Source organism: Halichoerus grypus, chromosome 1 (assembly GCF_964656455.1).
Source record: "Halichoerus grypus chromosome 1, mHalGry1.hap1.1, whole genome shotgun sequence".
Taxonomy (NCBI): Eukaryota; Metazoa; Chordata; class Mammalia; order Carnivora; family Phocidae; genus Halichoerus; species Halichoerus grypus.
Window position 1 is genome coordinate 113,790,300 of NC_135712.1, and position 576,716 is coordinate 114,367,015.

Below are 576,716 nucleotides of genomic sequence, written 5' to 3' on the forward strand. Positions count from 1 at the left end.
TATCCTCAATCTACAACAAGTATCTCTCTTGAGCTTTTAGTTTTGTATCAAACACTGTGATATCCCCTGGGGTTTCAATAGGCAGAACAATATGCCCTCATAGAGTATACAATCTAGTAGTAGAAAGAATTCATTTTTCAAACAGGGAATGTAAGTTACAACTTTGTTTCAACTTATAGGAGATACACAAGTTTACACAGTTCTGTCACTTTCTGACTGTCGAGCAAGTTACTCAACCTCTGTGCTTGCTTCTTCTTTACTGAAAAGGGACTATTAATTGTACACACATAGGATTGTCATGAAGATGAGATGAATTAATATTCATAGAGTGCTTAAAACAAGGCTTGGAACATTAGCATACGTAGCACATTTCTTCAATGTAAATTATGTAGTTTAACATTTTGGAAACCGGGCTATCCTTATCATCAATGATATCATATTCACTAACTGAGGGTGTGACAGTTGTCATTATCTACACGTGCTTGGATGTCTTTATTTTTGGTTGCTTGATTAGACAGTTTTTCAGGTCCATTAGAAGAAGGAATGAGTCCTGATAATATCAGGAAAAGCTTAATTTGAAACCTTTTGGTAAAAATCAATAAATTACCTATGCAAGTCTTCCAGTGAAGTAAAACTTGGAGAAAACTTTTAAAAGCCAGTGACTTAAAGCTTAGAGCAAACTTTTAGGAAGCAATGCACCAACAATGCTTCTGATGGCTTAAAAGACAACAGCATATGGAAACACATGGGTATTGATCTTTCTGACTTGAAAAGGAACTGAAAGTTGAATTCTGAAGGTGAACGTTTTAGGAGTATCTTTATTTATTTCATTTTAAAGTTCTTTTTTATGTATCCGCAAGAGGGATATATGGTAAAAGTAGGTCTAACTATTTCTGAAAGAGCTCTTTCAATAAGGGTAAAATAAAAATTCTGACTCCTATGAAACACTGTGTCATAGTTTAATTGGTCTCACATTGTCTTTCCAAGAGATAACACAGAAACTAAGGTATATCTTACCATCACCAGTGTCTTAGTTTCAATGAAATATGGTAAGTATTCATTAAATAAATGAAATAATGTGATGAAAGCATAAAAGGGGAAAAAGACCTTCTAAGAAGCTCAAAGAAAACCTCTGAGGAATTAATTTTCGAGGTGAGATCTGAAGAAAGGGCAGGAGTTAAAGAGGTGGGGGAGAAGAGTGTCCTAGGCAGAGGGAACAGCATGTGCAAAGATCCTACAGCAAGAGGGAACATGGCACTCAAAAAAGTATAATTAAGAAAATAGCGGTCATATAACAACCTTATTTCAACTGATCTCCAAGATTTAGCTTCCTATAAATTGAAAACAAACTCTTCCCTTACACATACTGATAGTATATTCATTTTCCAGAACTCTCATCCTAGTTTGGAAGTTGATGTCTTTCCTTTGTATCACATCTCATTTTTATTTTTAGCTGAAAAGGGAAATCTGCACTCATTGACAAAAAAAGGTATTTTGTATTAGCTGTTTAAATGTCTACACTTGGGCATTTATTCAATATGTTTTTATAATGACAGCTTTTAAAAAATTAAATATCATTTGATTATGACAAATAATTAATGAATCCAACTACAAAATACAAAAACTGATTGAATGAAATAATTTGAGTTCAATTTGAATGTAATAACCCATTACATCTTCACATTTTTTCTTTATTTTTAATATAGTGAGCTAATTACCTCCTTAAAACCTCTATATAATAGCATTTATAAGGGCCAGAAAAGTATCCTGCTCTATGAACTCCAAAAACACTTACAATAAAAATATATATTTAGGATAAATTTGGTACATTGTGGTTGAGAAATGATTTTTATGTGTTTCACTGTCATGTTAAAGAGTGTAGTATTCATTCTTTTTGTTTTCAGATTTTCCACTTTTATTTTGTTAATATTTTTTTACCTTATATTCTTCCCTTTTCATGTTTATTTTTAATTCTTCTTCATGTGATTTGAAGAGTAAATAGCCTGCTTTAATTCTCCTGGAGTTTTCATTTACAATTTTAAAAACACAGATCATTCTCTAATTATATTATCACAAGTCACAGTAGTGGTTGAGTTCCCTTTTCTATAACATGAGGAATTTTATTTATTTTTTTAATCTTTTTATTTTTTAAGTAGGTTCCATGCCCAGCATGGAGCCCAACATAGGGCTTGAACTCACAACCCTGAGATCAAGACCTGAGCCAAGATCAAGAGTCAGATGCTTAACTGACTGAGCCACCCAGGCGTCCCTTGAAATTTTATTATTTTTTAACTGCTGCCTTTCCAACTTCTGAATTTTAGTTCATATTAACCGATATTTTGACCCAGAGTATATTTTCTACTGATGAGCCTATTTTCCCCGAACCATGTTATCATACAGTTCTATTAGAATTTTCTTATAAACGTGACTTTTTTCAGTCTTTCAACTTTTCTGATAAACAAAACATAAAGATAATAGATAATGCGTACATGCACTGGCAAGTGTTTTCTAATCTTTCCCAGTGTTATATGGTGAAAAAAACTGACCACTTATTTTGAATCATTTGTCTCTATCTTTTAGATCATTCATGCTTTCCATTATCTTATTCCAGATTTGATGAACCTGTTGGTACTTCTTGTAAAGGTCTTTGGTACTTTTTAGTAAAGCACACAGAAAAGATAGGAAAACGAATGAATGATCATTGATGGTTTTGATGTGAACAAGAATTTATATCACAGACTACCTTTTAAAAAAATAATATACATTTTACCATGAAAGAGATCAATTTCAGGGAAGTTGTCAGGCAGTTTTTGTCCTATACAACTTCAGTAATTAAATTAAATCTGCAATTTGTAGATGCAGTATCTTCATTTGCAAATTGGCAAGGCTCACTAAAAAAATGTGAACTTAAGACTATTCAATGCAGTTCTGGTTCCATGACCCTTGTCACTAATCTGCCACAATATTTCTTATGCTCTTTTAAGTTTGTGGGTTTTTTGTTTTGTTTTGTTTTGTTTTTATTTGAGAGAGAGAGTGGGTGCACACAGAGGGAGAAGGAGAAGCAAACTCCTTGCTGAGTGGAGCCCAGTGTGGGACTGGATCCCAGGACCCTGAGATCATGACCTGAGCTGAACGCAGATGCTTAACCAACTGAGCCACCCAGGTGCCCCAAAGTTACATCCTTTTATAACCCAAACTTCCTTTTCCTTATTGAGGTTTATTGAGGTTTATCTCTGGTTTAACTGCCATGTGCTTTGCATCAACTGTTTTTATTGGGTAAATTAGCAGCATAGTTTCTGAGCTCCTATAAATGTATGGTTGTCTTTCAATTAATTTCTCATGTGATCAAAAACTTAGATGTTTGGAATTTTGGGTAAAGTCATTTTCTTCACCAAGAATTCTGTAGACATCACCAAATCTTTTAGGGTTTTTGCTATAGAGTAGACATTTGAGGCAAATCTGATTTGCAATTTCTTTTTTTTTTATGTTTTATCATTAGTTTTTGATGTAGGGTTCCATGATTCATTGTTTGCGTATAACACCCGGTGCTCCATTCAGTACGTGCCCTCTTTAATACCCATCACCAGGCTAACCTATCCCCTCACCCCCCTCCCCTATAACTTCCTGCTTTCTAGTCTCTCTGTCAACTAGACATTGTCTTCTTAGCCACATTGACTTGGTACAACATAGCTCTCAGTAAATTTTTGTTGAGGAAATGAGTAAGCAAGCAAATAAAATCTCCCTTCAAATTCCAGAATTCAACAAAATTTTTTCAACTGAAATGCAGAGCAAGCCAACAGATAGATATAAGTAGGAATGAGAATTGGAAGTCTTTATATTTTTAGAGATATTTTGAGAGAAAAATTAAAATGTTGTAACAAATATGAAGACATTATTCCTAATAACACATTGGCTATCAACTATTAAGATTGAATTCCAGCTGCTTTATCTTTGTTCCACCTATTGACTGTTCTATAGATGTTTATTTTATGATGTGGTTGGCAATTTTTGGTGGCTTGATTATTTCCAGTAGGCATTGTCTTTCCTGGGAAAAACCTGTTTTACAGATGTAAGCATACACATGATTTTTAAGTTGGCCCCTGAGAGGGGCAAAAATTCACTTGCAAAACACTGAGAAAAATTCGAATCTCCTACCTGCCTGTGGGTAGGCTTCGGTTTCCATTTCTCCCAGGTGGCTTTCTTCCACCAGGGCTGTGAATAGATGGAAAGTTTCCCTGCCATATTCCAGGATACACAGCAGAGCATGCCTTTTGGTTCCTAAGTGTATTTGGAGGCTTCCTACCTTTCAAGGCATGAGGGCCTCATCTTGCATCCTTATTTGGGCATCAAAACCCATGATCCAACCTCATCAAGTTTAAATCTACATTGGAAAACCCTAGGCCCCCCTTGACTTCAGTTCTGCATTGATTGTGTTCTTGCCTCATTTATAGCAACTGACAACTTTCTTATCATCTTTGTTATTTGAGCTCAAGCATATGATATTTAATAGTTTTTATCTCCACAGCTTTTTTATATATTTGATGCAGAAGTTCATCCTGCCATACTGACTTGACATGCATTCGCCTGTGTTTTTCCAGTGCCTTCTGAAATGTGGACCACAGTTGCTCAAATGTTTGTTGCATTAATTATTTATAAGTGAATAAAGCAGATGTGGACACCTGAAGTACTGATGTTTGTTAGAAGGGTGGAGAATAAGCACCCAAAATGGCCTACCTTATATGATTAGGAAAAAGAAAATAATTAGAAGGAATAATGGGAAATATGACAGTATAAAAAAGCAGACAACAAAGCACTAAGGAATAACTTCTGTGATTTGCAAAATTTGGCCTGAGACCCGACTTCTATATGGAAATAAAACAGAAGTCATCATTTTGACCCTAGGACCCTAATTTTGCCATGTTGATACTTAGCTTATTTTATTAAGCTTCCTTCTGTAGCTCTTCCCAAAATAAACACTAGAAAAATTCTGCCAAAAACGAAGGAAGATGTCATTGAAAATAAATAGTGAAAATGCCACCTAATGCAAATTTCTGGTAGCAAATTCCTCTCCATGACACCCCCAGCTTGACAAATTTGGATCATACTGTGGATGTATAATTTTTTTTGGCAATAATGCCAGTTTTCTCCCAAACAGAAACTATGTGTTCACCGCTTTCCAGATGTACAACTCCCTCTGGTTAATTCTTACAAAAATGGCTTTCATTGTTCAAAAAAAAGAAAAAAAAAACAATTTGAACAAGTTTCTTTGTGTCTTTATTGTTTCATTTGATAAAAGCCAGTTTATCTACTCAGCACATACATTGCTTTCTCACAGTACCTTGTGGCAGCCTAGCCTTTTTTTTTTTTTTAATCTGCATTTGCTAAATTTAGTATGAACTGTAGGATAATCCTTGCTAGGAAAGTGGATTATAAAGATAAAAGAAAGAAGCATTAAGTTCTTTCCCCAACCAGTTCCAAATGTGCCTTTATGCCTGTAATATCCCATAAACACCAGGGCAATTGCACCAGCTGCTCTTGACTCTCGGAGGGCGTGATATTTCCTCTCATTCTGGCACCAGCCACCACCCCAAAGGAAAGAAATCCACACAAGCCAGAAGTAGACAGGCGGAGCTTACACCAGGATGATAGATAAACACTAGGACTTGATAGCTCTCTGCTGACAGTGAATTCCTATAAAAATAAAAAAGTAAAATATAAAAAGACACTAAATCCAGACATAAAAAAAGGCTTCTGGATATTTTTTCATGATATTCTTCTGATATTTTATAAGTGTGATATCCAGAACTCTTGGCAATGATGCATTAACTGGGAGTGAGGTGAAAAAAAAATAAAAAAGGGGGATTTAATTCCCTGGTTAATACATGGTCGGCTCACTTCTATTAGCACGTGCACTTTCTTTTGTGTTATTGCATTTTCATACAGCTGAAAACAATCTATTGGCTTATGTGAAAGCAAAAAACACCATTCAAATACCATAGAATATGAGGTGTACATCATGCTTTATAATCTGGTTTTATTTCATTCTATCAAATGGTGAGATTAAACATTTTCTTACTCTTAAACACAACACAAAACTGCACTCCCAAGAAAGACTGAGAAGTGCTATCCTAAGGAGCATCATCATCCCAACATTCTTGAACACTGGCCACAAATTACTATGTTACCGTTTGATGTTGAAGAAAACAAAAATAACAAGAAGAGCAAAACAAATGAGAAAAAAACAAAAAGGAGTATGTCCTCATCCCAAACTTGAGCTACTAGATAATTATTGTCCAAAGAGGTGTCCATATATTGTGGCGAGACTTTTACATATATTCACCTCAACTCACCCCCCACCTTGTTCTGCAGTGAAAGCCTGAGGCTGGCTATGTGCTGAGGAAAGGCGGGAAAATCACAACCCATTGAATCCTCATCCAATATGAGGAGATCATATGTTGGCACCTATTCACCTCTCTAGAACAGGCAGACGAAGCTTCAGAAAAATTTTCACGAGAAAAACCTAGATTTTAATCTTACCCCTGGCACTTACAAGATTTGATGCTGGTTATTTAGTTTTTTTAAACCTTTGCTTTTTCATGTGTAAAATGAAAATACTATAAAATACCCTCTGCCATTTCTTCCTCAATGCTTTTTGCCACAGTAGGGTGAAATACTGTGTGTGAGAACCTCTCTAAGATTGTTTACAAAAATGAGATTTTCCTATTTCTGGAAGGTTTGTATTTGGTATATACAGCTGCCATCAGAACTTCTTACGTGCCAGATGCTGTTAGTGACTTAAGTATTTAACACACTTAATCCTCACAAGGACCATGAAGTAGAGATGATTATTGTCCCTATTTGACAGATCAGTAAACTGAGACACTAAGAGACTAAGTAACTCATCCGTGTTGTTAATCCTTACATTAGACTGAAGTTTTATGGATGCCACTGACTTAACTGGTAGTTAAGTCTGGAGTGGTTTAGCTATACCATTGTGAGATATATGTCCTCAAGTTACAATACCAGCCAATCTCAGGGTTAGAACAGAGACGCCAAATGTCTGAATTGTCTGTATGGAAACATTGGAGTCCAGCCATAGAAGGAGAAAGATTAATGATAGTGACCTGCTCTTGAATGGCCCATGACTGCATAAGATTGGACTTTTATGTCATAATCACTTTGTTAGTGTTATTTTCATAGTCCATGGAAACAGCAGGAAAAAAGGGTGGAATTTGGGATATCCTATCCCACCACATTCTATTAGTAGGAGTAGGATGATAAGATGGAAATGTTACCAAATAAAATTGTCTGAGCAGGGGAAGGCTGGGAACAGGAAGAAATACGTATTATTAAATTGTTCACATAATCTGGAAGGAGGACTCAAAGAATGCATTAGAATCATTCCATCCACTTTGTACTGTTTGACTAGAACAGCAAGTCCTTTGGAGCTGATCATAAGTAGCAATGGCAACAATAGCACTTTTATGGGAAAGGCAGGAATTTGGAGGCATTTATGGGGTGTATCATGGGGTGTATGTTCCTCCTTTCAGCTATTTCCTCTCTTTTTCTTAGACACTCTATTGTTACTTCCCACTTAACAATTACCTATTTGCAAAACATTAGTGCCCAGCATTAATGTCAGTTTCCAGAAAAACAGATGACTTTCTTTTTTAGCCATAGATAATGGAATTTTTTTATCCATTCCTGAATAACAAATTGTACCAAAGCTTAATGGCTTACAAAACAACTTTTACTATCTCACAGTTTATGTAGGTCAGGAATCTGGGCACACTTAGCTGGATACCTCTGGCTCAGGGCTTCTTACAAGATTACAATCAAGGTGTTATCCAGGGCCTTAGTCATTTCAAGGTTCAACCAAGGAAGGATCTGCTTCCAAGCTCACTCCCATGGTTGTGGGCAGGATTTATTTCTTGGCAGGCTGTTAGACTGAGAGCCTCAGTTCCTTGTTGGCTATTGGCTAGAGGCTGCCCTCAATTCATTGCCACATCACCTCTTTATATCACAGCTCAAATACGACAGCTTTCTGGGAAACAGCTTAAACATGAGTGTCTTCTAGATTTGGGCCTTCACTTGTGAGACTTGAGAGGCCAGGTAATTTCAAGTATTGGTAAAATAAAAGGTTAAGATAAAAACAGTGGAAAGTGATAGCTAACCTCAAGTGTCCAAGGTCTTTGGAAACTAGAAAGTCCAGGAACTGAGAGTCCATATATCTGGTGCATCTTTCATGTGAATGTTGAAGTCATTACAATTGTTGACAGGATTGGAGTGCACAGAAAATCATGAGAATCAAAGGATAGGGTTCACAAATTTCAGATAGGGTAACAACATGACACGGGAAGCCAGGAAAATCCCTGATCTCACTGGGGACATAGATTATGTGGAGTGTGAGAGATTAAGCTCTCTGCTTGGGTACACTTTGAGAGAAGTGGTGACCTCTAGGGAGGCCCAGGTTATTCCAGTCAAGGAGGTGGAAGGCTATATTCATTGCAGCTGTTGTGGAGAGAGAGGTGTGTCTTTATCATAAAGTATGAACTCCAGAATTGCCTAAACAAGTGTTCAACTTGATTAAAAAAAAAAAAAAAAGAAAGCTATAGTAAATGTTCCTCCTTCCATGCTTTTCCCTATATCTCGTATCCTTCCATCCCCAGGAAAGTCTCACACAGACTCTTTTACCTCAGGCATTGTTTTCTGGGGAACCCAAGCCAAGACAAAGGGAAAGGGAAATTTACAACTTTTTATCTAAAAGACAAATATATATACATTATACTACATAGCAGTATGTGTTAACAAATTCTTATCAAACTAAAAAAATTTAAGATACGAATTATCCTGTGTCTAATAATTATCCCCACCACCACCATCATCATCAGTCTCTCCCCCTGAGACTCACAGAATGGCAACAGACCATATGATTTAATTGTGGGATGCCTGCAAAAGGAGGCCAAGGCCAGCCTACAGGTGGGAGTGAAGATGTTTATTTTCACACAATTGACATTGATTCATTAAAGTTATGAACGTCTGTTTCCCTTTAAATTTGCATATTCTGTTCAGAAGTCCCCAAGGTTACTAGAAGTCTTTTAAGATATCAGTATTCTCTATATAAAAATTGGGAGCTGAATTTTTTTTTTTAACAACGAGAAACTTAAAAAATTATAACAATGAGTAGATAATTTATAATCAGGGAAAAATTATAGTTCGGAACGTTAGTTTCCTAGAGCCGCTGTAAAAATTTTCTACAAACTAGATGGCTTAAAACAAACTGAATGTATCCTCTCACTGTTCTGGAAGCTAGAAGTCTAAAACCAAGGTGTTGCCAGGCCCATGCTCTCTCTGAAAGTTCTAGAGAAGAATTCTTCCTTGCCTCTCCCCAGCACCTGGGGCTTCCTGGCACTCACTGGCATTCCTTGGTTTGTCGCGGCATCACTCCGATATCTACCTCTGCCTTCACATGTTCTCTTTCCTTTGTGTGTCTTTCTGTCTCCAAATCTTCCTTCCCTTATAAAGTTCCCAGCCATATGACTTAGGGCCCAGTCTGACCTTATTTTAACTTGGTTATATCTTCAAGACCCTATTTCCAAATAAGGTCACATTTACAGGGACCAGGGGTTAAGACCTTAACATAGCCTGTTGAGGGCACATAATTCAACCCACTACAGATAATTATCAACTAATTATTGGACTTTCAACTCTAATTTCCATAAGCCAAATTATCTACCAAAAGAAGGGGTGAAGTAATGAACCTTGGATCTTTCTTATTCAGTTAAACCACCAAATCTCATGACCTTGGAAAATCAACTGAAAAGAAGTTATTTCCTCAGCCCCAGTTAAGTTAGTTCTTTTTTTTTTTTTTTTTTAAAGATTTTATTTATTTATTTGAGAGAGAGAGAGAATGAGAGACAGAGAGCATGAGAGGGGGGAGGATCAGAGGGAGAAGCAGACTCCCTGCCAAGCAGGGAGCCCGATGCGGGACTCGATCCCGGGACTCCAGGATCATGACCTGAGCTGAAAGCAGTCGCTTAACCAACTGAGCCACCCAGGCGCCCAAGTTAGTTCTTTTTCATGAAGTTGCTCAGCCTCTAATTGCGATATACTCCCTCTTTAGAAAGTGCTATACAATTAATGACCAAACGCATATGAACGAATTTAGATTAGACATATCCTTAGCCTTGGTGATATTTTTGCAGTGCTTTGCTCTTCACACTTCTGGGGTTGAAAACACTGTAGGGGGCTGAGCAATTGAGGAAAACAGAGAGAAGAGGGGCAATACATCAGAGTTGTTTTCCCACTTCAAGTGACTTGACTCGAAGCTTTCCCACCAGCTCAGGGTTGTCTGGGGTGGAATGCTTAGCATCCAAACAACGTGCAAATGCATACTGTGAAACAATGTGCAGCCTCCTTCCCGTAAACACCACTGGGAAGAAAGAAAAGGGTGTTTTTTCCATGTTGTCAAATGACTTCGGTCACAAAGGATGTGTGAAAGCAGAGGGTTTTTTTTTTTTTTTTCCCTGGCCTTATCACTGCAAATATGTGCTGCCATGTAGACCGGCTCTCAGGTCTATAAAATATAAGACCTCTGAATAGAGCTGCTATACACAGAAAGTACAAAGGGTGAGGTGCATTTAAAGTCTTTTCACATAGCCAACTGAAATACATATTAGGTTGTTTTTTTTTTTAAAGAAGCTACCATCTTTCATTATTTTTAAGCTAGTGGGAACAATAATTCCTGGGGAAATATGAATGTGGAGTTAGTTCATCTATTCTACAAAAAATAATTAAGAACCAATCTTAGATGTTTTCATCTTTAACTGTCTTTGTTCTCTTTGATGACAACTTTTTCCTACTTTTTTTTATTATTGACTTATTTTTCTTTTTGAAATTTTGACATGACTGATTTCAATGTCGTAAGGCTATCTTTAGAACTCAATATGTGAATACCTGATATGATTCCTATTGTTTTTCTTCACCACATTTTCATCACTGTAGTCTCTCCCCAGATCCCATTTAATTCACGGATGCATCCAGTGTAGTTATGTTCTCACAGGTGGCCTGGCCAGACTTCTCCCATCATTAGTCCACTTTGCGAGCCAGCATTATCACAAACTATGCAAATAAGTCATATTGAACTTTCACCATGCCATTTCTCAACTGACTCTCTTCTTCCAATATGCTAAACTCAATTTCCCATTGGCTTTCAAATCTACCACTAGTAACTCAACACTCCCACTCGTGAGTTATTTTTGGAGCATGCATGTTTACCTGCAAGCAGAGTTACTTGTTCCTCAAAGGTCTAGTCTGGAACACTTTTCTCAAACAATTTCTGAACTTAAAAATCAAAGCCCTTTCAGATCATTCTTCTGTATACAACTTGCTTACACTATCTCTGCTTCAGTTTATCTATAAAATGAATGGTTGGAATAATTATTATAATCCATGAATTTATGTCTTTTGTGGTCTTTTAAACTCGGCACAAGCTCTATTTGCTAAGTGCTATTTTAATCTTATGAAAACTCAGGAAAAAATTCTATTTGATATAAGAATATACTACTTCATCTCCTAATTTATAATCTGCCCCAAGTTTCACAAGTAAAAAAGAATATGAAAATAAATTTAATAAGTAAAAATATGACTTCACCAAAAACAGATGTTTTGAGAGCTTTTGCTTACACTCTGAGCTCAGCTGAGGCTGGCATATTGCTGAGAGTGAACTATTCAATTTAAATTTCAAGTTAAAACAAGTCAGTGATTTTTGCTAGTAATAATTGATGAGTGATGAGCTATTTTATTTTTAAAGAGTCAAGTGGAAATTAATCATCTGATTAGACAGAATCTTGACAAGAATGTTGGTGGTACACTGTAATGTGTAAAATAAGAAAATCTACACAATTATTTTTTCTTTTCCTTTTTTGCTATGTAAAAAAGACAAATCAAGATCTTAGAGCGGAAGTGATAAGAGGAAAGGTGCTGATCTTTTGACTGAAGACATGTATAATGTGAAAAATACAACAAATAAATAAAAATACAATGAAAACTATCATTATTAGCACAATGGCTTAAATAAATATTTAAAGTATGTATGCATGATGTAAAGACCTTTTTGGCCACTAAACTAAATGTGATATTTTTACTTCAAGATAATCTGAAACTAGAAAGCCAGTCCCAAGATGATTTGGTGTTAATATAGGATTAAGGGTAATAAATACCCAGTTTATATCTGGGTATATGAACTAGGTCAGATTAAAGGTAATAATAAAGACATGAGAAAAATATTCAATTATATATATTTACTAAAAAAGAAACAGACATTTCTATATAGAATTGTTTCCTTAATTGCAGCATTGCTTAAGTTCAATTGTTTAAAATATTAACTTTTAAGTAATAAAGAATGGGTAATTTATCAATTTGCATCTCAGCAACATCTCTAACTCTTAAATTTTGCTATTTAGATAGTGTGATGGTGACCACCCAAGATATTAAACTTAAATTCATTTATTCTATCAATTATATTGATTCATGAAAAGTTTATTGTTTGCCTAGATGTCAGAATTGAATTTTGAAGGATGAAGAAATAAATGTTTATTTTCTATTAATATACATGGCATTTTGTACATAATGTACATGACATTATGGACTATTTGTGAGAGCTTACAATTCTCTAGATCCATGGTGTTATGGGCTGAGTTGTGTCCTCCACAAATTCATATGTTGAAACCCTAACCCCTAGTACCTCACAATATAACTGTATTTGTAGATAAAACCATTAAAGAAATGATTAAGTTAAAATGAGGCTCCTGGGTGGGTCCTAATCCAATCTGACTGGTGTCCTTACAAAAAGAGGAAATTTGGCCATGCAATGGGACACCTGAGGTGCATGTGCACAGAGAAAAGACTAAGTGAGGACACAGCAAGAAGGCGGCCATTTACAAGCAAGGAGAGAGGTCTCACAAGAAACCAAACCTGCTGACACCTTGACCTTGGACTTCCTGGCTCCAGGACTGTGAGAAAATCAATTTCTGTTGTTTCAGCCCCGAAGTCTGTGGTGTTTTTGCTATGACAGCCCTAGAAGACTAATACATACGGGTAAAAGCCTGAAGGAACTCACAAGAGTTGCTTCAGAAACTGGTCCATTTATAACACAGCATTGTCAAGGTCTAGATGGAAGGAACGATTGCACCAAAAGATATCTGCTCAGTTACTCCTGTTTCAGCTCTCCTGGTGACCCACTGTTCTATTATAAGGATATGTCCCCAGGGAAGGTCTGCCTATACCCTGGCTTACCTCTGCTCTGTCTTTCTAGAAACCAGTTCTCTTTCCAGCAGTTTGATTCTCCAGGCACTACATAGGGTCTCCCTGGGTAGCCAAACTTCAGTAGGTGTCACTACCGAGAACTAATCTTGCTAAACTTCAAATGGTCCCAATGAGCCACCTGTCTACCAACCGCTCTGTGCTTCCCAGTGCCAAGACTGGGGCGAGGTGACCCTACACTGGCATGACCCCGGGCGTGGGTGCCTCCTGGGCTTTTTGCATCTTTGGCATTTCACTCTCCTCAGCTGAATTCCAGCCCTGCTGGTACCACACATGTCCTTAGAATTGCTTAGTCCAGGTCCTCGATATTCCCTCAGAACATATATAGTTTGATTGTGGGTACACAGGAGATAGTCATAGGAGATTAAAAGCATATAGATATATATACCTTGAAAATAAGGGCTAAATGAATAAGTGAGTTCTTCAGTTGAGGGGATATTTTGCTCTGCCTTCATACGATAAAAAGAGCTTTATAACATGAGGACCTGGAAGAATAGAATTTTAACAATGCCTAAAATGTGGAATCTTTAAAACCAACCATATGAGGAGATGGATTATAAGTCCCACAGTATCTAATTCAAAAAATTTCAGAGAAAACACGGGTTAGGAGCCTGGCTCTGCCACTTACCAGCTCTATGTAGCATGGAGCAAATTACAGCCTCTCTGAACCTCTATTTCCTCATGGGTTTATTTAGATGATTAGAAATAACCCATGTAAAATGACTTACTTTGTGCCAGGCAAATGGCCTGGACTCATTAAATGGTTCTACACTTATTATCATTGTTTCTTGATTAATGCAAATCTAACCACCATCATCTCAGCAGGCCTCATTTTAGCACTCACATGACGGACATCAGAAATCAAAATTGACCTTAGCAATGATTTAGTCCAGTCTCCTCATTTTTCAGAGAAAATTAATGCCCAGAGAAATTAAATGACTAGCCCCAGGTTATAGAGCCTGTCCGTGGCAGGGACAGCGTCAGCCACCGAACATACGATTTCTTACTCAGGTTCAGAATAGTTTTCATTTTAGGGAATTTCTTATAACAGCAGTACACCTATCTTAATAAACACGTGTTTTGATATGTGTACTAATTATATATTGTCAGTGAACTGAAATAAATGGCATAATTATTGAATCGGAGTACCGAGGTAGTGCTGTGCATTTACACTGGGGACATGCCAACATAGAAAGTAATTGAGGGTTCTTGACTGTCTAACAAATCTAATCTTTATCACAAGCCCTGACCCTGCCAAAGAGGGACAGAGTTCATGGTGGAAATTTTAACTGGCTAATTAATAGTATCTCAGACTCTGGGTTAAATGTGTTTTCAGGAAAGTGCTTCGTGCTCCGACTGCCACACAAGTCTCAAAATGGCAAACGGGAACGTGGAGAGAGGACACAAGGGGGCCCCTGCCTTTACAGAAGTGGAGGAGAGACCTGGGACTCCTGGGCTGACCTCTGGACTCTCTAGATCCTCCCAGGTGTCCGCTGTGGATGGCTGGTCCGTCCCCAGGATTCTTGCACTATGTTCGGAGGTACAGCATAAACTTGTGACTTGTTCTCTTAGACTGTTCAGGTCCTGATAGGCCTCTCCTCTTATTTTCAAAAACATCTCCCTCCCTCCCCCCCGCCCCGGGGCCCCCATGTGGTGCCCGATTAGGTTATTTGTGCTGTGGCTTCTGCACCAAGCTCACCTGTCTCTTGTAAGCGAAGCCCTAGCTCGGCCTCCAGACTCTGGGCTCAGCTACCTTCCACCTCCTCCATGGCGCATGCGGACACTTCTGAGTCCTATCCATGCCCCACAAAACAAGGGCAGCTCTGAGCATTTTTTTCAGATACTCTCTCTGCTTAATTCTGCCATTTTCTCAGATACTCTGTCTGCTTAATGCTGCCATGTCTTCATTTTTTTCTGTGCCATGTCTGACCCATGTTACTATAAATACCACAGTGTGGAGGTTGTCTTTTCAGAGTTCAAAATAGAAGTGGGCAAAACCCCTTCTGATTTGTCTTTCCCCTCAATTAACTCCACACCTCTGACTGGGATTTCACAATAGCTGGTGAAAGCTATGACCCTTTTGTCACACTCTGCTTTTTTCTCCACCTTGGTGTCTGTCTTTCTTCCCAGACTTCATTGGATCATAAGGAACTCTCATGACCCTTTCCCTTCAGTCTACTTCAAACTCTTCTTCTGACATAATTTCCTGTGCCTTCTCTGCACTTTGGATATTAAATACCTATGATCTGAATCAGATAGGCTAGGATCTCGATACTGGAGTGTCAGGAATCTAGGAACTAGTGTTTAATTAGGACAGATAATATTAGTATTTGTGTCAAAAATTGCTTAAAACTCCTCAGAGATTTTTCTTTTCACTTGGAATAAAATACAAACTTTCTACTATAACTTTTAGGGCCTAGTAACCCCCTCCCCTTCACCTTCCAATCTCATTTCAATCCTCTCCTTCTTGGTCACTCACCCCAAACACATATGTCATATCAAGGAAGTCAATGCCCCATTCAAAGCTTTTTTTCTCATTCTCTTTTCTGGATCTTTGCAGACCCAGCTTCTTATCTTTTAGGTCTCAGCTTAAAAATCACCTCTCCAAAGGGAATTCTCTGAGCTTCTTATAGAAAACTTTGGAAATAAATACTCATTGCCTCCAGACATTTGTTTCTAGCACAGCACCTTGGTTACATCCCTCATAGTACTTAACGACAATTTCAAACTATTTTGCTTACTAATATGTTTGTTTTATCACTTATCAATAGAATAGAAAATGCATGGTACCAGAGAGTGTGCACTTTCCTTGTTCTCCATTTTACCCCTAGAATGAAATAGTGTCTGGAGCTTAATAGATGCTCAATAAGGAAGGAATTAATGAATTAATGTATATACGTTAATGTGCTAGGAGTCATCATAAAGCTGACATTTCCTTATGTACCTAGATTATTTATACTTTTGAGAATATTATAAAGTCCATAATACAAAATTATGGCACAAAACCCTCAAAATCCTGTGATATTTTTACCCAAAGATATAGTTTTCAAAAAAAGACTATAAATGACATGTGTTAAAAAAAGAAAAACCTTAGAATTTGACTATATTTCAAACTAACATCTTATGATCTAATTACTTAATCCATTTTATTACTACTTATCTTGCAATATTTCCGTTCTCCATTGTGCTTTCTTTTATACGAAACATCTGTTATCTCTGTTGCACAAACTTGAACATCCTCTTAATAAATGACAGTTACAGCTGACCCTTGAACAACAGGGGTATGAATTGTGCAGGTCCACTTAAATGCAGATCTTTTTCGATGAATATAGCACAGCATTATAAATGTATTTTCTCTTCCTTAGAATTTTCTTACTAACATGTTCTTTTCTCTAGTTTACTTGATTTTTAGAATATAGTCTATAATACATATACCATACAAAGTATGTGTTAATCAACTGTTTATGTTATTGGTAAGGCTTCTCCTCAACAGTAGGCTATTTGTAGTTAAGTTTTGGGGGGAGTCAACAGTTATGTAAGGACTTCTCACTATGTGGGGGTTGGCACCCTTAACCGCTACATTGTTCAAGGGTCAACTACAATCAAATGTCTGTTTCTCATCTATTATAAACACATGCGGATGCACATTTATGGAATTTTTACTAAGAACTAAATTTACACCAAAATGGTATAAGGATGGATTACTCTATCTAGGGAGATTGAGGCTATAATAAAGGGTAATTGTCACCTGATGTTGTTGGTACCTTGTAATGAATTCCATCAAAGTGGTTGTTTTCAGTTAAAGCTGGTAGAAAAATGACTGAGCAATGGCCATTTCTTCATTATTTCCTTTTTCCTCTTTTCTTCTAGGACAAAATGGAAAACATGTTATTAAAATACCAATTACATTACTCAACTGGAATATACATAAACTCACAAAGAACAAGATTTAATAGAATTTTGTAACTAGGCTTGCATTGTAATTTTCATTTAATTGTCCGTTATTCAGAATTAAACCTCTGTTTTTCTGCTATAGCTCAATTACCTACTTAGAAAGTCATTTTGTTGTATGGCAGAAACTATTCATTTCCATATATTTTTTTTCTTTTAATTAACCATTGCTTCATGTGGGTTCTAGATTTATAGTTTGAATCTTGAAACAATAGATTTACATGTTTGGGTTGGATTGGAGGTTAATGATTTTAATTGCTCAGTTATAATTTGGCTTCTTCAGTGCAAGTTTCTATGGTGTTTTATACCAGTGTTTTTCTGCTTCTGTATCCTCTCCCCACTCTTAAAAAATAAAAATCAAATCCTAATTTTATCTTTGTTCCCTGCATGATTCAACAGAACTGAAATTTAAACAAGGAAAAAACCATACTGAGACAGAGGCTCTCCCTATTCTGTAACAACATTTATTCATTAAGAAAATGCATCACACGTCTGCCTTTTATTTCTAAGTGTTCATTCATTTGCCATATTCATTTGCCACAATCTTATTTGAAAAGCAGAATATGCAGGGATTATTTTTTTGATTATAAACATAACTGGTAATTTAAATTTTATTTTCTTTCCATATTGATTAAAAACTTTGCTTTTTTTCTTTCAAAATGTATAAACATATTTATTTTATGAATAATACATGGATTGTTAATTTCTTCACAGCCTCCCAAGGCCAATTTAACTGGAAGATAAGTCATATTACCTGCCTTCAATGAATGTACAAACTATGGTATTTATAGGTTAATTTTCTAGGTTTTTGTTTCATCCATGTCTTTGTACAGTACATTGTAAATTTTGTACATTGTAAAAAATTAGTTTTTAATAGTTTCTGCTTCATGATTTCTTTAATTCTCACAAAATATTGACAGATAACTGGAGAGTACTCAAAACTTCTAATAGATTATTTTGTACTTGGAAGATTTTCTTTAAAGGAAATTAAAATTCCTGAATATATTCTAGCTCTAATGCTACAATGCTATTATGTTAGTAATGTTCCATACTTTATAAAAGTTTTCATATGATTAATTAACTCTTTAATTATAGCACATGTAGTCATTTTGTTCTCTGGCTAGATAATTAAGACGTTGGCTAGTGAGATTATATTTATCTTTTTGCTCTCAATCTCTATATGCAATTAGTAAAAATCTGATTATATTTTATTCTTTGTCACTCATTTTTTGCCTTCTCCTCCCCTTTCCTTCTTCCTCCTCCTTCTTTTTTTCATTCTCCTCATCCTCCTTTCCCTTTACCCCCTCTCCCAATTTTTTCTTTGTACCATTTACAGTGAAGAAGACAACACCTCTGTACTCTTTTAATGTTTGTCAGTACACCTTGACAAACACCTGTACTATCCTTACTCTTGGTCTCTTGAGTATGGAGTAATCCCTACTGGGTTATCATTATTGCTTTAGTGCTCTGTATTAGGAGTTTGTTTGTTTGTTTGTTCATACAGTTGTATGTTAACTAGATTACAGTTAATAACAGATTTTAATAATTAAAATGTGTTTAATTGTATTTGTGTCCCCAAATTTTGGAGATTTATTGTTATTTTTGATGGAGTCATATAAAATTGTTAAGGCAAGTTTTATAAAGATAGATTATAAAAGTTTCAAATTTCCATTGAAAAATTTAATTAATACAGAAGTATATAAAGAAAAAAGCCAAAGTTCTTCCCTTATAAGCTTTAGTCATTCACACGGAAGGAAAGTGTATACTTCCATAATAATTTTTAAAATATATATAGGCACATCCATACAAATATAAACACATAAATATCTATATATACACATATATAGATATGCATATATATATTTTTTATTTTAGCAATTTCTTTTTTTTAAGCTCCACGCTGGGTGTGGAGCCCAACACAGGGCTCAAACTCACGACCCTGAGATTAAGACCTGAGCTGAGACCAAGAGTCAGACGCTTAACTGACTGAGCCACCCAGGTGCCCCAACATATAAATATATTTTTAAGCAAAAACTGGATCATAAAATACACACTGTTTTAAAACCAGATTTTTTAATGAATAATTTTTCATGGATATCTGTATTTTTTAATTATGTTAAAATTAAGTCCTTAGACAAGTACTATAGGTATAATAAGTGATATAGATATGACATTCATATTATTGACATTATATGCTTTTTACCTTTACAAAATGGAGGAGCAAAGTAAAAACAAAAACCTAAGCATGGTTCAGGTGAAATCACATTAAATTACAATAGGAGATTTATTTGAAATCCCAGAATTTGCTACTTTTGGGGCTTAGTTTCTTCATTTGGTAAATATGGGATGCGGTGAGAAGACATGGGTCTGGTTGATGTCTGATAATCTGTAATGATAGCACTTTATAATTCGGTAATAAAGGTTACACACACAATAATAGTAATAGTGGAATAAGTAAATTGTACTGTGTTTATTAAAATATCATTTTAACTAATGTTACCCAAATTAGCTGTGTTCTGAATAAGATAGAACTCTATTTTTCTTTCATATACAGATCTAAGCTGTGGGGTAGCTTAATCCTCAAAGTTGTCAGAGTTCTAGGCTCCTTCTATTTCAGTGTTCTGCCAACCTGAACAGTAGCTTTCATCTCATGGTCCAAAAAGGCTGTTCCATCTCCTGCTGTCACGGCCACCTTCTAGCCAGCCAGATGAGTAAGATGGGAAGTGGGATGCTGCCTCGCACCCTTGAAAAGCATTGTCCAGAAGCGGCACACACTTCTAATCTATTCCATTAGCCAGAACTTTATCACCTGGCTATACCTAACTTCAGGCAAAAACGGGATACAAAGCATTTCTGTGTGTTTAGCAAAAAATTGTATTGCATAAAAAAATGATATGAGGGGATATGAGGGACAACTAATATTTCTTTCACATATTGACATTGACATGAACAGTTTAAAAAGATTTGGGACTGCTTTGTCTTATTTGATAAGGGAGACCATGGGTAGCTGGAGATGGATACTTTAATATTCATGAAATCTATGATTTTATAAAGAAAAATGATATGCCTAAGAGATTCTTGGATTAAAAATTAGCTTATCCTCTTTCACCCTGGCAATTTATCTCTTATGTCAATTATAATTTGACTGTTTTCATCCTTTGTGTACGCCACCATGCCCCCACTAGCATTAGTAGAAAGAGCGTAACAGTAGAATTGTCATGCCTTTGCTACTCCTCTTGGTTAAATCACTTAATTTCATTTTGTCTGAGTTTTTCCACCTGTTAAATGCTGAGCACAATGTGTGCTATTTCTGGAGAAGGGCAGAGAAAACCACTTCATAAAAAAATAAAGACAATTACAAATATTAAGTAATTTGATGGATGTTATGCTTAAATTAGATAATTATAGCCCCCAATTATTTATTGCCTACTATGGACTCTCTTAGATCCTTCATTTATTTATTTATTTATTTATTTATTTATTTATTTATTTATTTTTTATATGAAGGATATTTTCTTTTTTTAATTTTTTATTGTTATGTTAATCACCATACATTACATAATTAGTTTTTTGATGTAGTGTTCCATGATTCATTGTTTGTGGCTCTTAGATCCTTTAAATATATCTTATTTAATTTAGTCTCCACAACAACCAACCATATGGTTCCTTTCATAGTTTCTCTATTTCAGATTTGAGGAAACCAAGGCTCAGGAGAGGTCAGATGATTTACCCATAATGTCACTTTCTTTTTTTTTTTTTTTTAAGATTGTATTTACTTATTTGAGAGGGGGATAGAGAGAGAGAGAGCGCAAGAGCGCAAGAGCAGGGGGAGAGAGAAGCAGGGAGCCCAACCTAAGGCTCAATCCCTGGGATGCCTTGATCATGACCTGAACTGAAGGCAGACACCTGGCCGACTGAGTCACCCAGGCACCTCCACAATGTCACTTTCACCATGCTCAGGCTTTGCTATTTCAAGCTTTTGGCATTTTTGTTCTTTTACACTTTTGAATAAAAGACTAGAATATCCATCTGAATTGGTATACTGTAGTGAGTTACATAGTATGTAATATAATAACAACATAGTATGTCATAACTAAATAGTTCTAAGACTGATGATATTAAAATCAAACACTTTGGTTCCTTCTCCTGAAGGTCATCCTTGTCACACTATTTCTGTCCTCATTTAATGACTGACAAGTGATATTGCTTGAAGTCCACTGCACTCATCTTTAACTTGAATTGTCATCCATCTTAGTCCACCCCTTCGCAAAATCATCACTGAAACCCAAGGTATTTCGGCATGTTGTCGGTCTGGTTGAGTGAATGTTGGGGCCTATAAAGAAATGGAGGTTGAATTCTCATTTCTGTAGAGTATTGCCTTGTAAGGTGGACAATGTGCGCTGACATGGAAACCCAGAGATGGTTTCATCATGGCTAATGACAGTGTACCTAGCTGGTAGGTAATTGTAGGCCTTCAACCTCCAGTACTCCACTCTTCATGAGATTAATGTTTATTCGGAACAATAAATATAAGGTCTATGACACCTTTAAAGTTATGCTTGAGTGTGTTCTGACCACTGATGAATGACGGTAGCGTTTCATGCCTTGCTAAACATACTTGGTTTTTCACAAGAAATAGGTTCTGAAAGGAGGAATATTCACAGTGGGTGCTAGAAAAGTACACATATTAATTTTGTAAACTGTAGCTCAGACTTGAGTCCACTTTTTCAGGGGATGATATTATAGTTTTGCAATCCAGTCTTGACTCTCATAAGAGCTGAGCAGCTGGGGGCAGGGGTGTTTTCTCCACATCCAATTCTGCACTATGCTTGAGCTTTGTTTCTGACAAGAAAGCTAAAATGTGGCTCATGGGCCCTTTTGAAGACCCTGTGAGATAATGTACTTTTTTTTAAAAGGTTTTATTTATTTATTTATTTATTCATTCATTCATTCATTCATTTATTTATGGGGTGGGGGCAGAGGGAGAGAGAGAGAGAATCTCAAGCCGACTCCACACTAAGTACAGAGCCTGACAGGGGCTTGATCCCATGATCCATGAGATCATAACCTGAGTCAAAACCAAGAGTCGGACGCTTAACCGACTGAGCCACCCAGGTGCCCCAAGGTAATGTACTTTAAAAAGTCCTTTTCTGTCTAAATTAATCACAGTGGACTTCATTATTTGCAAGAACCTTGAAGATACAGCCGTGAAACCTGATTTAAAAGTTTAGAAAGTGAAATTCATTCATTCATTGGGTCAGATGTTTACTATTCCATTTATTAATCCTCTTTGCCCTTCTTGAGTAAATAATTGCCTCATTTAAGATACTTATTGAGCACCAACTTCATGCATGCCATTGTGGGAGAGGTTAAAAATAAATACATTAGACAGGGACCCTGCTCACCAGGTTGATTCAACCATGCTAGGAAACAGAAAGTGGCCAGTATTCTGGAACAGGTACAGAGGTACTTTGTTATGAAGCTTCAGAGGAGAGAGAGTGATTTGGTATGGCAAAAGAGAGTCACCTTTTTCAGAGACGAGATGGCATAGGAGATGGAACTGAACGTTTGGAAAAATTTGGACAGGAAGATGAAGAGATAGGTATCTCTTGGATAGAGAAGGCATGAAGGGGAGAAAATATGTGGCATATATGAGTAACAGGCATCCTTAGTTTTAATGCACCATGAATGGACCCAAAAAGGAACAAAACGGGAAAGGCCAGATCACAGAGCATTCGGTTTAGGCACTGGTGTTTTGACTTTAATTTGTAGACCAGACAGAACTCTTGGAGGATTTTGACAAGGGAGTATTTTGAGAAGGTATTCTTTTATATATTTATTGGCTTAACTGAGATGTAATTTATCGATAAAATGAGAAATTTATCGATAAAATGAGAAATTTAATTTTTTTGTAACCACAATGATTTGTGGTTTTCACATTATAGGTTTTGCAACTTTGTTAAATTTTTCCTAAGTATTTTATTTTTTGGTGGTATTATTAATGAAATTGTTTCTCAATTTCATTTTTGGATTGTTTATTATAAGTGTATAGAAATGCAATGGCTGGGGCGCCTGGGTGGCTCAGTTGTTAAGCGTCTGCTTTCGGCTCAGGTCATGATCCCAGGGTCCTGGGATCGAGCCCCACATCGGGCTCCCTGCTCGGCAGGAAGCCTGCTTCTCCCTCTCCCACTCCCCCTGCTTGTGTTCCCTCTCTCGCTGTGTCTCTCTTTGTCAAATAAATAAAATATTAAAAAAAAAAAAAAGAAATGCAATGGCCTCAGCGTGCCTGGGTGGCACAGCCGGTTAAGCATCCGACTCTTGGTTTCAGCTCAGGTCCTGATCTCAGGGTTTTGAGATCAAGCCCTGCATTGAGACCCGCTTTGGGCTCCAGGATCAGTGTGGACTCTGCTTCAGATTCTCTCTCCCGCTCCCTCTCCCTTCCACTTATGTGCTCTCTCTCTCTCTAAAATAAATAAGTAAATCTACAAAAAAAAACTTTAAAAGAGAAATGCAATGGCCTCAAAATGAATTAAAGAACTGAGTGTAAGACCTGAAACCATAAAACTCCTAGAAGAAAACTGGCAATAATCTCCTTGACATCCGTTTTGGCAATGATTTTTTGGATTTAACACCAAAAACAAAGGCGACAAAACCAAAATAAGCAAGTGGGACTACATCAAACTAGAAAGCTTCTGCACAGCAAAGGGAACCATCAACAAAATGAAAAGACAAACTACTGAATGGGAGAAAATATTTGCAAATCATATATCTGATTAGGGGTTAATACCCCCAAAATATAAGGAACTCATACAACTTAAGAGTAAAAAAAAATCCAATTAAAAATGAGCAGAAGATCTGAACATTTTTCTGAAGACAAACAAATGGCCAATAGGTACATGAAAGGATGCTCAACATCACAAATCATCAGGGAAATGTAAATCTAAACCACAATGACATATCACCTCACATCTGTTAAAATGACTATTATCAAAAAGAAAAACAGGTATTGGCAAGGATGTGGAGAAAAGGAAAGCCTTGTGCACTGTTTGTAGGAATGTGAATTGGTGCAGCCATGTGACCAGCATGCAGGTCCCTCAAAAAACTAAAAGAAAAAGTACCATATGATTCTGCAATTCCACTTCTGAGTATTTACCCAAAGAAAATGAAAACACCAACCAAAAAAGATATATGCACCCCCATGTTTATTTCAGCCCTATTTACAATAGCCAAGATAATGGAAGCAACCTAAATGTCCATCAGTGGATACATGCATAAAGAAACGGAATATTATTCAACCATAAAAAAGAAGGAAATCCCAGAGAATAAATTTTAAAAGTACTCATCACAAGAAAAAAATTTTTTTCTAACTATGTATGGTGAAGGATGTTAACTAGATTTGTTGTGGTGATTGTTTCACAGTATGTACAAATAATACATCATTACACTGTACACCTGAAACTAATATAATGTTACATGTGAATTATACCTAAAAAAAAGAAAAGGAAGGAAGGAAGGAAGGGAGAGATGGAGGGAGAAAGAAGGAAATTTTGTCATTTAAGACAACATGGATGGACCTTGAGAGCATTAAGCTAAGTGAAATAAGTAAAACAGAGAAAGACAAATTCTGTATGATCTTGCTTATATGTGGTCTAAAAAAACCCAAACAACAACAACAAAAAAATTGAGCTCATAGATACAGAGAAGAGACTGGTGGCTGCTGAAGATTTGGGGGGGTAGGGGTTAGGGGGGCAAAGTAGGTGAAGGAAGTTAAACTTCCAGCTAGGAAATAAACAAGTAATGGGGATATACGTACAGCATAGTGCTAGAGTTAATACTGTATGACGTATTTGAAAATTGCTAAGGGAATAGATCTTAAAAGATTTTATCACAAGGGAAAAAATGCAATGGATTTTTGTGCATTCATCTTGGATCTTGAAACCCTGCTGAACTCATTTGTTAGTGAATAGTTTTTTTAGTGCTTTCCTTAGCATTTTCTACAGACAAGATCATGTCATCTGCAAATAGAGATATTTTTATTTTTTCCTTTCCAGTATGGATTTCCTTTCTTTCTTTTTCTTGCCAATTTCTCCAGCTAAACTTTCAGTAAAAGGTTGAATAGAAGTAGCAAGAATAAACTTGTAAACTTGCTTGCTGGTCCTTTTTTTTCACCATTAAGCTTGTTGTTAGTTGTTTGTTTTTCCATAGATGCTATGTATTAGGTTGAGGAAGTTCTCTTCTTAGTTTTTTTTGAGTATTTTTATTATGAAGGCTCTTCTGATATCTGTATATGCAAGGGATTGGAAATTGAAGATACTGAAGATATTATGTAAAAATCAAGGCAAAAGGTGATGATGGCCTAAATTAGAGCACAAAATATAGCACAGCTATTTAGGAGAGGGTTATTGAAGAGATACAAATGCTAAGTACTGGTGACTGAGTTGACAGAGTGGAATGCCTCCCTCAGGACCTGAGGGTGGTAAACATAGTAGAACATGGTTACGAAGAGTCTGGGTTAAAATCTCCAACTTGACACTCATAGTTATGGGACCTTAACCAAGCAACTCAGCCCCTTTTGTGACCTCATTTCCTTAGCTATGGAATCTAGATAATAAGAACAGCCTCACAGATTTTCTGTGAATATCAAATGCATCATCAGTAGTCTTTTAAACAATGGGTGGCCCTGAGTGTTAACTGCAATTATCATTATTTCAGAAGAACCTATTTTTCCCCTTAGTTTATGAACAAATACAAATATATAGTCATCAAATTGGTATTTTCCAGCCAAAAAGTAGACACACAAATCATTTTCTACTCACAATGAAATGGAAAATGAATTGACTTCATTGGTGTGAAACATAATTTATCATAGGTGAGGTAGGGAACACATCTTTTGAAATGATATATTCACATTTTCAGGGAAACAGCCTGTTTCCCTATTCAAAACAATGACTATTAATGAGCAGATGGCACAAAATGAAAAAAGACTCAGAAGTGTTTAGAAGTAGGTATCCAGTTAATATATATAAAATGTGTCTTTATAGAGTAGAAATGCATATTAAATAAATCTAGTCAGATACAACCATAGCTAAATTACCTCACACTTGCCTAAGACTGCACACACCTGCTAAACAAAAGGAATAAAATGTCTCATTTCTAGGAAACTACTGCAGTTAATGAGCTTCAAAATATTTTATATTTGAACTTTTCTTTTATCATTCCAGAGTAGCACTTAATTAGAACTTAGAAAATGGTGATACCATGGATTATTTTATTTAAAATGGCTACATTTAATCCTTATCTCAACCTCTGTGTTCATATAGCTGTTTAATAATGTAGAGTAATTCTTTAATAAATATATTTAAATATCATTGTTAAATCATAGTTTATGAAGTGGACTAAATAAAGCCTATAATGTCCAGAAGAAATATGGCACCATGTAAAATAAGATTCAGTTCACTTATTTATACTTTGCATTGATAAGAGTGTAACCTGTTTTCATCTCAAACTAACAGGGATTAAAACCTTAGCAAATGTTTTCATTGATAGGTCAAACTTTTCCCTTTCTAGTTTAAGACTCTCTTAAACATCACCAGTTTTATTCTAGTTTGGAAAATTTAAATAAATAAAATAGCATATTAAATGAATTTGTTTATGCAATGTACTTTTTATCTAATGATATTGCATCTGAAAAGAATACATGATACCATATGATACAATTGTAGTGTTTCAAGTTCCAAATTATACTTAATAAATTTTACACAGGAATACTGAGAAGAAAGAATAAGAGGACACTACTATTAGAAATAAATGGGAATGCAAGCTGGTGCAGCCACTCTGGAAAACAGTATGGAGGTTCCTCAAAAAGTTGAAAATAGAGCTATCATATGACCCAGCAACTGCACTACTGGGTATTTACCCCAAAGATACAAATGTAGGGATCCAAAGGGGTATGTGCACCCCGATGTTTATAGCAGCAATGTCCACAATAGCCAAACTATGGAAAGAGCCGAGATGTCCATCGACAGATGAACGGATAAAGAAGATGTGGTACATATATACAATGGAATATTATGCAGCCATCAAAAGGAATGAAATCTTGCCATTTGCAACGACATGGATGGAACTGGAGGGTATTATGCTGAGCGAAATAAGTCGATCAGAGAAAGACATATATCATATGACCTCACTGATATGAGGAATTCTTAATTTCAGGAAACAAACTGAGGGTTGCTGGAGTGGTAGGGGGTGGGAGGGATGGGGTGGCTGGGTGATGGACATTGGGGAGGGTATGTGCTATGATGAGTGCTGTGAATTGTCTAAGACTGTTGAATCACAGACCTGTACCTCTGAAACAAATAATGTATTGTATGTTGAAAAAAAAAAAAAAAGAAGACGATAGCAGGAAGGGAAAAATGAGGGGGGTGGAAATCGGAGGGGGAGACGCACCATGAGAGACTATGGACTCTGAGAAAAAACTGAGGGTTCTAGAGGGGAGGGGTTGGGGGGATGGGTTAGCCTGGTGATGGGTATTAAAGAGGGCACATTCTGCATGGAGCACTGGGTGTTATACGCAAACAATGAATCATGGAACACTACATCAAAAACTAATGATGTAATGTATGGTGATTAACATAACATAATAAAATAAAAAAAAAGAAATAAAGGGGATAAAAGTAATTCAACTTTCTACAAATAGTTTAGATTTAGGTTTTAAGAACTTAAAAAAGGCTCATTAAAAAACAAGACCTCAGGGTGCTTGGGTGGTTCAGTCGGTTAAGCTTCTGCCTTTGGCCTAGATCATGATCCCAAGGTCCTGGGATCGAGCCCCCCATATAGGGCTCCCTGCTCAGTGTGGAGCCTGCTTCTCTCTCTCCCGCTGCCCCTCCCCATGCTCATGCTCTCTCTCTCTCTCTGTCAAATAAACAAATAAAATCTTTAAAGAAAAAAAATGACCTCTATGTTTGGGAGTCTGTATTATAAAAATAGAGACAATGACAATGATATATGTTCAAAACTGCCTAGAAATTCTAATATGAAAAAGAATATTTTATGTATTTATAATAAATATGCTTTAAATATACTCATATATAAATATTTATAACATATAAAAGTTGAAATTAGCCTATGCAGTTGACTCGAACAATGTGAGGGTTGGAGTGCCAACCCCCTGCACAGTCAAAGATCCACATATAACTTTGATTCCCCCAAAACTTAACTACTAATGGCGTACTGTTGACCGGACACTATATTGATAACATAAACAGTCGATTAACACATATTTTATGTTACATATATTATACACTGTATTCTGACAATAAAACTAGAGAAAAGAACATGTTATTAAGGAATCATAAGGAAGAGAAAATACATTATAGTACTGTACTATATTTATTGAAAAAAATCCACAAATAAGTGAACCCATATAGTTCAAACCTTTGTTGTTCAAGGGCCAACTGTATAACCCAAAATAGGGAATTTATAGGACAACAGGAAGATGAAATATTTAGCAACCACTCAATAATAGTTTATTTGAAGAAATTTCACCGGCTTATGAAATGACTCACAGTATAAAGTAAAAAGGAAACACAAAACTCTGTTTCCTATTTTAATTTATAACATTCATATATTTTTATCTGCATGTTTTCTCAGTCATGGTTAGCTATAACAAATCTTTTTCTCTGGGGCCCAGGACTCCTCAAACAAATGTAATGTTATAATACAAAGTTTTTAGTCACTAGACAGTCAACTAAAGAATTTCAAGCCCAGGAGACTTCAATATTAAATTGATTTAGAAATTTGGTTACTATATAACCAGTTAAATTTGAAGACTAGCGCAAATTCTGAAATGTAAAAATGCTGATTGTCTTTTAGCTTTGTTTTAGGATGCCCAAGGGATTGCTGTTGTTCTGGAATCCACAGCTCCTGGGCCAGCTTGGATGTGAGGGTTGCTGGAGTGGTGGGAGGTGGGAGGGGTGGGGTGGCTGGGTGATGGACACTGGGGAGGGTGTGATCAAGGAGTCCATTTCATGTTGCCTTGCCACTCTTGACCAGTGTAAGAAATAAATCCAACTGTCCCCATTAGTAAAATGGCCAGGAATAGTCAGTCCAAACTATTATAACAAATACCACAGATTGGGGGGCAAAGACATGTCTTAAATTTTAATCTTAAACAATAAAAAATTTCTTAGAGTTCCCTAGGCTGGAAAGACCAAGATCAAATTGCCAGCTTGGTCAAGTTCTTAGCAAAGGCTCTCTTCTTGACTTGCAGACAGCCACCTTCTCACTGTGTCCTCGCTTGGTGGTGAGGCGGACAAAGCTCAAGTCTCTTCCTCTTCTTATAAGGACACTAATCCCATCATGGGGACCCACCCTCATAACGTCATCTAAACTTAATTACCTCCTCAAAACCCCCCTCCTCATATTATCCCATTAGGAGTTAGGGCTTCAATATATAAATTTCGAGGGGACACAAACATTCAGTCCGTAACACTAGGGATCTTTTTTTTCTCCCGTAATATGTGTCAGAAAAATGAGAGCTGTCAATAAAGCTTGTATGTTTCAATGATATTCTGTGAGTTCATTGTAAAACCTCAGGAATTTTGAGAAGACTCTCCTTCCGATTGCAATTCTGGACCTAGAAATCATGCACTCAATCAGATAGTACATACATACATATAGATGGATGTGGAAACAATGGAAAGAAGTCACCAACATGTCTCTTGGAAGTGAAATTAAGAGCAAAAATGTTCTCTTACACTTTTAAATGCTATTCTAATTAAAAAATTAATTTACATAAACTTAATCATAAAATATATATAATTCCAATGATGTAGTATCTGGTTATAGCCATTACGGGCTGGAGATTAGACCTGGGTCCATGGTAAAATCCACCATGTTAAAGAAGGGATCCATGGAATAGATTATAACCTTATTATTTCTTTGTATCTTCAGTTCTGAAAACTTCACATAAAAGTCATACTAAATGGGACACCAGTTTATATCAAACTAATGCTAAATCAACTCAGAATTCTGTCTCTGACAGTGGCAATGAGGGTTACCTCATACATCATATTGTACCTCTAGCTTTACTCTTGGAGACTGAGTCCAATTGAAGCGAGACACATTAAAAGATGTGAGATGTGTCCATGGCATTTACCTGTCATCATCTTTAATTCAATATTATTCCATATTTAAATACAAAGGCTTAAATGTACTTGCACTACGCTTAGATGAATAAAATAAGAAGCTCCTTTATTATGTCTCTAAGTTACTTGACCTTTCTCTTGAGCCTCCTGAACCTCAGTAAATCAAGTAGTCAGTTCAATGCAATAATGGAAATAGTCACCTTAAGCAAAATGGTCAATTTTCTCATTTTAATTCTCTTTTCCTTTTCCTATCCAGGATGGCAGCTGATATATGAGAGAGACTTTGTACTAGCGGAGAAAAATTTCAGCTGTTGGTGTTAATCATTGTGGCATTTTCTGACTACTTTAGCCACCTCTCTCCTCACACGGATTCAGCCTTGCCTAGTGAGTGTTCACCTTGTTGCTATTTTTGGCTCCAGTGTAATGTCTGTTTCACTGTGCCCATCTGGCCTTTGTCAGAGCCTGGTCTTTATCCCCAGGTAACCCAGTCTTCTCCACATTCATAGGTGACAGAAATCTCTCTAATGCTCCCCCACACCTTCTGTCTAGACCATGGCCAACATGTCCTCTCTTCAGCCTCCACAGGGCCCTTGGTAGGCTCTGACTGCTCACTGTACACTGTGTCTCCCATGAGAGACTGGCGTCCCTCCACAAGACAGGGACTAGGTGCACTGTAAGACAATTAAACATTAATCCTTCCTTTTCTTAACAACACTGAGATTCCGAGCTTGCTTGCCATGGAGCTATTCTCCAAGGTCCTGGAGGGGTAGGATTTGGGGGTAAGAATTGGGGGAAAGGAAAAACTAACATTAAAGGAAGTGTTCCCAAATTCTAAATCTTACATGGAGCAAAGTATCCTTCGCTTTTCCTTTCATTTTCTTTCTTTTTTTTTTTTTTTTAATTTATTTATTTGAGAGAGAGAGAGAGCGAGACTGGGGTGGGGGACAAAGAGAAACAGAAACCCAAGCAAATTCTGTGCTGAGCATGGAGCCGGACTCGGGCTTGATCTCACAACTCTGAGATCAGACCTGAGCCAAAACCAAGAGCTGAATGCTTAACAGACTGGGTCACTCAAGCATCCCCACCCCCTCATTTTCTTTTTAATGTACTTCCCTTCTCTAGACTAAAACTCCAAAAGAAAGGAAAATCAGGTTCTACTTGCCTCATCCTCTCCCGCTCTTGTGTCTCTTACTCTTCCTATTCCAACGACCATTTTTTATTACTAAAAGGAGAAAGAATCTCTTTTTATAAGTTTTGTGCCATATTCTCATACCATTTTCCTCCCAATATCAATGCATTGCAGGAGTATCAATCAACTAGGCATGCTAGAAATCTAGGAATCCTTTCTTTTTTCTTCTTTCCCTGTATCTAATTCTAACAAGTAATTTTGACCGATCCTTGTAAGACTCTCAGTTTTATTCACACCTTCATTTTTACTGCCCTCAGTATCTTACTTCAAGTAATAATCTTCTGCCTGTACTATTGCAGTAGTCTCCTACTTGTTCTTCCTGCAACTACTTTTGTTTTGAAAGTATAGCTGACACACAATGCTATATTAATTTCAGGTGGACAACATAGTTATTTGACAACTCTATACTTATGCTATGCTCACCACAAGTGTAACCATAATCTGTTACCATATGCTTTACAATACCATTGACTCTATTCCTTATAGTGTACCTTTTATCTCCATGACATTCATTCTATAACTAGAAGTCTACACCTCCCACTCCCCTCACCCATTTTGCTCATCCTCCCCTCTACTTCCCTCTGACAACCATCAGTCTATTCTCCATATTTATAGGTCTGTTTCTGTTTTTTGTTTATGCATTTGTTTGGTTTTTTAGATTCCACATATAAGTGAAGTCATGTGGTATTTGTCTTTCTCTGTCTGACTTCTATCACTTTGCATAATACATTCTAGGTCCACCTGTGTTGTCACAAATATACAATGGAATATTACTCAGCCATAAGAAAGAATGAAATCTTGCCATTTCCTGCAACTACTTTTGCCTGTCACTAGTCATATTTTGCAGCTAGAGTGCTATTTGAAAACCTCCTGCTCTATGAGGCTCTCCCTGCCTAATATCTGTCTCACCTCATACTATTTTCTCTCCTCACTCTCTGTGCTGACCCATAATGACTTTTGACCCATATTGAATGATTTCCTTCATTGTTCCTGATTAAATCTAATTCATTCTTCAGATTTGAGCTGAAATATAATTTCTTCAAGGAAGCCTTTCTTAAATTTGTTGGACTAGATGAGGTCTCTTTATTTTTTACATTTATTTTTATTATTTAACATTTTTTCACAGCACATTAGGTAATTTATTTCTTTGACAGCTGATATACTGTAAGTTCTATAATGGTAAGGATCATACCTATTTGGATTTTTGTTATTATATTTATTACTACATTTTTATTAGTCTTAGCATTTTAGAGTAACAAATATAATGGGTGTTTAACAACTATTTGTTAAATAAATTAAGTGGTATTGACATGATTTTGAATTTTATTGGATGTGGAATATAAACAATATGAAGCAGTCAAAGATGGTTGCAAGTAATAGAAGGCTTGTATGTATGATGTTCCTATGTCAAATATTAAATTAAATATTTTGCTTTCCCAGTCATAAGTATTGGAGAAAATATCTTTATGCTGATCTTTACTGAGTTATAATTGATGTTATATAAGATATTTTGAGGTTTATCATGAACTTTAAGTAATTAAAACTGAAATTAAGCACTTTCATGAGTTATGTGCGTATGTACACACATATATAGTAGCTGGGTTGTGAATATTTAAATATCTAAAGGTACTTCAAATGTTATGACATAAATAAACATATGATCAATCCCAGATTCCATATAATACTAAAACAAATAATCTAAAATTTTCTGCATTTGCTTATTTTTATATTATCAAAAATAAAGAAAAATGATTATATGCAGTAATAGAATTGATTATTACTAATTAATTCAGAGATAATTTCAAAGTACTTGAAAAGATATTCAAATTATTATATGAAATCCCAATTAAGATAGATTTGACAGCTGATAAAAACCCTTCTTTGATTATCTTCCCCAAATTTTATGATAAATTGACACTTTTTAAATAATGATACTAGAAAGAGACTGAGTGGTAAAAATAATTTTTGTAAATGACTCTAAGATTTTATTACTGTCCCATTTTCAATTCCATAAGAATGTGTTAGTTTTAATTTGGTCTGAGACTAAAATACAATAAGTGACTTTTTGAAGACTTTTCCCAGTAACTGTAAGTGAGAAGTTTCACATTTCATAAGGATATTAAAATGTCGATCTACTAATTAAAAAAAAATCTGAATGGGTATATTTACTAAACTGCAGGAAGGCAAAGATCATGTCACACAGCGTAAATTTCAATCTTATCACTACTTAAAACATATAATTTGAAAACTTCCCAAATTATTGTTAAAATTTATATTTAGAATATTAAAATCAGCCTGAACGAAACTGATAGTATTTCTTTTACACTAACACACACACTCACACACACACACACACACACACGAGCGCATACACACACCAAAATAAACAGACTGTATATTAAAATTGACCTGGGTATATTTTCTAGTTTCCACATTAGATTCAGATGAACTATTTTTTTTCAGGGGTGCTCCCATTTATATATTTTAAAAGGTTACACATAACTCTTACATAAGTAAGGATATGAAGTTTGCGTTCTTAGAAAGTGTTTTTCCCATTAAAAAACAAACCAAAAAACAGATGCACCATTGCCTGTTTCACAGCCAGAGCCAATCTGAAATGGCTGATGCTAGCTCGGGGAAGTCATAAAGAGATCAAATGACTTCTGGGCCAATGGAAAGCCCTACTGTCTAAGTGCTTTTCAGGCCAATTTGAAGAAGTAATTAGACTTCCTGGAAGCTTGTGTGAATAATGCTGCAAGTACAATTATGAACGCCCAGACATACTGCTTCCAGTATAGAACACCCTGACTACTGATTCTGATGGGATATGTGTAAATGTCCAGATCTTGATATTAGAATGAGCAAAATGATGGTGATGTGATGATATATTAAAAATCGTGACTCATTTCTGGAATTAGTTCTCATTAGGTAAAAAGCCAGCTATTCGTCAACTGAAATATAATCATGCCGTCCTCCTATTTGTCTTTAGCACTCAGCTTTTCTTGTTCTAGATGTAGACAAATGATTGTAAAGCTAAGGAGTTTACAGAGAACAATAGAAAAGGCTTCTAAGAACTAAAAATCAATAAACACATGGCAATGGCAGGCCGTTGTAATGCAATTAGGGGATGTTGTGTGCGTGCCTCTGAAGTGCCTATAAATGAATGCGACTTCAGTACCGCTGCCAAATGAGTCCAATGTCCCACAAATGAACTGAAAACAAAGTGCCTGGAATATTGTATCTGCAGTGTCACTTGAAGATGACTGCTGTGCTGTCTTACTGCAGTTATTTGCTGGAAATAGCATGGCACCTACATCTACCGAGATACTATATTTAAGCCTCATCTTATTCTAATGAAAAACATGTTCACCATTCATGAGGGTTTGTATGGCACCAGACTTAGGATTCAGCATGACCGAAAAAGATGGAAAGGATGTTTTATTCAGTGTCTGACTACTGGCTGATTCTGACAATATTAAAAATATTCATTACAGAGTGTAATGATAAAGAAAGTGAAAAGGATATAGAGTGCAACTTTGGTTTCTATTAATTTCAAACATGGAATAATAGTGCAATATTCCATACTTGGACACTTTCAAGGGAGTTTTGTTTTTCTTTTTCTAACAGAAAACTTGTGTGTTAACTATGACCCGGCAGCTCCAATAAACGTGCACTATTTTCATTATCCTTTTACAAACTCCTATTTTGTTAGTACTTATTATGTGCAAGCAATAATTACTTTACAAATATTAACTCATTTAATCCTCATAATAATCCTGTGACATAGGTCCTTTAGCCCCATTGGCAGTTAAGGAAGCTAACACACAGAGAAAGTAAGTAATGAACCCAGGGTCACAGAACTAAGTGAGTGCAGGAGCCTGGGTTGAACCCAGAGAGTCCGCTTTAGAGAACGGATTTGAGGGTTGACCTGTAACACATACAGTCGTATGTATGCAATGAGAATCAGCACAGCGTTTGTAAAAAATGTTTTGATATCCAGATCCACCTGTGCCCACGTCCCCACCCCAGATTTTGATTTGGTGAGTCTGGGGTTCACTAGAATCAAAGTGATTCTAGATGCCCAGGCATCTCCAATTTCAATAAGATTTTATAGTGATTTTGGTGCTGCTATTTTGTTGGCCACCCTTTGAGACATACTGATTTGGAAATGCCAGGTTATAGCCATAATACTGGATTCTTTATTCTTGTTCCATTTTATGTTCATCCACAGTAATTTTTGTAACCAACTGATTAAAGCTACACCAGCACTCATTCTGCTCTTAAATAGAGCAAGTTCAGAGACAAAAAGCCCATATGGCTCATGCTGCCATTTTCAATTATCACTGAGGTCTGACCCTTCACAGATCAAACACTTTTAGGGATATTATTTATTAATCCACAGTAATTAGTGAGCCAAGAACTATATAAATTTTTGTTAACAGAAACAGTCATGAGAATCTTTACTTAATATGACTAAGATGCATGTCTTCCAGAGTCTTTGTATTCTCTTATATTAAACTTTTTTTTTTTTTACTTCATCCACAATGATCTAGGATGAAAATTTCTTTTTGTTTTTCAAATGAATACTCCCTACTAGCACTACAATAGTTAATTGAGTATTTCCATTTTATAAAATATCTTTGAGTGTAATGACTGCAAGTACTTTGTTGAATATTCATTAACCATCCTTTTCTCACAGGGCATATAAATCCTCTGAAATGCAATACATATACACTTTAAACTTTGACATAAAATACTCATATTTCTAAGATGAAGGAGTTTTTCTTCTTTAAGCACTCTCTCAAATCATATATAATCAGGAACATTGGCAACATTGCTGCTATGAGAAGGACAGAGAGAACATCAAGAAATCCAAATGAATTCAAACCCATTAAATGTAATGGTGTGGTAAATCTCAGCGTACCATCTGCTGTAGAACACTGATACACTATTGGAATTCCACATCTTATTTACATAACAGATAAGAATGTGCTAGTAGATTTATATGGTGAATAAATACCCGGAGACAAAACTAAGTTTTTCCTATATTCACATCTGGGGATAGCCACATCTGTATAAAATTTAACCTATTTCTGGTTAGCTATTCTAGTAAAATTTAAAATGTCACCTTATCCAAATGTTATCAGTAATGCTGTCAGTAAAAACTAAATAATCAATAAAAGAAACAAAGAGTTCTTATACAATATCATGTAAAATGTGAAATTTACCCAAAGAATTCTATCCCCTCAATACTGATATGCATATTTAAAGAATAGAACTGTGAGACTATAGTAGATGCTTAATATATCTGTGCTTACATTTAACAAATAACTTGGTAGTAATTCTTTCTGAGGGATGTTGGACTCGTATTTACTCATAAACACTTTAGAAATTAGGGTAGTAATTAAAATCACATTAAATTTATACAACTAATTAAGTTCAAATGCTTTGAAATCTATAATATTTAAGTGAGATCCTAAAAACTAAAACAAGTTTGAAGGAAACATAAAATCAAATTTTAAAGTGAAGTAGTCTCTTGCCCTGGAATTCAAATTAGTCTCCCCTTTCTTCTTTTGCTTTTACTTAACGATTTACCTTAAGTATGCATGAATCACAAAGCCTATAGATGTTTTCATGAAGCATATCCTACATGAGATCACATTATCTATCTCTACATGTATCTTTTTCAGCAGCTGGATTTAACAAGGTATTTTAAGAGTTATGCATACTTTCATCTGCATTATTTTTAAAGTATTTTTATAATTGAAAGGGGATATAGAGGAAATTGATATTTTTTCAGGATTATATCTCAAAGCTCATGAGATACCAAATTTCTGTTGGAAACTCTTGTGTGACTTTCCTCACTAGCAATGTTGAGTAATTAAGCACTATTGCATTTACATTCGGCAACCAGGATTTAATTAAATACCATTCTCATCTCTTCAACTGCTCTTACCAAACCTCCAGAAGTTGAAGAGTGTTGCTGTTGACAATGGCAGTCCACCAAGTGGAAAATTATGCAAAGAAAATTGGGAAAGTAGGAAAAATGCCAGGCCTGGTGCCTTAGGGAAGGTGGAGAATATGAAAGTAAATACAGTACAGAGTATTTGGTTATTGTTGTTGGCACTCTTCTTGATTATGTAATTGACTTTGCAAATTGATATATTACATGTTTATTACTTATTATCAAATCACAGGAATAGGAAACAATTTTGTTCTTGAAAGAATGATGGCCCATTAGACAAGTCCCATCAAGAATGTATTTGGCTATGTAATTGACCATGGTGGTAAATTGAGCTAATTTTAAAATGGGCTTTGTAAAGCAATATTTATATGTGATTCTCAATAGAGACAATTTCTTTACTATATTCACATATTTCACATCTTACAGAGGCCCATTTCTTTTTCATACAATTAGAATTTTGCTAACAGGGACAATTAATTATTATGTAAATAGGCTCCAGATTCACATTTTAAATACTGTGAAACCATGGTGTTCTACTGATTTGTTAACTTTAAAAAAAAATTAGTTTAACTTCATTATTTAATAAAATTTTACAAAAACTTTAATTATTGGTTACAAATGCTATTCTAATTCTTGCAATAATTATTAAGTACCTACTGTGTGCAGACATGCTACAAAATACACAATGCCACAAAGACAGAGAGGAGTCTTTGCTCTCAATATGACCTCAATTCATTTTTAAATTTTATTGAAGTATAATTAACATACAGTGTTATATTAGATTCAAGTGTACAACATAATGATTCAACAGTCCTGTACATTACTCAGTGCTCATCATGTACTACGTCTTCTTTGTCCATTTGTCTATGGATGGACACTTGGGTTGCTTCCATATCTTGGCTATTGTTAATAATGCTGCAATAAACATAGGGGTGCATATATCTTTTCAAATTAGTGTTTTCATTTTCTTTGGGTAAATACCCAGTTGGAATTACTGGATCATATGGTAATTCTATTTTTAATTTTTTTGAGAAACCTCCATACTGTATTCCACAATGCCTGCACCAATTTGCATTCCCACCAACAGTGCACACAGATTCCTTTTTCTACCCCTCCTCTCCAACATTGTTATTTCTTGTGTTTTTGGTTCTAGCCATTCTGACAGGTGTAAGGTGATATCTCATTATTGTTTTGAGTTTTATTTCCCTGATAATTAGTGATGTTGAACATCTTTTCATATACGATGACCTCAATTTAAACGGGCTTAATTCATAAACATATGTGTAATGGGTTGAGTGGTGATGCTCTCCCCCCAAAAATATATGTCCATGACTTGAAACCTGTGAATGTGACTTTATTCAGAAAAAAAGAGTCTTTGAAGATGAAAGATTTTAATATGAGATTGTCCTAGATTACGGTGGGTCCTAAATCCAATGACACCTTCTTATAAGAGAAGACATGGAGTCTTATAAAAAGATACTGAGCCCTTATAAGAAAATACATAAATATTATGCTAGGTACAGAAAGACAAATACTATACAATTTCACTTACATGTGGAATCCAAAATCATTGAACTCATAGAAATAGAGAGTAGAAGGGTTATTGATAGGGGTTGGTAGGCAGGGAAATGGAGAGGTGATGGTCAAAAGATTCAGTTTCAGTTATGAAAGATAAAGAAGTTCTAGAGATCTACTATACTATGGTATTGTGCCTATAGCTAACAATACTGTATTGTATACTTAAAATTTTCTAAGAGAGTAGACCTTACGTTAAATGTTTTTACTACACAATCATCATCATCATCGTCATCATCAGGAAGGCAAGAGGGAAGTAATGGTTATGTCTATGGCCTTGATGTTGATGGTGGTTTTATGGGTGAATACTTATCCCCAAACTGAGTTATATACATTAAATATGTACAGTTCTTTACATGTCAATCATATCTCAATGGCGTGGTTTAAAACAGAGAGAGAGAGAGAACAGAGACACAGAGGAGAAGGCCATGTGAAGATGGATACAAAGACTGGAATTATGTAATCCTAAACTAAGTAACTTCAGGAGCTACAAGGAGCAGGAAGAGATAAGGAAGAATTCTATCCTAGAGTGTGTCCAGAAGAAGCATGGCACCGCCAACACCCTAATCTTCAGACTTTTGGCCTTCAGAACTGTGAGAAAATATATTTCTATTGTTCTAAGCCACAGAGTTTGTAGTAATGTATTATGGGCTCCCCAGGAAACTAATACAACATGTTTAACACAAAGCATGTACTGCCGTGGCAAAGAAAGATAATGGGCTTTGGAGTTAGAAAGATTGAGCTTTTAACCCAACTATTTATTATTTATGATTGTAGGCAGGTTATATGACTTCCCCAAGCCTGTTTCCTAAACTGTAAAATGGAAAAGGCAGTGCTCGGTTACTGTGAGAATTAAATGAAATTAGGCTGTGGCTGTGGTATGCCTGGAACAATAGTGTCAGTAAGTTCTCAGTACGTTCTTGCTCCTCCATTCTCCTCTCTCTTCCTTTTTGTTTTTCTTCTTTGCTCCTGTTCAACTAATTAGCTAAAATATTAATTTGTTAGCATTTCATTTGTTATTAACTTGCAGGAAAATGGCAATAAGAAAGAAAAGATAACATTAAAAGAAAATAAGACATTTTAAAATCTTGTATTCTTTGCATAATCATAGTGCTATTTATGAGTAGGTGGAACAGATAGGTAAGAACATTGTCTCTACTCTCCTAAGTGAATAACATATTCTCTCAAAATAATTTTTATACTATTTTAACTCATAAATAAAGAATGCAATATAAAACTTACTTCCCCTCATTTAATGGATAAATGAACTGAGTCTGAAAGAGGTGAAAATAAAAATCAATAGAAAAGAGAGTTTGAGAATCTATGATTGGTAGAATAGTGGACCCCAAGATGTCTACATTTTAATCCTTGAAATTTGTAAATATGTTACCTTACATAGTAGAAGGAACATTAAGATATGACTAAATTAAAGATCTTAAGAAGATTTTCTGGGCATATCGGCGGAGGCAGGGGCAATATAAGCACAAGGGGCCTTATGAAAGGAAGGTGGGGAAGTCAGAATTAGTAAAGGCGATATAACAGTGGAAGCAGAGATGAGAGAGATGAAGAGAGAGAAAGGGAGAGACAAAAGGAGGGCGGGAGAGAGGAAAAGAAAAGGTAAGAAAATGGATCTTCCCTAGATCTTCCAGAAGGAGTGCAGCTCAAGGTGCAACACCTTGATTTCAGGACTTCTGATGTCTAGGACTATAAGATAATAAATTTGTATTATTTAATATATTAATTTTGTGGTACCTTGTTAAAGCAGCAGTAGGAAATTAACACAGAATCCATGAATCTTTGTAACTATTATTTATTCCCCTCTCAAAAACTTCCCCAAAATGTGCTTGAAGTCATACATTTCATCAAGCAGTGAAATGCTATTTTTTCTTTCAAATTTTTTTCTGTCCTGGATCTCAGTTTATGAAAACAAATCAGAGGATTAAATATATGTAGGTTTAAGTAGTAATTTCTGTAATGAAATTTGGGAAAGGTCATATTTATCTGGCGCATCATGTCTGAAATTGAATTCAATCAATTTCACATTTTCCAAAATACAGGTTTTTTGGAACATTAGCCCTGGGGTAAGGAGTCTGGGGTCATATATATTTGAGACATTCTTTATATCACCTGTGAGCCTCCCAGGGAATTTCCCTACAACTTTATATACATATAAAAGATTCTGCATATGTTACCACTTTTTCACTTCCTGTTTACCCTTGATGACCATCTACTCTGACTTACGCCCCTACTTCTCTACTGAAATTATTCTTGTTGAGGTCACTAAAGAAGTCCATGATGTCAAATCCCAGACACATTTTCCCCCCTCTGATGTTTCTCAAGTTTTCAGGAGCAGTGGACTTAACTGATGATTCCCTCAAACTATTCAATAATTTATGCTATATTTACATATATTTATCTAAAGGACAGAGTTGACTTAGATACCCTTACATTCATGGTACATGATTACCATCAATTGATGTAAAACTCTTTTGTTGTTTTACTTTTATTTATTTTTATCTTCTTTTCTGAGTCTGTCCCTATTCTTATTGCCAAAATAGGCATCTACTCTAATATATCTGGTATACGCTTTTGAGAAATACATACTACTTTGTGTAGGTTCTTTAAATGTATGTAAATTGTATTTTGCTATAGATTCATTCAATAGAATTCATTCTGTTTCTTAATTTTTCTCCTAGCATTTGGTTTTAACATCTATCCATGTTGTTGAGTATATTTGTAATTCACTATTTCCAAATGAAGCAAATTATTTTTCTAAAGAATTCATCTATTTTATTATTTGTATTTTTATGATTTTATTTATTTATTTATTTTTTATTGAACCGGTTTCACTTTTTTTTAGCAAATACATTTTTTATTTTATTGTTATGTTAATCACCATACATCACACCATAAGTTTTTGATGTAGTGTTCCATAATTCATTGTTTGCATATAACACCCAGTGCTCCATTCAGTATGTGCCCTCTTTAATACCCATCACCAGGCTAACCCATCCCTGCACCCCCCTCCCCTCTAGAACCCTCAGTTTGTTTTTCAGAGTCCATAGTTTCTCATGGTTCGTCTCCCCCTCCGATTTACCCCCCTTCATTTTTCCCTTCCTGCTATCTTTTTCTTTTTTTTTTTTTTTTTTAACATATAATGTATTATTTGTTTCAGAGGTACAGGTCTGTGATTCAATAGTCTTACACAATTCACAGCGCTCACCATAGCACACACCCTCCCCAGTGTCTATCACCCAGTCACCCCATCCCTCCCACCCCCCCAAGAATTCATCTATTTTTACTTATTTATTCCCTTTGTAATGGGCACCTAGGTTACCTCCAGATCCTCACTATCACAAATACTGCTCTGATAATTATCTTCACACTTCTTCCCCTAAAACCTGTATACAGGTCTCTAGACTAGATATCAAAGAGTGGAATAACTGGAAATGAGAATAAATGCAGAGGTTTTGACTGAGAGTATGATAAATCTGTAAATAAATTTGTGAAAAATTTGTCTTAAAAATATTGATTTTTCCAATCCAAGAATATGTTATATCTCTCTTATTATTTAAATTTTCTTAATTTATCTCAGTAACAACTTGTACTTTTTCTGTAAGAAGTTTTATTAATTTGTATTAGATTTATACCTAGGTATTGGATAATTTGTACACTAGTGTAAATGCTATATTTTTAAATTTCAGTTTTGATTTTTTTTTTCTGTTATAAAGAAATGAAACCAGAGGTGGTCTCCACTGTTTCCCCTTTACTGTAAGTCTCTTGGGAGAAAACTGGCTTCTAATTCTCTACTGTATACACAGGGAAGAACACAATGTATAGCCTAAAAAAAAAGATGTTGAATAAATAAGTGAAAATTTTGCAGGAGCACAGATACTGATATAGTCGGGGTGTTCTCTCCTGGGCTTTGTTGGTGCCCCTTCTTCTGGTTTTAATCAATAAGTACTTAGCAACTGTTTCCTGTCATCCTAAAATTGATATGATTTGGGCCAAATGCATAGTGTTAAGTTATTTCACCATAAATCATAAGTCTGCTATGTCTAATACTAAACACACAAAAGAGTGTAATGAACAGGAGCTGCATAAAAATTTCAGCCTTGTCTACTGTCAAACTCTTTCAAATTGACATCTCTGAAAATTTTTAGAGATTGTCCAAAAGCTTAACCCACAAACAGGGCAACAATTCTCAAAGTTTAATTCTCTCCAATGGGAACTTTTCTTTTAACTAAAAAAAGCTGTTATAATCTACATCTCTGAGAAAGTCCCAAAAAGGAATTCCTGATTTCCTTCATTCAGAACCTAATAACTCATCCAAAGTTCTGATTGTTTTTAATAAATATTTTCACATAATCCAACACACAATCCAAGAAATAGAAAATGCAAACAAATTGGTCATGGCCATTAAAGTGAGACAGTTTCTATGTGACTATTCAAATCAAATATTTGGCTCTGCTTCTTTGGGTGAGGTATCTGCCAACCCTCAAATGTCAGGCGAGATGAGGTTGGAGGAGAGGAGAGGAAGAGCAGACTGGAAAGAGGTATTCCTTCTGTTTACATCGTTACATTTCAGTACCATCCAGGCAATGCTGTCATGAAGAATCAGTATCTTTTGTGTAATATTTAGTCCAGTCCTACCATCTGGACATCTCAGCCCACTTCTGCAGATGAAAAACACAATGTAGTCAGGGTTTTGGGTTTTGATGTTTGCTTGGGGTTTTGTTTGTTTTTTAATAAAAAGGTGAATCATTTTTATTCTTAGTTCTACTATTCTTGCTTTCTACATCAACATAGAAGGCAATAATCACTTGCTTTCCTCTCAGAGATCATGCAGAAAAGACCTCTTTTGGCATTTAATTAGATGAGATGGCTTTCTAATGAGAGAGATGTTTACCTGTTCCTTATTAGTGCAATCTCTCATTTGACTTAAAACTTAGGAGCATGTTACCATTTACTGTTTTATATATTGTGCTTTTTCTGAAAATTCCTAACTCCCACAAGTTTTAATCTGTCAAGACTTCATTTCAAATAACAACTGTACTGGATATACAGCAAACATTTCTGATATCAAGCATATTATTAATTTTTATAAAATAAAACTGAAAACAAATAGATGAACTGAGATATAAGCCTTATGTACATATCTGACAAAATTGATACTCATTATCAAAATTGTGATCTAAAAATAACAAAGGGGATCTTCTCATTACATTCGGTAATATGACATTGTGCAAGGAAAAGGATTATTTCTATTTTAATAGAAGCTTCATCAGTGGAGGAAAATAGTTAAAACCTCCTCAAAAGTTCAGGATCAAATTTCACCTTTACAATACACATAGAAAAGATTTGAAATCAATTAGTTTGGTAGAAAAATTTTTAGAAAGGAAAATGAATTTGCCATTTGGGATAGTTCAGAACTTTTCAAATGTATGAAAATATATTGAGACCCAAGATAGTATGCCACTAATTTATTACAAATCCAGTGAAAACTTCTTAAGATCCATTATTGGCATGTAATCCTACAAAAACACTCTTAAAAACATTTTGTTGTTATGACATAGACAAGTGTACAGATTGCTTGTAATAAAATTATATTAATTAATGACTTCCTAAACATAATCTGAAGACAATGTAGAAAAGCTTGAATAACAAAATTATATAATACGTATAATAATGTATATTAGGAACATATTTATATTAAATATAATATTTTAAATATTCAATATTTATTGAAGGTGAAAGCTAACTTATGAAAACTTTTTGGTATTATCATGAAATAGCACTCACTTTGCTATCTGTTATGTATTATTATATAGACATTCAAAAGTTATTTTTATTTTACATTATAAAAGCCCCATCAAATTTTCCTCATTTTGAATGTAAAAATTAATCTTTAAAGAAGATGTTATTGACACCACTCTCAAATGCATTTGTGAATCCCCTGGTAGAAGTGAGGTAGAGCAGGAAGGGAATATAAATTCAAGGTCCTCGGGAGAGTGCCCAGAGCAGGTAGTGCTAACGAGAGAGTCCAGAGAATAAGGGAGAGGAACCTTCAAGACACATAAACACTATTCCGGATTTGGAACAGTAAGACAAGAATCTAAACTTTATGCAGGTTGCCAGTGGTTGGTTGAACATAAGCATGGGACAAATTCCAAAAACAAGAAATATGGAGTCAAGAAGGAAATCAAGAAACTGAGAATTACAGATCAGTAAACAAAATGGTGGATATGGGGCAAATTAGCTCAGATAGGATTCCTATTACTCCTAGGCCTTATAGACACTGAACATAATTTCTGATGGGTATTCCTGATTATTACAAAACCCATACTTGTGCTTTTTCATTTTTAAAATGACATGCTACTTAAGTAATTAGATATTTTGAAGAGTCTCATTTTTTTCATAAACATATCTTCTAGAGATCCACAAAGGAAGCTAGAATGAGGATCATGTCCAGCCATAGATGTTCAATGTCCCATAGATAGATAGTGATATATGACAGATAATTCACCTAAATTTTTAAAAATAAAACCTTAGATTTCATCCTGTTATTTTCTCATCCATGTTTCTCCAAATTTTTCTCAGTAGTACACATTATGGGGATATGCTTCGATTAAAATCTATATACTTTATATGAGGTAGATATCGTAAACGATCAAATGTCTTGAATACCATTCATTTAATTTTACTCTGGGCTCAGATGCAACAAAGTTCAAAGACAAGTGCTTACATTTTTGACATTAAGATAGCTGCATAAATACTGTGTCTCACATGGTTGTTTTTTTCTTTTTCCGTTTGCAAACAAGTGCTGATAATCAAACAAAATCTCAATACTGCTGAATTTTACATAAATCATTTACACTTTAAGAGTCTCAAAATCAGTACTAGACCAGACATTTCACAGTTAGAAATATTGGCAGGAGCAGTTTAGAAGAAGCAGCATCCAAAGTTTAGGAATTATACAATATACTGGGTCATGAGTAAGAGCCATACAAGGAAAAAAAAAAAAATATCAGATCAAAAAGTTTTGTTGTGGTGATGTTTGAAATTTTTCTATTTATTTTTTCCTTCATGCCTTCAAGCAAGATACCTGTGTTCTAACCTAGCTTTCTATCTGAAAAGTATCTCAGAGCATTTCTTGCAAATCTATTCAGTATTTTTCAAGTCTTCCCACCTAAATATTTTTTTTTTTTTTTTTGAGAATTGGACTTTTTTTCTGCAACTTAGTCTGATGTTCTTATGTTTGGCTTCCAATGGATAAGTAAAATTTCCAGGGATTCCCCCATAGGCAAGTCTTCACATTTGCTGCTGGTCAATTGCCAGAGAAATGGAATAGATCAAAAGTGTGATTCTTCTCTAAGTGCCCTGACGTAGTTCTTCTACCACCACTCACAGAACAAGGTCTTTCCATGAAAAATGAAAACTTGAGCGTTGCTGAAATGAGCTACCCCACACAGTTCTACTCAGCCTTTCTACGGTATGCACATTACTGTTCAAGGCATCTTGTCATACAAGCAACTTCTGAAAAAGTCTACTTTCCTCAGTAGTACCTGGAACTCGGTTCCAGCATCCATGCTCTCTAGACAACTAGATGATATTTCTTCCAGATACCCAAATATTTTTCTGGATGAATTTTATCACAGCTCGGCCTCTTAGTTCAAGTCAGAACCAATCTCATTTCTCCAAACACACGCAACTCAACTTTCCTTGACCACAAATATACCTGACCAATCTCCCTTATTAATAGGTACTCTGCAGTGTCCTTACAAGAATTTAGGCAATAATGCACGTTGCACAGCACAGGATTTACAGGTGAACGTTTAATAAAACGTAGCTGTTACTACTTTTAGTCTGGCTAGTGTCTTCTTCAAGACAATTCTACCTTCCCTTTCAAAAGTTTATATTTAAAAAAAAAAAGTTTCTTGGTTTATACTAATTTCCTGGAACAACCTCAGGCACAAAATGCCTTTACTTCTGCTGTTCTGTTTGGTTTTGGTTTGGTTCAATCAAATAACTTAAGTGTCCATATTTTCAGTCTTTAAGTACCAATATTTCCAGTAAAAATGTTACAGTTCGTTATGGAGGGAGATGAGATATATCTTTGTATACCAAATTTAAATTGAAATAAAAGTATTATTAAATCAATAAAATTATCATAAAGTTTATAGAACAATAAAAATGTGAGAATCTATTTAGGGGCAACTGGATGGCTCAGTCGGTTAAGCGTCTGCCTTCAGCTCAGGTCATAATCCCAGGGTCCTGGGATCGAGCCCCTCATCGCGCTCCCTGCCCAGCGGGGAGTCTGCTTCTCCCTCTCCTCCCCGCTTGTGCTCTCTCTCGCTCTCACTGTTGCTATCTCTCAAATAAATAAATAAAATCTTAAAAAATAAATAAATAAATACATCTATTTATTTTTGAATGTTACGGTGATTGGTTTGTAACTTAGACTCCTGAGGAAAAAGGTAATTAAACATTTCCACTTTTTGATTTTGTAGTCAAAATAACATGGTTATCATATTTACAACAATGATATGGGTATTAACATTTACATTTTACCTATGAAAAATCTGAGTTTCAGAAAAGTTCAATGACTTATCCAATGACATACTAGAAAATAAAAGTGCCAAGACTCAAAAACAAGTATTTGTGTCTCCAAATCCAGGTACTTTCTAATTCATCCCATTGTCTCTTGATTCTATGTGTGCTGAATTTTTCACAATTGGGTAATTTAAATTGGCTATATAAGTGATCTACTTCATGTTTCTTAGATGTATAGACCCCAAAATAGGGTGAAAGTCTTAGGTATCTCAGAGAATCAAAAAGCTAAGCAGAATCTTAGTGGTTTAACGTCTTTCCTTTCAGTCAAGAAAACCTGGGACACATGGGGGACAATTTTTCAGCATGGTGCAGTGGTTAAGATGAAGTACTTTGAAGTCAAGAAGATCTAACATCAATTCCCAACTAAGTCATCTATTAACAAAGTGATGTTCACTACTGAACATGTCCAAACCTCCCACCATTCTCAACCGTTAAGGACAAAAACTCTTAAGATTTATCCTCAATTTCTACTTCACTAACACTTCACATCAAATCCATCAAGTCCTGCTAATCTGACTTCCAGAGTATCTCTAATCAGTGTATGCCCTTCATCTCCACTGTAAATCAAGTCACCATTATGTTCTCATTGATCCACTGACATAACTCCCGCCCGAAGTTTAATCTCTTTTCCCTCTTCCCCTTTTCAATTTATTCTTTGTAATACTCTCTACTTTTAAAATGTACATCACATAAAGTCAATCCTCCATTTTAAAGACCTTCATGGAACATATATCTCAGAAGAAATTATGTGCATTACCATGATTTTCAAGCCTTTCTCGATCTGGTTCCTGCCTCATGCTGGTCTCACCTCTCAAACCCACTCACTAGTCTGAGGTTATATGGTTTTACTTAAGTTCCTCAGGTTCTTTACTTAAGTTCCATTTCTTTCTTGGTTCAAGGCCTTTCCCCTCACCTTTTCCCATACCTGGAAGTCTTTTCCTTCACTGTTCACACTGGCAAGTTGTTACTCTTCAGGTCTTAGTTTAAATTTCACTTCTTCACAGTTCTAGAGGCCAGAAGTCTGAAAAGTGACATTCACTGCCATGTTAGTTTATATATTCCTGACATTTAGTGAGATAAGCAGGTTTTTTTTATATTTTATTATCCATGTGTATTTCTTCTTCTGTGATTTAGTCATACTTGAATTTTGACTAATATTTAAAATGTAGTTGTAATTTTTCTATTAATTTTTAAAAGCTTTTAGACAAATTATATACAGCAAATATTTGTTTCATATATGTTTCAAGTATTTTTTCCAAATCTGTTGTTTTTTGTTGATGATGTCTTTTATCCTATAGCATTTTAAAAGTTTTATATGATCAATGTTACTGTCATCTCTGCTTCATTGTATCATGACAGTTGAAATGTACTTTCCAGGTTCAAGATCATGGGGAATAGACTCCACTTCTCGATGGGGAATGTTGAGGTCCTGCAACAAAATACTGGACCAGAAATATTGCTCTGGACTTTTTTTTAAAATACAATTTGCCACAGGATACATTTAAAAAACTGCTTCTCATGTATAGGTAGGTGGGTAGATAGACAGCAGACAGAGATAAATAGATGGATGTAAAAAATACTGGAAGAGAACGTAAGTTTAAAATAATTTTCCCTCAGAACATTGATGATATTGCTTCATTGCTTTCTCAACCCAGTTTTGCTGAGGGAAAAACGGATGTTACTTTGATTCCTTCTCCTTTGTAGAGAATCTGCATTGTGTATGTGTGTGCACACACACTGGCGTGCACATGTGCAAATGCACATGTTTATTTACTTGCTTTCTTGTTTTCTTCTGCCAAATTATTTTTTATACTTTTACCATTATTTTCTTTTTTCTGAAAATTCACCACATTGAATCTACTTGTCTGGTTTTTGTTTTATTTTGCTTTGTTTTTTATTTAAATTCAATTAGCCAACATACAGTAAATCATTAGTTTCAGATGTAGAGTTCAGTAATTGATCAGTTGCATTTAAGACCCGGCACTCATCACATCACCTGCCGTCCTTAATGCCCATCACCCAGTTACCCCAACCCCCCACCCACCTCCCTCCAGCGACCTTCAGTTTGTTTCCTAGAGTTAAAATCTGCTTTTTTAAATTGTATCTTGGTGCGGCTTTCAATGTGAAAACATGTCTTCCTTCAACTCTACAGCATTTTTCTTCTCTTATTTACTATTCCTGCCTTTTGGAATGCAATTCAGTCAATACTGGACTTCTAAATCTGCCAACATGTCTTCATTCATCTCTTCATGATTTTTTTGCAGGTTGGGGTATATTTTCCATCTTAATATCCAGACTCTATTCCTTTAAAAATTGTTCTGCATAAAAATGCAAACCCAGAGGCTAAAATTAATTTTTAGTAACCTCTTTAAGCACTCATCCCCTTTCTGACATTATATATGCTTTAAAATGTCTACACATGATTCTGAAAAGCTGCCAAATAATAACTCAAAATCTTCCCCACATTGCTTTGTTGAAATGTTGTATTTAGTTTGGGGTAAGTAAATACACAATTTTACTATATAAACACCAGATGAAATGGTAAGTTCTATGAAGTTTGGATATCAGGGAGACATTCTGTCCTGTATGGTTCTAATTTCTTAGCACAATCTTTCTGCTCAGTAGTTTAATCTTCTGGTTTGACAATTTCATTACTTTTTTCCATAATTAAAATTTTACGTTTTGATGATCAGTTTCTTCCTTCATTTTATAGCTTATTCTTATTGTTAAATGAATGTTTTATTTTACTGCCTTCCTTCCTCCCTCAAGGGTTATTGCTTATACTTATTTTAAAGTTTTCTATTTTTCCTAAAAACTCTGTTCATTGGGAGCTATTTCCTATTTTACTCATTTGGTCCCTTTCACAGTATTTTTTTTCTCAAAAGGTAGGTGTTTTTGATGATCTGTTCTTATTTCTATTGACTTTCTAATATAAATAGTGCATTTCTTCAACCAAAATAGGAATTTTATTTTGCCTTTTTAGAAAGTTTTCTTGCATATATTCTTTGCTGTGGTTTATTCAAGTCTGATTTTTCTATTAATTCAATTTTACCTATTTGCTATCTTATAGGAATTTCTCCTTATTTCTGGTTTACCTAAGATATATATATTTGATAGAGAGAAACTAAGTATGTATTTGCTTTAGCTTTATAATTCTTTAAAACATTTTCTATTAAGTACATGATATTTTTAATTGTAATATTTTTAATTGTACATGAATTTGTATGCAATCTGCCATTTTTGCCCAATTTCCACCTACTTTGCAACCTGTTAGTAAAATTGCTAATATAAATTTTACTTCTTTTCATTACACTAATATAGAGCTCTGATCCCTAATCCAGCTAGGTGTCCTTACAATTCAACTCCATTCTGATACTACCTTGAGAAACAGCAGATCCCACAGGTTAAGGGCTCAGTCCTATAAGACTGCCCTGCCTCTTCCACTTCAGAGGCCAACCACAAGTTCCAGTTGTCACCTGAGCTTTTTTATTTTTTAAGATTTTATTTACTTACTTATTTATTTATTTATTTATTTATTTGACAGAGATTGAGAGAGAGAGACAGCACAAGCAGGGGGAGCAGGCAGAGGGAGAGGGAGAAGCAGGCTCCCGCTGAGCAAGGAGCCCGATGTGGGACTCAATCCCAGGACCCTGAGAACATGACCTGAGCCGAAGGCAGATGCTTAACTGACTGAGCCACTCAGGTGCCCCAAGTCACCTGAGCTTTTGATCAACCAGCTACTGGAAGTTCTAACAACCCCTCCTTGGGTTTGATTAACTTGTTAAAGTGGCTCACAGAACACCAAAACATTTTATTTACTTGATCATTGGTTTATTATAAAAGGATATATCTCAGAACAACCAGATGGAAGAGATGCATAGGGCAAGGTATGGGGGAAGGGTGTAGAGCTTCCACACTCTTCCCAATCACACCATTCTCCCCAAACCTCCACGTATTTACAAACCCAGATGTTCGCCAAACCTGTCCTTTGGGTTTTTTACAGAGGATTTTTCACTTAGATATGACTGATTAAATCACTGACCCTTGCTGAACTCAATCTTCAATCCTTCCCTGCTCCCTGGAGCTGGGGGCGAGGGGTGGTGGGACTCAAAGGTCCAACCTTCAAACCTCAGGCTTGGTTCTCTAGGCAACCAATCCTCAAGTGCTTTCCCAAGCTTACCTCATGGACATAAAAAAAAAGCCACCTTTACTGCTCTCACTGCTTAGGAAATTCCAAGGATTTTAGGAGCTCTGTGCCGGGAATGGGGATAAAAACTAAATCAATATTTCTTATTATATATCATGATATCACAATTAATAATGATTTTTTTTTAAAAAAATACACATCTATATTGGTAATTTGGTGATCTAAGGGGAGAATTGTTGAAGCATTATTTTCATTAGAAGGTAATTTTTAATCCAGATGCATTTTTTTTAGCTGAAAGAATTGGACATCATTTAACATTTTGTTGTTTGTATTTCCAGATTTAAAATATAGATGTAATCTATGATAGAAGCCCAGCCCTAAGTTCCTCATTGGATAATCTGCATGTCAAATTAAATGACAGGAGTGAAATCCTGCTCTGGTGTAAGATCATATATATGAAAGGTGTTACTTCATTCTTTCTTGTTAAATCTGTTGAGGGAAAATGATCTTTAATTTTTCAAATGTATCTACTGTCTATATCATGGTTGAATTATTTAGAGTATATTAAACAGTTGACATTTTCCTCTGTTTGATGCCTTTACCTAAGATGAGCCTCTGCTTAGAGTTCGCAAAATCCTCCCTTCTTGACCGACTCTTCAAGACCCAGTTAAATGCCTGGCTTCTTATGGAACTGGTCCTCTATAGCCCAACCTTCATCACCTGTGCAACCTGTAGGCTAGATTGGTGTCCCATTGTGTGTGCAGAATGTCAGCCAGAGCATAGCTCTATCACTTCATTTATTGCATTGTACGGTAAGTCTCCCACCTGTGCCTGCGGGCACCTTAAATTGCACATCTTTGTATCTCTAGTGCCTAGTATGTGCTAAATCTCAAAAACATTCATTTATCTCCTAAGCTAGTTTATGAGCTTCTTGAGAACAGAGACTCTGGGTCTTTTCTCTTTTTTTCATGGCACATGATAGTAATAGTTGCAATATTTATACCATATCATCACTCTTCTAAGAAATAACTGGATCCATTTTTTCTTCATCTACTCATTACAACAAACCTGAGCAATAGGTAATATTACCCCAAGAGAAAGAAAAATGAAGGCACAGAGAGATCAAGTAAACTCCCCAAGGTCACACAGCTAGTCAGTGTCAGAACCAATAATGAAACCCAAGGAGTTCATCTCCAGAGTGTAATATTATGCTTCAGCACAGACTTGATAACACTGACTCAATGCATATGCATCAGAAGAGTAAAAAGCACACTGTGAATTCTCCAGTAGACATCATGGATTCTAAGCTACTTCTTTTTGTATATCCATTCCAACATTTAATATAAAAAGCTGTATTTTTAAAAGTGAACAAGATAAAGTCACGTAATTTCTTCAAAGATTTGCAGCAATTTTCCTTTAATAGCTATGGACTATTAACAGATGTTTTCAATAATTTAACCATAAATTTTAAGAAAATGTTTGCAACATGCCCTGGTTATTGAGAATACATTTGACCATATCACTATCTTTCTAAATTAATGTAAATAATCAAACAGATTTGGAGACATAGTACTTCAAGACAAAGAAATTCAGTTCATGTACTTGCAAATGCTTTCTTAAATTTTAGAGTAAAATCAGCTTATTCTTTAAATGAATAGCCATACATAACCAAATAGAGATTAAGATTCAAGCATCAATCAATCAATCTTGTACACACTTGGAAAAAAATGCTTTTGTTTTAACACTGTACATAAATGCAAAATATCTAATTCTTAAAAATTGATCTTTCTAAAAACTCTCTATGTATATTCGTGATTCATTTGTACGTATTTTGTCAACGTCTTTTTGAGAAATGTAGAATATGCAGAATGTAGCATATGTAGAAAAATATGTAAATGCCTTCTCTAGTCTGACACAAATGCTGTCGGATAAAGTTTTAAAATATTGCCAAATATCAATTTAAATACATGTTAAATGAGGGTTTTTTTTTTGGCATCAGAAATAAACTCATTAACTCAATAAACCAAGACCTGCAAAAATCACGCCCTACAACACACACACACAAAGTTAAATATACCCTTCTCGACATGCTAAGGTATTTCATTCCAGCCTTCCTAACTCCCTGTGCATGGAAGTAATAATACTACATATCCCTAGTTTTATTTCACTTCCTTTTTTTCTCTTCTCAAGCACTGTCGTAAAAATAAATGAATATTGTTCCACTGTGCATGCTTTTTACACTCCTCATGATGAGAATGGATTCGTGATAACCCATTTATTTTCTTTTCTTCTAACAATCTTTGCAGCAAGAATGAGATGCCTGAATTTTAATACCTAATATGATCTTTGGAAGACTATAAACTTCTAATAGACTTTAAACATAAAGTGAGGGAAAGGATAAATCGCAAGGAAGTCTGTGGTTTGTCCCAGGAAATCCTGATTAATAGCCTTCTGATTGTGTCAGACCACCCTGAATATTTTCTGAAAACAATTGGTTCATTTTATTGTCAAATAAATTGTAATTGAACTTACCAACTTCTAACCAAATAAAAATTTAAATGAAGAGAAAGGACAGAAGAACACATATTTCTTTATGTGATATAGCATCTAGGATAGGTCTTAATTTACTCTGCCATATTCATTCCTGTTAATTTCATGTGATAAACACAACAGGTTTAAGATGACAAAGTTTTTCTTTTTAGATTTGTCCTCTCTGCCAATCTTTCTTAGATAAGCATACATTAATATGAAGTCAGAAATATTCAACACTGTTTTTAAAATCTCAAGGGGAAAATATTGACTAATTTCAGTGGTATGTAGTACAGCATTTAAAGCCCCCTTGGGAGAAAAAAATCTCTTCTGTAATACCAGCTTTAGCAATGTTTATTATATGATTTGAAATTTTGTCCTCTGTTTAAAATGATTAAAAGTAAATTGTAAGCATTATGATGTTTACAGCTCTGTAAATAAGTTAGCCTTTCAAGGCCTGAATGAAGCAAAAATGCAAGTGTGTTTTATAATCAGAGAAAAAGTGGACTTAGGCATTGAGAATGTACAAAAGTTTCAAATCATATAAATTTGTTAATTTTCTTTATCGGCTTCTTTTTAAAACATAACTTGAATTTTTTTATCACATAAAAGACAAGGAAGAACATGATCTCTCGGAGTGATAAAATACTATAAATGATTCTCCGAGAATTGCATCTCCCTTTAAATGGAGAGGAGAAGAAAACAGTTTAAAAAAATTAGTTGGTATTGCTACAATATACACAACCCCCTGAGCTTTGCCTTTTAAATCAGCATTCTGTTGTTAAATAATAAAAGAAAAGTCCCATTATTTTCCCAGCTTCACTTTGCTTAAAGTGATTGATGTAGAATTTTACTGCCATCCAATGGCAGCTGCCTAATATAGCTCAAGTAAATGTCTAAAGCTTTTTGATCAAATTGCAGTCTAGGGAATTTAACTTATGTAGTACACTCAGAACTTACATCAATACATCTCTGTTTGTTACACAGTGAGAAAGAAATATGACTACAGTTTCAATTTATTGTGCGTTCTTCAAATTCAATTTAACAGTGAATTACTAATATTGCTGAACATAATTACCTAAATGAATAAATCAACCTAGGCTACTCACTAGAGAGAACATTAGAACATAATATTAATTTTTACATGCACCTCATCATATTAGTTTAAAAGGTTTCTTTTTACACCTAACAATCTTTTCCTACCAGGCAAAATGGCCTTTATTAAAAGACTGTTCTCAGCTTTACTTCTGTTATTTGGAAGTCATTTGAATCTTTTTAGCTGCTACTGTATATCATATAATTTCTGATTAACATCAAATCGCATACTGTTTTAATTATAATCTTCATTCCTAAATGATTGAGTATTTAGATCATTTCTCAAAAAAGCAAAATAAAAATTATGTCTGATTGATATGAATGAGTTTGTGCTTTAAATATTCAAGCTTAGTTATTTAAAATTCCCAATTTGGGGTAGAAGAGTTGATGGATAATAAACCAATTTCCTTTTTCATTAACATTAACTAAAATATAATATGTTTAATATTACAGGTAAATTGCTGCTACCTGTGATATTATTAGAATAAAACTTCACAAAAACATATTGTATGGTTTATTTACATATGAATGACACTTTGCTAAAATACAAAAAGTTTAGTTCAGTAATTATTTTAAATAAAAGGCAAATTCAGATAAATATCTGGCTTATAATTTAAAAAGTATTGCCAATGTTATTTTATTCAACTGAATGTTTTAGAAGTGCGTGCGTGTGTGTGTGTGTGTGTGTGTGTGTGTGTGCGTGTGTATAAAAACAGCCTCAGGCTTTAAATATGTTTTGGTACTCTTGAACATCTGAGACCAATAATTCAATGGAATTGAAACACAATAACATATTTATTTTAACTGATTTTGCATTAGAATATTTAATTCCAACATTTCTTTCAGATAAAATCCAAATTAAGTCTAAAAAATTTTTTAGAAAAATTCAGGCTGACAGCACTGAGACAAATTTTCTAAGGCACTTAAAACAATTCTAGAAATTTTGAATGGGAATAGATAAACTGACGGGCATTTTCTGATATTAGATGAAATTCAAAGACTTGATCCTTACAGAATAAAGGCAAGTTGCCTGTGTGTGTGTGCTGGGAACCATAGCATTACAATATCTCGTTTAGGTAGAGGTGCTACGAAATCAAAAACCTGAAGAAAACATCATGACCTTGACATATCCCAACAATGAAATTATACATTTAATCCTGGAAATATCAAGCTAGTAAATACTGAAAAAAAATATTCTTTTTGTCTGATGGCTTTTTCTAATTTTTCATTTCTCTACACTGGATTTTATTCTTGTTTTACACATTTAATAATTATAACACCATTTAAATCCTTCTTTCTAGCCTAATGTTTTTGGTGTGACCACTGAAAATCTCAGTTTTAATAATATCTGTAAAGAAAATCTAAAGTTCACTCCGGCTCAGCTATGTTATTTACAAGATTAAAAACAAAACCTCAAAGATAATATTGCCAATAGAAAACTCAGTTGCTTAGTGTATTTTAAGACTTTTGAAAAAAATTTAAACTAATTCTCATCAAAAGTACCATTCGATCTAAACTATATTTTATATACTATATATTTCTATAGCAAAATTTATATAATATATACATAAATACATTTCTACACTATAAAATATCACTTCTAGAAAGTTTTATATTTGACCCCCTATTATTAAAATTTAGAAATCAATTTCTGTTTGTGAATGATGTTTTAACGGTACCAACTATATTTTCTTCACTTAATTGATATTACTCTACAAATTCTCTTTACAAGGGAAGGGCATTTTGATTCACCACCAAACAATCACCCTGTCTAATATGTACAAGTTAGCATTTTCTCCACCTGCATGTGTTTTCAAGCAATTAAACTAAAGTATAAACAGCATCTGCAGTTTTACTACTTAAAACTCATTTGTGAATAAGAACATTTCCACTGATACGATTTCTAAATCTACCCCTATCATTTTCTCAGCCAATGCAACAAACAAGTGAGACAAGTTAATTTCTTTATTCTATGTAAAATACAGAGTTTTCAAAGTTTCAATTACTTAAAACACTTCATTTTATAATAATTTTAATCTCTTTTTCATTAACAAGAATGCAAAGGACTATTCTATTATTTACCAAAAATAAATAAATAAATATTATTTACAATGTGTTCATTCACTACAACTGAAGATATTTCTGCTTTGTTTTTAATCTAAGATATTAAGAGATAGAATAATCAACTCACATCTCTGTCTTTTGTTTAATGTGATAAAAGGACTGATGTGAGAATTGGTATGGAAAAATATTTAATGAGCTTGTGATCTTTTTAACTATCAATGGTACACACTACTGTATTTCATATTAGGTCTTAAATATTATTTTATGGAGACATATTTTAACGTGAAATTAATAGATGTCAATGTATAAACTTTCTTGTATATGAATTTTTATGCCCACAGTTATCAAGTATACTTATGGTGCCTTTTTCAGATGCAGAGAGTGAAATAGAAAAAAAAAATAATAATGTTACACACCGAGAGACAGGAGTGGGTAAATTTCTAAGCTGTATATCTTTGAGGATATAAATGTTCTAAGACATACTTAGATATTTACTTTTTTATACAATAAGCATCTTGCCGCCAAACCCAATGCTCTTATATTTGCATAACATTTTTAAAAAATTATTTGGAATAAAACCTATTTACATTAAAGCTATGATTAGTTCCAACATTCTGTTCGCTTCCTTCCCTGAAAATAAAAATCTTACACTGTGGGTAACACAATTCCTATGCCATGACACAGAAGTTCCCACAGCTTTCCAATTTCATCAGAAATGGAAAAGCCCATTATGTTTCTGCAAGACAGCATTGCTGATGGCTGCCAGCCATCTAATAAAATGATAGCTATTTTGAGGTAAGCATGCTAATATCAGATCCGATCAAACCAAAGAATTTCAGAAGCACAGAGCTTGGTCTTTCTCCCTCCAAAGACAGCATCAAAATCTGATCAAGATAAAAGCAAAAAACTTCTGATGAATATACACTACATGATTAAAACCCTAAGTCCCTATGGTTTAAACCTTGAAGACATTTTAATTATCTATTTAACATCTTGCTATTTCTGGAATTCTGACTAAGAACGTTTCTGACATAGTATTTCATGGAATGTCCTTTTCTCATACTGAGCTGCTTTTATACTCCAGATGTAAACACAAAAGCTTGCCTTTCATCTTTTTAAACTCTATCACATAAAAGGAAAGGTAAAAATCCTAAAGACCACTTTTTCACTGAGTTTCCAATATATAATATAGACTATAAAACTAGTAACTTTCTCTTCATATAGAATCCTAGTTATTTTCCCCACATTTTATACACTTCTCAAGAGTACATTTTAAAATTCTTTGATTGTCATGATCTCATTTTATTTCTTTGAGAAGGAAGAGAAAGATATTTTAGACATGATATGTGCTGAGATGTTTGCTTTTTTCACAGGAATTAAGTCATTACTCAAAATTTTCACTAATTTTTTAATCTGAATAAACAGATTATAATTTTAAAAAATCTTTCCCTAAAATCCCAAAGTAGTATTTGCTAAATAAATTTTCACCTAAAACAAAGTTTGCCTCAGCTAAGTTTAATTCTAGCTAAACTAAGTTTCTATGAAAACCTGAGGAGAAAATTTAAAATATCATGTATTGAGGGAATTAGTATCACAGTTTCAGATACTCGTTAGTAACTAGCTGATTTTTTTTTACAAGGATAAAAGAACGTGAACCTTATTATACTGCTACAGTCTGTGATTTTTCTTCACATTTTTTGCCATTTGTGTATTTGCGTATATCCTTGCCAGGTTTAGTTGTATGTCTCTGTGTATCTGCATACCTCTGAAGATTTAATGGTATGGTTTTGTAACTGCATATTCATTTTCTCTTTGAAAAAATGAATAGCATATGATACATTTTATATTGGTACATACATCCCAGAATGCATATGGTCATGAACCTATAACTTTTTGTATTTGGTCAAAAAATAAGTCAAATTAAACAATATTCATTTCTAAAATGTGCCTAATTTATAACAGGATTTGGGCAAGAAAATACACTTTCGTTCCGGTTTATCGACCTTATGGCCCTGATGGCTACTCATAGGAGACAGATTTCATCTTAGAAGGGGGTATTTGCTAACTAGAATTGAAAGCATCATGGTGGTGGCATGCTCCCAGATTACCACTTGAGATCTATTGCTGGCTGATCAACAGACCAGCTTTGATTGCAATTTTACAAAGCCAGGTTCCTGCTGTCCTGGCTACAAAGTTTGTTTTCTTTTGTTTGTAGCAAGAGGAGAAGTGATGCTTGGTTTTTCCTGCTTACCTCTAAACCTTAAAGCTTAATTTTGGCCTAAGGAAAGAAGAGAATTTCTTAAATGAAAGTGTTAGTTTCATGGAAGTGGACAATAAGAAACAGCTCTTGTTGTTTTCTTATTCATATTCCTTCTACTAACTGCTGGACTAAGCCTCTTTTTCAATTTCAGGATGGTCTCTGAACCAAAGTAACAAGATAACCAAGGTCCTGAGCCCTGAAAACAGAGAAAGAGCTCTCACAGGAAAAAAAAAAAAAAAAAAAAAAGATTGAAAGAGAAAATACAGAGGCTCGGAGGTGTCCATCAAATCAATTTTAAGCTCCTTTGTCCAACAGTCAAGACCCTTCTGCAATTGGTGAGAGTTCTAGTCTCCTTTCAGGATGCAGTTCATGTCCCGTTTCCTCTGTGATCTTCTCCATCTTTTCCTTATATAACTTTACTTCATCAGCCATGAATAAAATCACGTGGAGGAGTATAAAATATTGAGTAGGTTGTGAAATAAAACACTTTGTTGTAAAGTAATGTGGAAAATAATAGAACATAGGATAAAAAATTATGTGAGTGCTCAATTACTAAGAGAATTGAATTACAGTTTAGGGTGAGTTTAGACTTTAAAGAACCATTAAAAGTACACTTTGATATAGTACATATCATTGTAATACAGTATTGTTGTAATGTATATCACCTATTTCACACTTCGGTGTGGCTTAGTTTTCAAAATGGATTATATATTCCATGTCAGAGATGACAATTTACATGTATTTTGCATTGACAGATTGATCTTCACATTCCAAATGTGCAGTACATGTTCAACAAACTATTCTTCAACAGAATAATAAATGAATAAGACTAACTGTAATATTTAGTAAATTAGCAGTATTCAGTGTAACATACATCATTCTCACAAATCTTAATTGTTAATGTTAAAAGAGTAATGAATTTTATTTATTCAAATTCATTGCGAACACAATTTCATTCATCTCAGACAACAATAATTAGTTCACTAATAAAATTATTAACAGGGTAGCATATATTCTTTGTTACTAAATACAAGTTATAAAAAGTATAAATAGATGCCATCCGAGCTTGTCTCTGTGAGACACTTAGAAACAAATGCACTTCTTACACACAGTTTGCTCTATATGAAGTTCTGAAGAGGAGACACCTTAATATTAGACATTATAAAAATTTGCTGATTGAATTTTTAAAAGATTAAGATCACTAATGGGGTGTGGCTAAGTTGGTTAACTGTCTGACTCTTGATTTCAGCTCAGGTCATAGTCTGAGGGTCATGAGATTGAGCCTGCCTCAGGCTCCACACTCAGAGGGGAGTCTGCTGGAGAGTCTCTCTCTCCTTCTTCTTCTCCCTCTGCCCCTCCCCCTGCTCATGCTGGCTTTTGCTCTCTCTCTCAAATAAATAAAAATCTTTTAAAAAAAAAGATTGAGTTCTATGAAATACATTACAATTTTAAAAACAAGTATTACCTATCCTTCCTTAGCCAGAGACACTGATAAATTGGAAGAGTTTTCACCAGATCACAAGATGTTTGAGTGTTCATTGGGACTGATGATGTGACACCGTGGCCAGTTGAACTTTGAGAAAACATACATAAGCATTTTATGTACATAGAAGATGGAAGATGGCCCTAGAGATTTTCTGATATCTCAACTTGGTCACATTTACCCTGCAAGGGTGTGGGGCAAGCCAGGCTCCCCTGGGTTGTTAGGGACATAGTCTTCATGTCCAGATCAGTTCATTTTTTAGAACTGTCAGTTTCTAGGGTCACTTATATGTGTCAGTCATTGTGTTTTATTTGGAAAAGTCAGTATGGGTCATCTGACCAAATCTGTCTAGAATCTTCAAAACGTTTAAAGTGGTCACTGTACAGGAACAATGTGCCCAGGCCAGACGGTCTTTCTATTGGGAGTGGTCTACACAGTCCCCTATAGGGGCAATCCCTTAAGACCGGTAGACATAAACTGTACATTTTATTTATATATAGTACTTGGTGGAGTAAAAATGTATTAAATGATAGCCGGATATACAGAACTCTCAGGAATATTTCCCCAAATTGTCAGCTGGGTATGGTTTTATATGATCACAGTATCCCCATTAGAATACCATGTTCAGTGAAATGTTAGGGAAACATACATTGCTGCTTCACATAACAAGGGTAATTGAATGTCTCCTAGTTTTGCCAAGGCCACCAGCACACTTGCAGTGTAAAAGTTTGTCATAGAGGGTGCATATGTGGATCTATTTATGTCTATGAAAAGGTCAACCATAATAGTAACAACATAATAACAACAACGATTTACTAAGCCCTTACTGGAAAACAGATGTCAAAGACAGGCTTAGAGACCAAAGTATTTAGAAAAGAAAATAAGTTCACTCACAGAAAAGTTTTATTGGAGTACAGGTTTTAGCAAAACTAGTTAAAATGTTTAAAAAATAGACTAGGCATTTATCAAATTTGTAGTGAGTGTTCACAGTAGAAAATTAGTAATTTTTTTTTTGAGTGAAGTCAGTAACTTTCTGACAAGATTATCATATGAGTAAAGATGAAGATTTGCAGCATCACTTTGCAAAGGTCAGGAAAAAATTATTTTTGTTAGGGTGTCAGTATCTTACAAGAAAGCTCAAGATTTGGTTTAATTTGAGGACTAGAGCTAGAAAGAATGATTCTTTTTGTTGTTGTTGTCATTGTTTACTTGCTTTGTTTTTATTTACCTAAGGGTGAAAAGTAGTTTTTTTTTTTTCTCTTTCCCTGATATAGAATAAGACATGAACCCTTATTCTTTAAATGAAACAGGGCAAAGTATCAGCTTATTTCTTCACACACATTATGCTGGGCACCTTATTTCACTTCCTTCTTATAAAAGCCTATGATGTTCGTAGGGTACTATTTGCTCATCAAATTTAAAATTACACTGGAGGTGAAATTTAATTTCAATCAGTAATACATTAGGCTTAGTAAATAATTTAGTGAGCCTCCTTGAGAATGATCTAAAATGCCAGCACCCACTTGTACCATATGTATGGTCAATATTATTTTCTGTTAGAGACTCATGATGAGATTACAGAGACATTAGAAATTAATTAAGCATATAGAACCAAACTTTTCACTCCCTAGTCCATTATATGCAGCCTATTACTCCTCCAGGAGCTTCTTAAACTTCACTTTAACAAGCTGAAAAGACATTATGAAGATGAATGTATCAACACTTCTAATACATATTTGCATATGATTAACAATGCAAAAAATAAAACACTCTCAGAACTCTACTTGGTGGGATGTAGCCTTTTCCTTCTTCTGAGATATATCTTCCACACCTATTTATTGGCGAATGATAATAACTTTGTACATTAAATTAGCTTCAATATTGAAAAATTAGTTTAAAAAGCAGTCTGGATGAAAATAGAAAATGGTGTGCATTAAGTCAATTTTACATTTTTTAAAGAGGCAATTTGGTTTTCTCTCAAATATATTCATAGTGAATTAACTAATAGCATTTTCAAGTAAGACATCTTTCTGAACTTAACCAATATATAGATACAATTCATAGGTAACTGCCATTTATTTGTTCATCAATAATTAAAGTGCTAACAGTCTTAAAAATAGTTTGTAAGTTTAAAAAGGTCTAGTGGAATCAGGACTACATTTGATTGTAAAATAAAAAATTAACTCTAGTTTTGCTCAGGTTTGATGACCACATTTTTCCTTTCCATTCCATGAAGTAACGGATCACAAAGACAGGGCAGGAATCTGATCCTGGATATCAGTACTGGAGTGAAGAGCACAGAAAGGGAGCTGGACAATCAGGTGACATTTGCGTTGCTTTCTGGGGTGTCTCAAATTCATCCCTCTCCCCCATCCTCAAAACCTCTACTAGGGTTCAAAAGTGCCGTGTGTCACCTGAAATAGTATAATAATCTCTTCTCTCCCTAACTGGCCTGCCTGTAGTTTCTCTCCACTGCTCTTTTCCACATTAATGTCAGTTTGTTTCTAAAAAGAGATAAAATCAAATTTCACTTCCCTCTCTAAAAACTGCACATGGCTCGAATAAGTGCCTAATTTCAAATGCCTCATCTGTGTTTCTACATTAAAATTCCACCACCAGTATCTCCCTCCACTCCTTGCCTCCACAGCCCTCCACCCCTGGCTTAGTCCACACATGCTCTGGTATATTTCCTATTCTTACCACCTTGTCCTCTATTCTCCAGTGGGCGCCAGGATTCCATAGCTCTCAGCATTCTCTTTCCTTTGCTTAGGATGTGACTAAACTTGTCTCTCCTCCACATCATTACATTTTAATGGCTTTAAGATGCAGAAACAATCCCTTGTTTTTGAAGATTCCTTAACTCTAATCATTTATTTTCCTGGGTCTGTTTCTTCTCTTTGTATCTCCCTCTAACCCTCTTTCCCTGTCTCTCCTTTCCTCTCAGTAGTGAATAGATGAAACTTCTATCTTCCTATAATACTTAAGCAAATCACATTATATGCTAGTGAAAGGATGAAGCAATATATTCCCCAAGGTCCTTTGCCTGTTCGAGAGTTAAGGACTACCCAACCAAAGTAATAAACATTGATAAGAAAGTCACAAAGGCAGAGTGATAAAGCATCGATGACAAGATCTGTCTGTTGTCACTTCTATTTCATCCAGGAAACCAATCTTTTCATACAAAGACAGGATTTACTCCCATGTCTACAGTGGGAGCAGTTCAACCATAATAAAGAGTTGGCTAAACTGCTCTGAGTGGGAAATGTAAGGCCCAAATTATACGCAAATATGCATTATGTATTTCCTGCTCTTGCATCTGTAGATCAGCTATGGTTTGGCTCCTCTAAACTGGACTTGGTTTTCTCTCAGTCTGCTCCATTGTATCATCTTTAAGCCAACAGCTAACCAAGTTTTTTTCTCCTGAAGGAAGACAAGAAGGCAAGAGGGCACGTCTAATTGCCAAGTCTATTTCTAGTCCCTGTCTGTGCCCGATGTGCTAATATCCCATTCGATCCTGACCAGAGTCAAGGAGCTGGGAAACATAGTTCTGCCATGGAAATGGTGAGTATTTGCTAAACAATAGAAATATCACTAATTTCATGTTCCTATAGTCAAGCAGCCTTTATTTGGGGAACACTCAGATTGTAAGTGACTTGCACACATTTCATTTCCACCAGGAATCCACACCCTGAGAGCTTCTCCTTGGTTCTGACTTTAGAGGTATTCAATTGCCAGGTCTCATTCCAATGACTGCTCTCCTGCACTCTCTCCTTACTTATTTTAGGGTCAAAGTGAATCATACTTTGGCTGTAAAGGTTTATTAGTCTTGTGTTTTGCAAGTATGTAATTATAAAGACTGCTATGTATATTAGTACTACTTGTGACATTATTTTTATGGGAAAATGTAGTATTGTTTCCAAACAACTAATTTGCAAATAATTTTGTAACACAACCTCTTTCACATGTGAGAATATACATTAGATATGATATATAATTTATTTAAATAAATATTATCTAGGGCTAATTTGTTATCTAGTATTATAATTCAAATAAACTGTAAAATACTGGAGAAGTAGATCAGCATAAGTAGCAAGGTTTTTTGGTTAAAGGCAAGGTAATTTGATCTGTTAACTTAAGATTTTCTTCTTATTGTAAAATTAATTTATTATCTACTTATGGAGAATTTTATCTTTTAATGACCAAAAACAGTTGTCAAAAGAATCAATCTATAATATCATACTAATACCATATGACAAACTTTGACATTAATTTGTCTTCTGATTCTAAAATTCTTCCCCTTTTAATAAGATACACATGGCAATCTAATCTATCTAGTGCCTTTTTAGAACTCCTTTTAATAATGGCCCAGAAAATTAAATAAAATTTATATATTTAATGGTGTTATTATTATAGTCTCATTTTTATAAGTAGGCTTAGTGTCCTTTAAATAATGATACATGATATGCAGGCAAGAGAACCTTCTTGAGCCTTTACTAATTTTGTTTAGATGTTATATATATCTCATTGTAGCTAAAGAGCCAGGAATTAATCAACACATCATAGAGTTAAAGAATTAAATATCCCAAATGAGAGGAATATATTTCCCAGATCCGAGATCAAGTAAGTTACCATGGAAAATTATTAACAAAGGCCTCATTCAAGAGGATTTCAGACACTAAACTATGCTTAGCAGGATTAGTAGCATAATGTGGTACAAGGACACTGAATAAAATTTTGTGATTAATGTTTTCTTGTGGCTGCAGGTAGGCTCTTGTTTCTTGTAGTGAGAAATGTGCCCCATTCAAATGTGAATTTCAGTGAGGCACTGAGGTTTTGAAGGAAAACCTGACAAGTAGAATTAGAACACAAGGGAAGAATGAATCCTGAATTTGCCTGTAATGTTTATGATCTTTCAGATGGTTAACTATAAAATGATGAGGCCAGACAGCATAGCTTCTGCTTTAAATCTGATTTTTCAACTAAAATATAGTACCTTAAATTTAGTTGTTCTTACTCTAAATGGTTAAACTTACTGTTATTCAAGATTTAAAATTTAACCGAAAGATTCTTTAACCTTACAAAGAAATATAAAGTTATCCTAAGTTAAAATTGATTAATGGGCATAGAAATAATGACAAACATTTCCAAAATTCTTTTTAATGTTGACATGAATAAAATTATTTTAGGATTTCATTTTGATCTGTGCCTCAATAATGATTTCCCCATTAAGAGACCCTAGGAATAAATGCATTAATAAATTTCAACCACACTGAAATGATTCAGGAGACAGATTTACTTTTGCTTAAAAAAGTGTACTCTTTGACATTTTTCATTGGAGGTAATGAATTTCTGAAAGGAAAGAACATTTTTTTAATTCCTAAATACCTGACTAGTATTATTATTTTTTATATAAGCCATTTTCATTCATCATGAATTATTCATGCTCCTATCTTAATTTTAATTACCAACCCAACAAAGTTAAAAATCACACTGTACCTAAAAATATAAACACTATCACACTGAAGTTGAGAATGCATTATTCTTTATACATAATTGCTATCATGCTGAGGTTGGGTTGCCACCTTTTCCTGTGAAACCACAAAGAGGTTCTGTATGTATGCCTTCAACATATGCACATGTTAGTTTCTCTTACCCTTGTTAAAAATGGACCCTTTTGCCAATCTTCTTTTTCCTAATACTTTTTATCCTAGAAGGTTTATTAGTTTTACTTTATAGAACCATTCAGCACATATTGCCACTAAATAGAGGCCTTCTCACCAGATAATTGACTCAGTAATTCATAGGAAAGACAAAAACCAGGGCTCCAAGAATCCTAAATTAGAGGTCCTTCCAAGAGTCATAATAGTTCTAAAGGTCTGGCATAGTTTGTTAGGAACAAAGTAAATCTGTAAGATTGTGGGGGAAAGGGGTACTACTCCCTTGGCATTACCCTGAGTAAGGGTAAAGCCTATTCGAGATGGATACCAGTTTTACTTATTCCATTTATATACCCATTGGACAAATGGCGTAGATTAAATGGTATAGATCATCTTTCCACGAAACAGGGAAAACCTGACAACATACTGCATTCCAAACATTGTGTATCTAACTCTCCCAAACACAACCAAATAAATACTGTTGAAATAGTAGTTATCCACTTCTTGGTAATAAAAAATATATTTTAAACCTTATGTTTCTAATTAAAATGCACTTATACTATTAACAATTAAGTAAATGCCCTCTTTTTTGATAGTTTCAAAAAGTGTATAAATTGACTGTTAGTTTTAGCTGTATAAGTAATTATCAGAACTTGAAGTACAAAATATTTAAACTAAGTTAGAGTAATCATTTCAGCATTGTTTTAACAGACAGTGTTTGAAAAAAAAATTATGTCAAGGACATATTATTGAGAAGTTTTTACAAAGATTCAGGCTGACAGGTAAAATGAATGAACTATATTACTAAGTCAGAAGAGCAAATTTTAGAAGAGGATTTTTAGCATGATATTATTTTTATTAAAATATGTACATCAGGGTGCCTGGGTGGCTCAGTTGGTTAAGCGACTGCCTTCGGCTCAGGTCATGATCCTGGAGTCCCTGGATCGAGTCCCGCATCGGGCTCCCTGCTCGGCAGGGAGTCTGCTTCTCCCTCTGACCCTCCCCCCTCTCATGTACTCGCTCTCTCTCATTCTCTCTCTCTCAAATAAATAAATAAAATCTTAAAAAAATATATATATATGTACATCAACTCATTTAATCTTCATAACAACCATATGGAGTAGGTGCTATTATTCTAATAGTATTTATCTTGTGTTTGCAGATGTGGTAAATGAAATACAAATAAGTTAAAAAATAAAACAAAACAAAACTGTCTGAGGAACTGGGATTTCAACCGAGGCAATCTGGTACCAGAGTATAATATTCCTAATCAAACCACTCACTATTTTAGAAGAAGAGTAATTTCACCGAGTTAATGAAAAGAAAAAAATAATATATATACATATATACACGTTTATCAAAATGCAAAATATTTCAATATTCAATTTATAAAAACTCACTTCAAAAATTTCTCAATCTGATTTATGCCAAAATGTAGTTCTGTGGCTTTACACTGACTTCAAATCAAAATCCTCAAACTACTCCAGTTATATTTTTCTGGAATGTTTCTGATTAAATGCTATCCCTTCAAATAATAAACTCTTCTTCTTAAAACACAAAAAGATGACAAATGACAATTCAAATCTACCTACTAATTATGAAAACAACAAACATCTTTTTTAGTCATTTTTAATATAAAGCTTACATTCTTGGACAACAGGTACTGGGTTGGTCAAGACAACAGGACAGTAATATTAAAAATACTGTTTTTTTTTTTTAATTTACCAATTTAATTTACCAGTAACCTCTGTAATCAGACCCCTGCTTCATTCTAAAGAATCTGAAATCTTTCACATACTTTATAAATTGCTTCTTTTGTCAATTCTTACATTCTTTTTGGCATTCAGATGTCAACCACCCAAATGTGCATAGGTATCTACTCATTATTCTTAAATTTCATTCCAAGTAGAAACATTGCCAGTAAGATCATCAGCTGAATTAAGAGAAACATAGAACTATTTAAATGGTGAGTTTACCTAAGTTTCCTAGTATAATCGTTATCACTACATATTAGGAATACTCAGTGCATTTTTACCTTATGTTGTTGACTGAAACTGACCACCACCCCCATGCTCCAATTTTACCACAAGTCTTTTAAACTCTCCTAAATACTGAAATTGTAAAGGAAAATTCCTACGCAACATAATCCAACAATGTTCTTACTAGTTTGTAAAAAGCAATAAAAAGCCTTTGAACCAAACTCCTTTGTGTGTGTGTGTGTGCGCGCGCACAAGACCATTCCAAGGAATGCCATACTTCTTGTTTGTATTAGGGTTCCTTGGCATCATGACTTTGCAAGAAACTCATTCCATCTCAAAATACACCTGCTATAAACCATGACTTTGCTGGTTAGTTGCAACATGTCCAGAGGTGAGCTGGAGCTTGCTAAATTGAGGCTTGGAGAGCTGAATTTTAAATACTCAAGAATTTTACAAGCCGATTTTTAAATCATTGGTAGTTTACACAGGCTACAGGTCACATCATGAAACTCTACAGAGCCCACAAATCAGGGTTTTTCCCCACTGTAGAAAGCTGGTTTACTAAAGTGCCACTGGGTTTACCAGATGTGATCCCTTCTGAGTAGTGCTATTTATTTCAATAATTCCTTATCAAAACTAAGTAATTTGTGGATCATATACAGATTGTCACCCTCATGCAAAAGGTTGAGTAAAATTATGAAGGATGACTTCCTGCAGATTACCAGGGAAGAAAATGAATTTTCACAGCTTTTCTAGGTTTCCCAATTGCCACCAGGTCACTTCTTGCAAAGAAATTGGAGAAAGTTCTGCTGATTTAAAAATGATATATCGGGCACCTGGGTGGCTCAGATGGTTAAGCATCTGCCTTCGGCTCAGGTCATGATCTCAGGGTCCTGGGATCGAGTCCCGCATCGGGTTCCCTGCTCAGTGCAGACCTGCTTCTCCCTCTCCCTCTGCCACTCCCTCTGCTTGTGCTCTTCTGTCTATCTCTCTGTCAAATAAATAAATAAAATCTTTAAAAAAAATAAAAATAAAAATGATGTATCAATTTGTCTTAAATGTTTCCCTTCTGTTTTAGCTAAGGTCTTTTTAGTCTATGAGCATATTCAACATATTGCCTTGTCTGTTCTTCCCTCATTTATGTCCCAACGGTTACTTTTTTATTAGGCACTGTGGAGTCAGAACAAGGTACTTTGCTACTCAGTTAAACTTAACTGAGGGCACAAGGGCTCTTACACAAGATCTAGGGAACAGATGGGCCAGTAAAGCAGGACCATGGTGACCAGCCATAAAAGAGCTCCTCCCAGGGTGTCTTAACAACAGCCGAAGCATTAGAGGCATTTCCTCCAGAGCCATCTGGCTTTGATTTTTTTTAGCTATTTTTTCTGTCGACAGACAGAGCCACAAAGTTAAGGAAGCAATAATTCTTCTCTAGTTACTGTAACTGCTGATGTAAAACCACCAATCTTTCTAAAGCCACTCACAGAGTACAGGGACCCATCTCACAGAGGAGTGTTCTGTGGGTTAAAAGACTAAGTTATCTAAGTGAAGAGTGGTATAATAGACACAGTGGTTTAAAGTCAGTGTACATGGTCTTCAACACTTCTTATAACTATAGGTTGAAATGGCATTCATTTGTTTTATTCCAACTGTAACCGAAGACCTAGGTATTTCCTTCCACTATACCCCACCCCTAAAAAAAAACTAAACTAAACAAAACTTTTCTAAAAATGAAGCAAGGTAATGGTGCCTTTAGAACAGCACTCCTCTTCTTACATCTTCCTAGGATTTATTCTGGCAACAACTGAAGTTGTTTTAGAGGTACCTAAGTACTGCATTGATTTGTATTTACTAAAGCTTTAGGAAGTTCTGATTAGATCTATCACTGCAGTTAAATAAAAAGTCTCACATACATTGTTGAAGGAGAAGCTTCCCATCAGGAGTGGGGAGATGGCTGGCAAGGTCCAATTAGAAAAACAGAGGATGAGGATGTCAACTAATAGAGTGGGAAGAAGAGGTGAATGAAAATATATGGGATTGTTTGCAAGTTTTTCATGAATAACTGGGTTCAAATCATAGGTTACGTCTGATTATAAAGACAGAAGATTGATGGTCCAACATCAACCCTGGTGCCAGACAAAAACAAACAGAGATGCCAGCCACAGTGGTCTCTCCTAACACAGAGTTTCAGAAAAAAGAATGGATTCTAAAAATAGTAAATTAAAAGGCTGAGAGTGAATTATAAGACTCTCTACAAGGCACTGAAGAAATAAAGCCATAAACAGAAAAGTGAACCATATTTCAGAAGCTTCAGGAACATGGTCAATTATTCCAGACTGTCTGGAATGGGTCCACTGGGTCTAGGTGTGTCCACTGAAGTCAGAAACTGGACAGTGCTTGGATAACAGAGGTCCACCTCTATTTTATGCTTCCTTCCTGGCACAAGGGTTAGCTTTCCAGTTTAATGGAGTAATAGAGGAACAGAGTTCATGCTTATGGCAAGCTTTCAGTTATCTTAGATTTTTGTAGGCCCTTGGCTCTTCTTTTTGGTTTAAAATAGCAGCCCAATTGTACTATGCCTTGTGCTTATTCTGACACAAAGTAAGGGCTTTAAATGTTCCTGATTGGGCCATGTGTCAAGTGGTCAATAGGAAGCATTTATGGATTCAGTATAGTTTAAATTTCTCCTTGATTTGAAACTTAAAGCATTGAAATGAGATCATCTACAGCACCCCGAGTGGGAGTAGTTCTGCTGAAGACCCAAATGATAATTAGCATGTTAAATCACTTTGGTCTTTTATTAATAGACTTTGTTTTTTAGAGAAGTTTTAGGTTCACAGCAAAAGTGAGAAGAAAGTATAGAGAGCTTCCATATACCCCCTGTCCCCATACCGACACAACCTCCTCCATTATCAACATCCGTTACCACAGTGGTACACTTGTTACAATTTATGAACCTACAATGACACATCATTATCACCCCAAGTCCATAGTTTCCATTATGGTTCACTCTTGGTGTTGTACTCTATGGGTATTAAGAAATGTATGACACAAATCTATAGTATCATGCAGAATAGTTTCACTGCCCTTAAAATCCTCTGTGCTCCAACAAGAGAGTCAACAAAACCAAAAGACAACCAACAGAATGGGAGAAGATATTTACAAATGACATATCAGATAAAGAGCTAGTATCCAAAATCTATAAAGAACTTCTTAAATTCAACACCCAAAGAACAAATGATCCAATCAAGAAATGGGCAGAAGATATGAACAGACATTTTTCCAAAGAAGACATCCAAATGGCCAACAGACACATGAAAGAGTGCTCAACATCACTCGGCATCAGGGAAATCCAAATCAAAACCTCAATGAGATACCACCTCACGCCAGTCAGAATGGCTAAAATTAACAAGTCAGGAAACGACAGATGTTGGCGGGGATGCGGAGAAAGGGGAGCCCTCCTACACTGTTGGTGGGAATGCAAGCTGGTGCAGCCACTCTGGAAAACAGTATGGAGGTTCCTCAAAAAGTTGAAAATTGAGCTACCCTATGACCCAGCAATTGCACTACTGGGTATTTACCCCAAAGATACAAATGTAGTGATCCGAAGGGGTACATGCACCCCAATGTTTATAGCAGCAATGTCCACAATAGCCAAACTGTGGAAAGAGCCAAGATGTCCATTGACAGATGAATGGATAAAGAAGATGTGGTACATATATACAATGGAATATTATGCAGCCATCAAAAGGAATGAAATCTTGCCATTTGCAATGACGTGGATGGAACTGGAGGGTATTATGCTGAGCAAAATAAGTCAATCAGAGAAAGACGTATATCATATGACCTCACTGATATGAGGAATTCTTAATCTCAGGAAACAAGCTGAGTGTTGCTGGAGTGGTGGGGTGGGGTGGGAGGGATGGGGTGGCTGGGTGATAGACACTGGGGAGAGTATGTGCTATGGTAAGCGCTGTGAATTTTGTAAGACTGTTGAGTCACAGACCTGTACCTCTGAAACAAATAATACATTGTATGTTTAAAAAAAAAAAAAAAAGAAGGAGAGGAAGAAGATAGCAGGAAGGGAAAAATGAAGGGGGGGAAATCGGAGGGGGAGACGAACCATGAGATACTATGGACTCTGAGAAACAAACTGAGGGTTCTAGAGGGGAGGGGGTGGGGGATGGGTTAGCCTGGTGATGGGTATTGAGGAGGGCACGTTCTGCATGGAGCACTGGGTGTTATGCACAAACAATGAATCATGGAACACTACATCAAAAACTAATGATGTACTGTATGGTGATTAACATAATAAAAAAAAACAAAAACAAAAGCAAAAACAAACTAAAAAAAAATCCTCTGTGCTCTACCTATTCATCCCTCTCTTGTCCTAATTCCTGGAAATCACAGATCCTTTTACTGTCTCCATAAATTTTGACTTTACAGGAATGTCATATAGTTGAAATTATATAGTATATAACCCTTGCAGATTGGCTTCTTTTACTTAGTAATATGCATTTAAGTTTCCTTCATGTCTTTTCATGGCTTGATAGCTCATTTCTCTTTACTGCTGAGTAATAGTCCATCATCTGGATGTATCATAGTTTATGCATTCCCTTGCAGGGATATCTTGGTTGCTTCCAAGTTCTAGCAATTATGAATAGAGCTGCTATTTTTGTGTGGACATAAGTTCTAAATTCATTTGGGTAAATATCAAAGAAGCCATTCTTTCTATTACTGCTGTCATTCATTTCATTTATACATTTGTGTGTGGGGGGGTGTGTACACATACACAAATGTTTTTGGTTATAAATAATATATATGTAACATATATATTATACATATAATTAAATACATCATTGCCATTATTATTTCCAACAAAGGATTATTTACTAAGTCAATTAAGAGCAAGAAAAATAAAAATTTTCATTTCTTCTTCACTTGTTCCTTCTCTAATGGCCTTCCTTTCTTTATGTAGATCCCAGTTTCCAACTTACATTATTTTTATTCCTTCTAAAGAACTTCTTTTAACACTTCTTACAAGGCACTGTCTATGGGCAACAAATTCCCTCAGCTTTTGTTTGAGAAAGTATTTTTCTTTCACTTGAAGGATAATTCTGCAGCATACAAGATTCTCAACACTTTAAACATTTCACTCCATATTCTTTTTGTTTTCAAGGCTGCTGAGGAGAATTGAGATGTAATTCTTATCTTTGCTCCTCTATAGATAAGGTGCTTTATTCCTCCTGGATTTTTCAGTTTTCTGATATTTTGTTTGTTTGTTTTTAAGATCCATTTATTTATTTGAGAGAGAGAGCACATGAACAGGGGGAGGGGCGAAGAGAGAGGGAGAGAGAGAGATTCTTAAGCAGACTCCGTGCTGAGCACAAGCCAGACTTGAGACCAGATCTCATGACCCTGAGATCATGACCTGAGTCAAAACCAAGAGTCGGATGCTTAACCAACTGAGCCGCCCAGGTACTCCATTTTATTTTATTTTTTTATCTTTGATTTTCTAAAGTTTGAATATGATTTTCCTAGTGTGGTTTTTTGTTTGGTTGGTTGGGTTTTTGTTTGTTTGTTTTTGCATTTATCCTGCTTGGTGTTTTCTGAGCTTCCTGGACCTGTGGGCTGCTGTCTGACATTAATTTGGGGGAAAGTCTCCATCATTATTGCTTCAAATATTGTTTCTGTGTCTTTCACTTTTTCCTTTCTTTCTGATATTCCCCTTATATGTATGTTACACCTTTTGCAATTGCCCCCCAGTTCTTGGATATTCTGGCTTTTTTTTTTTTTACTTTGCTTTCCAGTTTTGTAAGTTTCTATTGTCATATCATCAAGCTCAGTGATTGTGCCCTCAGCTAAGCTCAATCTACTGCTGAGCCCATCAAAAGCATTCTTTATTTCTGTAACACTGCTGATCTTCTAGCATTCCTTTTTAATTCTTTTTTAGAATTTCCATCTCTCTGCTTATATTATCTATCTGTTCTTGCATGTTGTCCACTCTTTCCATTAAGGCCCTTAGCATAGTAATGATAGTTCCGTTTTGTTTGTTTTATTTAATTCCTGGTCTGATTGTTCCAACATTCCTGCCATATCTGATTCCAGTCCTCCTTGTTTAGTCCCATCAAACTGTTTTTGCTTTTGTTTTTTGTCTTCTCAGTCTACACTATAATTTTTTGTTGGAAGGTAGACATGTTGTACAGGGTAAAAGTAACTGCAGTAAATAGACTTTTAGTAATGCAGTGGTAAGGTGTCAGGGAGGGAAAGCATTCTGTAATCCTAGTTCGGTCTCAGTTTTTTGGTGAGCCTATACTCCTGGACCAAAAGTTCACCAGTACTTCTCAGGCCCCCCCAACCCCAAGGTGGGACAGGAAGGGGAGAGACAGCTGGAATTAGGTGTTTCCCTTCCCCTAGGCAGATTAGGTGGTGATAAAACCCCAGCAACAGGTTAGGTCTAGTAAAATGGTTTCCCCTTTTGGGCAGGCCTTCTTAAAAAGAACAGGATGCTCTAGTGTATTTTAAAATGTTTCCTTTTTCCCTCTCTCTGCTGGAAGCATGAGGGGATTTTTCTCTGATCTTCGCTCTGAGGACCTGGCCAATCCCTGAGAGTTAAAACTCACAAAAGCATGAGGATTCCCCCTTGACTGCATCCTACTGGAGTTTTTACCTCTCAGACTTGTTCACACTGAGCATTCAGCAATTTGGCAATTACCACGTCAGCTTTTCCTGTCCAGGCACCAGTTGCTACTGAAGTTTCGGCTCATGGGTTGCTGCTCTGGTAAATTGTGCTTCTCTGTCTGTACCCATCTGCCGCTCCAATGTTTAGGACTAGGACTGTGGCTTACCCTGTGACCTCATTTCGCTGATGGGTCTAAGAAGAGTTGTTGATTTTTCAGTTTGTACAGCTTTTTACTTATTGTTAGATTGGGGTAGCAACTTCTAGGCTCCTTACGTGCTGGACTGGAAACCAGAAGCTAACCACTCTGTTTTGAAATGTTGAAGATTTTAGCTGAAACAAAGACAGTAAAATCTACCAATAAAATGAGCTAAGACTATGAGATCAAGCAGAGGTAGCACATTAAAAATTCTGAGTTGCTAAAGCTGATATTCTATTACTAATTTTCTCTGAGAAAATGACAGAGTGCAGGATTAAAGAACATCAAACAAGGAACCACTGCTTAACTGAATTAAAAAGGAGGTAACGTTGGTTTAAAGGTATTCTGAAACTATCTTTAGTTTCACACACACACAAAAATAAAACTACTTGTCAATACATGCATAGTTTTCTAAAGAAACTAATTTGTTTTAATTTTTAGCATCACTCTCCATGGCTGCACATGAAATGTGAAAGAACACAGGTGCTATCTATTAATTTAATAGCAAAATACAGGCAAGACATACCTCAAAGGTACGGTAGGTTTGGTTCCAGACCACTGCAGTAAAGCAAATATCACAATAAAGTGAATCAAATGAATTTTTTGGTTTCCAAGTGCATATAAATGTTATGTTTACACTAAACTGTAATCTATTAAATACACAATAGCATCATGTATAAAAATAATGTACATGCCTTAATTTAAAAATACTTTATTGACAAAAAATGCTAATCATCATCTGAGTTTTCAAAGAGTTGTAATATTTTTGCTTGTTGAGGGTCTCGTTGGGTTGGCTGATCATTGTGCTGGCTGTTGAGGGCTGGGGTGGCTATGGCACTTTCTTAAAATAAGACAACAGCGAAGCTTACCACATCAATTGACTCTTCCTCTCGTGAATGACTTCTCTATAGAATGCGATGCTCTTTGATAGCATTTTACCTACAGTAGCATTTCTTTCAAAATTGGAGACAATCTTCTCAAACCTTGCCACTGCTTTATCAACTAAATTTATATAAAATTTTAAATCCTTTGTTGTCATTTTAACAATTTTCACAGCATCTTCACCAGGAGTAGATCCCATCTCAAGAAATAATTTTCTTTGCTCATTCATAAGAAGGAACTTCTCCCCGCTTAATGTTTTATCGTAAGATGGCAACAACTCTGTCCCATCTTCAGGCTCCACTTCTAATTGTAGTTCTCTTGCTATTTCCAGTGAAGCCTTGAACCCCTCAAAGTCCTCCATGAGGGTTGAAACCAACCTTTTCCAAACTCCTGCTCATGTTACTATTTTTACCTCTTCCCATGAGTCACAAATGTCCTTAATGGAATCTAGAATGGTGAATCCTTTCCAGACAGTTTTCAATTTCCTTTGTCCAGATCCCCAAGTGGAATCACTATCTATGACAACTATGAAACGTATTTCTTAAATAATAAGACTTAAACTGAAGATTACTCCTTGACACAAGGGCTGAAGAATGGATGTTGTGTTAGCAGGTATAAAAACACCATTAATCTCATTGTACATCTTCAGCAGAGTTCTTGGGTGACTAGGTGCATTGTCCATGACCAGTAACACTTTGAAATGAATCTTTTTTTCTGAGCAGTAAATCTCAGTAGTGGCTTAAAATATTGAGTAAACCATTATGTAAACAAATATGCTGTCATCCAGGCTTTGTTGTTCCATTCTAGAGCACAGGCAAGAGTAGATTTGGCATAATTCTTAAGGGCCCTAGAATTTTCTGAATGGTCAATGACCACTGGCTTCAACTTAAAGTCACCAACTTCCTTAGCCCCTAACAAGAGAGTCAGTCCTCTGACTGCTGTCCTTTGCCAGCCAGGCAATGACTTCTCCTCTCTAGCTATGAAAGTCCTAGATAGCCGCATCTTCCACGAGAAGGCTGTTTCTTGTACATTGAAAATATATTGCTTAGTGTAGCTACCTTTATTAATCGCCTTAGCTAGATCTTCTGGATAACTTGCTGCATCTTCTAAATCAGCGCTTACGGCTTCACATTGCACTTTTTATTATGGGGATGGCTGCTTTCCTTAACCTCATGAACTAACATCTGCTAGCTTCATACTTTTCTTCTGCTGCTTCCTCACCTCTCTCAGCCTTCACAGAATTGAAGAGAGTTAGGACCGTTTTCTGGAGTAGGCTTTGGTGTAAGGGATTGTTGTGCCTGGTTTGTACATCTGTCCAGGTCACAAAAACTTTCTCCATTTCAGCAATAAGGCTGTTTTGTTTTGTTTTTTTGTTTTGTTTTTATCCTTCGTGTGTTCACTGGAATAGCACTTTTAATTTCTTTCAAGAATTTTTCCTTTGTATTCACAACTTAGCTGTTTGGCATAAAAGGCCTAGCTTTCAGCCTATCTCAGCTTTAAACATGCCTTCCTCACTAAGATTAATCATTTCTAGCTTCTGATTTAAAATGAGAAATGTGCAACTCTTCCTTTCACATGAACATTTAGAGGCCATTGTAGGATTATTAATTAATTGGCCTAAATGGAATATTGTTGTGTCTCAGGGAATAGGGAGGCCCAAGGAGAGGGTGAGAGGTGGGGGGAAGGCCAGTTGGTGGAGCAGTCAGAACACACACAACATTTATGGATTAAGTCCACCATCTTACATGGGCACAGTTAGTGATACCCCCAAACAGTTACAATAGTAACATCAAAGATCACTGATCACAGATCATCATAACAAATATAATAGTAATGAAAAAAACTGAAATACTGTGAGAATTACCAAAATGTACACAAAGTGAGCAAATGTCATTGGAAAAATGCGTCAATAGACTTTTTTGATGCGGGATACCACAAGTTGTTTTTCAATTTATAAAAATGCAATATCTGCAAAGTATAAAAAACCAAAATGCAATAAAACAAGTTGTGCTTATAATAAAAAGGAACCAACATATGACCTTACATAGATATTTTTAAGTGATTTAGAGACTTACTTCCCTGTAAGGATTTGTAAAAATATTTCAATCTTGTTCTTTTATCTAGAAAAAATAAACATATACAGAATAAGAACCACCAAAAGAAAGTAAAATCATTTTTCAACAGAAGTAAAAAACGTCTTAACAGTGCCACTAAGAAATCTGAAGGACTAAATTTGAATGGACATACATAAGATGCTAAGGAGCATGTCATACAGCTGCATTTGCATAGTCAGCCCCTATTACTTAGCTTGTATGTGTTATTAGGTGAGGAGTACTAGGTAAGCCACTGTTTGCCCCTGCACTGATCCTGTACCATAGGCTATGAGGTAAGGCTACTAGGGGTGGCGAAAAAAGACACATTCAGAGCAGTGCTCAGTTATACACTAGCAGACATCAAATGGAGTGCAAATTACTTCTCAAGAACGCAGCATTCTTTTAGTTATATAGAGAACATCTCCTTCCCCAGAACATCCAGGTGTTGGTATGCCAGGTGGAATGCATGACATTTTTAAGTCTTGTGGGATTTAGCAGAGTAGCACAGGATGTGGGACTGCATGAGGAATAGTGCAGTGCTACCATGTTTGCAGGAACCAGTTGTCATTTTTTAGGAAAATTAAGAAATACTGGGGAGAAGTAAGCCATACAATTACTGATGTAAAACACCTGGAGAGAACCTAGTCTACAGCAAGACTTAATACCTGGGACTTCACTGATAGTCCCTACAGACATTCTTACAACCTAAGGAAGAAACAAACTCCAAGTTTTGAGTATAGAAGGGGAAGTGTTCTCTCCCAGCTCATTCTCCAGGACACTTCCCTACACCATTTACCATAGCATAGATCACACTGGAAGAATGAACCCATGCAAGATTAGTACTTAACAGAGAGTAACCAACAAAGGAGCTCTGTAAGGATATGAGAAGGGAAAAGGGAAGAATATCAATAATATAAACAAACAACAAGAAAAATGCACAAAAGAAGAATTATATCATGAAGCAGATAAAAAAGAGCAAATATTTCACATTAAAATCCAAAACAAAAGAAAGTATGACCTCTCTGAAACAAAAGTGAAAGATGAGTAGCAACGGCTCAAAGGAAAGAAGATGGGAAACAAAAACTAAAAACAAAATTCAGAAAAGAAATGGAAATGGAAACAGATGAAAATGGATCCAAATGGAAAAAGAAAATCATTGTGAATTTTTGAATAATATTAAAGGCATTAAAATACACCAATAGCTGTTGAGAAAATTTAGGGGTGCCTGTGTAGCTCAGTTGGTTGAGCATCGGATTCTTGGTTTGGGCTCAGGTCATGATCTTAGGGTTGTGAGTTCAAACCCTGTGTTGGGCTCTGTGGTGGGTGTACAGCCTACTTTAAAATACATATATACATAGCAGTTGGATATGTACATATATATGTGTGTGTGTGTGTGTCCTGGTTGGTATCCATTATAAAATAAATATAAAATAAACAAGCCACTTAGCTGGCATTGCATACTAGGCAATCTACAAATTTATATTGCAATCAATTACAAATGATAGGTTAAAGGACAATATTTAAAAGAGTAATGAACTCACTGATACTAAAAGAAAGTCTTCAGAACCTGGACTTAAAGAGGAACCTATGAGTAGAGCTAAGAATGAAGAACTGAGCTGAGGTCTGCTCTGCGCACTGGGGAAGTTTGTTGTCTTGGAGAATTAACGGGCATGAATTTCAAGGTCCACATGAGACAGGAGAGAAGACCTTGGGATCCTCAGGAAGTGAGATTGCATGTGGTTTTGTTTATCTCTGCATTTGGTTCTCAGGAGAAAAAGAAAATATAGTACCTGAGAATTACAAGTAGTAGGTCTTGGCCGTGATTTTAGGATCAAATTTATATCACCTACGTGATCCAGGAAATTTCAAGTATAGAAATTCATGTAAAAATTAGTCTCTAGTCAGCACTGTTCCAAGAGATTTTTGGTATAAGAACATGAAAACCACTCTGGAAAGATGCTGTCACTAAGTAGTCACAAATGACTGTCATGCACACACGCACACACGCACACAAGTTCTCGCGAATTCACTCTTTAGGATGTACAAAACACAAAGGACGTGTCTATGTCACATTTGCTCATATTTAGAGGCATTTTTCACATTTTTGGATATCTGGAAACAATGGGGTATTAAAATTATATAAAATTATAATCAGTAGCTGGTTTTATTTTTCTTAAGAATATAAAGAGAAAGATTGCATCTTATGATTGATGATAGTTTAGGTTTCATGATACACGCAAATCCATAATGAGGAAAGTCAAACAAATGGTGGACTGCCTACTACAATAGCAAGTATTTGGATGATAGGATGATAAACTGAAAGACAATAAGAAATTAGGATTAAAATGATTTTTTAACTAATTGGTAGAGTAGGAAAAGAATAAGACATTAAACAAAGAACAGACAGATTTAAAAATCACCTAAATAACATCAAAAACAATTGGATGAACACCAGGTTAAAGATAAAATTAGACAAAGATGAAAACAGCAGTAAAAAACTAGACAATAAGCCAGGGAAAATTCTTAAAATGCCACAGAGTGTGCAGAGACAGAAAACAAAAACAGGAAACTAGGGGGCCATGTAGGAGAGAACGACAAGTCTAACATCAGTTAAATGGGAATTCCAGGAGAGGTAAATAGAGAAAAGAGGTGAGAGGCGATGCTCAAGGAAGCAATCACTGAGAAATGAGAATAGATAAAAGATATTAATACTCAGTTTCAAAAGCACAATAAGGGATAAGCAGATTAAGTTAACACCAAACTAAAACCAAACTGTGCCTAAACAGAATGACAAACTAAACGTAGAACTAACAAGAACACTGGAAAATATTTAGAGACAAAGGACAAAAAAACACTCTTTAGCTCAGCTTACACAATATGGATGAGCCAGAATAGAGTCCATTTTGAGGCTTTAAGGGAATATATTAGAAGGAAAAACATGGACTGAAAATTCATGAACTATCTATCTCCCCATTCAAAAATGTATAAAAATAATAACAGAGTAATCCCAAAGAAAGCAGAAGGAAGGAAATAACACATAGAGGAATTAAAATTACAAAAATGGAAAACAGAGAATAGAAAGAATCAAGAGAATCAGAGCTGCTTCTTTGAAAAGGCTAATAAAAGAGATGCTTCTCAAGCAAATGTATAGAAGAAAAATAAAAATAAAAGACAAAAGCAAATTTAGGAATGAATTACAAGAGAGATAATCATGAAACATTTTTTATATATCTTAAAAAATATGCTATGAACAATCAAGACTGATAAATTGTAAACGTTTAAATGAACAATTAAAAATATTACTTGTCAAAAGTAACTCCATAAGAAATGGGAAAATCAAACTTAGAACCATTAAAGAATTGGAATCGGTATCTAAAACATATCAGTGCCAAACTAAATGCAGCAATAAACAAAATATGCATAGTTCTTCTTTAAGGTGCCTCTCTCCACAGCCAATGGAGGAATAGTTTTAAGATAAGCAAACTTTACAAAATTTAATCATGTACTTTTACTACATTAAATAGAAAAAAAGTTATGTTGCCATTTCAGTTGATGCAGGAAAAAAGCCTTTGATAAAATTCAACACCACTTTGTGTTAAAATCAAATCAAATAAATAAACTTAACAAGTTAGAACTACATGAGAATTTCCTTACCATATGATATTCCTACTACGATCTCACATAAAACACCACACCTTAATGATGAAGCTTTAAGAACTTTTTATTTTAAAAAGCAAAACAAAACAAAGATTCCTAGTATCAGCATTTCTATTCAACACTGCTTTGGAATTCCTAATAAATATAACATAAAAAAACATAAAAAAAGATTTTGTAAAAAGTTATATGAAAGGAAAGGAAGAAACAAATTATTTGCAGAAGATATGATTATTTACACAGAAAAAACAAAAGGAAGTGAAGTTACTAGCATGAATAAGAGTTCAGTAAAGTTGAACAAGACTAATAGATAAATACGAATTGTAATTGTTTACACCAAGAAATAGAGAGTGTAAATTTTAATTGATACTATTAACAAGAACAAAATTATCAGATACATTGGAATAAACCGAGGAAAAATTATACATGTCTTTCAAGGAAAATCATGAGACTTTATTAAAAGAAATAAAAGACAGCCTAAATAAATATGGAGAGAAATACCATGTAATGACTAAGAAATCTTTATATACTAGAAACAACATCTCTCCCTATGTTAATCTATACATTGATGGTGGACCACACTCAGGCACTAGGTGCCCAGGGAAAGGAATAGGTACACGAGGAGAGGGGGCAAGGGCACTCAGGTTAAATTTATTCACTTCACATTTTTGTTCTGACAAAATTCCATGTAGAGAACTCACAGAATGATTTGAATTTTTAAAAGTTTTTCTGCAGTCTTTAATTTTATAGATAAGAATCTCTCTCTTTTTTTTAAAGATTATTTATTTATTTGACAGAGAGAGAGAGAGTTAGCGAGAGCAGGAACACAAGCAGGGTAGTGGGAGAGGGAGAAGCAGGCTTCCCGCGGAGCAGGGAGCCTGATGCAGGGCTTGATCCCAGAAGCCTGGGATCATGACCTGAGCAGAAGGCAGATGCTTAACGACTGAGCCACCCAGGCGCCCCTAGATAAGAATCTCAAGCTTAACAATGTTCTTAGTTGTATTATCTGGTCTGAGGGTGAGAAAAAGATTGAAATTCTGGAGAAAGTGAGTGGAGAATTCACTTAGATGAAAGCAATGCTATTAAGGACTCAAATTTAAAAGCTTGGAATTCTCTTACACATAATTTTCTTAAAAGCCTGCATAATTTTAATTTTATTGTAGTCATCACCTTCAGACACTGATTATTTTGGAGAAGCAATCACAGAAACCTGAAAAATCAAGGTCTGATGAGAATCCCTAAATAAACCACATTTCAGAAATCCAACCCTAAAAAGCAAAGGTGTTTCAAATTTAACATCTCAAATTCTGCATTTCTTCTCTGCTGAGGAATGTGATGTTGCAGATATTAAAAGCAGAAAGGGAGTATTAAATAAAACTTTAATTGGGTTAAGAGAAGTCCCTGTGTGGTGAGTTTATAGGACATACAAATAAAGAAGTAAAGGAAGGGAATAATAGAATTTATGATAATTATTTAATTTTGGCTTATAAAATATTGACATTAAAAATAATGTCATTTTATATATTTACTTCTAGCATGTAAGGGGTTTTGTTGTCTTACATTTGGATACCTGATCAAAGACAATCTATATTGCCCTCAATTTGCTAGCTAATAGCTAGCTGTCTCAATACCTCTTATTAAGTAATATCTTTTCTCATTAATTTTAACATGAACTTTATTTGTATTTTCTCGGCTCCTCTATCAAATCTCTAGATGTTGGAATTGCTACGTCTTAATGATGGATCATCTTTGCTTTCCTTCCTAGGTGTATGCATTCTTGGGGCTTTAAATACTGTCTCTATGCTGACCACTAACAAAGTTACATTCCAGGCCGGATCTTTGTTCTGATTGTCAGATGGGACATGTACAACTTTCTACTTTGCATGTCTACATATCAAAACAAGTCTTTTTACCTTGTCCAAAAGCATGGGTCCTCCTATGGTACTCCTCTAGCTCAGAAGTTAAGATACCCAGTACTTCAAACTAGAAATTTAGAGGATTCATCCTCGAGGCAAGGGTTTCCCAACGACTCTTTCTCCTTCTCATCTCACTCTTCAACGCAAGCTGTATGTCCTCTCTGAGAATTGTATAGGCATAGTAAATAATGACCGTCTCCTAAATAACCCACAATTATCCACTTTTTTTTCAAGTCATGTCAATTTTCTTACAGAACAGCTGGAGCCCTGAAAAGTCAATATTGGACTAAGTACCCTATTTTGCCAGAATAACTATTTTTTTCTTCATCACCAGGAAGGTGTTTCTTAAAGATACCCACACGAAGCTATACAGAGTAACTAAGTTAAATGGGGTCTTCATTTTAAGGACAAGTCCAGGGCAAATATAATCAATTGCCATTATTTTATTATATAATTTTTATAACCACCCTCTCTGGTAGTAGATATTTTTAACCCATTTCCCAAACCTGAAATTTGAGACTTAAAACAGTTAGCTAACTTCTCAAAGTCTGTTATCTGACTACAGAATTGGCCTTTTTCCACAATATTGTGCTATCTCCCCTTAAGAGCCTACTCGAGAATCAATGAAGAATCAGAAATATCTTTGTCTTCAAAATCTCCCAGCTGAACCAAGGTCTAAATTTCCTGTGGAGATCTTACCATATGCAATCTCCCCAGAGCTTTCACAACTCTAACTACAGTTATCCTTCGGTGACCTACCTGTTCATCCAATACCTGCACATCTACTTCAACACAAAACAATTTAGAAGTTAATAAGAATAAGAACCCTTCTCATTATAGCTTCTGTTATATCAAGCTGCTTTTTTACAGCCCATGAATATCTGGAATTCAAAACGTCATTCTCTAAATTTTCAATATAACCTTAGTTGCAGTGGAATATTTACAGAGGTTATTTGGCCACAGTGGCAAAACATTTTTGTTAAATACTGCTATTTTATAGCAAGAAATAAGCATTAACTGACACATGAGTGTGTAGCCAGAAATTTTATTTCTCAAGGAAAATGCTCAGAAATAGGTTTCTTTGCTAAATTGCAAACCAACAGATTTCTGACTCTTGTGAAATGCTGGATGCCTGGAGCATTATTTACCGAGATTGAGAAAGAAAATGAAGGCAGATGATTAGGGAAGGAGCAGGGTGGCAAGAGGATAAGGCATTTCTTTCTAACTCTAACTTGCTTTCCATTGTTTTTGCTATTTCTGTCAGAGTAGAGTCTCCCAAACTTTCCCAAAGATAAAAATGACTTGAGTCTTTTCAAAAATCCAGAGTTTGAGGAATTTTCTTTGGAAATTCTGACTCAGTGATGTGAAATAGGACTCGGAGAACCTGCATTTTTAACAAATACACTAAATGGTTATTTATTACCAAAAGACAATTGTAAAATATTTAGTAGATCATCCAGGAGCTAGATAATCAACATTTAATAAGTAGGTTCTTTCTATAAAGGCAAGGAATTTAGTTGAAACAGCTATTTAAATGCAGCATTTTTTATGATAGCATTAAGTGCTTTATAGCTTTTTAATGAATATCTTTAAATACATTTTGCTGAAATGGCAAAATACTTTAATTCATTTGAAGTTACCATTATAGCCCCAGAATAACTTCTGAGTTGGCTTTTTGGAAGCCTTCAGATCATGTATTCCAAAATTTACCTTGGGTGCCCCTGAAACTCCAGATAAGCATTATTAAAAATAGATATGGAAAAAATAATAGTATCTCCCAAATATCAAAATAACTCTTAAAAATCAACAGGAAAATAAGACAATTTAACCTAATAGAAAAAAGGAGATAGACAAATAGAGAAAATTCTAATGACCAATAAAAAATGACAAGATGTTCAAGCTCATTAAGAATTAGGAAGATACAACTCAAAACCACACTAAGTTCTACATTTCTTTCATTATTCTGGCAACTTTTAGAGTAATACCAACTGTTAATAAGGAATAAATTTGTTGCATCAATCCAGAGTAATTCAATGATGTCCAGTGAAGCTAGGGTGACTATAAAAATGTATTGTCGAACTGAGATTTTAGGATAAAACAGTATATTAAGATATATAAAATTATGTGATATTTAATATTTGTTTTTATATTTATTGACAAATTGTTTTTATTACATTATTGGACTTATAAGTAACTCTTCAAAATTGTTTTTGAAAATAAAATTTTTCAAAAATTTGAAACCATAATCATATATCTTGAGCAAAACAAAAATAACTTCTTTATTTAAACATTAAAAATAGCAAGTAGAATAATTGTTCTGGAACATATTTGTACGCTTAAAGTGGTTTGTTAGCTATAATTATCCTTGGTTCTTTTCTGGAAAATTGTATTCCTTTTAATGCAGTTTATTATTGATTTTTTATAAAATTATCCACAATCTTCTCCAAAGATGAGTCATGTTCTCACCAACAAGACTTATCACCCATGTTTACTTTTTTTGGAACCAATTTTAAAAAGCATTCAGAATACTGTCAAATGTTTCATTTCTAGCAGAATAAACTTCTAAAGCTTTATTTTGGTTCTACAAATTGGATGTTCAATTGAAGCAATTTCATATCTGATTTTCTGTGTGAAATACCGAAATGGCAATATTCAACTGTTTGTAAATCTCCTCTACTGCTAATGGAGATAACATATTAACAGCCATTGCTGCATATTTCATAAGTGAAGAAAAGATTTGGAATAAAAAATGAACACGATTTGTTTCAGAAAACAGCAATTTGATCTAAATGAAAAGCCATGCTTCTCATAGGGAGAGATACTTTCTCCGGGTTCACATATTAAGCCTGTGAAAACAGCATCTTCAGGCAGTTTTCTTAATGTAACTATTAACTTTGAAATAACAAGTTATTTTTTTCCTTAGATATTTATCTTCTGAATTTCATGAGACCACTCAACTTTACAGCCCCAGGCCCCAAGAATGGCTAGAAAAGACCAATAGATACATTGTACAGGGTTTATGGTTGCCATACACTTTCTTTTTTTTTTTTTTTTTTTTTGCCATACACTTTCTTGAAAGGGAAATTCAGTACTCAATTTTCAACGAATCATGCACTTTCATTGTTTTAACTCACTAGTGAAACATTATTTCAAAATAAGTAATCATTACCAAGAAACCCAATAAACAAATAGTTGTAGGTGTTTGAAGGATGACAAAACCACGGCAGTAAGATCAATTAACCACTCTCTGTGTGTTCGGCTTCCATTCCTCGTACCTTATTCACATATACCCAACCCTCAAATTCCTTTATTTTCTCTAACCCCCACCATATGGATGCCTGCTAATTTCAGTTAAGTAAATGCATGAAAAACTCTGTCCAATATTTCCACCACCATCATGCAAGATTGGAAGGAGTTAGTTGTCCCTAGTGACCACTGACCCAGTATACATTGTTTTATCACCCAGCATTCTGCATGTTGTCCTTGAAAATGAGGCATTAGCCATGTTTTAGTTGAAATAGTTCAGAAAAATAGAGCCAATTTTCACATTTAACCCCCAGTTAAGCTTAGAACTCTGTTAACACGTTCTTTGACTAGTATTCTAATAGAGCCGTGACAAAAGCTGCAAGAATTACACAACATGGACATTTAACAAACCCACACTAGTTTTTATCAATGTAATTTGTGAAAATACTTCATTTGAAAAAGAAAAATTCAGGACAGATGCTAAGCCAATCAGGATGTGTGGACAAGAGTAGTTAAATAGCACTCCTCGGAGCAAATGAGGATGTTTGATCTCCCCCAAATTGAAATTGTGTACACCCTGCAATCTAGCTATTCCTTTTCTACATATTCATCAGAAATTCTTATACATGTATACCTGGAAGCATGAAGAAGCTTTTTTATTGCAACATTTGGATAAACACATTATGGAACAACACAAAATATAGCAGACTGTGATCTATGGTATCAATATGCATAGTTCTCAACAAGAATATTACGTGGAAAAAAATAATGCAATGATACATGCCTTAAAATAATTTTTTCACATAAACATTAAAAACTCATAAAACACTAATAAGTATTATTCATAAACCTATATATTCCAATGAAACTATGAAAGCATGAAGGTAAAGTTAAACCTCAGGTTCATAATAATGGCACCACTGGACAGGCGAAAAGGTAACAGATCTAAGAAGATAATACTAGCACGATAACTAAATGTAATACAAAAGGAACAAGGTATGAATTAACAGCTATTTTTAGGTAGAGTTATTTATTATACTATTTGTATTTTATGTTTTAAAATTTCACTCAAAAAACAAAATAATGTCATAAAGAGCAATGTCCAGTTTAACTAGGAATCAGCTTGTTATATATCTACTTTACTTAAAAAAAAATCCCATACACTCACTGCCATTTCCAAGGGGTTCAAAAAAGGAAAATTGGAAAATGTGGTACTTTATCAAAGAAAAACTTTTTATAAATATGAAATATGAAATAAAATGTATAATCAGCATATCACTGTTCTTGACACATTACCATATACAATCACATAGAAGGAGAGAGAAAGATGTATGCAGAATTTGACTTATGAATAAAGGAAATAATTACTGTGTTTAACTAAAGCGTCTTCTTAAGAAACATAAATAACACTTCAGAATTGGCATTATCACAGTGAGAAATGATTGAAATATGCCAATAAAATCTATATAAGCATTTTGGAAACAGTGAATAGTTGCCTGACTCTTTGAAGTCTTTCCCATAATAGATGGGAATAGCTACCTTCATGCAAATGAACTAGACTTTGGTTGCACTAATTAAGAGAACTACAGCTTAGGGCGCCTGGGTGGCTCAGTTGGTTAAGCGACTGCCTTCAGCTCAGGTCATGATCCTGGAGTCCCGGGATCGAGTCCCACGTCGGGCTCCCTGCTCAGCAGGGAGTCTGCTTCTCCCTCTGACCCTCCTCCCTCTCATGCTCTCTGTCTCTCATTCTCTCCCTCGCAAATAAATAAAATCTTAAAAAAAAAAAAAAATTAAAAAAAAAAAAAGAGAACTACAGCTTAGTCAATCTAATAATACATGAGTTGTAATGGATGTCAAAATCATGCTTTATAAAACTATCTTCAGAATCATCTCAAGTTTCCTTTTGAGAAACATAACTTTACTAAATACACAGAAAAAAAGATTGTGCAGATTAGTATAATTTCAATAGAACATGTTTCATCTTCAAAATCTGATAAGAACTTTCCAATCCATAAAACACTGTAAGAGAAAACTGTGAATCAGGCTTGACACGCATCTCAAAGAGCTGATGAGGTTGCAAATCACTGTGCCTCAATCTCGAGTTACCACAATAATGCTTAGCACTTGCATAGTGTTTTCTAGCTTCAAAGAGCCTTCAAACTTTAACTAATTAATCCTTACACTATCCAGTGAGAGAGTGATAAGAAATCCCTTGAAGAGAGCATCTAACTACATAATTCGCATTTGCTTATACAGAATTCAGCATATATACCATGTTGTGTTTTCCTATCTTTCTATTTCAATAAATCTTGAGAGAGATGATATCCATATGTGAATAGATGATACATAGCCATCTATTGTGAAGAAAATGATGTACATTGCACTCAATCTGCAACTAAAAGCTAAAAAGAAAGATATATGTACAGCCAACACATGAAAAACATCTGGTACACTCTGCTCTATTTTCTTTTCTCATTCATTTTATGTCTTGTTCTCAGCCATTCCGTAGTGGACTTGTTAGATTTGAATAGGTTAAAACTTTTTCACGAAGGATATACAATTCTCTTGTTGATTTCAAAATTACTTTTATTTATTGTGAAATAAAGTGTTTTAAAATTAAAAGTCTATAAGTTATGCTGAAAATAAAAGAATACCATTTGGGAAAGCTTCACCCAAATGAAAGAATATTTAACTACTGTATTAAGAATTCTCTCTACTAGGCTTCCCTTCTCTCTGCAGGTAGCTGGCTACAGCAGTCTACCAAAACAAATCTATTCCTGCAGTAAAGGCCAACACTGGGTCATTCAGGAGAGAGCACTTTCTGCCTGAAAAGTGTTCTACATCTTTTCGCTGAAATAGGGGAAATCTTTAGTTTTCCTGTTTAACTGAAAATTCATTTAAAAAATCTTTTGTTTTTCATTTCAAAGAAATTCTGCTTACCTTCAATTGCTTGGCCCTTACCTAATCTCTATAAATATCTAAAAATCACATGCACATACACACGCGCAAAAGAAACAGTATAATGGGAAGACCATTCAATGTGTACGTGTACTCTGTTCTAAAAATTCTCCAGTGTACTATTTGCATTAAGGTTGTAGCTATCATTCAATGGATGATCTATTTTTACTAACATCCCTAGAATATCACTGGAGTTTGGATGTACAATGTGAGCAACATGATTTTTATATGCATATACTTTCTTTGTAATTAAATTTATGTAGTTAAAATGGTCAGCTTTGTTGTCAAAGACAGATACTGGCTAAACTTTAACTTTTTAAAAGTATTCTTTTTATTTTCAAGTTCTAAATATTTGTCCATTTAAGTTGAACTAAAATAGACTGTTAAGCATTAAAATAGAATGAAAAAAGGTAAGCTGAAAATATTGATTTCTTAGTACAAATAATACATAGAATCATTTCATTTTTTCTTTAAAAAATTACATGAGACAAGTTAAAGAGCCAATTATGCCATACTGATACATTTTTTGACACTTTAGAGAAAATAAGACTTAATTCATTAGAAAGAGGAAATAAGGGTTTTTGCATGGATCTACCTTAAAACAACTGAGAATTTTACAAACACTAAGCTTAGGTTCTTGTCAATTACAACTAAATTTATCCTTCCTTTCTCCTCTTTTTCTCTCCTCTATCTTAATATAGATGTAAAAAGGTAGGATTGGAACATGGAACAGAGTTTGCTTATTGGAAGAGTTACAAAGATTTTCCACAGGAGACTAAGATCTCTGATGAAGAGTAGAAATGATATGGGAATGTAAATTGTGCAGCCACAATGGAAAAAGAGTATGGATGTTCCTCAAAAAATTAAAACTATTATGATCCAGAATTCTATTTCTGGTATATATCTAAAGGAAATGAAATCACTATCTCAAAGAGATATTTGCATCCCAATGTTCATTGCAGCATCCTTTACAATAGCCGAGAGATGGAAACAATGTAAGTGTCCAATGACAGCAAGTAGAGAACCCAAATGTCTATCAAAGGTAATTTCCTGATAAAGAAAATGTGGTGGGTACACCCACGCATACTCAGGCAACACACGTGCACGCACATGGATACACACACACACTGGAATACTATTCAGCCATAAAAATAAGGAAATCCTGACATTTGTGACAATACGGATGGATCATAAGAATACTTTGCTAAGTGAAATAAGTCAGACAGAGAAAGACAAATGCTATTTTTTCTCACTTACATGTGGAATCTAAAAAAAAAAAAAAAAAGTTGAACTCATAGAAACAGAGTAGAATGGGGATTTTCGGAGGCTGGGGTGGGGGAAAATAGGGAAATTGGAACAAAGGCTATAAACTTCCAGTTTTAAGATGAATAATTTCTGAGGATCTAATGTACAGGATAGTGACTATAGTTAACAATATTGTATTACTTACTTGAAAGTTGCTGAGATAGTAGATCTTAAATGTTCTCACTCCACCCCCCCTAAAATAGACAGTAGTTATGAGGTGATTGATATGTTAACTAACCTTATTTTGGTAATCATTTTACAATATATGCATGTATCAAATCATCATATTGTACACTTTAAACTTACACAATATTTTATGTCAATTATATCTCAATAAAGCTGGGGTGAGGGAGAATATCAAGGGATCTTTAAGAAAAATAATAAATAATAATAAAAGCTTTGGCAGTTGTATTAATTAGGGTTCCCTAGAGAATCAGAACCAATAGAATGTGTGTATATATGTATACATATATTTATATACTTATGTATCTGTGTATATATACATAGAAAGAGAGTTTTAAGAAACTGGCTCACACAGTTGTGGAGGTTTGCCAAGTCCAAAATCTGCAGGCTAGGCCAGTAGGCTGGAAACCCAGGGACATGCTGCAGTTTGAGTCCAAAAGTAGTCTGCTGGCAGAATTCCCTCTTCTCCTGAGGAGATCAGCCTTTTCTGTTAAGACCTTCAACTGATTGGATAAGGCCCACTCAACATAATGGAAGGTAGTCTGCTTAACTCAAAATTTCATAATTTAAATGTTAACCTTATTTAAAATGTGCTTTCACAGAAACATCTAGAATAATGTTCAACCAAATATCTGAACACTGTGACTTAGCCAAGTTGACATATAAAATTAACTATTACAGCAGAGAAGGAAATTTTGTAAAATCTAGTGTGTATTAAAATATCCTTTATATATTTAGTCTTATTTCATCTGGATATATATATATACATATATATATAATATATATGTAAAGAGGAAGAAGCATTTATTCTCACAGTAAAGACAAGGTCAGGACCCCCTAACTCAGTACTATGATTGTCATAGAAAGGAGAAACACATCTACTGCTCATACTTTAGGACCAATTTCTTTTTCTTTTTTTTTTTTTTTTAAAGATTTTATTTATTTATTTGACAGAGAGAGAGAGAGCGAGAGAGGGAACACAAGCAGGGGGAGTGGGAGAGGGAGAAGCAGGCTTCCCGCGGAGCAGAGAGCCCGATGTGGGGCTCGATCCCAGGACCCCGGGATCATGACCCGAGCCGAAGGCAGACGCTTAACGACTGAGCCACCCAGGCGCCCCTAGGACCAATTTCTATACCAATAGATCACAAACTTGAAAAAGTCTGCCTAAATAGAGCCACTGTTCTGGAGAAGATAGTACCAGAATTTGAACTTGAACCCTAATGATTGGCCTTGGGATATTTAACCTTAGTCAAACTAATTTCAAAGGCTAAGGAGGGGTTCTCTTTTACAAGAATTGTTGTCTCTTTGGTAAAACATTATATCCTGGAAAATCTAGCCTAGTGGTATATTTGGTTATAAGATGGTTAAAAAAAAAACCTAGACTGCAGATATCTAGGACAATGGACCTCAGGGAAAAGTACTTGGCATAATAACACCAAATTTTGTCTGAATTAAGACTATGCAGCATTTTGATAAATTGTTTCCTGTTTTGAATTGTTTCATTTTTTAAAAAGATTTATTTACTTATTTTAGAGAGAGAGAGCATTAGGGGGGCAGTGGCAGAAGGAGAGGGAGAGAGAGAATCTCAAGCAGACTTCCCGCTGAGCACAGAGCTTGACACCGGGTTCAATCTCACAACCCTGAGATCATGACCTGAGCCAAAATCAAGAGTCAAACGCTTAACCAACTGAGCCACCCAGTTGCCCCTGAAATGTTTCACTTTTGAGTGTGGATTTATCTCTAAAAATTATTATTGATTTTTGTGACTGTAAGCATGCATGAGTTCTGCAACATTTGTTTATGGAAGGTCAAACATGGAGAACTCATACAAGGTCAGTAATGAGATAGGAACTTGGGTCTTGTAAGATGGTTTCGTCTAGAATCAAAGGGACACTTTCTTCTCCCTGGGTCTCTCAGTTATGATAAGGCAAACTACAAAATAGTTACAAGGAAGACCTAAACAAAGAAGGACTCATTCTCCAATGCCTGATCAGTTGTTATACATCCTGTCAACCCTTTATGCTATCTCAAAGATCTCATTTAATTGTCTTAAATGTTAGATCCTGGTCTTGTGTACTTAGGTGGGGAGGATCCATGTAGTAGCTACCTGGGCGGAGCTGGTCTAGCATAGAAATAAATGCGGACAGGGGCGCCTGGGTGGCTCAGTCGTTAAGCGTCTGCCTTCCGCTCAGGTCATGATCCCAGGGTTCTGGGATCAAGCCCCGCATCCGGCTCCCTGCTCAGCGGGAAGTCTGCTTCTCCCTCTCCCACTCCCCCTGCTTGTGTTCCCGCTCTCGCTGTGTCTCTCTCTGTCAAATAAATAAATAAAATCTTAAAAAAAAAAAAAAGAAAGAAAGAAATGCGGACAAGTGGGCAGTGGTCCAGCACCAGATTCCCCAGTGAAGGCACAGATAAGTCTATCAGAGATCCCTAAAAGTATATGGGGAAATGGAACTGGTTAATTCATAAAATTAAGCAAAAGGATGTCACAGACTACAGTACACTGAGCAGGAAAGTGAGTCTGCAAACAGCAATTCAATCTGGGCTTTTGGGTAAATCCCCCGATATCCCAAATCAATGTTACACCATAAAACATGTTTGAAATAAGATAAATAAAAACTATTCAATTTCTAATTGTTTTCTATCATTAATGGAAATGAAAACTATGAAATCTAACCTGAAATTGTATATTTCAATTTCAATAAAGCTTACTTAACTTGGGATAAATGTGAGGTTTTTTTTGTTTTGTTTTGTTTTTTAAGGTTAAAATAATATGATTGAATGAGAATCTGCTTGGAATTTTTACTCTGCCTGGTGTCATGGCCACCATGTTAAACGAAAAACACTCTGCAAAACTAACAAAATAATATATGCATCAAGATTTCTCCTCTTCAGGGCGCCTGGGTGGCTCAGTTGGTTAAGCGACTGCCTTCGGCTCAGGTCATGATCCTGGAGTCCCTGGATCGAGTCCCGCATCGGGCTCCCTGCTCGGCAGGGAGTCTGCTTCTCCCTCTGACCCTCCCCCCTCTCATGTACTCGCTCTCTCTCATTCTCTCTCTCTCAAATAAATAAATAAAATCTTTAAAAAAAAAAAAAAAAAAAAAAAAAAAAGATTTCTCCTCTTCAGAACAAGAGTTGTTTTAAACTATTACCATAATAGTATCTTCAAACATCAAGAGCCAAGCAATACCATTAAAAAATAACAGCAACAAAACTGGCAGGAATAACATTACTTAAATATATTACCACATTTTTACTAGAATGTGAAAAGGAAGTAGAAACTTCTCACTTCATTAACGTTCTGGGAATCTTCATTATATTTTCCATATTTGTCAAGATGTGTCCTCGCCCCTAATTTCAGCCTTTAAAATCTTTTTTTTTTAATCTTATTTTTTTTTCTTTACTTACAAGTTGGGTCACACAAAGCCCCAGATAACTTCAATCATTTTCCTGACATTGTGCCTGTTTCTGAGCCTTGGGCAGAAATATAAAAACTAAATGGCATTATAGGTTGACAAAAGAAATCATAAAATACATGGACAAACGTATAATATATTTTGATTCTCCATTCCTACAATCTTCTTCATCAGTATTTGTTTAATACCTTGAACACTGACATTAAGCTTTTTAAGTTACATTTTCTTGAAGCAGGGATCCCATATTTATTAGTAATAAATTTTGAAGTCTTTTCTGTTTTTTAAAATTTCAAGTATTGTGGTGCCCGCTGGCTCAGTCGAAGATCTCAGGGCCATGAATTTGAGTCCTACATTGGGTGTAGAGATTACTTAAGTAAATAAACTTTAAACATTTTTTTACAATAAAAATAAAAATTCAAGTATATAATTATTCTAGTAAATAGAATTTATACTCATTCATGCATATATTTGCTATTCATTTTATCTTATTCTCTGTGCTGGCAGCACATTCCCTTAAAGGACAGGTGTGCTTCCTCAGTTTATTCTCTGAAGATCGAAGAAAAAGGATTTTAGTGATTTCATAACTTTTGGAAAGAGATCTCAAAACTAATTTCTTTCATTCTATTTTTCCACAAGTCATGAACAACTCATTGTATGACCAAAAGTGATCCAAAAGTAACTGGAATTTTTCATAATTCATGTTCTCCTGGAGCTAAGAGTCTTTAAAAATATTAGCCAGAAACTTCTCTGGATTACAATAATGTTAATGGGCATTGCAAAGTTTTCTGAGTTGAGTAGGGTTTCTAATTACATACAAATAATGAAAATATAAAGGTTGAAAAATATGATAATGAAAGAAACCTTAACTATTAGAATTAGTGAAATGTATACAGTGCCTTTTTCATCCAAATTACATATATCTTTTAAAAAGGAACAACTCCTAATGCACTTTTTTGGTTCTTTCTCTGCAATTATGCTAACAAGTATCATGCTGAGAAAGGATTAGTCCTGATGGACAATCAAAGACAATGCTTCCTTCCTGGTAAAAAGGTGAGAAAAGATGTAGGCATCTGAGCTGCAGTTATTAGGCTTAGCAGCAGGAGGCCCATATGACCAGTTAGTGAGCGAGATCAGAGTTTGCTAAGTAGAGAAACTGCCTAGTCATTATTGCAGGCTCTTCGGTACCATCATATATGTACCATCTCTGACTTGGTGGGTGGAAACCACGCTGCACACATCTCCCTGACTGTTCAACTTAGTGTTCTTCTCTCAGCTTGGTAGCCATGACACCTGGCCAGGTAAAAACTCCCACTGGGATAAGGCATTTGGCATAGCAGCAGGACATGTGCACCTGCAAAATCTGAAAGAACAGAAATCATCCCTAAAAGGAAGAACCAGGAAGGACCTACTACTCATTTAATGTCTAATTAACAACAAAAACAACAAATCAGAAAGCAAGATTTAAAAAACAAGATTAAAGTATGTTTCATTGCATCCTTATAATGTCCCTTACGGTAGCTAATACAGCAAAATGTTGAAAAAGGTAGAACAAAATCTCTTGCTAATTTTAATAATATTGCTGAGCTATGATATGTTTTCATATATTTTTATATTTCAGTTAGTGTTTTGTTCAACATGACCTTCTGAAAATATTTTCAATATCAAAGTTTGAAAACTAAAAATCAGTTAAGATTTATTATCTCTTTAGTGTTAACTACTGACATTTTATGTCAAAATTCAATTCCAACATTTTTGAGATATTCGTTTAAGTAGCATAAGAGATATGTGTTAGCTTGCCCCATATATATTGTATGGACTACTCATATTAGCATGAGAAAACCATAGGTCTCCAAATGAACTAATCATATAATACTAAGTAAACATGCCTCGTCTAAAGAATATGGGTTAGATTACATTCCAAAAGGACAACGTGGAATAAAAACATGGTATCTTAGAAATGGGTGTCTAATACAATCATTTTTAATGTACCTCCCAGAGATTGCTTTAAGGCAAAGGTGACCACAAGGCCAGTGGTAGATGGTTACAAGCCGTCTTCCCCAACATCTGTGTAAATAGATTCAAAGAACTAAAGGCTGCAGTTTCAAAAATTAAACTACAAAAGGCCATATCTATAACTGTACACAAAATTGCCTTGTCTACCCCTTCTTCTTACCCCCTACTACTTCTGGTGCTATTAAAGAGAAAGAATGTCTGAGGACCACCAAGGAGAAAAAGGGCAGAAAGAGGACATGGGAATAATTATCTTAAGGGTGCCTTGAAACAGTCGTTAGTCCTTTCTGTATTCTGTAGAAGCAATACCTGCGCATATAAATCAAGCCTATGTGTTCAGATCACCTGTACTCATAAAAGTGAGCGGTTTCTACTGACATTTGTTTTTCTTCCTATTTTCCAATTGTTTTAATTTGTAACAAGATTGTTAAATATGACAAATAGAAATGGTATGCTGCATCGCTAATATTTGTGAACACAAAAATCAGGGCTACCTAACTTCTCAGCAAGAAGACTCAAAGAATCCTTCCATGTATCTTTAACCCACCAATCTAAATAATGGTCTTCTATAATCAAACTTAAGGAAAAAGAATACATATTTTGATCAAAACAGAAAAACTACGTGTTTGTGTGTGTGTGTGTGTGTGTGTGTGTGTGTGTGGTTGTGGAGGTTGGTAGGGAAGTGATGGTGGTGGTGTATTTCAGTTTTTGAAAACTTAGCCCCGCTTTGCTGAATTCTGTGCCTCAGATGCACAACATACAATTAAATAACCCCTTCAAGGTAAAGATGAAAAATTAGGATTTTGAGAGTTTCCTTACGACAGTAGAGTTAACGTGGGACAGTGCCAAGACCAAGTTTATCTCATTCCCAAATCTGTTTTCTTTCCCCAAACCCTACTGTATTTCATTCAGAATTATTGATTTACAGATGTGAAATTTGCTAACATCAGAGAAATTTAAAATTAAGGTTCAGAAAAAATGAAAACTATAGATTCCTTAAGTAGCTAGCATTCTGTTAGTCCTGGTATAACAAACTCCTTTCTTGCCCACTGCAAAGGCTACAAAAGACCGTGCCTTCTTTTGTTTACCAACTGCTCAGAGCTCCACTGACTCTCTACTCAAAAATGACCACAGTTAATTGCATATTTCTTTGCTCCATTCCATGGCCTTTGCTTTCTCTCTCTGTAGCGTTATTATGTATCACCTTTTTTTTTTTTTTGAAGCAGCTCAAGTCCTTTTTCTTTTTCAATCAGCCAGGAAATGAAAAGAAATACATTGTATAATCTATTACATCTCTGTCATCGGACACCTCATTTTAACATACCCATTTTATTTTTCATTGTTTTTTTGTTTTGGTTTGTCCATGTAGTAGAATGGTAAAATGGGACTGTGCTCAAATGGTCAGCTCTATGTTCAAATCTTCAGTGATGCCCAGAGGCCGACACATAAAGCATCAGATCCTTGAGCTGGACATAATCCTTCATGATTCTGCTCCTTTCCAGCTTCTCTGCCTTGCACTTTAAGCCCTAGCAAACACAACTGCTAATTGTTGACAACACTTTATTTTACACTGTTTGAGATAGTACCGTTAATTCCCCTCCTTGCTGATTAGGGATTGAAGTAACCTAAACTGATGGTTCTGAGAGTATGGTCTCTTAAAATGGCAGCTCTCAGAGATGTAAAAACTGGAACACTGATCCACACTAGAAAATTTTCATGAAAACTACATGTGAAAATGGCAGACCCACCCCATGTTTTTCTTTCCACTTTCTTTTCTGAGACCTACATTAATACCATAAAGGATAGTTGACAGTGCTAAGAAGACACATACACTCCTAACGACAAACAACTAGGTGTCATAAAACAAATGATGAAAGCCACTGACAGGACAGCCTAAACCACGGCCTAGAAAACGTCTGAAGGGAATCCAGCCAAGGAGGAAGCTAAAACCTGCAGAATCCCCAAAAGCCTCCAGACTGGGAAATAGATTTGCCTGAGAACAGGAATGAGGAGTAAGGCTACAGGACATGATTGAGCCATCCACCTTTTCCTGTACTCTAAGAGAACATCTGCAGTCAAGCATGTATCTTTCTTACCTTCCACCAAAGCAAATGATAGAATGGTTCTATTCTCTTCAATTAAATGCCTTGCACATGTATGCACCTCCACCCCCTTCTGAAAGATAAATCCTATACCTCTTTCATTTAGGAGAATTTCAGCTTACAAGTTGATTTGATCTATGATAGTTCCATTCTTAAGTTTTTGAGGAACCTCCACACTGTTTTCCATAGTGGCTGCACCAATTTACATTCTCAGCAATCCCACTTCTGGATATATATCTAAAGGAAATGAAATCACTATCTAAAAGAGACATCTGCACCCACATGTTCATTACAGTATTATTTACAAAAGCTAGGATATGGTTTATACATATATATAAAATTGAATATTATTCAGCCACAAAAAAAAAGAATAAAATCTTGCAATTTGTGACAACATGGATGGACCCTGAGGCCATTATGTGAAATAAGTCAGACAGAGAAAGATAAATACCATATGATCTTTTTTAAAAATTTATTTATTTATTAGAGAGAGAGAGCATGAGCGGGAGGGGCCCAGGGAAAGAGAATCTCAAGCAGACTCTGCACTGAGTGCAGAGCCTGACACAGGGCTCAATCTCACAGCCCTGAGATCACAACCTGAGCTGAAACCAGGAGTCAGATGCTTAACCAACTGTGCCCCCTAGGCACCCCAATACCATATGATCTTACCTATATGTGGAATCTTTAAAAAAACAAAACAACTCCTAGAAACACAAAACAGATTGGTGGTTGCCAGAAGTGGGGGGTAGGAGTTGAGAGAAATAAGTGAAGGTGGTCAAAAGGTACACACTTATAAGTTCTGATGCTACAACGTTCAGCATGGTGACTATAGTTAACAATACTATAGTGCATATTTGAAAGTTATTAAGTGAATAAATCTTAAAAGTTATCATGAGGAAAAAAATTATAATTATGTGAGGTGGTAGATGTTAACTATGACAATCATTTCGCTAAATATACATATATAAAATTATATTGTACACCTTAAACTAATACATTATATGTCAATTGTATCTCAATAAAACTGGAAAAAATTAAAACACGTGATTTGACTCTCAAACACTGGGGGTTAAAATTCTAGTCTTTTTTTTTTTTTTTTTTTTTTGAGAGGTAGAGAGAGAGAGCAAGCAAGCAAGAGCACAAGAGCAGGGAGAGGGAGAAGCAGACTCCCTGCTGAGCAGGGAGCCTGTTGTGGGGCTAGATGCCGGGCTCGATGCGGGGCTCGATTCCAGGATGCTAGGATCATGGCCTGAGCCTAAGACAGCCGCTTAACTGACTGAGCCAGCCAGGTGCCCCCAAAATTCTAGTCTTTATTAAGCCCTGTCCCATGCAAGATTTCAGTGTTTTATTACATCATTCTTACATATGAAAAACAAACAAGATAGCCAGACATTTGAAGAAAACTTCCAACCTGCTAGATCAAGACTCAGAGAAGCTCTGCCCTCGTGGAACCTATATTTTAGAAGAATCAAAAGTAACTGCTGAATATTTATAGGTCATTTCTATAGGAAGAGAACAGGGAGAAAGGAAAAGCCATGTAGGAAACAGCTGCATTAAACTTTAGTCCTCCTATAGAATTTTCTTTTTAAATTACGTGTGTCTATTACTTGGAAAAATTATATGTAAGTTAGTTCATGTTTATATCACACAGGACAACCTATGGAGTTGCCTGTTTGGTGCTTGACCCTGTCTTACTGTCACTTTACCTGTTCCCTGGGAAGAAACATCGCTCTGGTTTACTTAGTGGCTGTACCACATGGTCAAAAAACAAGGGTTTAAATCAAATGAACAAACAAGGACACAAAATTTCATTTTCTGTTTTGCTGATTACAATAGACTTCCTCCAGCTTTAGTGGCAAATATTTTGCTGTTTCTTTGGTTTGTGCAAACTCAAAGCAATAGAAATCAATCTGCACTGGGTGAATGGTGAAAATAATCTTGTTTATATTACTATTATCATCCCTTAATGCCTGAAGATATAAGGCTTAATTGAAATCCTTGTCCAATCTGTTCCAATAATTCTGTGGCAGGTAACATAAATTTTTCAGTTTGATATCTTTCTTTTGAAGAGGTTTTCTCCATAAGGGTTTAGTTATTTTCAAGTATGTGTTCATTTTCTCTTGGGCTCCGCTACTCTCTCTGCAGTATGGGGGAAGGGTCCAGAACAGAACTCAATGTTGATTTCCCCTTTGAAACTACTCCACCAGCTAATATCAGGGTTGTACCTTTTAACTCTTTATGGTGAAACAACATGGGTGGTGAGACTTGTGCCTAGTTAAAATCTATCTGCCTAGAGGATTTGGAGGGGTGAATGTAGAATTTTATCAGTCCACACTTCTTTGTATACATTATTTACCTATTCAGGACCTTATTATTAACCGAAGGACATCAGCATCTGGTGTGTGTGGGGGACAGAGTTCAAAAGGATTTTCCCAGCAATTCTGTTCCTCTGGTTATAACCACATGTCCAGATAAAGGCACCCTTTATTCTTTCTAGGGGTTTTCCCAAGGGCCTATTTTGTGGTGGTGGTTGTTAATTCCTGGAATCCTTATCCGCCTTTCAAATCTATAATTATTGCAGGTTGATTTTGGAGGCAGAAAGCCACCAGCCCTGGCTAGTTCACCATCTTGGCATTGACAAGATATCACAGGTAAAATAATTTTTAAAAGATATATCTCAAAAATTTATTTTTGTATAAATATACACAGTTCCATAATTTGTCCTGGTTGTTTATTGTTAAATTGTAGCTATGAAGAACATAAAGATTAGGCAGAGTGGATGGTGGATTTTAGAAATTTAACACTGACTAATGACTGATTCATAAGAGGGAATATGAGATGCTTTGTGGGAAGGCTACTCAAATGGAAAATGGGGAATTGGTCACAATATTGGAAATCTAGGCGAACACGTGACTGTTCTGAAAGATGACAGGAGTCAAATATATCACTTATTTTGTTTCTGATAGGAATATTTTCTCTCTTAATAATATTAATACTTCAGAAAAATTAGTGTTAATGTGAGTGACTCTGGAATACCCCCTTCCCTGTGTCACTATGAGTTCAGAATTTTGAAATACTGATTATAAGGCTGCCTGAAAAGTAACTTAATTTTAAACCAAGAGCAAATAACCTAAAGTTAACTTAAAAAGTGACATTATAATTCTAACAAAATTGCCAATTCAATCTCAGCCATCTACCTTTGGGAGAAATCTCATGTGTTTTATCATCTTGCTTACTCTAAAACTAGATCAGGTGATTTATGCAATATGCGTAACTTTTCAAATAAATCAACTGTGCAAAAACGTGTCTCTTGCTTTCTCATCTAAGTACTGTAACAAATGTTTTGAGCACTGGAAGTGGACTGCATAAACATTTCCTTTCACAGATACAGGAATGTTTATTTGCTTCATTTAATCCTGGGAATATGAGAAAAATATGAGAATATTGAATTATTGGATAGACATTGAAAATCCAATATTAAATCCTATAAAGATGCTCAATGTTTAGGAAAAAGTGTGCTAATATAGCCCTATTATATTATTATGGTCTATTAACATATAGATTGTTATCTGTAAAAAAAATCTCTCTTAAGGTTATTAGATGGTACTATTACATATATTTTATTTTCAGAAATTAGATTATGAGTCAGTAAAATGATAAAATTTCATTGAAATAATGTTAACAGGTAAGTTTTTAAAATGCAATGTTTTAAAAATGTGAAGTTTTAAAATGCAAAGTTTTAAAATCTTGTTTAAATGTTTAGTCATTACAGAAGAATGAAGCCATTAACACAGAGGGAGTAAGTTTGTGTTAAAAACTTTTTAAATAAAACTATATAGGAAAGATAATAAAAGTCAACCCATATAGAAGAGGATCCATTGATCCTTTGCTTTGGGCAGCTTATGGTAACTTCAAGATCTCCAAGAGTCAGTTTCTCATCATAAAATGAGGACAATAAGAATAGTTACTCCAAAAAGTCATTGTAAAGATAAACAAAAGGATGCATACAAAACTCTGGCACGTGAGACATTAGTAAATATTAGCTATTATTATTTGCATGGTTTATTATCATTGTAGCTCTTCATTTGGAGTACCCTACTTTAAGACACTTCTCTAAACTGAAGTAGGCTTTGTTGAAGGATGACCAAAAGAAAGAATCTGGAAACTAATCATATAGGAAATAGTTAAAAGAGATAGCTAATGATCAACAAAAAAATCATGTAAATACTAAATACTAAAATTGCATTAGCCTCAGAGAACATATAGCCCAATGTCTTCATTTAATATTAAACATATGAATAAAGAGACTCACTTGTCTTTAAGCCACAGTGTCTTATAGAAGAAAGTCTAGCCAAGTACAGAACCAACTCCAACAGAAGGAAGTTGAGTGAGGAGGTTTCCATATGGAAGTGTCCAAAACTAAAAACCTACAGAGAAGCCAATGCAGTCTCACTTCAGGCATTTAAGCAAGAATGGGAAAGTCAACTTTCCATAATAATGTAGTGAACAGGCAAAATATCAATAAAGAATTAATAAAGAATTAATTAATAAAGAATCCATTAAAGAATGGTAAGTGAGCCTCTCTTCCATGTTAGATACCGGACTGAATGCTGTAGGGAACATAAAGTTGAATAAAAAGGGGATATTTATGTAACATGCAACTAGGCAGAATGAGTAAAATATTAGTTACATCTACTGTGATGTTTCATTGCAGATCTTATTAGGAATCAACAGAATTAATTATATATAGTACACTTAGAAGACATAAACTATACCAATTTCATCCAAAAATATCTCTTGAGGGCAAAAATGAATCAAAGTGTGAACACAGACTCTGTTACTATTAAATTATCTTGAGATTTGTCCTATTATTAAAATCCATTTTCTGTGTTGTGCACAACTCAATATTGTTCCTAAAAGATCTGGGTCTTAGGGAAATCTAAACTATTATTATTTTGTTTTCTATAAACATTTCATAGAAAAGAAATCTTTATTTATTTTTTAAGGTAGAAAGCAGCTTCAAAGTATAGAAGTCATTGTGAGCCTGTGGGGGTGGGGTGAATAATAAAAAGTGTATGAATTGGTTGTATACACAATAAACTTATAGAATTCTTTGGTAGCAGCTAACAAAACACATCATGACTACGAGGATAGTAGAAAGTTTGAAGGCACTGGAGTTAAAACAAAATTAGTCTTGAAAATTGGCATTATCAGGTACCAGGTGTATTAACTTGGGACAATTCATGACCTTCTCTGAACCTCAGTTTCCACAAATGAAAATATCTCTGCTAATCTGTGTTTTATCCAACATTTTCAACTTCATTTGTTCCAAACCAGGACATTAGTGAAGTTATTTCTTAATATAAAGTTTTTCCAACTACAATTTACTTCTCTCAAATTTATCTGTGGTTAAAACAGCTCCCTTTTTCTTTCCTCTGTTGCCTGGCCAACTCATAACTCACTCTCAGCTTTCTTTTCAGTTGCAACCTCTATTAAGAAGACTAAAAAATCTAAATATTTACTTCCTTCCACTCTAACTGTGGTCCTGTGTCACATGTCTGGCTAATAAGATCTAAATGAAGCCCCCTCAGAACACTAGGAAAACTTGCTTTCATAAAAAGGGATATACGTGGCTTGGCAAGCCCTTATTCTTTCTTCATTAAGCATTATGGACATAATACCTTGAATTGCATGGAGAAAACAGCAAGAAGCACTGAGATGTTACCACCATATAGTGGACCAACTGAGCCAAAGGCAGTAACTGCCTACCTCTGATTGGTTCATATTTAAGAAAAAAGAAATCCTCAGGTTGCCTGAGTGGCTCAGTCATTAAGCGTCTGCCTTTGGCTCAGGTCATGGTCCCAGGGTCCTGGGATCAAACCCCACATTGGGCTCCCTGCTCAGCGGGAAGCCTGCTTCTCCCTCTCTGCCCCCCCACCTGCTTGTGTTCCCTCTCTTGCTGTGTCTCTCTCTGTCAAATAAATAAATAATCTTTAAATTAAAAAAAAAGAAAAGAAATCCCTGTTTGTTTAATCTATGGTTAGTTTTCTGTTATGTGAAGTCAAAAGTATTTCTTTCTGACACAATGTTTCTTTTATTCCTTCTTCCCCGGCTTTGTTTTTTAATCTGCTCACATTAGTTGTAATGTGTAATTTCTTTGTCAAATATATTCAATGAAGTGACACTGTAGTATTGTGGAAAGAATACCGCATGAGAAATCAAAGAGTTCTTTTTACTCTGTTTTAATATCTATTAATATATAATACTTTGGGGAAGTAATTTAATATTTCTTATCTTCAGTTTCATCTTATACAGAGTAATTGAATGCAATAAAAAGTATTTTATATTTAAATCTCTAAAAATAATCTCGAATCCTTCAAAGGAGACAACTGGAGGAAATGGTATTATTGGAGCCTGGGTTAGGGTCAACACATGGAAGATAGAAGCATGGTGAACTTATCTGGCAGGATATGGACCCACATGGAGGCATAACCCCTGCAAAAAACAGAGTGGAGGCACACTCTGGCTTTTCTCATCTTCTTGCCCTCTAATCTGCCCCAGTGTCACCCCTTGGCTGAACTCTACCAGGAAGCAATTTATATGGGAGCCTAGGAACCACATCTCACAGCTCTGAAATACAGAGCATGGCCAGGGAGAGTTGAAGGCTACATCTGGGCACATAGGTCCAGGACCACACACAAAGAAATATCAAAAATGAATTTAACATCAGGGGATTAAACGAAGAATGAACTCAGGAAGCACTTAAGCAGAACATTTGTGAAAGAATCAAAAGAGTAAAACAGGGCTTGAGAAATGGGGGGGGGGAGGAGCACAAAAATGTAGAGAAAGACAGGCAAAATCATAAAGACAAAGATCTTTACCTTCTCTTTTTAGAATACTTTAAAAAAAATCTCTTCCAGGACCTTTCTACCACTTTCTTTCATTCTTTGATATGTTCATTCACTGATGCATTCAACAAATTCTTATCAAACACCTAGAATCTTCCAAGGACTAGTCACATGGGATCATATGTACTCCTAGTACTCTACTCATTTATACACCATGTTTCTTTTTCCTGGAACGCTTTTCTCCCAAACACTGTTCTAGCAAATTCTTAACCTTCAAGACGCAGTCAACTATCCCTACTTTAAGAAGGTTTCTAAAACCCCTCTAAATCCAGTTAAGAATTTACTTCCTATCCACTTAAGATATGAACTTTGGATATATTTTAACATTGTCATTGTACATTGTAATTACTAGTCTAAATTGTATTCTCCAACTGAACTATGAATATTTTGAGATGAAAAACTATGAAAACAACTTCTTGACCTTTGTCAGAGTTTATGTTACAGAAGTGTTTTGAATAATCATATATAAATATTTGTATATAAAATTTTATTTTTTAAGTAATTTATCCTGATTTTTGGAAAATAAAATGTGGTAAAAATTGTGTTCCCTGCCAATTCCCCCTAAACTGTTCAACTGTTCAATTACCTCAAAGTGTAAATTTTAGATTTTGTAATATTGCAATATATTAGACTTAATTTTTCCTTCAGGTTTCCTGTAGTTCCAATGAGACTTGGGTGTAATCACTTACTAATTGTGAGAACATGGGGTTTCTTCTATCTACTCGTCTACTTTTCTATCTTTATTCTTTATTTATTGTATCTAAATATAAGAATTGGCAGGCAACTCAGCTGAAATCCAAGAACATGGGTGTTTTTGTCTTTGTTTTTAATTTATGAAGGCTAACATAGAGAGAGGTTAAGGATCAAAAAGATGTTTATTTTTGTATATAGAAACATTTATCTTTGTATACTGGCCATATATTTGAAGGATTACACTATGAAATATTATGAGAATCATTACTTATTGCTTAATATATCCCATATACTATCAAGGCACACTACATTCCCTGAGTCATGTTACCCATAGCACAGCTTTACAAGCTAAGTACAGTTACTTTCCCAATTTACAGCTAAAGAAGCTAGAAGTTATCTAAGAATTTATAGTTAATACTAAGATTCAAACAAGTCAGTAAAAAACAAAATGCACAACTAAGACTGAGGACTCATTCTTCACTTATAAGTACTGAAACTTTTTGTTTGTTTTAAATAAAAGAGGTACTGGGGTGACTAAAAATTGTAATGTTAAAGACCATTTAAATTGTCTGCCTAGAGGCATAAATATGTATTTGAGCACACGGCTGGGATGCCATATTGCCAGTGTAATTCAAATTTCCTTGCTTTAAAACATTTATGCTAGAGCTTTATCATTACAGCTGAGGCATGCTACATGGCATGAATATTTTTATAAAACACCCTGAAATACATATCTTAGTGATCAATTCAGCACTTGCAATTTCCCAAACTTTATTTTAATCAGGAGTTAATGATGTATGGCACTTGTAGTAAGTAAATGAATGTTTGAATTGCTGTAAGTTATTTTAATAATTGCTCAGCTAACCATTTAAATTATCAAAGATCTTTACTTGTGCAATGTCATATAAATGATGGAAATTAAAAATTAATCAACACGATTTACGTAACTAAAAGCTGCCATCTAATGGGATATTTTTCAATAAGACGACAGCAGTAATTATGCTGAAAAATATTCATTCCTGTAGTTTGAACGATTATAGCAATTTCCACCAGGGGATTTCGCAGTCAGATTCTAGTTCTGGGCAACAGTGATTAATATAATGGTTATTAATGAGAAGTAATTTTGATACTTCTTGCAGTGTTTAGGTGTTAATGCCTTGAAAGCAATATGTTTAGCATATTAATAATAAAGATTGCACTGGACTGGCTACTAAATAACATAATTTTTTTTTCTTATCTTCTATAATGTGAAAGGTCAATTAGATGTATAGAAACAATAGAATTTTTCACAGGACCCAACATTTCTCTGTGCTAACATCTTTTTAACTGTGTACCAAGTTCATTAAATGTGCAAAGGTAGTACTGTTAAACAGGAAGAAAGTGGTGGGGTCAGAGGTCACAATCCACAGCAAGGTGACAGTCTCTTATGGATGGCACCCCGGGAGCTGAGTTAGAGTGAGAATTGCCTTTCAGGTTGCCAACGGAGATGGAGAGAATAAAGCCATCAGCAGTTAATATTATTGGAGTAATTAAAAGGAAAATTGACAGAGATTTTGTTTGGTTTATATCAAGTTGAGCACAGATAAGACAGCCCCTCATCAGATTCCATAAATGTAAAATTGTGAATAAAAAGATAATATATATAATTTGGGTAACACTATATAAAGACATATACACAATTGCAAATTTATGGTCTGCAACAATGTATATATATTTAAATGCATCCAAATCTATATGCCTAACATTAGAAAAGTAAGAAATCATTCTTCTAATGTACCATTCCTTTCCCAAGAATTTTGTCAAACATCCTCTTCCCCCATCTATTTGAACTTTGCTGTTTGGAGACACATAGTATATGTATGTAGCAAATTACATCATAATGTTTATGGTAAGGAAAAGGATAACACTTGCGGTGTAGCGGTTCTATATTGTGAGGAGAATGCTAAACTAGGTATCATTATGGATACTGAAGTATCCATAGCACAAATTCATTCATGAAATATATTTCTAAAGTTTTATTGAAAATAAGTAGTCTAAAAAAATGTAATCTAAAGAGATTTCAAGTGAATGACACTATTGGCAAAATCAATGTTTAAGGATGACCTTCAGTTTGTGAATCATGACAAATGTAAAATATTAAAAATTACCGCATAATAGAGTTACATAAAGAATTATTTATGGTTTTCATAAAATTAATAATCTCAATGGTAGTATTTCTTGAGACTGAAAAATTCTTGTATTTCATTTTATGGTACTTTTTGTTTCTTTGTTTTTAGATGTTGTTATTAATATAAACACAAATATTTTTATTTGTATATATGAAACGTGAATTTTGTTTATATTTCTTAGTAGTCAAAGTCATTGCAAATGTTAATTATATTGAAACATTTTTATTTGCTTGAAGTGGTTATCTTAACTTTCTTTTCTTAAAGTCTCGTATTGCAGTAGGGTCTGACATGGAATTGAGTGTGATCGCTCTTTGATTTCACATGAGTAATGAGTTCTTAATGTGGTGTCAGGGAATAGATAGACTTTAAAGCTTACTTTCTTCTTCCTATTCTCCAACTCTCTTTGGATTTATATGTCTGACTTCTAAAACAGTAATATCTGCATCATTATATGAGATAAGGTTGGTGAAAAGTACGAGTCTAAACATCACTATTTTCTGATTTTTTTTTTGGAACAGACAAAATAAAACTAAAAGATAACTGTGCTATGAATGTAAGTCAGTGATTTATCATAGAGGAGCAAAAGGAACATGAGAATAACTAACTAAGTAGATAAGTAAATTCCTCATCCCTAACATGAGATGATAAAAAATGATTTCACATAAAAAATTTAAAAATTTATGATTCTTTCTCATAAGAATAAATGGCACTAAAACTCCTATTTTTACTATTTTATCGTATGGAAACATCACTGTATCTTCAGACTTTACAACAAAAGTTAATTGTAACTTAAGCAGTTGTACAGCCATTTCAAATAGAAGTGTAGCATTTTAAAAGTTCTAAGAATATCTTTTGGGATTAATATAATTTAGCCTTCTTAATAATTAAATTACTTCAAGGAAATTATTGGAACTGTAGTCTCATAATTTAATTGTCTACTTTTTAGTCTTTTTTATTGTGTAAATGCCACTCAAAAATCATATTATAAATAATAATGACTAAAACCAGTTGTGAAATAAAAATTGAGATGAGTGGATATTTTTTCGGTTTCTATTGTGAGAATTCACATTAACCATGGGATATGCACATGCTAGAGATAATTGTAAGAGTAATGACTAACATTTGGGTAGCACTTGACAGTATACACAGAGATATCAAATATTCTCATTTGGTCTTCAGAAAGATTTTAAACTCTGTTTCATAAATGAGGACACTGAGAGTCAGTAATACAAATCAGAGCTGATACATCTCCTTATGATCATGTCAGTCAATAGAGCAGGATATTTGTTCTTTTCTGGAGGAGGGAAGAAAGAAAAATCCATTAAAGTCATGGATCCTTTTTTTCCCCATTTCAGTTGTTTATTAATGCTAAATTTATGAACTTGTTGCCCTTGCCTTCAGTTATATGTTGCCTATATTGGCCTATGAGACCAGTTATCACACAATTATTTCTCATTTCTCTTCTTGCATGTTAGAACTGCATATGCTCAGTAAGGACAAGGGCTATGCTTTTCTGAGTACCTCATAGTGTCAGGCCCATCTTGACATTTAGACTACCTGTTGAATGTTTGCAATGTTTCCATGTGAGTGTATATGCTAGATCACTTTATAATAATTTTATTTAGTATTTGGGCTTGGAGAGCTCTTTTTCTTACTAATATCTTTTTCAAAGGATATTTTAAGAATATATTTATCCTCAGTGAAAAAGAGAACCACTAAGATATTTTTCAATGTTATATCATTTTAGTTGTGATTGCTTCTTTTTTACATGTTAGCAGCACTTTCCTTGTTATTTTATTTCTTCTTTCTGGTGATAAATATCTATTCTAATGTAGGCAATAAAGTTTTGTTTTTAGAAATATTAAGTAATGTAGTCTCGCTGGTAAAACTCTCATAATAAATTATTTGTAATTTTGATAATCTCCCAAATCACTTTAATATGTAAATATTTTTAAATAAATATGCATTTTAATTTAAATATTTTTAAATATACATTTCACTTTTCTTTGTTCCTCTTTTTTCCCCTTTTTCTTTTTTCCTTTTTTTTTTTTCCAATAAACAATTACTGAGCCTCTACAATGTACTCATTCTTCCAGGAATCTCAGATGTAGTGGAGAATAAGCCTTATCCTCTTGGAGATTTTATCCTAGTGCTAATAACAAGTATGAAGCCACTTTTATGAGTGTTACAAATACACAAATCTAAAGACCAAGAAAGAGTCAGGAATTTCAAACAGCTAGTTTGATGAAATCATAAAATTAATAATAAGTATAATTTTAAATGAAAGCATCTATGACAGAATATTCATGAATTCATTCATTATAATAGACCAGCCGTTCAAGCAAAATAAGTGAAAAACTCTTACATTTTTTTCTCAATTGACAATATCTGTATATATACTAGAATAATTTTTTCAGTTTAAATACACCCAACACCTTAACACTTGCAAATTTCATAAGAAAACCCCATCTGTAAAATACTGGTATTGGAATAATGTTCAACAAAATACTGTCAGTATCAAAGTTGAGAATGTATTCTAAGAATAAGTGGATGATAAATCAGAAAGATTCTGAGTTTCAAAACATTCTACTAGCAACACAGACATCACATAGAGATTCATTAATCAGCATTTTCTTTATTAAATCCATATTTCAACTAATAGTTCCAACATCCTCAGAGAAAGGAAAGTTATGTACAAATGATCCCAGTCTGAGAAAGGCTGTGATCTGAATGATAGTGAAAAGTGCACAAGATTCCATTGGAATGAACACAGCAGTGGTTCCTCCTTTGTATGTTATTATAAAGAGAACTGGGGGTCAAATTGCATGAATGATAAATGGAAGGTACTTGAATTGGGTTGGCTCTTTTATGAACATTATACATTGACCTTGGCAGTTTTGACAATTACATCCATCATTTCTAAGAATCCATTCCAACACCCCAGCCTGTTCTCTAATGTGACCAAATAAACAGGGTTTGTGAATATAAGAATCAAAGATTGATCTTCTGTGCCACTGCACTGATTAACAGTTTGTTACTTACTGTAGCTTTTTCATTCTCTGGATTATGCAAGGATCATAACTCACTATGGCACACCTGTAGACAGCATGTTAGAGTGCTTTAACCTTCACTTACAGGCTTCAAAAGGATCCGTATTAGACTCCTAAGCTTGAAAAATCAAAATGAAGTAAAACCTTTATGAAGCTCATTGCATACTTTTAAGGTACATTTTAATTATTGCCGTGTTCCTTCTATAGAAACAGTTGGTTGAAGATGGAAATAGACCAACCATTTCAATTTTTATACTATTTTAACCTGTGGGTTACCTACTTTAAGGTTAAAGAATTTTTCTGTCCCAAATATTTTTTGGTATGAGTAGAATTATATGTAGGTTAAGAAACAATCCCCCACTCCATCACCAAAAACATTAAATGCAACATTATTTGAAGCCACAAAAATTTTCCCAAAAAGTATATTATCAACTATATGGCTGTACCTTAAAAAGCTGAAGTAATTTATGTGTTTATGAGCACTGACAAATTCTAAGTTATCAGCTGTTTACAAATCCAAGGACTTGAAAATCAAGTTCTTTACTAATGACTTGTTTTGTTTGTTTGTTTGTTTTGTTTTTGTTTTAATGATGTGGTGATTATGGTTCCATGTCAGAACTAGCTGGGTTGTCTCATTGACAAAAGCTTCATATTATAATTGACAAGTAAATTTCCAAGAGTCAGGGATGCAGTGTGTATTCACAGGCCTTCATTTCACCTTGATTTCAAACATGTAATCTGGTGTATAACAAGCACTCAGTCCAATTCAGTTGTTTCTGGATTCAAGGTAAAGTTCATTCATTAGTCACTCTCTTCTAAGATTCAAACTTCTTTCACTTGTAGGTGTTTTCTTTACCTCTTCCCTGCCCAGCTTCTAATCTGTAGGTGGAACAGGCCCAAAGCCAGCTGATACAGGAATTCCATACAAATGATTGTCCTTAGCATCTGTCTGTTGCATGCTTCCTTGCCCTGCTGAGTAGCTCTTATCTCCAAGACACCTCTATCTGCCCTGGATTTGAGGGGACATTAACACTTCTTCCAAATTCATAGAAAACACAGAAATACAACTGAACTGCTTCTGGTGCCCTGACACTTCCTCTAGGATGCAACCTGAGGAAACCTGTACAAGGAAAACAGAGGACATGATTTTTAGACTCCACAGCCCCTATTTCTTATCCCACTTTTCCTGGCTTAGAGAGGGCAACAGAGAAATTGCCTAAATGTTACATTTCCTCTAAGTAGTTTGTGTTTCCTCCAAGTTCCACTATTTCCTAGCACTGTTTCCTGTCTAATTTGGGCCAGGAAGAAATCTCATTTATGTGCAAGATCTTATATCAGTAACAGTAGACTTTTTGGTTATTTAGAGTCAGTCACTGCCTTTGCTTTCAGTGGTCATCAGAGCTGGTCTATTTCCACATAATTTAACACACCTTCACGTAAGCTGAAATAGTGATGGTTACAGAGGTCTTGTGGGCATGTGGAAATTCACTAGAACAGTCTCATATTGCCTCCTGTTTTCCCCATTCCATATGAATTTATTGAAGGTACAGTATATACAGACACTATACTATATCCCACAAATGGCATAATGAAAAAGATATACAATTCCAAAGAACTGGGAGTATAGCTAAAAAAAAAAAAAAAAAAAAAAAAAAAAAAAAGTGGATGACCTCTACATAGTTCTGTACTTTTTATACAATGTGAAAAGTAACCAGGCCCAGAGATTACAGAAGTTGCACTCAATCTCAACTAGGGGGTATGTTTTCGTAAGGGTGTTAGACAGACACAAGTTTAAGGATGCATTGATAAAGTGACACTTTATTGCGGGTTGCAATAAAGTGACACTTTATTGTGGTTTGCAATACAAAAAAAGTGACATTGAAGTTGAGTCCTGAACAATGCATAAGGAATTGTCCAGAATACAAAGGGATGGAAGATGAGGTACGACAAGAGCTTCAGGCACAAATAATGGCATGTTTAAGTCCAGAAGTGAAAACGTGCCACTCTGAAGTTCTATGAGGCTGGACAACTGAATACAATTTCTGGCCTCACAAGAAAGGCTGGAGAGGCTAGCAAGAGCATATGCATGGTCCTGAAAGCGACCTAAGAATTTGGACTTTAGATGATGCTGCTGTTAAAGGACTAATGGTCTAGCCTCAGAATTCAGAGACCTGAATTTGAACTCTGGCTTTGCTATTTATCTCGGCATTGTTACATATTTTCTCCACCATTTTAGTTCCTTCTACTAATAGACCCATAAATTATGATATTTATCTTTTAATAAAAGACTCCAGGCAAGAGATAGGAAGATGGTGGTAGAGTAGGAGGATCCTAGGCTCACCTCATCCCACAAATACAACTAGATAACTATTACTCATTCTAAATACCCCAGAAATTGACCTGAAGACGGACAGAACTTTACGACTAAAGGGAGAGAAGAAGCAGTCTCAAATAAAGCAGGCAGTACAGAACCTGGTTTGAGGGAGAACCGGATCCTGGCTGCTGCAGAGGGGAGGGAGCCATTGTCCTGGAGAAGGGTGAGAGAGAGGTACACACAAGGGAATGCACAAAGAAAATGTTTCCCCATAGCCATTGGCTTGAAAAATGAGAGGGACTGAATTTCGTGAGTTCTTGTAACCAGTGGGGCTTAAAACCTGGAGTTTTAAAAGTCAGCAGCCTTGGCTGGGATAGAGCCTAGAATAGATAGATCTAGAAGATCTGCTAATCTTGGAGAGAAGGCAGGCCAAAAACTTGAGGGCATACAGTGTGGAAATAGTGACCTGAAAAGATCCTGGTGCACACAGTGAGAAGATTATTTGCTCTTCTCAGAGCACATCCCTGAGAGGCAGCCTTCAGGGAGACACCTCTCCAGGAACAAAGGAACTGGCTGGCACCATTTCCCTCAACCATCCCTCAAGCATAAACACAGTCAGCTGCGGGAAGCCACACAACATGGACACTGGCTGCCTAACTTGCTTACACTAAGCTCCACCCCATTGTGCTCTAGTGGACCTGACCACAGTCATGCTTGGATCAGTGGCATTGTGGCAGACCCCTCCCCCAGAAGACCAGCACAAACCCCTCCCCATACTATGTCTCCTGAATAGAAAGTTTTGCAGGGCCTCAGTTCCAGTGGAGGTGGTGACAGGTCTCATTTCACAACCAGGCCAGAACACACCTAGTTAAAACTCACATTCAGGCCAGGGACCAAACACTGTCCACAGCAGGCAAGGAGAGCCTCTGCAGATGACTGGGTTGAAGGGTGGGTGCAGCCAGGATACAGCAGCAGAGTAATTGTAGCACATACTGGAGACACTCCCTGAAGTTTCAGGCCCTGGGCACTACATGACCTCTTCTTCAGAAGGCCATTACTTTCAGGAACAAAAGACATAACTGGCTTTTCTAACACAGAGTAGCAGCCAGAGACTTAGACAAAATGAGAGAACAGAGGAATATATCCCAAATGAAAGAACAAGATAAGGTCACAATCAGAGATCAAAGCGAAACAGATATAAGTAACATGCCTGATGGAGAATTTAAAGCAACACTCATAAGGATACTCACTGGACTTGAGAACAAAATGGAAGACATCAGTGAGACCCTTTACCACAGAGATAAAAGAATTGAAAAAGAATCAATCAGAGATGAATAGTGCAATAAACGAGATTAGAAACATGCTTGATGCAATGAGTAGCAGGCTGGAAGAAGCAGAGGAATGAATTAATGATCTAGAAGACAGAGTAATGGAAAGAATGAAGCTGAACAAAAGAAAGAAAGAAGAATTATTCAACATGAGAATAGACTTAAGAAACTCAGTGATTCCACCAAATGTAATCGCATTCATATTGTATCAGTCCTGGAAGAAAAACAGAGAGAAAAGGGGGCAGAAAATTTATCTGAGGAAATTACAGCTGAAAACTTTCCTAATCTGGGGAAGGAAACAGATATCTAGATCCAGGAGGCACAGAGAACTCCCAACAAATTCAACAAAAGCAGGCCCACACCAAGACATACTGTAGTTAAATTTGCAAAATATACTGACAAAGAAAAAAATCCTAAAAGCATCAAGACAAAAGAAGTCCCTAACTTACAAGGGAAGACTCATAAGGCTAGCTGCAGTTCTTTCCACAGAAACTGGGCAAGCTGGAAGGGAGTGGAATGATATATTCAATGTGCTGAATGGGAAAAATCTGCAGCCAAGAATACTTTATCCTGCAAGCCTATCATTCAGAATAGAAGGAAAGATAGTTTCCTGGACAAACAAAAACTAGAGGAGTTCATGAACACAAACCAGTCCTGCATGAAATATTAAAGGGGACTCTGAGTGGAAAGGAGAGACCAGAAGTGATGGTATAAATGCAGGAAACACAAAGGCAGTAAAAATGAATATTTCGGTAAAACATTAGTCAAGGTACTCACAAAAAAGGATATAAAATATAATAATATATACCTAAAACATGGGGAGGAGAGGAGTAAAGAATGGGTTCAAATTTAAACAACCATCAAATGTAATATAGACTGCTATATGCAGAAGAGGTTTATATAAACCTAATGGTAACCATATATACAAAACCACTAATAAACATGCAAAGAATAAAGAGAAAGAAAGCCAAATTTATCACTAAAGAAAATCAGCAAAACACGAAAGAGAAAATATCCAGAAACAACAATGAAACAAGTAATGAAATGGCAATCAATACATATATATCAATAATTACTTTGAATGTAAATGGATTAACCACTCCAATCAAAAGACATAGGGTATCAGAATAGATTAAAAAAACAAGACCCATCTATATGCTGCCTGCAAGAGACTCATTTCAGACCTAGACACATGCAGATTGAAAGTGAAGGGATGGAGAACTATTTATCATGCAAATGGCTGTCAAAAGAAAACCAGAGTAGCAATACTTATATTGGACAAAACTATACTTTAAAACAAAGACTGTAACAAGAGACAAAGAAGGGCACTATATAATAATAAAAGGGACAATCCAACAAGAAGATATAACAATTGTAAATATTTATGTATCCAACGTGGGAGCACCCAAATACATAAAACAATTAATAACAAACTTAAAGGATCTAATCAATAATAATACAATAACAATAGGGGACATTAACACCCCACTTACATCAATGGACAGATCATCTAAACAGAAAAGCAACAAGGAAACAGTGGCTTTGAATGGCACACTGGACCAGATGGATTTAACAGACATATTCAGAGCATTGCATCCTAAAACAGAATACATATTCTTTTCAAGTGCACATGGAACATTCTTCAGAAGAGATCACATATTAGGCCACAAAACAGTTCTCAAGATATATAAGAAGACTGAAGTCAGGGCGCCTGGGTGGCTCAGTCGTTAAGCATCTGCCTTTGGCTCAGGTCATGATCCCAGGGTCCTGGGATCGAGTCCCACATCGGGCTCCCTGCTCAGCAGGAAGCCTGCTTCTCCCTCTCCCACTCCCCCTGCTGGTGTTCTGCTCTCGCTCTCTCTCTGTCAAATAAATAAAGAAAGTCTTTAAAAAAAAAAGAAGAAGACTGAAGTCATACCATGCACCTTTTCTGACCACAACACTATGAAACTAGAGGTCAACCACAGAAAAAATCTGGAAAGAACACAAATACATGAAGGTTAAATGCCATGTTATAAACATTAATGATCCAACCAGGAAATCAAAGAAGAAATAAAAAAAAAATACAGGGAAACAAATGAAAATGAAAACACAATGGTCCAAAACCTTTGGGATGCAGCAAAAGCAGTCCTAAGAGGGAAATATATAGCAATACAGGCCTACCTCAAGAAGCAAGAAAAATCTCAAATAAACAACCTAACCTTATACCTAAAGGAGCTAAAGAAAAACAAAACAAAACAACAAATGAAACCTAAAGCCAGCAAAGGGAAGGAAATAATAAAGATTGCAGCAGAAAGAAATGATATAGAATTAAAAAAAAAAAAACTACAATAGAACAAATCAATGAAACCAGGAGCTGGTTCTTTGAAAAAAATTAATAAAATTGATAAACCTCTGGCCAGACTTACCAAAAAGTAAAGAGAAAGGATCCAAATAAATAAAATCACATATGAGAAAGGAGAAATAAAAAACACCAAAGAAATACAAACAATTATAAAAGAATATTATGAAAAACTATATACCAACAAATTGGACAACCTCGAAGAAATAAATAAATTCCTAGAAGCATATAAATTACTAAAACTGAAACAGGATAAAACAGAAAACTTGAACAGACTGTTAACCAGCAAAGAAATTAATAATTTAAAAACTCCCAACAAACAGAAGTTCAAGATCAAATTGCTTCACAAACTCTACCAAACATTTAAAGAGTTAATACCTATTCTCAAAATATTCAATAAAATGGACAAGGAAGGGAAACTTCTAAATTTGTTCTATAAGGCCAGCATTACCCTCATACCAAATCCAGATAGACACCACAATAAAAAAGAACTGTAGACCAATATATCTCATGATCCTAGATGCAAAAAATTCTCAACAAAATATTAGCAAACCAAATTCAACAATACATTTAAAAAAATCATTCACCATGATCAAATGGGATTTATTCCTGGGTTGCAAGGGTGGTTCAATATTCACAAATCAATCAATGTGATACAACACATTAATAGAAGGATAAGAACCTATGATCATTTTAATAGATGCAGAGAAAGCATTAACAAAGTACAACAATCATTCATGATAAAAACCCTCAACAAAGCAGGTTTAGAGGGAACATACCTCAATATAACAAAGGCCATGTATAAAAAACCCACAGCTAGTATCACCCTAAATGGGGAAAAATAGAAAGTGTTTCCTCTATAGTCAGGAACAAAACAGGGATGTCCACTGTCACCACTTTTATTCAACATAGTACTAGAAGTCCTAGTCACAGCAATCAGATAACAAAAAAGAATAAAAGGCATCCAAATTGGCAAGGAAGAAGTAAAACCTTCACTATTTGCAGATGACATGATCCTATAAATAGAAAACCCAAAAGACACCATTTTTAAAAACTACTAGAACTGGAAAATGAATTCAATAATGTCCAGGATACGAATTCAATGTACAGAAATATGTTGCATTCTATACATCAAGAATGAAACAGCAGAAAGAGAAATTAAGGAATCAGCCCCATATATAATTGCACCAAAAGCCATAAGATACCTAGGAATAAATCTACCCAAAGTGGTGAAAGACCTGTACTCTAAAAATTTTAAAACACTCATGAAAGAAATTAAAGACAACAGAAAGCAATGGAAAGATATTCCATCCTCATGGATTGGAAGAATATTGTTAAAATGTCAATATTACCCAAAACAATCTACACATTTAATGCAATCCCTATCAAAATACCACCAACATTTTTTGCAGAGCTAGAACAAACAATCCTAAAATTTGTATGGAACCACAAAAGACCCCAAAGTCAAAGCGATCTTGAAAAAGAAAAGCAAAGCTGGAGGCATCACAATTCCAGACTTCAAGTTATACTACAAAGCTATAGTAATCAAAACACTATGACACTGGCACAAAAATAGACCCATAGATCAGTAGAACAGAATAGAAAACCCAGAAATAAACCCAACTCAATTGATTTTTGACAAAGTAGGAAACAATATCCAAAGGGCGAGACTATCTCTTCAACAAATGGAATTGGGAAAACTGGACAGCAATAGGCAAAAGAATGAAACCAGACCACTTTCTTACACCATACATAAAAATAAATTCAAAATGGATTAAAGACGTAAATGTGAGACTTGAAACCATAAAAATCTGAGAAGAGAACACAGGCAGTAATTTCTTTGACATAGGCTATAGCAATTTCTATCTAGATAGGTCTCCTGAGGCAAGGGGAAAAAAAGCAAAAATAAACTATTGGACTACATCAAAATAAAAGGCTTCTGCATAGTGAAGGAGACAATCAACAAAACTAAAAAAGAACCTATGGAATGGGAAAGATATTGCAAATGGACATCTGATAAAAGGGTTAGTATCAAAAACATAAAAAGAATTTATAAAACTCAACACCAAAAGAATGACAAATACAATTAAAAAATGGGCAGAAGATATGAAAAGACATTTTTCTAAAGAAGACATCCAGATGGCCAACAGACCCATGAAAAGATGCTCAACATCACTTATTATCAGGGAAATGTAAATCAAAATTACAATGAGATATCCCCACACACATGTCCAAATGGCTAAAATCAACAACACAAGAAAGAGCAAGTGTTGGTGAGCATGTGGAGAAAGAGGAATCATCTTGCACTGTTGGTGGGAATACAAACTGGCACAGCCACTGTGGAATACAGTATGGAGGTTCCTCAAAAAGTTAAAAATAGAACTACCCTATGATCCAACAATTGGACTACTAGGTATTTACCTAAAGGATACAAAAACACAAATTCAAAGGGATACATGTGTACAGCAGTATTATCTACAATAGCCAAATTATGGAAACAGCCCAAGTGTCCATCAACTGATGAATGGATATAGTTGTGGTATATATATATATATAAACCAAATGAGCAAAGGGAAAAGAGAGAGAGAGGCAAACCAAGAAACACTCTTAACTAAAGAGAACAAACTGATGGTTACCAGAAGGGAGGTGGGTGGGGGTATGAGTTAAATAGGTGATGGGGATTAAGGACTGCCCTTGTGCTGACTACCAGAGAATGTATGGAAGTGTTGAATCACTGTATTGTACACCTGAAACCAATATTACATTGTACTTTAACTATCTGGAATTTAAATAAAAACTAAAAAAAGAATTCCAAATATATTTGAATCCTTAGCAATAAAAGACTTTGAACACCAGGCCAATATACATAATTTATTATTTTATTCATTAATTACATATTACTGCATGAAAATGTTACATATATTACAAAAACACAAAAATGTAAGGTAACCTGACAATGAAATATTTCTTAATATGTTGTCATTAACATATATATTAGTATATATATCTTTATGAAGTATAATTAATATACAGTGTTGTACAAATTACAGATGTACAATATAAATGATTCAACAATTCTATACATTTCTCAGTACTCATCACAATAAATGTACATTTAATCTTCTTCACCTATTTCACCCATCCTTCCAACCACATTCCCTCTGGCAACCACCAGTTTGTTCTCTGTATTTGAGTCTGTTTTTCTGTTGGTCTTTTGTTTTGTTTTGTTTTGTTTCTTAAATTCCACATATAAGTGAAATCATATGGTATTTGTCTTTCTCTGACTTATTTTGCTTAGCATTATACTCTTTAGCTCCATCCATGTTCTTGCAAGTGGCAAGATTTCATTCTTTCTTTATAGCTGAGAGTCCACTGTATATATATATATATACACCACATCTTCTTCTTCCATTCATCTATAGATGGACACTTGGGCTGCTTCCATATCTTGGCTATTGTAAATAATGCTGCAGTAAACATAGTGGTAAATACATCTTTTCGAATTAGTGTTTTTGTTATTTTTTGGGTAAATACCAATAGCACAATTACTGGATCATATGGTAATTCTTTATTAAATTATCTGAAGAACATTCACACTGTTTTCCACAGTAGCTGCACCAATTTGCATTCCCACCAACAATGCACAAGGGTTTTTTTTTTTTTTTAATTTCCAATGACATGTTTTATTAATTACATTCCGTGACCAGAATCAATGGGAAATGGAACAGTCTTCTTTACCTCAGAATACCTTACATACCCATGGTCAGTTTTATAATTTATACCCAACCTAAGCCCCTTCTTTCTTGTCCTCTTTTGATATCAACAGGTTTCTTCACCCAGCCTGGGCCTCTGGCTCTGTCTTCTGCGTGCAACTCAGGGGTGCACTTCTGGGTCCTTCTCCTCCCTATCATTTTGACATGGGCGGGTTGAACATCTCAGGCTACCTTATCAGGATCTACTCAGTCCTTCCTTGTGGATAATTCTTTTTTTCATTGTTAATGTTAATCACCATATATTACATCATTAGTTTTTGATGGTGTGTTCCATGATTCATTGTTTGTGCATAACACCCAGTGCTCCATGCAGAACATGCCCTCTTTAATACCCATCACCTGGCTAACCCATCCTCCCACCCCCCTCCCCTCTAGAACCCTCAGTTTGTTTTTCAGGGTCCATCATCTCTCATGGTTCGTCTCCCCCTCCGATTTCTCTCCCTTCATCCTTCCCCTCCTGCTATCTTTTTTTTTTCTTAACATACATTGCATTATTTGTTTCAAAGGTACAGATCTGTGATTCAACAGTCTTGCACAATTCACAGCGCTCACCATAGCACATACCCTCCCCAATGTCTATCACCCAGCCACCCCATCCCTCCCACCCCACCCCCCACTCCAGCAACCCTCAGTTTGTTTCCTGAAATTAAGAATTCCTCATATCAGCGAGGTCATATGATACATGTCTTTCTCTGATTGACTTATTTCACTCAGCATAACACCCTCCAGTTCCTTCCACATCATTGCAAATGGCAAGATCTCATTCCTTTTGATGGCTGCATAATATTCCATTGTATATGTATACCACATCTTCTTTATCCATTCATCTGTCGATGGACATCTTGGCTCTTTCCACAGTTTGGCTATTGTGGAAAACAGTATGGAGGTTCCTCAAAAAGTTGAAAATAGAGCTACCATACGATCCAGCAATTGCACAAGGGTTTCTTTTTATCCACATCTTCGTCAACACTTGTTGCTTTTTGTGTTTTTGATTTTAGCCACTCTGATAGGCATAATGTGATACCTTGTGGTGGTTTTAATTTACATTCCCCTGGTGATGAGTGATGTTGAGCATCTTTTCATGTGTCTTTTGGCCATCTGTATATTTTCTTTGGAAAAATGTCTATTCATGCCCTATACCTATTTTTTAATTTAATTATTTTTGTTTTTTTGGTGTTGAGTTGTATAAATTCTTTGAATAGTAACCCCTTGTCAGATTCATCATTTGCAACTATCTTCTCCCATTCATTTGGTTGTCTTTTTATGTTGTTCACAGTCTCCTTCACTGTGCTAAAGCTTATTTTTTTATATATTTTATTTATTTTTTAAGATTTTGTTTATTTATTTGACAGAGAGACACACAGCGAGAGAGGGAACACAAGCAGGGGGAGTGGGAGACAGAGAAGCAGGCTTCCCACTGAGCAGGGAGCCCGATGCGGGACCCGATCCCAGGACCCTGGGATCATGACCTGAGCCAAAGGCAGACACTTAACGACTGAGCCACCCAGGCACCCCCTAAAGCTTTTTATTTTGATGTAGTTTGTTTTTGCTTTTGTTCCCCTTGCCTAAGGGGACATATCCAGAAAAATGTCTATGGCCGATGTCAAAGAAATTACTGCCTGTTTTCTTTTAGGAATTTTATGGTTCAGGTTTCACACTGGGTATTTAATCCATTTTCAGTATTTTTGTGTATGGTAAAAGAAAGTTTCACTTTTTTGCATGTAGCTGTCCAGTTTTTCCAAAACCATTTGTTGAAGAGACTGTTTTCTCCCCATTGTATATTCTTGCCTCCTTTGCTGTAGATTAATTGATCATATAAGTTTGGATTTATTTCTGGACTTTCTTTTTTGTTCTATTGATCTATGTGTCTACTTTGGTGCAAATACCATACTGTTTTGTTTACTACAGCTTTGTAGTATATCTTGAAATCTGGAATTGTAATACATCTGCTTTGTTCTTTCTCAAGATTGTTTTAGCTATATGGGGTCTTTTGCAGTTCTATACAAATTTTAGTATTATTTGTTGAAGTTCTATGAAAAATGTTGTTGGTTTAATGAGGATTGTATTAAATTTGTAGATTGCTTTGGGTAGTTTGGACACTTTAATAATATTGGGTCTTCCAACCCATGAGCATGGGATATCTTTCCATTTGTTTGTGTCATCTTGAATTTCTTTCAGATGTTTTATATTTCTTGAAGTAAAGTTCCTTCACCTCCTTGGTTAGTTTGTTCTTAGGTATTTTATTAATTTTGGTGCAATTGTACATGGGTTTATTTTCTTAATTTCTCTGTTACTTCATTATTAGTGTATGAAAATGCAACAGATTTCTGTATATTAATTTTATATCCTGTCAGTTTACTGGATTCATTTATAATAGTATATATTAATATGATATATTATATATTCATTTAATTATAAGTTAATATTATATAACATATTAATATAATAATTACAATATATTAATATATTATCTATTGTTAATATATTATCTTATTTTTATTTGCTAATTAACAGCATAAAATCTTTTTTTAAATAAATATTGCATGAGTTCTAATTGTATAGTTTCTTATAAGCTGTTTAATTATATATGCTCCAAGTTTTTCTAAAACATTGTTTAATATTTGTGGATAAATAACTTTCAATGTCAGGTTATAAATTTAGTTTATTTCTATGTTTGGTGGTTAGTGGTGGTAATAGATGAAAATGATATATGTATCATTGCACATTATGTACAACATAATATATATGCAGAAGATGAGATTCAGTGTTTATAATAGTGGGTATAAATCCATATTTCAAAAAGTCTTGATAAAATATCAGCTTGTGTTTGCTCACTTTCCATCACCATTATTGTTTCAGCATACATTATAGCTGAAAGAACTTGTACAGGAAATGAAAGCACTGTCCTTCCACCATTTTCTTGGTTGTTTGTATTTGTATTATTTGTGTTCTCTTCTTTACAAGAGTTATTTTAAGCCATTTATGAATTCTATGGGGGCTAGGTTAGTGCCAACTATGTAAAATTATTTGGTTAGACACATTGGACATCATATTGAAATCACATGGGGGCAAACAAGTGCACTGTGAATCTTCCCCTCTTCTCCTTCCCTCTCATCTGTCCCCACCCATCCCCTTGCCCTTCTTTACCTGACGTAGACCTTGCTGGGATAGGTAACAATGAACAGAAGAATCCAAAACGAAATCTCTAAAGTCTACTTAAGATTTAGGACATCAAGGAGCAAATATATGCAATTACACTTTCATTAAGTAGTTACTGCCTCATATCTGCATTAGACAATACATCTAAAACAAGTTCCAGGGATGCCTGGGTGGCTCAGTTAGTTCAGTGCCTGCCTTCAGCTCAGGTCCTAGGATCAAGCCCTGCATCAGGCTCCTTGCTCAGTGGGGAGCCTGCTTCCCCCTCTGCCTGCATCTCCCCCTGCTTGTGCACTTTCTCACACTATCTCTCTGACAAATAAACAAAATCTTAAAACAAATAAATAAAACAAGTTCCATTTTCTTAGAAATTTCTCCTAAATTTCTTCAGAATGTGTTGATTTCACAAAGCTGCTAACATCATTTTCTCAAAATTTTCTGAGAGAGCCCTGTCAACAATTGTCCAGGATAAATCATGGTCATTTCCTTCTGTCTCATTGTAATTTAAATGACCTCATACTATTTCAGGAGTGGAAATAAGCTTAGACTTTAGCTCTTTGAAATAACCATTAGGATTGGGCTAGAATAATCACCTACCTTCTGATGATTTCACATGTGCCATCAATTTTCGAGGATTGATTTGTTTATATGAATTTTTTGTAAATGCATCAGTCATTATCAGCATATTGTCAACAAAAGAAACCCCACTAAATTCAAAACTTTAATACTTTAAATAAAAGTTAGATTAATATTGGGGCATCTGGGTGGCTCGGTCAGTTAAGCATCCAACTCTTGATTTGGGCTCAGGTCATGATTTCAGGGTTGTGAGTTCGAACTCCACATTGGGCTCTGCACTCAGCAGGGAGTCTGCTTGAGATTCTCTCACTCCCTCTCCCTCTGCCCCTCCCCCCTCTCTCCCCCTCTTAAAAAAAAAGTTTGATTAATATCAATCATATTATCAAGGTTATTACCTAGCTTTTCATATTTAATTCCATAAATTAGGAATATCTTCATGCTTTAAAATTATGAAGTATTAAAACAATAAGGACTCTCCATTTTTCTTCCACTTCTCTTTTAATGAGTGTATTATTAAAAGAACAAAAATAATTGCCTAGTGTTGATAAGAAGAATTAAATAATTTACTAAAGGTGGCATTAAGTAAAAATCCCCTGAATGTGAAGTAAAATTAAATTGGAGAAAAGTGGGTAATAAAATGGCCTCAAGCATGGATCATATTACACATAAGATTATTATCAAATGTCAGCTGTGCTTTTCTTTGAAGTAGCAAGTTTATCTCTTTTTAAAAATTGAATGCCATTGGTTAATTTGATATAAAAAAAATTGTGATTTCCAGATAGCAAAACAGTACTCATTAAAAATGTTTAAATAATTAAAGTATCCTTTTTCTATTCCAACATGATGTTTTTGAACTAGTGTTCTCAGATCAGCTCTTGGCTTGAATTAGAGGACATGTCTCCTGCCCTGCTTCCTCATGATCAAAAATTTTTGAAACAACAAATTCTTATTAAGGGGCAGAATGCATTTTACAAGGGTTTGACATCAGGACCTTTGCCAAATCAGCAAAGAAATTACAGTATGGACAGAATAATAAAGTCACTGAATTTTATACATAGTGGATGTCATAAGATGTATATTTTGCTGAAAGAAAAACAATTAAATGTGAAGGAAATTCAGCCCACAATTTTACTCAGTAAGTATTTATGCCATTATGAATGTAAAATTGAAGGCATAACTCAGCTCTTCTCTTGTTCTATGTTAATTCTAATGTTGTTCTCATGATTTAGTGTACATATTTTCATACAAAATGATCCTTAGTGAAGATCAAATTCTTTATTGAGTGTTCACATAAAGAAACAGCAATATATCCTAAGGTTGGAAATACTGAGAAATTTTATGTTGAGCCCCAAGGTAGCATCTTTATAAGGAATTTTCAAGGGCAGTTTTGATTATAGTGATCCTCAATTACCCTGAAGATCTAATACCCAAATCCTCCACAGCTGAACTACCACTATAGTTGACATAATTCAAATATGAATTTCATTGTCCCCTCCACATCAGTCTTATTGCAGTGAACTTTAGCACTGTCACATGTTTCTGGAGCTTTCACTATTTTATGCCCCATTTTAGATTAGTTCACATGGGAAATCATGGCTGTTTGGTGGCCCTAGTATTTCTTAGTCAGAATTTTTCCATTCCATCTATACCCTTTTGATTGTTGTTGGAAATTTTATGGCTTCAGGATTTCCTGTACTTGCTCAAGAAGCTAATATCAAGAAGCTCATTTTTGCAGTGCTCAATGTATCTCTGCATAAAATATATGAGCTAAGTCCCAAATTCCACATGACTTTTGTATCACTGGAAATTATTTGAACTTACATCCAACCAATAACTATTACATCCTTAAATCCCAACAGATATTTCAAAATCCTTCTTACCACAATTTCTAGTCAAAATCACATGAAAGTACCTATTCCCAAAAGTAAATCTCTCCTCCCTCAACTGAGATTCCTAGTTGTCATCTCCTGCTGCAGCAACTAGCAACAACTGTTTATTAAAAATGTGTATAACAGAATACATTTTACTTTGTTTCTTTTTAGAAGACTTCTTATTGATTGGTCCAAAGGGTGCAAGGATGAATGATACTTATAACCTCCTCTTCAGAAGTTACAATAAAAAAGAGCAAAGTAGATTATAAAAGTTAATTTAAAAAATTTAAGTGCTATTATGTAGTATGGGAAACATACCCTGGGAGTTTAGAAAAGAAAGGAACCTACAGTGTCAAAAGTAACTTGTTGTAACATAGCAGAGTTATAGTGAGCAGGAATCTTGAAGTAAGGGGATAAATTTTGCCAAACAGAGGAGTGAATAGTATCTATGCAGAGGAGATGGGCAAAGCATAGAGATGTGAACAAGCATGCATTATCAGGAGATGAGCACAAAGCCAAAGCGGGGTGGGACTGACACCTGAGTATGAGAAGAAAGAATGGCAGGAATCAAGGCTAACTACATAGATCATAAGACATTGATCATTCTAAGACTATAGAGTCCTTACCCAAAAGGCAATACCTGGGAGGGTTTTAAGCAGAGAAAAAAATGTGATGATGTGAATATTCTGCGCAGAATGGATCCAGTAGGAGAAACAAAATGACCTGTTTCTACAATCCAAGTAAGAAATATTAACAGCTTTAACTCAAGTAATTAGTCAAGAGATTATGGAGTAGGATCAACAGAACTTTGGGACCAATTTTATTTATGGAACAAGGGAAAGAAATGAATTTAGGAAGACTCAAAGGTTTCTAGTGAGGTAGATTCTACTGTAAGGAATACTTTTACTACCTGATAAAGGAAGACAAGTTTGGACACGGAGGAAATGAAAGAGGTAAGATGAAGGGGTAGATTTCAAAAAACTTCAACTTTAAGATAGCCACGTGAAGATGCATCAAGTACACAGTTGGCATGATCTCATAGGGCTATTTTTAATATTATACAATATTATATTAGAAAATATTGAGCTGGAATTTAAATACTTATGCTTTCTATTGAAAATACTCTCAATAAATCAACATGTCTAAGTTACTCATAACAAACTGTTGCTATACTATTTCAACCAGAAAAATATCTGAAAAGTTTATACTGAAATACAGTTGCTCTTTTTTTAAAATGACATTATATTTTCCAACGTCCTATTCCATAGATCAGTGGTAACTTTCTGAGTGCTCAGGGCAGTTAGTAAGCAATCAGGAGACTAGCTGTTTTGAGTCAAGTAAAAGTCCCAGAAACTTCTTTCAGTTTTCCCTAAATGTACGATTAATAGAGTAACACTAAGCAACTATACAAAATCACTAACATTTTCAATATGGGTCTAGCTATATACATTGTATGTCCTTGATAAGTTTATGTCAATTTTCTAAAGATTGATATGACAGGAAAGCCATAATATAAAGGATATATGAGTCAAGATGAGCTAAATTACACTGTGGTAAAAAAATATTATTAAATCTCAGCTGTTTATCACAGCTAGTTTTTTGTCATTCTACCAAAGTTCATTGTGGTAAATAGGGATTGTTCTCCCTCTGAGGACACAGAGATCCAGGCCAACTCCCATGGTAATCTGAAATTTGCCATCCTAACATGTGGCCTCCTATGTTTCCTCGGCAGGGAAAAGAAAGATCAAGGAGAAACATAGTCTCTAACAGATACAGAAGTAACTCATCACTTTCACTTATCTTCCTTTTTGCCAGAACACAATCACATGGTCACATCCAACTGCAACAGATGCTGGAAAATATAGAACAGCACATGGTATTTAATGAGAGTTATTTGTCTCTGTCAACAGAGACAATTATAGAGAGGTGAATCCAGTGTAGAGTATTTCAATAATCTCTTAATTGCCTCTTATGGAAGCTAGATGATACTAGAAATCTAGGCTCTTTAGTTACCAGAGATTCAGTTTCTTCCTGTAGAGACACTTTTTGAAGAGTATCAGGTGATAAGGTTCTTAAAGAGAAAGAGTAGAGAATCCAACTTGTTCACATGTTATCACTTCTAATGATAGATAATTTTTTAATGGTAGATCTGTGGGATTTTTAGAAGTGGAAGGATTTTTTTTATAATCTTATTTAAGTACTGAGAAAATTTAAATCCAGAAAAAGAGTGAAGAACTAATCCTGTGTCACAAAGTAATTTAGTGGTAAAGATTTCTAATCCAGTGATCTTTTTCACCACACAGTATCCCTTTAGAAGAGTCATTCATTCTCTAACTATAAATACATAAGATTCTAGCACTAGTTGGAATTATTTCCAAGACTATCTGTAATCACCATACATAAAAATTTGCCTTTTTCTATCATTATTGCTATAGTTGATATTCATGGTCATTTTCTAAAACAGCTATCAAGAAGAGTCAAAGAATGACCCAATTACTCTTACATGCAGGTGATCAAATTTGACAGCTCAGTAAATATCATTCATGTATTAGATGTGCACATCTGGTCTCTAAATGCTTCCTCTTACATAATATATTTACCAATTTATTTATGCATTTACTTATTTATGCAGTAATTATCTGTGTGTATATGTGTGTGTCTTCAATGTCTTAATTGAAGACCAGTCAGCAGCTGGTCACCAAGAATTTTGCCTTATGATGATGAGTCAAAGAGCCAATAGTAACTCTGCTTCTGTAATTGATCTTTTATCAAATTCCCCGATCTGTCTTGAGTTGGATTCCTCCACAGAAGGAAAGATGAGTGGACCTGGAGTCCATGAGCCTGACCCAATGGCCTCAGCTCTGAAATCTCCAGCTCCCATTTTCAATTCTTAGTCTTGATATTCTTCCACACATTTAAACACCACTTCCTTTTTACTTGAGTTAACTAGAATAAATGTACATACATTACAAATCAGAGATTATTGACACAAATAGAAATAAAAACAGAACACTTTGGCTTCTATTGATCTCCTAAAAAGAAAAAATAAACATTGAATATCATGAGAGCCCTGTCTCTCAATCTCTCTGTCTCATCCCCCCTTTCTTTCTCTCTCTTTCCTTCCCTCTTACCCTCCTTTTGTCTCTGTCCCCTCTCTTTGTCTTTCTGTCATTTGTTCATCATTTTGCTTTGGTCATAGTTTATTACTGACATCAAGTGTGCTAATGAAAGTATCTGGAACTGAATTAGTATAAGTCCAGGACAAAGCAAAACAATTCACGATTGCCATTAACTCATTGTGAAATATCACTTGGCTTAGAAAATTTTACTTCTAGAATTTATCCTCAGAATGTAACATGGGGCAAGCTCAATGACTTAGATACAATGACGTACTTCTCAACATTATTTATAACATGAAAAAAATGTCTATTGATGTAATAGAATGCTATGCAGCCATCTAAAATAATTTCATTAAAACTATCTTGTGGCTTAGAAAAATGTTCCTGATTTACTTTATAGTTAGCAAAAACATATTATAAGCAATATATGCAATTTGGCATTTTTCAATATGTATAATCACAGACATAGAAGACTGAAAAGAGAAATATCAAAATGTCAATAGTGTGGGGGCTCCTGGGTGGCTCAGTTGGTTAAGCAATTGACTCTTGGTTTTAGCTCAGGTCGTGATCTCATAGGTCTTGGGACCGAGCCCCGTGTTAGGCTCCTCGCCCAGCAGGGAGACTGCTTGAAAGATTCTCTCCCTCTGCCCCTCCACTTGCTCATGCTGTCTCTCTCTCTCTAAAAATAAAACAAGTAAATCTTTTTAAAAATGTTAATAGTGCGAGTCTGTGGAGGAAAAATTACCTTTGCTTTTAATTTTGTTCTTTATACACTTCTATTATGAATCTGCAGCGTGTTTGCAATTGGGAAAAAACCTAACTCATAAGCATAAAAATGGACCTTTACAAAAAATATACTATAGATTTAGTGTTGAGACAATGTTTATAGAACTATGACATAAAATATGCATTATAATGTAAAAAATATAGCAACTAAGATAAAAATTATTAAACTCTTCTAGAAAACTGAGACTTTTTAAAAAAGATTTCTTAGGAGAAATGCTATTGGCATTTGGGGGTGGGATGATTCTTCAAGGGGCTGGACTATCCTAGGAATTTCAGGACAGGCAGCAATTCTGCCTTCCATTCACAAAATGCCAGCAGCCTATTCCAGTAACTAAGATAGATAAAATGCCCTCATTATCTCTAAATGTTCAAGAGTTGAGAACCATGGCTAGAAGATAACTGTAGCAATGAAGGAAAATCAACTGGCCATATTTTTGAATGGGTTTGCCTGTGAGCTGCCTACATAACATGATAGAAGGTGCCAAAGATCAAAAATAACTCCCAACTGATCTTTCTTATGTTCAGTGTCCTTGGGTTAAAGCACCATTCCAAGAAAATTTCTGCATGCCTACTACCCTAAATCTCAGTTAGTTCTGGGCCTTAAGTTTTAGGTGAATCACTTCCCAAAACTCCTACTGTGACCTTGGATGTCACTTTGCTTCATTCTCCTGGCATCACTTCACTTTTCTGAATCTTTTTGAAATTAGGCTAATAAAAATTCCAGCTCTAAAATTCCAATATTTATTGATTTATAGGCTCATTCACGAATATATTCATAATTTTTTACTAGGAGCTACACATACAGAGACAAAATAAGCAACAACCTGTGCCCTCATCAAGGTCACATCCAGTAAAATGTTATGCATTTGGTTATCTGAGAGGGTTAATAAAGCAAGTTCTTAACCGCCTTTTGGTGTTTAATATCAGAATGACCGCTTAAAGAAAGATCTATGAGCAGAGATCATAATTTTAAGAAAACAAGACTCAGAGATAGGGGAGGAAAACAAAGATCTAGGAGATAGGTAAACCCACAATACATTCAAATCAATTGGTTTAGCATAAACTGAACTTAAAAAACCAGAGTCTCAAACAACAATCCATTTTCTATAGTTATGTTGCTCCAGATGTCTTTCGATCAGTGCCCTTACCATAGGCATCCTTAGTATTTCTACTATTACTCTTATCAACGCTATTATTTTTTAAATATATGTTGCTTCCTCACTAAACTGTGAGTGCTATGAGGGAAGGCACAGGTCTGTACTGAAGATGATTATATATTCAGTATCCCAACAGCTCTTAGCTGCACTGTTTTATTGTGGCCACTTTTTATGTATAATCTGTTTGTGACTTCCTCTTATGCCTTGCTTTCCACTTCATTTTAGTATTCTCTGTACAGGCACTGATACTGAAGAATTACTCAGACAGGAAAGCAAGTTTTACATGTAAAAGCAGCAGCAGTGTATGGGTCAAATATCCTCTTTCATGTTGGTTCTGCTCATGTCACAGTCTTGTTCTGTGCCGTTCCATGCTTAGGACTATTGCTGCTTCTACCCTGCCTTCTGGATGAGTGGGGATGTGACTGGAAACTTGAGAGTAGTACAGTCTTGCTGAATCCTTTTTACCCTCCCCTCCCCAAAAGCAGCTCACTGTTTCGTGCTAATACATTTGTTTTTATCTGTCTTAATTATTCTTGAAATGTGATCATGGAAAACCTGTTTTTTAACTTCAGACAGACTACTTTGTCATATCAAAATAATTTTTTTCATTATAAGATCAGAAGTACATTTTTTTTTTTACTTACTAAGGATTTTTGTTATTTATTTAACTTTACTAAGTAAAATAAATTTCACTTACTAAATAAGTAAATTTTATTTATTAAGGGTTTTTATTTATGAAGCGTTTTTAAAAATAAGAAAATCTTGATATAATGACGTATAAGTTCTATTACCTCCATCACTAAATCTCATTTTTCTCACATTAAAATGTGTTTTTTTATCGGCCCTTTAAAAATTTTGGTTCTTATAAGCATGTTTTTTGTTATATCAATCAGTGATTTTTACGAAAGGTATATATTTTTCAGATAATATATTCTCAAATAAAACTACCCATATAGCCACTGGAATTTAGAGTAAATGGAAAAATAACTTGATATTATTTGAATTATCAATTATCTAAAATTTGAATCTAGAATATAATTCTGGATAACTTTAAGACATCAGAATAACTCAGAAAGTCAAAAAAATTAAAAAGCACATCTGAGTGAACTGCTCACATTTTCTTGACTTTTCCGTCTTCATGAGAATGATAGAAATGTATCACAAAGAGATATCGAATAGCAAATATCTGTATTTCCATTATTGTCCCGTTAATTGTGTATTTATGTAATTTGTTAGTCTTTTATAAAGACACTATGTCAAAAAGTGTGCCACATAATTAATACATGAGATATTAAACAAAAGCGGGAAAAAAATTCCATTGAAATCTTACACTCATTCGTAGCAAACCAAAGACAAGGACTTTCAACCATCTCTTTCCCAATAATCTGCAGCCTTGGTTTTAGAAATGCAGCTGAATGAAATGGAGTTTTGATGTTCATGCTGCATTCCTCAGTGTAATGTGGGCAGAGAGCACCCTCTACTTTCTTCTGATTAAATAGCATTCCTAGTCTGGAAGAAAGGAGATGCTGGTTCTATACGGATATTTTGCTCAGAAAATCAGAAGGGATTTGTCTATAAGGTTCATTAACTCTTGGCCTCTATTGGCAATAACCCATATTCAGGAGGCCACCATTGTGACACCCTCAAAGGAATTCCCTGAAGGAGGCAAAGTCTAGAAGGAGAATACCTGCTCTGAAGTTTCCCACCTTCCCTGAACTGAATCTGCACAGCCACCCCAGGAGGGAAGAATGCAGCTTTGAAAAATAACACCTTTGTTATTCCAAGTGTTAGAGATGAAGCTGAGTTTTCAGATGGCCTCAAGGTTTGTGCACCCTTCACCAAACACAGATGGAAACTAGACTCTTTGAACTGCTTTGAAAATCTGTTACTAAGTATTGCTGTGGGTCTGTGAAGCAGCCATTGCTAACTTCTGACTGCCTGCAATCTTTATGGCTATGTGATGACAAGGAATAAAATAGCTTCATCTTAGAAGTATATGGCTAATGTGCCAAGGAGGGAAAACCCATCATCTAAGCAAAATTTAATCTTAACGATGGTCATTCTAAATGGTGGTCTTTTTAAAAGACTGACCTAAATATCAGCATTATAAACAAGTCATAGAACCTGGAGATAATATTAATTCATTCACATTATGCTACTGATAATTTTGACTTTTTATGGTCTCAATACTTTTCTCTGAAGACACTAAAATTTAGGTATGAATTTATGGGTGAATATCACCTCTTTATATACCAATGATTGGCATTACAGTTCCTTACAGCTTTGCAGTTACATTAGAATATATTGACTCTTGAATCTAGAATCAGAAATATTTGCTATAGTAAGTCAGTGTCACACTCTGTGTTACATAGTAATTTCATTAAAAATCTTAGATTTTAAAAAAAAATTATTTTATTTTATTATGTTATGTTAGTCCCCATACAGTACATCATTCGTTTTGATGTGGTGCTCCATGATTTAACACTACCGCTTTCACTTACCTATATTAGGAACAACCATTCAACGAAAACCACTATAAATAGATAATCTTACTTAAGTTAGATTTGAGTCAACAGAGTTCACAATGTACATTCTGAGCTTGTTACATATGCAGCATATAACCAGTTAGGTTGTTCTTATTGTTTCTCCTTCCAAGAAAATTGAATAGTTGTACAGGCATAAAGATCATTCCTACAAATTGGCAGAAAGCTGTGAGAATTTTGGTTATACTGATCTTAATAGGGAAATCAAGGTTTGGCCAATGCAACTGACAACATAAAACTCTATGTTCTCAATGTAGTTTATCATGATTTTACAAATACTTAAAATTGCACATGTGTATACACTGTGTACTTGTGTCTGGGGAAAAAAACACAAAAACCTACCTCTTAGGTTAATATTATATTAAGCAAGTTTTAATGCTAAGGTTCCTATGGAAACATTAATTTAGCTGTGTTGTTTATATGCAACTTTTTTATGGTAGAAGTTTAGCAATATCAACAGAGGTACATTATGATATATATTTAATAAGAACATATACTTTAGCCACAGCAGGCCTCCTCCTTGGAGCATGGCAAGGATAGCTGTGTGACCCTCTACCCCATCTCAGCAGGTATACACCAGCAGGACTAAGCAGACTCAGTAATCTCTTCCCTGGACCTATTGAACTTTTTTTTTTTTTCCAAAAAAAATTGATGTATACATAAAGAGAACAGGAATCTGAGCTTCCTTGCAACTTCCACCCCCCAGGGTACATGGAGTGACTGTAAAATTCCTGCATGCACAATATTCTTTATTCCATCCTTCCTGCCACAAGTATTAATCATAGTAAAAGGAAGAACCTCACATCATGGGAATTTACAATCTCTACATCTTCCTTGAGTTTAAAATACTTGTATAATTCAAAAGTGGCACTAAAATTTAAATGATGTTTCAAGAAGGGGCTAAACTATTACCAGTGTCTGATAATAACTACCTGATGTAAGAAAAAGAAAGAGATCCTGGAACTAAAGAGAAGAAACAGGAGAAAGAAAGAATGCTTTGTCACCTGGTTTCCCCCTTTTATTATTTCACTGACAAAGAAGTCAGGAAGATGTGTAAAACCTCATTCACATTCTTGAGGAAAAAGAAAACTACTTGAATGGAAAAAAATTATATGACTGTTCTGCTGATGTTCACATATCATTCTTAAAAATACTCTCAGGAAAAGTAAGAGCAAGAATGAGGACACATAGTTGATGGGTCTTCAAATAAGTAGATTCACACAATACCTTGAGACATCTATAAACTCAGTCTATGTCCATTATTTTAGAACTGCAAATTATAGTAGGGATGAGAAATAAAATGATTAAGGCAGAGTTCTTGCCAAAGCCACCATGTGTAATCATGCCAATTGTGAATCTCAAGGACAAAAGTGGGGCTGTAATATGGCCATGCTATGCTCACCAAGTCATGAGCTCACAATGCAGTACCTGCTCAGAGGAGATGGGACAGAGAATACATTTCTTTTAAACTCACAGAAATAAAGGAGACACTTTTTTAAAACTTATACACTGTCACACTGCAAATGCTGACCTACATGTAGCTCAAAGAATATTGGTATGTCAGACATAAAAACCTTTATTGAACACTTACTTTTCCCTGTAAAAGGCAAGCTATCTGCCATGCACTTTATATATTATAGGCCACATTATATACATATATAGACTTATATATTTGTATTTATATTTAAATATACATATTTAGGCTTCAAAATAATGAAAAGTCTTTAACAGGGCCAACATGGTGTGGTCTCCAAGCTTGTTCTCTCCCCTCATCTGCTCCCATTCTCTTGTATGCCTCTTTTGCTTCTCACTGTTCGTACAGATCTTTGCACTTGGTAAACCCTCTGCCTGGAACACTTCTTCCACACAGCTGTCCTGTCGTTTATTTCCTCACTTCATGCAGATGTTCTCCTCACTTCATGCAGATGTTCAACCATCCTCTTACCAGGAAAGCCTTACTGACAAGTCTCCCTAAGAGGGAGCTACCTCTCTGATAACCCCCAAACACTCTGGACTCACAGTCCCCTTATTCTGCCTAATTTTTCTTCATTTAATTTACCATTCTCTATTTGACATATTTATCAGAGGTCTATTTATAGTCTATCTCCCAAAACTGCAACCTAAGTTTCAAGAAAGCAGGAATTTTACCTGTTTTCTTTTCTGCAACATCCCCAGCTCTGACAACTCTGGGTTGTCACTTGTGATCTAATCTACCATTGGCTCCCTATGTAGACTTGTCCTTGAGTTTACCCCTCCCATCAAATATACCAAATATCCCTCCCCCAACAAAAAATGGGCAACCTTTACTGAAAAGAACACAGTCCCACATTGCATAGATATTAGGATATTTTAGGGGGTGCCTGGCTGGCTCAGTCATTGGGCATCTGCCTTCGGCTCAGGTCATGATCCTGGAGTCCTGGGATCAAGTCCGTCAGGCTCCCTGCTCAGCGGGAAGCCTGTTTCTCCCTCTCCCACTCCCCTTGCTTGTGTTCCCTCTCTCGCTGTCTCTGTCAAATAAATAAATAAAATCTTTAAAAAAAAAGATATTTTATTGTAACGTATTCTCTTCTGAAGAAATCTGATTTGAATATATGATGGAAAATGTTAAAAATTTTCTTAGGAAGCAATTTATGGTGATATAGGAATTTATTGTTGCCCCAAACAAAATCAAAGTTCTTATAGCCCCTTTATCAGTTAGGGATTATGTTAGGCTACATGTAACAGCCACATTATGGAATAGGTTTTTAATCCATTAGAAAATGTTAAAAAAAAAAAAACTTATAGTAGTATTTGACTTAAACACTCCATCCAAATATCACTTTGATAAAAATAAAATATATTACAGTAATTCATTTTAAAAAAAGAAAATTTTTCTGCAGCAAGAATTGTTAAAGTTGACAGTCTAGAAAAAATACAGCCCCTCCACAAAACCTTTATTACTTTATTTTCTTTACTATTGATCTCCTCACTCTTCAGGGTAGGTCTTTCACCCTCAGGGTCATAGTAGTGCCTTCTCTACCATCCCCTATCATTGAGGCCATGTTGCAGGCAGGATGGGTAAGTAGGATAAAGGTCAAACATATATTCCAGTTAAGTCTAACCCCTCTAAAGGAGCTTTTCCAGAATTTTACACAGCAACTCCTATCCCATTGGGGAGCATTGTGTCTCATCATTTTCCATACTACAAAGAGACAAGGAAGCAGCTTTTCAGAGGAATTCATTTACACCTCTATTTAAATCAGGTTTGCCAGTAAGAAAGAAAGATAGAATGAATAATGAGAAGACAACTAGTAGATAATATATCACTGTCTATACAAGGAGGTAGTAGATATCAGGTTATCAACCAACAGTGTCTGTTATGGTGAAAAAGGAGAATGTTTTCTCCATAGATGCTCCAAATCTTCATATGGTCTTATAATACAGTTGATGTAATTTTTTGCAGAAATTTAATTCATAAAGAATTATACTAAATCAATAATAAAAAGACAAACATCCTAATAGAAAAATGACCAAGAGAGAGACTCTTGGAAGATGGCAGAGTAGGAGGATCCTGAGCTCTTCTTATCCCACAGACACATCAGCGTAACAGATACATCTATGTGACTAAATCTGAAAATGACCTGAAGACCAGCAGAATAGATCTTCCAGAGCTAGTGCTAGTGAGAGGATCACATTGAGAAAGGTAGGAGGGGTAGAGATGTGTGTTGGGAACCAAACCTCTGGAGTGACTAACCACAAATAGGGGGGCCCCATAAAAATGGAAAAGCAAGAAGATCACACCCCCCACTCTGGTCATCCCCAGCCCTGGGCACCCATACTGGGAAGACCAGTCCCCAAAATGTCTGGCTTTGAAAACCAGTGGGGCTTAACTCCAGGCTTAATTAGCAGGCTTAATTCCAGAAGAGCCTGAGAGCAATAGGAAACCAAGATTCTGCCCTTAAAGAGCCACCATATTAAATAACTTGGCAGGAGACACAGCACAGAAGCAGCAATTTGAAAAGTGCCTTGGGTATACATGAAGATTTACTAACTCTTCTTAGAACATGCTCTGGAGGGGCAGGGATCTGCAGGAGATTTGTCTGGGAACAAAAGTACTGGAAGGCACCGTTTCTCTTCCCCTCTCCCCATCCCAGATAGACAGGAGCCAGGGCTAACTCTCTCCATCTACCTTGCTAGCACTGTGTGCCCCACTCCAACATTCCCTTGTGGACCCACCTCAGCAGGCATCCCTACAAGGCAGCTCCTACCCTGCCACACCCAGCACACAGCCAGGACCTATGCCACTCCAAAGTGACACCTGCCCTGCGGAGGGGGTAGATATTACCAAACACCAGTGTGCTAACAATTCTTGCAGCCAGATGTCTTAGATAATTTGTCAATGATCAAGCCCTGCCCTTTGGTGTGCCTGCAGTTTTTTGGCAGCCCATCTGCAGAGAGCTAGATTGAGTACTGGTCCTGACCACCAATGAGTCCATGATGTACACAACTGGGCCTTTCAATAGTGTGGGTAGCAAACCTTGCCAGTGTACCTACAGCAGGCAAAGTAGGTCATTGCAACTACCTGGGTTAAAGGCAATCTTGGTTCAGCTATAATAGAAGGGTGCATGCAGAACCCCACATGGTTCTGGGGGATTGTGCTACAGTGAACCACAGGACCTCTTCCTACACAAGGCCACTACTCTAAAGACCAGAAGATATAGCTAGCCTACCTGATACATAGAAACAAACACAGAGAGTTAGAGAAAATGAGGAGACAAAGGAATTGTCAGAAATGAAAGAACAAGACAAAATCACAGTAAAAGAGCTGAATGAAATGGACATAAGCAATATGCCTGACAAAGAGTTCAAAGTAATAGTAAAAAAATACTCACTGGACTTGAGGAGAAAAATGGATGAATTCAGTGAAAATGTCAACAAAAAATAGAAAATATAAAGAAGGACCTGTCAAAGCTGAAGGATTTAATAACTAAAATAAAGAATGTACTAGAAGGAAACAACAACAGATTACAGGATGCAGAAGAATGGATTAGCAGTCTGGAAGACAGGATTATGGGAAGCAATCAAACTGAACAACAAAAAGAAAAAAGAATAACAAAAAGTGAGAATAGGTTAAAGGAATTCTGTGACATCAATTGTAATAACATTCACATTATACAGATGCCAGAAGGGGAAGAGAAAAAGAGGCAGAAGATTTATTTGAAGGAATAATAGCTGACAACTTCCCTAATCTGAAAAAGGAAACAAGCATCCAGGTCCAGGAAGCACAGAAAGCTAATAAGATGAACCCAAAGAGGTCCACATCTGCACACAAAATAATTAAAATAGCAGAAAGTAATGATTAAGAATTTAAAAGCAGCAAGAGAAAACAGTTATACAAGGGAAGCCTCAGAAGGCTATCAGCTGACTTTTCAACAGAAATTTTGCAGGCCAGAAGAGAGTGACATGACATAGACAAAGTGCTGAAAGGAAAAAACCTAAACCAAGTACACTCTACCTGGCAAGATTATCATTCTAGAATTGAAGGAGAGATAAAGTGTTCCCCAGACAAACAAAAATTAAAGTAATTCATCACCACTAAACCATCCTTACAAAAAAATGTTAAAGGGAATTATTTAAGTGGAAGGAAAGGCCATCAGCAGAGAAAAATTACAAAAGGAAAATTTCACAAGTAAAAACTAACACACAGTAGAAGTAATAGATTAATCATTTGCAAAGCCAATATGAAGGTTAAAACACAAAAATAGTAAAATCAATTATATCTACAAAAATTAGACAAGAGAGACACAAAATAAAAAGATGTAAAATATGACATCATAAACATAAAATGTGGAGAGGGGAACAAAAATCAAGTGCTTTTAAAATGTGTAAAACTTAAGTGACCATCTACTTAATATAGCCTGCTATCCACATAGGATGTTATATATGAATGCAATGATAACTGCAAATGAAAAACCTATAATAGATACACAAAAATAAAGAGAAAAAATCCAAACATAATGGTAAAAAAATCCATCAAGCCATAGGGAAGACAGCAAAGGAAGAAAAAAGAAAGAAAAACTACAAAAACAACTAGAAAACAATTACCAAATAGCAGTAAGTACATACCTATCAATAATTACTTTAAATAAAAATGGACTAAATGTTCCAATCAAAAGGGTAACCAGATATAAAATTAAATCCATCTATATGCTGCCTATGTAAAGACACACACACAGACTGAAAGTGAAGTAACTGAAAAAGTCCACATAAATAAAAGCTAGGAAAAAAAAGTAGCAATATTTATATCAGACAAAGTGACATTAAAACAAAGACTGTATCAAGAGACCAAGAAGGGTATTATATAATGATAAAGGGATCAATCCAATAAAAGTATATAGCATTGTAAATATCTGTGTGCCAAACATAGGAACACCTAAACACATAAAGCAAATACTAATAGACATAAAGGCAAAAAGTGACAGTAAATACAATAACAGTAGGAGATTTTAACACACCCCATTTATATCAAAGGACAGATTATCCAGGCAGAAAATCAAAAAAGGAACATTGACTTTAAGCAACAAATAAGACCAGATGGATCTAATAGATCTATATAAAACTTTCCATCCAAAAACAGAAGTATTCATTGTTTTCAAGTGCACATAGAACATTCTCCAGGAGAGATCACATTTTAAGTCACAAGACAGGTGTCAATAAATTGAAGAAGACTGAAATCACATCAAACATCTTTTCTGATCATAATTGTATCAAACAGGAAATCAATTACAAGAAAAAAAAACTGGAAAAGTATAAACACATGGAGGCCAAACAACATGCTATAAATCAATCCATGGGTGAATAAAGAAATCAAAGAGGAAATAAAAGATACATGGAAACAATGAAAATAAAAATACAATGGTCCAAAATCTATAGGTACAGTAAAAGCAGTCTTAAAAAGGAAGTTTATAGTCATACAAGCCTATCTCGAGGAATAAGAAAAATCTAGAACAAGCAAAGCTCAAGTCTAGTAGGAGAAAGAAAAAGAGATTAGGATGGAAATAACTGAAATGGAGACTAATTAAAAAAAAAAACAATCAATGAAATCAAGAGCTGGTTCTTTGAAAAGAAAAGCAAAATTTTTAAACCTTTAACCAGACTTATAAAAAAGAGACTCAAATAAAATCAAAAATGAAGGAGAAATAACCATCTACACCACAGAAATGCAAAGGATTATGAGACTACTACAAAAAATTATATGCCAACAAATTGGCAAACTTAGAAGAAATGGACAAATTCCTAGAAACAATCTTCTAAAACTGATCAGGAAAATATAAAAAATTTGAATATACCAATTACTAGTAGTGAAATTGAATTAATAATCAAAAATTTCCCAACAAACAAAAGTCTAGGATCAGATGGATCACAGGTGAATTCCACCAAATATTCAAGAACGGTTAAAGAGCATTTGGGTGGCACAGTCAGTTAGGTGTCCACCTCTTGGTTTCAGCTCAGGTCCTGCTCTCAGGGTGGTGGGATCAAGTCCCATGTCAGGCTGCATGCGCAGCTCAGAGTCTCCCTAAGATTCTCTGTCCTTCTCCATCTGCCCCTCCACCCTACATACTCTCTCTCTCTAGTAAATAAATAAATCTTTAAAAAAAATAAAGAAGAGTTAATACCTATTTTTCTCAAACTATTCCAAAAAATAGAAGAGGGGAAAACTTCCAACTTCATTCTAGGAAGTCAAGCATTACCCTGATACCAAAACAAGACAAAGACAAAGACAGACAGACAGACACACAGACAGACAGAAAGAAAAAGAAAAGAAAGAAAGAAAAGAAAAAGAAAGAAAGAAAGAAGAGAGAGAAAGAAAGAAAGAAAGAAAGAAAGAAAGAAAGAAAGAAAGAAAAGAAAAGAAAAGAAAAGAAAAGAAAAGAAAAGAAAAGAAAAGAAAAGAAAAGAAAAGAAAAGAAAAGAAAAGAAAAGAAAACTACAGGTCAATATCTCTGATGAACATAAACACAAAAATTCTCAACAAAATAGTAGCTAACCCAATTCAACAATACATTAAAAGTTTCACTCACCATAATCAAGGGTGATTTATTCCAGGGATGTAAAGGTAGGTCAATATCTACAAATCAATTAATGTGGTACATCACATTAACAAGAGAAAGGATAAAAACTATATGAGCATCTCAATAGATGCAGAAAAAACATTGACAAAATACAACACCCATTCATGATAAACATTCTCAACAAAGTGGGTTTAGAGGAAGCATCTCAACTTACAAAAGGCCACATGTGAAAAATTTACAGCTAACATCATACTCAGTGGTGAAAAACTGAAAGTTTTTTCTCTAAGTCAGGAATAAGACACGGATGTCCACCACTTTTATTCAACATAGAACTGGAAGTCCTAGCCACAGCAATCAAACAAGAAAATGAAAAAATAAATAAATAAAAGGCAGCCAAATTGGCAAGGAAGAAGTAAAACTGTCACTATCTATAGATGACACACTATATATATAAAAAAAAACCAAAACCCCACTAAAAAACAATTAGAATAAATGAATTCACTAAGGTTGAAGGATACAAAATTAATATACAGAAATCTGTTGTGTTTCTATACACTAATAATGAACTTTCAGAAAGTGAAATTAAGAAAATAATCCCATTTACAGTTGCATAAAAAGAACAAAATACCTAGGAATAAATTTAACCAAGGGGGTGAAAACATTATATAATAAAATAAAATTTAAAAAAAACTATAAGACATTGATGAAAGAAATTGAAGACAACATAAACAAATCGAAAACATTCCATGTTCAAGTATTGGAATAATTGGTATTGTTAAATGTCCATACTACCTAAAGCAATCTATATATTCAATGCAATCCCTATCAAAATACCAATAGCATCTATCACAGAACTAGAACAAATAATACTAAAGGTTTTATGGAACCACAAAAGACCTCAAATAGCCAAAACCATCTTGAGAAAGAAAAGCAAAGCCAGAGGTATCACAATCCCAGATTTCAAGATGTACTAGAAAGCTGTAGTAATCAAAACAGTATGGTACTGGCACATAAACAGACATGTAGATCAATGGAACATGACAGAGAGCCCAGAAATAAACTCACATCTATATGGTCAATTAATCCATGAAAAAGGAGGCAAGTATATACAATGTAGTCTTTTCAATAAATGGTATTGGGAAAACTGGACAGCTACATCCAAAAGAATGAAACTGGATCACTTTCTTACAACATACTCAAAAATAAACTCAAAATGTATTAAAAATCTAAATATGAGATTTGAGAACATAAAACTCCTAAAAGAAAACAAAGGCAGTAATCATTTGGATAAGGGCCTTAGCAACATATTTATGGATATGTCTTCTCAGGCAAGGAAAACAAAAGCAAAAATAAACTATTGGGACTACCCCCAGATAAAAAGCTTTTGCACAGCAAAAGAAATCATCAAGAACATAAAAAGGCTACCTACTGAATGGCAGAAGATATTTGCAAATGATACATATGATTAGGAGTTAACATCCAAAATATATAAAGAACTTATACAACTCAACATCAAAAAATAAAAAAAAATAAAAAATAAAAAATGGACATAGGACCTGAATAGATATTTTTCCAAAGAAGATACATAAATGCCAAGAGATACATGAAAAGATGCTCACCATCATTAATCATCAAGGAAATGAAAATCAAAACCACAACTAGACATCATTTCATACCAGTCAGAATGGCTAGTATAAAAAAAAAAAAGAAAGAAATAACAAGTGTTGGTGAAGATGTGAGGAAAAGGAAATCCTTGTGCTCTGTTGGTGGGAATGTAAATTAGTGCAATCACTGTGGAAAACAGTATGGAGTTTCCTCAAAAAATTAAAAGTAGAAACATCATGTGATCCAGTAATGCCACTACTGGGTATTTATCCCCCCAAAATGAAAACACTAATTCAAAAAGATATATCCACTCCTATCGTCATGGCCACTTTATTTACAATAGCCAAGATACGGAAGCAACCCAAGTGTCAAATTGTTAGTGAATGGATAAAGAAGATGTGGTATATGTATACAGTGGAATATTTCTCCCCATAAAAAAATGAAATCTTGCCATTTGTGAAAACATGGATGGACCTAGAGGGTATTTGGTTAAGTGAAATAAGTCAGAGTAAAACAAATATTATATGATTTCACTTATATGGGGAGTCTAAAAACAAAACACACAAACAAACCAAAAAACAGCCTCTTAGATACAGAGAACAAACTGGTGGTTGCCACAGGGTGGGTGGTGGTGGGGGGATGGGCAAAATAGATGAAGGAGAGTAAGAGATATAGATTTCTGGTTATAAAATAAGTCACAGGGAAAAAAGTACAGCATAGAGAATATAGTAAAAAATATTGTAAAACGTTGTATGGTAACTACACTTATTTTTTTTTTAATTTATTTGACATAGAGAGAGGGAACACAAGGAGGGGGAGTAGGAGAGGGAGAAGCAGGCTTCCAGCTGAGCAGGGAGCCCGATGCGGGGCTCGATCCCAGGATGCTGGGATCATGACCTGAGCTGAAGGCAGAAGCTCAACCGTCTGAGCCACCCAGGCGCCCCGGTAACTACACTTACTGTAGTGAGCATGAGTAATGTATGAAATTGTCAAATCAATATGTTGTACTCCTGAAACTAATACAACACGGTATGTCAATTACACCTCAGTAATAACTTTTAAAGAAAATTGATCAGGAGATATGAGACATGCCCAAACCTGCCAATAGAAAACAAAAGAAAACAAAACTTCATTTGTATCCAATAAATACATATTGTAACAGTGAGATACCATTTCACATTTTTCAGATTCTGATATTCAGATGTGAATATCAGAAAATTCAGATACTATCCTTCAGAGACAGGATAATATCAAACATTTACAAAGATGTTAAGAAAAGGACAACTCTTATATTTTATTTATGGTGAGAGTGTAAAATTGGTACAACTTTTGAGAGCAATTTGGCAATACCCAGTAAGCTGAAGATCCTCATATCCTTCACTCTAGTATTGTCATATACACTAGAAATAACCTTGCATAGTAAACCCGAGAAGATGTGCATACATGTATAGATTTTATCATTGTGATACCAATTGGCTGGTATGGATGGGTATGGTTTTATTATATCAAGAATTAACTTTTAAAAGCCTTCTTATTAATTGTCTATATCGCCAATTTTACTGTAAAATTTACTCCTTCCTGTAATGAGCATAAAGAGAAAGGATCCTGAGATAATATACCTTTTTACTTGGAGTGATCCAAATATTTTAATACATATGTAACCAATTCTGTACATATAAAAAAAAAGTGCTGGCAAAGAATTCCTCGGTGGCTCAGTGGGTTAAGTGTCTGCCTTCAGTTCAGGTCATGATTCCAGGGTCCTGGGACAGAGTCCCGCATTGGGCTCCTTGCTTAGCAGGGAGCCTACTTCTCCCTCTGCCCACCGCTCCCCCTTCTTGTGCTCTCTCTCTCTCTCTCAGACAAATAAATGAATAAAATCTTTTTTAAAAAATGCTGCCATTGCAGGCATTTACAAATACCAATTTTGAGGTCCACATTTCTATCATGTACTGAAATTAAGAATAAATGCTCCCTAATTCTGTTATGACTTTGCACACTGCAGCCTGTGTAACACTTAAGCTTATTTAATCTCTACCCCATCACAGAATGTCAACCTGGTGGAGATAAAGTAAATATTCAGCAAATATTCAGCTAACTGAAACTGGCTTTAGGAGTGAGGTCAGCAAAATGGCTAAATAAGATGTCCCTTGTTCATATCCTCCTTCAACAATAATTTGGCATCTATCCACAGACATAAGTGCCTTGTGAGATCCAACGCTATATGCCAAAGTACCCAGGAGGAGTCTTGCCTACCCCTACATTGAGTAATAGGTATATGAACCTCAGTCCTGGCTCCAGCCCCTCTTGGCTATATTCTGGGAGCATCTGGGGAACACTGTCTTAGACAACCACCCACAAATGAGAGAGCCCTTGTGAAATTCCAGGTTTCTAGCAGAGAAGTTCTAGCATACCACTGAAGCAAAAATTTAGTTTGGATACACTGGGGAAGAGAAACAGTTCAACTTTACATCACCCCTCTCCCAAGACAGCACAGTTTAGTGCCAAGAGAGACCTTCTTGGCCAATGATTTCTCCTGAAAGGGGAGAGTAAGAGCATATGAGTGAGTGCCCAGCTCCTCAGCTGTGTAGGAAACTGTCCAAGCAGCCCATTTCTCTCTTGTCCCATCCAAAGTACTGAGTTATGAGCTGCATAATTTGGGGTAGGAAGAAGCTGAAAGCAGCAGATAAGACTCTCACAGGGCATTAAAGGGACATGGATCCTACATGGTGTCACAGACTCTATCAAAAAGCCTACCCCACAATCACTAGGGACACTTCATTAGCAAATTTTCCCAGTTGGCCCATAGGCACCACCAGCACTCTGCCCAACTCAAATACCCCAACCCTGTGGCTGAGACCTTCAATGTATTCCCAATGACAGTAACAATGAGCTTTGGAAGATGGCTAGTGGGCACATGCAAAAAGATGGTCCCTAATCTCCAGGAGAGGAAGACACCACACACTTGAGCTTTAGCTCTACCCTTAGGAAAATGAGAGAGAGACTGTCAGCACCAGCTGGGTGCATTGCAGAATTGATTTTTTTTTTAATGCAAGTTTTAAAATTCTACCACAAGAGGGTGCAAGAAACATGGATCAGGTGTATCCAGGGAAGGTCAGAGAATACTAGAGAATAACTATGAGGGCTGACAGAAGACATTTCTCTCCAGTCAGTAAAGACAGGAGGAAGTGACTGCTACTTTAAATGCAGAAGTAGCAACACGGACTTCAAGGAACATGAAAAATTAAAGAAACATGACACCACCAAGGATCACAGCATTCTTTCAGTAAGCAACTGCAAAAACATGAATATCTGTAATTTATCCCATAAAGATTCAAAATAACTGTTTTAGGGAAGTTCCATGAGCTACAAAAAAATACAGGAAGACTATTCAACAAAATCAGGAAAACAATACATGAACAGAATGAGAAGTTTAATCAAGAATTAGAAATAATAGATAAATAAGAACCAAACAAGAATTCTGAAGCTGAAGAATACAGTGAATGAAATGAAAAATACAATACGGAGATCAACAGAAGAATGGATCAAGTAGAAGAAAGAGTCTATGAATTAGAAGACAAGATCTTTGAAATTATTCAAAGGAGAACAAAGAAATAATGAAAAGAATGAAGAAAGGCTACATGATCTATAGCAAGAGCAACAATCTGCCGATTATTTGGGTCCCAGAAGCAGAAGAGAGGGGAAAGGGGGCAGAAAGCTTATTTAAAGGAATAATGACAGAGAACATCCCAAATATGGGGAGAGATTTGGACATTCAAGTTCATGAAATTTATAGATCACCAAATAAATTCAACTTAAAGAACTCTTCCTAAGACACATCATATTAAAACTGTAAAAAATCAAAGAAAAAACCTTAAAAGCAGCAACGGAAAAGAAGTTTGTAACTTACAATGGAACTCCCATTAGACTATTAGATTTCTCAGGAAATCTTATAGGCAGGACAGAGTTAATATGATACATTCAGAGTACTGAAAGGAAAAAAAAAAAAACTGTCAACCAATAATACTCTATCTGGAAAACTTGTCTTTCAGAAATGGAAGAGAGAAAGAGAGGATACAATACAAACAACACTGACAGAGTTCATTACCACTAGACCTACCTTGTAAGAACTTCTGAAAGGAGTTCTTTGAGCTGAAAGGACAGTAATTATTAACATGAAAACATGAAAATAGGGGCACCTGGGTGGCTCAGTTGTTAAGCATCTGCATTCGGCTCAGGTCATGATCTCAGGGTCCTGGGATCAAGCCCCACATTGGGCTCCTTGCTCCGCAGGAAGCCTGCTTCTCCCTCTCCCACTCCCCCTGCTTTTGTTCCCTCTCTCACTGTCTCTGTCAAATAAATAAAATCTTTAAAAAAAACCCATGAAAATATACAACACATTGATAGAGGTAAGTACATAGTCAAATTCAGAATATTCTAATACCATAATATGGTAGTGTATTAGCCACTTAACTGTAGTATAAAGGTTAAAGGACAAAAGATTTAAAAATAACTGTGGCTAATTTGCTAATGAATGTACAACATGAAAGAGATAAACATGACATCAAAAACATAAAAGGGGGACTAAAAGGTGAGTTTTTGTATGTGATCGAAGTTATCAGCTTAAAATAGACCATTTTTTATACATAATGCTTTATGTAATTTCACAGCAACCACACAGCAAAAACCTACACTAAATACACAAAAGATAAAGAGAAGAAAATTAAAGACACCATTATGAAAAATCATTAATTATCAAAGGAGCACAGCTAGAGAGAAAGAATGGAACAAGGAACTACAAAACAGCCAGAATAATTAATAAAATGGCATTAGTAAGTCCTTATCAATAAGCAATTACTTTAAATGTAAATAAATTAAATTATCCAATCAAATGTCATTGAATGGCTGGATGAACAAAAAAATAAAAATGAGACCCAAATAAATGCTGCCTATAAGAGACTCACTTCAGATTTAAGAACACACATAGTCTCAAAATGAAGTGATGGAAAAAGATGTTCCAGCAAATGAAAACCAAGAGAGAGCAGGGTTAGCTATACTTATGTCAGAAAAAAAATAGGCTTTAAGCCAGAAATGGTAAAGAAAGAAGGTTGTTGCATAACAATAAAAGTGTCAATTCATCAAGATGATACAATAATCATAAATATAGATGTACCCAACATTCGGGTACCCAAGTATATTAAGCAAATACTAACAGATCTGAAGGGAGAAACTGACAACAATAATAGTAGGAGCCTATAATACCCTACTTCTAACAACGGATCATCCAGACAGTAAATAAGAAAACACTGGACTTGAACTATACTTTAGGCCAAATGGTTCTAACAGATATGTACAGAACATTGTATCCAAGAGCAGCAACATACACATTCTTCTCAAGTGTACAAGAAACATTCTCAGAGATAGATCATATAATGGGTTACAAAATAAGTCTTTATAAGCTTAATAAGACTGAAATCATACCAAGTATCTTTTCTTAACACAGTGGTGTGAGACTAGAAAGCAGTAACAAGAAGAAAACTGAAAAATTAACAAATATGTGGAAATTAAACAAAACAGCCCTGAACAACCAATGGGTCAAGAAGAGATCAAAGGGGAAGTCTCGAAAAATAGATTGAAACAAATGAAAATGGAAACACAATACCAAAACTTATATAATTCAACAAAAGCGATTCTAACAGAGAAACTTATAGCAATAAATGTCTACATTAAGGAAAAAGAAAGATCTCAAATAAGCAATCTCACTTTACACCTCAAGGAAGTAGAAAAAGAAGATCAAACTAAGCCCAAATTTAGTAGAAGGAAGGAAATGACAACGATCACAGCAGAAATAAATGGAGACCATAAAACAATAGAAAAATCAAGGAAATTAAGAGCTAGCTCTTTGAAAAGATAAACAAAATTAACAAACACAAACTTTTTGTTGATTGACTAAGAAAAAAAAGACTGAAATAAAATCAGAAATGAAAGAGGAGACACTACAACTGACACTACAGCTGAAAAAAAGGATTATAAGAGACTACTCTGAACAACTGTATGCCAACAAATTGGATAACCTAGAAGAAATGCACAAATATCTAGAAACATAGAACCTACCAAGACTGAATCATGAAGAACTAGAACAAACCAATATTGATATTGAATCAATAAACAATAATGTCCCCAAAGAAAAAAGCCCTGGACCAGGTGGCTTCCCTGGTAAAGTCTATCAAACATTTAAAGAATTAACACTAGTTCCTCAAACTCTTCCAAAAAATTGAAGAGAAGGGAACACTTCCAAACTTATTTTACAAAAGGTCAGCATTACCCTGATAAGAAAGTTAGATAAAGACACTAAAAAACAAACAAATACAAGCCAATATCCCTGGTTAATATACACGCAAAAAGTTTTATAAAAATATTAGCAAACTAAATTCAACAGTATTTTTAAAGGATCACACACCATGATCAAGTGGATTCATCCCTGGGATGCAAAGATGGTTCATTATATACAAATCAATACAAGTAATAGAATCACATTAATAGAATAAAAGATAAAAAATCATGGTCATTTCAGTAGATGCAGAAAAAGCATTTGACAAAAATCCAACATCCTTTCATGGTAAAAATTCTCAACAAATTGGATACAGAAGAAACATACTTCAACATAATAAAGGCCATATATATTAAGCCCACAACCAACATCTTGCTCAATGGTAAAAAGTTGAAAGCTTTTTCTCCAAGATCAAGACAAAAACAAGGGTGACCACTCCTACTACTATTCAACATGGTAATGAAAATCATAATCACACTAATTAGACAAGAAAAGGAAATAAAAGTCATCTAAACTGAAAAGAAGTAAAGTTGTCTCTAATGCAGATGGTACTATGTTATATATAAAAAAATCCTAAACTTTCCACCAAAAAACTGTTAGAACTAATTAACAAATTCAGTAGAATTGCAGGATACAAAATCAACATGCACAAATCAGTTGCATTTCTATACACTAACAACAAAATATTTGAAAAAGAAATAAGTTGATCCCATTCACAATAGCATCTAAAACAATAAAATAGTTAAAAATTTAACCAAGGAGGGGAAAAAGACCTGTACACTAAAAACTAGAAGACTTTGGGGGGCGGAGCAAGATGGCGGAGGAGTAGGAGACCTGGATTTCGTCTCCTCTCAGGAATTCAGCTGGATAGGGATCAAACTATTCTGAACACCTACAAACTCAACAGGAGATCGAAGAAAAGAATAGCAACAACTCTCTGAACAGAAAAGCGACCACTTTCTGGAAGGTAGGACATGCGGAGAAGTGAATCCGAGGCAATATTCGGGAGGATAGAGGGCGGGGGAGGGGCCTCCGTTGGGCGCTTCTGGCAAGTGATAGAGCCACGGAGCACAAAATCGGAACTTTTAGAAGTCAGCTCCGCTGAGGGACGTCACTCAGGTGGCTAAGTGGGGGGTGGAACCCTTGTGGGACAGTGTGGTCTCAGGACCCTCGGGGTCACAGAAAGACCGGGGGTGCCTGAGTGTGGCAGAGCTCCCAGGTATCAGAGCTGGGAAGCCGGCTGCAGAGATGGAGCCGAGGCGCAGGCTCTCAGCTCAGGGTTGCCATAAACCGTGATCCGCAGCACAGTCAGGCCACTGCTCCTCCAGCAGGGACCCAACAAGTGGCAGATCCAGGGAGACTCCCCTTCCTCCCCCGGGAGGAGCAGCACGGGAGTGCACCGCAGGGATCTGCTGGGTTTGGAGACTCCACCCGGGGTCGGGTGCCAGAGATAGAAATATGCAGTCACAGGCCGGGTGAGCGCGGAGTGCGGCCGGAGACAGGGGAGACAGGAGTGACTGACGGCTTTTCTCTGGGGGCTCACTGAGGAGCGGGGCCCCGAGTTCTCGGCTCCTCTGGGGCGGAGATTGGGAGGCTGCCATTTTCACTCTCTGCCTCCAAAGCTGTACGGAAAGCTTACAGGGAACAAAAGCTCCGGAGAGCAAACCCGAGCAGATTACTTAGCCCGGACCGGCAAGGGCAGGGCAATTCCGCCTCCAGCAAAGACATTTGGGAACGAGGGCAACAGGCCCCTCCCCCAGAAGATCAGCGAGAACAGCCAGCCAAGACCAAGTTTACCGATCAATGCGAACAGCAGAACTCCAGCGCTAGGGGAATACTGCACATAGAATTCATGGCTTTTTTTACCATGATTCTTTAGTCTTTCAAAGTTAATTTTTTTTTTTTAACTGTCTTTTTTTTCTTTTTTTTTTTTGAATTTTTCTTTTTCCCTTTTTCAAAATCTTATCAATCCCTTTTTTAAAAAACATTTTTATTTTTCATTTTTAGAGTCATATTCTATCCCTTCATAGTAGTTACCCATATTTTTGTCATATATATATATATATATATATATATATATATAAGTTGTTCTCTCTTTAAAATTTTGAGATAGTTTCTTCTAACAGATCAAAATATACCCTAAATCTCTAGTGTATAGTTTTTTTCTACTCCCCTGCCTGATCACATTCTCTCCCTTTTTTTTCCTTTTTTTTTAAATCCTCTTCTTTCTTTTTTCAAACAACTTCTTATCAATTCCTTTTATAAAATTTTTTATAATTTCCATCTTTACAATCATATTCCATCCCTTCATCATATCAACCCTTTTTTTTGTACATATATAAGTTTTTCTTTCTTTAAAATTTTGGGAGGCACTTTCTTCTAACAGACCAAATTACACCCAAAATCTAGTGGGTGGCACTGATCTATATAGCAGCCTGATCAGATTTGATCACATTCCGTTTTTTGTTGTTGTTGTTGTTGTTCTGTTTTTGTTTTTATCTTTATCTTTTTCTTTTTCTTTTTTTTTCTTTTTTCTCTCTTTCCTTTTCTTTTCCCACTGCTTCAGGTCTTTTCTGATTTGTTTAGAGTATATTTTCTGGGGACATTGTTACCCTGCTAGTATTTTGTTCTCTCATTAATCTATTCTCCTCTGCACAAAATGACAAGACAGAAAAAATCACCTCAACAAAAAGAACAAGAGGTAGTACCGACTGCCAGGGACCTACTCAATATGGACATTAGTACGATGTCAGATCTAGAGTTCAGAATCATCACTTTAAAGATACTAGCTGGGCTTGAAAAAAGCATGGAAGTTATTAGAGAAACCCTTTCTGGAGAAGTAAAAGAACCAAAATCTAACCAAGTCGAAATCAAAAAGGCTATTAATGAGGTGCAATCAAATATGGCGGCACTAACTGTTAGGATAAATGAGGCAGAAGAGAGAATCAGTGATATAGAAGACCAAATGATGGAAAAAAAAGAAGCTGAGAAAAAGAGAGATAAACAACTACTGGATCACGAGGGCAGAATTCGAGAGATAAGCGATACCATAAGACGAAACAACATTAGAATAATTGGGATCCCAGAAGAAGAAGAAAGAGAGAGAGGGGCAGAAGGTATAATGGAGCAAATTATAGCAGAGAACCTCCCTAATTTGGAGAAGGAAACAGGCATCAAAATCCAGGAAGCACAGAGAACCCCTCTCAAAATCAATAAAAATAGGTCAACCCCCCGACATCTAATAGTAAAACTTACGAGTCTCAGAGACAAAGAGAAAATGCTGAAAGCAGCTCGGGAGAAGAGATATGTAACCTACAATGGTAGAAACATTAGAGTGGCAATAGACCTATCCACAGAGACCTGGCAGGCCAGAAAGGACTGGCATGATATATTCAGAGCACTAAATGAGAAAAATATGCAGCCAAGAATACTATATCCAGCTAGGCTGTCATTGAAAATTGAAGGAGAGATAAAAAGCTTCCAGGACAAACAAAAACTAAAGGAATTTGCAAACACGAAACCAGCCCTACAAGAAATATTGAAAGGGGTCCTCTAAGCAAAGAGAGAGCCTAAAAGCAACATAGACCAGAAAGGAACACAGACAATATACAGTAACAGTCACCTTACAGGCAATACAATGGCACTAAATTCCTATCTTTCAATAGTTACTCTGAATGTAAATGGGCTAAATGCCCCAATCAAAAGACACAGGCTATCAGATTGGATTAAAAAACAAGACCCATCGATATGCTGTCTGCAAGAGACTCATTTTAGACCCAAAGACACCCCCAGATTGAAAGTGAGGGGGTGGAAAACCATTTACCATGCTAATGGACACCAAAAGAAAGCTGGGGTGGCAATCCTTATATCAGACAAGTTAGATTTTAAACCAAAGACTGTAATAAGAGATGAGGAAGGACACTATATCCTACTTAAAGGGTCTATCCAACAAGAAGATCTAACAATTGTAAATATCTATGCCCCTAACATGGGAGCAGCCAATTATATAAGGCAATTAATAACAAAAGCAAAGAAACACATCGACAACAATACAATAATAGTGGGGGACTTTAACACCCCCCTCACTGAAATGGACAGATCGTCTAAGCAAAAGATCAACAAGGAAATAAAGACTTTAAATGACACACTGGACCAAATGGACTTCACAGACATATTCAGAACATTCTATCCCAAAGCAACGGAATACATATTCTTCTCTAGTGCCCATGGAACATTCTCCAGAATAGATCACATCCTAGGTCATAAATCAGGTCTCAACCAGTACCAAAAGATTGGGATCATTCCCTGCCTATTTTCAGACCACAATGCTTTGAAACTAGAACTCAATGACAAGAGGAAAGTCGGAAAGAACTCAAATACATGGAGGCTAAAGAGCATCCTACTGAAGAATGAATGGGTCAACCAGGAAATTAAAGAAGAATTTAAAAAATTCATGGAAATCCAATGAAAATGAAAACACAACTATTCAAAATCTTTGGGATGCAGCAAAGGCAGTCCTAAGAGGAATGTATATAGCAATACAAGCCTTTCTCAAGAAACAAGAAAGGTCTCAAGTACACAACCTAACCCTACACCTAAAGGAGCTGGAGAAAGAACAGCAAATAAAGCCTAAACCCAGCAGAGAAGAGAAATAATAAAGATCAGAGCAGAAATCAATGAAATAGAAACTAAAAGAAGAGTAGAACAGATCAACGAAACTAGGAGCTGGTTCTTTGAAAGAATTAACAAGATTGATAAACCCCTGGCCAGACTTATCAAAAAGAAAAGAGAAATGAACCAAATCAACAAAATCATGAATGAAAGAGGATAGATCACAACCAACACCAAAGAAATACAAACAATTATAAGAACATATTATGAGCAACTCTATGCCAGCAAATTAGATAACCTGGAAGAAACGGATGCATTCCTAGAGATGTATCAACTACCAAAACTGAACCAGGAAGAAATAGAAAACCTGAACAGACTTATAACCACTAAGGAAACTGAAGCAGTCATCAAAAATCTCCCAAAAAACAAAAGCCCAGGGCCAGATGGCTTCCCAGGGGAATTCTGCAAAACATTTAAAGAAGAATTAATACCTATTCTTCTGAAACTCTTCCAAAAAATAGAAATGGAAGGAAAACTTCCAAACTCATTTTATGAGGCCAGCATTACCTTGATCCCAAAACCAGACAAAGACCCTGTCAAAAAAGAGAATTACAGACCAATATCCTTGATGAACATGGATGCAAAAATTCTCACCAAAATACTAGCCAATAGGATCCAACAGTACATTGAAAGGATTATTCACCATGACCAAGTGGGATTTATCCCTGGGCTGCAAGGTTGGTTCAACATCCGCAAATCAATCAACGTGATACAATACATTAACAAAAGAAAGAACAAGAATCATAGGATCCTCTCAATAGATGCAGAAAAAGCATTTGACAAAGTACAGCATCCTTTCTTGATCAAAACTCTTCAGAGTATAGGCACAGAGGGTACATACCTCAATATCATAAAAGCCATCTATGAAAAACCTACAGCGAATATCATTCTCAATGGGGAAAAACTGAGAGCTTTCTCCCTAAGGTCAGGAATGCGGCAGGGATGTCCACTATCACCACTGCTATTCAACATAGTATTGGAAGTCCTAGCCACAGCAATCAGACAACAAAAAGAAATCAAAGGCATCCAAATTGGCAAAGAAGAAGTCAAACTCTCACTCTTTGCAGATGATATGATACTTTATGTGGAAAATCCCAAAGACTCCACCCCAAAACTGCTAGAACTCATCCAGGAATTCAGTAAAGTGGCAGGATATAAAATCAATGCACAGAAGTCAGTGGCATTCCTATACACCAACAACAAGACAGAAGAAAGGGAAATTAAGGAGTTGATCCCATTTACAATTGCACCCAAAACCATAAGATACCTAGGAATAAATCTAACCAAAGAGGCAAAGGATCTGTACTCAGAAAACTATAGAATACTCATGAAAGAAATTGAGGAAGACACAAAGAAATGGAAAAACGTTCCATGCTCATGGATTGGAAGAACAAATATTGTGAAGATGTCAATGCTACCTAGAGCAATCTACACATTCAGTGCAATCCCCATCAAAATACCATCCACTTTTTTCAAAGAAATGGAACAAATAATCCTAAAATTTGTATGGAACCAGAAGAGACCCCGAATAGCCAGAGGAATGTTGAAAAAGAAAAGCAAAGCTGGCGGCATCACAATTCCGGACTTCCAGCTCTATTACAAAGCTGTCATCATCAAGACAGTATGGTACTGGCACAAAAACAGGCACATAGATCAATGGAACAGAATAGAGAGCCCAGAAATGGACCCTCAACTCTATGGTCAACTAATCTTTGACAAAGCAGGAAAGAATGTCCAATGGAAAAAAGACAGTCTCTTCAACAAATGGTGTTGGGAAAATTGGACAGCCACATGCAGAAGAATGAAACTGGACCATTTCCTTACACCACACACAAAAATAGACTCCAAGTGGTTGAAAGACCTAAATGTGAGACAGGAGTCCATCAAAATCCTAAAGGAGAACACAGGCAGCAAGCTCTTCGACCTCAGCTGCAGCAATTTCTTCCTAGAAACATCGCCAAAGGCAAGGGAAGCAAGGGCAAAAATGAAGTATTGGGACTTCATCAAGATAAAAAGCTTTTGCAAAGCAAAGGAAACAGTCAACAAAACCAAAAGACAACCGACAGAATGGGAGAAGATATTTGCAAATGACATATCAGATAAAGGGCTAGTATCCAAAATCTATAAAGAACTCATCAAACTCAACACCCAAAGAACAAATGATCCAATCAAGAAATGGGCAGAAGACATGAACAGTTTTCCAAAGAAGACATCCAAATGGCCAACAGACACATGAAAAAGTGCTCAATATCGCTCGGCATCAGGGAAATCCAAATCAAAACCTCAATGAGATACCACCTCACACCAGTCAGAATGGCTAAAATTAACAAGTCAGGAAATGACAGATGTTGGCGGGGATGCAGGGAGAAAGGGGAACCCTCCTACACTGTTGGTGGGAATGCAAGCTGATGCAGCCACTCTGAAAAACAGTATGGAAGTTCCTCAAAAAGTTGAAAATAGAGCTACCATATGATCCAGCAATTGCACTACTGGGTATTTACCCTAAAGATACAAAGGTAGGGATCTGAAAGGGTACATGCACCCCTATGTTTATAGCAGCAATGTCCACAATAGCCAAACTGTGGAAAGAGCCAAGATGTCCATCGACAGATGAATGGATAAAGAAGATGTGGTACATATATACAATGGAATATTATGCAGCCATCAAAAGGAATGAGATCTTGCCATTTGCAACGACGTGGATGGAACTGGAGGGTATTATGCTGAGCGAAGTAAGTCAAACAGAGAAAAGACATGTATCATATGACCTCACTGATATGAGGAATTCTTAATCTCAGGAAACAAACTGAGGGTTGCTGGAGTGGGGGGTGGGGTGGGAGGGATGGGGTGACTGGGTGATAGACACTGGGGAGGGTGTGTGTTCTGGTAAGTGCTGTGAATTGTGCAAGACTGTTGAATCTCAGATCTGTACCTCTGAAACAAATAATGCAATATATGTTAAGAAAAAAAAAAAAGAAGAAGATAGCAGGAGGGGAAGAATGAAGGGGGGGAAATCGGAGGGGTAGACGAACCATGAGAGACGATGGACTCTGAAAAACAAACTGAGGGTTCTAGAGGGGAGGGGGGTGGGAGGATGGGTTAGCCTGTTGATGGGTATTGAGGAGGGCACGTTCTGCATGGAGCACTGGGTGTTATGCACAAAGAATGAATCATGGAACACTACATCTAAAACTAATGATGTAATGTATGGGGATTAACATAACAATAAAAAAATTTAAAAAAAAACTAGAAGACTTTGATGAAAGAAAATGAAGACAAATGAATAGAAAGATATCCCATGTTATGGATTAGAAGAAAAATTATTGTTAACATGTCCATACTACTCAAAGCCATCTATAAGTTCAATGCAATTCCTATCACAATTCCAGCAGCATTTTTCACCGAAATAGAAAAAAAAAAAATCCTGAAATTTTTATGGAACCCCTGAGGGCTCCAGATAACCAAAGCAATCCTAGGAATGATTAATGAAGCTGGGAGCATCACATTTTCTGATTTCAAATTGTATTACAAAGCTATAGCAATCGGGTCGCCTGGGTGGCTCAGTCGTTAAGGCTCTGCCATGGGCTCAGGTTGTGACCCCAGGATCCTGGGATCGAGCCCTGCATCGGGCTCCCTGCTCAGCGGGAAGCCTGCTTCTCCATCTCCCACTCCCCCTGCTTGTGTTCCCTCTCTCACTGTGTCTCTCTCTGTCAAATAAATGAATAAAATCTTAAAAAAAAAACCATACACTAAGCTATAGCAATCAAAACAGTATGATACTGGCATAAAAATAGATACATAGATCAATGGAATAGGCTCAAGAGCCCAGAAATAGACCCTCACATGTACAAACAACTAACATTTGACAAAAGGAGCCAAGAATACTCAATGGAGAAAAGAGTGTTTCTTCAATAAACAGTATTGAGAAAATTAGGTAATCACATACAGAAGTATGAAACTGGCTCCCTATAACATTCACAAAAATAATTCAAAATGGATTAAAGAATTAAACATAAGACCTGAAGCTCCTAGATGAAAATATAAGGAAATCTCTTTGACATTGTCCTGGCAATAATTTTGTTGGATATGACAGTAAAAGCACAGGTAACAAAAGCAAAAAATAAATAAATGGACTACATCAAACTAAAAACCTTCTGCATAACAAAAGAATCAATTAACAAAATGAAAAGGCAACCTAATGAACTGAATAAAATATGTGCAAATTATATATTTGATAAAGGGCTATATTCAAAATATATAAAGAATTCATATAATATTTACTGAATAGTTAAAAAAGCAAAAATATGATTAAAAATGGGCAAACTAAAGAAATTTTCCAAAGAAGACAGACAAATGGCCAACAAGTACATGAAAAGATATTCAACGTCACTAATCACCAGGGAAATGAATATCAAAACCACAATAATGTATAATCTCACACCTATTAAAATGGTCTTTATAAAAAAAAAAGAGAGATAACAAAGTAAATAGATGAAGAAAAGAAAATCTCGTGCACTGTTTGTAGGAATATAAATTGATACAGCCAGCATAAAATAGTGTGGAGATTTCTTTGAAAAATTAAAATAGAATTGCTGTATGATCTACTAATTTCACTTCTAGGTATGTATCCAAAGGAAATGAAATCAGGATAACAAAGAGATCTCTGCACTCCTGCATTCTTGTAGCATTATTTGTAATAGCCAATATGGAAACAACCTAAGTGCCTAACTACAGTTGAGTGGATAAAGAAGATGTGGTGTGTGTCTGTGTATATATATATATATATATGGTATATACATACATCCACACAATGGAATATTATTCAGCCATGAGACAGAAAGAAATTCTGCCATTTTACAACATGGATAGACCTTGAGGGCATTATGCTACGTGACAGAAGTCACACAAAGAAAGACAAATACTGTATGATATCTTTTATAAGTGGAATCTTAAAGAGATGAACTAATGAAAACAAAGAGTAGAATGGTGGTTGCCAGGGGAAATGGGGAAACATCCATCAAAGGGTCCAAACTTCCAGTTATATGATAAGTTCTGGGGATCTAATGTACAACAGATGTACTATAGTTGACAGTACTGAATTATATACTTGAAAGATGCTAAAAGAATAGGTCTTAAATGTTCTTACCACAAAAAAGAAATGGTAATTATGTAAGGTATTAACTAACACTACTGTGGCACTCATTTTGCAGCGTATAAGTGTATCAGATCATCACAATATACACTTTAAACTTACATAATGTTTTATGTCAATTATATCTCAATAGACCTGGAATTAAAAGAAAACTGGCTTGTAATCAAGGAGGCGAACACTGCTCTAAATATCCTGCTTCTAAAAAATAAAATTATCAATAAGCAAATATGCAAAGAGTATATCATTATGCAATAAACATTTACTCTGTGTATTTATGTTTTTGTCAATAAGTCATATTATTTTGAACATTATAAAGATCTTTTCTCTAAAAGTGTTTGTATATATTTTGATGCAGCAATCATTGTGTTCATTGAAGTCACTTTAAGAACAGTAATTTCATTCTTTCAGAAAATTAAAACTAAATATAGGAGGATTATGTGGCAAACTCATGATGTAACTAGAGAAGATTCAGTCATTTATTTGCTCCACTTCTAGGAGTCTCTCTTGGTGATTCTATCATTCTCAAGAGATGGTGTTAAAAAGCTTGATATTTTGGGGCATCTGAGTGGCTCAGTTGGTTAAGTATCCGACTCTGGATTTCTGCTCAAGGTCGTGAGATAGAGCCCCAAGTGGGGCTCCAGACTCAGGGCAGAGTTGGCTTGGGATTCTCTCTCTCCTCTCCCTCACCCCTGTGTGAGCATGCACTCTCTCTCTCAAATAAATAAATAAATCCTAAAAAAAAAAAAATCTTGACATTTCTTAATAAACTTGTCACCATGCAAATTGTTACTTAAGTTTTCCTCAAGCTTAAGGGCTATTTTTCTTCTATCTCTTTATTTTGGCTTCTCTTTACTATCTCATGATTTTAGAAATTGCATATACTTCCACCATACTATGAGCAGCGGTCATTTATATATATAATCAAGACAGAGAATTCTGCTGAGGAACTGAATTATTAAATACCATAAAATGTTCACATATAATTTCTTCTAATATATTCAATACAGTCAGAAATATAAAATTATTTATAGAAAATAGAAAAATATTTTATCATATCGTGGCTACGTGAATAATATATGATATTGTAATTGAGAAGTTACATTTCTTTTTTTTTTTTTTTTTTAAAGATTTTATTTATTTATTTGACAGAGAGAGAGAGAATGAGCACAAGCAGGGGGAGTGGCAGGCAGAGGCAGAGAGAGAAGCAGGCTCCCCACAGAGAAGGGGGAGCCCGATGCGGGGCTCGATCCCAGGACTCTGGGATCATGACCTGAGCCGAAGGCAGTCGCTTAACCAACTGAGCCACCCAGGCACCCAGAAGTTACATTTCTTAAATCAATTTGTTGGGTTGTTCTTTTTTTTTTTTTTTTTTTTTTTTTTTTTAGTTCATGTCAATATTTAGTGCATTTACTTTCTCAGGGGATGTTTTGTTTTCTCTTTCATGCTCCACAGGCCTCCATTAAAACCAAAGTTTACCAACAGATCATCAGAGTTGTTTATCAAGGCATCCCTTTGCTATTAGTATTTGTGAGTAGTGCCCTTTAATGTAAAGTGAACAGAATATATATTAACCAAGCTATAGATTTCCATTCAGTGACTACATATATTTGTATATATGTATATATTTCCACATAAAATATATGAAATCTAAACATGTGATTTTTTATTCCATTATATAACTTTCATCCTAATGTCAATTTGAAATCATATATTTTAATAATTACATAAAGATTCAGAGGTTAGTTTAAAATTACTTTTTTTCCCCCTATTTTGTTCTTCTCTCCCCAAAAAAGCAATGGGGAAAAAAGGAGGATTAGCATTTATCACTAATGTTAAGTAGGCACAACAAGATAAATGAATAAAACCAAGTGTGAAGAAAATAGCCAAACTAAAATGTGACATATTGATTAGAATCTCTTAAGATTTAGTCATTAAGGCACATGTATGGCTACATTTTCATAATTAGCTAACAAAAAATGTTGGTCCCCCAAGAACTTGGAAAGAAGTAAGATTTTCATCAAGAAGTAAACTTCAAGATTAACACACAATAAATCTTCTCAAAGGGATAGGATGATTCTCAAGCAAGGTATACATGACTTTATAATAATCTAATGGATAGTTTTAGTATAGCATAAGGAAGAATGTGTGAACACCAGGTTGGTTAATCTAGAAGCAAAGAGAAAAACAGAAGCTGTACCCATCTGTGGTGGGTATTCTCCAAAATAGTCCCCAATAACTCCTGCATCCTGATACTCAAATCCTTATATGGTCCCTCCCATATTGTAGCAGCAGTGGTCAGAATGACTGAGAAAATGGCAGAAAGGATAATATGTCATCTCCAAGATTAATCCATAAAAGACTGAGGCTTTTGTCTTGGTTTCTACCTCTCTCTCTATTCCCTGGGTCTGGGGAATTCATGTCATAAGCAGCTCTTCGGGGAGGACCAGGTGGTGAGGAACTGCAGCCTCCTTCAGCCATTTAAGTGAACTTAGAAATAGATCCTCTAGCTCCATTCATGTCCTCACAGAATGCAGCCCTGGCTGTAGCTTGACTCCTGAGACTCTAAGTAAGGACCACTTAGCAAAACTAATCCCATACTTCTTGATCCTCAGAAAGTGTACAAGATAATAAATGTTCATCGTTTTAAGCTGCCATGTTTTGGGGGTAATTTTGTGCAGCTACGATAACTAATACAACATCTAAGCACAGCAGGAGAGAGAGAGAGAGAGATTGGGCACTAAATATGATTTCCAAAATCACTAATAAGTTTTTCCCTTAAATGAATATGAAAGCAAAGACTTTCACCAGTAACCTCCAAGAGATATCTGAGATGAATAACTTCATGTGACCTACATGTATCCTGTAACTTAGCTTGTCATTAAGCAATCCATCCATATAATTTCTCTTTTCCTGGTTTCATATTCAGTAAGCAACCCTCTGACTGACTTGATTTTCCAAGAAGTTCTGACTACAAAGAGAAACTGCAAAGATTATGCTGGCATGAGTATTCAAATCACTAGGAAAGCTACTCTCCCTTCTAAATTAAATTAGCAATCTGATTTTTTTTTTAAGATTTTATTTATTTATTTGAGAGAGAGAGAGAGCACGAGAGGGAAAGAGAGGGAGCAGGCTCCCTACAAGCAGGGAGCCCGATGAGGGGTTCAATCCTAGGACCCTGGGATCATGACCTGAGCCAAAGGCAGACAGTTAACAGACTGAGCCTCCCAGGCACCCCAGCAGTCTGATTTTAAACATTTGTATTGATAGACTAGTCAATATGAATCTGCCATTGACAGAGTGCTGTGAAACTTGGGATTCTGAGCCTAAAACAACTGAGAGCCAAACTATCAATGCACAAAAGTTGGTGTATTCACAAATGTGGTATCTTCTTGGGGGTGATAGACTATCATCCTTCTGCAGATTATACTCTCTTGAAACCAACATTTCTTTGTGACAATACCTCATGTCTTAATAGCAACATGACAAAAGAAATTCCCTGTCTCTGAAATCAAGTGAGTGTACACATCATTTCATACCATGGAAGTTCCATGAGGAAAGGGATTTTGTCTTGTTCACCCACTGGTATAGCCTGTGCCTGGCACAGCAGGTCATCAATAAATATTTGTTGAATGAACATAAACTTAAATACTATTTATTCTTCTGTGTTTCCCTACTCAGCTTCCTCTCTTATCCTCGCAGAAGCCATTGTATATCTTCCTCATATGTCTAATAGTGCAACATATCCTATTAGCAAATGACTTGTCTCCTAGTTCACCATTAAAACATGAATTTTCAAAGAGATTTCTTAACTTCCTGCCACAAAATCTATATCAACTCGTATCAACACTAAGACATACTAACATGCCCTAGACCATTCCATGTTCACACATACACATGTACCTAATTTGGTTAAATTGGTAGATTTTGACTTGTTCCTAATTTTAGTGGGAAATCTTCCACTATGTCACCATTTAGCACAATACTGACTTGGCTTTGTAGATGTAATTGTAAAGGAATTGTATCTCCAGCGTCTTGTACTGAAAATTATTATCAAAAATAGACACTTCACAAATTATTTAACATTGTTTCTAGGTGTTAGTAACATTCTGGCTAATAAATTTATATATCAAAGGATATTTATCTTTTAAGTTATGAAAGATACTGTCCTATTACTCTCAAGAAAGTTCCACCACCTTACAAGATTACCACTGTTTTATGGGAGTATCTAGACACAACTCTAGATCTAAAATTTTGGCCAATCTGTTAAGGGAAAATTGGTTTTTGCATGAACTTTTTATTTTGTATGCTTTTCAATTAAATGTCAGTTTGACAACTTTTTTTGTATGTGTATAATCCATTTGTATATTTTTCCAGTAAGACACCTGTTTCTTTTAAGGTTTTAAGACATATTGTTCTGCTCATCACTTATTTTTTGATTTGTGCAAATTTAATTTATAAAATTAAATTTTTTAATATTAAGATTCTTTGTCATTGCTATGGGACACATGTATATTATATCCTTCATCTTTTACTAGTTATATTAAATATTTGATATATAAACTTATGTAACATAAATTTATGAAAGTATGAAATTATAAAGTACATGAATAAAATGGACACCCCAACTTCATAATTACTTTGCATCTGCCTGTGAGGTCTGCAAAACAATTTGGGAAAAAATGACTACTGAGATTTCCAATTCACTCAGGCTACATAGCCCTTCACTTCTTTATTATCTTAGATTTATTCTCATGCTTGTTTGGATGGATGCTATTGTCAATGTATCATTTTTTAAAAATTCTATACCCCAGTTTGGTTTTTATTTTTTTTATGATTGCAAATACTTATTCATGTTTTTTAAATTTTATTATGTTATATCACCATACATTACATCATTAGTTTTTGATGTAGTGATCCATGATTCATTGTTTGCGTATAACACCCAATGCTCCATTCAGTACATGCCCTCTTTAATACCCATCACCAGGCTAACCCATCCCCCCACCCCCTCCCTTCTAGAACCTTCAGTTTGTTTCTCAGAGTCCATAGTCTCTCATGGTTTGTCTCCCCCTCTGATTTCCCCCATGGTATCATGCAAGATTCCCCAGTTTGGTTTTTAATTGATTTTATTTCTTGGCTAAATTCACTGCCTAACTCTAGTGGTTTACGTTTATATATTTTTTAGAATTTTTCTATTCTTCCCATCATGCTGTATGTGAATAATAGCATTATTTCTTCTATTCTAAGCTTTACATCTTTCTTCTGGCTTCATTGTAATGGCTATGATATAACACCTAGGACAATAATGAATAAACATAGTAAGTATGGTTGTCCTTGCCTTAGTGCTAATCTCTGAGGGAATTTTTTTTTAATTTAAATTCAATTTAATTAACATAGTATATTATTAGTTTCAGAGGAAGAATTTAGTGATTCGTCAGTTGTATATAACACCTAGTGCTCATTACATCATGTGCCCTCCTAATGCCCATCACCCAATTACCCCATCCCATGACCCTGCTTCCCCTCCAGCAACCCTGTTTGTTTACTATATTTAAGAGTCTGTTATGATTTGTCTCTTTCTGTTTTCATCTTATGTTATTTTTCCTTCCCTTCCCCTATGTTCATCTGTTTTGTTTCTTAAATTCCACATATGAGTGAGATCATATGATATTTGTCTTTCTCTGACTGACTTATTTCGCTTAGCATAATACCCTCTAGTTCCATCCACGTCATTGCAAGTGGCAAGATTTCATTCTTTTTGATGGTTGAGTAATATTCCACCATATATATATTTATACACACACACACCACATCTTCTTTATCCATTCATCTGTCGATAGACATCTGGGTTCTTTCCATAGTTTGGCTATTGTGGACATTGCTGCTAAGAACATTGGGGTGCATGTGCCCCTTCAGATCACTATGTTTATATCCTTTGGATAAATATCTAGTAGTGCAGTTGCTGGGTCATAAGGTAGTTCTATTTTTAAATTTTGAGGAAACTCCATGATGCTTTCCAGAGTGGCTGACCAGTTTGCATTCCCAAAAACAGTGTAAGAGGGTTCCCCTCTTCTGAGGGAAAATTTTTAATATTTATAACCAATTAGTATGCTATATACTATACTTTTTGTAGATATCTTTAAAGTAATTTGAAGCTTACTCTTAGCTTACAAATAACTTATTTTTTTATCATAAAGTGGTGTTATATTTTACCAAATGCTATTCCTGCATCTATTGAAAAACTTACAAGGTTTTCTCCCTTGTTACTGTGGGAAATTATACTGGCTGATTTTAAAATGTTAAACCAACCTCAGATTTCCTGGATAACCCCAACTTATTCCTGAAGTCTCATATTTTCATACACTCTTTGATGAATTTGGTAACGTTTTGCTTTGAATCATCACATCCTTGTTCATGAGAGTCATTGGCTTATAGATTTTTTAAAATTTCTGCCCGTTTTGTTATTATAACTATGCACAAACCAAGGTAGGAAAATTTCTTTTTTATTCACCATTCTCTTTAACATTATCTGTTTTACAAAAGTTTCATAAGTTCGACAGTAAATCATTTAGACCTATTTTTTTTATGCAAGGGAAGGTATATATATATATACATATATATATATGAAGATTTTAATTATGGATCCAATATATTTGGTAGATATAAGACTATTCAGATTTTCTATTTCTTCTTATATTGGTTTTGGTGATGTTTGCTTTTAAAGGAAATTGCCCATTTAATTTATATTGTGAAATTCAGTAACAAGTATCTGTTCATAATATCAGTTTTATTATATTTTTAAATTCCTGAAGAAACTGTACTGTTTCCTTTTTCAGTTCTGATATTGGTATCTTTTATTTTTTCCTTCTCTGAACAGAGGTTTGATATTTTTTTTAGTGATTTCAACAATGCCACTTTTGACTTGGTTAATTATCTCAATTGTACGTTTATTTTCTATTTTGTTATTTTTTATTGTTTTATTATTTTGTCTATTTAGATTACATTTGTTTTTCTTCTAATTTCTTGAGATATGTATTAGAGATTGATTTTCAGCCTTTATTTTTTTCTCTTAATAGATGCACCAAATACATCAACTCTTTCTGCTTAAGATGCAGAAAACCTCAAGAGAACATTATGCCACACAAACAGAAAAATCCAAAATATCCCCCAAATCATAACTTTTTTAAGCCAGTCGGAGAACTGAAGTCGAAAGGCAACCAGATGAACTGAATTTCAAAAGGTCTGTATTCCTGAGGAGGTACAGATGCAAACTGCTTTACCTTTTGCAAAGCACTGGAGGAAGAAGCGGCCACCATAAAGGAGTAAAAAGAAAAGTAACAATTTCACAAATCCGTAATAGCTGGAAGAGTGTGACACTTTAGAATTCATGGGAGACACAGACAAAAACGGAGCCCTGCATTTAGTCAAATCACTTCTCCCTGGCTGGAAGCCTTGTGCTCTTGGTGCAGCGCAGGAGACCTCACGATCTGTCTCACCTGGCCAAGACAAAACACCGCCCACTTCTTGCAACCTGCTCTCTTAGGAAGCAAAAGCCTTCAGCTGTACAGGGAAACGCAGGAAACACTCTCAGCACTAAGGTTCAAGAAAAGATCTACTGAAATCTGATGGAGGGGTAGAGGCAAAAAGCTGTCTGCCCCCTTGGGATGGAAAGGCAAGATTCTCGCCCTTGTGTTGGGTAGAGGGAAATCACCACTGAAAGGAACCCGAGAAGTAAAAGCTGCCTGCACTTAAGTGGGGAACAAGAATGCCCATCTACCCACACCCTGAACAGAGAAACAAAGAGCAATCCCTCTCACCGCCATTCCCGGGCAAAGGTCTCTGGGGCTGAGTGAGCAGTAAAGCAGAACCACCTGCCCCCGGAGGTAGGGCAGGAAACCTGATTGAGCACGGAATGGGTGGGAATCGCGCACTGCACTGATATAAAGCACATGTGTGCTATCACCGAGGGAGGTCAGGGAGCTCTCTCAAGCAGGCTCAGAGGGACATTTAGAGAATAGTGTTTATATTGGAAAATAAGAAAGGTCGTAAGTCAATGAATTCAGCTTCCTCCTAAAACATACACACGCACTAGAGAAAGAAGGGCAAATTAAGCCCAAAGCAAGAGGAAAAGAGGAAATATTAAAGATACAAGCAGAAATCGATGAAATAGTAAACAAGTGAAAAACAGAGAAAACTCAATGAAATTCAAAGTTGGCTCTTTGAAGAGATCAATAAAATTGATAAATCTCTAGCCACCCTAACCAAGAAAAAAGGAGAGGACAAAATTACTATTTGCAGGAGTAAAATCAGGGGAGGACTGCTGAAAATCCTACAGACATTGAAGGATAATATGAGAATATTACACACAGCTGTATGCAAATAGATTCTCTGAAAGAATGTGGCAAAGCTCACTCAAGAAATAGATAAATTGAATAACCCTATGTCAGTTCATGAAACTGAGTGTGGAGTGAAAAATCTTCCCACAGACAAAAGTCTATGCCCTCATGTCTTCTTTGTCAATTTATGGAAGGAATACTAATTCTACACAAAATCTTCCAGAAAATAGAAAAGGAGGGCACACTTCCCAACTCATTTTAAGATGCTCGCATTACCCTGATGCCAAACTGAAAGATATTGTAAGAAAATAATAGATCAATATCCCTTATGAACATAGATGCAAAAATCCTTAATAAAACACTAACAAAACAAATTCAGCAATTATAAAAAGGATTACACATTATGACCAAGTAGGGTTTATTCCAGGAACACAACAGTATTTAAATGAAAATGTATAGGATAAAATATCTTCACTACAAAAGAAAAAATCTCAAATCAATGAACTCATAATCTACCTTTAAAAACTAGGAGGAAAAAAATGAGGAAATGAAACTCAAGTAGATAGAAAGGATTAATTAACATAAGGCCACAAAACAAGGAAAGAAAAAAATCAATACAGAAAATTCAGTAAAATTTTTTTTTTTTAAAGATTTTATTTATTTGACAGAGAGAGACACAGCGAGAGAGGGAACACAAGCAGGCGGAGTGGGAGAGGGAGAAGCAGGCTTCCCGCTGAGCAGGGAGCCCGATGCGGGGCTCGATCCCAGGACCCTGGGATCATGACCTGAGCCGAAGGCAGATGCTCAACGACTGAGCCACCCAGGCACCCCTTGGGGCACCTGGCTGGCTCAGTCGATAGAGCATGCCATTCTTTCTTTTTTAAAGATATTATTTATTTATTTGACAGAGAGAGACACAGCGAGAGAGGGAACACAAGCAGGCGGAGTGGGAGAGGGAGAAGCAGGCTTCCCGCTGAGCAGGGAGCCCGATGCGGGGCTCGATCCCAGGACCCTGAGATCATGACCTGAGCCGAAGGCAGACGCTCAACGACTGAGCCACCCAGGCACCCCAGTAAAATTAAAAGCTGATTGTTTGAGAATATCAATAAAACTGATAAACTTCTAGTCAGACTAACTGGAAGAAAGGGGAGAGAACACAAATTACCAATATCATAGATGAAAGAACATCACTGCAGATTCTACAGATACTGAAAATATAATGTGGAAATTATTTTAAAAGGTATGCCAAATTTGACAGCTGACATGAAATGGTTAAATTCCTTGAAAAACACAGAGTACTAGTGCTCACTAAAGAAATAGATAACATGAATTAAACTGTATCCAGTAATTAATTTGAATTTATAGTTTAAAAAACATTCTTGCAAAGGAAACTATAGGCCCACACGGTTTCACTGGTAAATTCTACCAAGTATTTAAGGAAGAAATACCAAAATTATACGTACTGTCCTAGAAAATTAAGGAAGATGTAATACTTTCCAATTTGTTATATGAAGTCAGCATTAATGATAATCAAAATCAGAAAATCAATCTAATTTTAAAAAGGGCAAAAGACATGAATAGACACTTCACCAAAGATAATATGTTGAAGGGAAAAAAATAAGCATATGAGAAGGTATTTGGCATTATCAATCATTAGGGAAATGTAAATTAAAACCACAATTAGATACTATTCCACAATCACTAGAATGGGTAGAATTAAAATCACTGACCAGGGAGGCTGGGTGGCTCTGTCAGTTAAGCATTGGACTCTTGATTTCAGTTCAGGTCATGATCTCAAGGTCATGAGATGGAGCCCCACAGCAGCTTCGTGCTGGGTGTGTAGCGTGCTTAAGATTCTCTCTCTTCTGGCACCTATGTGGATGAATCAGTTAAGCAGCAGCCTTCAGCTCAGGTCATGATCCCAGGGTCCTGAGATCGAGCCCCGCACGGGGCTCCCTGCTCGGTGGGGAGCCTGCTTCTCCCTCCCTCTCTGCCCCACACCCTGCTTGTGCTCGCATGCTCTCTCTCTCAAATAAATAAATAAAATCTTAAAAAAAAAAAGGATTCTCTCTCTCTCTCCCTCTACCTCTCTTCCCCACTTCTCTCCCTGCTCTAGAGCATGTGAGTGTACTCGCGTGCTCTCTCTCAAAAAAAAAAAAAAAACAATCACTCATCATACCCAATTCTGGTGTGGGTATTCAACACCTGGAACTCACATATACTGCTAGTTGGAATGTGATACAATCACTTCGCTAATCAGTTTGGCAGTTTCTTAAAAAGTTAAACACGCATCAACCATGTGACACAGCTATTCTACTTCTAGTTATTTCAGCAGAAATGAAAGCTTGTGCCCATTCAAAAATTTGCACATAAAAGTTCATAGCAGTCTTATTTGTAATAGCTAAAAAGTGGAAACAATCCAAATGTCCATCAACAATGAATAGATAAAAAACTGTTGGTATATCAATACATGGAATATGTTCAACAACAAAAAGAAATTGACTAATAATATAATAACATGGAAGAATCTTAAAATAATTACACTAAGTGAAAGAAGACAAAAAAGAGTATGTACTGTATGTTTCCATTCATATAACATTCTAGAAAATGAAAAGGAATTTTTAATAACAGGAAACAGATTATTTAGTGGTTTAGATTGTTTATTTAGCAATGGGGGGTCAAGAAAGAGTGAGGAGGAAGGACAGGGTTAGGGCATAATGAAACTTTAAGGGGATGTTGCTGAATATGTTCATTATCTTTGTGCTGATGGTTTCACGAATGTATCCATATGTCAAAATTTATCAAATTGTACAATTTAAATATGTGTATTTTATTATTTTAATTATATTTTGATAAAACTATAAAAATTGGGGTTGAGCCCTGTGTTAGGCTCCCTGCTCCAAGGAGAGTCTGCTTCTCCCTCTCTCTCTCTGCCCCTCCCCCCCCGGCTCATGCATTCTCTCTCTCAAATGAATAAATAAAATCCAAAAAAAAAAAAAAAGAAAGTAACTGAATACTGATCTTCTACATTTAGAACCCAAACACAATCTTTTCACTACTTCATTTTCCTATAATAAGACATTTTAAGAAATGACTAGAGGGCAGACTTTTATTAGTTATAAGCAAATAAAGTGATATCTTACAAAGAAAATACCAAAAAGCAGAAGTTCTAGTACATCGCTTCTCGGACTTTTGGGTAAGATCAAGTGCAGAAGTTCTAGTACATATTTTGCTAAAGTAAATCATAGTAGAGAAGGCACAGAAAGATAATGTTATCAGTTACAAGAAAATGAAATTGTACTTATGAAAAACATATTAAAAAGCAGAAGTCTTTTTATATAATTTCCATAGCTAACTGATAATCAACCATGCCATCGATGACATAGAAAGGTTTCTGAAGCTCACATCTCTTAGATATGAAATAGATAAAAATAATCTATTTTTCAGGGTACTTGGACCCATAATCCTATCTAGGTCTACTTCTAAATTATAAATCCTTTCAAAGATATATATTTTAAATAACAGAAAGAGAGATCACTTCTTGGCTTTTTGGCTAAGATCAAGTGTAAACAATAGAAATAGACATAATGCAACATGTTTCTTAAATGTAAACCTCTAATCAAAGGACAGTTGGTTTTATTAAATAAATACACAATGTCAAAGATGAGTATTAAATCCAAGACATATGGTGCTGCTATATAGAAGGTCTTAAAGTAACTATAAAATAGCACATTCATATTAGAATAGAGTTACTGATTGTAGTCTTGGGAAAAACAGGAAAAAATCATATCAGGAATGTAAACATTTTCTTCGAGAAGGACACAATTTACCCAATAGATCACCCAGAAAGTAAAGTTGTCCTAAGATAGCTTCATTAATGCCCATTTATCCAAGCAATTAAGATAAATTTTTAAAGTATAAATTATTAATAAAATATTTTTATTTTTCATTTTTTTTAAAGATTTTATTTATTTATTTGACAGAGAGAGACACAGCAGGAGAGGGAACACAGGCAGGGGGAGTGGGAGAGGGAGAAGCAGGCCTCCCGCCGAGCAGGGAGCCCGATGCGGGGCTCGATCCCAGGACGCTGGGATCCTGACCTGAGCCGAAGGCAGACGCTTAACGACTGAGCCACCCAGGCGCCCCAATAAAATATTTTTAAACAAAAATTCATTAAGCATATTAGTTTCATATTGCTACCATAACAAATTACCACAAATTTAATGGCTTAATACATTTTTTTTTTTTTCTGTTACAGTTTTGGACGCCAGAAGTCTGAAACCAGTTTCACTGGACAAAAGTCAAGGTGTTGACAAAGCTGCATTTCCTTCCAGAGGCTCTAGGGAGTCAGTCTGTTTCTTCACCTTTTCTAGCTTCTGGACACCATCAGGATTCCTTGGTTGGTGACTTCCTCCTCACATCATCGCATCACCCACTTCCTACTTCTGACCTTACCTCTGTCTTCTAAGGACCCTTATGATGATATTTACAGCCTGTTAGGATTGTGCAGGATGGTTGTGGATTGAATTATGCCCCCTCCCCAAATTCAAATATTGGTTCAGTCCTAACCACCAGGACCGCAGAATGTGACTTTATTGGGAAATCAATTCCATATGTAATTAATAAAGATGAGATCATTAGGGTGAGCCCTAATTTGATATGACTGATGTCCTTACAGAAAGGAGAAATGTGGATGTAGAGAAAGACACCAGGCACACAGGGAGAACACAGGTGAAGATGAATGCAGCGATCAGGGTGATGTTTCCATTGGTCAAGGAAGACGTAAGACTGCCAGCAAATAAGCTAGAGGATAGGCATGGAACAAATTCTCCCTCACAGCCCTCGTAGGAGAACAAGAGTACCTCGATCTTGGACTTCCAGCCCCCAGAACTGTGAGACAATAAATTTCTGTTGTTTAAACCACCCAGTTTGTGTTACTTTGTTACAGCAGCCTTAGCAAACTAATACAAGGATAATTTCCTATTTCAAGATCCTTAACTAAATCACATCTGAAAATCTCTTTTGTATATAAGGTAACATTCATAAATTCCAGGAATTAAGGACTTGATATCCATGGAGGATTATTATTCAGCCTACCACAGCATGCTTATTGTCAAACCAATTTATACACTGGCAGATATAAGTTAAATAAAACATACTCCCTTCCCTCAACATTCAGTGTTATTCAAAGTACAAAGATCCAAGTATCATGAGGATTATTTGCAGGAGATTCTATGGATTCTAGCAATCTGTTGTGATATTTTACAGAGAAAATTAAAGAAAATGCAGCCTGAGGGAGGCAAGTTTTCCATATCACAAAGCTGTTCCTTGCCAAAAACATTGGTACTTTCAACTTGCTCCATTTTCCAGGTTAAAAGATTCCATGAATAAATGAATTTAAGAATAATAGGATAATTTATTTGATTGAATTCCAGTAATAATACTCACTTATAATTAAGACTATCTCAGTAAGCAATTCAGAATTTTGCTTAGAAAATAAAATCATTGTTTGTTGTTTTATAATATTGCATGATTACACCATCCCCAGATAGATATAATCTGTGTACATTTTTGTGTTATATACTTAGAAAGCTTGCATATGTTTACAGAAATACTGGGGAAGGTCAATTGAGGACATACAAACCTGTCAGTAACTCCACAGTATGGCAGTTTATTTTTTCAGATTATATTTATCCTACAATGTATTCTTTTCTTATCTCCCAAAGTCTCTTCTGAAAGGCCAGAATCTATACTCCCATATATTATTCACATAAGAAGGCAGAAAATAAAAACCACGGTAGGTATTTCCAGCCAAAACGTGTTCAGTACAGAGAACTGGGTGCTTATCAATTTGTTGGAGGGACTGGAGGATCAGAAAGCAGGGTGAGTTATAGCATTTTGGCCACCAAACAGCTGCTGTTCTCACTACTGAAGGCCCTGCTGAACTTCTGCGTATCACACTGAACCGTAGATGCAGAATACAGTCGGGCCACTGCCTTCCTTTCTAAATACTCGTATCTGCGCTATGTTGCTAGCCAATTGCCACGGCTGTAAACGTGTGGCCTCCACTTTCTTTCCATCTTCCATCTCTCATCTAAGGTTAGATAATGAACAGAGTTTAATTTACATCTAGACCTCTAATTTCAAGGAGGGGAGTTTTTTACTTCATTCTACCTAGAATGAAGTTGAGATAGTAACCTACGAAAGTCAACAGATTTCTCCTGCCATGGAGGCACAGAGATCGAAAATGTCTAAAAACTAAAAAGAGAAAGAACAGAGACGGAGGCTCTAATGAGAAGAGACAGTCATTTCCAGATGAACAGGGAATGGACATTTGATAGAGCAATAATTAATACAGCATTCACACAAAATTATAAATATGTTCATCCAGTCTAGAAATGCCTTAAATAGCCATAGTTGCACCCTCAAAATTCCATAAAGTTAACATAAATGATCCAGTCCCAAGACACACTGAATTCATCATAAACGAGCATGAGATGAGAAATAGCTAAAGTATCCCTGATCTGTGAAAATACTAGATTAACAAAAAGAAAGAAAATGCACCTTCTAGTCATGTTGAAATGGCAATATATTTGGCAATAATCTTGTACCTCCTATATTAGTTAGGAGTCTTTAGAGGTACATGAATTCCCAAACTGGGGCTTTAAAAAGAAACATTTATTCATTAGAAAATTTAACTCTAGGATGTTTTATGTATGGGTTGATTCCTGAATTCAATTAAACTACTAGGACCTGGTTTGTCTTGATTTCTTGGATTATTCCTCTGACTTCATATCTATGCTCCATGAGATGGTTTTAGGTAATTCTGAACTCATGCTTCCCCCACATTCTGTACATTCATGTCCACCAAAATAGTAGGCAGATTCTTTTTTCCAAGCAGTGCAGATGAAGTGCAGTTCACCCAAAGCACAAAAGTTGATCTTGGGAAGGGACAGTGCCCCAGGAAAACAAACAAACAAACAAACAAACAAACAAACAAACAAACAAACACTGGATACCACTATCAAAGAAGGGGCAATGTATTAGATACACAGTTGAGTTTACTACATCTCCAAGCCCTCAAGTTGGCCCTTGCTGCCTTCCGCTGGTTCTGGAGGGAGATAGACAAACGGATATACCAGATAAATTCTACATTTCACTACACATGGACTTTAGCCTCACATCCCTGTGTGGAGCTCTGGAGAATTAGGCACTAGGTGTGCGGCAAGGGCTCCTTTCATTTGGGTTCACTCTAGATCTTGGGCCTAATGCAAGCTGCTGGACCCTTGGCTCTTTTCCCGGAGGCTCACACAATAATATTATCACACAGTTGACTATAAAAGGCAAAGACAGACAAACCCATGGTAGAGCACATCACAAGGAGAAATAAGAGATATTTGCCTAGAGATAGGTTACTTCTACTCTTACTAAAGCTGCATCTTTAGAAATGCAGTTTAATTTTTTCCTGTCCTGTTTGAAAATACAGTGCTTCTTTGAAGGTAGAGTACAAAATGGACTCAGAGAATTCAGAGAACTGACAAAAGGCCCATCAGCAGATGGAATAGAGGACAGATTTTTTTCTTTTAAGCTTTTAGCTAAGAAGTTGTTCTGCTCCTTGGTGAGGAAGAAATATTATTTTAAATCAGAAATTCTCAAATTTTTAAATTCAAGTCTTCTTTGTATAAAAATAAAAATCTCATACCCTCAATCTGGACTTTTCACAAATCAGTACCAAAATCAATGCAAAGATAATTTTCAAAAGTAAAAGGCACATTGTTATTTTTAATTTGAATGTGGACAGTTCATATGGTTTGCTTGACAGAAGCATATCAGTTCTATAAACCCTGAATAATGGAGCACAGTCTTACCTTCATTGACTCCTATTATGCTGCCAATTTGTAAATGATCTTGATGTAAAGAAACATCTCCTGTAATTTGAATATAGTTTTTAAAACTAAGCATGCACTCAAGGTTGCCTTAGAGCTCCTTCCTGGGGGGAGGGGGAACAGGGATGGACATGGGGGCAAGAATGCATAGGGCATGAGAAGGAGGAGCTTCTTTCCAATCCTCACTGAGACCCACAACTAACAACTATCATTTGTTAGTGCAATACACATATCATTATATTTAAATTATATTTTTAACAGATGATATAAGTTTATTTTACATTGTGTTAAGGCAAATTATCCTCAAACATAGTGTTTTATTAATAAGCAAATGATTCAAGAAGGATACATCCATATATCTCTAGCAGTTGGAGATGGCTAGTATTTTTTTTATCAGATTGGATTTCTTCCAAATTTTTATTTAAATTTTACTTAGTTAACATATAATGTAATATTGGTTTCAGGAGGAGAATTGTGATTCATCATTTACATATAACACCCAGTGCTCATCATAACAAGTGCCCTCCTTAATACCCATCACCCATTTAGCCCATCCCTGACCCATCTTCCTCCATCAATAACCCTCAGTTTGTTCTCTATCATTAAGAGTCTCTTGTGGTTAGTCTCCCTCTCTCTTTCTCTCTTTTTTTCCCCTTCCAACATGTTCTTCTGTTTTGTATCCTAAATTCCACATATGAGTAAGATCATATGGTATTTGTCTTATTTCACTTAGTATAATACACTGACTTATTTCACTTAGTATAATACCCTCTAGCTTCATATGCATCATTGCAAATAGGAAGCTTTCATTCTTTTTGATGGCTGAGTGAAATTCCTGTGTGTGTGTGTGTGTGTATAGATAGATAGATACATAGATACGTAGATACATAGATAGATAAATGGATAGATAGATAGATGTAATATATATCTTCTTTATCCATTCATCAGTTGGTGGACACTTGGGCTCTTTCCATAGTTTGGCTATTGTTGATAATCCTATTATAAACATCAGGGTGCACATACTTTTGTATCCTTTGTGTAAATATCTAATAGTGCAATTGCTAGATTGTAGGGTAGTGTCAGGATGGTTAAAATTAACAACACGGGAAAATAATAGTTGTTGGCAGGGGTATGGAGAAAGGGGAACCCTCCTACACGGTTGGTGGGAATGCAGGCTGGTATTTTTCTAATTATTCATGCCCAGCCCAGAATACTCAGTACCCATATCAAATTGCTTAATTATGTAACTATTTTTAAAGTTGTCTTTGCATAGAGATATTTAGGCAGATCAATGAAGCTTAAAATAAAGAATAGAATGATTGCCAGAGGCAGGGGCTGGAGGATGAGCAAAATAGGTGAAGGGGGTCAAAAAGTACAAACTTCCAGTTGTAAAATAAGTAAGCCAAAATATGTAATGTACAGCATGATGACTATAGTTAGTGATATTCTTTTGCATATTTGCAAGTTGCTAATAAGGCAAATCTTAAAAGTTCTCATCATGAGAGAAAAGTTGTAACTCTGGTGATGGATATTAACTAGTCATTGTGGTGATCATTTTATAACATAAAGAAATATTGAATCATTATGCTGTACCCCTGAAACTAATATAATGTTATATGTCAATTATATCTCAATAAAAAATAAAAATAATTCAAAATTCATACAGGGATTTTGAAAATGGTGAAAGTGACATTTTAAGTCAGTATGACTAGATGAACTATCAAATCTACAGAGATGGGGCAACTGACTAGCCTTTTTTTTTTTTTTAAATAAAACTGAGGAACAACTTCATTGCTTACAGCTTGCTAAAATCCAGACGAATAATGTTTATAATGTAAAAAAATGAAACCATAAAAGTATCAGAGGAAAAGAGGGATAAATCTTACTTATAATCTTAGACTAGATAAGGCCTTTCTAAGTTTTATCACAGACTACAGAAGCTATAACAGAAAATATAAACAGGTTTGACTACCCAAAATTTCTACATAGAGAAAAAAAATACTACCTACGAAGGAAGAAGAAAATTTGTTGCATGTTTGCAATGCACATGAAAAGCAAAGGACTAATATCCAAACAGAAATAACATTTGCAAACCAAAAGCAATTAAAATTACAAATACAAATAACCTAGCTTAAACAATACAGAAAGGAAATACAGAAACTAAAATAAACAATAACTACACTAGGAAATTATTAGTAATCTACAATACCAGATTTCAAACAATTATTCTTCACTTTTGGCAAGATTAAAGAGAGACAATATTAGAAAGCATGCACAAGACTAGAAATTTTTTAAAACTTCTGGAGAACATATTAATTTAATCATTTTGGAGGGCAAGTTCGAAGTGTTTATCAAGATTTTAAATGTATATATAACTCTTTGATCCAGCTTTACTGCCAATAAAAATTTATGGCAGATATACTCAAATAGGCATACACACACACACCCACACACACACAATTATTCTTTGTAGAAGGGAAAACATGAAAGGAACCTAAGTGTCAATGAACTAGGTATAAGTTAAATCATGATCCATCTGTGCAATACTTTATTAGGTTGCCAAGAGAAAGAACAATGTAATTTAAAAGTACTTTCAATAAAAGGTAATCAAAATAATTCTTAAGTAGAAATAAGACAAAAGCAAAACTGTCACATGATCCATTTTAGCAAAAATATGTTTATATGTATTCATATGTGTAAAGAAAAGCACTAAATTTTTAACAGTGGTTACCTTTATTCAGGCCCATATTTTCTGACTTTTATGTTTATTCATAAAATTTGAATGTAACTTCAACTTTAAAATTTTTTAAATTATTTTTATAAAGAATATAAGCTTTGGCAACACAATAGCCTTTATTGAAATCCCACTTCCCACACAGATTAACTATGAAATCTTGGACAAGTTAGTTAGCTTGAAGCTTCAGATTTGTCATCTGTCAACTGGGGATAATGACTGCTTTTTTGGATTTTGGAGGAGGGTAAAATGTGATAATGTACTTCAGTGTTTATCCTAGTGCCTGAAACATAAAAATATTCAGTAAATGGTAGCTGTTATATCACATTATTACCAATGCCATAATATTGCTATAAAATGTAAAGTTAGCAACATCCTATTATTTTATTGTTACAAATAAATACATGAGCATGGGGACCCAAATTATAACTGCAATTACTATTTAGACAAAATAAACAGCATCTTTTACTGAATAGCTTCTTAGATAAGTTTATTTATTTCTAGTGGATTTTCTCCATGTATTCTTAATAGATTTAAGGCAGAGTTTATAAAATCATAAACAATGTTTAAAATTGAGTGTTACCTGGGGAATTGAAATGATACAGGCAGTTAAATCGAATAATTCTGACTGGAAATGTTTTCATTCTCCATTCACACTGAAATTGCCTAAATTTGCTATGTAGAAATACAAATCACTAGCTAATGCCAACTCTGTTTTACTCTTGGATAAATTTGATATAGCTAAAAATTTCCACTAGCATATTGACACACAAAGTGACAAATCAAGATTCCTTCTGAACACCCTTATCTAAAATACCACTCCATGCTATAATCATTTAAACAATTTCTATGACAAGAAAATTTTATGTGCATTTGGATTTATCTGTGTACCTTGTTCAGAAAATTGGTCAATCTCCAAATACAAATAGACCCTAACCAGGGTTTTTGAGAAATAAAAATCCTCAAAACTTTCTAATTTCTTCAAAATTTAAGATGAGAAAATTTTGGCAAAATAAACATTGCCTCTCTATTAAAAAAAAAAAAGCAGGCTTTTTATTCTGTTCATGTATAGTTATGCTTTTAAAAAAATACATGTGCAATTTATTTGACATTATAATAAATTATATGGCAAAGTGTTGGTGGAGAGTAAAGTACACAGAAATATTATTTCCCATTGTTACTATGAATAAAACCACCCAGATACCAATTAACATCTCATCACTATGATTATATTTTATTGTTCTTGTTCTACTAATCAAACTCACACCTTTTTAGTTTATTTTGATTTCAAAAAGTTATGCTAAGATTAAATTTATTTCAAATGCAAATAAATGTGAAGCATATAAAGCTAATTAGGTTTATAACCACTGAGATTAATATGAAAAAGAAAATTAAATTGTTTTGCTTCAAGGAAAATCTTTTAGGAAATTTGTTGAATAAATATGAAAAAAAATTTTAATGTTTTCTTTCATAGTTAATATTTGGCTTATATTTTACATATTAAAATCATATACATTTTGTTTAATTCTTAATATACACTAATTACTGTCTTTATAATGTATTAGTATTGTGTGTTGGTGGTGGGAGAGAGGAGAGAAATATATTTACCAAACATTTAAATAGAGCTCTCACAATTTTTAAAGGTTATAGAGGAAGAACACCAGTAAACAGTGACAGATTTCAAAAATAAGTGAAGTGAGAATTTATGGGAAACACAAGATACACTGAAAGTTTTCATGATAAAATAACATTAATTAAATAATATTCTGACATTTGTAACACTAGAACAATTTAATCTAAGGAGTATGTGTTTTAAAAATATTTTCTTTAATTATATCTCAGCTATTCCCTAAATTCTCAGACATTTGATAGGCAATATTTCCTATGCAAGTATTTGTTTATTATGGAAATGGGATTTCAATTTTGACATGCATCCATGATGGTTTATTGACTAGTTTTAAGTCCTGTATAAGGAAGGAGAGTGTTGAGTGGAAGTTTGGCACCAGCAATAATTTTTTTTGTTCCCCAGCTGACAGGTTTACAGGATTAAGCTTTAGAGTGTTTGCTAGCGTCCCCAGGATGCCTTTCCATAGTGGAGCAGAGTTTAGATCGACTCTGGGGTATTAACACATGATGAAGGTAATCTGTTTCCTTAGCTGAAGCTCACAAACAAAGCAGTTAAATCCCCATCACAAATGGCCATACTGGGACTCATTACACTTTTCATAGGCCTGGATCTTTTTGTTTCTAAGTCCCTAAAACATTTATATGGGCAATGAAATTTTCACAGAACCTGAGCCAATTCCTTTAACGAAGAATGAGATACATTGCTTTGAAAGGTACAGTGTTATTCCAAAAGTAGGAATGTAATTTAAGGAGCAAAGAAAGACCAGAAGGATGAAGAATAAACACTACTTCCACAGTTCCTGGTTGAAAATGGAGTAGGGACTTTTGTCTCGAAATGCTGCTTATTTTGCCAAAGTTTTCATTTATGTGTTACTGTAACAAACCTTGGTTGAGTTTCTACCATGTGCCAGGCTTGATGTGAGGAGCTGAGATAAGAAAGTGGATATGTCATGATATCAATCTCCAAGAAGTTTAGTCCAGCAGAGGAGAAAAGTCTGTAGAACTTGTTATAAAACAATGTGATAGGGTCTATTAAAAGATAAGTAAAAGGTGCCTAACATTGTGGGACCAGGTAGAAATGGGCTATTCAGAGAGTATTGGGGCTAGGATGAATGCGGAAGGCTGGAACAGAGGGAGAAAGCCTTACAGATATATGAATGTATATACTCAGAAGTGAGAATTTCCAGGTATAAAGTAAGAAGAGCTTTTTGGAAAATGCCTTTTAAAGTTTCAGAATATTGACTTTTTTATATATATTTTAATAACCTTTATTTTTATTGCCTTCATTCTAGTAGAATCAGTTATGTTTATGTAATCAATATTTTCACCTAATTGGTATACTATTGATAGATAGGATTTAAAGTCTTAAATAGAAATGTAGTGAAAATATTTAAAATTATGCTTTTAATTATTCAGCAATAGTTTTAGCTGATAACCTTATATTAATGAAATCAAAATATATTTTAAATAAAATTAATTTCTAACACACTGTCATAAATTATTTTTCTTAGATATTCAAAAGATAATTTTAAGTAGTAAATATCACAACTTAAATCAGAATTCCTTAAGCGGAGATGAAATTGAAATTTGTGTTTTGAAAATTTAAATTAATTTAAGTTTATAAAATAAAACTTGGGATTTAGGGGCTCCTGGGTCACTCAGTTGGTTAAGCGCCTGCCTTTGGCTCAGGTCATGATCTCAGGGTCCTGGGATCCAGCCACGCATCCACATCAGGCTTCCTGCTGATGTGGGAAGTCTGCTTGTCCCTCTTCCTCTCCCCTCCCTCCGTTTAAGCTCTCTCTCTCCCTCAAATAAATAAATAAAATCTTAAAAAAAATAAAATAAAACTAAGGATTTAACATTTGATGTCTATTTGATAATAGAGTTTTCAAGTTTCACAATTATGTCTAAGATGTAGATATTTGGAAGTTTAAAAGTAATAACTTTAAGATTTATGCAAGTGTGATGATTATCTCCAGGATCATGAATTAAAACATGAGAAGCCAGAAAATAGTATCTTAGCATTACTGAGAAAAAAACAAAAAAGATACTTTAACCAATAATTTATTGCTCTCATGGTATCGCAAAAGGGAAATTTGATGAGGTAATTAATTTGTCTCTTTTTGTGTGAAGCATTTCCACCATTCAAGCCCTCTCCCTACTCTGAAACAGCAACTCTCTCCTACGTTGGCCATGGCCCAAACCAAAAGATCAATATATTTGGTCTCGGTGGACTTTTGATACAAGAACAGAGTATAAGAGATGTAAAGATGTGTTTTGCTGAAGCTGAAAGGGGTTAGTCATGAGCACAAGGTGTTCAGAGGCAGAATATTGACTTAATGAGTGCAGCAAACAAGACTTTCTAAGTGAAGTTTAATGTTACAATCTTTCTAATTTCCTATTTATTGGGCCATACATCTACCTTGAAAATGGAAAGAGAAATGCCTACAGAAAATCAAAGCAATATGGATACTAGACTTTAATAATAAAGTTGTAGATATGTAGTTATTATATGTCAGCTTTATAGAGAGATAGATGGAGATAGAAATAGATAGATGAGAGAGATGAAGATTCAAGAAAACCTACTGGGCACTGGGGTGTGAGAGCTGAAAATGTGTCCTGTCAGTCAGCAATCACTTTCTGTAGTAGAGTGTGTATATTATGCTAACCATGCTCTAAGATCAGAGGCAGTACTGACTTTGGTAAACTTAAGTCAGATGTTTACAATATAGCTAAAAACTCATTTATCGAGCACTTCTGGATAAGTTCTCTTCTAAAAATGTTCTACATATATTATCTTTCAATACTCAAAAATCTTTATAAAGGAAGTTGTTTTGTTTTATAAATAAACACATGGAGAGATTCAGTAACCTGCCAGGAGTCAAAATGATGGACCTGGGTAGATGTGGGTTTCAGGCCCAGGTAGTCTAACTCTAGGGCTCCTACAATTAAACCTAGTCTATTTATTTCTAAATAATATATTTAGATAATATTTAGATAATATTTGATTTGATTTTTTCTCTTGAAAAATTGGGTTAATCCGCTACTTATTTTCTGAAAAATTTTTTGTCCACAGCAATGAATATTTCCTACCACTTGCCTATGATGTTACTTTACAGAGTACTTTCCACTTGTCTGGAATTACAGATTATAGATTCTGTAGATAGATAATGTAATAACCTTATCTTTGGGTAATTTGAATTTCCTCACTTTGGTGTCATCTTTGTAGAACATCTGTTCCTTCTAACACACACAATGTATGAATTTCCTGTGAAGCCAAAGTTTAACATATCTCTATAATTAAAGGTTAAGTAATTATTAGAAGATACTAATTGACTGCCCAAAATATTTGAATAGAATGAGTGAACTCTATAATAAAGCCATTCTTTTCCTTGATAAATTGAGTAAATGGGGTTCCATTACCAAGAGGAATGGTTACTTGTTATTGTGAAAATTTATCAAGAAATGCCATTATCGTTACCATTATCACCACAGTTGTTTATGCCTGGCCAACATCCATATCCCTTGGTGTGATGAGGTGCTGTTATTTACCTCAATATTTACTCTGAGGAATTACTGGCATCTTATTTCAAGGAGGGCTGTTGAGATTATCAATTGAAGAGCTTTGTCCTCCTTTGGGCATGTGGCCCAAACTAAGCCAAAATGATGCTTTCTTCCAGGAATAGGAATTCCTATATCTTCCAGGAATAGGAATAATGAGCAAAGTCATTCCAGGATAGAGAATGGCTGGACATGATTTATTCTGGTGGCAATTGACTCACGAGCCACCACCCTACCTCCCTACCCCCGGAGTCATCATGGTTGCTAACCTTTCAGAGACATTCTTCTTTGACTTATCTTTTTTTCTATGAAAAACAACAAACCTTACAATGACATTATTTTTTTTCTTAAGTGACTAGAGTTGGATTCTGTTGATTTAAACCAAAGAACACTGACTGATTCAATAATAAATTTTTGTTTAAAATCTATGTTGATGGATACTGGATATCATTTATCAGCCTGTGTCAATAGCCAGTCCTTTGTTTGCCTATGTCTAGATTAATTTCATTGTGTGACCAAAATGAAATAGGTGAAATTAATATTTCCAAAATAGTGGGATTGATCCTAACATGAGGTTTGTTCTATTATAAAAATAAAATAGCTGCAACAAAATAAACTTCTAACTGCTTTTCATGGGTAGCCTATTGGAGAATACATGAATGAAATCTTTTTAAAGGGGTAATTCTAGTGCTTAGCACATAGCAAAAGCTCAATAAAGAATAGTAATATCATGAATTGGATTGTGTTTTCTGGGAACTTGGGATATAAGTATAAACTCAGCTACATCCAAGAAAATTATTTTATGCCTATCAATACGGCAAAAGTTTCTTGCTGAACTTGAACTGGGCTCAGAGATCCAAAGCATCCTCAGAGATATACTATTCTTCTGGGAATATCCGAGAGCCTGATAGTATAAGAGAAGATATTTCAATTGGTTGTCAACTACAGTGAGGGAGGGCACATAAAGAGTAGTATGATATCCTAGTTTGAGAACAAACCTAGAAAGCAGGAGACCTGAGTTTGTTTTCTTGCTTTACCACAAATTTACTGTATGACTTGAAGAATGTATTTCATCTACTTTGGCTTACATTTTTCACTTGTCTATTGAGGAGTTTGACTTAGACAAGATTAAGGACTTTGCTTTTCTTTAAATGGTATGAAATTGTGCTTTTTACAGTATCTATGGATCCAGACTTTATCTATTTATTTACTTGCTTAAGAAACAATTTTACTGAGTGGCTACTTTTTGTTAGGTACTGGGGATAGGTGCCCAAATTAAATAAACTAGGAGAGCATATCTACAAGCAGGAATGGAAGAAAAAAGAAATTATAAATACATCTTTTAAGAAATTATAACAATTAAAAAATAAGGTACTAGAGGTGATTGGCTACTAGAAAGTGAGAGCTCTTAACTTTGGTTGGATAAGGGTGAGGAATCATAGGTAATTTAAAAGAAGACAATAAACCATGGTAAATCATGGTGTATTCAAGGGATAGCAAAAGCATCTATACAACTAACTGGAGCATAGAACCTAGGCATAAAGGAGGATAAGAGGGAAAGTGAGAGGGAGCATTTTACAAATGACTTTGCATTCCATACCACTGAATTTAAACATTAGCATCTGTTTGAAGATATAAGGTCTTCCAGGCCAGAATATAGTGTTCACCAAAACAAACTCTTCCTGATTATTTAATATTTCTGACACTCATTTACTTGATCATCAAATTCTACCTCTTACCGTCTCAGTAGTCTATTCCCTCTTCTATGCCCCCAGACTAATGTTTTAGTTTAGGACTTGTTCATTTTATACCTGGATTTTATGATTATTTGGGAGGGAAAACATTGCAGGAAAACTTGAGAACTACTGTTCTGTATGGATCTAAATTTTCTTCTCTAGTTACTAAAAAACAAAGGTTTCTTGTCCTAAAGGCAATTCCTCTATTTTTTCTTTATTCCATCATCTTTTGCTTTTTAAAGGAAACATACACTTCTGACAACCTGTCTCTTGAGTGTACTAAAAATTCTTCCTCTCATATGGAAACTACTCATCTGCATTTACTGCTTGAGATCCCAAGTTCAAAAATTACTCATTAAACTCCTCATACTATTCCAGGCCCAACTAAAAACATCCCTAGCAAAAAAACTTTAAGAGTTTCCCTATATTTATTGCTTCAGTGTCCTCAGCATTGACTTCTCAATGCCCTCAAGTTCTGCTTCTACTCCTACAATTCTACTGAAACAATCATAGCTAAGACTGTCATTTTATATCCAAGGACATAGTTCATTATTTATCTTGTTTGAACTCTCCGCATCATTATTCACAAATAACTTATCTTTCTGCTTGAAACACTCTCTGTTCTTACTTTTTGTGTCTCTATATACTCCTAGTTTTCTCTACACCTCTATGGTGGCTTTTTCTGTCTCCTTACATCCTCTTTCTCTACCATGTCTTTAATGATTCTTTAAATGATGGAATTCTTCAATTCTCTCTGCTCTTTCTCTTTATCGTCATTCTCTGAACAATTTTAACCATGTCCATGACTTCAAATATGATCTATACTGTAGCCAAAGTGTTATCTTCAATATACATCTCACCCCTGTTTTTCAGACACATGTATTCACTTCCCTCCTTGACATCTCATGAAAGTCTCAAATGCACTACAAACACTACATGTCCAAAAATGTACTCACGATATTATTCTTCAAATCTTGTCATCTTATATTCTTACTTCCAGTAACCAGCATAACCGGCACCATCATTCATCCAGTTATTTAAGCCAGCAACCTAATTCCAAGCAAGGGATTCATTTGTTTGTCAATTTCTTATGTGCAAACCACTTTTAGAGAACTCTAAACACTGCCTGAACTCTGGAAAGATTCCACTCACAATTATATGTACTAAAGTTAGTGTTTGCTCATGCATATTGTATCCTCATGCATAAGAGTGGCACGTTATTACACTCTATGCCCAAAAAGTACCTTGCCTAAAAAAAAGACATCAGATTCATAGTCAACAAAAATTATCAAGTGGCTAGTTAATGTAAATATTAGTGTGGAAATCCCTGTGAATGGTCAGAATGGTCCATGCAATACCCCAATGGCATCAACTGCACCTAAACCCCTGGCTTTAGCTATTCTTTGCACAAAGAAGCAGGATTCTGTTAGTTGGACTGTCATCATAGGTATTATGAATTTCCACAGGGATGAAAATGAGTGGATACTCTTTATATTCCAAACTGTATCATAGTAAATGATATATAGAGAGAGAATAAAAAATATTAATAAAATAAAATATTAATAGAATAAAAAATATTCTATATATTCTATAAAAACTATTTCCTGAATAGTTATTTGATAGAGCCAATCTTCCCCAAAATTTCATACCTCCACATTTAATTAATGATTTTCATTCTATAAATTCAAAATTTTGTGATGAAGCATGAGCCAAAGAGAAAAAGAAGGAGATATTTTGTGACCAACATAGGCCAGATAAAGATTTTTGTAAGGATAAAGATATTCTGGTCTCTTATTAAGAAAAAAAATATGAAGGTTGCATAAAGGTTAGACTATCATTCATGTGGAATCTGTTATTATAAATGTTGATTGTGAGGACATTAATTTAAAACCTGAGAGGGCGCCTGGGTGGCTCAGTCGGTTAAGCGACTGCCTTCGGCTCAGGTCATGTTCCTGGAGTCCCAGGATCGAATCCCGCATCGGGCTCCCTGCTCGGCAGGGAGTCTGCTTCTCCCTCTGACCCTCCTCCCTCTCATGCTCTCTGTCTCTCATTCTCTCTCTCTCAAATAAATAAATAAAATCTTTAAAAAAATAAAATAAAAAAAAATAAAACCTGAGAATGTTATCATGAATATATCCACCTGAATTTTCTTAATTAAACAAAAATTATGCAAAACAGGAAATGTGAGATATATTTGATTCTGGTCTCATATGTATATTTTCCTGGTTAATAGCTACAAATACATAGGAAAAAATGAGTTGGCTATTAATATTTTTCACATAGTTCTATAAACCTAGACTTACGTTAATAGATCATCCTCTGCATGAAGTCTAAATCTCTTAGCTGCATAAGATTGGGGGATGCATTGCTGAGTTTAAGTAAATTGTTAATGTGAATTTATATTGTTTCAGAACTATTTTTTTCATAACACATTAAAAAAAAACAAAACAAAACAGAAGACATACCAGCCTATTTCGATGACTTTGTATTCTAATTCTCATCAGCATTAAATTAGTAGTATGGGTATAATCTCTACTCAGCCCAACCTAGATGGTGTGGGTTTCTTTTGTTCTCTTCACTGAAGCTGTGTTTACATTTTTGATTGTTGTGTATATCCATTGTGGAATACTAGAAATCTTTCAGATCTGACATTTGTGCTCTACCCCAGTACAGAGTGGTTTCAACTCTTTAACTGCAAGCATTTATGTTTAAAAAGTTACCAACTAATAGTAGATTTTCTTTCCTGAACTAGTTATATTCAAGTGATTCTATCAATCTACTCTATTATATAGATGCATAAATATGGATTTTACTAATTTTGTGTTAGAACAGCCAATATATTCTGGGTGCTATATATTTCCTTATTATAACATATATTATAATAATTATAATAATTATAAAAGCAAACTCTTATAGGTATTTGTTATATTCAAAATTTGTGCATTTGACTTCATGAATTATTCTGTTTGGAGAAAAAGGGTAAGTTTTGGCCCTTGAGTAACCAAAGGCTCATGGTGGAGTGGGGAAGTGGTGGTTAGTTTTTACCAACAAAATGTAACTTATTCACATTAGCATATCTTATATGTCAGGAACTATAATAGTCAGTCATTAGTAATGTGCTTGTTATTAAAAATTGCTTATAATTAAATATTATTATATGTAAATTGTCTTTATTTTTTTCTAAGATTTTATTTTTAAGTAATCTCTCCCCTCAATGTGGGGCTCAATCTAACAATCCCGAGATCAAGAGTCACATGCTCTACTGACTGAGCCAGTTAGGAGTCCCTGTAAATTGTCTTTAAATCAATTTTTTTAAGTTAAATCCTGAAGATACAGTAGGGAAAAGAGATATTCATATGAGTGTTGAAAAGTTTAGATTTGAAAATCTTTAAAAAACTGAAATTTCCTGGCTGTAGCTCATAAAATACATGTTTTTAATAAATGGAAAAGCAATTACAAAATACCAAGTCAGTTCTCTGATTGTTCACATCAGAGAAATTTAAGTGAGTTTTCTGAGATTATATTGCTTGCTAATTCATATCTGCATTCATTTATTTGACAAATATTTACTGAGCATGTATCATGTATTAGGAATTAGAACAGTCAGCAAGACAGTCTTGTTTCCTGTTCTCTCAGTTTATATTCTATAAAGAAAGGCTAAAATTAAATAAATTTCAAGGAGTATTTTCAAGACATTAGCTAGAACATGACCAATATTTATTTACTCATATCTGAAGATTAATCATATAAAGATTATCTCTCCAAACAAAAAAACAGTGTTTATAATAGCTAAATCTACAGATACTCTATAAAACTATATTCCATAGTCTTTTCCACTCTTGGATATGCTGATTGACTGAAAGCTATTGGGAAGAACACTTTGCCTTTAAAGAAGCTAAATTATCAGAAAAGGCACTTATAGTTATTGATGAATTTCCCAATAAACCTTGCAGTTTTGCCTCTGAGATGGAAGAAATGTCCTCTTCTCAGTGTGATGGTTGCTATTGCTTTCCCTACATGCTTCTGCTTTATTCAGCCCAGATTTGTACCATTTCCCACAATAAGACTATTTTATAACTATTTCCTTCAGCCTCAACTCCAAGAAGAACTGTGATATGAGACTGTTTTCATTTTGAAGTTGTATCAGCTGGATGTTTGTCAGAGATAATGGCTGTGTAATAACATCAAAGCATCTAGATATTAAACGGTAGAAAAAGGCAAGAATTGTGAGGATAATTACACACATCTTGAGAAACATTAGACTATTTCATATTCACCCAAATGTAGGCCAAAAGGGACCAGGTTAGTCATTTAAACTGTTTATGACAAAAGAAAGATTATATCAAGAGGTGGGAGAAAAATATATGAACAAGAAAAGCTACAGTATTCTGAACAGGGATCTTGATCTGAAGGTCTTGGGAAAAAGCTAAGTAGCTGTTTGGCACTGACGTCATCTTGTTTATCAATGGGTTCTTGGGTAGCTGTCTACACCCAGAGGTTGTCTGGTTCTGTAGGCCTTTTAATGAATCACAGAATTAAATTTCTAGTGGGAATGTATTGTGATGTAGTAAAATAATCTAAAGGGAAAAATAGCAAAGTTCTTATAATTTCAAGGCACTGGTGTGATAAATTGGAAATGTGGCACAAGACAGATTTTCTCTGAGTCATTTACTGACTTCTGGCCATGGGCAAGAGCCTGGGAAGTCACAACAAAAGCGTACAACCTTGTGCGCTAAAAAATAAAGACATTTTGGGGTGCCTGAATGGTTCAGTCAGTTGGGTGGCTGACTCTTGATTTTGGCTCAGGTCATGATCTCAGGGTTGTGAGATCGAGCCCCACATTGAGCTCCACATCTGGCTCCACACTCAGAGGGAGTCTGATTGAGATTCTTTCCCTCTGGTCTACCCCCACTAGCTCTCTCTCAAATAAATAGATAAATCTTTAAAAAATGAAGAAAATAAAGACATTTCAGGGAAGGAATTGTAGGGATCAGTCTCCATTTAAATATATTTCCCAAATTCTGACACTATGTAGCACTAGAAGATAGAGACCTGGTCTGTAAAACTATATAATAAACATGTACAACACAATGACACAAACGATAGGAAGAGGAGAAAATGTGTTAAAATGTTGTTAAGCTCTAGCAATATCAGGAAATAGTAAAAATACTAATTTGTTTTTTTCTGTTTTTTTTTAAGATTTTATTTCTTTATTTGACAGAAAGAGACACAGCGAGAGAGGGAACACAAGCAGGGGGAGTGGGAGAGGGAGAAGCAGGCTTCCCACTGAGCAGGGAGCCCGATGTGGGGCTCGATCCCAGGACCCTGGGATCATGACCTGAGCCGAAGGCAGACGCTTAACGACTAAGCCACCCAGGCGCCCCAATACTAATTTGTTTTATATGCTCATGAAAGAAGGACACATGCTGTAACTTAGGATAGATAACTACAAAGAAAGAAGAAAGATGATATGTAACTGATAATTTAATGGAGGGTAAAAAATGAAATGTTAATATACGTATATTTCATTAACTCCAAAGAAGGCAAGCAAAAAAAGAAATTGAACATATAGGCCAAACAAAAAATAATCAGACAGTAGATATAATTAAGCCCAACTATTTAACTAATTACATTAAATGTAAACACTCCAAGTAAAAAACTAAGGTTGTCAGATTGAGCTTTAAAAAAAAACCTACATGCTATTACAAGAGACACACTAAATATAATGAAACAAAAAAATTTAAAATTAAAGGGATGCCCCCCAAAACACAACAGACCCAAAGATGTAGCTGTTGTAACACATGCATACCTACAAATGTAGTTATTATAATAACAAAGTAAATTTTAAAGTCAGATATTGACCTTGTTTATTAGAGATAAAGAGGGACACTTCTTAATAATAACCTAACAAGTCAAAGGAACAAGAATATATGAATATACAAAATCCTTTTGCACTCAAAAGTTGAACAATAGAATTATGTTAGGAAGCAATAATAAAAGTAAAAATAGAGGGAATATCCCTAACTCATTTGATGAGGCCATCATTATTACCCTAATAACAAAACCAGACAAAGACATTACAAGAAAAGAAAACCATAGACCAATCTCTTGTGAACACAGATGCTAAAATCCTCAACAAAATGTTAGCAAATTGAATCCAACGATGTATAAAAGAATTGTACACCATAACCAAGTGGAATTTATCCCAAGTATTCAAAGTTGTTTCAACATTTAAAAATCAATTATTATAATCCATTACATCAACAAGCTAAAAAAACCCCACATGATCATATCAATAGATGCAGGAAAAGCATTTGACAAAATCCCAATACTCATTAATAAAAAAAGATTCTCAGTATACTAGGAATAGAGGGGAACTTGCCCAGTTTGACAAAGAATATCTACAAAATCCTTTAGCTAATATCCAAACATTCTTAATGATGAGAAACTCAAGGCTTTTCTACTAAGATTAGGTACAAGACAAGGGTGTCCCCTTTTACCACTTCTTTTCAACATCATACTGGAAGTTCTAACTAATGCAATAAGACAACAATAGGAAGTAAAACTGTACAGATTGAGAAGCAAGAAATAAAACTGTTTTGTTTTGTTTTTACAGATGACATCATCATCTATGTAGAAAATCTGAAAGAATGGACCAAAAAAACTCCTCAAACTAATCAGTGATTATACCAAGGTTACAGAATACAAGGTTAACATACAAAAGCAAAACACCTTCCTACATACCGGCAATGAATAAGTAGAATTTGAAATTTAAAACAATACCATTTACATTAGCACCCCTAGAAAGGAAATAGATATGAACCTTAAAAAATATGTACATCTATATGAGGAAAACTACAAAAATGTGATGAACAAAATCTAATAGGATCTAAATAAATGGAGATATTCTCCATGTTTATGGATAGGAAGACTCAATGTCATCAAGATGTCAGTTCTTCCTAACTTGTCTATACATTCAGTGCAATCCTGATCAAAATCCGGCACATCATTTTGTGGATATAGACAAAAAGTTTATATGTACAAGCAAAGACCCAGAATAGCTAACACAATATTAGAGAAGAAGAACAAAGTTGGAGGACTGATGCTGCTCAACTTCAAGACTTAACAAGAAAGCTACAGTAATCAAGATAGCGTGGTATTGGCAAAAAATACACAAATAGATGAATTAATCAAAATCAAGAGCCCAGAAATTGACCCACATTAATAGTCAGCTGTTCTCTTACAAAGGACAAAGGAGAAAAAACATTACAATTGAGCAGGAATACTCTTTCAACAAATGGTGCTGGAACAACTAGATACAAGGAAAAAAATGAATCTAGACACAGACCTGACACCCTTCAAAAAATTAACTCAAATTGGATCATAGACCTAATGTAAAACACAAAACTATAGAATTCCTAGAAAATAACACAGGAGAAAACTTAGATGACCTTGGGGATGGTGATGGCTTTTAAGCTATAACACCAAAAACAAAATGCATGAAAGAAATACTTGATAAATTGGACTTCATTAAAACCTAAAACTTCTAGGGGTGCCTGGGTGTGGCAGTCAGTTAAGCATCCAATTGTTTGTTTTGGCTCAGGTTGTGATCTCAGGGTCATGAGATTGAGCCCTGAGTCAGGCTCCATGCTCGGCGTGGAGTCTGCTTCAGATTCTCCCTCCCTCTCCCACTGGTGCTCTCTCTCTCTCTCTCTCGCTCTCTCAAAGAAATCAATAAATCTTTAAAAAACAATACAAAACCAAAAAAAAACTAAAAACTTCTATTCTGTGAAAGATAAGGTGAAGAGAATAAGACAAGCCACAGACTGGGAGAAAATATTTGCCAAAAACACATCCAATAAAGCACTGTTATCCAAAATACAAAAAGAATTCTTAAAACCCAACAAAAGAAAATAAACAATCCAATTTTTAAAATCTCACCAAAGAAGATATACAGATAACAAAAAAGTATATGAAAAGATGCTCCATATCATATGTCATTATGCATATGCAAATTAAATCAATGAGATACACTATATACCCATTAGAATGGCCAAAATCCAGAACACCAAATGACTGTAAGGTTAGGGGACAACAAGAACTCTTATTCATTGCTGGTAGGAATGCAAAATAGTACAGCCACTTTGGAAGATGGTGTGGCAGTTTTCTTATAAAATTAAATATACTCTTAGCATACAATCCAGCAATCATACTAATTGATATTTACCCAAAGGAGTCGAAAATTTAGGTCTTTACAAAAATCCGTACGTGGATGTTTATAGCAGCTTTACTCATAATTGCCAAAACTTGGAAGGAACCAAGATGTCCTTCAGTAGGCAATGGATAAATGAAGTGTGGTATCCAGACAATGGAATATTATTAAGGGTTAAAAAGAAATGAACAATCAATTCATGATAAGACATGAAGGAACCCGAAATGCATATTGCTAAATGAAAGGAAACAATCTGAAAAGGTTACATAGTGTATGATTTCAACTATATGACATTCTGGAAAAGGCAAAACTATGAAAACAGTAAAAAGATCAGTGGTTGCCAAGAATTGGGGGAGGGAAGGATAAATAGGTGGTGCACAGAGGATCTTTTTAGAGCAGTGAAAATACTCTGCATGATACTTTAGTGATGGGAACATGTCATTATACATTTGTTCAGACCCATAGAATTTATAGCAGGAAGAAAAAACAGTAATGTAAACTATGAACTTTGGGTAATTACAATGTGTCAATGTAGGTACATCAATTGTAACAAATGTTCCATTCTGGTGGGGAACACTCATAATGGGAGAGGCTGTGCATGTGTGGGAATAGGGGGTATATAGGAGCTCTTTGTACCTTCCCCTCAATTTTACTGTGAATCTAAAACTTCTCTAAAAAAAAGTCTTTATTTTAAAAAAGGAATGAAGAATATTCTCAAAACATATATACAACAAAGAAGTCATATCTGGAATATATATAGAGAACTCATACAAATCAATAAGAAAGACAATTGAGGGCGCCTGGGTGGCTCAGTTGGTTAAGTGACTGCCTTCAGCTCAGGTCATGATCCCGGAGTCCCGGGATCGAGTCCCACATTGGGCTCCCTGCTCGGCAGGGAGTCTGCTTCTCCCTCTAACCCTACCCCCTCTTGCGCTCTCTCTCTCACTCTCTCTCTCTCTCAAATAAATAAATAAAAATCTTTAAAAAAAAAAAAAAAGAAAGACAATTGAATTAAAAATTCCCAAAAGAGTAGGGAAATGGACAATTGTTAAAAGGCCAATTAAATATCTTTACATATCTTCTAGAATACCTTATATTTCAAAGACAGAATGCACCAAGTGTTGTTAAAGATGTAGGTTAAAATGGAAATTTCATACATTGCTGATGAGGGTGGAAATTGGTTAAACTACTTAAGAAAACTATTTAACATTATCTTTGAGAGCTAAACATATACCTTTTACGACCCAGCAAGTCTACAAAAAATACCGTATCAGGGGTGTCCAGGGAAATATCAGCCAGGTCAGGATGGGAAATACTTGAATTTTGAACAGCTGTTAAGTGGTCAAAAAATTAACTTTAGGAAAAGAAAGTAATGTAGCTCTTAATTTTTATTATTTATATAGGAAGCAGACAATAAAAGAATTCCATAGGTAGAAGCCCAGATGACTGAGAATTTTTCACTACCATCTAGGTGCTCCTTTGAATCTACTGCAGCATTTATAGAGGTCACGCTTCCCACAGGCTGCTTCCAGCTTGTCTGAGCACAGCAGGGTTATTGGTGCTGGTCCATTACTACTGGATATATGACTCTTCTAATTGATGACTCTGGCCTCCAGCATGATAAAGCTTTCTTAGAATTGAACTGCTGTCTGAGAATCTTCCAACCAAACCTCATTTCTTTCCTTCTATCTTCACAGGTGTCAGCAAATACAGACAACAGAAAGTTGTCTCAGACAAGACCAGATTCCCTTAATAACAGTAACCTGATGGTCAGAGGACACACATTAAGATTCCCAAGGTTACTGCTTCTAACAGAAGTATAAAATGGCTGTGTCAAAAAAATTAATCAGACTTGCTCAAGACCCATATTCCGTGTATAAGGTCCAAAGAGTTTGATCACTGTATATGAGATTCATTAGAGGACCACCAAACTGTGTGGTTTGGTCAGCCCTAGAGAACAGACTTAGGGATGCAAATTTTGGTAGGACCTCCCCAATTAGGTGTCAAAGAATAACTCAGAAACATTTAGTTAGAGTTGATACTTGTATCTGAGGAAGATCAATCCTGTTATAGATCTTCTCTCTTAACAAATGAAAAGACAGTATTTATGAAAGAAAACCACAGACATGTATAGAATAGTCTTGTTTAGTTTTGTTTGCTTTTCACCCCCTTGGACAAGATGATTGACTGAAATGTCAGGATGTCTGTGTGTCCTTAAACTGGCTAAAAGAATCATCAGGGAAGGCCATTTTGGTTCTTCATGGGTTTTAGGGGCTACCTAAATTCTGTGATTTATGAAATAGCGAGTGGTGCCTTTTGTTGAGGCCCACACCTTCCATAGGCCATGTCTTCCACCATATCCCTCAGTGTATCTCTCACAAATAAATTAACAAATTAATTTCAGCTGTTACTAAATTCCACTCAAAAAAATAAACAAGGATTATGTGATAGATAGTGATGTTTATATGTAGGGGGAGTGTATTTTAAGTCGATATTGATAGACATCCTTTCTATGGAAAGGAGGTGACCTTTGAGTTGAATCTTCAGTGATGAGATGAATCAGTCATGCAAAGATTAGAAAGAGACTCACCAGGCCAAGTGATCTGATATTAGAATTCATTTGCCTTTTTCTAGAAACAACAACAACAAAAAAAGATGCTTGGCCTATCTATAAGACAGGAAAGGATAAATGAGCTTAGAAAAGTAGGACACAGTAAAAGGTTTTCATTTTTTAAGTGCAATTGGAAGCCACTGGAAGGCATTACGTAGTACAGTTACATGATTTGCTTCATGTTTTAAAAAGTTTACTCTGATTGCTATGTAAATAATGAATTGGAGGTGGAAAAGGGCGGAAGCCAGAAACACAGGGGATAGTAATTGATTATATAATTGGAAATATAAAGTAGAGGTGAAGATCATGAAATATTTGGAGACAGCAGTACCAGGCGTCCTGTTAGACTGTTGTATGTACAGGGAAAGAAAGAGAGAAATGAACATTGAACTGGGATTTTGCATGAACACCATGGTGGATGTGCTTCCATCAACAGCTATCAGGAAGGAAGATTAGGTGCAAAATCTGAATCTAAAATTCTTCTGTGGACCTGCTAGGTTTAGGCTGCCCATCTGACATCACAGTGAAGATGTCAAATGGACTGTTGTATATATAAGTCTGGAGGTCAAGAGTTATATCGATGCTGGGGATACATATTTGGAATGATCAGTGTATGGATAATTCTTCAAAGTCACAGAACTATATGAGCTTTCCTTAAGAAAATGGATATATTTTTTTTAAAAAGAGGACTGCCCAGGATGGAACATTAGGGTACTTCAATATTTATTTAGAGACTGAATAAAGGAGGACAACTAAAAAAAGAAAGACATCAAAGGAAGAAAGTATGTCAAAGATTATGAAAGTTCAAATAACATGAGGACAGAAGGAAATAACCATTGGATTTAGCAATATGGTAGTTATTGGTTGCCTTAACAAAAGCAGGTTCAATGAAGAGGTGGGGATGGAAGTGTATATGTTCCATTATAATATGAGAGAACACTGAGAATGTTGGTTACATGCAGGTTGTTGGAAAAATATTTTGATGGAAGTGGTTTCATCACTTTCATCATTTGGTGGAAATTGTTCCTATAAGATTGCCTAAATCCTATAAGGTTTTCTAAATGAAATGTGACATAAAGCACTGGGGAGAAGTAGAGGATGCATGTTCTGTACTAACGAAGAAAGAGGAAAAGTTTACTTGGTTATCAAATTCCACATATTCCAAGACTGGGCTATAAGTCCATGAAACTCTAATAAAAACAAAAATATTAATCTTTCCTGGGAGTAATTCACATGCATGGGAATAGAATTGGCTGACATTTGTTACTCATTTTTCCTTCAGAAATAATATTTCAAGGTAATTTTAGGGGAGGAAGAATAGTATGTTGGGTCCAAACAAGAAAATATTTGAGAATAATTGATTTAATAGATGTATTTGAAATGATATAAAAATGTATTTGAATTTGCAAATATTCTCAAAGTTTAAATATTGAGATCTATGATAGGCTGCATAACTGTTACATCAATATATGATCAGGTGTCTTATACTATTTAAAGAAGCAGTATCTTTTTTTCTCTAGTTAAGTAAAAAATAAAAGATTGATGGTTATTAAACACAAATACATACTCATACTCATATAGATAGAGATAATAAATGAAATCCAAAGTGGTAGTTGGGCACGAATCAGAAAAGATTTCCTAATATCCCAGGAGGAGGAGGTTATATGTAGGAATATTCCTGTGACCAGTGTGACAACCATTCAAGATCCACACAAAAAACTGGCCTTTCTTTTCCAGGTAATAAATATAACGGAGAAATAATTGATTCTTCACTATATGCTTGGTTCTTGTATGTATTATCACTAAATCTTATTATAAGATTGAAGAAAACTAAAAAATCTATCTCCATGTTATAGAGGAGGCAACTTCAATTCAAGGAGACAAATGACAAATCTAAATTCACACAAGTATTAAATGATAGAGCTTGGATCCAAATTCAGGTCTTCTTAGTCCGGCGTTGTGCTTTTTCCACTATGCTACATTATCTCCAAAAAAATATATGAAGTAATTTGAGTGTTCCAGGGGTGACTCTGTGTACAAAAATGTTTTTACGAGAGGGTACCTATGCATGTTTCTGACTAAGACCAGAGAAAAACATGTCCTAGAATATTCTGATAACTGCCAGGAACAAGCCAACATGAATAACAAGTTAGGTAATATCTGAATTCTGATTTTTTTCCTCCTGTATGAAATTTCCACTGAGCAAGATAATATGACTTATTACATAGAAATCATAAAGTGTATATTCCCAAACTTTTAAAACTACTCCCTACACACACACACACACACACACACACACACACACACACACATGCACTCCTTGGCACCTAGCAAGGTTTGGGCATCGCCAATGTCATGGCAATCTAGGGCATCTATCAAAGCCACAAGAAAAGGCATGGTTGACCATTGACAACCCACACATCCACTGATTTGAACATTTTCCACTGAGTCTCATTCTTTGTCTTTAAAGTCTGACAGTGTTTAATCGCATGCTAAAAGGAAGAGTCATTTCTAAACAATGATTTCAAGAAAAGATAGTCTTACCAGGCTGAATGTTTTAAACACTGAGAGGGTTTGTCATTATATTTCATTCCATATGCATTTCATTTCCAAACTTTGTACACCAATTCACTTCACCGTGTTGATGGTTTCACCTAAATAGTGAATAACAAAAAATAATAATTAGATTCTCTCTGGAATCACAAAATCTTGGATGAGAATGGGTATGCTTGAAAACACTAATGACTAAAAATTTTATTATTTTGAACTACAGTTGCATTTAACAGTCCCAAATGACATAGCCTGATTGACCAGATTTTTATGAAATCTGTTACTGTTTTTAAAATTATATTGTCTACAGATTGATTGTTGCTTGAAATGCATTGACTCAGGTGTTGTAGATGACAATATGTCTATATTTAATAGGTGGTAATTTTTAATTACTTTAGATAGAGGCAATGCCTAATCAGAGACAGAAAGAGAAATTGAGTTAAAAGGAGACAATGTCAATTAACGTCAAACTGCTTTTTATGAAAGTAGGAAATTCATTCCAGACTTAGCATTTCACAGCATAAACCATAGCTACCTATAAAGGAAGTGAGAGCTGAAAGAGCTAGGGCTAACAATCTGAGTGTTGTGATTGAATCCTATTAATCTACCTGTGCTTTCCAGTTATTAGGACAGACAGGAGAGCCTTTGTAACTTTATTACCTGTGTCTCTTTATTTTTAAACATAAATAAAATTTCCATCTGCATGCTACTTTAATTACTTGCAATCTTAGAGTTGCTTTAATATGTATCGAGATACTCCTTGAAAATATACCAATAAGCGTAATTTCCTCTGCATTCATTACATATGTCACAAAATCCAGGCAACTAAAGAAAACCTGACTGTGTGTTCTTACGTGAGAAATGATTTTATATACATATTTGTAGCTTCACTGTAAGGAATACCATTCAGTAGCAATCCACCCAATCAAGACACAGCTGGTGAATCAAGAATGGTAATAGAGTAACTCAGTGATAGTCTGAGATTTTTGTATAGTTGAAGCTAAAGAGGACTCATGCTTGGTAGTTACAACTTTATTAAAATTTTAGATTATAAATACATGGTGAGTCTGCAAAAAAAAAAAGAACTATTTAAAACTAGTTGCTTATTCTAATCTCTAGTGTCAATTTACATAATAAATAAGCACATATTTGACACGCTGCTAAATATTACTCTTGGAATCTATTAGGAAGAAATACAGATTTCTGAAATTTAATTCCCTAGGCTTAATGAACCTAGTAAATTTGATCTGATGTCTTCCCAAGTTAATATGTTAAGTCTAAATTGACTTATTTTTTATAGGAACAAATTTTTTCACATTTAAATTAATCTTGAAGAAAATATTGCTATAGAAATGTGTTATTTATAGTCCTCATATATGAGGGTCCTTATCTGATTTCATTCCTTTGCTGATTTAAAAAGATACAGAAGTAGTTAGGTCAGCATGTAATGCTTGTATAGCAAATGCTAATTTTTTGCAAAGGTTTCCTAAGGTCACACATTCAATTTATTATGTATGACTGAGTGCCCACTACATGCAAGCCCCCACCCTAGGTTTTGCAAAATATGTATCCATAGTTAATATATAAAACTTCCCCCAGAAACTTCAAGCCAGTGAAGATGGCTTCTATTCATTTGCACATACTTCTTCAATATCATTTCCTATTATTTCATGGTTCCTATATATGATATCACATATCATATATCATTGCTTAACTTTCATATCTATTTCAGGATAGAGACTGTATACAAACCACATTAATAGAAAACCTAAATATAACCCATGTTTATTTAAAAGAAAGAGCCTTATATTTAGAATCTTAAAATGTAGTAGAACAAAATCATAAAACCACAAAGCAGAAAATGTATAATCAAAGATCATAGTATAAATACTGGTGGTTGGGAGTGGGGAGACAACAAAATTATCAAGATGAATGGGACGAGGATTAAGTACCCAAGATGGTAAATATGCTGTGCTGGAAGGGCAGATGGGGTAGAAATAGATTAATTTGAGAGATGTTTTAAGTGAAGAAATCAAAAGAACTGTTGATGAATTGAATGTGTGGGAGGGTGACAAAAATTGTGTCAAGGATAATTCCTAGCTTTCCAGCTTGTTCAACTGGTGATACTACTTACTGAAAGTGGGAATCCTAGAAAAAAACCAAGAATTGGGAGAGGATCATGGGCTGGGAGGTCATTGTTTGGGTTTTTGGTGCATTGGAGTTTGAAGCATCCAAGAATAGATATCATGTAAAGTTTTGGGTAAGGACTTATGGAGTTCAAAGGAGAAATCGGAACTAGAGATGTAATTAAAGACATTGATTAGCCTTCTCCAAAGTTTAGTGGAAGAATGAACAAAGACAAGAAGGAAGGAATGGGTATATTGTAGTGTGGAAGATGAATTCAGGGGTAAAAATATTACTGGAGACTGCACAGCTAGCAGCCTCGAGTATATTATTTATCTTCATGATTTCAACATCACATCAGGATTTGAACTTCCTCTTTATGAAACAGATTTTTTTCAATTTCACTTTCGTCTAGACCACAAGACAGTTAACTACTACTAAAATGCCTGAAAGAGATACAAGGAGAAAGACAACTCCCATTGAGGATAGGTATATGTGAACATAAGCAGCATATTTTTTCAAAGATATATTTATTTGAGAGAGAGAGTGCGCATGTGAGTGGGGGGAGGGGCAGAGAGAGAATCTTCAAGCAGACTCCCTGCTGAGCCTGACAGGGAGCTCCATCTCACAACCCTGAGATCATGACCTGAGCTGAAACCAGGAGTTGGAGGTTTAACCGACTGAGCCACCCAGGTGCCCCGCAGCATATTTTTTCACTGCAGAATGATGTACACGGGAAGTTTAGCATGCTTAATGATAATGAGATCTTAGTTATGTAAAGTATAATGGCATCGAGATCTGATAATCTTATGCCTTTCTCCTGGAAATACCTAGCTACCTGTCCCATGAGTCTGGACCTTAGCCCTTTTCTTCCAGTCATTGTTTAGAGAGGGTTACCCACCCCTGGTTCTTTGGGCTTTCAGTCTCAGTGCTCCATCCTAGAATAAAGTTTTTGTTCATAAACATTTCTCAAACAGGATTTTTTGCTAAGTCTTGTTGTGTTTCCCTTTCCCCATAAATAAAATCACTGAATTCCCCTGATTATGAAAAAAAATCCACATTATAAAAAATCTGAAGCTAAAGATTTAAAGAAGTAAAAATCATTTGAACACCCACTACATCAAGATAATCATTATTAACATTGTAATACATTGTTTGATGTATCTTTTTAAGCACCATATATATCAGGTCTCCTCCTCCCTTTCCCCCTCCTTCTTATTCTCATTCTTATTCTGTTCCTTTACCCTCTCCTCTACCCTTCATTTTCCAAGACTATTAGAGTCTAGGCAACCAGTTTTAAAAGCCTACTGTGTACCTTTTCATACTTTATGTGGTGTTCATATAATGAAATAAAGTTACATAGGTACATAATAGAGATAGATAGATGATAGATAGGCAATAGGTAGGTAGATGCATATATATACTTATACATTTTTGTCATTTATGTTCTAATAATAGGATCACATTTTTTCCACTGCTCAATTTCATATTTTTCTCATTTAATATGGAAATTACCTCCTTCTTTTAATTGCTCTATAATACAGATGGTAGATACACCATGGTATGAATATCATGCCATTATTATAGTAACTTTTATTCAGTCATTCTCCACTGTCTTCATGAATAGTCACTTGTTTCTACTTTTTACCAGAAAAATGTTACAATAAACAGGCTTGTAAAAAAATACTTTTATGGTGTACTTCAATTTGGTATATAGTCCCCAGAGTCATAGTGCTTAGTACAAAGATCTGTTTATTTTTCAAGAGGGCTGCAACAATTCACATTTCCATCAGCAAGGTGTGAGAATACTACCTCCCTGTGAGCAGCAGGTGTTATTTTGATTTAATTTTCCCAATATGAAGTGCATAAAGTGATATGACTTTATTACTATAATTTAGATTTTTTTTTTTTTGCTACCCAGAGAGGTAGAGAATCATTTCATGTTCCCATTTGATGTCTTTTAAATTTTTTCTAAAATTCTTACTTTATTTATGTATTTACATTTGAGTCTGTCTAGATTTGTGTCTCATCACAGATGGAATGTCAGTTGTATGATTGCAATTTAGTGAATAAATCATCTGTATCACACCAAACTGAAATATCTGTTTTATCATATATAAAGGATCCATGTACACTGGTATTTATTTCTAGATCCAATATTTAGAATGGTTATGTTATTTTCCAATTTCATTGTATTTACTAAAACCTCTAAACAATATAGATTAATAAGGAAGAAAGCAGCCATTTGTGTGTTGTTCCTGGTTTTAGTAGAAATAGGTTTAATGTTCTACTATTTACAATGATGCTTGTTGGTGACTTTAGAGGTCTCTATGATATTTCGGTAGTTGGCCTCTTTTGCCTCTTTTATGAGCAATTTGAATTTGGAATGGCCTCTGAGCTTATCAAATGATTTTTTAGCACATATCAATAATGATCATATGGTTTTTCTTCATTGATTAAATGATATTACAGATTAGGTTGTAAGATTCCTTGATATTTAAGGATTTTTTTGATACTTCTACACATATGTTTTTTTTCAAGTTTTTATTTAAATTCCAGTTAGTTAACATACAGTGTAATATTTGTTTCAGGTGTAGAATTCAGTGATTCATCACTTCCATACAACACCTGGTGCTCATCACAACAAATACCCTCCTTAATACCCATCACCTATTTAACCCATTCCCCCACCCCTCCCACCTCCCTACAGTAACCATCACTTTGTTCTCTGTAGTTAAGAGTCTATTTCTTCATTTGCCTCTCTTCCCACCCCCCTTATTCATTGTTTTTTTTCTTAAATTCCATGTATGAGTGAAATCATATGGTATTTTTCTCTCTGACATTTCGCTGAGCATAATACTCTCTAGTTACATGCATGTCATTGCAAATGGCAAGATTTCATTCTTTTTTATAGCTGACTAATATTTAAAGAATTTTGCATTCCCTGATATACATACTAATGTGTGCAATGTATATTTGTTTTATCATACTTAGTCTTGATTTCCCAGAAGTTTATTTAGAATTTTTGAGATTGGTCTATATTTTTTGTGTTGTTTTGTTTTGTTTTGTTTTGTTTTGACTACATACCCAAGCAACAATATAAAGGTAATAATGGTTTTATTAAATGAGTTGGGGAGATTCCCATCATATCTGATACCATATGGTCTTGGTAATTTTAATTTTTTTTAATTGAGAAACTTTAATTGCTTTTCTAAAGTTTTCATAGGTAATTTCTCTAACCAAGTTTTATTTTCTCCCTAGGTAAGTTTTGATAATTTATGATTTTCTTTCTTAACAACATATTTCTTAATATTGAAATACCTTGCATTCCTGAAACAAATATACGTTTATATTACATATACTGTACGTGTGTGTAGGTTTTTTTAGATGTATTTATATACAAGGGGCAAAGTAATCTCATGGGTTTTTCTTCAGTTTCCTGTTTTCATGGCTATTAGCCTTCTCTTCTAATTTTATTTAATTGTGCTTTTCCACTTGTTTGTATCTTTATTTGGGTTAACAAGTAGTTTATTTATCTTTTCAGTTACTTCAAATAACTAGTTTGAATTTATTTGTTCTACATTTTACCTTTTTTCTAATTTTAAAACTTTTGCTTTTACCTTTATTAATTCCTTCCTTCTGCTTAATTTTGTGTTTGTTTTTCTTTCTCTACATTTTTCATTTGTGTTCAATGCATTTACTTTAATTTTTAAAATTTTTTATTAATGTAGTCTTTCTGATTTAACTTAAATTCTTATTTGTCATGGTTTCCTAAATTTCATTTTAAGAAATTCTTCAGTTTCACTTTTTATATACCTTTAGAAAGAAAATTTGTTTAATACAGTACTTTATGTTCAGTTGGATGAACTCTTGTTTTGTATTTATTTATAGTTTATAGAAAAATTAGCTCACTGAAAGAAGCTGTTTTTTCCATCCATGAATACTTCAATATTAATTGCTAAGCATAAGGACTATTTTTTTTAAAAGATTTGATAGAGAGGGAGAGAGCACGAGAGAGGGTCGGAGCAGAGGGAGAGGGAGAAACACACTCTCCGCTGAGCAGGGAGCCCTACCACACGGGGCTCGATCCCAAGACCCAGGGATCATGACCCGAACCGAAGGCAGATGCTTAACCAACTGAACCACCCAGGCGACCTGCATTAGGACCATTTTAAAATATATTACAATATCTCTAAAAAATTAACTATAATTCATTAATATAATTAAATTTTCTAAATCTATCATTAGTAAATTGCATCTAAAAAGAGGAATTTTTCTTCATTAACTACTTAGTTACCCTAAGGTACACTTGGTACCTGAAAAGAATGTATATGTGTTGCCCTTTCTCTTTACTTACCAGTTGACAGAATAATGAATTTTTCTCTTAAGTATTCAGCAAAGGAGACCAATGAGATTTTTTTTAAATCAGATATTTAAAATCAGAGAAGGTTAACTTCTATAACAAACAATTCGAAGATTTTAGCAGCTTGTCACTTACTGCTTGATCATATCGCAGTCCAATATGGTTGTCAGAAGGGGTGTGGTTCCCTTCACGGGGTCAGTCAGGACAGATTCCTTTCATATTAAGATGCTTCCATCTTCAACAAAGTTTCCAGAGTCTGCAGGAAGGAAAAGAGAAAGTGCATAGATAAGACTTGTCTGTTCTTAACTTTCTTAGCCCTGAAATGGTATAGCATTTCTGCTATACCTTCTACTGGTAATACTTCATTACAAGGCTACATCTATAAGCAAAGGGATAGAAAACACAGATTAGCTGAGTTCTGGGGAGGGAGGGAGACGGATTGAGACAATATGTGACATAGTCTCTGTCACAAGAACCGTTAGGGTCAGAAACTGTAAAGAGTCTGAAAATGTACCCTACTTATAAGCTAACAGGTCATTTTCATACATATATGTATATCTCTGTGTATGTGTGTGTACATATTATAAATGTATGGCAAGCTAACATATCTTATATACAGAAAACATAAAATCTATGGGTCAGATACAAAAACAGTTTATTACTGAAAGCAAAAGCAGCAGCCTGAGCAACATTTTTGTCTGTTTCCCAAGCCGCAATCCCCAAAGGACAATGTATTAGGAGCCAGAGGGTACTTGCATAGGCAAGAGGGAGCATTATAGAAGAAGAACCCTAAAAATAAGAAACTGATCATATATAGGGCTGCTAATGATTTTCCCAACTCCCTTCCCCTCCCGCCTCACCCTCCCCCCAGAAAAAGAAGAATGTTATCTTCACTCTGTAATATTAACAAATATTTTCTGGAGATGAGGAGGAGATATCTCTACCTTCACTACCCTGGACCATGTCTGGAGGACAGATGTCCCTAACCTTTACCTTCCTGGAATATCTCCTTGTTCAACTCTTCTTAAAGTAGCCATAAATGCCTTTGCTCAGAGGACTCAAACAAGGCAGAAATGTAAATATTCATGGATAATTGTCTGCCAACAAGAACCAAACAAAAGCTTTTTTAATAATCAAACTTCTATAAAAATGATAAAGTTATTAACTGCCTTCCCAACACCTAGTTTGGCAGAAAATATTTAAAATCAAACACATTATATTAAAAATATCTGTATTATTATATTTCGAGTATTTGCTGTACATTTTCTACAATGCTAATCTAATTTACACTGCTGGTACATTGGAATGTCTCCTTTACATTATTCTATAAGCCCTGGGTGACCGCACAGCAGCAATTCCTTTCCCTTGCAAATTCTGTTCTCACCAAACAGAGCTGTTTGCTCTTTTCCCTGTACCCGCCTATGTGTTACAGTGTATCCACCCTTCTCCAAATGAAATGATTTTCTCCTTTCTCTTTAAACTCAAATCCAACCAGTTCTTTTTGATTCATTAATCATCATTTACTGCACAAAATCCTTTCATCCCATTTAGGATCTGGATTAATGAGGTAATGTATGTAGAGTGCCTAGCATAGAGCTTAACGTTATGACATAATAAATTGTAGTTTCTTTTTCTTCCTCTACACACTCACAATATTGTCTAAGTACCCACCACTTTTAATCACGTGTTACAGATTGGCATCTGTATTAACTCTCCTACCAGACAATTGATTCTTCAGTGACATAAGCCATCCTGTACATACATTGAAGAATCCTCCGCAATGCTTAGCTTAGTGCCAGAATGAATTAATAATACAGTAGAAAGCTGGAGAGATTCAGTGACTAAATGAGTGACTGAATAAATGGATTTTAGTACTAGTAATAGCAAATGCTTATATAGCACATAAGATGTAAAAGATACTGTTTAAAATTTTAGATATGCATTGCTATTTTAATCTTCAAAATAACCCTGTAATGTAGATTCAACTATTTTACTGAATCGCAAATGAAGATACTGATGCCTAGAGAGGTTAAGTAACTTGCCTTAGTTACTCAGCTCATTAATGGCTGAACACTCTTCAAATCCAAGCAGAGTCAATGCCCTTAATATTACATTATCCTGAATAAATGATTACGGTGAGCAAAGGACATATTAACTGACTGGTAGCTCTTCTTCTATGATAGTGTATAAGGGCATCCTCTTAGTAAATACAGAAACAAAGAGCATAATCTTCTGTTACTTAAAAAGAAATGGAAAGGTATTTAACATGAAACCTTTTGCAAATATCTGCTGCTGCTGGCATTCCTGCATAGTAACTCAAAAGAAGATTTATGCAAAACAGCTGAATCCATGGGGAAGTAAAATTTATTACTGCCATACTGAATTGTACGTGTGCAAGTTGCTATGAGGGTAAAGATTTCATGTTCTCACCATAACAACGACAATAACAAAATGGTAATTACGTGATGTTGAGGATGTGTTAACTAACCTTAGAGTGCTAAACATTTCTATATATGTACATCAAGCCATTACATCATACACCTTAAAATTATACTATGTCATATGTTAATAATATCTCAATAAAACTGGAAAAAATTATTACTAATTATGGCTATGGTGTCCAAACCCAGCATTCACACCTGTTGTAAGATGAATCATGGTGAGCCACAGAAGTCTTTCTGCGTAGACCATCTTCTGGCTTGTTTCTTGCCCATGCTTCCTTTCCTCAGGCTTCCCGTTTGGTTTCTGGGTTGGATCACAAACCAAAGACGGAAGGCATTTTTAGGTCTGCCTTATTATGGCAAGTGTATGAAATTCAAAAGAGTGTAACCCAAAGGAAAATTCACAAGTTGCTGTTGGGTTTAACCATGGTCCAGAATAATGTCTCTTTTTCAAGATAAATTAAAGGGAGAAAAAAATCTTTGAAACACTTCATAGGCCTAAATGGTAAAATTGAACTTTAGCAAATATTTGGATAAATATGACATTTCTTTTTCTGTCACCTAACACATGAATAGTTCAAATTTCATCTTTGTCCATTCTCTTGTAAGTCCAACCTAGACTGGATGCTTGGGCAGAGGCCCAACTCTGTTTGCAGGCTAAATCTCCTCAGCAGTCTATTCTAACTGTAGCCCTTCAGTAAAGCATTCTAATTTTAAAGGATTTTAGAACAAGACTTCATTTTTACATTTTCATGAGTTGACTTTTACCACAGTAAGCCAATGGGCTTTTTAAATCTTAAAGAAAAAAGCTATAGTATAGTTTGAAATTATAATAAATTATTATCAAAGTTTATTTAAATTTTAGATTTTTGGAAGATAACAACAACATGAAAAATAGTCAATAAACTATAATACCAAGGTCAACAATTTTTAGTATTAAAATCAATTTACAGTATGTTTGCTTGAGGTGCACATAAATTTGAAGAGGCAGTAAGTGTAAACAGAATAGCTGATTTCTTGGATGCACTCCAATATAATTATAGCTATTCACCCTTGTGACTATATGTGTGTGCAGCTTAAAGCTATTTCCCTGCCCCAAGCCACACTATTTTTTTTAGATAGGTTTGCAATTGATTGAAATGCAAAATCTCTGTGAACTAAGAAAAATACTATCTAAAATAAATATACAAGTAAATTTAAATAGTAGATTAAACATGTATTTTGGCATCCATGTCAATTCATAGCCTGTAATCTCATGACTTGGAATTGAGTTATCTCTAAGTATTTAATCACGAAATAGTGTATTTCTAATAGGCAATTGTGAAAAAAAATCATCAATCACGTTTATTACAAACATCTCATAAAACAGCAAAACATTTATGGGATTGTAGAAGGCAGCTAGGTTGTTCTGTAATGTATAAAGATTTGCATATATAAAAAAACAGCAGGCAGCAAACAAGGTTTCTCTGTTTTCCAAAAAGTATTGCATTTGATATAATATCTACTTAATTTTTATTAAAATATATTAAATATATTTTTCTGTCAATAGCATTGATCATCACTACAGTCTAATAAGTTTGTATTTTGAAATAACTAAGCTCGGAACTTAATATGTAGAAAAGAACTCTTTCTCCAGCCCCAGGGGTAAATCAGAGCTTCTCAAACATATTTGTGATGTTAAATGATATTACCTTGTATTTCATGCAGATATATGCATATGCGAAATTGTTACTGTTTTTTATTATTGTTTTGTTTGCTATGATGAACATATTTAAGTGAAAATAGTGTTTTCAAAATAATCCTGTTTATTAGTTTACATAGCTGGCATTGTTTGTATGTGGGTAAGAATAAAATGTGATTTCATGGAGAGAAAGTGGAGCTCTTTTTATCTGTAGCCTTAAGGCCACCAACTGTCTATACCTTAATCCACTAATCCCCTCATGTGTTCACGTGCTGTGTCAACACTCAGAAAGCATTCTAAGAAACTCTTTTTTTTCCTAGTCAGAGTACATTCACTATAAGTTGTATGCTACAAAATGGCTACTAAAATATTTGAATATTTATATGTTATCATTGAAAGCAATCATCTTTAGGCATGTCTTTTCCTTTAAAAAAACAAATGTCATTAAAATTGAAGAAACAAATAGAAGAATAAAAAGAAAAATGAATGACATCACACTGTATAAATCTGCAGGATTTTTTACACTTTGTTTCAACTAATTTTTTTAAAGATTCTCCCTTCTATTTACTTGTCAGAGACTAGATTTAATTTTCGTATGCTGCATAGAATTCTCCATGTTAAGATATTGATATAACAAATTGCTGAATGTTTTAGTGATTGATTCTTGCTGACCAAAATGGGCTTTCACATTAGAAGTCTTTCTTTTTTTCCTAGAAGGCACCTGCTGAGACAGAAGTCTGACTGCCACACAAAAGAAATATATGGTTTCTTCAACTGGCTCCATGTAGCAATTTGCAATGCTATCAAAAATTGCATTTTTTAATGAAAACTACCTAAGGATTTGCCAAAAAAGCCCTTGGTTAAAAGGGACTAACTACCCATTCTCAGGCAGTATTAGCATACTGATTGGCCGTTACTTCTGTCACTCTTCTGCCTACAAAATTATGACAGGCCCCACAGCAGGAAGCAAATGATCATTAATACCCTGTCCTCTGGGACACAATAAACTGCCATTCACTTGCATACAAATAAAATACACAAGGCTTGTCAGCAAGGGACAAAAAGGGAAAGATGCTTTTGCAAAATGGTGTAATAACTACTGTGGGATGGGACCACTCAAAGGGTTTTGTTTTTCAGTATATCTCATCATGTTAGAAAAATTCTTATATATAGATTTCCTTTTAAAATATCCTATCATTCTCTACTTGAGCTCTTTGAGTTCTTCACTTAAATGATAAGATCTTGCTTCTGAGGAGAAAAAAGAAAACAACTTTATAATCCCATAATTAATTCCACAACACAGAAAGCATAAAAAAAATTCTGAAATTCCATTAAACCATAAGACAATGAATCTTTTCAGTTCAAATACAATGTGCAGAAACAGTCTGGTTAATGCATTTGAATAGCCCCGTTACAATTAGTAGAGATGAAATATACCTCAATATCATATACTTGATGTGATGGGATCAATAAAAATAAAACACAACTGGAAAAAAGATACATGCATGGTATTAAGTTGAAACTCTACTCTCTATTTGTTACACTAAAAGGTAAGGTCAAATTTAAGTTTAATAAAATATTATCATATGACTGAGATTGTATATTCTTATAACCAGACAACATGAGATTGAGAAATAAAATGATGACAATACTTTGTAAACAATAGTGAATGATTAATTCCTTTGATATTTATTAGAGCAACAATTACTCAGATAAATGTTTAATTTTCAATCATCTAACCTAAACTTTTCCTGAAAGCATTCAGAGAATACAAACATTCCTGGCAGTTCAGATTCTTTTTATAGATTGTATACTCACCAGTCTAAAATTATAAAGGCATTATTTTTAACTTGAAAAGGTATAGAATGAACATATTGAGATTCTTCAAATTTGGATTGCTTAATTAGTTTATTTATTGCTTTTCCTAAATTTTTATTCTCCTTGTGAATTTCCAATGAAACAGACAGATGTTATGCTCAGGATTTGAAAGTAGGTATTTATATACGCCCAACTTATAAATCAGCTTTAAAAGAGTTTGAATAAGAGACAGTTGCTGATTATATCATTCAAACTCTAGGCTAAAAGAGCAAACTACTAATACCCCAGCAACATAGATGAATATCAAATGCATTATGCTAAATGAAAGAAGCAGATTCAAAAGGCTATATAATGTATGATTCCATTTTTATGACAGTATCTTAAAGATAAAACTATAGGGACAAAAAAATATGTCAATGTTTTCCAGGAGCTGGAGGTGGGAGAAAAAGTTGACTACAAATAAGCACAAGGAATTTTTCTATGTGGTGGAGCTATTCTATATCTTGATTTTAGTGACAGTTACACAGTGATGTACATTTGTCAAAACTCATAGAACTGTACACTAAAATGAATGAATTACACTGTGTGTAAATTATACCTCAATAAATCTTACTCTAAAAGAAGAGTCTTAGGACTTGTCTTAGGAATGTCAGGAGAACACCAGAATATTCTGAATTGAGGTCATTTAGTCTGGGCAAAATAGCAGAAATGATAGTCATATCTTTAGAATTGGGCAGTTAGAAGCAGTTTTTGTAATTGCCCGTAGTGATACAGCTCCCAGTGTTGAATGTTAGAAGACTGAGAGTAGATTAAAAATACTCATTGCTATTTTAATGTCTCCCTCCTGTAGCATGAAGCAACACTTCAATATATTAGTTAACACGTTTCACCAGGCATAGAGATTATCATCTTCAATGGGAAAAGAAAAAGTGGCAGAGAATGCAGTTCTGTTAGACACACTAACTCCTTCCCCTTGTCTTGACTTGCAGAAGCAAGGTAGGAACACCTTTAGGCCTTAAGCCCAATTTTATCACAACACAGACTACTGTTAAAAATATTAAATTGAGGGCACCTGGGTGGCTCAGATGGTTAAGCATCTGCCTTCGGCTCAGGTCATGATCCCAGAGTCCTAGGATCGAGTCCCGCAGCGGGCTCCCTGCTCCTTGGGAGCCTGCTTCTCCCTCTGCCTCTCTCTCTCTCTCTGTCTCTCATGAATAAATAAATAAAATCTTTAAAAAAAATAAAAAATAAAAATAAAAATATTAAATTGAAATTATAAAACTGAAAGAAAAAGATCAATAGTAAAATTTCCATGAATGGACTTAATAATGGATTAGTCATGTTAGAGATATATCAGTAGAAAATATGTAGAATGAGGCATGGAAAGAAAAGAGGATAGAAATTTAGAAAGAGAAAGAGAAGAAAGCATATATGGAAATGAGAAATAGAATTACATTTAATTGAAGTCACAAAAGAAGAGGAAAGAGAGAATGGGGCAAAGTTATATTTGAAAAAAATATGGCTGAGAATTTCCCAATTGTGAAAATAGACATCATGCCTGAGATTCAAGATATCTGCAAACACCAAGATAAATATCTACCAAAAAATGCCACCAATGGGTATTACAGTAAAAGTGCTGAAAATTAAAGAGGAGGGAGGAAAAAAGCTATAAAAACAGATTTTTAAAAAGCAAAATAGTGACAACCAATTTTTCAATAGAAAAAAATGGAAACCAGAAGACAATATAGCAATATTTCTAGGTGCTATAAGAAAATAATTGACAAATTAGAAGTTATACTTCATCAACACTCAGAAAAAAACAACATAAAAATATTTTCAGTCAAAAATATACTGAAAATGGTAATTACCAGGAGTTCTGAAATAAAAGAAATACTAATGGTAATTCTTCAGGTAGAAAAGATATTATCCCAGAAAAAAAGCACAGTCATATTAAGAAGGAATAAAGAACACCAGAAAAGATATTTGAGAAACTCTAAATAAACATTGACTGTTTAAAATTATATTAACAATGCTACATGGGGATAAAATATTGAAATAATTCAATTTTATGGAATAACATCTCAAAAGCAGGAAGGGGTTAAATAGAGTTAAACTTCTGTAGTGTTCTTGCATTATCCAGGAAATGGAAATAGTACTAATTTAAGGTAAACTGTAATGAGTCTAGAATGCATGCTGAAATCCCTAGTGCAGCACTACTGAATAGAACTTCTGCAATAATAGACGTGTTTCATAATCTGTGCTGTCCTATTTTACAGTCAGTAGCCACATGTGACTTATTGAGCACAGGAATTGTGGCAAGTGTGATGGAGGAACTAAAATTTTTAACATTATTTAAATTGCCACATTTGGGTAGCACTTACTGTATTAAACAGTGCAGCTCTAGAAAAATCACAAAAAAAATAAAATATTATATGATTAACAAGCTCATGGAGGGGGGAATGACATAATTTTTTAAAAACATGCTTTATTTAAAATGAGACAGGAAGGAGAAAAAAACAATAAAACAAATAGTAAGTAGTAGATTTAAACCCAATTAGAAAAGAAATTACATAAAATGCGAATGGAGGAGATACCCACAAGAAAAGTCTATAAAAATACATATTTTCTTATAAGAGATACTCTTTAAAAATAAAATCACAGAAATGGTAAGTGTAATGGATTTGAAAATATATACCATGTATACACTGACCCCCTCCCAAAAAAAGCCTATAAAATATCAGAAAAAGACTTTGAGGCAAAGAGTATTATTGGAGATTAAAAGGGACATTTTATAATCTTAAGAGTCAATTCAATAGAAAGATATAAAACCCACGTTTGTAAACACCTAACAGCATGCTACTAAACAATGAAGGGGTCAACCAAGAAATCAAAAAGGAAATAAAAAGAAATACCTGGAGACAAATGAAAATGAAAACACGATGGTTCAAAATCTTTGGGATGTAGCAAAAGCAGTTCAAAGAGGGAAGTTTATAACAAAATAAGCCTACCCCAAGAAGCAAGAAAAATCTCATATAAACAACATAATGGAGCTAGAAAAAGAAAAACAGACTAAAAGCTCAAAACTAGTAGAACAAAGGAAATAATTAAGATTAGAGCAAAAAATAACAAAATAGAAATTTAAAAAATCAATAGAACAGATTAATAAAACCAGGATCTGGTTCTTTAAAAAGATAACAAAATTGATAAGCCTTTAGCCAGACTGATAAAGAAAGAGAGAGGACTCACACAAAATCAGAAATGAAGGAGGAGAACCAACACCACAGAAATAGAAAAGATTATAAGAGAAAATTATGAAAAATTATATGTCAACAAATTGGACTACCCAAAAGAAATGGATAAATTCCTAAAAACATATAATCTCCTAAAACTGAATCAAGAAGGCACAGAAAATCTGAACACACTAATTACCAGCAACAAAATTGAATCAGTAATCAAAAAAGGTTGCAGGGTACAAAGTTAATACACAGAAATCCCTTGCATTTCTGAAGCAGCCAGCAGAAAGAGAAATTAAGAAAACAATCCCATTAACAATTGTACCAAAAATAATAAAATATCTATGAATAAACTTAACCAAAGATGTGAAAGACCTGTACTCTGAAATCTACAAATCACTGATGAAGGAAATTGAAGACAACACAAACAAATGGAAAGATATTCCATGCTCATGGATTGGGAGAACAAATATTGTTAAAATGTCCATACTACCCAAAGCATTCCATAGATTTAATGCAATATCTATCAAAAAACTAATAGCACTTTTCACAGAACTAGAACAAATAATCCTAAAATTACATGAAATCACAAATATCCCAAATAGCCAAGCAATCTTTAAAAAGAAGAACAAAACTGGAGGCATCACAATCCCAGATTTCAAGATCTACTACAAAGTTGTAGAAATCAAAACAGTATGGTACTAGCACAAAAATAGACACCTAGATCAATGAGCAGAATAGAGAGCCCAGAAATAAACCAAAGCTTATATGGTCAATTAACCTTTTAACAAAGGAGGCAATAATATGCAATGGGGAAAAGACAGTCTCTTCAACAAATGGTGTTGGGAAAACTGGACAAGTACATGCAAAAAAGTTAAACTGGACCGGTTTCTCACACCACACACAAAAATAAACCCCAAATCATTTAAAGACCTAAAAATGAGACCTGAATCCATGAAAATCCTAGAAGAAAGAACAGGCAGTAATTTCTCTGACACTGGCTATAGCAATATTTTTCTAAATAGGCCTCCTGAGGCAAGGAAAACAAAAACAAAAATATTGAGACTACATCAAAATAAAAACTTCTGCACAGCAAAGGAAACAATCAACAAAACTAAAAGACAACCTACTGAATGGGAGAAGATACTGGCAAATGACATATCTGATAAAGAGTTAATACCCAAAATATATAAAGAACTTCTACAACTCAATACCAAATAAACAAATAACCCAGTTAAAAAAAAAATGGGCAGAAGACATGAACAGACATTTCTCCAAAAAAGACATGCAGATAACCCACAGACACATGAAAGGATGTTCAACATCACTGATCATCAGGGAAATACAAATCAAAACTACAGTGAAATATTACCTTGCACTTGTCAGAAAGGCTAAAATCTAAAACACAAGAAGCAACAAGTGTTGGGGAAGAAGTGGAGAAAGAGGAACCCTTGTTCACTATTGGTGGGAATGTAAACTGGTGCAGCCACTTGGAGAGCAAGTGGAGGTTCCTCAAAAAATTGAAAATAGAATTACTTATGATCCAGTAGTTATGCTACTGAGTATTTACCCAAAGAATACAAAAACACTAATTTGAAAGAATAAATCCACATCTATGTTTATAGCAACATTATTTACAGTAGCCAGATTATGGAAGCAGCCTAAGAGCCCATGGACAGATGAATGTGTTCCTCCATATGTTTTTTAAAAAGTGAACAAATCTGCTGATAGATGGATGTATTGTGAGGAAAACTAAAGATTCAAGGATAATTTCAAGTATTTGACTTAAAGCACCTGGAAGAATGAAGGTGCTAACAAATGAGATGGAAAAGGTTTTAGGTGGATCAGGTTGTGAGGAATGAAATTCGAACTCAATTTTGCAGCTACTGGGTTTAGCAAATCTGTTGGGCATCCAAGTAGAGCTGTAGAGTACATCATTGCATATACAAATCTGTATTTCAGGGAAAAAATCTGGGCCTGATATATAAATTTGGGAGTCAATATCACTCTGATGTTTTTTAGAACCATGAAATCAACAAGAAAATGAGTGATGTTAGAGGAAAACGAAGAAGACCAAGAAATGAACTCTGGGACACATCAACACTGAGGGAAAATTGAGAAGAAAAGGAACCAGCAAAAAAGATAGAGAGAAGCAGAAGGAAGGAGGAAAACTGCAAGACAGAACTATTCTGGCAGGAAAACGAAGAAGAACATATACGACAAAAAAGATCAGTGGGTCAGGTAGGGTGATATTTGACTAGTGAATTGAGCAATGTGGGGTTATGTATGACTTGACAAGGACACTGTTGGTGGAATACTAGCAACAAGGGCCGCATTGCATCTTATTTAAATGAGACTTGGTGGATTTTAAAATGTGTATATCTCACAAACATAATTTAAGCAAGCAAAAGCAAATACAAAAAAATAACTCCATTTATAAAAACAAAAGTAGGAGATACCAAGGAAAGTGTGTGCATTTTTGTTAACTGTACTTCTGGTGACTGTACAGTTGGAAATTCTATTTTTTACCAAGTTTAATAAAAATGCAGAATTTGGGGGGGTGGCTGAGTGGCTCAGTCAGGTAAGCACCAGACTCTTGGTTTTGGCTCAGGTCATGATCTCAGGGTCCTGAGATGAGCCCCACCTCGGGCTCCATGCTCAGCACAGAGTCTGCTTGTCCCTCTGCCTCTGCTCCTCCCTCTGCTTTCTTTCTTTCATAAATAAATAAAATATTTATTTTAAAATGCAGAATTTTGTTTTACTTTTTTTTAAAGCTATGACATTAGCGCACAGAATACCTCATTGTTGTTTGGGGAGAAGGGCATATGTCACTAATAGAGTATCTCTAAAGCTAGATTGATACAGGGGTGAAAAACACTTTTCTCTTCCAGTTTTGGGAAGCTTCCTCTTGGTTCCCAGGAGGAGGGATTCCTTGATGTTGAAACACATCAGCCACCTTGGCCCAGATGCCTTATGGTGTGGATAAACTGAAATTCACTTTTATATCCTCTTCTCCCTCTCTGCCTTCAACCCAGACTTGACTCCCTTAAACCCAGAGACCTATTGGAACTTGACCCCCCAAAATGGTTCCCAGTATGTCAGGCAATCTGGACTTTGCAGTGTCACCATGGAGATGGTGTCCCTCAAAAGACCTCCTTTTGTAGCTTGTGGAATCTTCAGATTGATAATTCTGTCATTTTCATTTCATTTCCTGAAAGTCAGGGTCGGCTTGTGAAAAGTTGTTAAACAATATGCCAAATGTTAAGTGTCAAATTTCACTCTAAAGTTTCCCCATTCAGAGCATCAGCTGAAGACTTCATTGGGTTGTATAGTGGCTTTCTGATTTTGATAGCCCATTGAACAAGAGAGTTTGAAATTTGCTGTATACTGCTAACAACTGTCTGCTCATGTCCTGCCTGAAATACCATGATTGTTTATGAAAAGTATCTTTAATAAAGCTGGATACAGTTTGGTTTGGAAAAAAACTAAAAAATAAAAATAAAAATGAAAGTAAATGCAGTAACTCTATGGGGTTCGAAGTCAGGAAAATTGACAATTTAGGGCAATTGTTTCTCAAAGGGAGCATAAAGAAGGCCTCTGGGTTGCTGGTATTATTATGTTCTGGGTGCTATTTTCATGAGTGTGTTCAATTGGTGAAAAATAATCAAGCTATACACATATAATAAGAGCATTTTTCTGTTTTAAATACAAAAAAACCAAGGTGTGCACAAGAACTGGAGATTGAAGTATAGAAAGCTCTTTAGAAAAACTGGCTGTGAATGGAAGCAAAGAAATGAGGTGGTTGTTGGTAGAGGAAACAAAGTCCAGATTTGTTTTTTTGTTGTTTCCTTTTCCTTTCTGTTTGTGAGAGAGAAAGAGTATGTTTGTATGCAACCAGGACAATACAGTTAAGAAAAGAGAAACTGATCATGTAGGAGAGACAGAAAAGAATTGGTTGGAGTGATGTCCCTGTGTAGGTTAAGAGCCAATGAGACCTAACACACAAGATGAGAGGATGTTTCAGATAGGAGTATAGAGAGTCCATTGATGGGACTAAGTGAGAAGCAGTTTGTGGATGAAACATATGTGTACAGATTTTTCTTTAAAATACTTTGATTTTGGGGGTTCCTGTGTGGCACAGTCAGTTAAGCACCCGACTCTTGGTTCCAGCTCAGGTCATGATCTCAGGGTCGTGAGATCAAGCCCTGCATCAGGCTCTGCACTCAGTGCGGAGTCTGCTTAAGATTCTCTCCCTCTGACCCTCTCCCCCCAACTCAGTCCCTCTCTCCCTCTCTCTCTTTTTCTCTCTCAAATAAATAAACCTTTAAAATAATTAATAAATTGTAAAAAATAAAACACTTTGATTTTCCCAGTGAAACTGGAAGCAATGTCAACAACAGGGAATGAGACTAGTTAGGAGGTGATGAAGACGTGAGGAGATAGAGAAAAATAACAGCTAAAACAGTGGTAGAGGAATATAGAAATAAAGTATGATTGCCAGGCAATATTTAAGTCTCACTTAAGTCTTCTGTCATTAATTTAAAGCAAATTTAATCACCATGGTAAAGCTTGTCTTTCTCCTACAATTCAGCTGCAGAGATCCAGGTATTGAGTTGGCGGTAAGTTAGATTGAAATCACGTACTGACTTTGCCATGACAGTGCAAAGAAATAAGTGAAGTCAAAAGACAGGGGTACGTGCATAGTAGCATTTGTAATGTTTAAGCTGTGGAGGTAAGAAGAGGGCAGTGAAAAAATATCAGGATCAATAGATTGGAGGTCCTAATAGACTGAAAAACTTTTTGGAATCAGGGCATTAATTTATATTATAATTATATACTATATGTAGAAATCATTATTGTTTGGTCAGCCAATCTTAGTTACCTCACTCGCTATTTCTTTTTGCATGTAAACTCAATCTCTTCTTCCTAAAAATATCTCTTAGATTTTTTTTTTTTAATGACAGTCTTTTGGTAGTGAATGGTTTGTTTTTTTCTGAAAATATCTTGATATTTTTTGAAAAATCTTGATTTTCTGAAAATATCTTTGATTTTTCTGAAAATACCTTGAAAGATGTTTTTGCTGGAAATCCAGGTTGATAGTTATTTTCTCTCAGCTCTTTGAAGATATATTCTTCTGTATTCTAGCTTCTAATATTGCTGTTGATAAATCATCCTTCATTCTAACTGCTATTCTTTTGTAGGTGAGTTCTCTTTTCTCTCTGGGATTTTTTATAATCTTCCCATTTTCTTTGGTGTTCTTTAAATTTACTAGCATGTATGTAAGTGTGGATTCATCTTTATTTATTCTGGATTAGATTTTCTGGTCATCCTGAATATGAGGGTGGTTGTTTTTCAAATATATCATCTGAGGATAAGTTTCGTCTAAGTATGATGGACTGCTTTAAAAGGGGGGGGGGTGCCCGGGTGGTTTGGTCAACTAAGACTCTTGGTTTCCACTCAGGTGGAAAGCCTGCATCGGGCTTTGTGCTCAGCACAGAGTCTGCTTCAGATTCTTTCTCCCTCTCCCTCCCAATCACTCTCTCTCTCTCTCAAATAAATAAATAAAATCTTAAAAAAAAAAGAAAATTAAAAATAAGAGGGGGGAGAGGGAAGACTCCATAAAGAACCTGTAGCAGCCTACCTATATTCGTGAGACTCAAAAGATTTTCAACTTAACAACTCACATCTATTGTCATGTTTGACAAAAATATCTACACATAACATGTTTGTGTACACAAGTGTGTAAACTAACATGAAAAACTCCAGGTATGATTATGAATCATAGAATGTGAGATTTCACTGTATCACGTTCATCTTTCTGAGTCCCTGTCCTGCTTCAAGCTTCAGGGTCAGCCAAGTTTGGTCCTTTTCCTTGAAACAGTCTTCTAGATTGATTCAATCCGGGAAGAATCAACTATCTCTGATTAAGGTAAATGAGCTCTAGTTAAAATACTTTATGAATTAGCATTCTAGCATTGGCATTTTGAGCCTCTCTTTCAATTAGCGAATTGGAAAATTTTGCCACCAGTTGAAAGAAGTTCAGTTACAAGCAAACAGGTAAAGAGAATTGGAGACTGGATGGAAGAAGTAAAAAGTACATTGTACCATTGTTTGAAAGAATTTCTTGAAATACTCTTGTATAAATTGGGTATATCATTAACCATACACACATTCCTATTTAGTCTTTTTAAGGTAGACTGAAGGTGAGGAAGTGTATTTACACATTGTTCATGAGCTGTCTTATTTTTGATCATCACTAGCTTCCCAAAGAAAGAGGTGTAGGATAATTTTCTAGCTATTCTTTCTGGATCCACATTACCAAAGAGTTGTTCAGGATGAAAGAAGGTGTTTCTTTGTTTCTGTGAATTCAAGGAAACTACATATGTTCTTCTGGCAAGATTCCTCTCTCAAAGCCTGCTCCAACCCCCACGCCTTCCCCAGTGCATCCCTCACCCTGAGCCTTTATTACCACTTCTCACTCTTAGGTAAAATCTGTTATATTTAAGGACACAAACATCTTAAAACTTACTGAGTTTAACATACATATTTTGCTCCATTTGTTTCAGCTATGCTGAACACAGAAATGAATAAATTATGTCCACTTCCATGCCTAAGCTGCTCATATAATTTCTGGTTTTGCTAATGAAGTGTCTGACAAAGTATAATAGAGTTGTCAGAAACAATGGTTTTGGAATCAGAAAGACCTATATTGGAATACCGATTTAATCACTTTTACTGCCTTATGTTTCCTCATCTATAAAATGGGGCAGTCACCTAAGGTAAAGTTACCATAAGATAATGAAGGTTAAGCCTCAGCATCCCTCACCAATGGACTCCTTTTGAGGCCCTGGGGAGGGTCTTCACAATGTGGTCATAAAGTCTTTTATTTCTGTAAAACTTTATAAAAGTAAGATCTTCTTGTCTTTTTCTTAAGAAGCTCCTTCCTCCAAATTTTATGAGCTTCCTGTCTCTCCCACAAAACTTGGTCCTTCCATGATGTTAATAATACAGGTATACATTTATGAAGAGAATTAAGTAGGATAACATTTTTTCTGCTCTTTTTTATTCTTCTTCCTTTACCAACTAAATCCTCCTTATCATCCATATTTTAGCTGACTTCCATTCCCTCAGAAGTTTTCCAGACCCCTCTTTCACCCCAGGTCAGGTATGGGGTTCAATGCTTTCTAAGCTTTCTGCACTTGTACTTGTTAACATCAAATTATAAGTAAACAATTATTTCTCTAGTTGGTTGCTTTCATATATAAGTCCTCTGCTAGAATATAAACTCTATGGAAGAGAGGTCTGCATCTATCATGTTTATCACCATGTTTCCTATGCCTATAAGTGAATTAATAAATCAGTTAATTCATTCATTAATGGATTAATAATCAATGAATTAATCTGCACCCAGTAAATGCAAATAATATTTGCTTTAATATACAACCACTTCACTAATATACAAGTAAAACTATAATAAGTATTATTAAGATAATAACTAAAATGTATTTTAAATGAGATATTTTATATCTGACAAAATCTTAGCAGCCTCATATATAAGGGCAGTTATGGGGATTAAAATGCTTAAATGTATGCAATTACTGCTGTATTTTATTTTAATTAATGGCTGGATTTCCTTTAAATTTTATTTTTAGTTGATTTTATTTTAATTAATGGCTGTGGATTTTTTAAATTACTACAAATAGACAATTACCACACAATTTGCCTTAAGCAAAAAAAAGGCCAAAATTCAATAAACAGGCCATCAACTCACCTGTTAATGTGTAGCTATTGAAATTAGCAGTGAGTGTAAAAAAATCCTATTCAAATTTGTGGTATAGTGCAGTGAAAATTGGGTTCAAGTTCTAGCTCAGACACCTACTGGTTGTAGGATTTGAGGAAAGTCACTTAATTTTTCTAACTTTCCTCATAAAATCATGACAATACTTACTTTGCTCTGTTAGTCATTAAATAAGTCAATGAATAAAATCTTGTCACAATATTTGGCAAAGAGAAAGTGTTTATTAATTGTTAGCTATTTTTATTTTTAAAGCTATAAATAAATTTTAACTAAAAGTTCCAATCCCACTAAGCTATTTGGCAATAACAAGTACATAATGCTTTCAATTTGTTCAAAGAAAATACTCTAGAAGTTTGGACTAATTATTTTAAGCACATTTTGGTTTGAGTTTATGTAATACCTATTTTTCATGCCTCTGGTAGTACACAAGAAGATAAACTTTATAGCAAAATACAACTTTGTTAGTTGCTATCCTAATGTGGAAAAAAATTAAAGAAATAATGATACTGATTAGGAACACATGCAATAGTAATCATCAGGAGCAGATGCAATTCCTTACATGTTCTTTGGAAACAGTACAGCCTTATATCTGAACTTTATATGTTCAGTATCAAAGCTGAAGGTATTTTCCAGCTACGATTTTAAAATACTGTACTGGACATACTAGAATAAGAAAATGCTACTGAACATATTTCAATAACCTTATGGGCAATGTGGAATGTCGTATCCTGAGAAAGTAGAAAACTTCTCATGAGAATGTTTGAAATGTCACTCCGGTTCAGTTTAGATCAGAGTGCAGGTGGCTCTACAAAGCCTTTGCTGGAGGCTTTGTGTTTATACAGTTGTTGCTTCCAGGATGGTATTGATTGGTTAGGCAACTAATAAAACAAGCAGCCCTGCTTTCATCTATGTGCATTTGGGGGATTCTGAAAGATAGAAAAGTGGTTTTAATTAGGGCATGGTCCTTTCACTTATTTTACTTTTTAATTCTTTTTTTCTTTCCATTCCAACCCACATCCTTCTCCTATTTCAGAATTTCTCTCCCTGTGCATGATTCCGAAGCCACAGATGCTTTGGAAGGCAAACAATCCTAAGGAAGACATTCTTCTTGGATCCTTAAGACAGAAACTCTTAACATTAGAAAAGTCAACAAGCTTTTAATGTCCCTATTTCATCAATTCCTATTCAGAGTTACTCATTTGTAACCTAAGGCAATATGGATCAAAATTTCTCAGTTGAAAATAAACTAAAATTTATAATGGAATTGATGAGAAATACCCAATATAAAATGTTTTACAATTTATATGACAGCTTCAATACATGAAAGCACATTGTGCGCTAAATCATTATATATGTGTGTATATATGCATAGATAGATATATACAACATGTATATATGACCAATTTTTAAATTTATGATACATTTGTATTTTTAAAGTATGTTCCTCTATACTCTATAGAGTCTCTTAATCTATTTTTCATGTTTTTTTCTCACACTTTTGTGATATTGCCTTCTATCTCTACTTTCTATATCTCCTTTTAAACTATTCAAAAATTCATCTTTGATTTTATAATGAACATCCAAGGAAAGCTAAAGACAATATTCAAAATGTAATTCAGAGACTGTAAATAGAATTTCTTGTCAGATAGCTGTACAATATAAGCTGTGGGGGGACAAAGTGATTTTTTTCCCCAAGAAAACTAAAAAAATACAAAAAAGTAGCAAGTATTAAAAACTGACCACATAAATTAGCATATAAACTGGAGTTAAAGTGTTTCCAAAGATGAACATAAAATATAAAAGTACTAGTGTGATTCAAATGGTAATCAGACAACTAAGAAAATGAATGAGCACATAATTACTGTACCGTTTGGCTCACATAAGACAATTTTTCATTTATAGTTCATTTAAAGTATTTCAAGACTCTAAAGAAAAAGACAAAAAATTATTTTGGTAGACCTTCAACTATGTTTGTTTTTTTTTTTTCAGAGAAGGGGCTGCCACAGAGGGAGAGGGAGAGAGAGAATCTTAAGCAGGCTCCACGCCCAGCACAGAGTCTGATGCAGATCTTGATCCCACGACCCTGAGATCATGACCTGAGCCGAAATCAAGAGGCGGCCGCTTAACCGAGTCACCCAGGAATCCCAACCTTTGATTATGTTTTGAAATACAAAATTCTGACAGTGCCTCTTACCCTGTGGCACCTGGGTCCACAGCGGCAGCATCACTTCGGAGCCGGTCAGAAGTGCAAATTCTCAGGCACGACCCTAGACCTACTACACCAGAAACTCTGAGGGTGAGACCCAGAAATTTGTGTTTTATAACAGCTTTCTAGATGATTCTGATGCACTCCAGCTTGGAAGCACTAGTAAACTGATTAATAGTATTTATTCGGGAGACAGGCTGACAGTTCAAATCTCAAATTTGCTACCAATTAGCTGAGTGATTATTGTCAGATAAGTCTACCATATTGTTCTTTCTGTTTCCCTCTTGTAAAATAATGCCAAAGTAGTATTATCTCATAATGTTGTAGTAAAGAGATTAATACATGGAGAGCACCAAGGCCATTTTTAGATACAGAGTTAACACTCAATAAGTGTTATCAATTGTTTCTATATTTTTGAAGCTAAGTTCTACTGAAAGTAAGTGACTTGGTCAAAGTCATCCAGCTAGTGTCACTTAAGGAATAAAATCCCAGTTTTCTCTACTCATACGTAGTGTTTATTTCATAGCTTGGAATTGGTGAAAATCACCACATTTTCTCTAAATGACCAAGTAGTAAACTAAGCATTTACATATACAGGATCTTCACAAAATATGTGTCTCAGTCTGGATTTTCATTTTGCATTCTTAATGATATGTACTGAAAAAGTTATCAGCAACCTTTCAACAAAATGGTTAAGACATAGTAAGCTTTTCATCTTTTTTCAAGAGACTGATAACCATAAATTAGCATTATTTCATAAGCAGTATAATTAGCACGTGTCAAAACTTATGGCAAGTTTTGTGGAAGGAAGATATGAAGAGCAGCATCTGCTCTAATAACAAATAGAAGCCTGTGTCTTCCATGTCACATCAACAGGAAGAGAGTTAAGTGGCCCTAACAGAATATGTTATAAAGTTTGGGGAAAGGAAGCTAGGAAACAATGAAAATAAGCATGAATTACTATAATACTACTGCTTTAACAAATAAACTCAAACAGTACCAGAGTCACACACGAGAGGAAGCATCGCAGGAGCTCCGTGGTCTGTGGGTGATTTTCTCCTTCGCAACAAAGGCTTCCTCTACCTTGTGGTTTCAGTATCTTGAAAGGCTTTGTCGTAATCTTCACCCTGTTGGAAAAAGTAGAAAAGAACATGGAGTGTACATTACCCACTTCTAAAAGCCTTGGCCTAAAAATGGCACACCATCCGTCCTCTCATACGTCCTCTTGCAGAACTCAGTCATCTGGTCACACCTGACTGCAGGAAGATGGGGGTGTTCAGCTTAGCTGTGCACTCACTACAACCAGCCACGCGACGTTCACTTCCCTGATGCCAGACGCACTATCACATAGGTGATACATAAATGATAAACTTGGACATGACAATTTGAATTTTTTGTTCCTCATTTGTGGAGGTGAATCAGAATAGCTGCTTAAAATTCTCCCTCCAATAAAATAAGGAGCAAAGCCCTCTAGTACATTACAGAAATGCCGTAAAGATTAAATGAGAATGCATGTTATTTCATTTTAGCCTACTATCTGATTAATAAGAGGTCAACACACTTCATACATGAATATATCTGGAAAAACAGGCCTGGAGGTTGGGTAAGGAAATGGAAGGAAAGCAAATAGTGTCTGAGTTCAAGAACTGAAAGCAAAAAACAAGGTTGGAGATTTTCATATTTATCAGAATTTTTAGATAATTGTTTTAATTGTGAGCTCTCTTAAGCTTTTCTTTCTTAAGTTATTCTATGGTTAAAGCTTATTAGTCTTTTAATTAGAGAAAATTCCATTTCAACTTAGTGCAGTTTTAATTTCTCTAGTTTAGAAGTGATATATGGCTTTAGAGCCCATGAGTTCATGACCGAAAGGCCTATACCTCAAAGAGTGCTTGTTTCTTTATTTCCAAATGGGAATGAACTTAGGATGCGCTATCCCAAATATCAGTACTGGTCCAACTTACTTTCATAAGAAAGCTGTTTTAAAAAGCTGTTGTGCTTTATGTAATCCAGTGACTGACTCTCCTTAATAAATATATTTATTCCAGAGCGGAATCTTCCATTAAAGGACACTTTTCTGAATAGATTTGTGGAGTTGAATTTTAACTTTTCATGGATTAGAAGAAAATAAACAGAATATTCAGTCATTGTACTGAGAATATGCCACTCAGCCCGTGCCAGTCACTGAACATCTCAATAACAGAGGATACATGAAACCCCCTCCTGCGGTCAATGTAAGCACTTATGACCAGGTTACCTTCATTCTGATTCTAGGTCAGATGCCTTGACCTTTGTACCAGAAATTCTATTAAGATTCAGTATTAAATTATTGAAATAGTCCCACCAAGCCAACATAATAGTGAATACTGTAATCACAAATTAATGGAAAAGAAAATTTAAGAGAATGTTCTGACCTGGCTAGAATGTCTAAATTCATAAAATAGATGAGAAGAAATTTGAAAACATTTTAAAACCCTAGTAGGAGAAACCCTTGTTTAGAGAATCTTGAGGGTTTGTTTTCTCTATTCATCTTGAAATTCTGCCAGAAAGTCAAGAAAACATTCTCAAGAGAAAATAGGAAATGTGTAATATTTGAACTAAAATAGCTAGTTCAGAATACATGACTTCCTTTTAGTCTGATATCTCAGGATGTTTCCACACAGACCTCCCTCCCTAAAACATGCAGGAAGTGAGATCACAGAGTAAGCCATGATGTGAAGCTTTACCAAATGAAGACCGGTGAAGGTCTGTGGAGGGGGAGGCAAAGTGCACAAGCCTTAGATTAAATACGCAGCCTCCCCTCAATTCTCAGCTTCTCCACTGGGCTGGCAGACGTGTCTGTGTCAGCAAGATTATGTCCAAAGTTATGGTACCCATGTGACCTCAAAGTGGTCAAACAAACAGAACCTCTAAGGAGCGACATACAGGGCAAAACAAGGAAGCCTCTCTAGGTTTGATTCTGAATTCTCTAAGGGCCCCCTCCCACACACACACACACACACACACACAGGACATTACTATCCTCTGCTGATATTTGCTCACCATGACACTAAGTGCCCTTCATGGTAACTAAACTCTTTTAGGGCATTGGGACAGTGTTTTGAAGAATCACAATAATGAATTTAAAAATAACTCAGATAGTTGTTGTTTAATAAATGTGAGTTCCTATCTCTTCTCAGAAATATTTGTACTATTAAGAAGAATCTTAAACTCTGATCTTTAAATCTGATGATCCTAAGAGATAAAATTCTCATTATAAAATCAGATTTCATGACAGGTGCTTGGAGACAGATTTGGGGGCAGGCTCCACAAGTCAGACCATGTAACCTGTTACATGGTTATGCACAAAGATTTCATCTTAAATCAGTGCTTTGCGAATTATTGTAAGGAAGGACTGGGGGTTCCCCCCTCCCCATCCCCACCAGAAGAATACCTTTGTCAAATCCTAAATCATGTACTTGCTTGTCCTGGCACCCTCAATTTCTGTCCTTACCTCCTCATGAAAGACAAACAGTTCAAGGACGGGGCATTGTCACCACACCGTGTGGGATTAGCGTCATTTTAAATCCTCATAGTTGTATCAGCTTCGAGGACGCTTTATGAGGGGATTAGTAGTGCCTGAACTTTTAATTATTCTTAATTGTATTAATTGTCAGCAGAACGTAAATGTAGTGTCTGTCCTATTTTAAGTAACAGGGCTTCCAATTCTATAAACAATAAAGAAGAGTACATGAGCAGGCTGGGAAGGAACTCATTTTTAAAAGTCTTAGATGTCAGTTCTAATCAGAAGTGACCCTCTCATGGCTGTTCCCAGGCAGCTACTCAATAGCCTGCCAATCCAGGAGATTTTCTTGACCAGATACAGCTGTACCTTCCAGAGTTCAAAAATCAATAACCATTTTCTAAAGGGCAAGTAGGTTGGGGATGGGAGGTATGTATACATTTTGATTCAAATAGCCTTAAAATATAAAGGTTCTTAACTAATAATAAGAACTAACATACTTTGAGTACTACATATTATGCACCAGGATTCTCCTATGCATGTCCTCTCAGCCTGAACACAACTTTGTAACTATTACTGTTATTTTACTGATATAGAAACATAAAACCACCAGCAACAGAATTCTATTTCTATTCTAATTATATTTCTTCAGAAACACACACACACACACACAGACCCACACAAATCTTTATTCCTCACTCCCATGCCTAGGACAGAAATAGGCTGCTCAGCCCTTTGTCTCTTCACTAGAAAGCATGCAGTGACCATAATATCACCATAAAGTACTTGTTTTTCACCTTCTGGCCAAAATCAGAGTAAGGAGAAGAAGAGAGAAAAAAAAAAGTTAAGAAATAGACTAGTTCATACCACCTAATGGGAATTCCTTAACATCCAATAACAACAAATTTCAGACCCAGATTTCAGAGGGTAAATACTTACTTTAGCTTTTCTATCCATTATGCACTGATCCACAAATACATGTTTTCATGTAAGGGTGGGAATTTTGGTTTACTTAATGACTTATTTACCTTGGGAAAATACAAGGTGCCAGAATCTGTTTTTGAGTAGTTACTTAAAAACAGTCAATATAGAACATTAGTTTTCCATAGTTGTAGAATGGCTACTATCAACATGAAAGGAGTATATTTATTTTACTTTGTTTTATTTAATTCCTAACAGGACACCACAACTGTTAAAATACTGTTGTTGCTGTTTTTTACTTTAATCAGCACATTTCCATCTCTTTGGCATCTCTGTTTATATGCAAGAGCAAGTGCCTGGTAAGTGGAACTGGTAATCCAAAGTCTGCTTGGCCATGCCAAGTCCTCTGGCTATAATGTTCTCTTCTCTCCACTCTTTGGATGTTGGTGACATTCATTGTGTCCTACTTTAGGGGAATTACAGAGGCAGAACTTTAGTAAAATACACACCGATACGAATCTAAATTGTTGTTAAATTTTCTGAAAAAATGTTTTAAAACACATCAAATCCAAAGGTTACTTATTTGAGTTACTAACATCTTGTGCATTCTCTGCCAGCTGGGATTGTTAAAATGCATCGGAAATAGGCTCTGCACCCATTCATCCTTTGGTTTTTGAAGTTAGGACCACTGCCATTGTTCCTGAGTGCTTCCCAGTCACCTCAGCAGTCAGGGCTCTGGGACACCTTGGAATTCTACAGGATCCAATAGCTAAAAGATGGCCAGCATAGATAAGCTCCAGACTTCAGTACTTGGCCAGCATGTTTGTTTGATTTGAAAGATTTATTTATTTTAGAGAGCGTGAGCGGGGGTGGGGCAAAGGGAGAGGCGCCCTGCATCTGCACCAGTCGTTAAATATTTTTACTATCAACCCTGATCATGATGTCAATTTATTTTTAAAAGTGTTCTGGGAGCAGGCTGCCTGGGTGGCTCAGTCGGTTAAGTGGCTGACTCTTGATTTCTGCTCAGGTCATGATCTCAGGTCCTGGGATAGAGACCCGGGTCAGACTCCATGCTTGAGATTCTCGCTCTCCCTCTTCCTCTGCTCCTCCCCACCGCCACACATGTGCACACAGGTGCTCTCTCTCTCTAATAAAAAAAAAGTGTTTTAGGAGCTGAGAGAATGAGGTGATAAACTCCAAACCTGGCGATTTAAGGAAAAGAAACAGTTGAAATGTGATTTGAATCTGTAAGTGACCAAAATAAACCTTTCTTCTCCTATCTGGTATTTTCTTTAATTGCCTCTGTATTAGGATATAAAGCTGTTCATTTGTTTCCTTATGTTTGTTTGTAAGAATGGTGTGCTCAGTAAAAAGAAAGAACTTCTGATCAAAAGTGAAGGACCTGGGGGCACCTGCGTGGCTTGGTTGGTTGAGCGCCAGCCTCTGGGTTTCAGCTCAGATCATAGTCTTGGGGTCCTGGGATGGAGCCCCAGTCAGACTCCGGGCTCAGTGGGGAGTCTGCTTGTCCTTCTCCCTCCCCTTCTGCTCCTCGTCCCACCCCCACCACCTCACATGCACAAGCATGCATCCCTCTCTCTCAAATAAATAAATAAAATCTTAAAAAAAAAAAAAAAAAGCGAAAGATCTCTCCTGAAGACCATGTGTGAGTTTGACCTTGAATTCTTAAGCCAGCAACTATAGTTGTACAGGAAATGTTTTATTTCCTGGTCCTGGTCTCTTCTAGCTGGTTGAGATTAAAGCCAGGAACTTCCATATACATGGATATTATTAAATGGCTTTTGAAAAAATTTTCAAATAAAATGATTATTAAAGGCAATTTTATAAAATCAAACCCTCTGAACTCAGAGTATATTTGATATGTAGTTTTTTATGCTACCGTACTTACTACATTTAGGAATGTTAATAAAAAGACAAGATTTTATCCAACATTTTCATTAGATCCATATCTTAACGAAGACTTTGTTCCCATTGTTGTTACCTTTCACTTATGCCTTGGAATATGAAAATAATAAAGTAATAATTTCAGAGAAAAAGTAAGGAGACAAAAATTGTAGGCATAGTATTTAAAAGATTCTGTCGAATAGGAAAATCTAGTTAAAAAATAATAAGTCATATTTTTACACAATATTAAAATGAAAAAAACTTCAATGATAGTTGCTTAAAATGTCTACAATTATATGGGATTCATAAGGGCCACCTCCTACTGTTTTCCATTCAAATGAATGGAAAGCACATGGGTAAATTACCACCTGCAGTGCATGAGAATGGACATGATAAGCAGCTGTCAGCGCAGCCTTGTAATTATGCAAGTATCTTTCCACTATTATACACTTAGAAAGACCTATCTCTCTTCCACAAGGTAATGTTTTTGTTGGTGTCAAGAGCACTGAACTATCTCTACTTGTTCAATCACCTACATCTGAATTGAATATAACCAATAGATCCCTGGGAACTTATTTTTTTTTAATTATTATTTTGGGGGCCCTCTGAGAAATTTTTATCATAATAAGAAAGCTTATTTTATTCTAGTTAACTTTCATTAAATAAAAATTTTGTCAACTTTTTCTACCTTTTTTTCCAGTTATCATCTCTGTTGGAACCTATCAAGGTGGCAGGTAGGGAAGCAAACCTTTTGGAAAAGTCTTTCAGTATCATAAGTAAATCAGAGGACAGAAGTAAAAACTAAAGCATAGTTATTCAATATTTTTTTATGTCACCCTTATGATCTAAAAAATTAGATTTTAAAAATCTAGAGTTTAATAAACCTTTAAGATCTGAAATATTTCAAGATTACTGAGGGATGGAGATTTAATTGAAATTTACAATATCAAACAAAATTATGATTTACCATAAATAAAAGTACAACACTTTCTAAAAGTTTATGAATATCAGAAGGCACTTGACTAAAAAGAGAAATGTTTTCACTTGACTCAGAGCTAATCAGTAATAGTTGCACACAGTGACTGAGCCATGAATATATGAGTCTCTTGTGCAAGAGAAACAGAATTGGGCTGTTGGTTGATGATATAAAGCTGTAACACTTGCATGTATATTAATTGCTATCCATCTATTACTAGTTTGGAGGCTAAAAATCTATATTTCAGAATTCCCAATCTCACTAATTGTACACTAGCATTTTAAATAAAGACCAAATAGAAGCTCACATAGTAAACTGAGTCACTTCTAAATGCTGCCAACCAGGTTATTGAGGATTTGAATTTAGTATATCATTAGAAAAGATTAAATTTCAAAGTAAATTCATTATCACATGCTAATAAAACTTGTATTTACCACTTGATACAATAGTTGATGAGGCTGATGTTCTTAACTTTTCCCCATCTCTACTCCCTGAATTCTTTAAGTCAAATGAGGGCCACATTCACTGCAACGTGTCATAGATTTGATGTTCTCCATTCCCGCTGCCACTGCCTAAGCGCTCCTCTTACCCATAAGGAATTTTTGTTTTTAAAGTAGCAGAAAACCTGGAGCACCTGGGTGGTTCAGTCGGTTAAGCGCCTGACTCTTGGTTTCGGTTCAGGTCACGATCTCAGGATCATGAGATTGAGCCCTGTGTTGGGCTCACGCTCAGAATAGAATCTGCTTGAGGTTCTCTCTCTCTCCCTCTCCTTCTGCCCCCCCCCACCCCTGCTCACATGCTCTCGCTCTCTCTCAAATAAATAATTTTTTTTTTTTAAAGCAGAAAATCCAAACAGGCTTGAGCCCAGAAGTTCTCTACTGCCCAAAGTAACTAAAAAGTCCTGAAGTAGATCTGGTTTTAGGAGTCCGTCTCTCTCTACTTCTTGTCTCTGCACTCCAGTGTTGGCTTCATGTCCAACCTGGCAGTTTTTTCAAGGTGGTAACATGGCCTCTACCAGTTCTAGACTTTGAAGCAACAGTTCCAAGTTCATAAAAAGAGAACTATTCTTTCCCAGAAGTTTGAGCTAAAATCCTGTAAAATCACTCTCTTTGGTTGAAATTAGGTCATGTAACCATCCCCAAAGACATAAGACACAGTGTCTTCTCATTGGCCAGGGGTAAATCATTTGCCTAGCTCCAAAGCTGCAAAGGAATCAAAAATGTCAGAACTATGGTGCTTGGCTGGCTCAGTTGGAAGAGCATGCAAATCTTGATTTCTGGGGTGGAGTTTGAGCCCCACTTGGGTGTAGAGATTACTAAAAATAAATAAACTTTAAAAAAAATGTCCAGTGCATGGGCCCACAATGAAAAATAGATGATTCTTTCTGGAGCAGCACTGTCTAATAGGAATATAATGTAAACTACATATATAATTGTAAATCTTCTAGTAGGCACATTTAAAAAAGTAAAAAGAAATAGATGAAGTTAATATATTAATTATAAGATATAAAATACTTTAATCCAATATATCCAAAACATTATTTCACCATCTTATCAAAATCTAAAACTTATTAAAATATTTTCCATTATTTTTTTAAATTTAGAGTACATTTTCAAAATTCAGTACATATTTTATACTTCCAACATAATTCAATTATAAATTCATTTCCTCCTTTGCACTAACCTCAGTTTGAGTGTTCAATGCCGTATGTGGCTAATGACCATCATATTGTGCACCACACCTCTGAAGTCTGGAGGGCACTTGAAGATCTGTTATCAAAAGAAAAATAAATGCTATTTGTTGGCAAACAACAGATATATACTATAGCTTCCTTATTGGCTTTCTTGTTTTTGGTCTCTCCACATTCTGGTATTACCAATAAGCAGACCAACAAGATGACAGAAAAGTGAAACAATGTAAACTATAATTTAAATCTGTTTATAGGTCAGTCCCAATTTATTTTTTTTAACCTAACTTGTCACATTGTTTCTGTGTCTAAGTTTCCCCGCCTGCGAGTTTTCATTACCTACTGCCACATATTGCTTAGTCATCCCTGCAGGGGTGGGTGTCATTTGCAAGGGGTTAAATGTTCTAGGGAACATTTGGAAATATGTGGGGGCATTTTTAGTGGTTTCTGTGACTAAGGTTTTCTACATGGTGTTTAATAGGCAGGGGCCAAGGATGCTAAACATTCTGCAATGGGTTGAAAAACCCTGCAGAAGAATACTATTCTAATCAATAGTTAACTGGTAAGTAAGAAACACTCATTGGTGTACTGGTGACAGGTTCTTTGCAGGGCAGAAATTTGTTGAATTCGCTGATTTCCATGGTGTAAATACTCCCACAATGGCTAAATTCAAGCTATGAGCATGTAATTAAAAAAAAAAAGTTATAAAGATTTTGTTGAATATGAGTTCTAATGCCAAGAAATATGCAAAAATGAATGTATCATAGTGACATTTACCAGAATAATTAAAAATTCAGTATATACAACAAATTCATAATGATGATTACGTTTATCTGATGTAGCAGACTCAGATTGGGAAAACAAATTAAAAGTTGACATTAGACTATTATTTAATGTTTTAAGTTTTTATAAAAAGATAAAGAGAATGTAGTAATGCAATACTTGTATGTGTAGATATATATACATATATACACATATATATGCATATATATAATTTCAATAAAACTTTAAAAAAGCATTGACAACTGTTACACAATTTTGGATGGAGACAGAAATGATCTTTGAAGTTGTCTTATCTTCAGTTTCCTTCTCTCTGCTTCATGAAACATGAAAGAGATGCTTCCCATTGAGAAATATGTTTTCTTCCATCTAAAACTTTCAGTTTTAAGCTTAAATATTTAATCTACTAAATCCTGGTTTACTCTATATCCTACTTGAAAATTAAATCCATGTAAAGCTTGAAAAGATAAAAATACCCAAATGCTATACAGTTAAAGAACTCCTTAATTAACTTCATAAAATTAATAATTTTGAAAATATTTGTGTTTTAATAATTTTCACCATAGTTGTCTAAAGATTCCAAACTTCTGTAATGCTAAGAACATAGTTTCATGAATTTTTTAAAAAATATTTTATTTATTTATTTGAGAAAGAGAGAGAGCATAAGCAGAAGAGAAGGGCAGAGGGAGAGGGAGAAGCAGACTCCTTGCTGAGCAGAGAGCAGACTCGGGGCTCAATCCCAGGGTCCTAGGATCATGACCTGAGCCGAAGGCAGACGCTTAACTGACTGAACTGCCCAGACACCCCCATAGTTTCATGATTTTTAAACTTAAATCTTAACTAAAGAAACGTTTGCATTTATGATAATACGTAATGAAACAGATTGATTTAGGAACACTTGAAAATGCCAACATTTCTTAATTTAATAAGGAAGCAAGCAAACTTTGTTTTAAAACTATTATATCTGGATTAAATATAAGTTGGTTTGGATTTTTATATCAATTTAGAAATGTATGCATTTACTGAAATAGTGATAAATTGGTATAGTTGTTTCTCTTAAATTAGGTCCCCCAAGGATATATAATGAGGCTCATATTCATTGCCAGTACTGTCCAAATAAAACAAATATGCTTTTGGATTTAGAGAAGTATTCTTATCAAGAAGAAAATCCAGGATTTTTACTATGAAATAAAATACTTGCCATCATAGAGAAAACCAAAACCATGACATCATAATGCCCCCTATTGTTTAAAATGGGATATGCATTAGAAATAGTTGCCAAATTATATACAAATAAATGGACATTTTGGTAACTTGTGGTGACATTCAGAGCAACTACAAACATGGGGAAATGGACTCTTAGGAGAGCACTTCCAAACAGTTTAAGATTCATAACTTGAATAATCTGCCCACAAAAAGAGGACTTCTAAGAGCTTCAGAAGATACATATTAAAATCCCATCGCGTGAGAATAACAGTAAACTTATTATAATGTCTGTTTTAAATTAATATGCTTAAATATTTGTCATTTCATTGTAATAATGAACCTAACAGACACCATACCTACCTCCAAATATTCAAGCGTCATATAAAAATAGCCCCAAATTCAGGCTAACCCAGAGGAAAGAGAAAGATGTGATAGATGGACTGGCCACATGATGGCAACATTTCACCACATAAATGCAAATAAGCCAGAATTTGACAGTGGCAATCCCCCTTTATTTAAAGAAAGTGCTTAAAATAGGGAGTAAATAAAGGCCCACTTCCTCTATAGCACTTTATTACTTTCATAGTACTACTTTACTGTCTCTATAGTAAAGGAAATATTATCTAAAATCCTACCCACTATCTCCATTTCAGTATGGAGATACTAATTTTATTTTGTGGTTGAGTGTGTCAATTCCCACATATAATCTGGTTTACATGCAATGCTTACTTCATTTCACTTGTAAAATATTCTATTAAACTTAAATTTCAACGTGTGAAGGATTTGTTGATTTTTTTCCCCTTGAAACAGTTATGTATTATAGAAGACTATTTTAGAGCAGCCCTATCTCCCTAATCTATTCCAAATCTATACCCCAACTCAACTATTCCCCGAAACCCCTCCCTGGTGGGAGAATCCTACAAAAGCCTTCTGGACTCCGCAGCTGTTCCTGGCATCCAAACTGCAAATAGCCCTAGGGTTGGAGGGAATCTGATTATGCTTTAGTGGAAACACCTAGAGTGGGGAAATAAGACATTCCAGTTCTCCTGACAGCTGGGCCCAAAGTGGTTTCTAAGAGAATCTTCAATTGTCTATGATATTACTAACAATTAAACAATTAGGTCCACAACATTTAAAAGAACCAAGAGGTAATATTTGATTAAATACAGTGATAAAGATAAAAGCAAGTGATATAATTTTCTACCAAGGAGATACCTTCAAGTCCCATACTTAACTTTTATATGCAATGGAAGTTAAACAACCCATATTCTGAAGTATCCAAATATATGTACTAGTTGTTCATACACTGATCTATGAGATGATAATGGGTGGTAACTTCCCTATTTATTAACACATAAGCCAAATCAAAGATACAATACTCTTAGAAATTAACTAACATTCTTGTATTCTGTGCTCAGAGAGTAGAGACCCTATCCTCCCACAGATGGGTACCCTGAGTCATTAGAAAGAGGCAAAAAAAAATAGCAATGTCTTTTTACAAAATTAACATTTCTGTGAGAAGAACAATCCAACCACCACATTCCCAAAACTGACCAATAGTGACATTTTGACCTTAAAAACATATATGCTTTATCACTCAAACATGAAGTGGAAACAATGACTATAAAAAATAAGTATAATTAAGACTAAATAACAATTTGTATAATAAGTTAATAATGGTTAAAGAGGGTAGTAATGCATTTCAAGGAAATCATTAGACATAAAATAGTTATGATTTGCCACATATCAAGTAATTTAGGCTATTGTGAACATCACAGTGAAATACACATATATAAATATATATTTGTAATATATATACATACACACACATGTAGTTGAAATTATAGAGCAAAAGTAAAAGAAGACATGCTGAATTATTTATAAAAATTTTTGAGCCTGGTGATGGGTATTAAAGAGGGCACGTACTGAATGGAGCACTGGGTGTTATACGCAAACAATGAATCATGGAACACTACATCAAAAACAAATGATGTAATGTCTGGTGATTAACATAACATCATAAAAAAAATAAATTAAAAAAAAATTTTTGTGCTCTGAGCCTACTTATGATCATGATCCCAAAATCTGTACTCCCCAAAAAACTGATGGAACAAATATGGTACAGTGATTCAAACATAATAGGGGACCAATATTTATATTTGTGAAATAATAGTATATTTTCTAGCTACCACAGATGTTGCAAACTATTCCTAAAAACAAACTTAGTTCATGAAGAAAATTTGTGTTATTAGTAATTTTCTTTTAATTCACAGGCACACCAAGAATTTTAGGATGCCTGGCCAGCATTGTTCCATAAATCAGTGATCTGTGGAAATATCAATAACCCTAATCTACATACAGGATAAATAAGATGTAAAGAAGCTAAGGTTATGTTTTTGTATGGTGATCTGTTGTAGGGAGAAGGTGGGGAAAGGATCAAAAAAAATTTGTAGAGGGAATTTTGTTCATTTGAGAGTGAGAAGCACACACATATAAACATTGGTACTTATTGGTCATTATTTACTAGTATTACATATGTACTTCAAAATAATTTTAATTATACAAATTATAATTTGTATTTTATATTACTTATATCTTCTAAAAATAAAATTTTCTATTAAATGTTATTTCAAATCTCAAAATCTGTAATAATTTTTGTCTCCATAACACATGCTTCTAACCACTAGGTGGCTCTATTATGAAAGTTCCCCCTTAATTTTTAAATTATGAATATATTTATATTATATTCTTTTCAATGTATTATATGAAAATGATGAAAAGCAGAAAGGAAGAAGCAAGCAAACAATATTAGCTACGTTTTCTGTGTCAGCTATTTCTTATCAGAGAACCAAACTTTGGCCCTAATAAGAGACCCCAAAAGTCAATTTATAATGGCCCAAACAAAAAGGATATCTATTGGTCTACATGGCAAGCAGCCCAGGGCTGAATAATCTGTCTGTTCTGTCATTAAGGATCAACTGCTTTGGTCTCTACATTCTGCCATCAACAGCTGCAACCTAAGGCATCTTCTAACCTTGTGGTTTTAAGATGGTTACCATTACCCATCAAAACCAAAGGTTTCCTTGTCCATGACCAGCTCAAGAGGAAGAAAAACACCTCTGCCCTAACAGCACAACAAAATTCCATCGTATTGGATTCATTGGGCCACTTAGGTTACATGTCTGTTCCTAAACCAATCACTGTCACCAAAGGAATGCAATGCACTGGCTGGCTTATGCCCAAGTTCTTGAACACTGACAAGAGAAGCTGGATTTTCATAATTGCCTTGGACGTCTTGAATTTAGACAATTGGATAAACTGCATAGCAGCTACACTGAGTGTGAGGGATGCACAGATGTTGGGAGGTTGACTGAAATTTCAACTCCCCCATTAAATAAATATGCCATCTAGCCTAAATTACCCAATATCTACCATCTCATCAATTCTGAGTCAATACCTTTTAATATGTTTTTGTTTAGAAAAGGATTCCCCTTTGAAGCATTTTCTTCTCAATAAAAAGTTGCCTTCAAATCCTGAGCATATGCTTTTATAATGTAGAAAGAGAAAAACATGAACCCAATTTGATGAGTAGACATGAAGGAAATATTCAACTTTCAAAGTAGCAAATATATTTAATTCTACTCTACATACACATATGTATGTATTTATTGTATACAAGTGTTTTTTCCAATAATTTAGATGTTAATTATCCTTTCTAGTTAAACTTAATTGTGCATCCCTCTAAATTATATCAAACAAAGTTAGTCATTAAGAGGATATATGAAGATAATAGAGTCTACTTGGGGGTTGCCTGGGTGGCTCAGTCGAATAAGCATCAGATTCTTGATTTTGGCTCAGGTTATGATCTCGGGGTCGTGAGATCAAGCCCTGTGTTGGGCTTTGCACTGGGTGTGGAGTCTGCTTACGGTTCTCTCTATCCCTCTCCTTCTGTTCCTCCCCATTCCTACACCCTGCTTGCACTCACTTGCTCGCTCTCTCGGTCTCTCTCTCTAAAAAAAAAGAGTCTACTTGTGGTAAACATGAGTTTTGTAGGGCACCATAAAGTATTTGGGGTCCAGCTAGTTCAGGCATTTGCATGTAATGAGCACTGGCCATATTTTTTTAGCTCCTTTTTATTCCTCCGTTGCATCTACTATTTCTTCATATAATATTTGCTCATAAATAGTTAACTAGAATTTCTAATCCAAATATTTGCCTCTTACACAATCATGATTATACTTAGAGCAAATTCATAGACTAATTTATTTTTCCCAATTGTTTTAAGTTTATTTCATTATGTAAATTTAAGGGTAAGATGATGTTAATGTTTAGCATTTCACAATAGGAAAAAAAAACTATACAGATTATTAGAAAGAGAGGAGGAAACCTATACTACCAGTTAAATTACTTTCTTCTCTGTATTATCAAAGAACTCTTCTAGTACCATTTCTTAATCCCCAGGGAGAATCAATTCCAATTTTTTACCTCCATTTTTTCTTTTTGGTAATTTACTTGTATCTTTAATTTGCATGTTTTTACATCTCTTTCTTGACTTTTTGTTAACATTATAGAAATTATCTATTTATTTCCCATAACAGTTTAATTCAAGATCAGGCATTTTCCATCTCTTCCTATTTTCTTGACTCTAGGGTGTGTGGGAACTTCACAAGCAAGGAGTAAATTCTTCATGCCATTCTGATAAAATTTATATTTATCTTTCACTGATACTCTGCAAAAAGAACATATGTCTTTATCACCAAGCAGCATTAAGTACTCTATTAGGTATTTATTCTTTTTTTTCTTTTTTTTTAAATTTTATCTTATTATGTTATGTTAATCACCATACATTACATCATTAGTTTTTGATGTAGTGTTCCATGATTCATTGTTTGCGTATAACACCCAGTGCTCCATTCAGTACGTGCCCTCTTTAATACCCATCACCAAGCTAAGCCACCCCCCCAACCCCCCTCCCCTCTAGAACCCCCAGTTTGTTTCTCAGAGTCCATAGTGTCTCATGGTTCGTCTCCCCCTCCGATTTCCCCCCCTCCATTTTTCCCTTCCTACTATCTTCTTCTTTTTTTTTTGACATATAATGTATTATTTGTTTCAGAGGTACAGGTCTGTGATTCATCAGTCTTACTATTAGGTATTTATTCTTAAAGGTAGCTGAGTAGCCCAAAGCTGGTAGTCCAGTTGTTTGTCAAAGTTCTGTGGTCTAGTCTCAGTGACTGTTACAGAAATTTGTCCAGAGCCATTCAAGTATTATGCCTATATTACCGAAACTTTTACTTTCAGTTGAAGCTCCAAAGCTGCCAAAAAAAGAAGATAATTCTGCCTGTGTTTAAGATAGGGATCAGAGAAACTATGCTGAACTTGCTAAGTGACATCCCCAAAATAGTCGGGCACCTTAGCCCAACACCCATACGGTATATAAGAGGCGGTGAGAACATTCAAGAATGACTGGGAAAGAATAGATTTTTGGAGAGAATGGTCAAAAGACCATGCAATCTCCCAGCCCTGTGAGGAGGGGAAAAATATGTTTCTTACCCACAAAACAAGTGGGAGGGATTCACCCCAACCACCTGGAGAACTTGCTTTGGAGTTCACCCAGCCCTGGAGCCAGTACTTAGCTCTCAACTGGAGATCAGTGAAAGTAAGAAAACAAGCAGGAGTCATCTGAGCATATGAACTTTGAGTGTGAGCAAGCGCATGTGTGTTCCTATAGGCCACACTGACCCAAGGAGATCCCCAGGTGGTGGGACATGAATTGATTTCGAAAGGATCCAGTAGAAAACTTTGAACTATTCTAGGCTATAGAAGCTGAAGGAGAGTCTAAATCATCAGGAAAGAATGACCTTTATATTCTGTGGTTACGCCACCAAAAAATACACAGATTCATTTATTGCATTTTGAATTTGACTTTTTAGGGATTGAATTTTTCAATTTATGTTAGCTTTATAGTTATTGAAATAATATAAGTAGTAGAAAAGTCAGATCTATAGAACAAAGTATATTCAGTGAAGTCTAGTCGCCATCCTATCCCTTCTGCCCTGCTACATCCTAAATAGATAGATGAATATACCTATAGATGTACACATACATTTATATATCACATTATGTGATATACATGATATATGCATAGATATTACACACATGTACACATGCAGAGAGAGAGAGAGAGGGACAGAGATTCTACAGCTCCATAGTATTCCATTATGTGAATATACCAATTTCTGATTGATAGATATTTGGTTATTTCCAGCCATTATTTTTTCCATCACAAATAGTAGCTGGGTTTTAGAGGATACTCTGGCAAGAAACAGAACTTTGCAGGCCTTTGTAATAATTTTGGAGTTTTTTTTTTTAAGGGTGTCCATAAGCCAATGAAAAGTTTCAAACAGAGGACTGATGTGAAATGGGTTTTGTTTTACCTAGGACTGCGTGAATTGAAGAAGAGGGGCCCAGGAAGATGACTATTGCATGAATTGCAAAAGCAGTGCTCTGTTAGGAAAATCATTTCTATTTATGAAGTATGGCCTTTGCTTACCCTGAAGCCTACAATTTGAGATGATTTCCTAGGGGAGCAGATTGATACAGCAAACTAAATTTTGCAAGATACTTCAAAATAGGTTTCCAAGAATAAAATGTTGATATTATATTGCCTGGTTCCAGTGCTTATATTTACTTACCATATTTAGAGTATATTTAAAAATCCCATACAGATTATAAGTTATTTAAGAAAAATGCAGATAAGTTCTATACATAAACAAAGGCTGAAATCTGAAACAGTTTTATGGTCAATGAGAATCGTGAAGGTTGTTTAACTTTTTCAGAATCTGTAAAGCTTTTTTGAAACCATGTCATTTGCTCTTCTATGGTACCACACATTAGAACTAATAATGCAATTATAACTTACATAATTAAATAGTGATACTGCTTTTTACCTCAGAAGTTCTTTTTAGACTTACATAGTCATCTTCATTGTGCAGTTGTATGGATTTACATTGTAACATCTGAGGTAAAATTATCAATAAATATAGATTCTCTGTCATAGTAAATGCCAGATTTACCATCAGTTACCAAATACTAAACTTCATAAAAGCTCTAACATATTTTAAAAGAAAATATGTACTGTTTCCAGGCAAAAACTCAGGTTCTTTTCTTTCTTTTTTTTTTTTTTTTATTCAAGTGGCTTAATCTTGAATAATCTAGAATAATAAAGAATAATCTATAGAGGATGTTTTGTTTCCTTTTTGGTTTGTTTTTTGTGTTTGCCTTCTTTTATCTTGTGATAATGTGCAAATTCACTTTCTGCAAAAAAATGTAACAACTACATTTTAATATTCTAGGAACAAATAATAAATCTTACTGGGATCCCTGGTATATGAAATAAACCTTTATACTACTACTACTAATAGTCTCTATTTTGAGTCCTGACCATATGCTAGGTGCCAATGAATCACTCTAAAACCTATCCTCTAAAACGCAGATCCCTAAGTTTGGGGTTTCTGTCCTGTAGTTCAACTCACTGCCTGTGTATTCTTCTTCTTTCAAACCCCTTTTGGAATTAGGACTGGGGAAGCCAACACAAAAATGATGATACTCTGACTACTGCCACTGCTGTACATATTAAACTGTCCATTGTCCCTAATCTAAGAGTCTCATGTCTTCTGCCAAAATCTATGAAACTATGGGGCGCCTGGGTGGCTCAGTTGGTTAAGCATCTACCTTCGGCTCAGGTCATGATCCAAGAGTCCTGGGATGGAGCCCCGCATCGGGCTCCTTGTTCAGTGGGGAGCCTGTTTCTCACTTTCCCTCTGCCTGCTGCTCCCCCCTGCTTGTGCTCTCTCTTCCAAACAAATAAAATCTTTAAAAAAAAAATCTTAAAAAAAAAAATCTATGAAACTATGGGAGGCTAATTTAACTTTCAAATAGATTCTTCACAGTTCTTGACAACAATACAACTCTCCTACGTGAAGAGACCAATGGACCACTTGGAGGCATATTGACTAAATTGGTCCTTCCATGCTGGGAAGGCCAGCAGTCCACCCCTCTTAGAGAGATAGATGCCTGTTCTGGGTATGAGTTTGCCATTCTTACCTGCATGGTTTCAGTAAGCACCAATATTGTGGATTTATGGATTTCATATGGCATGACATCAGACCAGGGGACCTACTTTGCAGTGAAAGAGATATGGGATGAGCCAAGTACCATGGAATCCAATAATCATATCATGTACCAAACCATCTAGAAGCAGCCAACCTCACAGAATGCTGGAACAGTTTTAAAAGTTTAACTTCAGTACCAGTTCAGAGGCAATTCTCTGAAAGGATGGAATACCATCCTTTTATATGCATTAAATCAGAGGTCTCAACATGGCATTGTGTTTCCAATAATAAATATAGACTCAAGAACCAAAAGGCAAAACAAGAGTCACCCTATGTATTCTTACTTCCAGTGATCCAATGGGAATTTTGTGCTTTCCATCCCTACAATTGGTCTGTGCAGGAGTGGAGGTCCTGAAACCCAAAAACTAATATATTCTTACCAATGGACATGGCAAGAATACCATTATATCATAAGTTACAGCTGCCACCAAGACACCTTGTTCACCAGAACCCCTTATGTCTGGGGACCAGCAGACAAGAACGGGAGCTACTGTACTAACAGGGTAAGTGACTCTGAGTGGCAAGAGAAGGTAGGGCTGCTTTTACACAGTGGGGAAGAGAAGAACACATGTGAAACCCAAGTTTTCCAGTTGGGCACTTCCTGGTACTCCCTTACCCCATTGACCAGATATATGCAGCAACTCAGGCCTGAGGAAGGTATGATCATTCAGCATTTAAACTCTCAGGAATGAAGGTTTGGATCACACCACCACATAAGTAATCAAAATATGCTAAGGTGATAGGGGAGGGCAGGGAGATTTAGAATGGATTGTGTAGGAGGAAAGGGGTGAGTAAGTACCAGTTGCAGCCTAAGATCAACTGCAGTGTCTGGGGCTATAGTTTATCAAATTTCACTCTTTCAAGTTTCCCCTCAGGAAGACAGACCCAGGGGAACCATGGAGGAGATTCTCCCCAAATAAGTATGAAGAAGTAAATCTGTGTGGAACCAGTGGTGGACGGTGGCAGGATGCTTCCAGCCAAAGACGGAACACAGAAGGGACTCCTCTGATGGGTGAGATTGGCTCAAATAGTCCTGACTGGTTAACTGAAACTTTCTTCAAACTGCAGTGTAAAACTTCCCTTCATTCCTTTCCTCCCTGACAGGAGTCAGAACTGCATTAGAGTCTGAAGGCTCTCCCCACCTTCTCTAGCCCCTTCTTATTTGTGCCTCTCAGGTTTTCTCCAGGACATTTTTGCACATCTAATCCCACGCTGGTGTATACCCAAACCAACACATTGACACTGTGAATAAGTACATAAAGAATAAATAACTTTATATTAGGTAAGCCACTAAGAGCAGTGTCAACACTGATCTTCACTGGCTTTCATGAATGTGATCATCATCAATTCTGTGAATGTGTGCCAAAAATAGAAACTGACTACCCTGACTTGCTCTACCACAAGGCAATTATATAGCTTGGCAGTGACATTTTCTTATGATTTTCTTGAGCTTAGAGCCAAGATTAAAACTTTTATGATCAAGAAGAACCACCCTCAGGGTGCCTGGATAGCTCAGTGGGTTAAGCATCCGACTATTGATTCTAGCTCAGGTCATGATCTCAGGGTCCAGAAATTGAACCCCCTGACCAATCTGTGCTCAATGTGGAGTCTACTTGTCCCTCTCCCTCCCCTTCTGCCCTCCCTCTGCTTGTGTGAGCTTGCATGCTCTCTCCCTCTCTAAATTAAAGAAGTAAATAAAATCTTTAAGAAAAAGAAGAACCACCCTCAACCACTATGTTTGAATGCTGAATGGAGCTGGAAATAACTTTTTGCTATAGACTTGATAATATTTCATTAATGTGACCTAAAATTACAAGGCAAAATTATAAGTACTAATAACAGTACTTACATGCAGAACTTACACTGCAGGAAAGTCATTTTGATGACAACTAATATTGTTTGAATCACAAGTAATGCCAAGCTGCTTTATATACTTCATAGATTGCCAGAAGTTAAGATAAAAATAAATACCTTCATTACCACAGTTTTGCAGAAGATATACATTTCAAGCTCAAATGAAGTTCCAATAGTCCAAGTTCAAAGGAAATTTCCATATCTCAAAGTTCATTTAGCTGCGTAAGTGAGGAGCTTCCCCCCAACCTTCAACTGGAAATGAATAATCAAATGCAATGACATGCTAAGAGGCAAATATCTAGAGAAGAATCTAACAGGATTCTGTAAGTGTCCTCCATATGTTCATGGGTTAATATCAATACTTGGCAGACCTATCTCTGTGAAAAGACATTTTCAAAGATGAAATACATAATATCTCATTACGGATCAGCATTGACATATAAACACTTGCAATTAATTTTGATGATAGGAAACACTAATTTGAATCCCAATTAAGCAAAGTATTATTTCTAAAGAAGAATTCCATTCTCATTAGTAGACTTTTATTGTCAAAAATTGTCTTCAATTATTATGTTTTGAATGTCATCAATAAACTTTGTGTAATTCTGTTTCCTCCCTTGCTGTATACTGACTTCCATAAGATTCTCAATTTTGCCTCTTGGCCCACAAAGCCTAAAATATTTATTATCTGATTCTTTATGGTTTAGGTTTTAAGTATGAAAGATTGAAAAACAGCAACCATATACAAAATATTGGGGTTTTTTTCTTGTATTCTGATATTAAGTACATACACTCTATTTTTCAGTGTTCTATTTGAAAACCATTCTAGGATGCCTTCAAATACAAGCCTGTTTGCAACAAAACAGATACGTAAGTAAAAAAGTTCTATGAGGAGTTTCAGAAGGATGCCATTTAGGGTTTTACAATCCAGTTCCCCTAATCTTATACCACCTGAAGCCATCATTTGTGGCTTGACATGAGACAAAGTTTAAAATTGTTCAGCATGCTCCATTATAGTAGTAATCTTAATATGGTACTAGATGTACTATTAATCTAATCTGTTAATTTAATTTTGCCTAAAATGTTTTAGCTGTATTTAAAATACAAGGGTATATCAATAATAGGAATCTAGAGTAAAATATATGATTACACAGAAATTATATGTTTGGGCAGAACAGGGAGTTATTTACAAATTCTATGTGTTTTGTTCCTAGTTGTACTTGGCATATTCAGACACTTTCATAAGTTAGTGAGGAAAAACAGTAGGAGTGAAATAAATGTGAGGTTTACACTCAACAGAGAGTTTAATAATATAACCTATTAAATGAACTTGTGCTCACATTAATAATCTTTAAATGATACAACGTTAGAACTATGGTACCACTAATAATGAGGCTTGTAAGAAATACGCACACCCAAAATGGAGCTTTAAATTGAAAATAATGAATTATCAGTTATATTATTCTTCTGGATAGAATTTCAAGACTGTTATTAAAAATATAAAACAAATTAGATTGAGATGGTTAATGCTCTTCTTATTATTTTAGAAGATAAATGCTTTACTAGAATTAAATTCATCTCAAACTTATTCCTTCCACATACTAATTAATAGAACAGGATCATGGTTTTGTTAATTAAAATAAGATACCTCAGGGAATTGAAATTAATTTTGATGTCCTAATAGATATCCTTATCTCAATAAATCTCCCAGATGTTTTGTTAACATTATATGAAGGTGGATAAAGGCATTTTGGGGCTGACTTTGGCAAAAGTGAGAGGGAATTATCCATTTTGGCTAGTCACAATACATGAGATAAATTAATGTAGTTTTTCATTAAGACTAATCTCCATGGATATGTTAGAAAATTCAGAATAAGCTTTCAAACACTATATATCTAAGTCATTTGTTCAAATGTGATCTAGTTTAATAGTTACTGAAAGCTATAACCATCTGGCAGATGTTTTCTGGCCTATGTGAAATGAGTTGAGGGGCTCATTTCTGTTTCTATTGAACACATGTCCAGGTCACCAGAAATACCACCACAATTTGCACCCTAATTAGCAATCTCAAGCATGTTGTGGGCTACATGGTAATGGAAGATGGGCTCCTCTCCAATTTTGGAAATGAATCTATTCAGATACAAATAGAAATGCCCTTGTAGGGTCAGCGTCAAGAGAGCTTGCATTTCTGTGTAGTGTAAATTTCAAAAACAAAAAGATGGGTTTTTTTGGCTTACGGTATTCATTTGACATTTTCTCTGAGAAATTCTTCTCTTTTACTAATAATCTCCAGATATAATATAGAACAAAGAGTATGTCATTGCGGTTCTTAACATTTTGGGAAAAACAGATCTCTCTGAGAATCTGACAAAAGCTACAGAGCCTACCCCATATAATTAAGTTATGTACATATACCAACATTTGTATACAATGTCAAAGACTTTACAGAATACAGTTGCCTTAACACAAGTAAAAATCTTAGAAATTATGATCAAAATTTTTCACTGTAATTCATAGGCTAATATCAGTAAAGGAGTTTTTTTCCATTACGAAAACAGACCCGATAAAAATAACATGGTAAGAATTTTTTACAGATTCAACAAAATTGTGACTTCTTTCATAACCTAGCTGGAATGGTACAAAAAAATAAATTCTAGATGATTTCTTAAGTTGGTAGTCCTTTAACATCTGAGGTTATATTTCTATAAATGCATTTCTTTGGTCCCAGAAGCCATACATTCACTAAAAGTCATCTGTGTTTTACATGAGTCTATTTTGTTCATAAATATCAATGCATACTTTGAAAGTGGGAAAATGAGTAAAGGAATAATGATGTAATGTATGGTGATTAACATAACATAATAAAATATAAATAAATAAATAAATAAATAAATAAATAAATAAATAAATAAAATGGAGCAGAGAAGCCCTGAAGGGGGCGTTCTTACACACAGACCATTAGTTACACCCTGCATAACCAGCAAGAGGGAAGATAATCCTTATCTTGACAAGGAAGGACACTTTCCACACAGTAATTTTATCTCCTGCTTTTAAGAAAAGAAGAAAGATCTCTCCCAGCTCCATCAACAACGCATTAACCACCGCTTACAGCCAACAAGAAACCTCCACAACCTCAAACTCTTGTTCTTCTCCAGTGAATTTTTGTTCAAAATAACCCTCCCCCTTTCCTCCTAAAATGTAATAAAACCTGTCCATCTCTTTGTCTCTTCGGACTTGACTATGGTTTGTCGTAGCTTGCTTGTTCCCAATTGCAATTCTTCTGTTGTTCCTAAGTAAACTCCTTTTGCTAGTAAAATAACTGACTGTTATATTTTTAAGGTTGGTAAAAAAAAAATAAATAGAATGCTCTTGACCTGCTAAAAAAATAATTACACAAGTACAAAAATGGAAACTCTGGAAGGCAAATAAGAATTTTCTTTTTATGTCAAATTTATATACTTAGGTAGATATATGGCACTTGGGAAAATGCATTCATTTAAGTCAACAAATCTATATTAAGTTAGAAAGAGACATAAACAGGACAGAAGGAGTTCCTGTCCTTTTGTCACTATATGTGAGAGATGTACACGAGGAAACAGGCAGATATGGCACAATGTGGTATGAGCCATGATGGGGAAGGACAAGATGGCACAGCAGCCCGTAAGAGGAAAACCCAAGAGAGAGCTCAGGGTCTCTGGACCTAAGCTCCTGGAGGCCATGTGTGTAGTTTACTTGATTCTAAGTCTTATGTCCAGCATTAAGACTGGCCAATAGAATGGCACATAATGGAGATTTTGTGTTGAAAATATGATTTTTTTCATTGAGGTGGTGATGACAGTGTGTGTGTGTACAATTTACGGAACATCAGAGCTTTTTGACTAATCAATATACTTTTATAAAATTTGTTATATAAATCTAAAGACCAGAAGAAAGATATGAACTAATATGGATTTGGAGTTGATAGAGACTAAAACCAGCATGTGGATAAAATTGTTCAGGGAGAAAATATAGGGTGAGAAAAAAAAAAAGAGAGAGAGAGATCAAGGATGGGATGGGGCATAGGTAACACTAAAATTAAAAGATAGGTAAATACAGAAAATCCCCAGAAATGTAAAAGCGAAACCAGGAGGACATAAAGTCCATTAAGTCAAAGGAGGAAAGTGTTTTGAGACAAGGGAGTTGTCGACCCAGTCAAGTGCCAAGAGAGGTCAAACGAGTAAATTTCAAAGCATTTTTAGGTTTGGAAACCAAAGGGCCATGTGTTACCTTGGAAACAGTTACTTCAGAGAAGTGATGGTCTTTGAATTAGGAAGCAGAAGCCAGGTTGCCCTTGTCTAAGTAGAGAATGGTGATAGTGGGTAGGGGAGGAAGTGGAGAAGGCAAATATTGACATATTTCAGGAAGCTTCTATTCAAATGAAGGAGACAAAGGTTCTGGTTGTAACTGACCCAGACATAAATGGAATAAATTCTGCTTCAGATTTTCTTTCATGTGATATTTAAGTGCTTGCACAAAGCATTTCACACAGATATAAGAATTTCCTGCTGGTAAGGGCAGGTCAATTAAACATTACAATGAATTACTAGAAATGGTTTGTGGAATCACCTTTCCTCTAGGTTTATCTGTCCAAATTACTTGTGAAAATATGCCTGAGGGTAAGGAGATGAAGCACCTAAACCCTGGAGACCCCTTACAACTCTGAGCATTCGCTTTCTTTTCTTTTTTTTTTTTTTTTTTTACTTTAGCCTTCTGAAAAGCAACTTAGGCCAATGTAACAGTTCTCAGATTCTTCCTGGTTATAAAGAATATAAAATATGAGGGGAAAAATTAAACAGAGATAACATATAAGCCCTTACTTCAATTTCCTTACCTTTTATAAATACTTATAGTTAAAATCTATTATAATTTCCCCCATTCTTTCCTTGCCATTATTGTTTGCCTCAACTTAAATAATTGGTTTCATTCAGTGAGTTCTCTTGTATGCTAATGTATGCAAATATAAATGGATTAAATCAGCCAGAGAATAAATTAGGTGAAAACTTGTGTTATCTGCCCCCCCTTTTTTTTGCTAAACATAACAATTTTTAAAACTAAAAACTCTCACCCTAACAAAAGGGGGAGCCTCTTCTGTGAGAGCCCCTATAGTCTCCTACTTTGGTAAACCCATTTTACTTATAAACAAAAATTAAAACTGAAAATCCTGCCATTTGGGACAAACTGGATGGACCTTGAGGCCATTACATTAAGGGAAATAAGTCAGAGGAAGACGAATACTGTATGATTTCACTTATATGTGGAATCTGAAAAAGTTGAACTCATAAAAACAAAGTAGGATGGTGGTTACCAAAGGCTAGGGGGTGAGAGAATTGAGCAGATGCTGTTTAAAGGTACAAACGTGGAGCTGGTAGATAAGTAAGCCTGGACAGCGAATGCACAGTGGTACATCACAGTGAACAATACACAGTAGCACCATCTTCAAAGTTGCTAAGAGATTAGATCTTAATGGTCCCCACCACAAAGAAGAAATAATTATGGGACATAATAGGGATGTTACCTTAAAGCTTTGGTGGTAATCATACTGCAATCCATAAATGTACTAAACCAACACTTTGTACATTTGAAGCTTATATATGTTATATGTCAATTATATTTCAATTAAAAAAACGCATGTAATAAAGATGATCATATGAGAAAAAATCTATTTCAAATTCTTTTTCCCTCACTCTTTCAAGATGTCTTGGTGGCAGGGTCACTTAAGGCTGTCTCTGTAACTGAGTAAGCAGAATGCACACCTTCACATGCCTGGGCAAAATTACAGACCCCTTCTAGACTCAGCATTGCCATCAAAATGCAGAACTCATACAATAAATGGACAGATTATCGTTGCTTATTAATTCAACAAATTCCTCAAAGCTGTTCTCTTGATAAATGTAAGACTGCAATCAAAAAGAGAGCCCCAAAAGAATAGACAAATGCCAGGTTTTAAGAAAGAACATGACAAGAATCTTTACCCAGGGAGGTCACATTCTACTCCGGGTTTCTCGCTTTCACTTTCTGAAAGAACTGCTTGTATCCGATCACATGTTTGTTTAATGAAGTGTCTGGCTTAAAATGAGTTAATGAACCTTTGTGCAGCAAAATAAGCAATACTGCTTTTTATGTGACTAGCAAGCTGATTATTGCTTCATTTCTACCTAACTAATGTAGTCTGAAATGTTTATGCCGCTAACATATTAGAGGTTATTTTGAGTGAATATTAAAAAGCTGATCAGACAATTTTTAGAATTTCTAGGCCAGTTTTTTTTTTAAAGAAAATTTTGAAAGCAGATCACACCAAAAGTCTCTGTTTGAGGAAAAAAAGGAATCTGAAGTCTTCCCTGCGGGCCTCACTCGCGCCCCCAAATCCTGCCCTGCCCCTCACACATCAGAAATCTCAGAGGCCTGTTCTTAGAACATGAGGATTTCCCAAGACAGATTTTGAAATGCACTGATCTAGGTAGTCTATTACCTTCTCACATTCCTCTCCTCTCCTAGCTTCACGTAGGTTATGCCTCCTAATCGCCCTCAACTGAACAGCAATCATAGAATAAGATTGGAACCAAATTTTGTAGAAAACACACACAGCAGTTTTAAAATAAAGGAAAAAAAATTCCTTGCCTTATCAATTTGCTGTGATTAACTAAATTAAGTTAAATATATAGATTTAATTCCGTCACACAAAATCTAATGCAAAAGATGTTAAAGGCATGTGAATTTCCTTTCTTCCCTTTTTCTCCCTTCAAATATTCCCTTTTTCAAGTGAAACAGGACCCTAGTGATGACCCCCCAATTTTTTTTAAAGATTTTATTTATTTATTTGACACAGAGAGAGAGCGAGAGAGCAGGGGAATAGCAGAGGGAGCTGCAGAGGGAGAGGAAGAGGGAGAAGCAGACTCCACACTGAGCAGGAAGCCCAACGACATGACATGGGTCTCGATCCCAAGACCCCGGGATCATGACCTGAGCCAAAGGTAGATGCTTAACCAACTGAGCCACCCAGGCATCCCGCCCCCAACTTTTTTTTTTAAAGAAGAAATCTGTATGGTCATTGTTTCTACAGTAAGAATCATTTTGTTGTGTTTCCCCAACCAGGGGGTATAAATTTTCTGTAGAAAATGGTCTTTGAAAGAATTTTCCAATGGTGAGGTTGGGAACCTACACCATGTTGATGAAACAGCTCCACTTTCTGGATTCCATCTATGTGACCCCTGGTGATGCTATGAAATGTGAATTCATAGTAGCTCCCTTTAATTGATTATTGTGACACTGTAAATAAAAGACACCATGCATGGAGTCTGGTCAGGTTCCTCATTCTAAATTTTTACCCAAACATAATGCAAGAACTCATCAGCTGGCTGGTGGTGCAGTACACAACGTTGCCATGTCTGAGACCATTCACATTGTAGACATGGCAGATTTGTATATTGATTACAACAATTTTCCTGACAAATGAGAATAAAATCCCAGTTCTAACAAAACCACAAAAGGTCTGAAGATGGGAGTTACACGAGAGATATCTTCTTTTTGCCCCTAAAAATCCATTCTCTGCCCATCTCCACTTATCCCTATCGTGTTTTCTGCCCAGAGAAACTGACTTACTTGTTCTACAAAACAGAGCTTTCGTGTCTTCTGGCTTCTTGTTGGAGTTTAGCCAGGGAAGAGCCAGGAGATGAGAAGGCCGAGTGAGGGTAAGGTCAGAATAGCTCTCTCCCTGTCTCATCCCTTTCCTGGCAACCAACCCCACGTGACTGTCTTCTTCTAGGTCCCTACTGTAAGTCACACACTTGTCGTTGGGGGCTGACTAGTGAACTGAAGGGTATTCGTCGTTGGTCCCCACAGCCACAAATTTAAAAATGTCTTCGTAAATAAGATTCTCGATCTTGTTCTGTTTTGAAGGTTCCATCTGTCTCCTATTGGTACCCAGACTCCCAGGGGTGCCACCCTCAATCACATAGAGGCAGTGTACATGCTAGCCCTTCCACATGTTGATGCTCCAAATGTAGGGCCTTAGTTCCACTGATTATATGAGTCCATACTCTCTCCCTCATAGAAGAAAAGGAAACAAAGAGACAATCTGGAATGAAGTATTTATGAGGAATAGGACTCTCCTAGAAAATCTAGCACATATGCTTATGCTTGTATTAATTTAGAGAGAAATAAAAATTCTTAGACATTCCTTTTTACTGTGAAAAACACCACTCTAAACTACAGAACAACAAAAATCTTGATTTGATGTTTATTTATAATGGTTAGTATATAAAACATAAACATCAAACCATATAAAAGTTTAAAATGATGAGTCTTACATCCTAACCTTCAATCCTGGTCCCCTTTTCTTTTTAACAATTTAATTTTTCCCCCTTTGGATGGATTTGGATATTTTAAAATATTCAAATATTTAAATATCATAAATATCTGGAAATATTTATAAAATTATTCTGAAATATGTTTATGCTAGTTTCCTGAATTACCAATTTAAACAGTAGCAATTGACTAACAATGTCAAATTAGCTCTTTAATCAAATCACACTTTCTTTCACCACACATTATATACATAAACATACAATTGCTTTTATGTTCCCAAGATATCTATAATTTACCTTCTGTTATTTATCCTTAACTATGTCCTCTGTGTTTTATCCATAGGTTGATTATACAAATTGAAGACCAAAAATACCATTTATAATGTCAAGGCATACAATACTGCAGAGCCAAGTTGTATGGGAGGGAAAATGCACCTTAAGCTACTAAGTATATGCCACTAAAGAGAAAACATTCCCCGCATCAAGGTCAAATTAATTCTCTTCAGACACTCAATCAATTGCTTAAAATATTGCCACTTGAATGTGCTTGTTCCTCCATCATGAACCACACATTCAGTTATATATAATTTAAAATGAGAGTTAAAAATAAGCCCTGAATTATACACAAATACAGCATTATTCATGTTAAACTTCCAATGAATTTATTAATCTTAGGAAAAACTGATAATGAGAGAAATCATGGCTTCAGGAAGGTTACCATGGTAACAGTTTGGCTTGGTTTCCATGGTTACAAAGAGTACAGCTGAGAGGCTCAAAGAATCACAATTTCCTTTGATTGGTAGATTCTCAAAAATGATGATTTGGAAAGTGACAGGGGATTAAAAAAGAAAAAGATTTCCCTCATGAGGAACAAGACATTAAGTGTAATAATAGCACATTGATGGTCAGACACAAGACATGCCTTTGAAATTTAATGAAACATCCCTTTGCTCCTTCATAAAAAAAATTGGACAGAATATCTCAATTTATAACAGCATGAAACTGTAAAACAAAATTCCTGCTCCTGATTAACTGGCCAAAATATGTTAAATTGTTTATAAAGGACTTTTAAAAATTCGCATAAAAAATTACTAGTTGACTTAAATTCTGAATGACCCAAAAGACTAAAATAAATATTTTTGACATCTCTCCATTGTGTTGTGGGCTTTAGCAGGAAAAAAAAGTACAAAAGAAATACAGTTATAAGGGCACTAAGAAATTTAGAGTCAGAGAATATCTTTGTAACTAGTTGCATGTACTCAGTCATAACATTTTATTTTCAACTTGCTTTTCTTCTTGCCAAGTAACTATCAGTACTTACTATCAAAAATAACACAGAAATTGAAAACTACCTAAGTTACTGGTTAGGAAACCATGATTTTAAGATCTCTTTATGTGCCTTGAATCCCATGATTTTAAAATATTTTCTCCCAATTTGAAGGACAAATTGAAGAGCTGCTTAGGTGGGTTAGGAAAAATGTAAACAAAAGATCTAGATACATAGCCTCTCCCTGCCACATCAGAGTCTCATAAGAAACAAGAAAAACATCTAAGACTCTTCATTTAGATTTCCCCAGCAGGAAGGATGTTTAAAGGAAAAATAAAATGAATTCTATTTCCCAGAGTTGTGTCCAGCCGGGAGGCAAAGCAGTCAAAGACAAAGAATTAAAAAGCGAGGCAGATTGTCTGGGAGAGGGGAAGGAAGCCTAGTGAAATGGGTGCACCAAAGGCCATGGGTCTAGACACCTTAATTGCAGTCTCTTAATCACCTTTACCATGCAGTGCCCCAATCCCTCAAACTCTAATGCCCACAGGCAGTACACTAGTCATTCTGGAAATCTTGCGGGCAAAAGCAGGTTTCCAACTGTGTTTCTGTCCCAGTGCTTGGGGAGCATATGGCAAAGGCTGCTGGAGGAAGTGACAAGAGAACTAACCTGCCTAATAATCTCAGAAGCGATGGAGGGCTGGAGGGTCCCTTTACTTGGGATGGAAGGTTATCCACCACAGAACAGAAACAGGGTACACAGCAACTGAGAACAATGAGACTTGATACAAAATATTTCATAAAAATGGAAAAAGGAAGCCAGAAACCAAATCCTCTGAATAAGATATCACAGAGTCTAGGTTGAATTCTCCTCTTGACTTTCATGGTCATATGCTACATAAAAGTAATAGATTACAAAATACTGAGACCTTGAACTGAATCTCTGTGAATTTCATATCAGGTTGGAAAGGAAAATCATGGAGGATTTATCCACACTGTATCAAAGGAATCAGAAGGCCTTGACAGAGATGGATGAAAGAAAGAAGCATGTTAGCACTGCAAAGGCTATTAAAAGGGGGGAAAAAAAGGAATACAGCAGGGGAGAGAGAGAAAGAGGGATGAAAGAAAGGGAGAAAGGAAAGAAGACACTGGTGGAAAGAGGGGAAGAAATGATGGTGTAAGTGAAATGAAATTTAAAAAATCATCTTTAAAAGAAAAAGTTACCTAAGAAAATAAAGATAAATCTCTAACTGCTTTTGCCAAAGAAAAAATTAAAGAAAACACAGATCCAAGATATCAATATACTAAGTTTACAATGGTAAAATAGCTTAATGAAATGAAAACGCGGAGCTAAGGACCAAATTGAGGGAGCAAAAACAGCATTACAGAACTAAGAAATAATTTGAAACTAACAGGAAACTCAGGTAACTAGATTAAAAGAAGTTACATAGCAAAATGAATAATAGGAAAGATAACAGATTCTTGAGATAATAATGTGAATGCAGAGAAAACAAAGTGCTTAAAACAATTAGAAAGAAGGTAATAGATGCAGAGCAGGTGATAATGAAGAAACCTAGGAGAATTCTTGTATCTGAAGTGGAGACCACAACAAATGGAACAGAAAAATAAATATTTTTAAAAGAAATTTTCCTTACATAAAAGAATATATGAATGTAAGGATCAAAAGATTAGTGCTTCCCAAAGCAGTGTTACAAAACAACCATCCAACATGTGATAGTCAACTTCTTGAACTGTGAGGCTAGAGAAAGAATTCTTCAGTCACCTAGACAAGGAAAGCAAGGCATTTATGAAGCAGGAAATGCCTATTGTCTTCAGACATTATGTGGTTACATAAATATTAAAAAAACAATAGAAGCAGAGTCTACAAAGTTTTAAGGGGAAATGAAACATAACTCATGAATGTTATACCCAGCCAATCTGTCAAGCAAGTGTAAAGACAACAGAAAGAAATTTTCAAATATGCATGAATTCATAAAACACAAACCCATGAGCCCTTTTTGAAAACACAACATGAGGACACATGTAGCCGCCCATCATGATATGGTGAAGCTATGGTAAAGGGTTAAGCACTGAAAATTTTATATACAGAACTAAGACCAAATGTTATTAAGATACACAATTACAGAAAATAACTTTATACTTTATTATATATACATGCTTAATATGTAAAGTTAGGCTTTAAAGAATAGAAATAGAATCTATAATTTTCAAGCCAAGAAAGGAAAAGAAACTGCTGGACTTCTGGGGGGTAGTGGTTGTGTAGGAATATTAAATACGGTGATTAGTAGAGACTTTGTTTAAAAAGTGATACTTGGGCAAAAATGTAAATGAGATGAGGGTATTAACCTGCAAATATCTTGCAGAAGAATATTCTAGTTAGAGGGAATGTTTTGAGCAAAACCAAAGTAAAAGAATCCCAGGTATCGTCTAGGAATAGCAAGGAAGCCTCTGTGACTAAAATAGAGTGAATAAGGGGAAGAGGATCAGATGTGACAATAGAGATCAAATGGTACAGGGTCTGTCTAGCTCATCCCAAGGTCTGAGGAGAAGAGTGATCTGATCTTATGTTTTCAAAGGGTCATTCTTGCTGTTGTATTGAGATTAATTCTAGGGGGCAAGGGTAGAAACAGGGTCCATTTATGAGACTACTGCAATAAGCCAGTCATAAGATTATCATGGCTGGACTAAGATGGAAGCAGTGTTGGTAAGAACTGGTTGGATTCTTGATATATTTTGAAGAAAGAGTCAAAGGATTTCCTGTATGAAACAGAAGGTATGAGATAAAGAGAGGACTCAAGAATGACCCACAAGATTTGGCCTAACTAGAGAGGTAAGATTATCATGGACTAGATGGGTAAAGCAGATTAAGAGTTCAGTTTGAACCTGAGTTTGAGAGCGTGAGCTAGAAATTTTGGAGTAATCAACATCTATAAAAGATTTAAAGCCATGAGATTAGACATGATCACCGAGGAAGTGAATGTATGGGGAAAAAATGATGAAGGATTCAGATTTGGAGTGCTCCAAAATAGACATTTGAAACAGGAAGTATCACCAGCAAAACAGACCTGAGGAATGATTAGTAAAAAAAAAAAAAAAAGAAAGAAAGAAAGAAAAATATAATGCTAAAAGCCCCTTGAAGAAAGTGTGTAAAGGAGAAGGGTATGATCAACTGTGTCAAGCATTGCCAGTAGGTCAAGCAGAAGGAGAAAAGGAAAACCAAAAATGAATGACTGGGTTTAAGAATATAGAAATTATCTTTAACCTTAACAAAGGTAGTTATTTGTGGAATGGTTAAGGCAAAAGCCTGAGTGGAGTGGATTGGGAGAACATAGAAGGTAAGACATCAGAGGCTACAAATACAGAAATTTTTTTGAGGAGTTTTGCTAGGAAGGGGAGCAAAGAAATGAGCTATGGCTGGTAGAGGAGTGGGTCAAGAAGAGAAAAATTTAATATGGAAGTCATCATGGCAGTTTGTACACTGTGAAGAATGAAAACTTGATATAAGAGAGAGAAAGGAGGAAATTACTAGTTAAGTGTCCTTGAGTTTGCAAGAGAGGCTGAGATGCAGTGCATGCTTACAAGGAGCAGTGTGGATAAATCATGTATGGCTACATGGAGGAAGACAGACTATGTGCATGTGTGTTGTTGGCAGGTGGTTACCTATGGTAGTGGGAATTTTTGAAAATCATCTTCTGATTGCTCCCATTTTCTCAGTGAAGTTGGATGCATAATCATAAACTGAGAATAGGATAGGATAGAAGGTATTGATGCTCGTTCGAGAGAAGATATGAAATAGTCATCCAAGAGGGTCAATGAAATGATAATCCAGCAACATTGCGAGCCACTTGATTTTGAGATCATAAATATAAAAGTGAAACTAATAAGCATTGTTTTGTGTGCTTTGTGTGTGTTTAGGTACAGGCCTAGAGTAGAAGAGTTGTACTTAACCAGGATTTTTTTTTTTTCTTTTTTGGCTAAGTGAGTACTATGAAATAAGAAATGTGTATATTCAGGGATGTAATTATAACAATTTTCCATGGAATTTAGGCTGAGTGAAAAAGAGAATGAAGACATCAAAGGGAGCCAATGATGGGTAGGATTGAAGGCATTGGTGCATCGAAAGTTTGTTTCAGCGGAAGTACCAGAGAGAATGAGCCAGAAGTAGAGGATCGGATACATGAATTTGATATTATGGAAGGACTGCATTTACTAGTAACAAAACTATCTAAGATATACCCATAGAAGATATATCTTTTTTTAAGGTAGATTGAGGTAGAATAGGAACCAAGATCACTGGAGGAAGATAAAAGGGCATGGCATTGTTGGGATCGTTTACGTGTATATTTTATTTTTCAAGATATGAGATAGAAGTAGTATTAGAAAATGTGACAGAGAGCCAAGGTCTAAAATCATTGAGAAGAGAAAAGCAATTATCAGTAGATCCCTACAACTGAGTAAACTTTGTTCTGTTCTATTTTTTTTTAATAAACACTTTTGCCACTACCTATACAGGTTAATGTGTGTACATCGAATAAATTATTTCTAAGAGCTGTATGCTCTTCCACAGCAGGTTACCTATCATATTTTGCTTACCCATTGCTCCAGTTATGGATACCTCAGTTGCCTTCAATTCTTCACTGTCATGAGTGTCCCTTTGTGGACCTGCGGAAGAATTTCAATGAAGTAGGTACTTTAGTATATAATCAAATACCACCAGCTTCCTCTCTAGATCGGCAGCACCCGTCTAAACATCATACCAGTTAAAAATTAGCATGTTGTCAGGACCTAAGGATCCTCTTGTAGGTCTCTGCCTATTCACATATTTTTCTTTCCTCCCTAAAGGTGACTACAAATCTGATATTCGCTGTATTTTTTTAAAAAATACAGTTGTAGTATCTATGTATGCCTTTGGTTTAGCCTATTTCAAACTTTATAGAAATGGAATCATCCTATATAAGCATTTTTCTGTGGCTTGCTTCTTTCATTCAGTATCACGATTGAAAGAAATACACATTTTGCATCCATATAGCTGCAATTTATTCACTTTATTTGTAGTATTTCATTATATAAGTATGCAACAATTTTTTTGGTGACAACCTTTTTGTTGTGTTAAAGGAGGTCATCAAGAGGATGTAATCTCTGGGTGACCCTCTAGCTAGTCCCTGAGGAAGCTCCTCATCCCTCCCCCATCCTTGGAATGTGCATTCTGCTTGCCTTCCCCACAAGACGCTGCCCCAAGAACACAGCCTTGAGAGAGTAAGGTATTGAGACCATTTGGACGGTATATGTGACTAAACCCAGTAAAGACCTCTATATACACTTAAGAATCTGGCAGGAAGGTGCAGAGATCTACTCGTCTTGCAGTAGTCCAGGACAAGTCTTGTAAGTAAATTCTATTGCTTATTCAAACTACCACCTACCAATCAGGAGTGGATGCCTCTTTCTTTGGTCTCTCCTTACCATCTGTGGTAGGGGGCCAGTTTGCTGACCAACGGTTTTTTCCAATGTGGGGTTATAACAATGGATGCTTCTATGGTATTTTTACATATTTCTCATGCTGTAGATGAGTAAGTGTTTCTTTGGGGTATATACCTAGAAATGGAATTGCAAGGGCATTGAATATGTGTCTCCTCAAACATGCTAAATAATGCCAAACTGTTTTCAACATATTGTAGCAAAACACACACTCATACTAAGAGTTAACATTGCTCCATGTCTGGCAACACTTGGTATGGTCAGTCCTTTTAATTTTGCCTTTCTAAGAAGTACATAATGATATCACATTTAATTTTTCTCTGTTTACTATTGAAGCTGAGCACAGTACAGGTCTCTTTGTATAAGATTTCATATGGGTAGAAATTCTAAATATATTGCGATATTCTAAATATAAAAGTATTCTCATATTATAAGTGTATTTTTTGACCTGAAAATACATATGCAAGAGTTCACACTAATTATTTGGGGGGAACAAACTGGTGTGGGAAAGAAGATAACCTTTTACTTTATAATTTTCAGTATAACTCGAAACTTTCCTGTTTTCCATATCAATGTGCTACTTTTATTTAAAAATATATAAATTAAAAATTGAAGTTCAAAATTCTTTTAAAGCACATGCATAGTTAAACAAACACATACGATTGATCTGTCACCAGCCAAGTCTTTCGCTGGAAAAATACACTAGGAGTCTCATGTCCAATACAGTAGTCACTAGCCACGTGCGGATACTGAGCCGTTGGAAATTGGAGAGTGCCACATGTTGAAATTATATATTTGAAATAGCCGGTTAAATAAAATATATTATTTAAATTAACTTCCCCTGTTTCTTTGTGAATTTTAATGTAGCTTCTAGAAAAGTTTGAATTACACATGTGCCTCGGAATATATTTCTATTGACAAAATATATTTCTACTGCACTAGAATCTACTTGGTGACTCGATAAAAACATAACTAAGGAGATTTCAAAAGAAAAAACAATACTACGCAAAGCATAAATACACTTCACTTCAGGCAAACACAGAGTTATTTCTAGATATGCCCCAAACACAATAGCTTGTATAAATCTTATTCAAATCACAACTATAATTTGAAGTCAGGAGCACAATCATAATTCTCATCCATTCTTCACGGTTCACATACATTTGCTGGTAGACAAAATAATGAAAGAAAACGGTCCAAACAAGAAACAATGCTGTTGGTGACCTCTATCCCATCATTCTTGCAGTTAACATTTCACGAATGCCCACAACTGGTCAGGACCTGCATTAGGCACCACCAACAAAAAGAATGTACACAAGTAACAAAAACAGGCCTTCCTTCTCCACTCGCATTCAGTGAAGCAACATTCTTCATGTTCTACAGGACACATCCCACTCTTTCAGCCACCACGTAGCAAAGCCTGCATTTAAACGTAGTAACATTTTCTGGATGAGCTAGCCTATACACAGCCGCAGAAGGAAACACTAAACATGCGCTATGGAGCATAAATTAACTCTAACGTACTTTGCCTGTATGTTTCATGTATAGTTGTTATAATAATTATCACGGTTTCTTGGGCGCAGTGCTCTTGGGGGGATCCAGGCTTGCAGAAGCTTATGTTCATTGCAGGGAATGCAACGAAGATGTGCCGCCGAAAACAGTCGGTGAGCTCTAGCTGGCACTGAACTGCAGCTGCGCGGGCTCTGCGGGATGCGGCCGCCGTCAGCGGAGGCAGTCGGAGGCAGAGCGCTGCTGGGCTGTCAGCGGCAGCCACCGACCGGTTTGGTGCAGGATTTGGGTGATGTCTGAGAGGCAGGCAGATGTTGGGAGGACAAAGTGACCACAAGGAGCAAGGCACAAGGTAAGTATATGTAAAATAATGGTAGAAATCAGGAGATTTTCAAAACGGTCAAGTAGCTCTTGGCCGGGAGCACTGAGGTCTCTGAAGATTTTTAACATTTTAGTTCTCCTCAATCTACTTAGTAGCTTCAATTTCGCTCTCTCTCTAATTGTCTCTCTCTCATTCTGGCTCTCTCTCTCTATCTCTATCTCTCACACTCTCTCTCTCACTATCTCTCTCTCTCTGTCTCTGTATCTTCCTCTCTCTCTCTCTCTCTCTCTCTCTCTCTCTCAGATACATGCATAAACATACCTCCTGAAGGACATCAAAATAAATAGTTGTTGATATGCCATATGTTTGTACAAGTTTTCTGCTTGTAATTCCCATATCTTTTTCTAGTAATATACCCTGGAATGAGCAAGAACCTGTCAGAATTCCCCCTACTTTTAGACTCTTTAAAGGAAAATACCATTATGAACTATTAAAAGTTTGCATTATGCATAACAGATCAGGCAAATGCCTGAAGACAAAGCACAATAAACACAGAATACTTCAAAGAACTCCATTCCGCTTAACTTAGTCCCACCTAAAAAAAATGTGTAAGGCTGAAGATTTAAGAACTTTTATACACAAACTAAACTTTTGCTTCTGCCTTGGGCTTTACAATCTACTGATTATGTGATGCCATTTGTCCCGTGGAGTCTGTGCACAAGACTCTAAATTAGGAGTCTTTTCCATGTCATCTTGGTGAATGGGGACCCCTCTAGATTTGCTCCAGAACCAGCTTTATCTTAGTTTCACAGATTCTTCTCTATAACCAGGATTCTTTTCCTTTTTTCCTAATCCTTTGGATCAATACCTTTTTAAGTATGCAGAGTGAGAGCTGGTAAGAAATCCATCTTTTATTAATAGCTAAGAGGCAGTTTACTATCATTTCATTATATAAGTTGAAATATCTTAATAGTTATTATTTTCCTTTTTTAAAGGAACAGAGGAAAGGAAAATTAGACATGTGTGTATGAAACAAGGAACTGCTCTTTTGAATGATGCATTACTGATTCCAATTAGTTTCACTTTTCAGAGAGAGGATGAGTTACATCATTTTGTTTTCAGGAGGTTGTAACTTACTCTTAGTTTTAAAAAATAAAAAGAATATTGCAATCCTATAATGTGACACTCCACTGGCGTACACATTCCCCCAGAGTGGGGGCCCTTTCATTACATCTGAGTATACTCTATAATGTTATGTACATAGTAAAAAGTTAATACATGTTTATTGAATGAATGAATAGAGCATTGTATCAAAAGGACAGATTTGAATAAGTTAGTAAAGAAATGCACTTTGGTAGAGGTTTTGCAAAATGTGGATAAATGGCAACTGAAGTAGGAGGCACACATTCCTAGGAAAGGAACATTCCCCAAGTTTACATTAATAATGTTATTTTTATAACCAGTTATTCATAAAATTTGCTATTAATTATTCTTACATGATACAGTATGATAGGAACAGCTGAAAACATAAATACATACAAAAGTGTTTACATTACTTAGTTATAATGTAGTTAAGACTTCTGGATGCTGCCTTCTTATAAATCCATATTTGGGAGTCCCTAGTTAATTCCCCACTCTACTGACCACACCAGTGTTGCAAGGGGGAGGTAGAAATGGAAATACTTACCCATTACTGTTGGGAATGTAAATTGGTACAAGCACACAGGAGGTCAATTCTCCAATGATCTTCACTGATACTTAGTAATTTCTTAGTATATGCTTAGTACTTGGTAAATTCTGCAATGGTACTTAGTAAAAATGAGAATCTTCATACTCTATAACCCAGCATTTTCATTTCTTGACATACATCTTCAAAAGACTGCTATACATGTGCATAAAAATCATTGCCTTATATGATAGAAACAATCTAAATTCCCATTAAAAAGACAATGGCCAGAAGTATAATAATATAAAATGTAATAAAATGCACATCCATTATACCCATAAAAAGTAATAACAGGGAGTGGCTAAAAGCAAATGTAATTTTATGCATTGCAATGAATTTTAGAAAACATAATTTCAAGTGAATAAAATGTGTTTTGGAATTATACTTCAATAATATTTATATAAATTAATAAAAACAAATAATTCCCTCTCATTCCATATATGTGTGTGTGTGTATATACATATTTGATTATATATGTACATATGTATATGTTTATATATGTATATATTTAATTTTTAGGAACACATAATTTTATAGTAAAACCAAAATAACCATGAAATATTCCTAGAGCTAATTATTCTCAGTACTTGGTCCTTGGTCCTGCCCCAGACCTGTGGGCTTATATCTTACTCCATTTCCCATCCTTCTCCCAGCAGATTCTGTCTGAAGCCTAATGCTGTTTTTGTCATAACAGGGAGCTTATCTGCCACTAGATAGATTTAAATAATTTGCAGTCTCTCCCTTTGTACTGAGAGACACTATTGTGGTGAGCCTTTTCGAACATGAGAATTTGAGTCAAGTATCTAACTATTAAATAAATAATGGGGAAACTTATACACAAGGATGTAGTATTGAATAAACAGATCTTCGGGAAGAGCTGTGATATGTCCTGCAGAAAGGCCATGGGTAGGGGGCAACTGTAATGAAATTATGATGCAGTTTTTTTCCATTTCCTTTTGGCAGGAGTTGAAGTTGGGGGTGGATATAGAGGCCCTTCTTTTCGAAGGGACAAGGACAGGCAAGGCAGAACATCCTGAGAAAATGAGCATGCCCAAGCAGCAGAGCGGCAGAGCAGAGGCTCAGGAGAGGGCTGTGTCCTGCGAGGGGGCAGGCCCATTGACTTATGTCTTCTGATATTCATTTTTAAGTCTCCTTTTTTGTACGGATCCCACTGTGTTGTCTTCAAGCCCCGGGTTATGTCTGTTGGGCACGCCCACCTTGTATGGGCTGTATTTCGTGGCATCAAGCCAGCAGACCAGAAAGCTGTAGCCCGATGGCAATGGGAAACTGGTCTTGATGCTGCTTGAAACAGTCCAGGGCTTCATAGCACACGGAGCAGAGAGGTGGGTGTGAGGGTTCTGCGTGCTGAATGGAGGTCCCGGTGCTTCCGCCGAGGCGGCAGGTGCCAGGAGAGGGGGAGGGGGATTGAGGGCGCCACGCAGCTGGAGTTGAAATGACAGCAGCAACAGCAACAGGAGAGGAGGCGAAGCCAGCTCTTGGAGCAACGCCACCTGGCTGCAGGAGCTCTCGGCAATAGGATTGTCCATGAACGTGCCAGAGGTCCATCAGGACGGTTCGTGAGCCTCTCTTTGAGAAAGGCTGGGAAACAGAAAGCAATAGTGGGAAGAGGAAACCTCAGGTTGGTATCTGCTGGGTCTTTGAAAAGAAAAAGCAATATCGGTGCTGTCTTTGGGAGGACAGAGAGAGAAAGCGTGAAGAAAGAAATGGGCAGTTCCTACACTACACCAAGGTAGGTGGCCCGGAAGTTCTCCCTTGCAGGTTAAATAGTGAAAGATTCCATGAGTTGGTCCTATGGCCATATCCACACACATGGATGGTTGGCCCGTACGGGCCCAAATACACGTATAATGCATTCAGATTTGCATTTCAAAACTGGTGCTCTGTGGAAAATCAAAATTAATTCATCCATTACGACCATAATTTAAAATACCAGGTTTGAGGGGCGCCTGGATGGCTCAGTCGGTTAGTCTGCTTTCAGCTCATGTCATGATCCCAGGGTTCTGGATCAAGCCCCGCATGGGGCTCCCTGCTCAGCAGGAAGCCTGCTCCTCCCTCTCCCATTCCCCTGCTTGTTTTTCCTCTCTCGCTACGTGTCTGTCTCTCTCTCTCAAATAAATATGAAATCTTAAAAAAAATTTAAAAAAATAAAATACCAGGTTTGATAGTGTTAATAACAATTTAGTTTCTTTGGAATAAAGTTTCTTCAAATGCCCATGACAAATGGTAAGAAATCTAGGAAATATATAATTTAATTAAAATGCTAATCATATTGGGGCACCTGAGTGGCTCAGTCAGTTAAGCCTCCAACTCTTGATTTTGGCTCAGGTCATGATCTCTGGGTCTTGAGACCTAGCCCCTTGTTGGCTGCTCAGCAGAGAGTCTGCTTGAGAGCGCCCTCTCTCTCTCTCTCTCAAATAAATAAATAAATAAATCTTAAAAAAAATACTAATCATATTTATTCACCTTTCCTGCAAATGACAAGTCAGGTAATGGCAGTTCTTCAACCCCAAATACCTCAAAACAACAACAACAATAAAAAGAAATACCTCTTTGCCAAATAAGAACATAAACTTTTGGCTATCAACAACCTGTGAGGCTGACTTTATAATTTTTCATCATGCCCTATGGCTTATCAGGCCACTTAACTATTTTTAGAAGTAGACAGTGTTGCTTATAATTCAGTATATCTTGCAAGTTCAACCTTTACAAATCATGCCATCCAGGGCAACTGACTTGGGGAGCAAAATCTCCAAGGTCACCTGGTCACCTGCATTTAGAAAGATGAGCTGTCCAGTCAAGGGGACCATGTTTTCTCTTCCCCCTCAGTATACAATGTAGATAAGTATCACCTGTATGTTTCCATTAACTTTGTGAGGTTATTGCAGGTTAGTATTTTCAAATGCCTCAGATTCATCAAATTCAATTAAAAAATGAAAATACAGATTTATTTATTACATAAATAATAAGGAATAATTCTCCTCTTGCTTCTTTGCTTTTGGGGGAAAGAACATGAAGAAATCCTGAGAGAAAAATAATACTGAAGTTCAAACATCTTCAAAATTTAAAATATTGTATTTAGAACTGTCAGAAACTTACACAGGATAGAATAATGTATCATAGACTCTGGCACAGAAGATTTCTAGAAACTAGAAAAATAGAGAATTTCTGATGTAATAGTGAATGCAAGGGTATATATTCCAAGAAATTAAAAAAAAAAACCAGTAACTACGTGCAAACAGACTCTTAAAATGAGTATTGCGTATTTTCTTTTCCTGTTTTTATTATTTTTAAATTGTTCCTTCAGATAGGATAGTTTAAGCAGCATTTACCTTTGGTGATAGCTTCGTCTCCCCCTGTTGTCCAAAGTGATAAAATACATCACTCTGGAAACAGTAAGGCACTCCCTTCCTCTGTTATTTGTAAGCTGACATGAAGTAGACAGACACCTTCTGAAGTTTTATGCATGCTGTGTTTTTTCTCCTTGCTGCAACAAGAAAAGCTTTTTCTTTTAACCTGGCTGCCTTTGAAGAAGTGACTCAGACATCTTCATGGCCTCTAAAGGTAAGAGTAAATATAGCTAGCTAACAAATTTTTCTTTCTTTATGACTAAAAATACTCAGTTGTGGGGATTTTACAATCAGTAAGATTGATACTTTAAAACCTGTCATTTATCACTTTTAAACACTGGAATTTTTTAACTTCAAGGAGCATGTTCCATTAAATTAAAAAAAAACACTATCTGATTCAATGTAAAAGTTAAGATATAAACAGTGTTTTAGTTATCATGAATATAAATATAGTGAATTAATAAGAAAGGCTGCACAGCAGAATTTAAAAGGGTAATATTTAATGCCAAACACAAGGACAGGTTGATATTCCAAGTTTAAAGGGATTTGAAGAAACCTTTTCACACATAAGTTAAAAAGTGTTAAAGTATAGTTCAGTATTTTTAAAATTTCCCATTTGTTGTTTAAAATGTGTGGTACAGCAATTTATTTTAAAGAATTGAATATGTGTTATTGGTAAATTCTAATAAATTTAATGGACTAGAAGTAAATATTACTGAATTATGAAACAAAAATCTTCCAGAATCCTTTGATAGTAAATTATATGTATAAAAGCAAACAGAAAATAACTAATTTAAGTAAGCAGATTAATTAGGGACTTTGTTGGGGGGGGAGCTGGGAATTTTTCCCTCAAGTTCCTAAAACTGCATAAATATCATCAGTACTGTGTTACTTTAAATAACTTCTCAAAAGACAAGATATATGGTTGTTTTTGAAAGTAATAAATTTCAATCTCACCAAAAACACTTATGAAATCATATTAAAAATGAGATTATAATGTGTTTCATTCCATTATCACAACAAACCATTAAACTCTAGCCTATAATAAAAAGTTTTAGCATAAAGAATTATGATTAGTATAATTGGCAGAAACCTTTTAACCTAATTACAAATAGGATAATAGAGTCCACCAATTTAAAATATCCTAAATTAAATTAATGAAGCATTCAAAGAAGCATGTATGCTTATTTGCTTTCTTTATCAAAACACACTTTGGGATGCTATTTAATATGGAACAATTCAACATTTAATGTACACCAGTCCCTGAATATCATGGAGAAAGCTCAAACAAATTGTAAATTATAGACATGAAACAACAAAATCATGAATTTTAATATATGTGTGCCTCATTTTTTATATTTGAAAGCAAATGAAATCTTGACAAGTCTTTTCTTTCAGTTAAGACTGACACCAACACTTAATACAAAACACTTCATCACTTTATAAGAGTTACAGCAACAACCGTAGCCTGGAAGGTAAAGAGTTGCAGAGTATGTGAAATATTTATAAGCTAGTTATACATTTTTAAAAGAGTAGATAGAAATTCAAAGCCAGATAGAAATTCAAAGGAGTTCCTTCTTTAGCTGGTGGTCTGAGTCTTTGTAGAAACTTGTGACTGGAGAGCAATAGTAAGATCAAAATATGATTAATCTACCAAAAAAGCAGTGATGTTCAGTAATGATAAAGACCCAACCACTAAACTTAGAGGCAAAACTTCAGGTGGAAAACTAATACTCCTGAAACCTACTCAAATTATTTAGCACATGAAGTGGGCAAAACATCTGTTAGAGACTCTATTTAAAGGAAATGAAAAATGAAACTTCCTTTTGAATCAGAAATCTGGCTTGAGAGGGCAAGTCAGATTATCATCATTATTTACCTAAAACATGTTTGCAGACAGTTTTCTTCGAATATGTTGCAGGACATATTTATAACATTGTGAAAGTCCTCTGGCCCATGAACTGTGTTGGCAATTATTATTTTCCCAGGGAATACAGGGTAATTGGATATTTCACACATTTTGTGGGCAGTTTAATCAGCACCACTAAACCAAAGGACAGTCTGAATACTGGATGTCATTAGAACTGAAGAAATACTTGTGTGGTCTGGAGTCCCCTGATTTAGTATAAATAAACACAATTTAAGAACAAGTTGGTCCCAAATTTTAAGTTTGAGAAAGACAGGAGTTTCCAGGATGATCTAAACTGAACAGAAGCTATCTTTAAAAGCTGCTCCAATATGAACTGAAATCTCAGAAAAGGAAGGAAGTGATGTCACAATGGTGATTCCAAGAGTTTCCCGCTGAGAATCTACTCAGACTTTTGACATGATTTGCCCTGGGCCCGCAGGGCATCACTGCTTCTGGACCTGCTTTGAGGTCTCAGGACCCAAAGACCTGGGTCCAGAATGTAGTGTCACTCCCAAGACACTCAATAATCTACATTTTGTCACGGCAGACATAGCTTACAAGATAGAATTGGAGTAATTTGCTAATCTTTCTAACAATAAAATTGACGAGAGAGAATCTAATTATCTTCTGCCACCTATTATTAGAAATTGACCCCTATATGTGTTTTTTTTTAATTAAAGGATAACATGCATACAGTAAAGTGCATAAAGAACACCAAACTTAAGTTCATGATTTTTTAAAACAAGGATGCACTTGTGTAACCACCAACAAAATTACAAAATAGAACATTTCTGGCACCTCATAAAGTTCCCTTTTTTGGTCAACAGTCATACACCTTCACACCCAGGATGAACTTCTATCCTAAATTTTATCATTATGAACTGGTTTTCCTCAGATCATAATTTTGCCTCTATTTTTCTCTGAAAGTCGATGACAACAGTGCTTTTGGCACTAAGCTAAAGAAAGGATTGTTTGTTCCATATTACTATTTCCAGTTGACCTTGCTGTATTGGTCATCAGCTCCTCTCCCAAATCAGACATGATGTTACACAGTCTTCCTCTCCAGTTTGCTAATGGAGGTTTCATTTAGGCCACCTTCTCCAGAGCAAGAGGAGTACTTGAGCCCCTATGCTTTTTGTCTGCCCAGATCTGAAAAGTTCAGGATGGGTCCTGTGGGAAGCAAACTGCTATAATATTCTTGGTATGGAATTCTATCTTATTTTATTTATTTATTTATTTATTTAAAGATTTAATTATTTATTTGAGAGAGAGCGAGGGGGTGGCAGAAGGAGAGAGAGAGAATCCTGAAGCAGACTCCCTGCTGAGCACAGACCCCCCAACATGGGGCTTGATCCCAAGACTCTGGGATCATGACCCAAGCTGAAGCGAAGAGTCGGCAGCTTAACCAACTGAGCCACCCAAGTGCCTCTATATGGACCTCTGTTTTAATGAGGCCAAATGACAAGTTTGTTTCCATATGGTCCTAACACTAAAGCATGTCCAAATTCTAAATGTCACAGACCAATACAAACTTAAATACCTATCTTCATCCATTCCTACAACTTGAAGTTTAAATAAACAAATGAATCACCTGGCAATTGTTTCTCATTAACACTACATGTATACACAAACTTAAAGAGCCGATTATTACTGCAAATAGTTTATGTCAATGTTCAAAGGACCATTCCTTGGATGCCCATGTTCCTTCATCAGTTTGTTTTGTTTTATTTGTTTGTTTGTTTGTTTGTTTGTTTAATCCCTTTCCAAGAACTCATTCAGGCTAGGCTCTAAAAATTTGGGACCAACTTGTTCTTAACATTCAGGCTATGCTTGAATTCTCTTACTGGGGGGAATTTACTATCTCCAAAGGAAACTCAGTCTTTTCTTCAAATTTATTTTTTAGAGATTTAAAAATTCTGAAAAATACACCCCTACATACACACAACTTACATGAATTCGGGAGAGACTGAGAGACCATTCTAATCTACTGTGAATTATATAGATGTCACTCCAACTTTAGTATATGTACAATAAGAGTACTTATTCAAATTTGTGTTGTGCCGCTGTTATAAACTTCTCCTTATAGTAGACCATTTTCCTTGTCCTTTCCATTCATATGTCTTTAGAATAGTGTGAATTACTTGTTTTCATAATGGCCCCTCTAATATTTGAAAATTCCTATCACGAATCTTGATCCATACCTACACTCAATCTAGGACAGCATAGTGTTGTCAAACTAAATGAATGCAAATGTGAGAACTCCAATAATTTATGGATTAATAAAGAAGAGGAATAAAAACTCTGATGGGCTTTGAAAAAAATGGTATCTAATGAGGGAGAAATCTAAATGTCAATCACGTGAAAAGAAAAAGGAAAAATGATAGTAGAAAGGCAGTATTTTTCCACACATTATTACGTCTTACGCATAATACTACATGGGTTCCTTGACTAATGCAGGATAAATAGCAAATATCTACACTTTAATCTAACAGATAATTGGAATAGTAACAGTTTTACCTGGCAATAATATAGAAAACAGGTGATTCTCTAAAAAAAAAAAATCAAAGCCAAACATTATAGAATTCTGTAATTATTTTATCTTTTGTAATATTAAGTAAGCTACAAAAGGATTCACGCTGTCAAAAATGTTTGGATGCTTTTATACAAAATACTGAGAAATCATAGCTTCATTAGATATTATACTGCCCTTAAGCTCATAAATTAGCTTGAATATTCTCATAGTATGTAGAATTAAACCATTAGTTCTCAAAGTATATGGTCAGAACAGCAGCATTAGCTCATCTGGGAACTTAACAGAAATGCAAATTCTCAAGCCTCACTCCTGACCCAACTCCTTAAGCAGAAACTCTGGAGTGGGGCCCAGGAATGTGTGTTTTAACAAAGCCTTCCAGGTGGTCTGGTAGAGCCTAAACAGTAGGACCCCTGAATTAAACCTAGTCATAGCAGTAGGATTGATAAAAAGAGACAAAATATTTTCAGAAATTACAAGGTACCCTCATAATATTTGAGGAAGGGAGAATATGCCTTGAAACTGATAATTATGATTCAAAACTGATGTCTAAGTTTATCCTTTTGTGAGTAAAGAATATCCTAGTTCTTTTTACCATTTCTTTTTCTTTTGGAGTTTACAATTTTTCAGCTCTTTGAACAGTTTAACTTGCTTTCAAAAATATATTTTTGGAATCATTTATTTTGCCCAAATTAACCAACATTTTCTTACAACGACTATTACCCGTCTTCTGCATTCCTTTTTCTCCGGCTTAGGGGGTAAGTGATGGCAACAGTGAATAGGGAAGATGCAGGAGACCGTTGACCCTCTGAATTCAGAAGTAACAAATACTATGAGAAAAACTCAATGAAATGGCCTAAATTTAAATATAGGCTGAGGTTTTCATTCTCTTGCAGATGCACAGAACCAAAGAAGTAGAGGTTTGCCTGGCTTTCTTCCTGGAGCTCCAGACCCTGACCACAGCTTTCACGTCTCACTTCCCAACCCAGGGAACCAAGTGTGGCAGCCAACTCTCCCGCCGCCAGGCAGTCTCCCTCCTGGCCTAGAATATTTAAGCCAGGTGTTTTTATCTCTTTATTTCTACACACTTTCACCCCTTAAAATGAATACAGACTTGGTTTCTTGCTTTTCAACCACAGTTGAAGAACTTCAACAAATCACTTATTGAAGTGAGAAAAGCAGTATAAATCATGAAATTATGAAAAAAAAATTTACCTCTATTATTTGGAAAGAAATTTATTCTCTTTTATTCCCACTTCTATTTTCCTTATTTATTTGGCAGAGTGATGACACTAAACATTTTTGATGGAGCTCTTTAGCACATTTATCCTCCTTCTGCTCATTGCTCAAGGTATAAGCAAATGTATCCTCAAGGAATTGTCTGACATGTCTAGTCACCTACAGCTATTTAATTAAAGGATATTTATTGAGTACTTGCTATTATCAAGACATATAAAAAGCATAAAACCTAGTCCCTCTCACCCAAACATTCTGCAACCTAAATGGCATGCAAAAATGTTGACAAAAAGTGCAAGGCTATGTACTAAAGCCAGATAAACACACAGTTGTAATGTGTGCAGGTGCATAGAAGAGAGAAAGGTTGTTAAGGATCTAAATACTCAGGAGAGACTTCCGTAATGATCTGAGAATTCAGTGTCTTCAACTGAATCTCAAAAGGTGTCTATAAATCCAAGGGAAAGCAAGTTACCAAGTTAACATCATTGTCTTTGATACTGCTGCATCTCCAGGCTGATTTGCCTAAAAGATCGTATTATTATTAGATATAGTCATTGGAGGGTGAGCAGTGATTCAAGCCTTATAATAAATCAATCAAGAAATACCACCATCTGAATTATGTGGCACATAAAAAACGATTATATTTATATATGTTATTGTTGCTTTTGTATTTTATCTTGCAAAAGATTGGAAATACACTAATATTGAGATGTCAGCACATCTGCTGCTATTTTCAGCTTGTTTGGCATTCTTTCAAACTATAAAGTCTATCTCCTTTATCAAAATCAAATCTCTGTGTTAATTCCCTTAAGGTACAAGAGATTTCTGTTATGCCTGATAGGGTTTAAGCTGCATGCAGCATATGTTCCTGGGAAAATGTTTATAATTGCAGATGCCTTCTCCAGAAACCCACTGGCAGACAAATGTACTTCAGAGACGGGAGAGCTCAGGGAGATATGTAAAAGAGCTGGAAAAGCTAACCTACCATCTTCCATCTGCAGAAAGGATCAGCTGTAATAGCTGACTAGAGTTGATTAACTGCTGCAAGCTGTTTGGGAATGTTGTCAGACAAGGTTTTGCCAAGTATAAAAGTGATATACCGGTGCCAGAGGGCTGAGGCTTGATGATCACATATGGTCATCACATATTCTTCTTCCATCCATGAATGATGACACACCCGGAGCCAGATGCTTGACATGAATATATATATATTTTTTACATTCCATAAATAGAGATATGAACTCATTGGCTTCAGTTCTAAAATGAAGTCAATTTTCCAGACATAATACCTTTGGTAATCTTTTTCAGAAAATAAAAATATGCCACAAATTGGTGAATAGTATACTTCAAAGGGAAAGGTAATTTATTCACCTTACACTAAAAGAACACTTGCTTGCTTTAAAGCAGTGTACTTACAACAGGATAAATGAGCATTTTAAATGTTTTATACCACAAGTCTGTAAGATATATAGATATATAGATATATATAATGAATTTTATGTGTTAAATTTTATCTAAAAACCATAAGAATTAAATAACATCATAAGCATTTGAAAATAGTACATTTTTCAATAAACAGGAAAATATACAAAATATACAAAATCCTTCTAAATTAAAAAAATCAAAGTAAAGGGGCGCCTGGGTGGCTCAGTCGTTAAGTGTCTGCCTTCGGCTCAGGTCATGATTCCAGGTCCTGGGATCGAGCCCCGCATCGGGCTCCCTGCTCCGCGGGAAGCCTGCTTCTCCCTCTCCCACTCCCCCTGCTTGTGTTCGCTCTCTCGCTGTGTCTCTCCCTCTGTCAAATAAATAAATAAAATCTTTAAAAAAAAAAAAATCAAAGTAAAAATGTAAAAACTCATCTATTCTCCTTTAATCAAGTCCATCCAATGACTAATGAAAATCTTATTTCTATTAACAATTTGAAAATAAATTTTCAGGTATGTATATAAACATATAAATACATAGATACACATGCACATATATATTTGTGTACATGTGCATATATGTATATGTGTATAATATATATATATATATATATATATATATATGGATGTATATGTGTGTATGTATTTAAGTCATTCATGTAGAGCTAAACCTAAGAATAAACTAGAGATCTCTCTTTGGATTAACATGTTTATAATAGTCAATATCATTTTATCTTATTAGTGTCAAAGGACAATTATTATAATTTAGTCACCTAGAGGTAGGAGTAGTGAGTGAGTTAAAGTCTACAAAGACACATGTATAGATCTAATTTATTTTGAAGTACATATATTAAATGGAATCACTGATACCTGTAAACCTAATAAATTATATATGAGAATTTATTCTTAAGCTATATATCCAAGGCTGTCATTAGATTTCCACTCTATGGCTTTCATACTTCAGTGCTTCACTTGCCCTGATACCTGAATATATGATTCAATCTGTCTAAAGTTTCCAACAATTCCTAGCCCATCATTTAATAGCAAAGGGTGGAAAGGGCTTATTTGGACCATAGTTTATAAGTGGCCCAGGACTACTTAAAGGAAACTGCAAGATCAAAACAAGACCCTCAAATCCAGGGGGGTTTCCCACAGAGACAGATCAAATCAAATACTATCACAGAGGTTGGGGTGTATAAAAGGTTAGAGAAATTAGGAAGAAAAGGTACTCAGAAGTTCCACAGTATCGATTAAGAATTGTTTATCCCAGTTCCTAAGATTAGTTTAGTGATGCCAATACAACAACGGAGTAGAAAGCATTCAGAATTGGTGGCAAGCAGAAAGATCTGGCTTTAAATCCCAGCCCAGCCATTTACAAACTCTGCGATCCCAGGCCAACTACTCACTCCCTCTGGGATTGTTTCTTCACGGGTAAAATGTAATGATGTCTACCTCTCTGAGTTTTTGTGAGGATTAAATCAAACACTATGTCAAAATATCTACCACAGTGACTACCTCGTGGTGGCCACTAAATAAACAACTTCTATTATTAGAGAGCAGAGGGGTACGACTTCCCTTTGCAATGTGGAGTGGATCTCAATTGATAGTCTCTTAAGTTTCAAGACTAAGATTTGATCCATGGCACTAACATTAAAGTTCCTAGACTCAAACTTTAGTCTTGCCCCCACAGTTCTTCTCCCTCTCTAAGTTGGACCTCTAATGGACCCACCGCTAATGGACCCACTGCTAAATAATCATGGATATCCTTTGTGACTTTTCTCTTCTCCCAACCCTCCATCTTCCTCAAAAGAGAACAGAACTAAGAATAGTACACTACAAAAGACTGATTCTAGTGTTTAAAAATTGCCAAATAATTGCTATACCAAAAAATTGCTAAAATAGGTTTTAGAATCTCTCAAATCATAAATGTATGGAAAATATTTTTTGTGAATCTTAAAAAAAGAGGCTACATGAACTCTTTTACCAATAATAAGATTTAAATAGAGGACGTGGCATTAGTTGGCATTAGTTTTACCTGCACCTCAGGATATACAAGGAGAATGCAGGAAATAATGTAACTTCAAATTCTCCGGGTTTGTAAGGCCCAATCAATACCAAATATTACTAATGACTATTTCAGTTTAATGGTCACCAGTGAGTTTATTAAAGTGAAGGGAGAATAAAGTGAAGAAATTTAGAGGCAAAAGAGAAAATGAAGTGTTGGAGAAGACAGTGGTCTTCAGGGTTCATGAATTTACCTTAGTGAAAAATAAAATTCATTCAAAGAACATATTTTAATATTTCCTTTAAACATTTGCATTGTGTACTTTTTAATATAGTCATTTCTCAACTATCTATGAGTACTTTATCTCTGTAAACTAACTTCATTTTTAATTACATAAAGCAAATTTTATTATGTTAGCTGTTAGTGGCAAAACTTATTCTGCTTAAATGGGTATTTCGTTGGCACCAGTAGGATTTCTGGTTGTTGTTGTTGTTGTTGTTTTTCTAGTCCAGAGGAAAGTATGAGTGAGAACAATTTACAGAATGACCTCTCTCTGCTTTAACAAAGACACTTTATTTCTGTGAGGAATGAGTTGAGAGTGAAAGAGAAGTTAGGCAGGGTGGAGAGGGGAGGCCAGGCATTCAGATCATTGCTTAAAAAAATGAGTTTAAAAAAATGAGTTTAAAAAATTTTTAGGCATTATTATTCAGAGACTCTTTAAAAATCTTCAGGTATTGTTTCCAAGAGTTACTCTTTTATCCCTTTGTCACAGAAAGAACACAGAGTTAACCACAGTTCCTAATCTTATTCTGGGCAATTCTGCCTTGGAATTCTCAGGGTTCTTGTATTTTTTTTTAATTTTTACTTGAATACAAAAGATATCATCTTTTTCATTATAAAATGTAAGCTGTTTTCAACCATTCCCTGGTAGAGAACATGAAAATTACCAAATTTAATGTGTTAAACAGGTTAATAGTAATATCTCCAAAGGTTTTCAAAGTGTGATGTAACGCTTTTTATTTCCTTTATGTCATTCTTTAACAGTTAGACCTGATAATTATACACCAGCAGGTGGAGCTTCTTGGAAGTAAGTGTATTATATTCTATACTTATTAAAACTGTTAAAAATATTTTAGGCTTCAGAAATTTTGTTATATTTAAATATCTCATAATAAAGTTAAATGTTGAGGATAAAATTAAATCAAAAAGATCAGTAGGTCTCCTTTTTAAAATAAACACTCAAAGTAAATTGTTAGTCTGATATAGATAAACCTAAAAGCATAAAACTTTCCAAATCTTTGGTAATATTGTTATCAGGAATCTAACATTATTTTTATCTTAAAATAATAAAAGATGTTTGATCATTTCAATGCTTGTTAATAATTTATTTCCTTAATGATTTCAGAAATGGAAATCAAGGTTGAAACTAAATAACAAAACCCATTCTACTCCTGAAACTAATATTACACTGCATGTTAACTAACTGGAATTTAAATAAAAACTTGAAACAAAACTAAAAATAAATAAATAAATAAATAACAGAAACCCATCGAACAAAATTTGTTGTTTTATCATTGAATTGGTGATTCATCAAATGGCTTGTTATTTAACAATACACAGATTTACAACAATGATTAACTGAATTCAAATTACTTGAGTATTTTTTGTCCTTAATATTCTATATTATATCTAAAATATGTCAAAATTGTAATAAACAGCAGGATAGCATGCAGCTGTAGATAGACTGTTAAATAGATCTTAAACAAAATCATTACTATGCTGTGAGTTGTTCCAATAAATTCCACAGCAATGATAGAAGGATTATTTGAGGATTCGATTCTTTACAGACTTAGTTTCTTCAGTTGAAAAGTGGAACTACATGTTCCAAGTGGGTCATATATCTGAAATCAAAATTTAGTCATTGCACAGCTTTGTTCTCGGTACTTTGATTTCCATAGCTAAGTCCTCAAATTTTAGAGCATGGAAGTAGATTTGGGTGAAGAAGATACCATATACTTAATAATTAGTCAGTGATTCTGTTTTCTTTTAATAATACTACCCCTTTTACTTATTTAAAGATTTGATACTAAGCAATAGTACTGTTTTGATGAATTTTTTTTTCCTCCCTTAGTGATCCTTGGCACTGAGACCTCCAACAAATATGAGATTAAAAACAGCTTGGGGCAAAGAATTTACTTTGCAGTGGAAGAAAGCATCTGCTTCAATCGTACCTTCTGTTCCACGCTGCGATCTTGCACTCTGAAGATCACAGATAACTCAGGTCGGGAGGTGATTACAGTAAACAGGCCTCTGAGGTGTAACAGCTGCTGGTTCCCTTGCTACCTTCAAGAGGTTAGTCATTGGCTGTGCGTGTACTTTTATTTTTCTATGTTTGAAAAGATTAGCAATTATTTAATAAATGGCATTCATCTGGAGCCATAAGGCAATTCACCTTTCGATTGTTTGAATTAGTAGTATTCTTGCTCCTTTAGGATCAGAATAGCTTAAGGACTTGGTGATTCACTAGCTTGTTGCTTTTGTTTTTTTTTTCTCTCCAACAAAAAACTATAGTGGCTTCCGTGAATGGATAAAGACAGCTAATGTGTCATGTAAATAGGACACATCCTCTTGAATCTCTGTATTAGGCACATAATTGTAATATCTATGAGATCCACCATTAAGCAAATCTACCCTTTGCGTTCTCTAACTGTAGCAAAGTTCAGAAAGTGCTGAGTAATACTAAACTCTTTCAAGGTGTTCTCTTGGTTAGGTATTATTTTTAGTACAGAATCTCACATCCCATTCATCCATTTATGACAAACTTCAAACTGTGACAAAGACTACATTATTGTTCTGAAGGGAGCCATTTAATTATTTTAATATATAATAGATTTTCATCATTATCTAATAGATCTACAATAATAACTTTCATTGACATAATGCAGTTAAGTCGATACGGAACGTTTACTTACTTTAACATCTTTGATATCATAACATCTGTATGAGCTAGAGAGAATAGGTTTTACTCTCCACATTTAGCAATTGAGAAAACTGGGGCTTTAGGGATTGTAGGTAATTTACACATCCACAAAATATCATGAATGGGGCTTGATCTACTGTTCTTATTCAAACCCCAGTTTCTCAAAAAAAGAAAAAAAAAAGGTTTCTCTATTGAGGACCTATGTTTAAGTACTCTACTTGGCATGATGAGAAATATAATATGGATGGGGGTTAATTGAGGAAGTTTCTAGCAATATATATTGAAGCTAATTCTCCAACTATAGGCAGTTGCCTGGCTAAGTGATAAAATGGAGCAGGTCCTCATACATGGAGTCCAAAAATCTTCATCCTCCTACTGAGGATATTTAAGATCTAATATGCTCTAAGATGGTATAGTCAGTATAATATACCTATTTGAAAGTTTCTGATAATTGATGTTTTATTTCATAGTAGCCCAATGTCACATAAATGAAAGGTAAGGTGTATCTTGATACCCATTAATAATTTTTCAAAATGTGGTCAAAATCAAACCAGTTATTTTAAAAGTGATCCCAGGACAAATCTATATAACTCTTTCTTTTTAGTGTTTTTTTTTTTTTAATTTAAGTATAGTTGACACACAAAGTTACATTACTTTCAGCTGTGCAACTTAGTGATTTGACCAGTCAGATCTACGTAATTCCAAGCACTCTCATTGAAACCACCTCTGTTGATCCAAGAACACTACAGACATACACATAAGACTATGAACTTAATAAATTAAAAAAAGACAAAAGGTGAACAGACTATAAGGAGTTGGTTTGATTTAAAAGCAAACAATTTTCATTTTTACCCACCTCTAGTTTATTTCACAACGCATTTGATTTGACTACATAAATACGTTGAAATACAATATGATGAAAAATAAAGAAATTAAGGAAATGAAGGTAATGGGTAAAATACTAAAGTAAAGCCTGAAAATGCAATTGCTAGTCTATAATGCTTTGGAAGAAGTTAAATAGAAATCAAATTGGTATGTAAAATGGTACCTTCACAAGAAGCATTTGTTTTTAATTGAACACAGAGAAGCTAGAAGTTGACAGCCTGAAGGGAAAACAATCATGAATAGCTAATAATTGGTAAGTGAGGGTTAAAAATAGATGTGTGTTGTGGCAACACAGAAGAGGGAGTAGATTGGAAACACCTCATGGGAAACAGCTTCAGTGCTTGACCAACTGCCATACTCGGAACAAAAATGGCAAAGAAGCCAGCGTCCCATGGTCAGAAGACAATTCTGGGATAGGTTGTCTTCAGGGAAGTATGATTAAAGACATGGACCTTTAGTGAATAATGCCAAGCATATCTATACAGTGAATTTCTTTGTTTCTATAAAATAATGGGAAAAAAAAATCCACTGCTGTGTTTCCTTGTAGCAGATTTTTAGAATATCTTGTAGAATACAAAAATAATTTCATAAAAGTTACTGTTTAGAAGTAAATTGACATTGTTGTAAAATAAAAATACAATAACCTTGGAAAAAATCTTATTTTATTATTGTCTCTTCTTACAGTTAGAAATTGAAGCCCCTCCTGGTACTATAGTTGGTTATGTTGCACAGAAGTGGGACCCCTTTCTGCCTAAATTCACAATCCAAAATGCAAACAAAGAAGATATTTTGAAAGTTGATGGTCCTTGTGCAACATGTGGCTGTTTTGGTGATGTGGATTTTGAGGTATGGATGACAGAATAAAGGAAGTTTTCACTTAGGTCCTGATTTTTTGCAACATAATTCAATTTTAAGATATTCAAATCCTGAAATATCTCTGAAATAAATTTAGAAGATAATATACTTGTGAAATAATGTAATAAGCCCATATTGTACATGCCAATAATAACTCATAATTTCAGTGATACTAAGCTCAAGATTTTTTTAAAAAACATGCTAAAACTTTTTTGATTTATGTGGAATTACAGCACCCATGGTACAAAGCAAATACATACAGTTTAGAATCACCCTAAATTATATCTTCTTTCCTGTAGCTCTGATGGTTACATATCCCAGTTCAGATCTCATCTAAAAAGCACATTCCATTAAAAAGCACATTCCATTAAAATATCACTAATTTAGAACCTATGACCAGAACACCTGCTAACTTCATTTTGTAAAATAATCTACACTTAACTAAACATATTTGTGTAAATTCAATGTTAAAAAACAATAGGAAGTTGCAAATTCAGTTGTAAGAATATGAACTATCTTAACTGCCTTTCCTAGAAATACATTTTAGGCAAAGCAGATCGAATTTAAAGTGTATACTTGTTATTCTTTCCTTCATTCTTTATACATTCACGTATATCCCACCTAGGACATTCAGTTTGAGGGACTTCAGGGAACACTGTTCACCCAGAATATGATGTAAATTTTGCGATGTGAGCTGTTCTAACTCCAGTCCACTCTAAAAGGACTTGGCATGACTTTCCTAAGACTAAAGGGTAGTCTCCTCATTCAGTGGGGAGTCTGCTTGTCCCTCTCCCTTTCCCTCTGCCCCTCCCCCTGCTCTCTCTCTCTTAAATTAAAAAACAAAAAACAAAAAAACTAAAGGATAAAAATATGCCTTATGATTAAGACTTGAAAATTTTAGTACCGGGACACATGGGTGACTCAGTCAGTTGAGCATCTGCCTTCTGCTCAGGCCCTGATCTCAGGGTCCTGGGATCAAGCCCTACATTGAGCCTGAGCCCATGTCAGGCTCCCTGCTCAGTGGGGAATCTGCTTCTCTCTCTCCCTCTGCCCCTCCCCATGCTCATGCTCTCCCTCGCTCTCACCCTCTCTCTCTCTCATGAATAAATAAAATCTTTAAAAAAAAAAAGAAAAAAAAGTTTTAGTATTTGTAGTAATGGATGTCCTAAGTAACTTTCTCTATTTTCTATCTTCTCCTGCCATACAGAAAGTGAAAGTTTATATTGAATCACTTTCAGCCTTTGAATGAGAAACAGGGCAAGCAAAATAGTTGATAAAGTTTAATTGTAGACTCCTTCTAGCTGAGGACTATAGATTTTTTTTTTTTTTTTAAAGATTTTATTTATTTATTTGACAGAGAGAGACACAGAGAGAGAGGGAACACAAGCACGGGGAGTGGGAGAGGGAGAAGCAGGCTTCCCACCAAGCAGGGAGCCCGATGTGGGGCTCGATCCCAGGACCCTGAGATCACGACCTGAGCCGAAGGCAGATGCTTAAGGGCTGAGCCACCCAGGCGCCCCGAGGACTATAGATTTTTGATGTCAAATTAGTTTGCATTTCCTGTGTGATATATTTGCCCAGAGAATTTTTTTTAGTGAAAAATAGGACTTCGGGTTAGTTATAAAGGAATTACCTAGTAAATATATAGTATAATATAAAAATGAGATTAAGCAATGGCTGATAATATTTAAGTATGTTAGTAATTATAAAATCTTAGCAATAAATTTAAAAGTTTACAAATTATATCTAGAAATTTCTTCTAGAAAATCTTATCTAAAATCTTTATCAAAAATATTTTCTTTTTCTTTTCTTTTTTTTTTTTAATTGAAGAATTCAGGTTTGAAATCTGGACCTCAGGTAATAGAATTACCTTCAAGGTTAGACCATGTACTTGAGACTATGTACCTGCTGCCATCTTGTGGTAGCCTGACTTTAATTATTTATTGCTATTATATTCTCAATCTGCATACAAAAAGCAAAAAAAAAAAAAAAGGAATTAGGATAAATTAGACAACTGTCAGAAAAGCAAAATTCCTGAAGAATGAACTGTAAAGTTAAATCTACAAACTTATGCTTATATAAAGGAATGAATGACATGGAATTGTCACAGATGATGAATAAAATAATTCATCTCTCTCGAAGCAAACATACTAAGATACTTAACACCATTTGTTTCACGTTTAGATTTAACATCTCTTATTTTCTTTTCAAAGGTGAAGACCGTTAATGAAAAGCTTACAATTGGGAAGATTTCAAAGTACTGGTCAGGATTTGTAAATGATGTCTTTACCAATGCTGACAACTTCGGAATTCATGTTCCTGCAGATCTAGATGTAACCGTCAAAGCAGCGATGATTGGTGCTTGTTTTCTCTTTGTAAGTATGGTCTTAAAGAGTATGAGTGATTTATTTCCCTTTTCTTGTTAATTACTATGGAGCCAATCTCATTTTGCACAGCATCATGTTTGCCTCAAGGAGGTTTATGCATAGAAGGCTAGTTTGGGACCAACTTCAGAAGTCAGAATTTAGGAATCTGCATTTCTAATAGGCAGCCCTTCTCCACTGGCCTTCATACCCTCTTCCTCAAGAATTGCTGCCCTGTCAAATCCTACTCATTATTTCTTCAAAGCCTTAGTTACCCTTCTCTTTCAATTTCAATTTAGATTTTTGGCTCATTTTCGCTTTCACTGGAAAATATGTAAATATCACATTATTTATCCTGGGTAAAGTTCAGGACTGTTTCATTGTTTAACAATGAATTAAGTGACATTCAGAATGTGAAAAGTACAGTTGTCTTGCCCTTCCAATATGAACGTGAATACATGGATTCACAGGGATGAGTTAATATGTATCAGTTTCCATTATTACAAAGATACTATGTCTTTGTCCTTTTTTTTTTTTTTTTTACAACTTATGACCCATTAAAATATTTTCTTCTTGGTGTGGATATTGGTGATAGGAGAACAGAATTCAAGTCACACGTGTGCCAAATGCTTGGCCATCTCCTGTTCCTGATTTTTCCTCTAATATCTCCCTCATTGCTTACCATTATCAATGCTCTGACAAAAAGTCATGGAATTTTAAAATAAACCTGTATTCTTCCTCTTATATTTTGTTGTTCTTCATTTAGGATCTTAAATCTTATGGTTATATTAATGTGTGCTGCTGTGGGGGAAAAATGGCTCTATCTACTCATTTTTTTCTAAAGACACTTGGGAAGTAGATTAACTAAAAATAATTCCCTAATGGCATTACTGAAGATATTTAGGGTTTGATATAGAATATATATTTTTCCAGGAATTTTAACTTATTGGTTCCCTGTCATTGGTAGGAGGTAGAATTCGTATATTTGGATTGCTAGGTTTTTATACTTACCAAGTAGTCACTTACCTTCAATTCCCATTTGCATTTATAAATCTAACCAATTCCAGTCAATCTTGCCTATGACCTAATATTTCTTCCATTCCTTATTCTCCATATGATCCTCTATCCACTTGACAGCGCTTTTACTTTGCCACTTCCTGCTCACCTTTCCCATTTTTAATCATTCAGCACTTCAACACCAATCCCTCCAAGCATGCACACACAGACACACAGAGACACACACACACACACAGCTCTTTTCCCCAAACCTCAATTTGGCCTTTCTGATTAAGCTCTGTACTTAATGTTTATATTAAAAAACAGATAATCTTTAATCTGCCGTACCCACTTATATTACGTAACAGGCTGACAGTAAAAATGTACTGTCGACAATTTGCTATGCACTATAAATTGGAGAAGCTCTGATCCAGATAACACCCCAGTCATCGAAAAGATAACTTTTTAACTCCATTTTCTCAGGGAGAAGTATACTCACTGAGAATATCTAATGCTCCCATCCATTTCTTTTTTTCCCTTTTTTTTGGGGGGGCAATATAGATTTTAAAACAATTTCTCACATGTATTGCCAAGATAAATCACTTACTTCTACATATAATTTGATAGGAAGAATTATGTTTTTAATTTTTAAATGCTGTCTCCATTTTGTTACCTTGTGCTGAGAGAGAGACCTTCAGAAAGCTGCTGGTATGAGAATACTCACTGATCCAAACAGCAAAATGCACAAGTACTACCTAATGTTTGGTCTCCTCTGGTTTGATGCCTCCACTCCACAACCCACAGCTCTAACTACCCCTTCTCAAGTTCCCTCTGGTATAGTTTTCAGTACTTCCTGAGATGAATACCTAGTCGCTAACCACATAGTCCATGATGATGTATGTAATACTTGTTCAAAAGTCAGTGTCTATTGCAACTTCCTGCACCGACACAATACCCTGCAATCCAAGTCTGCACTGTCTTGATCACCCAGGATTTTGACTGATGATACCCTGCTGACTGGGATAAGATTTCCAAGTAACTTGTATTCTGAAAACTAGTAACTGTCGCCAAGCTTAAAACTTTTTGATTTTCCTCCTACTGATAAATCGCATGTTGCTGGAACACCACTGGGAAACATAATTGCATGATATAATCAAAGCTTACATGTGAGACTCCTGATCTTAATTGTTGCCTTTTTGTAAATGCACTCATATTCACTTTATTTATTTGTAGGATTTTATGTTCTTTGAACATTCACTGGCTGGATTATAACAAGCAAGATGACAAAAACAATAAAATATGCAAGAATATATTTCAGTAAGTAAAGAAAACTTTAAATGATCTCTTTCCCTTTGAAGATATCTATATTTGACGCTGTCTAACTCTTTTTCATTTTCTTCTAGAAATCCCGTGGGCCCTGGATTTCATTTTTAAATGGTTTGCACATTTGCTTTTTTGGTAACAAATGTTAATTGTTGTATTTATTAAAGCATAATGTAATGAAGCAATTATTTGGTTGTAAATGCATGATAGCTAAAGACAAGATTACTGGCCCGAGCACAGGGTTGCTTTGAGAGATTGTCATTCTTTCTTTTTAATCCTTTTGAAGTTATTGCACGGGTAAGCATGAAAGATGAGAACTAAGGCTTGCAGCATCACTGATGAAAATCCAATGTTTAGAGAGCACTTTGAAGTTTTTCTGGTACTAAGGCTGGTTACTAATCAAAAGGACTGGATTTCTAAAATATTTTTTCATAAGCAGTCTTTTGACTTTGTTTATTAATCTTATTGTAGTGAGACATTTTTACTTTATATCAGAAAAGCTGAAAGTTGGATAAATAATATGCTTAGAGATGAGGAGGAAGATAGATGAAATCAATTTGTTCTAGTGGTAAGGAACTAATATTTCCATAAGGAAGCTAATATTTACAAACCAAAGCATGCCGTAAACACATATGCACACCAGAGATTTAAATAAGCATATAAATAGACTTCTCAGTTAGTAAAAGCAGTGATATAGAGCAGGAACTTTACCTATTTACAGTGAGTTCAGTCAAGAAAGGGATGTAGGGCTCTGAAAAATTCACAATTCTAGGACTTAAAAATAAGCAAACAAAAACAAACAAAACTTTAACACATGAGGCAAATGCAGAAGTCAGGGCATACAGTCAACTCAATTAATTAATGCCTTCTACTTTAAAGTTTTCAGAGTCCTCTAGATAACTACATCTAGTTATCCACTCATTTCCAAAGCCCACACAAGAAGAAATTTTTAGAATTTCTTTTTTAGGGATGATGATAGTTCTTCCCTTTCCAAAATGAGGAAACAGACTTGTTTTAAGCAAAGCACCCTGTAGCCATTTGGACTCTAATTTAGAATTATATAAAGACTACCCAAATTTCTGTCCACTTATAAAGGTGTTCAGAGAAACTCCAGGCAATCCCCCACTTAGAAACAGAAATGTGTTCCAAGTATCTATTACTAAATTAATTGGAATTAGGAATCTCTCATCTAGAAATAACACTGTATGTGTCAGTTAAGCTCCCAAGATAGCTCACAAATAGCAATTTAGTCCTGGGTTCTGGGATCAGGCCTCTAGGTTGTATAAGATGGAAAGGAAAACGGTCGCCTTTTCTGAGAGCCCCCTCCGTTGGCATCCCGCAGCAAACCCTAGAAGATTGACTGGGTGGAGCAGAGTAGTTAAGCATTAACACCAAAAAATAACCGTGCTTCAAACCCAGTCTTTCCCCTGGCGGTCCCATCCATTCTCTCAGCGTCACTGGTGTGACCTGAGTGTTGGAACAGTAGGGTCACAGAAGCAGACGGCCATCCTGTGTGTGACAGACGTTGTCTTGAGTCTGCTTGTGCTAGCCACGCCTCTGGACATTGGTCCTGTAGTCTTTCTCAACTTTCTCAGGTTTCGCATGTGTTACTTTGGAGAGCTGTGGTGACGGTTGAGGGGACTGCAGTGTTTCCTCTCTTTCCCCTTGATCTATTTTAACTAATGTGTGTGTGACTTATTCATAACCAGCTAAGGAAGGGACATTTTTAAAGCTGATGCTTATTAACTAATAAAATGGAGAAAAATCGCCAGCATTTTCAGAGGGCTTATTACCTGTCAGGCACCATGCTTCATATGAATTCCTGGTGGGGGAACAAAATGCAGTAAAAACAAAGGAAGATCAGGCAGTATGTGGAAGACTGCCTGGCACCCTATCTTTCCCCCTCCTCAAATTTTCTCCTTAAAGATGAATCTGCTTTCATATCTTCTTGTATTTTTGATTTCTAAACTGATTTTTGTAATTTATGTCATAACAGCAGCATTTGACACTCTCATGGTGGGGCAAAATGGGAGGAAAACACTACTTATAAATACTACATTTTAACATGACAAACATTTAGATTTAAAAAAGAATATTTAAATGGTTTAAAATGCCTGCTTCTAATGGAGACTCTCTAAAGATAAAAATTCTTCTTAGAATACAGTGCTTATTTCAAAGTTGGCTATATTAAACAAAAACCTCCTGTATTACTTTGCTCCTGAATTGCACACTATAACAAATTAAGATCCATCCTATCTCCTCTTCCTCATTAAAGGTGAAATTGATCTTTATATGTCTTTTGTGCTCTACTTTTTCCTTCCTTTCCCACCAAACATGAGTCCTTGAGCAACTAGCAAGACTCACTCTTCAGTAACATTTTCAGTAAAAAGTATGCAGCTCTAGAATGAGGAGGGCCCTCTGTACATCACAGTTTTCTGGTTTACTACCTCTCCTTGACCCCACTACACTCTCAGAACACAGGCTCCCCACTGTTTATTCTGAAATGTACCGGGAAAGACTTGGCCAGCTTCAAATGCCTTTTCTTTCTTTCTTTCTTTCTTTCTTTCTTTCTTTCTTTCTTTCTTTCTTTCTTTCTTTCTTTCTTTCTTCTTTCTTTCTTTCTTTCTTTCTTTTTCTTTCTTTCTTTCTTTCTTTCTTTTTCTTTCTTTCTTTCTTTCTTTCTTTCTTTCTTTCTTTCTTCTTTTCTTTCTTTCTTTCTTTCTTTCTTCTTTTCTTTTTCTTTCTTTCTTTCTTTCTTTCTTTCTTTCTTTTCTTTTTCTTTCTTTCTTTCTTTTTCTTTCTTTTCTTTTTCTTTCTTTCTCTTTCTTTCTTTCTTTCTTTCTTTCTTTCTTCTTTCTTTCTTTCTTCTTTCTTTCTCTCTCTCTTTCTTTCTCTCTTTCACTCTTTCATTAAGTTAATAAATATTTACTGACTCCCTCCATATGCCAAAAATATAGTACCCCTGCCTTTGGTGGAGCTTATAGTTAAAAGAGATTGTCATTAATCCAGTAATGGCACACACAAAGGTTAGACTTCAAACACAAGTGTTTACAGGAGATGGACAAGGTGCTAGGTATGGCAGAGCTATGACTTGGTCAGGTTGTGGGGGAATGATGGTAGATTTAATATATGAAGAATAAGTGGATCAGAAGGAAGAATGTGTTTGGCTTAGGTGCTAACATTTGCAAAAGTTCTGTGATGGAGGAGGACATGACAATCTCATGTGACTTGAAGAAGGCCAGCGACTAAAGTTTAGACAGTGGGGTGGAATATGGTACAAGATGAGGATGAATAGGGCCTGAAGGCCATGTTAAAGATTCTAGACTCAGTCTCATCAGCAAAGCATTTGATGAAAATTCATAAGAAAAGAGTTAACTGGGTGCCTGGGTGGCTCAGTTGTTAAGCGTCTGCCTTCGGCTCAGGTCATGATCCCAGGGTCCTGGGATTGAGCCCCGCATTGGGCTCCCTGCTCGGCAGGAAGCCTGCTTCTCCCTCTCCCACTCCCCCTGCTTGTGTTCCCTCTCTCGCTGTCTCTCTCTCTGTCAAATAAATAAAATCTTAAAAAAAAAAAAAGAGTTAACTGATTAAAGATTAGATCGGGGAGAGTGCAGGAAAGGATGCTCATGGACCAATTAGCAGGTTACTAAGTAGTTTAGGTGACAGTTATTGGTAGCCCAAACTTGTGGCACTCACATAAAGGGGGAGAAGTGAACAGATTCAAGATAAATTTAGGGGGTAAAATCACCATTACTTGATGCTGGGTTGAAGTTTAAGATTTGAGGAAGAAGGAATTTCTAACCTACACCATTTACTGACAGAGAAAATTAGAAGAGGCTTGTCTGGGGATAAAGAGCATGGAATCAGTTTTAAACATACTGATTTTGTAATTCATAAGTTTTCCAAAAGGAGATGTCAAATAGGCAGGTGGGCATCTTTTCAGCTAGTGTATTTCTGAAGAGAGGTGAGTGTATATGACATATATATGGACCCACAGAGATCTGAATAATCATTGGTTAACTTCAAGGACATCCCTAAAAAATATTTTAAAACATGCATGGTCAGTGAACATATTCATTCACTTATTTAACTAATATTTTACAGAATTCCTTCTATATACTAAGCACCATATTAAGCAGGCAAGATATTATGCTAAGTAGCAATTATTCCTACTCTAAAGATGCATTCAACAAATATTTATGATGTTGTTATTATGTACTAGGCATCTATGTCAGCATGAAATTCCAGCAGTGAAGAAGGCAACAAGGTACCTGCCCTCTTGGAGCTCATGTTCTAATACAGATAGGCAATAAAGCAACAGATAACAAATATCACATAATCATAGGTGATCATAAATACTGATAGAGTTCATCACTCAACATATAAAACAGTAAGTTGAATTTATTGCTTGCTCAGGCAAGGGAGAGCTGAGCTTATAAGACATAGTTTACAAGAAAAGGAGAAAGCTTACACAGGGTTTTGGAAAAGTGTGAAGTATAGAAGCTGGAGTGTTAACTTTAGCTATAGAAATGTGTTTCCCAGAGTAAGACTGTTTCTGACTGGCTGACTCTCAGAAACGTTCACTGGCCTAAAGCTGTGGTTGATTATCTGATTTTTCAAAAGTAGATTGCAGGGAATGTTACTGAATTTTTTTCACACATGTGCGCACTTTTGTAATCAATCACTGATTAAACAAGTTTAATACTGGTTTTGATTGTTACTCATTGCTATGATGAACAATCAGTGTTTTCATGAAGAAAAGTAATTCAGAATAAAGAAATAGAGAAAAATAGAACTGCTGTTGCACTGGAGCAGAGAAAAGGGGAAAGGGCAGCAATTCATTAGAATATGTGGAAAAACAGAGTTCCAGGCAGATGGGAAAGAGAGTTCAAGGGCTCAGAGTCACGAGCCTGCAGGGCAACTTTGAGAAACACCGGTAGCCTGTGCAACTGAGGTATACGTGGCCAGGGACTAGATCATATATAGTCTTGCAAGGCAAGGTATGGAAGAGGAATTAACAAAACCTGGCACTTGATTGGATATGAGATATAAGGAATATTAAGAACTCAAGGAGAAGCCCCAGTTTCTATCCAGCCCCAGTCTCTGTTGTGGGAAGCTAAAGGAATGGCTATACCATTCACCATAACTGGTGCAATACAGTGTCACAGGTGCTATGATAAAAGAACGTACATCAAGGCACAAAAAGAGGAAACATTCAATACATTTAGGGTGAGAGATTAGAGCCCTTAGAGAGTAGGTAACAACACATGAGATGAGTGTGTGTCCCTCTGGCCAGGTGGGGTCAAAGCCAGGAAGTGAACACCTAGGAGAACATCCCAAGCCAAGAGCACGGCACCTGGGTGGCTCAGCCAGAGGAGCACAAGACTCTTGATCTTGGGGTTGTGAGTCTGAGCCCCATGTTGAGTGTAGACTTTACTTAAGAAAAAAAAATGCTACACCAAGAGCACAGCACAAAGACAAAGGAGTTAGAAACACTGTAATTATTATCAAGAATGAAGAGACCCTGGGGCACCCTGGGTGTCTCAGTTGGTTAAGCCTCTGACTCTTGATTTTGACTCAGGTCATGATCTCAAGGTCATGGGATTGAGTCCCACATTGGGCTCCACTCTCAGCACAGAGTCTGCTTATCCTTTTCCCTCGGTTCCCACCCCGCAATCTCACTCTAGCTCTAAAACAGATAAATAAAATCTTAAAAAAAAAAAAAAGAAGGCAGAGGCCCCATGAGTTGAGGATGCACCTAATGAAACTAGGCCCTTCCTGAGCAGTGAGGCCACCCCTTCCCACTCAGCAGTGCTGCAGCTGTCCTCCAATAGGAGTGCTACATCATGATTCAAAGAATAGCTTCTCCTCATTGTGTTTTGTCTATACTTGACCAAAGCAGCCTCTGATGGCTTTGAAAATTATTTAGAAACTAGATTGAACTCAGAAACAGTCTGAGTGAACCAACAGGTACTGGAAAAAAACAAAACAAAACAAAACAAAAACTTGAATTTCCTTCTCCATCCATAACATCCTGGAAGAAAGAAATTAAAACTCGTTAGATAAGTCACCCACATTTCCCTACAAAAGAGAGGTTCTGATAGATGATCTGAAGAATCAGAGTATAGCCCAGCAGCATATATAGCAGTTCTAATTCATTGAGGTTTATATACATTTAGATTTGTTGTTTCTTATCAAAATGAGGATAAAACATAGCAAATGATATAAAATATTAATACTTCACAACTGACTTATTTTAACATTTTGTCATAGTTTAATTGTTAAAATGAGGGGGGGAAGAACTTATTGTTTATAATATTTTGAGTTCTCAAGTTCAGCAATTTTTATTTATATAAACTTTTATTTTTTTCTTTAACATTTTGTTTTGGAATCTGTGGATTATCTTAAAAGAATAGGCCTTTTTAATAAAAATTCTCTGAATGCAAATGGATTTTGTTTATTTTTTATGCTATGACTTTTTTTGTCATAAAAAACAAGTGATTATTGTACTTAGTGACATGTACTATAGTTTATCCATCTGTCTAAGTGTTCAACTGAGGCATCACAGATTTAAGTAATTTAAGTTATGTAATTTAAGGAACCTATGATTTATTTTAAAGAGAAGAAATAAAGTAAAAATCTTGTCAAAGAAAAGGGAGATAATCATACTAGGTTTTGTTGACTGAGCCAGTATTTCATGACTATCTGCCAAATACCATTATCAAAATAATTGAAAATGCATTTTCTGGGCATTTTCCACTTAATTATAAATATCAAGTTTTTAATGATCAATTACAATAGAAATATAAGAGATTTAAAATATGAAAATTTGGTATTTTGCTTGAACAAAACTAAACATGATGAAATGATTTGTTTCATGAATATATAAAAGCTAACATTAATGAGCATGTTGTAGATATAATGCTAGACTTCTCACATGCAGTTCTCAGTTAACTGCAATGCAACAACACAACAAAATTATTATTATAAGCACAAAAGCACAGGTGGGGAAATCAATGCTCAGTAATGTTAAGTAGCTTACAAGTTTCACAGGGCTGTTAACTTTTGCCTACCTTCTACAATGAGAATATGAATGGACAAGAAATGGCAAAAGGACAATTTTTTTAAATACATAGAAAGAGAATTTAGAAACCTAAGAGAGAAATGTTCTCATCACACTAAGACCTCAATGAGTAATATTTTCATCAACACTATGTGCTATCTCTGTTTGGGAAAGCAACATCTACGCAACAACTTAAAATCTTTCATCCACTGACAGTTTATCTCTGGTGTCCTCTTTGTGGATACCTGTATTACTAATCTGTATAACAATTAAGAAAGGAATGGGTAAACCTGAAAAAAAAACTATCTGAAAAAAGTTTAAATTTTATTGGAGTAATTTCTATAAAACTTTGCTAAACATAAAAGATTTAGAAAATATTTCCTGGTATCGATGAATCATAAAGGCTATTTTAGTCTATCATTTAATTGCCTGTTCAAAATTAATTTCAGCATAATCAAATAAATATAATGTCAGTATTCATTTTGGTACCTATATCATGTTCATACATACTTGGAATGTTTTAAAATGTATTATTACATTTTTAAGTATGTTTAAAGCTAGCAGTAGAAAATACATAGAAAGACTAATAGAGAAATTAAACAGTTCTTAGTTTTTAAATAAGCAGTTGTTCAAAACCCAGATACATACATATGCAGAACATGCTTTTAATAAGTCTTTCATGCTGCAGATGGCAGCAACACTTCACATTATCAATTCTGCTTAGCTATACCAACAGAAACATGGGAAGACAAATTTCTATTGAGTATTCACTTTCTTCTTTTTATAATCTGTAAAAAAAAATGCACTGATTTTGTATATAGGAGGGTGAAATTTGATGTTATTTTCCACTTTAAACAAGAAATAGGGTTTTTTTCACTTATTTTTTAAAAGATTTTATTTATTTATTTGAAAGAGACAGGGAGAGAGAGCACAAGCAGAGGGAGGGGCAGAGCGAGAAGCTGATTCCTGGCTGAGCAGGGAGCCCAACAAGGGGCTTGATCCCAGGACCCTGAGATCATAACCTGAGCCAAAGGCAGACACTTAACCAGCTGAGCCACCCAGGCACTGTAGACTGTTTTATATATGCATTATGCGCAACACAAAAGTTTACTAGTTACTGTTTTTGATGAACAGACTGAATACAGTTTCAATCAATTCAGTGAATGCATATATTCCTATATTTCCAAGGAAACTGAGTAACATTCTCTTATCAAATAGTTAAATAAAGGCAACCATGAAGATTAAGCATATATTTGAAAGTAGATTCCCAAATCTGATTTGCTATTCCTCATTTAAAAGCTAAACAATCATTACATAAAATCTAAAATTGTTTAGAATCATGCAGGAAATCTCTTCACTTTGATCACTTGTATGTTGCATCTTGATCATCTTCACAGGAAATGTCTAGGTAAAGCTGTGGCACATACATGGAGCTAAATCTCTTCAAGTTTTGGTGATTCCAGACCATCAAACAAGGGTGAGTAAGTCTGATCAAGGATATCCCACCATTTTTAAATAGGCTTTTCAGATAATAAAGTGATAGGAACACAAAAGCCATAATGAATATTCTATCCAGAATGGTGCGAGGAGGGGGGACAGAAGTGGGGATAAATGCAATGTAAAATATGAAGAAACCAACTTTATCCTGTCATGGCGATTTTCAATCCAGTCTGAATGTACAAATCACATTTTTTTTTTTTTTAAAGATTTTATTTATTTATTTGAGAGAGAGCACATGAGAGAGGGGAGGGTCAGAGGGAGAAGCAGGCTCCCTGCCGAGCAGGGAGCCCGATGCGGGACTCGATCCAGGGACTCCAGGATCATGACCCGAGCCGAAGGCAGTCGCTCAACCAACTGAGCCACCCAGGCGCCCACAAATCACATTTTTAAAAATACCAATGTGGAGAGAATTTTTTAAGTACCAATGCCCAGGCCTCATTCCAGACCAATTAGACCAAAATCCCTAGGCATGTCTTCTGGGTGATGTATTCTTTATTAAAAGTCTTCCCTGTAGTACAAATATGCAACCAGTGTTGCAAACAGCTTCCTACTCAAAGCTAACAAAATATTATAAACTTTATTTTTATGTCCAAATCCCAAATGTGGCATTCAAAACCTTCAGTAATCTGGCTGGGCTTTACTTATTATATAAACCTACCACTAATCTGAGTCCTTTTGCGTACAGCCGAGTTTCTCTGGGATGCCTGGGCAGATCCGTGGTCTATTGTCTTAAACTTAAGTTTCCAATTCACTGAGTGATTGCAAAATCACAGTAACAGTAGTAATATTAGCTATATATTGGTAGAATTCTTTAGAGTATTTCAAAACAATTCTACACATATGAGTGACCTGAGCTGGGCCTCAGAAAACAGAGGACTTTAGTTGTGCATAACTTAGGAGATGACCAGGTACAACTCCCCTATATTAAAATTATAGAAAATGAGAAGAAAAAAATTAAATGATTTTCTTTACTTCATGTCCACAGGTCTTTTTATCATACCAGATTTTACCTTAAAAAGACTACTAATAAATATGTAAAATACTCAACAGTGATAAATTAATAGATTATAGTGTGCACACAGAATGGAATTCTCTTTTCTTAAAATTAAATTGTAAATATGATGGATGATAGAATACATAGATATATGGACAGGATAGAAAATATCTATATTATAGTAGGTGAAGGAAAAGCAAGTTACTTGCAAAAGTAAGCAGGATTATGATCACTTTTTTTTGTAAAATCAAAAATAATTACATGTGGGGTGTACATGAAAAGACAAAAGAGAGAGAAGTGCAAAAGTTTAAAGTTTATTTGCTATAGCAGAAGCACAGGTATTTTGCAATCATAAAAGTCATACAAAATGTTTTTAGCTATATGTTTAAAAAGCATTACAGCCAGAATGGAGGTCTATCTTATAGACTTACGTCTATATGAAAACTAATTTTTAATAATGATTATTTCAGAGTTGGGACCAGCATAATGAGGGAATTAATTATTACCTTATATATTTCTGAAATGTTTGAACAAAACCCATTACATACATACATACATACATATATACACTTACCTCCCCCCCCCACACACACACAATGGTTAAAGTGCAACTCTCTTTAAAAGAAAATTTTCAGATTTGCCTCATAAGAGAAAATTAGTGACATTTTTTTGAATTTATACAACAAAAATATTAAGGATTAAAATTAAGAACAATAGACTCTTTTTTCTTTATGACTACTCTTAATCTTTTCAATTGTGTTCAAAATGAGTCCATCTTTTACGCATATCTATTTCAATTTTTTTTATTGATTTATTTGTCATAATGTCCAACCTATAAACATATATCAGATTTTCTGGGATCTATGACACTACCCAACATATTTAAATTCCAGCTTGTGAATATTCTCCTTTACATAATTCAATAATAATCTGATTTGAGATGACATCAATGATGTGAGCATTTGATATAAGAAAGAAAGAAATATCCTTGGGTCAAAATACTAAATAGGACAAAACTTACACTCTGAAATAACTTTGTATCTAATTTATCATTAGTATACATTATAAACTTTTTTGTTACTAGTTTATTCTCTATCCACATAAGAATGCAAACAGAAGAGAAGAAAGGAAGTTCATCTCTTATTGGATTAGTTTTGAGGTGATTATGGAACATCGAAGTGAAAAATATGGATAGGTATCTGCCAGGAGAAAGCTCTTAAGTTTGGGACCTGAAGATACTTGTGAAGATGGCAGAGTAGGACTCCAATCTCACCTTGTCCCATGTTTATAACTAGATGTCACTCACACCTGAGTAAACAAACTGGAGAGTGATCTGAAGACTGATAGAACAAACTCCACAACTAAATGTAAAGAAGAAGCTGCCTCAGAGAGGTTAGGATGGGCAGAAACAGTGGGTGGGAGCTGCCTAAAGGAGGGAGAGAACTGCAGTCACAAAGAGAGGAAAGCACCAGGGAGCCCACACTGGGAAAAATGAGTCTCCATAATGCCTGGCCTTGAAAACCACAGGGCCTGAATTCTGTGAGTTCATATAACCAGCTGGACTTGGAGCTTGGAGCTTTAAAAGTCAGCTGACTCAGCCCTGGGTGAACCTGGAGGACAAATGATAGCTGGGTCCCCACTCTTAAAGAGACAACAGCCCAAGGAGAGGCAACATAGAAGTGACAGCTTGCACAACAGAAGGGAGATCTGTTTACACTGACTTCAGAGCACACCGGGGAATTCTCCAGGAACAAAGGAGTTGGCAGGTGCCATTTTCCTCCCCCTACCCCAAGCATAAACACAGGGCCACCTTCTGAGAAGCATCACTGCACAGATACTTGCTAACTGACCCATTAGCAGTGCGCCCCCCCGCCCCCAGGAGTTCTTCTACTGGCCCTGGGCTCAGCATACATTTTGCTAACTCTGTACACACACCCTGTACCCACCATGATTCAGGGGATCCTGCCAAGGACTAGTGGCTCAGTGCAAATTTGGCTAATACCACTATCCCACTCATGAGTTCTCCTTCAGTCATGTCCCCTCAGAGCCAGCTGGCCTGGGTCTCACTAACATCACAGAGAGCAAACACAGCCCACAACAGGCAGAAAGTCCATGCAAGTGTCTAGACTAAAAGGAAAAGTGACTCAGACATAATAGCAAATGAAAACAACACACATAGGAGACTTCCCTAAAGTGCCAGGTTCTGATGAACAGGGGACACTGCACTGCAGAGCACTACAGAACATCTTCTTTATAATGCCATTATGTTCAAGAGCAGAAGATGTAATTGACTTCCTTAACACACAAATAGACACAGAGAGGTAGAAAAAAATGAGAAGACAGAGAAATATGTCCCAAATGAAAGAACAAGAAAAAATCACAGCAGGAGATCTAAGTGAAACAGAAATTAGTAATATACCTGATAGAGGTTTAAAGTAATGATCATAAAGATACTCACTGGACTTCGGAAAAGGTTGGAGGGCATCAGTGAGATCCTTGACAAAGAGATAAAAAATAACATATCAGAGATGCAGAACTTGATAAATGAAATTAAAAATACAATGGATGGAATAAAGAGTAGGCTACAGGAATCAGAGGAACATATCAGTGACCTGAAGGATAAAGTAATGGAAAGAAATTAAGTTGAACAGGTGAGAAACAAATACTGTGTAAGGAGAATAGACATGGAGAACTCAGTGACTCCATCAAGCACAATAACATTCACATTATAGGGATCCCAGAAGGAGAAAAGAGAGAAATAGGGGCAGAAAATATATTTTAAGAAATAATAGCTGAAAACTTCTTGAATCTAGAGAGGGAAACAGAGATCCAGATTTATGAGGCACAGAGATCCCGCAACAAATTCAACCCAAGGAGGTCCACACCAAGACACATAGTAATTATAATAGCAAAAATAAATAAATAAATAAATAAATAAATAAATAACAACAAATAGTGATTTAAAAAATTTATAAATAAAATCTTTAAAAAAAAGGGGGGGCGCCTGGGTGGCTCAGTCATTAAGCATCTGCCTTCGGCTCAGGTCATGATCCCAGGGTCCTGGGATCAAGCCTCGCATCGGGCTCCCTGCTCTGCGGGAAGCCTGCTTCTCCCTCTCCCACTCCCCCTGCTTGTGTTCCCTCTCTCGCTGTGTCTCTCTCTGTCAAATAAATAAATACAATCTTTAAAAATAAATAAATAAATAAAAATTAAAAAATAAAAAAATTTAAAGGTTACAAGAGAAAAGAAGACAGATACATAAAGGAAACCCCAAAAGGCTATCAACTAATTTTTCAGCAGAAACTTTGTAGGCCAGAAGGGAGTGCCACAATATATTCAAAGTGGTGAAAGGGAAAAATCTGCAGCCAAGAATACTCTATCCAGCAAGGCTACTATTCAGAATAGAAGGGGAGTAAGAGTCCCCAGGCAAACAGATGTTAAAAGAATTCATGACCACTAAACCAGATCTACAAGAAATGTTAAGGGGGACTTTGTGAGTGAAAAACAGAAACCATAAGTAGAAGTAAGAAAAATAGGAAGCATGAAAGCAAAATAAAATTAAGTATATCTATAAAAATCAGTCAAAAGAAGCACAAAATAAAAGGATGTAAAACAGAATAACCAAATATCTGAAACATGGAGGGGTGAAGAGTAAAGAATGAGTTCAAAATTAAGTGACCATCAGCTTAATATAGACTGCTATATGCATAAGATGTTATATATAAACTCAATAGTAACCACAAATCAAAAAACAGTAATAAATATGCAAAAAATAAAGAGTAAGGATCCAAGTATATCACTAAAGAAAACCAGGAAACCATGAAAGAGAGAAAGAAAAGAAAGGATCAGAGAAAAACTACAAAAACAACCACAAAACAAGTAACAAAATGGTAATAAATAAATATCTATCAATAATTACCTTGAATGTAAATAGACTAAATGCTCAATCAAAAGACATAGGGTGACAGAATGTATAAAAAAAAATAAGACTTGGGACACCTGGGTGGCTCAGTTGGTTAAGTGTCTTGACTTTGGCTCAGGTCATGATCTCGGGGTCCTGGGATTGAGCCCCACGTCAGGCTCTGCATCAGCGGGAAATCTGCTTCTCCCTCTTCCTTCTGCCCCTTCCCCTGTTCATGCTCTCTCTCTCTCTCTCTCTCTGTCAAATAAATAAACAAAATATTTAAAGAGAAAAGACCCATGTATATGCTGTCTATAAGAGACTCATTTCAGACCTAAAAATACATTCAGCTTGAAAGTGAAAAGATGGAGAAACATTTATCATGCAAATGTATGTTAAAAGAAAGCCAGAGTAGCAATACTTATATTGGACAAAATAGACTTTGAAACAAAGTCTGTGAAACAAGACAAAGAAGGATACTACATAATAATAAAGGGAACAATCAAACAAGAAGATATACTGTTGTAAATATATATGCACCCCACATGGGAGCACCAAAATACGTAAAACAGTTAATAACAAATATAAAGGAACTAAGTGATAGTAATACAATAATAGTAGGGGTCTTTACATTGATGGACAGATCATCCAAACAGAAAATCAAGAAAACAGTGGCTTTGAATGACACACTGGGCCAGATGTACTTAACATATATTCAGAACATTCCATCCTAAAACAGCAGAATACACATTAATTTCAAGTGTACATGGAACATTTTCCAGAATAGATCACATATTAGGTCACAAAATAAGCCTCAACAAATTCAAAAAAAGCAGTCATGTCATGTATATTTTCTGACCACAACGCTATGAAACTAGAAATCAACCAGAAGAAAAAAATCTGGAAAGACCACAAAAAATGGAAGATAACAACATGCTACTCAACAATGAATGGGTCAACCAATATATCAAAGAAAAAATCAAAAGTACATGGAAACAAACAAAAATGAAAACGCAACAATTTAAAACCTTTGGGATGCAGCAGAAGTGGTTCAAAGAGAGAAGTTAATAGCAATACAGGCCTATCTGAAGAAGCAAGAAAAATATCAAATAAATACCTTAATCATACACCTAAAGGAGCTAGAGAAAGAACAACAAACAAAACCCCAAACCAGCAGAAGAAAGGAAATAATCAGGATTAGAGCAGAAATAAATGACATAGAAACCTTCTAAAACTGAAGCAGGAAGAAATAGAAAATCTGAACAGACCGATGACCATCAAGGAGATTGTAACAGTAATCAAAGAACTCCCAACAAACACAAGTCTAGGACCAGATGACTTCACAGGCAAATTCTACCAAACATTTAAAGAAGAGTTAATACCTATTCTTCTCAAACTATTCCAAAAATAGAAGAAGGAAAACTTCCAAATTTGTTCTATGAGGTCAGTATCACCCTGATACCAAAACAAATAAAGACATCACAAAAAAAGAGAACTACAGGCCAATATCTCTGAGGAACATATATGCATAAATTTTCAACAAAATACTAACAAACAGAACTCAACAATACATTTAAGAAATCATTCATCATGACTGGGTGGGATTTACTCCTGGGATGCAAGAGTGGTTAGCTATATGCAAATCAATCAAAATGATATATCACATCAATGGAAAAAAAATAAAAACTATAAAATCATTTCAATAGATCCAGAAAAAGCATTTGTCAAATTATTCATTCATGATAAAAGCCCTCATCAAAGTAGATTTAAAGGGAGTGTACCTCAACATAATAAAGGCCATTATGAAAAACCCACAGTGAACATCATACTCAATGGGAAAAAATTGAGAGCTTTCCCCTAAGATCAGGAACAAGAAAAGGATATTCACTCTCAACACTTTTATTCAACATCATACTGGAAGTCCTAGCCATGGCAATTAGAAAAGAAAAAGAAATAAAAGGTATCCAAATTGGTAAGGAAGAAGTAATACTGGCACTATTTGCAGATGACATGATACTATATATAGAAAACTCAAAAGACTCCACCAAAAAAACTCTAGAACTGATGAATGAATATACTAATAGAGTCATAATATACAAAATCAACATACAGAAATCTGTTGTATTTCTATACACCAATAGTGAAGTAGTAGAAAGAGAATTAAAGAATCAATCCCATTTACAATTGTACCAAAAACCATAAGATACCCAGGAATAAACTTAACCAAAGAGGTGTATGACCTGTACTCTAAAAACTATAAAACACTGATGAAAGAAACTGAAGACAACACAAAGAAATGGAAACACATTCCATGCTCATGGATTAGAAGAACAAATATTGTTAAAATGTCCATACTACCCAAGGCAATCTACATGTTTAATGAAATACCTATCAAAATACCAACAGCAATTTTCACAGAGCTAGAATAAAAAATCCTAAAATTTACGGGGAACTACAAAAGACCCCAAATAGCCAAAGCAATATTGAAAAAGAAAAGCAAAGCCAGAGGTATCATAATTCCAGACTTCAAGTTCTATTACAAAGCTGTAGTCATGAAGACAGTATGGTACTGGCACAAAAATAGACACATAGATCAATGGAACAGAATAGAAAACCCAGAAATAAATCCAAGTATATGGGCAATTAATTTTTGACAAAGCAGAAAGGAATATTAAATGGGAAAAGATAGTCTCTTCAACAAATGGTGTTGGGAAAACTGGTCAGCTATATGCAAAAGAATGAAACTGGACCACTTTCTTACACCATGCAAAAAAATAAACTCAAAATGGATTAAAGACCTAAATGTGAGACCTGAAACCATAAAACTCCTAGAAGAGAGAACAGGCAATAATCTCTCTGACATCAGCTATAGCAACATTATTCCAGATATGTCTCCTGAAGCAAGGGAAATAAAAGCAAAAATAAACTATTGGTACTACATCAAAATAAAAAGCTTCTGCATAGTAATGGAAATAATTAACAAAACTAAAAGAGAACCTACAGAATGGGAGAAGATTTTTGCAAATGACATATCTAATAAAGAGTTAGTATCCAAAATATATAAAGAGCTTATACAACTCAACACCCCCAAAACAAATAATCCAGTTAAAAAATGGGCAGAAGACATTAAAACACATTTCTCCAAAGCAGACCCACAGATTCCTTCCAAATTTTTTCTTGTGATTGAGTTCCAGTTTCAAAGCATTGTGTTCTGAAAATATGCAGGGAATAATCTCAATCTTTTGGTATCGGTTGAGACCTGATTTGTGACCCAGTATGTGGTCTATTCTGGAGAAAGTTCCATGTGCACTCGAGAAGAATGAGTATTCTGTTGTTTTAGGGTGGAATGTTCTGTATATATCTACTAAGTTCATCTGGTCCAATGTGTTATTCAAAGCTCTTGTTTCTTTGTTAATCTTCTGCTTGATTATCTGTGCATTGCTGAGAGTGGAGAGTTGAGGTCTAACATAACATAATAAAAAAAGAAGAAGAAGACACACAGATGGCCAACAGACATGAAAGATGTTCAACATCACTCATCATCAGGGAAATGCAAATCAAAACTACAATGAGATACTACCTCACACCTGTCAAAATGGCTAAAATCATAAACACAAGAAACAACAAGTGTTGGTGAGGATGTGGAGAGAAAAGGAACTCTCTTGCACAGTTGGTGGGAATGCAAACTGGTGCAACTACTATGGAAAACAGTATGAAGTTTCCTCAAAAATTTAAAAATAGAACTACCCTATGAGCCAGCAATTGCACTACAGGATATCCACCCAAAAAATACAAAAACATTAATTTAAAGGAATACATGCACCCCTATGTTTGTAGCAGCATTATTTACAATAGCCAACTGTTCTTTTGGACAAATGTCTATTCATGTCTTCTGCCCATTGCAAACTGGTGCAGCCACTCTGGAAAATAGTATGGAGGTTCCTCAAAAAGTTAAAAATAGAACTACCCTGCAATCCATCAATTGTACTACTAGGTATTTACCCAAAGGATACAAAAATATTGATTCAAAGGGATACATGCACCCCAATGTTTATAGCAGCATTATCTACAATAGCCAAATTATGGAAACATACTGATGAATGGATAAAGAAGATGTGGTATATATATACAATGGAATATTACTCAGCCATCAAAAAGAATGAAATCTTGCCATTTGCAACAACATGGATGAGCTAGAGAGTATTATGCTAAGCAAAATCAGTCAGAGAAAGACAAATACTATATGACTTCACTCATGTATGGAATTTAAGAAACAAAACAAATGAATGGGGGGGGAAGAGGCAAACAAAGAAATAGACTCATAACTATTGAGAACAAACTGATGGTTGCTGGAGGGGAGGTGGGAGGAGGGATGGGTTATATAGGTGATGGGTATTAAGAAGGGCACTTGTGGGGCGCCTTGGTGGCTCAGTTGGTTAAGCGACTGCCTTCGGCTCAGGTCATGATCCTGGAGTCCCGGGATCGAGTCCCGCATCGGGCTCCCTGCTCGGCAGGGAGTCTGCTTCTCCCTCTGACCCTCCCCCCTCTCATGCTCTCTCTATCTCATTTTCTGTCAAATGAATAAATAAAAAATCTTAAAAAAAAAAAAAAAGAAGGGCACTTGTGATGAGCACTGGATATTGTATGTAAGTGATGAGATCATTAATTTCTACACCTGAAACTAATATTGTACGGTATGCTAACTAACTAGAATTTAAAAACTTGGGGAAAAAATGCAAGAGCCAAATTATGAAAGCAGCCCAAGTGTCCACTGATAAATGAATGGATAAAAAGGATGTGGTATGTGTATCTAATGGAATATTATTCAGCCATAAAAAGGAATGAAATCTTGCCATTCTCAAAGACATGGATGAAGCTAGAGTATAATGCTAAGTGAAATCAGCCAGTCAGAGAAAGACAAATACCATATGATTTCACTCATATGTGGAATTTAAGAAAAAAACAAACAAGCAAAGGGGGAAAAAAGAGAGAGACAAACCAACAAGCCAACTCTTAATGACAGAGAACAAACTGATGGTTACCAGAGTGGAGGTAGGTGGAAGGATAGGTGAAATAAGTGATGGGGATTAAGGAGGGCACTTGTGATGAGCACTGGATGATGTATGAAAGTGTTGAATCACTATATTGTACACATAAAATTAATGTAACACTGTATGTTAACCATACTGGAATTAAAATAAAATAAAATAAAATAAAATAGAAACATTATATAATATGCACAGTCTAAGATTAAACCTCCAAATGTTTAACTCTTAAAAAAGTAAATAAATAAATTTGGGGACTGAAGCCATGAGTGCATGACATAACCCATGGAAACTCTATTGCATAAAGAGAAGAGTGTTAAAAGTGGAAGAAAGCCTTGGGACACCATACTTCAAAACTGCAAAGAGAAAGAAGAGTCCACAATGGACAGAGTGGAACTGCCTAGAGAGCAGCAGGAAAAAAGAGTGTGATGCTATAAAAATTAAGAGAAAAAAAGATTCCTATGAGGTGAGTAGTGATTGAGCATGCTCGATGCTATAGTGAGTTACCAAAAAAAACCAAAAAAACAAAACAAAAAAAACCCCACATGTTTAGTTATTTTCTTTGAATCTAGTTCTTCAAATATTATCAGCTCTTAAAGAAGGTAGTATTAAATGAATTTTGTTAAGGGTCCTAAATTAGTGCATTTGGGCATAATGAAAATAAAGGAAGCAGAGAAAATAAATGAAGAATTTTTTAATGTAACAGAGGTAACTTGGAAATTATATAGAGAGCAAATATCAGCAACCATGAGGATCTGGAAGAGGGTGACAATGTCAGGTCTGTTAGGGAGGTCTTATTATCCTGCAGAAGCATTATGGAAAGTAACAATGTAAGCAAAGCCCATAGAATAATACACCAAAAATAATACACCAAAAACAGGGGGATAAACTTCTTACTCTGATAAGAGTGAGGTAGTTCTTCCAGAATCAAAACCATAAATGTTTGATTAGTATGAGTTAAAAGGTTGAGCCCCAGATATTATTTTATAAAATTATAGAAAGAAGATGAGGAACAGTGAAAAATTAGAAGATGACTTCCTGCTTTTCAATGAATTGCTCCATACCCTTTACATGTAAATCCAAACATCTTGGCTCCATATTAGATTACAGAAAATATAATGTATCAATTAAAGTCAGTAGATCAAGTTTTAATTACTTAGAATCTAATTTTGTATACAGTTAGAAAATAATTCTTGAGAGACATGTAGCCTGGAGATCTACATACCGTTTTTATTTGAAAATTATGTCTACTGGTCATGCAAAAGGAAGAAATTATTTTTCCGGTGTATTCACAATAGCCAGTGACAAGCTGAAATGCAATGCTACAAATTCTATCTTCTTTTTACCTCTTACTTCTCTTCATCTCCATTTCTACTGTCACTATCTTTTTTCTGAACCCACTTACTTATGTCCCTGGCATCAGCCTTTCCTTCCTACAATCCATTCTCCATATTATGGATACAATGATTTTTTTTTTTAAAGTGTCTCAAAATGTCTCTTCCAGTTCAAAATAATTAAAAATAAGAACTTATTTCCTCTTTCTCCTAAGTGTCTCATAAAATTACAGCAAATGAAGATATTAGTTGAAAAATAGAATAAACAAAAGGCATGAACAGTCTATAATGGAGAAAAGACCATATCCCATGGAGGTACCTGGCTCAAAGAGCAGTGTCATGCAAAGTGGAAGTAGAAACCCCTTAAAAACAGAGTTAATTGAAAGTCTACTGAAATATTATACTAGTCAGGTGCCCCACGCTCACTTCACTTCTAACCCATCCCTTTCCCCTATGCTTACTGAGCATTGCAGCCCAGTATCATATTTTCAGGTGTCCAAAAATAGCACTTGAATAATTTTAATTAATGCATAACATAAGCATATGATTTCTAATATTTCTGGAATGGCTTCTAGTGCTACAAAGTAAACCTTTCCTCATTTTAGCATTCAGAGTAGTTTCCCCATCTGCTCACTCTAAGGGTGACGGCATTATTTAGTTCTGAGCTTCTAATCCTAGTCCTACAGGTGGGAGAAAGCTAGCAGAGAAACAAGCATACAAGAGAAGGGGAAAATGAAAACAGTTAGCCATCTTCCTTTCTTAAATATGAATAAACTCAGACTACCAGATATATAACAAAACAGAAGACTAAGATATATAAAAATTGCTGAACAAAGAAGAAACAAATATATGCCAGAAAACAAAAGAGAATTCTAAAACAAAACACCAGTGTATATTGAGGAATTGGAAAAAATAATATATCCACTAAAGAATAGCAGGCTATGAAAACAAATGAATGTTTAGAATTCTTGGAAAGTAACATTACTATATTCCTGGGACCCTGTGATTTAGTATCATAATCTAAAGAAAATCTGAATTTTTCTATTTGAACTAAGAGTTTTAGCTCCTTTTCCAGAAAATATTTACTATAAGTTTTAATTAGGAGCATAATTAGCAAATTTTAAATATTAACTCTTAACTCTCAGATAAAGGTAAATAACAGCAATAAATATATCATTAGCCAAAAGGAGAAAAGGTAAGCAAAACCATACAATAACTTGTTGAATTTTTGGTTTACATATACTTAATAAATGTACCATTCACTGTGCACTTTGGCACAAGACTTAGGAGCCACATTTGTGTATTTACAAAAGAAAGAAAAGGCTTAATTCTTTTTCTGTATTATTTCATAGTATTAGAAAAGAAGAAAATTATAAATATAATATGAATTATCCATATAAATAATTAACAAACTGCTAGTTCTTTTCTTAGATTTTAGTATTTCTATTTCTGAAAAAATGAAAAATTCTAACAAATATATTATAAATTTTTTTAGCCTACAGAAAAATAATAATTTCTCTCTTCACCTACTTTTAATAACCATTATGAATGAACTAACTATGCAACTATTACATAAGTCAAATGTGTAAAAACATTATTATATTGCCTTTTATTATAATTAACATACATTTTTACAACAATGAATACCAGGAATAAAGTATAATGGATAAAAATTGTGCATTAAATAATTATAAAAAAGGGATATGGTGATTGACTCTCAAAGTAATACTACAAAGTCTTATGACTCTATTGTGGGAAGTAAAACATATTTTTATTCTTAATATATATGTTATAGTTCTATCCCCTTATTCTAATAAAATAGGCTTACTATGTGCATTTATGAATGCAGAAACCATCTGCATGCATGCATCACTCACTGGTTTATGCCTAGTTGTAGCTTCCAGGGGATGCCAAAATGTTAATCCTTTTGCAGAATGGAATATTTTATTTCAATTTCTCAAACAGCAAATGGGACAGTAGTGAAGGCAGGGAAGACATCGAGAGTCACCACATTGGTGGCAGACTTTGATTCCTGCACTTCATATGATTGTGGACAATTACAAAAACAAAAACAAACTTACACATCTATTAGCCTCACAAGGGAGGAAGGCAGTGAAATCTCACTGTTAAGAAGTTAAAATACCATTATGAAATTTTTCAAATTTAATTTTAAAGCAAAAAGAATGAAAATATCTAGATTTTACATAATCTTAGGCTGATGTCCTTTATTCAAATTTAGCTATGCTTGAGGCACTTCTATTTCCCTACATTTATTTATACTTTTCCCTCACCATGGTGCATTTTCGTATTTCTCTGTCCAGTTGCTCTTCATTCTTGAATGCCAAAATCATTTCTGTCTCAAAATAGCTGTCTAATTTTTGTTCAGTCTGATTTACTTTCTCCATTCTCTTCATGTCAAGATATAATGGTAATATTATTATGCAAATTAGCACATTGTACTATACATATTAGGTATTTGTCTTCTGTTTATGATTCATATTATTTACTAGACTATAAGCTCCTTCATGGCAGGCTCTGCCTTTGAACCATTTTTTGTATCTATCCTCAATGACACAAAAAACACTGTGCCTTGTATATAATTAATTTCAATAAATATTTTCTTATTGTGGGATAAGTGAAAATTTTGAACAGATACATGTAACGTGTCAGATTGACTAAAAATTATCTTCAAGAATTCAAAGTGGAGGTTGTATTAACATTTCATATAATAGAATAATAAGGTTCTTATTTAAATATAAGCTCGAGTAACTATCAAAAAACCAAAGTTTTATTAAGATGAATTGATAGAAATATAATGTCCATAACAAAAGTGGTAGCTATGGCATTATGTGGGTCATAATCCTCTATCCTGGGTTCTATAAACATTATACTAACAGTTTCCAAACTTTAAGAACACTGGCAATTTGGAGGACATCTGGAGAAGAATGATTATAAAGATTAAGATTGAGGGGTTATGGTTCAAGATGACCACATAGGAGGCTCCTAAATTCACTTCCGTCTACAAACGCCAAATCTACAACTATATAAGAAATCCAGAAGATCACTGAGTGACTCCTACACATGAGGTGAATGAGAAACACACACACACACACACACACTGAAAGAGGTAAGAGAGGCTGAGACACAATCTTACCGTAAATCCCATTCCTAGTGCAGGGACAAAAAACCAAGAGAGAATTCACAACTCCCAGCTTCTCCCTGAGGAGCGAAGAGTTTGGACCCTACATCTAGCACCAAAACTTTTAATACTTCTACCTGAGAGATGGACTCCCAAAACATCCAGCTTTAACAGCCAGTAGGAGGGGCTCCAGGTGGTCTAGTGAGTTAAGCGTCCAACTCTTAGTTTTAGCTGAGGTCATGATCTCAGGGTTGTGAGGTTAAGCCCGGCGTCTGGCTCTGTGCTCAGCACAGAGTCTGCTTAAGACTCTCTCTCCCTCTCCCTCTGCTTCTCTTTCTCTCTGAAATAATCTTTAAAAAAATAAAAATAAAAGCCAGTAGGGCTTGTAACCATGAGACACACAAGGCTATACTGAACTCAGAGACAGTTGTTAAAGGGCTCATGTGACTCACCATGGCTAACTCCCAGGGTACAATGAAGAAAAAACAGACTGAAACTTGCCCAGTCTTTCCATGAAAGAGGACTATTAGTTTAACATAATAGCTGGGGCCTGAGGAGTAGGCTTCTATTTTAACACACATCAAGAGGCAAACTGCAATACTCTCCAGAGACAGGCAGCAGGACCTCTTTAGGCTCTCTCTCTGCCTCACTCCAAGTCACCAGCATCGCAGAAAGGAGTTTGTATACATGTCTGGCACCCCAGTTTTTGCTGATGCCCACATCAGACAAAATAGACTCTAAGACAAAGACTGCAATAAGAGACAAAAAAAGTTATTATAAAATGACAAAGGAGTCAATCCAACAAGATAAAAAATTTGAAATATTTATGCATCCAACAAAGAAGCAACTAAATATATAAAGCAAATGTTAATAGACATAAAGGGAAAAACAACAACATAATAATAGTAGGGGACTTCAATACCCCACTTTCATCAATGGATAGACCATCAAGACAGAAAATCAATGAGGAAATGTTGGACTGAAATTTTACATTAAACAAGATTAATAGACCTTTACAGAATATTCCATCCAAAAGCAGCAGAATAAACATTCTTCTCAAGGGCAAATGGAATATTCTCCAGGACAGAGTATACATTAGACCACAAAACAACCATTAATGAATTTAAGAAAGCAGAAATCATACCAAGCATCTTTTCAGACCACAGTGGCATGAAATAGAAATCAATTACAAGAAGAAAATTGGAAAATTCACAAATATGTAAAGATTAAACAATATGCTACTGAACAACCAATGGATTAAAGAAGAAATCAAAAGAGAAATTAAAAAAAAAAAACCTTGAAACAAATGAAAATAGAAATACAACAGATCTTATACATCATGAATACCAAAACTTATTGGATGCAGCAAAACAGTTCAAAGAGGAAATGTCATAGCAACAAATGCCTACACTCAGAAATAAGAAAGAACTCAAACAACCTAAGTTTACATCTCAAGGAACTGGAAAAAGAAGAATAAATTCATCCCAATGTTGTTAGTATAAGGAAAGAAATAACAAAGATCAGTGTGGAAATAAATGAAACAGGAACTACAAAAACAATAGAAAAGATCAATGAAACTAAGAGCTGGTTCTTTGAAAATATAAACAAAATTGACAAGTCTTTAGCTAAACTCACCAAGAAAAAAAGAGAGAGGACTTAAATAAAATTGGAAATGAAAGATGAGACATTACAACTGATAGCACAGAAATACAAAGGGTCATAAGAGACTACTGTGAACAATTATATGCCAACAAGTTAAACAACCTAGAACAAATGGATAAATACCTAGAAAGATACAACCTACCAAGATTGAATCATGATGAAATAGAAAATCTAAACGGACCAATTACTAGTAAGGAGATTGAATCAGTACGCAAAACCTCCCAAAAAACAAAAGCCCAGGATAGGATGGCTTCTCTGGTAAATTCTACCAAACATCAATCAAGCAATCAATCAATCAATCAATGGATAAAGAAATTGTGCTATATATATATGTACAAGGCAATATTATTCAGCCATAAAAAGAATGAAACCCTGACATGTACAGCAACATGGACAGACCTCAAAGGGATTATGGTAAGTGAAATAAGTCAGATATAGAAAGACAAATCACAGAGGAACAGAGAGGTTGAGTAACCTCCTTAATGTCACATGACAGAGCCAGGTAGCCTGGATCCGGAATGGAGGCTCTTAGGCACCTCAATATGTAGGTATCTGTTATATTATTCTCTGTACTTTTCCTATGTTTGAAATAGTTTATAATTGTTTTTTGAAGGATCTGAAGTAAATATGGCAAAATGTTTTAAAAAAAAGATTATCAAAGTATAATTGCTCACAAATGTTAAATATTTAACATATCTGTACCTGTAATTAATCCTGATTAAATACATTACATGATGCATGATTCATAATGTTCATATATATGAACATATACAATATGCAGTATATCATAAAAAGAATAGAATTTAAAAGAAACTACAAAGATTCCAGATCCAGGTAATATGGATTAAGTACAATACATCCTGTCTTTCCCATTTAATATCGCTATAAAACCTGGACTGGACATAGAGCAGCTATTTAAGGCCTCTGAAAAATGTAACAATAAAAGCCAGATTCATTGAAGATCTCAAAGAGCTCTTGATTACATGGGTTTTATGTAGTGACATTTACCAGAATTAGAAATTAAAACCGAAACTGTTAAAAAAAAAAAAATACGAGTTCACATTCCATTAGCTGTCAGAGTGTTGATGTTATCACCGCATATCATAAACCTCTGGAAATTTCCACTGTATAATCATATGAGAGTGGAAGAGGCAAATAACATCTTTGTGATAGAGGAAATAGTTTTGACCACATTTTGAGAACTGCTGCCTATGTGCAACAAATAAAGAATAAATATTGTTTTGAAGCACACATGAAATATTCATCAAATTATAACAAAGAGAATGAATCTTTGGACAAATATTTTAAAAACTAATTTCATACTGAACATAACATAAAAACGGGGGGTGGGGATTGGAATACTCTAACAAAAAGTTAGAAAAAGTGTTTAGAATTGAAAAAGACGTTTCTAGGTAATAGAGACACATGTTTTTTAATGTCTCTTCCCCAGTCCTGGTTCCCAGCATTTACTTGCTTAAGGTTCTCCATTCACATAGAATCATGGCAGAGTTAAGAAGGATAGCAAATTCATGCTCTACCACTACTTTTTACACTTGGGCTTACATTGCCATTGAGAAAGAACTCATTTTAATATGTTAGGTTTTTATATTTAAGAGACCCTCTACATCAAGCTCTCCTAATTTTTGGACCAAATTCAGTACTAGCAAGGCCATATCCGGGGTGGTGGAGTTGACCAATATCAGTACTCAAATATCCTTGAACAGTCTCAATTCTTCCAGTGTTCCAGAGAGAAAGCCTCACCATTAAATCTCTTATTATCTAAGAAATACTATGAATAAGGTAAATGGCTCAGCATTCACCAAAGAACATCTATGAGAAGCTATCAAATATTATGCCTATTAGAGGGGCACCTGGGTGGCTCAGTCGTTAAGCGTCTGCCTTCGGCTCAGGTCATGATCCCAGGGTCCTGGGATCGAGCCCCACATCGGGCTCCTTGCTTGGCAGGAAGCCTGCTTCTCCCTCTCCCACTCCCCCTGCTTGTGTTCCTGCTCTCGCTCTCTCTCTCTCTCTCTGTCAAATAAATAAATAAAATCTTTAAAAAAAAAAATATTATGCCTATTAGAAATGTTAAACTTAGGATGACCTATCTAAATATTTTTGAAATCTGTAGGAAAAAATATTATGTAGATTACTTTTGATTTTATAAGGTAGCACAAATTTCTGATATTTAGGAGACTTTCAGTAAAAATAATTTTCCTTACTTGGCTTTAAGAATGTCAGGGGCTAGGAACAAGCTTTATTTTTTCAAAAAATTTTTATTTCAATAGAAAAATATTTAAACTCTGGTTTTAGAATTTTAGAACATAGAAACTAATATAACACATGATAAACATAAAATGAGATTGGACAATATTAAATGTGAGTTTTAAGTGTGACTTAAAAATATCTTAAGATATTTTAGGCCTAGCCGTGGACTCTGGCACCAAGAGATAAGATAGGAAGCAACCTAAATGTCCATTGATGGATGACATTGATAAAGAAAATGTGACTTATGCATGCAATGGAAAATTATTCAGCCTTAAATTATTTTTAGTAAGTAAAGTTGGGAAAACTGAACAGCTATATGCAAAACAATGAAGTTGGACCTTTTTCTTATACCATATACAAAAATCAAGTCAAAATTGATTAAAGAGTTAAACATAAGACCTGAAACCACAAACCTCCTAGAGGAAAATATAGGGAAAATCTTCCTGAGGTTAGTCTTAGGAATGATTTCTTAGATATGGCATCGAAATCAGAGGAAACAAAAGCAAAAATATATAAGTGGGACAATGCTTCTGTACAGCAAAGGAAACTATCAACAAAATGAAAAGGCAGCCTATAGAATAGAAGAAAATATTTGCAAAACATATATCTGATAAGAGGTTGATATCCAAAATATATAAAGAACACATACAACTCAGAAGGAAAAAAAATCCAATTTAAAAATGAGTAGAGAAACTAAATAGACATTTCTCCAAAGAAGACATACAAATGGCCAACATATACATGAAAAGATGTTCAAAGTCACTTATCATCAGGGAGATGCAAATCAAAACCACAATGAGATATCACCTCATACCAGTCAAGATGGCTACTATCAAAAAGGAAAAACAAAACAAAACAAAAAACAGCAAATGTTGGCCAGGATTGTTGGAGACAATAGAACTCTTTTACACTGTTGGTGGGAATGTAAATTGGTGCAGCCACTCTGGAAAACAGTATATAGTATCCTTAGGAAAAAAAAAAAAAAAAAAAAAAAATCATGTGACCCAGCAATCCCATTTCTGAATACCCGAAGGAGTTGAAATCAGGATCTCAAAGATGTATCCGTACTCCCATGTTCAATGCAGCATTTACCACAATAGATAAGACATGGAAGCAACCTAAATGTCCACTGATGGATGAAATTGATAAAGAAAATGTGGCTTAGGCATGCAACGGAAAATTATTCAGCCTTAAAGAGAAGGAATTCCTGTTATTAGTGACTGTGGATGAACCTACAGGGCATTATGGTAAGTGAAATAGGCCAGACACAGATGGATAAATACTATGTAATACCACTTATATGAGAAATCTAAAGTGGTACAACTCATAGAAGCAGAAAGTAGAATGATGGTTGCCAGAGGCTGAAAAGGGGAAAATGGGGAGTTATTAGTCAAAGGGTACAAGTTTCAGTTATGCAAGATGAATAAAGATCTACTGTACAATATAGTGCCTATAGTTAACAATACTATATTGTATACTAAAAAATTGCTAAAGGAGTAGAACTTATATTGTGTGTTATTATAAAAAATAATGATAAATAAAGGCAGGAGGAAACTTTTGGAGGTGATAGACTTGTTTATGGCATTGATTGTGGTGATGGTTTCATGGATGTACACTTATGCCCAAACTCATCCAGCTAAATAAACATTAAATATGTACAGCTTTTTGTATTTCAATTATACCTCAATATACCACTTCTTTAAAAAATCTATTTTAACTACTCAATGTTGTTTCTACTCTAGCAGATATGTTTTTGGTACACTGTCATATGAAAGAACTAAATGATATGTGATGTGAGAAACAAAGGTAGAAGAAAAATGATTAAATTTCCTTACTACCTACAGCCCATTGACAAGTCCTGGAAACAGGCAAAGTGACCTTCCTCTAGGAACTCAGCTGCTTCGATGTTAATACTTTGCTAAGGGCAAAAGGCAATCTTAGCCTGACCCCCAGGATCCTGTAAGTCTACTTTAACATAGAACAATTCATTTGGAAACTTTCTTTATCTCTACCCCCAAAATACTGGCAGTAATCATCCAAGCATATGACCCACCAATATACATCTGAAGAGCTTCATGACTGAGTTTTTACTAAACAGTAATAAATGACCTTTTCCTCACAATAGCTAACCCCCTCAGGATCCTGGAAACCTTGTTTCCAAAATACATGGGAGGCTTACTCTATGCCCCAGCCCCCTCCCAACTTGAAAGTATAAAATGGGCCACTCCTCATGACCCCAGTGCTGCTCTTTCTGTTCATAGGTCCTATCCCTGTGCTTTAATAAAGCCACCTTTCTGCACCAAAGAATCTCAAGAATTCTTTCTTGGCCATTGGCTTCAAACCCTAATGTCTTTTCACATCAATATATACTCACTAATTTGATGATATTTCCAAACGACAACAAAAAAATCTGGTAATATGACTAGGGTCCTATTCTGACAAGTAAATAATAGAAGGAAAGAAAAGAACGGAAGCTCACCTACTTTTCTTATCTTTGTTATCTTCACTGTCCTCAGTAAAGTGAGTCACATCACTTTTGGTAACTTTTCTCCAATTTGCTACTAACAATTGCCATAAAGCCAAAAAGCCAAATGCAGATAACTCCAACATAATCTATTTTGAGATAAACGATTTTAATTTGAATAGGGACCAAGACTGTCATGAGAAGCTCTTTGGTCCGTAATTTTTTATTCTCAGTAATATGATAAAATGATGACATTTCTAATTTCATTGTATGTAATTAAGATAGAGCCTGTGGACTCCTGGGCACCTGGATGGTTCAGTCGGTTAAGCGTCTGCTTTCAGCTCAGGTCATGATCCCAGGGTCCTGTTTGAGCCCCACATCGGGCTCCCTGCTCAGGGGGGAGCCTGCTTCTCCCTCTCCCTCTGCTGCTCTCCCTGCTTATGCTCTCTCTCTCTCTGTCAAATAAATAAATAAATAAAATCTTAAAAAAAAAAGGGGTGCCTGGGTGGCTCAGTCATTAAGCGTCTGCCTTCAGCTCAGGTCATGATCCCAGGGCCCTGGGATCGAGCCCCACATCGTGCTCCCTGCTCAGTGGGAAGCCTGTTGCTCTCTCTCCCACTCCCCCTGCTTGTGTTCCCTCTCTCGCTATGTCTCTCTCTGTCAAATAAATAAAATCTTTAAAAAAAAAAAAAAGAACCTCTGGATTCCTATTAAAACCAGTTAGCAGTAGTGGAAGTAGTCATAATAAAAATAGCAGCAGCAGAAACAGGAGTCTTAATAGAAATAGTAGTTTAATTGTTGCCCTTCCACAAATCTACAAATTTGGATTATTATCTCTTTCGTTCTCCAGTTAGCTGTGTTAAGCATTGGTGTCTGAGGCAGTTCTTTTAAAGGGAGAAGAGAAGCATATGTTTTGCATATGCTCAGAGTAAAGTTTGTTGGGAATATGCAGGACAGAGTGAAGGTATTTGTGGAGTGACAGCTCTCTCAAAATCCTACTGTGCCAGCCAGATGTTGGAGAGAGGGTCTATGGCTGTTTCCATGTTTAGATAACCCTGGACCTGGTAAATGGCTGATAAAGGCTCGTACTGGAGATACTTACCTGTCCTAGAAACTGGGAGAATTTCATTCAGTGGTGGCTGCCCGTTCAGGATGAAGCGCTGTGTGACTGAGGGTGTGTTCCTTGGTGGCTTTGTTTGGCCATGATTTCAATGATCAGAACCTACAGAGAAGTTACTTTTTAGCCACATTTAACTGTTGCCTACAGAAAGAGGTTAGTACCTTCCGAATTAGGTAGCCTAGTCTGTCGGTGAGCCCAAACTCACTGACTGCAATGGTTACTTCTTCTTTTAATGAACAAGGTAAACCTGTGGTCCTCTCCTAACATGATATCCAAATTCACTTTTCTCTTTCATTTCCCTTCTTTCTTCCTCTCTCAGACTCTCTCTCCCTTGTATGGTACATAAATTGAACCTTCTAATTACTCTTTCTCATCCAGGATGCAAGAAAGCTATAATAGTTTCACAATATGCAGATGGTCACAAAATTGTCAAAGGGTCAAAGTAATTGAAGGGTCAAAGAAAAAGAAATTAGATTGGGGGGGCACCTGAAAGAAAAAAAAAAACAATTGCAGCTTTCTACTCATTTACCATACAGTGAAGCAAAGCAGTCAACAAGGCCTACTGCTGAAATTTATTAATTTACTCCCTCTGGCATCTATATAAGTGGGTTATCTAAATATCACCAGATACTTGAGGAAGGCCTCAACAAGAGAGATAAAAACAAACAAAAGGAAAAGCAAAACTTGGAAAAAACAGATACATTGCTGAAGAAAATAGTCAAAAAACCCCTCACTCTAAACCCCATAATTAATATCCTCTCAGACATAAAAAACAATCTACAAAACAAGAATAGAAAACTATAAGGAAGGACATTTGGGGGGGTGGGGAATGTTAGCAGTTGAAAACACAATAACAAAATTTTAACTTAGGGTATAAAAGATCAATTGAGAAAAATCTCAGAAATTTTAACAAACAAAAAATAAGAAGGAAAATAGGGAAGAAGAGGCAGAGAAGATGAAGAGAAAGAAAGAGAGAATGCAAATGAGAAAAAGGTGAATTCGAATATCCTATTAGGAAAGGAACATGGGTGTACCTTGGCCATTAAAAAGAGAAGTAACATTTGTAACTGGTTTTGGATTCACGGAAAAAAACAGGCTACTCTTGTCCAGAGGAAACTAATCTGGGTAGTTGTTTTTTGCAAGAATGGAAGAAGGGTAGAGGGCAGAAATAACTGAAGCCTGTTTCCTGAACCTATGTGTTCCATTTCACATCTCATGAGTACTCTTTTTTGAATAAGATGATCCATCTCTTCTGCGAAGGGTAATTCCAGACAATCTGTGAGAGAGTTCTTGAAGTATTACTTGTAAAGAATGGTTCAGCTCTAATTATAAATGGAGAGGAGTGCCTGGGGGTCTAAGTGGGTTAAGCATCCAACTCTTGATTTCAGCTCAGGTCATGATCTCAGGGTTGTGAGATGGAGCCAGAGTTGGGCTCTGCGCTCAGCGAAGAGTCTGCTTGAGATTCTCTCTGTGCCTTCTCCCTGCCCTTCTCTCTCTTTCTCTCCCTCTCTAAAAACAAACAAACAACAAAAAACAATTAGAATTAAATTAGAATTAGAATTAGGAGAAGAAAAAGAAGGAGAATCCTCTTATTTTCAGAGAGCTCTCTGTATCCCAGATCCACTGAGCCAATTCTACAATTACTGAAGACTCAAACTTCTCTGAAGAATGGATTCTGAATTTTCACTCTAATCAAAAATAGGTCTTTCCGTAGCACATCATACTGAGATCTATTGCTGTCTCATTTGGAGCTAAAGAGACCTATGTTTTTTATTATCTATGAGCCCAAGGATAAGTACCAAATAAACAAGCAGCTTTTCCCCAAACCTCAAAGCTTAAACTATTTTTATAGGCACAACAGATGGTAAAGTTTAACTTGATTTATCCCTGAGAGGCTGTCCCCTCGGAGAGGGAGTCCGCTTTGCAGAACCGCTGGTAGAGTGCCAAGGGGAAATCAGGACTGGTCCACATGATAAAACAGCTGTAACTGCAGGGTTTGGACCCCAATACACAGTCATGCAGGGGAATAACTGGTGCTCCCTCAACCAGTAAGAGTGAGTAGAGGAATAAGGCTGACAGCCAAGGTTCTGACATAGCTCACTGCTATCAGCATTATATTCAGGAATTAAAATCAAAGGTATAACTGGAATGGCATGGGACCCAGGCAATCAGAATACGTCCTGGGGTGGATAGAATTATAAAGATTTTTCCCCCAGTTTTCCATCTTCTGGTTATTTGATCAAACAGTAGTCTGGTATTGCTGTGAAATTTATTAAGGTTACTGATCAGCTGACCTTAAAATGGGGATAGTCTCCTGGATTATCTGGGTGGGTTCAATGTAATCACATGAGGCCTAAAAAGCACAAGAGGAAGACAGAAGAGGCAGTAAGAAGGTGCAGCAGAGATGGAGGTCAGACAGATTCCAAGCATAAGGAGAATTCAACCGACAGTCGCTAGCTCTGAGGTATGGGATCCTTGTGGGCAGGCCCCCAGCTGACAGCCAACAAGAAAACTAAAATCTGTCTACAACCACAATGGATTCTTCCAACAATTTGAATGGATTTGAAAGTGGATTATTTCCAGAGCTTCCAGTTATGAACCCAGTTGGCAAAGACTTTGATTCAACCTTGTGAGACCCAGATCAGAGAACTCAAGACAAGCCAACCCAGACTGCTGACCTGCACAACCGTGAGATGACAAAGTTATGTTATTTTAAGCTGATAAATCTGTGGTTATTTGTTACAGCAGCAATAAAAATCTAATACAAATGCCCAACCTATCAGTACAACTTGCATGCAATCAACCGCAAACTATCAGCCCTGGCTATGCCATGTAGTGTTTTACCTGAAACTAGTGTTACTGCCCAACTAACTGCTGAAATACAGAAAGTTGTGTGGTGCATATTTCCTCCTACACTGTATCTACAATTAAATAATGTAAAACTAAATGCCTGAATATTTTTTCTCTATGCAGACCATTCCCATTTTGTACACATATTTATTACCAAGGACAAATAGCACTGATACCTAATAATTTCATATTTAGGGTTGTAACCCACTCAAAGCATTCTAGAGGCTCACATGTTTGATGTAGGAGATTGTTCATAGCATTATGTATATAAATAATAAATTATGGCACAATTATTACATGAAATATTATGCAACCCTTCCATAAATTTTTGAAGGAAAGGATTACTATATATTAAACGAAAGAAGGATACTAAATTGTATCAACTCAGTCTAATTTTATTATAAATACAAAATACTTGCACATACAAAGAAGACTGGAAACAAATACATTGTATGATAGCGGTCATTAATAGATGGTTGTTATTAGTAATTTTTACATGTTTTTATATATTTTATAAAATGTCTATATTGGGGCACCTGGGTGGCTCAGTCAGTTAAGCGTCTGCCTTCGGCTCAGGTCATGATCCCAGCGTCCTGGGATTGAGTCCCGCATCGGGCTCTGTGCTCAGCAGGAAGCCTGCTTCTCCCTCTCCCTCTGCCTGCCTGTCTGCCTACTAGTGATCTCTCTCTCTCTCTCTGTCAGATAAATAAATAAAATCTTTAAAAAATAAATAAAATAAATAAAATGTCTATATTATCTACAATTTGATTTTTTTAAAGCAAACAGTCTGTAGAATTGGTTTGCTATGTATACCTATGCCACTAATTCTATATATTACTTGCCAAATTAAACTTTTAGCACTTTGGTTTCCTCATTTTCCAAAATAAATGGAAATCATTATTTTAATGATTATATAGAGAGGCTACATTTATCAAAACTATTTTTTTCTTTATTTTTTTAAAGATTTTATTTATTTCAGAGAGAGAGCATAACTGAGGGAGGGGCAGAGGGATAAGCAGACTGCTGAGTAGAGAGCCCAACGTGGGGTTGGATCCCAGGACCCTGATATCATGATCTGAGCCGAGATCATGACCTGAGCAGAAATCAAGGGTCAGATGCTTAACCAACTGAGCTACCCAGGTGCCCCTATCAAAACTATTTTATATCATTAAAATTATATTTTCGCATCTAACTTAAGGCTTAATAAACTCTATGCATAGCAGTTTTAACTTAGAAAATCTATTCTTTTTTAAAAAAATATTTCATTCTATAAGTAGAAATATAAATAAATGTTTGGGTGGAAGCAAATTTGGTACAATCCTTTTGGAAAGCTTTTTAGCAAGATATGTAAAAAGAATTAAAATGATCAAGCACGTTGACCCTGAAATTTACCTGGTAATTTAGCCTCATAAAATGATTCAAAAGAAAAAAAGGGATAAATGAATATTTAACTCCATTTAAAAGATTTTCTGCCAATATTAGCTTTAAAAAATATAGCATCTATCCTAGATGGTTTGAATTACTCACCTACACACCCCAGATTAAACCTAACTGCTTAATGCTTCAATGTGCATTAACCCTGTAAGTCTAAAGAACAAATTAGAAATTCAATACTCAATGAAGGAATGGTTTGGAATCTCTTTTATTTATTTATTTATTTATTTTTTTAAAGATTTTATTTATTTATTTGACACAGAGAGAGAGAGATAGCGAGAGAGGGAACACAAGTAGGGGGAGTGGGAGAGGGAGAAGCAGGCTTTCCGCTGAGCAGGGAGCCCGATGTGGGGCTCGATCCCAGGACCCTGGGATCATGACCTGAGCCGAAGGCAGACGCTTAACGACTGAGCCACCCAGGCACCCCTGGAATCTCTTTACCAGGCTAATAAGCACAAATTACATTCCTTAAAATATCACTATATTTAAGTTATCACACATGGCTATGAAAATTTTTCTTCACTATTATCTCTTATAGATGAATATACAACTAAATAAATAAATGCAATTCCTGCTCTGGTATGAATTTAAAAGATTACCTTGCAAATGAATTTAGTTCACCATCTGAATTTACAAACCTACACTGAACATCAAATAACAAGAAATTTCTTCTTTTTTCCACAAGAGACATAACATCATATTATTATTGGAAAGATCTAGTTTTGTGTGTTCTTCTTTTAGAACGTAGTTAAAATGTTGAATTACCACCAGTACTGAGCTGGCTAAAGTAGAACTAATCTCTAACACAACCATGATACATGGTTGCCATTTTACTACTTGTTGTCAATGTTGATTCCACTGGCAACTTGATTGTAGGTGGTACAAATGAGTAGTAAAATGACAAAAGAGAGAGCAAGCAGAAGGCAAACATGATGCAGTGTAATTAAGTAATTGAGGTTTTATCCATTGATCTTTTTAAATATATAATCCATATGCTGAACTCAGGTTGACATAGGACATATTTATTATAATGCCTTATTGAGGAGCTGAAGGCATTGTTGACCTTCTCTGGGTTTCTGTTTGTAATTTTTTACTTTGTTTTGTTTACATTTGATACTCATAAAAAAGTACGACATGGAAGCTCAGCCTTTGACCCAATAACCAAATATTTGTACTTCATAAGCATGAAAGCTTATAATCTGAATATTAAGTTCTTTAGTTAACAGGGTTTCAAATTGTTCCTAGAGTTTCATAAAAGTGTCTCCTCTCTTGTTTTTGCTCCTGATAACATCCAGGGAAGTTTATGCTTTCAACTAACAAAGGTTTAGTCCAATGAACTTGATTCTCCTTCAGGTCTCTCATTACATCCTCATGGTTAATAATCTTGATATTTGCTCATAATTACTTTTAAGCATGGTTAGCAGTAGTTGTAGTTTTTGTTTTTTTAAATCCTAAACTTATTGTTTATATTTTGTTGCCTTGTCTTTTATTCTGCAGACCACTATTTCAATGGTTTCCACTCTACGATTCCAATGAAGTTGCCCTTGCTAAGAATGGTAATGGCCTTTTAAATGTTAGACTCTATGAAAACTATTAAATCTTTAACTGAAAACCGAAACAAATGTAAATTTAAAAAACCTCTTTTGTGGTTAGATTTTCTGGCTTTTCCTTCTAAACCTAATAATAATTCTCTCTTTAGGGGCACGTGGGTGGCTCAGTCATTGGGCATCTGCCTTCGGCTCAGGTCATGATCCCAGAGTGCTGGGATCGAGCCCCGCATCGGGCTCCCTACTCAGCGGGAAGCCTGCTTCTCCCTCTCCCACTCCCCTTGCTTGTGTTCCCTCTCGCTGTGTCTCTGTCAAATACATAAAATCTTTAAAAATAAAAATTTTAAAAATTAAAAAAAAATAATTCTCTCTTTAGACAGTCATTTGATATTGGCTAAGTAAGTAGAAATTTTAGGCCCTCAATTCAATCATTTCGTTTTGTTTTGTTGGTTTGGATTTTGAGTAAATGAAAATTGTTTGATGTGCGCAAAGTGAAGAATGAAAACAGATAAGCTTATCAGATGGTGACTGATAAACCATAGCTACAAGTGGTAAAACTTGTGAAAAGATTCAGCTCTGTGCCCCTCCCAGGGCAACCTGATACTGCGGAGTGGTCACTCTCACTCTGCCCGAATGAAACACGGGATCCCCACCCCCACCCCAGTCTCTGTCTCTCTCTGTATTCTGTCTGAAAAAGGAGAACTACTACATTAGAGGGACCTGGAACTACAGGGTGAGATCCTACTTTCTTTCCACTCTGGTTATATCCACCGACTAGGCTTCAGATTGTGGCATAAGATGATGGGATATGTTTTCTGTTTAGTGACCTCCCTTTCCATCTAGAACTGGGGAGGTGGAAGGCACAATAAATTAGGCATTGTGTTTAACCACAAAGTATATATAAGCACTCTCATCATTGGGTACAAACCAGAGAACATGATCTTGTGACTTACACATAGCACTTGGCCACACAACTGCAACTTCTTTTCCTTCCTGCAGCTTGTGACACCTTTGATTAGTTCCTCATTAAAAGTCTCTTCCACTTCAGTTTTAGAAATATCACACTGTTTTCCCTCTGTCTTCCCTTTCAATTTTTTTTTCTTTTGTCAGGCAAAGGATAAAAAGTCCATGCTCTTTAAACATTGGTGTCGCTTATCTCCATGCTTGACCTGTTCCTCATGCTGCAGTTTCAATGGTGTGAGTCTACCTGTTTTGATAATTTGATTACTGTGCACATTTCTGTTTCTCTCAACAGGGATATCCTAATCAGTTGTCTCCACTTTGTCCCATAGGCATCTCAAACTCAACTAATTTAACTGGTCTCTATCCTAATCTCATTCTGTGATCCTTATCTATATGTGTGCACTACCATCCATTCAATTCTTCAAGATGAAAACATTCTTGCTTTTTTCTTTTTCTTTTTTTTTTAAGATTTATTTAGTTATTTGAGAAAGAGAGAGAGAGTGTGCTGGGGGGAAGGGCAGAGGGAGAGGGTGAGAGAGCCTTAAGCAGACTCCATGCTGAGCACAGAGCAGCACATGAGGCTCGATCTCACAACACTGAGATCACGACCTGAGCTGAAACCAAGAGTCAGACACTTAACCAACTGCGCCACCAGGCACTACAAAAACATTCTTAAAATAATTCTCTTCTCTTTCCCTACCCACAATCTTACCAAGCACAACCTATTCTTCCTTTTTTCCCCCTTCTTTCTATCCCTGGAATACATTCCCTCCTTTCTAATTTCACTAAACACTACTTCACTGTATTTTTCAGTATTGTATTATTTTATGTCTGGAATTGTCACTAAAATGCTGTACTTGTTTCCCCTATTCTACAAATCCACACTAATTTTGTTTTTCTAAAGCAAGAACCTAACAGTGTCCTTTTCATACTTAAAATTATGTTATCAACCCACTCTCCATTATCAAACTCAATCTCTTTAGCATAGTATATGAGCCTTTACCTGTGGTCCCTGCCTACCTTCCCCAGGATTGATTAGTTTCGATAATCATAACTGCTATAACCAATTTCCATGGCTTTTCTCAATACAAGCCTATTTCTGGCTTACTTATCAAGGTGGGAGTTTCTAGTCTGTGGGCAGCTCTTATTCATGTGGTGTTTTGGGGCCACAAGATCCTTCTGTTTTGTAGCTCCACCATTTCATAGGGTCTCATCATCTTCAGCATCAAGCCAGTGGGAGGGAACGAGCATGGTGAAGACTCACCTACTTCCTAAGAACCTTGGCTTAGAAGTAATACATTTGTTTCTTCTCACAGCTATTGGCTGCAATTCTGCCACATGGCCACATGTTAGCTGAACACTTATCAGCAACAATTCTATCCCAAGAAAAAGAAAACACAAATTTTGGGGAACAGGTCATTGTCTTTGCATCAACATCAAGAGTTCAACTCCCTATCCTGCCCCCTCTTACACTGCAGCATACTTAACCACTTGTATTCCTGAAAGACACGGAGGCCTCACTTTGCATATGTCTCAGCCTTGTGCTCATGGCTATCTTCTACTCTTCTTTCAAAATTTAGATGAAAAATCTTTTTGTATAGAAAGCCATTACAGAACTCTTATTTCTGGATAAATATCCTCTCTATATGTTCTATATTTTCCTGTTATAAGAGGTGCTTGGAGAATCTTGATAGACTCAGTTATATACATTTTTACTTTTAAAATGCCCATTTCTCTTCTCAGTGGGACTGGAAAAATATGAGTATTTAAAATGAAACCTGACTCATTTGGAGTGATTCTTAATACAAATTTCTGAAAATATTGTTAGTAAGGTAACCGAATTTAAGATTTTATAAACAGTTGTGACCATACATCTGGCAATGTAGAGTTTGTTATGGAGGAACTTTTGGTTTGTTTTTATCTTTAGTAAAAACCTGTAGAAGATGATATAAAAATCTTTTGCTTAATAACGAATTCATTTCCTTATCTTTCTGGGAAGACACCAGATAGCATCTCCCAGCTTGCTTTGCATTTCCATGTGGCCGTTCAACTAAGTTCTAACCAAGGAAATGTTACCAGAAATTATGTGTGTCAATTCCAGGCCTGGCCCATAAAAACTTCCCATGTACAACCAACTTCTCCTTTCTTCTCTCTGCAGACTCAATGTCAAACCCCAGGAAAATCTTGGAAGCCATATCCTAAAGATGCCAGTGCTGCCATTAGCCTGGGTCCTTCAGTCATGCTGTAAAGCAGAGCCCCCACCCCACCAAAGGGGAACACTTCCATTTGGTTGGTCCATCATGTAAAAAGAAAAAAAAAAAAAAAACTTTTGGTTGTGTCATTGAAGTTTGGAGGTGGAGGTTGATAATGCCACCAGCATTATCCCAAATAATATGGGATAATGCTGGTGGCATTATCAACCTCCACCTCCAAATAATATGTCAATGTTGACAACTAAAGAATTTGTGCTTGGTAATCTAATTGGAAAATTAAAAAATCTTTGCTCAGGTTAATATTTCAACACAGAAAGTTTTGTCCTAATACAAATGAACTTGAAGCACCCAGATGTCAGGACCTTCTCTTGCTGCTTCCACTGTATCAATTGTCCTTGGGGCTGTGGGACTCATGGAGCTAATGTCTATAGCACTTAGCCTAGACAAGAAAACAGAGCTAAGAGCAATGTGGAGAATTTTAGAAAGAATACATTTAAGATCCTCAGTGGTACAATGCTTTTGACTAAAAATATCCTTAAATAGCTTAAATAAAAAGCCTGAATCACAAAGAGCTACAACCGAGGTGTAAAATTGAAAAATCCTACACACCACCATGCAGAAGAGGACAGCAATAAAGAAGCTTGCTTATTTTGAGTACAAAACTGGTAGAAAACAAAAATAAATATCCTTGGCGTGTCCATAACCACAAGCCAACCTTCACAGAATAATCATCTGGAACTATATAAGTCCAGGATCAGTGCTGCAGGTCATCAGTGTCATCAAGTTCTTGAGCTCTTTCCAGAAGAAAATAAGAAGAAAGAAATAAGATTTCAACAAATTTGAGAAAATGGAACTAAGAGTCAGATGTACTAACTATTTTGTAAGACATAGGAAGTTATAAAATGTGTGAAGAAGGATGTAGGACTAAGGAGATTCAATTTACCTCCACAGAATCCCAGAGAGACTGAGCACTTAGTGATGCCAAATAAAGGGGAGGATAAAGTTGAAAATTATAAATTAAAGTGAGGAATGCTTGAAAGCCTATATTCAGAAGCCTATTCACCCCTCCTCATTCACTACCCCATTGAGAGAATATGGAAATGGTATGTACCACCCTAAGCAAGGTGTAGAAGACTTCTGTTTAAAACAGAATGGAAATATCTAGGGACTCAAGAACAATATTCATCAAGGCAGAAAGGTTGAAAAATAACATTGGAAATGGAATCTATTGGGTCTCTACAGTTTTACTGCCCCACCTACAGCAGAAGTTCAGCAGTCAGGAAGCTAAACCGTAAACAGAAGCTTCTGCAAGCACTGAAGACTCTGGGCATCTACTCTGACTACCATAAAAGTGTTAAAACCAAAGATAAGTTTCAGGCCCACCAAGAAGGAAAAACTAAGAGAAGACCCCCACTAAAAGCTGGGTTCATTGAATTACTACCTTGTAACATGAAAGAGAAGTAAACCCCACCATGTAGGAGGGAAGAGCACAGAGAAAACTTACCATCTTGACCTTGGTGCCCGATATTAGAAAGATGGATCTATCTATCTGTCAATGTAAAATCTTTAAGTTATCAATAACAGCATGATTTCAGACAAAATGGACTTTGAAGGAAAAGCAAAATAAAGAGAAACCTCATTATTTATAAAGGTTCAATTCACCAGGATAATATAACTACTTTTAGTTTTTGCCTAATTATGTAACCACAAAGTATAAGGAAAAAAGTCAAAACAAGAAGAAATAGACAGGGGCACCTGGGTGGCTCAGTTGGTTAAGCCTCTGCCTTCAGCTCAGGTCACAATTCCGGGGTCCTGGGATCAAGCCCCACACATCAGGCTCCCTGCTTAGCAGGGAGCCTGCTTCTCCCTCTCCCTCTGCCCCTCCCCATCATTTGTGCTCTCTCTCTCTCTTTCTCTGTCTGAAGTAAATAAATAAAATCATTAAAAAAAAGAAGAAATAGACAAATCTATCATTATACTGGGAGATATTCCTCTGAATAATTAGTAGAATAAGCAAAGTACCAGCTAAAGTAACAGCATAATTAAGAAACTGACCTAATACAAAAAACACAATATCATATTCAGCAATTGAAGAGTACACTTATTTTTCAAGTATATATAAAATATGTACAAAAAATGGCTGTGTGCAAAAGGGCCATAATGCAAGTCTCAAAAAATTTCAAATGGTTGAAACCATTCACAGCATGTTCTTGGACCACAATACACTATAAATAACAAGAAGATAACTAGAAAACTCTAACTTCTTCACAATTAGGAATAAGCAGATATCAAGATGGAATCATATTGGATGTCCTGATATACAGTAGGCTTTCTAAAATAAGATACAAAACCCAGAGGTCAAAAGTGAAAAACACAGGTGCTTGCTTTGGCGACATATAAACTAAAATTGGAATGATACAGAGAAGATTAGCATGGCCGCTGCACAAGGATGACAAATTCGTGAAGCGTTCCATATTTTTTAAAAAGTGAAAAATACAGTAAAAGATGATTAAAACGAAAGTTGTGAAAGCAACTGTAAATAAGATATAATCCAGAGACCCACTAGGCAAAAAAATCCCTTGTTTAACAAATGAGGGATTCAATCCCCAAAACGTAAAGAGCACAACAAATCAGAAAGTGGAAAAATATCCCAATCCAACAGAAAACTCTGTATTAAATATCAGCCATATCATAGAACAAAATGGTAAAATGTTCAGAAATCCTATGAAAGATTACTCAATGTCACTAACAATTAGAATTAACAAAAACAATAATAAGGTCATACTTACCAATCAGAATAGCAAACATTTAGAATTGATATTCAAGAAGTGGAGAAATGTGGTAAAACAAGCGTTTTCATACTTTATTGGCAGAAGAACAGAATGATGGGTTTTCTATAGTGTATACACAAGGATATGTGCAAGGATGATGACTACAGCATAATTTCTAATTATAAAAAAGGAAATAAACTACACGCAGATGATTAGATCAATGAGACCATTCTGTATTAGAGGCAAGGAGATTTCTAAGATGCATCCTAAAGGAGAAAAAAAATGCACCAGAGAACAGTCTGCATGAAACAATCCTCTTTATGGAAAGAAACACTATGTACAGTGTATATCACTCTAAACTTTTCGCATATTTTAACTTCTTTAATCCTCAGAAAAATTTTATGAGATAGATACTACTAACATACCCTCATTTGACAGATTAAAAAAGAGGCACAGAGATTGTAATTTGCACAAAGTCGCAGAGACGAGAAGGGATTCAAACCTAAGTGCCTGGTTTCCTCCTTCCTTTTTACTTCTTTTCTCAATTTCATTTTCTATTCTCCTCCCTTCTCACACCCTCTTCCTTCCTCCCACGTATTTCTTCTCTTACTAAATCTTCAAGTGTCTGTCGCCTGAATCATGGGAAGAAAAGGGGAGCGAAGGTGCAGAAGGTACGTTTTGCTTTTCTCCATATTCAGCTTTATTGTTTGGAAGATCCTGTGTTACTTTCGTAAATAAGATATTTTAAAGAAAAAAAAAATCAATGAATCCTTCAGTTCAGTTTAACAAATATTTGTTTATTGAGCCTGTTTGCCAGTCGGGGCGGCGGTGAATGTGAGAAAAATTAAACATTCTAAACACATCTAGTCAGTTTGACTCTTAAAAGTTGTTAGCAGCGTTTGGGGGGAATGAGGGATAGGGAGAGGAGGAGACAGAGGGAAAGACAGAGAATGAGAGAGTGAGAGAGAATAATAGAGACAGAAACAGGGCGGCAAAGACTAAGAGAGCTAAAGAGAAAAAGCACCATGAAGAAAAACAAGCTAGATCCCTCCTCATTTGTACTCTGAACCGCCACTGCTCTCAAGCTTTGAAAGCAACAGAAATCTAAGGGACGTAGATTAAGGACAGAGAAACGGAAGTTCCCGAGAATTTAGTGCCTACAACCCCACCCCGACGGCGGCCACTCCCGTGTTAATGACTTTCAAGTTCTAGCTGGCGTCGACCTCCCAGTTCACCGTTGCCCTTCGCCACAGAACTATCTTTGAAGTCTCTGCTGGGAGCAGGAAAGGGGGGCAAGGGCAGCACCTCCGCCGTAGCCTGGCGCCCGCAGCGATCACGCCCTCCAGCAGGGACGCAGGCGCTAGGCGACCACAAGTAGGAACCGGGAAACGAAACCCAGAGAGTTTCGCGGCGCCGAGGTCGTTCGGAGGTTCCCGTACCTCGCCTCGAGGCAGCCTCCGCACAGCCGCAGCCACAGGTGGGTGTGCACCCCGCGCGGGAGCCGCGTGGCTTCCCAGGCAGGGTGCGCGGCGCTGGGGGCGACTAGCGGGGGGCGCGGCGCGAGGGCTGGCGGGCTGTGCTTGCGCTGGGTGGGTGAGTAGAGGGTGGCGGTCGGAGTCCCGGCAGCCCCAGGGAGCGACCCCGGAAGCAGAGCGGCGACTCGGCGGGGCCCCCTCTGGCCCGGCAGGTGTTTCCTGCCCGAAACCTCCTTGCAGGCTCAGTGCCCCCTTAGTACTGTACACCTCTCCGGCCGCGCTGAAGAACCCGGCAAGAACCTGATCCGTGGGTATCTGCCAGCTTACTGGGGAGGGGGGATTAGAAGGGATGATTAATAGACCCTTTTAGCTGTCATTTAACAGTAAGTATTAATTAGGTGTATGGGTGGACCCCAAAACTGTGCTAGCCACTCTGGAACACCAGATGAATTGGAAAGATAGAGGTGGTTTATAGCTTAGAGGCTAAGTCCATTAGCTCAGGAGTCCACCTGCCTGATTTGAATCCTGCCTCTACTACTTAATTTCTGTGGACTCAGAACGAGTTTCTTCATCTGTCTTCCTTGCCTCATCTTTGAAATTGTGTAAAGATCAAAAAGGAGTTACAAGTTAGAGTATGGTATATATTAGTGTAAAGCTATTGGAGCTGTGTCTAGCACTGCCCCAAGTACTCAGTAAGGTTAGCTTTTAATATTTTTAATAGTAAAATCCCTGCTTCTCCAAGATTATTATCTGCTTCCTGTGTGGTTTTATTTATACAGCTATTCCTGGAAGTCCTAGAATGTCTACTTCCCAGTTCCAAGAACAGGCAGGCATTGTTTCTCCTAGTTTAGCAGTTTGAGAAACATTAGTACAAGTGTCACTTAGTGGGAATTGTCAAGCGATTCATGATTTCCTTTTTCATCGTTGAACTTTCTTAACACCAGAAGTTTCTCTTAATACCATGCCCGCAAGTATGACAACTGCAAGGCTTTGAACACTGAATAGACGCAGGGAATGAAGAATGCATGAAAAGGGAAATGAGTGGATTTCTGCAGTTGGATAGAAAAGTGACATGTAAAATAAGTGGTTGGATCAGAGACTAAGCAACCTTCACATTTGTAAGGGAGCTGTTCCTTGTGACCGAAAGGAGTGAAATAATACTGTACAGATCTTGTTCAGTCAACAAGCACCCATTAAGTGCCTTGTCCTGGACAAGACAGGCCATATTCTGGCCCTTAAGATCATAGAATGCAGGTAGAGAGACATTAAATGAGTAAGAACTGTCCCTGTACACTTCTCTATCCTCATGTCTGATGATCTCTCCTTCTTTTTTTTCTGTAATCCACAAACCTCTCATTTCCTTAAGGGAGTCAAGCTCCCTCTAGCCACAGGCCTTCTTCCTGTTCCCTCTGTCTATAATTCCTCACTTCCCCAACCCCCACCCATGGCCTGGCTGATTTTAGACTTCCTTTGGCTCTCAGATTCAGTGGAAGTTAGGGACATAGAATTCTGTCATTGTCTTTAGAGCAGTAACATTTTGCTAAAATAATTCAGAACATATATCCACATCTTGGGACTCAGAAAAATGTTAACTGGTTTGTTCTTAAACAATTAAGAAGTAAATGTGGATAAATAATTCAAATCTAGTTTGTGCCTAGTTTATAGGCATAGTAGTCTTAGGATCTTCCAAAATTAGGGATGCTTCCCTTGGGTTCCAGATTGTACATTAATATTTTTTAAAGCAATAAGATAGAAATTTCAGGACCCCAAGAAATGGGTCTAGGATTTTACTGTAATATGAGTTGTGGAGCCATGACTGATGTCACTTGCAATATTTCTCTTCCCTGATGGAAGAGGTTTATAATTTTCAAATAGCCCAGAGCAACAATGGGCCTTATGGTGTCTGATAGAATAATTTTACCAGAGATACACATAAATGAATATAGTATATGATGCACTAATCTCCTCAGAAGCTCTCGTTTAACAGAATTAGGAAGAAGTGTGTGGTAATCAGATTATAATTTGAAGTTATGTATTTGTCTTGAGGTAATTAAGATTCCAGTGGTACAATATATTTGACTTCCTTAGAGACTTTTTTTCTTTTAGTACAGGATAAATATGATGTTCTCTTTCTTGGAAGTTTTTCTAGGATTTGTTTCTTAGTAAGAGTAGTGGGGGCATTATTTAAAAGTTACTGTATTAATTAATTAATTAATTAATTCACCCAGGACTCAGCCTAGTCATTTCCAAAACTGAGAGACATTACCTCTTGTTAATAGACCCTTAAGTTTGAGAAAATCAAAAGATCTTTAAAACAGCAAACAAGAGTGGACAGGGTGACATGGTGAGTATCATCCTTATTCCACAAGTGCTTTATTTTACTTGGCACACATACAGGTACAACTGTCACTTAACATTTTATACCTGAACTTATACCATTTTTCATGCTTGAGATACTGTGTAATTGCAAAAATTCTAAAACCTACAGCACAACGAGGACCCAGATTTTGTTTTGTAGTAGTTTTGCCATCAGGGATTTATTCTCACAACTCTGTAATTTAAGACTCAAAATAATGTAACCAAATAGGAAAGAAAAGAACAAATACGGACAAATAAGCTCTGCTTTAGTCTATTTAGTTTCCTTTCCTTGGATCTCTGTACAAGAGGTTTTGCCTTATGTGTTAATTGTAATTAGCAGGCAGAAAGGGGGTTGGGATTTTAAGTGGAGAGATCAGGGGAAAAGGGTTCAACGAACTGGAAGGTAGAAGCACTGAATGCAATGTTTTTATTATTGTTGTTGTTGTTGTTATTGTTATTATTTTCTGTAGAAATAGCCAAACACGAAGTTTTGGTCCAATTGTCATGATGCTGCAGCTATGACAACCCCCGGGAGTGGGTTCTCTGGCTAAAAGTGTATCTTGAAACATAGAACAAAGGGTCAGGCCTTTTCAGATTTACTGTTCAAGTTGGGCAGAACATATCCACAGAACTTGGAATCCACAGCTATTTGCAGTAGTGTGATCCGATAGCTAACCCGTCTGTCCTGGTGAACCATGTCTAGAGCCCAGACCTAAGGCTGGATGCTGGATCACGCACTCCTTTTGTATAGATTGGAAGGTTCCAGTTTTGGAGTTTAATTTGGTTGCAATGTAGAGTCTTAAGATCACAGTGTTTTCTTTTTGGCTTTCTGCCTCATAGGACCCTCTCTCCACAAAGGTTTGTAGAAAATGTCCACCATCCTTGGGTGACCCACAACTTCTTAAGTTGTACTCAGAACCACATCAACGGGGAATGGGATCAAGACCAAAGGGTTTAAATGACCATTCTGGTAGATGAGATGAATAGAAGAATATCCTATGTGTATGTATAGTTTCAGAATATCTTATTTCAATAGTCATATTTGGCCTGTAAATTTGTAGACAATGTAGTAATATCAGGTCTTCTTTTTCAGAGCTCTTTAAATCATGGAAAAACAAAGTAAGTAATTTAATCGTTTTATAATGTTAAATCTGTTGTTAATATGTTCTTTGTCATAGTGTTTTATTCAGTTTCTGAAAAGATATAATTTCCTTTGTTTTGTTTATGCTTCAGAACCCAGAGTCTAGTTCATTGTTTTGACTGTAGAGACAATCTACACATATATTCACTAAGTTTTCCTCTAAAAATAATAATAATAAAAAAAAACTTAGATAAGCCTAAGGAATTTTAGTCTTACTGGGAAATATGTTATATAATTTATACTATATTCCATCTAGATCAGTTTTTCCCTTTTAATGTGCACTTTATATACATAAACATTATTTAACTCAAATTAACAGATAATAAATTAATATGTCAGTCCGTTGTAATAAAATCTTCAGATATGTCCTTGCTATATATTTCATAACATTCACATGTGAACAGGTTTAAATAAATACCAATCGTATGTTATGGCTTTTTACTATCAAGAAAATTCTAGGGGTGCCTGGGTGGCTCAGTCAGTTAAGCGGCCAACTCTGGATTTCAGCTCAGGTCATGATCTCAGAATCATGGGATCAAGCCCCTCATTGGGCTCCATGCTTAGCATGGAGTCTGCTTTCCCTCTCCCTCTGCTCTTACCCTTTCTCTCTCTCTCTCTTTCTATCTCTCTTGTTCTATCTCTAAAATAAATAAATAAATAATAAATAAATAAATAAATAAATAAATAAATAATTCTATCTTGAAAAAAAAAAGGAAAATTCTAAATAAGATGGGTATTGACCAAACATATAATAAAAGACTTTGTCTTTTTTTAAAATCTAAAGTTCTGAAGAGAAAAACAATATATATGGGGGAAAGTGTGAAAAACAAAATCCTGTTTTGTGAGAAGATTTATATTCTGTTTATTTTTGTTTAGATACCAAAGAGACATTTATCTCTCACCACAATGTCAGCCTTGCTAGATACATTAGATACTCTGTAGGACTAGAAACCTCAGCTTTCCTTCATGAAGTTTCATGATCTTCTCTTAATGTTTGCTATATTAATTTAATTTTACTTACAAAACTTTTTAAATGTACATTGTTACACTATTACACTGCTAAATCTGCTGCAGCATTAGGATGCTTCAGATCACTTTAGAAACATTCTTTTGGCCAAGGTCATAGTCACCTTTTAACTGTTCATCTTCGTATATATAATTGTGTGTGTGTGTAAATGTGCATAAATAGGAATAAAATGTATATAAGTATGTAAATATATATAGAAGTAAAAATTAAATTTCTTTATAACATGACATTCCTATGATATCTGTAAATTATTTTAAGTTCCATTTCACAAATGCAGAAATCCATTCATCATTCATATGCTCTTTGGTCTATTTAACCACTTCCCCATTTGCTTGTTTTCCCTTTATATGAATTTCTGCTGAAATTCCTAAAACTGGGATCAACACTCTGGAGCCAAAACCGCAGAGATTATGAGCTTCTAATTTCTTGAATCTATCAGCTCCTAGATATGTATATGTATTTACTATTGTTCAAATAATGGTACCTATTAAGAGGTGCCAAAATGTGACATATCATTCAAGAGTAGATCTGTTAGTCAGACTTGCAGTGTGTTTTCTTGAGATCTGGTAAGTGTGATCCCACTCAGGTTGGGAGTGGGAGCTGTGGGCAGGGCCTTGAGAGCTAGAGAGCTAAGAGGTAGGCCACCCACTTGAAGCCAACAAACAAGGGAATGGTTGGGATGGAATGACCTGTGGTAATTCAGAGATCTGTAATAAATCAGGGTATGTTGCACCATCTGGGAAAAGCCCAGATGGAAGTAGAGGATTCTTTGTTACCTGAATTTGCACAGTCTTCATGGACTCCATTCTGCTGAATGTATTATGAAACCAATTGAATGGAGGAGGAGGGTGGCTCACAATCCAGCTTTCCTACTGAAACCACATGAGTTGAGTGGTCTTTGAAGGCCTATGGTAAAGAAGTACATAGAAAATATATCAGATTGAAAGTCTGACTTACTTTTTCTTCTGTATTAATGCCATGCCCTCATCATTCAGTAAGAAACTATTTTGAATTTATAGTTAGCAAGCCGTAATGAAACACGGTTTAAGTGGAGTGTCCACTAGACCCTAAGTTGCATGAAGACAGAGGCAGTAGAGCGTCAGAGCTCAACTCAGAGGCAAGATAGGAGGTGTTCAGCAAATATTTATTGTCTGACTGGGATGGCTACTAAATAAGTGACTAGGAAACATATAAGTTAGTTTTTTGTAATTCAGTCAGTTATGATTTTTATAGGTCAAAATCAGTCAAATATTAGGAATTTCCTATGGTTCAACCTTATTGGGATAGTTGCAGAGTAAGCATAAAAAGGATATTTAAATACTGAAATGTATGCATTATTTTACATATTTTTAAAATAATTCTTACAGTAGTAATTATGGATATCTTTGAAATCATCCATAATCTTTCCATTACGATCCCTACATCTTTCTTCACTGTATGTGGTTTTAAAACACTGTTTTCCTAATACCAACAGAATCAAAATATGGAAGTGAACATTCATCAGGCATATTTGAAAACTAGAAATTCAGCTTCAGCCACTCAGCTATCTCATTTTATCCAAAAAGGAATTTGTTTGAAACAGGATTCTACTGCAAATTAAGTTTGATAGCAAGCATTGCTTTTGTTGAGTGAAGAATTCACCTTACCAATTTTAGTACAGCACAAGATCATATAAATGAAAATTATTTAAGGACAATGTATTTTTCTTTCTGACATATATTTTATTAAAGTAGATATATGTTTACCTCTCCCTGAATTGCAGATGGACAAATGAATGCTCCTCATCCAGGAACAAATTTACTGCCTAGACATCTCCCTGAATATCCTTCAGCAGCATTCCAAGCTAAAACATTTGTTTAAAGAATAAAAACTCCCAATTTTTCAATTATTGATATTCCCCAAAGGGTGTATGTGTCTGCCTGTCTGTGTGTGTATATTTTAGTAGTGTCTTTGACTCAAAGTGCAATAATGAAATTGGCAGCCTAGTTCTTGGTTTTTTTGCTTGACTATGTATTCTCATAAATAACATAAATGTAATTTTTACTTATACAGGATAATAAAGATGTAGAGTCAATAAAAACAGTAGTGAGTTTACATTTAGCAAATAAAGTTTGACATAAATTAAACCCCAAAATACACATTTTAAGTAAAAGATTTAATTGATTCTTCATCTCTGAAAATTGTCATCATGTAATCACATTTAGGAGATTTATCCCTGAGTATTTTTGAGCCAGATATTAGCTGAGGGTAATTGTGTACAGTGAGGGTCACAGAAAAGAGGTGACTGCTTAAAACTGGAAGCTGTAAGTAATAAAAATGCAGCTGCCTGGGAATAATTCTCATTTTCATTTTGTATTTGCTTTTGTATACATCCTGAATCATGCCTTACATCTAAGAAAAGCAGTTGAATCATATCACTCCATACTAGGGAATACATGTTTCCCTTTGAACCAATGAATAGAAGACTTAAGAGATTTTCATTTAGACAAATGCAGTTATCAAAATTACTAGAACTTTACTAAATGGCAAAGTTCATGGTGCACCCAGATTTACAATTAGTCTGGCAACTACCATCTTGAGAGACCATCCTGGGGATTTAGGATCAAAAGGAATCAGGTTTGGACAGAAGGGTATATCTGGTTTGTTTTCTCTGAGCAAATATATCTGCTTGGGAACCAAATGGCCTGTTTAATTGTCTAGCCAAAAACTTCCCAGTAGGGCCTGGATCTCAGCCAGATGTTTGCAGTTATAAGAATGTGAGCTAGAAAATCTCTAAGGTTATAGTTCTCAAGAGTGCCTGCACTTAAGTAGTACTTGGAAGCTCTTAAAAACACTATACCAGGGCACTAGCCCAGGAAAATTAAAGCAGAAGCTCAGGTAGTGGGACCCAAGGGTTAGTAATTTTTTTAATTTCCCAGGTAATTCTAATGTGCTGCCAGGGCTGAGGATTGCTGCTCTGAATTCTTATATGATGACTGTTTGAAGAATTATTAGGAAGCTGTAATATTCATCCAAGGCACTTGGAGAATGATTTAATCCACCCCACAGATAATTAAAAATGGGTGATACATAATTAAATTTAGTTATAATCAGACTTGAGAGTTTGTGAGAAAAATAGCTTAATTTCATTTCTCAAGTCCAAGGCCACATATAGTTCAGGTCTTTTTTTTTTTTTTTTTTTTTTTTTAGTTCAGGTCTTAAATATGACAATGATGCTAACAGTAGTGATAGTTTAAAATTGAGAGCTCACTGTGCATAATGTAGATTAACTCATTTAATTCTCAATCTTATGAGGTAAATACTATTAATTGTCCCCATTATGCAGGTGGGAAAAAGGCATAGAGAGGATGTATCAGGCTTCAAGTTCTGGCTTCTATACTTAATAGTTGTGTGGTGGTTCAAACAACTTGCTCTATACCTCTAAGCCTCAGTTCTTTTTTTTTTTTTTAAGATTTTATTTATTTATTTGAGAGAGTGAGAGAGAGAGAGCATGAGCAGCGGCAGAGGGAGAGGGGGAGGGAGGAGCAGACTCCCCGCTGAGCAGGGAGCCCAATGTTGGGCTCTATCCCCGGACCCTGGGATCACTACCCGAGCTGAAGGCAGATACCCAACCGACTGAGCCATCCAGGTGCCCTAAAGCCTCAGTTCTTATCCATAAAATGGGGCTAATATTTTCCAATTCAGTTTTGTTTGGAGATTGAATGAGAGTATATGTAAAACACCTAGTACAATGATTTACAAATAATAAGTGACAAATATTTGTTGACTATTATACTAATAATATATTAAATCAATTGGACTTTATACAAATGAAAATATTATCCAAATTTCAGGTAATTCTGTATGCTTAATTCATTGATTTGTGAAATAATCAACTACCCTCTCCAAGAGTCTTGAGAAGATTGGAAATATGCTAATAATGTAACCTATGAACTCACATATCCCCATTTGGTTTGCCTGTGATCTGATCTTTGCACTGTAGCCAGTGATCTTTAAAAATGCTTATCTGTTCATATTACAGACAATATTCAATGCGTACATCATTGGTTTTTTGTTGCTTTTATGATAAAGGCCAAAATGCTTAATTTGGTTCACCAGACCTGAGGGCTCCCCTGCATTCTCTTTAACTGTCTCTTAAGCCTGACTCTCTGCTATTCAAGTCGACGTGCCTTTTTACAGATGAGTAGAAACCCTGTATGTGTTGCTGTCCCAGGGCTTCTCTGTGAAACCTTTTTCCCTATGCCCCTAGTTTACTCAACTCCTTTGTATCCTTTAGATCTCAGCTGAAAGGTGGTCCTCAGGGAAGCTGTCCCAACTCCTTCCTTTTCTCTCTCCCCATCCCAACACTTTCTTTTGGCATATATAGTCATAAAAATCTGGTCCCTTCTTTCAAAGAGCTTGTCTTCGACTCTCGTTAATCAACTGATCATACTGGTGTTGTGGATCCCTAGAGTAAAGAATAAATATAAAGTTATCTTCCCCATTAGGCAGTGAGGGAAGGGATTGCATCTGCATTTCTCATTTTAAATCCCAGTGCTCAGCACTCCTAAAAACTTTGTAAGATATAAATCGGATTATGGAACTCACTTGTCTACTTAAAATCCTCAAAGGCCTGTCAATCACACTTGGAATAAAATCTAAACTCCTTATGAATGGGCTCCCTAGATGAACTGCTCCTATTTCTTCACTGATAGCAGTTTCTACTCTTCCTCTCCTTTATGATGTTTCTTTCTCAAACATGCCAAATTCATTCCTAAAGTCAAAGATTTTTGCATTTGGTTTTCCTTCCTCTTGAACATTTCTCACCAGATCTTCACACAAAGCTTTTCCTTCCTCATATTCTAGATCTCAACAGAGGTTTTTTTTTTTTTCTATCTAAAGTAACTAGTTGATACCTTTCCCTCTCCACCATGCATTTTCTCTATGAGTTCAATCTGAAATCTTTTAAAAAGAATTTATTTACTTTTTCCCAAAAGTTGCCCTATAAGCATCCTGAGGACAGATTACCTTGTTGATAGCTGTGTCCTCTGATTCTAGACCAGAGCCAGTGACATTGTACAACATTGGTAAATACTTATTTATTCTAAGAAGGAATGAATTATAAAAACTATATTTAAAAGGTATTAGTATGAGATTTAGTCTCTCTTCTAAATCTTTTTATAATGATGTATGTATTTTGCCATCAATGATTTTTTTAAAAATATTTATAAATTATATAATCTAAGAATAAATTTTACATAGCCTTTCCTGTTAAAATATTATGGAACACATTCCTTTGAAATTATATTCCATTCCTGTGGGATTGCTACTCTGTGCACTATTCATGTAAGCTTATGAAGCTTCATTGTAATCACAGATTCACGTGGAATACAGAATATACATCTATTAAATTTTTTCCTCTCCTGTGCTTATTAAATACCTAAGACAAGTTTGCCTATTGTAACTTTTTCCCTTCCTTGGTTCTCAAATTGTATTTTTCAGAGTGCTGAGAGCAGTAAATTATGAAATTTAAATTTGTAACCTAACTATCATAATGGGTTTTTTTTTTTTTTTTCTTGTAGGAGGTCTTAGGACAGGAATGTGCCATGGGTTAAAAGTTCAGGCCAGTTGTTAACCCAGATAAGCACGTGGACAATACTGGAAGTAACAACATGCTTTTACCCAGGGTTTCTCAACAGCAGCACTATAATATTTTGGGATGTATAATTCTTTTTTTTCAGGGAACTGTTTGGCATTTCAGGAAATATTTAGCAGCATTACTGGGCCTCTATCTATCAGATGCCAGTATCACCCTCTGTTCCAGCTGAAACAACCAAAAATGTCTCCAGACCTTGCTAAATATTTCTTGAGGGGGTAAAACCACCCGTAGTTCTTTACATAAGGGAGGTACTGTTCCCTACAATTCCAGAATTATCATATTTTTATAGAGTGCTTTGGTTTTAGAAATGCTGACTCAAAGCCTTTATTTTGGGCCTTTGACACAATGACATCTCTCTTTTCTATTAAAGTATTCCAGACTCTTTATGTAGGTGACTCTAGATCATTGTTGATTTTCTGTCACTTTCTTAGGTTTCAAGAGTATTTTCAACTGAGTTTTGAACAATGGATAAGGCTTGGGCCAACTCTATTCACAGTCCCAAGCCCTGTAGGAGTGGATATGAAACCACAGATATTTCATTGAAAATTTGCTGAAAGATAAAAACACAACGTTTAAGCTTCATAGAAACAGGATTTCTGAGCTGAAATTTCAGTTTGCAGAGTTTTAGGAGTAATCCTAAAAGAATTCATGTTTCATTTTCTGTGTAGTTACAAATTATTTCATCTGTTTGTATTTCAGGACCTCCAGAACATACTGGCTACCCTGGCCCCCAGGTTGGCTATCCTGGCCCTCAGGCTGGCTACCCTGGCCCTCAGGCTGGCTATCCTGGCCCCCAGGCTGGCTATCCTGGCCCTCAGGCTGGCTATCCTGGCCCCCAGGCTGGCTATCCTGGCCCTCAGGCTGGCTATCCTGGCCCCCAGGCTGGCTACTCAATTCCGCCAGCTGGTTATTCAGGTGCTGGCCCAGTAGGCTTTCCTGTCCAACACCAGCCAGTGTATAATCCGCCAGGTGGACCTGCAGGGGTACCATGCATGCCAGCACCACCACCTCCATTAGACTGTCCACCTGGATTGGAATATTTAAGTCAGGTAATTTCAAATAAATGAAACACTCATAAAAAATAAAACTGTCCTTATAGTTCACTTAATGAAATCAACAAATGACTAATTCACAAAAGTCTGAAATGATAAAACAACATTTAATGCTGACAAATTACTATACTTCTAGGTGAAGTTTACTTTTAAAGCAAAATACAAATATCTTAGGAAATTGTATTTTCTATGATTTTTGAATATAATCTGTGGTAATGGCCAATAACAAATCTTTATTAAGCACTATTTTCCAGACTTTGTTCCTAAGTATAACACATGTATTAACTTATTTAATCCTTTTAGAAGCTCTATGATATATAGGTGCTAATATTATCATCATTTTACAGAAGAGGAAACTGAGGTCCAGAGAAGTTGTATAATTGACTCAGAGCCAAAACACTAAGGAAGTGGGAATGGCTTCTTACTTCTAGAACCTTGGTTCTGGATCTCACTGTCTTTAATCCCAACACCAAATAACTTCCTGGAAGGTGAAAAGAAACATTAAACTAAATTTGGTGTTGAGTGTCAATAAGTGGTACCAAAAACAAAGAGTTAATATTTTGTGTATAACATGATACGCTTTTTATTATAATTAATAGAACTGCATTTTATGATGCTTTGTTCTTTGGAAGAACCAATTTTATTAACGCCACCAGTAAGAAAAAAAAAAAAAATCCTGGATTTTAGCGTACTGCATGATATCATATCCTCTCAATGTGAGTGTTAGTATTGCCCAGTGTTGGAAATCTGGTAGGTAGAGTAGGAATATGAAATTCTATTTGTCTGATCAATAAACAAATAAATATATTCCTGTGGTAACCAACCAGTTTTCAGTAAATGAATTGGCTCTCTTGTACTCTGTGTACTAATTTAATTTCCCACAATGCACTTGGGCAGCATGATTGTAAGAACTTTTCATAGTTCATATATTCTCCGACAATTTTCTTTTTAAAATCAAGGCCTTACAGAATGTATAGGGGAAGTTATTACCTGCTCCTAAAGATGATATCAAGCACACTTCAAATTTTTTTTTTTAGATTTGGAAAGAATCTCTTCAAATGGATAAAGAGTATTAATATTTCTTAAGTCTTTTCAAGACGGAACTTTAAAAAAAAAAAAAATTTAGAGGGATTCCAGTGTAAATCAATTTTATTTGACCTGAATTTGCCCACATTAATAGTGAACACATTCAATAGATTGTTTTTCAGTTAAAGATATAGTAACTTTAATTTTAAGGTATAAAAGTTTAGAAGTAAGATATGCTAATATTAAATATTGATAAATATTGATAATTGATTATATGTATTCCTTAAAATATAAAAGCACTAATATTAATTTGGTTGGTGTAGAAAGCATGGAAATATACTTATAGCTTAATTTTTTTTTTTTTTTTACTGTAATAGATAGATCAGATACTGATTCATCAGCAAATTGAGCTTCTGGAAGGTATGTATTCATTGTATTGATCATATTTCTAGAAAGAGAAGATGTTTTTACAGATAAAGGTATATCAGCAACCACAAATGTAACACTTTCACTGATTATTTATAAATGTCTCTCTTCATGATAATGAAATGATGGTAATTATCAGTAGCTCATTTCTGGAAATTAGGAGTCAACTGGTAAAATACTATTATTCTGAGCATCTGTTCTCATGCTACAGACCCTAACTTACAAGGAAACCAATCAAAACTTACTTTTTCTCCCACTTCTCTCTAGAAATCATTTCAGCTGTTTTCTCCCCAGCCTATGATGATCTTGATATTGACACAGAACCAAATGCACTAGTTCAGTTACCTTAGTACATTGCTAAAGCAAGTAAACTTCTTCAATTTGGATGGGTATGTTTTGGAAAATTGTATTCTTGCCCACAATTTTTTTTAAAGATTTTATTTATTTGAGAGAGAAGGAGAGACAGTGAAAGAGTACAAGCTGGGAGGAGAGGGAGAAGCAGGCTCCCCGCTGATCAGGGAGCCCGATGCAGGGCTCGATCCCAGGACTCTGGGATCATGACCTGAGCCAAAAGCAGACACCCAACCGAGTGAGCCACCCAGGCACCCCTCTTGCCCACAGACTTTATTAGGAGTTCATATGAACCCTGTAAGACCTCTGTTCTGTGGGCTGTGGATTATCACCTTGGGTACAGGGCTAATGCAGTGTTGGAGGATGCTGACCAACGGACCTGGAGGCCTGGCTTCTTAGAACAGCACTCCTGCTCATGTGAATGGCCAATAAATATTTCCTTGGATACATCACTCCTGAGATGCAAGGTAAACTTAGGAAGCCACTAGATATTTCAGGATTCTTGCCAGGGAAAAGAGAACCTGGATAGATTCATGAACTGTGGTGTCTTTCTTCTAGATATAAAGAGTTTAATGAACATTCATCTAGTTTTTAGAATATATCTGTTACGTCCTTCTTCACCTCTCTGCAAAGTCCCTTTCCACTGGTAGAAATTGTAACATGAATTATAAGAGTAGAGCAATAGATGTGGTTAGAATGTATAGTTGTTGCCTATTTTATTTAAATTGCTTATCCTGTTCACTGTTAGATATTTATAATGTTCTTGTTTTTGTTAGTTTGTTTATACTAACTTTTCTCTGGAAAGGTGTTCTTTGTTGTTTGATAATTTGTACTTTGAATTTTTTAATATTTTAAGAAATTTATTTTTGACATTATAAAATAAAACCAAACCAAAACAGACACTGTAATTATACAGCATTCCATCTATAGTTTTTAAATGTATAACTTTTATATATATTTGTGAAATATGTATGTATTAATCATGAAAGGTAAATTCCAAATTTAGTAGTTCTTAATTCTGCAGTTTTCTAAAAGCGGTATTTTTAATTTTCTTGTTTTCTTTTCATCTCAATGAAAGTGTGTATTGTAAGATTATGATAGTATAAAGAGATGAAGATTACTCCATTTATTTTCAGCATCTGAGTGTACGACAGGCACTTACACACTTACCAAGTCAAAACTTTATAGACAATAATGATAACCATAGAGATCTTTTGTTTTATTCTCATTTTTTGAGTAACTAGAAGGTAACTTAGATTAACATAATAATAATAAAAAAATAAAAATAAAAAGCAATGTTGGTAATAATAATAATAAAAAGAAGAAGGTAACTTAGAGATTGTGTAAACCCATTGATCTCATTTTACAGATAAACTATCCGAAGAATTTTGAGATTAAATTACTTAATGAAACACTTAGATAATAGATTTCATGTTATGAATCAGTTTAATTTTTTTCTCACAAAACATGTGACTGTCAGATGTTGAGGTCAAGCGTGGTTCTTTTAAAGAAAGAGTCCAAAGCCTATCTGAGCCAGAGCAAAGGCACTTAAGGGAGGTCATGATGATAGAATTTATGAAGCACATCTCTATCTGACTAAAAGCATCCACACAGACATTAGAGAGTGTTTTTTGTCCCATATATATCTTTTAATCATTATTTTGGTGGCTCTGACATCCCATGACCCACGTTAATGAGGACTATGGACTAGTGGGACCATTATTGTTCCTTTCTGGCTCTAAGCAAGGAGAGATTTGCAATGTGTGATTCAGTATGGGAAGCCCATTGGTAAGATATCACACGGGCATCAGCATCCCTGTGAAGAGATTAGCCCCCTCCAGAGTACAGAGCTTACTTAGGATGCCAGTGGTCTACATAGCCCATGAGTTGCAGCCTTGGTTGCCAAGCACCTCTTCCGTTGTCTAATACCCATCTCCCACTTCTGAGTAACTACTGCTGAGCTAAACAAGGGTATTCTGGGTCTAATGTGATGTTCTAATTCACCTTCCATTTTCACCCTCTCCCTTTCTACACGTGTGCATTAAGAGTAAGCCCTATCATTACCTTCCCTCACACAGTGCAAAAACATAAGCCATGAATATGGTATATAAAAAAAAATTTATTCAATAGAATATTTCATAAGAGTGTGAACATAGCAACCATCCCCTCCATAATTGAATATATGAAAACTATTCCAAGCAAGTGGATATTTTCTGCATACACCTAGCACAACTAAGACCGTTGCACCATCCCTCAGCAGCAGTCTGACTTTCTGACATTTCTTTGGAATTAGGAAGATATGAGTTGTTTTCTGTTCCATGTGTCACATAGGGACTCTTCATTTCTCTATGCCTTAACACCCTCTCCTTCTTCTTTCCCTTTCCCTTTTATCCTCCATCTAGATCATCTCTAAACACCTTTCCTTTTCTTTCTCCCTGTGTTACTTGAAGTATCATCTGAAAGTGGCATAACTACATATTATAGTATCTTAGGACAGATTCAGTATTTTTTTAGCATAATGGTCATAATGATTTCCTCTTTTATGTTTGTAGTCTTAACAGGTTTTGAAACTAATAACAGATATGAAATTAAGAACAGCTTTGGACAGAGGATTTACTTTGCAGTAGAGGATACGGATTTCTGTACCCGAAATTGCTGTGGGGCTTCTAGGCCTTTTACCATGAGGATTCTTGATAATATGGGCCAAGAAGTTATAACTCTGGAGAGACCACTAAAGTGTGACAGCTGTTGTTTCCCTTGCTGCCTTCAGGAGGTCAGTGAACAATTACCAGGGTCATTTGTAAAGTAGGTCAGCAAGGATTTTTACCCTTTCATTGAATTATGTAATCAAATGAGATTTAAAGGAAAATTGGTCCATAAGCTCTTAGTTTATACTTGAGAGTAAATTGTCCAAGAAGAAAGGCAGTGGAAAACAATGAACAGTTAGCCCCATGGCCATGAGTACTGTGTCTCATGAAGTTGAGATCAGAGATCTCAGGGACGAGGCTTCTTGATCTTCATGGAGAGCTAAGAAGGTAGGGCAAGTCCCTAACCTACAAGGAACATGAAAAGCCTGGCCAAAGCCAGAGCAGTGACACCATAGAGAATATCCTAGAATATCCTACATGTGTTCATCCCACAGTTTGGGCCAACCTCGCAGAGGGGCCCTCTCTGAAAAATTTCAGTGCCTGTTTTTTTATATATCCATAGAAATTATGAATGTATTTGAGCCCCCTATAAGAGGTATACACTAGTTGTGAGTACCTTTAGCTCCATAAAGACCAGGTGTCTATTTCATTTACTTGGCAGCCCACTAATAGGGAATGCGGATCTCAGGGGAGATGCTGGGGCACAGAGAGTTTATAGGGAAGTTGATTTTTGCCTGTGTCTCCATTGGCCTGAGACCAGCCCTGCCAGGGCCACTCAGTCATTCCACAGAGAGAGCTGTGCTAGCCTGACAGACACAGTTACAAGCACACGAATATTTGAAATCTAATACTGTACATATTTTAAAAGGTTAACTGAAGTTATTCATGCTGAATTATTTATTTTCCATATCATTTAGGTTAGATATAGTAATATTTATCCAGGAATATCTGAGGAAAAACTGGGAGTTTGATGTAATATACTCTACAATATAAAGTGTACATTAACATATATTACACTATTGTAAAAAACGGAGCTAGGAAGTCATTTACTGATGAGCACACTGAGGTACTTTCAAGGTCACCTAGCTAAGTGGCAGAGCCAAGATTCCAAGCTTCATTTTCTTTCCATTTTGGCACCATTGCTACTCATATTTAGTAACTGCACCATGACCAGAGCTGTGTTCCTACATCTAAACCACTGTTTTTAAAAAAAGTTAAGAAAAGAGTTCCTTAACAATTTAGACATTTTTCATAAATATGGAGATTAAAAAATGTACAAAGGCCAGTGGAGCAAAGCTTTAGTGGAGACGATGCATGCAGCCTGCCCAGGTTTGTACCTCATCTTTTCTTCTTTGTAGTTGGGAATCTGATACAAGTTAATTCACTTCTTTGTTCCTCAGTTACTTTCTCTATAAATAGGGATAATAGTACCAACCTTTTAGAGATGTGTTATGAATAAAGGTGCTTAAAACAGTGTCTGACACTTCAAAAGTATTCAATAAATGAGTTATTACTAGACATTATAATTATTATGATTTATATATATTCTCTTGCTTTTATAGATAGCAATCTATGCTCCTCCTGGTGTACCTATAGGTTATGTTATTCAGATCTGGAATCCATGCCTGCCAAGGTTTACAATTCAAAATGAGAGGAGAGAGGATGTACTAAAAATTATTGCTCCATGTCTTCTATGCAGCTGTTGTGCAGATGTTGATATTGAGGTAAGAGATGTGATGATGTTTACAGGTCTTGCTTTCCTCATAAGGGGTAATATAATTTGGGAGGATGTTACAAATAAAATAAATTTGTGTGTCCTGATATTTCAAGAGGAAGACAGTGTGCTTATATATTTAACTTTGGTCAGAGAGGTGATTAATGCTCTGATGAAGCATCAGTGTTGATTATACTAAATGGAAAAAAAGAGAAGCAGAGACTTGTAGTCAAATAAATAGATATAAGCAAAACATCCAACATTTGAACATGGTGGTGTCTATATGGATGCTCTGTATATTAACCATTTTAAATAAAATGTGAACCTCGTCATCTAAGTCTGATTGCCAAGGCATATGAATCCTTCCCTAGGCTGAAATACAGGCTGCCAGTGCTCTGGATTCTCTTCAGAAGTTCTGACATCTTCGAGTTCCTACAAAAAGCTCACTTATGCAAAGAGAGTTTTAAGAAAGAGAGTAAGATATACTTCCCAATTATGCCTCTTTTTATCCTTGTGTTAAATTTGGTCACTGTAAACCACAATTTATCTGTGTATTTACTACATGGAAGAATTTCATTACAGCAGTTTTTCCATAGATGGCCTAGCCTCATAGCTCAAATTATTTAGTTGCAAATGTATAAAAATAGGGAGATTTTATAACTTAATCTTGATCTCATGATTCTCTTGGAAAATCACAAAATATGTTAAGCTGGACCAACATTTCCACAAAAAGGGGCAAAAATCTAAAACTGAGCAGGGCTGCCCCCTTATGATAAGATGTGTGAAATCTGACACTGTCCCCTGACTTCCTACAGTTTTCCACTGTCCAGCTCCATTCTTGGTATTATCTGCCTGGCTTCTCTAATCATATGATTTCCAATTCCTCTGTTAGACCCTGCTTATATAAAAATGAATCCTTCCCCTCAGTGACTTCAGAGTCGAATGAGAGAGACAGGCAATTCTAAGAAAACACGTGATAGAGACTTTATAAAGACTCTTACAAAGTCATATACATAGTGTAAGGGGGGAATTGAGGGGATGTATACTATGCATGTGTAAAGACTTCATAGTTTGGGGTTTTTTTGTTGTTGTTGTTTGTTTTTTTTATTTGACAGAGAGCACAAGTAGGCAGAGAGGCAGGCAGAGGGAGAGGGAGAAGCAGGCTCTCTGCTGAGCAGGGAGCCCAATGCAGGGCTCAATCCCAGGACTCCGGGATCATGACCTGAGCCGAAGGCAGCCACTTAACCGACTGAGCCACCCAGGTGCCCCAAGACTTTATAGTTCTTGTATAATAAAAGTTCTCTATGTAGGAGTTATCATTCCTATGAAAGAGCCAGAGGACTGAGAGGTAATTGTTCTTTCAGCGAATATTAATAGAATTTTTGCTGACGTATACTTTATTCGTAGAAAATAAGTGAAAATACTCGTGGAACAAGTGAAATTGGATTGTGAAGCTTTTATACTTAATGCTAAGGAATTTAGAAATCTCCCAGCAACCCTTCTCAGTGGATGCCTTAAAGCATCCATTATATGTAATGAATTAACTACTCTTCTGTGCATCTAGAATGGTGCTAACTGGGTAACATCTTTGAGGGAGCTGAGAAAGTGGTCCCTTGAATCATTTTCTGTAGGCTAGGTAATGAAAAGTTTGGAAGCAGGAATTATCAGTACGAGGAACCACTATGGAACATGGACTCCGTCATAGTGTCCATGGTATGGAAACAGAGTAGAAAAGAGACAATGGCCTGAACAAAACAGGAGCAGGAACCATCCTAAAGGGAGAAATAATTCAGAGACATTTCATAAGTATACCAAGTGGGACTGATTCACGGCTTTGATGTCAGCTGAGCATGAGAGAAAATTTGGAGATGATTCTGATTCATATTGTTCTAATATCTGATGTTTAAGAAGCTCAATGAGGGGCGCCTGGGTGGCTCAGTTGGTTAAGCATCCAACTCTTGATTTCTGCTCAGGTCATGATCTCAGGGTCATGAGACTGAGCCCTGCAATGGACTCCATACTGGGCATGGAGCCTGCTTAAGATTCTCTCTCCCCCTCTCCCCGCCCCCTCCCCTGCCCCTGCTCTCTCAATCCCTCTCTCTCTCTCAAAAAAAAAAAAAAAAAAAAAAGAAGAAGAAGCTGAATGGATAATGATGCCGTTAGCCAGGTTAACAAACTTGGAGAAGAAACAGTTGATTTGTGAGAACCTCATAATTTGTATTTGAGTTATGTTGGATTTTTGGTATGTAGAGAAAAAGTTTGGGATGTGTTCAGCATATAGATGGTAGTTGAAGCCATGAGATTGTCCTAAGGGTGAGTAGAAGAAAGACAACTAGACTTTTTATCCCAGGGAGGCAATAAGGGAATCTGTCTCCTTCCAGGACTTTTGGTAGGGGAAAAAAAAAACAACAACTATGAAACTGCTAATACATTATAGTCCCCTCTATGAGTCTGAAGTCTGAATTCATACCACTGTTATGAATGAGGAACGTCATAACATAGAAATTGATCCTGAGTGGTGATGACAGATGACAGAATTAAATGCAAAAGCACACTAGAAAGAGATCACCAAAGATTGATTACCAAAACACTCTCTGTTCCTATAGAAAAAGCTGATATTCACAAGAACAGATCAAAAATTACATAATGTTCTAAGAATTAATTCACCACCAACAAACTGCATATAATACAAGAGTCTGCAATCAATCATATAAGAAATATCTAAATAAACATTAAAGAGGCTAAAGAAGAAACAAAAAAAGGTCATAAGGGGAAAATGAGACTATTTGAAAAAGGACAGGATCTGAAAACAAACCAAATAGAAATTCCAGAAATAAGGAACACTCATTGATGAAATCTCATTGGAAGGGTTGAGCTGAAAATTAGATACAGGTGAAGAGAGAATTAATGAACTGGATGATCTATATGAGGAAAATAAATAGGAGGGTGGGAAAAGATAAATTTGAAGGGACCAAAAAAATTTAAAGGATTGTGAAAGCTAGAAGAAACTACTCTTGCATGTGCCAAAGAGAAGTCACAGAAAAAGAGAATACAGAGAATGTGCCAAGATAATATTCAAAGAGATAAATGGATAAAATCATGCAGACTTAATACCATGGTTTCTCAGATTCAAGAAGTACAAGGAGTTTTGAGTTAGAAGAAGAAATGACACCCAGATACAACTTGAACTGCAAACTTCAAACTAAAAAGGGAAATTGAAAATCAGCAAGTGGGAGGGGGGAAGGTTATCTCTAATATGTAATTCCCTGACCATTAGGGATTATGAACATTTTACTCTAACTTGACTGGCTACTTGTGTTTGCTCTCTTTGAATTGTCTATTCATATCCATTGCCTGTATTTTTATTGGGTTGTTTACTTTTTTCTTGTCAATTTATAAATGTAATTTATATGTTGAAGACATTGACCCTGCATCTGTCCTCTGATCTACAAATAGTTTCCACAAATCTACCCTTTCTTTGTGGAACTTATATATATGTATTTATTTATATTTTTATATTTATATACAAATATGTGTCATATATAGTCGCATATATCTATTTTAATATCTTCTCATTCTCCTGTCTTGATTATGAAGTTATCCCCAACTTTATATTTTATTTACTCCTTTTTTAATCTTTTTATATTTAAATCTTTAACTTACCAGGAATTTTATTTGTAGAAGATAGGATCAAACATTGTTTTCCTTCAGATGGCTAGACAGCTGTGTCATCACAATTTATTAAGTATTCATTCCTTGCTGAATTGAAATACTGTACATTAAATTCCCATAAATAATGGAATCTATTTCTAGATTCTCCTCTGTTTCATTGATCTAATTATCTGTTCTTACAACAGTGCCTTATGATTCAATTATGGCAACTTAATGATGTATTCTATATCTAGTCGTAGCCAAACAGCCACTTATATTCTTCTTTATCATATTTTTTGCTACTATCAGATTTTTCCTTTCCTGTGAATATTAAGGCAATTTTTCAAAAGTTAGAATCCTATTAGTATTGTATTAAATCTGTATACTATTTTTAAAAAATTAGCATTTTTATGATGCTAAACCTGTCTCATCCCAGAAGTGTTATGTCTTTTTATTCATTCATATCTAATTTTATATTCTTCATAAGATCAGATGGGTTTCTTTATATAGAACCTCTATCTTTTTTGTTAAAATTTTCCTAAGTAATTTATAGGCATTATCACTATTAAGAAGGAATATAGATGTATTAGGTACTTATTCTTAATATTGAAAAAGGCTATTTTTTTACCTTTTATCCAGTCGTCTGACTGGATTCTAGTATTTAACTTAAGAAACATTTTTGCTTATTTATACTTGTTTTTTCTAGTTAAAAATTACAGAGCAAAGTGAAATCATTTTAACTTCTCATGTTTATTTACCAATTAGCTCATTTTCTTTTCTAGTCTACTTCAGCGGCAAAACTGAATAGTAATGCCAATTGTGAGAATACCTGCCAAGTTGATGACTTCAATTGAAATGTTTCACAATTTAAAAAGACATTGACTATTATTTTTCATATTGTTTTTCTAGTCCTATTTTACCTAGAGTAGGAATTAGCAAAAAAAAAAAAAAAAAAAAAACATTAAAAGATGAGATAGAAAACATTTTAGCCTTTATGGGTCATATGGTCATTGTGTGCAACTATTCAAGTCTGTCATTGTAGCATGAAAATAGTTACAGACAATATATAAATACTGCATATAACTGTGTCCTAATATGACTTTTTTACAAAAAAGGTGGGTAAGCTAGATTTGGCCCACTGATCATTGTTTGCTGACCCCTGACCTAGATTTTTATTAAGAATTGATACCTAAGTATCTAAAAGCAGGGTATCAGAGTGGTCATGTTTATAGATTCTGGAACAGAGTGCCTGGGTTTGAAATCCTCCCCACGACTCCTTATATGTGAACTTAGACAAATTATTTAACCTCTACTTGCCTCAGTTTTTCCATATGAAAACTGTGTTTAATAATAGTACATATTTTGTAAAGATACTGTGAGGGGAAAAATCACCTGATACTTATAAAGCATTTATATGTTATACATATGCTAAATGTTATATAAATGCTTAATTAGCTAATAAATGAAATACTTTTTCAGCATCTGATATACCAATGTTTTGAATTATATGGTATCCTAGCATTATACAATTTATTACACTATATTCTTTTGATACTTACCTAGGTTTTATGTACTAATGTTCTATTTGAATTTTTTGCATTTATATTTATATTATAAGATGAGCCTATAGATTTGTTTTTAGAATACCACTATCATCAGTACAAATGTATAGGTATATAATATTAGTTTATTATTTCTAGAAGTTGCAATCATTTTATTGTATAAATTTTCCATTTTTAAATACCTAGAATTTAGCTAAAAATTATCTAATCCTATTTACTTTCCAGTTATAAATCATTATTCACATTTCTGAGCCTTTTCATAAAAAATTACATGTTCTACTTACATAAATTTTGGTAAATTTTTAAATTTCTTACTATAGGAATAAAAAGGAGAAAAGTCAATATTGGTTAAATCTAGTGGTAGGATTATGGTGGCTTATAAATTATCTTTTGTATATTTCATTTAAAAAATACTTCAGAAATTAAAAATGACTAAATTTAAAAATAAATAAAAGATTTTATTACTAGCTTCAAATGCTGATGACAGCTATTAATGTATAAAATACAGGGGCGCCTGGGTGGTGCAGTTGGTTAAGTATCTGACTCTTGGTTTCAGCTCAGGTCATGATCTCAGGGTCCTGGGATCCAGCCCCGTGTTAGGCTCCGTGCTCAGTGTGGAGTCTGCTTGAGATTCTCTCTCCCTCTCCTTCTGCCCCTCCCACTTACGCTCTCTCTTTCAAATAAATAAATAAATCTTTAAAAGCAAACAAACAAAAAACACAGGTATGCAAGAGGAATTTGTATTAGTCTGTTTAGCCACAATAATGTTGCATAACAAATAACCCCTAAAGCTCAGTGGCTTAAAACTACAGGTATTTATTCTCATGCTAATGGATATGCAGGTCAATTGTGTCTCAGGGAATATACCCAGGCTCAAGCTAGATGGCTCTGATTTGGGCTGTAAGTTGGCCTCAGGTCTACTCCAGGTTATTCATTCTGGAACTGTAGCAAATGCAGCTACCTGGATCATGTATTTCTAGTGGCTGATCACTGGAGAGCAAGAGCCAGGCCAAACTACTTAACCATGTTTGAGGCCTCTGCTCATGTCACATCTACTAACATTCCATTAGTCAAGCAAGTCATATGGCCAACCCTAAATATCAGTGTACAGGGACATATACTGGGCCTTCAGTTGGTGGGGGAGGGTAGTGCATGAATATTTGCTGAACAGTAATCTATGCTATCACAGTCAAGTTAGAAGTTTATTTCAGATTTGTAAAGAACCCATCCACCCATGCCAAAATAAAATGAGTCAGCTGTTTTTAATTTCCCTGCATTTTTTTAAAGATTTTATTTATTTGTCAGAGAGAGAGAGCACAAGCCGGGGGAGCAACAGAGGGAGAGGGAGAAGCAGGCTCCCGCTGAGAATGGAGCCCGATGTGGGACTCAATCCCAGGACCCTGAGATCATGACCTGAGCCAAAGGCAGACACTTAACTGACTGAGCCACCCAGGTACCCCTAGTTTCCCCACATTTATTTTGCTGTTCTCAACCTGAGCTAGGGCTTCTGTGGGTGTTGCTAGCACTTGTGGTACCTTGTGCACATTTGAAAAGGACACTTCTCTTCCTGGTTTGACGTAACTCTGCATGCACATACCATGATAAGTGTGGGCTACATTCATCCCCCCACATACCTACTTAGTGAGGTGCATTTGTCCAGCCACAAAATGTTCAACTCTTTAAGATGGCCCTGGGCTTTCCTCAGGCAGAATTGTAAAATTAGAAAATTTTACTTTGGAGCTCTTTTTATCATCTGTCCTTTTTGTTGTTCACTGTCCATCCACCCCACTGTTCAGTCTTACCCCAACTCTTGACCTGTGGCATCCCATCAAGTTACTTATTGGTTATTTTCCTTTACTCAAAACTGCCAGTCTTCTTTTCCAGGCTCTTTGCATTTCATATTTTCCTACTGATGGTGGTAATGAACCCTCCCATCACATTTAAACACTCAACTTATGTAAACTCTCTGTGCTTCTCTTACAGCATGGGGGATTAATTTAATACCTTCCTGATGGCTTCTAGAAATTTCACCAAAGAAACGTTTTATATTTGTATCTTTTTCTGCTTAAATTTTGTTTTAGATCAACTCAATTCATCAATTACTGTCTTAATGTAGAATAGAAAATGTTAAATATTTAAGCAAAACTACTTTCATGTTAAGTTCTCTGAAACAAAGAAACAGGTTTCTTTTTTCATGCATCTAAAAGTAGATACAAGAATCTATATACATTTAATGAGTGATATAATGTTCATAGTTAAGTATTGCACATAATTTTGATAGAGTGATATTTCACTTTATTTCAACTTTTAGTTTGTTACTAGTTTTCTAGAATTCATTAAGAATGTTTTTTTTTTTTTTCATTTTAGATTAAATCTCTTGATGAAGAAAATGTGGTTGGAAAGATTTCCAAGCAGTGGACTGGTTTCATGAGAGAAGCATTTACAGATGCTGATAACTTTGGCATCCAGTTCCCTTTAGACCTTGATGTGAAAATGAAAGCTGTGATGCTCGGTGCATGTTTCCTCATTGTGAGTCTATTCTTGCTAATCTTGGGTTTAGATGGTTTTTCTAGTATCATTCTGAAATGATTTAGTAAGTTGTACATTTTTAAATGACCTTGTTAAATTTATAGGTTTTATTCCAAGGGGGCCCCTTTTAATTCTAGCTCTGAAATTTCATTATCTCCTGGTATTCTGGGTTTGCAGGTGACTAGTTTCTCTGGAGAGTCTATGCAGTTTCATTTGGTAACAGGAGGACCTCATGTGTTGAGGGGCCCTGGTCTTTGGGGTTTTTATTTAAAAATTGAAGTCAGTACTGTGAAAAAGAGTTTGAATTTGGGCTTACATGGAATAGACTCAGTAAAACAAGATTTTGTCCTGATTCATTATTAAATTAAATCATCTAATACAGGAGTGCAAACTGCAATAAGAGTAAACATCCAATCAAGCCATTAAGTAGAACTGCCATTTGAAAGGAATTATGTGGGATAGAGCTGTGATTCTGAACTTATCTTCACATTTAATCAGCCAGGGAACTTTAAAAAAACCACAAGGATCAGGCTGTACCCCAGTTTAACTAAATTAGAGGCTCAGAATTAGAAGTTTGTATAGTTCCCCAGGTGACTCCATATGCAGCCCAAATCAAGGACTCCTGGGACAGAGCAAGAGTTTCCAACCCTAGCTGCTCAGTAGAAACACCTGGATAGCTATCAAACTCCCTTTGTCAAGACTGCATCCAGATAGTAAATCAAAATATCTGAAGTGGGACCAAGCCTGCAAGCTGTTTAGAGCATCAGGTGATTCCAATATGCAAGGAAGGTTTGGAGCCACTAGATGAACATCTTAAACACTGTCATGGGGATGCAATGCCAAAAACACTAAAAAGTGAGAAAATATACAGAAAAAGAATCCAGTTACTTCAACAAATAAGTGTCAGTAAAATGAAAAGATAAAAATTATATAAAAAGAGAGAGAAACTTAAGCGACCTCAACTTAATGCAATTTATAGACGGTATTTAGATACTGATTTGAACAAATGAATATAAAAAGACATTTAGAAGGAATTCAGAGAAATTTGAACATTGACTGGCTATTTGATGATATTAATAGATTATTATTTTTAAAAAAATATGCTAATGATATTGGCCTTATATAAAAACAAAAGAGTCCAAATTTTTAGGGGCACACACTGAAGTTGAATTTCAGCATAAAATGGTATGATATCACAGATTTGCTTTTAAATAATGAGGGTGAGGGCAGGGGGATTTAGGAGATAGAGTAATTAATGAACCAAGATTGGTCATGTTAATAATTATTAAAACTTGGTGAGTGGCCATTAGGATTTTATTTTGCTATTCTATCTAATTTGGGATAGGCTCGATGTTTTCTGTATAAAGTTTTAAATATAATCACAGTTCGGTTTAAAAACTGTTTTCACTGTTTATTTCACGTGAAAAGTAAAATTAAATTTAACCTTAGGAAACTGTTTGACCAGAGGTACACACACAATAACCAAAGATGTGGTGTATAAAGGGAAGAGAGGACAGTTTGGGGTGTTTGGATAGATGAGAAATGGGGTTGGGAGTTGTGGTGGGGTTATTAGGAAATGACTGTGGTGTACATTGGGCCTCTTCTAAAGGACTTTTAAAGATTGGACAACTTCTTGTAGATGTGGGGAAGATAGTGAAAATTATTTAATTGGTTGGTTTTAAACTAGGTATAAATAAAAAGCTATAAATCCAAATCTCAGAAAGATAAATCCCGGTGACTATGTAAGAAATGGATTGATGAGAGGTAAAATTAACAATTGTGCAATTGCAAGTGGATGATGATAAGGATTAAATTATTTCTGTGTGAACAGATAAAGGAAAATGATAGATGTGAGAGAAAATCCATAGGATTTGATGAAAGTCATAGGGAAGGGGGTCTGATTAGACACTGATGTAGAGACAAGTTGGGGAACACAGTGGACAAGTTTGCAAGAGACATCATAAAACTGGGCCAAAAAAATCTAAGATGCATGCTACCTCTAAGGTGGCTGTCATTCTCCTGAGAAAATCTGAAAGTTGTACATTGAATTCCAGTCTTAAGAAAAGTTGTATTACTAGAGAAGGAGTACAAAAAGTTAAGGAAGAAAGATAAAAAATAGGAATATTCTGAGTGGCATGAGAAAAAGTGAAATTTAGAAAAATTACCAGATAATAAATTAAATTCATGCAGGTAATCAGTAAGTGAATAGAATCACAGGATTTACATGTTATTATATTTGAAAGCTATCAACTTTTCCCAGATGTTCCCTACTTTGTTGCTGAAAACTCATTTCTGTATTTTTGTTTTTATCTAGGACTTCATGTTTTTTGAAAGGAGTGGAAACAGAGAATAAAAGGAGTGTGGTAGTGGATTAATGAAAGTCTCCTCAGAAAGTTTGAAGTCTGTGTATTGATTGGGACTATGTAAAAGAAAAGCTCACTGTTTTTTTTTCTTTATTGAAATGACTTATAGCATATGTGAATTCTACTGTGATGCCTGAAGCTCCTGTTATATATGACTTTTCAAATTATGAGTTTATTTTCTATATCACTTACTTATAAATGTTTTTATGCATTTCTTTTATGTCATACATTTTCTTTTTCTTTATGTATTTTGGAGAAAGGACGTGGGAATTTTTACATTCAATCATGAAACTTCCCATGGTAAATTGTTTTGAACTGTAATCTCTTTTATTTTCAATTTTTAGAGAAAATTATTTAAAGCCTTATCAAAGTAATTTTAATATAAAAAGTTACATTTTATTAAATATAGTTCCAATTTACTTCACATGTGTAACAACTGTTACTTTGCAAATACCATATATTCACATAAGTTAAAAATCAATATAATTTCAGTTTCCTTTACAATGTCAAAATAATACTTAATATTCATATTACCAAGGAACATAAAATGTGTATTTTTTTTGTTCAGCAAATTACAGTATATTTAATTTCTTTTATAAGCTAATCTGCTACTATAAAAAGATTTTCGTATTGACAAGACAATATTACTGATGTTTTAATGATTTCCAATGAAAAAGATATGTCCTAAAGAAGAACACATTTAAAGACTCACTATAAAACTGGAACATTGTTGTAATTTTTGAAGTAATTATTTACACATGGAATGAATGGTTAGCTCCTGTATTCATTTTATCATTCATAGAGCATAATAGTTATGAGGTCACTCAGGTATTAAATAGAACATATATATTCATCTGAGTAGAAACTTCAGTAATGGTCTGTTAGATTATTTACACCAACAATCAAATAACTGATTTAAAAATTATTCATACATTTCTTTGCATATTTGATTTTTATTTTTAAATAAACTGTGAATAGTCAATTTAGATGGTATTCTGAACATTACACATTTACCACCTGTTCCCTTTCAGATCTCCTTTAAAAGTAGCAAAAGCATATGATGATCTTTATTAAAATCCATACCAGTGCTGTAAAGTAATATTTCTACCTGTCAGAAATTTAAAGGAATTTTTATACTCTATTTTGTAGGAAAGAGGATACGTCTAACTCACAATTTAACTAATGCAAAGAAAAAGTGTGTTTAGGAAATAAGGACTTGGGGGGAGAGACTCCCGTTCATCTTTAGCAGAACTCCAGCAACACCACTAGCTCCTAGTGTTGAGAACATTGGGATGGCAGGGGAGCTACAGGGAAAGTGACGACCTTTCATTAGCCCAGACAGCCGGCCCCCATGCCAGATTCCAATAATGAGGTGTAACTGAGACACTCGTGTTGAGTTTACAGTTGGTACAGACAGCGTGCCAGATAAAATGAAGATACTTTCATTGCTGTTTCTTAGTGGCTACATCTTACTTTCATTTTCCCTCTGCTCTCCTCCTCCTCCTCCCCGTTCTCTGCATAAGATTCAGGAACTCTAGTTAAGCAAAATAAAACTACAACTGATCTAGGGGGGTGGAGCAAGATGGCGGAGGAGTAGGAGACTTGGATTTCGTCTGGTCTCAGAAATTCAGCTGGATAGGGATCAAACCATTCTGAACACCTACGAACTCAACAGGAGATCGAAGAAAAGAATAGCAACAACTCTCTGAACAGAAAAGCGACCACTTTCTGGAAGGTAGGACGTGCGGAGAAGTGAATCCGAGGTGATATTCGGGAGGATAGACAGCGGGAGACGGGGCCTCAGTCAGCCGCTTCTGGCGAGTGATAGAGCCGTGGAGCACAAAATCGGAACTTTCAGAAGTCTGCTCCGCTGAGGGACGTCGCTCCGGTGGCTAAGTGGGGGGTGGAACCCTCGTGGGACAGTGTGGTCTCAGGACCCTTGGGGTCACAGAAAGACCGGGGATGTCTGAGTGCGGCAGAACTCCCAGGTATTGGAGCAGGGAAGCCGGCTGCAGAGACAGAGCCGAGGAGTGGGCTCTCAGCTCGGGGTTGCCATAAACCATGATCCGCGGCACAGTCGGGCCACTGCTCCTCCAGCAGGCACCCAACAAGTGGCAGATCGGGGGAGACTTCCCTTCCAACCCGGGGAGCAGTGGTGCGGGAGCGCACCGCAGGGATCTGCTGGGTTTGGAGACCCCACATGGGGTTGGGTGCCAGAGATAGAAACGCTCGGTCACAGGCCGGGTGAGCACGGAGTGCGGCCGGAGACCGGGGAGACGGGAGTGACTGACAGCTTTTCTCTGGGGGCTCACTGAGGAGTGGGGCCCCGAGTTCTTGGCTCCTCTGGGGCAGAGATTGGGAGGCCGCCATTTTCACTCTCAGTCTCCAAAGCTGTACGGAAAGCTTGCAGGGAACAAAAGCTCCTGAGAGCAAACCCAAGCAGATTACTTAGCCCAAACCCGGCAAGGGCTGGGCAATTCCGCTTCTGGCAAAGACATTTGGGAACCATGGCAACAGGCCCCTCCCCCAGAAGATCAGCAAGAGCAGCCAGCCAAGACCAAGTTTACTGATCAATGAGAACGGCAGAACTCCAGCACCAGGGGAATAATGCACATAGAATCCATGGCTTTTTTACCATGATTCTTTAGTCTTTCAAAGTTAATTTTTTTTAACTTTTTTTTTTTTGAATTTTTCTTTTTCCCTTTGTCAACCAACATCTTATCAATCCCTTTTTTAAAAAACATTTTTATTTTTCATTTTTAGAGTCATATTCTATCCCTTCATAGTAGTTACCCGTATTTTTGGCATATATATATATAAGTTGTTCTCTCTTTAAAATTTTGAGATAGTTTCTTCTAACAGATCAAAATATACCCTAAATCTCTAGTGTATGGTTTTGTTCTACTCTCCTGCCTGATCACATTCTCTGCCTTTTTTTGTTTCTTTTTTTTTCTTAAATCCTCTTCTTTCTTTTTTCAAACAACTTCTTATCAATTCCTTTTATAAAATTTTTTATAATTTTCATCTTTACAGTCATATTCCATCCCTTCATCATATCAACCCTTATTTTTGTACATATGTAAGTTTTTCTTTCTTTAAAATTTTGGGAGGCACTTTCTTCTAACAGACCAAAATACCCAAAATCTAGTGGGTGGCACTGATCTATGCACCAGCCTGAGCATATTTGATCATATTCTGGTTTTTTTTTGTTTTGTTTTGTTCTGTTTTTGTTTGTTTCTATCTTTTACTTTTTCTTTCTTTTTCCTTTTTCTTTTTTCTTTCTTTCCCTTTCTTTTCCCCCGGCTTCAGGTCTTTTCTGATTTGTTTGGAGTGTATTTTCTGGGGACGTTGTTACCCTGTTAACATTTTTTTCTCTCATTCACCTATTCTCCTCTGGACAAAATGACAAGACAGAAAAAATCACCTCAACAAAAAAGAACAAGAGGTAGTACCGAATGCCAGGGACCTACACAATACGGACATTAGTACGATGTTGGATCTAGAGTTCAGAATCATCACTTTAAAGATAGTAGCTGGGCTTGAAGAAAGCATGGAAGTTATTAGAGAAACCCTTTCTGGAGAAATAAAAGAACTAAAATCTAACCAAGTCGAAATCAAAAAGGCTATTAATGAGGTGCAATAAAAAATGGGGGCACTAACTGCTACGATAAATGAGGCAGAAGAGAGAATCAGTGATATAGAAGACCAAATGATGGAAAATAAAGAAGCTGAGAGAAAGATAAACAACTACTGGATCACGAGGGCAGAATTCGAGAGATAAGCGATACCATAAGATGAAACAACATTAGAATAATTGGGATCAGAGAAGAAGAAGAAAGAGAGAGAGGGGCAGAAGGTATATTGGAGCAAATTATAACAGAGAACTTCCCTAATTTGGGGAAGGAAACAGGCATCACAATCCAGGAGGCACAGAGAACCCCTCTCAAAATCAATAAAAATAGGTCAACCCCCCGACATCTAATAGTAAAACTTACGAGTCTCAGAGACAAAGAGAAAATCCTGAAAGCAGCTCGGGAGAAGAGATCTGTAAACTACAATGGTAGAAACATTAGATTGGCAACAGACCTATCCACAGAGACCTGGCAGGCCAGAAAGGACTGGCATGATATATTCAGAGCACTAAATGAGAAAAATATGCAGCCAAGAATACTATATCCAGCTAGGCTGTCATTGAAAACAGAAGGAGAGATAAAAAGCTTCCAGGACAAACAAAAACTAAAGGAATTTGCAAACACGAAACCAGCCCTACAAGAAATATTGAAAGGGGTCCTCTAAGCAAAGAGAGACCCTAACAGCAACATAGACCAGAAAGGAACACAGACCATATACAGGCAATACAATGGCACTAAATTCCTATCTTTCAATAGTTACTCTGAATGTAAATGGGCTAAATGCCCCAATCAAAAGACACAGGCTATCAGATTGGATAAAAAAACAAGACCCATCAATATGCTGTCTGCAAGAGACTCATTTTAGACCCAAAGACACCCCCAGATTGAAAGTGAGGGGGTGGAAAACCATTTACCATGCTAATGGACAGCAAAAGAAAGCTGGGGTGGCAATCCTTATATCAGACAAATTAGATTTTAAACCAAAGACTGTAATAAGAGATGAGGAAGCACACTATATCCTACTTAACGGGTCTATCCAACAAGAAGATCTAACAATTGTAAATATCTATGCTCCTAACATGGGAGCAGCCAATTATATAAGGCAATTAATAACAAAAGCAAAGAAACACATTGACAACAATACAATAATAGTGGGGGACTTTAACACCCCCCTCACTGAAATGGGCAGATCATCTAAGCAAAAGATCAACAAGGAAATAAAGACTTTAAATGACACACTGGACCAAATGGACAAAGCAGGAAAGAATGTCCAATGGAAAAAAGACAGTCTGTTCAACAAACGGTGTTGGGAAAATTGGACAGCCACATGCAGAAGAATGAAACTGGACCATTTCCTTACACCACACACAAAAATAGACTCCAAATGGTTGAAAGACCTCAATGTGAGACAGGAGTCCATCAAAATCCTAAAGGAGAACACAGGCAGCAAGCTCTTCGACCTCAGCCGCAGCAACTTCTTCCTAGAAACATCGCCAAAGGCAAGGGAAGCAAGGACAAAAATGAACTATTGGGACTTCATCAATATAAAAAGCTTTTGCACAGCAAAAGAAACAGTCAACAAAACCAAAAGACAACCGACAGAATGGGAGAAGATATTTGCAAATGACATATCAGATAAAGGGCTAGTATCCAAAATCTATAAAGAACTTCTTAAACTCAAACCCAAAGAACAAATGATCCAATCAAGAAATGGGCAGAAGACATGAACAGACATTTTTCCAAAGAAGACATCCAAATGGCCAACAGACACATGAAAAAGTGTTCAATATCGCTCGGCATCAGGGAAATCCAAATCAAAACCTCAATGAGATACCACCTCACACCAGTCAGAATGGCTAAAATTAACAAGTCAGGAAATGACAGATGTTGGCGGGGATGCGGAGAAAGGGGAGCCCTCCTACACTGTTGGTGGGAATGCAAGCTGGTGCAACCACTCTGGAAAACAGTATGGAGGTTCCTCAAAAAGTTGAAAATAGAGCTACCATACGATCCAGCAATTGCGCTACTGAGTATTTACCCCAAAGATACAAATGTAGGGATCCGAAGGGGTACGTGCACCCCGATGTTTATAGCAGCAATGTCCACAGTAGCCAAACTGTGGAAAGAGCCAAGATGTCCATTGACAGATGAATGGATAAAGAAGAAGTGGTATATATATACAATGGAATACTATGCAGCCATCAAAAGGAATGGGATCTTGCCATTTTCAACGATGTGGATGGAACTGGAGGGTGTTATGCTGAGCGAAATAAGTCAATCAGAAAAAGACATATATCATATGACCTCACTGATATGAGGAATTCTCAATCTCAGGAAACAAACTGAGGGTTGCTGGAGTGGGGGTTAGGGTGGGAGGGATGGGGTGGCTGGGTGATAGACACTGGGGAGGGTATGTGCTATGGTGAGCGCTGTGAATCGTGCAGGACTGTTGAATCACAGATCTGTACCTCTGAAACAAATAATGCAATATATGTTAAGAAAAAAAAAAAAAGAAGAAGATAGCAGGAGGGGAAGAATGAAGGGGGGGAAATCGGAGGGGGAGACGAACCATGAAAGACGATGGACTCTGAAAAACAAACTGAGGGTTCTAGAGGGGAGGGGGGTGGGAGGATGGGTTAGCCTGGTGATGGGTATTGAGGAGGGCACGTTTTGCATGGGAAAAAAAAAAAACTACAACTGATGTAAACAGTTCTTTCCCTCTTCAAGGATGTGCAAGGAAGCGTTGAGCAGAAACCACACACTCTGCAGAACTCATTTAAGTTCAAATACTAGGAAAATGTATTATCATGAAACATTAATAAAGAGAAAAATCATCACACATGAAAAGTTAGAAATTTAAATGAGAAAATTACCAGGAATTGCAACAAATGTCCTGACATTTGTACACAAGTTTATAATTTCAATGAGATTTGAAGGAATGCTGCATATTTATTTCTGGAAAAGGCAGTAGAGAAAAAGGAACATTCTGGTGAGACAAAATTTTAATGTTGAAAAATTTGATGGAGACACTGGAACAGTAGATTGCATAAAGTAGAAGGATAACACAATAAGGTAAAAGGGATTTTAGAAATTCTCCAGGAAGTCAGATAAACTCAAAGGGTAGAGAGAAAAGGTGATTCCTGAGGAAAAGATATATCAATTTTAATTGATACACCACAGGAATTTCAGAAGCAGAAATCAGATGGGGCCAAGAGAATACTTTAAAAATATAAGAAAATATATTTGCAACCAAAATGGACTGTAGTCTCTGGGTGAATGGATTTACTACATAGCAGACAAAATTAATCAAAATAACCTATTTATGATTATTCATAAAACAATTATCACATGCCTGTCCTATGGCAAACATTGTTAAGCTGTAGTGGAAGGGTTTCTGTGGCCTAGCTTCTATGATATTCCCAGTCTGGTTCATTTTTTCTTACTTCACCAATAGGGTTCAATCAATTCAGTATTCTTTAATCACAAGCATTTTTAAAGGAAAAAGGATGTGGGACTAAAAAGTAAATCCTATAAAGGTACTTGGGGCCTTGGCCCCCCATTTTCCTTTGCCTGCTTTAAAGTGGAGACCATACCATTTCAGAGATTCTTTCCCTCAGAATGATGTGACCTGTAGAGATGTAGTGTCATGGACTCATTCAGAACAGGGGTCCTCTTTGCCTGTCTTCTACCCTGAAGAGAACAAAGGAAAACATCACATCTCAGGTTGTCATTCTGTCCATCACTTTCTGAATTTTGGCTTCTAAATACACTCTCCACTTGAACTGGGCCCTTGAAGAAATGGTTGATCCCAGAGTTGTGTCAGGGAAAAGAACAAGACAAACATCAAACAACTTACAGAAAAGCAAGGAGGCGCTTGATGGGCCATGTCTAAAGGATGAAAGAACTATCATGAAAGGGCTACCACCAGCAAAATTAAAGACAATTTGAGCATCAAAATATTAATAGCAAGGCATTATTACCTATTGAATCAAATAGGATACCACACATCCCTACAGATACACTTAGAAATAAATGTGCAAATTAAAAGTTTGATGAGAAGTAAGAGACCTATAGTATCAAATCACTACCCCACGAAATCCTTTTAATTTTAAGGGGGGAAGAGTAATTTTATGGCAAAGCCTAGCAGCTCCCACCATAATCAAGTGATTGAAGTGATCATCAGTAATGGGACAAAGTGCAATTGAGTAACACCTGATCAGAAGCAGTAAGAGGCAGCATCACAGAATCTATGTCATATAGGAGAGCTCACGGAATTTTTTTAATGCTCAATGAGCTCACCTTTCATTGTGGTATGCCTGTTGTCCAGTACTTGTGTTTATCTGGTTATGAAATGGGCTTAGTTTGTAGTCTGTTGTTACGGTTATTCTCAGTGCACCTCAGGCTTCAAATTCTTTTAGTATTCAAGATGTGAATTAGTTTGCCAGAGGGTTTTACTAAATGTCTCCTCCTCAGAATCTGTCACTTGCAGCATCACCAGCTGTAATTCACTGTTCTTTTCACTCAGCTCTTGTTAGCCTGGGAGTGGGGAATGGGGGACAGAGTGTTCTCTAATGTTCAGTTTAAGTGTCAGTCTTAAGCAAACACTGTAAATCTTGTGAGGCCATACCCTAATTCAATGTAGTCTGAAGTCCGAGACTGTGGGGACTTGGCCAGTTTATCTCTTTAATCATGTCATCATGCAGCAGGCATTCACAGAGGGCCTAGGACTGGCTAGAAATCTCAGAGCTGTGTCTGGGTGTATTTATGGGAGGGCAGTTGATGGGTGATGGGGTGTCAGGGAGGAGGGTTGATAACATCTTTCAGTCAAAAGATACTCAACGAGGGCACCTGGGTGGCTCAGTCGTTAAGCGTCTGCCTTTGGTTCAGGTCATGATCCCAGGGTCCTGGGATCGAGTCCCACATCGGGCTCCCTGCTCGGCAGGAGGCCTGCTTCTCCCTCTCCCACTCCCCCTGCTTGTGTTCCTGCTCTCGCTATCTCTCTCTCTGTCAAATAAATAAATAAAATCGTAAAAAAAAAAAAGATACTCAACGAGTAGACAAACCTAATGATTCCAGTTAGAAACAGAGAGGATAAGGAATGTCATCCTAGTAAGTCAATTTCAATTAGTGTGTTTATCTTGATTCCCTTTGATAATTAATTACTTTGTGACAATGAAAACACTAATCACCATTACTCCAGTAGCTAGAGTAATAAGGCACTTTTTAAGTATGATTCAAGGCTCCCCAAGAACTTTTCTCCTCCAAAAAAAGAAAAGAAAGGAAGGAAAGTGAGAAAGAAGGAAGGAGAGTTATTATTTGCAGTAGAAGCCAACTAAAAAAAAAAATGTAGAAGAAATGATGGAATTAGAAAATCACCACTTGCAATTATCATCATAATTTGATTCCAGCAAGAAAACACTAATGGTTGCTAAAATCAGTGATAAAAGTTTGAGGTACTCTTATATTACCATATTCATATGCAATTATCAAGGTAATTATCAAAGGGAATCAACACACTAATTGAAATTGACTTACTAGGATGACATTCCTTATTCTCTCTGTTTCTAACTGGAATCATTAGGTTTGTCTACTCATTGAATATCTTTTTTTTTTTTTTTTTACGATTTTATTTATTTATTTGACAGAGAGAGAGATAGCGAGTACACTCTCTCAAAGTTGCTGCCTGTAAGATACCTATTAATTTAAAAAGAGTAAGATAGTAAGATTGTTAAGATACCTATTAATTTAAAAAGAGTAAGATAGTAAGATTCTGTTACTGCAGAATACAGTTCAGCTAAGCTTTCTGATATTATCTAACAAATATCCCCTTTCCTCTAGTTTCCAATGTTCTTCATTTACATCTGAGCCCGCGCCTTTGGTGCCTTTAAATCCATATTTCTACTATCAGTCTATTCATGATGAGGTATGTGTTCTCTAAAATAGTACATATTTTCTCTACCGTGTTCCTCAGTTCCTTCTGAGTACTGAGAGCAGAGTCACTTATATCCATATTTCTATGAACAGTCTGCTTAAGGCAATCTTGGCTTTTTCTATCATGCTTCTCAAAATTCTTCCAGCTTCTACCCATTCCCAAATCCCAAAACTACTTCTACATTTTTAGGTATTTGTTGCAGTAGCACCCCACTTCCAGATCCCAAAATCTGTATCAGTCTACTATTGCTGCTATAACAAACTACTACAAACTTAGTGGCTTTAAACAATACAAATTTACTATCTTAAACTTCTGGAGGCCAAAAGTATGAAATGAGTCTTACTAGTCATCATTAATTGAATGTGTTTCCACAAATTCATATGTTGAAGCCCTAACACCAATGGTAACTTAATCACTCTAAGGAACTAATTAAGTTTAAATGAGCATAAAGGATGTGGCCCTGATCTTACAGGATTAGTGTCTTCTCTTCATGCACACAAACCAAGAAAGGCCTTGTGAGGACATACAAAAGGGGCATCTACAAGTCAGGAAGGGAGCTCTCATCTGAAACCAATCATGCTGGGGCCTGGATCTTGAACTTCCAACCTTGAGGACTGTGAGAAAACAAATTTCTGTTTTTAAGCCTTCTAGTCTGTGATATCTTCTTATGGTACCCTAAGCAGACTAATATACCAAATTAAAATCAAGACATTGAAAGAGTTTCATTCTTCCTGGAGGCACTAGGGTACAATCCTTTTCCTTGCCTTTTCCATCTTCATAGGCCACCTATATTCCTTGGCTTATAGCTTCTTTCCATCTCTAAAACTAGCAAATGCTTCCATTGTAGCATTTCTATCTCTGACTCCAATTCTGCATTCTCTCCCACATTTAAAGGACCCTGGGGATAACATTGGGCCATGCTGGGTAGTCAGGGATAATGTCCCTATTTTAAGGTTACTTGATTAGCAGCTTTAATTCTATCTGCAACTCAATTCACCCTTGCTATGTAACATAACACAGGGTTTAGAATATGGATATTTTTGTGGGGCCATTATTCTTTCCATTGTGTATGTGGATATTTATTATACATGTGAATATATGTATATATTTATATATACATATTTCCATAGAAATATCCATAAATAACATATAGTATTACTTTTCATGGGCTTTAAAAAGATATAAATGGCATCTTACTATATATACCTTCTGCAATTGAAATTTTTCATTCACTGTTTTTTCTTTTGTACCTTGCCCATGTTGATATTTGTATCTCTGGTTTGTACACTTTTATGGTTATATGTAGTATTCTGTTTTATGACTATAATACCATGTATTTACCTATTCTGTTCTGGATGGGCATTTTGGTTGTTGCTAACTATGATAGTTAATATTATGTTAATTTGGGTAGGCCTAGGTATCCAGATATTTGGTCAAACATTCTACATGATTCTGTGAAAGTATTTTTAAGACGAGATTACCATTTAAAGTAGACTTTGACTAAAGCCAGTTACCCTCCATAACATTGGTGGGCCACATCTTATCAGTTGAAGACCTTAACTAAAAATGATTGACCTCCCTCAAAGAAAAGAGAATTCTGCCAAATACTCCTTTTGGACTCAGACTGCAGCATCATCTCTTCCCTGGGTCTCCAATCTGTTGGCCTATGCTACAGATTTTGGACTTGCCATCCTCTACAATCATGTGAGCCAATTTCCCTAAAATCTCTCTTCCCCTCCTCTCACCTTCCCCTTCTGCCATCCCTCTCAAATCTCTCTTCCCCTCCTCTCACCTTCCCCTTCTGCCATCCCTCTCCCTCATTCTGTTTTTCTAGAGAATCCTAATACACTAACTTTTCTCTATTATCAATCTTACAGAATATTTCTATACATGTTTCCTTATATGCATATGGAAGAGGTTCTCTAGAGCTATTCCTATTATCGGAATTGGTAGTTCTAAAAGTATGAGCATCTTCATTATTATGAGATATTGTTAACATTGCTCTCCAAATCAGTTATGCTAATTTATTGTTTCAACAGTAGCATATGAGCATTGCTATTGCTTTACATACCCACCACATCTTGATATTTTCGGTTTTTGTCAACTGATATTTTTAAAAGAAATCTCATTGTTTTAATTTGCATTTCTGAGATTTCTAGGAGTTTGAACATATTTTCGTTTGTTTGTTGGATGTTCGTATTTCCTCTAATACGAATTACCTTTTTACATACTTGGATCTTTTTTTTCTGTTGGTTTGCTAATTTTTTTCCTATTGATTTGCAGTTCTTTTTCAGATTACCAATCTTTTATAAGTTATATGCATTGCAAATATTTTCTCCCAGATTGTGGCTTTTCTTTCACATTATTTGTGATGTCTTTTTTGTGCAGAAATTTATTTTTTTAAGGATTTTATTTATATGTTTGAGAGAAAGAGAGAGAGCTGGGGAGGGGGGGAATGGGAGAGGGAGAAGCAGACTCCCCGCTGAGCAGAGAACCTGGAGCAAGGCTTGATCCCAGGACCCTGAGATCATGACCTGAGCTAAAGGCAGACACTTAACCAACTGAGGGCACCCAGGCACCCCTGTGCAGAAATTTAAATAGCCATATTTGTTTACTGTTTTCATGGTTTGCATTTTTGAGGTGTTTGTTTTTATTTTGCAGGTTTGCATTTCATAGGGCATTAATCCACTTGGAACTGATTTTTTTTTGGGGGGGGTATAGTGTGAGAGATACCTAATTTTATTTTACATAAATAAGCACTCCAATATCAATAAATTGTTACCTTTTCCCTGGTTTCTGATACTTTCCTTTACCAGAATCAACTTTCATAGATTTTTTTCTGTTTCTTGTCCTCCTCTCCTGATCCATATATGTGTGAAAAAATGCTCAATATTTTTATATCAGTAATTCCCTTCAAATTTCCTTGACAGTGTATTTTCTCTTGAATATTATTTTGATTTGGTCCCTTTAAATATCTGCCTTTTAACCATGGACCATAGAGCAGACAATGGGGAAGAGCATGCCACAGCAGGATATTTAATGTCTTGTTAAAATGAATTAGTCTCTAGTAGTTTACCAGGTATCTATTATTTATCTTAGTTTTTCTTGGTTTTACTTTGGAAGCAAGCAAGTTAAATCACGGTAAGAAAGAAATATGGTAGTCAAAACAAACTTTAGAAGTTTGTCAAATTTTGTCATTTAAGTAGGCTACCTACTCCAACATTATCAATTTTATGTAAAATATTTTAGGATACACAGTGCAAATTTTTAAATCATTGGATATTGAAGCTTCTTATTAGAAAAAAATGATGGAAAGTAGAAGTTTTGAGGCTGAAGTATATGTTGTGTGAACCTAATGTATGATGGCTTTTTATGACTTGTAGAATAGTTTTTATTTTATATTCACACCTCATATAAGTGGAACCTAAATAAGTAATGTTTTATTTTTTTTAAATAAGTAATGTTTTAGAGATACTATTAATGCAGATGGTACTATATAGATTATACAATCTGTTATTGTATAGAAATAGGGACAGCTATCTATTTTACTTACTGTTAGATTAAATTAATTAAACTAAGTTAATATTAAGTTCATTATGCATGAGAATAGATAATCATTAGCCAGAGAGTGAGGCAGAACAAGGAGAGAAAGGAGGCAGAACCAAGAATGCTTGCAGGAGTGTTAGAAGGTAGTGAGAATCTGGCCATGCTGGGGTAAGGTCTCAGTCATGCTGAATCTACATAAGCTTCACTCCCCTGACCCTGGCAATGGGGCACCCACCACATCATGTAACAGTGGCATTATAATAGGGGAAATCTATGTGCACTAGTTCACAAGCATTTAGAGGTGTAGTCACATGTGGACTTATTGGTATCCTCCTAGGGGAAAGTCTTAGGAGAAAATTGCTTCAGAAATTAAGGGAGAGACAAAGTATTTGAAGTATGCAAAGTGCCTTGACTTGCAGGCTCACAGGTTTCTAAGCATCTCAAGCCTCTTGTTTCCCCTGCTGACTCAGGTCAGAATCAGTGTAGTTAACAAATCATGTAGGGCATGACTGTTTGGGCCTGTTCCAATAAATGGGGACATGTTGTCTAGTCTGTTCTACCAAAGGGGGAAACCCAGGCCTGGGAGAAATAGGTGTATATTTCCTGATGACTGTGATAAGAGCAGTCACAGCAGGCTTTAATTAGATTGCTGCCCTTGTCCTTCTGTAATTACCAGAAGTTCCAGCCACCTGTGGGTTTGGTGGGTGGAGAACAGGGAGTCTCAGTTAGTGTAAATACTTAAAAATGAATGGAGGGGAAGATCCAATGTACATCACGGTGACTCTAGTTAACTGAAATTTGCTGAGAGTAGACCTTAAATGTTATCACTCACACACACACACACACACGCACGCACGCACACACAAAATGGTAACTGTGAGGTGATGGATATGTTAACTAACCATATTGTTATAATCGTTTATATATATATAGTGATCACATTGCATAACTTTAACTTCACAATGTTGTCAATTATATCTCAGTAAAGCAGAAAAAAGAAACTAAAGAAGAAAACAAATATTAATTAATAAATATCCATCACCAAAAAGCTCAGGTCTTGATCTCAGGGTTGTGAGTTCAAGCCGCACATTGGGCTCCATGCTGGGCATGGAGCCTACTTAAAAAAAAGTGAGAATATGGCAATTTCCAGTTAGATTAGTACCCCATGTCTGCTACTTGTTTGCTCTGTGACTTGTTTCCTTCTATCAGTTCTGTATTTTGGACAAATCATATAACCTTTCTATGCCTCAGTGTCTCACATGTCTCAATGGGCATAGTAATAGGGGGGACCAGTTCATTCACTTGTGGCCACACCTTGAAATACTCTCAATACACACCAATGGGTTGTTGTGATGATTCAATGAGCTATTATATGAAAAGTTCCTAGAACCATGCCTGCCACATTGACAGTAAGTACCACAATGGTGTTACCTATTATTATTTATCTTTTAAAGTGAGATACTATTTTTAGCTTGATATCTGAGATTATTTATCACACTCACATTGTTCAATTTTTCTGAAATTATTCAATTGCTTTACTTTTTAAAAAAGTGCTTAAAAATATAATTTCTACTTCACTTTGCAACAAGCATACCCATTCTACCTAACCCATCAGCTAAGGATCTTATGGCACAGTGATTGTCAAACATTAGCATGCATAAAAATTACTGAGAAAGTTTGATGAAATACAAATTGCTGGGCCCATTCTCAGAATTTCTGACTAGTGGATCTCAGGTACTGCCTGAGAATTTGCATTCTAACACTTTCTAAGGTGATACTGGTGCTCCTCATCTGGGCACCAGACTTGAGAACCATTGCCTTAGCAAATGAAATGTAATATTTCTTGGGGAAAGAAATTTGAAAATGTAAACAGCAAATGTATTTCTCTCTGTGTACACACATAACTACACACACACACACATATAATTAACAGGCATATAAATTTGTTAACATCATTTACTATGCTGTTAAAAGGTAAGACTTATTTTTTTTAATATTTTATTTATTTGAGAGAGAGAGAGAGAGAGAGAGAGAATGAATGGGGGAGGGGCAGAGGGAGAAAGAGAAGCAGGCTCCATGCTGAGCAGAGAACCCGATTCGGGGCTAGATCCCGGGACCCTGGGATCATGACCTGAGCCAAAGGCAGATGCTTAACTGAGCCACCCAGGCGCCCTGAAGGTAAGACTTAAGGGAATCATGCAAGTACACATATTTAGGATGTTCAACATTTATTTAACATTTCTACCATTGTTAGGTTGCCATTGTTAGAATGTGTTTTAAATATATTATTTCAGGGCACCTGAAGCAAAGGTGTTCTTTCATTGGTTATCCTCCATTTTACAACACATACTTAACATTTAAAATGAATCAAAATCGGGGCACCTGGGTAGCTCTGTCATTTAAGCGTCTGCCTTCAGTTCAGGTCATAATCTCAGGATCCTGGGTTCGAGTCCCACATCCGGCTCCCTACTCAGCGGGGAGCCTGCTTCTCCCTCTCCCTCTGCCTGCCGCTCCCCCTGCTTGTGCTGTCTCTGTCTCTGTCAAATAAATAAATTAAAATCTTTAAAAAATGGTTTAAGTATATTATTTCATAAACGTGGGATTTTTATTTTCTCAAAATGACTAGCCAATCAACTTGTCCTTATCTGATAGGTCTTCACTGTTCATTCAGGGCAAGAAAGTACACTGAATATCCTCCTTTATGCCCATTTTCCCCTTCCTTGGTACATCTCCAATTAAAAAAAAAAAAGTCAACAAATAAAAAACACTTTTTTTTGCTTCCAGATGTGATTTGTGTTTGTATGTATGAGACTTTCTAGGATTGTCTTTCAAAAAGTGGTATTCCTTTTGAAAAAAAAAAAAATTATAAAGTGTTTTAAGCTATGCAATGTTGAATTTTTAATAAGTATTAGTTGCATCGTAGTGATAGATAATTTAAGGAAGAAAAAGGCCAATCGAAACAATAGTCAGCTTGTATTTTGTAAATGAGTTTTGCTTATTTAAATCTGTGCCTATGTTCACAGGATAACAATGAAAAACAATGCTCCGCCCGCTGCTGTAAAAGTGGCAGTCGGTACTCATATGCAGGGTATTGACTCGTAGTTTCACCATAACTGGCATATTTGTGGCCAGTATTTATGATGTTTTTTATGAATGTAGGAGGGAAATAGGATTTGAAGTAAGAAAAACTGGATGTTTCCAGCAATAGAAACAGATTTAAACTGATAACTGATTTTATTACCTTTTCTTATCTTGCTGAAAAGATTATTGCGTTATTACAGAAACGACATACTTAAAAGAAAGAGTTGATTCTTATCACTCTTTGTTAATGTATATAGTATCTAAAGACAAAAAAAAAAAATGACCTAGGTCTTCCTTTGGTGTCAAATTATGGAACAAAGTCTTCTGGAATTTTGCCAAAAGATCAATCTCCCAGCTCAGGTGATACCACTCAAGACTCAAGTCTCAGTCTTAAAGTAACAAAGATCTGTAAAACCCAATTTAATAAGGAGTCTATTTCTCTCTCTTTTTTTTTTTCATGCTTGGTTTTCTGTACTCTTCTGTGTTATTGGATTGTCACAAATCTCCATCTGTGAAGGGTGGAACTGATCTAATTTTCAATTGAAGAAATCGTGCCAGATTCACCTCCATGCCTCTTCAGTTTTATGGGAGTTGATATTTAGCGAATTAGTTGAACCACTCTATCAATAGAAGTCTCTTAAATAATTAACTTCATGTAGCCTTAAGGAATTAAGAGTAACTGGTAGATAATTAAATTCAATCAAATGAGCAGGTAAGAAATAGGTAAAACTATAGCATCTATAGCATTTTGCTTATCAAACCAAAATATGATCAGGATTTGATTTCAGCTCCTGAATTTTCTAGCTGTGTGATTTTTGGATAAAAATCTTAATGAAACCTCTCGAAGCTTTGACTTATTTACCTAAGTTAATAATTCCTTTTTTAAGGTTTTTGTTAGGATTAAATAAACATTGTTTACTATCATTACTATAATGTTTATTGTTAATGCACCGATTCTCAACTCAGATGATGTTACACTCTAAGCATTTTTTTATGACTTTCAGATGTTGCTGAAAATGCTCTGAGAGACTTTTTTTTTTTAAGAATAATTTTATCTGTTCCTAGCATTGGATATAGCTGGTGTTTTCCACACTGAGGAAAGAAGTTCTCTCTTAGACTACAATGCATAGTTGTGACATAAGTTTAGGTTTTGATATATGATTCAAGTAATAATAATTATATATGTGTGTATATTTATTTACTAAACAACTTACACACTCAATAGTTTCATTTTCCAGTTTTAGTTTTACAAATTTTAGTTTTCTCAAAGTTTTACCTTAAATTGTGAACTCATAATTCTAATTCAGCTTGATTTCTACATACCAAAACAGTAATACTTGAATTTCCTTTAGTGTTCAAAAAGGAGTATTTGAGAGTATATGCACAACTGGAAAATTGTATAACTAGATGAACCATGGAAGTATATTTTATAGGTAAGAAAACTGAGACTCTATAATGTTTTTAAGATGGTTAAGATATAGCTCATGGTATGAATATAACCCTTTAACAATTCTGGTTTTTGAGGTTTCTATATACCTTATAATTTTGGATAAGTAGGAAACATAGCTTATTGTTTTCAATGACTGAAAGAAAAGGAAATTAAGAGGGCAACTTTGGATAAAGAGGTTTGTGAAGAGGTAACATCTCTTTCAAAATTCTGGAAATACTAGAATTTAAGTGAAACATAATGTCTCTATATTCCTTTTAATCATTTATTTCTGTTTTCTGCAACCCATGATGCAAGGTTGCTAGGGCCAACAGGGTACAGTTCTGGGATCACTCATTTGCACCTTCCTGGTCCAGAAAATGGGGAGGTTTTCAATGTCCTAATCTGGTTGAAGGCTTATGAAGGGGGACTTCTCAAGAACATTGCCTTGCACAAGCTGCAAAAAAGTAAACCAATATTGGGAGTGGAGGGACCAGGACTGCCAGAGAATCATTAGCTTTATATCCTAATACACATGGAAGTATTCATAGAACTAATTAACTTCAAAGTTCTGAATGGAATGTTTCTTTGCCATGGCTGCTTGGGTATCCTATCTCTTCCTCACAACAACTTTGAGAGGCTGTGAATGTGAGCCAGATAGAGGATCAAGCCTCTTCTAATTCATCTCCCAGGTAGCCATTTCACGTGGAGCTTCCTGAGACTGATGTGTTCCAACTCTCAGTCACCATAAATGGCTTCTGCCCTTTTTAATGCCCATGGTCCTCTTTGTGGCCTATCAAATGGAGACTTTATAACTTACATTAGAAAACTATAATCTTTAGGCAAAATGATCTAAAAATTTGCAGAGGTGTTATTACTGCTATTCTGATATAAGTGAAAAGCTGGCTGCCTTTTTGGAGAGGATGCCTGGGTTTTCCTGGGTTTAGGACAAATCTCTGAGATCCCACTAAGCCTTCCGCATCCAAAGTAGGAAGCAGACATTTATATTTATATCTAGAGAATAGGAAAAACAAGCATTATAGCTCATGAGAAACAAATCTCTTATTTCTGACTTATAATTAGCCACATATATAAAATATAACTGACCCTCCATGAGCCTCTTCTTTTCTGCCCTGATACAATTTCTCCCACCATACTACCTACTCCATTCCTTGATCCATCTCAATGACTCCTGCTATTCCTCTTCTTCAGCATACCTGGGTTCTCTTTCTAGCTCCTCTATTTATAAATCTAAATGACAACAAAATATTTTGAGGCTCATATTTTTTATCTGTAAAACTGGGATGAGGCAGAATAACATCACTAAGTGACAAAACTGGAGTTTTCTACCATATTCCCCAAAGAAGACTGATTTTGACATTCACATATACATGTGAGTGCCTTTGTGAAGTCCTGGAGTCCAGCAGAGATACTCCAGCACACCTCTGGAGCAAAAACGTATTAGAGATTAGACACACTGAAGAGGGTAAGAGAAATAGCTTCACTTTACCCACATCACCCTTCCCCCAAGGCAGCAGAGCTCACTGCCAAGTGAGAACTTTTTGGCTCATGATTTCTGCACAGGGGAAAGTTGAACAGGTGAGTTTCCAGCTTCCCCAGATGTGCCAAAGAGACCCACTTCTTTCTCACTTATCCTGAATACTGAGTAGAACAATGAGGAGGCAACTTGGAGAACTGCTTCTAGGGCTATAGGAGGGCATCAAAGGACATGGATCCTACCAACTCTGTCACAAACTCCATCTATAGCCCATTCACAAGCCACTGGGGATGCCTCCCCTATAGATCCTCCCAACTGGCCCACAGGTACCCCCAACACTCCGTGTGTCTCACACACACATCCCCTCCTCGTGACCATCTCCCTGTGCATACTCCCAAAACTGGCAAAAGCGAACTTTTCCAGATAGCTAGTGAGCACAAAGAAAACAGGCACAACTATGTGGAATTAGAAAAAAAATCATACAAACTTGAGCATTCAGCACTGACCTAGGGAAAGCAAACAGGAAGCTATCAGCACATGGCCTGGCTTTGTAGCATCAAGAGAAAGCATACAACCTTAAGGATTACCACCAAGAAGGAACAAGAAATGTGAAGCAGGCACATCCATAGAAAAGGTCTGAGAAAGCCTCAGAATCCCTAAGTGGGTTGACAGAAGTATAAGAAAGGAAGAAGAGGGCATAGTGCTTATTTAAAGAATGGCCAAGAACTTCTCAAATCCGAGGATAGATTTGGACTTCAGGTTCATAAAGCTCATAGATTCCCCCAGAATTTCAATTCTGAATATTTTCTCCTAGACACACTACAATAAAACTAATTTTTTAAGATAATGATAAAAATAACAGGAGGAATAAAACTCACATACAAGGGAACCCCCTATAAGGCTACCAGCAACTTTTTCAGCAGAAACTTTGCAAGCCAGGAGAGAGTGGGATGATATATTCAAAATGCAGAAAGAAAAAACTGCCAACCTGGAATACTTCACCTGGAAAAGTTGTCCTTCAAAAATGAAGGAGAAATAAGGACATCCCCCCCCAAAAAAGCTAAGGGAGTTCATCACCAGTAGGCCTGCCTTACAAGAAATGCTGAAAGGAGTTCTTCAATGAAAGAAATAAAAGAACACTAATTAGTAACATGAAAACTTATAAAAATGTAAAACACACTGGTAAAGGTAAGTACATAATCAAATTCACAATATTCTCATACTGTAATATGATAGTGTATTAATCACTTTAGTATAAAAGTTAAGACAAAAGGATTAAAAATAACTATAATTTGCTAAACTATATAAAAAGAGGTAAATTGTGACTTCATAAACATAAAATTTGAGGGACGGAAATAAAAGTATGGAGTTTTTATATGCAATTGAAGTTAAGTTGTTATCAGTTCTAAATGGACTGGTATAGCGATAAGATATTTTATGTAAGCTTCCTGGTAACAACAAAACAAAAACCTACAGTAGATACACAAAAGATAAAGAAAAGAGAATCGAAGCATAGCACTATGAAACATCATCAATTCACAAAGGAAGATAGCAAGAGGAGAAGTATAAAATAGCCAGAAAATAATAAGATGGCATTAGAAATTCCTTACCTATCAATAATTAGTATAAATGTAAATTATTAAAGTGTCCAAGCAAAACGCATCAAGTGGCTGAGAGGACAAAAACAAAACTCAACTATATGCTGCCTATAAATAACTCACTTCAACTTTAAGGACACACCTAGACTCAAAGTGAAGGGATAGAAAATCCATGAAAATCAAAAGAGAGCAGAGATAGCAATACTTATATTAACAAAATAAACTTTAAGTCAAAGATCATAAACAAGAGACAGATGGTAATTATATAATGATAAAGGGTTCAGTTAATGAAGAAGATAAAACAATTATAAATATATATTAACCCAACATCAGAGCAGCTAAATATATCAAACAAATACAAACAAATCTGAAGGGACAAATACAATAATAATAGACTTCAATACCCCACTTTCACCATTGAATAGGCCACATATAAAATCAAAAAAGAAACAGTGAACTTGAACTATAATCAAATGGATCTAACAAACATATACAGAGCATTCCATCCAACAGCAGCTGAATACATATTCTTTGCAAGTACACATGGAACATTCTGCAAGATGGATTATATGTCAGGTCACAAACAATTCTTAGCAAATTTAGGAAGATTGAAACTATACCAAATATCTTTTCTGATGACAAAAGTATGAAAATAGAAATCAATAACAGGAGGAAAACTGGAAATTTTACAAATATATGAAAATTAAGCAAAACACTTTATATAACCAAAGGGCCAAAAAAATAAGAGTTCAAAAAATATCTTAAAATAAATGAAATTGTAAATACAGCATACGAAAATTTATAAGATGCAGCAAAAGCAGTTCTAGTTTATAGCAATAAACAGCTACATTAGAAAAAAAGAAAACTCTCAAATAAATATCCTCACTATACACATAAAGAAATTAATTAAAAAAAAAACGAAGTCCAAATTAGAAGAAGGAAAGAAATAACAAAGATCGGAAAGAAATGTGAAATAAAACCAGAAAAACAATAGAAAATATCAATAAAACTGGGCTGGCTTTTTCAATAGATAAACAAAATCAACAAACCTTTAGCTAGACTAAGAAAAAAAGAGTGAAGACAAATACATCAAATCAGAAATGAAGGAAACATTATAATTGATACCACAGAAATTCAGAGAATTATAAGAGACTACTAGGAATGATGATATGCTATCAGTTAGATAACCTAAAATGGATAAATTCCTAGAAACATGCAACCCCTACCAAGACTGAATCATGATGAAATAGAAAGTTTGAATTAAACAATTTCTAGTAAGGAGATTGAATCAGTAATCAAACAAATTCCAGCAAAGAAAAGCTCAGAATCAGATGGTTTCATGGTAAATTCTGCCAAACGTTTAAAAACTTAATGACAATCCTCCTCAAACTTTCAAAAATTTGAAGAGCAGGAAACACTCCCAAACTCATTTCATAAGGCCAGCATTATCCTGATACCAAAACCAGGCCAAGGACACTACAAACAAAGAAAATTATGGGTCAACATCTCTGATGAATATAGATGCAAAAATCTTCAACAAGATATTAGCAAACCAAATGAAACAACATATTAAAATAATCAAATAGAATTCATCTCAGAGATGCAAGGGTGTTTCAACATGTGCAAATCAATATATGTGATATACCACATTAGTAAAATAAAAATGAAAAATCATATGATCTTTCAATAGATGCAGAAAAAGCATTTGACAAAATTTGACATACTTTCATGATAAAAACTCTCAACTAATTAGGTATAGAAGGAATGCATCTCAACATTTTAAAAGCCATATATGACAAGCCCATAGCTAACATCACACTCAACAGTGAACAGTTGAAAGCTTTTCCTCTAAGATCAGGAATAAGACAGGAGAGCCCAGTTTCACTAGTCCTATTCAGCATAATATTTGAACTAATAACTACAGTAGTTAGGCAAGAAAAAGATATAAAAGGCATTCATACTGGGGGGGGGCAAGTAAAACTGTCTCTGTAGATGACATAATCCTATATATAGAAGATTTTACAGACTCCTATAAAAAACTGTTAGAACTAATCGACAAATTCAGTAAAGTTGCAGAATATAAAATCAACATACAGAAATCAGTGCTGTTTCTATACACTAATAAGGAACTATCTGAAAGAGAAATTAAGAGAGCAATCTCACTTATAATGGCATCAAAAACAACAAAATACTTAGGAATAAATTTAACTGAGGAGGTGAAAAACCTTTACAGTGAACACTGTAAGACATTGACAAAAGAGATTGAAGACAAAATAAATGGAAATACCTCCCATGTTCTTGGATCAGACAAATTAACATTGTTAAATGTCCATAATACCAAAAGCCATCTATAGATTCAATGCAACACCTATCAAACTTCAAAAAAACTTTTCACAAATTTTTCAAAATCCTAAAATTCAAACTGAACCACAAAAGACCCCCAATAGTCAAAGCAATCCTAAGAGAGAAACAAAAAATGGAGGCATTCTGATTTCAAACTATATACAAAGCTACATAACCAAAACAGTATGATATTGAATAAAAACAGACACATAGATGGAACAGAATAGAGACCCCAGAAATAAACCCACATATGCATATTTGGTCAATTAATTTTCAAGGAAAAAGTCAAGAATATATAATGGGAAATGACAGTCTTTTTAATAAATGGTGCCAGAAAAAACTGGTATCCACCTGCAAAGGAATGAAACTGGACCATTATCTTACACCATACACAAAATCAACTCAAAATGGATGAAAGACTTGAATGTAAAACCAGAAACCATAAAATCCTAAAAGAAAACAAAGGGTTAAGCTTCTTGACATTGGTCTTGGAAATGATTTTTTGGATTTGACAACAAAAGCAAAGGCAATAAAAGAAAAAAATCAACAAGTGGGACTATATGAAACTAAAAAGCTTCTGCTCAGCACAGGAAATCATCAACAAAATGAAAAGGCAACCTACTGAATGATAGAAAATAGACAATATTTGAAAATCACACATCTGATAAAGGTTAATAACAAAAATATATAACAAACTCATACAACTCTTTATCAGGAAAGAAAATCCCATTTTAAAAAGGGCAGAGGAATTGAATAGATTTTTTTTTTCCAAAGAAGAAATACAAATGGCCAACAGGTACATGAAAAGGTGCTCAACATTATTAACCATCAGGGAAATGCAAATCAAAACCAAAATGAGATACCACCTCACATCTGTTAAAATAGCTATTATGAAATAAACAAAAGATAACAAGTGCTGGAGAGGATGTGGAGAAAAGAACATTTGTGTACTCTTGATGAGAAGGTAAATTTGTGCAAAAAGTATGAAAAACATTATGGAAGTTCCTCAAGAAATTAAAAATAGGACTACCATCTGATCCAGCAATCTTCCTTTTGGGTATATATCCAAAAGAAATGAAACTGTGATCTTGAAGACTCCCACATTAATTCCAGCATTATTCACAACAGCCAAGGTATAGAAGCAATCTAAGTATCTGTCAGTGAATGAACAGGTCAAGAAAATATGGTATATATACACAAAAGAATACTATTCAGTCTTAAAAATGAAGAAAATCCTGCCATTTGTGATAACATGCATAAACATAGAGGGTGTTATGCTGAGTGAAATAAGCCAGACAAAGAAATACAAATATTGCATGGTATACTTATGTGTGGAATCTTAAAAAAAAAAAAGTTGAACTCATAAGACAGAGGGTAGCAAAATGGTGGTTGGCAGGGCCTGAGGAGTAGGGAAAAGAAAGAGTTTGGTAAAAGGGCATCAACTTTCTGTTATAAGATGAATAATTTCAGAGAATCTAATGTATAATATGTGACTATAGTTGATAACATTATATAATTTAAATTTGGTAAGAGAATAGAACTTAAATGTTCTCATTAAAAAAGCAAGTAAATATATGGGTGATGCATGTGTTAACTAACTCAAAGGGGGGAAATCCTTTCACAATGTATACATATATCAAATCCATCACATTGTACACTTTAAATATCTTACATTTTTATTTGCCAATTATACCTCAAAAAAACAGTATGGTACTGGCATAAAAGCAGACACACAGACAAATGGAGCATAATTGAGTCCAGAAATAAATCCAGATAAGATCAACCACTTTTTTTATAAGGGAGCCAAGAATACTCAATGATGAAAGGGTAGCCTGTATAGACATACGTTGGAGATATTGCAGGTTCAGTTCCAGAACACAATAAAGCTAATGTCACAATAAAGTAAGGCAAATAAGTTTCTTGGTTTCCCAGTGCATATAAAAGCTCTCTTTATACTATATTATAGTCTATTAAGTGTGCAATAGCATTATGTCTAAAAAACAATGTACATATTTTAATTTAAAAATACCTTATTGTTAAAAAATGCTAATTTTCTGAGCTTTCTAGTGAGTCCTGATCTTTTTGCTGGTGGATGGTCTTGCCTCAATGTTGACAACAGCTGACTAATCAGGGTGGTATTGCTGAAGGTTGGGATGGCTGGATGTGGCAATTTCTTAAAATAAGACAATAATTTGCTGCATCAACCAACTCCTCCTTTCATAAAAGCAGAAATTCTCTGTTGTATGTGATGCTATTGGACAGCTTTTTACCGATAGTAGAACTTTTTTCAAAATTAGAGTCAATCTATTCAAATCCAATTGCTGCTGTATCAACTAAGTTTATGTAATATTCTAAATCCTTGCATCTCCACTAGGTGTAGATCCTATTTCAAGAAACCACTTTCTTTGTTCATCCATATGAGGCACCTCCTCATCTGTTAATTTTATCATGAGATTGCAGCAACTCAGTCCCATCTTCAAGGTCCACTTCTAATTCTAGTTCTCTTGTTATTTTCACATTGCAGTTACTTCCTCCTCTGAAGTCGTGAACCCCTCAAAGTCATCCATCAGGGTTGGAATCAACTTCTCCCAAACTCTTGTTTATGCTGATATTTTGACTTCTTCCCATGAATCCCAAATGTTCTTAATGGCATCTAGAATGGTGAATCCTTCCCAGAAGGTCTTCAGTTTACTTTTCCCAGACCCATCAGAGGTATCAGTACCTATAACAGCTATGGCTTTACAAGATGTAATTCTTAAATAATAAGACTTGAAAGTCAAAATTACCCCTTGGTTCATGGGCTGCAGAATGAATGTTGTGTTAGCAAGCATGAAAATGACATTAATCTTATTGTACACCTTCATCAGAACTCTTGGGTGACCAGGTGCATTGTCAATAAGCAGTAATATTTTGAAAGGAATCTATATTTCTGAGCTGTAGATCTCAACAGTGGGCTTAAAATATTCAATAAACCATGTTATAAACAGATGTGCTGTCATCCAGGCTTGATTCTCCTATTTATAGAGCACAGGCAGAGTAGATTTAACATAATTCTTAAGGGCCCTAAGATTTTCAAAATGGTCTATGAGAACTGGCTTCAACTTAAAGTCACCAGCTGCATTAGCCCCTAACAAGAGAATCATCCTGTCTTTTGAAGCTTTGAAGCCAGGCATTGGCTTCTCTTCTCTAGCTATCAGTTCTAGATGGCATCTCCTCCAATAGAAGCCTGTTTCATCTACATTGAAAATCTGTTGTTTGGTGTAGTCACCTTCATTAATTATCTTAGCTAGATCTTCAGGATAACTTGCTGCAGCTTCTACATCAGCACATATTTCACCTTAAGTTATGGAGACAGCTTCTTCCCTTAAACCTCATAAACCAATATTTGTAGCTTCAAACTTTTCTTCTGCAGCTTCCTCATCTCTCTCAGCCTTCCTAGAATGACGAAGAGTTAGAACCTTACTCTGGATTAGGCCCTGGCTTACAGGAATGTTTGTGGCTCGTTTGATCTTCAATCCAGACCACTAAAACTTTTTCTATTTCAGCAATAAGGTGGTTTTGCTTTTTTATTCATGTGTTCACTGGAGTAGCACTTTTAATTTCCTTCAAGAACTTTTCTTTTGCATTCACAACTTGGCTATTTGGTGCAAGAGGCCTACCTTCTGGCCTATCTTAGTTTTCAACATGCCTTCTTCACTAAAACTTAATCATTTCTGGTTTTTGATTTGAAGTGAGAGACATGCAACATTTCCTTTCACTTGAACACTTAGAGGTCAGTGTAGGGTTATTAATTGTCCTAATTTCAATATTGTTATGTCTCAGAGAATAGGGAGACCAATAGAGAGGGGGAGAAAAGAGGGAATGGCCTGTTGGTGGAGCAATCAGAACACAAAAAAGCATTACTCAATGAATGTTTGTAGCACCCCAAAACAATTACAATAGTCACATCAAAGAACACCAATCACATTTCACCATAATAAATGTAATAATAATTTTTAAAAGTTTGAAATATTGTGAGAATTACCAAAATGTGACAGAGACATGAAGTGAGTAAATGCTCTTGGAAAAATGGTATTGATAGACATGCTGGATGCAGGGTTGCCACAAACATTCAATTTGTAAAAAATGTGATATCTGCAAAGCACAATAAAGTGAAATGTATTCAACATTGTAGTAAAAGCTCTTGCCAGATCAGTTAAGCAAGAAAATTAGATAGAATCATCAAAATTGGAAAAGAAAAATAATTTTTTTTCTATTTGGAGATGGCATAGTCTTATGTAGAAAATCCTTTAAGGGCTCCTCTAAAATATTATTAGAATTAAAAAAATGAGTTCAGTAAAATTGCAATATTTACAATAAATGAAATGAAGTCATTTATATTTCTATAAACTTGCAATGAACTAAAAATATTATTATTTATTATTATTTTTTATTTTCTAAAATAAAATATTTTTATAATAGCATCAAAGAGAATAAAATACTTAGGAATAAATTTTATAAGATGCATAAAATTCTGAAAATCAGAAAATATTGTTGAAAGAAATTAAAGAAAATCTAAATAAATGAAATTTTGTAGATCCTTGTGAATTAGAATCTTGATATTGTTAAGATGGCAATATTCCCAAATGTGATCTACAGATTCAATTAATCTCTATCAGAATCACAGTTAGCTTTTTTGTAGAAACTGATGAAGTGACCCTAAAATTTATGTGGAAACTCAAGGGACCAAAATATCAAAACAATCTTGAAAAAAAATAAAGTTGGAGGACTCACTCTTCTCCCTTTCTAAACTTCTACAAACTAAAGACACTGTGGTACTTAGGAAAGAAAGACATATACATCAATGGAATAAGATGAGAGTCCAGAAATACACCCTTATATTTAAGCCCAACTGATTTTCAACAAGGGTACCAAAATAATTCGATGAAAAAAACACAATCTCTTCAACAAATGGTGCTGAAACAACTGTATATCCACATGCACAAGAATAAAGTTGGACCCTACCTCAAAAATTAACTCGAAAGGAATCAAAGGTGCAAATGTAAGACCTAAAACACTAACACTATTAGGAAAATCAGAGGAATAAAATCATCGTGACCTTGGACTAAGGAATGGTTTCTTATATATGACACAGCACAAACAAAAATAACAAAAGTAGATAAAGTGGACTACATAAAAAATTTTAAACTTTTGTGCTTTAATGGACATCATCAAGAAAGTGAAAAGACAACCCACACAATGGGAGAAAAGCATTTTTTTAAAAAAAATTTAAGACTGTTTTGTTTGTATGATCACAGAAGTAAAATTATTAGGATAAAATATAATATTTCCATTTGCTTGTAAAAGAGATGAATTTGATTATTATCTTATGTGGATGAATAAGAGTGCTTATTGTCTCTCTCAATTTAGCATCAGTAAAATACTTTTTCTTCATTTCTATCACATTAAACACTTAATGTCTTTTTCATGTCCTAGAAGAAAAAGATGAAGAGGAGTAAAATTAACATAACTCCTAGTAAATTGGGTTAATTTCTCAGAAATTCAAAAATGATACAAAAAAAGCCATGCATAGAATTTTAGCAGTAAAAGGAACCAGAGAGTAGCAAGCACATCTATTTTATTTTTCTGTAAGGAGAAACTAAGATACCAGTGAAGAAAAATGACTTAAAGCCAAGCAGTTTATTATCAAATGTATGTTCAATATTTGAAGGTAATTTGATAGGCAATTTATATAAGTCTCACACCACTAATAAATCACCACATTGTTTCATTCTTTAGTTCTCAGTTGTTTTGAAACTAGTACCAATTATGAAGTCATGAACAATCAAGGACAGAGAATTTATTTTGCAGAAGAGAGAAGTAATTGTTTCCTCCAATACCTCTGTGGACCTTCAAGATCTTTTACCATGACAATTTAGGATAATGTAGGCTGTGATGTCATTACTATGCATAAAGCTTTAAGAAACTGCTACCTACAAAAGGTTGGTAAATATTATTTCTATATGATTTAGAATGAATTTGAGTTCCTTCAAAAATCCTCAAAACTGAGCAGTATGTTAAAAGACTGGGTTTGGCTACAAAGAATTTTCTGGAATGAAATATGTTAGAGAGAAAATTATATATTTGTACTATATGTATCTGCAGAGTAAGAATAATATACAACACTGCAAATATTTTTCAGGCAATGAAGATCACAAGATCTTTAGATTTTTAGAAGTTTTCTATTCCAAAATATTGTTTTTTATTTGCATTTCTCTGCATGTGCTTCTTAGCTATTGAATGGAGTGCCAGAAAATTAGGGGTTGTGAAGTCCCATCCCATTTTCAGCTGTGTTTCTCAGACTGGTCCTTTGAGTTTTCACTGAGTGGGATCCCTTTCTTTATTGTTACTGATATCTGGATTCCTTGGATCTCAGGAATATCTTGCTGTTGTCATTTGTTTCACTACATCTACTTCTATTTTGAGATGTGGAGCTATAATTTTTCCATCTACTTTTTTTTTTTTTTAAGCTACATCACCACTGCCACCTTCTTGACTTAGCATCTTCATTTATAATTTAAATGAGTAATACTTCTATATTATGGAAGGAAGGAAGGGAGGGAGGGAAAAAGAAAGAAAAAAAAGAGTGAGAAAGAAAGAAAAATATATTCTAGAGAAACAATGCCTCTCAAACTCTTGTTTCTTAGGCCTCCTATATTCCTCAGAGGGAACTGCTTTTATGAGTTTAAATATTCTCCCAGAATTAATCTATGAGTATTTGTGTAATGCATACATATGTATGGCATACATGTGTCTTTTAACATAATTGGAAGATATTTTTCTACAAGTTTTTTTAGAGAGAGGGGAGGGCAGAGGGAGAGGGAGAATCTTAAGCGGGGCATGGAGCCTGACTCTGGGCTTGATCTCACAATTCTGAGATCATGACCTGAGCTGAAACCAAGAGTCAGACACTTAGCCCCACTATTTTTTTTTTTTTAAGATTTTATTTATTTATTTGAGAGAGGGAGAGCATGAGCTGGGGAAGGGGGAGAGGGGAGGGAGAAGCAAACTCCCCACTGAGGAGGGAGCCCAATGCGGGGCTTGATCCCAGGACCCCGGGATTATGACCTGAGCCAAAGGCAGACACTTTACTAACCCAGGCGCCCCCCATGCCCCACTTCTACAATTTTTTAACATATACAATATAACTTGAAGATTACATCAGTATGTATAGGGCTTCTTCAATTCTTACAAATGGCAGGATAATAACCCATCATGTGTATGGTATACCATAATTTAAACAATCAATCTCTGAATTGGGCTTTAAATCACAATAAACATAAAGTATTTCAGTGAAATCATACTTACATTTGCATACAGGGACAAAAGTTTTTGTCATATTGGTAATAAAAATAGTTGTCAGTGTGACTATATTTTAAGGTATGTCTTACAGACATGGCAATTTAAAAAGTGATATTCATAAGCACTTAAAAATTATTATCCCCCATTTGCAAATAGACAATGAATTTCAGAGAGTTTAGTGATATGTCCACATTTCAGGTAGTTATTGAGTAGCAGCATCAGGTCTTACCTGAAGGGTTTCAGTATCTAAACGCTGGGTTTTTTCACTTCATGTCCATTCCCAAATATAGGGCATGCCTTAAACACAGAAAGTTCTGTTCATATATGTACAAAATGCTAATAGGTAGCACATAACTAATTTGTTGGCTACAAATCAAACAAATCTCATTTGATCAATACTACAATTTTCAATCTTTTGTAGCTAAAAGTTGAGGCTCCTCCTGGTGAAAAAATTGGATATGTGTACCAATACTTTCACCCATTTTTGCCAATGTTTAAAATAAAAAATGAGAATAAGGAGGATATGAAAATCAGAGGGCCATGTGTGGTTTCCAGTTGTCTCAAGGATCTAAATTTTACTGTGAGTATCATTAAGCCTTACATGTTTATGCTGCTCATAAGACATTTTTTAAGCTATATTTCAAGTATGTAGCTATCAAATAACAAGTTTGTTACTTCATATTTCAAGGAATGTTGGAAGAGAAAAAAACTTTATTTTAATGAACAATGACATAACTGGGCATTAATTATAAATAATATGTTAATATTAATTTTTATAAAATTCTGAAGCTGTTATGATATCATTTTGTTAGATTTTTTAAAATTTTATTTTATTTTATTATGTTATGTTAGTCCCCATACAGTACATCATTAGTTTTTGATGTAGTGTTCCATGATTCATTGTTTTTGTATAATAGCCAGTACTCCATGCAGTACGTGCCCTCCTTAATACCCATCACCGGGCTAACCCATCTCCCCCACCCTCTCCCCTCCAAAACCCTCAGTTTGTTTCTTGGGATCCATAGTCTCTCATGGTTCATCTCTCCCCTCTGATTCCCCCCCTTCATTTTTCCCTTCCTTCTCCTAATGTCCTCCATGCTATTCCTTATGTTCCACAAATAAGTGAAACCATATGATAATTGACTTTCTCTGCTTGACTTATTTCTCTTAGCATAATCTCCTCCAGTCCCATCCATGTTGATGTAAAAGTTGGGTATTCATCCTTTCTGATGGCTGAATAATATTCCATTGTATATATGGACCACATCTTCTTTATCCATTCGTCTGTTGAAGGGCATCTCAGCTCTTTCCACAGTTTGGCTATTGCAGCCATTGCTGCTATGAACACTGGGGTGCATATGGCCTTTCTTTTCACTACATCTGTGTCTTTGGGGTAAATACCCAGTAGTGCAATTGCTGGGTCATAGGGTAGCTCTATTTTTAACTTTTTGAGGAACCTCCACACTGTTTTCCAAAGTGGCTGTACCAACTTGCATTCCCTCCAACAGTGTGAGAGGGTTCCCCTTTCTCCACAACCTCTCCAAAATTTGTTGTTTCTTACCTTGTCAATTTTTGCCATTCTAACTGGTGTAAAGTCTTATCTCAATGTGGTTTTGATTTGGATTTCCCTGATGGCTAATGATGATGAACATTTTTTCATGTGTCTGTTAGCCATTTGTATGTCTTCTTTAGAGAAGTGTCTGTTCATGTCTTCTGCCCATTTTTTGACTTGATCATTTGTTTTTTGGGTATTGAGTTTGAAAAGTTCTTTATAGATCTTGGATGCCAGCCCTTTATCTGTAGTGTCATTTGCAAATATCTTCTCCCATTCTGTGGGTTGCCTCTTTGTTTTGTCGACTGTTTCCTTTGCTGTGCAGAAGCTTTTTATCTTGATGAAGTCCCAAAAGTTCATTTTTGCTTCTATTTCGCTAACCTTTGGAGATGTATCTTGAAAGAAGTTGCTGTGGCCGATGTCAAAGAGGTGACTGCCTATGTTCTCCTCTAGGATTTTGATGGATTCCTGTCTCACATTGAGGTCTTTCATCCATTTTGAGTTTATCTTTGTGTATGGTGTTAGAGAATGGTCCAGTTTCATTCTTCTGTATATAGCTGTCCAATTTTCCCAGCACCATTTACTGAAGAGACTGTCTTTTTTCCATTGCATGGTTTTTCCTGCTTTGTCAAAGATTATTTGACCATAGAGTTGAGGGTCCATATCTGGGGCTCTATTCTGTTCCATTGGTCTATAGGTCTGTTTTTTTGCCAATACCATGCTGCCTTGGTAATATATCACTGCTTTGTAATATAGCTTGAAATCAGGCAATGTGATGCCCCCAGCTTTGTTTTTCTTTTTCAACATTTCCTTGGCAATTCAGGGTCTTTTCTGATTCCATACAAATTTTAGGATTGTTTGTTCCAGCACTTTAAAAATGTCATTAGAATTTTGATCAGGATGGCATTGAAGGTATAGATTGCTCTGGGCAGCATAGACATTTTAACAATGTTTATTCTTCCGATCCATGAGCATGGAATGTGTTTCCATCTTTTTGTGTCTTCTTCAGTTTCTTTCATGACTGTTCTATAGTTCCTAGAGTATAGATCCTTTACCTCTTTGGTTAGGTTTATTCCAAGATATCTTACAGTTTTTGGTGCTATTGTAAATGGAATTTCTCTAATTTCTCTTTCCACACTTGCATTGTTAGTGTATAAGAAAGCAACTCATTTCTGTGCATTGATTTTGTATCCTGCCACATTACTGAATTGCTGGATGAGTTCTAGTAATTTTGGGGTGGAGTCTTTTGGATTTTCCACATAAAGTATCACGTCATCTGCAAAGAGAGAAAGTTTGACTTCTTCTTTGCCAATTTGAATACCTTTTATTTCTTTTTGTTGTCTGATTGCTGTTGCTAGGACTTCTAGTACCATGTTGAACATAGTGGTGAGAGTGGGCATCCTTGTCGTTTTCCTGATCTTAAAGGAAAGGCTCTCAGCTTTTCCCCATTGAGGATGATATTCACTGTGGGTTTTTCATAGATGGATTTTATGAACTTGAGGAATGTGCCCTCTATCCCTATACTCTGAAGAGTTTTAATCAGGAAAGGATGCTGTATTTTGTCAAACGCTTTTTCTGCATCAATTGAGAGGACCATATGGTTCCTCTCTCTCTTCTTATTAATGTGTTCTATCACATTGATTTGCAAATATTGAACCACCCTTTTATCCCAGGGATAAATCCCACTTGGTTGTGGAATGATCCTTTTAATGTATTGTTGGACCCTATCAGATAGGATTTTGTTGAGGATTTTGGAATCCATATTCATCAGGGATATTGGTCTGAAATTCTCCTTTTTGATGGGGTCTTTGCCTGGTTTGGGGATTAAGGTAATGCTGGCCTCATAGAATGAGTCTGGAAGCTTTCCTTCTGTTTCTATTTTTTGAAACAGCTTCAGAAGAATAGGTACTATTTCTTCTTTGAAGGTTTGGTAGAATTCCCCAGGGAATCCATCAGGCTCTGGACTCTTGTTTTTTGGGAGGTTTTTGATCACTGCTTCAATCTCATTACTGGTTATTGGCCTATTCAGGTTGTCAATTTCTTCCTGTTTCAGTCTTGGGAGTTTATAGGTTTCCAGGAAGGCATCCATTTCATCCAATTTGCTCAATTCATTGGCATAGAGTTGTGGATAATAATTTCTAATAATTGTTTCTATTTCTTTGGTGTTAGTCGTGATCTCTCCCCTTTCATTCATAATTTTATTAATTTGGGTCCTTTCTCTTTTCTTTTGGATAAGTCTGGCCAGTGGTTTATTGATCGTATTAATTCTTTCAAAGAACCAGCTTCTAGTTTTGTTGATATGATCTACTGTGTTTCTGGTTTCTAATTCATTGATCTCTGCTCTAAAAATCTTAATTATTTCTCTTCTAATGCGTGGCTTAGGCATCGTTTGTTGCCTTTTCTCCAGTTCTTTAAGGTGTAAAGTTAGTTGGTGAATTCGGGATTTTTCTATTTTTTTGAGTGAGGCCTGGATGGCTACGTATTTGCCCCTTAGGACCACCTTTGCAGTATCCCATAGGTTTTGGACTGATGTGTTTTCGTTTTCATTGGTTTCCATGAATTGTTTAAGTTTTTCTTTGATTTCCTGGTTGACCCAAACATTCTTGAGCAGCGTGGTCTTTAGCTTCCAAGTGTTTGAATTTCTTCCAAATTTTTTTCTTGTGATTGAGTTCCAGTTTTAAAGCATTATGGTCTGAGAAGATGCAGGGTATAATCCCAGTCTTTTGGTATCAGTTGAGAACTGATTTATGACTCAGTATGTGGTCTATTCTGGAGGAAGTTCCATGTGCGCTCGAGAAGAATGAGTATTCTGTTGTTTTAAGGTGGAATGTTCTGTATATATCTATGAGGTCCATCTGGTGCAGTGTGTCATTCCAAGCTCTTGTTTCTTTGTGGATTTTCTGCTTAGATGATCTGTCCATTGCTGAGAGTGGAATATTGAGGTCCCCTACAATTAATGTGTTGTTATCAATAGGACTCTTTATTTTGGTTAATAGCTGGCTTATGTAGATGGCTGCTCCCATGTTGGGGGTGTGGATATTTACAATTGTTGGATCTTCTTGTTGGATAGACCTTTTAAGAATGATAGGGTGTCCTTCTGTGTCTCTAACTACAGTCTTTAGATTAAAATCTAATTTGTCTGATATAAGAATTGCTACCCCAGCTTTCTTTTGAGGTCCATTGGCATGGAATATGGATCTCCATCCCTTCACTTTCAGTCTGGATGTATCTTCAGGTTCAAAATGAGTCTCTTATAGACAGCATATGGATGGGTCCTGTCTTTTTATCCAATCTGCAACCCTGGGCCGTTTTATGGGAGCATTTCGGCTGTTCACATTGAGAGTGATTATTGAAAGATATGAATTTATTGTCATCATGTTGCCTGTGAAGTCCTTGTTTCTATAGATTGTCTCTGTAAATTTCTGTTCTATATCACTCTTGGGGTCTTTCTCCTTTTATAGAACCACCCTTAACATTTCTTGCAGGGCTGGCTTAGTGGTCACATATTCTTTCAGTTTCTGCTGGTCTTGGAAGCTCTGCATCTCTCCATCCATTCTAAATGACAGCCTTGCTGGATAAAGTATTCTTGGCTGCATGTTCTTCTCATTTAGTATCCTGAATATGTCTTGCCAGCCCTTTCTGGCTTGCCAGGTCTCTGTGGACAGGTCTGACATTATTCTGATGTTTCTCCCTCTGTACATAAGGAGTCTCTTCCCCCTAACTGCCCTTAAGATGGTCTCCTTGGTTCTAAGATTTGCAAGTTTTACTATTACATGCCGAGGTGTTGGCCTGTTTTCCTTGATCTTGGGAGGGGTCCTCTCTTCCTCTAGGACACGAATGTTTGTTTCATTCCCCAAATTAGGGAAGTTCTCAGCTATGATTTCCTCAAATATATCTTCCAGTCCTCTCTCTCTCTCCACCCCCTCAGGGATCCTGACATTGGAACGTTTCATGGTGTCACTTATTTCTCTGATTCTATTTTCATGGATTCTGAGTTGTTTTCCCCTGGCCTCCTCTTTTCCCTTCTTGTCTATTAATTGGTCTTCTAAATCACTAATTCATTCTTCTGCCTCGCTTACCCTCGCTGTTAGATTATCTAGATTAGATTGGATCTCATTGATAGCATCTTTAAATTCTGCCAATTCAGCTTTCATTTCTGCCCTTAGAGACTCTATGTTGCCATTAATCGATTTCTCCATTCTAGCTATCATCTTCACAATTGCTACCCTGAATTCCATCTCTGACATCTTGGTTATATCTGAATCCATTTATAATTCTGTGGCATAAGTCATGGTCTCTGAGTCTTTCCTATTTTGGGGTTTCCTCCTCCTAGTCATTCTGTTGAGGGGTGGTTGAGGGAATGTACAGAGTCCAAATTATTGACCACAACCCAAGCAAGATGCGCCTGTTTTATAGGGACCTTAGGTTTGCTGGCCTCTTGTTTTTCCAGCGTGGCTTCTTGGGGAGGGGCCTGCCACACTGTTACTCAGGCAACCCTGTTTGGGCAGAGTTGCCGTGCCCCCTGTGGTGGGGGATGGGCTCAGTGGAAACTGGTTTTGGGGGCTTTTGTTCCCTGGGGCTTTCCCTGGAGGCTTTCCGTGTCTCTTCCGAGAGTCAGAGCAGAAGAGACCGTTTCCAACCCTCTGCCTCAGAGCAGAGAGATCACAGTCTGCTCTTCAGTGAGCTCTCCAGGCCACACTATCTCCGTTTCTGTCTGTGCTGCTATCAACTGAAGCGTCCTGAGTTGTGTGCCCCTCAGCAGTGCTTCCAGTCCTCGTCCCCAGGTCAGGGAACGTCTCAGCCCTTTGTGGTTCTAAAACCATCAGCTGCCCCTGGTTTGCACCCATGGCCCCGCTGCTCTGGGTTTCTGTCTGGGGGGCTGCCCTAAAGTCCTTTCCCCATTGCTACCGATCTGCGAGTCTGTGCCCCATCCCCAGCACAGGAGGCTATCACTCACCAGCGGTGTAGGATCCCGAGGGCTGGGCTCCCTCCGCCTTCCATTTATCCTCCAATATCTGCCCACGGAATCATGGCTCCCCACTTCCTACCTCGAAACCAACTGCTTGCAATATTCTGGTTGTAGAGATCCAGATCTATCTTCTTACATCTTGGGCTGATTTTGTGGGTGTTCAGAGTGGTCTGGTAGATATCCAGCTCAATGCTGGGGACCGGTTGGAATAGGGTCCCCTACTCCTCTGCCATTTTTTCCCTCTCCCTATCAAACAAAGGTTTTTACAAGAATTATTTTCATAATGGATCCAAGAAGCAAGTCTCAACAAATTTAGGGAATTGATATCACTTGGACCTTGGTGTCAGAGCAAATAACATTAAATTAGAAATTGATAAAAATACATATTTTAAATATTTTGTATATATGGAATTGTGTACATAATTTGGGGATAAAAGTAATGCATAATAAAAATTTAAAATATATCAAATTCTATAATAACTAAAATATGATATCAAAGTTTTTAGAATGCAAGTAAAGTTAAACAGCAATGTATAACTGTAAATACTTACTGAAGAAAAGATGGAAGTGGAAAATTTTTTTTTAATTTTTTTTTTTAGATTTTATTTATTTTTTGAGAGAGAGAGACAGAGATAGTGAGAGAGAGAGCACAAGTGGGTAGGAGAGGGAGAAGCAGGCTCAGCACAGAGCAGGGAGCCCGATGCGGGACTCGATCCCAGGACCCTGGGATCATGACCTGAGCTGAAGGCAGACGCTTAACCGACTGAACCACCCAGGCGCCCCAAGAATATCCTGCCCTCTGGGCAGCGGCTTTTTCCCCACGTTCATTGTTCTCCATGGCTGTGCCCTCTGGGATTTTGGCTCTGTCGTCTGAGACATTTTTCTTTTTCTAAATGAAATGACCATGTTTTTAACGGAGTAGAATTTGCAGCCTCTTGCCTGCCTACACAAAGTTGGAGACAAAAGTGTCTTTTCATTTTAAACTGTCTGTCTCTTTTAGTTTATACTTATCCTACTCTCTTAAAAAATGTGTGGCTTTCCATGTATAAGATCTAGTCCATTCTACTGGAAAAAGCCACATCTACTTTTCTTTTTAAGACTGGCTTCTGTGTCTGGACTTCCTCATGGCTAGTCTAGCTTCTTTATATGATGGATGAGTTTCAAACACAGCCAGAAAACACATTCTTATGAACAAGCGTTTTTCCCTCAAGCCTCTCCTTGCAACAAGTTTGTTAGCATCCCATTGGCCAATTTAAGACACATGGCTAAATCCATATTCAAGGGATGTTGAAAAAGATCCCGCTCCTTAATGGAAGATGCTGTGGACATTTTTTTATAATCCACCATATTACTTAACAGGTGATTTTTCTTGATTTATGTTTGCTATAGACTGAATATTTGTGTTCCCCAAAATTCATATGTTGAAACCTAATCCCCAGTGTGATAGTATTTGGAGGTGGCCTTTGAGATATGATTAGGTCATGAGAGTGGAGCCCTCACAAATGGCATTGGTGCCCGTTCTCAAGAAGCCCAAGAGAGCTCCTTTGTCCTTTCAACATGTAAAATTATTGCAAGAAAACAGCCAACTATGAATCAGGAAATGGACCCTCACCAGACACTTAATCTGCCAGTACCTTTATCTTAGACTTCCCAGCCTTGAGAAGTGAGAAAAACATCTCTGTTGTTTATAAGCCACTCAGTCCATAGTATTCTAACACCCCATACTGACTAAGGCAGTATTACCTATGAAACAGCTTTTCACATGTGATTTTATTTTTCAATTCTATCTCATTGTGTAATTAACTAATCATTATTTATGATGCCTCTTAGATATGGTTGGTTTCAATGGGAGACAAGTTCCAAGGAACAGGTCATCCTACACCAGAACTAGACAGACACTGTCTTAAGGGAAGCAAAAGAGATAAAGAGTCAGTGAAATGTAATAAAATGAAGCCTGACTATTTCCACTCAAAGGTTATTTTTCCTTCTTACAAAAGTGTCTGAATAGAGCAGCCCTTGTTACAAGGGCTTGCCATTTCATGTTCTAGATAAAGTCTATCCTAGTGATAAGGATCTCTGTCTGAAGAAGAAAATGGCAGGTTTTTGTTTGCAAAATCTCATGCTTATGGATGTTACCTAGATCATTCTAGAAAGATGGAATCAAAAATTTGAATGAGTCAGAAGTGGCTCATCTTAAGAGCCATGTACTCCTTCTTCAGTGATGCAGAGGTAAATGGACCCACGTGTACTCCAAAAGATGTTTATTGGGTAACATCTGTGATAACAGCTGTGGCCTGGGAGATTCACATATAGAACACCATATTTCCCTGCCTTCCAGAGGACTAAAGGACTTTGGCCTATGAACTTTTCCCCAGTTTTCTTTTCTTTTCTTTTTTTTTAAGGATTTTATTTATTTATTTGAGAGAGAGAGAGCGAGCATGAGCAGGAGGGAGGGGGAAAGGGAGAGGGAGAAGCAGACTCCCCGCTGAGCAGGGAGCCCAATGCAGGGCTTGATCCCAGGACTCTGGGATCATGACCTGAGCTGAAGGCAGCCGCTTAACCAACTAAGCTACCCAGGTGAACCCCCCACCATTTTCTATACTTTGTAACATTCCCCGGGAGTCTTCACAAACTTTTAGTGGGAGGATGACCCACACAGCCTCAGGAAAAAAAAATACATAAGGCTGAATCTCTTACCACACTGGTGAGAAAAGACTTGGAACCAAGTCAATTTAAAGAAGAAAATATTTTTTACTCCCAAATTTTGTGGAGCAATTTCATTTCCAAATTATCTGTCTCATTCATAGTTCCTTCTGTGAAACTTATCTGCCTGCAGCCCCTGGAAGACACATCTACTTTTCCTTCTCCATCCAGGTCTGATTGGATCAGGCTTTGGCATCACCAGGGCAAAGTACTCAGCCCCTCTTAAATTTTATGTGTGGTGAAAGTACCTACTTAAAGCACGGTTTGGAACATAAAATTAGAAAATTTTAATACAATGCATGGTACATACTGAATACTTAGTATATATTAGACAGAATTATTACAGCCACATTTAATTGAATGTTGATAGTTCAGATATTCATATACTCCCAATAGAACATTAGTATATGAAGAAATGCTAATACACTGTTCACAAACTGGTATCTTGTTTGTTTGCCTCGTTTATAGAGATATAAACACTTTTTTAGAGTTTTGCTTGAAGTTGTTAAGAGGATGTAAAAATTGAATATTTCTACTTTTTGTTTTGGCCAGGCTTCCAAAGTCCAAGCACAAAACATTAAGATTTCAATGCTCACATTCCAGTACAAGATCTTAAAGTATTTAGATAGGATATGTTGGAAAAAATAAACTTGTCTTCAGCTCACAACTTATCAAATGCATCTCATGGGGTGCCTGGGTGGCTCAGTCGTTAAGTGTCTGCCTTCGGCTCAGGTCATGATCCCAGGGTCCTGGGATCGAGCCCCACATCGGGCTCCCTGCTCGGCGGGAAGCCTGCTTCTCCCTCTCCCACTCCCCCTGCTTGTGTTCCTGCTCTCGCTATCTCCCTCTCTGTCAAATAAATAAATAAAATCTTTAAAAAAAAATGCATCTCATGCAATAAAACAGTTACAGGAGAAAGAGGAAGATTAAGTATAAGCTACAGTGTCTCTTTCCAGTCTCATCCTTTATGATTTGGGCATTAGGGGTCAGAAGCTGGTAAAATTGATCAAGAAGAGATCATGTGGGCATTCCGACATGGGTCAAATTGTTTCAGGGACAAAGTTTAGTTCTACTTTTATAGATGAAGTGATGCTCTTCTAGCACTGTGAGGACTGGGAACTCTGACAGCACCTTCACCCAGTGAGTGTCCTTGGTATAAACATCAACATTCCCATAACAGGTCATGGCATAGTTGAAGCTTCTTCAGATAATTTTAGAGACAGAAATGGAAGCAAGAGTACAAGAATCAGAGAACAGCATACACTGAGAGAACTAGCAGGGAGAGACAGCCTTTTGAAAAATATATGGAGTACCTCTAGGGTATACTGTCTGGCATGACTCGACATTATGAGGAGTGGCTGGGAGAGTAGTGATATCCTGCTAATACCTGGTAGGAAGCTATTGAGTCAGCAGGTATTTGAGTTAAGTATTGTTGTTACTGTTATTGATACTTTAAAGAGTATTTGATTTCTATCAGTTATTGAAGGTAACAGCTACATGAGTAGGTTTGTTGTTGTTTTATTTGTTTTCTGAATGTGAAACTGCTGAGAAGCAGCATTACCTGGGTGCCTCATTTTTTTCAATTGTTGAATATGTGAATATGTAGGACTCACATTCACAAAATTATCAGCCAGTGAATATATTTGATAGGGAGCAAATGAGATTTTTAATTGCCTTACAGAACCAATCCAATAGAGTTTTAGAACAAGCTGACAGGAATTTAAAAGTACACTTCAAAATAAGATGTTATTGTACATAAAAATATAATACTTATTAGTCTCACCAACTATGTATGTGGATATGACACCCTATTACTTTCTGAGAAAAGTAGATCATGCTAGAAAATATTTTCCAAGTCATCCACCAAAATAATTCATGGACAGGTGAGTGCTGCCATTTTTGGGAAAACCCAGTGCTTCTGGTTATTAACTTCTGGCCATTCATTACAATTGTGGTCCTCAAACTTTACCATGCATCAAAATCATCTGGAGGGATTATTAAAACTCAGACTGCTGTATCCCAACCCCAAAGTATCTGATTCCATAAGTCTTGGTAATAATTTGCATTTCTAACAAGTTCCCAGGTGAAGCTACTATTACTGCTGAGGGGGACTTTGAAAACTTTTGCCCTAGAATAAATTTCAGCTAGAATTCTATGAGCTGCTGAAGGGACCAAGTTGAGCAGATCATGAAGATCTATTGAACATTTTAGAGGATCACTGGAATCATCTAAATGGCCCTATCTTCAAACACCATGGTTGTGGATCTTCAGGTATATCCTATAGAATGCATCATTGATTTAATAAAACCAAAACAATTATGTCAGCTCATGGGAACCATCACTTGGAACTTTCCCATCTCTACCAAGAACTTCGGTATTTATTGCCTTTGCATGTGCATCTGAGATGTCAACTTTGCTGGCCCTTTCTACCCTGAATGACTGTGTTCTCAGAACTGTTCCACAACCATCATGTAGGAATCATCATTCCTAGCAATACAATTGGATCAGTTGGCATCTGTTCCACAAGCAAATTTTGCAGGATAATTTTGGACAATTATCAGTATCCAAACTACTAGATGACTAGAGAAGTTTGGGGTTTGGATTAGTTTGGCCTAGCATGGATTCTGTACATTTATAAACAAAAGTCTATTGAATGACTGTCCTTTGTCTAAGCAAAAGAGTCATCTTTGTTTTTGTACAGATATTGGACACACTGGTAGTATAGCACTGTTTTGGTTTTTATGTGAGAAAACAAATGCTAGAATCAATGTGGTTATAACTGCACACACTTCTTGGGCTAATATGTCCTGGTTACATACATCAATGTAACCTGGATATCATAGTCTGGAATTTAATGTTGGTGTCAAACATCAGAAATTGTTGTAGATGGTCACTTCATGACTATGTACGTATGTGTCAGGTACATGTGACCATCCTATACCACTGGAATTTAATTTTGGTGTCAAACATCAGAAATTGTTGTAGATGGTCACTTCATGACTATGTATGTGTCAGGTACATGTGACCATCCTATACCACTAGTACTAGAGTAAAATGCTTGAAGTCATCAAAGCAGACCTTCCTTAACTTCCTACTAATCCATCAGCAAATTTATTTGAATTCACGTTCATACTTTCTTTTTTTGGTCTTGTCACAAAAGAAGAGGCACCTAACTTTCTTCCCACCAAAAAGGCAACCAAACCACTGGTGTTCCAGATGCTTTCACCCTCCCAAAGCATCTTACCCACTCAATTACTCCTTTCTCTCCTTTATCTTCAATCTCCCTCCCTAGAGCAGAATGTTACTCAATGTGTGGTCTTTGAATCAGCAACATTAACATAATCTGGGAGTTTCTTAAAAAGGCAAATTCATAGGCCCCACACTAGACATATATGTTTTAACAAATTCTCAGGTAATTTTGTCACTCAAGTATGAGAAGCCCTAGAATCGGGTGCAGTGGCTCTTAGACTTATTTACACATTGGATTACCTGGGAGCTTAAGAAGTTATTGATGCTTTGAACCTATCCCCAGTGATTTATTTCATTCATCTAAGATACAGCCTGGGTACTGGATTTTTTTTTAAATAAATTTTTCTTAAGAGCAATTTTAAGAACATTTTTAAGATCATAGAAATTCCCCATCTGCCTTCTGCCCTCACATACACACAGGAATTTTTAAAAGCTCTCCAGGTGATTCTTATGTGCAGTCACATTTAAGAACTACTCTCAAAAATATTTTTCTTATCAGTATTTAAATAGCATTTTCTTATTTTCCTCAAATTCCCCTCAATCACGTATCTACCTCTAAAATTTTTGTTGTTCTTTCAAACTTAAATTTTCTCTTTCTCCACTTCCTCACCTCCTATTTAGCACAGAGTTCACTGTGATTTCTCCTGCATTTCCACCATTCTCTTATTTTAGATACTTTTAGATCTTACCTTACTTGACTGCTCTGGGCATTTGGTGCTGACCCCTGAACTCTTCCCTTTCATTGGTTTCCAGATAACTCAACCTCTGAGTTGATTCCCCACTTCTCACTTATTCTCAGTCTCTTAGCCTTCCTCCTGTGTCTATCCCTTAGATGCTGATATTCCTCAAGTTTACATCTCAGGCTCTCTTCTGGACTATCTAGTTGCCACATAGCAAGAAAACTGGGGACATGTGGAGAATTTTTTTAAATTAACTTTTAATGTATTAATGAATAGCATGTGAATAGTCTAAAAAGCCAAACACAGATAAAGACTTAGAGGTTTCTGGCTACTCTGCATTTTCCACAAAAAAAAATAAAATAACTTGCTGGGATTTTTGTTTGGAAATTCATTGAATCCATAGATCAATTTGAGGAGAAATGATACTTTAATAATATTAAGACATCCAATCTGAGAACATGGTATATCTCTCTTTTATGTAGGTCTTTATTTCTGTTATGTAGGTTTTATACTTAACGGAATAGAGATTTTACACATTTTTCATTACCTTGTTTTACTAGATATTTGACTTTTGGTGATATTTGTTTTGGTGCTGTTGTACATGGCATCTTTTAAATTACATTTCCTAATTTTTGTCTCTAGCACATGGAAATACAAGTCATTTTGTGCATATTGATTTGTATACTATCACCTTGCTAAATTTACTTATTAGTTCTAATAATTTCTTTGTAGAGTTTTTTGAGTTTTTTGTACACATAATTGTCATTGGTCAATAAAAATAATTATACTTTACAGTTCCCAATCTTTATGGATTTGCTTTTTTTTCTTGCTTTTTTGAATTGGATAGGGCCTCCAATATTATGGTGAATAAAAGTATTGGCAGTAGACATTTTTGCTTTGTTCCCAACTTTCTTTAAGGGAAAATTTTTTGATATTTCATTCATAAGTAGTCAGCTCTAGGTTTTTGGCAACTACTCTTAGCCAGATTGAAAAAGTTTAACTCTATTTTCTAGATTGCTGAGATTTTTACCAACTTAAATTTAATTATATGACTTTTAGGCATCTGGTGATAAGGTAATATGATTTTTCTCCCTATTCTGATGGGCTAGTGGACCACATTGATTGATTTGGGATGATATCAATCATAATGTTTTGTTTGTTTTTGCTGAGTTATATTAGTTGATATTCTGTTAAAGATATTTACTGTGCTCATGAGTGATTTTAGTCTGTAATTTTCTCTTCTTGTAATATTCCTGTTATGGAATCAGGATCAAAATCAGCAGTGGTCTGCTGATAGATGTGCAATCATTGGCTTTCCAGGAGAATAAAAGGCCTTGGTTTATAGTGATTGGTGATTACCTTGGTGAACATATTCCCGTGACAGCTGATTTCAGTCTATCAATGTGATGCCACTGAATGCAGAGTTGAGAAGAGATGCTCTCCATTGGCTCTTCTCAGCCTGTACAAGCTGGGTCCAGCATACCACTGGTATGACCTAAAAAAAAATAAGTTGGGAATTGTTCTATCATGCTTTATACTCTGAAGTAATTGCTGTAATATTGGCATTTCTATGTCTGCTTTAAATCTTTGTTAGCAGTCACAAGGTTTTGAGTAATTAGTTTGGCCTTATGACTCCTGAAATATATCTTTTTTTTTTCTTTTTCTTAATGTAAAAAAAACTGCTCATTTCGACAAAGAGCATATCCTCAGTTGCACTGTGTCTTTCAAGAGAAGCTCATAGTTAGTATGTAAATGCCATATTGCCATATTCCAGGAAAAAGAAAATCAAATGAAGAAAAAGGTAAAAAGAATCTTTATGATCCCACTACTGGACAAGTACATCTGTAGCTGCTAAATAATTAGCAGTGGATTTTGTCAAATGCTATTAGAGAAAGATTTATGTTATCACTTTGTCTTATGCTAGGACACTAGTTTAATCAGAGGCTCACTTTCTTTTTAGCTAAAACATTAGCTAAATCACACTGGGAAAATAAAACCCAGAGGTGGAAACTAATTGGAAACATTGCTTTTAAGTAATGAAGCACTTATGTATCCATTTGGGGGATTCATTAAGTTTTAGTTTGGGGAAGTTTTCCCTCACCTGAAAAATGCATAATTACAATTGAGATATACAGTTGCCAAAATATGGCTACAAGGGAAATTTGGCATTTAATTTCTTCAAACATTCCAACAAAATTTGGCTAAATTTTAGGGGTCCAAAAATAAAAAAGATGAATAAGACTGTATTCCACTACTTAAGTAGCCTAGTAAGGGACAAACACATTTAAACCAATAACAACTCTAACAGGTGCCAATAACAACTCTGAAAGGTGATAAGGGAAATTAATGAGATTTACATAAAGTGCTATAGGAACACAATGAGAGAACCATACACATTCTTTCTAGGTGGGAGACAAAGTCTATCCAGAGTTATTGTCTGTCTGTCTATCTCTCTCTCTTTCTCCCCCCCACCGCCCCCATCCACAGATTTAGTATTTACTAGTTTAAAGAAAGGTCAAAGTATCCCTTCAGTAAATCAGAGGAAGTTACTTTTGTTCCAAGTCCTATTGTTTGCTAAGAAGTTTGCTTAAGCCAAATGAAGGGGCATTCATTCCCAGCGGGATATCTTCCTTTGGAGAACTCCAGAAGCATCACCATTGGTGAAGAGCACTTCAGCAACTAGTGAGCACAACACATTCAGGATCAATGAGTACCATTCTCATAGGAAAGAGATAACCGATATCTGAGAGGTGAAGCTGTTTTACTAATGATGATAAGAAATCAGTCTCAAAATTGTCCAAAATGATCTTGCTTATTGATTAGGACTGGTTTTATTGTATCTTTAAACATGAAGAGTGTTAAAAGTTGAGATATTTTCCGGGAGCAGGACCAGCTACATAATTTGCTGGGCCCAGTGCAAACTAAAAATGCAGTGTCACTTATTCAAATACCAGTAAAATTTCAAGATGGCAACAACAGTACATTAAACGAAGCACGGGGCCCTTTCTTACTGCACAGTTCCCAGGCCCATGAAGCCAGTCCTGACCAGAGGGCAGTATCACTTTACACATTGGAGCAAGCAAAATCTTTGTCATTTGGTCTAGAATGGGAAACCATAAGCTTTGAAATGTAGCAAATCCACGTCTGAATACCACTTCCATCACATGTTACCTACTGGATGTTGGATAAGTTATGAAATTTCCCATGTTCCTCACTAAAATGTGGCCATACAAATTAAAACTTCCATTGCAAGTTCCAATAATATACATGAATACATATGTGCATTTTCATCTGGTGAGTTTAAAAGTATTATAAAAAAGAGTTTGTGCAGGGATGCCTGGGTGTCTCAGTTGGTTGAGCGTCTGCCTTCGGCTCAGGTCATGATCCCAGGGTCCTGGGATCGAGTCCCACCTCGGGCTCCTTGCTCGGTGGGGAGCCTGCTTCTCCCTCTGCCTGCCACTGTCCCTGCTTGTACTGTCACTCTCTCTCTCTCTCTCTAGCAAATAAACAAATAAAATCTTTAAAAAAAAAAAAAGGAGTTTGTGCAAATTAGTGGCTTTACAATATTGTTGTTAGTTTTAGAAAAATAATTATGTTAAATTAAAACAATCCATTCTTTTTTTTAAATTTCCTTGTCCATTGATGACATCCTTCATTTTAGTTGTGAGCTAAATCACAAGTTAGATCATTAGAAAAATAATTTTAAGATCAGGTTTTTAAATATTTAAATGAAAGTTAGAGAGTTAGGATTAAGAACATAATAGCATGTGAATTATATATATTCTGCATATTATATTCTTTATTGTAACATTTCACCATTATTCTGGGTATTCATAGGTAGATTCATTTAATTTACATTGCATTCAATAATTTAAAAAATCATTTACTAAAACAGTATGGTACTGTCATAAAAACAGATGCATGAATCAATGGAACAGAATATAGAGCCAAGAAATGAACCCCCACAAATAAGGTCAATTAATTTATGACAAAGGAGCCAAGAATAAAAATGGACAGTTTCTGTAATAAATGATTCTGGGAAAACTGGAGTTACATAAAAAAGAATAAAACTGGACCACTATCTTACACCATATACAAAAATTAACTAAAGACAGATTAATGATTGAATGTAAGACCTGAAACTGTAAAACTCCTAGAAGAAAACATTAGTGGTAAGCTCTTTGACATTGGTCTTGGTGATGTTTTGGATTTGACACCAAAAGAAAACAAAAACAAAAACAAAAACAAAACCCCAAAATACACAGGTGGAACTATCAAACTACAGAGCTTCTGCACAGCAAAGGAAACCATCAACAAAATGAAAAGATAATCTACTGAATGGGAGAAAATATTTGAAAATTGTATATCTGATAAGAAATTAGATAAAAAGGGGCAATTAGCCCAATGGCAAGCAGAAGGAAGAGGATGAAAAGACAAGGACAAGGAGAAAGTATTTGCAAACCACATATTCAACAAAGAACTATAGAATATATAAAGAAGTCTCAAAACTAAACAGTAAAAATAGAATACAATTAGAAAATGATAAAAGACATGAACAGATACTTCACTGAAGATATACAGATGGCAAGTAAACTTATGAAAAGACAGATGTTCAACATCATTAGCCATTAGGAAATGCAAATTAAAACTACCATGAGATATTACTATATACCTATCAGAATGGCCAAAATAAAAATGGTTACCACATGAAATGTTGGCAAAGATCCAGAGAAAATTATCACTGATACATTTACATTGTATGTAAAATGAAATGATATAGCCATTCTGGAAAAACTTGGCAGTTTCTCAGAACAAAACATGCAACTACCACAGCATCTCAGGCATTTACCACAAAGAAACAGAAATGTATATTCACACAAAAGTCATAGAATCTTTATTCATAACAGCCAAAAACAGCCAGATGTCCTTCAATAGATGAATAGTTGGGGCGCCTGGGCGGCTCAGTCGGTTAATTTATGTCTCCCTTCGGCTCAGGTCATGACCCCAGGGTCCTGGGGTCGAGTCCCACATCAGGCTCCTTGCTCTGTGCTTCTCCCTCTCCGTGTGCTCTCTCTCTCATAGGCGTGTGCTCATGTTCTCAAATAAATAAATAAAATCTTTAAGGAAAATAAAGATTTTAAAAAAATAGATGATAGCTAAGAGCAAACTGTGTAGTATATGCACAACATGTAACTCAGCAATAAAAAGAACAAACTAGGGATACATGTGCCTTTGATGGATTTCCAGGGAATTGCATTGAGTAAAAAAAGCCAATCCCCAAAGGTCACATTCTGCATGATTCCATTTATACAACACTTTTCAAATAACGAAGTTTTAGAAATGGAGGTTAGATTCCTGGTTTCTAGTGTTTATGAGGGGGAAAAATATATGAGGCAACTGGAGGGAGGTGGGCATGGTTATATAGGGGCAATAGGAGGGATACTTGTGATAGTGGCATGTTCAATATCAAGACTGTGTTACTGGATATACAAACCTACAGTGGTGATAAAATTATATACAACTAAATTCTCCCCCCCACAACACACACACACACACACACGAGTGTAAGTAAAGCTGGAGAAATCTAAGATCAAGCGTATCAATGTCAATATGCTGGATGTGGTATTATACTACTTTTACAAAATGACTAATAGGGGGACTGGGTGAAATGTTCAAGGATTTCTCTAAATTATTTTCTTTACAACTGCATATGAATCTACTATTATCTCAATAAAATTCATTTAAATATGATTCGTGTAAATATTTCTCCTAGAGACTACTCACAAGAACTTTGAGGTCAGATTAGGCATCAGATTGCTGCTAGAGAAATACTATATAAAAAGTCTCCCAGCCCAGTGCTACCTCCTAGCCACATTCAGTAACCCATCTAAACTATACAACAATCTTATGAAAAACCATAGCACCATTCTTAGATGCAAAGAATTGAGATTCAGAAATATTATATAGCTTTCCAATGTTGCACAGTGATAGAGTTGAAATCTGAACCTGGAACCATCTAAACACAAAGTCTAAGTTATCAAACTTCACAATACTGCATCCTTACACAAGCAGCATTAACATCACTCTGGATTTCATAGGGACAGACATTGTTTACTACTCTCATGTTATTTTCTTAATTTTAATTTTAGTAGAGGAAGACTATGGGAAAAATGTGTACCTTATATTTAAATGCTTCAAATCCAGTTAATGTTTCTTAAATAAAGGGATGTCTGCATGTCAGTGGGCTCCTAGTGGGGGTGGTAATTCTCTTAATTTAACATTTGCCCCAAACTATGATAATTAGACCTATTAGTCAAGATACGTCAGATTCCCAAAAGGTTTCAGTGCACTGAAGTTGTCTACAAAGGGCTGCAATTCTAACCAGCATGGACTGTTTATCACAGCAAAAATCTAGTGGTTTTGAGAAGTATGGACATTGTAGGGAGTGCTAATCTCCTGTGATATAACTTTTACTATGAATTGGTACAGACCAAACTGGAGTCAAAATGAGCTCTTTTCCAATGTTTTTTTGAAGAGACACTGACAAAACCCTCCTCTTCTTTGACAAAGCCCCATTATCTGAGTGATAAATGCAGAGATAATGGGGGATAAAACACACTTAGTAGCAAACAAACAAACAACACAGAGCCCCTGCCAGGACATTATATTTGTTTGTTTTTTCCTGACTGGACAAGTTGTAGCTTCAGAAGCTTTGAAAAGCTAAACATGAATATATTTTTGATGTTGGGGAAAAAGTCATAAAGAACTAGTTTCAAGAACAGAAGGAAGCAGGTGATGACACTTTATGTCTGAGAAGCATCAACAACAACAAATGCGATGAAATTCTTGCTTAATTATCAGTAAGTCTATTTTTAGAGAAGCTCTGTCACTTTTGTGGTTCTCTACCAGGTAGTCAGAAAAGAAAATCATTGGGGCGCCTGGGTGGCTCAGTCGTTAAGCATCTGCCTTTGGCTCAGGTCATGATCCCAGTGTCCTGGGATCGAGCCCCACATCAGGCTCCCTGCTCCGCAGGAGGCTTGCTTCTCCCTCTCCCACTCCCCCTGCTTGTGTTCCCTCTCTCGCTGTCAAATAAATAAATAAAATCTTAAAAAAAAAGAAAAGAAAATCATTGTTCCATCACATACACCTAACACTCCCACACCTTCTCTTCCCTATCCTTCCTTCCACCTCTCCCAGCCCCTTCCATCAGATAAACTAAGGTTCAAGAACATGATGGATGCCACCAAAGGGCAGATGCATACATCTGCACAAAAGAAGAAAAAAGTTTTCATGGAAACTAACAAACACAGAATCAAGCCAGTTTAAAGGAAAAATAATTTCATTATTAAGGTGAAAACATTCAATCAAAAATATTACTAAAAAATGTAGTTAGATAAGTTTTTGTTGAAATGTCCTATTTCATGTGTCAGCATGGAAAAGAGAGGTAAAAGCCCTAGGTAATCCGTCTATAACTGGATGCTATAATATTATCTGCCCCAGGCCCCTTTTTCTAGAAACTGCATATTTACTCATGGACATGGACCACATTTCGTCTTGAGGTTACTACAGAGAGAACCAGGCTTTTACAAGATGACCACCCCCTCACTCCACAGTCAGTTGGTTCAGGGACCATTTTCTGCCTTGTGAACTCAGACAGAAAAAGCCAGCCTGTAATTAGAAAACAAGCACCATACAAAGAGGCAGAAAGAGATGGAGAGGGGAGATATCCTGATTCCATCAAAACACTATAGGTAGAAGCAGTACTTAACTTCTGGGCCCTACACCAGAATAATTAAATCAGAGTTTCTTTGGGTGGAGCCAAGATTTTTAAAAAACCCCATCAAACTAAAGGTAAGGGGCAGGTAGGTTTGAAAATCATGATTCTAGATAGATGTTGAAGCTCAAATGCATTTCCATGCGGAGCTTGGAAGATACCCCAGTATCCATCCAATAAATTACTCTTAACTAATATAGTTTCTATGCCAAAATTTTAGAATACATCATGAGTACTGCAGAGAGAGATAGCAAAGCAAACAGCAAACATATACCACTTTAAAGCAATGTTACATTTTAATAAGTTAGTTCAAAAAGAAATTTGTCATATACCTACACTGTGATTCTTTTAACCAGAAGTTTTAAAAAATAAGGGAAAAGACCTTGTAGTCCTATATGAATATACAAAATACATATAACTGAATTTGCGTAGTAGGAGTCTAAGTTTCAGGCCCAAGGGAATGCTAAACTTCATTTTTATAAACAAAACAAAACAAAACCTTGCTTACGGAACATAAGTTAATGGCAGAGTCCTAACAAAAACCCTTTTATCATACTGGGCTGTTGTAAAAAGTAAGTAGTTGGAGAAAGTGTCACATTATTTTTCACTTACATTTTTATCTGCATTTTTATTCACTATCCAAGTTATCTTAGAGATAATGTTAAATGAGGAGAGAAAGAACCAACAGGGGAATAAAAGAGAAATTAACATTTTCTTTGGTCCTTATTAGCACAACAGAGAATTCAGCTTCAGATTATACTATGAGGAGTCCAACTTTGTCTTGGCTTAGTATATTTCCAAAATACATTCACATATACTCTTTCATCTGATCTAATGCTTTAATAACAAAATGTTTGTTTACCTCTTCATTTAAATATATTTGCAATATATGGGATCCTAAATATTTTTTTCCTTTTATCCCCCACCTTTCACATCATCCTTGTCTAGCTGCAGTTTCAAATATTTTCTTTCTCATTCCTGCTGCCAAGGAACTTCAACATAGATAACAGAATTTGAGACTCTTCCCCCCAACAATTTATTTCTTCTTTCACCCTGAGTATAAAACAATGCAACATTTCCCAGGCTTCTTCCTCTAGAGACCAATGCCAACAGTTGCTTCCTAAGTGTGATTAGCTTTCCCAGATGTTGATGAAACTCATGTTTTCATCAAATCCACCTACCCTATATATGGAACCAGGTGCACTCTCACAGGGTTCACTTTATGGGAAAATGAACATCAGAAATTTATTTTTAAATGCACTTTTTTTTCCTGAAAATAATTATCTTCCAAGTGTTGATTTTGTTAGATTTACTTGAAAATTTCTTCTGGCTTCATTTTTCCCTTTCAAGCCTTAGGCCAAATTTTTATCTTTTTCATTCTTTGACAAGCTTCTTATATTTCTTCTGGCATTTGCTATAGCTTTTTGATATACGAGAGGATTTAACCAGTTTTTTTTTTTAAAGATTTTTATTTATTTATTTATTTATTTGACAGAGAGAGAGAGCACAAGCAGGCGGAGTAGCAGGGAGAGGGAGAAGCAGGTTCCCCGCTGAGCAAGGAGCCCTATGTGGGGCTCGATCCCAGGACCCTGGGCTCATGACCCGAGCGGAAGGCAGTTGCCCAACCAACTGAGCCACCCAGGCGCCCCAGGATTTAGCCAGTTTTGACACAATTTCTTTTACCTTATTTTTATAAACTCCTTCTATTTAACTTGTTCCAGAATTCTCTATATCCAAAGTAGGAAGGCACAGTATTGCATCACTCAGCTTTGTTATATATCGCTTTTCTTTTTTCCCTGCTGAGGAAGAATTATAGTTATACGTGCAAAGGGCATCTTCACATGGTCCAGATTGTGCCTATGTCCACCAATTTGATTGGTCAGGAAGATAATCATACTGGTTATAGTCAGCCAAACAATCTTCAATACAAACAATAAAGAATATCACTATGCCTCCATTCTTCAATGAGTTTGCTAATTTTTCTCATATTAACAGAGAAACCAGTTACTTTCTCCTTCAAGGTCCTCTCTGTGTATCTGTTCATCTGCATAACTTAACTTTCAGTACAGACATGTTGTACCTTGAAATCAGAATCATCACTCAGTAGTTCTTTCCTGAAATATGGTTGTTATACATTTTGTTTAGTTGGTTGTTGTTATTTTTTTATAGTACATTTCAATTCTCTTGAATCTGCCATGAAGATCAGCAAAGGAAATTTTTTCTCTCAGTTCTCAAGGCTGTTCAGAACTCTATATTGGGCTCATGCACCACTTAATTTCTTGTGAAAAATTCTTTAGCATAGACCACCTAAGGTTTTTGGTTTTCTTATTACTTTGTTTCATTGCCTCATTCTAATGGTTTATACTCCAAAATAAATACTTTCTTCTGTCCTGTTTTTCAAGAGTTAAAATTTCTCTTTTGATGAAATTTTAATGAGTCAGTAGCTTTATGGGTTTCTGCAAACCTTTATTTGTTTATTTTTCAAGACCTAGAGAAGTAAAAATTGACAGGGAATTCTTTCATCTTCTTATAGACAGATTCACTCTTTTCAAACAGCCTGGAACTTGTCCAAAATTTGTAGACAAGGAAGATTTTAATGTACTCTTATACTGGAGGAAAAGTATTGTGTTAATTTGCAGAAATTGTTGATTCTATTCGCTCAGAAATGATAACCAGATAATCTAAACAGAACACAGAAGTAATCAAACTAAGCAAGCTAGAAAAATCCAAAAGAAAAGTGTTCTTTCCAATATTACTTTAAAAAACCTTTATTCAAATAACTATTCAATTGTGAAATATTCATCAAGTGCTTATTAATCACCTACTGTGCCAGAATTGTACAATTCCCTAGACACAGATTGGAGGAAGCTGTCCTCATGGGGCTTGTAGCCCTTTCTCTTTTAATCTTCACAAAGATTCTTTGAAACATGAAATTTGGCATTATTATGCCAATAATACATAAGAATAAAGATTCAATGTCTTGTCCATGGCCAAACTGGAGCTCAAACCTCCATATTCCTTTTGGGGACTTTTTCATATATAAAAATGCAATTTTATTGTCATTTTTGAAAAGTCATGCTATCAAGATATTAAGAATAAACCAAGAAATGGATTGGAAGAACAAATATTGTTAAAATGTTTATGCTACCTAGAGCAATCTATACATTTAATGCAATCCCTATCAAAATACCATCCACTTTTTTCACCGAGCTAGAACAAATAATCCTAAAATTTGTATGGAACAAGAAAAGACCCCAAATAGCCAAAGGAATGTTGAAACACAAAACCAAAGCTGGTGGCATCACAATCCCGGACTTCAAGCTCTTTACAAAGCTGTAACCATCAAGACAGTATGGTACTGGCAGAAAAACAGACACATAGATCAATGGAACAGAATAGATAACCCAGAAATGGACCTCAACTCTATGGTCAACTCATCTTTGACAAAGAAGGAAAGAAGATCCAATGGAAAAAAGACAATCTCTTCAACAAATGTTGTTGGGAAAATTGGACAGCCACATGCAGAAAAATGAAACTGGACCATTTCCTTACACCATACACAAAAATAGACTCAAAATGGATGAAAGGCCTAACTGTGAGACAGGAATCCAGCAAAATCCTTGAGGAGAACACAGGCAGCAACCTCTTCAACCTCAGCTGCAGCAATTTCTTGCTAGACAGGTCTCCAAAGGCAAGGGAAACAAAGGCAAAAATGAACTATTGGGACTTCATCAAGATAAAAAGCTTTTGCACAGCAAAGGAAACAGTCAACAAAACCAAAAGACAACTGACAGAATGGGAAAAGATATTTGCAAATGTCTTATCAGATAAAGGGCTCGTATCCAAGATCTATAAAGAACTTATCAAACTCAACACCCAAAAAAGCAAATAATCCAGTCAAGAAATGGGCAAGAGAGATGAACAGACATTTTTCCAAAGAAGACATCCAAATGGCCAACAGACACATGAAAAAGAGCTCAATATCGCTCGGCATCAGGGAAATCCAAATCAAAACCTCAATGAGATACCACTTCACACCAGTCAGAATGGCTAAAATTAACAAGTCAGGAAATGACAGATGTTGGCGGGGATGCGGATAAAGGGGAACCCTCCTACACTCTTGGTGGGAATGCAAGCTGGAACAGCCACTCTGGAAAACAATATGGAGGTTCCTCAAAAGGTTGGAAATAGAGCTACCATATGACCCAGTAATTGCACTACTAAGCATTTACCCCAAAGATACAGATGTGGTGAAACGAAGGGGCACCTGCACCCCAATGTTCATAGCAACAACGTCCACAATAGCCAAACTATGGAAAGAACCCAAATGTCCATCGATAGACAAATGGATAAAGAAGATGTGGCATATATATATATATACACACACACACAATGGAATACTACTTAGCCATCAAAGAAAAAGAAATCTTGCCATTTGCACCCACGTGGATGGAACTAGAGGGCGTTATGCTAACTGAACTAAGTCAATCAGAGAAAGACAATTATCATATGATCTCACTCATATGTAGAATTTAAGAAACAAAACAGAGGATCATAGGGGAAGAGAGGAAAAAATAAAACAAGATGAAATCAGAGAGGGAGACAAACCATAAGAGACTCTTAATCAGGAAACAGACTGAGGGTTGCTGGAGGGGAAGGGGAGTGGAGGGATGCGGTAACTGGGTGATGGACATTAAGGAGGGCATGTGATGTAATGAGCACTGTGTATTATATAGGACTGATGAATCACTGACCTCTACCTCTGAAACTGATAATACATTATATGTTAATTAATTGAATTTAAATTGAAAAAAGGAAAAAAAATAAGAGACAAAAAAAGAGACCCCCCAAAAAAAGTAAACCAAGAAAGAAAATAAAAGAAACGGAATCATTTGTTTTTTTTTTTTCTTTCACTTGGATAATTTATACTATGAATTAATGAAACTCAATTGCTTATTTTGCAGCAATCTCTCCTGCAAGCAAAAAATCCATTGTTTCCTACTTGGATTCATCCCTTCATTCTTCAAATAATTTAGTGCCAGATGTGTATCATATACTATGCTTGGCTTCACTCCAACTTCTTCCAGGATAATGAAAGAACCAGGACAGACTTTCTGGAACCCAGTTGTATATTCTTTCCATTAAATCCTTTCCATTTGCATCTCGGTGCATCTGACAGTTACACTTCATCCTAACAAAGCTGCATGTCATTTTCTCTATTGGGTTTGCCTTTTCTGAAGCTGTAGTGTTCCTGGTTCTGTGGCATTATCAACCTACTTCTTATGCATTAGGTGATATCTTCATTCTTTGGTCCAATATAAATATATTATCTCCCTTGCACTGTAAAATTATTATCCATCCACTCCAAAGCCTCTTTCACATAATGTAATTAATATGTCAAAATATCTATTTCAGGCTAATTTTCATGAAACTGAGTTCCATATTTACATTTTTATGAACAGCATTACTTTTTACCTTCCAAGACATTTTATAATTCATAAAGAAAGGATTAGATTTCCTCATTAGAATGCTTTAAAGGACTTACTACATTGCTGTGGGTCCTATAGACACATAGCAGCTCTATATTGCCAGATGAACTTTGATATTTTCAGGCTACCCTGTCTTACATTGCCTCTTCATCCCCTGACCTTCTCCCTTTCTTCTCTACGCTCAACATCTGGCAAGACTGAGGAGTGGCTGAAAAATGGAAGGTAACAAAAACCACAATTCTTTTATTTTTCCTTTCACATGTCAAGGACTTCTTTTTATCTTTCTGTTTCTAGACATGGTGGATTCATCCTGCAGCTCAATGTGGGAGGCAAAGTGATAATGTGGAAGAGATGTGAAACTGGGAACTGATGGTGAGAGTAAAAGCACCCAGAATATCAAGATGGCAGTGGTGACAAACTCTCTTTGACCAAACCCTAGCCAGGCTCTTCTAAGTCCTCTTCTTGACTAGGCTACAACCTTGGCCTACAAAGACCTGAACAAAATGCTAATATAGTTTCTAACAGCTCAAGACCATATCGCTAGGATGCCCCTAACCCCTCCCTCCCTTAAAGTACCTGAGAAAACTCAAGGCTGCCAAAATAATTAACTGTTTATTCTAGCCAAGCTCTGAAGATAAGGTCTTCCAGTTTCTATGGGATAGTAGGAGCCTAACTTCAATAGGCACAGGTTACCAAACCCAAAGGGGTTTCACTGGACCAATCCCCCCCTCCCATTTTTTGTAATTTTTACTTCCCTGACTCAGTGAGGCCCCACTCATTCCCTGCCTTATCCCTCCTACTCCCTTTAAATCACCCAGTCACCTCTATACAAATTAAAATTGAGTTAAAGTCATGCTGAACTCTTTCCCTGTTATAATAGTATATTACCAATAAAAATCTGATCTTACAATTCAAAATTATTGTTTTAAAGATTTATTTATTTATTTGAGAGAGAGTGTGGATGCAAGTGTGCACCACACACAGGGTGGAAGAGCAGAGGGGGAGGAAGAGGGAGAATCTTAAGCAGACTCCCCATTGAGCACAGAGCCTGACAGGGGGCTCAATCCCATGACCCTGAGATCATGACCTGAGCTGAAATCAAGAGTTGGCTACTTCACCGACTGAGCCACCCAGGTGCCTCTGATCTTACCATTTAAAGTAGTGTCCAATTTCCTTTATCTTTAAAAGTGAGAGCAGGTGGTGGCTATCAGGGAGGTGGGCAGCAATTATAGCTTATAAAATGTATATCACTCGTACCCAGCCCAGAGCCTCCATAACTCAGATCTTCACATACGTTAAGTCAGAGACCACAGGCTACTGAGTCAGTTTTTGTTACTCTTTTTTTTTTTACAGATTCAAAAAAAAAAAAAAAAAATGTTTGTAAGCTTGTGCTTTCAAAAGGAGACACTATTCACTATTCATCCTCATTGTGATGTCCAAGAAACCTAAATATTTGGTTCATAGCAGACACTTAAAAATGGTGAATGAAATTATATCAGAATAGGTATTTGATACACTTCAATTTCCTTATTCCATTAGAGCTCTAAATGCTGAATTTATTAACTTTTCAAATTCTAAGATCTAACTAATACTCTTAGCTGTATAAATTCAGCTTTGAACTTGTTTTCTAGTTCTAGATACTTCCTCTACAGATTCTTTCCTCTGTTTTCTAGTTCTAAATTCTTCCTCTAGTTCTAGATTCTTTCTCTTTGTAGGAAGATTCTTCCTGTTCCTACATACTCAGTTGAAACAATTGTTATCTTGTCCCCTACTACAAAGTAATATGTTTATATTATATACAGTATAATATTTCAGAACATACATAAGTGAAATATAAAATGTACATGAAATAAAGGATTCCAGGCTCAATTTAAAATCTAAATATAAAGACCATATTTAGAAAAGCAATCTGCAGAACAGATTGTAGGAATCACTTTAAGAATATCTAAACCCACACTTTATTCTGAGAGTAAACAAAGGATTAGGAGAGCACTAGCCAGGAAGTTGCTGGGGAAAAGACTATAAATGGAATGTATTTGTCAAGTGAAGGATAAATAAAAATGTAACCCATAATTATAGTGAAATATAGCATTTGCTTTTGCTGGCTTACGACCAATAACCTTCTATTATTTCACATAGTTAAGGTCTAGCTAAAACACCAAACCAATTAAGACCTGCTGCACACTTCAAAGGGAATAAGTGATCATGACAAAGTTGACCCTTGAACAATTCAAGGGTTAGGATCACCAACTTTCCACAAAGCTGAAAATCCACATATAATTTTGACTCCCTCAAAATGCAACTACTAATAGCCTACTCTTGACCAAAAGTCTTCCCAAACACTCGATTAACACATATTTTATATATGTATTATATATTGTATTCTTATAATAAAGTAAGCTAGAGAAAAGAAAATGTTAAGCAAATCATAAGGAAAATACATTTATAGTGTCGTACTGTGAAAAATACATTTATAAGTGGACTTGCACGGTTCAAACCCATCTTGTTTTAAGGTCAACTATATTATTCAAGTTGTAAGGCCTCTAATATGATTCCTAAGAAATCTTCTGGTTCAAGAAATTGAGAAAGAAAATGGAAGGGAGAATAAAAATTATGGGAAAATGAAAAAAAATGTTTCTACAATTTTTTTTCACACAAGACTTCGTTTTGACCAACTGTTCACAAAGTAAGTTAGAAGTGATTTAAAATCAGTTACTACCCAAGTCCATTAAAAAGTGCTGGAAATATTTGAAGCACATACTTCATAGAAAGGTCACATTTTTAGCCTGCTCAGGGTAACTTATTGGGTTGCCTTCATTTCTGCCCCTTGATGAACCAGATAATGACAAAACTATCATAAGCTAATAAAGATAAATGTTGAAGTTCACTTCTGATATATGTAGTTGCCATTATGTCGAAATATGAATGAATGGAAGATGAATTAAATTATAAATCAATATAACTGCATTTTGTTCAACTATCAGAAACTTATCCTATACATATTAGTCAGGGTTCTTGAGAGAAACACAACCAATAACATGTATTAAAGATAGATACAGAGACAGAAAGAGATAGAGAGAAAGGAAGAGAGTAAGGGAGAGAGAGATTTATTCTGAATTACATGATTATGGAGGCTGAGAAGTCCTATAATCTGCTGCCTGCAACCTGGAGGACCAGGAAAGCTGGTGATGTAATTCCATCTGAATAGAAAGGCCTGAGAATGAGGGAAGCTGACTATAAATCCTAGTCTGAGGGCAGAAAAAAATAAGATGAAATGTTCCAGCTCAAGTAATGAGGCAGGGGAAAAAAAGGGCAGATTCCTCTTTCCTTTGTCTTTTGTTCTATTCAAGCCCTCAATGGATTGGATGATGCCCACCCACAATGAGGAGGACAATTTACTAAGTCCACCAAGTTAACGGCTAGTCTCATCTGGAAATACTCTCACAGACACACTCAGAAATGTTTAATCTGGGCACCAGGGCTAGTTAAGTTGACACATAAAATTAACCATCACACTTACATTCACACATTTGATGAAAAATACCTGTTAAGTAACAGGAAATTATGATCTGTCATCAAGAAAAAAAAGGACCCATAGAAATAGACTCAAGATGACTTAGATATGGAATAAGCAGATAAGGATTGTAAAAGTTTTCTTAAGTATTGTCAAGAACTCAAAGAAAAAGATGGCCATACTAAACAAAATGGGGAATCTCAGCAGAGACATGGAAGATACAATAAGGAACCAGATTAAGAAGTTCAAGATGGCAGCATAGGAAGATCCCGAACTCACTTTTTCCCATGGACAAAACCAATCTACAGCTACATATGGAACAATTTCCTCTGAAAAGAACTGAGAATAAGTTGAACAGCCCCTCCACAAAAAAAGATAAAAGGGCCATATCAAAACAGATTGGAGAGGTACACACGAAATCTCCTCAAAACCCACATTAGTCATGGTGAGCCACAAGTAGGAGGGATCTTACAAACACAGAACTTCTCCCTGAGGAGTGAGGGATTTGTGCTCCACATCAGGCACCCAAACCCTTGGGACCTGCACTGGAGGGAATGAGCCTCCAAAATATCTGGTTTTGAAAATTAACAGGCTTGTATCCAATAGAACCAGAGTTGTATGGAATAGAGAGTCTGCTCTTAAAGGGCTCATATGCAGAATCACTCATCCTGGGATCTGGTGTAAAAGCAATAGTTTGGGAGAAGTCTAGACCACATGTGAAGGAAATTCATTTGTTAATCTTAAAAGTATCTACCAGAGGGCAAAAGCCTATAGAGACTCTCCCCAGGGACAGAAATGATGGTGGGCATCTTTTTACATTTTCCCACTACCTTTTTAGCACCAAGGCTGGTGGGCACCATTTTTGCACTCTAGCTAGTGCTGCCCCCTGCACTGCTGCTAGGGGTGGCAAGCAAGAACCCACCCCACCAAGCAGCTTCCTTGGCTCAAACATAACCCCCACACCCCTACTGCTGTCATGTCAGAGGTGATGGGCAAGTGCCCTGCCTCCATGTGCCACAGCTGCAGCCCCACCAGAGGTGGTAGGTGAGTGCCCCATCCACCCACACCACTGCCATGGCCCCACCAGAAACAGCAGGTAAACACCCTGCCCCTTACACCTCCCCGCCAAGCCAGAGGATACATGCAGCCCACACAGGGGATACCCCCTGAGCCCTGAGTGCCACACTTTGGTGGAGGGAAGGAATGCATTTCTGGAGCTCAGGGGTCTAAAACAATCAGAGAGACAATCTGAGAGGTAACCAAGAACTAAGGCATGGTTAAATAGTAGGGTTCACCTTCCACATGAGGCCACCCCTTTAAAACTGGAAGAGATAGCTGTTTTGCTTAACACATAGAAACAAATGTAGAGCGACAAGCAAAATGAGGAAACAGAGAAATATTTCTCAAATGAAAGAACAAAATAAAACCCTGGGGTGGGGGTGGGGGACAAAATGAAATGGAGATAAGTAATTTACCTGACAAAGAGTTAAATGTAATGGTCATAAGGATGCTCACCAAACTCAGGAAAAGACAGTATGAACACAGCAAGAACTTCAACAAAGAGAACAAAAACATAAGAAAGTACCAAACAGAAATAACAGAGCAGAATTTAATAACTAAACTGAAAAATACACTAAAGGGGTCCAACAGCAGACTAGTTGAAGCAGAAGAACAAGTCAGTGATCTGGAAGACAGGGCAGTAGAACTTACCCAAACAAAGCAGCAAAAGGAAAAAAGAATTTTTAAAAATATTATGAATGAATATTAAGGGACTTAGGGGAAGACAAACAGAATAACATTTGCATCATAGGAGTTCCAGAAAAAGAAGAAAGGGGCAGAAAACATATTTAAAAAAATAATGGCTAAAAATTTCCTAAACCTGGGGAAAGAAATGGACATATAGATCCAGGAATCCCAGAAAATTCCAAACAATGAACCCAAAGAGACCCACACCAAGGCACATAACTAAAATGTCAAAAGTTAGTTTTGATGGGCCAGGGGGCTGCCCTGAGGAGGTGGGGAGGGGAGGGCTGGGCCAGCCAGAGGGTGGGCGACTATGCCCAACTTCTGCGCTGCCTCCAACTGCATGAAGAAGAGCACGCAGTGGGACCTGGCCTTCTTCAGGTTCCTGCCGGATCTGCCCAGATGCCAGAAGTGGGTGGAGAATTATAGGAGAGAGGACTTAGAAGATAAAACACCTGATCAACTAAATAAACATTATTGATTATGTGCCAAACACTTTGAGACCTCTATGATTTGTAGAACTATACATTTTGCCAAGGCATCAGAAAATGAAAGAATAATTGGGTTATTTTATTTCTCAAATTAATTGAAGCAGATACTTGTGAAGTCATTGGGAGAGTCCTTATAGTACAATTCTTCAAGATAATGCAATACCAACAATATTTTATCTTACCAGTCACTTGAACAATCCACATAGTGGACACAGAAAACGAATAAAAGAATTGAGTGAAGATGAAATCAGGACACTGAAACAGAAAAAAAAAATTGATGAAACTTCTGAACAGGAGCCAAAACATAAAGAAATAAACAACAGCAAAGCTCAGAACCCCAGTGCAGAGGAAGGGGGTGAAGAACAGAATGAGGACATTTTACCTTTAACCCTTGAAGAGAACGAAAACAAAGAATACTTAAAATCTTTATTTGAAATTTTAATTCTTATGGGAAAACAAAACATACCTCTGGATGGGCATGAAACTGATGAAATCCCAGAGGGTCTCTTTACTCCTGGTGACTTTCAAGCACTACTGGAGTGCCAGATAAATTCTGGCAAAGAGGTTCTGAGAAAGCGCTTTGAGACAACAGTGGTTAACACATTGTTCTGCTCGAAAACACAGCAGAAACAGATACTAGACATCTGTGAGAGATGCACTGGGGAGGAAACCCTCAGGGAAGTGAGAGACTCTCACTTCTTTTCCATCACCACTGATGACGTAGCGGACATAGCAGGGGAAGAACACTTGCCTGTGTTGGTGAGGTTTATTGATGAATCTCATAACCTGAGAGAAGAATTTGTGGGCTTCTTGCCTTATGAAGCTGATGCAGAAATTTGGGCTGTGAAATTGCACACTACGATAACTCAGAAGTGGGGGTTAAACATGGGGTATTGTCATGCCAGCCTTACATTGTGTCCAGTGGGTTTTCTTCCAAAATGTTGCTTCTAGTCTTTTAGAGAAATATCCCCAAGCTGTCTACACACTTTGCTCTTCCTGTGCCTTAAATATGTGGTTGGCAAAATCAGTGCCTGTTGTGGGAGTATCTGTTGCATTAGGAACAATTGAGGAATTTTGTTCTTTTTCCCATTGATCTCCACAACTGCTTTTGGAGCTTGACAATGTAATTTCTGTCCTCTTTCAGAACAATGAGGGAAAGGGTAAAGAACTGAAGGAAATCTGCCATTCTCAGTGGACAGGCAGAAATGATGTTTTGAAATGTTAGTGGACCCCGTACAAGCACTTGTTTTGTTTAGATGGTATAAATAGTGATACAAATATTAGATGGAATAACTATAGCTGGTAGAGCTTTTGTACTCTGTAGTGCAGTAACAGATTTTGATTTCATTGTTACCATTGCTGTTCTTAAAAATGTTCTATCTTTTACAAGAGGCTTTGGGAAAAATCTCCAAGGGCAAACCTCAGATGTCTTCTTTGCAGCCAGTAGCTTGACGACAGTGCTGCATTCACTAAATGAAGTGATAGAAAATATTGAAGTGGCTCATGAATTTTGGTTCGAAGAAGCCACAAATTAGGCAACTAAACTTGATATTCAGATGAAAGTCCCTGGGAAATTCCACAGAGCCCGGCAAGGTAACCTGGAATCTCAGCTCACCTCTGAGAGTTACTATAAAGAAACTAAGTGTTCCAACAGTGAGACACATTATTCAGGAACTGAAAGATATATTCTCAGAATAGCACCTCAAAGCTATTAAATGCTTATCTCTTGTATCCTCTGTCATGGGACAGCTCAAATTTAACACATCGGAGGAGCACCATGCTGACATGTAGTGACTTGCCCAATCCTGACACACTCTCAGCTGAGTTGCATTGCTGAAGAATCAAGTGGAAAAACAGAGGGATAGATTTAGAGCTTCCATCCATCATTTATTAAGCCCTGCATCTACCAGACATCAAGTTTTTTCCTAATGTTTACGCATTGCTAAAAGTTCTATGTATTCTTCCTGTGGTGAAGGTTGAGAATGAACACTATGAAAATGGGCGAAAGTGTCTGAAAGCATACCTGAGGAACACTTTGACAGACCAAAGGTCAAGTAACTTGGCTTTGCTTAACAAATTTTGATATAAAACATGATCTGGATTTAATGGTGGGCACATATATCAAATTCTATACAACTAAGTCAGAGCTTCCTACAGATAATTCAGAAACCATTGAAAGTACCTAAGAGACTTTTAAAGTAGGCTTTCTCTTATGTTTGATATTTGGAAAAATCTGTAAGAAATTTGAAAACACCTTACAGAAAAGATGTCAGGTGTATGTAGGCCACTTAATCACTGAATATCTTGACCTATCAACCTCTCATTGAGTACATTAGCCATTGATAACCTGCCTATTTAAATGGCCCCTGTTTAAATTCTCATGCTTTGGAGACATACCTGCTCTTCCAGAAGATAGCATCGAAAGTGCCACATTACAATTCTATGAGATCTTTGCTAATGGCACTTGGGAATTGTTTTAATTAAGTCATTTTAGACATAACATTTATTATCACTAGATCCAACTGTCAGGTATTGAGTTATCAGTTCTTAAAAGGTATAGATTTTGAAGAGGTGTGGGAGGAAGGAATACATTTTATAAAATGTTGCAATGAATCTCAGGAGTGACGTTTGAATAGTAGTAGTGTTAGTATGTTAAAAATCTGTAATGGACAGTTAAAGGAGTTACCAGAGAGAGAGAGAAACAGGTAAGCTTGCCCAGCAAGGATTGCAGTGTAGATTTAGTCTTCATCAGATGAACTTAAAAGAATAAGTTACACTTAAAGTTTGAATGGGAGAGCCTGCCATTGTTCCACATTGGGTTGTTGCTGTTTACATTCCTTTGTTGAGCCTACATCTTCATAAGCTCTTTAGCAAGTATATGTTGAACACCTACATCTTCGTAAGCTTTTTAGCAGGTGGATGTTGAACACCTCTGTTCATGGTCAAGACAGAATCAGAGGTCTGCTTTCATCTTTTTCCATGACTATATCTACTGCCTCATCTTATTTATAAACAAAACCTGGAAAACCTACAAAAATAAGTGTTTTGTGGTTTATCTAGGAATAATACAGAAAATATTGCTGTTATTTTGGGTGAAGAAACTCAATTTTGTACAGTTTATTTCAACCTAAATAAAATGTGAATTTTGTTAAAAAAAAGTTAAAGATAAAAAGAGAATCTTAAAAACAACAACAACAACAAAAACTTGTTACATATAAGGGAACCCCCATAAGACCATCAGCAGATTTCTTAGCAGAACTTTGCAGGCTAGAAGAAAGTGGCATGATATTCAAAATACTAAAGAAAAGAATACTAAGAGAAATACTAAAAGATACTAAAAGAAAAAAAAAACAAAAAAAACCCAAAAAATTCTTCCCAACAAGAATATCTTGCCTAGCAAGATTATCATTACAGAGCTGGAAAAAAAAAAAAAAAAAACTTTTTCAGGCAAATACAAACTAAAAGAGTTCACCATCAAAAAACCAGCCCTACAAAAAAATGTTCAAGTGATTGCTTTAAGTTGAAAAGACAGGGTAGTAATTAGCAACAAGAAAATATATGTAAGCAAAAAACTCCCTGGTAAAGGTAAGTATATAATAAAGGAGGTGAATTAATCATTTTTAAAGCTAGTATGAAGGTCAAAAAGACAAAAGTAGTAAAAACAACTATACCTACAATAATTTGTACGTAAAACAAATACTTATAAAAAAAAACAAAAAGGACAGTGAGAAAAAGAACCTAAGCATAATACTACAGAGTTATCAAGCCATAAGGGAAAAAAAGGAGAGAAGAATAAAGGAAAAGAGAGAAAGTACAAAACAGCAAGAAAACAACAAAATGTCAATAAGTACATACCTATAAATAATTAAGTGTGAATAGACAAAATTTTACAATCAAAATATACAGAGTGGCTAAATGGATAAAAAAACAAGACCCATCTATATGTTGCTTACAAAAGAGTCACTTCAGATGGAAGGACACACACTGACTGAAAGAGAAGGAAAGGAAAACGACATTTCATACAAATGGAAATGAAAAGAAAGCTGGGGAAGAGAAATTTAGAAAAAAAATAGACCTTAAAACAAAGACTGTAATAAAAGACAAAGATGGGTACTATAGAATCATACAGGAGTCAATCCAATAAGAAGACATAACATTTGTAAATATTTAAGTACCCAACATAGAAGCACCTAAATATAAAAGTGAATACTAACAGAAATAAAAGAAATAAACAGACAGCAATACAATAATATTAGGGGACTTCAATACAACATTTACTTCAATGGATAAATCATCTACAGAGAAAATCAATTAAGAGTTATTCGCCTTAAATGACACATTAGACTGGATAGACATAATAGATGTATACAAAATATTTGATCTAAAAGTAGCAAAATGCATATTCTTCTCAAGAACACGTGGAACATTCTCTAGGATAGATCATATGTTAGGTCACAAAACAAGTCTTAGTAAGCCTAAGAAGACTGAAACCAATCAAGAATCATTTTCGATCACAATGGTATAAATTTACAAATCAATTACAAAAAGAAAACGAAAAGTCACAAATATGTGGAGATAAAACAACATGCTACTGTAAACCAATGGGTCAAAAAAGAAACCAAAAAATACTTGAGACAAAGGGAACATAGCAAAATGTATGGGGTGCAGCAAATCTGTACGAAGAGTGAAGTTTATAGCAATAAAGGCCTCTCTCCAGAAACAAGAAAAATCTCAAACAACATAAATTTATACCTAAAGGAACTAGAAAAAGAATTAAGAAAAACAAAGCCCAAAGTTAGTAGAAGGAAATAATAAATATTAGAACAGAAATAAATGAAATACATTAAAAAGACAATAGAGAAGATCAATTAAACTAAGAATGTTTATTTGAAAAGATAGACAAAATTGGTAAACCTTTAGCCAGACTGATCAAGAAAAAAAGGGAAAGGGCCTAAGTAAATAAAATCAAAATGAAAACTGAGAAGTTAGAATCAATGCCATAGAAATACAAAGAATCATAAAAGACAGCTATGAATCGTTATAAGCCAACAAATTATACAACCTGGAAAAAATGGTTAAATTTCTCAAAACTTCCAACCTACCAACACTGAATCATGAAGAAATAGAAAATCTAAACAAATGAATAAAGATAAAGAGATTGACTTAGTAATCAAACCCTTCCAACACAGAAAAGCTCAGAACCAAATAGATTCACTGGTAAGTTCTACCAAATATTTAAGAATTAATGCCAATCTTTTTTAACTCTTCCAAAAAACTGAAGGTAAGGGAACACTCCCAAACTCATTTTCTGAGGTCAGCATTAACTTGATACCAAAACCAGTCAAGGACAACGCACACACACACACACATTACAGACCAGTACCCCGATGAACATAGATGCAAAAATCTTTTACAAAATACTAACAAGCCAAATTCAACAATACATTTAAAGGATTATACACCATGATCAAGTGGGATTTATTCCAGGGATGCCTGGATGGTTCAACATCTGCATATCAATTAATGTGATATGCCACATTAGCAAAATGAAGAATAAAATCATATGATCATCTCAATAGATGCACAAATTTAATGAAGTCTGACATTCATTTATGATAAAAATTCTCAAAAAAGTGGGTATAGATGGAACGTACCCCAACATAATAAAGGCTATATAGGACAAGCCGACAGCTAACATCATACTCAATGACAAAAACCTAAAAGCTTTTCCCTTACAATCAGGAACAAGACAAAGATGTCCACTCTTGTCACTTTTATTAAAAGAGTAGTGGAATCCTTGCCAGAGCAATTAAACAGGAAAAGAAATACATGTCATCCATATTGGAAGGAAGAAGCAAACTATCACTATTTGTGGATGACATGATTATATAGAGCGAGAACACTAAAAACTCCACCAAATAAAACCTGGTAGAGCTACAAAAAAAAAAAAAAAAAGCAAATTTAGAAAAGTTACAGCGTACAAAATCAATATACAGCTATCTATTGCATTTTTATAGACTAACAACAAACTATCAGAAAGAGAAATTAAGGAAACAATCCCAATTATAGTTGCATCAAAAAGAATAGAATAACGAGTTATTAATTTAACCAAGAATGTCAAAGGCCTATACTCTGAAAACTATAAGACATTGATGAAAGAAATTGAAGACTCAAATAAATGAAAACGTATGCTGTGCTCATGGATTGGAAGAATTAATATCATTAAAATGTCCATATCACCCTAAGTAATATACAGATTCAATGCAATCCCTATCAAAATTCCAGTGGCATTTTTCACAGAAATAGAACAAACATCCTAAAAATCCCAAATAACCAAAACAATCTTGAGATAGAAGAATAAAGCTGGAAGCATCACATTCCCTGATTTAAACTACACTACAAAGCTATAGTATTCAAAACAGTGTGGTATTGGCATAAAAACAGACACATGGATCAATAAAACAGAATAGAAAGTCCAGAAATCAACCCAAGCATATATGGTCAATTAATTTATGACAAAGAGGCAAGAATATACTATGGGGAAGAGATAGTCTCTTCAATAAATGGTGTAGGGAAAACTTGACATCCACATGCAAAAGAATGAAACTAGATTACTATCTGACACCATACACAAAAATTAACTCAGAATGTATTAAAGGATATAAAACCAGAAACCATAAAACTTCTGGAAGAAAACATCTCTTAACATCTCCGTGGTGGTGGTGGTGGTGGTGGTGGTGTGTGTGAGTGAGTGTCGGATCTGACATCAAAGGCAATGTCAACAAAAGCAAAACAAATAAATGGGACTACATCAAACTAAAAGGTTCACACAGCAAAGGAAACCATTGACAAATTAAAGAAGCAACTTACTGAATGGGAGAAGATATTTACAAATTATATAACTGTTAAGGGGTTAATACCCAAAATATATAAAGAACTTATACAACTCAATAACAACAACAACTCCAATTACAAAATGAACAGAGGATCTAAACTGACATTTTCCCACTGAAGACATACAGATGGCCAACAGGTACGTGGAAAGATGCTCATCACTAATCATCACAGAAATGCAAATCAACACCACACTGTGATATCACCTCACACCTGTCAGAATGGCCATCATCAAAAAACAAAAAAATAACAAGTGTTGGCAAGGATGTGAAGAAAAGGGAACTGTGTGCACTGTTGGTGGGAATGTAAATTGGTACAAGCACAATGAAAAACAGTAAGGGGTTTCCTCAAAAAATTAAAAATAGAACTACCATATGATCCAGCAATTCCACGTATGGGCATATATCTGAAGAAAAACAAAACACTACTTTGAAAAGACATATGCAGGAGCACCTGGGTGGCTCAGTTGGTTAAGCGACTGTCTTCAGTTCAGGTCATGATCTCAGGGTCCTGGGATTGAGCCCCACATCGCGCTCTCTACTCAGCAGGGAGTCTGCTTCTCCCTCTCCCTTTGCTCATGCTTGCTCTCTCACATTTGCTCACTCTTTCTCTCAAATAAATAAAATCTTAAAAAAAAAAAAAAAGAAGAAAAGACATATGCACCCCATGTTCATTGCAGCATTACTTACAATAGGCAAGATATGGAAACAACCTAAGTGTCCATTGATAGATGAATGGATAAAGAAGATGTAGTATATATACACAATGGAATATTATTCAGCCATATAAAAAATGAATTCTTGCCATTTGTGACAACATGGATAGAACTTGTGGGTATTATGCTAAGTGAAATAAGTCAGAGAAAGACAAATACCATATGATTCCACTTATATGTGGAATCTAGAAGAAGAAAACAAATGAACAACAAAATGAAGAAAAACATAGATACAGAAAAGATTGGTGTTTGCCAGAGATGAGGGGTTGGAAGGTGGGCCCAATGGGTGAAAGGGATCAAGAGGTACAAACTTCTAGTTATAAAATAAATAAGTCCTGCATATGTAATGTAAAGCATGGTAACTATAGTCAATCATATTGTATTACAAATTTGGGGGGTGGGGGGGAGGATCAAATGGAAATATTAGAACTGAAAATGTAACACCTAAAATGGAAAAAATCACCGGACAGGCTAAATAGCAGATTGATTTAAAGGTCAATAACTTGAAGACAGAGCCATAGAAATTATCCACTTTTAAGAAAAGAGTAAAAGAATGAAAACACAAACAAAGCTCAGCGATCTGTTGGGCAATATCTAGAGTTCCAGCATATATTCAGTTGGATTCCTAATTATAAGGGGGGAAAATGGATAAGAGAAGAAATTTAAAAGAAAAATTGCTAAAATATAACCAAATTTGGGGGGAAATGTGAACTGACATATCCATGAAACTCAGAGAACCCAAGCTAGAAAAATACAAAGAAAACTAAATAGTATAGACTAACTGCAGAAAACCAAAGATAAAAAGATATCTTAAAAGCAATGATAGCTTACTGCCATCAGACAAAAATGGAGATAAAAGTTATGTCTTTAACGTGTTAGGAATGACATTTAAAAATGAAGGCAGAATAAATATATTTTCAGATTAATAGAAGCTGAAAGAATTTATTGCCAGCAGATTTGCACTTTAAGATATGCAAAAGGAAACTCTTCACCCTGGATGGGAGGTGACACTATATAAAACTCAAATGTCCAAGAAAGAATGAAGTCATGTGGAATTGTGCACATAGGGGTAAATATAAAAGTTATTTTTCACCTTGTCTTAATATCTATAAAATACAACTAACTCTGTAAGGCCAAATTTTATTTTATTTTATTTTAATTCAATTACCCAACAAATAATACATCATTAGTTCCAGATGTAGTGTTCAGCAATTCATCAGTTGCCAATAACACCCAGTGCTCATCACATCACGTGCCCTCCTTAATGCCCATCACCCAGTTACTCCTTCAGCAACCCTGTTTGTTTCTCATAGTTAAGAGTATCTCATGGTTTCTCTCCCTCTCTGATTTCTTCACATTCAGTTTTCCCTCCCTTCCCTTACGATCATCTGCAGTTTCTTATATTCCACATATGAGTGAAACCATATGACAATTGTCTTTCTCCAATTGACTCATTTCACTTAACATAATACCCTCCAGTTCTATCCACATCAATGTAAATGGTAAGTATTCATCCTTTCTGATGGCTGAGTAATATTCCATTGTATATATATACCACATCTTCTTTATCCATTCATCTGTTGATGGACATCTAGGCTCCTTCCACAGTTTGGCTATTGTGGAAATTGCTGTTATGAACATTAGGGTGCAGGTGCCCCTTCATTTCATCACATCTGTATCTTTGGGGTAAATACCTAGTATTGCAATTGCTGGGTTGTAGGGTAGCTCTATTTTCAACTTTTTGAGAAACTTTCATACTGTTTTCAAGAGTGGCTATTCCAGCTTGTATTCCCACCAACAGTGTAAGAGGGTTCTCCTTTCTCCAAATCCTTACCTACATTTGTTGTTTCCTGTCTTGTTAATTTTAGCCATTCTGACTGGTGTGACATGGTATCTCATTGTGGTTTTGATTTGTATTTCCCTGATGACAAGTCATGTTGAGCATTTTCCATGTGTCTGTTGGCCATTTGGATGTCTTCTTTGCAGAAATGTCTGTTCATGTCTTCTGCCCATTTATTGACTGGATTATTTGTTTTTTGGGTGTTGAGTTTGATAAGTTCTTTATAGATCGTAGATACTAACCCTTTATCTGATAAGATATTTGCAAATATCTTCTCCCATTCTGTCAGTTGTCTTTGGTTTTGTTGACTGTTTCCTTTGCCATGCACAAGCTTTTTATCTTGATGAAATCCCAATAGTTAACTCTCCCTTTGTTTCCCTTACCTTTGGAGACATGTCTAGCAAGAAGTTGCTGTGGCTGAGTTTGAAGAGGTTGCTGCCTATGTTCCCCTCTAGGATTTTGATGGATTCCTGTCTCACATTGAGGTCTTTCATCCATTTTGAGTTTATCTTCGTGTGTGGTATAAGAGAATGGTCCAATTTCATTCTACTGCATGTGGCTGTCCAATTTTCCCAGTACCACTTATTGAAGAGACTGTTCTTTTTCCATTGGATATTCTTTCCTGCTTTGTCAAAGATTAGTTGAACATAAAGTTGAGGGTCCATTTCTGGGTTCTCTAGTCTGTTCCACTGATCTATATGTCTGTTTTTGTGCCAGCATCATGCTGTCTTGATGATCACAGTTTTGTAATATAGCTTGAAGTCAGGCATTGCGATGCCCCCAGCTTTGGTTTTGTTTTTCAACATTCCTTTGGCTATTTGGGGTCTTTTCTGGTTCCATACAAATTTTAGGATTATTCGTTCCAGCTCTGTGAAAAAGTCTATGGTATTTTAATAGGGATTGCATTGAATATGTAGATTGCTCTGAGTAGCATAGACATTTTAAGAATATTTATTCTTCAATCCATGAGCATGGAATTTTTTTCCATCTCTTTGTGTCTTCCTCAATTTCTTTCATAAGTGTTCTGTAGTTTTCAGAGTTTAGCTCTTTTACCGCTTTGGTTAGGTTTATTCCTAGGTATTGTAAGGTTTTTGGTGCAATTATAAATGGAATCAATTCATTAATTTCTCTTCCTTCAGTCACATTGTTAATGTATAGAAATGCAACTGATTTCTGTGCATTGATTTTGTATCCTGCCACATTGCTGAATTGCTGTATGCGTTCTAGCAATTTTGGGGTGGAGTCTTTTGGGTTTTCCACATAAAGTATAATGTCATCTGCGAAGAGTGAAAGTTTGACTTCTTCTTTACCAATTTGAATGTCTTTTATTTCTTTTTGTTGTCTGATTACTATGGCTAGGACTTTATGTTGAACAACAGTGTTGAGAATGGGCAACCCTGTCATGTTCCTGACCTTAGGGGAAAAGCAATCAGTTTTTCCCCATTGAGAATGATGTTCACTGTGGGCTTTTCATAGGTGGCTTTTATGATATTGAGGTTTGTTCCCTCTTTCCCTACACTGTGGAGAGTTTTAATCAAAAAAGGATGCTGTATTTTGTCAAATGTGTAAGCCAAAATTTTAACAATGTATATGGAGTTTGTATCTCATAAACTTGTGAATGGTGACACAAAGGATTGAGGAACTGAAGTGTACCGTTGGGAATTTCTTAATTTTGTACTAAATGATATAATATTAACTTCAAGTGGATTGTGGCAACATAAAAGCAATCAGTGCAGTTGTTATCACCTAACTTATTCAAGTTGGAACATCACTGCATCATGTCTTTAAGACTTGAGTTTGGATTACCACAGCTTGGTGGCTATTTCTTAGTTTTATTTATTTCTACAGTTGAGAAATGTCCTGTGTTAATGATATATACAGTAGGATTTTTAAAATTTATTGTCACATACATACAAATAGCATGCAAAGAAAAATGGAAAATTCCAGAACTCCACTCCCATATGCCCTCCCCCATCCAAACTTCTCCCATAGTGGAGCACTGCCAAGTACTCTTCAGAGCTTAATCTAATTTATTTCTGCCCAATTATGATTTTTTTTTTTTTTCTATAACATTAGGGACCTTTTTAGACTCCACCAGCTCTGGTCAGTGAATTGTGCTTCTCCCCATGGACCACCCCAGTGCTGAATGCCAGGAGTCTGAAAAAAAAGATTTGTGCTCAACAATGGTTATTAACAAATGGCATTTTTTCCCCCAGTGTTCGAAAACACAGGCTCCCCTCCCCAGCTCTCAAGTCCCCACCTTGCTGCCTCCAAACCCCAATCCTGTGAGGAAAAAAAAACCAGAATGCCTGTGCCTGCGCCTGAGTGTTTCCAGCTAGCATTGCAATGCCAAGGCCAATTCTCCAAGCCAGGGTCTGGGGGGTGGGAGCAGATGCAAATTAACCGGGCTCTTGCGAAACAGTGGTTTCTTTTCCTTTCCACGCACAGTAATCTCTGTCAGCAAAACTCCTCACAGGCTGTGAACCTGCCTCCTTGGTTAGAGGCACCCGTCGACAGGCCCTTACCTTTCTCTTCACCTCACACTAGAGCTGTGACAACTTTTCTCTCCGTGTCCCCCTCCCCCTCCTCTCTCGTTCGGACGCCCACGCCAGCGGCGCCCCGCGCCTCCCGGGACGACCGACCCGCAGCGGCCCAGCGCCAAGCGCGGGGGGCGGGGTCCGAGGCCCGCGCGGCCGCTCGCCCTGGGGGAGGGTCCGGGCGAGTCGGGACCACGCCCTGAGCCCCGCACCGCCCCCTCCCCTCCGGGCTCCAGTTTGTTTTTAATTTGAAAAGTCCTCCTCTTCCTTCTCTGCTTCCCCGCCCCTACTCTTTACTCCGCTCCGCGGGGAAACTTAGACCCCGGGCTTGGCGTCGCGGGTGCGTAGACAGCGGGCCAGGCGGTGAGTGGGGCCGGGCGGCGGGCGAGGAGCGGGGTCCCGGAGGAGGGGGCGCGGAGCTGGGTGGTGAGGGGAGGCCGGGAGCTGGCGGACGCGGGGACGGGCGGCGTCCTGGGCCGAGAGTGGCCGGCCCGCTGTGCCGCGCGCTGCATCCTCAGGTGGTGCCGGAGTTTCGGGGCTCCCGGCGCGGGTTCGCCGGGAGACTCAGTAGGACCGGTAGGGAGGTGTGTGCTCTGGGAGGACTGGCTGTGTTTCGCGGCCCTCCCTGCCCCGCTTTCTAGCGCCTCCTGCGGGAAGAAGGCGCGTTGCTGGGGCTCCTCTAGCCCACCTCTGCGTCTCTGTTCCGCAGGAGGATTTCTACCTGGCCAGACTCGTCTTGCATGTCGTAATGAACATTTAACTTTATAGTTCTTATTCTTCAGGATTAAGGAGAGATGATAAAAACGAAAGTAGCTAAAATTTGACTACACAAAACAAAATATTGCATGGCGAATTCCAATAAGGACCAATGACACATTTCAAAAATATTTCATCATTTAATAAAGTTCTACTAAACTTCATAAAAAGAACTCAAATTGAAAAGAAGAAAAGCTAATAGATAAAAATGGACAAATGGCAGTTTGTGAAAAAGGACATACAAATGACTTTCAAACAAAAAATTACTCAACCTCATCAACGAAAAATAAAACTACAAGTTTTCTTTGACTGAGATTTAATAATGACAAAATTTTGATAAAAACTCTGTTGGGAAGTGTATACATTATTGCCAGGATTGCAAACTGATTTTTCTTTTTTGTTATATAATTCGACTATAGCTATCAAAATAAGCAGCATGAGACTTTGATCCCGCTGTTCTGCTTCCAGGAGTATATCCCACAGAAATAAATACACATATATTTATTTGCACATTTTTTGAAATAGCAGAAATTTTTAAAGAATTTAAATTTCCATTAACTGGCCAGTTAAAGAAAATATGTTGCAGTCATTAAAAAGAACAAGGTTTATATCAATTGAAATGTAATCAATAAGAAGACTTTAGTAGGTTTAAAAACAGATACACAAACTCATATGGAAGACTGTCATTTGTATTATAAGATGCTATAGATAATGTTTGTGTCCCTTCAGAATTGGTATGTTGAGTCCTAATGCCCAATGTGATAGTGTTGGATGGTGGGACCTTTGGGAGGTGCTGAGTTCATGAGGATGGTACCCTCATGAATGGGATTAGTGCCCTTATGGAAGAGGCCAGAGAAAGATCCCTTGCCCCTTCCACTATGTGAGGTTACGATAAGTCTGCATCTGGGGAGAGGGCCCTCACCACATCAGGCTGGCATCTTGATCTTGGACTTCCAGCCTCCAGAACTGTGAAAAATAAATGTTTGTTGTTTATAAGGTATTTTTGTTATAGCAGCACAGATGGACTAAGATACAAGGTGTACATATTAGATTGGTTCTTAGAATGTCTCCTGGAAGACAAAAAATCTGGTATCAGTGGTACCTTTAGAGATTAAAAATGGGGTTTGGGGCAGAAGGAATCCTTACTTTTCATGACATGAGTACTCCATGACTGCTTGAATTTTTTGTTATTGTGTTTGCGGATAACACCAATTCAAAGGAAGTCTATCTTAGTAAATGTAAGATTTCTTGTCAAAGTGATTTAATCATAGGCCACATGATCTCCTTCTTTATTATAATTTTCAATACCAGAAGACTAGACAGATAATAATACAATAAGACATTATCTGTTAATAGTCCAGATACAATTTACATGGTAATGTTTCCTTAAATGTATTCTAGAAACCTCACGAGAATATTGTTCTTCCAATATTTTTATACTCCAAAATGACAAAAACAATTTTCCTGAAAGCTAAAATTGAGAGAGACCTGATAGTCTCTTTAAACCACTTAACCTAATTTAATATATTTAATAAAATTTATCTATGGACTGTAGATATCAGCTTGCTTCCATTCAGTCTCATGTTTTTATTTTAAAATAAAGCCAGAAGCTGACCTTTACAATCCCTAACATTTGTTGAAAAGAAGAAAATATTCCTTCATATACCCTTTGTTTGGAAGGTCATAGCATGAATAAAATAAGAAATATATTCATGTAGATTACAAAAAGGATAATATAAAATCAATTAGATTTTGCCAAAACATCATTTGTTCATAGTGAAAAGGCTTCACTTCTCAATTTTTTGTATGATTGATTCCATGTTAATTCATAATTAAATGAATACATTATAGGGTACCTGGGTGGCTCAGTCGGTTAAGCGTCTGCCTTCGGCTCAGGTCATGATCCCAGGGTCCCGGGATGGAGCCCCATGTCGGGCTCCCTGCTCAGTGGGGAGTCTGCTTCTCCCTCTCCCTCTGCCTCCTCCCCACTGCTCATGCTCTGTCTCTATCTCTCTCTCTCTCAAATAAATAAAATCTTTTAAAAAATGTGTACATTACATGTACAGTTCTAATAATAAAAGACACTGTGAAGCTATAGATATCTGTATATGTTATCCCATTGTAATAGATCTTTGTTTATCTTATTAGTGGAAAACTAGTATAGTGACTTTTAGGATAGTTTTTCTAATCCCAGCACATGTGACAGCAAACTATAAAGGTGCCAAGGTGCTGAATAGGAATGGCTGAGTCCTTCATAGTCATTGGATTTGAGTTCATATTGTGCCCACACAACTAACCAGATCCTAAGTAACCAAGAAACTCATGAAACTAGTCAACACAGTATACCACAAGAGCCAGTAATTAAAGCCTATTAAGAGAATTGAACTTGGAAGAGTGTGCATAAACTATCTGTCTGATGAACTCAGAAGGTCTTTTTACTTACAGATTCACTACAAGAGGGTACTATCGGTTCTGAGGTTTTTTTCCATAGATTAATTTTTATTCAATTTTGCAAGGTCATCATAACAAACACACATTATGTTTTTAATTTAGTGGTATTGGGAGTTTTAAATGTAAATAGGGGAATTTGTTGCTACTATAGATGCCTTCAAATTACAGTGATTCTTGGCTTCTTTTTTTCTTCTCTTTGTTACAAAATACAACATAAAATTTACCATTTTAACCATTTTTAAGTGTGTGGTGCAGTGGCACTTCTATTTTTATTATTTTTTTCAACTTATTCAGGTTATTAAAATCTATTATACATTTATTATAGAAAAGTTGAAGAGGAAATATTGCTTACATTTTAGTATTTCCTCTAGGTTTTTCAGACTTTTTAAAAACAAAATTATCCAGGGGCGCCTGGGTGGCTCAGTCAGTTAAGTGTCTGCCTTCAACTCAGGTCATGATCCCAGGGTCCTGGGATCAAGCCCCACATCGGGCTCCCTCCTCAGCAGGAAGCCTGCTTCTCCCTCTCCCACTCCCCCTGCTTGTGTTCCTGCTCTTGCTATCTCTCTCTCTGTCAAATACATAAATGAAATATTAAAAAATAAAAAAAAATTATCCACATTATAATTATTCATATTATATTATAAACATTTTATGATTTTTCCAAAAGTATTTGTAACCATATCCCTTAAAGGTGGCAATAAGATTGTGTCAGGAGGTTTCATTATAATGTATTTACTGAACCATTATGAAATATTTGCATTATTTTTCTTGTTTCAACATGATGAAAACTACACAGTGTTTATAGTATCACAGAAGAAATTCAACTATATTTAAAAATATATTTAGCTAATTTCTTTTTCTGAAACATTTTGGATAAATACTTGAGGAGGTAGGGAAATGACTAAACACTTTGGAGATATTTTCATTAAATTGATAAAAAGTTTGGGAGAAAGCCGTTCATTTCTAGGAACACTGTATATCCTACTAATCATCCATTTTAAAAATATCTACTATTTCGGATGCCCCAGAATAGTATTTTAACTGAAGTTTAAAAAATAACTAATGTTATATTTTAAGAATATATATTAACTTAAAAAAATCTTCAGCAACTTGATCTATCAATATAAAAATCAAAACAAAATTCCCCTTTTAAATTTTACTGTAGAAGGCTTTAATTTGTATTTCAATTTTATTCTCAATTATTTTTGTATTATTTTAATGTCAAAGGTCTATATAGTCGTAAATTTTTCAAAAAGTGCCCAAGAGAAAATAAATAATCTGTAAACTTGATCATGTCTTAGGTTCTTGGGATCATTTCCCCAGGTCATAATTACTAATCTAAATGCAGAGAAATCCCCATTCCCCTCCACCATGTGAGGATGCAGTGAAAAGAGTTGTCTGTGAACCAGGAAGTGGGGCCTTACCAGACACAAAATTTGCTGGTGCCTTGATCTTGCACTTCCCAGCCTCCAGAATTTTGAGAAATAAATTTCTGTTGTTTATAAGCTACCCAGTCTATGATATTTTGTTAGAGCAGCCCAAGTGAACTAAGATAGGTGCTTCCACCAAAATGTAATCATTTTTAAGACTTGCCATTTCAAAAATGTTTACTCTTGGGAATTTAAACTTACTTTTGCCTCTGCTAATTCTCTCCCTGTTCTCTCACAAAGTTCCAACATCAGTACCACTACCCAGCCAGAAGGGGGCAGATGTGTTTTCTTTTTGGTCCAGCAGGTCTGTTGGACCATAGGAGGATGGCAGAGATCTCAACACTTCCTTTCATAAACATGATCTTTCCTTGGTTCAGTTTCCCAGGAAGGAAGGTTGGGGAAGCCTATGAAAAGCATCTTCTTCATGAGTTGTGTTTATGTCACAAGAATTCTTGCCGCAGAATTTTTTGTGAATTATTTACCTACCTCATTATGTTTACTAAATATGTAAACTGACTCAAGTTTAAAATTAGAGTTAACATTTTTAATATTCATGCTAATGTCACACATGAATTAGTTGTTTATAATTCACAAAACTTGCTGAGCAAAAATAAATGAAATAAACCAAACACCAGTGTGAGATGGTGGTATTAGAAGATCCTGAGCTCACTTCTCACAGACACAACAAATCTACAACTATATATGGAATAATTCCGTCTGCAAGGGACCTAAAAACTGGATGAACAGAGCCTCTACAACAAAGGATAGCACGAGATGGGTAGAAGAAACGGATATGTTCTTGATAAGGAGAAAAACCACAACCCAAGTGTGGCCTTTTATGGTCAGAAGGGATCACAAAGGTATTTCTTTCTGAAGAGCAAGAGATTCAAGCTCCATATCAGGATCCCAACCGTTAGATTCCACACAGGAAAGATGAGCCCCCAAAACACCTGGCTTTGAAACCCAACAGGGAATACATCCAGCAAAACTATAGAACTATAGGAAAAGATAAATCTTCTCTTAAAGTCTCAGGCACAGGCTCACTTAATTTGGTAACCAGCACAAAAAGACCAGATCAAAAAGCACACAGTAAAGGAGCCCACTTGCTAGTCTTGGACCACCTGCCAGAGAGGCAAGAGGCATCTGGGCCTCTCCCCAGGGACTGAGACATTGATAGCAGCCATTTCTGCCATCTCGTTCAGTGGCTGATCCTGGTGCTTGTGGGCGCCATTTTGGAATGCTCCCTCTAGACTATCAATGCCAGGATGCATTCCCCACTAAGAGCCCTATACAGTCCTGCTGGGCCTCATAGCCATCATGATGATAACCCCACCTACCAATGAGCTGACAGCTATCATGGTCAGGCCTTGCAGCCTGCTGGGCTGGAAACCAGCCCCATACAGCAACATGCTAGCAGTAGTCACAGCCCTGCCAATAGGAGGGAGCATGCAGCCCACATAGGGGATATCTCAGCACCTGGCTCTGGTTGCCAGAGGGAATTGTGCTTCTGGGTACCATGGGACATCTCCTACATAAGGCCACTCCTTTAAGACTGGAAGACATACCTAAGATGTAACTAATACATATAAAGAAACAGAGAGCTAGGCAAAATGAAGAGATAGAGAAATATGTTCCTAACAAAAGAATAAGACAAAACCCTCAGAAATAGAGCTAAATGAAAGGGAGATAAGCAGTCTACCCAGTAAAGTGTTCAAAGTAATGGTCATAAATATGCTTACCAAACTCAGGAGAAGAATATATGAACACACTGAGAAGTTCAATAAAGAGATAGAAAATATAAGAAAGTACCAATCAGAACTGAAGCATATAATAACAAGTAAAAAATACATGAGAGAGAATAAACAGAATAGAGGATACAGAACATATCTGAAAGACACAATAGTGGAAATCACCCACATTGAACAGAAAAAAAAAAAAATTAAGAAAATGAGGATGGGGGCACCTGGGTGGCTCAGTCGGTTAAGCGTCTGCCTTCAGCTCAGGTCATGATCCCAGGGTCCCGGGATTGAGCTCCATGTCAGGCTCCCTGCTCAGTGGGGAGTCTGCTTCTCCCTCTCCCTCTGCCCCTCCCCCCTCTGCTCATGCTCACACTCTTGCTCACTCTCTCAAATAAATAAAGTCTTTAAAAAAAAAAAAAGAAAAGGGATATTTGGTTACTAAATCTCTAAATATTCTAGTGACAAATGGACGTGTGAATCTGATTGATCATATTTCTATAGGTAAAAAACTCCAGACTTCAGATATTTATTCTTTATCTCAGTGTGCTTGCATGAGTATTATATATTGGAACTTCAAGAAATAGAAGTTGGAACTTAAAGTGACTATACATACTCGTCTCCACACAAAAATGCTTACATTGAAATTTGTTTTTCATCATGCTTATGTCATATATCTTTCAGCATGGAATGAAATAATTATAAATGTAAAAGAAAAATTAGCTAGTTTAAAAGACCTCTGGGACCCTATAATAGATATACAAAAAATAGAAAGGAATCCAAACATAATACTAAAGAACATCCTCAAATCGCAAGGGAAGAGAGCAAGAAAAGAACAGAGAAGAACTACAAAAGCAACCAGGAAAAAAAAAAATGAACAAAATGGCAATAATAACATATCTATCAGCAATTACTTTAAATGTAAATGGACTAAATGCTCCAATCAAAAGATACAGGGTGGCTGAATGGATAAAATAGCAAGACCCATCTATATGCTGTCTAAAAGGGACTCATTTCAGCTCTAAAAGCACACACAGACTGAAAGTGAAAGGATAGAAAAAGATATTCCATATAAATGGAAATGAAAAGAAAGCTGGGATAGCAATATATCAGACAAAATAAAACTTTAAAACAAAGGCTGTAAAGAGACAAAGAAGGGCATTACATAATGATAAGGGAATCAATCCAACAAGAACATGTAACACTTATAAATATTTATGCACACAACATAGAGGCACCTAAATATGTAAAGCAAATATTAACAGACACAAGGGGCGGGGGAGAATTCACGGTAAAACAATAATAGTAGGGGACTTTAACACGCCACTATCCATATCAATGGATATATCAGCCAGAAAAGTAATAAGGAAACATTGGCCTTAAATGGCACATTAGACCAGATGGATTTACAGAACATTCCAACTAAAAAAAGCAGAATACACTTTCTTCTCAAGGGCACATGGATCATTTTCCAGGATAGATCATGTTAGGCCACTAACATGATAAGACAATCTAAATAAACTTAAGAAGATTGAAATTATATTCAGCATTTTCCCCAACCATGATGGTACAAAATTAGAAATAAGTTCCAAAAAGAAAACTGGAAAAAACACAGATGGGGAGGCTAAACAATGTGCTGCTCAACAACCACTGGGTCATTGAAAAAAATCAAAAAGGAAATGAAAAACATATTGAGACAAATGAAAACGAAAACACAATGCTCCAAAATTTATGGAATGCAGCAAAAGCAGCTCTAAGAGGGAAGTTTGTTGCAATATAGACCCACACAAGAAACTGGAAAAAGTTCAAATAAGCAATCTAAATCTATACCTAATGGAACTAGAAAAAGAAGAACAAACAAAGCCCAGTTAGTAGAAGGAAAAAATAGTGAGATCAGAAAGGATGTAAATGAAATTGTTACACAATACATACGTACACATAAAGAAAGAAAAGATCAGTGAAACTAAGAGCTGGTTCTCTGCAAAGATAAAGTTGGTAAACCTTTAGCCAGACTCATCAAGAAAAAAGAGTAGGCCCGAATAAATAAAATCAGAAATGAAAAAGAATTTACAACTGACACTAGAAAAATACAGGGATCATAAGAGACCACTGTGAACAATAGATGCCAACAAATTAGACAACTTAGAAGAGATGGATGAATTCCTAAAAACATAAAATTCTTCCAAGACTGAACTAGGAAGAAACAAAGTCTGAACAGACCAGTTATTAGTAATGAAATTTGATCAGAAATCCAAAAAAACTTCCAATAAACGAGAGTTCAGGACTAGATGGCTTCACAGGTAAATTCTACCAAACATTTAAAGAAGAGTTAATACTTATCCTTCTCAGCTATTACAAAAAAAAGGAAGGACATTTCCAAACTCATTTCACAAGGCCAGCATGACCCTAATAATAAAAACCAGACAAAATAGGAAGGAAGGAGAGAGAGAGAGAGAGAGAGAAAGAAGAAAGAAAGAAAGAAAAGAAAGAGAAAGAAAGAGAAAGAAAGAAGGAAAGAAAAAGAAAGGAAAGGAAAGAAAGAAAAAGAGGAAAGAAAGAAAAAAAAAGAAAGAGAAAGAAAGAAAAGAAAGAAAGAAAACATTATAGGCCAGTATCTCTGATGAACATAGGTGCAAAAATTCTTAATAAAATGTTAGCAAACCCAATTCAAAATACATTAAAAGGATCATACACTATTATCAAGTGGTATTTATTCCAAGGATGCAAGGATGGTTGCAAATCAGTGTGATACAACACATTAACAAGATGAAGGATGAAAATCATATGATTGTCTCAATAGATGGAGAAAAAACATTTGACAAAATAGAGAAAAAATACCCATTTATGATAAAAAACTCTCAACAAAGTGGGTAGAGGGAATGGACCACTTTCTTATAACACATAAAAATAAACTCAAAATTGATTAAATATTTAAATGTAAGACCTGAAGTCATACAAGTCCTAGAAGAAAACAAAAGTAGTAAACTTTTTGACATCAGTCTTAGTGATACTTTTGCATCTGTCTCAGCAGACAAGGACAACAAAAGCTAAAATAAGCAGATGGGACTAAATCAAACAGAAAAGCTTTTGCACAGTTGAGGAAACCATCAACAAAATGAAAAGACAGCTGACTGACTGTTAGAAGATATTTGCAATGATACAGCCAAAACATATAAAGACCTCCTGTAACTCAATATGAAAAAAAAACAAAAAATCTGACTAAAAATGGGCAGAGGATATGAAGAGACATTTTTCTAGAGAAGACATACAGACAGCCAACTGGCCCATGAAAAGATGTATGGCCTCACTAACCACCTGGAAAATGCAAATCAAAACCACAATGAGATATTCACACCTGTCAGAATGGCTGTTATTGAAAAGATCAGAAATAACAAGTGTTGACAAGGATGTGAAGAAAAGGGAAGCTTTGTGCACTGTTGGGAATAGAAATTGTTTCAGTCACTATTAAAACAGTATAGAGACTCCTCAAAAAATTAAAAAATAGAACTACCATATGATCCAGCAATCCCACTTCTGGGTAGGGGAATGGAAAAAATAGGTGAAGAGGATTAAGAAGTACAGTCTTCCAGTTATAAAATAAAAAAAGGACACGAGGCCATAATGTACAGCATAGGGAACATAGTCAAACATACTGTTACAACTTTATATGGTGACAGGTGGTAACTAGACTTCATGTTGTGACCATTTAGAAATGTATGTAAATATTGAATCACTACGTTGTACACCTGAAACCAATACAGTATTATGTCCGTTATTCTTCAATAAAAAAAGAAAAGAGAAATTGACCAAACACCATCACTATAAAAATTGCTCAGGGGCGCCTGGGTGGCTCAGTCGTTGGGCGTCTGCCTTCAGCTCAGGTCATGATCCCAGAATTCTGGGATCGAGCCCCACATCAGGCTCCCTGCGCAGCGGGAAGCCTGCTTCTCCCTCTCCCACTACCCCTGCTTGTGTTCCCTCTCTCGCTGTGTCTCTCTCTGTCAAATAAATAAAATCTTTAAAAAAAAAAAAAATGCTCAAAGACCATGCCTACCTGGTTCTGAAATTTCATACTCAAAGAAAAGTGTGTTTGAACAGGTCATTTCTGCTTTTGAGTCTACCAAATCTGTCACCAGAACTGCTGTGTTTTGTAGAGACGAGAAAAAGTGGCTCATTAGAATGTATTTACTTTTCTAGTCTGACTTCCCTCCCCACCCTACCTCAGAGGTGAGTATTGCAGAGATGTGGTGTGGCCAAAAGGCTGCCCCTGCAGCGGATGAGACACGGGTGGAGCTGTGGCTTTGAGGGAGCTAAGCTGCCTGGGCTCAGATCCCGCCAGGACTTCTCACTAGCTGTGCAACCTTGGAGAAATGCCTTTCAAGTGCTCTGTGCTACCGTTTCCACCCCTGTGGTGCCACCTATTCTATAGGACTTTTCACAAAGTGAAATGGCTCAATATTTCTAAACTGTCTATGAAGATGTTGGGGAAGTGACAATTTAAAGATAGAGAGGGTCAATAATGATGTGACCCAATTCTGATTTGATGTCTTGGCCATAAAAATAATAATCAGTTCTTGATATGTCTTTTGCAAATATCTTCTCCCATTCTGTCAGTTGTCTTTTGGTTTTGTTGACTGTTTCCTTTGCTGTGCAAAAGCTTTTTATCTTGATGAAGTCCCAATACTTCATTTTTGCCCTTGCTTCCCTTGCCTTTGGCGATGTTTCTAGGAAGAAGTTGCTGCGGCTGAGGTCGAAAAGGTTGCTGCCTGTGTTCTCCTTTAGGATTTTGATGGACTCCTGTCTCACATTGAGGTCTTTCAACCATTTGGAGTCTATTTTTGTGTGTGGTGTAAGGAAATGGTCCAGTTTCATTCTTCTGCATGTGGCTATCCAATTTTCCCAACACCATTTGTTGAAGAGACTGTCTTTTTTCCATTGGACATTCTTTCCTGCTTTGTCAAAGATTAGTTGACCATAGAGTTGAGGGTCCATTTCTGGTCTCTCTAGGGCTAGTATCCAAAATCTATAAAGAACTTATCAAACTCAACACCCAAAGAACAAAGAATCCAATCAAGAAATGGGCAGAAGACATGAACAGACATTTTTCCAAAGAAGACATCCAAATGGCCAACAGACACATGAAAAAGAGCTCAATATCGCTCGGCATCAGGGAAATCCAAATCAAAACCTCAATGAGATACCACCTCACACCAGTCAGAATGGCTAAAATTAACAAGTCAGGAAATGACAGATGTTGGCGGGGATGCGGAGAAAGGGGAACCCTCCTACACTGTTGGTGGGAATGCAAGCTGGTGCAGCCACTCTGGAAAACAGTATGGAGGTTCCTCAAAAAGTTGAAAATAGAGCTACCATATGATCCAGCAATTGCACTACTGGGTATTTACCCCAAAGATACAAAAGTAGGGATCCGAAAGGGTATGTGCACCCCGATGTTTATAGCAGCAATGTCCACAATAGCCAAACTGTGGAAAGAGCCAAGATGTCCATCGACAGATGAATGGATAAAGAAGAAGTGGTATATATATACAATGGAATATTATGCAGCCATCAAAAGGAATGAGATCTTGCCATTTGCAACGACGTGGATGGAACTGGAAGGTATTATGCTGAGCGAAATAAGTCAAACAGAGAAAGACATGTATCATATGACCTCACTGATATGAGGAATTCTTAATCTCAGGAAGCAAACTGAGGGTTGCTGGAGTGGGGGGTGGGGTGGGAGGGATGGGGTGACTGGTTGATAGACGCTGGGGAGGGTATGTGCTCTGGTAAGCGCTGTGAATTGTGCAAGACTGTTGAATCTCAGATCTGTACCTCTGAAACAAATAATGCAATATATGTTAAGGAAAAAAAAAAAAGAAGAAGATAGCAGGAGGGGAAGAATGAAGGGGGGAAATCAGAGGGGTAGACGAACTATGAGAGATGATGGACTCTGAAAAACAAACTGAGGGTTCTAGAGGGGAGAGGGGTGGGGGGATGGGTTAGCCTGGTGATGGGTATTGAGGAGGGCACGTTCTGCATGGCGCACTGGGTGTTATGCACAAACAATGAATCATGGAACACTACATCTAAAACTAATGATGTAATGTATGGGGATTAACATAACAATAAAAAAACATAAAAAAAAATTGGTTCTTGGATATCTCAGGCATCTTAGCCTTCTCCATACACTGAAGTAAACTTAAGAAATGTTCAAAAAAGAAGGTAAACTAAAGAAGGCTTAATAGGCTTAGTGAATTCACCACAAGAATCCAGTTACGCCCTCAATGTATAAAATTGGGAAGGAGCAGAATCCGTATTTCTGGATATCCCTATCAAATCTGATTTAAATCTTTTCTTATTAACAATTTCACTGTGCCTATACCGGAGAATGTGTTTTACTGATTTATTCTCTTACAGGATGCTAGTAACTCAACTACATTAATGTTCAATACAGAATCCATGAGCAAGCTAAATGGAAATACATTGCATTTGCTATTTTAAACTTCCACTTGGGGAGACTGCTTGCCTAGGGACCTATTACATTTCTTTTTGTCTTTATCTTGCCTCATTTGAAGAAATTAATAAAAAGTTATATAGTTTTTTTAAACTAGCAATAGATGGTTTAAAGTGTTTCTTACAAAAGGAAGATTGATCTTTTTGAATTGAGGTTAAAGTTACATACAGTACCGAATACCTGTTATTCTACAATATTTCTGCATTTTGATTTTTAAAAATTTATTAAGCCAGTATAAATTAAATATTCTGTTTTAAGCAGTGCATAACTAGTATTTTCAGTATTAGAAGGGAATTATTTTATTTAATGGTATTATAAAACAATAGCCATAGTTTTCATGTAATAAATTGGGAGTGAAGAAAGGAAAATAATATTTAGTGCCAAGATGGTCATTCATATGTGATTTGGGCTTAAACAGAAGGACCCTTATTAGAAAGAAAATGTCTAGGCAAAATGTTCCCAAATTGTGAAAACTTCCACTTGTAGACCCAAAATCTTAACATAAATTATTTTGTACTAAGGCAATAGACAATAACCATATATACATATAGACACTTATGTAAAAGTGTATTTTATAGTATTAATCATAATGCCAAAAAATTAAACCAATAATAATGAAATAGTTTGAATAAGTTAAGGCACAGCCAATAATAGATTGCTTTGTAGTCACTAAAATTGTGGTTTAAAAAATATTTGTTCTATCCAAAATATGTTCATTAATATATGGCTATAATATAATGAGATCCTAATTTGGTTGTAATATATATTATAACTTACTCCTCACGCATACACACAGAAATTCACATACACAAAAATGGATCATGCCAACATTTTTAAGGATGGCTACTTTGGGAAAGTAGGAACAAGGATGTAGTTCATTTCTGTTTTATGACTTTTTGCATTTCTTGATTTTCTCTAAATAGCATATTACTTTGATAATAAAAAACAATGTGTTATTGTGCGTGCATGTTATTATAATCTTCTAAAATTTTCGGCATGCTCATGTTGGAGGAGGTCATCGAGAGCCTGTGACCACCAATTGACCTGTGAGCTGGACCCCAGCAATTGCAGCTCCTCATTCCCTCCCTGTCCTTGGAATGTGTACTCTACTTGCCTTCACCAGGCTAGAAGCTGACCAAAGACACAGGCTTGAGATAGTAATACAGTGTTGAGACCTTATGGATGTTGTATGTCACAGCCCAGGTAAGGCCTCTGTATAAACTTTAAGATTCTGGTGGTGGGTGTGGAGATCTACTCACAGCCTGCAGCTGCCCAAGACAAACCTTATGTGTAAGTCCTCTTGTTAATTAAACTTGCCACCTACCAACCGAGAGTGGTCTGCCTCTTTGTCGGTTTCCCCTGTCATCTCTGTAGGGAGGCTGGTTTCAGATTCCACTGGGGAAGCTACCAAGGTTGTGAACTAACATCTAATTCACCTGTAACAACTTAAGTGGAATAGCCATTTATGGATATAGAAAAAATAATTAACATATTAGCCTTTTACTGCAAAGACTAATAAATGATTCATTTTTAAGCACAGCATATTTACTTAGGATTATTAGCACATTAACTTATATGAACCCAGCCTATATCCCTGTTGTGAAATATAAGGTTTATGAAATTTGAACACTTCAAAAGTAATGTTCCTATTTACTAAGAGCTTTATCAAGGCTGTCACATAAACAAACATAACTGTATAAATATTATCTCTTTTCATACCATAAAGCACTATAATAACAGTAAAAATATTCAGTTTTTCATATAGCAGGGTTGCAAAAAAAAAGACCTCGGTATTTATATGTTAAGGATTTAATGGATATTATATTTTCCTAATTTTCAGATGTTTTAACACTGTTTGCATTACCTGCTCTTTTAAGTCAATTGCTAAATAAATCTGTTCATCTGAATGATACGACATGATGAGACTATACCGAGCTAAAAGCAAAATCTGCAGACACTTAAGCTGTACTCTATCTCATTTGTCTTTTATTTAGCTAGAAATAAAGACTCGCTCAGCAATGTCTCCATTTTTAGTCCATTCCAGTGTTAAGCATAGTATAGGCAATGCTCATGAAATGTTACCTGCAAGAATCATCACCAGTAGAGGAAGAAGTTAGTGATGTCAGCTGGAAGCACAGCATAAAATCGTAGGCATGGGTGCTCAGTAATACATGTTAAATGGCTGAAAGCCTAACAGCTTTTTTAATACTATACTTGAATATAGACATTTATTCTTGGTCTCTTCATTAGTTTATATATTTCATCTTTTGAAATAATAGTAACAATGAAAATTTATTGAGGGCTTGCTCTGTGCCAGGCACCGTTTTAAATGCTTTCCAAATGGGATAGTTTTAATCTTCACAGCAGTAGTTCTGTGAGGTGGATCCAACCAAGATCACACTCGTTATACAGGATAACCCAAGAACAGTGAGGTTGCCTGATTCAACCCCCATTAAGGACATCTCTGGAATTTGAACCCATACTCTGGACCACTGTCCACGCTGTCTCAAATGGGCCAGCAGCTGCTGTTTACCAGCCACCAACTCTTCTGTCCTCCTCCGCATAGCGCATATCATCGTCTAACAGTTTCAAGTTAAACTCATACAGGAGATGAGGGATTTTATTGTTATTTTTATTTTTTTAAGATTTTACTTATGTATTTGTCAGAGAGAGAGAGAAAGCACAAGCAGGGGAAGTGGCAGGCAGAGGGAGAGCCGGCTCCCCACTGACCAAGGAGCCCGATGCGGGACTCGATCCCAGGACCCTGGGATCATGACCTGAGCTGAAGGCAGATGCTTAACCGACTGAGCCACCCAGGCATCCCGAGATGAGGGATTTTAATAGCTGCAAAAGATTTGCAGAAATGATTTCTCCCGCCCCTGGTAAGTAAGAATCAGAAGGAATTGTCCAGACAGTGACCCACTGCTTTCTTTACTCTCCTCTCACAGTTGAAAGCCCTGGAGACAGGTAGGACTCAGGGTTTTAGATTGCATGTGCAGGTTTCCAAGACTCATGCCTCGAGAATTGCAAGGTTCCACGTGTCCAGTGGCTTCTCCGCCTAGAGGATAGGACACCATCTAGTACATACACAGCTGCAAAGGGCTGACCATTCTCAGTTTTGTGATTGAAGTTTCAAATATCCATGGTGTGGCTCTAGAGCTTGTGGTTTCATTGAGCTTTGCCTGCATGTCACTGTTTACAAAGGTGGAACTGAAGAGCAAGATAGAGCGCAGCTGCAACGTCGGATGCAGTGAGGGTTGTCCCATGTAAATGCTCTCTTGCTGTGGAATGTAATTTACGCTATCAGGGCTGCCTCGCAAAGCAGCAAACCACAGCTTCAGCAACCTCGTCCTATCCAACCCATGTCCCCTTTCCCTCTTTATTAGGTTCCAGTTGGTTTAGATTCCCCGTATGCAGCTTAAGCCCTAAAAATGCAAAAGACCTCTGCAATGAAGAGCTCTGGGGACCATATAAAGCTAACATGTTATGAAATAGAGCTTAGTTTACTTTTTTTTTAAATAAAGATTTTTATTTATTTTTTGACAGAGACAGCGAGAGAGGGAACACAAGCAGGGGGAGTGGGAGAGGGAGAAGCAGGCTTCCCGCTGAGCAGGGAGCCCGATGCGGGGCTCGATCCCAGGACCCTGGGATTATGACCTGAGCAGAAGGCAGATGCTTAACGACTGAGCCACCCAGGCGTCCCTTAGTTTACTTTTATAATCTGAATTCCAACTCACATAAAGCCCAAATTCAGTCTCTTTTCAACCTATGGCACTTATTATTATTATTATTATTATTTTAATTTTTTTGTAGTTTTTCTTTAAACTCCAGTTGGTTAGCATGTAGTGTAACATTAGTTACAGTAACATTAGTTTCAGGAGTAGAATTTAGTGATTCATAACTTACATAGAACCCCAGTGCTCATCACAACAAGTGCCCTCCTTAATACCCATCACCTATTTAGCCTATCCCCCTGCCCACCTCTCTTCCTGCAACCCTCAGTTTGTTCTCTATCATTATGAGTCTGTTTTATGGTTTGCCTCTCTCTTTTCCCCCCTATGTTTATCTGTTTTAGTTCTTATATTCCACATGAGTGAAATCATATATTTGTCTTTCTCTGACTTATTTCACTTAGCATAATACACTCTAGGTCTATCCACGTCATTGCAAATGGCAAGATTTCATTCATTTTTATGGCTGAGTAATATTCCACTACACACACACTGCATTTTCTTTATCCATTCATCAGTCAATGGATATTTGGGCTCTTTCCATAATTTGGCTATTGTTGATAATGCTGCTATAACCATCAGGGTGCATGTATCCCTTCGAATCAGTATTTTTGTATCCTTTGGGTAAATACTTAGTAGTGCAATTGCTGGGTCATATGGTAGCTCTATTTTCAACTTTTTGAGGAACCTCCATACTGTTTTCAAGAGCGGCTGCACCACATTGCATTCCCACCAACAGCATAAGAGGGTTCACCTTTCTCTGCATCCTCACCAACATCTTTTGTTTCCTGTGTTAATTTTAGCCATTCTTATAGGTGTGAGATGATATCTCATTGTAGTTTTGATTTGTATTTCCCTGATGACCAGTGATGTTGAGCATCTTTTCATGTGTCTGTTAGCCATCTGGATGTCTTTTTGGGAAAATGTCTATTCATGTTTTCTGCCCATTTCTTAACTGGATTATTTGTTTTTTAGGTGTTGAGTTTGGTAAGTTCTTTATAAATTTTGGTTACTAAGATATGTCATTTGCAAATGTCTTCTCCCATTCCAAAGGTTGCCTTTTAGTTTTGTCGATTGCTTCCTTTGCTGTGCAGAAGCTTTTTATCTTGATGAAGTCCCAATAGTTTATTTTTGCTTTTATTTCCCTTGCTTCAGGAGACGTATCTAGTAAGAAGTTGGTACAGCCGATGTCAAAGAGTGTTCTCCTCTAGGATTTTGATGTTTTCCTGTCTCACGTTTAGGTCTTTCATCCATTTTGAATTTATTTTTGTGCATGGTATAAAGAAGTGAGCCAGTTTCATTCTTCTGCATATGGTTGTCCAGTTTTCCCATCACCATTTTTTGAAGAGGCATTCTTTTTCCCATTGGATATTCTTTCCTGCTTTGTTGAAGATTAGTTGACCATATAGTTGTGGGTTCATTTCTGGGTTCTCTATTCTGTTCCATTGATCTATGTGTCTGTTTTTGTGCTGGTACCATACTATCTTGATCACTATAGCTTCGTAATATAATCTGAAATCTGGAATTGTGATGCCTCCAGCTTTGCTTTTCTTTTTCAAGACTGCTTTGGCTATTCAGGGTCTTTTCTAGTTCCAAACAAATTTGTTCTAGCTCTGTGAAAATACTGTTGGTATTTTGATAGGGATTACATTAAATGTGTAGATTATTTTGGGTAGTATAGACATTTTAACAATATTTCTTCTTCCAATCCATGAGCATGGGATGTTTTTCCATTTCTTTGTGTCCTCTTCAATTGCTTTCATAAGTGTTCTATATTCAGAGTACAGCCCTTTTACCTCTTTGGTTAGGTTTATTCCTAGCTATCTTATGGTTTTTGGTGCAATTGTAAATGGGATTGATTCCTTGATATTTCTTTCTACTGCTTCATTATTGTTGTATAGAAATGCAACAGATTTCTGTACATTGATTTTTGTGTCCTGTGACTTTACTGATTTTGTATGTTAGTTCTAGCAATTTTTTGGTTGAGTCTTTTGGGTTTTTTACACAGAATATCATGTCATCTGTGAAGAGTGGAAGTTTAACTTCTTTCTTGCTGATATGGATGCCTTTTATTTCTTTTTGTTGTCTGATTGTGGAGGCTAGGACTTCCAGTACTATGTTAAGTAACAGTTGTGAGTGTGGGCATCCCTGTCTTGTTCCTGACGGTAGAGGACAAGCTCTCAGTTTTTCCCCATTAAGGATGATATTAGCTATGGTCTTTTGTATATGGCCTTTATGATGTTGAGGTATGTTCCCTCTATCCCTACTTTGTTGAGGGTTTTTAATCACAAATGGATGCTGTACTTTGTCAAATGCTTTTTCTGCATCTATTGAGAGGATCATATGGTTCTTATCCTTTCTTTTATTAATGTGGTGTATCATGTTGATTGATTTATGAATATTGAACCACCCTTGCAACCCAGGAATAAATCCTACTTGATTGTGGTGAATGATTCTTTTAATGTACTGTTGGATTTGATTTGCTAGTATTTTGTTGAGAATTTTTGCCTCCATGTTCATCAGGGATATTGGTCTGTAATTCTCTTTTTTAGGGGAGTTTTTGTCTGGTTTTGGAATCAAGGTAATGCTGACCTCAAAGAATGAATTTGGAAGTTCTCCTTCCATTTCTATTTTTTGGAACAGTTTCAGAAGAATAGGTATTAACTCTTCTTTAAATGTTTGGTAGAATTCCCCTGAGAAGCCATCTGGCCCTGGACTTTTATTTATTGGGACAGTTTTGATTACTGATTCAATTTCTTTGCTGGTTATTGGTCTGCTCAAGTTTTCTATTTCTTCCTGTTTCAGTTTTGGTAGTTTTAAATGTTTCTAGGAATTTATCCATTTCTTCCAGATTGCCTAGATCATTGTGACACAATCTTCCAGATTGTTGGCATATAGTTATTCATAATATTCTCTTATAATTGTTTGTATTTGGAGCATTTAGTCCATTTACATTCAGAATAAATATTGATAGATAGGAATTTAGTGCCATTTTATTACTTGTTTTGTCATTGTTTCTAGAGATTTTCTCTGTTCCTTTCTAGTCTTTGTTGCTTTTGGTCTTCCTGTCCCACTTAAAGAGTCCCCTTTAATATTTCTTGCAGGACTGATTTAATAGTCACACACTTCTTTAGTTTTTATTTGTCTTAGAAACTGTATCTCTCCTTCTATTCTGAGTGACAACCTTGCTGAATAGAGTATTCTTGGCTGCATATTTTTCCCATTTAGCACGTTGCTACTCTTCTCTGGCCTGCCAAGTTTCTGTGGAAAGATCTGCTGCTAACCCTATTTGTCTTCCCTTGTAAGTTAGGGACTTCTTTTCTCTTTCTGCTTTTAGGATTTTTTTTCCTTATATTTCACAAATTTAACTATGGTAGGTCTTGGTGTTGGACAGCTTTTGTTGATTTTGATGGGAATTCTCTGTGCCTCCAGGATTTGGATGTCTGTTTCCTTTCCCAGGTTATGGAAGTTTTCAGCTATAATTTCCTCAAATAAACCTTCTGCCCCCTTTTCCACTCTTCTTCTTCTGGAACTCCTATGATACGTTACTACACTTTATGGAGTCACTGAGTCATTCGTGATCCAATATTTTTATTTCCCTCTTCTTTTCAGCTTCATTTTTTTTCCATAGTTTTTTCTCCTTTATCACTTATTTGTTCCTCTGATTCTTCCATCTTTGTGATCATTATATTTAGTCGGTTTCAAATTTCAGTTATTGAATTTTTCATGTTGGCCTGACTAGTTTTTAGGTTTTTTATCTCTGCAGTAAGGGTCATCCTGGTGTCTTCTATTTTTTCCTTAAGCCCAGCTAGTATCCTTATGATTGTTACTTTAAATTCTGAATCAGGCATATTATATCTGTTTTGGTTAGATTCCTGGCTGTGACCTTTTCTTGTTCTTGCTTTTGAGATGGATTCCACCATCTTGGCAATTTGCCTAGGTTTCCATGTTCTTCTGTGTGTTAGGAAAGCATGTTATGTTTCCTGCTCCTCAGAGTAATGGCTTTATGAAGAAGAGGTCATATAGTTTCCAGGGCCTTATGCTTCAGGAAGTATCTCTGGTGTATGCTGTGTGCACTCTGCTGTTGTGTTTTGGCTACTCTTTCCCTGAGGTCAGTCCTCTGCAGTTTCTCCTTGCCTGCAGTGGGGAGTGTTTGGGCCTTGGCCAACTGTGCTAAGTTTTAACTAGGTGTGCTCTGGTCTGCTTATTAAAAGAGAACTGATGCTCTTCGCACTAGAGCTGAAGCTTTGCAGCACTCTGTGGTCAGTAGACATGGTACCTGCGGGGTGTTGTGCTGGTCTTCTGGGGAAGGGGCCCACTGCTCTGGTTCTCAGGCACACTTGCCCAAGGAAAGTAGCACCAGCAGAGCTCAGGGGGTTGGGGATTGGTGTAAGCGGTTTAGGCCACCACTGCTGGCACTGTGCTGCTTACTGAAGTTAGTTTATGCTAAGGGATGGGGGAGGAAAATGGTGCCAGGCAGCTCCCTAGTCCCTGGAGAGGAGAGTTCATATCTGCTACTGTCTGGGAAGCCCTTCCAGAAGAGTGAACAGTCTCCCTTCTTGTGTCCAGGAGACCCTCAGATTGCTACCTTCATCCTGTCAGTGTCTGGGCTATGTACCCACCCAGCAGCGTAGTGCACCAGTGTTCTATCCCAAGCAGGCTGGCTGAGTTTTAAAACTCCAAACTTTGGGGACCTGTGCTGGTTCTCTAGGAGAGGGTCTCGCCATGTTGGGACTGAATGCAAGTTGTCCCAGAAGGGCAGTTGCACCAAAGTGCAGGGGCATGGAATTTGGAGTAAAGCATAACAAAGAGCCAGTGTCCACATTAGCCGCCCTCGGCAAGGTTCTCTGTGCCTATGCTGAGGGGTGGGAGAGGGCAATGGTGCCCACTGGCTCTTTTGTCCCCGGAGAGGCAATACCACCTCTCCCAGATGTGCTCCGAGAAGGGGGACCATCTTGTCTCTCCCAGTGCATCCCCAGGGATCCTTAGATCATGTCCTCTGCCTCTGGGCTATCTGCCCTCCTTCTCAACAGGAGCACTGCAGCGCCCTCAGGGATCCATACCAGCAGACCTCTAATACTCCAGTCTTTGAGCCCTGCTCTTGTAAATACTCATGAAAGTCAGCCCTTCTCATTTTCCCAGTCACTGGTTTTAAGGAAGTGTTTTCCCCTGTGCACTCCTCTTTCTGTCTCTGTCTCTGTCTCTCTCTCTCTGTGATCAGGGCTCCTTCCCCTCCACTGCACCCACGATCTGTTTTTCCCCCATACCTTCCGCAATGTAGCCTCTTCTCTCCCTCTAGTTGTGCAGTTTGTTCTGTGAGTCCTTAGATTGATTTCTTGAGTATTCAGAATGATTTGATATTTATCTAGCTGTGCTTGAGGGATGAGGCAAGCCTAAGGTCCTCCTGCTACTCCACCATCTTAGCTTCTCCACCTCTTTTCAACCTATGGCACTTTTTGCCCTTGCTGAATGATTGGGAAATCTGAAAACAATCCACTGAATGTTAAGGAACTATTATGTTAACAATATTCATGCTTATATCAACTGGAAAATATTCTGCCTCATATAACATGCTAACTAAACAGAGACATGTTGTTATAATTAGAGATAATATGCAAACTCCTAGATTATAAAAGAAAGAAATATTGTAAAGAAAGAATTGAAGACGCTAGGTGGTGGGGAAAAAATTAGCATCTCAAAGGAGAGGGAAGGCAAACAAACCGTGAGCATTTGCAGCATATGAGGCGGTGGGCAGGTATATTTTACTTTGTTTAAATTCATTGATACTAACTGCTTTTTAAAACATCTTTAGAGATTGATTTTTCACTTGAATCAGATTTAAATTCTAATTTCTGACTGATATAATTGAGAACTATTAATTTATGAGAACTAATTTTCTTTATCGGTCGCAAGCATGCCTGATTATAAGAATCACATGAGTCTCTTGTTAAAAACACAGATTTCTGGGCTTGTCCCCAGAGATACTACCTAAGGGTTAGAGTCCAGAATTCTGCATTTTTTCTTAATCTTTATTTTGAGAAAATTTCAAATATGTATTTTTATCTAGATTCACCAGTCATTAAAATAATGGCAAATTACTGGGTATATGGATGGATGGATAGATAGAAATAGGCCCTAATAATCTGTTCTAATAAATTTCATTATGAGTCCCTAGCAGTTTGAAATTCCCAGACTTAATCTAGAAAGTAACAACAAACTTTTAGTTAAAAAAACATTACTCTCAACATGTAGCTGTCAAATAGTCTTGTTCAATGTGAAGTAATATCATACATCTGAAAATGTGTTTAAACATACACCTGTCATTTAAAGAATGAAAGCCCATCTTCCCTGTCCTTAACCATTAGAACGTTAGCAGGAAATTAGAGTCCCTTTTTCCTCATCACTCCACAGGTAACCATTGACTAGATATTGTGTTATTAGTTCCCTAGCTTTTCTTTAGAGCTTTACTTTCATGTATATATCTGAAAAAAATTATTTAGTTTTTCTGCCTTTGAACATAAAATAAAATCATATAATATTCTTCAGTGACTTTTTAAAAATTTATTTATTTATTTGAGAGAGAGAGAGAGAGCCCGCGCACACATGAGTGGGGAAGGGGCAGAGGGAGAGAATCTTCAAGCAGACTTACTGCTGAGTGAGGAGCTCAACACAGGGCTTGACCTCACAACCCATAAGATCATGACCTGAGCTGAAACCAAGAGTCGGATGCTCAACCCACTGAGCCACCCAGGCACCCCCAGTGACTTACTTTTTTCCTCAATATTGTATTTTTGAGATTCATCTATGATAATGGATGTGGTTCTGATTTTTTTCCACTGCAGTGTGCTGTTATATGATTATACCACAATTTATTTAGCCTACCACTGATGGATAATAAAAATGTTTTTGATTTCTCTTCATATGAAAGTGATGTCAAGAACATTCTTATGGGGGCACCTGGGTGGCTCAATCAGTTGAGCATCTGCCTTCGGCTCAGGTCATGATCCTGGGGTCCTGAGATCGAGCCCCACATCAGGCCCCCTGCTCAACGGGGAGTCTGCTTCTCCCTCTGCCCCTCCCCCCTGCTCATGCTCTCTCTCACTCCCTCTCACACACACACACTCTTTCTCTCAAATAAAGAAATATCTTTTAAAAAAAGAGCATTCTTATGTATGTCCTCTGTGTACATGTACAAGAGTTGCTCGAAAGTACGTACCTATGGATGTCCAGGATTGAAGGTTCTAAAAAGGTATCATTGATTTTCTAAATACCAAGGATTCTTATCATTGGAGGGTAGGACCAATTTCCTGAACTCCTTTGGCTGGCCAGCAATTGCACACACTAGTTTTTTGGTGGGCTTCAGAATACTTTTATACCTCTTGAAACATTGTACTAGTAACTCAGGCTTAAAGGACAGAGTGGAGATGGTCCAAGCCTAGTTGGTCTCTTTGCCTCATACTTAGTAGACAAACATTTGGGCTGGGAATCTGTATACTGGCTTATCTCATGACAACATTTTTGGGTCAACTCAGTATTCATAATGATCACTCACATGCTCTTCTAATGCTTCCCTCACCTAACTCTACAAGAGTGACTTCCCACTCCACTTGAACGACACAAATGACCTCACTCTAGATTCTGATCAACAGGAAGCCATAGTGGAAAGAACATGGGCTTTGGATTTAGAAGTAATTGACTTTCATGAGCTTGATCATTTCATAAGCATATAGTTAAGTTACTTTATTTCTCTAAGCCTGTTTTCTCATCTATAAAATTGGGATAATAGTTTGTATCTTAGAGACATGCTATTATAATTAACAATAATATGCAAATTGCTTGCCCTTTACCTGACCCTTGATGTGCATTCACTAAAGTATAGTCTTGGTTGATACTGTTCTCCTTATTATTTGTCATCACCCTCAGAAATCTGGAAATACTATAATTCCTTTTTTTTGATGATAACCTCATTTTTTTCTGCCTAATTGTATAAATTAAATCATACCCCTCCTTAAAAATTTCGTCTCAACTTCTCATTTCCTACCCTGAGTTATTCTTATAATGTTCACATATAAATATGTTTCGTGCTTTGGTCTTAATTTTTTTTTTTTGAAGAACAGGATCATATATAGACATACTTCATTTTATTGTGCTTTGCAGATACTGCTTTTTTTTTTTTAAACAAATTGAAGGTTTGTGGCAACCCTGTGTTGAGCAAGTCTATTTGTGCCATTTTCCCAGTAGTATTTGCTCACTTTATATCTCTGTGCCACATTTTGTTAATTCGCATAATATTTAAACTTTATTATTATTTGAATTGCTGCAATCTCATGATAAAATTTTACAGATAAGGAGTTGCTTCTTACGGATGAGCAAAGAAAGTGGTTCCTTAAGATGGAATCTACTCCTGGTAAAGATGCTGTGAAAACTGCTGAAATGACAAAGGGTTTCAAATATCACATAGGGGTACCTGGCTTGCTCAGTCAGTAGAGATGCAACTCTTGATCTCGGGGGGCATGAGTTCGAGTGCCACACTGGGTGTAGAGATTACTAAAAAAAATAAATGAACTTTAAAAAAATAAAATATAACTTAGTTGGTAAAGCAGTGGCAGGATTTGAGAGGATTGACTCTAATTTTGAAAGAAATTCTGCTGTGGATAAAAGGCTACCAAACAGCTTCATAGGTATAGAGAAATCATTCATGAAAGGAAGAGTCAATCGATGGGTCAAACTTCATTATCTTAAGTAATTGCCACAGCCACCCCAGGCTTCAGCAACGGCCACCCTAATCAGCAACCATCAACAGCAAGATGGGACCCTCCACCAGCAAAAAGTTTATATTGGTCTTAATTTATAAAGATGATTGACAACATAGAGAGGTTTATGCCTTTGAAAGAAAAGCAACGGTACAGTTCCCCTAGAAATGAGAGGCATGGCACACAACACAGGGCCACAGGAGAAACACCACATCTTGATTAGGAAGAAGCAGAAGCTAGAAGATCCCTTAGATCATGGCCTTTATTGGGGTTTAAGGGGGCCATGGTGGAGGGGTGAAGGCAAAGCAGAGCAGGCAAGCCACTGAGGATTGGCTGCTTTGGGTAACTGTGGCATGCTCTAAGTCATAGGAATAGCTCCTAGTTACCTGGTACCTGGCCCTGGGAAGAATATTATCTCCTAGGGTGTATAGGCCAGACAAAAGAAGAGGTAGATGCTCTGGAGCAGTTAGTTTGCATATCAAAGGCATGCTCCTGTCAGAGCCCTTTGCTGTTTCTAAGAATTGGTTAGCCCTGAGAGGGGTAGTCTTTCCCCAGCCAGAAAAGTTTATTTTTTTTTAAGATGTAAAGACATCGTTCATAATAGAAAATAAACAAATAGACACACAAACAATACATTTTCTGTTAATTATTTATCTTCTTTTGGTCTCTTCTTTAAACAAAACATGCCTATTTGGAGCTTTTGATTCCTACCCTCCCCAGTCCGCACCACTTCCCCACCAGCTTCCTCTGCAGTTCAGTTAATGGCACTGTCATCAGCTCTGGTACCCTGGCCTGAAAACTGACGCTCATCCTTCACTCCTCTCTTCCCTAGTCCGTCAGCAGCTCCTGTAGGTTCTGCTCCTGACCACACGTCACCCTCTCCAGGGTGACCTCCCCGGTCTAAGCCAGCATCGGTCCCACCCGGATTATGGCTGCCATCCCATCCTCACTGCTTCCACTCGTGCCCCCTCAAGAGAAAGTATAAATCAGCTCTCATCCCTCCACTGATTAAAGTCCTCCAAAGACTGCCCAGCGGCAATTATAGCAAATCCTAAACATTTTGCCTCGCTTTTCAGGTATGATCAGACTTGTTTCCATCTCTTCACTCTGTTCTCTTCAGTCCTTGTGTCCCAGTAACACCTGACCTCTTCCTCACCCTTGAGTACCCCAAGCTCAGTGCCATCTCAGGGCCTTTGCACGTATTGCCTGTTTTCCTAGAACTCCCTACATTGTAGTGTCATGCCTCCTTTCCTGGTTCAAACAGCTCAAAGTTTACCACTGAGAGAGGCTTTCCCTGAACCTCCTGGGACCCCATCCATGTTTTTCCTAAACTTTTTATTTTTTCTTTATAACTGTACTATCTAGATTTAATCTTAAATATTTGTTAATGTGTTTTTAATCTCACATCACTAAAATATAATCTCCAGCATGATGGTCACCTGTTTTTCTGGTTTGTTACCAAATTTTCAACATTTATGTTAGTGCTTGATACATAATAAGTGCTTAGTAAGTACTTGTCGAATTAATAAAAATATGAATGAAATGTAACTGGAGACAAAAAAATCATAAAACCTGTTACATGTATGACTAATAATATATATAACATATAAATATGTATAAATATATTAGAGCATTAAGACATTTTATATTTTAGTATTCATTAGAATTCTTCAAAAATGTCAATGGTCTTTTATGAACGAATTTTATTATGCTTCATTTTAATGCATTATATGACTGTTTTCCTTAATAATAGTTTGAGTTTATTTCATTTGGAAATTATTTTTATTGTTGTTTAACATTTGGATAATATAAATATATCCATTCATTTATAGACATGAACATTCCTACTTTCCTGTATTTGACATAGAAAGGACTAAGGAGACTTATATATTGGTTGCATCTAAAGAAAGATACTTAAAATACATGAGAAAAATAAAGAAAAGTAAGGGTAGGAAAATAACTCTAACAAAAGAGGTGATAGCAATGAAAAGCTTTCCTTGATAGAGGAGGTCTGAAAAGCAGGCCCTGAGTTTTCCAGCAACTGATACAAGGAGAGAAATACCACATTTATGGACTTGGGTTTTCTATGTGGTAAAAGTAAACCAGTTCTTTCAGGAACACTGAACTCTTCCTCATACTGAGGTCAGGAAAAATGTCTCCAATCTCAGTGAAAGGGCAGGGTATAACATGAAACATGACTTCGACACCTTCCATTCGGTAATTATAGTGACCTCAGTTGTTTTAGGAAGAATAGGTCAAAATAGGAGTCACTGGGTAAGTGTACTAAATCACCTCTAAGTGAGTTATGTGTGACACACTGCTTTTTAAACCATTAAGTATTTATGTTGTTTTTGTTTTGAGTTTACTTTGACACAGCCACTTTTCAAAAAGTGTGTGGGGGAAAAAAATCAGATTCACTCCACATATGCCAGTTTCTCCATATTACATCATGGGACAAAGAATTTCTGCTATCTTGTGAGGAATTTATCTATGTAAATAATAGTACCAGGTCAGCTGAACCACCAGCCTGAGAGCTCATTGCTTTAGTCACAGGCACAGTATAATTACTCAGCTTTAGTTTTTTACTCTATGTTCAGCCTAACAATTTATCATATGCATGAATTAATGCCTAACATATCATATGCATGTATTATGTGTGTTATAAGAAATACAGCAGTGTATTTCACAATGATTACATACACTGATATTGCAGCAATCTAATAAGGAAAAAATTAATATCTTCAGTAATAAATCATTCCATTTCTCAATTGTGCACCTCCATTTCCTCCAAGGCTCATCCCCATAAATGCTGATCAACCTATGGATGAAATTGAAAATAATACAAAGTCCTTGGATCCAATACCTGATGCTCCTCCTGACTGCACTGCCATTTAAGTGCACCAGATCCAAAACCTGATGACCCTCCAGAGTATAATTCCTATTTTATACCTGATAAGTTAAATCTTCAGAAAGAATCTTTCCACCACTGCAGAAAATGACACTAAGAATTAAGTTGCTTGTTTAACTAACTAATGACTTTATTATTTCAATAAATAAATATTGAGCACCTACTGGATGCCAAGTAGTTTACTGGATGTCAAAGTAGAACATTCCTGCCCTCAAAGAATTTACAGTTTCCTGGAGTAGGAAGTTATATGGAAATATGAAAAGAATGTTATAGGGACACAGAAGGCAAAGTAACTGACTGTGGGATTAAAGGGAAGGTCTAACTGAGGGATTCAAGTTTTATTGGCACGATAAGGAGTTTCTCAATCAAAAAATGGGTGGGGAAGGGAGAATGTCTGGGAGAAAGAAAACATGTCAAAAAACAGGAGGTGATGAAGGTCTGGTGGTATGATTGGGCCTTGATGAAGGCCTGCTTGGGTCAAAAGGCAGAAGTGCACAGCAATGGAGATAACAACGGGTCTTGCGCTGATGAAGGAGTTTGCATCTTATCCTGGAGCCTGTGCGAGCCTACAGATGCTTTTTGATAGGACATCAACACTTCAAAGCAGATACTTGAGTTTGTCTTTCATCACTTTCTTCCCAGCTTCTGGCACAGGGTCTGGTACAAAAAAAGGTGCTCAGTAAATGTCCAGTGAGTAACTGATTGGATGTCTAATAAGATAGCTCTTGGTGGGAGAAGGGGTGGCGCCTGGGTGGCTCAGTCAGTTAAGCATCTGCCTTCCGCTCAGGTCGTGATCTCAGCGTCCTGGGATCCAGCCCCGTGTCAGGCTCTGTGCTCAGTGGGGAGCCTGCTTCTCCCTCTCCCTCTGGCCCTCCCCCTGCTTATGCTGTCCCTCTCTCTCAAATAAATAAATGAAATCTTAAAAAAAAAAAAAAAGATAGCTTTTGGGGCCAGTGTGAAAGAATCACTGGAACAGAGGGAAAGCTAGTTAAGAAGTTACTGCAGTAGTCCCATCTGGATGATACTTAGTAACAATGAGTATAAAGAAGAGGCAAAAGCTCACAGTTTGGAAAACATCATCTATGAGATGATTCCAGAGATGTTATTTCATTCTAGAAATAAGACCCATGGAGCTCAGGTATCCTCTGCCCCTGCAGTGTTTTCTGAAAACAGCAGAGCTTCCTTTTCCTTTTTCCTCTATGTATATGTTGTGTGGATATGATCCAGGATAACCTCTCAGTACAGGCTCTTGACACTCCTGTATTATGGTCAAGTTCTATCTGGCCATTTCTCAGTATTTTATTTCATTCAGTGTCTTATTTCTCTGTCTTTCAGGTGATTTATCTTTCTTTTTTTTTTAATGGAGGTATAACTCACATACATAAAATTGACCATTTGAAAGTGTATAATTCAGTGGTTTTTAGTATATCCACAGGGTTGTATAGCCATCACTACTATTTTTTTTCCCCAGGACCACTTTATTTTTTCAATTAAAAAAATTATAATGCAGATATTTCAAAATTCAAATGGTACAAAAGGACCTTCGAAATTCTCCAGTTCTTGTGAGCAATGTTACTAGATCATAATCTTGTGTATCCTTTGGGGCCACTTTAAACTTAATTCCTGATCTGAGATTCTTCAGAAAATCCTAATTTAAAGTTTGGCTGCAAATCCATGCCATCACTACTATTTAATCCAGAACATTTTTACCACCTCCCAGATCCATATCCATTAGCAATCACTCCACATTTTGTTCTTCCTCTAGCCCCTGGCAACCACTAATCTATTTATATCTGTATAGTTTTGCCTATTCTGGATATTTCATATAAGTGGAATCATAACACATATAACCTTTGGGGTCTGGCTTTTTTCACTCAGCATATTGTCAAGGTTTATTCATGTACATTGTGTTTATAATTATTCCTTTTTAAGGGTGAATCATATTTTATTGTATAAACACCTTGTTTATGCATTTTTCACTTCATGGACATTTGAATTCTTTCCACTTTTTGACCATTATGAATAATGCTGCTACATAAATTGACTTTTGATGGCAGATTATATTTTAAGTTTTAGAAAAAATTCTAACATTGTTTCTTCGAGTGTAGCTTAATATACTAGGTCTGTCAAAATAATGTGGATTTCTTTTGCTAGTATAAAAATGCAGATCCTGGCCACCTATTGAATCAGAATCTCCAAGACAGATCTTAAAAAAGAAAAACATCCTATCTTGTTGTTCTTATCAACAGCTAAGTTTGAGAAACACTTTTAATACTGTATTTTCCAAACTGCAGATCCATCAGTAGGTGCTGAAATTAATTCAGTAATTCACAGTCAATAAGTTCTTGAAACAAAAAATGATAAGAATATTCAAAATAAGAAAACACAAATATGATCAAGGCTTCAGCCAGCTTTACAGGTCAGGTCTCAGCTGGACTCTTCTGCTAACTTAGAGTTGGTTTTATTTAATTTTAGCTAAAATAGATCTGTAATGAAATCTGAAAAATAAATTATTGGCCTTATTTATTTAGTTTTCAACCGCAGTACATTTTTAAAAACATCTCTTTTTCCTGGGATCAGGAGGAGAGGATCTTTTTTGCTCTAGGCTTGGCTTTTCTTTACATTTGGTTCTGGCCTTTCCTAGAAGTTCAGAGAAAGGCAACTGGGGTTCTCCCTCTCACATGATTTCAGTTAAGGCTTTCCAATGCTAGGAATAACTTAAGAGTTTATCAGGTACCCCCTTGTAGTCAACCAGAGCGCTGTTACTTATGTAAATAAAACAATTAATCATTTTAAATCCAAGAAAGTAAAACAAAACACACCAAATTTGGTGATAAAAGTGTTCAGATTTTACTTTTTTAACACTATAGCTACATCTCAGCCGTATGGACAGTCTCATATCTAAATGCTGTTAATTCTCCACATTTTTAGCAATCCATGTGAAACGCTTGTGAGATCCCTGCTTCTCCAGTAGATGGCAGGGGACCAGTCTTCCTTGCACAGCAAAGAGGTTGAAGTGCCCCTTGTTACTGCTGGGCAGGAGTTTAGGCTCCTTCCCAGGACTGCACTGATCCATCCTGGCTGATGCTGAGGGTGCTTCTTTTGAGAGACATTTGATAAAAGAAGCAAAATCTAAAGTCATACATTAGTGGTACCCTCATACTAATTCATGGTTTTGAGAGCTTCTCTTCTTAAATATTGTGATTCTTTAAAGAAATCTGGTTTCCTTGACTGTAATCTTACTTACATTGACCAACTTGAAATTAAACTGACCCGTGGTTGGAGGAGAGCAGTGTGAGAACCAGATGATGAGGATATGAAGAAGTGATTGGACTAGCAACAATATAGCAGTCTTCAAGTCATCATTTTGAAGGTAAAATGTGATTTCAAATCCCAGTGTTACCAGTTGCTATCTATGTAAACTTAACAATAGCATAAAGAATATAAAAATAGAAATTTGCATAGTGCTAAATTTATTGCAGGCCCTGTGCTAACCCTGCAGCAGGTGGGCATATGAGATGGGCATAGAGAGGCTATCAAATTACTTCATCTCTTCAACCTTAGTTTTTGCACTTGTGAAGTGAGCATAACTATTTCAGAAAGTTTAAGAGGATTAAATGAGTTAATAATCTGGAAGACCCTCTAACTACATTTTTGGTACGTGGTATGCCCTTCCTCAGAAAATGAAACCTCTTACTATTTTCAAGAAGCTGTCATGTGACCCATGTAATTTCCATGTAAAAAAAATCATGCTAAATTTCAATATATTGTAGTTTCAGTCATGTGTAATTTTTTCATTTGATTTTGAACACAAGAGTCCCAGGACCTACTGTCCCCCCACTTGCATACTACCCAGGAAGCTTGCTTACAGGATACTACAGTCTACGTCAGCTTAGTACCTTCCCCTCGTACCAGCCAACTGGTGGCACTCATCCTATATAGTACTGGCCTGGCAGATGTCCAATGTTAAATCAGTCTGCTCCAGCAGCATGGATGCCAGAGCCAATTCCTGTGCCAAACTGCCCTCCTGGTCTGGAATACTTATTAGCTCAGGTATTCCACACAAATCCAAAATATTTTCTTAGGAAATATGACCTTGGGGGGTGCCTGGGTGGCTCAGTCGTTAAGTGTTTGCCTTTGGCTCAGGTCATGATCCCAGGGTCCTGGCATCGAGCCCTGAGTCGGGCTCCCTGCTCTGCGGGAAGCCTGCTTCTCCCTCTCCCACTCCCTCTGCTTGTGTTCCCTCTCTCGCTGTGTCTCTCTCTGTCAAATAAATAAATAAAATCTTTAAAAAAAAAAAAAAAAGGAAATATGACCTTGGGGACCCAACAAAAAGAGACACAGGCTGGATACAGTGGATAAAGATGGTGGGTCAGTGATGACAGAGGTCCAGCTTGTGAGACTATAGGAGCGGTGAAACTGATGTCAGATACGTGAGGGGGGAGCAAAAGTATAACAATATTTTCAGTAGGAAGAGTATGGCTTTCATAAAGGATTCAGACTGAGTTGTAAGATATTCAAGATGTCCTCTTGAAGGAAATTAGAAAAATAGTATCCCTATTTTATAGGGATTTATTTTTTTATAGATAAAAAAAATCTATCATAGATGCCAATTGGGGTGTCATTTACTTGGAAGTAAGAGTAAACATCAAGAAAGACAACATGGGGCACGTAGGTGGCTCAGTCAGTTAGGCTCAGGTCATGATCTCAGGGTCATGAGATGAAGCCCTGCATAGGGCTCTGTGCTCAGTGTGGAGTCTGCTTGCCCCTCTCCTTCTGCTCTTCGCCCTGCTCTCTCACTCCTTCATAAATAAATAAAATTGTTAAAAAAAAAAAAGACATCATGAAGGAACAGAACACTTAGTGAAAAACTCATCAGGTGCCTTGGCCCCTTGCTTTCCCTCACCACCCATAATTTCATCAGCTACTCCAGCTCTCATAAAAACCTATTACCTTCTTGCTATCTTCTTCTTTTTTTTTTTTTTAACATATAATGTATTATTTGTTTCAGAGGTATAGGTCTGTGTATAAACAATTTTATATCCACTTTCTAACCAATATTGGTTTAGTAAATGTTAGTATGTGTACAGAATTTTGTCCAAGATATGCTTTCATTATACCCAGTAGGGAGACTGTGAGGCAGTAGTAACCTTCCCCCACCTCAAACTTCTCAGAGATTACTGCTGTCTACCAAACAATAACAGTTATGTAGGACCAAGTTTATTTAGGTTAGTTTGTAATTGACCAAGTTGGGTTTATTCTCAAGAAAGTTAACTTAAATTCTATTAATGTGATTCATCTTATTAATAGATAAAAGGAGGAAATCTTACAATCATGTTAGAAGATACATCATAGTTCTGATATATAATTTCAAACAAATTCATAATTTTTAAAAAATTTAGCAAACAAAAAAATGGAAGAGACCTTCTTGAACTTGACAAGTGTTGTACCCAAATCTAACATTAAATAAACCTATGGAATAAAATGGAAAAAAAAAAAAAAAAACCTATTACCAAGTAAACATAAAGTGCCTACCAAGCACACATAGCTTCAAGCCAAGTCCATGAGGCCCCCTCCCACAAAGTGGTGGTCCCCTAAATCCCTTCTGTATAAAAATTATGAAGCTACTCTGAAACCCAGGTTATAAAATTGAGGGATAAGCAGATTTGGTTGTAAACTCAAATGGTGTAAACTCAAAAAATTTATCTAGTGAAACTGAGATATAGCTAGTATTAGAAATTCTTCTGTAATCCTGGCCCTTTTTGTCTTGGAAACAGGAGGTATTTAAGTTCATTATAAGCAAGGGACTCTAATTCAATACTTCACACCCCACATAATCAATAAAGTATTCCTTGAAGTTGACAAGTTCCTCTTTGCAATTCAATATATTATTAATCTTGTGCATTGAAAACTATCGATACACTGCTGTGGAAATGATATGCGAAATGCAGTACAATTGGATGAAGAAATTAGAATTTGTAGGAGCCAAAAATTTTACTAAACTGTCCCTTTGTAAAGTAACTATAAAATACACATGAAGTCATTAAAGTGCTAGAGTAAACCCCTTCATTATTTTAGAAGTTTATAGAATGCTTATAGTAAATAAATTTTAGGAAATCTTTTTTATACTTGCACAATAAAAATAATTTGTCCTTGCAAGTCTGGGGTCTCCTAGACCATTTCCCCATCTTTTAAAAATTATACAGCTTTAAAATTGTTTATTAAAGTTAAAAAAAATTGCTCTACTTCTTCCATTATCCTGACAGAAGTTAAATGATAAATATGATGGATTCACTTTTCCCTTTCCAAAATGGATGAATTGAGAAACAAAACCAGAAACAAATAAAAAATAAAACCGGATTTAGAGTTAGACAATATAGTTTTTAATTCTGTCTTTATTCCGTACTAGTTCTATAACCTTGAACACATTTCTTAACTATTCGATGTTTCAGTTTCTTCACCTAAAAAATAGTACTAACTATCCCTACGCTATTGGACAGTTCTGAGAATAGTCAATGTCTGATACAATTCCTGGCATGAAGGAACCACTGCCTGGATGAGATACTGTAATGATGCTGTTTAGTTGAGATGCCTGCTTGGGTGTGAGTGGAAGGCACATACCCGGTCACTTTCCTCCATCTTCTCTAGACTTTTGAGATCTCATATGAAGGGTATGAGGACCCCTCAGAGGAATTTCTGTCCAACACAGCAGGATTACATGGTTTCTTTGAGTTTGCCAGCAACTCCACCAGCTCCTCAAAAAACTGCGCCATAATAGCCCCTACGTCTTATTAGGTAAACTCCCATGTTAAAGGGCTTCATTTCTTTGGGCCTATTTTGCCTAGCAGTGGACATCTTATGAAATAGTGAATTTTTTTATCTTTTAGTCCTAGAGTTTAAAATCCTGGAATTTTTGGGCACCTGGGTGGCTCAGTTGTTAAGCGTCTGCCTTCAGCTCAGGTCATGATCCCAGGGTCCTCGGATTGAGCCCCGCATCGGCCTCCTTGCTCAGCAGGAAGCCTGCTTCTCCCTCTCCCACTCCCCCTGCTTGTGTTCCTGCTCTCGCTATCTCTCTGTCAAATAAATAAATAAAATTTTTAAAAATAAATAAATAAATAAATAATAAAAATAAAATCCTGGAATTTTTTAAATAGGACTGTAAACCATTTTGGTGGCCACTTTTGAAAAATTGTAAGAGATGTATAGATCCCCTCACCCGGCTGTGTTTTCATACAAGAAAAAAAATCTTGAATTAAGCATGGACTGTGTTCTCCACCCTCTTAACATTAAGGACACAATTAAACACTCATGCCCAGTTAAGTCACTTTCAGTTTTATTCATTTCAAAATCTATTCATTAACTTATTCAACAAATATTTAAGGAAATGTGACTTTTCAATGTTCCATGCTCAGAATTTAGGAATGACAGAAAATTGTGTAAGATTGTATCAGTCTGTCCTGAAGGAGGTTTTTTTTTTTTTTTCACTAGAAGGATTCAAGCATCTTGGGAATAATCCCAAAGTAAAACTAAGATAAAAAGTCTACCTAATGATATGCCCAATTTCCCTTTTCAAGGGATCATATCCCAGAATATTTCTTGTCCTTTGCCCTAATCCTATTTGTAAGCTTCCTGCCCTCTTGGACCCTCCCCTTATTAAAAGTGAACACCTAGGAAAGAGCTTGGTGTTTAATAACCCGAGTGAATGGAATCAGTATGTTAATCTGTCAGAGGTACCTGTGAAATAATATAAAATTGGACGCTTCTGTGTGAGGTTCACCCTGGCTGATTCCTTCTCCCTGAGCCACTGAAAAGATTGCCTTCTCTGTGGCTGGCCCATGTTAAACCATCCTGAACTTCCTGAGTACCTCTAGTCTGTTTTGGTCAATGAGATCAGTGAGTAGAGACTGAGTTAGAAACAATCTATGTCAACACAGCTTCTTCTAGATGCTGTTACTGTAGTAGGAAGATGATTTTCTGATATTTTATCATAAACATAATTAAATTTTTTAGTCTTCTACAGTATAACTGGAAGAAAGTGTTTTTCCTACCTAGACAGTTCTCCTTATATCTGATCAGGTGCAGATAGGTTAATTTCACTTGATAAAATATATTTGTAATTAATTAATTCACATTAAAGATATTTAAAAATCAGTTGATACATGGTAATAATTTCTATCAATTTCTTTTCTAATGTTAACTTGTTTTAATTCTGTTATTTCTATCTTCCCTAATTACTTCTTTCTATCCCAGTAATTGGACAACATACACATTCTTCAGCATTTTGAACCTCCGGAAAATATGTGTACTTCGGTGATGATCAGCAATATTTGAAACAACATTATTCAATATCCAGTTCCTTATTCATACTGATCATTTTTTAGTGGTTCAAAGAGAAAAGACTGTCCTAGAAACTTAAAAAGGGAATTTTTTGTATAATTTTATTTATTTATTCTTAAATCATATAATATTGGATCTTAGACTGAAAAAGATCTTATATATTATCTGGTCAACCCCATTACACTTATTCCCTCTTTCCACCCCATCATTCACGTTTTATAGATGAGGGGTAAAAAAAGAGCAGGGAAAATAAAGGAATTAGTGAGGGACCAACAGAATCTAGATTTGCGGGAAGCAGGAAGAAATGAGCACGGTAAACATGAAGCTTGTCCTCTGTTCATAGGAAATTGTTCCTGACCCTTAAAGCAACAAATTTACACATTCCTTTGGCTGTATGTAAGGCCTCCAGCTCTTCTTGGTTCCTTTTTCTGTTTGCAGTTTGCAATGACCTTGGTCATCTTACCAGATTTCATGAGTTGATTCATTTGTGATGCAATGTGTAATTTCATTAAAATATTTTTAAAACTAAAGTTTTCTGAATACAGGTATTATATAAGACATGATCATCTTATGAAAGATGTTTTCAATCTTTCCTGTTATGTGACTAAACATTTTAAAGTCATCTTGCTCTGAGCTTAAAATAAATGTTTTAAATCCTAAAGAATTTAAATGCTTACAAGGATTATAAAATATTTCGATGTTCCAAGCAATTGCACATGCTTCAATGAAATTTTGAAAAAGCTGTTTTTCTTTACACACTAAGAAATGCTATACAAATACGCAAGGCCCATTTTAACTGCTTCTAATTTAAAGAGTCTTTCTCAAATTGAAGAAGACACAAAAAGATGGAAAAAACATTCCATGTTCATGGATCGGAAGAATAAACATTGTTAAAATGTCTATGCTGCCCAGAGCAATCTATACCTTCAATGCCATCCCAATCAAAATTCCAATGACATTTTTCAAAGTGCTGGAACAAACAATCCTAAAATTTGTATGGAATCAGAAAAGACCCCGAATTGCCAAGGAAATGTTGAAAAAGAAAAACAAAGCTGGGGGCATCAACGTTGCCCGATTTCAAACTATATTACAAAGCAGTGATCACCAAGACAGCATGGTACTGGCACAAAAACAGACATATAGACCAATGGAACAGAATAGAGAGCCCAGATATTGACCCTCAACTGACCCTGCAATCTTCGACAAAGCAGGAAAAAATATGTAATGGAAAAAAGTCTCTTCAGTAAATGGTGCTGGGAAAATTGGACAGATATATACAGAAGAATGAAACTGGACCATTCTCTAACTCCATACACAAAGATAAATTCAAATTGGGTGAAAGACCTCAATGTGAGACAGGAATTCGTCAAAATCCTAGAGGAGAACATAGGCAGTAAACTCTTTGACATCGGCCACCGCAACTTCTTTCAAGATTCACCTCCAAAGGCTAGTGAAACAAAAGCAAAAATGAACTTTTGGGACTTCATCAAGATAAAAAGCTTCTGCACAGCAAAGGAAACAGTCAACAAAACAAAGAGGCAACCCACAGAATGGGAGAAGATATTTGCAAATGACACTACAGATAAAGGGCTGGTATCCAAGATCTATAAAGAACTTCTCAAACTCAACACCCAAAAAAACAAATAATCAAGTCAAAAAATGGGCAGAAGACATGAACAGACACTTCTCCAAAGAAGACATACAAATGGCTAACAGACACATGAAAAAATGTTCATCATCATTAGCCATCAGGAAAACCCAATCAAAACCACATTGAGATACGACCTTACACCAGTTAGAATGGCAAAAATTGACAAGGCAACAAACAACAAATGTTGGAGAGGTTGTGGAGAAAGGGGAACCCTCTTACACTGTTGGTGGGAATGCAAGTTGGTACAGCCACTTTGGAAAACAGTGTGGAGGTGCCTCAAAAAATTAAAAATAGAGCTACCCTATGACCCAGCAATTGCACTACTGGGTATTTACCCCAAAGACATAGATGTAGTGAAAAAAGGGCCATATGCACCCCAATGTTCATAACAGCAATGTCCGCAATAGCCAAACTGTGGAAAGAGCCGAGATGCCCTTCAACAGATGAATGGATAAAGAAGATGTGGTCCATATATACAATGGAATATTACTCAGCCATCAGAAAGGATGAATACCCAACTTTTACATCAACATGGATGGGACTGGAGGAGATTATGCTAAGCGAAATAAGTCAAGCAGAGAAAGTCAATTATCATATGGTTTCACTTATTTGTGGAACATAAGGAATAGCGTGGAGAACATTAGGAGAAGGAAGGGAAAAATGAATGGGGGGAAATCGGAGGGACAGATGAACCATGAGAGACTATGGACTCTGAGAAACAAACTGAGGGTTTTAGAGGGGAGGGGCGTGGGGGGATGGGTTAGCCTGGTGATGGGTATTAAGGAGGGCACATACTGCGTGGAGCACTGAATGTTATACGAAAACAATGAATCATGGATCACTACATCAAAAACTAATGATGTATGGGGACTAACATAACATAATAAAATAAAATTTAAAAAAATAAAGTGTCTTTCTCATTTTATTTTATAGTGATGACATCTTTTGAAACTAATAACAGACATGATATTAAAAACAACCTGGACCAAATGGTTTACATCGTAACTGAAGACACAGATGACTTTACCAGAAATGCTTATCGGACACTAAGGCCCTTCATCCTCCAGGTCACCGACTGTATGGGCCGAGAAATCATGACAATGCAGAGACCATTCAGATGAACCTGCTGTTGCCTCTGTTGTCTCTCCACCAGGCAAGAGGTCAGAGAATGCAGGTCTTATCCCTGGTTTCTTCCTGATCCAAGTCTTCACAGCACAGTTGTGCTCCTTCCAGAATGACACAGGAGGGGTTTTCAGAGAGTGGGGAGGAAGGAGGCCACATCGTCTCACCCAAGGAAAATCACAGAGGGCTTTTTCTTGTGGGTTCTTTCTTATCTTCTGGTGCTAGTTGGGGGGTCAGGCACAAATTAGGGTTATTTATTCGGTGACCACAATTCTATCAGTTGTGTCTACTGAGTTGGAAATGTATCTGTGACCAGAACAGAAGTCACACACATTTGTCTAAATGTACCTACATATCCGCAGATGTCGCTAGACATCATCGAATGCTTTTAGAATTGGAAGAGACCTTGGATGACTTTGCACTCCCATTGCAGTCCACACCTGGCCACAGATAAAGAAGGGGTGGCTCAGAAAGATGAAGTGCCTGATGAGGGTGTTACAGTCCCCCGAGTGCCAGACCTAGAGAGCAGGTGTTCTGAGTTACAGTTGGCTTCCTCTTCTACAACCGGTGCAGCTCTAGGAAGGTTGTTTGCTGCAGAGAAAAGAAGCAGCTTTAGCGAGAGGTCCACCAGAATTTTGAATTCCAGATATGTCACCTACTTAAATTGTGCAATTTACTTAACTTCTTTGGGGCTCAGTGCTCTTGTACATAAAATATGCACAACAATACCCCATGGGATTCCTGGGATATTTAAAAGACATGGTAAGTGCCAGCACTTACTAAATGTTAATTTATTTACAACCTTCTCTGTGTTTTGATTTCCTGTAAGATGGAAGTAATAATAGCACCTATCACAAAGGATTGCTTTGAGGATCAAATATAAATAAATGTTAACTGTTCATTACAGTACCGGACAGTTAGTACAGTGCTCAGAGGATGTTGTTCCCAGGTATCTTACGCCTCTCTCGTTACTATTTTTGTAATAATAGCCTGATATTTGAGATGAATCTTCACCTTTAATCCTTAGTCCTTTTGGATTCATATTCATGAGTTGGGTTTTCTTCTCCAATCCTATAAATATAGCCTTCCATGATTAAAGTAAGCCATGATGTAGTAAAGCTAATCAAAATTACAAATGTACTCAAGTTTATGGAACATTTATCTCATGATAGATTTTTTTCTCATTTCTCCAATTTTACTTGTATTCCTGTGTGTGTGTGTGTATTCAGTTCTATGAGATTTGATCACCTGTGTCGATTCCTGTGTCCACCACACAATGCAGATAACTGACAATTCCATCACCACAAAAATCCCCTTTATAATCACACCCACCATAGACTTAGAGAAGGAACTGGCTGTTTCATAGCAAGTGACAAGCAAGCCTCCCCTGTGTCCTGAAGGAAAGTATGACTTCATCCCTCAAGGATGCTCCCTCCAATGACAACCCTGAGAAATGGCCAAGGGAAAGAAGAGCAGTCAGGGCCTTGCATTCTTGGCGCACACAGCGAGTAGTTTAGAAGTGTGAGAGGCCCGTGGAGGCTCTCCCTCTCAACAATTTCCTTAGTCCTTAAAGGATTTCAGAGCACATCTGGGTAGTCTGTACGGGTAGACACCTATGCGTAGCTTTCTCCCCTTGATCACTTCATTTGTAGCTGGAGGTGCAGTATCGTCCTGGCGTCAGCACCGGCTTTGTTGTGGAACACTGGAACCTGCTCAGGGCCGTTAATAGCATCCAGATGAGACGAAAGAAAATGTGATAGGAGTGCCTGGGCCGTGTCCAACCTATGGCTGTGGTTCAGATTGTTTTTGAGGTAACCTGATGGTAAAATAATGTTTTTAAGAGTTTTTTCTACATGGACTGACCAACTGCAGAATGAGCCTGTTTCAGTGCACTTTTCCACGTAAGTGAAATGAAGTTTACAATATCACTTATAAAATAAATAGAGCAGTATGATGAAATATTTGTAAGATACTGAGCTAGGTATTTAAGGAAACTCAAAGAGGTACAGAATAGTACTCTATCCCTCAGCAAGTGTAAAACAAGTCAATATATAATTATATATGTATGAAGCTCAACAAGAATGCTTGATATAAAATAAATGCAGTTCATTAGTTTGCACATATGTATCACATGGTTCTCACTACCACATCATGAGCGAGGTGTTAATTAATCTTATTTTTCAGAGACAAAGCTGAAATTCATCAGGAGTTAATAGTAAGGAGACAGGGTGTTGAGGAACTTCTTCCCTCTGATGTAATTATAATGAAGGAAGTTGGAAAGAGAGGGAGAGACATGAGAGCTCCTGGAAGACGGGAAGCAGAACAGGTGGAATTAGCTGACACAAACGCTTGTAGAGCTGATGAGTCTCAAAGGCCCAGCAGAAGCCTGGTGTCCTGACCCTGTTCTCCCAGGTTCCAGAGGAGGGGGGTGGTCAGTGTCCACTTGTGTGTGTGGCAGTGGTAGGGGAAGGTGCTGGGGCTGGGATGACCACGATGCATCCACTCTTTTTTTTTTTTAAGATTTTATTTATTTATTTGAGAGAGAGAGAGAGCATGAGCAAGGGGAGCTGCAGAGGGAGAGGGAGAAGTAGCCTCCCTGCTCAGCAGGGAGCCCGATGCAGGGCTTGATTCCAGGACCCCCGCATCCTGACCTGAGCCAAAAGCAGATGCTTAACCGACTGAGCCACCCAGGCACCCCTGGTACATCTACCCTTGACGTAAAAGCTGTCTTCAATTTGCTCAATCATGTGTGTGTGTTAGAGTTTTCCATGTAAAATTTTCTGGATTCTGAGGAACCAAAATATGTGTACATTAACATAACATAACATAACATAACATAACATAATGAAATATGTGTATATTACCATAACATTTATAAGGCAAATGATTTACACCAGAAATCTACATAGAAGTATAGCTTTAAACAGAAACCAAAAAGAAATAGCAAGTTCTTGTTTAGGTAGTTCTGTAATTAGGTAGCATAATGGTTGCCCCAGTTAATTTTCTTGCAGTTCTTAGTTCTGCTGCTTCTCAACCAAGAAGCTAGTCATGTGAAATCATAATTTTGTTATGTATAGTTGCTAGGTTTACCTCAAGATTTAATTCTAGGCCAGAAGGATAGGCATCTGGGTACATTTGGAGAAGAATCAGCCTAACCATGGACTAGCTGGGATAATGTAATCAGTGACCCACAACTGCAGTGACGCTGTTGATGATAAGAGCAGCTGTCCTTTTCAGTGCTCCCTATCTTCTAGGCATGGTTCTGGTCCTACTTCCCACATATTAACCTATTTATTTATTTATTTTTTTTTTTTACATATTAACCTATTTAATTCTTATAAACAACCTGTAAGATAGATGCGATGATAATTCCCCTTTCAGAGATGAGAAAACTGAGGTTAGAGATCTTGTGCAAAGTTACTCACAAAGCCATTACTTGAAAGTAGCTCCAGAGGCTATGCCCTAAACCACTATGCCCTGTCCCTCTTTCATCTGTGTGATATTTCGTTTCCTTATGTGTGAACACAGGAGAACAGAAATAGAGTAAAATGGTGGTGGGTTACTTCATGTGCTCTCAAGTTTAGGATCATCGCTGAGAAGCCCACGAGGCTCCGAGGACATCTTGTCTGCGGGTGTGCTCTCCTGAGAGGCTTGCTTTTGCTTCTGCTGGTGTCCCAGTGACATAACATACAGAAGACCATTTTTTATGTTATTCTGTCAGTTTGGTGTCTCCCAAGTCATGTGTATATTTTAAATATTGAGTACCAATCTTGATTATGAATTCTCAGTGGACAAGATTTTCCCTACCTCTACTATAGGCCAAAACAGTCAAGCTTTCTTTTATTTATTTATTTATTTTTTTGAGTCTATATGATTTTATTTTATTTATTTTTTTATTATTATGTTCAGTTAGCCAACATATAGTACACCATTAGTTTTTGATGTAGGGTTCAACGATTCATTAGTTGTGTGTAACACCCAGTGCTCAAGCTTTCTTTTAGTCCTTGTTGTCTAGTCTACCCTCATACTGGGTTGACTCCCTTTAAGAGTTCCCACCTTATTGGGGATCTATAACATAGTACAATACATTGCTCAGGCCCAAGGCCCCACCACTGCCTTGCCGTGACTGGGGAAATTAAATCCTCTTGCTACGGAAGATTGGCACCCCTCATAAGCCAAAGAAAGTGTCAGCCGCTGTGTAACACTCAGGATTTTCAGATTTTTCCCTTTTGCCCCACAGATTTCTCTTTCTTAGGAGCTTGGCTTTGCATGCAAATAGGTTTTACTTTCTACTTTAGTCAGCACTTTTAGGTTTTCACATTATCTACTTTGCAATATTGCCAAAAATGGAAGTGACAAAATTCTTAGAAGGGTGCACAGATTTTAGGGTCAAGAACATAAGAGAGAATGTTCAAACATCAATATAACAAAATAATCTTATTTGATTTATTAGTGATTGGCAATAACTAAAAAGATACTCCTTTGTTTTCTATTTAAGATGACATATATGATGTTTTTGCCATACAAAACTCATATGGAATTCCAGATCCTCTGAAAATGTTTGTTTTATTAGGTAAAACATCATTCAATTAATATTATAGCAACTGTTTTACAATCCAAGGGACAGGAAAATTTATCTTGTGAAAAATGCTGAAACTATGTTTTTCATGAAAGTTTCAAGAGCATGTTTGGTCAGTTGTCTTAGGTAAGAGTATTTGAATGCTATTTGTTCTCTTTTGTTAAAAATAAAACAAATTTAGAAAATAAATGATTTTAGAAACTTGTTTATGCAAGGATAGGGAGATATGAGGGATGCTGTAGAGATTAATTAAAATGACAAAATACTTATCTGGTTTTGTAAATTTATTGCTACTGGCTGCCTTTTGCCCTCCTCACCATAAAACTGAGTAAAACAAGCCTGAAAAGGGGGGGCAGTACTAGCTTATAGCTTTCTTTATTAAAATATACTTATTTTGTAGCCAAATTTATGCCATCACTAATCAACACATTTTAATGAATAGAACCAAAGGATTTTAGAGTTAGAAGGAACACGAAGGACTCACTGCTCTATATTCTAATGTAAGATGAGAAAACTGTAAAGCCCTAGTTCATGTATTCTAAGTTATACTAGAAATCCAGAACTATAATTACAAACCCCCCTTTTTTGTCCAGTATTCTTGCAACCACACCTCAAATTTAAGAGATTTAAAACATTCAATGTACTATCTTTCCTAACAATCACATTTGAATGGAAAAAAATTTTAAATCCTGTTTCAAATTTTGCTAATATTCTAAATTATTTTTAAGCATGTGCTAACAGAGTTCATCTCAACAATCCAGACTGATATTACCGCAATCTTCTAACCATGAAGGAAGAACTAAATTATCGTGTTACAAAAACAATGAAAATGTCAAAATCGGGGATGACACTGAGGTTAATTTATTTCAAACATTGATACACTTAGAGTGTTCTTTTCATAGCTGTCATTCACATCTAAGTTTAAGTTCTCTTATTGTATCTGTTTTTAGATTTCTTTTTTTTGTAAAATGTATTCAGCGTTTGATAGATTCACTTGCCTTGAGGAAATTTAATTGCTAATAGCACAAGGAATGTCAAATGAGCAGAGACAGAACCCAATCATTACCTTGATTTAGGGAAAGGCAATATGTCTAATGGGCAGCTGGATACAGTTCTTCCCAGATACAGTCCGGCCTGACTATTGTCCTGGCAGAAGACATGCCTAAAGATGGAATATTTTATTCAGGGGTCTGGCAGATTCACAGACAACTATGACAATTCTTCTGGGTACCGCTCCTTAATTTCCTCTTTCCTTGAGTTTTTTTTTTTTTTTTCCACCAATTATAACATTTTCACTTTTCTCTCTGTTTTCTGTATATTTCTTTCTGTTCTGTAGGTGGTCATATATTTCTATCTACATGTAATTTGTGCCACTTGTGTGAGATATGGCCGTGGGTCCTGCCTGGACAGGGAAATCAAGGTGGGACTGTGCTGTTTTCTTCACTGATAGCTTTATAACTTTCTAAGAAAAAAAATGTGCTCATATTTTTGGCATTTTGAGAGACACTTTATAATATTGCTGTTCTTCGGCGGTGAATGAAATCACTTGAGAGATAGATACAGGAGTGAGAAACACATCATTTTTGTACTGACAGAGCTATTTAGAGGACATGGCTACACTCTCTGGCAACCATAGCTTTGCAAAAAAGGTACCGATTGAGAGTTGCTTTCCCTGTCTCCAGCAGAGGCAAACAACCCTAGTCCTTTCTTGTGGAGGCCTGACACTGCAAACTATTCTGTGGAGGGGCTAGGCATGTGTGCTCTCTGCAGAGAGGCCGCCTCTCCGAATAGAGTCAAAGATAAAGAGGGCTGAACTACTCAGACCCAGTTTCTTCTTTCAAACTCACCGGGCCAGTAATTCATCCCTGCTCTCTGAGGCAAGCAAATAAGGGGACAGAAAAAGGTCAAGTGTGTTCTCTAAAGCCAATGTCCCTACCTTGATGTTTCAGGAGTGGAGAGGAATTGTGGTAGAAGTGAGCTAGTCCCTTAAGTCTCTCCTCCTCTTCTTCCATAATATTATAACCTGTGTTTTCATTGATTCCACATGAAACCTGGAATAAAGAGAATATTTCCTACCCTCCTATGCAGCTAGGTGTGGTCATGTAGCAGTCTGACCTATTAGAAGTGAATTGTAGGAACTACTTAAAAGATAAGTGGTATGCACTATTTGCCTCTCCTTAATCTCTCCTCATTCCAAGTGGATAGAATGTAAAGGGAGCACCTCTCCTGGGATATAAGCTGATTTGGGGAATGAAAACTATGAACAGTAGAGCAAAAGGTAGAAAAATCTGAGTATATACTGTCCCAGAGCTTCTCGTTTTGTCAAATTGTGGAAAAAATCTTCTAGAATTCTGCCAAGTGATGAGGTAGATAGAGTGTTCCGGGTCGGGGGACACCAAACTGTTGATACCATGTGAGACCACAGGGTCTTCAGCTTAAAGGAACATATATCTGTGAAACCAATTTATCTAAAGGGTGGCTCCATTTTTGTTTCTGTCTTGGTTTCTAGTGCCGTCCTATGTACAGCTCACAAACTGCCACACGCGCAGTGTGGAACTTACGTAGCTTTTTCAATAAGTGCCAAGTTTACGTTCATGCCCCTGAGCTTTATGGGAGTCAGTGTTTCGAGAATTATTAGCAAAACCTCTCTTCTAGTAGTGGTTTGATTTAATCTATTCTTTGAGAGTTAGGAATAAGTATAAATAATTAAATTCAATCATATTATTAGATGTAAGAAATGTGTAAAATGATACCATTTTTGCTTCAGAAACCCAAATATGACCTGGGTTTGATGGCCTGGCTCTGTCCTTCTCATACAACAACCTTAATGAAACCTCCCTAAGCACTGGTAAGTAATTGTAAGGGAATTGTAAAGGAATCACTACCCCTCTCTCTTTAGGGTTTTGTTATGATTAAAGAAGTATGTTTCACTATTATTATTGTTATTTATATTATTAATGCATCCCTGTTCTCAACTCTACTTAGATAGAGGACACTACACTATAAACATTGTTTACAGCTTTCAGATGATGCATAACTGCTCTAAGTGGGAAATAAATGTCTTAGAAAAATAATGAGAAAGTAAAGTTTTATTACTTCTGGGTATTCTAATCTAGCATTTTCCACACTGAGCAAATACATGCTCTCCTATACTACTGGTGTATATATGTGACGTATTTCTAGTTGTTGATATTTGATTCAAATAATAACTATAATTCTTTATGTGTGCACTTATGTAAACAAGCCACGTATTCTCCAGTTTTGCTTCCCAACATTATTTTCCCCAATATTAGTTTTCTTGAAGACTTGTTCTAAGTTGAAAATCCGTAACTCAGTTAAGTTCTACATCTCAAAATATGTGACAAACTTGCTTCAGAGTACATTAAGAATATTTGAAAGCATTTACACAATCAGAATTTTATAATTAGAACATTTTAGTATTATTTTATAGATAAAATATTGTTTTACAAATAGTATTATTTTATTTATTTTATTCATAAGAAAACTGAGGTTCCAAGTATTAGTTAATTAATGTTCATTGACATCATGGACAGGTATGACATTCTCTTTTTATACCCACAGTCTTTCACGGATGCCCTGGTCTTTCCCTCTGCTCAAGGGGACTTAAAACACTCAGGAATGTTGCATTATTCATAGGTTCGTGCATGAAGTTGGCAGAGGGGCTTATGCACGAGGGTAGCTCATCCATGGAATCCCTACCACTTTTGTATTCATGGTTTATCTATCTCTCTTCTATTTTCATATCACTTTCACTCCTGTTTTGAATTGCTATGGTCTTCCTTTTCTTTTACCCAAAGCCTGGCACAAAAGAGGATGTTCTGATTCACATTCCAGGTAATCTGTCTCTCTCTCTCTCTCTCATATATGTGCTTGAGGCCGATATTTCTCAATAACTTGCCCTCACACAAAGTGCAAAAAAATGAACCAGTACAACAGATAAGAGCATGCAATGCTCTTAAACCATTTTATGGGCCATAATGTGATTCTTTATTGTCTCATATATAATCTTATTGTTAACCTAGGTAATTATATAATTTTACAGAATAATTTCTAGCACATTGAAATTACATGAGTTAATGACAACACTTATCACAGCTTGAGGATTGGCAGAAACAATGACTTGCTTCTAAAACAATAGGGTATGAAATTGAGATAGGGTGTCTCTCCCTTAGTTAAGTCGCATTATATAATAAAGGTTATGGGATGTCACTTTTATCTTAGCTAACCAGAGAAAGATTTTTTCTCTATTGCTGACGTGATGAAGTAAGCTGCCACACTGTAAGTGAACCTAGGAAGAGGTCCAGATGGCAGTGGACGACAGATAGCCTTCAGCTGACAGCAAGCAGTAAGACAGACACTTAAATGATACAGCAGCAAGAAAGTAAATTATGCCAACAAGCTGATAAAGCTTGGAAATAGATACATCCACAGTCAAGCCTCCAGAGGATAATGCAGCCTGACTAACAACACCTTAACTACAGCCTTGTAGGAAACTGAGCAGAGGACCCAGCTAAGCTGTGTCCAGACTCCTGACTCAAAAAAATTATGAGATAACTGTATGTTGTTTTAAGCCACTAAATTTGTGATAATTACATAGTAACAGAAAAGTAATAAAATCAGAAAGTCAAATTGTGATCATTTGAGCTTGCTTTACCATTTTCTACGTTGCTCTTTCTTTTTCTTTCTTTCTTTCTTTCTTTCTTTCTTTCTTTCTTTCTTTCTTTCTTTTTCTTTCTTTCTTTCTTCTTTCTTTCCTTCTTTCTTCCTTCCTTCCTTCCTTCCTTCCTTCCTTTCTTTCTTTCTTTCTTTCTTTCTTTGAAGGAGAGAGAGAGAAGCAGCAGAAGGAGAGGGAGAAGCAGACTCCCCGCTGAGCAAGAAGCCTGATGTGGGGCTCGATCTCAGGACCCTGGGATCATGACCTGAGCCAAAGGCAACCGCTTGACTGACTGAGCCACCCAGGCACCCCCTACGTTGCTCTTTCATAAACAGTTGCAATTTGATTTGTTAATTTTTTAATTAAAAATATTTTATTTCTCTGGATTTGAGGATTTCGCATTTGTCAGGTTTTTTTTAATTTGCAATTTGTAAAGTTTGGGATTTCTTTTATAAATCTAAAGCAATACTCACTTTCATACCTAATTTTATACTATGTTTCTTAAAGAGGGCTTGCAAAATTGTATCTGCTTTGGCCCTTCAAAATTTAGATTCACCCCAGGCACTAATCTCACTGTCTGGTCCTTGGACAATTTTCTTGAAATGGATGGAAAAATAGAAAATCTCAGCACAGAAATAGAAGGACCCAAATGGAAATTATAGAGCTGAATAGAGTAACAGAAATTTAAAAACAAACAAAAAAACATACTACATGGGTTCAGTAGTAGAGTGGAGATGACAGAAGATAAAATTAGTGAACTTGTGGGGTGCCTCAGTCAGTTGGGCAGCCAGCTCTTGATTTCAGCTCAGGTCATGGTCTCAGGGTCCTGGGATCAAGTCCCCTGTCGGGCTCCATGCTCAGCAGAGAGTCTGCTTGAGATTCTCTCTCTCTCCCTCTCCCTCTGCCCCTCTCCCCACTCGCATGCTCTCTCTCTAAAATAAATAAATGAATCCTAAAAAAAAAAAAAAGGGGGAATCAGTGAACTTGATGTAATTGACCTAATCCCAACAACAAAAAGAAAATAGACTGATGGAAAGAAAATGAACAGAGTCTCATGGACCCATGGGACAGTAACAAAGAACCTAAAGTTTGTGTCATCAGAGAGGAGAAAGAGAGGGAGGTTGAAAGAGTATTAAAAAATAATCATAATGGCTAAAATATACAAAAGATACAAATCCACAGATTCAAGAAGCTGGCATGTATGTCCGCCTGAAAAATCCCAATAAATCTACATGCCAAATAAACAAAACTCCTAAGATTAATGAATGAGTTCAGCAAGGTTACATGACATAGATCAAGCTATAAAAATCAATAGTATTTCTATATATTAACAATGAACATGTAGAAAACAAAATTAGAAATACAATATCATTTACAATTGCCCCAGAGAAAATAAGACTTAGGTAATCTTTACCAGGCTTTGATTTTAGGTAGAATGATTATACAGTTTTTATTCATGAATCTAGTAAACATGTACAGGATCAATATGCTGAAAGTTACAAGATGCTGATGAAAGAAATCAAAGATATAAATAAATGAAAAGATATCCTATTTATTGTACTGGAAGAGTAAAGGCAATTCTCCCCAAATTGATGGATAGTTCTAATATAATGTCTATCGAGATTCAAAAAGAAAAAAGCTTTTTTGTAGACAGGTTTATTCTAAAATTTGTATATAAAGGCACAAGCCCTAGAAAAATAAGACACTTATGAAAAAGAACAAAGAGGTAGAAATCCCTCTACCCAATATTAAGGCCTAATACACTGCTACAATAATGAGGACTGTGTGGTATTGGTGGAGGTATACTCACATAGATCAATGGAACAGAATACAAAGTCCAAAAATAGATCCACCCAAGTTTGTTCAAATGTGCAAAAAAAAAAAAAAAAATCAATTGAGGAAGGATAGCTTTTTCAACAAGTGGTGCTGGAGCAATTGGACATACACAGGTAAAAATATAAATCTCAACCCAAACCTCATACATTACACAAAAATACCTCAAAATGTATCAGATATTTTAAGTGTAAAATGTAGAACTATAAAATTTTTAGGAAAACAGGGAGAAAATTTTTAGGATCTAGGACTAGGCAAAGAGTTCTTAGACTCGACAATAATATCACAATCCATAAAAGAAAAAATTGATAAATTGGACCTTATCAAGATTGAAAACTATTGGTCTGCAAAAGATGATGTGAAAAGAGTAAAAAGACAAGCTACAGTTTGGGAGGAAAATTTGTTAATTGTATATCCTAAAATGGCCAAATATTTAGAAAATGTAAAGAACTCTCAAAACTCAGCAGTGGAAGATAAACTGTTGACCTAGAATTCTATGTCAAATGAAAATATGCTTCAAAAATAAAAGTGGCATTAAGATCTTTTAAGATAAAGTAGAATTTGTCACCACCACACCTGGACTACAAGAAATGCTGAGGAAAGTTTTTCAAGCTGAAGGGAAATTACACCAGCTGAAAGAAAACTTGTGTACTCATGAGGAATGAAGTTCATGGAATTGGCAAATGGAAAGACTTTTTCTCTTAATTCCTTTAGATACTTATGAATGATCAAACCAGAACTTATAGCCCCAAAGGAGTTTATAACATATAAAAAATGTACTACATGTGACAACTGTAGCAATAAGGATGCGAGTAGAGTAAATGGACCCATATGTTTTCAGTGTTTCTACATTAATATGAAGTGGTATATTAGGTCTCCTATGCTGTAAAAAGTTAAGAATATGTACTATAATCCAGGGGAAAAAAAAACACTAAAAGTTATGTAAGTGATGATAACTAAACGTCCAATAGATTTATTAAAAGCCAGAAATGTTCACTATGGATAAAAAAGCAAGACCTGATTATATACTACATACAGGTATTACACTTTAAAGATACAAAGTGGTGCCTGGATGGCACAGTTAAGCATCCAGCTCTTGGTTTCAGCTCAGGTTGTGATCTCGGGACCAGGAGATCAAGCCCCATGTCAGGCTCCATGCTGGGCTTGGAGTCTGCTTAAGATTCTCTCTCCCTCTCCGTCAGCCCCCCCCCACACATAATAAATCTTTTTAAAAAATAAATTAATTAAATAAATAAAGGTACAGAAACCACAAAAGACCCCAAACAGCCAAAGCAACCCTGAAAAAGAAAAGCAAAGCTGGAAGCATCACAATTCCAGTCTTCAAGTTATATTGCAAAGCTGTAATGGTCAAAACAATGCGGTACTGGCACAAAAATAGACACATAGATCAGTGGAACAGAATAGAAAACCCAGAAGTGAACCCACAACTATATGGTCCATTAATCTTCAACAAAGCAGGAAAGAATATCCAATGGGAAAAAGAATGTCTCTTCAACAAATGCTGTTGGGAAAACTGGACAGCAACATGCAGAAGAATGGAACTGGACCACTTTCTTACACCATACACAAAAATAAATTCAAAATGGATAAAAGACCTAAATGTGAGACCTGAAACCATAAAAATTCTAGAAGAGAACACAAGCAGTAACTTCTTTGACATCCGCTACAGCAGTTTATTTCTAGATAGGTCTCCTGAGGCAAGGGAAACAAAAGCAAAAAAAAAAAAAAACTATTGGGAAGACATCAAAATCAAAAGCTTCACATAACAAAATGAACAATCAACAAAACTAAAAGGCAACCTACAGAATGGGAGATGATATTTGCAAATGATATATCTGATAATGGTTTAGTATCCAAAATATATAAAGAACTTATAAAACTCAACACCCAAAAGAATGAATAATCCAATTAAAAAATGGGCAGAAGACATGAACAGACATTTCACCAAAGAAGACATACAGATGGCCAACAGACACAGGAAAAGATGCTAAACATTACTCATCGTCAGGGAAATGCAAATCAAAACCTCAATGATATATCACCTCACACCCTGGCAGAATGGCTAAAACTAACACAAGAAACAACAGGTGTTGGCAAGGATGTGAAGAAAGGAGAACCCTATTACACTGTTGGTGGAAATACAAACTGGTGCAGCCACTCTGGAAAGCAGTACAGAAGTTCCTCAAAAAGTTAAAAATAGAACTACCCTATAATCCAGCAATAGCACTATTCGGTGTTTATCCAAAGAATACAGAAATACTAATTCAAAAGGATACGTGCATGCCAGGGTTTATAGCAGTGTTATCTACAATAGCCAAATTAGGGAAACAGCCCAAGTGTCCATTGACTGATGAATGTATAAAGAAGATGTGGTATATATACATACACAATGGAATATTACTCAGCCATAAAAAGGAATGAAATCTTGCCATTTGCAATGACATGGATGGAGCTAGAGAATATTATGCTAAGGAAAATAAGTCAGTCAGAGAAAAGCAAATATCATATGATTTCACTCGTATGTGGAATTTAAGAAACAAAACAAATGAGCAAAGGGGTAAAAAAGAAAGAGGGAGGCAAATCAAGAAACATACTCTTAACTACAGAAAGCATGCTGATGGTTACCAGAAGGGAAGTTAGTGAGGGGATGGGTTAAATAGGTGATGAGTATTAAGGAATGCACTTGTGATGAGCACTAGGTGATGAATAGAAATGTTGAATCACTATAGTGTACATCTGAAACTATTATTACACTCTATGTTATATAAGTATAATTTAAAAAAAAAACTTAAAGATACAGAAAGACTGAAATTAATGGATGGAAATATATACCAAGAAAACAGTAAGCATAGGAAGGCTGGAGAGGTAATATCAATACCACATAAAGCTGTTTTCAAGAAAAAGATATTATCAAAGATAAGTAAGGGCATGTCATAATAAAATATTTCACTTTATCTTGAATAAAGAGATAAATATAGAAAGGTATAGCAATCTTCAATACACCTAAAAACAGAGCTTCACATTCAAGAAAAAACTTGAATTAAAAGAAGAAATTGACAATTCCACAGTCACAATTGAAGATTAAAGAAATTTCTCAGCAATTGATAGAACAATGAGAACAATAAATAGGTAGATGATAGACAGACAGATAGCCAAGATCTGAACACCAGTATTAACTAACTTCACCTAATTGATATTTATAGAACATTATACCCAAGAACTACAGGATACATGCTCTTTTCAGTTACAAATGATACATTCACTAAGATATACCATATGCTGGGCAATAAAACAAGTCTCAATAAATTTAAAAGAATTAAAATCATACAGAGTATACCCTCTAACCACTATTGGATTAAATTATAAATTAGTAATAAAATCTCTTTACATGGCAATATTTGAAAATTTAAACAACACATTTCTAAATAATCTATGGATAAAAGAAGAAATCAAGAGGGAAATTACAATGAATGATAACAATACAACATATGAAAATTTGCACAGTGCACCTAAAGTAGTACTTTCAAGAAAATTTGTATTTTAAACTATTTATACTAGAAACACTTCTTCAGAAGGAATCATTTAAGATCCCATCTAAGGAAGTAAAAACTCGAAGTATGCATAAGGAAGAAAATAAATATATCAGAATTCAATGAAATATAAACAATGGAAACCATCAACAAAATTAATAAACCTACCTAGACTTACCATAAAGAAAACGAAAAAAATAAATTATGATTATCAGGAATTGAACAAACAAGATAAAATAGATAAATGTCTTGAAAATACAACTATATTTGAATGTCTTGAGAATACAACTTACCAAAACTAATGCAAGATATAATGGAAAATGTATATGGTACTGTATCTAGCACAGGAATTTCTTTCTTTCTTTTTTTTTTTTTTTTAAGATTTTATTTATTTGACAGAGAGAGACACAGCGAGAGAGGGAACACAAGCAGGGGGAGTGGGAGAGGGAGAAACAAGCTTCCCGCTGAGCAGGGAGCCCGATGTGGGGCTCAATCTAAGGACCGTGGGATCATGACCTGAGCCGAAGGTAAACGCTTAACAACTGAGCCACCCAGGTACCACAGGAATTGAATTTCTTATTGAAATCCTTCCACAAGGAAATCTGCAGGTCAAGATGGTTCCCTGATTAATTCTAGCAAACATTTAAGAAAGAAATAACACCAATATTATTGAGAAAATACAGAAGAAAGAAACACTTTACAATTGGATTTATAAAGCCAATATAATTTTTATATTGAAACCTGACAAAAATATTACCAAAACCACTCTTAACCAATATTTCTCTTAAACAAGGTCAAAAGATTTTTAATGAGATATTAACAAATCAACTCCAGTGATGTAGAGAGAAGAAGAATACATCTTGATCAAGGGAGTTCATCCTAAGAACATAAGGCTGGTTCGACATTCATAAGTCAACCAATGTAATACACCATATTAACAATAAAAGACAAAGTCAGTATGATCATTTCAACAGATTACAAAAAAGCATTTGACAAAATTCAACATTTATTCATGGCTGCTCTCAGCAAACTAGGGATAATAAATCTTTCTCAACCTGACAAATGGTATCGAAGAAGCTACCTAATGCTGAAATATTTAATACTTCTCCACTATGGTCTGAAAAAAGCCAGAATACCGACTTCCACCATTTCTATTGAACCTACGAGAGGTCCTAACTGATTGCTGTAAGGCAATAAAATATTTAAGAAGCCTAAAATTCAAAAATAAGTAAATATGTCTCTATCTGAATATGACATAATTTTTAACATAGAAAAAAACTAAGGAAACTACAATTAAGTTACCAAAAATAATAAATGAGCTAGCAAGGTCACAGGATACAATTAAAAGTCAGTTGCATTTATATACACTAATAGCAAAAAAAAAAAAAGGGAAAATGAAATTACAGAAATAATTCTATTTAGAATAGGATCAAAAAACAAGATATTTGGATATAAATTTATCAAAAGATACAAAAGACATTCACACTGAAAACTATAATACACTGACGGAAGTTAATAAAAAAAAACCCTAAATAATTGGAGTCCATTTAATGGAGTTCATTGATTTTGAAGACCTAAAACCATTAAGATAGCAGTTCACTCCAAATTGGTCTATAGTTTCAGTTCAAGTCTGACACAATCCCAGCAGGTGTTTTGGTAGAAATTGATTCTACTGTTTATATGGAAGCACAAATGACCTAGAATATTTAAAGCAATCTTTAAAAAGAACAAATTTGGAGGCCTTACATTTGCTAACCTCAAGATTTACTGTAGAGCTATAATAACCAAGATGATGTGGAACTAGCATAGGATTAATAAACAGATCAGTCCAATAGAATGGAGAGTCCAGAAATAGAATCATATATTGGTGGTAAATTAAGTTTTGACAAAGGTGCCAAAGGAATCCAAAGGGGATAGGAAAATCTTTTCAACAAATGGTCTGGAACAACTAGATATCTGTATGGGAATAATCAACTTCAAAGACTATCTAATACTATACACAAAAATTAAGGTATATCATAAACTAAAATCTATTAGCTAAATCTAGAAAGCTTAAAACATAAACATAGTATAATATCTTTGTAATTCAGGGCTAAGCAAGGATTTTATAGACAGAAATAAGAAGGCAATAACCATAAAAGTAAAAGATGATAAATTAGACCTCATGAAAAGTAAAAACTTCTGTCATTGAAAGACATTTTTAAAAATGAATAGGTGACTCAAAGAGAGAAATATTTACAAACATGTATCTGACAGAAGACTGCTATCCACAATATATTTAACAACCTCTTAAAAATTAAAAGACAAAAAGATCAATTAAAGTGAGCAAAATATTTCAATAGACATTTGGCAAAGGAAGAGATACAAGTGGCCAATAAGCACATAAAAAATGTTCAATATTGCTTGTGACAAGAAAATGGCTATTACAATTATGAAAAGATACCCACACATATCATCAGAATGGTTAAAACAAAAAAAGAATGAGTTAACTAATGACCTAACTGTTGGAGAGAATGTGGAGTAGTTGTAACTCTCAGACATTATTGATGGGAATGTAATATGGTATAACCGCATTGGAAAAAACTCTGGCAATTTTTTATGAAACTAAGCATATGTTTATTTTTTGACACAGTAATTCAATTCCTAAGTATTTATCTAAGAGAAATGAGAACATATGTCCACAAAAACACTTGACAAAAAAGTTTATAGAGCTTTATTCATAATAGCAAAAGCCTGGAAATAGCTTGGGGTTCCATGAGAGGACAATGGATCAAGAAATTATATTATATTCATACAATGGAACACTTCATATTAATAAAAAGAATGAACTATTGGTACATACAATGGCATGGATTAATCTCAAAAATACCATGCTGAATGAAAAAAGCTCCATACCTAGAGTACATACTGTATTGTTTCCATTTATAGAATTAATAAGGAGACAACAATTTTCTATGGTAAGAAAAAAAATCAGAACAGTTGTGGTGCCTATAAAGGGTGGGGTTGGAATTGGAAGGAGCATGAGGAAGCTTTCAGCGCTGAGGCTAATGCTCAGTATCTTGATAATGGTCTAGGTTATGCAAGTGAATATATCTGTAAGAACTCATCACATGGTACACTTAAAATTTATACATTTTACTGTATGGGAATTTTACTGTTAACCTACAAAATGTTCCTTCTGGTAGATCATTGGTGAGGTCCTGGTCTACGGAAGCCCCCAGGGTTAATCTTCGCTCAGATTCTTAAAGGGAATTTTACCTTTTAAGAAAAAAAAGGAACCCAATACAAATAGCAGATCATAGTTAATCACAGGCATGCTGAAGTATCTAGTGGAAGTGTACTGGTATTTTCAACTTACTATGAAATGCATAAAAAAATTAAGAAGCTTTGATTGATGGGTAGAGGAATAATGGATGGGTATATGATGAAGCAACTATAGTAAAATGTTCATTGCAAAATGTAAATAATGGATATATGGGTGTTTGCTGTAACATATTTCAACTTTTCTGTATATTTGAAAATTTTTATAATTAAATATTGGGAAAAGCCAATGCATATCTCTTATTAGTTATTATTTGCAAAATCCATTTCACTAATCAAGTTGAACACAATCTTCAAGATAAATTTAATCAGAGAGAAAATGCATATGAGATTTTATTTTTCTTATGATTTCCAAATTTTTAATTTTTCACTGATAGATATACATCGAACATTTGTTGACATGATTATTTATTTACTTTTATTTATTATACAGTGGTGATTATTGTATGTAATTATAGATTCAGTGATAATATGTGCTAGATGCTGCTGAAGAGTAGTGGTTGATGAATTTAATGGTGTCAGTACTCCCACTAAAGCAGATTTTAAGTCACTGAATGCAGAGTTGGGAAGAGATGCTCACAGTTGGTTCCTGTGAGCCTGCGCAAGCTGGCTCCAACATACCTCTGTTATGACCTCATCAAACAAGTTAGAAATTGTTATGGACCAAATTATGCCCCTGCAAAATTCATATGTTGAAGTCCTACCTCCCACCCCCATCCCTGTGTAACTGTGCGTGGAGATAGGGCCTTCAGAAAGATAATTAGGGTTAATGGAGGTCATAGGGTGGAGCCCTGATCCAATAGGACTAGGGTGTCCTTATAAAAAGAAAGAGATACATGAGAGATCTTTCTCTCTATATATGTGCACAGAAGAAAGCCCAAGTGAGGACACAGGGAGAAGGCAGCCATATGTAATCCAGGAAGAAAGTTCTCACCAGAAACCAACCCTGAAGACATCAAGAACTAGCCTTCAGAACTGTAAGAAAATAAGTTTCTGTTGTTTAAACCATCCAGTCTGTGGTATTTTGTTATAGCAGACCTAACAGAGTAATACAGGAATCATGCTTTATTCCCTGATAAAATGCTGTAAGATTGTATTACTATTTCCTCTTAAATTTTTTAAGTATTCACAGGATTTTGACTGATGAGTTTGGACCCTGATCCTATCACTTTTGAAAATTACATATTCTCATCTAGAAAAATCTTCCTCTTCTACAAGGAAGGTGGCCTCAATCACGTTATCTTTAAAGAGACACTCTTATTTAATATGTGAGTGCCATATTCCAACTGTAGTTGGAATATATCTGTATCTATAGTTGGCTAGATAATTAGCAGTACTTTTTGTCAAATGCTGTTGAAGAAGAATTTATGCTAATAGTGACTGACTTTGTCTTATGCTAAGACTTTAGTTTAATCAGTGGCTCATTTTTCTCTTTAGCTGAAACATTAGCTGAATCACGTTGAGAAAATAAAACCCAGAGGCAGAAACTAATTAGAAACATTGCTTTTAGGTAATGAAGCACTTACACATCCATTTGGGGGATTCATTAAGTTTTACTTGGGATTGAGGAAAGTTTTCACATAACTCACCTGAAAAACAAGTAATTGGGATTGAAATATGTAATTGCCAAAGTCATGGAATATGGCGGGGGAGGGGACTTTGGCAATTCATTTCATTTCACCAAACACTTCATCAAAATGTTTTTAAATAATGGAGCTCCAAAGATTGAAAAAAAAATAAACAAGGTAATATTCTACTCCTTAAAGTAGTCTAGTAGAGGAGAAAGACATTTACACGTCTTCCAGGTGATAAGGGCAATTGAAAGGAATCTATTCAAACCCCCAGTCCAACCAAGCTTATCGACAAAACTCACAGGTGTCAGCACTTGGCCCTCATGCTTTGTTTTCCTAGGTCATGGGGCCCTACATTCTTTTTTTTTTTTTTTAAAGATTTTATTTATTTATTTGAGACAGAGAGAATGAGAGAGAGAGAGAGAGCACATGAGACGGGGGAGGGTCAGAGGGAGAAGCAGGCTTCCTGCTGAGCAGGGAGCCCGATGTGGGACTCGATCCAGGGACTCCAGGATCATGACCTGAGCCGAAGGCAGTCGCTTAACCAACTGAGCCACCCAGGCGCCCCGGGGCCCTACATTCTTAATAAATAGACCCCAATTACAAAACATATTCTTCTCTAGCCTGACCACAACCCACATCCCAGACAGAGCCCCTCAAGAAAACTGCCACTTCCTGCTCTACCTGGCCAAGAGCTGACCCCCACCTCACACCCCACCCCCCCTCACATGCTCGCAGCTTCAACCCTCTCACATCCTTCAAAACCCCTTAAAAGGCCCAGCCTAACAGAAAACTCAGGGCGACATTTGTCTAGAATGTCTGGCCCCTCTCCTTCCTTGGAGAGTGAATAAACTCTGTCCTGCTGGTTGCTCCACTCTGGGCATTTCTTTGTCTCTGGCGTCACAGGCCACTCTAACAGCATTTAATAAGATTTATATTGGGTGCTGTAGGAACACAATGAGAGATCAATACACTCTTTCTAGGTAGAAGACAGTCCAGAAACAGTGTTGTAGTTTCTCTCTCTCCTTTTGTCTCAGCTCTTGTATTTTGAAGGTAACTGTTGAGAAGGGTCAAATTATCCCTTCAGGAAACTAGAGGAAGTTACATTTTCCCAAGTCCTGTAGTTTCCTCGAGGCCCAAAGAAGGCCATTCTAGGTAACTATAGAAAGAACCAGTGACGTACCTTCCTTTGGAGAGCTCCAGAAGCATCACCGTGGGTGGAGAGCACTTCAGCAATAAGTGAGCTCCCTCAGGGTCAATGAGTATCATTTTCTGAAAAAAGAAAACTGATGTCTGAGAGGTGAAGCTGTTTTACCAAAATGAAAAGAAATGAATCAGTCCCAAAGATGTCCAGGAACAATTCTGCTAGTTGATAAATCTAGATTTTATGACACTCATTATAAACACGAAGACTCTTTAAAGAGCTATCCAGACTTTTCCAGAAGCAGGACCAGCTACATAATTCTGGCCCAGGGCAAACCAGAAGTGCTAGATCCCTTGTTAAAAAAGTATTAAGAATTTCAGAGAGAAAACAGCAGACTTTAAACCACATGTGGTGTCCTGTGCGTTTATACTTATTCTGGGGCTCTGGAAGCCAGTCCGGGCCAGAGAGCAGTATCACTTTAAATACTGAAGCAAGCTAAATATTCCCCAATTCTGTCTGGTAGAGGAAATCACAGATTGTAATAAATGCAGATCTGAGTCCTGGCTCCACTGCTTCTCAGCTTTTGGATTTGGGGCAAGTTATTTTCAGTTTCCTCATTGAAATGTAGCCATGCAAATTAAACTTCCATTGCAAGGTCCAGCATCACACGAATTACACGTAGGAATTTTATTCTGGTGAATTTACAGTTATTTAACTGCATGCATTATTAAATAAGAATTATGAAAATTAGTGATTTTTAAATCTTGCTCTTAGTTTTAGAACAAGAATTATACTAATTGAAACAATTATTTGCTTTTCTTTATTTTTTCACCCTCCTTGGCCATCAGTTTCATTCCTCATCCCAGTTGTGAGCTGCCACAAGTGAAACAAACCATAAAGATCATTTTAAGATCAGAAATATTTATTATTTAAACAAAAGTTACATATTTAGAATTAAAGAACAAAATATCATGGCCATTATATATTCCACATATCGTATTCTTCATAGTAATCTTTCACCATTACTTTTTGGTATTCGTAGATAGATTACTTTAATGTACATAGTGCTTAGCAATTCTAAACATTCATTTGCTTACCTTTTATCTATCACTCCTATATAGAAAGCTGGTCCTGGTTCCTGCCTGTGGAGCTCTCTCTGGGTAGCATGGCAACTTCCTTCGCTGTCTCCAGGTACTAGAAAGCTGGATTTTCTGGTTCATCATTAAAAAACTGGCTCCGAGGCTCGAAGTATTTATTTCCTGAGCAAGATCACTGTTATGTTTTCTCCGTTAAATAGAGAGAGAAGCAGAGGGCAGAGTACTTCTGCCAGTACCCAGCCCCACTGTCCAAGTCTGCCTCTCTAGAAAATTGCAAAAACGGATGACTTGTGCTCCTGCTGACACTGTGAATTCCCACATGCATTATGTGATACTTGCTGCTATCTTTACAAAATAACCCTTAAGTCATTGTTGGATAACAGGGGCATGAATTATTCACCTAATTTTACCAATGAGAAACACAAAGCACTGTTTCTATCAAGGTGACAATCACGAACGCTCCCTAAACTCCCCCTCCCATTTCCAGTATGAACAGTGAGATGTGGTTCATTCTGTATGTATCTAGGCAAAGCCTTGAAGGATAAGCTAGAATTAGGACCTATAGGCAATTCATCTGTGCCTCACTTGGGTGTACCTCATATCTTTATGTGCCTGGTTTTGAAGCAATTCCCAGCTTCCAAAGTCATGCACTAGATTTCTCCTAAGCAAGATCTCTATTTTTTTTCCCTTACCTCTTGATTCACAAGCCATATATGAGAGATCCTGAGCTCATTCATGTTGCTATAGCTTCATCAAGGGCTGAATTCCAAAACAACAAAACTTGGAAGTAAAATGCTGATTCAATGACCCTCTAATGGGAAACAGTTAACTGTCCGTAGTGGTTGGGGTGGGTTGTATGCATGGATAGATTTTTAAGGAACAGCTAAGACAGGAGAATTCCCAGGAGTAACTGGTGAGAGAGAGCTGGTAAGCAATTCTAAGTCAAAGTCCTTAATGACTGTCAGAAATCAGAGACAAAATACAAATGCCAAGTCTCCAGGGCAGAAGCAAGTGTTAAATGAGAAAACGGATCAAAGGTCAGGAAACAGATGGAGATGGAATTTAAGAGTTAGCAAGCCAGGAACATAAGAATAGGGATGGTCAGAGATGACAGCCAGAACGTTGTGTGTTTGGGGCTTATTATTACCTCTCGGTGATGATGGTTGCACAACTCTCTGAATATACCGAAAACCACTAAACAGGACACTTTGGAAGGGTGACTTTTATGGTATGTAAAATCTACCTAAATAAGTCTATTTTTTAAGAAGTATATGTTGGGATACATTAAAAAAAATCAAGGAGAAAGAATGTGGCAGGAACCTATGTACCTAGTAATAGTAAGATCCTTAGATGTTAACACAAAATTTTTGTGGATATAGAGAACTGAAAGTGAAATTGCATCTCCCAGCCATGGCTTCCAGCATAGTCACAAATCATGATATTATTAAGACATTGTAGATCCAAGAGAGCAGCGGAGGGATTACATTAGTTTTCTCGATCTGAAAAGCATGATGTTAGCACCCGCTGGTAGGAGAAATGAGGAGTTTATTTTCTAGTCTGAGGTATTCAGAGTTACCGGGAATATCAAAGGCATATTCCCAAAAATCATATTTTTCTGAATTTAATGAAAGAATTCACATAAAATATTTCTTTAAATCATTATCTAAAATGTTTTTTTCTACAGTTATTTTTAAAGACATATGAGATGTAGTTGACAATAGGTTCCCATTTTTTTTTTCTTACCAGTATGAAGCTCAGTCATGACTCAATTTACTCAAGCCAATCATTTAAGCAAATTATTTAAGACTTGGCTCAGGTCTAGCAGAGCACAGATAAATATTAAAATGTAAAATAAACATGTAATGGATATTATTAGACCATGTCCAGCTCTTAGCTAATTTTGTGGTAGATTGTATCGTAGTTGTATGTTCGAGAACATTCTAAGTTTGTTGAAAACCTCTGCAAGGTAAAGGAACAGGAATGTGGAAACATGGTTAAATAAAACAATGGTTTTAACCTCTTCTTTGGATTTGTACCAAAATAATGGAGGAAAATATGACCACACCAACTGACATGCAAACATTTAACTTAACAAATGTGTATACAGTGTATTGTTAATTAGTTTTCAGTGTATTGTTAATCTGTTTTCAAAACATTTTCAAATGTTCTTGGATCTTAATATAATTGAAAAGAGGTGAAAATCAGAAAAATGGAACAGTATGTCCTTGGCCACAATACCTATGCTACTTTCCATTTAGTTAGCACTCACTAAGTGACTATTCAAGAAATCTAGTAAAAGATACCATGCATTTGTCCATTCAAGATATGTATTGAATCCAACCATGTGCCAGTCACTGTGCTGAGAACTAGGATTATACAGGTGCCAAATTGGACACAGTCTGCCCGTGAGCCCACAAACCTAATTGTACATACCATGTGAGGATGATGATAAGGAGAGGCACTGGAGAATCCATAAAAGTATTTAACCCAATGCGATGAAGGAAGAATAGCAAAGAGAAGAGTTAGAAAGGCTTGGGGAATAAGGCCTGAGCCAAGTCTTATATAAGAGTTGCCCAGGTAAAGGAAAGAAATAGAAGATGGATGAGCAGAAGAAGATCCAGAACAAGGAGATGGTATGAAAGGAGGAAGAGGAATTACAAATAGTATAGTATATGAGGAGCTTGCTTGTAATTGGGTTCTGATAAACATAGCACCAGGAAGTGATGGGAGAGGAGATGACAGAGAGGTAGCCATGTGTACATTCTAAGAGGAGGTTGGGCATTATTCTGCATGTGTCAATGAGGCACTGAAGGGTTTAAATAGGGAACTAATGTGGTCTGAAATGTATTTTGGTTACATCATTAAGACTATGAACAGAATGGAGACAGTTTGAATGCCTTTGTGGTATTAAAGAAGAAAAAGAGAAAAATCATTTGAGAGGCAAGATCTACACACATAGAGCCATTGATTTGAAGTAAGTTAGTGGGGGTGCCCGGGTGGCTCAGTCAGTTGAGCGTCCAACTCTTAATTTGGGCTCAGGTCATGATCTCAGGGTCGTGGGATTGAGCCCCACATCAGGCTCTGCACTCATCATGGAGTCTGCTTGAGATTCTCTCTCTCCCTCTGCCCCTCTCCCCACTTGCTCTCTCTAAATAAATAAATAAAATCTAAAAAAAAAAGTGAGTTCATGGAAGATAAAGAAGTTACAAGGAAAACTGATTTCTAGCTAAGTGCATTATAGTACCATCAGTCAAAACAGGAAACGTAAAAAAAAAAAATGCTTGGGGTTATATCAATTTTATTTTGAATCTCTTGAATTTGGTATACCATTGTCAGGCCCAGATGGAAGTGTCCAGTAAGCAACTGGATATGTGTGAATCTATAGGTGAGGACAGAACTCTCTGTGGGATCAAGAGGTTTGAGAATTTCAATACATGCGTAGTCACTGAAAACAATTAAAAAGATGAGATTATCCAATAAGGATTTTTCCAATAATGTATCCTAGGGAACATGGACATTTAGGGGTTATGTGGGAAAAAAAGGTTGTGAAAGAGCTAAAGAAATGCAAAAGTATGAGAACCAGGAGGGTGTGATGTCAGGGAGCAGAGAGCCGTGAAGGGTCAGTAAATAAAGACTTAATTGTTCCCATTGAATTTGGAAATAGAGGTCATTGGTGAACTGTGCCAGAATCATTTCCATGGAGAATTAAGAAAGTAAGCCAGATTGCAAGCAGATGAGAAATAAATGGAAAATAAGATAGAAAGGCTTTTCAGTTGAGGAGAGGAGAGAAGAATCTCCATGGTGTATAGGGAGAAATGGAAACAAGAGATGACTTTTTTTGGATCGGGGGATAAGCCTAAATTTTGGCTAAGCAGAAGAAAGAAAAAATGAAGAATTTAAAGATATCAGGGGTGGTCATTTCAAAGGGGTAGATGTGGACAGAAGAGAAGGGAGATAAGAGGAAGATAGATGGTGTCTGGTGCATGTTCTCAATCCAAAAAGGAAATATCTATAGGCCTAGGGTCCAGAGGTTGACACAGTATATTGGCACAGGTTGGTTAATTGAGATGGAGTCAACCAGACCAGGCTGCCACATCTGAATTTCACATATTTCCAACCTGGACTTGTTTGTTTTGTATGTAGTAAATACATCCTTGAAATTAGGAATGACTTTAATTTCTCTTCTGTCCTGCATTTGTGTGTATTTAAGTGTGTGTTTTCATGTGACAGACCAGCTCCCTCTCTTCTGTGTTGTTTCAATCTTTATAGTATGTATGGATCATTTTCACAATCAGAAAAATATTGAAAATATTTCCATTATTAACCTAATGAACAAGAATCAATGGACTGGAGAAGTTGAAGTTGAAGAAAAACATCTGACTAAATTCAATGGGTTGGGAATGGACAGTTTCTCTCTTGTAATATTAACCTGGAAGGCATTAAATCCACAGATAACATACACTTAAACAGGAAAAATATATACAAACATCAAAAGCAAACAAATTCGGGGCGCCTGGGTGGCTCAGTTGGTTAAGCAACTGCCTTCGGCTCAGGTCATGATCCCAGGGGTCGGGCTCCCTGCGCAGTGGGGAGCCTGCTTCTCCCTCTCCCTCTGCCATTCCCCTTGCCTGTGCTCTCTCTCTCTCTGTCAAATCAATAAATAAAATCTTCAAAAAAAAAATGAGAAAATAAAGCAAACAAATTTTACATATTCACTGGAAGTAACCAGACATTTTTTTAAATGCTCTATTATTTTGCATTATTTATTTTTAGAGGCTATAAACAAACCCATTTTTGGTAATCTTATGTCCCCCCAAATTTAAAACTCATCACAGTATAATTATGATAGGAAGAAATATATTATGAGGACTGAACAAGAGCAGAGTAGAAAATAGATTAACAAAATTTTAACAGTTGTCATATATTTATGAGTACATATAATTGAGTAGCACAAAGAAATTTGATTTTGAAAGCTAAGAGACATGGTTTACAGAATAATTTTTTTTTGAGTCATGTAAAAAATATTCAATAGCTCTATTACTATAAACTATTAAATTACATTTCCAACATTTTCCCTGGATATTCTTGGGCATTTAGTTTTTCCCTCATATAATTGAAGATCATTTTAGCCATTTTTTTAAATTTAGGAGTCTTTTGTATTAAATCGATATATAAATTTTGAATGTATTGATTTTTAAAATCTTGAGTCCTCCCATTCAAAAGCATTGCTTACTCATTTCCTATATTTTACTACAATCACTGAAATTACAACTTCAGTGCCAAATCACTGAAGAAGATTCAATCTTCTTTATGAAGGCTCTACCCATTTCTTATTAAATTTATTCTTAAATTCCAAAGTTGTCTCTATTGTGCACAGAATTTCATTTTTTTTTTTTTACTCCTTCCTTTCGAGGACTGATAAAGAAAATATGGCTTGGGAGAGGCAGAAAATAAATTTATAAATGTGTCCATAAATATAATAACTTAAAATAAGTATATTGCCTAGTATTTGAGAAAGACAGAGCGTGTAATAATTGCAAAGATCCTGGGGTGGGAGTGTGACTCTGACATTTAAGGGTCAGAAAGTGTAACTGGAGTGAAAGCAAGCTCGTTGAGAGAGGAATGGGAGATGAGACCAGGGTTGCTGGATCATATGGGTCATGTGAGGTCTATGGCTTCTACTCTGAAAAGACTGCTAGAATAAAAGCAAGCAAGTCAACCTCTCTTTATTGAAGTACCTCAAGAAAACCTCTCCACCCATTCTCTTCCTATTCTCCTCCACACGAAGAGGAGGGATCTGTGCATGATTCAGTTTCTTCTTGGCTTTACTACATGAACCCTGGCTTCAGGGACTCACCTAGTGCAAGAGTTCATGATTGTGCATGAGCTGTCCACACCACGGCCACCGTGGAACACAATGACTCACTGGCACACAGACTCCATGTAGACATTAGCATCCATTTGACTCAGGAGGAATAGACACAGAGGGTTTGGTGGTAGAGGGAAGAGAGCTCTTTTCCAGTCATCACCTTCCCAGAATCTCCTGCTTCAGAAACCAAAACTATATTTATCTTGGTCCAATTCCACAGTGTCTCTTCATTCTCACCTTCCCATATTTCAAAGAAAATAATAAAATAAAAAGTCTCAAGTTAGCATGAAGTTATATCTATATCCCAATACATACATTTATTATAAGTATTTGATTTTTTACAATGACTTTTGTATAACAGATAATATTGTTGAACAAACCACACTTTATTTTAAACAACAGACAGAAAGTCTTAGCTGTACAACAGAGCTGTAGTTGGACTCTTCACAGAACTATCTATGACTGTGGAATCATTCTTGCTTGAAACAATGAGTATGAATATAATTAAAACAACTAATATCTTTTCAGCACTTATTATTTGTTATAGATTATGCTAAATCCTTTATGCATATGGTTACCTCAATCCTCCAAACAAGTCAGTGTGGGAAGCATTACTGCTATTTCCCTATTACAAGGAAGGACACATATGGGGCACACACATATCAAGTGGCAGAACTGATCGTCTGACTCCAAATCCAGGGGACCTAACATCTACTCACTGTTTACAAAGCCACTCAAACTTAAAGGACACAGAGCATTTGCACAGACGTAAAGCTGTATTACAAAATCCTCAGTTCCAGTTAACCTGTTGAGACAGCGAAGCAGAGCGGTTCAAGACTTGCTTCGGTGAGCATCTCACAGCTGTCAACAGACAGCCGTGTGCGGGAACAGATGTCTGCTCTGATCTCTGCCAGGATACTGCAGGCCAGGAATTACATTTTTAGCTCAAGGGCATTCTCTTTCTCGGAGATGTAGTTCTAAATTGAGGGCATTAACTGAGCCTCTGCCTTTCAGTCTGTCTCCTGAGCTTCAAGGGGTATTATTTTGAAAAAAAAAAAAGAAAAGAAAGAAACAAAAAGAGTGATAAAGAGCAAGAGAGTAAATGGGCTGTACTCAGCTTCTCAAATGTGAAAAAACATGATTGGCATAACATACTATCATCATTATCAGCAGCATTATTATAATCATCATTATAAGTATTTGTAGACAAACTCTTTCCATGGTCAAAGTGCCGGGTATGATCTCTTGCGCTAAAAAGTGAACCTCCCTGGTCTTTCCTTCTCAAGCTAAACTGCTTGGGGCTGGGTAGGAGCCAGGAAGTCTGGAGTCTTCTGTACAATGTACTGGCCAGGTTCCCTTTGTAAACTGTTCATGAGGTGGTCTTTTAAAACGTTCTGGAGAGCTGTAATGACTAGAAAGTGATACATTAAATGAAAATCGTTTGTCCCCCTCTGAAAATTCTATTGTGTTTAGCTCTAATACATTGAGACGCAAAGTTACTTCTACATAGTTCAAATACTTCAAAACAACCAGCCCACGCTTCCTTCTTTCTAAATCTTTATTTTTCTGGACTGAATATTTCCAGTTTTAGCTGTTTTTCAAATGAAGCTATATCCAGGTGCGCTCTTATTCTGCTGACTCTTTAAGACACTTTCAGTTCTGCAACTCTATTTGAGATGAGTCCCCAGGAACTAAATGATATTTCAGGCACATTCTTCACATTGCAGAGGATAGTAAAACTCTCTGTGGCCTTCCTTGTGTGGACACTGGGCATCTGCTAGTGTAGATTATATCCGCATCCACCCACTTGAGATGACTGAATCATACTGAGCATAGAGTCTACTGAATCATTTAGATTTTTGTTTATTTTGCATGAATGTTCGTGGCTTACTAATTAAGGTTTTGTTTGTTTTTAAATGGATGTCACATGATACAGTAAAAAGGGCACTGGACTTGAAGTCAGAGTATTTGGATTGAATCCCTGCAACAACATTCGTGAGCTTGTTCAATGACATACAGCAAACTCATAAATTTACTTTTTTACCTCTCAATTTGTTTCCTCATATTTAAATTGAGCTTGATAAAGATTGAAGATAAAGTATACAAAAGGAGTTTGTAAAGACCTGTGTGGGGGCACCTAGGTGGCTCAGTTGGTTAAGCATCTGCCTCCGGCTCAGGTTATGATCCTGGAGTCCTAGGATCAAGTCCTGCGAGGAGGTCGAGGTCAGGCTCCCTGATCAGCGGGGAGCCTGCTTCTCTCTCTCCCTTTGCCAGTCCCACTGCTTATGCTCTCTCTCTCTCAAATAAATAAAATCTTTAAAAAAAAAAAAAAGACCTGTGTGATCATTGTTTTGCTTTTTTAAAACTTAAAATGAGAGCCTTTTCATTCATTCCTTTTAATTCCTTTATGTGATTTTTGCCCAACTGTTTCATTGCTAAAAGACTTGACAAGAGAAAGGGTTAGCGATTATATTAAAGATATATAAAACAAAATAGTTGGACTATATTGAGAAGTAACTGGTGTTTTGCTCATAAAGAAGTAAAACTGCTTTTTTTGCAAACTGTAATGATATCATTTATTTCAACCTCAGTTGGGGGAGAGAACAATTATCCTGATTTGGGGGTAAGATGAGTGGCTGACTTTTTAAACAAAAATGCTTCAAAGTCAGTTAATGCTTCTTAAGCAAAGATGGGGAGAAGGAAAAAAGGGTGATGCTCTTAGTTTGTTAGAGTTGCTTCAAATTATGATAATTAGACTTCCTTAAGGTCTCAGCGCACTGCAGTTGTCTTCAAAGAGCTGCAGTTCTTCTTACCAGTGCTTTTTGTTTATCATAGCAAAACCAAGTTGTTTTGAGAACAACTCCCAGGTAGGGACTTGTTGGGGGTGCCAATCGCCTATGACACGATGGCCAGTACTATGGCTTGGCACAGGCCAAAATGAAGCCAAGACGAGTGCTTTTCTAATGTTCATGGAAGGCTATGATTGTGTCAAGGACACTGCCGAACCCCGCCCCCCGCCCCCTGCTTTGCCAGAGCCCATCAGCAGAGTAATGAATGCAGATGTGTAGGCTAAAGTGCCCATGCTAGTAAATGTTTTTTTCTAACTGGACAAGTTGTAGTTTCAGGAGCTTTGAAAAGCCAAACTTGAATGCTCTTCTGATGATGGATTATAAAGTAAGGAAGGACTAGTTTCAAGAACATAATGTGGGAGGGGATTATATTGTAATCTGAGAGGTATCAACGATAACAAAGATGACAAAACTCTTGCTTAAAGATTAGCAGATCTACTCTTAGACCTTAGAAAAGCTTTGGGTTTATTTCTACTAGGTAGTCGAAAAAGAAAAATCATGTCCCTTCATTATCACCTAACATTTTCACATTCCTTATTCCCCCTTTTTCTCCACCCTCTCACAACTCCCTCAGTAAGGCTAACAAGAAAACTGAAATCCAGGAACGGGATTGCTGCCACTGAGCGTAGTTTGTGTCTGTACAGCAGAAGAAACAAGTCTATTCATGAAGACTAATAAAGAGAATTTCACTGGGGTACCTGAGTGGCTCAGTCGGTGAAGCCTCTGGCTTCGGCTCAGGTCATGATCTCGGGGATCCTGGGATTGAACCCAGGTCTGGGGCTCCATGCTCAGCAGGGAGTCTGCTTCTCCCTCTCCCTCTGCCCTTCCCCCTGCTCATGTGCAAACGTGCTCTCTCTTAAATAAATAAATAAATCTTAAAAAAAAGAATTTGATTTAAAGGAAACATAATTATTTTATTAGTAAAAATTCAGTTTATGTATGAATTTAGAAATACTTTTTTTCAAAAATATTATAAGAAAATTTAGGTACAGAAGTTTTGTTGGAATGTCCTATTTCACACGTCAACATAGGAAGGAGAGTTAGAGATCCAAGATAATTTCTCTATAACTGGACAGTATTATATTACCTGCTTCGGCTTTTTTTAATAAAGCTGGTCACCTACCATACTCTGCATCTTTATACTTACTGGAAAAGCACCCATACTTTCATAAGATGACACCCTTTCTATCACAGATGATTGATTCAGGGACTGTTTTCTGTCCTGTAAACTCAGAAGCAGAGAAAGCCAGCACTTAATATAAAAAAACAAAATGAACAACAATAAAAAATGTAACATAGAGAGGCAAGAGATGGAGAGAGAGTTTACTTGTTTCCCCCAAAATATTACAGCTAGAACTTGTTCTTAGTTTCTGTGCTCCACACCCTAAAAATTCAGTCAAAATCTTTATGGGTAGAGAGCCCAAACACTGATATTTTTACAGATCTTGCCAGGTTAGTCTATGGGGCAGCCAGCTTTGAGAACCATGGTTCTAGACAGTTTGGCTGAGACCAAAATGCATCTACAGTGTGGGGCTTGAAAGATACCCCAGTATCTGTTCAATAAATAATTCTTAGTTAATATACTTTGCCAGAATTTTAAAATACATCATAGGTGTCATATTTATTAAAATATATTCTAATGCTATGTTACATTTTAATCAGTTGGCTCCAAGAGAAATTTATAGCACATTTCTGAACTGTCATTCCTTTGACCAGAGGTTTAAAAAGAAAAAAAAAAGTAAAGACCTACAGTTTCAGCATTAAAAACAAAATATATGTAATTGTTTTGGTTTAGTAGGAGTCTCACCTTCATACTTTTCAACACCAAGCATAAGAAACTGCAGTATTTCCTAGATTCCTTCGTGCAGAGATAAATGCCCACAGTTACTTCCTAAGTGTTAACAGCTTTTGCAGATGTTCATGAAAATGATATTTCCACCATCTCTACCTGCCGTTTAAGTAGGAAACATGTAAGTTTTTCTGTAGAAAAGTGGAGCAGAAATTAATGATATTTTTTATCTTTTTTATATGAAAAGTAAAATCTTCAAAGTGTTGATTTTGTCAGATTTTCTTAAAAACTTCTTTTGGTCCCTTATTTCCCCCTTTCAAACCTTGGGCCAAATTTTTATTGCTTTTCTCATTCTTCGATGAGCTTTTCACATATTTCTTCTGGTATCTGCTCTAGATTCTTGATATGTACTTCATGCACTGGAAGATTCAATCTGATTTGGACATAATTTCTTTTTAATTTAATTTCTATAAACCCCTTCTCTTAACTTGGTACCTAATTCTCTATATCCAAATTAAGAAGGAGCAGTGTTCGCAAGTACCTTAAATACCTGTATTCCTTTTTTTGTTTTGTTTTTTCCCAAACTATAATAATGTAATTTTTTTGTAATTTTAAAAAGTCTATTATCAAGACAGTAAATGAAATTTAAAGCAGGAAAGAAACATTTTTAACTGATACAATTCAGATTCTGTTCTTTTTAGCTTGAATAATTTACAGTTTGAGTTAATATAACTTGGTTGCTTATTTCATAAACTCTTCCCCAGACAAGAAACTCAGACATTTTAGCTATGGGTGATCTCCTTACTTCCTTACTTGGATTCATTCCTTTGCTCTGCAAATAATTTAGTGCTAGTTACATGTCAGGCACTACACTTGGCTTTGCTCAAACTTCTTCCAAATTATTGAAAGAATCAGCACAGACTTTCTGCAGCCCAACTGCATATTCTTTCCACTAAAACTTCTGCACTTGTTTTCATCTTCTGGTACATCTGGACAGGTACACTCTGTACGAATTAAACTGAAAGTCACGAGCTCTGTTGGATCTACTTTTAGGAAGCTACAGTGTTCCTCCTTCTGTGGTGGTGTTCAACCTACTTCTCATGCATTAGGAAATCTTAGTTCTTCGGCCTAATATGCATGTATTATCTCCCCTCTACTGTAAAATTATAGACTACTCCTTCCATAGTCTTTCTTATACAATCCAATGAGCACATCAATGTACTAACTTAATGAGATTTGCTTTCTTCAAATTGTATTGTAGATTTTCATTTTTATTGAAACATAGGCCGTGTAGCCACTTTACGACTATATACTGAGGGACAAACATTGCTTCTCAGTTCCCTGTCCTTTGTCTGCCCTTCTCTACCAGAAAGTGTAGTAAAATTGAGGTTATTGTTGAAAAATGAAAGATAACAGTAATCTCAATTCTTTTATTTTTTTCTTTTATAGGTCAAGGATTTTTTTTTCTTTTTATTTGTAGATATGGTATATTTACCTAATCCCTGAAACTTGGTAGAGAGGTGAAGTATGAATATGGAAGAGATATTACTCACAACTAGGAGCTGATAATGAGAATGAATAGCATCCCACAGTACAGAGGTGTAATGGGAGCAAGTAGTGGCTAGTTGAGAAGCAGGCAATAATGATTGCATTATCAGGGTCACAATGCAACTTTCTATCACCTGTACTCAACCCAGAGTCTCCTTTGCCCATGCCTTACTAGATGTAAGACAGAGATCACATGTTTCTGAATCAGTTTTGTTATTCCTGTTTTTTTATACATTCAAAAAATGTTTCTTTTTTTTTTTTAATTTAAGTTTGGTACTTTCAAATGGAAGCATTTTTCCACTATTTGTCCCTTACCTTGATTCCCAAGGAACCCATACCCATGGCTCAGGAGAGATACTTTTAAAATATCTGCTGAATGAAATGATAACAGAATAACAATTTTATGTGTGCTTCTTTTGTTTCATTAGAGCTCTAAAGGCTGAATTTATTAGATTTCCAAATTAGGTACAAATATGGGCTTATATTCTTCACTGTATAAATTCAACTTCAAATCTTCTGCAACTTTTTTAGTTTTCTGGTTCTAGATTCTTCCTTCTTGCAAAACACCCTGCAGACTCAGTTGAAATTATGGCCTATTTTATAATTGTATCATGTGCATTGCTATGTGTAATAATGATAAGATTTCAGGATACATCTGGTTGAAATATATATCAAATTTAAAACATCACATATTCACACCTATAGACCATAACTACAAAAGAAATCTGCAGGATATAATACCACTGTGAGAATTTCAATGCTGATAATTTGTTCTATGTTAAGTAGGAATCACAGACCTAAATATAAATGGCAAATACCATAAAACTCCTAGAATAAAACATAGGAAGAAACCTAGATGACCATGGGTATGGTGATGTCTTTTTAGATACAAGATCAAAACATGATCCATGAAGAAATCATTGATAAGCCAAGCTTCATTAAATTAAAAACTTCTGCTCTGTGAAAGACATTGTCAAGAGAATGAGAAGACAAGCCATAGATGAAGAGAAAACACTTGAAAAAGACAAATATACAGAGAACTCTTAAAACTCAACAATAAAAAAAAAAAAAATTAAAAAATGGGCCAAAGACCTTAACAGACACCTCACCAGAAAAAAGATAGACAGATGGCAAATAGCACATGAAAAGATGTTCCACATCACATGCCATCAGAGAAATGCAAATTAAAACAATAAGATACCACTACACACTAGAATGGCCAAGACCCAGGACACAAACAACAAATGCTTGGCAAAGACGTAGAGAAATAGAAACTGTCCTACATTGCTGATGGGAATGGAAGATAGTACAGACACTTTGGAAGACGGTTTGTTGGTTTCTTACAAAACTAAACATAGTCTTAGGACCCAGCAAGTGGGCTCCTTGGTACTGACACTAGTGAGTTGAAAAATTATGTCCTTACAACAACCTGCACCTGGATGTTTATAGCAGCTTTATTCATAATTGCCAAAACTTGGAAGCAACCAAGATGTCCTTCCATAGGTAAATAGACAAACTGTGATACATCCAGACAATGAAATTATTCAATGATAAGAAGAAATGGGTTGTCAAGCCATAAAAAGACATGGAGGAATCCTAAATGCCTATTAGTAAGTGAAAGAAGCCAATCTGAAAAAGCTACATACTGCATGATTTTAGCTCTGTAACATTCTGGAAAAGGCAAAACCATGGGGACAGTAAAAACATGAGTAGTTGCCTGGGACAGGGTGGGGGGCAAAGGGACATATGAATAAGCAGAGTACAGAGGCTTTTTAGAGCAGTAAAAATATTCTATATGATAATGATGTACATATGTCAATATACATTTGTCCAAACTCAATAGAATGTACAAGAGTGACCCTAAAGTAAACCATGGATTTGGGTTATTATAATGTGTCAATGTAGGTTCATTCTTGGGAAAAAATGTACCATTCTGGTGAGTGATATTGACAGTGGGAAGCCTATGCATGTATGGGCTCACAGGAAATATGGGAAATCTCTGTACTTCTCTCTCAATTTTGTTACAAACCTAAAAACTGCTTTTTTTTTTTTTAAAGATTTTTTATTTATTTATTTGAGAGAGAGAGAATGAGAGAGAGCAAGCACATGAGAGGGGGGAGGGTCAGAGGGAGAAGCAGACTCCCTGCCGAGCAGGGAGCCTGATGCGAGACTCGATCCAGGGACTCCAGGATCATGACCTGAGCCGAAGGCAGTCGCTTAACCAACTGAGCCACCCAGGCGCCCTAAAAACTGCTCTTTAAAAAAAAAAGGCTTGGGGTGCCTGGGTGGCTCAGTCGTTAAGCATCTGCCTTCGGCTCAGGTCATGATCCCAGGGTCCTGGGATCAAGCCCCACAACGGGCTCCCTGCTCAGCGGGAAGCCTGCTTCTCCCTCTCCTACTCCCCCTACTGGTGTTCCCTCTCTCGCTGTGTCTCTCTCTGTCAAACAAATAAAATCTTTAAAAAATAAAAAAGTCTTATTTTTCAAAAAAGGTATGCAGCTTACCCTAAGAATTCACATTTCTGAACATATTTATAAAATGTCAGTAGCTCTGATTCAGCCAAAAAATTTTGAATCAGTAAATAATCACTTTGCATACAAATACAATACAAAAAGATGCTCTAAGTTAATGAATTGTCTATCTACATTTAAGGACAATGGCCAATTCTTAGGTGTTTAGTCACAACATAAACACTCATTTCATTGAGTCTAAAACCTTGATGTCATAATGTGCAGATTGTGGCATTTGGGACTGCCATGTGTAAAAATTGAATTTGAAATACCCTTCTCATCCACATATAGTTAAATATTTATCTGATTTCAAGAAATATATCCTTTTCTCCTTTTTGCTTTTGGGAGTGCTGGCCTCTAAAATTTCCTACTTCCTTACATTTTTGTTGAAGTGCCTTGGGCATTTTGGGATTTTGCAAACATGCATAAATATATGATGATCACATGGCCCAGTTGATAGTGTTTAAGAAATATGCTTTCATTAAAAAATACTTTTATACATTTCATGACACACATATACATAAGAATCAGTCTGAAGTAGACCTAACATTTAAAAAAAACTGTTAGATAAAAAAGTAAGTTTTAAATATACCTATGTGAATGGACAGAAAAGTTATTTAATATGTTCTATGAAAGGAAAAATAAGAAAATGTAATATAATTAGATTTCAAGAACAGAATACACCTTTTTAAAAAAGATTATTCCAATGTCCCTTTCTACATCAATGTAAATATCATAACATTTAGAACAAAGTTCATGACAACATTCCGAAGATTCAAGATATATTTTGGTTCAGATCTCAATCCCATTACCTACTGGGCCAGTTACTTTATAGTCTCTAAGCCACAGTTTTCTCATTCCTTCCATCTTTCCACCACTGCCACATCCCAGATAGCCCATATTTATAACAGTGTGTTGTTCTTCTATTTTTTTCTCTATGCTCATAAATCATATATGAGCATATCTAGTGTATGCATATATCTATGCATGGTGTGTATACTTATATCCATATATATGCAGTATACAAGACATCTTTTCAGTAAAGAGTCACCCCATGTTTTTTAGTATAATTTTACTTCAGAAAGATACATTCTCTTTTTCTTTTTTTTAATTTTTATTTATTTATTTATTTTAAAAGATTTTATTTATTTATTTGACAGAGAGAGACACAGCGAGAGAGGGAACACAAGCAGAGGGAATGGGAGAGGGAGAAGCAGGCTTCCCGTGGAGCAGGGAGCCCGAGGCGGGGCTCGATCCCAGGACCCTGGGATCATGACCTGAGCCGAAGGCAGACGCTTAACGACTGAGCCACCCAGGCGCCCCTCTCTTTTTCTTCTTTATCCATCGTATCTACTCGTGCCTCCTTGAGATGGTACTGAAATCATTTTGATTAGGGTTCTATGTGTTCCCCAAACACTCAGACACTCTTTTCCATTCTTTATTGCTATATTCTTGGAGATGCAACTCACTTTCCACTTCATGTATCAAAGGCAATTTGATCCAGATGGTATAAATGAGTTTAAGCTTTCAAAATCATATAAACTACATCCGTGGGCACAAAATAACATGAAAATGTATCTTTGAAACCACTGTCAATGATATTTTCAACATCACAGAATACATGAAGACTCAGAAAACTAGTGAATGGCAAACTCTTCCAGTTCTGGAAATCCAATTTTCCAGAGAAAAAAGGCAATGTTGACTTGTAGATACACACACACGCGCGCGCGCACATGCATATTCTATTTTAATTTTCTATGGTTGCTTTAACAAATTACCATAAACTAGATCACGTTAAATAACAGAATTCTATTCTGTCACAGTTCTGGCGGCTAGAAATCTGAAGAAAGGGTGTTATCAAGGTTGATTCGTTCTTGCGGACTCAGGAAGAATCACTTCTATGCCCCTCTATCCTAGCTTCGGGTGGTTGCTAGTAATCCTTGGTGCTCCTTGGCTTTATACATACACCACTCCAATCTCTGCTTGCATTGTCATATGGTACTTCCCTTTGTCTGCCTCTGTGTTCCAATATCTCTCTTCTTATAAGACACTAGTCACTGGATTAGGACCACCCCAATTTAATATGGTTTCATCTTAATTTAATTACATCTGTAAAGGCCCTATGTCCAAATAAGACCAATCACATGCACTGGTACCAAGGGTGAGGGTAGTAACTGATCTTTTAGGGCACGCAATTCAACCCACAATATACTGCAATGTCAATTTCAGGCAAATATATAGTACTTTTTTTTAAATCATAGTATGCAGGGGGGTGAACAACATTAACAATTTTGTGTTCTTAAATATCAAAACTCATAAAATGGACACATTTCCCTTTCCTGCTTGTTACTATAAAAGATCATGAGAACACCCTGATGAACATTGTTTTAACATACATGTAGCGGAAATTTTCATTTTAATTGCTTTGAGCAAGAAAAAAAGTGATTACATAACAGGATAATCTAAGTGGATTTTTAGCTGATTGAACAATTATAGAATTCAGTAATCAATACTGAATTTCTGTCATCCTGAGATTAGCTTCTAGTAATGACTTACCAGATTCTTTATTTATCCCAGGATTTGTTATCAATGACATGAATGTAGACATAAAAAGAGCAGACATAAAAAAGTAAAATTTTAATGACAAAATCTAAGAAAAAAGCTAACATGATAGGTTAACAGAATACAAATTCAAATTTACCTTAACAGGCTACAACTAATTTTAGTCATAAGGCTGAGGAGCTAAACGGGTTTAATGAAGAAGATGAAATTATATAGGCAAAATATGAGTTTCTGTTTCTAAAATAAAAAGTCAGTTGCCTATATAGACACTATATCTATAGCTTTAAAGAGCTGGTTTGATGATATTACCTATAAATGGTTAACCAGATTGTGTTCTTAAATTGCCATTAAATGAGTTTCTGGGTGATGGGGCACCTGGTGGCTCTGTCAGTGAAGCGTCTGCCTTCGGCTCAGGTCATGATCTCCGGGTCCTGGGATGAAGCCCCATGGAGGGGCTCCCTGCTCTCTCTGCTTCTCCCTCTGCCCCTCTGCCCCCCCCACCCTCCCCCACCCCCTTGCTTCTGTGCTTGCTCTCTCTGTCTCTCAAGTAAATAAATAAAATCTTTTTTTTAAAAAAATGAGTTTCTCGGTGAGACTTCCCTAAATTAGCCCTAAGTGAGCAGGTTAAGATTCCAAAGAGAGCAAAAAACTTCCATTACATGTGGTCTGGAGAGAAACAATTTCAGTATAAGGATTTCTGCTTTTACTGACTTTTCCTGGTTAATATGCCAGAGAAGTTAATTTGAAACACAACATTTATGTCAAGTCAGTTCATAAGGAGAAACGTGACAATGAGAAACTTTACCCTGAAGCATATTGTTGCTGGCATCCTGTTCATATCTAATGCTGCACGCAAGTAGAAATATTTCCCATTGTTCAAATACTCTCCTTACACTGATTAGTTGGAAGGAAAGTTTGTTTTCTGAGTCAATGTTATAATATATGAAGACTGTGGGAGCCATGGAATACTTCGACTCCAAAAATTTTGACAGCAGTAAGGATTATATTGAAAACTGGGCAATTCACCTTATACTGTTTGCTGACAAAACCATTAAGCCATTACTCTAGTTGCGGGGAAGAGCCTCTCTTCCATGCTCATCTCTCTCCACCCCCAACTTCAGCCTACTCTCATTTCTTGTTATCTTTGTTTGCTCTTTTGTTAAAATTCTTTGGGTTCCATTTCCCTAATCCCTTATATACAGACCTTAGTAGTCTAAAGAACTGAGGTCATCTACCAAATACTAATAAATAAAAGGTCATCTACCAAATACTAATAAGTAAAATTTCTCTAGTATACAATGAAAATCACCACAAATATACTAGAAATGGTTAATGTGCCGATAAAGCTAATGTAAATGGGCCTCATTAATAGAGCCCTATTGATATTTCATTGTGTTACGTAAGTATCAGACCAACTATTAGAAAACAATAACTCTAAGGAAAGTAATCTCAATCTAAGGAATCTGCAATCATGACAAATAGAAATGGCAAAAAAGAAGGTGTTCAATCTTACAAAGAAAATATTTTAGGGGCGCCTGGGTGGCTCAGTCGTTAAGCGTCTGCCTTTGGCTCAGGTCATGATCCCAGGGTCCTGGGATCGAGACTGGCATCGGGCTCCCTGCTCAGCGGGAAGCCTGCTTCTCCCTCTCCCACTCCCCCTGCTTGTGTTCCTGCTCTCGCTGTCTCTCTCTCTGTCAAATAAATAAATAAAATCTTTAAAAAAAAAAAAAAAAAAAGAAAATATTTTAGGAAAAGTGGATAGCAACTTATAAAAACTTAAAAAGCTATTGAATTAAAGTTAGAATTATATTCTCTTTTGGAACAAACAATAGAATCAAGAAAAAAAGAATGTTTTCTGGATATAGATTTTGTTTAATTAAAAGGGCTTTCTAACAGTTTGGTTTATCTAGCAATGAACTGCTTAAAAATGTTATGAGTTTGTGAGAGTTAAAGTTTCAATAATGATAAGTTAGCTTGTACTGGGATAACTCTCCCATCGATAAGAATAATAAACCTGAAAAAAAAACAAAACCAAACCCACAAATATTTGAAGACATTGGAGAGCTGTCAAAACCTGACCAAAACTATAGGAGATTTGACCAGTAAAAGAAGGGAATTATAATAACTGAGTGAGATGCATGTTTATACAGCCTTTTCCCTGGGGACATTCCCCAGTCCTCAGGTGCAGGGCAGCTAGAACTCAAGTAGATTCCTTTAGTTTTATTGACTTGTGATGTCAGTGAAGAGATTTCAGGCAGCACATTGAGGGTAATATCAGAGAGTAGGTGACAAAGAGGGAAGAACTTTAATACCTGCCTATAAAAAGCCCTAAAATCCTTGACTGACCATTGAACTATATATGTGCTGGAGATCCTCCAGTGATGCCAGCAGAGAGTAGCAGCTGAAAGGACTGGACAGAGATTTCAGTTGCTGTACACTGCAAGGAAATAGAATTGGAATATGAGGACTGCCAAAGATAGAGGGGCTTGGTAAAACCTTCAGGCATTTGACAGACTAGTCTTAACAAAGTATGAATCAAAGGCTCCAGAAGTTAAAGATGATTTGCCTCCAATTACATGTCAGGGAATAATTGATCCTTTTCAGAGGAAGAAGACAGAAATCAGAAACTCTACAATATATTATCCTTAACATCCTATACACAATGAAAAATTAATATATATTAATTAATATATATCCTAAGAAACAGAAAATTGTGGGTGTCTGTGCTCTGTCAAAAAAAAAAAAAAAAGCAACCTATAGAAATAGATCCCAAGGTGAATCACCTAGTGGCATAGGGGAGTAAACCAGTATTATAAATACATTTAATAATTTAAAGAAAATGATGGTCAAAATGAATGAACAGGTGTGCAATCTCAGCAGGTACACAGGAGCTGTGAAAAAGAACCAAACAGAAATACTAGAACTGAAAGTGTAATATTGGTAAAGGGCTTAACAGCAGATTGAAATAAGGCCAGTATATTATGAAGAGCAATCCATAGAAATTATTCAACTTAAAGAGAAAAAAATTAGAAAAAAGTAAACAAAGTCTTGGTGACCTATGAGGCAATATTAACTAGTCTAACAAACATTTAATTGGATTCACAGAAGGAAAGGAAAGAGCAAGAATGGGCTAAGGAAGTAATTTAAAAATAATGGTTGAAAGTTTACCATGATCAACCCTACATATCTATGACACTAAGAGGACTCTAAGTAGGATAATTACAAAGAAAACCACATATCATAAACTAACCGCAGAAAACCAAAGCTAAAAAATTTCATCTCAAAACCAATAATATGAATCCCATCAGATAAAAATGGAAGTTAAAACTGCAGGGAATGAAAAAAATCTGTTTGCCCAAAATTCTATATCCAGTGAAGATACCATTAAAATGCACATAAAATAAAAATATTTTAGATTTAAAAAATTGAGAGAATTTCTCTGTAGCTGTTCTGAACTACAAGAAATACTAAAGGAAATTCTCCAGCCTGAAGTGAGGTAAGTCTTTATCTACAAGAAAAAAATGAAGAACAAAAATTATGTATACGTTGGGTAAATATAAAAGTTATCTTTTTTCTTCTCTTAATATCTGTAAAAGACAACTAACTGCTTTATCAAAACAACATTTTACTATGTGGTTTATAATTTGTGTGCATGTAAAGCATGAGAGCAATGGCACATAGTACTGAGGAACCAAAAAGTCCTGTCGCAAATTTTTTAATTTTATATGAAGTACAATATTAACTCTAAGCAGATTGCGGTAATGTAAGAACACCCAGTAAAAAGAAAATACAAAGAGATGTAGCTAAGAAGCAGAGCAACTAAATAGGATTAGTACAAAAAATAATAATAATAATAATTAATTTGTCATCCCTTGAAGTATTCAAGTAGAAATGTCATCACATCAGGAATCTCGGAAAGACATGGGTTTGAATCATTTTTATTCTCAAAACTTCTGATTTGGGCATAAGACACACTTTCATTAATTTCTTTTCCCGTCCCCCTCAAAGCAGTATGTTTCACAAGACATGTTTTGCTTTTGAACTTTTTGCCATCTTTCATGTGGTATTGTGGATGTTTGCATTCATAAGCTCAATTTCTTGATCACTCTCATGAATTCAGAACAAAGCTAATAAATAGTATTATATTTTGCTGCAGTTTTTGCCAACAGTTTATGCTTTCCATATAACTTTCTTTCTGTATTTATGTAATGTCTTGCACAATTATTACTGAGAAATACAATATGAATTTTTTAAATCTATTCTCACTTGCATACTAACAAGTACCATACATACAAAGAAAATATGGAAAATTCCAGAACTCCACTCCCATATGCCCTCCCCCATCGAAACTTCCATAGTGGAGCACTGCCAAGTACTCTTCAGAGCTTAATCTAATTTACTTCTGCCCAGCTCTGATTTTTTTTATAACGTCAGGGACCTTTTTAGACTCCCCCAGCTCCAGTCAGTGGATTGTGCTTCTCCCCCATGGACCACCCCAAAGATGAACCCCAGGAGTCTGAAAAAAAGCATTTGTGCTCAACAATTATAATTAACAAATGGCAGTTTTCTCCCAGGGTCAAAAAACTAGGCAACCCTGCTCCCCTTCCCTTTTTCCTGGACTCCCTCCCTCTAACATCAAATTGGCCTCCTCCAATCCTGTGGAAAAGAAAACAGAATGCCTGTGCCTGCGCCTGAGTGTTTCCAGCTAGCATTGCAATGCCAAGGCCAATTCTCCAAGCCAGGGTCTGGGGGGTGGGAGCAGATGCAAATTAACCGGGCTCTTGCGAAACAGTGGTTTCTTTTCCTTTCCACGCACAGTAATCTCTGTCAGCAAAACTCCTCACAGGCTGTGAACCTGCCTCCTTGGTTAGAGGCACCCGTCGACAGGCCCTTACCTTTCTCTTCACCTCACACTAGAGCTGTGACAACTTTTCTCTCCGTGTCCCCCTCCCCCTCCTCTCTCGTTCGGACGCCCACGCCAGCGGCGCCCCGCGCCTCCCGGGACAACCGACCCGCGGCGGCCCAGCGCCAAGCGCGGGGGGCGGGGTCCGAGGCCCGCGCGGCCGCTCGCCCTGGGGGAGGGTCCGGGCGAGTCGGGACCACGCCCCTGAGCCCCGCACCGCCCCCTCCCCTCCGGGCTCCAGTTTGTTTTTAATTTGAAAAGTCCTCCTCTTCCTTCTTTGCTTCCCCGCCCCTACTCTTTACTCCGCTCCGCGGGGAAACTTAGACCCCGGGCTTGGCGTCGCGGGTGCGTAGATAGCGGGCCAGGCGGTGAGTGGGGCCGGGCGGCGGGCGAAGAGCGGGGTCCCGGAGGAGGGGGCGCGGAGCTGGGTGGTGAGGGGAGGCCGGGAGCTGGCGGACGCGGGGACGGGCGGCGTCCTGGGCCGAGAGTGGCCGGCCCGCTGTGCCGCGCGCTGCATCCTCAGGTGGTGCCGGAGTTTCGGGCTTCCCGGCGCGCGTCTGTCGGGAGACGCGGCGGGACAGGCAGAGCCTCTCTCCAGCCCTGGGTTGGGGGTCGGGGCCCCCTGGACCTTAACGTGAGCTGCAGCGGCCCCGGAATGAAAGCTTTCTGTTGGAAAGACCGTTCTGCAGGAGCAAAAATGCGCTCTGGGAGAGTTGGCTGCGCTTCCCGGCCCTCCCCGTCTCCTTTCTAGCGTCTCCTGCGGGAGGAAGGCGCGTTGCTGGGCCCGCTCTGTCTCGCAGGCCGGTCCTGCCTGATTGGGCTTCTCCTGCGTCTCTCGCAGGCATTCCCTCGGCGCTGCACTCAGGTACTCCCACCAGGCTGATTCGCAGGTAAAACGGTTTGTGGTAACTTCACAGATTGGGCGGGCGGATGGGCGGGGGTTACTGGAGAGAACTCTTCTCTCGTTTTGAAAATGCGGACAAACTGGGGTGATGTAATTTATTTTGGAGTGTACTTGAGATGTTTCTATTAAATAAAACGTTTATGTTTCAAGACTTAGATTTTTCTTTCATTTATTTTCTGGTATTTTTATCTTCTCTTAGGATCTACAATTCAGTTGAGTTTTTAGTTCTATATTGCGTATTTAAAATGTAGCTACCAAAACGAGTACAGATGAAGCTTATTAGGCATTAAGATTGATTTCCCACCATATAAAAAAAAAGATGGATTTTCCGACCTACTTAAGAATATGGATTTAATATTTTACTCAATTGTCTTGGTTAATTTTGAAATACTAGCGTCATTTCCATTAGATTTGGGAAAGCCAAGAATGCTCCTCATGACATTCTGTGACATTGTTGTGAATTGTATAGACCAGTGATATCAGGCAAGGGAACACATTAACATTCTGATTAGGAAAAAAAGAAACGAAATTATCTCTTTTTACACATAATGTGATTGTGTATCTTGGATGTCTGTAGGAAGCAACTGAAAATATCCTGGGAAAAGAATTTAATGAAGTGTCCAGTTGCATCTAACCATAATTAATAGATATCAATAGATGTTACATAAACAAAAAATACAATTGAACAAAATAAACCGTTCAATTTAGCCTGAAATAACACGAAATTGAAAACTTACTGAAAAAAGGTAAAACTACAGACTTGAAAATACAATGAATGTATAAGTAAGTGCATTAAGATACGTTTTTCTAAAGATATAATTTCTTTAAGAGAATATATAAATTAAATAGATTCCTAACTGAATTTTTTTGTTTCTAAGTCAACTGTTTAGCCCTTGTGGAAAAACAGTAGATATACTTACTACATAATAAAAGGTATTATCAAGCTATAGTGATTAAAAGACAGTGGAATAGGGAATAGACCAGACAAGTCAATGAAACTGAAGAGACACATTTAAGAATAAAAGGAATGCTGCCATTTTATAAACATACATTTTAAATCAGGTGGTGGGGAAGAAATGACATGTAATTGATCATGCTTAAATAATCAGGTGTTTATTTGGGAAAACTAATAATAAAACTGGAACTTTCTTACTCTTGGCACACAAATGTGATCTAGATGACTTATTAATTTTAATATAAAGGTATGAAACCTGAAAGTAAAAGAGGAAAACCTGAATGAATATTTGTGAACATGGCATGTGAGTAAAGTGTTTTTGAGGTTGATAGAAAAACCTACAGCCTCTTTAGGGACATGGTTCTTACTAACAATTCACATTCAGAAAACAAACAAATAGGGGAATTGTTAACGGAAAAGGAGCTAATTATAGTAGTATGCCTAGAACTCTCAGTAAGGCTTTTAAAATCAACAATCAATTTGAGGACACAGTCAGTTCAAAGCAAGAGAAATGCAAATGGAAAGCAGTATACTCAGCCAGGCTAATTATCAGAAAAGTACAATTAAAATAAGAGTTTTTGTGTGTTTTACTGATTTTGAAAGTCTGATAATATTCAGTATTGTTGATAATGAGTTGAGAGAAATACAGTCTAACAAACTCTTAGTGGCAATGTATTGATAAAGCTTTTTTATGGTGGTAGCTATTAAACTTTTCAAATATTCAGTTATTGGAGTTTATCATGCTCTTAAGCATGCAAATAAAAATCTGTGTCAAAGATGGTCACAGTAGTATTGTTTTTAATACAGAAAACTTGGAAACAATTTCATAACCATTGATTGGGATTTGGTTACATAATTTATGGTACATCCAAAGGTGAGATCATGTATAGTTTAAAACATTTGATAGCTCTAAATGTTCTAAAGTGGAAATATGTCCAAAGTATATTATAAGTTGGAACACAAAAAACAAGTTGAAACAGTATATATATAAATAGAATATATATACAGTAACATTTTTGTAAATAATGTAGAACTAGACTGAATTATATGTATTCATGTTCTCTTAGTTCTATAATGTATGTATGTCTAAGGAAAAAGTGGTGTTATTATAATAGGAAAAATAATAAATAATAAAGATCCTGGAAGTGTATTTAGTAATTTATATAGAATAAATCCTTTCTGGATATATTAGTTGTCATTCAATGTAGAAAAAATATATTTTTTTTTCACAAAGCTTTCCATGTTGTTCTCTTCATTTACTTTATTTTTGAATGTCTTCTTTCAGCTTCTTCCTTTGAAAATCCCTTCCTTTATCTCCTTCCTTAATATTGAGTGCTATGATGTTTCTTAGAGGCATATAACTGAAAACTTTTGCCTGAGTGATTTCACAGCCTGTTAACTTTCTTACAAACAAAAAATGCAGGAATGTTCATGTTCTTTATGTTTCTCAGCAGCATTGTATTAAAATTAAAATTAACCTTTACGGTATTTCAGGATGAGAGAGAGATGCTTAAAAAGAAAAAATAGAACTACAAAAAGTAAAAAAGAACGTATAGCAAAAATGAAGAAAAAATAAAGGACAGATTTTGGGGAAAAATTCTTAAAGTTCTAATACTATTCATATTAATAAAGAAGATCTAAAAAAAGACAAATGGAAAAATGGACAAATGACAAACAGTTCATGAGAAAATGGAGTTGCAGATTACTTTTAAACATAATTAAAAACTGCTCAACTTCCTCATAAGATATGGAAAATATAGTGGTTTTACTTTTCAGATTGGCAATGACAAAAATGTTGATAACACATCATATTAGGACTGTAACACATTTTTGTCTCGTGAATTGATTCACATCCTTTGGAATACAGTTTGAGAGTATATATCAAAATAAAAATGCACAAAACTTTGATCCAGCAGTTCTGCTTCCAGGAATTTAATACACAGGTACACAAAGAAGTATATGTAAGTCTATTTTAGCATGCTTTTAATTGCAGGTATTTGGAAACTATTTAAATTTTCATCATTGATAGGCCAATTAAAACTGATGATTACCAGAATGGAGCTGGGCAAGGGGATGGGTTAAATATGTGATGGGGATTAAGGAGTGTGCTTGTGATGAGCACAGGGCCATGTATGGGAGTATTGAATAACTATATTGTACACCTGAAACTAATATAACACTATGTTAACTAACTGGAATTTAAATAAAAACTTAAAAAAAATAGGCCAATTAAATAAACTGGTACGGCCATTAAAAAGGATAAGGTTATATGAATTGTAGTCAACATCAAGACATTTTTAACACATGAAGAAACAAAATACAGAAAGGTATGTAGAGGACTGTCATTTGTATTAAAAGACATATTAGTTTGTGTATACTTAGAAAATCTCATGGAAGACAAAAAGTCCATCTATGGTTGCCTTTTGAAATGAGAAACGGGGATCTAGGTAGGAGGGATTTTTACTTTTCGTGGTATAAATATATGTACTCCTTGACTACTTGATTAATTCCAGTGTTTGTTTGCAGATAATACCTATTTTAAAATATGTTCTTTTAAATGTAAGGTTTCTTATCAAAATGATTTAATTGTAGGTCATATGCCATCCTGTTTTGTTAGTTTTTAATACTAGAAGACTAGCCAGAAAATGACGCAATAAGGCATTTTCTGGTAATCTTCCAGGTATCATAATTGACATGGTAATGTTTCCTTAAATGTGTTGTATAAATATTATGATAATATTACTCTTCTGATATTTTTGTACTCCAGGTAACAAAGACATTTCCCCCTTAAAAGCTAAAATGGAGAAGCCTAATATTCTTTTCAAACAATTGAAACCAATTTAATGTCTAATAAAAGCTATTTATGAACTGTGGCTATCACTTTGCTTCCATTTAAAGATTTATTTATTTTGAGAGAGAGAGTGAGCGCTCATGTGGGCACATGCATAGGAGTGCTGCAGGAAGGGGCAGAGGCAGAGGGAGAGAGAGGATCTCAAGCATACTTCCTGCTGAGCACAGAGCCCTCTGTGGGGCTCAGTCTCAGGACCCTGAGATCATGACCTGAGCCCAAATCAAGAGTGGGACACTCAATCCACTGAGCCACCCAGGTGTCCTACTTTGCTTCCATTTAATCTCATTCTTTTACTTATTTTTTAAAGATTTATTTATTTATTTATTTGAGAGTGAGAAAGTGCGCACATGAGTCGGGGAAGGTGCAGAGGGAGAGGGAGAGAAGCAGACTCCCCACTGAGCATGCAGAGCCTGCCCTAGGGCTTGAACTCAGAAACCTGAGATCATAACCGGAGCCTAAACCAAGAGTCAGACACTTAACTGACTGAGCCACCCAGGCGCCTCCTAATCTCATTCTTTTATTTTAAAACAAAGCCAAATAACCAACCTCCAAGATTCTTCTCTGCTAAAAAGAAGGAAATACTCCACCACAAACCTTTTGTTTAGAAGGAATCATGGTGTGACCGAAACAAGAAATATGTTTATATAGGTTATGAAAACATAACAGTAAAAATTGATTAGATTTTACCAACATTTTTATTTGTTCCTAGTGAAAACCACAGTTTCTTTGAAGTTTTTTGTAGGTCTGATTTCATGCAAAGATATAATTAAATAAATATATGTTCTACAAATAATCAGTGAAAGATTCTGTGCATCTTCTGGACATTTCTACTGCATATTTTATCCTAAAGTAACAGACCTAGGTTTATCTTGTTAGTTCAAGCCTCTGTAATAGCTTTTTGAGTAGGATAGTTTCTTAATTCTAGCTATGTAACAGCAACCTATTAAGTTGCCAAGGTGTGGAACAGAAAGTGACTGAATTCTTCACAGTCATTGGACTTTAATCCATTCATATTGAGCCCATTCAACTATCCAGTTACCTAGTAACCAAGAAACCCGTAAAACTAATCAACACAATTATACATACTTACAGGAGCCAAGATTTTGGCTTAGAGTCTATAAAGAGAATTGTACTTGGAACTGTGTGTAAAACATTTCAACTTTGGTGAGCTTGAGATCTGAATAGTTATACAAGAATGAGAATGAATCACTTAAAAATTTTACAGCATAGTTTGGATTTCTTTTGAACTTCAGAAGAGATTTACTTGGGTTTACCAATGAGGTTTGAGGAAAAATTTAGATAGGTATTACATTAGTAAATTGAAGTTTTAATTGAGTTTATTAAGATGATTCCTTTTGAAGATGAATTTTTACTTGGGAAAGAGAGATCTGTAGTTATAGATGGTTGGGTGTGTGGTGAAGGGTATATCAGAATCACTTGGGAAATGGTTTCAAGCCTCATACACTTAGAGAAAGAAGTCCCCTAGATTTGTGGTTCTTAGAGTGTGATCCTAAATCAGCAATGTCAGCGTCACCTGGTCAGATATGCTATGTGGCATATTTGGAATAGTTCCAGATTTCTTTTATAAATCCGCTCCTTCCTCCTTTTTTCTCCTTTTTAAAGATTTTATTTATTTGAGAGAGAGAAAGAGAGGGAGAGTACAGAGGGAGAAGCAGACTCCCCACTGAGCAGAGAGCCCAATGTGGGGCTCGATCTCATGACCCTGAGATCATGACCTGAGCCAAAGGCAGATGCTTAACCCACTGAGCCACCCAGGAGCCCCCTGCTCCTTCCACCTTGAGATTTTTGTGCTTGATTGCTGAGGTACAGATTTTTGTGTAGGAAGGAACTTTGGAAATCAATTTGTTCAAACTTTCTTTCATGCTTGTATACCTAGCACATTTTATTTGTATGTGTTCTATGTGACTAAAGTTCTCTTTACGAAATATTTGCAGTTTTTTCAGTTTCAATGTGATGAAAATTTTGTAATATTTACAAGAACAAACTGGGCCATATTATTTAATAACATATTTAGCAAATTTGACCTTCTTAAATATTCCTAACAATATTGGGTTAAGAAGGCAGAGAAATGTCTACATTTATTTTGGAAATGTTAACATCAAATGGTGACTTAATATTTGGAAAATTTTTCTAGGGAAGTTGCATATCCTATTAATAAATCTTTTAAAAATTTCTACTATGTCAAGTAACTTTGAATAGCATTTTAGCAAAAGTTAAAAAAAACTTTAATGTCATAATCTAAGAATATTTACTTTAAAAATATCCTTAGCAACTCTATCCAGCTAAAAAATCTATACAAAACACTATCATATTCAGCTGTAGAAAGTGTTAATTTTTATTTCAATTTTATTTTCTCAATTGTTTTTGTATTGTTTTAATGTTGGAAGTTTATATGCTCATAAAAGTTTTGAAGTTTTCCCAGTAGAAAAGAAATAAAAGATCTGCAAATCTGATTATGTCCCAGATTTTTTTAATCATTTTTTTTTAAAGATTTTATTTATTTATTCATGAGAGAGAGAGAGAAGAGGCAGAGGGAGAAGCAGGCTCCCAGTGGAGCAGGGAGCCTGCTGCGGGACTCGATCCCAGGACCCCGGGATCATGACCTGAGCCAAAGGCAGACTAATCAACTGAGCCACTCAGGCGCACGGAATCATTCTCTTAGTTGTTTATAATATGTGCATATGCATTACATGTTTCTATATTTGAATAATTAAATATTCCCAGTAGAAATGTATTTCATCCCTTTATTTAATTTTTTTTCTTTCTAATGGCAGTGTTAGGCCTTTATCCAAGGAAGGATACTTTGATCTCTATTTATCTAAGTCATTTCTGCTCAGTTTTGTATGCTATGCTTACCAAAAGCATAGCTACCATCTGTCACTGTACACCGCTATTACAGTTATCATTGACTATATATTCCTATGCTGTGCCTTTTATTCCTGTGACCTATGCATTCCATAACTGGAAGCCTGTATCTCCCACACTGCCACACCCATTTATGCCCATCCCCCACCCCCTTCTCTCTGGCAGCCATCAGTTCTCTGTATTTATAGGTCTGATTTTGCTTTTTGTTTAATTGTTTTGTTTTTTAGATTCCACATATGAGTGAAATCATATGGTATTTGTTTTCCTCAGTCTGACTTATTTCCCTTAGCATCATACCTTCTAGATCCATCCATGTTGTCACAAATGGCAAGATCTCATCCTTTTTTATGGCTGCATAATATTCCAGTACACACACGCACATGTGTGTGTGTGTGTGTGTGTGTGTGTGTGTGCATCACATCTCTATCCATTCATCTATTGATGGACACTCAGCTGCTACTTGTTTTCAATTTGTCGTAACATTCCATCTTTCTTTTACATGTTTGCTCTGTTCTTTTTCCTTTCAGTCTACTTTATCATTACATTTGAATGAGTTTGTTTTAGCATGTAATTGGATCATTAAAAAAAATATCCATTTATCTGTTTTGATAATGTATGTTTCTTCATTGATATGTTTAGTACATTACATTTAATGTAACTATTGATATATTTAAATTTATACCTGCTTGTTTTCTTTTTCATTCTTCTGTGTCTCATTTCCTGTCTTTTTTTTTTTTTTTAACATTATTTGAATCTTTTTGTAGTATTTAATCTGTTATTGTGTTCTGGATTATATCTTTGAGTAGTGTTTTTAGTGGTGGCTCTCAACCCACATGAGTTGAGACTTTTCTGTTTTTTTTGTACATGTGTACTGTATCCTGGATATTGTATTTTGAATATTATGTTAAAAGATTCAGAGTCTTATTTAGATGCTATGCAGGAAATTGATTTTCTTATTGTTTTGGCAGGCAGTTGACCCATTTGGGTTCAGGCCATAGGTTCTACCAGCCTTCTGTGTATTGTGATTTGAGTATCAACTTTCATTTTCAAAGCCTTGGTCATGCTATTTAGATCTCTTTTACAATCCAGTGGTCAGTCTGAGACCTGGGCTGTGTTCTCCCTTCAGTTCTCAAAGTTTTTGTTAGGAACAGATCCATGTATGCATCACTCAGGGATGAACCCAGAAGTTCATAAATAACTTTACTGGGATACTTTCTGAGGCTTCTCCTTCTCTACAGTCTCCTTACCAGTTTTCTGGGCCTCTCCTTTTCAGTTCTTGAGCCAGAAAAAAAATGAAGTTTTTTTTACCTTTTTCTGCTGTGTACTTCCCACAAATTAATTTGTATACAAGGCCAAGTTATAGGAGGGCAGAGAGAAAAAAGAAACCAAGGGAAGAGTTTCACCCCATCCTCTTGGGACCCCAGCTCCTTGTATCCAGAGGAAGATTTCCTAGGCACCTGTGAGCCTCCTTGGATGCACTCACTCCTTTCTGCACAGTGGGATCGCCAGGATCTGGGACATGAGAAAGTGGAGAAAAAGAAAAAATACTGGGAAAACTCTCTCTTTCTGAGCTTTAGGAACTCCCCTTCTCCCTGCTCAAGCCAGAACCAGAGAGCTTCTTTGGGAGCTCTCTCTGCACCTGCTGCTTACTACCGTGTTTCAGACTGCCTTAAAATATATCAGGCAGGGATACCAGGGAAAGATTAGGAACCTGATTCTGGTTTATGGTACTTCCAATTCTGGCCTTCTTCTCCGATCCTTTTGCATGGGATTTCCAGAGTCCTCAAATAGCTGCCTAATCCTTCAGTCTGGGTTAATTCATTGCATTCAGTGGGAGAGACAGGGTGATACAGGTTTACTAGATCTTACCCAGAACTGGAACAGGTGACCTATTATGAATTTTTTTCCTCTGGGTTCAGAATTTCTTTCTAAATTATACATATATTCCAAAAACCTTACAAAATGGAAGGTGAAAGGGGCTCATTAGAAGGGCCTATTTTCATATTATAGAGTATAGTAGTAGGAGAGTTGGATAATTTGAAAGCAACGTGAAGGTGGTGGGATAGGAGAGAGAGCGCAGCAAGGATACAGAAGGCAATTTTCAGTGGGGTTTAGAAAAGTAATCTGGCCTCTGATAAGGTTGTTTTAAACCGTAGTTTCCCCAATTCATGAAACTGACTTTGAATGGGTTATTTAAACTCTGAGCTTCTCTTCCCTTACCTGTGTAATGCAAGTCCATAATATCCACTTCACTGAAAATATGCAAAGTTCCTGGCACCTCCTAGATAATTAGTAAATGATATCTAAAATTGAAACACAGTGAAACTGAGTGTTTTAAATATATTATATTGGTTTATTTGGGGTCTTAATTAATCAGCAGGTAACCCCACAGCTCTCTCTAGCTAACTGCTTCTTTAAACAATACTTTAAATTTTCTCTAAAAAGTATTAAAATTTTTTAATTAAAAAGAACCATGTTTTCTGTTTGGCCTCATTCCAGTTAGTTTTACATTGGAATGTAATGATGGTTTATTTGTTTGAGAATTTGGAAACATGACTGGTTTGCTTATTCTTTCTAGCCCTGTGGTTTAGTATTATGGTATATTTAAGTCTATAACATATAAATATTATATAAATTTACGTAAATGTACAATATATATAAAATATAGGTAAGCAGTATGTTGTGAATAAATAATATAACATTTTCAGTTTCTACATAGCAGGGTTGTAGAAGTAGTATTTCATCAAGAGAATTACATTTTGTAATTTATGAGAACAACATAATACAGACTAGTGCAAAAGTGACAAAAATGTGCAAATTAAGGGAACTATCTCTGTGTGAATCAACTAACATTCAAAAAGCCCTTACCAAAAAAAAAATTTAATTTAATTCTAAATTTATTTAGAATACACAACTTCCTTTTTTTTTTTTTTTAATCCAGAGAAACTGATGCCTGTAAAGTGCGTAAATCCTGTGGTCTGTCATGATCCAGAATATGTAGGGAATTATATAAGTAAAAATCTCTTCCTTTAGGAAACTTGCTTTCTAGTTAGGGCTTCCACCAAAATTTAATCTTCTTTAAAGCCTTTACCTTTCCAAAGCTGTTTATGCTTGTAACTGCTGCTAATATTCTGTCTCCCTGCTCTCTCTAAGGTTCCTTACCAGGAGGCTCACTCTCCACAGCCCTACCTGCTCTTCTCCACTCTCTGCACCACATGGCACCACCTCCGAGACAGAAAAGTGTTTTCTTTTTGGTCCAGCCAGTCTATTGGGCCAGAGTAGAATAGCTGAGACCCCAGTACTTCCTTTTATAAACATGATCTCCCCTTGGGCCAGTTTCCCAGGGAGGATTTTCTTCCTGAGCTCTGTTTATGTTATGAGAAATCTTACTGCAGAATTTTTTTGTGAAACGAGTTCTTCACATATCTCATCATATTCAGTAAAGTAAGTAAACTGACTCAGTTTAACATTTATAGCTAACATTATCCTCGGTAATAGCACATATGAATTCGTATATTTATAATCCACAACACTCTTGGTGAGCCAAAGTAGATGGATTAATATAAATGTATCACAGTTACTGTGAGAACATTTCAAGGACCAGGCCCACCCATTTATGAAATGAATTTTATATTCAAAAAGAAGCATATTTGGACGAGTTGTTTCTGCCTTTTAATTCTACTGCCTATCACCAGAAACAAGGAAAAGTAGCTCATTAGATTGTATTTATTTTTCTACTCCACCCTACCTCAAAGGTAAATATTGAAGGGTTCTGGTGTGGCTGCAGTTATGGGTGAGAGGAAGGCACAGGTGGGAGCAGCCACATGCTGTAGACTGGGGGAGCCAGCTTCCTGGCCAGATGCTGGCAGTACTTCTTAATGGCTGTGCAACCTTGAGGAAAAGCCTTTAAATAACTTCTCTGTGCCTCACTTTCCACCTCTGTTATAGTACCTCTTTTATAAAGCTTTTTATGATTCTTGGGCATCGCAGCCTTTTTCATCCATTAATGGAAGATTAAAAAATGTAAAAAAAAAAAAAGGCAAAAGAACACATAGTAAGTCTAGTGAATTTACTGCAAAAAAAAAAAAAATACTAATTAAAACCCTAAACGTATAAGATTTAGGGAGACTTAGAGGCCATATTTTTGGATATTCCAGTCAAATCTGATTTGAACTAGTTTGTTCTTTAGCAGTGATTTCAGAGAGGCTACCCCTGAACATGTGTGTTAATTTGGATTTTCTTTTGGAAACGTAGAGCTGTTTTAATATTCAATCCAGAATCCACGGGCAAGCTAAATAGAAACACAATGCACCTGTTTCTTTTAAACCTCCAATTTTGGGGGCTCTTTCTCTAGGCTTCCATTGAATTCCCATATGTCTTTGTCTTGCTTCAGTCAAAGAAGTGAATAAAAGTTTTGTATGTTTAATTAGCAAGAGGTATTTAAAGAGTCGCTTAAGAAGGAAGAATCAACAATCCTTTTGAATGTGTAAATAAGACTTCCTTCCATACAGTGCTGAGTACCTGCTGTTCTGTAATATTTTCACGAGTGATTCTTTAAAATCTATAAACCACCATATCAGTTAAAATTTCTCTTTCAGGAAACACATTATTTTTAATACTTATTGAATTAAGAATTGTGTTTAATGGCATAGTAATACAAAAGAAATTTTTCATTTAGCGAATTGGCAAAGTTTAAAGGGAGGTAATATTTATTAACATTGAAATGGTCACTCACATGATTTGAGTTTAAACTGAAAGAGCCTTGCTAGAAAAAAAAAAAAATTGGCAAAATATTCCCTAAGTTGTAAAAACATTCACCTATAGAACACCAAATCCTTCTTAAACTAGTTATAAGAAGTTTGTACCAATATTTATGTAAATGGGAATTTTATAGCATTAATCATAATACTAGAAAGGTGTGAACAATAAAAATGGAATAGTTTAAATAAGTGAAGACAGTCATTGGTACCTTACATTTAAACACATATATTTGTTAGTTTACAGTATTTCTAATAATATTTATTATAAACCCCCCCCCCATGCATACACACAGAAACATAAAGTCATACACATATACACACATGCAGGACATTGACCAACATTTTGAGAATAGTTATTTTTGGAAGTTGGTTTAAGAGTTATGTTCATTTCTTTATACTTACTGATGTTTTACAAATGATGATGTTTTACTGTTGTGATCACAAATATGTATAGAAACAAACTGAGGGTTCTGGGGAGGGTGGGGGGATAGGTTAGCCTGGTGATGGGTATTAAAGAGGGCACGTACTGAATGGAGCACTGGGTGTTATACGCAAACAATGAATCATGGAACATTACATCAGAAAAAAAATATATATATATGTACTTCTATTTGTAATAGTTTAGCAACTTTTTCAAAAATCTAAGCACAGTTTAGTTCTGACACTCACCAGCCAGAGTTAGCACAGACTCCACAAGTTTAAAGGTACAAGTCTCCAATAAGACTGCCACCACTGAAGATACCAGCCCTAAGTTCAGGGAACCCCAGGTCACCCACACTTCTGAGCAACTGGCTACAAATTTGGGGGTTCTCATCACCCTCTCAGGTTTGATCATTCATTAGAATGACTCACAGAATTCTAAGTGCTACATTTACAGTGCAGGTTTTATTATGAAGGGTAAAAATCAGGACCAGCCAAAGGAAGAGACACCTTGGGTGAGATCTGGTTTCAGATTTGAAATTTTCATGCCTCTTTCCTGTGGAGTCAGAATGCGTCCCCTCCCAACATACTGATGTGTTCGCCACCTAGAATCTCACTCAAGCTTCAATGGCCAGAGTTTTTATTGGGGTTTCATTATGTAGGCATGGTTACTTGAATTATTAGCCAAGTGGTTGAACTAAATCTCCAGCCTCTCTCATCTCCCCAGAGGTCAAGAGATAAGTAAAATATAACATAGCTCAAAATACCACCCTCTTAATTCATATGGTGATCTTTTGGCATGATCAGCCCCCATCCTGTGACATCTCCTTAGCATAAATTGAGGTGTGATCCAAAGGCCCACCATGTTTAATAGAGACACTCCCATCACTTGGGAAATTCCAAGGATTCAGAAGTTTCTCCCCAGAGCCTGGGACAAAGGCCAGACAAAATCTTTCGTATACAACACTAAGTTACATGTAACAACTGAAATTGAGTAGTCATCACTTCCTATGGAAATGGAAGAAAATGATTAATACATGAGAGATTAATCAAAGCCTAATAAATATTTCTTTTTTAAGCAGGGCCTGTGTACATTCCTAGGACTATTAGCACATTAACTTCTATTTACTCAGCATGGAGTCTTGTGAAATAAAAGGTTTATAAAGTGAATGCTCGAAAAATACCAACGTTTACATTTATTAAGAGTTTCATCAAGCCTTTCAAATAAATCAAATATAATACTACACATATTATCTCATTGGAATATATGCCATGAAGTACTACACTAATATAGACACTACACTAATATAATTTAAAAATAACCTCAATGTTTATATCTTGGAGATGTAATGAATATTGTAATTTTTAGACAATGTCTTTAATGTAACTATAATTGTCTGCAATTTTTAAAGTCCATTACTGGATAAATCCATTCATCTGAATAATATAATTAATGTCACTATCCTACTAAAATCTAAAGCAAATCCTGTACACATGTAAGATGTGCTCTAACTCATTTGTCTTTCATTTAGCTACAAATAGGAAAAAGCCCTCCAGCAATGCCTCCATTTTCTTTCTCCTAGTTCTTTCCAATTTCCAAACTCATTACCAACAGCGCTTGTAAAATCATGTCTGCTAGAACCATAGTCACTGCGGAATCAGTGATGGGGAGTTATTGATGTCAGCTTGAAACCCAGGATAAAGTCTTCACCAGGGATTCTTAGTAATGTCTGTTAATGGCTGAATGGCAAGCAGCTCTTTTATGCTACACTTGAAGACGGACACTTATTCTTGGTTTCTTCACCAGCTGGTTTATTTTATCTAGTGAAATTATGCGTGCTTGTTGAGGATTTGCTGTGTGCCAGGCACTGTTTTAGAAGTGCTATCTGAGGGGGCGCCTGGGTGGCTCAGTCGTTAAGCGTCTACTTTCGGCTCAGGTCATGATCTATGGGTCCTGGGATCCAGCCCTGCATCGGGCTCCCTGCTCAGCAGGAGGCCTGCTCCTGCTTCTCCCTCTCCCTCTCCCTCTGCCCCTCCCCCTGCTTGTGCTCTCTCTCTCTCTCTCTCTCTCTCTGTGTCAAATAAATAAAGTCTTCAAAAAAATAAAATAAAAATTTTAATAAATAAATAAAAGTGCTCTCTGAGTGTACCATGTCAGTCTTCACAACAGTTCTGTGAGGTGGATGCAGCTGTCATACTGCCCATGACACAACAACCCAACAGCAGAATAGTCACTCAAAGTCATATAGCCATTAGGGATACCTGGGATCTGCGTATCTGAGCCAATGTGCTGGCATACATCACTTACCAGCCACCAAATCTACCTTCCTCCAAGTATCCTACCTTTTGTACAAAGGATATCCTCTCCCAGCAGTTATATGTTAAACCCAGATGGTCAGTTGTGGTAGATGGACTAGGACTTTGCAGGAACTAGCTGTTTTTCCTGCCCTTGGTAAGAAGCAGAGGAATTGTACAGACAGTGACCCCCTGGTTTCTTTTCTCTCCTCTCACTGTTGAAGGCACTGGAAACTGTCAGAGCCTAAGGTTTCAGTTTGCATATGCAGATCTCCAAGACTTCTGCCTAGAGAATTGCAAGATTGTCACATATCCAAAGGCTCCCTTGCCAAGAGGCCAGGACACATTCCAGTAAATACTCAACTGCAAAAAGTTTCCATCACGGTTTCTTCATTGTTTACACTTCCAGGAATAATGTAGAAAGGAACAACAGATATTTAGTTAGAAAGTTATATGCAACATATAACTGTCAAATAGTTCTTTTGTATTGTGAAATCATGTCAGACACATAAATCTGCATATTTAAACATATATGTACCTTTTAAAGACTAGTAAGAACCCATCACCCCTGTTCTCACCACCCTGTAAACTAAAGCATTAGGAGAAACTTAAAGCCCCTGTGGGCCACAATGACACTTGCCCCACATTCTCCTGAATTTTGTGTTATTCCCTAACTTTAAAGTATGTATTCCCCCCATGTATGTATCCGGAAAAAAATGTTCTGTTTCATTTTCCTACATTTGGACATTAAATGATATCGTATATGTGTTCTCCAATGACTTGCTTTTATTTTTTTTTTAGTGTCGTTATTTTGAGATTCATCTCTCTTGATGATATGGCTATAGTTTGTTTTCACTACAGTATACTCTTGCATCATAGGAATGTACCAGAATTTATTTGTTAAGGGGTGCCTAGATGGCTCAGTCGGTTAAGCGTCTGCCTTCAGCTCAGGTCATGATCCCAGGGTCCTGGGATCGAGCCCCGCATTGGGCTCCCTGCTCAGCGGGAAGCCTGCTTCTCCCTCTCCCTCTGCTGCTCCCCCTGCTTGTGAGCTCTGTCAAATAAATAAAATCTTTAAAAAAAGAAAAGAATTTATTTGTTCAGTGTACCATTGATGGACATTTGGAGTGTTTTTTTAAATTTTATTTTATTATGTTATGTTAGTCACCATACATTACATCATTAGTTTTTGATGTAGTGTTCCGTGATTCCTTGTTTGCGTGTAACACCCAGTGCTCCATTCAATATGTGCCCTCTTTAATACCCATCACCAGGCTAACCCACCCCCCCACCCCACTCCCCTCTAGAACCCTCAGTTTGTTTCTCAGAGTCCATCGTCTCTCATGGTTTTTTTTAATATGAACAGTGTGTCGACATTTTTGTATGTATCTTCTGTATACATGTACAAGAGTCACTTGAAGGTATATTCCTAAGAGTGTCCAGGATTTAAGGTTCTAGAAACACTCATTTTCTAAACACCAGAGATTACCATCTTTGAAGGAATAGGATCAATTTCATGTACTTTGATTGGCCTGCAGTTTGTTCTGACTTTTTGATATGCCCTAGAATACTTTTCTTTTTTTAAGATTTTATTCATTTAAGAGAGAGACAGAGAGAGCACAAGCAGGGGGAGGGGCAGAAGGAGAGGGAGAAGCAGACTCCCCACTGAGCTGGGAGCCCAATGTGGGACTCGATCCCAGGACCTGGAGATCATGACCTGAACCGAAGGCAGAGGCTTAACCATATGAGCCACCGAGGTGGCTCCCCCCCCACCCCCACCACAGAGTACTTTTTTTAATCTTTAAGACACATAGGACTTTGTACAACTAGTTCTAGTTCCAGAAGTGAGTGGAAATGGTGCAAGACTGGTGGGATTCCGATCCATGCTTGGCAAGACAGTCATTTGAGCTGGAAATCTACATACTGGTTTATGTCATGGTGGTGTTCATTGAGTCAACTCAGTATCCATATTGACTACTGTCTTATATGGTAATCTAAAGTTTCTTTGACATACCTCATCTATATTGGTGATTTCTACTCAGCTGGAACTACACAAATGACCCCATTTTGTAATCTGATAAACAGAATGACACATTGGAAAGAAAATCCAAAAGAAACTTTGAATTTAGAAGTACTTGATTTTAGGGGTGCCTGGGTGGCTCAGTCAGTTAGGCATCTGCCTTCAGTTCAGGTCGTGATCTCAGGGTCCTGGGATTGAGCCCCGCATCGGGCTCCTTGCTCAGCGGGGAGCCTGCTTCTCCCTCTCCCTCTGCTGCTCCCCCTGCTTGTGCTCTCTCTCTGTGTGTCAAATAAATAAATACAATCTTAAAAAAAATAGAAGTACTTGATTTTAGTAGGGTTGGCTATTTATATATGAGAGAGATAATATAATTAAAGATATGGAAAGTATTCAACCCTTTGCCTGACATTAGATAAGCATTCATAAATTATAGCCTTTGTTGATGTTGTTCATTGTTAATATCCAGAACTCAGAAATCCTAAAATTCCTTTCTCTGATAATAACTTTTTTTTTCAGTCTTGAATGAATTCATGAAATCTCTCCCCCACCCCTTGTTTCAAATCTCATCTCAACCTCTGATTTACTTCTCTCGAGTTATACTCATAACGTTTACATATACATACTGTTTATTTAAATAAAATAAACTTCTTCTGGCCTCTTCTTAAACAAAACATGCCTATTTGGAGCTTTTGACTCTTACCCTCCCCAGTCCGCACCACTTCCCCACCAGCTTCCTCTGCAGTTCAGTTAATGGCACTGTCATCAGCTCTGGTACCCTGGCCTGAAAACTGACGCTCATCCTTCACTCCTCTCTTCCCTAGTCCGTCAGCAGCTCCAGTAGATTCTGCTCCTGACCACACGTCACCCTCTCCAGGGTGACCTCCCCGGTCTAAGCCAGCATCGGTCCCACCCGGATTATGGCTGCCATCCCATCCTCACTGCTTCCACTCGTGCCCCCTCAAGAGAAAGTATAAATCAGCTCTCATCCCTCCACTGATTAAAGTCCTCCAAAGACTGCCCAGCGGCAATTATAGCAAATCCTAAACATTTTGCCTCGCTTTTCAGGTATGATCAGACTTGTTTCCATCTCTTCACTCTGTTCTCTTCAGTCCTTGTGTCCCAGTAACACCTGACCTCTGCCTCACCCTTGAGTACTCCAAGCTCACTGCCATCTCAGGGCCTTTGCACGTATTGCCTGTTTTCCTAGAACTCCCTACATTGTAGTGTCATGCCTCCTTTCCTGGTTCGAACAGCTCAAAGTTTACCACTGAGAGAGGATTTCCCTGAACCTCCTGGGACCCCATCCATGTTTTTCCTAAACTTTTTACTTTGTTTTCTTTATGTATCTGTACTATCCAGATATAATCTTAAATATTTGTTAATGTGTTTTTAATCTCATGCCACTAAAAATCTCCAGCATGATGGTCACCTGTTTTTCTGGTCTTTACTATATTTTCAACATCTATGTTAATGCCTGATACATAATAAGTGCTCAGTAAATATTTGTTGAATTAATAAAAATATGAATGAAATGTAACTGGAGACAAAAAAATCATAAAACCTGTTACATGTATCACTAAGTAATAATAGTAACTATATATATCTATCTTAAGGTATTAAAATGTTTTATTTTTCAGGACTAAGTGGAATTCTTCAAAATGTCAGGTAAGATTTTATGAATAAATTTTAATATGCTCTATTTTCAAATGTGAATTTTGTGATATTTTCCTTAAAAATTGGAGTTTATTTCCTTTTGAAGTTATTTTTTATTGTTGTTTAGCATTTGGAGAAAACATATGTGTTCATTTATATATATGAACATTTCTATCTTTGACAGAAAAGGATTAAAAGGGATTTATATTGGCACATATATACTGAAAGATCTCTAAAGTATGTGGGGAGAATTAAGTAAAGGAAAAAGTAAGAAAGTAAGTCTGCAAAGAGGGGCAGTACTAATAAGAAGCCTGTGGTGACAGCCTGCTCACATGGAGAAGGGCTCAGAAGCAGGTCCTGCATTTTCAAACAGTGCAGAAGATGATGGAAGGAGAGAAACATCACATTTATGGGATTTGTGTTTTTCAGAGATAAAAATCAGTCAGTTAAGAGAATCAGAATTTTTCCTTGTAGTGAGTACAGGGAGACACGTCTCTGATCACAACAACGGGATGAGGTAGCATCATGGAAAGTGAGTTCAGGCCCTCCCTTGCAACAATTATAGTAACCGAGATCAGTTTCACTGGAGAGGTAGTTTAAACTGCCTCTGACTGAGTTGTGTGTGGAACCACTGCATTTTAAGCCATTACGTATTTATTGTGTGATGTTTTGAAATCATTTAAACATAGTCATTTTCCAAAAAGGATTAGGGACAAAATAAGATTCACTCTACATATGACTGTGTTCTCCATATTATATAGTGGGGAAAAGAATTTTTGCTAATGAGCCAGCAGTTTATGTAGGTAGGAATCAGCATGAAGTCAGCTGAACCACTAGCATGAAAGTGTGTTGCTTTGATCATAGCACAATATAAATAATTGCTTAGTTTGTTTTTTTCTTAAATCTATATTCAGCCTGAAAATTCATCAATATATATTAATAGGTTAATACCTAATATACATAATAAATTATGTGTCTTTAAAAAATATGAGTGTATTTCATATTATTTACATTCATTGATAAGAAAAAATGAATTTGGGGCGCCTGGGTGGCTCAGTCGTTAAGCGTCTGCCTTCAGCTCAGGTCATGATCCTGGGATCCTAGGATCGAGCCCCACATCAGGCTCCCTGCTCCGCAGGAGGCCTGCTTCTCCCTCTCCCACTCCCCCTGCTTGTGTTTCTGCTCTCGCTGTGTCTCTCTCTGTCAAATAAATAAATAAAATCTTTAAAAAAAAAAAGAAAAAATAAATTTATTCTCTTATCACATTATCACTTCCATTGTAAATCATGTCCCTTCTACCTCTCCTCCCAAGGTGTGGTCCCCACAGCCCCTGAGCAACCTACAGATGAAACGGAGAATCAAATAAAGTCTCCTGATCCCAGGCCTGATGCTCCTCCTGACTACAATTCCCATTTTGTACCAGGTGGGTTAAATAATCAGAAAGATTATTTCACCTCTCCAGAAAACCATACTAATAGTTAAGATTGCTTTTAAAAGTAAGTAAGTAATTGAATGATTCAGTAAATAAGTATTGAATGCCTCCAGGATGCCAAGTAGTTTACTGGATGTCCATTAGAATATATTTGTAGGCTACTGAGGAAGGAAGTTGTACAAACACTAAAGGCATGCTCTTTGCTCTGTTATGAAAATGTGAAGAGAATGTTGTAGGACCGGGATGACAGTAACTGACTCTACCAGGGATTTGAGGGAGGATATAACTGAGGAAGTCAGATTTTTCTGGCTTGATGAGGAGTTTCTCACTCAACGGAAAGGAGGAAGGGACTTCTTTCTAGCAGAAGGAACTGTAGGTACAAAAGCACAAGGTCGTGTGGGGGGATGGAGTAAACTTGTGATGGACATTAAGGAGGGCATGTGATGTAATGAGCAGTGGATATTATATAAGACTGATGAATCACTGACCTCTACCTCTGAAACTGGTAATACATTATATGTTGATTAATTGAATCTAAATTAAAAAAAAAAAAAAGCCCAAGGTCATGAAAGTCTGTTAGGAGACATGCATGGGACAAATGCAAGAGAAATGGAGGTGAATGGCCTTGAGTGCTGATTAAGGAGTTATACAAATATTTTTATAAGTCTGAATGCACTACTGGTGGTGACTTAGTGAAATGGATACTCATAATGCTAGTAGAAATTTGAGTTATTATAGTCTTTTTATAAAGTAATTAGGCAATGTGTAAAATTTTTAAAATTAGAAATACGCTTACTTTCGAAGTAAGGAAGGAAATAATCGGGATTGTATGCAAATACATTTCAATGACCTAGAAAATGATAGATAAGGTGTAGCAACATTTCTCTAAATATATAGTTAAATGTATATTTAGAGGTGGGAACCATTGAGTTAGTCTGTGAAAGAGGAGAAGAAGCCCCAGTACCCAAAGGATAATGGTAAAAATGTTGTTTTGGCTCTAGACAAAAGATCTGTGGAGCTCAGTTAACCTCTGCCCTTGCAGTGTTTTCTGAAAACAGCAGGGCTTCCTTTTCCCCTTTCCCTCATATATGTGCATATCTGGTCCAATTTAACCCCTCATTACTGGCTCAACTCCTGCTAAATCCAAGGTTTTGACAGTCCTAAATTATAATCATGCTATATCTGACCATTTCTCTAAATTTACTTCAGAACATGATCTACATAATCTATCTTATGTTAATGGATCACTCTATAACCAATAACCTAGGTTCCACTAGAACAGAGGCTCTACCAGTTCTAAGTAACATTGGCTATAAGTCATGTTCTGTTCATCTGGGAAAGTGTCTGTTCCTCTCCTATCAAAAAATTAGCAAGAGCATAGGATATATCATTCAAATCAAATGACTAGATAAGTTGAAAAACATTATGATGCAGAGCACAGAACTGCATTTTCAGTTATGAAATACAGTAACAAAAATTCACTGTGATCGCCACCTAGTGGCTGAACTATATACTTATTTATGATGATGCAAATTATGGCCCTGTAATTCACATAAAGGAACTTGGAATACTATAAAGTATTTGGCTTTAATTAATTTCTTTAAAATCAATTACTTAATTTCTATTAGCATTATAGTACTGGACATGCAATCCCACTGAAAATAATTTTGTCCCAAATATGTTTGAAAGAATAGCTAATAAAGACACTTTTGTTATACGTAGTCTATTTAAAGAAAAGAAATTGACATAATTTTGTGAAATAAAAAAGGATGGTAGTATTCAAAATAACTGAGAAGATGCAAATCCCACAAAGAGGTATTTTTCACGTTGGTATTGGTAGGACAAAGCTCCATAACAGAGTTCTTTTTTTAAATAAATCTGGGATATTATAGTTACCAAAATTAACCGTTTTGCTTTGTTTTGGTTTCCTACAGAACCAATCAGAATCCTTAATGGTAATTTCAAAGCTCAAATGGGGAATATAATATGCTGTTTACCACACATAATTTGAACATGTTTGTTCCTTCAGTTCTCTTAACATCTATGAATAATACATATAACAAAAATCATTTGATTACATAAACATGTATATAATTTTTCTAGAAATATAATCTGTACTGAATAGCCCCATAATCTAAATTATAATTTTCTAATTTATTGATCCTCAAATTTTATTACATGAGGTACTTTTATGTTAAAATCACATGGCTAAAGATGGCGGAGGAGTAGGGGACCCTATTCCAACCGGTCCCCTGAACTGATCTGGATATCTACCAGACCACTCTGAACACCCACAAAATCAGTCTGAGATGTAAGAAGATATATCTGGATCTCTACAAACAGAATATCGCAGGCAGTTGGTTTCGAGGTATGAAGTGGGGAGCCGCGATTCCCTGGGCAGATTTTGGAAAATAAACAGAAGGGGGAGGGAGCCAAGCCGCCAGGATCCTACACCACCGGTGAGCGATAGACTCCTGTGCTGGGGACAGGGCACAGGCTCGCAGACCGGTAGTGGCGGGGAAAGGACTTTAGGGTAGCCCCCTGGACTGAAATCTGGAGCGGCAGCGCCGTGCATGCGAACTGGGGGCGGCTGGTGGTTTTAGAAACACAAAGGGTAGAGACGTGCCTGGACCTGGCAGCTGAGGGGTGCACAACCCAGGACGCTGCAGTTTATAGCAGCACAGACAGAAACAGAGATAGTGTGGCCTGGAGAGCTCATTGAAGAACAGACTGCGATCTCTCTGCTCTGAGGCAGAGGGTTGGAAACGGTCTCTTCTGCTCTGACTCTCGGAAGAGATGCAGAAAGCCACCAGGGAAAGCCGCCAGAGAACAAAAGCCCCCAAAAAACGGTTTTCACTGAGCCCATCCGCCCCACACAGAGGGCAGGGCAACTCCACCCAAACGGGGTTGCCTGAGTAACGGCGCAGCAGGCCCCTCCCCCAGAAGACAGGCTGGGAGAACAAGAGGCCAACAACCCTAAGGTCCCTATAAAACAGGTGCATCTTGCTTGGGTTGTGGTCAATAATTTGGACTCTGTATATTCCCTCAACCACCCCTCAACAGAATGAGTAGGAGGAGGAACCCCCAAAATAGGAAAGACTCAGAGACTGTAACTTCTGCCACAGATTTACAAATGGATACAGATTAACCAAAATGTCGGAAATGGACATCAGGGTAGCGTTTATGAAGACAATAGCTAGAATGGAGAAATCGATTAATGGCAACGTAGAGTCTCTACTGGCAGAAATGAAAGCTGAATTGGCAGAACTTAAAAATGCTATCAATGAGATCCAATCTAATCTAGATAATCTAACAGCTAGGGTAAGCAAGGCAGAAAAACGAATTAGTGATCTAGAAGACCAACTGATAGAAAAGAAGGAAAAGAGGAGGCCAGGGAGAAGCAACTCACAATCCATGAAAGCAGAATTGGAGAAATAAGTGACACCATGAAACGTTCCAGTGTCAGAATTATTGGGATCCCTGAGGGGGTGGAGAGAGAGAGAGGACTAGAAGATATATTTGAGCAAACTGTAGCTGAGAACTTCCCTAATCTGGGGAATGAAACAAACATTCGTGTCTTAGAGGCAGAGAGGACCCCTCCCAAGATCAAGGAAAACAGACCAACGCCCTGGCATGTAATAGTAAAACTCACAAATCTTAGGACCAGAGAAATCATCTTAAGGGCAGTTAGGGGGAAGAGATTCCTTATGTACCAAGGGAGAAACATCAGAATAATGTCAGACCTATCCACAGAGACCTGGCAAGCCAGAAAGGGCTGGCAAGACATATTCAGGGTACTAAATGAGAAGAACATGCAGCCAAGAGTACTTTATCCAGCAACGCTGTTATTTAGAATGGATGGAGAGATTCAGAGCTTCCAAGACCAGCAGAAACTGAAAGAATATGTGAGCACTAAGCCAGCCCTGCAAGAAATGTTAAGGGGGGTTCTATAAAAGGAGAAAGACCCCAAGAGTGATATAGAACAGAAATTTACAGAGACAATCTATAGACACAAGGACTTCACAGGCAACATGATGACAATAAATTCATATCTTTCAATAATCACTCTCAATGTGAACAGCCTAAATGCTCCCATAAAACGGCCCAGGGTTGCAGATTGGATAAAAAGACAGGACCCATCCATATGCTGTCTACAAGAGACTCATTTTGAACCTAAAGATACATCCAGACTGAAAGTGAAGGGATGGAGATCCATCTTCCATGCCAATGGACCTCAAAAGAAAGCTGGGGTACCAATTCTTACATCAGACAAATTAGATTTTAATCTAAAGATTGTAGTTAGAGACATAGAAGGACACTATATCATTCTTGAAAGGTCTATCCAACAAGAAGATCCAACAATTGTAAATATCCACACCCCCACCATGGGAGCAGCCATCTACATAAGCCAACTGTTAACCAAAATAAAGAGTCATATTGATAACAATACATTAATTGTAGGAGACCTCAATACTCCACTCTCAGCAATGGACAGATCATCTAAGCAGAAAATCCACAAAGAAGCAAGAGCTTTGAATGACACACTGCACCACATAGATCTCATAGATATATACAGAACATTCCACTTTAAAAAAATAGAATACTCATTCTTCTCGAGTGCACACGGAACTTTCTCCAGAATAGACCACATACTCGGTCACAAATCAGGTCTCAACTGGTACCAAAAGATTAAGATTATTCCCTGCATCTTCTCAGACCATAATGCTTTAAAACTAGAACTCAATCACAAGAAAAAATTTGGAAGAAATTCAAACACTTGGAAGCTAAAGACCACTCTGCTCAAGAATGTTTGGGTCAACCAGGAAATCAAAGAAGAACTTAAACAATTCATGGAAACCAATGAGAATGAAAACACATCAGTCCAAAACCTATGGGATACTGCAAAGGCAGTCCTAAGGGGGAAATACATAGCCATCCAAGCCTCACTCAAAAAAATAGAAAAATCCCGAATTCACCAATTAACTTTACACCTTAAAGAACTGGAGAAAAGGCAACAAACGATGCCTAAGCCACGCATTAGAAGAGAAATAATTAAGATTAGAGCAGAGATCAATGAATTAGAAACCAGAAACACAGTAGATCAGATCAACAAAACTAGAAGTTGGTTCTTTGAAAGAATTAATAAGATCAATAAACCTCTGGCCAGACTTATCCAAAAGAAAAGAGAAAGGACCCAAATTAATAAAATTATGAACGAAAGGACTAACACCAAGGAAATAGAAAAAATTATTAGAAATCACTATCAACAACTATATGCCAATAAATTAGGCAACCTGGAAGAAATGGATGCCTTCCTAGAAACCTATAAACTGCCAAGACTGAAACAGGAAGAAATTGACAACCTGAATAGACCAATAAGTAGTAACAAGATTTAAGCAGTGATCAAAAACCTCCCAAAGAACAAGAGTCCAGGGCCTGATGGATTCCCTGGGGAATTCTACCAAACATTCAAAGAAGAAATAATACCTGTACTCCTGAAGCTGTTTCAAAAAATAGAAGCAGAAGGAAAGCTTCCAGACTCATTCTATGAGGCCAGCATTACCTTAATCCCCAAACCAGGCAAAGACCCTGTCAAAAAGGAGAATTTCAGACCGATATCCCCAAAATTCTCAATAAAATCCTAGCTAATAGGACCTAACAATACATTGAAAGGATCATCCACCACGACCAAGTGGGATTTATCCCCAGGATGCAAGGGTGGTTCAACATTCGAAAATCAATCAATGTGATAGAGCACATTAATAAGAGGAGGGAGAAGAACCATATATATGGTCCTCTCAATTGATGCAGAAAAAGCATTTGACAAAATACAGCATCCTTTCCTGATTAAAACTCTTCAGAGTATAGGGATAGAGGGCACATTCCTCAAGTTCATAAAATCCATCTGTGAAAAACCCACAGTGAATATCATCCTCAATGGGGAAAAGCTGAGAGCCTTTCCCTTAAGATCAGGAACAGGTCAAGGATGCCCACTCTTGCCACTATGTTCAACATAGTACTAGAAGTCCTAGCAACAGCCATCAGACAACAAAAAGAAATAAAATGTATTCAAATTAACAAAGAAGAAGTCAAACTTTCTCTCTTTGCAGATGACGTGATACTTTATGTGGAAAATCCAAAAGACTCCACCCCCAAATTACTAGAACTCATACAGCAATTCAGTAATGTGGCAGGATACAAAATTAATGCAAAGAAATCAATTGCTTTCTTATATACTAGCAATGCAACTGTAGAAAGAGAAAATAGAGAAACGATTCCATTTACAATAGCACCAAAAACCATAAGATACCTCGAATAAACCTAACCAAAGAGGTAAAGTATCTATACACGAGGAACTACAGAACACTCATGAAAGAAATTGAAGAAGACACAAAAAGATGGAAAAACAGTCCATGCTCATGGATCAGAAGAATAAACATTGTTAAAATGTCTATGCTACCCAGAGCAATCTATACCTTCAATGCCATCCCAGTCAAAATTCCAATGACATTTTTCAAAGTGCTGGAACAAACAATCCTAAAATTTGTATGGAATCAGAAAAGACCCTGAATCGCCAAGGAAGTGTCGAAAAAGAAAAACAAAGCTGGGGGCATCACGTTGCCCGATTTCAAGCTATATTACAAAGCAGTGATCACCAAGACAGCATGGTACTGGCACAAAAACAGACATATAGACCAATGGAACAGAATAAAGAGCCCAGATATGCACCCTCAACTCTATGGTCAATAATCTTCGACAAAGCAGGAAAAATATGCAATGGGAAAAAGATAGTCTCTTCAGTAAATGGTGCTGGGAAAATTGGACAGCTATATACAGAAGAATGAAACTGGACCATTCTCTGACACCATACACAAAGATAAACTAAAAAATGGATGAAAGACCTCAATGTGAGACAGGAATCCATCAAAATCCTAGAGGAGAACTAGGCAGTAACTTCTTCAACATCGGCCACAACAACTTCTTTCAAGATACATCTCCAAAGACTAGTGAAATAAAAGCAAAAATGAACTTTTGGGACTTCATCAAGATAAAAAGCTTCTGCACAGCAAAGGAAACAGTCAACAAAACAAAGAGGCAACCCACAGAATGGGAGAAGATATTTGCAAATGACACTACAGACAAAGGGCTGATTTCCAGGATCTATAAAGAACTTCTCAAACTCAATACCCAAAAAACAAATAATCAAGTCAAAAAATGGGCAGAAGACATGAACAGACACTTCTCTGAAGAAGACATACAAATGGCTAACAGACACATGAAAAAATGTTCATCATCATTAGCCATCAGGGAAATCCAAATCAAAACCACATTGAGATACCACCTTACACAAGTTAGAATGGCAAAAATTGACAAGGCAAGAAACAACAAATGTTGGAGAGGTTGTGGAGAAAGGGGAACCCTCTTACACTGTTGGTGGGAATGCAAGTGGGTACAGCCACTTTGGAAAACAGTGTGGAGGTGCCTCAAAAAATTAAAAATAGGGCTACCCTATGACCCAACAATTGCACTACTGGGTATTTACCCCAAAGACACAGATGTAGTGAAAAGAAGGGCCAAATTCACCCCACTGTTCATAGCAGCAATGTCCGCAATAGCCAGCCTGTGGAAAGAGCCGAGATGCCCTTCAACAGGTGAATGGATAAAGAAGATGTGGTCCATATATACAATGGAATATTACTCAGCCATCAGAAAGGATGAATACCCAACTTTTACATCAACATGGATGGGACCGGAGGAGATTATGCTAAGTGAAATAAGTCAAGCAGAGAAAGTCAATTATCATATGGTTTCACTTATTTGTGGAACATAAGGAATAGCATGGAGGACATTAGGAGAAGGAAGGGAAAAATGAAGGGGGGGAATCGGAGGGGGAAATGAACCATGAGAGACTATGGACTCCGAGAAACAAACTGAGGGTTTTAGAGGGGAGGGGGGTGGGTGGATGTTAGCCTGGTGATGGGTATTAAGGAGGGCACGTACTGCATGGAGCACTGGGTGTTACACGAAAACAGTGAATCATGGAACACTACATCAGAAATTAGTGTTGTATTGTATGGTGACTAACATAACATAATAAAATTAAATTAAATTAAAAAAATAAAATAAAATCACATGGCTCATATAAGAATTAAGCAACTCACTGAGTTGATAAAACAATATTCTTAAGATTATTTATATGACTTTTAGTTGCATTGTTTTTAATAGTTCAAAAAGAGGGGGTAGGGATATCTGATTTCCAGTCTAATTTGGGTACTCTTAAACACAGTTCTTACAGGAACTGAAGTATATTCTTCATGACAAACTGAAACATGTAATTTCTTCCATTTGTTCTAAAGACACTAGGTTTTTTGTTTTTGTTTTTTCTCATGTAGCTCTAATTTGACGTTGTTTCTAGTTACTATTATTTTTCCCTTAGTCTGTCCTGACTTTCAGTGTCTATCAAGATCTGTACGTCCTCTGTCCTTAAGAAGTGGTATTCCCCAGGGTTGGGCCACTCCCCTGCCCTGCCTTGTCTCCTTCTTTCAACTATTCCATTCACCCAACTTTTTACACACTCTCCTGAGTGATCTTGGTAATTTGCCTTTAACCACTTAAGAATCCCTTAGCACCCGCCCGTATCAATCTCCTGTGCTCTGAACTTGCATTTCCCTGGAAATGACCCTGGATCTCAAACTCAGTAGTCTGTAATTCAACTTTGGCATGTTGCTCCAGAACACATACCCTCTATTCTTTCCCTCCTCTGGAGGTTGCAGGGACCCACCACAGAACTTGAGAATCTTTCCTCATATCCAGTCTGTTACTGAGACAGGACTGTCTCTTCAATGTTGCTTATTACTCCTCCACTTACTGCTCCTTACATTACAAATTAACTTGCCTTCCATCTGCACTCCTGGAAGCACCTCCTGCCTAATTGAACCTCATTCATAAAGGTTCTGAGTGTAAGTCCAATTACTTCACTTTCTGTTTTATTGGCATACAGTTTACTCTTTGCACAGAGGAGTATAGGTCTTTCATAATCTTCAGTCCTTCCCCACCTTCCTTTCTAGCCTGTCTGCCTAATCTCCATACACAGCCTTGGCCCCCCTGCAATACTGAGTCTCCCCTGTGCAATTGTTCATTTTGCACCTACTCTCCCTGTAAAACCTCTGTCCATTGTGGACATCTGGCTGGGTCTAACATGTCAGCACTAACATCATAGGGTACCTCCTCTGCCTGGGTTGAGCACCGTTCCTCTCTAATCTCTTCACACACTATGAATCTACCTCTGATCCCACGAGTGAATTGCTTCATGATAACCATTCACTTTTTTAAAAAAAAATCTGTGTATTTTCTGTAGAACTGAATGTCCTCAAAGACATGTCTTTCTACATCTTTCTGTCTCTAGCAGCAAGCACAGCAGCTGGTCCTTGAAATGGCATTGTGGAGTGTTTCCCAAATAAAGAAATGTTTGATTTATTTCATGGCCTTGTTCTCAGACAGTATTAGAAGAAATAGTTCCACAATTCATGATGCTCCTGAGTGGGATTTTGATGAGTAACCAAAATGTCCCAGACTTCATGAGCGTCAAAAGCCACTCTTCCCTTTAATGCCCAAATCACCGGAATCTGACCCTCTGTCCAATTTGCCTTATAGGAAGGGCTATCTGTCTTTATTTCTCATCCCACACAACTTCTGGAAGTCTTGGGGAATCTCCCTTCCTGGTGGTGGCTGGTTTCCTCGGCATTGGCTGACCCCAGACCACTGCTTTGCCTCTATGCTGGTGACCACTTACTCTTTCTGAAGCCAGCTTTCTGCCTGCTACACTGTTTTTTCTGTACTGTGACATCCCCTAGGAGGGGTGCATGCGTGTGTGTGTGTGTGCGTGTGTGTGTGCGCGCGCACACGCGCGCCTAAAAAAACAGTGGCCAGCTAGAGTTGCTCTTCTACTCTGTAGTTTCAAGGCTATCCAGAGAGTCCTATTTTGGATGTTCCTCGCCTCTCTGATCTAAAGGGAGTATTAGCATAATTTAATTAAGGGTGCCTCTGCAGTCAGAATGCTTGAGTTTTAATTCTGACTCTGTCACATATTGACATTATTGATTCTTGAGCAAGTTACTTATCCTCCTATGCCTCAGTTTTTTCCTCTGTAAATTAAGGAGAATAATAATAGTCTCTACCACATAAGGTTGATGCCTAGATTACAAGATTTAATACATGTAAAGTAGTTACAACAGTGCCTGGAACATAATAAAAGCTCAGCACGTATTACCTATTACTACTTATATATATAAGTAGTAATATATATATATATATATTATATATATATATATAAACATAGCTTCCTCTAACAGGAGTTCCTTCCTGGTGTGCATGGTGTCCAGGATCCAGTTCTTTGGGTTCTCTGAGAGAGAGCATAGTCTCCACCTTACCCGACTCTCTCAGGTCTTTTTCATTCTGCAGGAGGGACCTTTTCAAAGAACAGCCACCAATGGACTGTTCACATTTTTCAGGAAATATCAGTCCCTGCCCTACACAGCTGTGTGGCATTGCTTTTTGATTACAAAAAGATACCAGATTTCCCAGTCTGGAGCCGCAGGCCCAGAGCCTGGGTTATTTTGGGAAATATGGCTACAGCTATCCCAGGCTTGTTCCCTTTAGTGCACGTACTTAGACAGGAGGTAAATCTCAGCTTCTGACACCCCTTGCTGTCTTCTGGACCAATATCCCAGTATAAGAAAACGCGGATACATGCACATCCACACATTATAAACAGTACTTTTATAAACAAATAGCAATTTTCAGAAAGAAACTCAGTTTAACCTATATTTAGGTAAGATTTGTTTTTTCCTTTAAGGAGAAGATCCACAAAACTATTTGCAACCATGTGATTATGCATCACAGTTTTGTGACATTGTCTCCATCTTTTCCATTTTACAATAGGATCTTTTCTTTTTTACGTTGGTTAAACAAAAGGGTCTTTAAATCACTGGCTTTCAAACATTCTTTTTTTTTTTCTTTCTTTTATTTAAAGGAATCTCTACACCCAACGTAGGGCTCAAACTCACAACCCCAAGATCAAGATTCACATGCTCTACCAGCCGCCCCCTTAAACATTCTTAATGACAATCTACTATGACCCACAGTAAATAATATATATATGTATATATTTACATATAACAATATTTATATGTATTTATTATATATATGCTATATATAACATTTCATCAAGCAATAATACAGTGAGTATATAGCATATGGACAATACAGTTTGATTTTTTCTATTTTATTTTATTCTAGTGTAGTAAATTTTATTGTAAAAAATTTTAATTGTTAATCATTAAATTGATTTCACAGCCCACTAATGTATGTATGTATTATAAAACACTATATTAGCACAATGTTTCTCAAACTTCGTTGTTGATAAGAATTAGTGAAATAGCTATACTTATATCAGACAAAATATACCTTAAGGCAAAAGTTGTTATTAGAGATAAAGAACATTTTACAATAAGAGAAGTGTCAATCCATCAGGAAGACATAACAATTATATATATATATATATATATACATCTAAAAACAGAGCTCCAAAATATATGAAGCAAAAAAGACCGAATTCAAAGGTAAAATAGACAATTCAGTAAATAAGAGTTGGAGACTGCAATACCCCACTTATAGTAATGGATAGAACAACTAAGTAGAAGGTCAAAGGGAAATAGAGGCCATAAGCAATATTATACACCAAACTAAACATAGACACGTATAAATTACTCTACCCAACAACAGCGGAATATACATTCTTCTCAAGTGCATATAGGACATTTTCCAAGATAGATTACTGATTGAGCCAAAAAACAAGTCTCATTAATTTAAAACAACTAAAATCATACAGGTTTCACAATGGAAGAAAATTAGTAATCAATAAAAATAGAAGGAAAGTTGGGAAATTCGAGGAAATTAACACACCATTAAATAACCAAAAAGGCAAAAAGAAATCACAAGAGAAATTGGAAAATACTTTTGAGGTAAATAAAATCTCAATATACCAAAGCTTATGGGATACAGCTAAAACAGAGCATAAAGAGGGGAGCCTGGGTGACTCAGTTGGTTTTGCGATTGAGCTCCACACTGGGCTCTGTGCTCAGCAGGGAGTCTGCTTAAGATTCTCTCTCTCTCCCCCTCTGCCTCTCCTCTCTCTCTCAAATAAATAAACCTTAAAAAAAAAATCAGAGAGAAATTTATAGCTATCAACACCTACATTAAAAAAGAAGAAAGACTTCAAATCAGTAACCCAACTTTTCACCTTAGAAAGAAGCCAAACCCTAAGCAAGTAGGAGGAAATAACAGAATTTAAAGTAGAAGTAAATGAAATAGAGAAAAGCAATAGGCCAAACTGACAAAACCGAAAGTTGGATCTTTGAAAATATCAACAAAATTGAGAAATCTTAAGCTAGACTGACCAAGAAAAAAAATAGACTCAAAATATTAAAATCAAGAATGAAAATGGAGACATTACTAACAAGCTTAAAAAAATTAAAATGTATTACAAGAGAATACTATGAACAGTTGTATACCAACAAACTGGAAAACCTAGATGAAATAGACAAATTCCTAGAAAAACACAATTTTAACTTACTCCAAGAAGAAAGAGAAAACCTAAAGAGAGCTATACAGCCAGTAAAAAGATTGAATTAGTCATTTAAAAATTTCTGACAAAGAAAAGCCCAGGTCTGGATGGCTTCATTAGTGAATTCTACCAAATGCTTAATGAAGATTTTAATACCAGCCCTTTACAAGAAATGTAAGAATAGTGGACACTTACTTCCCAACCCATTCTGTGAGGCCAGTGTTACCCTATTAGCAAAATTAGACAAAGACATCACAAGAAATGAAAACTGTAGAGCAATATTCCTTATAAATACAGATGCAAAAGTGCTCGACAAGATACTAGCAATGTAGTAACCAAATCCAGCAATTTAAAATAGGGATTATATACCAGGCCAAGTACACTTTGTCCCAAGTACGAGAGGTTGGTTTATCATACTAAAATTAGTCAGTGTATGTACCATATGAATGGAATATAGTAGAAAAATCATATGATCATATCAATAGATAGAGAAAAAGTATTTGACAAAGTGAAACATCCTGTATGATTAAAAACACTTAACAAATTAGGAATAGGAGGGAACTTCCTCAACCTAATAAAAGGCATCTATGAAAAACATCATGCTTAATAGCAAAAGCCAAAAGCATTCCCCCTAAAGTCAAGAACAGGACAGGATATCTCTTCATGCCACTTCTATTCAACATTGTACTAGCGGTTTTAGCCAGGGCGATTTGGCAAGGAAAAGTAATAAAAGTCATCCAGATTGGAAAGGAAGAAGCAAAACTATCTCTATTTGCAGATGACATTATCTTGTATGTAGAAAATCCTAAGGAATACACACACACATGCACACCCAACTAGCACTAATAAAGCAGTTCAGCAGTAGGAGTGTAAAACAGTGAAGCCACTTTGGAAAACAGTTTGGCATTCCCTCAAAACATTAAGGCTAATTCCACTCCTAGGTATATACTCAAGAACTGAAAACTTGTACACTAATTTCACAGCAGTGTTATTATAAATAATTGCCAAAAGGTAGAAACAACCCAAATGCCCATCAACTGATTAATAAATACATAAAATGTGGTATGTCCATGCAATGGACTATTACTCAGCCATAAAAAGGAATTGAATACTAGTACATGCTACAAGATGGAAGAACCTTGAAAATATGATGCTAAATCAAAGAGACTAGACAGAAAGGCTACATGTTAACATGAATTCATTTATATGAAATGTCCAGGTTATGCAAATCTGTAGTGACAGTGGTTTCCAGGGGCCGGGGCAAAAGATAGGAAATGACAGCTAATGGGTATGGACTTGCTTTCTGGGGTGATAAAACTGTTCTGAATTACTTAGCCATCATTAAAAAACACCCCTTTGAAGTTACTATCTTTGTGACCTTAAACAATAATGACAATAAACATAATAACATAAATGTACAGTGCTAATTATGTGCTAAGTCTTGTGCTAATCCCACTACCACCTACTGAAGTAGGGATATTATTATCTCCAAGGGGGAAACCTATTACAGAGAAGCCAACAGGTTACTTGATGTTTCAAACCTTATTTCTACACCTCTGTGTGGAATAATTATCTTATAAGGTTTAAGAGGATTAAATGAGTTACCGTGTAAAGCCCCTTACTTAGTACATTGTTGGTGCATGGTACACATTCAGAAAATGGATCATGTTTTAGTCTGAAGTGGATATTGTGTGACACATACGTTTTTCATGTAGAAGTGTGTTCTAGTGTTAATAGTGTATAACATTTTCCTTTGTTTTTGGATACAGGACCCGCTGGACCAGCTGTCCCTGCACCTGCAAGCTACCCAGGAGGCTTGCCTGTGGGATACTACAGCCCGCAGCAGCCGTGTGCCTTCCCCTCATATCAGCTACCTGGTGGTATTCATCCTATCCAGTACCAGCCTGGCAAATATCATATGCCAAATCAGCCTGTTCCAATAACATGGATGCCAGGGCCTGTTCTTATGCCAAACTGTCCTCCTGGTCTGGAATACTTGACCCAGGTACTCCACACAAATCCAAATAATTTTCTGATGAAGTATGACTGGGGATCTGACAAAAAGAGATCTGAAGCTGGATAGAGTGGATGAAGGTGGTGGGTCAGTGATGACAGTGGTCCTGTTTGTGAGACCGTAGGAATGGTGGTACTGATTTCAGAAATGTGAAGGGAAAATGAGTGCAGGGATGTATTTGGTGGAATCAGTACAGCTTTCTAAAGGATGTATGCTGAATTTTAAGATATGCAAGGTGTCCTGTGGAAGGCAGTTTAAGAAACAGGGAAAACTATCAAAGATGCTAATTGAGGTGTTATTTGCATAGAAGTAAAGAGTTAACACCAAGAACAACAACATGAAGAACAGAACAGAAGGCCAAGAGTGAGTCACTGAGTGTCTCCTCCCATCCCTTTTTCTCATTACCCACAATTTTCATTAGCCACTCCTGCCACCCTCCAAACATAAAATGTCAATAAAAAGAGGAGACTTACCAAGGGTTCTCTTCAGGCCAAATTCAGAGACCCCCTTCCCACAACACAGTGGATTCTTATTTTCCATCTATATAGATGTTCTGAAGCTACCAGGATATCCGGATCAGAAACTGGGGCAGTATGTCAAATCCACGTACCAAATGGTATCGCTTAAAACCACATGTCAGAGACTCAAAAAAATTGCTTAATGAAAATAAGATGAAGCTGGTACTGGAAGTCCTTTAGAACCTATCGAATCATGTTTGGTTTTAGAAAAAGATGTTGGAATACATTATAAGCAAGGGACTTGCCAGTTTTCTTAATTTGCCAAGTTTTTTCATTTCTTCTATTACTCTGACAGGAGTTAAATGAACATATTTTATGAATTCTGTTTTCTCTTTCAGGGATGTTTTGAATTTAAAAAAATAAGTGAAAAAAGAAACAAAACAAACAGGTGTAGAGCCAGACAAACCCGGTTTTAAATTCTACTTGTACTCCCTCTTCACTGCAACCTTCAGTAACTTTCATGACCTGTTGGTGCTTGAATTTCCTCATCAGTAAAATAGTACTAGCAATACATACCTTATTGGGTTGTTAGGAGAATTTTTAGGAGCTAAGGTTTATAGTGCGCCTACTATTTTGGGCACACAAGGCCATCCAGTGGGCGGCAGCTTGTGGATATTATTAGTTGAAACACCTCATATGCAAACAGAAGACAGAACCAGTCATTTGCTTTATCATTTTCCTTATCCTACCTAGCCTTTTTGCAATCTCCAATATAGATTCCATGAATCATTATCAGACTGTCAAGATTCTGGAGCATTCAAAGTAGCAGGATTATATTATTTCTAGAGTATTGGCTTGGCCAGTGACCCTACCAGTTTGTTAGAGAACTGATCTATAGCAGCCGTAGAGTCTCATTGGACAAACTTCTTTTACATTAACAGGCATTATTTCTTTAGAATATTTTGCTCAGCAGTGGATGCTTTTATCAGCAATGAATATTTTTACTTTGAGTTCTAGATTTTAACATTCTGGATTTTTAAAGGAACTGTGAACCTCCTTAGTGACCACTTTCGGCATTTTATAAGACAGATTTAGACCTCCTTACCTGATTGTGTTTTCATATAAGAAAAAGGTTTTCATGAAGGAAGGATTATATCTTCCCTATACCCTCCTGTAATCAATTACACCACAAAATATTTATGTCTAGTTATTTTTGACTTTCTTTATTACCACATTCATGTACTTTTTTATTAGCTAAAGTATTCAATGACTATGGTGAAATAGGACATTTCAGGCAATATTCTGGGCTCAAGGATTAGGAATGATCTATATCATCTAAAATTATATAGATATAATTACTCTGTCCTCAAAGAGGTTTCTTCTTTTCTGCTATAATATTGTCAAGTAATATCAGGTGCTGAGCCCATCAAACTGTCTTTAGAGTGATTCCTAAGTGAAGTTAAGGCAGAAGTTTATCTAGTGATGTTCCCAACACCCTTTTCAAGAGATCCCATCCCAGAATGTTTCCTCCCCTTTGTCCTAATCCTAATCACATGCTTCCAGCCTTGTGGACCCTCATTAAAGTATGCACCTAGGGAAGCCCCTGGCATTAGGACCTCAAATGAATGGAAATCAGTGTGTTAACATCTTCCAGAGGTACCTGTGAAAATAATGTAAAACTGGATACTACTGTGTGAGGTCCCTGGCTGATTTGCTCTCTGTAAGCCACTGAGAAAGTAGCTTCCTCTGTGGCTGGTCCATGTTAAACCGTCCCAAACTTCCTGAGCACCTCCAGGCTGTGAGTTCAGTGAGTGACAGACATGTCAATGAGATCAGTGAGTAGGGGCCGAGCTAGAAACAATCTGTGTCAACACAGCTTCTTCTAGATGCTGTTACTGTAGTAGGAAGATTATTTTCTGATGTACCAGGCAACTGTTTATCTTTTTTTTCTTTTGCACCTGTTTATCTTTTACAATAGAACTGGAGAAAAGTGGTATTCCTATCTGGACAGCTCTGCTAATTTCACTTGATAATTTTTTTTATTTCATTCAATTTCAAAAAGATATTTTGGTGCCAATTAATACATTTTTATACCTGTCTCATCAGCTTCTTTTCTAGCACCGATTTGATTTAATTCTGTTATTTCTATTTTTGCTAATTGCTTTGTTCTATCCCAACAGTTGGACAACATACACGTCCTTCAGCATTTTGAGCCTCTGGAAAGTATGTATAATTTTGTAGTGTTCAGCAGTATTTGAATCAGGTGGAAATTTGCATTACCCAATGATCATTTCTTAATGATTCAAAGAGAAAGGACTATCTTCTTCTACCCTTTTTTCAAGAAAGTAATAAAGGGAATTGTTTTGCATCGATCTTTTCGATATACTAGGAATTCTTCATATTCATGAGTTGGGTTTTCTTCTCAAATGAATTTTTTTTAAGTAATTTACTTGTATACAGTTTTTATTTATTTATTTTTTTTAGCTCTTAGGACTAAACTTGTGTAAGATCTTAATCCTAGGCAGCTATCAAATTGTATCTATTTATGTACCATACCTAAGTTCTTAGACTTGAAAAAGACTTACATATTATCTGGTCAACTCCCCCTTCCCACCCTATTCTGCATATTCATCTTTCATGGAAGAGGAAAAGAAGGAACCAAGAGACTAAATGAGTTAGCCAGGGGGCACCATAGTCAGCTGGTAGAGCTGCAAATAGAATCTAAATCTGCTAAGTTCTAGTCCAGTGCCCTTGCTTTAGAAGTAAAAAGAAATCACAGTAAACATACTGCTTGATCTCAGTTCATCCTCACTGGATTACTGACCTTCTCTTTACCACCAGATCTGCATATTCATTTGACCGCTACGCAGAGCCTGAGTCTTCTTGGTTCGTTTTCCTATTTGCAATTAGGAATGACCCTAACCATCTCAGTATATTTCTTGAGCTGACTACTTTATGGTAAAATGTGTACTTTTATTTAAATGGTTTCTTTATTAAAGTTTTCTAAATTCAGGTACTCCAGGAATATAGTTTTAGTCTTTGCATTTATGTGGAAAAGTTTTAAAAATCATTTTTACTGACCTCCTTAAAAGAAATGTTTTAAATGTTCAAAATTACCAAATATTTATTGGGCATCTGAATTATTTCAGTGTCCTAATCAATGGTAATATTTCACTTTAAATTTTTAAAAAGCTATTTTGCTTTAAGCCCCTAAGAAATACTATAAAAGGACTTCTCGGGGCCCATTTTAACTGCTTTTAATTTAAAGTGTCTTTCTCATTTTCTTTTATAGTGATGACATCTTTTGAAACTAATAATAGATATGATATTAAAAACAACCTGGACCAAATGGTTTACATCGTAACTGAAGACACAGACGACTTTACCAGAAATGCTTATCGGACACTAAGGCCCTTCGTCCTCCGGGTCACCGACTGTATGGGCCGAGAAATCATGACAATGCAGAGACCTTTCAGATGCACCTGCTGTTGCCTCTGTTGTCCTTCCGCCAGGCAAGAGGTCAGAGAATGCAGGTCTTATCCCTGGTTTCTTCCTGATCCAAGTCTTCACAGCACAGTTGTGCTCCTTCCAGAATGACACAGGAGGGGATTTTCAGAGAGTGGGGAGGAAGGAGGCCACATCGTCTCACCCAAGGGAAATCACAGAGGGCTTTTTCTTGTGGGTTCTTTCTTGTCTTCTGGTGCTAGTTGGGGGGTCAGGCACAAATTAGGGTTATTTATTCGGTGACCACAATTCTATCAGTTGTGTCTACTGAGTTGGAAATGTATCTGTGACCTAGAACAGAAGTTACACACATTTGTCTAAATGTACCTACATATCCGCAGATGTCGCTAGACATCATCGAATGCTTTTAGAATTGGAAGAGACCTTGGATGACTTTGCACTCCCATCGCAGTCCACACCTGGCCACAGATAAAGAAGGGGTGGCTCAGAAAGATGAAGTGCCTGATGAGGGTGTTACAGTCCCCCGAGTGCCAGACCTAGAGAGCAGGTGTTCTGAGTTACAGTTGGCTTCCTCTTCTACAACCGGTGCAGCTCTAGGAAGGTTGTTTGCTGCAGAGAAAAGAAGCAGCTTTAGCGAGAGGTCCACCAGAATTTTGAATTCCAGATATGTCACCTACTTAAATTGTGCAATTTACTTAACTTCTTTGGGGCTCAGTGCTCTTGTACATAAAATATGCACAACAATACCCCATGGGATTCCTGGGATATTTAAAAGACATGGTAAGTGCCAGCACTTACTAAATGTTAATTTATTTACAACCTTCTCTGTGTTTTGATTTCCTGTAAGATGGAAGTAATAAGGGCGCCTGGGTGGCTCAGATGGTTAAGCATCTGCCTTCAGCTCAGGTCATGATCTCAGGGTCCTGGGATCGAGTCCCGCATCGGGTTCCCTGCTCAGTGCAGAGCCTGCTTCTCCCTCTCCCTCTGCCACTCCCTCTGCTTGTGCTCTTCTATCTATCTCTCTGTCAAATAAATAAAATCTTTAAAAAAAAAAAAGATGGAAGTAATAATAGCACCTATCACACAGGATTGCTTTGAGGATTAAATATAAATAAATGTTAACTGTTCATTACAGTACCGGACAGATAGTACGGTGCTCAGAGGATGTTGTTCCCAGGTATCTTACGCCTCTCTCGTTACTGTTTTTGTAATAATAGCCTGATATTTGAGATGAATCTTCACCTTTAATCCTTAGTCCTTTTCGATATACTAGGAATTCTTCATATTCATGAGTTGGGTTTTCTTCTCAAATGAATTTTTTTTAAGTAATTTACTTGTATACAGTTTTTATTTATTTATTTTTTTAGCTCTTAGGACTAAACTTGTGTAAGATCTTAATCCTAGGCAGCTATCAAATTTATATGCTTATGTGTATGTGTGAATGTATATATATGAACAATAACATCTTTTTTTTAAATAATATCTTGATTTGACAGTTCATGAAGCTATGTAGTACTGCCCCATGATGAGACCTAGTGGACTCAAAACTCTTAGAAAAGTGTATATGACGCCAGAAAAGCTACCAGTAGAACTTTAACTCTGGCCTCTTACTAAGTAATTTAATTTTGTGACTCTTGTTATTATTAAATATGAAGATCTTAGTTCTTCACAAAGAAATATTGTAAAGATGCTTAGCTAAAGCAGGGCAGTGGACAGTTTTGAAACTTTTTAATATGGCTTTACATATCCATTCACACATTCTGTTGTTTACACAATACTCAGTTTCAGGGCGCCTGGGTGGCTCAGTCATTAAGCGGCTGCCTTTGGCTCGGGTCGTGATCCCAGGGTCCTGGGATCGAGTCCCGCATCGGGCTCCCCCTGCTCTTCGGGGAGTCTGCTTCTCCCTCTGCCTGCCACTCCCCCTGCTTGTGCGCTCGCGCTCTCTCTCTCTGTCAAATAAATAAATAAAATCTTTAAAAAAAAAATTCATTTTTCAGAATGCCTCTTTTTCTATTTTCTCTTATAATTGTCAAGTCTGAGATTCGAATCTAAGAAGTTCCCTTGCTACTTTGTCATGAATTGTGCTAGAAGACATGAGACACCTAGAGCAGAGACAAAGAACTTCACTACAGCACAGTAAACAGCATGAGTGTCATGCAGTTGGCGTAGGTCCCCGTGCCCCCAAGTTCTATAGGGTTGACTCAGAGGAGCCCACGCAGATGCTGCATACAGCTGAGCAATTCTGAGCTTGGAGAACTGTCCATTTTTGCAACAAGCAGCCACTTTGTTCCAAAGGGAAATGTCACCTCAGTTCTCAAGGCTGTTCCGACCTACAACCCTAAGAAAGAGCCTGGGTTAAAAAGGAAGGTTCTCTACCAGTAACAATTCTTCAGTCCTGGAAAGACTTAAGAGCACATCTGGGTGGTGTGTACGCATACAGGTATATATGTAGCATCCTTCCCTCTGTCACTGCTTCTTTGTAGCTGGAGGTGCAGTGTCCTCCCGGTGTCCCCATTGGCTTTGTTGCGGAACACTGGAACCTGTGCAGGGCCGTTTACAGCCTCCGGAACGAGAAGAAAGAAAATGTGATGAGAGTGCGCGGGCCTTGTTCAACCTACGGCTGTGGTTCAGATTCGGTTTTTGAGGTAAACAAATATAAAAATGACATTTTTACTATTTTTTCTACATGTACTAACAGACCTTAAAATCATTTGGCTTTAGACTATCTTTTAATGTGAATGAATAAAGTAGAATGAGGAAAGAGTTACTGGTGACATCAAATCATTTTCAAATTATTGTTAGTGGATTGCTTACTGTTTTCCAAAGTATGAGCTACTTTTTTTTTGATTTCAGTGTTTGATAAAGATAAGAAGTAACCATTTAAAACACTAAACCCGAAAGTAAATAGCATGACTGAATCCATTTATTTATTCTTGGTCGTATTTAATTCACCATTTTTACCACAGATTTGCAGGATTGCAGGTCCTGATTAACAAAAATGCCCGACATATCACAGAACATATGGGGCACCCTGAGATTGTGTACGTTATTTGCATGGTAGAAGTTGTCTGTGTCCTTAAGAGATAGGATAACACTGATAGCATGGATAAAACTCATAATAGGTTATAACATTTTCTCAGGAAATCCTCTTGTTTTGCCTCTATCTCAGTATCTACAAAATGAGTGCTTATTATCCTACGAATCTGACAAAGGAGATTCCTAGAAATGTTTCCTGAGCTTCTTAGAGAAACCTTGAATGCCTTGCAATTCAGCAAGGCTCATTATCTGAAGTTGCTCATTCAGATATTTTCTATGATACCCAATAAACTTTTTTTTTAGTTCTTCAAGCATTGCTTATTTATTAAAAGACCATTGTAGCGAAATAAAAAATGTGGATAAGCCAAATTTTAGGGGCAGGTGTATAGGATCATTCTGATCACCAAAAGTTAGTATTTGGGTATTTTCCCTCTGGCAAGTGCCAGAATCCCCCTTTTACAAGCCAAAGCCCCTCGGGATTCTGACATACTTTAGGAAGACAGGGTGGATTTGGCCCACAAAAACTTGAGTGATTATTTGAAGTTTGTGAAGTACATAGAACTATGCTTCCTTACTTTTGCTCGTGTGTTTCCCTAGACTGTAGAGACTCCCTTCCAATCCCCAATTCCTACCCTTCACTATATGAAAAAGAATTTTGGAATCAACTCAAATCGTACCTCCCTAATAACTCATTTGAGGATGAAGAAAGAGCACCAGCCCGAGAACTGTCCGCTATACCCCAGTTCAGTTATTGACCAGTTGCAAGGCACTTTATCCTTCTTGGCCATAATTCCCTGTTACTTTACAGTAATTTATTACTTTTTAGTAATAACTACATCATTACTATATTAATTTCCTGTCCTGTATTTATGCTGTCACAGTGTAAACTGCTTCTAAGTAGAAGAATGAAGTATGTATTATAATATTTTTCAATCCTCATAAAGTCATATTCTTATCTTTCTAGGTCAAATCCCTCGATGGCGTGTCCAACATTGGCAGTATTATTAGGAAGTGGAACGGTCTGTTATCAGCAATGGGCAATGCTGACCACTTTGAAATTCACTTCCCATTAGACCTGGATGTGAAGATGAAAGCCATGATTTTTGGAGCTTGCTTTCTCATTGTAAGTCTTTTGCTTTTGAGTTGTCTTGAGAGAATCACTCTTTATGATGAGATGCAGTGTAGTGTAATAGAAAGGCAGTAACCTTTGAAACTAGGACAGTGTCTGTCTCTACCACTTACTAGTTACGTGTTTGGGAAAGTGGTTAGCACTTCCAGGCCTCATTCGCCTTACCTATAAAATGGAGATAAAAATACTTATATTTTTCAGGGCATTGAACATTAGCTATCATGTGAGTAGAGGAGCCAGAAGAGTACTTGGAGAATATGGGGCATCCAGTGGGTATACTTGCCCTCATTGCCTATTGTTTGTCTTTCCCATTACTTAAAGATGCCTATCCTGTGACTTCTTAATGAAATAAATAACTCTAAAGCTGATGTCCTTTCCCTCCACCCCACTGCCTCTGTGTCAGTGGACCCCTTGGTGTTGTATCTTCCTTAGATTTATTAGGTACAGCTCCCTTGCTGTATTACTGACTGATCAGTGGTTAAGTGGAAATAAAATGGATATATTTACCTTAAAAATGTAGCTAACATATTGCAGTTGGTATACTTAACATATTTAATATTGATTGTTAAGCTTTTCTTCCTTTTAACAACGAAAATTTAGCTAGTCAGTACCCCCAAATGGAAATGTTATTGGCTACCAACAATTCCAAGTCTGTAATTGCTGGTCTTCATGTTAGATCCTCTTCATAAAGGTTTTATTAGATTTATTTATCCTTAACTAGAATGAGGATCATCTGACAAATTATAAAGGATAATACTTTATGCATTGCATCTAATTATGTATGTATCCATACATGTACAGTTATCCTTCTCTCTCTATAGTATATATTATCTATGTATGTTTAATTTTTTTTCTAATTTCAGGACTTCATGTATTTTGAAAGATCTCCATCACAACATTCATCAAGATAGATGGACACAGCAAATCAGCAATTATGGCTAATAAAAAAAATTAGAAAAGTTGGATCGGGCTTACAATCCCCTCAATTATTTGCAAATATATGTATCTGCTTTTGCAGATTATTTTCACTGGTTATTAGCTCTAACAGGCTAACAGTGTAAGGGCAAGAATACAATCTAAATATGTTTCAATTGATTATCTGTTCATTTGTCCTCTTGGTAGACTAGGAGTTCACCTTGAAAAAGCTATGACTCATTAACCAAGTAAACACATTACAATGAGCTTCAAAATGCTTTACCATGACATAAGGGAAAATGAATCCGAGAGCTCTCACATTAATAGGTCATGAAATGGTGGGCTTTTTAGAGCAATCTTTGAGACAGAGTAATATAGCTATTATCCCTAACCCTGTCCTACCTCTCCTACCTCTTGTCCTGTTACTGAAGACAAATTTGATTCCAGGTGAAAAGAATGATACTCTTGATATTCAAAAACAAAAAGGAAGGCAGACAGAAATTCTATGTGTTTATTGTACAAGGAAAAATTGACTTGTGCATATGTATCAAAACCTTGTTTTGCAAGTTTCTAAGTTTCCATGAAAATTTTGATTTTATTTCCAAATCAAACATGGTTTATTTTTTTTTTTTTTTTATCATAGGGTTTATATTTTTCATGCATACTCCCTCATTCACTAGCATGGTCAGTCAGGACTTGCTTGTATATGGAGTCAGGGTCAGACTATCAGGAAGAGGTGACAAGGACCACAGCCAGTCTAGCTCTCTGAGCAACTTAGAGACATCAGCGCCCTTATAAGGAGCTTGCATTTAATCCATTTCATCTCTCTTGGTCACAGATGCCTTATATAAAAAATATGTTTGGTCAAAAAAAAAAAAATATGTTTGGTCAAATCTCTAAGAATGCCTTTTGAACCTTTGTATATCATTTGATGTGACATAGAGAAGATAATTGGTTTTTTTTTTTTCACTTTTCAAGAAGATCCCTGATAATCACCCTATTTTTCTAATACCAGGAGTTAGAGTTTTGTTCCTGAATTTTGAAATATGACATTCTGTGTAGCACTTTGTAAAAGCAAAACCTACAAATCTTGACATTGTCTAATATTTCTTAGCTGCTTTTTATTTAGATGATAGATAAATCTGTATCTATGCAAAGAAAATAATAAAACACAGCAAACATGCTACTTCTCTGCGAACTATAACTTACCAGTAAAATTATGTAGGATCACCATAGAGTACAAACGTACTTCTTTCTTTGGCTAGTTAAAAGCATAGTGTATTACTGAATAGACTCTGATGAATCAACCTGCCTCTTCTGCACTCTACCTTCCTATCTGGACATGGACTGTGTTCTTTCAACACAGCCAGTATATTGAATGAAATGTATTCTTGCGAAGTAAAACAAGCCTGAGTGTTCTCAGATGGGATTATTCAGAAATGAGGGCCTTTGCCCACACTTCCTCTTGAAGTCAAAGAAAGGTGCTCCATTTTTAAATTATATTTATCTTTTCATGGTAAAGTTGTTTTACTCAGTTTCTGGTAATTTTTATTTTTAGGTGCTACTACTAGCTTTAAAAAAAATGTAAAACTGCTGCTTTCTAGAAAAAAATAATTACCTTATATTTGAAAATATAATTGCAGTCTTAGATATATATATTATTTCTTATAATAATGTTTGACATTTTATATATGAAATCAGACAAATAGTATTGAGAAAGTTTATCTCTATAAACCTCCTTTTTACTTGCCTATACCCCTACATCCCAAGACCTGCTGCATAATACTAAAAAAAATATATTATTTTTAACATATGACATTTTAAATTTGTTTAAAGTTTTTATGGTATTAAGTTGTCTCTTACAGTTATAATTCCACTTTCTTTAAAAGTAATACTGTATGTCTTGTGGCACTTGGGTGGCTCAGTCAGTTAAGTGTCTGCCTTCGGCTCAGGTCGTGATCCCAGGGTCCTGGGATTGAGTCCCGCATCGGGCTCCCTGCTCCGTGGGGAGCCTGCTTCTCCCTCTCCCACTCCCCCTGCTTGTGTTCCCTCTCTCACTGTGTCTCTCTCTGTCAAATAAATAAATAAAATCTTAAAAAAGTAATACTATGGTCTTATATTTTTATACTATGGTTCATATTATAATTTCTATATTTCCTAATGGTATTTCATTGTGTAAAATTTATCAGATTCACTAAAAACAAAAGCTACTCTGAAATCTGCATGTTTTCATGCTTCATCATATTTTTTTTGGCTTTTAAATAAATATAATATGGTTTATAGTAAAATACTGTCTTACTTTTTGACTTGTAATTGAGTCTTTGCTATAGACTGAATGCTTGTATCCCTCCCCCCACCCCAAACTTATGAATTCCCCCAGTGTGATGACATTTGGGTGGTGTTAGGTCCTGCTGGTGGAACCCTCCCTCATGAACAGGATTAGTGTCATTATAATCTGCCAGCACCTTGATCTTGGATTTCCCAGCTTCCAAAACTGTGAGAGTTAAATATTTGTTGTTTAATCCACCTAGTCCACAGTATTTCTGTGTAGTTGTCCAAACGGATTCAGACAGAAATTGGTACTGGAGAAGTGAGGGTGCTGCTGTCACAAATACCTAAAAATGTGGAAGCAGCATTGGAACTGGGTAATGGGTGGAAGCTGTAAGCATTTTGAGTTGCATTCTAGAAAAAGCCTAGATATTTTAACAGAACTTTAAAGATGATTCTGGTGAGAGTTCAGAAAGAAAAGAGCTGTAGAGACAGCCTTGGTGTTCTTAGAGAATAGCTAAGTAATCCTGACAGGATGTTGGTAGAAACATGAGTGCTAAAGGCCATTCTGATGAGGCCTCAGATGAAATTGAGGAACATGGTATTGGAAATTTGAGGAGAAGCCCTCTTTATTATAAAGTGACAAAGAACTTGGCTGAATTATGTTCTTGTTCTCATGTTTTGTGGAACATAGAACTTGCAAGGGATGAAACTAGATGTTTAACTGAAGTGAGTTCTAAGCAGAGTGTTGAAGGTGCAGTTAGGCTTCCTCTGATTGTTACAGTAAAATGCAAGCAGCGAGAAATGACTTAAAGACAGAATTGTTAAGCAAAAGGAAGCAGAACATAAAGACTTGGAAAATTTTCAGCCTATCCATATAGCAAAAAACGAGAACACTGAGGGTGTGGCCAAGGTACTGATAAGGAGATCAGTATGAGTGAGCCTTCTTAACAGAAGCCAGGAAATTATTCTCCGGGCCAATGGAAGAAGACCCTGAAGGCAAGTCAGTGGTCAACAGAGCCACTTCTCCCATTACAGGCCTGTATTGCAAGGGCTTAGGGGGCTGAGTGGTTCAAAGGAAGGGCCTTCAATACCTGTGGGGCCTTTCTGCATGCTACCTGGCCCTACCTCACATGGGGGGCCCTGCTCTCTACACTCTCTTGCCATGCTCCTCTGCCGCCCCAGCTGTGGCTCTGGTAGGCCCTGGTATGGCATGGGCTCCAGTGGCCACCTGTCCGGAGGGTGCAGGTCCATGTGGCCTATCTCTATTGATGCTCATAGTGCATAGGTCAAGGGGGCATGGCTGCCTTCACCTAGATCTCAAAGGACAGGGCCATCTGGGAGAGCTTCGGGTTTTGAACGCCAGTCCTGGAGATCCACAGGGCCCAGGCAGAGAGTCTCTGCAGGGAAGGCCATTCTGCTGAGCCCTGTGGGTAACATGGCCATCCCAATGGGCCCAAAAGACAGAGCATTGAGTCAAAGACTATTCTTGAGGCTTAAGATTTAATGTTGTTTGTGCTGCTTGGTCTTGGACTTACCTGAGACCTGTCACTCCTTTCTTCTTTCCTATTTCTCTCTTTGGGAATGGGAATGTCTGTCCTGTGCCTGTCCCACCATTGTATCTTGGAAACATAATTTGTTTGGTTTTGCAGGTTCATAGATGGAGAGGACTTTGCCTCAGGATGACTCAGACCTTGAGTCTTACCCATATCTGATGTAGATGCAACTTTGGACTTTCAGACTTTTGATGCTGGAACAAGTTAAGACTTTTTGGCTGTTAGGATGAAACGAATGAATTTTGTCCTGAATAGGGGTGGAATGCCATCAACTGAATGTCTGTGTCCCCCAAAATTAATATGTTGAAATCTAATCCCCTAATGTGATGTATTTGGAGGCGAGACATTGGGGATGATCAGAACATGAGGGTGGAGCCCTTATGAATGGATTAGTACCTTTTATAAAAGAGAAGGCAAGGAGTTCCCTTCCGCCTCCCACCAAGTGAGGACACACTGAGAAGGCATCCATCCATGAGCCAGGAAGTGGGCTTTTGCCAGACACAGTCTCTGTTGGGGCCTTGATCTTGTTGGACTTGTAGAACTGCAAGAAATAAATTTGTTGTTTATAAGCCATCCAGTCTATAGTATTTTTGTTATAGCAGCCAAAATGGACCAAGACAGTTTTTTTTATTTTTAACACTTTTCTTCAAAGGGATTTTTGAAGGAATTTCCTATTAATTATCAATCAGGTTCCTTCAGGATCCTTTTTTCTTATATAAGTTTAATTCCAATAAAGTCATTTTTGTAGTGTTTTATAGTAGTGACTGGCTTTCTGATATAACCAAGTTATTAAATGCTTATTTCTAATTCACTTAAGGCCCATTTAAATTTTAAGTATGATTTGGGCGCCTGGGTGGCTCAGTTGGTTAAGCGACTGCCTTGGGCTCAGGTCATGATCCTAGAGTCCTGGGATCGAGTCCCGCATCGGGCTCCCTGCTCAGCAGGGAGTCTGCTTCTCCCTCTGACCCTCCCCCTCTCATGTGCTCTCTCTCTCTCTCTCTCAAATAAATAAATAAAATCTTAAAAAAAAAATAAAATAAAATAAAATAAATAAATAAATAAATTTTAAGTATGATTTCAAGAGCAGTATATCATGCAGGAAAGCTGCCAGAACTTATAACTGTCAGTGAAGGATGCATTTTAAAACCATTTTAATGACCAGATTTCCCAAAAATTATACAAAAACCTGGTTAACAGACTAATTTTCTAGTTGAATTTTTCAGCCAACTGGATGTTAAATTAAGTTCAAGTTTAGAATGAGCAATGATTCCAGGAGATGGTATCCTGCTCTGCTGGGATAGCTGGCTACTTTTTAGTACCTGCTGCCCCCCACCACAGTGTTTAAGGTTTAATTTAACTTATATTGAAAGATGCAAACTTGGAAAATCCATAGGTATGGATTTAATAAACTAATACCAAATTCAACTTTTTGGCTAGTGATAACTAACATTGAAAATGGATCTTTCCCATAATTTGGTTGACCTTCACAGAAGCTGTTCCCCATTTATTTGCCTCTAGACATCTTTAATTGTAAATCCCAGAAAAGGGAAAAACAGAATGATACATTCCAAGTGTAGTTAAAGTGAGATAGCTTAGTATTATACATGATAACACTTAGCATGCTTAATAATAGCATCTGGTAGGCATTCACTCAGTATCTGCCTGATGAATAGCAATGCAATCAGTGGCTGTATTTCTGAAATATTTATTATAGTAACCAGTAAAAAGTTTTACCATTTAAAAAATATACCCCTCTCTCCACTATTTCATTCTATTAATAATTGAGCATCTACTAAATTCAGGCATTGAACTAGTTCTGAAGGCAGAGGGAAATGCAAAGGTAAAAAATACAGAATTATTACCCCTCAGGGGTTCACAGGCTAATGAATGAGACAGACTTTTAAACAAAATGCACATCTTTGAGGACCACATGGACATGTGTTCAATGGGATCTTGGCACACTCAGTAGAGACCATGTCACTCGCACCTTCTCAGGTGCTATATAATATATTTCTGTCCCGTTTAATCAGATAGTTTAGGCTGGCTGGTTGTGTCATTTGCCCAGGTACACTTCCTGGCACTGCTGGAGGTTAATAAGATGCATTTTACAGTCTTGTCTGTAAGCTGAATGCATGGTAAATACAATGGAAAAGGTCAATTTAGCAAATTTTCATCAAGCAAAGTAGGGATTGATTGTTTATTACAGTTAAACACAGAGCCCGAGAGAGTGGTACATCTGAGATCCTCAACAAATATTTGTTGAATGTGTGAAAATAGTTCTAATATGTGTATGACTCTGTGCTAGGTGTTAAAGGAGACAGAAATGAAAAGGTAGTCCTCTATCCCTCAGCAAGGATAAAGCAAGAAAGTATGCAATTACAGCACAGATTTAAAGAATTATTGCATAAAATAAAAATTATTTTGTTTGAAAATATATATTGAAAATATACCAATACTATTTGAAAATCATCAATACCATTTTTTTTCAGAGGAAGAAACAAACTTCATCAAGAGGTAATAGAAGAAGTTGGGGTGCTAAGGAGTTTTCCCCTCCCTGTTGTAATTGCAATGAAGGAAAATTGAAATGTTGGATAAAAGGTGAGAAACATAACAGCTCCTGGAAGATAGCACAGCACGTGCAAGAGCATGTAGAGTTGCCCAGTCTCAAATTCCAACTAGAAATCTGATCAGGCAGCCTACTCTCCTCACTCCGTTTTCCAGTTGTCCAGACAGGATTGGTGGTGAGTATGGCTGGGTGGTGGGTGTGGCTGAGGTAGGGTAGGTGCTAAGGTTGGGGTGGTGGTGCCTCTTCACATAATATCTAAACAAAATGTAAACAGCAGATTCTAAGACATTCTGTAATTAGCTAACTTAAAGGTCGCCCATTAAATTTTCTTGCCGTTCTTAGTTCTGCTGCTTCTCAACAAGGGAGCCAGTCATATGAACTCATATAACTTTGAGATGTGTAGTTGCTGGGTTTACCTCAAGATTCAATTCCAGGGTAGATGGATATGCATCTGGGCACATAGGAAAAACAGACTAATCATGAGACAGGTGGTATAATGTGATCAACTAACTATGATGATGATGATAATGATGATGACGATCATGATGATGGTAGCAGCTAACTCTTTCTAGTGCTTCCTGTATTCCAGGCACCATACTGGTTGTACGGACTTTCTATACACTAACTCATTCAATTCTCATAATCCTGTGAGATAGATTATTATAATAATCCCGATTTTACAAATAAAAAAAAAAAGAGAGAGATTTAGGTATCTTGCACAAAGGAACCCAACTAGCTTATGTCCACAAAACCATTATTTGAAGGTGGCTCCAGAGGCTACATTCTAAACCACTATGCCCTGTGCTTCTTTAATCCCTGTGTCATATGTGGTTTGTCATTGTGTGTTAACTCAGAAATATAGGGAAACAAATAGAGGAAGATGGCGGTATGTTACCTCATGTGTTCTCTCAAGTTGAGGATTATGGTGGGAAGCCCATGAGGCTCTGAGGGGTTTTGTCTGAGGGTATGTTCTCTCCTAGAGGTGTGCTTTTGCTTCTGCTATATCCCAGTGGTGTTTCCGACCGAAGACCACTTTTACCCTATTCTGTCAGTTCGGTGCTTCCCAACTCATGTATGCATTTTAAATAGGAAAACCAAAACAATGAGGATAAGTCTTGGTTACAGATCCTCAGTAAGCAATTTTCTCTAAACCTACAGCACAAGCCCAAATAGTCAAACTTTCTCTTGAACTCTGTTTGCCAGTGGTGAATTTTTTTCTAGTTCAGCCTTCACACTGGGGTGTGTCTCTTCAAAAGTTCCCATTTTATTGGTAGTCTCTGTTCCAATACTACAGCTTTGCTTAAGCTCATCCCTCATCTCCCGTCTCATCTTAGCAGGAGAAATCTAAGCCACGGTCAATAACGATTGGTAACTCACTCCTCTCTGGGATGCCAGAGAAGGTGTCAGCCTGTGTTTAATAGTCAGAGATTTCAGACTGTGCCTGATTTTGACCTCTAGTAAATTCTCTCACTCTCTTAGGAGCTACACTCTGCATTTACATGGCTTTTGGTTATACTTTAGCTAGACTTTGTAGGTATGCTATAGCAAAAGGGTTTTAAGATGATCTTGGCAACATTGCCAGCAATGGAAATGATCTATTTTTTTTAACACACAATTTTATTATAAAATAAAATATTCAGGGAATAATGCTTTAACATAAACACAAAATTTAAAACAATTTTGAACTTTTATATTATTACTATTTGTTAGACCTAATTTACAACTAAATTTTTATTTTCTATTTGGAATGACGTATATTAGTTATCTTTCTATCATATTATTGAATTCCAGATTCTCTTAAAATATTTTTAATGTTTCTAATGCTGTCGTTAGATAAAAAGAGATTCATCTAAAATGATGTCACCTCTTCTGCAATCCAGGCTCAGATAAATTTATTTTGGAAAATTATAGAAACAATCCTTTCCTTGAGTAGTGTTAACATGTTTGCTCAAATTGTCTTAGCTAATAGTTATTCAACATAATTTAAGTTTTAATTCCTTTCATTATAACTGTTAAAAATAAACAGAAATTAGCTTTTAGAATTCTTGATTATGCAGGAATAGGCCCAAAGAGACTGAGAGAAGCAATTTGAATGACAAAATATTCATCTAGTTTCAGCCCCCCTTGTCAGTCTGCTATAGGGGGCAGCACCAGCTCATGGGCTCTTCAGTAAACTATGCTCTTTTTTTTTTTTTTTCTTCAGCCAAGAATATATTGGTACTAATCTAGAAGTTTTAATGAATAGCATCAAAGGATTTTGGAGTTAGAAGGGGCACTAAGGACTATCTGCTCTTCACTCTAGATACAAATGAAGGAATTGAGAGAGGCCCAGATAGTGCCCAAAGTTACACCATGAATTCGCACTTAGAACCGAAAGTTTCCTTCCACCTCACCAAAAATTTAGCAGTGATTTAAAACATTGTGATGCAACATCTTTCATAACACTGGAATTTTAGCAATTAAAAAAAAAAACTGTTTCAAATGATTCTAATGTTCTAAATCAATTTCTTAAAGTTTATTTTATTAATAAATTCTCTCAACCCTCCAAACTTTCTCCCCAAAATAAATATCCCCTCATTTGAAGGTTGGGGGGCAGTGTGTTAGGGCCAGGCCCCTAGTGTTAGGCAGACTGAGGCGCTGGCGTGGAATTTCAGCACATCTGAGCGGGTGGGGCCTGGTGTTGTGCCTGTCCCTTACGTCAGCCTGGCCCTCAGGCCATGGGGGTGGGGCTGGAGTGGGAGGCCCTTGTGCAAATGCTGAGGTTCCTTCGTGTCAGCTGTCTGGTGTGAGCCAGCACGGGTCTCCTTTTCTTGCTGGAGCCAGAGACAGTGTAGTGGGACACCCTCTAAGGCTCCTCTGAAGCACAGGCCTCGCTCGCCCCGCATCCTTCCACACCCCTGTTTGGTAGTCTGGCTCTGGTTATCTGGGGGGCTCTCTGGGGGGCAGGCTGGGGGGCAGGGGCTGGCTCCAGATGAATGAATGAATGAATGGATGATGAATGGGTGGGGGCTCCTACTGGCAGGCGCGCGGGGCTGTCCCTGCATCATCGCCCTTTCAGGGAGGCACATCCCACCCCGCCCGGCCTCGGCCTCCTGGAAGGGAGTAGTAAACTTCACTTTCCTGCAGCACCCGCTCGGGACCAAGAAACCGGAAAGCGGTCCCAGCACGAGGGCTAGGCTTACCGCCTGCCGCCCCCACGCCCCCCCCCCCCAACCCACAAGATGGGCCACAGCGGCGTGAAGGAAGTGTCGTAGCGCACTGAAATAAAGTGTTCAGACACCAGTCTGAGCGGCCATGCAGGGCTGCCTCTGCCAGCGAGAGCGGCAGCAGCTGAATATTTTGTTTTGCTTTTATTTTGTTTTTATCAGAAACGCAAGGGCAGATGCCACAAAGCGTGGGAAAGGAGTACAAAGGGATGGCAAATACCTTTTTTTTTTTTTTTAAGATTTTATTTATTTATTTATTTGACTAGGGATGGCAAATATCTTGAAGCGGGCTTGCATTCTCCCCTAGGCATAGGCACACAAAGAGTCAGTCAGGGGAGGGCGCCTGGGTGGCTCAGTTGGTTAAGCGACTGCCTTCGGCTCAGGTCATGATCCTGGAGTCCCTGGATCGAGTCCCGCATCGGGCTCCCTGCTCGGCAGGGAGCCTGCTTCTCCCTCTGACCCTCCCCCTTCTCATGTGCTCTCTCTCTCATTCTCTCTGTCTCAAATAAATAAATAAAATCTTTAAAAAAAAAAAAAAAAAAAGAGTCAGTCAGGGGATAAGAGAGGAGCAGGGTGTTTGGGCTAGCAGTCGCCAGGTGCAGAAAGGGGGGGACTGAGGGTGACATTCTTTCATAGCTCCTAACTTATGCCCTGCCCCTGGGGATCCTGGGGTCCTGCTCCTACCCGGCCATTGCGTTCAATAGCCCGAGAACAGGAACGCTCCTGACGTTTCAGTTGCTTCCACGGTTACTCCTTAGGGTTTGCAAGACATTTTCTAAGAATAACTCCACAGGAAGCTGGAGGGGCTGCGGAGAGGCCCAGGCAGAAGTCACTGAGAAGTCGCGGGCCGGGCATGAAGTGCAGTCCATGAATGCGTCGAGGTCCGCACTCCAGGAGCTGTCCCAGGGCCAGGCGTGGTGCCTGGCACCTGCTCCTGGGCCCCGGCGCCCAGCAGCGCCAGCTCCAGGCCCAGCACCAGGAGCTGCGGGAGCTGCGGGCTTGGAACCACGGTGCGGATCCGGCGGCCGCTGCCCTCCGTGTTCTAACGTTCTACCTCAGTTTTAAGCACATACTTAGTCTACCTCAATAAACCAGAGGAATTTCACAAAAGTCTAACTATAAAGAGGAAAGTAAATTACTGTGTTACCACAGCAACAAAAACATTTAAAATGTTTGTCATGGGTAACATAGAAGTTTATATATTCATCTATTCATCCACTGATACAATGTATATGTCTGTATATATATATGTATTATATTATATATTTGTGTATATATGTACTTGTAAAAGACTATTATTTGTTGTTCGCTCGATTTTCCTGCTTTGAAGAAATGTAATTGTCAGTTCAAAAGGAATATCAGTCAGGCAAAGACAATAAGGCCATTACCTTAAGTAGGGAAAACTAATACAGCTAATGGAAAATTGAGCACAACTCTTGCCTAGATATGACCTAGTGTAGCTACCTGTTGGCCTGACAGATGACAGACAGATGACATGGCTGGATGGGGAATATTTTATTCCGGAATCAGATATATGGGATGACAGTCAGCTATATTCCTGGCAACTTTCAGTGTCTATTTTATCCCCTTCAATTTCTTTGCTATTATTTTCTCTACTAGTAAAAAAAATTCTATTTTTCTCTGCATTTCATATGTTTGCATATCTCTCCCCATTCTATTTGACTTTGTGATTTTCTGTTTATGACATATCATGCCACTAGTTTGAGATGTGGTCACAGGACCTGCCTCGACATGGAAATCAGGGAGAACTTACACTGTTTTCTTCACTGATAGCTCTATAACTTTCAAAGGGAAACTATATATTGCTGGTGTTTTGAGAGATTACTTTGTGAATGAAATTATGTGTGAGATAGACACAGGAAGGAAATACAAATTATTATTTTTTTTCTGATAAGGCTATTTTAAGGACATGTGGTTTTCCCTGGCAACAAAAGGTTTGCAGAATGGTGTAGAATCAGAATTACCCTGTCTGTCTCAGGCAGAGCTGGAAAACCAGAGGGATCCCCGGGAGAGGCTTGCCCCTATAAAGTATACCCCACAGAAGAACTAGGAATGTGCACTTTCTGCAAGGCAAGCTGCCTCCCCAAAGAGACACAAAATGACTGGACGGAGCCACTTAGGCCCAGTTCCTTTTTCCAACTCGGTGGCTGGGTTAGTCATTCCTGCTCTCTGAGGCAAGCGCATGAGGGGACAGAATGGCCCGAGTGCTCTCTACGGCCACTGCCATTACATGGGTATGTCAGGACAGGAATACGATTGTCGTAGAGGCTGTTTTGTCTTCTTCCATCTCTCTTCCCCTTCTCCCCTTATGTTATATAACCCCAATTTCACTGATTTACAGTGAAGCCTGAAAGAAACACAACATTTCCCTGAAGTGGTGACATGACAAAGTTCTGGTCCATTAAAAGTGAAGCATGCCAACTTCTTTAAAAGATAACTGACACATATATTTGTTTCTCGTTGATTCTCTCCTCCTCCCTTTATACTTGGCCTAGGAAACGAACCATGAGAGATGATGGACTCTGAAAAACAAACTGAGGGTTCTAGAGGGGAGGGGGGTGGGAGGGTGGGTTAGCCTGGTGATGGGTATTGAGGAGGGCACGTTCTGCATGGAGCACTGGGTGTTATGCACAAACAATGGATCATGGAACACTACATCAAAAACTAATGATGTGGGCGCCTGGGTGGCTCAGTTGGTTAAGCAACTGCCTTCGGCTCAGGTCATGATCCCGGAGTCCCGGGATCGAGTCCCACATCGGACTCCCTGCTCGGCGGGGAGTCTGCTTCTCCCTCTAACCCTACCCCCTCTTGCGCTCTCTCTCTCACTCTCTCTCTCTCTCAAATAAATAAATAAAATCTTAAAAAAAAAAAAACTAATGATGTAATGTATGGTGATTAACATAATATAATAATAATAAATAAATAAACAGATCAAGTCTTTGTCAGTGGATACCTCTGGAAAGTAGAATTGGGGGAGTCGTTTTTATTTTATTTTATTTAAAAATTTTTTAAAGAATTTATTTATTTATTGGACAGAGAGAGATACAGCGAGAGAGGGAACACAAGCAGAGGGAGTGGGAGAGGGAGAAGCAGGCTTCCCGCAGAGCAAGGAGCCCGATGTGGGGCTCAATCCCAGGACCCTGGGATCATGACCTGAGCCGAAGGCAGACACTTAATGACTGAGCCACCCAGGCGCCCCCCCTTTTTTTTTAAAGATTTTATTTATTTATTTGACAGAGAGAGACATCATCTTTATTTCAGATGTTTCTTTATTGCTTGAATTTATTATAATAAATATTAATTTCATAACTTAAAATATTAAAGATAAACTTTTAAATGTTTCCTATAGATGGCCCTCCCTAGGATGCCATATTTTAGACTATAATTTAGGACTTCCTAACTTTTGAAGGAACATTAGCATCATTGGGAGCTTTTCTTAAATTGCAATGTAGGGGACCCCCTCCTCTTTCCTGCCCCTCCACACTGATTTCTTTACTCTGGGGTGGGATCTGGGTATGGGATCTGGATGGGATCCAAAAGTCTCTTAGGTCTTTGTTGTGTGTAGTGCAGGATGAGAACCAATGGACTTCGTCACCAACTCCTCACTGGGGCACATTAGTGTCACCTGGAATGCTTTGAAAAACCCTGAGTCCTGACTGAATCTCAAAGCAACACCTCCAGAATCTGGAGTTCCTCAGGTGGTTCCAAGGTGCAGCCAAGCTTGGGAACAGCTGTTACTGCCCAAAAATCTTTTGGAAACTTTCTTCCAATTTGCAAGTAAGCTGATAAAATAAACTTTTTGTTTTATCTATGTCTTAGCCAAATGAATAGGGTTGCTAGATGAAATACAGGTTGCCTGGTTAAATTCAAATTGCAAATATCAATTTTTAGTAAAAGATTGTCCCATGCAATGTTTGAGACTTGCACACATAAAAAAAATATTCATTGCTTATATGAAAATCACATTTAATTGGACTTCCTGTATTTTTACTTGTGAAATCTGGCAACCCTACAAACAAAATACAAAAATCACTGAAGAGTACTTTAGACCTTCTCTGTATGTAAAGGAGCTTTAAGAAGATTGAATACTTGTGGTGCCCTGGTGGCTCAGTCGGGTAAGCAGCTGCCTTCGGTTCAGGTCATGATCTCAGGGTCCTGGGATGGAGTCGTCGTCCCCCCCCCCCCCGCCGCATTGGGCTACTTGCTCAGCGGGGAGCCTTTTTCTCCCTCTGCCCCTCTCCCGACTGGTGCACACGCGCACTATCTCTCAAATAAATAAATAAAATGTTAAGAAAAAAAAGAAGATTGAATACTTAAGGAAGAAGCAAAGAGAGATCATCTTGCGAATGCCCAGTAAAACAATCTACAAGTTGTCATTACTTATCTCTCTTCCCCAATATTCCTAGATTTTTAACTGGCTCAATTCCTTTGCTGATTTCCCCGACCCAACTCAAAAATAAGCAAATAACTCCCCAACCCCACTCTTATCTCTCCCACTCCACCCTTAATCCTTCCTTCTTTCAGCCAACTAAGATTTTGATCATCTTTTTTTCTGAACCACACAGAAAAGATTCTAAACCAAGGAAATGCAGTTGGATTGGCTTGTGTGTGTGTGAGTGTGTTTGTGTGTGTGTTGTGCCCTTGAGACTCTTTTTTAAAGGTATCATCCTGTTTTTATTCATGTGGGAATGTAACCTTCAGGGTATATCCTGTCAGTGTTAAACTAGGAATTTATTTTTATTTATTTTTATTTTTTTAAGATTTTTATTTATTTATTTGACAGAGAGAGACACAGCGAGAGAGGGAACACAAGCAGGTGGAGAGGGAGAGGGAGAAGCAGACTCCCTGCTGAGCAGGGAGCCTGATGCGGGGCTCGATCCCAGGACCCTGGGATCATGACCTGAGCCGAAGGCAGGCGCTTAACGACTGAACCACCCAGGCGCCCCTAAACTAGGAATTTAGATAAATTTATCTCCTAACTGCTGCTTTCAGTGTCAGCTTCAAACATAAACCAGAGTCTCCTTCGGTAAATGGTCTACTGCAAAGAAAGAAGTACTATTATCTGTACCAACTTGAAAACTCTGTTGCCTAGAATTCGTTATTGACCACACAAATCACCACTATAGATAACAAATATATGATAAGGGAACAACGAAGGCTTACACTGTGACAGTGTCCAATATTCAGTTGCGGGTGGGGAAGCACGTATCCAGCAAGTATTAGATGTTTTCTGGAGAGACATGTGGTGTATCAGAAAGAGTGTACAAGATGTTCTGGAGCCCAGACTTTGCTTTGAGCCTAGCAGCTGCCCTTGCTAATTAAGTGACCTTAGGCTAGAAATGAAGATCTCGTGCTCCTCCACTTTTGCATCTGTAAAATTAAAACCATAATGCCTGACTTGTTTTGATAAGTGTTTTATTTATTTATTTTTTTTGATAAGTGTTTTCATAAGAATTCCAATGAGGTAATTATGTGGCTAGGACTGGACTATTCCAAACATTAGCAATTTTACTACGCAAAGAAAAGAAGGAAGAGTAGGAACAGGATTTGTTTTGCTCTGCACAAAGAAATCTAGCCGGACTCTGGTACGGTCTTTTCTGCATTATCAAAGCATACTGACCCAGAAATACCCTCAAGGGATAAAAGAAATGCCAGTTAGCAGGCCAACTGTAAGCACTGATTTTTCTAAGGAAAAAGAAAAGATGAAAATGCCAAGCCACAAGATTAGCCCCCTTAGAGGTTCCTGGAATCCTGAGTGGGGATGGTGGATTTCTTAAATAATCATGTTCCCTTCTCTTGGTTAGATGGAAGCATTAAGTCATCTGACCCAAGGATGAGTCATAGACAAACTTACAGGAAGATTCCCAAAGTCTGAGTGGTAAAGTAAGTGAAATGGAAAAAATGTGTATGGATGCCATGTTTCCATATGTCTAGATAGATTAGCTAATATATGTTCCCCTTATGAACCAGACCCAATTCTGTTTTTAGGGCTCAGGGAGACTGCATTATGTTGAGCTCTTCTAAGTCTGAATATGTATTCATTTAGACAAGCTCTAGGTTCAAGTGTACTATTACAGTTTTCATGGAAAATTTTAAAAAAATCAAACAGCATAAGGGCACCTCGGTGGCTCAGTCGGTTGAGCATCTGACTCTTGGTTTTGGCTCAGGTCATTATCTCAGGGTGGTGAGTAGGGCTCTGTGCTCAGTGGGAGTCAGCTTGAGATTCTCTCCCTCTGCCCCTCCCCCCTGCTCGTGCGCGTGCTCTCTCTAAATAAATAAAATCTCAAATGAAAAAATTAAACCCTCCTAAAAAAAACTAACTTAAGTAACCCTATTATCTATCTATCTATATATAATTCATATATTCAATTCTTAGACACATTCTTTACAAACTTAACTGCCCTGTATACACATCCATTGTTAACAAGATATTTATTCTTCACAAGGACTTAGGGTGAGGCCAGTGTGGAGAATCTTCTAAGGTCTCTGTTGCTAATAACAGTTTTGGAAATCATATTTTAAAAATGACTCCCCAAACTACAAAACTCAGTCTGTACCATAAATTCTATGACTCAGTTGAATGGCTCACCACACTCACCCACTTATCTCAAATCCATTCTCAAAGATTCACCAAATTAAGTTACGCCCTTCTGAAAATCCTC

The 576,716-nt window shown here is 36.2% G+C and overlaps 3 protein-coding genes, 3 long non-coding RNA genes, 1 other non-coding gene and 2 pseudogenes across 32 annotated transcripts; 7 read left to right on the forward strand and 2 right to left on the reverse strand.

Moving 5' to 3' along the window:
• Nucleotides 1–5,259: 5,259 nt before the first annotated feature.
• Nucleotides 5,260–263,879, reverse strand: LOC118548026 (uncharacterized). Of its 2 annotated transcripts, none has more exons than XR_013447076.1 (7): nucleotides 263,747–263,879; nucleotides 235,106–235,191; nucleotides 227,125–227,251; nucleotides 207,083–207,203; nucleotides 200,455–200,564; nucleotides 17,088–17,186; nucleotides 5,260–5,691 (listed from the first exon to the last, which is right to left on the reverse strand). It is a non-coding gene; the product is annotated as an uncharacterized LOC118548026 (long non-coding RNA). The 2 variants fall into 2 exon arrangements; XR_004923403.2 differs by having other exon boundaries at nucleotides 17,088–17,189.
• LOC118548024 (uncharacterized) lies at nucleotides 64,818–174,467 on the forward strand. Of its 3 annotated transcripts, XR_004923398.2 has the most exons (5): nucleotides 64,818–64,900; nucleotides 102,200–102,269; nucleotides 134,481–134,680; nucleotides 168,285–169,091; nucleotides 173,803–174,467. It is a non-coding gene; the product is annotated as an uncharacterized LOC118548024 (long non-coding RNA). The 3 variants fall into 3 exon arrangements; XR_013447061.1 differs by lacking the exon at nucleotides 134,481–134,680; XR_004923397.2 differs by lacking the exon at nucleotides 134,481–134,680 and having other exon boundaries at nucleotides 168,285–168,448.
• A 65-nt stretch (nucleotides 263,880–263,944) lies between the features above and the next one.
• On the forward strand, nucleotides 263,945–289,926 carry LOC118548023 (phospholipid scramblase family member 5). Of its 3 annotated transcripts, none has more exons than XM_036111794.2 (9): nucleotides 263,945–264,083; nucleotides 269,295–269,361; nucleotides 274,483–274,646; nucleotides 279,296–279,338; nucleotides 280,383–280,603; nucleotides 282,801–282,962; nucleotides 285,185–285,346; nucleotides 287,564–287,647; nucleotides 287,734–289,926. In XM_036111794.2, the coding sequence occupies exons 2-8, from the start codon at nucleotides 269,349–269,351 to the stop codon at nucleotides 287,600–287,602; spliced, it is 804 nt and encodes a 267-aa protein (XP_035967687.1). In that variant the 5' UTR covers nucleotides 263,945–264,083; nucleotides 269,295–269,348; the 3' UTR covers nucleotides 287,603–287,647; nucleotides 287,734–289,926. The 3 variants fall into 3 exon arrangements, with proteins under 3 accessions (XP_035967687.1, XP_035967691.1, XP_035967690.1); XM_036111797.2 differs by having other exon boundaries at nucleotides 263,968–264,083; nucleotides 269,300–269,361; XM_036111798.2 differs by lacking the exon at nucleotides 274,483–274,646.
• Nucleotides 289,927–329,524: 39,598 nt separating this feature from the next.
• Nucleotides 329,525–329,627, forward strand: LOC118548064 (U6 spliceosomal RNA). Its single transcript, XR_004923428.1, has one exon. It is a non-coding gene; the product is annotated as a U6 spliceosomal RNA (small nuclear RNA).
• An 889-nt stretch (nucleotides 329,628–330,516) lies between these two features.
• Nucleotides 330,517–359,095, forward strand: LOC118548027 (phospholipid scramblase 1). 11 transcript variants are annotated; one of them, XM_078070665.1, is made up of 11 exons: nucleotides 330,517–330,589; nucleotides 331,172–331,395; nucleotides 334,592–334,753; nucleotides 334,845–334,870; nucleotides 337,682–337,760; nucleotides 342,255–342,606; nucleotides 344,013–344,055; nucleotides 346,965–347,185; nucleotides 348,623–348,784; nucleotides 356,355–356,516; nucleotides 358,831–359,095. In XM_078070665.1, the coding sequence occupies exons 4-11, from the start codon at nucleotides 334,858–334,860 to the stop codon at nucleotides 358,867–358,869; spliced, it is 1,071 nt and encodes a 356-aa protein (XP_077926791.1). In that variant the 5' UTR covers nucleotides 330,517–330,589; nucleotides 331,172–331,395; nucleotides 334,592–334,753; nucleotides 334,845–334,857; the 3' UTR covers nucleotides 358,870–359,095. The 11 variants fall into 11 exon arrangements, with proteins under 11 accessions (XP_077926791.1, XP_077926788.1, XP_077926806.1 ...); XM_078070662.1 differs by having other exon boundaries at nucleotides 330,522–330,589; nucleotides 331,125–331,395; XM_078070677.1 differs by lacking the exon at nucleotides 331,172–331,395 and having other exon boundaries at nucleotides 330,526–330,589.
• A 62,167-nt stretch (nucleotides 359,096–421,262) lies between these two features.
• LOC118548029 (52 kDa repressor of the inhibitor of the protein kinase-like) lies at nucleotides 421,263–423,626 on the forward strand (annotated as a pseudogene).
• A 10,048-nt stretch (nucleotides 423,627–433,674) lies between these two features.
• LOC118526746 (phospholipid scramblase 4) lies at nucleotides 433,675–562,725 on the forward strand. 11 transcript variants are annotated; one of them, XR_013447126.1, is made up of 12 exons: nucleotides 516,845–516,987; nucleotides 517,461–517,509; nucleotides 534,532–534,775; nucleotides 535,348–535,375; nucleotides 536,676–536,786; nucleotides 551,190–551,425; nucleotides 554,073–554,115; nucleotides 555,185–555,411; nucleotides 557,841–558,002; nucleotides 559,358–559,516; nucleotides 559,724–559,791; nucleotides 560,386–562,725. XR_013447126.1 is itself a non-coding variant. In XM_078070731.1 (11 exons), the coding sequence occupies exons 4-11, from the start codon at nucleotides 535,369–535,371 to the stop codon at nucleotides 560,431–560,433; spliced, it is 993 nt and encodes a 330-aa protein (XP_077926857.1). In that variant the 5' UTR covers nucleotides 433,675–433,789; nucleotides 517,461–517,509; nucleotides 534,532–534,775; nucleotides 535,348–535,368; the 3' UTR covers nucleotides 560,434–562,725. The 11 variants fall into 11 exon arrangements, 10 of the variants coding, with proteins under 10 accessions (XP_077926857.1, XP_077926873.1, XP_077926885.1 ...); XM_078070731.1 differs by lacking the exons at nucleotides 516,845–516,987; nucleotides 559,724–559,791 and adding an exon at nucleotides 433,675–433,789; XM_078070710.1 differs by lacking the exon at nucleotides 559,724–559,791 and having other exon boundaries at nucleotides 516,847–516,987.
• Nucleotides 460,995–474,628, forward strand: LOC144379508 (phospholipid scramblase 4-like; annotated as a pseudogene).
• Nucleotides 489,033–494,841, reverse strand: LOC144379933 (uncharacterized). The gene is made up of 3 exons (XR_013443490.1): nucleotides 494,590–494,841; nucleotides 493,532–493,620; nucleotides 489,033–489,153 (listed from the first exon to the last, which is right to left on the reverse strand). It is a non-coding gene; the product is annotated as an uncharacterized LOC144379933 (long non-coding RNA).
• Nucleotides 562,726–576,716: the final 13,991 nt, after the last annotated feature.

What these genes read in the sequence shown, in the direction of transcription:
- LOC118548027 (XM_078070665.1), top strand. An exon ending in TCCCTTGCTGCCTTCAGGAG is followed by an intron (nt 347,186 to 348,622) that starts GTCAGTGAACAA and finishes TTGCTTTTATAG; the next exon opens with ATAGCAATCTATGCTCCTCC. An exon ending in TCGGTGCATGTTTCCTCATT is followed by an intron (nt 356,517 to 358,830) that starts GTGAGTCTATTC and finishes GTTTTTATCTAG; the next exon opens with GACTTCATGTTTTTTGAAAG.
- LOC118526746 (XM_078070731.1), top strand. An exon ending in CAATTCCCATTTTGTACCAG is followed by an intron (nt 536,787 to 551,189) that starts GTGGGTTAAATA and finishes TTTTGGATACAG; the next exon opens with GACCCGCTGGACCAGCTGTC. An exon ending in GTCTGGAATACTTGACCCAG is followed by an intron (nt 551,426 to 554,072) that starts GTACTCCACACA and finishes CTATCCCAACAG; the next exon opens with TTGGACAACATACACGTCCT.
- LOC118548023 (XM_036111794.2), top strand. An exon ending in GCCTAGAATATTTAAGCCAG is followed by an intron (nt 274,647 to 279,295) that starts GTGTTTTTATCT and finishes ATTCTTTAACAG; the next exon opens with TTAGACCTGATAATTATACA. An exon ending in TCCCTTGCTACCTTCAAGAG is followed by an intron (nt 280,604 to 282,800) that starts GTTAGTCATTGG and finishes CTCTTCTTACAG; the next exon opens with TTAGAAATTGAAGCCCCTCC.